The sequence below is a fragment of the Thermobia domestica genome, chromosome 1 (genome assembly GCF_964235325.1).
Source record: "Thermobia domestica chromosome 1, izTheDome1.hap1.1, whole genome shotgun sequence".
NCBI lineage: Eukaryota > Metazoa > Arthropoda > Insecta > Zygentoma > Lepismatidae > Thermobia > Thermobia domestica.
The window spans coordinates 395,030,187-395,606,902 of NC_137454.1; the positions used below are offsets into that span (position 1 = coordinate 395,030,187).

The 576,716-nt window shown below is 36.5% G+C and overlaps 4 protein-coding genes across 8 annotated transcripts in view; 1 reads left to right on the top strand and 3 right to left on the bottom strand.

Moving 5' to 3' along the window:
• Positions 1-44,978: 44,978 nt before the first annotated feature.
• On the bottom strand, positions 44,979-365,869 carry Tusp (WD40 superfamily protein Tusp). Of its 2 annotated transcripts, none has more exons than XM_081732680.1 (16): positions 365,719-365,869; positions 208,388-208,552; positions 136,118-136,300; positions 131,133-131,240; positions 126,193-126,397; positions 124,135-124,394; positions 121,227-121,451; positions 117,951-118,179; positions 114,536-114,747; positions 110,852-110,944; positions 97,423-97,558; positions 93,867-95,313; positions 76,817-76,976; positions 69,818-70,006; positions 65,578-65,744; positions 44,979-63,193 (listed from the first exon to the last, which is right to left on the bottom strand). In XM_081732680.1, the coding sequence occupies exons 1-15, from the start codon at positions 365,725-365,727 to the stop codon at positions 65,628-65,630; spliced, it is 3,738 nt and encodes a 1,245-aa protein (XP_081588806.1). In that variant the 5' UTR covers positions 365,728-365,869; the 3' UTR covers positions 44,979-63,193; positions 65,578-65,627. The 2 variants fall into 2 exon arrangements, with proteins under 2 accessions (XP_081588806.1, XP_081588801.1); XM_081732675.1 differs by lacking the exon at positions 365,719-365,869 and adding an exon at positions 360,140-360,981.
• A 29,005-nt stretch (positions 365,870-394,874) lies between these two features.
• On the bottom strand, positions 394,875-541,267 carry Mekk1 (mitogen-activated protein kinase kinase kinase 4). Its single transcript, XM_081732686.1, has 25 exons — positions 541,054-541,267; positions 516,719-516,907; positions 515,624-515,745; positions 514,612-514,793; positions 510,723-510,920; positions 508,567-509,288; positions 504,951-505,359; positions 502,269-502,538; positions 498,700-498,861; positions 497,598-497,758; positions 496,551-496,664; positions 493,084-493,310; positions 487,155-487,351; positions 483,798-483,947; positions 478,315-478,476; positions 473,730-473,945; positions 470,938-471,206; positions 468,063-468,160; positions 463,143-463,325; positions 419,700-419,887; positions 415,165-415,333; positions 408,789-408,911; positions 408,341-408,441; positions 400,900-401,079; positions 394,875-398,330 (listed from the first exon to the last, which is right to left on the bottom strand). Exons 1-25 carry the CDS (start codon positions 541,125-541,127, stop codon positions 398,247-398,249), a joined length of 4,950 nt encoding a protein of 1,649 aa, XP_081588812.1. The 5' UTR covers positions 541,128-541,267; the 3' UTR covers positions 394,875-398,246.
• Positions 423,873-460,246, top strand: LOC145665379 (angiopoietin-4-like). Its single transcript, XM_081732682.1, has 10 exons — positions 423,873-424,196; positions 439,081-439,244; positions 441,940-442,145; positions 445,598-445,748; positions 446,999-447,141; positions 447,303-447,454; positions 452,056-452,187; positions 453,895-454,027; positions 457,344-457,470; positions 459,693-460,246. The coding sequence occupies exons 1-10, from the start codon at positions 423,915-423,917 to the stop codon at positions 460,018-460,020; spliced, it is 1,818 nt and encodes a 605-aa protein (XP_081588808.1). The 5' UTR covers positions 423,873-423,914; the 3' UTR covers positions 460,021-460,246.
• A 24,284-nt stretch (positions 541,268-565,551) lies between the features above and the next one.
• The window catches only part of LOC145665386 (uncharacterized), a 261,178-nt gene continuing 250,013 nt past the window's right edge, over positions 565,552-576,716 (bottom strand). For all 4 annotated transcript variants that reach the window (XM_081732694.1, XM_081732688.1, XM_081732696.1 and 1 more), the window contains exon 15: positions 565,552-565,718. In XM_081732694.1, coding sequence (XP_081588820.1) covers positions 565,630-565,718 — 89 coding nt within the window. In that variant the 3' untranslated portion in view covers positions 565,552-565,629. The remainder of the gene's footprint in view (positions 565,719-576,716) is intronic.

The window sequence follows — 576,716 nt, forward strand, 5'->3', positions numbered from 1 at the left end:
GAGAGGTGGGCAGATTTGAGGCTTATTCTGGGGACATCAATTTTATCTCTATGACAATCAGACACTAATCATCACATTTCTCCCCAAAAACACATTTCAAATCGGATTATTGGGGGACATGACCCCTCACCCTCTGGCAAAGGCTTGTGCCTACCTGCTCCTCGAGGTTATGGTTGTCTGAGCTTTCGCATCTCCTCCCACAATTCACCGTATGGAAGTTCTCTCCTAATTGTGTCGAAGCAATTAACATTTGTGGTAAGTGCTTATATTCTTGAATTATCCTTGTAAAATTGTTGTGGATTGTGGAAGCCTACATTTTTTTCCATCGCGTTAGACTCCACCAATTGTCATATTGTCATCCCAACCAACTACAATTTCTTACCTTCCAACACAACACGAGTAAGAGCTGCGGTGGCTAAGTGGTAGAGCGTTCACCTCTGGTGCATGGGGTCCTTGGTTCGATTCCAGCTCGCGCCAAGTGAATTTTGTGGTGGACAAACGCCGTGTGCGCGTGTTTTCTCGGGATTTCCTCCCACATTCTTAATTCCACCATTTCATTCATTTCTCATAATCACCGTTTCCTTTAGCCTGACCGGCTTAACCGTGGGACGCAAAGATTTCATTTCAGTTTTTCAAAAGTCCCACGACTTTCCTCCATAAAAAATATTTGGGTCACGCAAGTGTGACTTACAATATTGTAATGTTAGTAGCTACTCGACACGATAACTCTTGAGCAGAAGGGAATTTTTGAGTCTTGTTTCCTGCAATAGATAGATAAACTGATGATCTTGGCTGAGTTCGTTAATGGGGTTAATTTGTCAACATCTTCAGTCGTAACGGTGAATATTCATATTCCACTTTCAATTTTTTAAAATCTATTCACGATCCCAAGAGAATATAACACCACATCCTGTAACACTTGACTGAAAACGGAAGTGGTTGAAATTTAGTATTAATTCCGATTTCAATAGTAATTTCCGTAGAGCAAGGATTTAGGATATTAGATTTCTGGGCTTTCGGCATCTAAGGCCATTTAGCCCGTCACTTTTGAGAAATGACGTCCCTCGGCGAGCGAACTATCCGGGGGAAAGGGAAGGAAGAAAGGATTGGGCAAGGAAGGAAGCGGCCTGGGACCTAGAAGTTAGGTACCACCCCGGTATTTGTCTAGTGTGAATGAGGAAAACCTCATTCAGAGTGGTTGGCCTGAAAAAGCGTTTTTAGCTTTTTCGATTGAGTGCCCCCATCAGGAATCGAACCCGGGACCGGTCGCACCGAAGGCGAGAGCTTTAAAACAGTAAGAGTAATCTCGCACTGATAGTAGTAACAAACTTTTCTAAACTTAGAGAACATGAACAGTGAAATCACGGTATATCAGTCATTGTCTTCAATATATGAGTGAATTATTCAAAATTTCCGATTGTTAACATTAATCAAACAGTTTTATGTACAAAGTATTTCCTTAATTGAAAAGAGACAATTGAAAATGTCGATAAAAATAAGTACATTTTGTTGTGAGTTTAATATTTCCGTCCATGGGCGCCCACAGAGGGGGGCAATTGCTCCTCCCTGGATTTTCGAAAAAGTTTAACATTTGTAGGCTCTTCTGGTGACAATAATATACTTTTAAAATCAACATTCACTAAATGATTTAGAGTAACAATATTTAGTCAAGCAGATCCCTAAGATTTTAATCTACTTCTCTCCCCCATGTGATGTTTCATATTTTTTTAAGTAATAATTATATTCAGCCTGATGCTGCATGCAATGCTAAGTATTTTGAATGATGGTATCCCTCAGTTGAGTTGAAAAGATAATTTCGCTCTTTGTTGTTTCTTTTGCTGACGTGGTGCTGATAGCAATGAAGTTTTGTTTTCTGGGGTTTCATTCTAGCAATTGTGTGTGTGTCCCCCCCCCCTTGGAAAATATCCTGCGGGCGAATGTTTCCGTCATAACTTCTACTGAACATAATAAAACGAGATAGACCTACACTTTATTGTTCAATCATTTCATATGGAAATATTTGGAAGTTCGGCGTTTCTCATTCTGTTCTTTCGTTAATTCTGTTCTTTTTTTTTTTTAAATACCAGAGTACAATTAACGCTCCTTTCCACTTGTATTTTTGAGAATCACAAGTCACGGCATAAATCACTTTCACACTAACATGCATTTTAAAGTTTTTTAAAAAAATGACAATCAGCATTAATTTTAGGTTTACTGAAGAATTATTTCTCTACTCCTCGTTCATAGACAATATTCTTGGCGTGAATGGAAAAGACGTATGAAAAATCCCATAAATCCTGTTAATTGTAACAAAATTTCCGTTTATCCCATGTCGACAAATCATTGTCAAAAAATCCCACAATATCGGATTTTTCTCACGAGTTGGCATCACTGCTCCTCTATTCAAGCCGGAAATAATTCAATTTAACTATGGCTGGTTTCAATATATATCGCCATAGAACAAAAATGGTATTAGATAGCGACAAGGAGTGTTCTGGGACCGATTCAAGGTGTCTAGGGAACATACCATCTAAACCTGCAACCTTCTACAAAAGCCAAGTCTTGAAATTTAGTAGCGCTTCCGGTTTAAATAATGAGTTCCGTAGAGCAAAAATGGTCAGAGATATCGAGATGTATTTTTATCGCAATCGATTCAGCTTCCCAACAGTATATTCTACCTTAACCCCTGTATTCAAACCGGAAGTGGTTTAAATTATTCTTTATCACCATAGAACAAAAATAGTAGGTAGGCCTATTATATAACGACAAGTGGTTTTCTGCAATGGATTCAGTGTGTCAGGAGAACCTACGTACTAACTTAAACTCCATATCTAGTAATTTAAACTTCAATTTAAAAAAAAAAAAATCAAAAACTTAAGCATCAAATTACGTGAAAATGAAATACTTTTTAACGAATGATATCGTGAAAATTCTTTTAAGAAAATATCACGGAAGGGGGAATAAGTTCAGTCCCTCATTCTTGATTGATTTTTAAAATGAGGCGTCATAACCAAACCTAATATACGATGTATTGCACCTTATTATCATCATAGGTATTCTGCTATTATTGGCAGGTCACTTGCCGCAACTGAGAAGCTTCCATGCTCCACGGTCTTCAGCTAAACTCTTCGTCTTCACGTATGATTTTTCTGTTTTGATATCGTCCATTCATTGTAATGTCCTTTTCCCCTCCCTCTGTTTCCTGCCACCATGCCCTCTACTATGTCCCTCATGATACAATTCCTTCTTAGTCAATCTCCCATCCAGTTTCTCCTTTTCTTCTTAATAATATCTAAAATACTTTTTTTCTCCCCCACCATTTCTAAGACTCTCTCATTCGTTTTCTGCTCCACCCAGATAATTCTCCATTCTTCTCCACACCCACACTTCGAAAGCTTCCAATCGTTTTTCATCATTTTTGCGTAATGTCCATGTTTCTGACCTACAGCATAATACTCCAAACCTAACTTCTTTTTTTTTTAAAAAAAAAAAAACTTACCAGAAACGTACAGTTGGAATTTACAATTTAATGGAAACATCTGGAGTTGGATGTCTGAGTTGGCAACGGTTAGGTGGCAACCGCAGCACAAAGCTGTTGGTGGTGGAGTGTTAGGGCAAACTGTGTGCTATGTAAGGAGCGGTAGAAGGTCAGTGTGCAGTGAACTCAGCAGTCGGTGAATATTTAAAATGGTCGACCTCTCCGATTTTGTTGGTGATGGTTCTGTGGTGCAATCGTGACGAAAGTGACAAGTATGTTCGGTCTATCACAAGGAACAGGTCGAATGTGATGATGGTATGCAAAACTCATGGCAAAACCAGATCGGCAAAAAGGAACACAGGTCACAAGAAAACTCTCAGTGAGATCACGTCGAGCATTGAACGTAAATATTCCTTAGAACCGCCGTGGGGCTACAGTGCAAGTGAAGCAGGAACTGAAGCAGCGTCTTCCATGACCTGCATCGACAATCACAGCTCGCCGAGAGTTACAGGCAGGAACATTCGGGGTCGAGCTGCACAGGATCCGTTACAGTTTTCGCCCTTTCACATTATCCGGCGATTTGCCGGATCCGTTTCCAGCGAATTGACGGACAAGGTAGAAAGACAGTGCAAGCAATGAAGCTCTTCACATATACGCGGTAAATTGTCGGATGGGTGTTGGGGGAGGAAGCAAGTGTTGCCAGGAAAGAGTAGAGAGTGGCTGCGATCATATGGATGCCTGTGTTTTACGTATACACAGGATATATATGCGTGTGTGGAGTGTGTTTGTGTATGTGGTTATGTTCTAGCCCAGTACACCTGGAGTAATTTTAACCAAACTTGTTACATACAATATATAGGAAAAGATGACATGTGAAAATAATCGAAAACGACCTATAGTACCGGAATGTCGAATCCATAGGTCGTTGATTAAAGAGTCCAAATCAATATAATTTTTTTTCTATGTAATAGAAGATTGGTATATATGTGCGGGCAACACTGGACAAATGAGCTTGTAATTCTATAAATTTGTAGTGCCCAAAATTGAAATATACACTATCAAATATTTCAGCAATATTATATATTTAGTAATAATACCTTTATGTACTTTCGCAAAGCAAGAGAGAATTCATGATGTGATATTTGATAAATATACCGTACCTTATATGTTTTATAATTATCTTTAACACTTCTATGATTGTAATTTCTTGAATAGTCCTTTGAATACAGGAACTAGAGCAGTGCTTTAAAGAGACTTGAGTCAATAGGCGGAACGCTTGAAATAAAAGAATAAACCGGAAATACTATAATAATAATAATAATAATAATAATAATAATAATAATAATAATAATAATAATAATAATAATAATAATAATAATAATAATGAATAATGAATAGAGATTAGCCTTGCTCTCAGTGGTTGTGTTGACTTGGAATTCTGGCAGTGGCGGATCTAGCCCAGGGCCCGGATTCCTAGGCTCCCAGATTTCAGGGTGACGAAAATAATTTAAGCTATTATTAATATATTTTTGAAACTTTATAGTAAACTCATGATATACTTCTCATAGTCTGGGGTCTGGCAGCCCCCCCCCCCCAATTTTTACCTTCTAGATCCGCCACTGGATTCTGGGATAGATTTCTACCACCGACTATCCTGAAAGGACTTTATCCTGGTTTTCCCAGTCACAACAGGTGAATGGAAAAGGATCGTATTTTAAATATCCAGAACCTGGCCGCTATTTTGCTCAAGTCTATCGATTGTGGAAACAGTATAGAGAAATCTCCTTCAAGTTACCACTTCTCTAAAAAAGGGTGAACCCATATGTGTCTCTGACTTTTTTTCTGTCTATCTTAACAATGCGAGTGGAAGACACTTTTTTGCATCTGTCATTTGCAACCACCACAATACGACAAGAGTCATAAGGTTTTGTTTCTTCAATTGCACAGCAACCCTGCTCGGATATTTTTCATCCACGGCAAAACGCCGGATAATATGAAAGGGTACACTTCTCATTCGGCAAACTGCCGGAAACTGATCCGGCAAATCGCCGGATAATGTGAAAGAAGCCTAAAGCACGATATCAATGGTCCCGCGAACATTCAACATTTCCCGCTGACGATTGGAAATGTGTGATACGGTAGGGTGAGTCATTGGTCACTTTATTTCAAACCACGGGCAGCGTTTATGTGTGATGAAGGCGGCTCTCTGGTAATGTGGACCGCAATATCCTTGTTGTCAATGGGTCCTGTGTAACACTTACCGGTCGCTTCACTGTCCGTGATTATGTCGCCGCCATCTGTGGTTCGTTTTGAAGACATGATTCCGGCTCAGATTTCTTTCTTCATCCTCTCTCAAGCAGTGGCGGTTTCAGCGGATAAGCCAGGTAGGCACGGGCCTACCCAAAAATTTTGAAAAATATATAAACGCTAAAACATACAATAAAAGTACAATGTATTTTCCACTATTTATATTAATGGTAGATAGTTATTCAACAAATAGCATCAGCCACTACTGTAAAAGTCATTTCTTGCCGTCATTAATCAATCAAATGTGTATATCTATCCATAAGAGAGGAAGCGGGCCTACCCAAAATTAAAATCCTATAGCCGGAACTACTATTACGTGAAATCGCGCAACGTTTTATTCCAACGTTCTATGATACGATTGCACGTCGCATCAAAGCTGTTCTTGGAGCGAAAAGTACTAAAATACCATATTAAGTAGTATGTTGCATTTTGGTCCGGTAAGTTGCACTTTTTTTCAGAGGTTTACATTAAATTGATAAATATCTGTACGCTCGTATCGTCTGGATTATCGAAAAAAAAAAAAACTACTCTGGTTTCAAACTATTTCTCGTATGGTTTTGTAAATTTATGCCGTGATTTTCATTTATTTATTTAGCAATCACCAGATACAGCTCAGAGGCCATTTTATACTGGTATCTAACAACAACAATGGAAGCTAGAATGGTCATGTAGCTAGAATGGAAGAAAGTAGAAACGCTTTCAAAGTCTTGACTGGTAGACCCATAGGAAAACGACCATTAGGAAGACCTAGGCGCAGATGGGAGGATAATATTAAGATGGATCTCGCAGAGATAGGAATACAAAGTAGAAACTGGATCCAATTAGCTAAGGATAGAAGTCAGTGGAAAGCTTTTTTGAACGCGGCACTGGACTTCCGGGTTCCATAGGCCATACAGTTAGTTAGTTAGTTATCTAACAACAACAATAACAATGGAAAGGATTTGGGAAGGTATCGGCCAGTGTCTATTTAAGTATCATCCCGGCATTTGCCTGGTAGGAGCGAAGAAAACTACAGTCAAGGTGGTCGGCAACGGGGATCGAATCCACGACCTCCCAATGCGAAGCCAACGCTCTACCACTTGGGCTACTTTCCTCGGTAAATAGATTTTCGGTTTTTAATTTCATCTAGAAGTTATAAAGATACTTCCGCGTCACGAGCGGTGTCATAGCACATTTCTTTCTATTCTATATTTATTATTGGAATACATATTTTGGAAAGAGTCAATCATTGTTCCAATTCACAAGAAAGGCGACAAAACTGACTGTAATAATTATCGAGGCATTTCTCTTCTGTCAACATCCTATAAAATCCTTTCAAATATTCTGTTAGCAAGATTGACCCCATACGCAGATGAAATTATTGGAGATTATCAGTGCGGATTTAGACTATCGACCAAATCAACTATCGACCAAATATTTACCATTCGCCAAATACTCGAAAAGAAGTGGGAATACAATACCCCGGTACATCAACTATTTATTGATTTTAGAAAGGCTTACGACTCGGTTAGGAGAGAAACATTATACAACGTTCTTACAGAACTTGGAATACCGAGAAAGCTAATTAGATTAATTAAGATATGTTTAAGTGAATCCCAAAGTAAAGTCCGGGTAGGAAAATTTTTGTCCACGAGCTTCCACGTCGAAAATGGCCTGAAACAAGGAGATGCATTGTCGCCATTATTATTTAACTTTGTGCTGGAATACGCCATAAGGAAAATCAAAGATAGCAACCAGGGCCTAGAGTTGAACGGCATTCACCAGGTTATGGCATATGCTGATGATGTAAATTTAATAGGGGATGATAGGAGAACAGTAGAAATAAATGCAGATATCTTATTAAACGCTTCTTGCAGGGACATGGATTTAGAAGTAAATGCAGAGAAAACTAAATACATGGAAGTGCGTCGGGACCGTAATACGGCAAATTGTGGAGGCGTTAAAATATTAAATAATGCTTTTGATAAAGTGGATACTTTCAAATATTTAGGATCAATATTAACAGACGAAAATCATATTCACGAAGAAATTAAATGTCGACTAAAAGCAGGGAATTCGTGTTACTACTCGGTTCAAAATCTCTTGTCGTCGCGAATTCTGTCGAGGAATTTGAAGCTTTAAATATATAAAACGATAATCATGCCTGTTGTTCTGTATGGTTGCGAAACATGGTCGCTTACTCTGAGGGAAGAACATAGACTGAAAGTATTTGAGAACAGGATCCTGAGAAGAATATTCGGACCCAAGAGGAACGAAAATGGGGAATGGCGGAAGCTTCATAACGAGGAACTACATAGTTTATACGGTTTACCCAACATTGTTAGGGTCGTCAAGTCTAGGAGGTTTAGGTGGGCAGGTCATGTAGCTAGAATGGAAGAAAGTAGAAACGCTTTCAAAGTCTTGACTGGTAGACCCATAGGAAAACGACCATTAGGAAGACCTAGGCGCAGATGGGAGGATAATATTAAGATGGATCTCGCAGAGATAGGAATACAAAGTAGAAACTGGATCCAATTAGCTAAGGATAGAAGTCAGTGGAGAGCTTTTGTGAACGCGGCACTGAACCTCCGGGTTCCATAGGCCATACAGTTAGTTAGTTAGTTTTATACATATATACATATTTTGGAATGACTTTATCTTTTAACGTTGATAAATGTTTTTCATTGTGTTCGTACAATCACTATATCAATTTATAGTTATATATATATATATATATATATATATATATATATATATATAGAGAGAGAGAGAGAGAGAGAGAGAGAGAGAGAGAGAGGAGAAGGTCTAAATACGGGCAGTGGTCTAAATATGGGCTAGGTGATGTTCTAGACTTCTGTATGCTTGTGTAGTACTACCACCTAGTCACAAAGGTGTGGAAGCATTATTCAAGAACGAAGGTGGTGGCGTGATTCAGTTGGCGGCGAACAGTTGGGTCTGGTTGATCAACTTGTGTGTTTTGCCTCTGTGCAATCGTGGGAAAGTTTTATCAGGTATGTGTTTTGTATTATTTTTAACCATAAGAAAACCCAGTTTGAAAAATTGTAACAGGTAAGTTGTATTATGCAGGGATAGCACTTGTAGTTAGTAGAAAACAAAAGGTAAATAATATTGTGTACGAGTACTGTTGCGTGACAAAGCAAAATCTACGAATGGTCTAAATACAGGCTACCTTGCTAGGTCTAAATATAAGCTAGTAGCCCATATTTGGACCATCATTGTAAAATTCTCAAAACTATCTCTTTTGTTTCAGCATGCCAAGATCGAAACCCAAGTACACTCCAAAAGGCAAGAGAAAGATGTGGAAGCAAGAGGACATGGCGAGTGCTATTTGCGCCGTAAGAGAAAACCGCATGGGGACGCTGAAAGCAGCAAAGACTTTTAATGTGCCACGTACAACTCTGCAAACGTTAAGCAAGAAACACAATCTAACTCCCATTGAAGCAGCAACGACAAAACTTGGAAGAAAACCGATATTAGGGGACGAGCTTGAAAAGCAATTGGTTGAATATCTACTCCTCATGGAACAAAATTTCTTTGGATACACCAGGAGCGACTTGCAACGTATGGCGTATCAACTAGCATCACGAAATGGTCTTCAACATCCATTTAAGGACACAGAAGCTGGAAGATCGTGGTTTGATCTTTTCCTTCGTCGGCACAAAGATGTTATTTCGCTTCGTAAACCATGTGGAACGTCTTTTGCTCGCGCTTTTGGTTTCAACAAGGAAAATGTTCAGCAGTTCTTTCGTCTGCTCGAAGATGCATATGAAAAATACAAATATCCTGCAGAGAATGTCTACAATGTGGATGAGACGGCCCTTACAATTGTTCAAAGCAAATTCCCGTCTATAATTGGAAGCAAAGGTAAAAGGCAAATAGCAGCTCTAACTTCTGCAGAGAAAGGTGCAACAATCACAATTATTGCCTGTATGAGTGCCGCTGGACAATTTGTGCCTCCCATGGTAATATTTCCGCGAACGAACATGAGTAGTCAGTTAATGAAAGGAAGTCCTCCAGGTTCCGTTGGCGTAGCGCATCCTAGTGGGTGGGTACAAGCCAATTTATTCACCAAGTGGTTTTCTCATTTTGTTGAGAAAGTTCGTCCGACTGAAGAATCACCTGTTCTGCTGATCCTTGATGGACTCTATAGTCACGTTCGAAATATTGACGTCATTGAGATGGCGCGTAATCATCACGTTACCATAATTTCATTGCCACCACACACAACTCACAAACTTCAGCCACTAGACAAGACCTATATGGGTGCCTTAAAGGCTTATTATAGTGAGGAATTAAGGCAATGGCTTCGTCATTCGCAACGACCAGTTACACTTTATGACATCATGGAGATATTTGGAAAAGCATACCTTAAAGTCCAAACTGGGGAAATAGCTGTAAATGGTTTTAAGTCCACAGGAATTTTCCCACTGAATCCAAATATTTTCAGTGATGCAGATTTCATAACTTCTGAAATTGAAGCACAAAAAACATGCAACCCAACCCTTAAACCTACTACGGCCCAAGATCCGAGCCAAAACAACTATGCCCAAGATCCTGTCCCTTCTACATCATCGTTTGAAGATTTTTCCTGCCTTACATCTCAAGATACTCACAACACAGTATCTGGTACTTCAAATCTAGTAAGTCCATTTCATATTTCAACAGTTCCTATAATTAAAAAAAGGCTCAGCAATCGAGGTAGAAAACCGGCACGTGCTACTGTTATAACGGGTACTCCTCACAAAGAAACAGTTCTTACTTCCTTACAAACGTCCCGTAAATGCAAGAAGTCATTATCGTTGACTACCGTTGACCACAAATCTGCAAATGTAAAAAGGAATACATCCGGACAGAAAAGAAGACAAGGATCTCTGGAATTTGCAAGACAAGAATCAGATTCAGAAGAATGTAGGATGGTGATTTCTGATTTAGATTTTTGTGATGATGAAGATATTAACTTAGATATGCCTGTTGGATACGAAAAGCCTGATGACGAAGATGCAAATTGTATATTCTGCGATAGGAAGTTCTCTGAAGATACACAAGGGGAGCTATGGGTTAGATGTATAATGTGTTCAATGTGGGCACATAACGAATGTGCTGGTGCGGAAAAGAAAGACTACATCTGTGACTTTTGTAAATAGACAGTCATCACTTCTACATTATTCTTTCACCTTATTTTGTACCTTCAAGCATTTTTCTTAGTTCTTTGTGGCAAATTTCGAAGGTAGCCCATATTTAGACCATACTTTCAAAACTTAACATTATGGCCTTTCTCAGAAAACTGTGTTTATTATTGTTAGTCTTGGAATTTTCAGCTATATTTGTAACTCTGTTATAAAGTGAACATCTCTCAACATATTTGGAGTTGTTATTTCGTACATTCCTTAGAACATTTTATTGATATTCGAAAAATAAAAATGGTAGCCCGTATTTAGACCTTCTCCTCTCTATATAGGCCTATATATACACTTAGAATCTTTCTCAGCGTTTGAGATTTAACACTTGAGTAAATGAGTAAATTAGTGTTGTCCATGAAACTCGACAACTTTCTGGTTTCGTCTCGAGAACGGAGCAAGAATTGCCATGTTTCTCGTCTCGTGGACAAAACTACGAACCATGCTCTTACATTATTCAGGTAGCTTCGTTAGATAGCAACTATCAGTGGCGTATTTAGGGGAGGAGCTTCCGGGCTTAAGCCCCCCCGAAATCTTAGTTACTATAGTAAAGTACATGAAATATCTTGCAAAATTTTCACATTTTCAGGCAAATTCCCCCCCCCCTTCCGAAAGTTAGCAAAGCCCTCCCCGAAGCAAAATCGTAAATACGCCACTGGCAACTCTTATTGTTTGGTCGAGCTTATAGAATGTACGAAACATATGGCTAAACGTGAATGGGATCGTTTGATTCACACTTCAAGAAGATACCCCTTAAATGATCTGCAGCCTTAAAGGAAGGAAGAATAGTGTGTGTAGACTGGGAGTGTTGAGCGGTAGCGGACAGAGATAGGAGGATATGGCGCAAAAGGCGTCACTCTAATATTCGAGTTAGGGACAACCGTCTTAAAAGGTCGTAATAACAAAGATGGGCGCCAAAGTAAAGAGAGCGGAGGGCACGGCGCCAAAAGAGTTACTTTAGAAAATTTGAGTTACTAGAATTTAAGGAAAAGCAGCCAGCTAGGCCGGTACTCGGCGAATTAGAAAGCGCCAGGGGACAGGCATCGACAAATATGGTGCAGTCACATTTCTCATACAGTAGTGAAAAATATTGACAGATATTGGTTCTACATTTCTTAACTCTGTGGGATGGGGAACATTGTCATAAATGTTAAGATTTATAACTTCCGTTTTTCACAATGGAAACTTTTTTATGCTAGAATCTCTCTGATTCCACGGCTAGTAGCTATGTATATTAACACTTAACACTTAGGAAAAAAAAAAAGTAGTTGGCGTACGAAAGGACTCATATATTATCGGCGATACTGGTCGTATTTTTAGGCGATGAACCTCCTTACGCTTCTTTCACATTGAGGCGGCGATTTGCCGTCGCCGTTTGCGGCAGGTTCCAGCGTGAGAAGTGTATTCTTTTATATTACGCCGCGTTTTGCCGCGAATGAAAAATATGCGAGCAGAGTTGCTGTACAACTGAAGAAACAAAACATTGTGACTCTTGTCGTGTTGTGGTGGTTGGAATGGACAGATGCAAAAAGTGTCTTCTTCTCGCCTTGATAAGACAGACAGAAAGCCCCCCCCCCCAAAGACACGTTTACCCTTTTTTAGAGAAGTGGTATCTTGAAGGAGATTTTTCTATACTGTTTCCACAATTGATAGACGAGCAAAATAGCGGCCGGGTCTTGATATTTAAAATAACTCCCGATATTCAACTACTGTGACTGGGAAAACCAGGATAAAGTCTAGGAACAGTCGGTGATTGAGATCTATTCCAGAATGCCAAGTCAACACTCAACCACTGAGCCCAAGGCTGGTCTGTAGGTATTATTATTATTATTATTATTATTATTATTATTATTATTATTATTATTATTATTATTATTATTATTATTATTATTATTATTATTATTATTATAGTTATAGTATTTCGGGTTTATTCGTTTGTTTTAAGCGTTCCGACTATTGACTCGAGTCTCTTTAAAGCACTGCTCTAGTCCTTGAATTCAAGGGACTATTCAAGGAATTACACTCATACAAGTGTTAAGAGTTATAAAATATATAAAATACGGTATATTTATCAAATATCACATAATCAAGGTGATGCTAAGGTACAGTATTATCACTAACATCCGGATTACGAATTTTTATGTAACAAAATATATATAGCAAAATAGTACGTACATAAATATATAGCAAAAGATTGCAATATTGTTGAAATATTTGACAGTATATATTTCAATTTTGGAGCACAAGAAATTTATAGAATTACAAGCTCATTTGCCCAGCGCTGCCCGCACATATATACCAATCTTCTATTAAATAAAAAAAAAATAATAATTTGTATTGATTTGGACTCTTTTTAATCAACGACTAATGGATTCGACACTTCGGTAATATCGGTCGTTTTCGATTATTTTTTACATATTATCTTTTCCTATATATTGTATGTAACAAGTTTGGTTAAAAGCACTCCAGGTGTTCTAAGCTAGAACATAACCACATATACAAACACACACAACACACACACATACGTAAAATACACAAACACATTTATATTATCGCAACCACTCTCTACTCTTTCCTGGCAACACTTGATACCTCCCCCAACACCCAAGCGGCAGATCGCCGCCTACATGTAAAGAGCTCCATTGCTTGCTATGTCTTTCTACCCTGCGCGGCAGTTCGCCGCCAAATGAGAAAGGCTGTTAACAACTGCATCAACCTCAGCAGAAATCTAAAATATGAAATCAATTGATATTTTGATAATTCTTTTGTTCTATTCATAATGAACACTTAAGACTATCCATTAATAACGCTATAATATACCATCTGATCTTTCTCATTCAGAAAAGGACAGAGACTGAAACCCATCCTGCATTGCAGACTTTACAGGTCCTAATGTTAAGCCGCTGAGCAGTATGTAATACACGCGGGCATAAAAATGTATGTTTGTATTCGTGACTGCATTTCTGCATTGCGTGTCTTTCTCACCCCTTGTGGGAAAATGCTGCGGCGTCCCTGTTTCAACCAGAAAGCAAAATTCACAAGTGTCAAAATGAAAAAACCTACGCTTTGCGTTTTAGAAAATCAGAGAACTTTTAGGAACTTTATCGAGAAACCTATTCCTTATAAAGCGGTAAATTTTCCTATCATTCTTAACCAGTTTGAACTCGAAGCAAATACACAAACTCGAAAGAACTATAATTTACATTACATCAAAATCGAACAATTTATGTTGCAGAAAAGTACTTCTACGATATACAGGGTGATTTAAAAAAAACTCACGGATTTCATTTGGGTCTAGAATTTCTAACCGAAGTCCGATTTTCATGTGGTTTGTGGCAAATGATCAAGGACGGATGGGAGATTTACGGGACTATGTTTACTGGTTTAAATTCATCCAGGATAATATCGATCACACCTTAAGAAAAACAGCAAATAGTCGCCATTGTACCTTACAATTGGAATAAGTTGAGTTGAGTCGATTTTGAGTTTAACGTCCTTTCCAGGAACGAGGCTATATGAGACGGGACCCACTGATTAACGTGGAATCCGAACCACATGTGCTCCCGCCAGGAATCGAACCCAGATCTCCACGACAAAGAATTGGAATGAGGTTCGGTGCGGTGTGGACGTTTGAGTTTTCTGCGTTAAACGACAACCTCTTCATGGTGAATAGCAAATTGTATTGGGGATTCTAGTGCTCTACAATTCTGTGCTACTGTGTGACTGTGATCAGGATACAGTGAGAATGGTGTACTTTTGGAGCAAAATGTGTATAGCCTGCCGTAAAAAAAAAAAAAAAAAAAATGGAGAACGGAATCTGTTTTTGCTATGCAAAGGGCATTTAGAAACAAATTTGCCTCACGTGCTGCCCCAGAAAAGAACATAATACTGTAACTAGTGAATAAATTGAAAAAAAAAAAAAAAAAACAGGATCTCTTCTGAGTGAAATAGGAAAGCATAGGATCCCTCAGGCGGGTGTTGTGAAAGCTGACAGTTATTGACTCCTTAGATAGGCCAATAAATCTCTCCGTCACCCGAGGAATATATTTCGTGTTTATGGGTGTTACCACTAACACTTAATTCGTTCTCACTAATACTTAATTTGTATTCTGCAATTCTGCTTCAAAAATCCAAAACCTCATTCCAATTGTAAGGTACAGCCACCAGCAAAAGTATCTCCCCCCTAAGTGCTCTAATTCCATTACTTGGGGTCCAGATAATTTGCAGTTCTGAAATGCCTGGACAGATGCAACCCAACTTACACGTAACTTTTCTAGGCACTGACAGCAGTTGGTAGCACTGAGTTAGGTGTTTATGCAGATAGTATTGTGAAATAGGTGGCTAACGAAACAACTCTCAATTCTAAGATGAATCTCTATGGTTTGGATCGTGTTGTCCAGTGAATACCATATATTATTCCCAATACTTCTCTGTATGTAATGTATTATTTTGTTATATACTGTATCTCCAGAGAAATAAAAAAGCTGACCACGCATGAATCAGGAAATGCTCGAAAGTAGATGAAAATATCAAATCTAGAACAAATGCTGGAAATAAGTTTGTAAATGTTTGCCTTCATTGACAGACCTCCAATTCTCCTCATTCCAACATCTTTTTTCTTTCTAGAGAGAAGATCTTGCTCGCGACACTCAGTATGCATTGAAATTCATATTGAAACATTTGAGAAAATTTGAACCTGGCCCGACTTTGAACCCGGGTATACCGAATAGAAGTTCAATGCGCTAACCACTTACCTACCGCGTCCCTTCATCTTCCACCTAAATTATTAGCTAGTTAAAATCGTTTCATGGAAGACCATACACAAGATACTAATCCTCGTATAAGACGTTCCTTATGTGAGTGTCACAATTACTTACTCGAGGTTTCCTTCTATAACTCAAAACCAATTTATGCAAGGTGGCTCAAAAGTAGGTACACAGTGACACATAAATTTTAATTATAATAATAATTTTCACTCGTGTAAGTATTGGAAATTCCTCCATCAACACTGCAACATTATTCAAGTCTACTCAGAAGACAGCGGCATACGTTACGACACAAACTTCAGTTTACGCATTAAGCGTTGTAAGGATGCTCTGTATATGGAAAGCTTCTTTTGGGCCGTTGACAAATATCAGTAAAACTTTATTATCGTCTTAAGGCATCCAGAATTTTGTGTATTAATCACTGAGCCTGTTTCTATTAAATTTGCACCTAATGCGATAAATTGTAAATTATGTTAGTGTAGGATCGTTAAATTTGTTTCTTTATTATGCATGAACATGCTCACCATTTTCACTTTTCCAATATGTTGTAAGAATCAATTTTCTTCGATCTTCATTCAAGTTAACATCCATCATTCGAGGAATCAAGATAGTTGTAAAGAAGACGAGAAAAGCAATTCTAAACAAGTTATGGCAGTACTACGACTGTATACCTACTTTTGGGCCACCCTGTATAGACGTTCCTCAATGAGAAAAATATCACGAAACATTCTACAAATTGAGGCTAGGTCATCGTTTTCAGCGATGGTCCCGATTTACATTATAATTCTTCTTTACCTTAACCTCTAATTTCCAAAGAAAAAACGGAAGAAATTAATTTCACATTCTTTGAATTATATCAAAACGTGTAGAAATAGTGTTCTATGTTTATCTAACATAACTACTAGTTTATTTTCTTATATTCGTATGAGGACTTGGTGGCAAAAAGTGAAAGCAAAAAACTACCATTACAGCGACCCGGGTTCGAATCCCGTCGTCGCAGTTATTATTTTTTCTTTATTGAAAAGTATTGTTTACGTAATTGATATTGTGATTATGTTATTCCTTTATTATTATTATTATTATTATTATTATTATTATTATTATTATTATTATCATTTTGTTGTTGTAAAGTCGAGACTTGGCTACATATTTTATATTTTATGACGTTTCTGATTGAATTTCAAGTCTTTTTATTGACCAATACCCTCCATTAGTTGGGGTCTGGGGGAGGGAAATATCCTGTTGCTTTTGATTTGTTTATTTGTACGCTATACCAAGCCTGGATACTACATTTCATCTTTCTATGTTTTGATGATCATATCAGCATCTGCTATTTGGTATGCTCTGTGTCTTAGAGTATTTAATACCCCCATTTTCTGTGCAGGATGAAGAAAACTGGTAGGATCGAGGTGAGATCAGTGTGCGTGAGTTTCCTGTAGATTGAGGGATTCCATCTGGTTTCTTGTATACGAGTACGTCCAGGAACGGGAGTCTTCCTTCTGTTTCTGTTTTCATTGTTAACTGAATGTTGTGGTGTATAGAATTCAGATGTTGCAAGAATTCGTCGAGTTTCTGTCTGGAGTTTCTGTGGTCATATGACGAATGTGTCGTCTACATATGTGTAGAATACTTTAGGTTTATATGTTGCCGCTTCTAGTGCTTTCTGTTCAAAATACTCCATATAGAAGTTTGCTATTACTGGAGAGAGAGGAGAGCCCATTGCCACACCATCGCTTTGTTCATAGAAATTGCCGTGGTAACTGAAGTAGGTAGACGTTAGGGTGTGTCTGAAGAGATGTACTATATCCTTGTTGAAGTGCGATTCCAGGAGTTTAATAGAATCCTCTAGTAGTACCCTCGTAAAGAGAGAAACCGAACACTGCATACAATACAATCATAGGGCTATGTGGGACCAAATTGAAGTTCTAAAGAAAAGTAAACAGTTCTGGGACAGGAAAATACATGAAACTCTATTCATTCGTACACACAAGCCCTCCATCAACAGAGACGAAGGTTATCATCTACCCGAAATCGGCTCCAGCTTCTCAGTATGAAAAGAACCATCAGCCAATCAGAGAACAGTTTCCACCGGCAAAATCAGAGCACGCCATTGGCCAATAACAACAACCAATAGAAACACCACAGTTCCTCAAGACTACAATATAAATTTTACGACCAGCACACTGCAACACATAGCTCTGAAGATGTTACTGCTGTATGGTAACGAAAGCTCAACACAGCAACATTCACTCTGGCAGCAATCCCGAGAACATTGGATTAATAGTAGACGCCAGCAAAACTTCAAGCTCATCATGAAAAATGATGATTTGTGGATATACAACAGTTATTCGGACACATGCAATAGTTATGTCATGAATAGTTAAGATGTTGAGCGTGTTGTGTATTAATATTGCTCTTTGTTTGGTTTAGTTTTACAGATTTGAGAACACATAGAAGATCAAACATTGCATTTTCACCATATTTTAGTTTTACTTTAGGCAAGGGAATGGAAGAACGCGCGAAGAGTGTTTGCCAATTTTACTGTCCTCAATGTTTCTGTGTTTTTGTCCCTGTTCTTAAAGAGTTACTGGAAAAACTGTAAAAGTGAGTGAAATGAGTAAAATTAAGTAAAACGGGTAACAATAGGAAACATAAGGTACTGAGGAAGGTTCGTTAAATTAGTTAACTTTTAAAAACAGTAATTCAGTGCCCTGAAATACCAGATTCCAGTCAATATGAGTGCCTGGCCAGTGAAAAATCTGGGCCCGAGGTGAGAGCATACGGCAGCGTCTCCTTATATATGAGTGAGGTTGCTAGAAAAGAAGCGAAGCGCCAACGTGATTGGCGTAAGAACACTTCCAAAAATAAACCCTACTTTTCCTTGATTTTGAGCACTTTTATTACTTTTTCCTTCTTTTCTTTTCCCCGAATTTTGCGCTCCCTTACTTCGGCGGCCGGGACCGTTGCCCGCTCGCTCCCCTCATAGCACGGTACTGTGCCTGTCAAGAGTTCGAAGCCCTCTAAAAGACAGTTTCAGCTTCATGTCCTTGCGTGTTTGTATGTCCTTTTGTTTTTCAATTTAAAGTTGAATTCTCTGGACTATTCTTTCTACATAACACTACTATTTTATCGTGACTATAATCAGAAAATTTCATCATTATCACACTGGAATCGTAAAAGTGCGTAATTTACTGAATTCACTGCAAATCCAGTTTTTCCTTCTCACAGAACAATGATGTCTTAGAATAATGGCTTCAGCGTTAGTTTCACAACGTTGGAGTCACGGGTTAAGAAATTAAGGAAATTTTTATCATTTGCAATATTGATAATTCTGAAGTATACTAACAAGAAAAATATTAAATTTCTCTGGGTCTCACTGTCAGAGTTGAGACGACTTCCTTCACATGTGATATGCCAATAACACGAAATTACGTCATCAGTATCAATCTTGATTCGTACTGTTTGGGAACGTAACGTGTTTAGCCAACAATTGATGAATGGATAAGGTTCATCCTTACTGTTAGAATGGGGCTAAAATGTGTTGTTGTTGCCTAGGAATTCTGGAATAGTTCCTACCTGTACACAAATTACAAATAGTGATCGAACTTAAAACTCTAGTCATGGGAATGATTCTATTTAAGATGTCACCTCGCCTTTCTACATAGAAGAAAAATTCATTGCTATTATCAGTTAACAAATATTTATACTTCATTTTTGTTGTCATAAAATAATTCTATTTGTAAATCCATACACGTAATAATATTATTGCGTTCATGTATAAATCTAAGAAACATCTGACATACATCTTTCCTGTTTCTATATCTCCGACTATGTAACTTTTGCTTTCCTTCTTTTGTAATAATAATAATAATAATAATAATAATAATAATAATAATAATAATAATAATAATAATAAAGGAGTAACAGAATTACAATATCAATTACATAAACAATATTTTCCAGTGAAGAAAAAATAGTAATTGCCATGATTGGATTCGAATCCGGGTCGTGGCAACGGGTTTCCTGTTTTACTCTTTGCCACAAATTCCTAATATGAAGATAGGAAACATACTAGTAGTTATAGGAGATAAAAATAGAACTTTCTATTTCTACACGTGTTGATAGAATTCAAAGAATGTAAAAATAATTTCTTCCGTCTTTTCTTCTTTCGGAATTAGATGTTAAGGTAAAGAAGAATTATAATGTAAATCGGGACCATCGTTGAAAACGGTGACGTAGCCTCAATTTGAAGAACGTTTCGTGATATTTTCCTCATTAAGGAACGTCTACAAATTGTTGTTGAGTTAAACGAGGAAGTCTCGAGTAGTAAGTCATTGTAACACTCACATAAGGATTTTTTCTTCTACAAGCATTAGTATCTTGTGTACAGTCTTCCATGAAATGATTTTAACTAGGTATTAGCTTACGGGGAAGAAGTGACGCGGTAGGTAAGTTGTTAGTGCATTGAACTTCTATTCGGTAGACCCGGATTCAAATCTCCGCCAGGCTCATGGGCGCCCACAAAGGGGGGCAAGAGGAGGCAATTGCCCCTCTCTGGATTTTCGAAAAAGGCTAACATTTATAGACTCTTCTGGTGACAATAGTATACTTTTAAAATCAACATTCACTAAATGATTTAGAGTAACAGAATTTAGTCAAATACATCCCCAAGATTTTAATCTACTTCTCTTCCTCATGTGATGTTTCATATTTTTTCAGTAATAATTATATTCAGCCTGATGCTGCATGCAATGCTAAGTATTTTGAATGATGGTATCCGTCAGTTGGGTTGAAAAGATACTTTCGCTCTTTGTTGTTTCTTTCGCTGACGTGGTGCTGATAGCAATGAAGTTTTGTTTTGTTGGGTTTCATTCTAGAAATTGTGTGTGTGTATCTTGCCCCCCCCCTTTGGGAAATATTCTGCGGGCGCCCATGGCCAGGCTCAAACTTTTTCAAATATATCAATTCCAATGCATATTCAGTATGAAGATGAAGATCTTCTCCTCTCCATAAAGAAAAAGATGTTGGAGTGAGGAGAATTGGAGAAGTTCTATGAATGGAGACAATCATTTACAATCTTACTTCCAGCAGTTGTTATAGATTTGATATTTTCATCTACTTTCAAGCATTTTCTGATTCATGCGTAGTCAGTACTTTTTATTTCTCTGAACGTACAATATATAACGAAATAATACATTACATACACAGCAACATTGAGAATAATATATGGTGTTCATTGGACAACACGCTCTGAAACATGGACATTCGTCTTAGAATGGAGAACTGTTTAGTGCGTCATCTACTCACAATTTTCCTTGTATAAAGACCTGACTCAGTGCTACCAACTGCTGGCAGTGTTTAGAAAAGTAACGTGTAAGTTGGGTTGCATCTGTCCAGGCGTTCTCACAACTGCAAATTATCTGGACCCCAAGTAATGGAATTAGAGCACTTAGGAGGGAGATTCTTTTGCTGGTGACTATACACCGGTGAATATTTCCTGTTTTTCTTTAGGTGTGTCCGATATTATTCGCAATGAATTTAAACTAGTAAACATAGTGCTATCAATCTCCCATCCTTCCTTAATCATTGGCCACAAACCGCATGAAAATCGGACCTCAGTTAGAAATTCTAGACCCAAATGAAATACGTGAGTTTTAAAAGAATCATCCTGTATTATAGGCTTATATATGGGGAAATGTCCAAGTTAGAATGAATATATATGAAAGTTATAGTATTACAGGCGCTTAGGCAAATCAGTATGCTGAAGTCTCTACGACTAAATTTTACGGAGACCCTCGAGTAAGTGACAAGCTCAGATGTGTTAAGATGGCCCAGAGTTATAGTGCAAAAGAGTTTTGTTATCAATACAATAGATTTACATTTACGGTTGAAGTAACGCTGTAATACTTATTTAAATTACAGTTCCACGCATTCGATTACTGGCTGAAACTCGTGTGGTTCGAATTCCACGTTAAGCTGCAGGTCCATGTTCCACATAGCCTCGCTGCCAAACTCTAATCCATATATACAACTCCAAGTAACAGACTTATTTTCTAAGTCTTAAATAAAGTAAATGTTTAATTTAATTAAAATAAGAAAAAAGAAACATGAAAGTTATCGTGAAACAGAAATAGGAAGAGATATACGGAGGCAGATATGTACGTTAAATGATTAAAAAAAACGCTCTGTTTATTTTTTTTATTACTTATTGGAATTCATTTACTGCTCAGCACAGCACTTAATCAAGATTTTATCGACATTTTTAAGATTCCTGGCTCTACGTTTATCTTTCTATCTAATCGACCACTCAATCAACTTGGAGAGCTCTCTTCTGTTACAGATTAAGGACAGTGTTCGAAGTGGAGAAAAAAGCAGAGGCGGTATGTTTTATTACAATTTTGACTCGACATACCGGCTATCTAAATGTTGAAATACAGTGAGGGTATTTTACCTAAAAGATTGCATTTCTATTTGTATAGTGTCTCAAAGCCATGGGAGAGCTTCTCCGTAGTTACAAGGAAACGGAGCATGGAGATGCTTTGACTCCCGCCCCCAACTTTCTGAGAAAAAAAAAATCACGTTATGTTGTATTATAGAGAATTGTAATTCTCTATATTACAGTAAAACGTTCAAAAACCGAGCTTTTATATGAACAACTTCTCGTGGGACAACTCCCGGACCCTCATTAGACTCAAGGGTATTCCAGACATCCGAGAGGTCAGCCTTCTCCATAGCAAACAATCCCTAAATCCGCCTACGCTCAAGTTTTCAGATTTGATGCACCCAAAGTTTCCTTAGTACCTGTACATACGGTGTATATCACAACCAAATCTACCACTCCCCGTATTTTTCTTAAATTTATCCTCCCATTGTGCTTTAGTAAGATAATCAAGAGATGCAGCGAAATTAATGTTATGAAGATTAACTTCCTGATAAATGAATTTATTGGGAAAGCATGTGAGAGAGTTGCTTTTTATTTTTACTAAAAGCTTCTCCATATTGAAAATGTTTAACTTCCATTAACTAACAACATCAGAGTCAATTAAAAGCAATCGCTACAAACATCTTAATTTTAGGGATACACTGAACAAAGCTAACCGCGCACTTACTCACAATGTTATCTAATTATTAGAAAAATGCAAACATACTTTTTAATGACAGCAACAGATCTTTTGATTTCATAAACTTAATTTTTCTCTCGGATTCAATTACATATTTCTTTGTCACAGTAGGCACATACGAACGAAGTCCCGACGAACTCCCAACAGTACCTTCCGATTTCAGTTTAAACGAGTCGCCTCATTACCAGCGGCGCAAATCTGTCTTCAACATTGGAGGTACGGGTGAGACCGTTCTCATGTATATATACATATATATATACATATATATATATATATATATATATATATATATATATATATATATATATATATATATATATATATATATATATATATATATATATACGGCGTACTGATACCTTTTAGATGAGACCAGAATATTTCATCTGTCTTAAAAATGGGTTAACCACAAGCTTCGAAAATGCAAAATAGTAAATATATAGTTTTATTGAAAATCCGTTTTTATTCCTCTTCCTTTTCTTTCTTATCTTTCTAGAGAAAGAGTTGCGAATCTTTATTCCTTCTTGAAGTCAGTTAATTGTATTCAGGGGCTAAAAATATTTGGGCCCTACTGTGTCTCGCTCGCTGGCACATCCTCGCGCCTCCCTTTTCTTCATTCCTTTTTTTTTTTCACCGTGATATAAACCATAAAGGCTGTGAACCTACAAGATTTATTTTTCTGAAAAAACTGACCGCCCACAACGAAATAATCCCAACAAATTTGTTTGTCGCTGAACTTCGACTAAACTGAAAGCATTGATGCCAATCTATGGGAAAGCTCCTATATCGTGGGAGTTTTTGACCTTATTTTCTCGGAAAGGGATAATAAACAGCATATATGGGATTTTTCGAGAAGATCGAAATTTACGACTTACCTCCCCCCAGAACAGGGGCGGATCCAGGATGGACTTCTGGTGGGGCGGTGGGTTGTAGTACTTATACTTAGAGCTACTTTTAAGAGCTCCAAACTCTGAGATGGGATTATTTATATATAAAGTTAGAAAAGTTTCCTATTCTGAGGGGGGGGGGGCAATCGCTCCGATCGCCCCCTGGATCCGCCACTGCCTCCCAGAATAAGCCTAAAGTCTATCCGCCTCCCAATGTTGACGACAACTGTGCTCCTCTGATCCTACACAACTTCATAAATATTTTGAACATCACTTAAAATATGCTGTATATGCCTATTATGGAAACGGTCTTACCCCTTCGTCTCCCCAATGTTGAAGACAGACTTGCACCGCTGGCCATACGCATTCTTCCATCAAATGTGGTGCATCCATTCTAGTTCCCTTTCAACCGTCTACACCAGCAGAGGAAGAACCAATCAATTCACCAGATCAAATCCGAATTCTAGAATGAGTCGAGTGTCCTTTCCAATTTATTTATTTATTTATTTTAATGTATTTCAAGGGCGTTTGTTCATTTCCATGCTGATTTATCTCATTATCCAATGTCTCCACAACCTCTGACAACTTTGTCTATTCTTTTCTTTTCACAGATATGTCTGTCACATTTTTGAGAGGAGAGATCATTATCGTTCGGTCGGTCAATATGCCTTATAATTGTATAAGATTCGTTGCAAATTCTTTTACAGCCGTTCCCACTATCCTATGGAACGAACGATTATCTTTTTCCCTTTACGAAACGATATTGTCCTTTTTATCACCTTCCATCCCCACCCTTCAGGTTTTTGATATTTCACTATTCTCTCTTATACTGCATATTTTGGTTGATCAATTACATTTCACATGAAATTACACATTCCCTTTTTGCAATGATTTATATTTGCTATAAAATCGATATAGAAAGCGTAAGCAAACATCATTAACTATATGAAGCTGTTAAATGTGAAAAAAAATCAACCATAAAGACAGACATAGAAATTAGCAAAACCATGTTGGATAAGTGGTAGAACGTTCTCTGTGGAATCTGAAGTTCGATTCTAGCTCTGTCAAGTACATAGATATGATGGACAAAGGCTGAATAAGTAAATTACTTGGAAATTTCCACTTTTGAACAACTTTCTTCATTCCGAAAAATGCCATAATCGTACGTTAAAAAATCAATCATTTCACTTGTTTCCAAATCAACCGAATACAAGACATTGCAAGATATATAGTTAAATAAGATTATTCTAGGGCTACTGAATTTTAAAACGTAGTGCGTTTGTAAATCTTGTATGTCTCTATTCACCAATGCTTTTGGCAACCTAATATCGTCATTCATTCAAATGTTACAGAAGATAATGACAATATCTATTTAGATAATAGACATTGGAAAAGTAGGTCATTATCATTATACAGTACATGTAGTCTATTAGAAAAGAATAAACCTGTTTATTTCATTGCCAAAAATTCAGGTAAATTGCAGGTTTCTGTTGGAACTTTGATTTAGTTTCTTCAGTGGCTTACCTCGATACAAATAATGTTGACTTATGCATAACAGGAAATAAATCATGTACATCCACAGACCCGTATCCAGGGGGGTCTAGGGGGCCGCCCTCCTAAATTTTCGCTGGTCCCCCGAAAATTTTCACAGTAGACTTCCATGAACTATAATATGGTTGGGTCCTAACTTCGGCCGGCCCACAGTGGGGCGAAAACGCAAAAAGCTGGCCAAAATATGGTAACTTAACTATATTCAAATTAAATGAAATTTAGTATTAAGGGGTTATTGAGGTTGCTAATTACGATTCTGCAACTAAAGTTGAAAAAAACAAAATGGCGGATCCAAAATGGCGGAATAAAATTTGTAAAAGTCGAAAAAGTCGTAGAAATGTTCTCAAACGTGGCGATAAAGGGGTTATTGAGCTTGCTGATTACGATTCTGCAACTAAATTTAAAAAAAGAAAAAAAACTGGCGGAATATAAAGAATGTCAACATACTTCGTAATTTTCACAATGTATCTTTAACAACATTCACTTTTTTCACATATTTTGATGAACAATTACTTGTTACTTACGTTCTTATTTATTAGAAATGTATTATTACTTAAATGACACAAATTACTGGTATTTGATTCGGTTATGATAACTGCAACGGCTTGTCACTGTAACATTAAATGAACAATAATTAACATCAACACACTTCGTAATTGGCATGTTTTGGCAGCTACTTTTTTGTCGACAGCATTAATTAATATTCAGGCTACCATTCTACAAAATATGAACGTGGTGCACGAGGGTGCACATAATGTTTTCAACGCTTTAAGTTTAAAAAAATATATAAACAATGTGAAAATTTTGCCTGACTTACGATTCAAATTATAAATTATTACATCATTATTATTAATTTTTCACTTCATACACTTATTCTACTTACCAGTACGACATAGGAAAACTTTACAGATTTAAAAACTATGAACGCGTTCGAAAGTTACAACCGTTTCAACAGACGCGTCACAATTCTTCTATTGTTCCCTACGCATAGGACCTGCTGAAGGGTCTACTTAAGAGTTGTTCAGGTAGTCGGAATAAAGTAAAAACCCTATTCTATTTATGAATTTGGGCCCTTCTAACATCACTCTAGCCAACTACATTTAAAAAATCCTATATTACAAACTTTCGTTTTTTTACTTTTGGCCAGCTTTTTGCGTTTTCGCCCCACTGTGCGCCCCCCTACATTTTTGGGCTGGCTACCGGCCTGTACACCTATGCTCATTAAATCTTGCGTGTACACTGTAGTGCACAAGGCTGCGATGGCTGTGGTAGAGCATTCGCCTCTGCTGTATGGGGTTCCTGGTTCGATCCCAGCTCGCGCCCAGTGAACTTTGTGGTGGACGAACACCATGTGCGTGGGTTTTCTCGAGGTTCTCCCGCTTTATTCATACCACAATTTCATTCATTTCTCATCGTCGCGTCGCCGTCTCTTTCAACCTAGTCAGCATAGCCATGGGACGCAGGGGCGCAGTTTCAAAATCTTGCGGTACTTCCACAACAATTTTTATAGAGGAACTTTGGATACGGATATATAATTTGAAGTGCTCACCAACTACCTCCATAAAAAATTGTTGTGGAAGTACCGCAAGATTTTGAAACTTGGATATTTGGAAAGGGCACACACTAGTCCCTAAGTGAAATCTTGATCCGACTACGGTAGGTCCCATAGTATTGAAGCTATGGACCTTTAAAGTTCATTTTTTTTCCTGTTTTCGGCAGCCTATAACTCCGAAATGACAGATTACTACATCCAGATTGGTCTATACTTTTTGTCTTATCTTGGTGTCAGGAACCACCTCCAAAATATTATCGGTTTTTTTAAAACACCCTGTATATTTCCTATATATGAGTCTGGGGTTTGATCCCTGGTGGAAACACTAGATTCAAAAGGTGTAAATGCCTATTCAGATCTGTACTATTTTGATTGAGTATACTCCTGTGCTGTGGAAGCGAGCGAAAATATATTTGAGTGGAAGTTTTGAACAAGATACTCTTGAAAGAAAACCATCACTTAATAAAAGTAATTTGTAAGTCTCTAAGGAAACTGAAGCCATTTTGATGAAAATTAGATTTTTTTTTTAAAAAAGGGAAGTTACCAGGCCCGTAGCCAGCCTTATTTATTAAGGGAGGGATGAAGACTGAGAAGGCAATGACAAAGACACCAAAGAACATCATAAAATTGTACATTTATTCATGGGCGACGATTAGGGGGCAAAGGGGGCATTTGCCCCCACTTTTTTGAAATGGCCCATTAATGTATATAGTTTCACTTGGAAATGTAAAGGTTTTGTTTGTATTAATAGTTCATAGAAAAAATGGTGTCATATAATATTTGCCATTGCATGAGTACGTATTGATTGTCTTCCCGTCGAGTTAAGAATGCTTCAGGAATTTCGTTTTAATTGCTACGAAAAATGGCCCCAAAATTAACCTATTATAGCTCAAGCAACAATTCGAGAGTACTTTTATTTCATCTTACAAGGGGCTCGATATGTTAGTCAGCGGCTTTGAAACGAATTGAGATGACATTTCACAAAAAAAGAAGTGTTTCAAAAGGTTTTATTTAATCGGCAGTTCTTAAAATGTTTTTCTTCTTTCTAATATTAAGCAAGATTTTGATTAGATTTTTTTTTTAGTTTAACATCACGTTCAGCAAGGAGGCTATATGAGACGTGGACCTACTAATTAACGTGGAACCGAACCACATGAGCTCCTGCCGGGAATCGAACCCGGATCACCCACGCCCAAGGCGAGTACGCTAACCGCTTAGCCACGAAGGAGCTCAATAAGGAATATTAATTAAAAAGAGAGTAATAAGAAAAACTTCTACCTTTTCCATTGTTTTGCAGTATAATATACGAGCGAAGTGGTGTGTTTAGGGGTGTGCGAGTGTATATACAATTCAATTTAGTGAATTCAACTTAATTCTATTTTTTAGGATTATTTTGTATAACTGAAGTGTGGAGTGATTTAAGGTACTGTTGTGTTTTGCTGTAGTCCAAGAAAATGAAAACTGCACCTAATTGCAACGAACATGATAAGCCGCGAAAGTATTTCTTTAAATGTCGTAGCGTACGCCTGTAGTATTTACTGTATTTCATTGATATACAAATTAGACTAACATTGATGTACAAATATTCAGATCATGTCTTGCCCCCCTACTTTTAACGTCCAATCGCCGCCACTGCATTTATATATTATTTTTAGAATCTGTATTTATTTTTGAACTATCGAAACCGTAAATTTTTGTGTGCTTAATACAAGCTCTTTGCGAGGTACTTTGTATCATATTAATAATTAAAATTGAAATGTTTTATTTTTTTAAACATTAGAACAAAATTATATTACAGCAAACTTTAGATTATAACAATACAAAATAGAAGTATATGTTTTATTCAACGTTTGCACTCAATTTTCTACCTTCCAAAATAAGCGAGACACTAACGTTTATTAATATTCACGACTAACGTTGTGCACTATGATACTGTTGTTTGGAAGTGCTCCTGATATCCTTGGATATTTGTCATGGTTGCAATAATAGGGCACGGTTTGAAATTCTTGAAATGGGTAAAGGCAATGGAAAATGTTTGGTGCATCTAGCAAGAAACATATTTTTACACAGAAACGAGTAAAGTTCGCAAAGTTGAATTTAATTGGTAAATATAATTTTAAGAATTTTACTGGTTTGGAATCAGTTCGAAAATTCTCTTCAGCGTTATTTTTAGAGGGGTAAAAAATAATTTAGGATGCAGTGCCCCCTCTAGCCCCTCCCTGGCTACGGGCCTGGAAGTTTCGCTGAAATATGAAGTATGATTTGTCCTTGGATTTGGATTTATTAATCAATATCTAGACCATGTTACATATACATTTGTACAAAATGGTATAGAACTCGTCAGTACATAAATTTGATACAATATTTAAAACAAATACAATGCTCTTGTAATCAACAACTTGTAAAAATATGTATAGGCTAAACCAATTCTACAATCTATATATATTTCTACAATCTATATTTAATTACTGTATATTTGTGTTTACCATCTTAACTATATACAAAACTACATGAACTGACATAAATCTAGTATATACAATTGGAATTTAATTACTTTTGGAAGTTTTAAAATTTGCTCCTAAGATATTCATTTAAGTATAAAATGTGTTTTTTAATAGCAGTTTGCGCACTGACTTCACAAAGAAACTCTTTCCATGACTATTTTTTATGTACCCAGGTAGTTTATTATACAACTTTACACCCATATACAGGTAGGTGTGTGATTTTCCGTATGCAGATGTTCTATGATACACAGTAGATAAGTTATCTTTTCCACGCGTAAGATATTGATTGATTGATTTTGAGTTTAACGTCCCGTTCAGCAGCGAGGCTATATGAGACGTAGACTTACTGATTAACATGGAATCCGAACCACATGAGCTCCCGCCGGGAATTGAACCTGGGACTCCCACGCCAAAGGCGCGTACGCTAACCGCTTAGCCACGCGTAAGATAGTCGTGAGTATCACCATCTTTTTTTTTTTATCTAAATGGTCCCAGGCAATTTTGAGAAGTTCAAATATGTAGAAAAAAGGAACTGTCATCATATTAAATGATTCAAATAGTTTCTTATAGCTGCTGTGTTTCAGTGATTTAGTAATGATTCTTAAGACAGATTTCTGTTGTTTAAATATATTCTGAATCTTCGGCGAAGACCCCCAGAACGCAATTCCGTATTTAATATGAGAATAGAATATGACATAGTACAGGGACAGAATTGATTGCAGATTTAGTATTGGGACTAGAGTTCGTATTATGTACATAGCCTGGGCTAATTTTTTTCTTTGTTTCTCTACATGTTCTTGCCATGAAAAATTATCATCCAGATACATACCTAAAAATTTTACAGTATTAGTAAACGTACATACTTCATTATTCAATGATATCTGTGGAAGTTGGTGTGATGTTCTGTGAGATAAATAGTAGAAAACACACTTTGGTTTTATCTGCATTTAGTTTTAATTTATTTGCAGAAAATCAATGCGTAAGTTCGGATGTTGTAAGATCAATGGTTTCTTGCAAGCTATCTTTGCCTTTCTTAGTTTTAATTACTGTCGTGTCATCAGCAACAAGGAGTATATTACCCTTCTCTACATTTAAGGATAAATTATTAAGATATAGAAGAAAAAGTATTAGCCCTAAAACTGATCCTTGGGGAACACCTTTTTTATTTAATAGTTCATTTGAGTTTATTTTGCTCAGACTTTTCCTTGACTGATTCCAAATGCAAATAATGACAATATTACAAACTTAACGCAAAACAACACTCGATGTTCCATATTAATATGAAAGGGATACCTACCAGTATAAGACAAGACGTCCCATCTCCTCGAAAAAAAAAAAAGACTAAATTTAATATCTATATCTATTTATCCACATCTATATCCAGTGCTTTTTCCCTAAAATATAGTTTAGGGATAAGGTCAGTTTAACTGTACAGCGAATTTAATCTACCTTAATCTTTGTGCTTGTAAATAATGGGCGCATAACCAATTACAAAACGGTTATTATGATATCAACCAAAGTACAAGGAATTAACAAATACTCCTGTGCATTACGTCTCATTTCCTTAGCATATACATATAAAATAACCGTGTGTAAATGAAATACAAGAAATAAATCATGTTATTTATTCATTTATTTTACAACAGAGGAACTTTTTCTTATTGTTTTATAACGAATTCCAAACTAGCGTCAGGATCTATCATTCTAATTATGAAGAAATTATTCGTGGTTATTCTACCAAATAGCAGAACCCAGCGCTTTGGTCCATTCTGTTATTTCACGATTCTTGACAGTTAACAGGCGACTCTCCAACGTTTGTTCAGGTTAGCATGAAATTTTGTGATATCAATAGGATTTCCTGAGCGATGTTTTGTACGTCTTTCAAGCGAGACTTCTCGGAACCTCAAAACTGCTTCTGAGTTAAGTACTTCAAAACAGAAAGACCACTCGCCAATTATTTTTCCTCAAACAGCTTGATTGGATTGCTGTTTTTTTTTTTTTTATTTTATTGTAATATTACTATTATTTTATTTGTGACCAAACTGCTATACCACGCACCTGCAATTCTAGACTGAATTCTGACAATCCCTGAAGCACGTCACATATCAATCAAAGATCTAATATGAAATCAACATTTGTAAGTTTTCTTTAGGAGACCTTCATACATACTTCTTTCATTTCTTTCCCTTCTTTCATCATTCTTAACATTTTTGAACTATGCAACCAACACTTCAAATTTTTTCTATACTACGATGACTTCTAAAGCTAGAAGCTATCCACCTGTTATCTAAAAATTCTTTTAATTTTTCAGAATTCACTGTCAAGCTGTTCCGCTTTTGCTCTTAATTGTCTCGTGTTTTCTGATGATTGATGACACAATCTGTATAGTTTGTTTGGATAAAATTTAGAATGATTAGTCTGCGAAGGAAAATCTTTATTTATCCAATCTGCTACAGAAAGTTCTAGCTTGTGATTTGCCAGTGTCAAAGTAATATTTAAAGAAAAATATGTTGCTTGAGTAAGGTACTACCATGAGCAAAATAAATGACGCGTCTCTTTATTTTGAAGTTTTTTGAAAATATCTCCGTTTTCTTTATATGTTCGAAATTTCGGAAGGTTTCCCCAGCAGGACAGGTTAATAACAAACCCGTTTTTAATATTTGTGTTAGATATTAGCTTAAAATAAAGAAATTAGAAGCAAAAAACATTAAATCGACAGAAATCTCGAGAATTACCAACTCTGCTAAAGTGGGAAATTTTCAAGAACGCGAGGGAATTCTGCATTTCAACACGAAGCAGCGACATCTATGTCATTGAGAGAAATGTGGATTAAATCTACAAACTAAACTTTTAACGAATATTTCTAGTATGTCTTATTATATGCATTATCTGCAAACTCCAAATATATGAATATATGCTAAGTATTAACATAAAGATAGAGCAAATAGTGGAAATTATCTATGGAAAAGGACGAATTGGTAGGACGATCGTAATGAAATATCGTCTTTACCGGAACAGGCTCAGTTCACGTAAAAAGCAAATAGCTCAGTTAGTTAAAGCAACGAGTCTGTATGCTGAAGGTAGCGGGTTCGATCCCCTGGAAATGGCGTTGTCATTTTTATCACTACACTACGGTTATTTTATTCATTTTTTTATGAGGGAAAGAATCAAATTGTAACGTATGTGTAAAACTCATGACGATACCAAAAAAAGAAAAAATGCCGTTGTCGCACTTGCACTAGCGTCACTAATTTTGTTTGCAAACAGTTTCGTAATTATTTCCCCTGTGCTCACTGCTCACCATATGCTCGCTGGCGCATAACGAATGTTTCCCACTAAATGTTAATTCTAATTTGGAGAATTTTATAAAGTTTCACAATATTTCTCACTAGATAGTCTTCTATCTACGTGTTTGGATATTTTGATAACAGATGTCCCTATTAAATGTTTAATTTTCCCTAGATGTTTAATTACGGAAAAGTTTTACAATGTATTTGTATTGAATTGAAATTGTTTTGAATTTACTACATAAGGTAAGTAGACCCAAGGAGGAGAACTCAAGTAATTGATATTCTCCGTAAAAGCAACCTATTGTAGAATGATGATGCTTCTTACCTTCAGCACATAATCTTTACGTTAGAGAGTCAGACAGAGAAAAATCCTGTTTTTTCTCCTCTATGACCACCCATCTTAAACCTCTACATATCGTTGTTCGTCTCACAAAATTTCGGTGCTCCAAAAACATTCAAATAATAATAATAATAATAATAATAATAATAATAATAATAATAATAATAATAATAATAATAATAATAATAATAATAATAATCCTGAATATGCCATCCTTACATAATGTAAGGATATCTTAGTTTCCTAGTTTAAATCTTAAATATCTTAGTTTAAAATGCTTTCTTTAGTACTTATTTGAGCAACCATGTAGGAGGGGGTACGACTTTTTATTTTGCCCCTCTCATTTCAGTACCCTTCCAACAGAAAGTAATTTTTGATAAGCAGGACAGACAAAATGAATACGAAATATATTTACAGCATCCTCTCCCCTTTCATGATTGGAATATCACGTAATATTTTTTATTCTATGAAAGATGGCCCTGTGCGGTTAGGGGTAGGTAACTAAAAGAATACCTAATATATAGCGCCCCTTGATTGTAATATTACCGCATCTTTATTTGTACGAAGGAGCCCCTACACAATCAAGGGTGACAAAAAGAATAGGAAGAGTGTCTATTGATTCCAGTGGTGGATCCAGCACGAACTCCTGGGGGAGGGGAGGGGAAGTGAAACATTCTTTTGATGATGTGAAGCTGTCACAAATTACCACTTAACTAAACTAAACAATAGTGGGGGGAACCGGGACCCAGTCAGTTTAAATTGATGTAAAAGTTTAATTTTTGGCTTCATATTAAAGTTTTGGTTTCAAATGAGAGTTTCAGTCCAAGTGGTCAATGATCAAATCTCGTGGGGCTCTTCAGTGTAGGCTAATACGGCCCCCTTATGAGAAAAGGCAAAATTGTTAACATGTTTATAACTTTCGAAATTTCGTCTATTTTAAAGAAATATTTTGCTTCGTATTAAAGTGTTGGTTCCAAATAACAAATTCAGTCCGAGTGGACAATGATCAAATCTCCGGGGGGGGGGGGGCTCTTCAGTATAGGGGGCTACGGCTCCCTTATGGGAAAAGGCAAAAATATGAAAATGCTTATAACTTCCGAATTTTCCGTCTATTTTAAAGAAATTATTGGCTTCATATTAAAGTCTTGGCTTCAAATGACAATTTCAGTCCGTGTGGACAATGATCAAATCTCGGAGGGCTCTTCGGTGTAGGGGTTTCGGCTTCTTTATGGGACAAGATTCACGTAGTTGATATTGCAAAATTGTTTTGTATATATAAGTGGAAACTTGCACCATTTGGTTAATTTTACCTCTTATGTTTTGCAGATTCATATTCCAAGCAATAGTTACTTCGCAGAGCTAAAAGAAGGCACCTACTAGTTTCATTAAAATGAAATGTCTTTTATGAGAGGAGCAGACGAACGAACAGGCACCCAAACGTTGGTTGAGTCGTACGGTTGAAACTCGTTAAGCTCGCTTCAATTATTATTATTATTATTATTATTATTATTATTATTATTATTATTATTATTATTATTAAAGCTTTTTGCTCCTAATTTAGTTATTTTACTTTATTATTTAACGAATATATTGAAAATTGTCAGAGACACGTATGCAGTAATTTATTTCGGGAGGGGTCCGACTTCAATATTAGGATAAATTATAATAAAATTTTAAAAGATAATCCCCAAAATTAGGCTAAATTTACAGAAAAGTTGGGGTTTCAGAGGGGGTCCGGACCCCCTGGACCCACCCCTGAATGCGTCCTTGTTTGTCAGTAACATTTCCTCATTTTGAAACCCTCAAAAACTTCGGATAGACTATATAAAGGAAAACGAGTTATTTTCGATAAAATATCACTTCGAGGAGACGCGACAGTTTTATTGCACATGGTGGTATCCAACGTTCACAAGGGCAAGAATTCCTTCCCTTTTATTCTTTTGCTATTGTGCTGTATCGAAAGGTCAGGTTTGTAACATATTACTCCTACGAACAAGCATGACTGGCAGATAGGAATACTGAACACAACTCCAGAGAAATGCATGCTGAACTTACGTCTTTACGCTTTGGTGATTTGCCCTCAAGGTGGTAATTCAGTTCCGTCTCTGTTCTTAAGCCATGTTCGTATTACTTCGAACAGTTTTGATAATGAAAAGCATGCCTCTTAATATAACAGACTTCTTTCGCGTAAGAAATCGAAACTCAGTTGGTCAGAGCAACTAGTCTCTAAGAATTAGGTTGTTAGTTAGTTAGGAGCCCAGTACGAGTAAGGGTTTTTATTACTATTGTTTTTATCTTTTTTATGTGAGGAAAAATCAAATTGTGACATCCCGATATCAAATGTATTTGATTAGGTAGCTTTGTCTTAGCTAAACTTTAAACATCAGTTAACTGTCGAAATTATTTCACTAACCGATCACTTACTGAACATTTCAAACACGTCAAACCAGTGGCATAACATGAAGGTTAACCTCTCCTCCGCAGTCCTTAGTTATGCGTCCGTACTTTCAAGGGCGGACTAAGGGCCGGGCGACTGCCCGGGGCGCCAGAGAAAGAGGGGCACCAAAACGAGCCTCAAAAAGTAAATTTTATAATGTGCTTTCTACTGACGTTTTTGGTTTATATTCTTGTAAAGTAGTGGCAATTATATGATCTTTTTCCATTTCACTATGGAAGAAGAGAGTTTCATAGTACTAAGGGGGCTGTATCGAAAAATTGAGAGATGGCATGTAGAATAAAGAGTGCCAGGAATTAAGTATTGTTTGTTTGTTTGCTTGAGTTAAGCGTTCCACGGTTATGCCTTAATGGGCAAGGGAGATGTGGATACTAATTATAGTGGAATCCGAACCACTTTTATCGTTCAACAGTAATCCACCGGGAATTGGACCCGGTACCACAGAAGGCAGGCATGCTAGCCACTAGACCAGGGGGGGTGGAGTTGGTATTGTTTATAGCGGGCCATATTCTTTGTGAAGTTTTCCTAGGTAAGGATTTCTTTTTGAAAATGGGTTTAAAACAGGGGCGTCATTTAGGGAGGGCAGGGAGGGGCATTTGCCCCCCCTGAGTTTGAGATGTATATAGAGTTTATCATTAGAATAGTAGTAAATCAGTGAAAAACGCGAAATTTTACTTATATCAAGAGGTCTTGCCCCCCCCCCCCAAAGCAAAATCTGAAATGACGCTCCTGGTTTAAACTATTAAAAACACTATGATAAAATGTAAAATATATTCTACTACTAGGGGAAGGGCGCCAAAAAGTCACAGGAATAATAATAATAATAATAATAATAATAATAATAATAATAATAAATATGAATGTCTTTGGAGAGCCGAAAGTATGTGACACGAATCATTATAGGTAGAGCTTTAAGATGAGTGGTCATAGGGGAGGAAAAACAGGATTTTTCTCTCTCTGACACACTAACGTTAAGATTATGTGCTGAAGGTAAGAAGCATCATCATTCTACAATAGGTTGCTTTTACGTAGAATATCTGTTACTTGAGCTCTCCTCCTTCGGGCAACTTTGCTTATGTAGTAAATTCAAAACAATTTCAATTTAAGACAAATATTTATAGAGAAAATTAAACATTTAATAGGGAAATCTGTTATCAAAATATCCAAACACGTAGATAGAAGACTATGTAGTGAGGAATTGTGAAACTATAAAATTCTCCAAATTAGAATTAACATTTACTGGAAAACATTCGTTATGCATCAGTGAGCACAGGGGAAATAATTACGAATCTGTTTGCAAACAAAAATTAGAGACACTAATGCAAATGCGACGATATTTTCTTTTCTTCTTTTTTTTTTTTTTTTTTTTTGGTATCGTCATGAGTTTTAACATATGTTACAATTTGATTCTTTCCCAAATAAAAAATAAATAAAATAACCTTAGTGATAAAAATGACAACAGTCCTTCACGGGATTCGAACCGTCTACCTTCGGTATACAAACTCGTTGCTTTATCTAACTGAGCTATTTGCCTTCTTACATAAGCTGAATCTGTTCTACAGTAAAGACGATTTTTCATTACGATTGGGCTAACAATTCGTCTTTTTCCATAGGTAATTTCCACTATTTGCACTATCTATACGTTAATACTTAGCATAGATTCATATATTTGGAGTTCGCTGATAATGCATATAATAAGACATACTAGAAATATTTCGTTAAAATTTTCGTTTGTAGATCTAATCCACGCTTCTCTCACTGACATAGATGTCGCTGCTTCGTGTTGAACTGCAGAATTCCCTCGCGTTCTTGAAAATTTCCCACTTTAGCAGAGTTAGTAATTCTCGAGATTTCTGTCGATTTAATGTTTTTTGCTTCTAATTTCTTTATTTTAAGCTAATATCTAACACAAATATTAAAAACGGGTTTGTTATTAACCTGTCCTGCTGGGGAAACCTTCCGAGATTTCGAACATATAAAGAAAACGGAGATATTTTCAAAAAACTTCAAAATAAAGAGACGCGTCATTTATTTTGCTCATGGTAGTACCTACTCCTGATTTTCTACCAAGCATTATAGTTGAATGGCTCTCTTAAATGTTAATTTAGCTTACTCAGAATAAAACTCGTGAAAACAATCGCATACGTTGTTGAGTGGTGTTCTCAATCAAAAAATATGAACAATGATATCGATCAAAGCAAACAGATGTTGTAAATGCAAATCCTTATCTTCAGTTGATCCAAGATTCATGCTAGTTTGAATAGTTGCCAAACATTTCAGGAGCTATGCCGTGTTCTTTCTTCAGGGTAACTTAATAGATTCTTACGACTAATAGTAATTCTACGCCTTTTATGGAAACATCATAAATCACTTGTAATAGATGAACATCATTGCATTAACGTTTGATTTTTTACGCTCATTCTATGCAAGACAAGTAAAAATAAAATTTGTTACTTGAATAGCGTAACTGATACTTTTCTCAGCTTAGGAGAATAAGGGATTATTCAATAAATCTGGCAGAAGCAGTCTGAAGTCTATGGGTCTTTGTATCCAAAATATAGTTTTAAAATATTCAAATTATATATTTTCCTTTTACTTATGAAACATTATTTTCTGTGTGATTATCTAACGTTATTTATCATTATACACTGTCCTGCGCCTTGCTGACAAATTTACATTTGAATGCACTGTACTGATTATAATTACAAATGAAAAAAACTTCAATATGCTCTGTGTGAACTTGTAAAGTACTATTTATAATAATATGAAGAGAACCTGTATCCAACTGTTGGTGTAAACAAGATTTCCATTTTTGAAAACGTCTAAATTGGAAATTATCTTAACTTCCTAATAACACATTTTCTTAGTGACGAAATTGTGTTAAATGAACAGACTACTACAAATTTTGGATTATATAAAAGCAAGGAATGGTTTTGTATGCTTTCCTGTGCTGCTGTTTATTTCTATTAAAGTCGTTCCATTCATTTTATTGTACTACTAACGTAATAAGAATCAATGATCAAAATAAACAAACAGTACAGTAGTCCTTCTGTTCTAAATTAAGAAATTCCTTGTTAAAATAAATACAGTGCATTGAAATAAGTAGTACAGTACATAGGTATAGTCTACTGAAAGCTACGTGGGCAAGGTGAAAAGTTCTCGGCCCTCAACAGAGATGGCGTTGATATCAATAAAATTTTGCTCTTACGTTCGTACATGTTTTTCAATAACAAATCAAGTGTTAATATATCGAAACGTTTTGTCTATACAGCTTTAGAAAGTAGACGTTTTGTGTGTGTTTTTGCATAAACTGGAATGCCGTGCCGTCATAAAACTCTTTGGTTCCGATAGTTTATCGCCAACGGAAATTCATATATAAGGAGTCTGCTCTATATTCAACAGTTAAGAAATTGGCGGCTGAATTTTAAACATGGCCGTATTTCTCTTGAAGATGATGCACGTGTCCAAAACTGCAGCAACATCGAGAAAGTGCACAATGTGGTATTGGACGATCGGAGATCTAAGGTGTATGAAAAAACTGATACCATAGTCCTATCAAAAACGTACAGCAAATCTTACATGAATTAAATAGGAGGAAGCTTTGTAGAAGATGGGAACCGTATTTGTTGAATGAAAACTGTTTCTCAGCAATGTTCAGATCAGGGCTGCAAATAGAATTTCAGAACTTAAGGAGATTAACAAATACAGTCTGATCGGGATACGTCACTAGAACGCTAGCCAGGGGAAGGGGGAACGCGCAAACAAACTTTCGTGAACGAACTACTAAAGCGACAGAGTTTGATGCAGAACGAACAACATCCAAACAAAATCAAGATCATCAATTACTGTATTACAATATCTGAACTATTCCTTCATATATGTAAGTTAAATATATATACACAGATAGATAGATATATCATGAAGATCTAGAGCAGGAATCAGGAAACTACGCCCAGTGGGCTACATATCTTTTGCTATTCAGACGTTTCTAAACAATATCGTTGAATTAACGAGGTCCGTTCCCTAACGGGCTGAATACAACACAATGCACAAACTGTGTTTTAGTTTTGCCATAATAGGCATATGGATTATATATATATATATATATATATATATATATATATATATATATATATATATATATATATATATATATATATATATATATATATATTGCATGTTTTCTGTTCCGTTACGGACCATAATTTTTGCGAAGGTGTGTTCATCGTATAATTCTTTTATTTCTAGAGTATTTCTTGACCACTTTGCTGAGAACTCTCTAAAAACAAAGGAAACAAAGAATACAGCGAAAAATTATTCGTCTGACATTTTTAAAGCTTTTACTAAGAGGGCGCCGTCCCCCTCTTTTCTATCCTTGGTTTGGACCATTTTAAAAAGAATCAAACTTATTTTGTGTACTGATTTGTTACTGTGGGTGAGACGTGGGTTCATCACTACTCGTCTGAAACGAAACCGCAATCAAAGCAGTGGTGGACGCCAGCGACTCTGAAAAAAAAAAATCGATTTAATCGAAAAAGTGTTTTCTGGGTGCAAAAGGAATTATTCTTATTGGTTACCTTGCAAAAGATAAAACAATAACTGACGCATATCTTCTGGACCAACTAATTAAAAAAAAGTGAGAAGATATGTGGATTGTAAAGAAAAAAATCATCAGGACAAGACAGTGCTTTGGCAATGAACAAACTGGGGATCTGAAATAAGAATTGTTGGAATATCCACTCTATTCACCTGATTTGGCACCCTCTGATTTCCACATATTCAAACATCTAAAGAAACGTTTGGCTACAAAATGTTTTGCGTCAATGAAGAGATTATGGGAACCGTGATGGGTATTGGAGATATTTTCCAGAATCACACTTCAGAGAAGGAATCTGCTCACTGGAAGAAGTTGGACGAACCGTATTGATCTAAAAAATGACTACGTAGAAAGGTAAATACATTTATGTCCTTAAAAAAAAAAAGTCCTTCACTGCCAGGCCAAGAATTTTTAATCTTTTCTATGTATTTAAACTAATATTATAGCAAGTATATAAATAGTATTGCAAAAATATCTTGTTACATGTTTCAATAGATTTGAACAATAAAAACATTTATTTGGAGAACTTATTTAAGGAGAAAAATTGACGCATTACCTATTTGCCCGATTGTAAGCCCATTTTTATTACTTTTTGTTTTTTTAATTTCCTTGGTTCAATAAAATGCTCCTTGGCTTAAAATCGGTAAAGTAGGAAACCCCCTTTGTCGGCGAAAAGGCACGAAAAATGTCACCAAAAGCCGCCACAAGTAAGTTCCCTCGCCATCGTGTAGACTCAAGCCGCCTTATGCATAGTCGTTTCGACGTATGATTAGAGTCATACTAAAGGCTCGATTACTGCAGGAATCATATGTTAGTCGAGCTCTTTAGTATGTTATTAATTATGCGTCAGAACGATTAAGTTGATTAAGTTGATTTTAGTTTAGCGTCCCTTTCAGCAGCGAGGCTATATGAGACGTGGACCTACTGATTAACGTGGAATCCGAACCACATGAGCTCCCGCCGGGAATCGAACCCGGGTCTCCCACGCCAAAGGCGCGTATGCTAACCGCTTAGCCACGGAGGAGCTCTGCGTCAGAACGACTCTGCATGAGACCCCATATTGCCAAATCGGTGAATTTTCTTTCAACTTCAAAAGAAATGCAAATTTATATCGCTGATGTTTGGATTTAGCAAATATTCACAAAAAAATAGTTTTGTCTACATAAAAGTCAAATTAATTGAGCAAAATTCATAGCATTTATCATTTGTAGGTATCCTTTAACATACTATTAACAACTAAATGGCACTAAAAAATCTTTACGCTTTATATGCTTAATTTATAAATTTATATTATTATTTTGTATTTTCATTTTTGATTTCCAGGGGTTTGACTTATAATCGAATAAATATGGTAACTTACCCTATTTTATTACGTCAGAAATTAAACGTGGTTTCGACTCACGTACAACTCTTCTCACAACTGTTTAAGTGGAAAGTCCAGGTATTTGATCAAGTTTTCTCACATTTAAAATTCTTGTTTAGCTGTGCGCACACAAAAGTGCAAGATGACATTCTGAGGAGAGTTGCACATGAATGAATCATATACACCAATAAAGGGAGCAGTAATTACCGAAATACTTTAGTTACTACATTTAATTTTAGACGCAAAAATAGGGTAGGTACGAGGTGCATCCAGAAAGTAAGTTTCCCATGTGTCTCATAGCTAGAAAACAGTATGTTGCGCGAAGCGACTACGTGTACGTGAGAGAGTAAGGTCTAGCATGGCACATACACTAGCGGAACTTCCCTAGTGCTCTCAGTAGCGTCGTGGCAGTGGTTGAAGATGGACGTTCCTATTCCAGCTCCCGCCGCGTGTGAAGCGCGAGCAGTGATAAAGTTTTTGAATGCACAGGGCATAGCACTAATCGAAATCCATCGTTAGCTGTGCCAGGTCCATGGGCCTAACGGCATGAGCAAGCAGTTCCTGCAGATTTTCCGCTCCTTATTGCACACAACTGTCACGGAGTGCCTGTTGATCAAGAAGTTTTGTGTTGAAGCAACTGACCTTAGAGCACAAAGCAAGGCAACCAGGATCAGCATTGACATTTTTGGAACGATACAGTTGACCATGGATTTCAATCAGTGCTATGCCCTGTGCATTCAAAAACTTTCACTGCTCGCACTTCACACGCGGCAGGAGCTGGAATAGGAACGTCCATCTTCAATCACTGCCACGACGCTACTGAGAGCACTAGGGAAGTTCTGCGCCATGTTAGGACCTTACTCTCTCACGTACACGCAGTCGCTTCGCGAAACATACGGTTTCCTAGCTATGAGACGCGTGGGAAACTTACTTTCTGGATGCGCCTTGTATATAACTTTACCATCCACTAATATTTTATGGATGGTAATATTAGTTGAATGGTATAATGGTACCACCACGTTGTGAATTAGTTTGTGTAGGTAACCACCAATATTTTAGAAAGTTATGGCTGATTTTAATGTTTTCTTTGGAGGAGGATTAAGTTAAATAATATAAAAATATTTGTGAAGCCGAAGCTCTTAATGTAGTGTGTATGGCAGTCGATGGCAACAGGAAATGAAATGAAATCTTTCAGTTTTACGTCCAACGTTTATGCCAGCTAGGGTAAAGGAGACGGCAATGACGAGAAATGAATGGAATGGTGGAATGAATAAAGTGGGAGGAAACGAGAGAACCCCACTTGACACGGTGTTTGTACACCACAAAGTTCACTTGACGGGAGCTGGGATCGAACCAGGGACCTCATGCACCATCGGTGAATGCTCTATCACTGAGCCACTGCGACCCTCGAAGTCAACAGGATTGGCTGCCGAAATCGCTCACGGAAAGTAATCATCCAATTAGGATTCGCAGGGCACACAAGAGGTTAGTGGTAAGAAATGGGCTTCCATGTACTCCAGAAACAGAATTCAACTTCTTACATGTTAACTTACAAGGATAAATTAAGATTTTAACAAATTACGAAGACAAATGAAACAAATGAACAGATTTTCATTATGTTTAATATGCTCTTTCTGCATCACTGTTAATTTCACACTCATACATATGAACATTAAATAATCCATTAACTCATTAAACCTGCCATTTTCTCTCAGTACAACCACTTTCTGCCTATTAATAAATAAATGTAGAATATATACATAACAACGGAATATATTATATATTTTCCTTTAACAAATACTTAAATGGACTTACGAGCAACAAATAATTCAACTCGTGAAGTAGTTAAGACATGAACACAATTTAAATGCACAACATTGTGACTCGTAACAACTTTACAAATCCTTAATGCAAACGTATCGAATTGACTTGTCGAACAAAATATATTTTTTCTTTAAAGTAACGAAAAACATAAAACAAAACGTGGTAATCAATACTGATTCAATTCACATCACAAATATTTAGTTCATACACAATTTTATAATTTTTTCTTGTTTTTTAAAAATAGTCGCACAAGTTAATCTCTCAGGGCCGCAATCGAATGTCAATTTGGTTATCGATAAAGTTTCAACTCTACAGACTGAGAAAGAGGAACGTCATTTTCGCCCGGTTACTTAGTTATTCTTCTGAACAAAGGTGTACCTTGAAGCAACTTTTAATAAAATGTACGAATTATTATTTTTTTTAAAAAAAAAAGCCTGCATAAGTACGCTTGCGCTCACTAACAGCCAGTCATACCACGGAGAGAAGCAAACATGAAAATAATGATTCCTTAGCGTATGGTTTGACTATTTTTCATAGATAATGAGAAAATGAATACGTTTTCTCCAGTGTTGAATCAGAAAAATACACACAGAGTGGACACAAAGTAGCTTTCTCCAAAATAAGTATTTCTTCACATATTGGAAAAAGTGACTTTGTGCCCACCCTGTACATTCAAAATGTCTATAATTAATCTAATGAAGAATGTATTTTGATTCTAATGCTAAAATCCAAGAGTAAGTCCCTCGTGCCCGACCCCGGGTTATTGTCGCCTACCGACGCCCTACTACCCCATTCGGTGGCTCGGATATGTAACCACTGATTCTGTAAAGCAAAGGTGCCAAATAGCGGACATCACAGAAAAGTGTACGAGTTCTTCTTTTATTTGAACTTCATGTGTAGTTAGCGTAATATTCCTAAATCCAGGGCCACATTTAACATTTTTCCCCGCCCACTTAATATCAATATTTGGCATGGAACTTCTGTAATTTCTAGAATTCGAATATATATATATATATATATATATATATATATATATATATATATATATATATATATATATATATATATATATATATATATATATATATATATATATGTAACTGATCCAAGAAATTTTGCCGTTCTGAGCCATGAGCTCACGTTAGCCCCTGCGTGTGCCTGAATCGAAACTTGACTTCCGTGTAAATATTTTAATTACAAAATCCATCCCGTATGGTAAGCCGATTATTAAAAAACTGCAGAGATCATAGAGTTACTTCTCAATATTTCTAGCTCACGCTCTAATTGGCCTGGTCTAGACACATGAAATAAGAATAGAATAAACATTTAAAGAGTAAAATTTGAATATAATATGTTCTTAAAATATCATTATTGTATATTTATTTTCATTTATCTATTTATTTTTAATTTTCCTGGTCGCCAAGTATGGTTCTTATTTTGTTTTAGTCCGGAAGGCATTGTAAATTGGCTTTCGCTACTCTAAAGAATGCAATCTTGCATTTATAATGACAAACGTTTGAATGAATCTACGTAGTCAGGATAAGCTGTATGCTTGTACCGAGTGGTGCAAACCACTCTTCATCTGTTCAGTTCCGATAAATAGTATAAGATAGCACACAGGATATAATGTAAGTTTACAGTACGAATTTTATAACCACCGAGGAAGAGAAGAGGATTTGCTGAAACTGTATGCACGGATATTTCAGAAGTAAGACAAATATCACAGGTAAGTTTTCTAATTTATTATTATTTGCAATTCACTGATATTAAATAGCGACAATAGTAACAATTACAAAATCTGACAAACAACTTTTCAATCGACCTCTGCTCTAACAGACTTTGTTGTTGATAGTATACAGATATTCAGAAGGCTGAAATATGCTATCACTTGTGACAAGGTAAGAATTATCTCATTCCACCAGTCCACCTCGACATGGCGGTGTCGCCATTCGATACACATTTCAAAAATCCATTCATTTCAGCCAGTTGTGAGGTATCTTCCGCATTAGGCATGGATCATAAATCGATTTGACTCTGCAGAAATTGGTTTTGGTTTTGGTTTATTATTACTAAATGGGAAATAGTAAAATCCCACATTAAACATTCCCTCTTTTCTGTTGCAAGTTTCAACATGTATTGTAGTTCTTAAGATAACAATGGTGAGTGACATAGCAATAACCCATTGCTACTGTTTAGCACGGAGAACACAGAGTATCGAAAATGGTTACGCGTTACATACCAGGTGGATTGAGTTGATTTTAATGTCCCTTTCAGCAGCGAGGCTATATGAGACGGGACCTACTGATTAATGTGGAATCCCAAACACATGAGCTCCCACCGGAAATCGAACCCGGGTCTCCCACGCCAAAGACGCATACGCTAACCGCTTAGCTACGAAGGAACTCTAAATACCAGGTGGGTTTAAAGTTAGAAATAGAAAATGGAGATTCTGCAAGAATGAAAAAAAGAAAAGTGATTAGTATGGCAACGAGCAGGATATGGTAGAATCACTTTCCCAGTCTATTACCAACTCTGGTAAAGGGGTTGCACGAATAGAATGTATTCACACGCTCAAGTACACGATGGAAATAGATATATTTATTGAACTACTAGTACACTCACACACACACACAGACACACACACACACACAAACATGTAGATTTCCCTCAATATATACCTTTTTTCTTTCATACACACACACGCACACATATTAATATACATAGTGATATGAAAGAAGTTGTACATATTCACTATGTCCTCCGAAGACATTTACCACTGACAACGCTATACGAATTAATAGATTATTACTGCATGCTTGCTTTATATACGAAGAAAAATACATAATCCCAATTATTTTCAAGAAGATATTATGGGAACAATATCAATGTCTCTTTATTTTCAAATTTCTATTTAATGCTACTTTTAAAATGATAGAGAGCATACCGTAGTCTTGGGGTTAGAGCGTTCGATTCATGTCCGCGTGATCCGGGGTTGGATTCCCGGTCGGTGCTTCCCCTATTTTCGGCGTCCACCCAACGTCGTGAGGCATACTGGGGAGTCACGTGAATAAAAAGACTTGACGGGCAGTAAGTCTAGAAACCTCCTGATTCGCCGATTAGTGACAAGGCCACACAGTGCGATGAATACGTGCTCGTCGTTAGGCTCGACGTAGTTCCACCAGTCGCTAACAGATGGCGTTGGAGAGTCTCAGGGCCTGTTACGCTAAGTGGTTTGATTTTATTTGTGGTCTAATAAATAAAGAATAAAAGATTTATCAACTGAAACAGATATCATCAAACTGAATGAACTACAACTTCTGCCTTTTGATAAAAGCCACATATTTGTTAAACGGTGTAACGGCTGTTTAACAATTTTGTAAACTTTTAAAGGTTTATTAAGCTAAACAAGTGATCCTGCTATGATAGAAAACAACAGATCTTGGTGAAACAATTTTCCTAACGAAATGTTAATTAAGTTTAACGTCGTCTTAATTGTACCGATTATTGGTAAAAGCAGCCATCATTTTTTTTTTTAAGAAAATATATTTACGTCACCTGGATACGAAGAAACGCAACTCAATAAAACAGATAGATATCCTGAAATTAACCCTAACCACTGGCATGACAGCCCTTATGGACCTGAACCGCTCCAACGTTATCTGTTAACGACCAGCTGAACTATGTCCTGGCTAGCAACGAACACGTGCATCTAACAGGCGTGTCTAGTGGCTGTCACGTCTTTTATTCACGTGAGTTCCCAGTTTGCCTCACGACTGGGCAGGCGCACTGGCCGGGAATCGAATTCGGGACCACGCGGAAGTGAGTCCAACGCTTAATTACGGTGTTCCGATGGATATCCTAATGGCGATTAAGTACCGAACAGGGAAATGTTATCTGAATACAAACTATCAGCCTTTCGTCACGAACCAAAAGCCATTTCATTCTGTTTGTTTGTAGTTTAATCTCTCTTTCCATTGTTGTATCTACAGGAGTCGTTGAGTACAGTATAACGTGGCATCCGGTTACCGAAGGTTGTCTCTTTCGCGACTTGTTTACAAACAACTGTTCACCAAAACTTTAGCTGATTGGATTTTATACATTCAATTGGCTTTCTTTAGTACTGTTTTGATAATAATAAGAACTAGTAAATTGTGAAAGATCTTCAAAAATGATACAATCATCTCGAAATTTTGTCCGGTAAATCGTAACTTGGAGATGGTTATTTTCTACCTGATCCTAAGTTACCATTTTCGACACAGGTATTGGAAATATCAATCCTAACACCCTGCGTGAACGCTGTTTAATTCACTATCAAAGCTATAACATTCTCACTAATGAATTTGGAGGAACAATAATTCAAGCCCGTTTGGCAGAGATTAAATGTCATTGAATTAAGCAAGCGCTGTTAGTGATTTTATTTGGTAAAAAATTACGTCTAAAATATTTACGATACTTCGTTCATATGTTATGAGACAAATGCGAGTCAAATTTTGTGTTGTATCAATCTTAAGCTCATCTCATTGACGGTATTTTATCACAACGGAACCAAGTGCTATGGGTGCAATAATGGTCTTATAGAATTATTCCTATTTTAATAGTACCCGCTCTTTGCCGGAAAGAAGAAGATTAATGGAAAATATACAGCGTCATAGTTTTAGGGCACTCATTCAAGCAAAATCGAATTTGTTGGAGATCCATAAACCTTTCACATAATCGCTCTAAATGAGCTCTCAAGATCGAAATGTAGCCAAATTCCTTCCTTGCACCCGAAACGGGTACTTTTCATACGATTTCATACACATAATTTAACAAAATCGTTAGCCCCCTTCCGAAATTTATTTTCTCGAAGACAAAAACTAACGAAAACTCTTTTTCGTACCCTGTCCCCCGCCTCTGAAGAAAAGAAAGAAAAAGAAAATATTTTATTCGATAGACAATGTTCAGCTATATCGTTAGCTTCGCCAAAAATAATCTTGAACCTTCCTAATTTGATAGTAATTGTTATGCAAAAATCTCCGGTTGCATTGAATTTTCTTAAAGTCGATTTTCTTTAAAGCATCTAATACCACATTTGGTGCCGGTATGTTCAGCGTTTCAACAGAAACATATAACAATAGTGAAATCCTATTATCACCCATTACGTACAATCCTTCGGGGTAAAAATGTCTCAAAACCCCATCTTACTCAGGTGGCCCCACGTAGCGTAGTTGCTAACTTTTCACCTTCGTCAGTGCGAGCGGTCCTGGGTTCGATTTCCGGTGAGGGCACTGGGTCGAAACAGTGTAAAACTCTTTTTACAGGCCAGCTATCCAGAATGAGGTTTACCTAGGATTTCCTCAATTCACACCAGGCAAATGCCGGGGTGGTATCTAACATGTAGGCCACTTCCTTCCTTTTCCCCGGATAATGTGCTCGCCGAGGGACGTCATCCCTCATTCATGACGGGCTAAATGGCCATAGATGTTGAGAGCTCAGAAATCTAAATCCTAAATCTATCTTACTCATGGTCCGAGATCTAAGGAGGAAATGATACAAAATTTCAAGTTTCCACACCCAACGGTTGCGGAGATCTGGTGATGAATGAGTCTACGGGTCAATTCTCTATATGTTGAAGATAACAGTAAACGGTAGTAAAATATCCGATTGATTATTGCAGATCATCCCTCGTTCTTTCAATCCTGGAGTTAATTTCCAAAATAAAACTTTTCCTTCCTTTCTTTACTAAACAAAGAATCTCCTCTTCAGTGAAAGAATATTGCATTGGCCCGAAAGATTAACATCTGTTGCAGTTTCTAGTTCGTTCACTACAAATGGAGTATTAACAATACCATTAGACAATTCGTACGTTTTAACCAAATTGCATAGACATTGCAATGTAAAGAAAATAACAAAAGTCATTACCTATTTTCTCAATGAACATTTACGCGAATTTAATGTTATTTTAGCACTATGAATATATATATATATCTTAGACAACGTAAGCAATCAACTATCCGGTAAATCTTACAGACTAATTACACATTCTCAATCTCTGGAATGTTCCTTACGCAAAACAAATTAGAAATAATTTCGAAACAACTAACTCTTAGTGTTCAACAGTTTCGTTAACAATATAGTTATTGCACAGAAAAATGTCTCTCTTTAGGAATGTAAATTTAAACATAAATCAAAGCATAAATTTAATTTTACATCAAACAAGCTCCCTTTTTTTTAAAAAAAATCACACAATCTACGTTTATATTGTCAGAAATTTCTCGTAATGCACACACATTAAATAATTAGAATAATCATCATTCTTTTCAATTTCAAATTTCTTATTATACACCCAACAGTATTTTACAATTGTTTATATGCATTAATTGTTGAGCTGGTTAAACAACGATCATTACTAGTATTGGATCATCGTAAATAGAGTTAGGACAACCACTACAAAACACACAAACATTAATACTGAATCTTTCGATTAACAACGAAATGGAGCAAATAACAGGCAACAGATCAAACTGAAACACCATTAATTTTTTTTTAGTTTAGCACATACTTTTCAGTTTGTAAGCTGCGAAAGAAAGAGCTTTCCATAAATAAAAGCGATGGAAGAAAAATTGGACGGTAAACATCAGTTGCCGGAACAACCAAAGTGAAAAAGAGAGGAACTGAATTAATGAATCTGGTCATTTAGTCAGAGAAATCAATTCAACGATACAAGATTCACGTTCTGTGCTGCCTCCTGTGATTACCACTCATTTCGAGACCATTTCTACACAAGAATTATGTACAGTGCCGTACCGTGGGGGGTACGAGCGGTGCGACGGCCCCGGGCGTCGAAGGAGGAAAAAAGAAAAGAAAATGAGAGGGAGGAAAAATTACTTGGAATATCTTAGATCAACAGCACTATTTTAAAGAAATAAGAAGTGTTTAAATCATGGAAAAGCAGGGTTTATTTTTGAAAATTTTCTTACGCTTCGCGCCAACAATGGTGGCGCTTCGCGGCTGGTCTGTCGACCCCACTCATATCGACGGGCGCGCCGTCGTATACTCTCGCCCCGGGCACTGACTTTCCACGGCACGGCACTGATGCTGTAATTATATTGATTACACTTGCATATTAAGTACAATGCACTGTGAGAAGAATACACTCGTAGAAACGTGACAAAATTAAGGGGGATTTTGTCTGTTGATTTCGGTTACAGTTGTCAGGTTGAATAAAGAGTACAACTTCCCATCTATAACTATTATGAGTCTTTGTTCATTGTATAAAACACAGACACGTTAAATAAAAATAACTCACCTGTCAATATCTACATGATGCAACAAATAAATTCATTAAGAACTCTTTCTCCACACATACTTATAAATAAATAAACTTTTTAAGACAAGCTGAATTTCTTGATATAAATTTATAAAAGCGAACACAGTGGTACTCAAACAAGTTTTTAATTTGTAGCTGTAATTGTTAACAATAAACAAGCAATAAGAATATGAACGCATAATACTTTTCTTTTTGCCAAGTAATACATTTTAGCATATAATTCATTATTTAAAATCTGTCAACAACTGTAATAAAGAAACTAAACAAAAATTAAGATTAATTGGTAACAAAAATATAATTCGTTTTAAAATACACTTTATGTAATGATTTCTTATTAAAATTGATAATTAAAAAGAAAAAAAAAAACAACTAAAAAAAATAATACAATATAAATATCATCAATACGGAGATTCCTTTTTTGTTTCCTGTTTCTTATGTATTCAACGCAGATTATTAATGATATGTATGTTGGATATCCAGTTATGAACACAACCAACAAAAGTAGTAATTTACTCAGAAATTTACTGATCTGAATTCGTTCACTATAGAATACACGAATGAGAGTCAGATACAAAAGTGAGCCGAAAATTTCCAACAATGATGGCTGGCAGCACCACGTTCAAACGCCACATTATGGCGAAGAACTAGTGTGAGTATAAAATAAACAACCTGTTACAGAACTGACGCAATTGTGAAACTTCCTACTCCATGCATCACCACGCTAAACTTTCATCCTTTGATAAATTTCAATGGATTTGATCTCTTCCTACCCAAAAGCGAAATTACATAATTTTATGTTCTTCGATGTATATTAACACTAATGCTGCAATGTTTACATTACTATCTTGCTCGAGCCATTATCATTTACTTGTATCAGCTTTTCGGAATTCGAACGGAACAGCGAAACAAACTGTACGCATGCTCCTATGTAATGGTAAAGATTTGTGTGCTTTTGATTTTCTTTCCAGTGATATCAGCGGCTACTTTCAATGAAGGAGAGAAAACAATCAGGGATGGACTGATCCGCTGGCACCTCCCTCCCCCCCCCCCAAAAAAAATAGTACAGTTATCTGATCATTTTTCTGGAATATTTATTTTGTGATAGAGTTTGTCTATAAGTATCCTAAATAATATTATTTACCCCTTTTTTCGCTTGAAGCGTCTTCATTTCAAAATTATGTCATGTTAAAATCGTATGTGGTTATAGACATACTGAGAGATGTCTATACTTACAGATATCTATAAATGACACAATCTCTCTCCTAACCTAACCAACCAACTAATATGACGCCCCCTTTTTATGGAGCTATTCCACTTGGAAACAAGTTCCAACAGATCGCATCCCTCACATCTACCAAACAGTTTTATGTTCAGAATGTTTCACTGCTAAATTTGAGAGTAAAAGCGTTTCTATGGACTCTTCGTCTTCTATATCTAGCAGAAATTCATTTCTTGATTTACAAAAGACTTAAACAAGGTTATCGACGTGAAAGGGTCATTAACAGGGTAATTCAAAATATAATTTGCGTAGTAGATCCAAGTTGTGCTAACAAATGAGAACAGTTCAACATAGCTAGGATTTATTAATCAGCCCAGAAGCACACTGTTGAGCCAGACCTTACGCCAACTGGATGTTAAAGTTATTCTCTCAACTCAGTTGCCTTTAAGCCTGTCGCTCACTTAATGAACAATCTGAAGCTCAAATTTTATCGATATGGCAGCCCAATTAGATTTACTTCTTTTTAAATGACCATTTTAGCCCACACAACATATAACGAAGTAAATAAAAATTTCAAACACAATAAAATAATAATGACATTGTTCTTAGGTTGTAGAATCATTTTACATACTTGTTCCAGAAGTAATTTATTACCTTTTTTTAATTAGTTATTTCAATAATTTCACCTCTACGTATAACGACAAGAAAAACCATATACTAAGAGCTCGTATTACAACCGACAAAAGATAAACGTATTAAAGGGCTACTCTACCTGCCGGTGCTGCTTAAACCGATTCAATCCTCTCTTCTGTTACGAGAAAAACTGGAAACTCCGATAGATTTCTTTGATAAAGACCATCGATGACCTGAAACTGTAACATTTTTTTTTAAAGCTTTTAATGAGTAATTAATTTCTTCTCAGTTTCTTTACTAATCATCCTTCCTTACCTTTCCATAATTTCTTTAACTTCTTCCCTAGCACAAAAGTCGTTTACAGTGAAGGATCGATTTGACGTATTAGGTGAACTGATGGAAGCGAAAGGATGTCCGTAAAATCGGAAGTCTGTTACATCATGAACTGTGATATAAATAATATTTGAAATAAGAATTCCAAATTATACTGTATAATGTAAATTTAAACTACTTGAAGTACATATCACATTAGCCTCAATACTGCATATTACAAGGATTTAAAAAAAAAAAAAAAAAAAGCTTTAAAGTTGTTTTTCTGTTGTATGTAGTTTCTCAATAGTGAAATCTCTAAACTGTTTTTTAACAATATAATCGAAGTTTTAGACTTAAAAGTTGCTTTCTCTCAATATGCTATATTACTGAAATTATCTATTAAATCAGAAGTCCGTTGATTCGAGATTCGTTAAATCGATCGTTTACTGTATTTTTGGGCTTATTACCTAACAGATATAGAAACAAATAGTTATAATAGTATACAGGGAAACACAACATTCTTGTAGTACACTGTTTTTACATGATATAAAATCCGTCTTTTTTTTCTGAATTGACACCGTTGCTTTTTCATATTTCATTGGCAATAAATGTATAGTCTGTAAGTTTTAAGTATTACCTCTATCATGATAGGCAAAGCGATACATCCTTCTGTGATAACAAGCGATCAATCATATTGCCTATGCATGATTTTTCTCTCTGATTAAGGTTAATGCTAATAAGCCAGATGTTCCTCTCTGCTTGAGGTTAATGCTCGTGAGCCAGATGTGCTGTGCGTTTGTGCGAAGCGGCAAGGCGATAAGGAAATCATGTTTTCCATTACAAAGCGAGCCGCTGGTAAATATTAAAACGGACAAACTATACTGAAATATGATAACAATTGAAGAGAAGTAACATTTTCAAACATTTACAAAATACAATAAGTAAAATATTCAATGTCCCCTTACTTTTTGATAAATGTAAATGGAAACTCAATAATGACGTCACAGACTCATGCATGGTTCTTTTTAACAAAATAAGCAATACTTCAAAAATACGTGATCATAGAATTCGTAATCAATGTGAGAAGTACATAAAAGCAAACGTTTACTCTCACTTACTGTACGAAACCTTCGGGATCTCTCATATATGTTCACAACAGTAAAGTAATCAAATTTAAATCTCAATTTTTTTCCACATGGACAATTTCTAAGGAGTAATATCACTTAAACAATTTAGTGCTTCAAAGAAACGTTCATTAAATTCCACAATATTTCATTCTTCCTCGTGGAATAAAGGTTAAAATAAAGATAAGGCAGATATTAATACAAACTAAAACACATTGTCGAACGAAATGACGGGATTAACAATTGTAGGAAATAAAATGCTTAGACTAAATTAAATCTGGTATTCCTTGTCGTATATCGATTGTGCGTCGATTGCAAGATGGACACCTTTTTAAATGTTACGTTATGATCAAAACGCAGATGTGTGTCGAGCAGCAACAGTTTTGTGTTGAACTTCAAAAATCCGCGACAGAGACGGGAAGGATGCTTTATTGATCGAAGATAAAATCGATGCTCACTGTGCTCACTGTATTTTTTTTTAACCAAAGGTGTAGTCCTTAAGGAGTTTATATTACTTGTATGAAGAAAGTCACGCAAATACGTCCGGAGATCATCAACACCTAATAAGTTCCTCACCAATACAACATTAGTGACAGTGTTTCTGTCGGCATGCCAGCGCTGGGCCAACCTCTCTACAGCTTGCACTTGGTTCCAGTTGATCTTCATTAGTTTCCCTACTCAAATCCAGTCATCGAAAGGATTTCATTTTAGGAATATTAAAAATGTGCAGGCTTGCATGACGAGTGCTTTGAAAGAAATTCCTGTTCAAGACTTGCGAGGTAAGCTACGACGCTTGACAAAATCAATGCCAACGTATTTATTCTCAAGGATGTTATTTCGAGAACTTTTACGTAATCAGTTTCATTACTTTCCGGACAGTCCTTCTGTACACATGTATATAAAATCTTATTTTATTTTAAGCGATAGATACTATTCCTTACTGTACAGATGCTCATGTCTATATTTCTTTCGTTTCAATTTGATCGCAACGAAGACATGCAACGCCAGCGAAACGGAGCACGCATATTACAAAAGGAAAATATTAAGGATGCATTTCCCGTTCTCATGTTGCCAGTAACAAAATAAAAACAAGAAATCATGAACTAACAGAAAATGATGTGTGTGTGATTAAAGCAATGATCACTCAGCTACATTTGTTTTTCCACAATTTAATAATATACCATTGAATTTGCGTCTTCAACAAAATGTCAGTGATAGATCATTTCGATCACCGAATACTTGCTTCACAACCTGATTTATCAATATGGCCCAGTTTATATAGTATTACTTTTCTTCATATATGTTTTTGATCTGTGCATATTGTAACTCTGTATTCACCGAGAAAGAATAAAAATGTTGGAGAATTTAGTTCTGTATACTGAAAATTTTTTTTTTTTTTTTTGGTAATTTGCTTTACTTGATTCTGTTCTATTGGTTTCTATTTATAACTTTTACACTAGATGGAGTAAGTGAAGAGTAACGAACTGTTACGTCTGATTGCTTGGTTGGATTCGAGTTTATCATCCTTTCAACACCGGCGGAATCCGAATCACCGTTATACGTTCAAATTTCAAGGATCTCTCCACGGAATCGGGCCTGGAACCCCCGGAGCAGGTATAGTGCATTAAACACGATGAATCTTCGATATATTTCGGATTTAAATGCCAAGAAGCTCCAACAAAATTTAATTCTATGAAACACACAATGGACGTCTTCATTACAAAGAATATTCTTTTTATAATAATAATAATTAAAAAAATCCGCATTACTCCTTAAGAAAAGAACAACAATCAAATTCAAAAAGGCAATATCTCACAATCTTTCTTCGCAGTTACAAAATAGATTAAACACAAATTGGAGTTCAACTCAGTTCATCGAAACACAAACACTCAATGCATATCCTTTCATTTTAATCAGTTTCAAACAAGTTACTCAAAATTATAAATAATATATAAAAGAGAACGTACAAATCCTTTGTTCCCTCATCACGCTAATACGGCTGAACCAATTTCTTTTATTTTTGGGGGGTTATTAGGATTTGGACCCTAGATGGTTTTTATCATATCACTTTAATTTTTAATTACCAGTGTCTTGAGATAATTGACGATTCAAGTGTCCATACGTACAAATCCTTTGTTAGTTCATCATAGGTAAAAATAAACGTATTTATATGCAACCCGCATGACCGTGTCACTCGGCGGGTTAACATAAATGACAGGCGCTATAATGTTAACATTTACTGCAATTTGAAAGCGAAAAAGTAAAAATTATCTAAGTAACAAAGTTTATTGCGTTCCGGGGTGACCGCAGCGAAGCGGGGTGAACGCTGCTAGTAAATAATAAAAAAAGAAGAACTTCATTTACGTATATTGTTTAGAAATAATACATGTTTCGGTTTCAGCTGTTAGCACAAACAGATTCACGACAAAAAATCATTTACTTGAGGTCGTTCCCTTTTATAACATCAGCAGTATTCAACTCCTGGTTTCTCCTGTAACTAAACGTTTTTTCATATATTTATTTATTTATTTTATTAGCTTCAGTTTCCACAACAGCACCTTCTTACAACAAATATATGTATTATGTGATACATGGAGGAAACAACAGACTTTGCTCACAACATATCCTCCATGGGTATGAATTCAATAAAATTCAGAACAGAAAATGTGGGACTGGACTATGAATTGGAACCGGGTATCCAGCTAACGACTATCCCTTCCGAAACAGCTACATCGTCATACTTCACGTCAGAGTTGGCCAAGCACAAATGGACTTGTGGAACAATATGACAACCTGTATTAAGAATGAGACCTTTGTGACTGCTCCGAAAGATGACTGGGTAACAACACTGCCACGGTAACTTGGAGACCAGGGTTCGATTCGGTCCATTCCCACATTTTTCAGTTATTGAAATTCAACTATAGATATGTTATTTTTCGAAGGGAATTCAAGAATACATTATAATAAGAAAATCTCATACTTAAATACTTTCCCGCAAGAAAGTGCTATTTCGTATTTAACTTATTTTATGCAATCTTCCCCTTGAAACTGCTGCCATCTACGATTTCTAGCTAAAGCAAAGCTAATGTATTTCCTTTTACGCACTATTACTTGTTTTATTATGTTCTTATTTTGTACAATTGTTTCAATTTTAATCTACAAAACTAAGAAATAGCCTTCCTTTGATTCCTATGTACGTCTTTCCTTTGATAGGAAACTTCTCGTAATTTTAAGCAGGTTATAAAAATCGTACTGCAACGTAGTATATTGGAAGGACTGTTACCGTAAGTTTTACGCTCCGAGGTACTTTCTCTGTAGACTAACTTTTTAGACTGCTTCTATGCGCATCAAAGGCGAGCATTCCAATTATTCGTTAAGTGGGAAACAATAACAAAAAACGCACTTGCTATTTGGGTACACTAAAAGAAACATCAGAATGAACAGAACCCAGGAATCACCAAAAGTATAACTGCCAACAACACACGATTATTTGAAGCAATCTGAGAACTTGCTGCTAACTGTACATAAATAGAAAACACTGCAAATCTTTTACAAAACTTTACAACTTTGGCATTTCGTTTCTGCTTACAGCCATTGTTCTAACACTATTCTAAAGCACCTCAGAAGACAAGAAATAAATATCTGCAATTATAAGCCATTCCCGTTGGCTCAAGTAACTTCACAATTTGAGAACGAAAACGAATTGTGTAATAGGTGAACAACGTCAGTCGCTGCCCAGCAACAAATTCAACAGCCACAACAACAACACAACTCAGCAAGAAAATTGAAGAACAATATTCTTTCAACAAAAGCAGTCCTTTTACTCAAATTCGTTTGTTAAACACAAAATCACAATCTTGGATTTACTTTTTTAGGTCACAACAATTCTGTAGTAAAATGACAAAGCAGATATATAAATACATAAATACATAACATTTAAACTAATACTCAGATACTTGAGTGAATGAGCAAAAACGAGGGGCAAGAAGGATCACTCATACAGATATCTCCTCTAGTACGACGAATTATAGATTCAGTCCTAGGACATCTGGCGAGCTTCTACTGCATTTTTCCAAGTTATTTTTCTCGTAGTCCTTCCCTCTAAGCTAACGTTTCTCAAGCACGAGCCACTCTTATTATTCTGAATGTTCACTCTACTTTTGCAAAATTATCATTTTTGTATTATTTTATATTAATATACCAATTTACCAGCATCAGCTTACAATTGAGGAAAGTTAAACTATAAGGATGTAATGTTTTTGTAGGTGAAGACAGGACACAGAGAGTGGGAGGATCGTTCTTTCATTTTAGGAAGTTCCAACTAGAATCGCTTGTAAGCATGATATCGTATGAAATATCGATTTTAATAATTTTCCGTATTCAAAATAAATATCAGACAACGAAATGAACAAATAAATACAATATTTACGCTTTTGATCATACAGATTACAAATTTATAAAACAGAGCATAAAGTAAATGTTCATTTTATGACTGGGAGGCTGAACGAAATACTAAATATTACAAATCAATTTCAATATAAGCATCTAGCGTCCTTATGGATTACAATGAACTGCATTTGATCTATTTAGTGTTATATATATAGTAGCAGTATTTAATTTCATTATATACAGAGTGTTACATAGATGTGTTACGATATTTTGAGAACACATTCCTTCCATCAAAATAAGAAAAAAAAAAAAAAGTTCATATGGAGCTGTGCTCAAAAGTGAATGGTTTCGGAGTTATAGGATGCTGAAAACGTGAAATAGATGAACCTTAAAAGTTCACAGCTCCACTACTATGGAACTTATCGTAGTCGAGTCAAGACATTGCCGAGGAACTGGTATTTAGACTATCCAAATATCCATGTTTAAGAATGCTCCAGTACTTGCACACCAATTTTTAGAGACGTAGGTGGAGAGTGATCAAGTACTCCCAAACAGCCTCTCTAATGCAAGTATCGGAGATTCTGTAAGATGGGTATTGGGATAGTTTACATACTAGTTCCTCAATGATGTCCTGACCCGACTACGATCGGTCCTATAATAGTGGACCTTTAAGTTCCGGAAGTTAATTTTTTTCACGTTTTCGGCACTCTGCAACTACCAAACTATGCACTTCCGACCACAGGTCCATATGAACTTTTTTTTCTTATTTGGATGAGAGTGTGTTCCAAAATATTGTGACAGATTTATGTATGTATATATATATTTTCTACTGAAATTAAAAAGCGAACACTCAATTAAATGCTTAATACTCGTGCATTGACAAGAACAAATAAAAACTCCAGCGCACATGTATAACAAGAAACATAACATGGATATGCAGTCATTTTGTGACCAAATGTTATCAGCGTTTATAAATCTGTTTCCTATGTGTTGTTTTTCTTATTGTGACTCATCTCCCCTGATGTTGCGGCGCTTCGGGTATTGAGCAACGCGAAAACAGAATTCGTTTTATGAAGTGATATCTGTAATTTTAGAATCTCAGGAAAACGCCATGCACACCAGTTTCCTTCGGTTTTATGGCAGCGACTCACAATCTATTTCTTTATGCTACAAACAGTTTTAAAGAGAGAAAGATAAAACATAGATGTTTTTTCCCTAATTTCTAGCTCTTCTTCTCTTTACTTAAGACAATATATTTAAAAGTTTCATAGGTTTTTAGTAATATTTTTAATTATGTAGCCTTCTAAGTAAACCATGTAATACCTTATGTTTTATATTTCAGAAACTTGCATTGTAATTCAGTGACGTCGTAAGGTATACCATAGGCCTGCAGCTCTTGACTATTTTGTTAGAGGCAGTGCACATCCTTTCTTACAGGACAAAATTAAATACGTAAAACATGCAAATTAACAATATCTACCAAAAAGCGTAGTAACTTTTGCTCCATCTCCTTAAAATTTAGTCTCACCTCCCCAGTTGAGGTTCCCTTGTTTTTATTATATACATGTACATAGAAAGAATACAAGGTCCACAACAGCAAACTCCTTTCACAACAGAAAAATCTGCTTGTCATATTAGTACAAAATTCTGCTTCTGAAAAAGTATACAATTAATATTTTACTTAAGCGCCATCAACCTCAAAAAATTTGCAGGCGCTTTACGAGTATTACTAAGATAAATACGCTTCAAACTGGCGATCACCAATAATAATAATAATAAAACTAATTTTGAGTTTGACAGCTTATAAACCATTGAAATAGGACAACAGAAAATTGTAAGGAAGGTCGGAGGAGGTCAGATTTATATGACATCAGATTTCGTGTGCATCACTTTACCATTTCATACTTTTTATAGTGTTTCATCAGAAGACTGATTTAACCTTTGCCACTGACAATCTCCTTGGAAAGAAAAATATTTACGAATAAAGTTTGGACGTCTTCGTAAGTACAAACACATTTTAAACAATCGTTCTAAACTTTATACGACTTCTATTGGTTCTAAACAATGGATTATTTCAAACTACTCTTAGAGAGTTATATCGCTGACACATGAATATTTCGAGTGTTGTTCTCAGACTGAATCCAACAAATATGATCTTATTTTACTGCTTGCGAACAGAGAAAGATTAAGTTAACTTTCCATAAATTACTGCATATTGCCAATGCGTGTAGATATAGATGTACAAGTTCCCAACAATAATGTGAAAATTTCTAGAATATACGGTCTCTATTTCTGAAAATCGTTTTGCTGAATGATAAACAAAAATTTAAATTATTTGAGACGGTTAAGAAGATTGGTCGCACTCTCTCCTCACATATATTCAAACAGCTTCTTTTGAAGTGGTATAACGTTCCCTAATTTATTCGTCGGAGTAATCATTAATAAATATGAATACTTCTTTGAAATTCTAAATTTGTGTCGATTTACTACTTGATTTAAGTTTGACAAAATAATAATAATAATAATAAATATAATAATAATAATAATAATAATAATAATAATAATAAATAAAAAAGTTTGTGAACTAAGACTATATAAATGCCAGACATGACAATTTGCCGCGATGTGTTGGTGAAAATAAATAAGTACAAATTTTATTTTCTAACACTGGTATGGCTCTTCTTTAGGATTGATAGTAAGCGAGGAATAACCAGCAAAAGTCTTGATTTCGAACTTAACTTTCGATGATTTTCAGATATTGCCTCTTTGTAATTCTTTGTTCAGGGGACATGGTTTACAGCACATTGAGATGCGCATTTCTATATGATAGTAATGCATTTCAGTGGGATTTTTGAATACTTTTTGTGATGCTAATATTATTCATAACTATTTATCATCGAAGCTGCTATATGAATGCCGCTTATGTGTATGTGTCGTTGGAAAAAGCTAGTGTCAAAGTAATGACTTGTTTCATTGTCAACGCTCGGACCAACATACAATTAGCGACTACTAAATTGCGGTAGTTGCTCTATGTAGGACCAACCGGTCTAATGGAGTAATCACCACCCAACTGTATCGGAGCTCATGTGAATAGTTAGTGTTCCATAACCTCGGTGTCACGTAAGAACGAAAAACAGATAAATCTAAATTCTCACCTCACTTTTCAACCTTTGAGTAAGTAATACTACATTGAATTATTAAAATAAATAAACAAACAATCAATCAATTTTATTGCTACAAGTAGAATCAGATCATATTAAAAAATTTAAGTTCCTAAACTTCTGTACTTCATTACAGCTAAGCAATAATACAATCTGGGGCAAATTAACGGCATGAGAATTCGGAAGGTTATTCTTGTATCAAATGAAAGAAAACATTTCTATAAACATAGATTAAAAGCATCTTCCTTTCCAGAGGAAAGATGCTGAAAGAAAGAAACAAACAAACAAAAATTAAAGCGTTCAAACTCGAAACTATGGAAGCTTCTCAAGAAGATCGACAAATTATAAAAGAAATTCCAACTTTACAGGAACCTCCATAACGCATTTTACATAATCAAGGCGGATTATCAAGACCTCCAGCAGTTATTCAACGTACTTTTTCATAATCTCTTGGCTACGCACAAGTGCTTTGCCAACATGGATCTGTGGACAAAAGCTTCTAATAATTCTCGTATAATATTGATCCCATAATTTTCAAGCTTAGGAGCTCATTTTACCATGTGATTTATTGAACTCAGCTCAGCTCATAGCTCTAAAAGAAAACGTTTTCTGATCCTTTCTTTCATTTCACATAAGGAATTAACTTCCGCAGATTGATATGCTATTTCCCTACAGACTATATAACGTAACAGGGGTAGGGGGTATTAAACAATGTAAGATGAAACAATAGGTATGTTAAAAAAAAATCCCAACTTTCTATTGAGGCCTTCATTGTCACACTTGACAATACTGACTGTCTTTTGACTGCACGTTTTGAACTTTTCCACAAAAGACGACACTTCAACGTACTATATAGCAGGCAGTGAAAACTATTTTGAAATATATTCAAGGTTAACTTCTTCCAGTTCATCTATTAATTCAATAACATCTATTCTACTCTACTATCAAAAAAATAATTAAATTCTGTTATTCTATTATTTGGGTCCCTTTTTTAATTATGAGATTTTTTTTAAAAAAAGTCAAGATATATGTTGAATGGTCACTTTCGGCTTTCAGAAAATGAATAATATTCGTCCGCATTATAACTATAAATAAACTAATAACACTAAGTACAGTATATCAAACAGAAAGCGAAGCACTAAAATCGACTGAAGCATACATATCTGACCTCTGCACATTCGACATTGAATTCTGTGACCCTTTGGCTGTGGAAAAATCTCCAAACGCAAACAGTAATAACAATCTGTACAACAGCACGTAATGTTCATGCCAATACTGAAAACGATTTATACAACATTCGTCTCTTTCTTCAGTCAAAATCTATCTTTGGTGCTACATTTTCACGCTTAACATCAAACAAACAAAAGTTATCAACAGAGAAAATCGAATTATTTTGTGCTACTAATAATGCAACTATTAACATCCAACGGACGCTACACTCAGCGAAAAAGTGTTTTTACATTTATATGTAGTTATAATAATGATCTGGACAATGTTCATGTGAAAATTGAATTCACTTGACTCATAAAAAGTACAACACTACCCAAGTCTAACAAAGACTAGTGATATTATCCTTAAGATATAATTATTATTAATCATAAACATTAATATCATACACCCATCATAGTTTAACATAAACATACTTGACAATAAAATAATGTAGTACAAAACCTACAATTACGCGTGTGATGACTAGATATCTGTAATGATTGTTCCTTTCTAAAAAAAAAAAAAAACGCTTGCTTCCAGTACCAACAAACGCTATGCAATTTCCATTGAATCCTTCCCAGCATCCATGCACAGAACAATAAATACAGACTTCTCAATTCACAGCCTGCAAGAACAAAACAAATTGTAATACTTTATTTAAAACTAAACACACAATGAGACAATGTCTTTAAGTATGTACGTGAAGGATAATTATCGCTTTTTAGCTACTAAAAGTATACTAATGAAATTATAGTCGCCAAGTTTTAAGTTTTGGAAGCATAAATTTATTATATATTTAACATACTGACTGCCAGTGACTTAAAATTATTTTAAGACCAAACGACTGATCCTTGAACATACATTTTTTTCTGGTTTTGTTTAGGAACTTTCCCTAGCCCAAAAATATTCAGTGGGTTTTATTGGGTAAGATCCACATCTTAAAAACAAAAAGATCACAAAATGCCGTTACCCCCCTATGTATTACATAGATGTTAATGAATTGTTGTTTCTTATTGATGCAGGTGCTGATATAGATATAAATCATGATGAGTCCATTTACACCATGGAGGAACGGGTCATAATGAGCACGTGAGTTCACGAACGACCCCATCCAGGAAAATCAATGAGACAGAGTTGAGTTGATTTTGAGTTTAACGTCCCGTTCAGCAGCGAGGCTATATGAGACGTGGATCTACTGATTAACGTGGAATCCGAACATTATCTCCCGCCGGGAATCGAACCCGGGTCTCCCACGCCATAGGCGCGTATGCTAACCGCTTAGCCACGAAGGAGCTCTATCAATGAGACAGAATCAGCATAATTTCACTCTAAGGTTTTACAAACCATCCTCTCCAAAACAAACAGTTTTACGGTGAGAGAAAAAGCTCTTTGCAACTGGTTGCATAAAAGATAAGCCCCGTTCAGAACCACCACCAACATGACTGGAAACGCGTGTGAAGGCTGCAGCTCTGTCCATTTGTCTGCACTTTTGGAGTGGCCATCCTGAAGTCTTGATCTGTCATCTTGCGACAATGCATTATGAGGGTTCATTAAACAAAAAGTTGCTAACACACGTTACAAGACAGTTGGCAAACATAAGGATGCTGTTCGACGTGCATTTACTGCCATCACGATAGCAATGTTGTGGGGAGTTTCATATCGTACATAGAGGAGAATCACACTATGTTATGAAAACGATGGTGTACAAACAGAACTCTGGAATAAATAATAAAGAATAGTCATATTATACTATCTAAAAGTTGCTCTCTGCCATGATCCAACCATAATACAATGCGACCATCTATGAATCTGTGGACACACGATAGGGGTAACGGGATTTTATGATGACTTTGTACTTCCACAAATATACTTCAAAACGTGTATTGAAATGATAATCTTAATGTAATATAATTACTTTCTTTAATAGTGTTTTTCATCTGATCCCTAGTTTCAGAACTTGCTTTAAATACGTACTTATCAAGAGATTTCCGGAACAGAATACCACTGAAAAAAATAAATACGTCTGGGTATCATGCATAAGGAATTGGTTCGAGCTCGGTCAAATTCGCCGTAAGAGTGTTCAATTGTAATCTGGAACATAAAGCAATGTGACTACATTTATTTCTGTACTATATACTCGAGTATTAGCATAAACGAATAATAGAACATCTTTCTCCACGTTTCAGTTAATTACAAATTCAAACTCTTCATTTAAAAACGGAGATTTCCAAATGCGTATTTCTATTTTCTCAACACTATATTTAGATAATTACATACATACAAAGGAAAAAAGTTACATTAAAAAGGAAACAAAATCTCTTATGTTAATTACAAATGCACAAATCACAACTCTCTCTTTTTTTATACCTAGGGTATAATACCATAATTTGAATCAATGAGGCTTCATTTAAATAAAAGGTACGGGTCACCACACTAAATGTTCTAACTCTAATTTCTTAAACTAAACCATGTTATGCTGCAGCTATTACTGAAACATTTATTTGTGAAATATGAACAAGATTATATTTTCGGAAAACTTTGCTCGAAGGAAATTCAGCCCCAAAAGTAAACTACCAATTACGGAATCTATCATGAGGAATGACACGCCTGTATTAGGATTATTAATGAAATATTGTATATGGATTTCTTCTACGACAACCATTGCCAAAAGCTGACAGGTTAATTGAGGCAACAAGAAAACGAACAAGATGCAAAACTGGCTGTTGGTTGGCTACGCGTACAGTGTGTACACACAAGCAGAAGATCGAGATTCGAGTTCCTACCAAATCAGTGATCAGATGTTCCTGCTTTTCGAACATTCTTCCCTCTACACAAGCATTGCCTTGAAATAGCTATTACTTTTTAAGATAGGACAAAAGTTACCTCAGTACTCGCTTGAGATGATAATTTATCGAACTTATTCCTAATCACAACGATGTACCGCTTTATATTCAGATTCTGTTAAAAACATGTATCTTTCTGCAAAGAGAGATGTAGCTACTGCCATACCTAAGTAAGTTGATCGCTTGATGGTGTTGAATGTAGTGAAGAAATGCGTTTCATTTCAAGCGCTGGGTGACGTTGGCTAAAGCAACGGCAAATGCTTGCAAGGCTGAGAAGGGGTACTGGAAGTCCAAGGTATACGCGTTCCCATCAATACGACCAAACTGCATCACCTGAAATTTTAAGCAAGCACTTATTTCAACACAGAGAGCATTACATGGAGATCAGTTTGCACCAATTAATCACTGGATAATCATGAAATTAATAGAATCAGTTTAGTTCAGATTTATATAATACAATACAAAAAGAAAATCTCACAGCCTTTTTTTTTAATTAAAGCAATTGTATTAGCCCCTGGAAGTTCAACATGTAGAATTTTTATTATATATTTTAACACAACTCATGTTAAAAGTATCAAAATATGTACACACTAATACAGTCACATTTAATAAAAATATAGACTTAAATAGTACAACACTTATAATTTGAAACTTGCATTTCATAATTTTGTTTAATAAAATATGAAAATTTCAAACTATTTCAATAACATTACTACTTCAATATGTGTACAATATATTCCTACCTTTGACATAACGTTACCTAACTTAATCATTAATTATAATCCACGGTAGATACGAAGAAAAAGGGTTTCCACTACATACAGTAGCTTTTAAAAACAAGTACTGGTCTAATTAAAAGCATCTTCTCAACTTAGAAAGCCAATTCATAAAATTATTAACTACAATTTTTCAGTGGTTTTATAGTACGCATATTAGATTTAAAAATGGAATGCAATGAGTACGTTATACGAATTCAAAATCTTAAGACTTGCCTACAGAAATGTCCTTTCGTATACAAATTACTACACCATAGTATTTCAAAGCTAATACAAAATGTACGAATATATAAAGATGTCCTAAGACATCTACCGGAGGAAGAGGCAGAATAGTCTTCAAAATATTGTCGTTTATGATAAGGGCACTTCTGTTGGTAAGTTTAAATTCTGGAATATGTATCTTAGATAATACAATTTTAAAACACCTTTCGCAAGTTTGCGTTGATATTAATACATCATGTCAACGTCAAAACATACATGTATTGAACAAAATAATGGAAATATTTGTCAAAAGTGAGACATATTTTCACTGTGTTTGGTAACACTGACGACTAAAGATATCAATTGTCTCTCGTTTGATGCAGGCAGTATGGTTGTGAACGTTGCGCAGGTGTGATGAGTTTCAGAAAGGTGTAATTGTTTGTGGCCACCGATAAGCAAAAGAGCGACGTTATGGCTGTTTATGTCTATTCTCTGCGAATGCCCCAGCATGTAGACAACTTCTTCTGAATAAAGCTTTTTCACTCAATCTCTACAAATCATAGTCCTGTCTAAAGCCTGTATACATCAACTGATATAAGAATACTCTTTGCTTTCTTTAACGAATTTACGATTCCTTTACTGAATCCGGACCAGATTACTAACAAATGGAAGAATTGAGGTTACTAAGTGTGCCCAATGACGAGGCCTTTCGGCCCATCACGACATAGCCCAGTAGCGGACTGCCACTAGGTTTCAACAAAAATAAAATCAGAAATTAAATATTTAATGCATAAAACAAATAAAATAAAGAAATAAACAAGTATTCTAAAAATATAAGGAAAGTTCATTTAATGAGGAAAGGATAGAAATAAATAAAAATTAGTGAACAATTGATTAAATGAATAGCTGAACATTATTAGATAACAGTTCACACAAATCAAAGATTCAAAATCGTTCCTCAGGTCGATAACACGAATAAATCAAGCATTTGCAAACTAAAAGCAGCGTTATTCTACAACAAATGATTCAGTGAGTAGTCCATACTTCTCTCTGAGTATTCGATACATCCACAAAAATAAAGCGAGCGCTCTTCACCATACGGACAATGTATTCTGTGTAGCAAGCAGAAATCGGTTTGAGTGGGTTCAGACGCAACGAGGAGTGAAAGAACATGCTCAACGGTGAAGACTGAACACAGGCGACGAAGAGTAAATTCTGCGCTTTTTGAGGGTAACTAACAATTACCTATAATGCTGTTGATAATATATAAGAGACATATATAAAATGTAAGCCACTAGGTTTGTGACTTAATAACTCTTGAACTACCCGACCGATATCTCGATCAAATTTTCAACACAGGTAAAATTCGGTTCTGGGATGGTTTCTCATTTTACTTTGATGGTGTAACTTAGAAAAAAAATGACATGAAACCTTTGTTTTACGTCCCGTGGTTATGCCGACTAGACTAAAGGAGACGGTGATGATGAGAAATGAATGAAATGGTGAAATGAAGAAAGTGGGAGGAAACGGGATAACCCCGAGGAAACCCATGCACGCGATGTTTGTCCACCACAAAGTTCACTTGGCGGGGGCTGGGATCGAACCCGGGACCCCAAGCACTAGAGGTGAACGCTCTATCACTGAGCCACCGCGGCCCTTGATTCAACTTAGGGGAGGGGAAGGGGATATATAAACCTCCATTCCAAAAGAAACCGAACTTTTGAAAACAAATAGTACCACTAGTGCCATCTGTTGTAATATTTTACCGGTAGATGGCGTAGTCCCTCATTGACAACTGGTATAAATGTCATGACATTTGGATGCACGGCAACAAAGTTATTGCGTTTCAACTGTCAGTGTGTTGTGTACATCGGTCGGAAAATGAGTTTCAAACAACGAGCTGCAATTGAGTTTTGTGTTAAACTGGGTAAAACTTTTAGTGAAACGCACCAAATGCTACAAAATGCATATGGTGATGAGTGTCTATCCCGTACGCAAGTTTACGAGTGGTTCAGGCGATTCAAATCGGATAGAGAGACGCTGGATGATGACGAAAGATCAGGCCGTCCCAGAACCGGATTATCGGAAGAAAACATCGAAAAAGTGCGTGAATTCATCAAACATAACAAAAAATCGTCGGTGAAAGTTATTGAAATGGAATAGGCATTCCTCAAACAACCGCATACCGCATTTTGACCGAAGTTTTGGGCCTTAAGAAGGTTAATTCGCGGTTTGTACCACACAAACTCACCGAAGACCAAAAAGTTGATCGAATTGCGCATTGCAAAGACATCCTTAAAAGTGCTCGGCAGGATCGAAACTTCTTGAAATCGATTGTAACTGGTGACGAGACGTGGTGTTTTGAATATGAGCCCGAAACAAAGCGGCAAAGTGCTGAATGGAGAGCGCCGGATGAAGGAACACCCAAAAAAAGTCGCTTGATGAAGTCAAAAGTTAAGGTGATGCTGATTTGTTTTTACGATTCAAAAGGAATTATCCACAAAGAATTTGTTCAGCCCGGCCAGACAGTCACTGGAGAGTTTTACTTGGGCGTCATGAAGCGTTTGCTGGCAAGAATTCGTCGTATTCGGCCCAAATATCGCGAAATCGGCAGTTGGACTCTTTTGGACGATAATGCACCATCACATCGTTCGCGACTTGTAACTGAATTTTTGGTCAAAAATCACATTATTCGGTTGCATCATCCGCCATATTCACCAGATCTCGCTCCATGCGATTTCTATCTGTTCCCGAAACTGCATTTGGCGATGAAAGGAAAGTGGCACGCATCGATTGATGCCATTGAGAAAGCGACGACCGCCGTCCTAAAGACCATTCCAATAAAGGACATGGAGAAGTCGTTTGACAACTTGTTGGAGCGTGCAAATAAGTGTATCGATGCAGAAGGGGAATACATTGATTAATAAAAATGATTTGTTCCAAAATGTACATTGCTTTTTTTTTTTTTTAAACGTTCGGTTTCTTTTGAAATGGAGGGTGTATAAAAATGATCGAAAACCGATATTAGTGTGGAATCCATAGTTTTCGTTGTCGCTGAGATGAACAGTGACACTTCCGATGAAGTTTAAATCAAAATTAATCTCTTTATGCCTAAAATGTAACGTATTCTTTCAGTGTGAAGAACGGTATTCTGCTAATATTTATAAAATTATTAGTGATATAAAGATATTTAGTTACTGCATCAGAAATTAAAAAAAAAAAAAAAAAAAAGAAAAAAGAAAATAAAATAAATTAATGACCTACAATCGCTGACACTAAAGTATTTGATTAAAATACGCTTATTTTCTGCAATTAGCCACTTGTCTAAATTGGACACTTTTGAATGGGACTACTACTGACCAACACAGACAGGTTTCATTGTACATATCTTGCTAATAAGCTCCAATTCGGAACAAAATTGAAACTGACCTGCTTTCCCCGGAATTCTATTTGGAAATTCTTGGCCGATTCTTGCGTGACCCGTCCTCCAAAATCTAACTGATACACTTGGCTGCTCTCATTCCACAGCGGCGCCTTGTTGTGCATAACGAACTCCCGACGCCGTGGCAAACTAGACGTCGATTCACTACTGCAACACTTGCACTTGCCTCGTTTCAGCTGCAATCAAAATAAGATTATTAGTATTCACTTCTATCTTCTAATAAACATCCTGAACATTTTCTGCATCACAGACTGGATATCATTAGGGTGGAGTGAAAAAAACTTTCTTCAAATTTTCATTTTCCTAATCTTCAAATAGCTGCGAATTAAAATGAAAAACAATATATAAAAATTGCAGAGCTAGTTGAGCTCATCTTCAGGCGGTCCACTGGAGGGAAAGAGAAATCCATCTTAAGATTCATATTTTGCAAGTTCCTGCCGGGAGTGTATTTGTGTTCTAGTGAACCTATCTCTTATTTTCTGGCCACAATGTCCTTTAAAGAAGGAAATACTTATTGTGCTGTAAGATGTATTATTATAAGATGTATCTTAGAATTTGTCTGCACTACAATACCTTTATTTCTATGCTACTGATGTTGCATTCCCTCCGTATGCTGATCACATACGTTGAACATTCAGATGTGTGCATGATCTGGTCATTTCTTGGAAACCTTTTCAGAACACATTTTGCTATTGTTGTGACTCAAGTGAATGAATTATTCAAAGTCAATGTCTGAGGGGAAGGAAAGAGCCACTGACTAGTTTCACATCCTGAGAATGACATGGAAATGTGGCAATGTCCAATGTTGACCTAATATTTATAATTTCGTATTTGCTGAGGTTGGGTGTAGCTGGTGGCTCATTTACTTCCTCCCAATCAAACATATCAAAATACTCATGTGATGAAACCTTTAACTTCGAGATATTAAACTGGTGTACCAGACATGAAAATAGTCGCTTACTCTGAGGGAAGAATGTAGATGAAAATATTTCAAATTAAAATCCCAAGAGGAACGGGAATGGAAAATGGCGAAAACTTCATAACGAGGAACTTCATAGTTTATACGGTTTATTAAACCGTGTTAGGGGCATCAAGTCTAGGAGGCCCAGGTGGGCAGGTCATATAGCTAAAATGGAAAAAAGTAGGAACGCTTTCGTTTTGACTGGAAATCCAATCGGAAAACGTCCATTAGGAAGAGCTAGGCACAAATGGGAGGACAATATAAAGATGGATCTCGCAGAAATACATTGTAGAATTGGCATCCAGTCGGCTACGGATAGAAATCAATGGAGAGCTTTTGTGAACGCGGCATTGACCACAGAGACCACAGAGTCAGTTAGTTAGTTATTATCGAATGGTTTCCCGCAACCTTCTCGGTCCATCATGACATTTCAGAAGCCAAGTTCATGGATATACTTTCGTTTACCCATTATCATAGTCAATATAACGTTCTTGGAATGAGGGAAGTAACTATCCTGTTGAATTACTTCATGAATGATGTTTCTGTACTTTTCAGGCAAGCATAAGCTTTTCTGAATAATCCCGAGGAGATTATGAGCACATTGAGTCGCATTTTTTTTTTTTTTTTTTTTTTTGTCAAACCAAGAGCGCGTATGCTTTCAGGATGTATAAGGCTACTATATTTTCAGTGTGTGAAATCGGAACATTTTTATGAAACCCTCCAACTGAATGATAGAAGTTAACAACATATGGCAATTATTGGCTGTTTACTTGAGCGTCAAACCTAGGCCACAAAAGCAAGGCTTAAAAGTGACCGGGACGAACAGGAGCTTGGTTGCGACACATCAGTTTCTGTGTGACATTTGTCTCTTAGCAACATTTGAGCATTTGTGGAACTTGCACTCTTTACTGATTCCTATCATTGACTGCGTTCCGGGAAATTAGGGTAGTAAGCGTTCCAGACTCTATTCTCTAAAGTCACTTTAAGCATTATACAAGAGGAAATGCAATTATAGGTTTCTTGAATTCGAGATGGTTGCTACTGTACCATGAGTTGAGGTATGTGGTACTTCCAGGTCTAGCAATCAACTAATGCTGACTCATCAGCGCTGGAAAGAAGCTTTCTAATTGTAACGGTTTTTATTCAATATATAAATATATTAAACAATGTTTCCCTGTTTCCTCTGATTTTCTTTATCAACACAGAATAGTTACCGTATTTTTTTTTATATTGCTTTTGGATACAATGTGCATATGCGTTGATTTAAATTAAAGTTTTTAGCCGAATGCATTTTGAAATAAAAATAGGAATGATTGTAAAAATAAAATAACTGAGTGTTTAATAAAAAGTAGGGAAATTTTCGCGTCCTGGCTTCAATTAAAAAGAAAAAGTCGGGACTAGAATCAAAAAGAAAGATTTCTCCCGACTAAATTGGGATGTCTGGTAGTGTTATGTGTTTAGTTAGAAGCACTAAATTAGAGCTTGGTTCTATGTTCCATAACACATGTTGAAATGTTATCTTCAATGAATTAAGTAGGGAGCAAAGACTAGAAGTTCAGATATAAACGACAGTCATTCCGCCACTAAAGTGCCTGAATCACTAGTAAAAAAATGCGAGATAACAAGGAAGTAGCTAAGTTCTCTAGTTCTCAGGACATTTGAAAGTAGTTCTTTCATTTTTAAAACAAAAAGTCGTTAGAGCCTGTCTATTCCACCTGTGCCCTCGGAAACTATGCGAACTATACTTCGGCCCCACCCCAACCACCCTCTGACGGATGAAACCCTCCCTTTGTATAAGGAAAAGAAGTGAATGACCTCAGCTGTGTTGCCAATTTGCCATTCAGTCGTTTGGTCTTGGCGATTGAAGATCGTATGCTACTTAGAATGCCTAACAAGTGCACAGCGAGATCCGTGAAATAATTCGTTGTGGCAACGTTTCCGCATCTAACAATTGAAAAGATCTCGGGTGCAGCAACTTGTCCCTCCTGTTTCGAGGGGACGACAGGAAAACACACATCGACAGCAGCGCCAGAAGGGGCACAGTTGAGATAGAAAGGCTCTAGGATGAGATATTTTAAGAAAAAGAATTATTAAGACTTGATTCTTACTATATATATTTTTTAATAAAGACAAGCTTTCACCTGACGATGATTAACTTATCGCCCTTAATTTTTACACACTATTTTAAAATCAATTTGTCAACTACTGATTGGTCAAGCATTTTGAAATTTAATGAATTTTTTCTCCTGCTCCACCCTAGTATACATTTGGAGTAGATGTCTAAAACTAGGCAAATGATTATCTTGTTCTAAACGAAAAGATACTGATATCAACTACAACTTAAAGAAAATAGAAAGCTAATGGAAAGTTCAATGTTTATTGAAACATTATAACTTACACGACGTCAAAGTTATTTATTATTATATAAGTATCCTTAATATCCACATTAGCTCTCAATACAACATAATTTTTGAGGAAAATATATTTGAGTAGATAGAAACAAGGCATTCAACAACATGAATAACATGCATTGAATTTTACTTAATATATTCAATATACACTTTCCATTTTCTAGAACCTTAGAACGAAAGACTCCCATACAAACTTTAAAATAAAATTTATTAAAACTTACTTATGACACAGACGGATCTTTTGTATTAAATAGAAGACGAGCTGTTTCATTCGATAGTCTGCTTCACTGATATTTCAGTTTTGCATGTTTTAAAAAAGCCTGCTTTACTGATATTTCAGTTCGGCATTTTTTTAAAAAATATTTTTGGTCTACCATAGTGAATTTTTCGTGAGGCCACTTATCTAGCGTTATTCCTGTACCAAACTTCTGAGAGAAAGAGAGAGGGAAGAGGAAAACAAAGATGGGGAGAGAAAGTTATCGTGAAATCGAATATATTTTGTCACTTGTCTTGTGGTGGTCAGGTTCTGCATTCTTTTGCTTACGAGGACGTATCTTCACCACTATTCTTCCCGATGACCCCATTCTTTATACTGCTATGACGTTTTTATTTTTTATTTATTTATTTTATTTTTACTCCTACTTTATCCTCTAAGGGCAAAAATCGCAAAAACCTGACATACAAGGATATTTGAGGAAACAGAATTTAAGGAAGATGACTGTTAAAATCATGTCATCATACTGTCTGAACGGAATTTCAATGACCTGGCCTTACAGGTTTCCTCTTCAAGCCTACCAAGCATGTACTAGTGGATTTAAGTCTGGTGGTCGACTGAGCCAATCTAATCATCTAATGTCCTCAGTCTCAAGGGGACGAATATTATCATCCATTAGAATGAAATAAGAGCTCACAGACGAACATACTAGTGCAGGATGGCATCTCGATGTCGTACACCTGTGACTATACTCCGTGGGAAGATATGCAGGGGCGTGCGAAACCTCAGGATGATGTTTCCCGACACTATTATTGTCCCTCCGAAATGGTCCAGTTCGGTAATGTTAATTGGAAGGAAGGAACAGTGTTCTAGGCTCTCTAAATACGAACACACGTCGAGAATGACTGGTGAGAAGAAAGATCATCTGAGAACAGGATATGACTTCACTCTCCTGCGCCCATGTGTGATGTTCTCTGCACTAATGCAAATAGGTTCTTGTTTCGAGTGGGGTCAACTGCACATGCCTTGTTGGTCGTTTGACATACAGGTGTTCTTAGCTAACAACCGTCTATGGACTGTAAACCTGTGATGGTACTTTGAAATAGTGGTCCTTGTCGCAGCTACAAGATCCTTACCGAGTCACGTGGCACTTCTTCCACATATGACATCATCAATACGGTCTCTTTGCGCCATTCTTCTACAGGTTCACTGACAATGACCTCAACAATACGATTGTCTGTGAATTCTCGAATACAACTACTCGCGTGCTGACGCAGTGCACGCCACACGCCATAATAGTATATAGTTTGTTACAACTACAATACATTCAAATGCATTAATATTCCTGTTTTATAGTAACTAAAGCAACTTTAAATATCCAACTGATTTATCACTTTCAATGTTATTTCGAAATAATATACGTAGAGGATCATGGCTCGAGAAATCTTTGGAAATCAAAAAGTTGGAAACAGGATACACATGTTTTTCGCACTATCACTTAAAGTGGTAAATTAGCTGTACATTGAAGCTACTTTAGTTATTAAAAACTATTAACTTCTTTTAGAATAAACTATTTAGTTTGTTCAGTATGTTACCGGCAAGCATACCTCTCTCTCTCTCTCTCTTAAATAAATAAGCCGCTACCGAAGGTGGGGGTTTTTATTGAATATTTCGGCATTAATAAATATTTAGACGTATTCCTGAGTTTAATTTTATAACTATCGATGACATTTTACTGTCAGCAATTGGGATATATCAGGAAATGTTAACAAAACATTCATCTCTGATTAACAGAAAGAGGTCACACTGCAGCATGCATACCACAAAACCAAATATATAAAATCAAGGAGCTTGACAGGGCTTAATTCTATCCATAATACTCACTCGACATGGCGACATCGTATTATAACCTCTGACAATGAAGTTCGGTAAATGAAGTCGCTGTGCTCGACCTGGCAACACTGGTGTAACGAAACACTGCACACGAGTAGCGACAGGTGCCGCCATTGTGGACCCATCGTTGTTCAGTTGTGAGTCAACTGTAGTTTGTGTGAAACGCGTTATACCAAGTGAGTGTTAGTGTGTTCGGTTTCAAACTGATAACAGTATAATGAACGAACAAAGGGTCAATTTGAAGTTTTGTTTTAACCTTGGCAAGACATTGAAAGAAACCCACGATATGTTGGTACAGGTTTATAAAGATCAAGCAGTGTCCTTGAAGTGTGTTTACGAGTGGTTCGGCCGTTTTCGAGAAGGACGGGATAGTGTTTCTGATAACCGCCGTAGCGGAAGGCTGTCAAGCTCTCGCACAGACGAAAACATTGAAAAGGTGAGGACATTAATCACGAACGACCACCGATTAACTGTGCGAATGATTGCTGAGGAATTGAACATTAGCCGTGAATCTATGAGATTTATCCTCGCCAACGACTCAGGGAAAAGGAAAACGTGTTGTCGACTCTTGCCACATTACTTGACTGATGACCAGAAGCACACACACGTTCTTGCCTCACAGGATTTTATCGTTATGGCGGATAAAAATCCAAATTTCTTGAACTGTATTGTTGCTGAGAATGGATCCTGGTGTGTGAGGTACGATCCAGAAACAAAACGCCAAAGCATGGAACGGCGTTCTCCTGCATCACCTCATCGGAAAAAGGTCAAAGCAAAAAAAAAAAAAAAAAAAAAAAAAAAAAAAAAAAAAAAAAAAAAAAAAAAAATAAATCACGCATCAAAACGATGCTAATCACCTTTTTGAACAGTAATGGCATAATCCACAAGGAATTATTACCTGAGGGAACAACATTGAATGCTGCTACGTACGCAAATTTTGAGATGTTTCATGGAATGTATACAAAGGGTACGATCCCAGTACTCAGAACACGGTTTATGGTTTCTGGTTCACGACAATACTCGCCCTCACACAGCCAATATCGTCAGACAATTCCTGGCCCCAAGGGAGGTGGTGCAATTTGACCATCCCCCATACTCGCCAGATCTGAATTCTCCCGATTTCTTCCTGTTCCCATGCCTCAATCTCGCGTTGAAAGGAAAGAGATTTGACGATATTCCAGACATCCAACGAAACGTGACAAGACTCCTGAGCACCATCCCGAAAGAAGACTTCTCAAAAAGTTTCCAAGACATGTACAGCCGTGCTCAGCGTTGCATAGCTGCGGGAGGGAACTACTTCGAAGGATAGTAAGTTAAGTTTCATTCATATTGTATCTATTTTCTATTTGCGGGATCATTCACCGAATTTTATTGTCAGAGGTTGTATAAGTTTTTATATCTAGCGAATATTCTCTGAAAAATAAAAGGTATTGAAATGTCTTTGATACCCAATCCATCCAGGAGATTTTTTGTGGTAAACGATGTGATATAGAAATAATTGACTAACCTTCTGTCTGAGTTGAGCCTTCTGAAAGCTTTCCAGATCCTTGTAATTCTTTCCATTGATAATCTCATCACCTGAGTGAACAATCTCATCATCAGAGCTTTCAATTGCTTTGTTCTTCCTCTGGCGCCTCGACAACAGCGGAGAATTTAGTAAATGCTTTCTAAAAGTAGAAGAGAAAAAGCAACATCTTCACTCGAGGCTTCAACTGCATTATACGCACAGGAACTTTTTACGACTTATTGTTACCTGAGTAGGACTGCATGTACATAGAAACAAGAAAGCCAATAAATAGACCATTATTAATTTGGAAGAGCACCTGGCTAGATACATAACTATTAAACATGTAAATCTGAGTGTGTTACCCATACAGGAACTTTATGTAGTTTATACATACTAAGTAATAAAAACGTATACCGCAATTTCATCTTTCAGTTTCTATTATTGTTTCTGTTCCCTTCTTCTGGGTCACGGTGTAAAACGCTCACCTTTGGCACGTCGGATCCCTAGTTCGATCCCAGCTCAAGCCAAGTGGGCTATGTCGTTGACAAACACTGTGTGTGTGTGCAGATTTCCTAGAGGTTCTTCCGTTTCCTCCCACTTTCTTGATTCCATCATTTCGTTCATTATCATCACAGACTCCCTTAGCCTCGGGGCATACACATTCGATGTTAAACTAAATAAATAAATAAAGTTTTCTTCTTTTTACTATATTATAATGTAACACTGCGTCATGTTCAGGTGTTACGTAGGGTTCTTTACAGCTTTAATCACGGTAAACCGAATAAATAAATAAAATAAATAAATAAATACACAGGTAAATGGAAAAGCTTATGTAAGTACAGGGCAGAGACCGAGCGTAGATTAATAGTTAAAGTCCTAACTAGCATACAAGAAGTCCTGGTTTCGAATCACTTAGCCGGCCTTCCTGGCGAGATTTCTTTAGACTTCCTCCGTTATACTGGGAGAATACAGAATAGAATCTTTACATAAAGGCCATAAAGGCCCTGGGAGACTTCATTTTACATTATTGTTAATGATTCCAACGGAAACTAACTTTGTGTTTGAATCTGGAAGATGTTAAATAGGACAACATCCTATTCGTTTTGTACAAAAATGCAGTAAGTTTAATGATTTTATAAACTGATTTCCTAAATTACGAAACAGAAAACAAGCATCGCAACACAAGTTTGGGAATCTAATTGAAGCAACGAGGTTAAGTCATTCGAGACCAACCAAATTTTCTCTTTTGAGAAAGAACTAGAAAATAAAAAATCGAACAGAGCCTAGACCACACGAACTATGCTGGTACAGTGGGGAAAATATTGAAGAAGTTATGTTGTACTTCTCAAACTGAACGTCGTATGTCGGGAACTATTTCACAGTGCAGTAGTCGTCGACTTCGTTTATAACTGTCCAGTCAGAGGTCGGTTAGTTGGTTGGACTGGCGTTTAGCGTCCCTTTCAACATCGAAGCTATATGAGACATGGACGTACAGCTTAGTGTGGGATCCGAAGCAGATTAGCTTCCACCGGGAAATGAACGCGGTCGTTAGTCAAATTTGGTGATAGGCTACCATAAAGTACAGTGCAACAGATCATTTTGATTAATCGTTGGCCGATGATTTTGGCTGAGATCCTCCGAAGCAACTCACAAAAGCAGAAATATGCAAAATATTGGAATCTATATAAAATAACACTACGCAATGGTACGTAAGTTTATTTATAATGCTAGGAACAGCCATCAGCCTGATACATCACTTCAAAAAATTTAAAATTTAGTACATTCAAAAATACAGATTTAAGAACATATTCATCTCCTAAATAACTGTTTCCGATTAATCAAGATTTATAAATTTAGCTCTACTAGCTGATAAAGTTGCAGCTCTTTTAGACAGCAATTCATATACTCTTCCCTAAGGAGACGGATTTCAATTAAAATGACACGATTAACAAAAAGAGAACTCCAAATTTTTGTTAGAGTAGAGAAGTATAGGAACGCTACTCAACTTAGGGAGCGGAAGAGGGTCTTAAGGGAAAAAGAGAGGAAGAAAGACTTCGGAAGACTGAATAATACTGTAAATAAATATTTCAATTATCTTTAGCAAAGTTCCCACAGACTTTTGTAAACTGCTTTCCCTGACTTTGTCTAGCAAAGGTTTACCTATTTCCCTGACAAAAGTTTGTTTAATTTTCCCACTTTTTCCTAGCCCCATTAGTTTACTTAGATACCTACACTAAAGGTACGGCACTAACTTCCTATAAAATGAGTCGGCCTAGAAAACACGCGTCACCAAATATATTTATTTTTTAATTGGTTTACGCTATACGAAAGTATATGTGAAAATACACAGTTCTTCAGCTGTTGAAGAGTTTCACGGTCCAACTCCAAAGATTGTCATTAGATCCTGACAATATTTATACGGAACCTCTTTGAAACTAAAAAAGAATAATAAAAATACGTACATTTGTGCTTAGGTTATGAGAGAACACGTATATAATAAAGTTAGTTAATTACGATATTAACACCATCAACCGTTGAGGAGTTTCATGGTCTGGTTCTGATGACTTTTTAATGAAATTTATATGAAACCACCGCGAGAACATACTTTTTGAAATAAAAAATAATTCAACAAAATAGGAACCTATATCAAAATTATGAGCGAGCGTACATACAATTATGGTATGAACACTGCCAGCCATTGAGAATTCTATGGTTAGATCCTCACGAAATTTATGTAGAGCAACTGGAAAAGAATACTTTTTCAAACAACAACAAAAAAAGAACCATTAAAATCGATGCACCTGTGCCGAAGACTTATGCTTGAAGATACGCACAACCAGTGGCGGCGATTGGACGTTAAAAGTGGGGGGGGCAAAACATGATCTGAATATTTGTATATCAGTGTTAGTTTCACTGGTAGTTTCTAACACTTTGTTTGACGAAAGGTTGTATAACTAATAGGATACTATCTTTTTCTGTTAAAATACCGTACATCATATTTTATATTTTATTAAGTAAATTGACAAAAGCAACACAAGTAGGTGCTCTTAAACAACGAAGATGTAAGAAGAGATTTGATTCCTTCTTATGAACATCTTAAAATTCTGTCTGGAAAATTGTGTGATCAGATTACCGGTAGCTATTTAATAACAAATTTGCAAAACAAATAAATAGAAACGATAATATTAATCATAGTAATAAATAATGAGGCTTGTTTTGAAAAAAGTTATAATGAACACTTTTTATTTTTAATTCCACACATGCTTCTAAACGTATGTTATTACTCTTAGAAAGACAGTAAATACTACAAGCACATGTACAAAATTTAAAGAAGTACTTTTGCAGCTTCCCGAAGCATGTTAAAGTGAAATTAAAATCTTTCAGTTTTACGTTCCACTGTTATGCCTGTTAGGCTAATTAAGACGGTGATGATGAAAAATGAATGAAACGGTGGAGTAAAGAAAGTGGGAGTAAATGGGATAACCCCAAGAAAACCCACGCACACGGTGATTGTCCACTAGAAAGTTCACTTGGCTTGAGCGGAATCGAACCAAGGACCTCACGCACCAGAAATGAACGCTCTACCACTGAGCCACCAAGGCCCTTCCCAAATATGTTCGTTGCCATTAGGTGCAGTTTTCACTTTCTTGGAATACATCAAAACGTAGAGTCACTCCACACTCCAGTTATGCAAAATAATCCTAAAATCTAGATTTTATGTTGAATTCACTAAATTTAATTGTATATACACTCGCACACCCCTAAACGTATCACTTCACTTATATATTACCCTGCAAAAGAGTGGAAAAGGTACAAGTTGTTTCTTATTACTATCTTTTTAATCAATATTCCTTAATATTAGAAAGAAGGAAAGACATATTAGAAACTGTCAGCTTTGTGCAATTAAAGAATGACTTTATGAAAGACTTTTTCTTTTGTAAAATGTTCTCTCAATTAGCTTCATCGAGCCGACTAACATAGTAAGAAGAAATGAAAGTACTCTGGAATTGCGCTCCAATAGATTAATTTTTGGGCCATTTTCCGTGGCAATCACAACGCAATTCTTGTACCTTTCTTAACTCCACGGAAGGACAACTAATACATGCTAACGCAACAGCAAATATTATATGGCATAATTTTTTTCTATGAACCAGTAATACATACAATAATTTTACATTTCCAAATGAAACTAGATATATACATTAATGGGTCACTTCAAAAAAGTGGGGGGGCAACTGCCCCCCTTTTCCCCCCCTAATCGCCGCCCATGCGCACAACACACATATATATAAACGGATTAAATTGAGAAGCTGATTTTTTTTTTTTTTAAGTCGGTTAGAAAAGACGTACGTATCTCAGATCAGCGGGTCAGAGACGTCACACTCTGTCTACATTTAGGAATTCAAGATGCTGTAGCTTAACTCACTTCAGAGTTAAGAACCTAACCACAAATCATGGCACAACACACCTTGATATAACTTAGTCAATCTGTACCTTATTATTCTATATTGCTGTATTGCATGATCTCTAAATCCTAAATAACTTTATTACTCCAAAGAGGATTTCTCAGGTCTGCGGGATCTTGTTTGGTCATACATAAATCTAAAGCCCGCTGGTCTAGTGGCCAGCAGGCGTGCCTTTGGCGCACGTGATTCCGGGTTCCATTTCTGGTGAAAAAGAACTAAAATTTGAATGCGTTACGATGGTCCGGATTCTACCTTCAACCGTAAGTTCACGTCTCATACAACCTGGGTTCTGAAAAGAACGCTAAACTTCATAATCAACAGCAACAAATACTTATATCACAGAAACATGTAAATAATAAATGAGTTGGATATCGGTTTTAAAAGTGAGGGGGCTCAAGCAGTACAAGACTAGCATTGAGAGAGATTACAACTTAATATTCCTGTCTTTGAATCAGTTGCCTAAATACCGTAGAAGAGGAAATTATACTTTTAAGTATTTGTTGCAGTGTATAATATATTTAAGGTTTTCTTATATTATTGATTAGTTAACTATTTTTAACGGTGCTAATGCACAGGTGCACAACTCTACCAATACTGTATGCAGCACATATGAAACGTGACGTGCTACTGCAAGCTACCTCTAGTGCATTGAACACACACGCTTGTTGTTATGTGCATTAAGGAAACCTACATGGAATAATAGACTGACTTTTCACTGTTGTCATGAAAGAAGATCCTCATGTAAGCCCTGAAAGATCCTTGTGGAATTTCGCGAGGTAAAGCCAACTCTCTGCAAGATACAAAAACGTTCAGGCAACAACTAATAGAAACACTATTCAACGATTGAAAGGTCAAAACGATTGTCATAATTAGAACTCATTTGTATTTCCTATGTTAAAGAAAATAATTTTATGCAGTTTGGGGAGGCTGAATAATGGAGAAACAGTTTCGAATAGTCATGTTTTCTAAAGTAGGTAACAACCACTTATCCTGGATTTTTTGCCATTTTCTGTTGAGTGTTTCCAAAGTCCCAAACCCATTCTTTTTTCTTAGAGTTCTATGTCTGGTACCGTTGTTCCAAGCAGTCATAAAAATGTAGCAGAAAGGAAGACGTGAAATGTTCACGGATTACCCGTTCAGTCTCAATGCTAAAAATTCTTTCCGGTTATGAATCGCTAACTAACACAGTATAAGTTATTTTGAAATATTAAAGATATGATAGCAAGTCCGTGTTGTAACAATTTGGCAACATACTACACACACATTTTATTCCTGTTCTAATTGCGTTAATATTGAAATTATTGATCACTTGATAGCAAATGGGTTACCCCGTACACATTCTTATACATTTTGATACGCAAGTACATATTCGATTAATTATTTAGTACAGTGAAACCTCAGAATAACGGACACCAATGGGACATGCATTTTTGTCCGTTACTGAGAGGTGTCCATCACAGAGAGGTTACAGAAATATAACTTCTCACAACGGTAATTGTATGCAGTAATATACAGTAAATAAATTATGTATGAGCGTAAATACGTAAAATCCAATATGAAAATACTCTATTCAGTACATATTTGAATTACTGGGAGGGATGAAGGAGAAATTGATTTCTGTTAAATAATATTTATTAGGAAATAAATAATTAAGGAAAGCGTTTTTCATTTATTTCAAATTCTCGGAATCTTCTCAAAAGTTGCGTTAGGAACCAGTTAACCGGCTAAACTCTTTTGTTTAGCGAAAAAGGCATGCTTTTTCCTCTACAAGGGTCTTCTAATGAGGTCTACAAACTTATTAGCAAGTGTACTCTGAGAATTCTCAGTACGGTTGCGGAAGAAACATTTGAGTGTGTGTGTGTGTGTTTGTGTAGTGGCACGGTATCTTCGTTGGCGGAATGGATGAAAAGGCAAGTTATGTTTATTGACCCAGCCCCAATCACAAAGAATATCCTCTTAGAGAAAGTGAAAAAGGAAGCCGGGAAAACTCCAACCCAGACTTGTTCAAGTATCAAGTAAAAGAAAAATGTTGCTTTTCCAAAAATAGTAAGAGAGAAAACATTGCTCGTTGAAAATGTTTGTTGGGTTTGTTATCTATGAAATTGTGATGCAAGGTCCAGAGGAAAAGGGACTAAATTTGTTAGGGAAGGGAAGATAGTTCGCATAGAATTCTTGGCCATACGACCCTGCGTGAGTGTTATCGTGTATTGAAGGCTTTCTAGGATTTCGACTAGAAAGGAGTTTATTGTGGGCAGAAAGAAAAGAAGAATTTCAAGTTCAGCTTGAAGCTGTTCTGTTTAATTGGTTCACTTGGTCCAGACTCATGATAGATACACTTGTAGGGAAAATACTTTTCTGTCTACTATAATATATCGCAGAACCGAGAATAATTCTTGTCCGTTATGAAGAGGTTATTGAAACGATTGGGGGAAAACAGGACTGTCTGAGAGTGTCCGTAAAAGGGAGGGTTTTGTTCCGTAAGAGAACATATATTTTTGCCGGGACAAAAAACTGTCCGTATTATAGAGGTTTCACTGTATAAGTAGGATTAGGAATTAGATTTTCTGGGCTGTCGACATCTAAGGTCATTTAGCCCGTCACGTATATGAGGGATGAAAGGGAAGGAAGGAAGGAAGGAAGTGGCCTGAGATCATTATGTTAGGTATCATCCCGGCATTTGCCTGGTATGAGTGAGGGAAAGCCAAGAAAAACCTCATTCAATATGGCTGTTATATTTTTTCGACCGGGAATCGAACGCAGAACTACTCGCACCAAAGGCGAGAGCGTTAGCGACTATGTCACGAGGGGGCACTACTTAGTGTAAGTAAGTGTATTCGTATATATACACAGGATGTTAATGAGCTCCGTATCATAAATTTAGGAGGCGCTTCCTTCTATCAAATTAATGAAAAAAGTTCTAATGAACACTGGTCTGAAAACTCCTTCTTTCAGAGTTATAAACAGCCGAAAGGGCGAAACGCCATGGTTTTAGATTTCTCGCGAACAATTCAATGAAATGAAATGAAATTTTTGAGATTTACGTCCCACGGTTATGCCGGTTAGGCTAAAGGAGATGAGAGATGAATGAAATGATGGAATGAAGAAAGTGGGAGGAAACGGGAGAACCCCGAGAAAACCCACGCACACGGTGTTTCTCCACCACAAAGTTCACTTGTTGGGAGCAGGGTTTGAATCCGGGACCTCAAGCACCATAGGTGAACGCTCTACCACTGAGCCACCGTGACCCCGCGAACAGTTCAAGGAATTACATAAGAAGTAATATGCGCTCTATTTAAATATCCATCTTTCACAATCCTTTGATACTGGTGTAACGAAGTAAGGGATACTGGTATAAAGTACGTTAGGTATGAGATACATTTTTAAATATGAATACTACTTATTGTAGCTTTGGAACTTTTTGTATAAAATGAAAGACAAATTCTGACCAAAGCATATACATATCTAATAAATAATAGTGTTACACATTATATCTTCACAGACACATTATATCTTCTGAAGTGTTCTGATGAAGGCAAAGATACTCTGTCGAAACTGTAATTATATTATTTACTAAATAGTAAAGGCTTTGGTCACAATTTGTCTTTCATTTTATACTTTTAGATACTAACTGAATACTCGTTGCGTGTGTACAAACAGATTGTAAAACATGAATATTCAGACAGAATGCTTACTAGTTCCTGTGTACTTTCCTGAACCGCTTACGAAAGGTCTCATAATTTTCAAGCCAGGGCGTTTTAAAAAGGTAATGTTTCGGGTTTTGGGTGGTTTATAACAATGAAAGAAGTTTTCAGACGCATATTCCTTAAGAGCTTTTTTCTTTAATTTGATAGAAGGGATCAACTCCTAAATTTAATTTCGTAACACCGCTAAATTTATGAGAACGGAAATGTAAGTCAGGGTATGAGATTACTTTAAAATACTAATCGAGTACTCGTTGTAAATGGTTTTGCTGATCATTTATGATAAGGAGTGCATTAATATATCGTCGGCGGCAATTCAAAACCTGCTATGTGCATTTTGCAGGAGAAGCGAAAAACAGTATCCTGGTTAGCTTTTTGGCTTTATAAAAGTGATGTTATAAGTAATATTTGATGCTGCACGTAACTGGTACCTTCTCAAGTTACTTGAAAAGGTATCAAGTTACGTGCAGCATCAAATATTACTTATAACATCACTTTTATAAAGCCAAAAAGCTAACCAGGATACTGTTTTTCGCTTCTCCTGCAAAATGCACATAGCAGGTTTTGAATTGCCGCCGACGATATATATATATATATATATATATATATATATATATATATATATATGTCCTATTGATTTTTCTTTCATAACTATTCTATTGTCAATCCTTACACAACCCTGTTTATCATCCGTTCCGTCGTGATATAGTACTCATAACTCTTTAGATTCAATCTTTGATGTTAGCCTGTCTTCTAAGATATTCCTCTTTGAAGAGATTTACAAGCATATTGTAATGTGAGATGTGAGATTTTAAGTGAAACTATTCAACACTTGTTTCATGGGATAAATTAATAGAGTGCCTTTCAAGAATAAATGAATCAGATGAATCAAACCAGTCGTTACTTGTAATTAAGGGTCTAGTAATAAATCTTTACTTCTCGTGAGATCGACGAAGCAGTGAGTTTGGTCAAAGGAAAGATGACTGACCGTTCCTATTCATCAAATGGCGCTGGCATTGCGGGGTCACCCAGCATCGTGAGAACAATTGGGGAGGCAGTTTAGAGAAAGAAGTACCGAATCCCCATCTGGAAAACCAGCATTCACGGCAAGGGAAATAGATGTGCTGACCCCACATCATCCCAAAGGCATGAGTGCCACAAACTCGCCGATAGGTCAAAGCCTCCTACGGGCTGTTGCACCAAGAGTTCAGTTTCGCTTAATAGATCTTTCTATTGCTTCATTATACGAGGAGTGTTTAATAAAGACTGGCATTGCTATCTCACGGCTCTTAATGGTAGCTCTGTGCAATTTCTAGACAACAAAATGAACTACGTTCTTGCATCAGAAACTTCTATAAGTCTTGTAACTACAACGTAGTCTGTCAACCTATGGCAGCTGGCGAAAGTGCGTATGTGCCTCGAAATGTTAAGATACATGATTGCCACGAGCAGCGCTTAGCCATTAAATTTTCTGTGCTTTTGAACCATGTTAGAAGAACCCACAGACTTTTGCTCTGAGTTCATGTTCTTTCATTAAGTGTGTTTTAGTGGTGCACAGCATTTGAAAATGATTGTAGAGCTGTGAGTTGCACTAATTATAGCATAGGAAGAAAACGATCAATATTGCGTCTGTTATTGTTCGCATTGATCCATGTATCAGTATTCGACAGATTGAAGAGATGTTAACAATATGAATTTTGTGCGATCATTTGCATGTATCTAGCGTGTTGCGGGATGGGTACTGAAACTGCTTACTCCTAAGGAACAACAGAATGGTGTGGATGTGTCCCGCTACAGGAAGATGCATGGCAGCATTAGGGAGAACTTTTCTGTACACTCTATGGTCAAAAGGAACCTTAAGAGATGTTAGTTCGACAACGAAATTCAAGAAGTGAAAGAACTGAAGGTAAATTTGAAATGATTGCGCGTATTCTAGGAGTGGTAGAGTAGGTAGGACGAGTGCCTTAATTTTAAAGGGGTCTAAAGCTATGAAGACGTAATATGTAGTAGTAAATTGGTGACACCAATAGTGCCAGTCTTTATGAACACCCCTTGCATATACTAATTTTTGTTATTGTACAGTCAGGACAAAAATTCTTTCCGTTTGATGAAATTACTTTCATAAATAACTTCAGAATGGAAGGACAATTTGAGTACTGTTTTCAGTAAATTAAAAAGAATAGAATTTTCTATACGTTCCAGCCATTCCACCGTTATTCCTAAAATAAATTTTACTAAACAGAAAGAACTTTTGTCGCTGATTGTACCAATAATCATAATGTTTTTACAATAATAACCAAACTTGTGAGCAACTAAATAAAACGATACATAGAATCAAAGTATAATGAAATTATGTAAAGTAATATATTTAAAAAAGACATTAAAAACATTCTAAAAGAAAAAAAATCTGCTATTAAAAACAGGAGTATTGGAATTTCCCTTCCACATTTTACAAACATGGATTACATTCTATTACATTATTGCCTATCATAGGAAAGGTATTAAAAAATAAATAGAAGTATATAAAAGAATACAAAATTGTACTGTATCTAATTCTTAGCTTAGCATTAATCCTAACTTTAAATATAGGGTAAATTCCGATTTTGTTCCATATTTAAAACATGATAGGTAACACAAATCTTGCAAATATATTTTTTAAAAATCTTATATTTGCAATGAGAAAAAACAGAAAGGCTATTACTCACCGCAAAAAATATGTAGCAGAATTTTTTTCTTCATGCAACAGGTAGCGCTTTCGGAAGATGCAACTTTCTTCTTCAGCATGTGGTAGACTTCAGAAACGGATAAAAAACATGAAGGAAGGTTAAAAAATGGTTAAAAGGTTAGGATATGTAAAAAACAAATCTTCTGTCAAACATTAAAACACACGGGAATAGAAACTCATTGCTGTTCACTGTTTTCTGTTCTTGCTTTCCAAATGGTGAAAGTTGTAGTAAAAAGATTACTCCAAATAATAATTTATTTCTCCTTTATCCAGGTTAAGTGAGGGCCTTTCTTTGTGAATCATATTATATTATATATTATATTATAGTATTAAGAATCATCCTGGATAAAGGAAAAATAAATATTATTTGGGGTAATCTTTTCACTACATACTTTCACCATTTGGAAAGCAAGAACAGAAAACAGTGAACAGCAGTGTACAATGTCAGTGAGTTTCTATTCCCGTGTGTTTTAATGTTTGACAGAAGATTTGTTTTTTTTTACATATCCTAACTTTTTAACCATATTTTAACCATCCTTTATGTTTTTTTTATCATTTTTTGAAGTCTACCATAGGCTGATGAAGGAAGTAGCAGCTTCCGAAAGCGCTTCTTGTTGCACGTAGAAGAAAATTCTGTTACATATTTTTTGCGGTGAGTAATAGCCTTTCTGCTTTTTCTCATTGAATATAATCACCGCTCGCAATATTGTGATACTTATATTTGCAGTTTTCAAACATCAGAAGATGCATAACAAATATGGTAAATTAGAAGAGAGTTCGGAAATTAAAGAAACTCATTAGATTATATATGGGATTGTGTCCGAAATAATAGTAACTGAAGTAAGCAATAACTACCACTAGAAAACTTGAAAGTAACAAGAATTTTAGGAATGATCCAAAAAATCCATCAAAAGATTGCGATTTTGGCCAATAATTAGTTTTTGGATCAGGGACAATACAAATTTTGAACGACCCCTAAATCGAGTTTTCGTATTTTTTACGGAATAAGCACATCATACTGAGTTAACTGATAGTTTGGGTTTGGCTACACTGTATGTAGTTCTCCGGATATAAAACGTAAAAAGATTAAAATATATCCAAAAAAAGTTACTGGAAATTTTTGTCCAGCTTTAAAAGAAACTGTATATTTATAAAATATGGCGGTACGTGCATTATTGTTTTAAATCTAGTGGAAAACTGTTATTTATTTATTCTTTGAAATGGAGTTTATATTATAACTAAGAGCAACGAATACACTAACCTTTCGTGAGTCATTATTTGTTTTATTAGTAAAGTCATCTGATATTTTACCCATTGTGATTATTCGATTATGATAATATTCGAGACTTTACTAAAGATTTACCTATATTATATCCATATGATGTCCCAAGGGAGAACTAGGGTATTTCAGCAACAAGATCACTCTTAAAATATTTTTCTTCTAATTTTTTAGTGACAAAAACGTTACACATATTTGAGTGAATGTCTGATCTCTCAAGGAAACGTATACTTGCATTCTACAAGGTGTTCAAAACGTAATCAAAACCTATGAAGTTTTCGTTTCTCATCTTTCCAGGAACACTGACCACCGGATCTGAATAGATACTACACGGATTTTGCTACGGAGTATACGAGGAGGAACCCAAAAGAAACTGGATTGAAAGCATGCGGCTGTTCCTAGGGTAGCAGAGAGTTCTTCCGCTAGGTGGGTCAAATAGAGACCTTCCCAAATCAGTTGCCCAAGTGGTGTCTGCGAAGAAGTTTAATGTTTGATCATAGTGTTGTTTCTCAACTATTCTTGTTTGCCGCATGCGAAATCGTTATAGCAGATTTAATGGAACAGAGAATGTGCTTCTTGATTGAAAAATCGCAAACGGAAGCTTACTAAATGCTCCAACAGGCTTTCAAGAAGGGTACAATGAACCTCACACAGGTTTTCGAGTGATTTGGGCACTTATAACGTCGTGAGATGAATGCTGGAAATCATGTTCCTTCTCGGCACTCTTCACCATCTCGAAACGACGATAATATTGTAAAACTCATATAAAAAAAATGAACGAGGATAATCGTTTCATGATTGAAGAAATTTCAGAAAAGACAGGAGTGACATGGAGCTTATGCCAGCGGATTTTGACTGAGGATTTCCAAATGAAACGTGTTGCCGCTAAGTTCTTTCCTCGTCTGTTCACACAGGATGAAGAAAATATTCGTCTGAATTCAGTCAGGAACTGAAAAGATCAAGCTGAAAGTGATCTAAATTTTTTGACCAACCTTATTACAAGTGATGAGAGTTGCTGTTACGGATATGACCCTGAAAATAAACAAGGGTCTACCCAGTTGAAGACCCCTGACTTAAAAAAAGGTCGAATGTTAAAACAGTTTTTTTCTTATATTTGTGGAATTGTGGACTAAGAATTTGTCCCCTTATTTTTATTTAGAAGTTTTAAAACGTTTGCGGGAGGATTGCGGAGGAGACGCCCGGAAATCTGGCGATCAGGTGACTGTTTTTTTTTTTTTTTTTCATCATTACAACATCCACGCACACAGGGCCTCGTCTGTGAACCGCTATTCGGGCTCTCAGGGGTGGGCAACTGTTCCCTACTCTCAGTATTCGCCAGACTTACCTCCATGTGACTTTTTATTCTGTTCCCGAGAATAAATATATATACATAATGGGAGCGTTTTGATGATGTAAAGGCAGTGAAAAGCATCGCTGAGGGCACTGGACGATATCAAAGTTCCAGAGTTCCAGAGGTGCTTCAAACAGTGGGAAAGAAGATGGGAGAAATGAATCGCATTTAATGGAGAGTACTTTGAAGGAGACTAAAAGAATGAAAAACCTTTTGCCCCCTTCCCGTATTTATTGTTAGCAGCACATTCGCTTCGAAAGTTATGCAAGAACGCTGAGGGCCTATAGTTGCGTCCAACTTATAGAACACACTGAATTCTAAATACTCTAGCAAACCAGTATACGTAATGGCTCAGGATGGATTGGTAATCTGTCCAGTCACAGAACATTGGCAAGGAACAGACATGAACCTGTCATCCGGACATCCAAATCAAACCTAGTCTATTCGATAAACATAACAAAGATATGTTCATGCACACACGCGCACACACATGAAAAGTGGCATGGATAAAAGCACAATCTAAATGTACCTCAAAAAATATTACAGGGACTAAGAAATGTGTGTACCAAGTTTTGTATTGATAGACGGAATAGATACGAGGGAAAAACTTGTATATCCATACACCCTTTCCTCTCATATCTATTCCGTCTATCAATACAAAACTTGGTACATACATTTCTTAGATCCTATAGTATATTTTGAGATACATTTAGGTTGTGTGCTTTCATCCGGGGCCACTCCAGAGGGCTCCAAAGTTGATGGGAAGGATTTCTGGAGGGAATTTTTTTCCGATATTTTCCTAATTTTCCCTGTTCAAATACGTTATGAGTTTCAATACACAGCACCTCTGGAAAGCTTGTTTCATGCTGAAGAGAATAAACTATAAACCATGGCTTTCCAATGAACAGTGTTGATGCAATAGCTATTTCATTGCGAGTCTACGATTTTCTTTATACTAACAGGGTTAATGGGCCCCAAGGACTTACTCCGTTGTCCATGGCATCTAACTTTTTGTGTATGGACATGTGTTTGTTATGTTTATCGAGTGGACTAGATTTGATTTGGATGTCCGGATACACGTTCATGTCCATTCCTTGTGAGTTGAACTAAGGAGAGGGGAAAAAAAAAGAGCGATGAAAAAAGGAAAACGGTAAATGACAGAGGTGTTGTATTTAACGGTATCAAAGTATAGTGGTTACAAAATTAGTACTACAAATTATTACTTTATAATAATTGTTCATCACCTGAGTGTTACACAGTAATCACGCTCTGCGCAAATACAAACTATGACTATTCGAAGAATAGCTGCGTTCTACATGCTACACGGTAGTCAAATTGTTCGAAACAAATCCTGCGCTCAGTGGCTATGAAAACTTCTAGAAACGAAAATGTTACGGACGTATCGAACGTAAACAAAGGAAAAGTTGACTGACATGAGTTGCACACGGTGCGAGTTTCAACAAGTTACTGTGACGCTTTGAACTGTAGTCCCGGCTATTAATTATCACTTACAATACGGACTTCCACAAGTCTTTGAAATTTTATTCGTATATAATTAGTGCTGTCCAACAGCTACAGCCTGATTCACTGATTCCTTAACACCAGATGAGACATAACTGGATGACTGGTACTGGTCTGATGAGGTGTGGCTCCCTCTCCATGGATACATCATTTCTCATTAATTCTCGAATATGAAGGCCAAATGGGCTTTGTTGTAGGTAAACACACTATGTGGGTTTTCTCGAGGTTTTCCCGTTTCCCCCCCACTTTTTTCATTCCTTATCATTATCACCGTCTGCCTCAGCGTCAGTGCAGAATCACGGGATGTTAAACCCACAGTAAAAAATAAATAAATAATATTTTTTAAAAAATCTCGTATATGAACGTGTGAAACTAATACGAAATGCACTGAACCCCTCTGCATTCAAAGAAACTTGCAAAGGGTGTTTCAGAACATGAATAATTATATCCACTTTTGCGAAATACAGATTGTAACTGGGGGCCATAGGGGACGTAGTTTATTGATATATTTTTTTTATTATTAAAATCCTCTCCGATCTCACGTATTACTCATTGTTGACAAACAGTATTAACACCTTGCGTTTCAATGACATCCATATGGATATCATAAAATATTCCGTTGCTAAGTAGCAGTGACATCTATGGGGGTGTCATGGAAATCTATCCTTTATTCAAGGTCGTAATAAGCCTGGAGATGATGAAATTTCTTAGTGGATGTAAGGCACGAGTTAGTTCTACTATTTCTCCTTAGGTGACAGCACCTTACTGACACAAAATAAATTTAGTCTCAGTAGATGGCAGACCTAAGGGAGCCATATGTTTGTTTATCGTCAAAACAAACACGTGTGTGTCATAATTGAACACATGTGTCGCCAATTGTTTGTCGCCAAACCAATTGGCAACTTCGATATCGTATTTCGAGAACAGAAAAAGAAAAAGGAAAAAAGATTTGCCTTTGATCTCCGGCTAGTGTTGCCAACCTGAAGCAGCATAAAGTCCCTTCAGAACATCAAAATTTCCCTTTTTCAGTCCAAATGTTCCACAATGCATTAAAAAAAAATTAGTAATGTGAATGCTATCCTCGCACTTGCACAATAACTATGCCCTATATATAATGGTCTAGACAGTCTTAACAATAAATGAAAATCTGGTATTACAGAACGCAAGGGGTTATTATTAATTTCAGATCATTTCAGATTTAATGTATGAATTCCTCAAGGACCAGGAAGAGATTGAAATCTATTTGTACCACTATTTTGAAAAAGAGAACTGAATTTCAAAATTATAATTTTTCTAAATATTTTAAAAGAAGAAAGTGTGTAAAGCAAAAACTTTCAAATTATGGATATTCATGAAAAGTGAAGCCATTTATAAAAACTGAACTTACAAACTTACAAAATTTTCAGCTCAGTCTAGGTCTTGGGCATAGATTCTTAGGTTTTCTTCAGTAAAAGCTAGGATATGTGAAGGATCTACGTCCTTGTCAATTACTGAGATAGACTGCTATCAGTACATTCAATATTACTGGACAATAAGCTAAGAATATTGAATGCAAACTGGTACTTACTTACCACTGCAAAAATATTTCATTATACTGAAAACAACTATAGTTTATTAAGAATGGCATGTGGACATTCCGAGAATGATTTTAATATGGTGTCATTTAAATCTTAAGATTCAATGTTTAGTATTTAGAGTGTTGATTTACTTCAAACGAGTTGTGTATAATTACACCTTAATTTTTGTAGTTACGTTGACACCAGTGGAGGACTTCTGATATCGGATTCTTTCAAATTTCACAAGCTAATATACAGTTACTAGAATGGGGTATACAAGTAACCGAAGCAGATTTATTCACGAGGAAGAATTTGGACCTAATCAGAACTAATGAAGACAGTTGCACTTTCGAAACAGTTTGCAGTGTTAAGTACGTATTGAGTTGTATTGAATAGCTGAGAAATGTACTATTTACAATCTTTGACTTTTAAGCTAGGACTAGTTTCTTACCTGATAGGTGAGGAAGACAAGTTCCGTTTGGATTTCTTGCTGAGGGCAGGACTTGCTGGACTGCTGTGAGATGTTCTCGAAGTCGGCGACGGTGGAGGCAAAGGCCTTGGGAAGCCCATTCCATCCGAAGGGTTCACAATCATCGTCCTCCCGAAGTCTCTGTCCCTTGCCCTGGGGGATTCGTCACCGTTGCTAATCTGGGAGGTGTTGAGAAGTTGAATCGCTGTATTGATCTCGTCCTTCTCGATGAGAGAGAAGTGGTCTTTGGAGGAACCAGCTGCCTTATTCACACTCGAATCACTCACGCACTTCATTGCACTCTCGTCCGCAGTCGCCCTCACTAAACGATTACACGTCATCTTTTCTCGCTTCTTTGACGGAGATTTTTTCGTAGTTAAAGTCTGGACGCCATCCAACTTTGGAAAAATATCACTGGAATCTAAACTACGGCTTTTACCACTTTGCTTCAATTTCGGTTTCGGTCGGTCTTTTTTCTTGTGAACAAGCACTAACCGCTTTGGCGACTCCTTTAGAAAAGCAACGTCACTCGGAACCATCTGAGCATCCACTAAGTCAAGATAGCCAACACTGCAACTGCGAACCATGGACTCGGACAAACGACTTGCGTTCCCCACAGTTTTACAAATACTTCTGTCTGCCGAAGTGAGTTCCGTATCTTCGTCTATATATCGAATCTCATCCGGCTTCCCTCCCCACTTAGCCGCCGCCACCTGGTTACCACTTTGATTGGAAAACTGCTTCCCGTGGTGACGCTCTTTCTTTTTGGTGCTGTTCTTTGGACTGATAAGAGGAGCGAGATCGGGGTCAATACCATTCATCACGTGCATCTTATTGTCAACAGACTTCACCATCGACCTCACCATCATTGGACTCTCAACGCCATTATGCTCTGCAGCAGCGTCACCCACCGTTAGGCCTTCTGTTCGTTCCACGTGCGCCCAGTTCACAAGCGACGACTTCAGCCGCTGAACGTTGGTCGCGTAGTCCGTCGGCATTGGCTTGTCTGACATGGTGGAGGGAGAGTGGTCACACGGAGCGATGTTGTACTTGGCGGAATGAGGCAAACCACTGTCACAACAACACAGAAGGGAGAGCGTGTGTCGTGGGCACTGCGGGGCGTTCAGGCACGACACAGGACAGCCTGCTTCATGATTGGCCATGCGAAGCGATTCTCGGAAACTCACCATCTCCGGGTTCACCGTTAGATCCACATATGGGAACTCGTCCATGTCGTCGTATGTTTCTGGTTTAGCCAGAGTAGGGAGGTTTTCCAGCATGATTGGAGTCTCTGGTCCATATGGTTGGCTGGCTTTTGGGTGAGGAAACCTTTTTCCTGCAACACCTGTCTGATTCCTCGGGGACATCGGGGCGATAGGTGCTATGTCAGTCTGAAGCCCTGGCGGAATACTTCTGTCATCGGTGAATACTGAAACAATAAGCGTTTGCAATTAATCATAATTATGTAACGAATTAACTCTAATCATCTAACATCCTCAAAGCAAACACGGAGCTATTCGAGAACTATATTTTAGCTTTGTTAACTCCTAATTAAAATAAATAAAACTGGACAAAATACTGCAGTTTAATACATATACCCATCATTAAAATGTGTTCCAGTTTCAGTATTACAATAATGTCTTCATCAGTCACATAGGCCTGATCTATCTTGTCCTGAGAAAAAGCCAATCTTGCCAATCAATGAGATCCCCCAAAAATTCCTCACTTACAATGCACATACACTTTGTGTGAAATGAACACAACCTAATAATGCAAAAAATCAATATATGGAAATACAATAAATTAAAACGGAAGAAAAACATACTTAATGTAATAATAGAAAATTTAATAAAAATGTGTAGTGAAGACGATGATGGAATGACACAGTTTAACAAATGACTTCTTCCACGGTAATGATTTGTTCCGAATTTGATCTGTATGACTTGAAAGCCATGTTTGTTTATAAGTAAAAAGAAGACAAACAAAAGTCAAATCATATACGTAAAATACAACGAATCTAATGTCAACCTGATACGTTAAATACAATAATTCACAAGTAGATCCAATATAACTATCAGCAATTTCCGTACTTTACAGGTTGTTATCATATATATAAAGGGAAAAAAAAAGAAGAAACCAAAGGAATAACCAACATTAAGTTACGTCCACTACTTTCAAAAATGAATTATGTTATTCCTCGTGACTAGAAGTAAAGAGTTGGTACAACGGCTTTAGATGAAAGAAAACAATCAAAGACAACATGGACTTAAGTAGCATGTTATTTGATCTTTTCTATTGTTTCCTGCATTTTTCTTATCTATTTCAAAACAAAAATCTTAAGTACCTTTTTTGCTAATTGTACATGTAAAAGAAGATAACCATTTAAGTCATGTAGTTTGTTCTTTTATGTGCGTGCGTTCAGATTCTTTGCTCTAAATAAATTACTCGCATATTGAAACCTGAAATCATACTTAAAGAGCACATTATTACATTTGATGTGAGGGTTATTTCGTAAGTTGAGTACTGTACTAAAGCAGCCAAACGCTGCAGCAACGAAGATTACTATAGGCGTTTAAAGGCCACAGGAGGGCGCTTTAACAGAGTTCTCATTTATTTGGCAAGCAGGAAATCTCTGACTTTTTGAGGTTTTCTAGGTCACGATTTACAAATTTCCAGGTCTATATGCGAGGAGTGATCAGAGAGTAAGGTTACAAAGCCTACAGTGAAACGTGTATATATATTATTTCATACAACCAATACAGCCAACGGACAGCACACAAAGTAGATTATTTTTTGACAGTCTCCATATCGGCTGAGGAACTTATCGCATTGCAGGATGACTTTACGATTTCCTACTGTCCTTGCGTGTTCAGCCATGTTCTCACGAAGTGTTTCACTTCTTCGTACAGCAGAATATCGTGCACAATGTGACTAACGCTTTTGAACGACATTTTCAATTCTGCCATCAGATGCCACCGTGCTGTCCTGAATCAGCTTCTTCACACGAGTTTTTCAAATCTGTTGATGCCGTGCTGGGTCGGCCACTGCGGTCCTCATCGGTGACGTTGTCTCTACTAGCAGCGAACTTTCGACACTATTCTGCGACATGCTGACGATACATTACAGTCTCTCCACGTGGCGGTGGATTTCAGCTGCGGTTACATGTTTCGCACACAGAAATCGAATAACTGAGCGAACTTCTTCGTGAGATTTGTTTTCCAAACAAGTCGTCATTTGTGTTTACTTACAACTAGTGTCGTAGGTGGTGAGTGGCTGAAACTCTCCACAGTTGCCAACTCCATGTACTAAAATTACCACACACTCCTCATTTCTCTATAACAGACGAAACTCCGGAAATATTGGCCTTGAAACCTTAGTTTCTGAACGAAATAAAGATTAGAACGGATTGACAAGCTTAAATAGAAACACATTGGCAATGCTACGATAGATTCTCTTTTGCTCTTAACTAAAGATTAAAAAAAAATGAAGTTATTATCAGAAGTTTCAACCCAGGAAGGAAAAATTAAGTCGTTCCTACCTTCTTCCTCATCTTCTGAAAACAGATTTGGATTAAAATTTGGATCGGGTTCGGGCAAAATATCATCCCTCAGCTCGGCCACCACCAGAGTCATCTGGCGAGGCTGTAGATGCAACAAAGAGGTCTTGTACGTGACCTGAAATGAAACCAAAAAGATACAAGGAAATTAGAAAAAGCTGTACACCTATTTCATATCTAGAATAATGTCAATGCAGCCTCACAAGCAAAGAATAACTGTGTTGGAACACTCTACAATCAACATTTCTGAAGTAACTTCCCCTCTAATGTTAAACTTTCTTAACATCAGCAACTAAATAATATATTGACAAACTCTGATGGTGAATCAATGCATTAAAACAGCAACTAAACAAATTCTACTTTCATGAAATATGTCAATGATGAACATAGTATAATTACGTACATTGATAATCGTAAAAGGGAAGTTTTATAGCGTAGCTCAGGGATGTAATGGAGGGTATACGCGGGTATACGGCGTATATCCACCTCTAATTTTTGGAGACTATCGTATAGCCACCTAAAATTTAGGAAGTATGCGAGTATACGCTACATTCGATCCATAGTATATTCGCTTCATTGAAACAAACAACTGCTTTTCATGTACTGTATTTCAAACAAAAAATCTCACTAAACAGCTGGTCGTCAGGCTGTTGTCGCGAATAATTCTAAATTCTTTTAAAATGTTTGCGTTTAGGGGGCGTGAGATCGACCGAGAATCCTTTCTATAATGGAAAACAGCACTCTAATCCTGCAGTGTTTCTTTCCTCAAGATGTCACATGCGTTGTCCCTACCTTCTGAAAGCTGACCTCTAGTATTATAATAAAATAAAGCCAATTGTTTTCAAATGTTTTTTCTTGGAAACTCTTAGAAACTATTTTGTTTGTAAAGATCAGTGGAAGATAGAATTGAGTGGTGGGGTGTAGGGCCTATATTCATGTGGTGACAATTAAGTTGTTCTGTTTTGACATAGCAATGACCACACTCTTCGATCCAAATTCAAAGTCTGCTGATCGGATACAATTTGAGCGATACATTATGGGATGAAACGAGTTCCTTTTTAATTGCGGAAAGTGGTTCCGAAAAAATCAGTCTTTATTTTCAAGGATTAAAAGGAAATTAAGAGGCCTCATCCCGGCGAATTAAAATACCGCTAATTTTACAGTAATTATGTAATATCTTTATATCAGGGTGTCTACTAAATGTTCATTTTCAAATTCCAGGTTTTTTCAAGGTTTTCAAGGTTTATTTTTCCTTTTTTTCCAGGTCTATTCAGTAGAGTGACATTTATTGTAACACGTATAAGTTAATGCAATTTTATATAGTTCTTAACAAAAACTGGTTATAATTAGAGAATGCATATGGCAAGTGATAGTTTCTTTAAGTGACAAGATGAAAAAAAAAACTGATTGAAATGTAGGTTCTCAAAACATTTTACACAAGAAAATGTTTAATTAAAATATTCACTACCAGAAGGCCGGTTGAGAAAAATGTGCAGTAGCTTTAAATATCCTTATGTAGGAATACTATACAGGGGTGAACCTTAATTAAACCGACAAACTTCGGGAAATGATTCTCGGCACCCAAAGAAAAAAAAAGTCCTTTTAACTCTTCTCCAGGGCGCATAGTTTCCGAGCTAAAAGGTGCCGAAAATGTGGAACAATGAACTTCCGACGCCTGCATTTCCAAAATTATCCAAAGCAGAGAGTGCTGCTTAAAATCTCACAAAGGAAGTCATATGTTCAGAACAGATAAGACTTCCTTAAAGAGATATTAAGCTGCACTCCCTGCGTTGGATAGGTTTGGAAATATAGGCATCGGAAGTTCATTTTTCCACACTTTCGGCACCTTGTAGCTCCAAAACTATGTACCGTGGAGAAAAATTAGAGGAATTTTTTTCTTGTTTCAGATTCGGGAATCACCTCCCGAAGTTTATCGGTTTAGTTAAGGTTCACCCTGTATAATAGTAAATTTCCGTCAAAAACATTACTTCAAATAAACAAATATTATAGTAGTAGCACGTGAGTGTTGATGAACAATGACAAAAATGGCGGGAAAATAGCTTACTCACCGCTAAGTTATGGGAAAGTACTCTTGTGGTATTTTATGCTACGTACTGGTAGGACTTAGCGGTGAGTAAGCTATTTTCCCGCCATTTTTGTCAAACTAGTATTAGTTTAGAAGCAAAAAGAAAATGATCATATATAATACAAATTCTTGACGCAAAGTAGTCTATATTGTTAAACGTTACTGCACATTCTTCTTGGATGGGGACTGGTCATCAGTTACATTTAAAAATTTATTGTAACATGAAAGTTTAAAAAACTGAAAAAAAATATGGAACCACACACATTATATGAACAAATATAGAAAACAGCTTTCACAGTGAGCAGTTTTTTACATTTAACTTCTAGAGTTCAACATCCCTTTTAACTTTTTCGTCTGTTCTTCCAACGCATCTACTTCTGCTTCGGCGTCAGTTAGTATTCTTTTCTTCTTTAATTCCAACTCTTATTTTCTTCTTAATGTTTCTTTACTCGAGCTACTCTGTCTTCTTTTTCACCGCGGACTTTCAGATATTCATTTCTTCTGCTTGATGCATTCCTCACATACTGGATCATACCCTTTGTGATATTCATATTACGTATGTCACCAGCAACACGTACAGCATCCAACACACTTCTCTGGGCAATCAAGCACTCCTCTTGGAGATTTCCAACAATGCACTCTTTGTTAATGGAGAAACTCCTTTCCACTGCTGCGTTGCTATGGAAAAGTACACATCTTATACATGAATATTCTAAACGCATTGGAGACACCTTTGCTTAACAGATCATGGAGAAAAACGTCTAATCTGTCATTTTTGTAACTGAAATTTGACAGTTCTCGTGCTGTGTCTTGGTCTGAACAAAATTTTAAATATTCCCGTTTCACCATTTCAGCATTTACAGGTGTTATTTGCTCCTTCTCGACAAATGTCTCCAGGGCGAGTGTGATACGTGATTCACGACGGGTTTCGTTGGTCATAGTTTCTGGAGACAAGCAATTTGCGGCTCTTGTTACACTGTATTTTAAAGGACATTTCAACATAAGTTTTTTACAGGTTCTTGCAAGAATCTTCTGTATTCTTTCTTAAAGTTCAATATATCAACATTCTTCAATCTTTTAAGCGATGTAACCGCAGAAAATCCAACATCAACTAGATTAAGTGGTTTTAAGATGTCCTTATTAAAAAAAAACTGACCTCAATAGATGTTTTTGATAAGTTTTAGCTACTTTTAAGACATCATCTTTCACGAAGCGGCTTAAACTACGAATCAACGTGTTTAGGTCATTCCATAGAAACGGTAGTAATGGACTGTCTGTCTGGTACTTAGTGAGGAATTCTTCTAGTTCTACAGATACGGACTGAAGGAACCCTAATCTAGCAGGCAACAGTACATCAGAGATGTGGGCTTTTACTTTCAGACAAGTTTGATGTTTCAGGAGGTCTTGTTTTCACTGCATCAACATAAAATTTAAAGCACGAATCATAGTTATGGCACGGTTGATAACTAGAATTCTCCACCCACCTAATAGAACAAAACTTAAGAGGGAAAACTGCTGTTCCAGATGCTGCCATGAAATTCTGCTCTTCTTGAAGGGAAGTCCTTGAATAAATAGTACAACGCTCTCAAAAACGCTGCCACATTCCAACCAGCTTTGGTATGCGCAGTCTTAAAAGCCCCATTAACAATATGTAAAGAGCACGTTCCTGTCTCCAAAAGCTGTGGACCTTCACCATTTTCTTCACTCAGATAGGCCTTCAAATCACTCAGAAATTTCAAGTTAACGTTGGGGCCATCAAGAGAAACTTACAAATATCGAGACCCTTGTCCCTGAAAGTATTTATAAATGTACTTAACAAATCCTGGACAGTACCATGTCCGAGGAATACTAATGTTAAATAACGTGTTAAAACTTTATTTCCGTCACTGTGCTAGAAACGAACTACTAAGTCCATTTGACTTTTCTGTGAGATAGTGTTTACGCTTTCGTCGAACGATACTGCAAAAAATTCACAATTCACATTCACCGCCTGCACTCTGCTCACGTCTGTCTGTCTTTCTCAACTACATCTCCACTGAATAAGTTATTATTGGCTTTTAACTTACGCTGTAGCATATAACTTTCTTCTATTTTACAAAAATATACTTATTCCATACCAATCCCAAAAACAATATTTGAAAAACAATTTTAAAACTTCCAGGTTCCTCGTCCAATTCCAGGCTATTTCCAGGTTTTCCAGGTCCAAAAGTAAATTCCAGGCTAATTCCAGGTTTTCAAGGTTTTCCAGGTCAGTAGACACCCTGTATATAGATAAAAGATAATCGAAATATGGAACAAGAGCGCTCTAGACAATATCATTTTACATTATATCGTTTATCACAACTCACTGATCTGCTTTCGATTTCGAGACATTTTGAAAATCGGCATTTATTTTCGCGTTTATAAACGGCTGAAAACGAAAAGCCACTAGATGAGTTGTGATAACGGTACATCAAGCAAAATAATATTGTCTAGGGCGCTCTTGTTCCACATTTCAATTATCTTTTATCTATTTAAAGATATCACACAATTATTATAAAATTAGCGGTATTTTAATTTCGCCGCGATGAGGACTCTTAATAAATATATTTGCGCTAAAGAATCGTTGACCCCCACAAAAATAACAAAACATGTGTCCTATCGTCGCTCCAATTTGAAGCATTCACCATCGTTTTCAATACCAACTACAACAGCAAACCTCAGGTTAGTACTGCTCACTTGTAGCAGCAATTGACCGCGATTGATTTTGATAAGGGAAGGTATTGACCAAGACCTGCCTAGTAGGTAGGTCTACTATCCTGGCATTTTCCTGGTAGGACTGAGGAAAACCCTGGAAAGAACCCAGTCAGGATGGTTGGCAGCGGGAATCTAACCCACGACCTCCCGAATGCGAAGTCAACGGTCAACCACTTCAGCTACTTTGCTCGGTAACATTATCGTTTGTGAGAATTTTCATTTTGTATCGCTCCTGACGGGAAACCTAAGCCTCGAAACATCATGGATGTGTCATTTTTCGAAACTAGGGTTTCCTCTTAAATTCACCATATTACTTCTAAAACGATTAGTCTTTCCGCTATTAGTGCTTAAAGTTCAATTCTCTGCACTTTTCCGCGCTCATAACTTGGAAAGAACATCGCTTTCGACTTCGGTGTAATAAATTATCTTGCTTGTTTTCATGTGTGTTTTTAAACCTCAAGCGCTGTAATAGGAATTATAAAACACCTTATATGTATCTGCCATCTGCGGCTAGATCTTCCTAATGGTCGTTTTCCGATTGGTCTTCCGTCAAGACTTTAAAAGCGTTTCTACTTTCTTCCATCCTAGCTACATGACCTGCCCGCTTGAGCCTCCTAGACTTGATTATCCTAACAATGTTTGATAAACTGTATAAATTATGGACTTCCTCGTTATGAAGTTTCGGCCATTCCCCATTGCCGTTTCTCTTGAGTCCGAATATTCGCCTCAGGATCTTGTTCTCAAATACTTTCAGTCTATGTTCTTCCCTCAGAGTAAGCGACCATGTTCTGCAACCATATCGAACAACAGGCATGATTATCGTTTTATATATTTTAAGCTTCAAATTCCTCGACAGAATTCGCGACGACAAGAGATTTTGAACTGAATAATAACACGAATTCCCTGCTTTTAGTCGACATATAATTTCTTCGTGAATATGATTTTCGTCTGTTAATATTGATCCCAGATATTTGAAACTATCCACTTTATCAAAAGTATTATTCAATATTTTAATGCATCCATAATTTGCCGTATTACGGTCCCGACACACTTCTATGTATTTAGTTTTCTCTGCATTTACTTCTAAACTCAAGTCCCTGCAAGCATTTAATAAGACCTCAGCATTTCTTTCTATTGCTCTCCTATCACCCCCCCCCCCCATTAAATTTACATCATCAGCATACACTAACCTGATGAACACAGTTCAATTCTAGGCCCTGTTGGCTATCTTTGATTTTCCTTATAGCATATTCCAGGACAAAGTTGAGTAACAATGGCGACAACGCATCTCCTTGTTTCAAGCCATTCTCGACGTGAAAGCTCGTGGACAAAAATTTTCCTACCCGGACTTTACTTTTGCATTCATTTAAACATACCTTAATTAATCTAATTAGCTTTTTCGGTATTCCAAATTCTGTAAGGACGCTGTACAATGTTTCTCTCCTAACCGGGCCGTAAACCTTTCTAAAACCAATAAATAGTTGATGTACCGGGCTATTGTATTCCCACTTCTTTTCGAGTATTTGTCGAATGGTAAATATTTGGTCGATAGTTGATCGATTTCGTCTAAATCCGCACTGATAATCTCCAATAATTTCATCTGCGTATGGGGTCAATCTTGCTAACAGAATGTTTGAAAGGATTTTATAGGATGTTGACAGAAGAGAAATGCCTCGTGGTCAGTTTTGTCGCCTTTCTTGTGAATCGGAACAATAACGGATTCTTTCCACTCTTGTGGCAATTCTTCCTTGTTCCAGATAAGGAGAATGAGTTCGTATATCTTGTTCCACAATTTTTCGTCCCCGCCTAAAATTTACTCAGCCGGGATTTCGTCTACACCCGGAGATTTGTGTTTCCTTAATTTCTTTATAGCGATTTCTATTTCTATTCGGTTGGCTTCTGGAATATACGGTTCTGCGGTGTGCATCTCTCTTTCTCCACACATGTTGATTTCTGGCTGCGTGTTAAGAAAATCGTCAAAGAAATCTTTCCATCTATTTAAGATGCTATCCGTATCAGTGAGAATTGTTCCGTCTGCTTTCTTTAATATATAAGCACTAGGTTAATAACCTTTCTTAAATTCGTTGATCCCCTTATACATGTCCCGTATGTTTTTATTATTATCTTCAAGTTCCTTAGTTTTAGCTTTCCAAAAATCGCGTTTCTTTGTTCTAAAAGTTTTGGAAGTTTCCCGTCTGATGTCTACGAAATTTTGTGCAGTTATTTCATTCGGATTTTGTAGCCAACGTAATTTTGCCTGTTTTCTCTTTTCTGCTAGATTAATGCATTTCTGGTCAAACCATGGTTTGTTCCTACGTATTTCCGCGTGTCCCAATTTTTCTTTTGCTGAAATTTTAATGCTATCTCTAATTTCAATCCAAGTATCTTCAACACTAATGCACTTCGAATCTACTAAAGCTGAGAATCTATTCAAAACTTCAATCTGGTATTCCTCTCTTACCTGGCTCTCTTCTAATTTCTTTAAATTAAATGTCTCCGTTTTCAAACATTGAATATTTTCTTTGTTCAACGATAATCTCTCTCTTATTAACGCTGCTACCAGGTAGTGATCAGTGTCACAATCAGCCTCTCTAAATGACCGGGCATCAATTATGCCAGATTGTCTTCTTCTATCAACTAAAACGTGATAAATTTGACTCTGTGTTTTTCCGTCTGGTGAGGTCCAAGTGTATTTATGAACATCGCTATGTGGGAATTTTGTACTCTTCACGATTAGGTTTTTGGATGTTGCAAAGTTCATTAGTCTCAACCGTTGTCATTTTCTTTCCTTATGCAGACTTTCGTTCCCTATAATCGGTTTGAAAATATCCTCTCGTCCTACCTTCTCATTGAAATCCCCTAATAGAATTTTCATATGATATCGCGGGAGTTGGTCAAATATCCCGCGATATTTGACCAACTTCCACTTCTTCGTAAAAACTGTTTTTTATATCATCATCCTTATCTTTTATTGGAGCATGCCAATAATATCACACCAGCGGCCCTTAAGAGTAATAAAAGAAAGTCTGTCAGTAATAAATTCATTCCCCTTAATTGCTGATATTAATTCGTTTGTGAACGAAAAACCCTATTCCTATTTGGTGATTTTTATTTCCTTCTCCGTAAAAGAACGTAAAATTTTCGGAACGCACAGATCCATTTTCTTCCCACCTAACTTCCTGAACTCCCACTAGGTCCATCCTGTATTTCTCTAACTCACTCCTTACAGATTTTAACGCGCCTGCCCTATAAAGACTTCTAATATTCCATGTTCCAAATCTCATGTCCATTTTCTTTTGCTGAGGTCGTGCCAAGTTATCAGTCCTTGTCCGAGGCTTCTGCGAATGTTTCTGAACATGTGTATTTTTTTTTACAGGATGAGGTTGTTAGCCTTACCCAAACCCTCAAGGTGGAGGACCACTCCTTGTCTGTCCGCGACTGCTTATTCAGTATATTCGCAGCTAACCTCTATATCTAGAGGCCTCCTACTGGATCCGCAACCTGAGAACGCACCATTACACGGATATATATATATATATATATATGTGTGTGTGTGTAACAAGGGATGAGCGTATACCCACCTAAAAAATCAGCATTACATCACTGGCGTAGCTGTAATATCTTAGTCAGGGTCCTTGAATGCGGAGTCACTCAAATGATAGTGAAACTGATTATCAACATATCTTATAATTACCAGTAGATATATTATATATTTTAAGTATAATGTCTTTGCTGAAGATCTACTAGGATGATTTGTTTTGTATTCACGGTTCTCGGAAGGAGAGAGCTAGGAGAACCGAGGAAGCAAGGCATCGCAGAATCAATCGGGGAACCATATATATAAATAGATCCCAAGGGGGTCTGTTGCTATGGTTTCTAACAAGGGGATCAAGTTTCAACTGTTATTCTTCAAAATAACTCTAAAGAGTCCGCCAGATAAATGTATACACTATTTGTCATCATGTATCAGGATACTGGCATTGACAATTGTTCTGAAATTTAAGTATGTTGTACTATGGTTTTTCGCCCAAAAGATGTCGGCATTATTTTCAGTTAAAATTATGTTGTAGTACAGTTTTTCGCTCAACAGATGTCTTTACTGTCAATTATTTTTAGTTAAAATTGTGTTGTAGTACGGTTTTTCGCTCAACAGATGTCTTTACTGTCAATTATTTTTAGTTAAAATTGTGTTGTAGTACGGTTTTTTCGCTCAACAGATGTCTTTACTGTCAATTATTTTTAGTTAAAATTGTGTTGTAGTACGGTTTTTTCGCTCAACAGATGTCTTTACTGTCAATTATTTTTAGTTAAAATTGTGTTGTAGTACGGTTTTTTCGCTCAACAGATGTCTTTACTGTCAATTATTTTTAGTTAAAATTGTGTTGTAGTACGGTTTTTTCGCTCAACAGATGTCTTTACTGTCAATTATTTTTAGTTAAAATTGTGTTGTAGTACGGTTTTTTCGCTCAACAGATGTCTTTACTGTCAATTATTTTTAGTTAAAATTGTGTTGTAGTACGGTTTTTTCGCTCAACAGATGTCTTTACTGTCAATTATTTTTAGTTAAAATTGTGTTGTAGTACGGTTTTTTCGCTCAACAGATGTCTTTACTGTCAATTATTTTTAGTTAAAATTGTGTTGTAGTACGGTTTTTCGCTCAACAGATGTCGGTACTGTCAATTGTTTTTAGTTAAAATTATGTTGTAGTACGTTTTTCGCTCAACAGATGTCTTTACTGTCAATTGTTTTTAGTTAAAATTGTGGTGTAGTACGGTTTTTCGCTCAACAGATGTCGGTACTGTCAGCACGATTAGTGAGATAAGAAAATGGCAGGAGCATGCTTGACGTTCAGGCAGCGTAAGTACGTTTTGAAGTGTTTTATCAGGCTTGCGAATTCCATCAAAGTGCTACGTCAGTTGAGAGGGAGTTTGGTACTAAACCACCAACCTACCTAACAATCAAACTCTTGTTGACAAGTTTGAGGCGCATGGAACGATTTGCGATATTCACAAACGATGATCGGGAAGAACGCCTACAGCAACAAGTCGTGCTTCGTTCTGTTAGGTGTTTGGTCGCCTACGGGCAACATTTTGAACATCTAATTTAAACATATGCTTACTTGAAGGTTTGTAACACATGTTTGAGCAATAATTAAATGTAATTAAGAAATATGATATAGGGAAAGATGGGGTAATAAGAGTCAAAAGTAATTTAAACTTAACAGTTTTCAAGTCTCAGTGTGTATATATACTTTGTCACTGGGCAACATAAGAGAAAATTATTTAATTTCTTCCCAATTACAGGAAAACTGCGATTTTTTTTAAAAAAAAATCTAGTTTTGTTTATTATTCCGTATGGGGTAATAAGAGACGCGGCCCAGATTTCGTTTATGCCGTGTCTTGTTATTACACTCGGATAACAAGGGATACGCCTAAGATGTATTCTATTGCCCTACCTTTTTACATGATTTTATTCTGGCGACTTTTCTGTCAATTGACATGTGAAAATTAAAATCAGTGAAAGTCCTACTTGAAAGTCGCTTTTGATTACAAACTACACAAATTACAGCGTTTTATAATTTGTGAAGTTTTTCGTTCATTCTGAACATTAGGAATAACAAAATTACACGTAATCATATAAAGCTATTTTATTAAAAAGGTAGGGCCTACATCGCAAAACAACTTTTTATGCTACAGTGACTTCTTACACAGTAGGCTATAAAAAATTAAATAGGTTATACCAAAATGAAAAATAGCCTGCGTGAAAACTTTTAACAATAATGGAATGAAACATTAAGTCCTAAAACAGAAAACAGGCCTAGACCAAAAATTTTTAAACCAAACATTTTATCTTTTTAACAGAATAAAGCCTCTTAAATATTTACAAGTTCTGCACTTTTAACAATGAACGGATCATTTCCTAAAACAATTATAGGACTGTAAAACATAAACACTTTATTCACTTTCTGAATATCATCATGAGGAGGTCACTGGAATTCTAATCTTCAGTTAGTGAACCTAGAAAGACCAAACGACTCTCTCTTATTAGCCAGACAAAATAAAAAATGGTGTAATAAGAGAGACGCATTTTATGGCAGGCTCATTCATCAGAGAAAAACTGGAACAATCACACTTTGAAGTGTCACTAATACTCTACAAATTTATGCAAACATTTTTTCAGAAACATTTATAACTAAGTTGTATATAAAAAAAAAATCACAAAAAATGCTGACTTTAGTTTTTGATAGACACTTTTTGAAAGGTAGAAAAGAAGGTAAAGAAGTTGCCTTTTTTTTAGACTTGTGCACATAAAGATACAGTAAGTTGTCGGTTTTTTTCGGTTTTTCTGATAACAAACCAAACTACCAGCCATTTTGTCTCTTATTACCCCATCTTCCCCTATCGTTTTTTTTTTTCTTCTTAAACAGTATATAGGTTTTCTTTTTCTCTGGCGCACTCCGTATAATGGGAGGGGGGTACAAATACCCTTCTACACTTTAGTCAACTCGCTGATTGCGGGGGGGGGGAGGCACCAAAAATATCTTCCTGCACCGAAGAGATTTATTACGGCGCTGAATGTATTTTACACAGTACTGGAAATGAGTCGTATACTCCGGTGTGATATACTCCGACACCTCTTTCCATTTTTTTAATACTGGCACCTTTGACAGTGAGATCGTACATGTGAAGTTTTTAACTGGACTGTACACTTGAAAATTCATGTGCAAAACATGTAAGCTACCCCACCGCTAGTATTTAACATTTCTCGTTTCGAGCACTGGTTATGTAGCGAATGGTTCCAAAACTACAAGAATGGTAATCTTAAAGAAATGGAGAGAAAGGGAAAACCGTTTCTCTTAATTCGAACATCCTTATTTGCACGAAAGTAATTTTGTAATGCGAAAGTGACCAAATCGCCAGTTGTTGGGTTCTGAAACTATTTTATTATTTCAAAATCGAAATTAAATTTCGATTTTTATAACAGATGTTTGATTTCAAAAACCGAAAAACCAGTTTTGGTTTTCAAAACCGGAACCGAAAATGTCATGAAATCTGAGCAGAAGTAGTTACAATTAGATAAAATTTCAAGAATTATTTATTACTGAAACGTTAAGGACTAAGATTAAATAAAGAAAAAGGAAAAATCTTCAAATACACTCACGCGATACATAGTTTAGAAACTATCGATATCAGTAACCTCAAAAGGTACATTGCGTTTTCTCTATTTTCTAACGAATCTATTCAAAAGCATAATTAGCTGTGGAATTAAAAAAAAAAAAAAAAAAAAAAAAGTCATTGTAAGTAGTACATTCATGGACGACATCACAACACCTTCGCCCTCGTCACTAACCATAAAATAAGTCTAATTGCTTAATATTTTTTCATAGTGTGAAAGCATTCACTGGACGTCTTACGACTTTTCCGATTACAAATGCTAACATCTAGGTGTACATAGTTGCTGCCTGTGTAAACAATTCTCCACTAAACCCCCTTTTTAATTATAATTATAATTATATGGGCGCATGAGAGGATTATTTAAATTAACAAAAAATTGGCTACTTACCAATGAATCCTCCCTTGGAGAGCCTAAGCATTGCCCCTTTTTAATTGTTTATGTCTTGGAAATGTTGACAGTAGAGTCAGCCATATTCGACAAATCAAAGTATTCTTTATAAACTAGTACCAAGATAAAGAGGAACAAACAACTACCTTTTGAGATTACTTCTAAAATAACTCTCTAAGTGTTTTAATTGACAATGTTTAAGTATGTATTGTTACTCTAAAATGTTGTATGGTGTAATTTTAAACGTATTGTAATGTCCCACGTGCTTGTGTATACAAATACCCTATTTTCAAACAACAACCACGTGCACCTTACTACAGAGTATTACAGCTGCAGACGAAGGAGACAACAGCCCCACCATTGGTTACATGACAACGGGGGAACATTGCCTATTTAACCGAGACAATTGCATGGACAGCCATCACTTTTGAATGACCAAATCTACTTTCTTAACTTGCAGTGGAGCTAACGGTTCCTTTTCCTCCTGGCTTGCAGTAGAGGACTGGGAGATTCCTAATCACAACCAGGCCTAGCTTGAGTGGAGTTTTGTTAGGACCTCTAACCCCTCTCTGCATGCAGTGAAGCAGTGTGTCCTACACCCCCTAACGTAGGTCGCTATTGAGGAATCCTCCCCCAGACCGCATGGTCGAAGGGACACCTATTTCTACCCTATATTAGAAAATTTAAATTATTGTACTTCTGTAGAATACTGTTTACAGAGGATTTTTATAATAAAACCGGTAGTGAAAAACGATTCCGGACTGTAATTTGCTTTACCAACTTCTGCACAAGTAGAATTTTACAGTATCCACATACAGTTTCTCTGCTAGCAATATTTGGATTCTCCCAAGATTAATTAGTGTTGGCTGCTGCTGAAAAGTAATTATATATTCCAAAATAACGCACAACTTCTGATAACAAATAATGTGTATACAATTTTTGCACTTGTATCTAATAGCCAACTGATTTTATCAACTGTTGTCAAGTGGTAACCTATCAGCTAACGTTCAATTATTTATTAATTACCTGTCCCAGATTGGCTGGAAGAGATGACGCTAAGCCGTGGATCTTGAACTTTGTACCCCAAATGTTAGAAGTCACTTCAACTAAAGGGACATTCTGAAACGAGAAGAATATCAAATTACACCATATATATATATCAACAATTTTACCTGAAACTAATAGCAGTATTAACCAAGTTATTAATATTTATTATTATTTTAATGAAAAAATTTCTATTAGCCATGTTTAGCACATGAGAAAATATAAGCACGCAATAACAGATTCTTTAAAACTAAATGTCTAGCAACGAATACGCAGGACTTTTCACTTTGTTATGTATTCAAAGGTAGAAAAACTGCAAGCACCTTCATTAGTCTGAAAAAAAGTCTGCTTTTGATCCAGGGACAATAACAAACAAGGTCTTCGTGATAGTTGTCTTGATTTCTACTGAAACATTATCTGACCCTGTAAACATGATCACATTTACTGTTGCTAATTTTGACAAGTTACATCTGCTTCATTATTTCTGAATTTCGAAGAAAACAGAGTTTAAAAGAGTTTTGGTGGAAAGTATTTGAAAAGAAGTATAAAGGTGAAATACGGGAAATAACGACTAATCAACTTGTTGACGTTGTTACAGTAACACTCTTAATCTACGAAACACTGAGTGATTAAAGTGGTAGTGGAGGGGAAACATAATGTCAATTGAGTTCCACATTGAAACAGATCTTATTCTCAGAGATTCTGCATACAAAAAAGCTGGGAAGGTTATATTGTGATTGTTGTGAGGTGCTGAAAACAATTGTATGTAAAACTGTTTAATTTGTTGCTAATTTTCACTTATAGTGGAAGTTAACTTTTCATTTAGTTTTTCTTAAGTTTTGTTATGCTATTAATTATCACGCCTGAAGGCAAAGGTAGCAAAATTAACAAAACAATTTGTGTAAATTATTTAACATTTAAGGTAGATCTACTGTTTTTATGGAAGAAAGAGATATGAATGCTTTCTCATAAAGTTCCCTAAATTGACTTTGATATAGTTTACTTACTTATCAAACTTACGAAAATTAGAGGATTTGTAATACTTGATAAACCTCTTATTAAGCTTTAGTTTTGTAAGTGTGTTCAGCTTATTCACAAGTTCATGAGATACGTTTTGTGAATGCTATGGATGTCAACTACTAGGACCTACATAAAAAAGATTGTTTATATTGATGTACGTAGAGGAAGTTCAACACATGTGGAATGTATTTGTTGGTATTTTACGTTATTAGAATAGATTGTTACATAGTCGGATATATGGTAGAATGACTCCTGATGTTATTGATATAACTAAACAATTTACAATATAGCCGTCACCATTAGTAGTATTCAATAAATGCTCTTCGATATTGTTTTTGTTTATACATATCGGTACAGAAATAATAATAATAATAATAATAATAATAATAATAAACAATATAATTGATTTCATACGTATATTTTTAGGTACTAAATATACCTACATCATGTATTTGAATATTAATTTTTCTTTTTGAAAAATAGGTTTAAAATATTAAAATCATTGTAATAAAATGTAAAATATTGGCTAGCAAAGGGAGGCGCCAAAAAGTCATTTTGCCCGGGTGAAAATTTTGCCTTGGTCCGCCCCTGATCTCATGTATCTGAGAAGGATGCTGAAATTCTATCAAAACGATTTCACTTTAAAAGTTTACGGTTTTTAAAACTGAAACTGCATCTAATTGTTATCATTAGCAACAATAAAAAGTTTTTAAAAAAGTGTTGTTCCTGTTCTCTTGCATTAAATGTTACAACTCTGACTCAAATGATATGCAGTGCTAACAGAAGAAACGCTCTCTTCTTTTGTCTTCCAGTGTAATCATTTTACTTAAATTACAAATCAAACACTTTAGTGAATACACGGTGGCATCCCTTCATCAACACGAGATTCAACTGTAGCTTTCTTCATGAAATATTTGGGCACACAGTTATTTGATACATTTGAGTGAACGTAGCACTGAAATAAGAAACAAAATTTCGCTGAAGCTTCCGTGGAGCTACGGAATACTAGTATTTTTGGAGAACAAATCCTTCAACTTTCTATATAAATCTTACATTTTGTTTATACTTCAGAGCATTTTCCCTTTCAGAAAAATTTTAGACGAAGAGTGATGATCGAACGCACGTCTCTGACACAAGCAATATCATAGTTTCTCTATTCACCAATAAATAATACCGTAAGTATTATTGAAAAAGGCCATTGAATTAATTTTTTTATTATTTTGTAAGTTACCTGGAGGCACAAGTTACCTAGATGGTAATATCCGTTTGGTAAAAGAAATAAATCCACTTCATACACTTGAGGAGTCGAATCGTGCTAAGAGTATTCGTGCTTGCTCTAGGCATGTTGAAAATGTATCGAAGAATTGATACTCTTGCAATGATGGAATTAGATCAGTAATTCAATCCCTCAATCAAAAAACACGTAGTTCTATGAAATTCATCGTCATATTCCGTGATGGATGAATCAACACTACAGCAATGAGTCTGAAAGTTTAATGCAGACAGGAAGACGGTCGGAGGGAGAACTAGGCGTCCACTATTATTACGAAATATTTTGTACGTCATGGATGATGGATGAATCATAGAGGATTGCGCTGCACATAGTAATGCTTGAATATGTTACTGTCCGTCCCGAAATCGGACGGGTGCGGGGGCAAAATAGATTCCTTGAATACTTAGCAAGAAACAAATAACGCGTGAATGCCAACTATATCTCTTGGATCATTATGCATGGAAATGCGATGAATTTCTTCCTTATATGTATATATTTGATTGTCATACATCCTGATTGGAAACAAACCATGGGTGTTATGCAACACCTGCGACTAAACGCCAACTAATGACACGCAAAGACACTCGTTCAATGATCGTAACCAACAAGTTAACGAAAGTCATGTCTTCTGAGGCCGGAAAAGTTCACTCCTTGCTCAGTTCACGATTAACACTCCACAATACACGTTGATAAATATTCTAGAGCACTAATGCGCTGGAATCATCATAGGAAAGGACTATTATCCGCTATCGTTATTTTTCTCCACTGCATGACTGACTGACTGACTGACTCATAAACAAAGTAAATAAAAATCTTTCGAACTTTCAAGTGGAAGTTTTCGACCATCCCGAATCTAGGGGTAAGCGATTTTTACCTTTCCGCGGAACTGTTGAATTTTTTTGGGAGGAAAGGGTTCTGGAAGTGAAAGAGAACCGAAGTTTATGGCGAATCAATCTATGCGTTCATCGTACGCTACTACAAGTACTGTCTCAATATTCAGGGTGATTGTACAGGAAAGTATTAAAAAATGTCAAAATTCTATTTCAAACACTGGTACAGTTTTCCAGGAAATACTCGTACTTCATTTATTTATTTATTTTTTAACATCAAAATTTGCATTTCTTAATTTGAATATGAAGTATGTCTACACTGTTCTTTAAATATAATTTAATAGGATTTTATTAACAGAATTAAGGAAACCAATATCTACTATTTCAAGGGTATTTTTCAACTCTTACAGATACTGTATTTAATTAAATATACGCATTTAATTATCAACTACCTGTAATCAACACAAGCATTTCGCTTTCTGTTATATAAACAAGAAGAAATCCTTTAAGGACCAAAGACATTTGTTTAGATATTATACTTACATCTGGAAGTGTGTCCACATACGCCAAATCATCGCCATCCCCTTCCGCTCTCTCTCCGTGAGATTTTCGGCGTCGCCGTTTCCGTCGTTGAACTCGAGGACTGGCACAACTATCTTCGTGCTCTGTGTCGGAGGTGTCGGTGGCATGGCCGTTGGGAGACGAACCGCTGCTCTTTCCAGAATCGCCGTTTGTATCTAGACATAATCCCACCTCTGAGGAAAGACAATCTACAATTAATTAGCTCAGTGAATCAAGATACAGTATTTAAGAAATTTTGGCGATGGACACTATGCATCAGAGCAATAAGCAAATCTAACATTCATTTTACCAAGAGACGCTTAAGTATGGAGATATTACTATAAAGAAGTTCCATTATGAATGTTTTAAATTATAGTGGTCTCGACAGAAAAAAAAATGCCAGTAATTTTCCACGGCTATTGTCTAACGTATTACTTAGTTTCTTCGTTCTAAAACATTTCGCTGAACAAATCTAAAATTGGTAAAAATGGATAGTTTTAAATTTCTTCATAATACGTCCACGGACCTTAAGCTTAAAGACAACTTTTCCTTTCTTATATTTTGCCAATTCTTGCTCATTTCGATCTAAAATACAGTAGACTTCCGAGTATCCGGCCATATGTAGCGGAAGGGCAGGCCGAACAAAGAAACTGGATAGGCCGGAGTTCTATGATTATAACTCTACGTAGTATAATCAGTTGTTATAATGAGGAACAGCGGCAACCGTACTGTATTAAGGTCTGTTACACACTGACGAAACAATGCACGAAGGAGCAGAACGCTGCTCTTTTCCTGTCACAACTTGTATTTTGCTCACGACACGTAGGAGGATCGTAGCAAACACCCGCTTCCAATGCCTTGACAATGTTGCCAATGCAATGCCTTGCCTTCCTCATTTAATTACGATTAAAGAAAACTGGGCCGGATACTCGGGGGTCTCCCGTACTGAACAACACACAAAAAAGGATGAGATATATAAAAGTTAACTTTTCAAGTACCACATTAGTTTATATCAAGGAAAATAACAATTCTCTTACGGATTTATATGAATTTAGTAGTTATTTACGAATTAAAAAGGATGCACGATATAAGCAATATTATTTTTTTTTAACGAATTTCAAATTCTAAAATAAAATTTAATTATGTAAGAAACAAATATGTTTTATGTGCCTCTAAATACCTATTACTTTGCTTTCTACGTGTAAATAGTACATTTCGCAGTTAAGAAAAAACAAAACTCAATAAAAAGTTGAATTCACTTGATTTCGTTTATGTTATTGTCATTATTATTATTATTATTATTATTATTATTATTATTATTATTATTATTATTATTATTATTATTATTATTATTATTATTACTATATCACTCAATGCAACATAATAACGATTCTACTTCGCTTCTAGTTTTGCTTCAATATTTCGAATGCCATTCAATCTCACGAACAAAGATCAGCTTAAATAATTTTTTGATAAGCTCTTCATATGTTTAGCTGTATCAACACAGAGGAAATTATAAGATTTATAACAAATTATATTAATACGTAGTAGTAAATTACTTAAGCTGAATAATAACCAACAGGAATATTCGAGACAACTCCTATTTTCTGTTAACATTCAAGAACAATTAGGAATCGATGTACACTCATGTCCAAAATTATTGTCGCATGTCTATAAATATGTTGTTCTAGGAATATAATTTGATAACGAATTCGCCCGGTATTTCTTATAATGTTAGTATGTGTATAATTGGCAAAGACATGTATGTAGCAAATTTCATGTCAAAAGAGCAGTAAATAAGAATAATAAAACGAAAATAAAACTTTCTTGTCCATTCAGCAACGTTTTGTTTTAATCATTCTAATTTTCGTATTTATAATTCTTTTTCTATGAAATTTACCACAAATATACATTTCCCGATAATACACATATCAGTATTAAAAGTACCCTGCAAAATCATTATCAAATTATATTCTTACAAGAAGACAGTTATGGATATGCGACAATCATTTTGGACATGTGTACGTAAGTTTACTGTACTAAACAAGTTACAAATAATTGGTTATTGAGTGTATGGAAAAAATAATAATAATTTTATATTATATATATATATATCTTACATTTTTTCAATAATATAATTTGGTTAGTGCACTAACACTTTTTTTCAGAAATCTTATCCTGTGATCTTCTATGTTGCATATAATTATGTTTTTCAACCGATCGATGTTTAAATCCCTGTATGTACAATATTGCCAATTTATGTACAAATTCAATTCTTAATCCGTAATTTGTTGTATGGCCTAAAAAAATTATAATAAAATATTTACAGACTTAATTTTTTTTTATTAATGTAGTTGGTAATGCTCGTATCCCAGTTCTTCTCAAGGTCTTTTTCAGTATTCACTAGCGGATTTTTTTGTCCTTACATAATACGCTTCAAATATGTTCCTTTCAATATTCGTGGTGGCCCAATGTAAAACTTCTACCTTTTTACCTACATGTTTTGTAGTTTAGAGAAGTTTATTTTCATGAGACTCTCTAATGCATTCCTTTAATCTAGTTCCAATGTTTCTTTTTGGTCATTTTAATATAGAAAGCGCCACAAGCACAACAGCAAAAGATCTGACATATGCCACTTACGCTGTATTTACGAACGCAATAATTTTTACGTGACGTTTTTCTTCCACGCTGAACTTACTTGGCGTTGTACAGCGCCACAATTATCTCTGGTGGCGAAAATTGGAACTAATTTTGTTTTTTTTTATACCAATCGCTTCTGCATATTCCCAAATATACTCCTACCAAGTTTGGTTGCATTTTGTCGACTGGTTACGTCTCCAGAGTTCTCTGAACAGCGATACTTATTTTATGATAACTTGGTACTTCTATACAATCAACATGCGTCTCGTAATTAGTCTTCCCTATGTACTGCATCACTTCTACGGATTTTAATGAATAATTAGAAGACATTATACATTGAGAAAAAATGTATCTAGAAAATGATTTAAATGTTGCTTCCAGGTCCTTCCTTGTAGGTCGAAAATTTGGATACGCGGGTCATGACGTCATACCTGTCGAGCATTCAAACTTCTGCACTTATAAAACATGTCTTTCATACGATTCTGCACTCATAAAATCAATATTAGTTCATTTAACAGCATTTTTGTGAGTACCTTCAAATACTTATATAAAAAAAAAAAAAAAATCATAGCGTTTGTCCTTAATTAAAAAGAAAAAGAAACCAGTATATCCTTACGGGCAATTATATCAATATTCAGCGAGTACTAATCATTACTAAAATTAACGGAATTACTTTCATAGACTTTCCAACTACTAGTTGTGAGGATTCAAGCGATACGATACAACCAAGTATATTAATTATGAATTACGTACTTACCATCGACTTGTGGATCGTATATTACAAATTCAGGCCTAATTTTGCTGGTTCTCTTTCCTTTGAGGAGGGGCACCAATCCTCCCAGGTACTCCAAGTACAGGGTGAAGCAAGTTCCAGAGATAAGGTTGGTGTCATCAGCATGGCGAATCATCGTACAGTGCAGACGAACATTTCCCATTGGTGGACGGCTAACAAATTCCCGTATTTGGGAAAGTTCAGGAACACAACACTGTGACAAAAGTTTCATTGTTAACTTTTTTTAAAACAAATTAATATATACACAGTCTTTTTTTTTTTTTTTTTAAGTTTGCAAATTTTACAATATATCTACCTAGGTAGTCTGTGATAAATAAACGAAAAAGAAGGATAAACTTTACCATCCTTTACAAATTAAGCAAATTTAATATAATTATGATTAAAAAAACTGACACGAGAAGTATTTTAGTTCGCGGATGTAATTGCACTAATTCTTCACGTAATTGCACTACTTTATTTATCTCTATTTTCTATACTTCGTATAGAAACTGCCAGTGTTATGTTATTTTGCCACACAAAGATCAAAATCATCAGCTGATCTGAGGATTCCATCCGAATGAAACTAGATTTCTAAATCTTTTAAGCAGCACCATAACTGTAATTTTAGAGTATACTCTGGAAGATTATCAATACTTTACAAAATCTTGTATTACTTCAACAGTATAGATTGTGGGTAGTGATAATAATCTCAATACATAGTCTTACCATAAAAACTGTCCCAAAGTTTTTAGTACATCGACACAAAATGGTTAGATATATTTTAATATCCTAATAACATGAGTTACGAGGATGCATTATGAACCAAAATCACAAATAATTATTCAAATGGTCACCATTAGCATGCACACAGTCCTTAAGTCTTTATAGCTACTCATCAACTGCATTACACAACACAAAAACTGAAAAAAATCTGCAGCTGCCGTCCGAAGAGACCACTTTAAACTTTCAATATTGGGATCTCTCTTCTTGGAAGCCACCTCATGAAACCTGGACCACAATTTGTAGTCCAAAGAGTTAGGTCCGAACTTACAGAAGGCCCATCTGAAGTGGAAATGAAGTCTGGCACATCTGCGTCCCTCCACTGATAGGTTGTCCGTGCCTTGTGTGCTGGGGTTGAGTCCTGCTGGAAGCTCCAGTTCTGTCCATAGAAGAAGGTATTGATGAAATTCTTAACTAATGTCTCAAGCACTGTCTCCTAGTACACTTTGACTACTAGGACCTCCTTTTCACAGAAATGGAGTTCCATTGTGCCCTCGTAGCTCACACCCACCACACCATGACGGAGGCAGGATGCTGATCCCCCTGGATCCTTGAAACCTTTTCACCAGCTTCTCTGGAGGATGTGGCATATATCATGTCATTTTGGACATTGAAAGTATCCTCAACACTGAAAATCTTTTCATCAATGAAAAGGATTCGATGGTGGCCATTTGCTGCGTAACGCTAAAGTAAGCGCTTTGTTTTTAGGAGCCTCTGGCGCTTCAGTTCATCTGTCAGGAAATGGCCTTTGCGTTGTTTGGAAGCATGGAGTCCCAGGTCATTGCTTAACGTGCCGGACATTTTCGATATCTTTAGCTCAAGAGCCATAACTGTTTCCTAACTGGATTTCGTTGGACACGCGCCGACATTGCTTTCACAAGTTCCGGTGTTCGTACTGTGCGTGGTCTTCCTTGCGATGGGCGATTTTTCAGTTCCAGTCTTATTATTATTATTATTATTATTTTACTAATTTGCAGCTTCTGGAAAGTGTTGAAAATCTTCCCTTGTGATTTGCCTACCTTGTGCAACGCTATCAGGGCAACACGATTTTCATATTCGCTTCATTCCATCGACTAAAATCTTTACACTTCTTCATCTCATCTAACAATGACTCACGCTTCATGATACCACTCTTGGCGTCGCTCGCTTGTACGGGCGGAAGTACAGCCACCTTCAAAAGTTGGGACAACACTTATGGTAAGACTAGGCAATATATAAAAGAAATGCTTCATACTCATCGCGACGATTATGTAAATTAAAGAACGTTTTCGAGTATCATGATCCTTATCATCAACTTCTTTTAAAGTCTGAATACACGTCGGAACGCTGTGTAGTTGCTTCCAATTACTTTTTTACTCCTCTACCTTTTCCACACTTTTTAAAAAACAGTTTTCGACCTTTTTTCAGACTTGAAAAGAAGCTTAGGATGAGGGCCGCGATACTCAAAAACGCTCTTTAGCTTACATAATCATTGCTGTGAGTATCAAGCATTTTCTTTTGTATATTAATTTGTTGCATGGCATGTGTTTCTCTGTTAGTGCGTGACGGACAATCTTTGCATTTGCTTACATACATCCCTATTAAATTTCAGCTCTTTTGATAACATATGCACAGTAACATGACGGTCTTGTTCAAGTAACTGTTTCAAACGTTCTACACTTGCTTTATGTGATGCTGATGAGTCCAACTCTAGGATTATCTTCTAATGAATTTTTGGCTTCCCAAAACTTTCTCGGCCATTCAAAGACACGGCTCCCCATAACGTCTTGTCACGATATAGTTGTATCATATTCCATGTTTCATTAGTTTTTTCTACCTAAACGCAGAACAGAATGCTAACTCTACTCGGAATCCGCGTTCATCACCCAGAAGAGTAAATTGCTAAACTTTTTGCCACCTAGTGAATTAATATAGAAACACTTCCAAGTCAAGACTTTGTCTACATTTTAGATGACTGAATAACCTATTTCTTGAATTTGATCATCACAGATAAAGAATTAAAAAGGCAATCCTGGAACTTTTCTCATAAAGGTTGTATTCCCATGTTTTGGCAGAGAGACGTGAGTGAATGTTCCCTCCTAGATAAATTATGTACATAATTGCCTTCTGTGTGGAAGACTAAAATTCAATTTCGTTAATAGTGTATGTGCTTCGGATTTCATATTGAATTTCAATGCAGAGAAAGGATGCTGCGAAATTCTATAACACTAAACAAACAAACAAAGTAATAACATTGAAATGACGTGTATTTAATTTGAAAATTTCTGCTTTGACTTTGTGTGAATTTTTATTAGATAAACAAACGATCGAAGAAATTGACTGCAATGTTTTATTCAGAATTGTGCTAAAAAGAAAGTTAATGTAGAGACTATTGACTAAGAACAGTTTCTTCGGCTGCCTGACTTTCTTATACATACGCCTTATACACAATCCAGTAAACGTGTTTGGAAAACGAAATTAAAAAAATGATTGTACTCTTACCCTGATGGTTTGAGCAAAAAGGTTAGAAATCAGGGACTTAATCCTCGGCGGAAGGGGCAGAACAGCTACTTGGGACTCTCCTTTCAGTCGGTTGTGGATTTGAAGCCGGCACATCAACTGCAGCGAAGCTATCCTCCGTGACACCCACGCTATGTGCACCTGACAACCAGTTGCTATGAACAGGCGTTTGTCGTTATGTCCCCACGTCAGAGCAGTTACAGGAGACTGAAAACAGACAATCAAAGACAATCATTACTTATCCAGTGCAGTGGAACCTACCTAATTTGACCATTATTTGTTCCAAAGATTGGCCAATTTACAGGTGTACCCAACATACTAAGTAGCAATAGTAATGTATGCATTATCTTCATAGTTCCATATACAAATGACCACCATGAGCAAGTGACCAAGTTAAAGAGGCAATTCAATAGGTTTTCTTTTTCTTATACAGCAAAATACAAGCACAACAAAATTGGGGGGATCTTCGAAATTAAAAGTTATAGTGCAATTGTGTTCTACTAAAATATGTCGATGCTCGACAATTCACCTGTTGTTATATCCACTGCACGGTCAACATTACTTCAATACGAATTTGCAGATGACAGAAACATGAAATGTATAATTAGCCAATAAAAACATGAGAAGTAGTTGCCCAACTTTTACTCATTGATTTGTTCTGCAACTGTTTCTCTTAAAGAAAACTACGTGTTAAAGGTTTCTTAAGGGAGAATATTATGTTAAAATTAGTATTGTAAAATTATCTTGTTAGGTAGAAGGTAGATCATTTACATACGGGAATCAGTTTTCTCCCACAACCAGCTTTATTATGAAACTTTCTAATATAAGACAGTATAATACAGTTTCACTAAGATAAATACAAAATCTTCTAACAAGCACAGAGTACGATATCAGAACTCGAGTTGCGCAATAAGAGTTATATATCCTTAAAGAGCATCAAGTAGTTAGTTAATTAGCAAGGTATTAGCTGCAGTCCGCCAATAGGGAAAAAGTAATGGAACTTCAAAGGTAACATTGGAGTCTATGGCAAACACAAGAAAGAAAGTGTTTCTCCAGTCTCTCCTATGTATGGCCATCGACTCGGAGTGATAAAACAATTCAGTGCTAAGGGAGTCGAACCAGTACTGCATGGGTGTCTGGAATGCTTACTGTTCGATATCTAGGTATCCCGGTTTGTAGAAAGCAAATTAAACCATGTTGCAGAACAGGGAAGCACAGAACTAATGCAGTGTAAACGATTGGAGATTCAAGAATTTGTCACGGTGCCAGATGTTCGTTTCCTGAGAAAGTACGATTACGTCAATGACGAACTTCACAATGTTCTTGTAAGGACGGAAAATGTACACACCCAGGGGCGGCACTAGTCATTGTGCATCCAGTCGGGATCAGTTTCTTCCTGAATGTGACATTCACAGGAACAAACTTGTCGGGAAGCTCGTTGTTTGCCATAGACCCCCATGTTACCTTTAAAGTCCCATCACCTTTCTCCTATTGGCGAACTGCAGCTAATAACTTGGTAATTAACTAACTACTTAATGCTCATTACGAATATAAAATTCTTATTGTGCAACTCAAGTCCTGATATCGTACCGTTTACTTGTAAGCACAGTAAGTACGCAGTGGGATGGTGTCCTCTGTTGGACAAAGCTGACGAAATAAACCTTGCAGTAATTGCTGAAGAACGATGTGGTGGAACAGATACGAGTTCCCCGAATGATCAAGGCATATGGTATGGGACGATTGATGTGATAAGGGTTGAAGCTCTTGAAGTAGATATATTCCATACTGTTGATAGGTTGATGCGTACGTCAGTTTGGAGACGTCCATTCTCAACTCTGATGTCAACATCAAGGAGAGTATATGATAGCAAAACGAATAGATGAATTTGATTACGCATCTATTATTTAGGAACAGGAAAAATATTTCCTGTGTCACTTGGCTGTGGCTAAATCGAACTTTATATATTTAAAAAAAAAAGGGGATTGGAATGACGAACAAATAATTTGTTGTCCCAAAGGCCCCATGAGTTGCTTATGTATAAAAGCTAACGTAAGTGCTCATGGCAGTATATCTAATTTGAATATTCTATTTTCAAAAATTAAGTTGTTGTCGTTAAATAAACTAAGTTATTAAGATTAGAAATTATGTCAAATTTTCGATACTTGGGGTGTGCATTTTTGTAATTCTACATGAGGTATGCGTGAATGTAATATTGCTATGTAACAAAGTTACATGTGAAGAGATTAGATGGAATTTGGAGATGAGTTTGGTAAAGTTACCAATATCAGAAACAATGAATCTTCCTATGCTGCTGGGTTTGTGGATTTCAGGTATTAAAATAAATATATAGGGATATTTTCTGAAAACTTTCCACCCCTCCCCCTCTTACTTTCCCCTCTACCCTCCTTTCCCCTTTTAGACTTGCATTTTTTTAGGAAAATGTTGACCTTCAGTTAAGTAGTTACTACTTCAGTACTATTAGTCCGAGTATCATGGGTTATACGTCATTCCCTTCAGAATAAAACATGCTTTCAAAAGGTATCATGCGCATGTTGGCATGATGTACGAGGGAAGGGAAATTCGGGGTAAAATAGAGAACTTTCCCTCCAAAAAATCCCTTTTTTGAAATGTGTTGCCCTTTGGAGCAGCCATGACTACCAGGTACCTGAATATAATCTACCTTGCCAAATACTATGACCTATATGTAATGAGTGTTCCAAGTTTTATTGCAATATCTAGAATAGTTACGAGGGAAAAATATTTCTGAATCCTGCTTGGCAATACCGAATTTCATATATAAATAAGGAAAAGTGGGACATAGATATAAACACCTAAGTTTCATGGTTAATACGTCATTCTTTTCAGAATGAAACAAGATTTTAAACGTTACCTGAGTGTAAGGAATCGCCACAGAGTAAAGCAAAACTCCTGTTTCTGAATAGAATTTCAACACATTGACATATTCTCCCGGTTTGTCACATGACGAAGGATGAGTCCCAGCGACAGCTAACAACTCCCTTGAATTACTCCATTCCATGCAGATGCCATAGAGTCCCGTGTGAATTTGGATGGGCGAGACGTCGTCAAAGTTCTTCATCAGATAGATGTAGCCATTCTTCAGACTCACGGCTAGCACAAACATACGGTTGTCTGGAAAGGAAAACATATATTCTTCTATCACCGACAATACTCAATTACATAGCTAGAAATCAAATACCCACTAGCGATAATGAACCTTGCATCAATCACTTAAGCGTACATAGTTATTACAAAAGGGATAGTAATTGTCTTGATACAAGACAGCACCGAGTTTACTTTTTTATTTTATATTAAATAAAACGTTTCATACAGTCGTACAAATATGGGGCTCCCATTGCTAATGGGGGTGGAATTGGATTTAAACGGCATCTGGAGTGATACGATTCATCTCAGCGTCCATAAAAATTATGAATTCGTCACTAATATCGGTCGTTTTTGATTATTGTTATATACGACACCCTTTTCTACTCCCTCACTAGGTGTGCCAGGGGGTCTCACTCCGCACAGTAGTTTTCAAGACTATAAATAATATGTGTACCAAGTTTGGTTAAAATTGTTCCACACATTCCAGAGTTATGCTGGAACATACACATACGTTTTTATACAATAATAATAATAATAATAATAATAATAATAATAATAATAATAATAATAATAATAATAATAATAATAATAATAATAATAATTCCTTGACTTTCAAGGTTAGTGACCACCTGTCTTAGAAACGACTTCAAATGGCTTTTAAATTTACTAACATTTCACTTGATATTGCTCTATTCTCATTACTTAATTCCCTTTATGATAAAAGTGTAGAGCCCTCAAAAAGCAATACGAAGTTTGAGATTATCACGTTCTTATTTAAAGTTCCTATTCTTAACCTATTGATCTTCATTACCCGTCAATACAAACTATAGGAAATTTCAACTATCAATTCCCCTGGGTTAAAATAACATATAAAAGCAAGAAAGCTGGATTATTACCGATTTCACTGTAAATAATTATCAATTATATTCGTGTAAAGTAGGAAATTAGGATTACTAATTTAATTTGGGCATTTTCACTTCGTTTTGTTTCGTTCTTTTCTTTTTGTTATTTGTTTATTATTTTGAATTATGTTCCTAGCATCTGTGGATTGCCACTGCTGTTAAATGAACATGAATACAGTAATTTTATATAGCTGAAAGTCCAACGTAACTAATTGCATTTTTCCTTTCCTTTGTTAATAAACTATGCAATACAAAGTGAAGAAGACATTCGGTGAAAAGTAACAGAATATCAAAGTTGTTTCAAAGCAACACCGACACCAAGATAACACAAACGTATAGGCCAATTTGGGTGCACAAATGCTTCCTTTCGGAGTTATAGGCTGCCGAAAACATATATATATATATATATATATATATATATATATATATATATATTTAAAAAAAACCCTTTAAAGGTCCATAGCTCCAAAACTATGGGATCTACCGTAGTCGGGTCACGACTTCACTTAGGAAGTAGTATATACCCTATCCAGATATCTGTTTCAGAATCCTAAGGTACTCACATAACAATGCTTATAGAGGAAGTTTGGCTACGGCTATATAATTTGAAGTACTCACTCCTACCTCTATAAAAATTGTTGCAGAATTAAAACAAGATTCTAAAACTTGGTAATATTTGGATAGGGCACATACTAATTCCTAAATGAAGTCTTGAGCCGACTATGGCAGGTCCCATAGTTTTGGAGCTATTGATCTTTAAAGTTCATTTTTTCATGTTTACGGCAACCTATTACTCCGAAAGAAGTATTTGTGCACTCAGGTTGGTCAACACTTTTTGTCTTATTTTGGTATCAAAAATTTCCCAAGCGTTATCGGTGTTGTTTTGAAACACCCTATATGATGGCTGATCACTTGCTCCTTACCTGCCGATCTGTTATCAAACTTATCTCCAGTCTTTCTCCACATATTCTCCAGGTTTTCGGGATCATCCGTTTCTTCCATTTTGAATTTCTCACAGCTCCACGCCATCCCAGTAATCCCAATTTCCCCAGCAATCTGCATTTGGGAAACCATTGCTCCATGGACATCCATGACAATGATCTGTCCAGACGTGGTACCAAAGTAAACCTACAAGTATCAAATAATTAGTTGAACATCGACTGAGGAGAAGCAAAAAATACGTTTTATTCAAAAATTCAGTAAAATATCACTCTTTGGTCACCATGAGCAATTAATTTCAACATTCCCATTCTAATTGAGTATGTCAGTACCTTTCTGATGAATCTGGCGGTAAAATCAACAAAACGATAGTTGGGACAAAAGTAAATAATTAAATAAGTAAATATTAAAAAATCAAAACCGCTTTTTTGTTACGGAAAGTAGATAATATGGTTAAGAAATAAAAGGGGGGAACCATTGCTTGACATTCCGAAAAGTATATTATGAACAGTTTACTGAATTTAAAAAGAAAATGAACACTGACTTCTCGTGTGTAAATTAGTTGGTTATACTGTCAATTACATGGACTTACTAATTTCTCTTTTAATTTTAGCATAGATTTTCTCTGTTATGTGTAAAATTATCTTAAAGAAAGAAAGAAGTAGTGCTGAAGAGAGAGAGAGAGAGACATACTTCATGTTTACTGAAGATTCGTTATATTTCCAAGTATTATCTGAAAGAGCTTTTTTATACAAAAGTAAGTCTATCAAGAGGCCAAATTTCAATTTTTTACTTTTAGAACCCCCTGTGCCTAAGAAACAAGATCTTGACATAAAGAAATTTTGCTCTTCGACACACCAATAATACTTGTACAAACAAGATCTGATTTGATACTAGGCTACCGACGCTTGTACTCCTCCGAAAAATAAATAACCATTTTTAAGTATTAAAAACTGGTTAAGTATTTATATATATATATATATATATATATATATATATATATATATATATATATATATATATATATATATATATATATATATATATATATAAAAGTCAATAGGGAATTGCTTTCCGCACATCCTGTATAAGAGGATCATTTCATAATGCATAGGTTGGCACCATTGTGTAGTGGATGACGCAATCGCAATAATTGTGTCATTTGAAGTTCATAAAGCAGCAAGGGGTGCGTTGGTGTGCTCTATAGTGTACACATCTTGGCAAGTGTTGGAAATAGAGACTGCAGGTATTCCAGGTACTCTGTCTGATTATCTGAATTCATACATTCAGACGAACTTTACATGGGAAAAAACCCAACAGAACTGCACAGTGCTTTATGTGAAGTTTGTTGTGAGTTAATAATGGACCGCAGCAAAATTTCTCGTTGAGCTACTCGTTTCCGCAGTGTTCGTGTGAGCACAAACGATGATGCAAGAGCAAGAAGGACGAAATCACCAACCGATGAACGAGATATGCAACTGATGGTAGATGCTCATGAAGACCATCCTAAGACATGTGAGGAAACGTCTGGAAATACAGGGATCCTACCTACGTCAGTATACCAAATTCTGACAAATGAATTAAAGAAGAAAAATATTTGTGCTCTGTGGATCCCCTACTTGTTGATGTCTGGACAATGCACCCCTGCTGAAATAAAGATTTCACGTTGAATGTAAGGCATTCTTGGATCGAATTCTGCTATTGATGAAATATGTGTCAAAGACATTCAGCTGGAATTGAAACCACAACCCAACGAGTAAAGAGCTCCATCTTCCCCAAGACCAACAAAATGGCGACATGCTCAATCAAAGGACAAATAAATTATGAATTTTCCATACGATCGCCAGGGAATCATCGTAACAGACACAGCACTATACGGAAGAAGTGTATTATCATCACTTCTTGCAAAAACTTCGCAGAAAAATTATCAAAACTCGATCTCAGTTGTTCAAATCTGGGTCGTTCATTCTCCATAACGCTAGCTCGCATTTCGGGAATATCTCAAGTGAAAAGCTAAGCGAATACGGTTGGGAGAGTTACCTTATGCTCCCTACAGTCCAGACTTTGATATATTCACAAAGTGAAACAACCTATGTGCAGACGTACGAAGAGGTTTCCAGCAACGTTACCCAAGTCATTCGACAGATGACCATAAATGAGGTCTTGGATGGAATACTGAAGCTTGCCGGAGGTTGGGACTCGATCATTGAGAAACAGAGAGAGTGTACATTGAACGCTTGTTAAGATATGCAATAAAAATTAAACACGTAAGTAAATAAAAAAATAGTATTTGCATTATTTATAGAATAACCCTTGTCTACATAGACTTCTGCTTCCTGTCGTTTAGCCTGCACTTTGCCACAGTAGATATGTAGATAGTAGATAGATTTTTAGCCTTTTCTTCTTTTTTCTTTCTTCTTTTCCTTACATTTATTGGGAATCTAAAGCCTTACCAGTATCTCTCTTGTTATAATGCATAGTTCTGTGATTAGCTCTCTTGGAGACGGTTGGTCTGTGCAACCCTCAACGCTAACAGTACAGGCCGTTACTCACCACACTGTATCTCCTCCAAGACCACGCTACTGGCATCGCACAAGAGCAAATTTAAGTCTAGACTACATTATCGCTTTTAAAATACTTACAATTGAGTATAATTAACTGAGTTATTGAGAAATATCATACAATAATTATCTTTCAGTTATTAAGAAATATCAAACAATAATTATTTTCAACTAATAAAAGCGAATAGAGCAATAATATAAAAAAGTACTTCTCTCCCGCGGAATTATAGATTTTCATCCGTATTTAGTGAGTTTTGAGATCTCGTTTGGTGGGAAGTTTTAATGCTTTGTTGTACCACTTCTTTCAGCAATCACTTCTAGACTGCAAATATATACAGCGCAAAATAAGAGCTATATTGATAGGTTAATCAAAGGAAAAAGAATTGATTCAGTCCTCACATTCAACGAATGAAGAGTCGTTATTCTCAGGGAAGAAGTTAATAGTATCGATTAGAGTCAATAGTAAATTAATTATACAATTATCCGTACTGCTATTAAATTCATTGATAAGTTAAACATGGCTGAATGGTCATAAGATTTTGAACAACTGATCAGATTCTTTTAAAAGAATGAAACAAACGTCCAAAAATATGTACAGAAGTCTCTGCTGATTTTTTGAAGAAAATAATTTTATTCCTATTTTCCTGTACATTACCCAGTAAAATTAACACATTTTCAAGAAGAATTTACCAGTTCCAGTCCTTCGAAGAGTATTCAAAATGGAAAGTAATTTGTAGTACTTTTCCTGGATTTTCTAGGAGATTGGAAACTTTGCGGACATTCAATTAATGCCACTTGTAGTTTCACAACTTTTAAGAAGCGAATCATAACATAATGAGCTCCTTCTAGTGCTCATCTGTGAGAGTCACCGCTGTGTATCCTATTAACGTGTGCATTATCATGCATTTATCGCTAACTTTGACTATGTTATGACCTTTAAATGTATTGTTTTTATCGTTATCATGACAAAACGAGTTGGTCAGTTATCAACGATACTGTGAATAATATACCATTCAATATACAGGGTGAGTCAAAAAGGATTATAACTTTGAAAGCACATAAAAATGTACTGAAATAACTTACAGAATCGATATAAGTGTCAATTTGTCGCAAAACACTTAAAGTTTGACTCGTGTAGTGCCATAGTACCACATTCCATCACCGCTAGCGCCCGTAGTGCATTCTTAAAATGGCGACTTTCGCTGATACGGAGCGTGTTCGGTGTGTTTGTTATTTCATGAAGCGAACTCTGCAACAGCTGTTCAGTTTAGATTTCGTACGGAACAAGGTAAGAAACCTGCAAGCAGGTTACGGAAAGCTTTGCCCGTACTCCCAAAAAATCAACGCGGCGTGCGTCTCGCAAGACAGGTATTTCACAAAAAAGACAGTTTGGAGAATGCTACGTAAACGTTTACACTTGAAACCATACATATTTACAACGGTACAACAAATTAATGACGTAAATAAGGTTATTCGCGGAGAATTCTATGTGGAAATGTTGACTCCTTCTATGGATAGAGGAAGACGAGACATTCCTTAACACAATTATCTTCAGCGATGAGAGTACATTTCATATCAGTGGCATGGTGAACACCCACAACTGCAGCGAAGACCCACGTCAAACCATTTGACACGTCCGTGACACTCCAAAGGTAAATGTGTTTTGTGCTCTGAATAAATTTTAAGAATACAGTCCTTTTTTCTTCATGGAGAATACTGTCACTGGTATCGTGTATCTTGGTATGTTGGATTTTTTTTTATATATAATTCCTCAGATAGATGAACAACAAGATGTGACCTATTACTACCAGCAAGACGGAGCACCGCCTCATTTCCTCAAGGAAGTTGAAGATTTACTTGATATTCACTCCCACGTCAGTAGTTTGGCCGTACAAGACCAATTGCATGGTTGCATGGCCACCTCGCTTCCCAGACTTGAAACCTATGGTTTGATCAAGATCAAGTGTATGTTCCACCCCTACGAGACAGTCTTGCAGACCTGAGAAATCGCATCTACACTGCCATTGCAGAAGTTACGCCCGATCAGCTGGAAGGAGTGGGATGTATGCTGCATCACCAACGGCAGTCACATCGAAATAAATTAAATTTTGATGTTTGAACGTGTTTTGCTGCAAATTGACTCCTCTCTCATTCCTGTAAGTAATATCAATAAATTTCTATATGCTTTCCGACGTTGAACAGTACTTTTTGGCTTACCCCGTACAACTCGCTCCTTTGATAGTGGAAGCTTGTTTTTTTTTTTACTAAGTTCTGACGCTAAGGATCTAATGAACCTACACACATCAATGACTTAAAACACTTTAAAAATAATTAGTTTATTCTATTGGCTATTTGTGGTTTACCTGCTGGTCATCCGGAGTCCAAATGCCACAGGTGATGGTGGATTCAAGATTAAGCATTGAAGACCAATACCTTTGGCCTGCCACCGAACCCACCAATACAAACCCATCCTGTAATACGAAGAAAGAAAAACATATATATTACTTTCTGTTTCATCAGAAATAAAATAAAGTGTTAACATTAGTGCATACGATTCAAATAACCTCTTTCTATACTACTACTACGCTTCCCATATTTGTATATTATATTAACAGTTGCATTGACATCTCCAATGATGCACCAAAATGCTTGTACGAAGAAAAGGTAACGGACACTACACTCTTTCTACTGTTACTACGTTTAGCTTATGAAAAGCAATGATCAATAGCATTCCACTTTACCACAAATTATTGTTGGTCCAAATTAATCATTAATTAACGTCGATACGATTATGATTCCCCATTACCTTTGTCTCTGCCGCTAACTGAATTAATTCCTATATTTAAGAATATATATCCAGTAACAATAGGTAGTGATGTTGGCTCCAATCGACATTCTAACTCTTTCTGTTGGTTTTTAATGAGTCTGAGATCTAGACTCTGAACAGCGCAACTTCTTTATCCACGAATCAGAATATTCAGACATCTCCCTTAGTTAATTGATGCACTGTTGCGCTGCAGAAGAAAACACCAACACCGTTCTATTTATGTAAGCTAGGGAGTATAGAATTTCAAGATGTCCTTAAAGACCCGCAAATTCACGATTTTCGTACACTACAGTACAACATTAAGGCTTGAAAAAACAAAAACAAAAAAAAAAAAAAAAAAAAAAAACAGATATTTTGATCCACTTCTTCCATGCTTCCTTGTTTTTACAATACAGTCGGCACCTTCACAAATTCAGATCCTCCTATCAAGTCTTGATGTAGTATGATTCATTCTTACTTAAAACCTATTTTCGTTGTTCCGTGTCCAGTGAACACCATTTTATACACGGAATCTCATATGATTGTGAAATTGCACAGTCAAGGCAACACTATTTGCTATCTCGACAAACGCTGTAGCTGAGAGAACATTTTGGATGCTAAGAATTTCAATTCGTCCATTTCTGACAGAAATACTCAAGATCTCACCTATCATTTTACGCGCCAAAGCAGTTGCTCTAATATAACTATAATCCATCAGAATCTATCCGTGCAAAACTCAGCATAGGATGACAACTAAGTGTAAATACGTTTTCAAGCACTAACTACAGCACTGGATTTATAAAAAAATTCTCATGTTGTTTGATAATATATGACCCTCTTGTTATTTGCAAAATGCGATGTCAATCTTACAGCAGATATCAAGATGGAGCCGATAACTGGAAGTCCATAATTCCCAGACCCGATTTAGACAGGTGAGGTCGGATCTGCGTTCATCTAATCTATTTTAGAGACAGAGACAACACTGAGACTTTTGAATCACGCTGTATTTATTCAACTGTAGTGCTCTGCTCAGTTTTGATTGCCTGAATAGGCTGAGCTTGAATTTTTGAGTTTTTCGTCCTTGTGGTGCAGCGACATTATGAAGGACACGATGTTCTACTTTAATATGGGCGCCCGGGTGCAGTTGGTGGATGCATAAGCCATCATGTAAGATCAACCCATACAGTATACACCACTCATCACCACATTATTTCCCCTTTTTAGTTGTCTGGATTACAGTATCACTCCACTGGATTCAGTCAAACGAAGTTGAAATATGAATTTCTTCTGATAGGTTAATTTGAAGTTTATGAACCTTTTTTAGCAGAGGGTTATACTTACAGCATAACGTGAGATCCTAACTACATGAGTTACTAGCATTGGTAGGCCTAGGAATATTTAATTCTATATAGGATTTGTAAGAAAGTGGTCAGATTACTGAAATCCTTTGATGTCCGAACTTTTATTCTGTTCAATGTAGGACAAACAGGTTTATAGTTCAATAATAATCTACAAAATTAATATCTGCTCCACGTGACTTTTATAACAAAGTTTCGTATGTTAAAGACTAAGTTATACCCACCACACATATTTCATGGAGCTACTGTTAACGCCATGAGTGAATTTCTTGACATTAAAATAATACAGGGGTAAAAATGTCTTACAAAAGGATAGTTTATCATCTTTAAATATTTTGAAACGCAAGAATGAATTAGAAATAGTAAACTTTTTACTGTTCCTGAAGATTCTGACTTTTCTCCAATGGCGCTGGAATGGCCCTGATTACGAGGGTCACTTCATAAATAATGCACACTATGCCAACACTCATAAGTAATGCAGCGAAAATTTTGCTTCGAATTTTGAACAGACGGTTGTATGAAAGAACAAATGAAGAAGTTAAGGAGGAACAGTCTGGGTTCAAGAGAGGTAAGGGCACAAGAGACGCAAATGGATTATTAAGGGTGATCGGTGAAAGGGTTATAGAAAAAGGGAAAGAGGTATATGTTGTATTTATTGATCTAGAAAAGGCTTTTGACCGCGTGAATTAGGAATTTAGAAGTTGTTCGAATTTCTACAGAAAGTTGGGTTGGAATGGAAAGATAGAAGAGTCATAAGAAAGTTATATATGAACCAACAAGTAAGTGTTGGATAATGACAGAGGGGAATGTAATTGGACGGGGAATTCGACAGGGATGTTGTCTCTCGCCTACACCATTTACTATCTATGTATAAGGGATAGTGAAAAAGAGCCTACAAAATGAAGAACTCCAATCAGTGGAGTATTCTGCTGTACGGGTCACAAACTTACACATTACGTAAAAAGGATGAAAAACGACTGGAAGAGTTCGAAATGTGGGTGTGGAAAAGAATGGAGAAAATAAGCTGGTTCGAGCGGAAAAGAATGAGACGGTGTTTGTTAGAAATAGTGGGGAGAAAATAACAATTTTAGATATTATCAAGAAGAGGAACTGGTTGTGACATTGGGTAAGAAGGAATTGGATCATGAGGGACGTGCTATAGCAGCCGTGTGCAACAACCGGTCCGCGGGCCATATGCGGTCCGCCTAACACTGTCTTCCGGCCCATTGGTCAGTTATTGAAAACAATAATTATTATAATTTTTCTTTTTTACAAAACCTGTTAAGAGTGAACTGGATATTTTCTATCGATCACACAGTGCGAAACGTGGTAACGCCCTAAAACAAGCACTTGGGAAGCGCAGGTACTGGGGGAAATTTCCCTCGGTATAAGGATTGTTAGGTGTACCGACAAAGTTCTAAATGCATTATTCTGCTCCTCTTTAGTGAGTAACTATTTTGGTTACCAGCATAACAGTTGTTTTGTGTTATTGTGAGGTAAATTACGATGAACATGTTCCATCATTTAATACTATGTTATTTAATTGTCGTAAAAATGATATACCTACAGTGAGGCCCGTGACGCCATTTAGTGCTCTGTGATTGGCCCGCTCACTGTTCCAAGTTGCACAAACCTGTGCTAGAGGGTATGGTGGCAGGAAAGAGAGGGAGGGGACAAAGGAGACTACAATTAATGGACGATATCAAAACAGAAAAATCGTACGTGAAGACGAAAAGGTTAGCGGAAGACCGTGGAGCATGGAAGCTTCTCAGTTGCAGCAAGTGACTTGCCAATAACGGTGGAATACCTATGATGATGATTATAATGCCAACACTGCGGAGCGGATGACGAAATCGAGATAAACATTTCGTCAGTTGACGTCTTGAGACAACAGAACGTGTGCTTGTGCGCTTTCTAGCGAACAGTGTGGCTGTAACCAGTATTGGAAAGGGAGGCAGCAGGTGTATAGGTATACTGTGTGTATTGAAGAGGTCATATATAAAGATTGAAACTTTACGTGGCAAAACTCCCACAGAAATTCAAAGTGCCTCACGTGAAGTTTGTGGTGAGGCAACAGTGGAATATAGTACAGTTTCTCGTTGGACTACTCGTTTTCGTAATGGTCATGTGAGACCAGGAGTGCCGAAATCATTAACAGAATGTGCAATTTGTGGCAGATGCACTTGAACAAGATCGCCGTGTGACATGTGAGGAACTTTCTGATATCACAGAGATTATATCTGCGTCAATGTACCGAATTCTGACAAGTGATTCACAGAAGAGAAAATTTTCTGCCCGATGGGTCCCCCACTTCTTGACTGCTGAACACAAGCAGACACATCTGGACAATGCAACGGTGCTGAAACAAAAATTCAACGTTGAAGGTGAGGACTTTCTGCGTCGCAGCATTATTGGTATTGATAAAACGAGAATCAGAGACTTTAAGCCGGAATTGAAATCATAACCCAAGTGGAGAGCTCAATCTTCTCCAATACCACAAAAAGTGTCGCCGATGTCAATCAAAGGTTAAGTATATGATTTCTGCTTATTGGTTATGGTTACCAAGGCAATATTACAACGGACAGAGTTCCATGTAAAAGAAGCGTCACAGCAGCGTATTACTGTGAATTTCTGCTGAAACTGTGCAGAAAAATGCACAAAATCCGACCGTAGTTGCTCAAGGCAGGTCCATTGATTCTCTACGATAACGCTCGCCCGCACACCACTACTAGTGTGCGTCAAAAGCTTCGCAATTACGGTTGGGTAACGTTACTTCATGCTCCCTACAGCCCGGGCACGAGTCCACCAAATTACGACCTATTTCCAAAGTTAAAACAATGTATGTATGGACGTTGATTTTCATATTTGGAAGAGCTTTCTGCAGGTGTTAACCGAACCATTCGACAGGTTCACAAATATGGCGTCCTTGATGAAATACAGAAGCAACCGGGACGTTGGGATTCCGTCATTGCCATTTAGGAAGATTATACTGAAGGCGTGTAAAGAAATGTTCTTCAAACAATAAACGTGTAAGTCACAAAAAATTAGTGTGCATTATTTATCATGAAATGACCCTCATATAATTTGAAGAATTAAGTGCTGAAAGAAACAAAACAAACCGGAAGGAAGCTGTATTCTCTAATGACAAAACACATGAAAAATGAAACAAAATAGCGTTAATTACCTGATAACAAATGAGCGCCATTCTTCCATCGTGGGACCAGGAGAAATGCGTAACCGGTGTATTACGATCATTGATCAACTCTATACTCCAACGGCCTTCGTACTTAATCCAGACGAAGATGATCCCCGAACTGTCACATGAGGCCAACTTCTGATATGGCTCATTCCATTTCACCAGAATTACCTGAAATTACAATGACAAAAAATGAATAAAATAAATTACCAAAGACTTCAGAACTTATAATAGAGATATTCAAAGTGTTACCAAAGGGATAAATACTAATAGTTTACTCTTCACTCGAATTACCATATTTCTGATTTGGATATTGCACTATTGAAGAGCGAGAGGAAGGGAAAGAAGAATAGTTTTTCCAAACAACAAGATAACTACTCCTGACAAAATGGATAAAGTGTGTGTTTTCTGTTCACGTGGTTCCCGGTTCGGTTTCAATGGGGTTGCTTTACACAAATGTAAAGCTGACTAGTAATATAAATCTCACTTGAGATAATACGAGGGTCATTCGGAAAGTAAAGAACGTTTTTGTATAAACACTTTAATAACTGATATACAAAGGCGAAATTTGTGTTAAATACTATGTGATACTTAAGTTACTTTTCGACATAGTCGCCGTGTAAATTTAAACACTTGTCATACCGTGGTACAAGTTTTTTTTTTATGCCTTCGGCATACACAGTTGCCGCCAAACTGTTGAACCAATCACAGCTAACCACTAACAGCTTCCTTAAGTTCTTGAAATTTCAGGAAAGAATTCGTGCAGCCCATCAATAGTGAATCGCCTATCCTCTTGAATTTTCCGCTCAATTCTTCCTTTGAGTTCGTCAGTCACAACAGAAGGCCGGCCCGAGAGTTCCTCATCGTGCACATTCGTCCGTCCGTCATTAAACATAATGCACCACTTACGAACTGATGCTTCATTCATTACATTTCCATACACCACAGTGATTTGTCTATAAATTTCTATCGGACGCACTTTTCTTGCATTCAAAAATCTTATCACACTACGAATCTCACACTTGGCGGGATCAGTAATTGTATCGCACATTTTACAGTCGCACAGCGAAGCAATAACGGACCGTAGCGGATCGCAGCTGGTGCCAGACTGAGGCTAAAGCATGCCCAGGTCAATAACCCAGCGGCAGCGGGGGTGGGGGAACACGCGCACGCGCTAGCGCAAAACGTTCTTTACTTTCCGAATGACCCTCGTAGATATATCTTTATATACCCTTGGGACTCGAAAGGGACGTTATATTAAAATCAAAAGGGAAATTCTCTCAATATTTTGTAATATCCTACATGGTTTTATTTACAAACAACCGACGCATGCTTATATTGACAAACATTAACCATGTGCGTCTTACTACGGATTACTATAGCTGTAGACAACAGGGGTACCAACAACATCACTGTCATGTGATCAACAGCGCCACCGCCTCAACTGGAGCACCCATATAACCGACAGGATTCCAGCGACAAGCATCCTTCCTTAGCTTGTAGTGGAGCTCTAGGCCTCCTTTCCCTCCTTGCTTGCAGTGGAGCACTGAGAGATTCCTTATCATAATACCCACCTAGCTTGCAGTGGAGCATTGAGTGTCCTAGCCCTTCTCACGTAGCGTGCTTCGTGAGAAATCCTTCCCGAGAACATCAGGTCGAAAGGACACCCAAACAATAGAGAATTTGTACTTACTTGTATTACAGTGGAATTTTGTAATAAAATGTGGTAGTGGGGGAAAACGATTGCGGACTGTTATTTGCTCTACCTATACCTGCACAAGCACTTTACAATGCGGTAGAAACTGTTGTCTACAATTGTAGACTACAGACGAAATTATTGGAGAATTTATTTATTCTTACATCGAACGAGTACAACATTTGCTCATAGCTGATGCTGAAAATGGTCTCTTCTAGTGATGATAAAATTCAAATAATTTTAACCGTACTAGTCTCTTCGACATCCAAATTCTGGTAAAAGCTTCTTAAAATGACTTAGCTAATATGAAGCGTTCCCAGTAGGGAGGCCCAATTCAACAAAAGCTTGTTTCCTGAAAACACACTCTCAATAGTCAAAATAGTCGTCCATTTATTTTGAAGTGTTTTTTCTAAACGAAAGAGGAACGGCTTCTACAAATTATACATATAGGCAGGAGAACTTGCATCTACATAATTTCTGAGGGTTCAGATTGCAGGGAACTTTTGTTCACTCTTACTACTTGAAACATCTATTTTCAATCGTTTTAGGCTTCTTTTAAAGAGTCCATTATGCGTAGTTTGTCTTCCCTTCAAGTGGTTACAAAGTAAGAAATTTGGTAACGGAAATAGGGAGATTTTAGTGGCCAAAGATCTTCTGAGATATTCCATCAGAAAAAAAAATCTAAATTTTCTATCGCTTACATTGAGAATGTGACACATTGTCCCTCCTTCAGATATAAAAAACAAAATTACACATCATTTCGAAGCCCCTTCGGCTGGCGTTATAGCCCCGAAAATTTAAATCCATTATTTTTTTCTTCTTGATGAAAATTTTAATGCTGAATGCGTTTATAAAATTTTCCAATATATTCAAAACTGTGACTTTTCTTTCACTGCGAAAACTTATTCTTGCGATCAACTTTCAGTATCATTCAATTCAATTACGTATGTTGTGGCTTTCTCCTCATTAATAATAATGTCAAGAAATAATGTATTCCCCCTTGGTTCCTAATGTGAATAGTTGGGTTTTCCGTTTGAGGGTCACTCTTTGAAATGTTTTCCCAATAACACACTGGGAAAATTTTCTCTTACTTATTTCTTTTATTTTTAGGAAAGGGTAAATTTAATGTATTAATTTAAACGTAAAGGTAAAAACTGGGGAGGGGCACCTAGAACCTAGACTATGATGGGTATACCATGACTTTACTATAAACTTTCAAAAATATATGAATAGCTTGAATGGTTTTTGTCACTCAGAAAACTGGGGGAGGGGGAGGACTAAGCCCGGCTAGATCCATCAGGGTGAGTTTCACTTTATTTTTATGTAAATACGATTCCGTATTTCCCTTATCTTTAATCCATTTGCTCTGTATACTCCCTTCTTTTGGAAATTGCAATTCGGGGCAAAAATTGCTCTTTTCTTTTACTCTGTCATATTTATAATTACACAAAACCACTATTGGAATGCGAGGGAAATAAATTAGTACGTCGGAAGTACTGGCGGAACTTGACCCTCCGTTACTAGTATAAAATTTCCTGTATTACTTTCACACTCTAGGAAGTTTGATTTGCCTACAGGACATACGTGTTAAACATTCCCGTCTGTAATACAACGAACATCTTCTGTTATGTTTGTCTTTAATATTCCAATAACTGGAAGAAAATCAGTCGGCAATTATTTCAAAATAATTGTTCTGGTGTTTGAATCCTTTGATTAAGCGACGGAAGTTAATTATCCAGCAGTCGTTTCGTATCTTTTGTTGAACTCTTGTGAACTGTGACCCGTCTATTGATCAGGAGGAACGCCTTCTTCTTCTCTCAATCAACAGCTGTGGCTGACACCATTCTCTCGCCAGAATTCAATAACATTATTTCGAACAACGAGGACAGTATTTCCATTCTCACAGCAACCAAATCCAACATGCAGGATAGGACAACTAGTGAAAGGAGATGAAATAATACAATTGTCACCCAAATTTGCTGCTTTACATCTTGATTACTCTAATAAATTAGTTTCTTATCTCTTGGATTCATTTTTCTTTAACCCGCCGGCGGTGAAGTTAGAAGGAATGTAATATGTTTATATCTATATGACAACGTGTAACTGTAAAATGCTTCCACCTATATTTTCATGAAAAAAAAATAATAGAACGAGATTGTTTTTATAAGAGAGAGTACAAATGAAGTGTAAGATGAAATTTCCATGCTACATCAATCATTTCCCTGTTAAACAAAAATAGTTTCATTGAGAAAGTGTATACAAATGTATATTGAATTAGGAAGTTTTGGAGGGGGGAGTTGGGACCAGGTGATTCCCGTGAGTGAGCCCTTGTATACAGGTACAGTAGGACGTCGATAATCCGAACGCGGTCCCTAGAAGCTTTTTACATTTTGTCTTAGCGCTAGCAATAAACAAACAATAGGGTTGACCGTCGGCGTTGTGTGAAGTCAGTGTTTTTACAATAGCTCATTCATATGTACCGGTAATTCTTTGTCATAGATATTTTTATTTTCCCTTAGGCCTATACAAGTTTTAAGTGTGAGTTACAAGAACAGTGTAATTTAGTATACGAGCAGGTTCTTCAGAAACATTAAGTGTAAGTAGCCTTAAGTACGGTATTGTAATTATTGTATGTACTGCATAACCACTGTATCGATAAAAGAGCATACCGTACAGTATATTTAAGCCTAAATTACATTTTCTTGGTCATTTTCGAAAATCCGAACAATCTGAAAATCCGATCTACCTGTGGTCCCAGTTAGTTCGGTTTTTCGACTTCCTGCTGTATATACAAGTTTTCTTTTTTTAACGTATATGTATGCAAGTTTGTAAGCATAGTAGAAATAAAGGGATTTACTAATGACGTAATCAGCTTACGTTATCAGTAACTTCCTTATTTCATGTAGGGTTGTCATACATTTCTTTTAAACAGCTGGGACGAACGTATGGAGAAGTGAACTGAGAAAATTATTTAAAAGATATACGTGTGTACATTTTATATTGTTTTATTAAAAAACGATTTACACCAATATATGCATTATCGCTTATTTGATTGAAGAGAAAGAATGCGGACGTTGACACCAGGATAAGGCTTATTTGAGTTTCGTTGCTGTGATTTGGTATTTGCAACTGTAACTTGTGTTTTAAGGTTTGCAATACTAATTATATTTTTCAGACATACTTTCAATACTTCTCACTACGTTTAAGTGTAAAATTCAAGACAATGTACAGTTTTGTTCAAATATGTTGCCTTGCATTTAGATTGAAAACACACACTTTGCAATAACATTGCTCTCTTACCATTTTTTTTTTCATATATTCAATAGTTACCGAAATGGCCTATGTACTCGGACTTATGGGAGACCCTGTATATACACAGTATATATATCATGTTTGGACATGTTTTCGTTAAACGCTAACAACATGTTGGATAAATGAGTTTATCTGATATGTTAATAAATGTAAGGGCAATTCCTGGTAGTTTTCCACGACTTGAGGAACATGGTCCGAGAAAAAAAAAAAAAAAAAACATTTTGAAGGATTCTCCTCGATATGAAATCTCCTTGGAGTCAAAGAAGCCTTCCTAATGCAAAGTGCATTGAAAAGACTTGAAATAATTTCTTGTTATTGAAATGAAATTGTAGAACTGGTTGGGAGGTAATCGTTTGTGAATCCAACAAACTACGCAACGACCGAGGTCGTTCACACCGTCAGTTACCATGGAACGTTTTCACAAAGAACTGTGACATTACCTTAATTAAAAATTTTAATTACGGTTTCCTGTCTCTTGTAACAATACAAGGGGATTTAAATATTTTTAATTTAGAACAACTTCCATCCTTTTAAGTTTGAGCAATAAGGCTGGAAAACAATGTGTTCAAGAAAATTCTCTATAAAGAGAATCGCACAATTGTATTAATAAACAGTCTCCAAACAATACAATCTTTAACGTGCCTGAAGTTGCCCCCCCCACCTCTCCCAAATTACACCAAACGTTGTACATCGTTAGTGCATCGTTAGTGCACGTTAGTGCACTCAGAACTAACGTTAGTGCTATCAGCGTTTACGAGATATTGAAGATTTTTGGTGGGGGAGCCAACTTCATATGAAGTTAGCCCCCCACCCATCTTTATGCAGACAGTTTTTCACAGAACTTAGCGCATCGTTAGTGCACTTAAACACCAAAAAATTTGAATAAATCCCAAAGTGTGGTAGCACTAACGTTAGAGCTTAGTGCGTTTAAGTGAACTAACAATGCACTAACGATTGCCGTTAATCCCATATTTATACATCAATTGTATGGAATTTATTTCTGAAGTTAGCCCCCACCAAAGATCTTGAATAAATCCCAAAATATGGTAGCACTAACGTTAGTGCTTAGTTCGTTTATGTGCACTAACGATTGCCGTTAACTCTATGTTTCTACCTCTATTTGTACAGAATTTGCCCCCCCCCACTGCCAAAAATCTTGAAAAATCTTAAAATATGGTAGCACTAACGTTAGTGCTTAGTAAGTTTAGGTGCACTAACGATGCACTAACGATTGCCGTGAACTCTATGTTTCTACCTCTATTTGTATAGAATTTGATATTTCTGAAGTTGGCCCCCCCACCAAATATCTTGAATAAATCCCAAAATATGATAGCACTAACGTTAGTGATTGGTGTGTTTAAGTGCACTAACGATTGCCGTGAACTCTATGTTTCTACCTCTATTTGTATAGAATTTGATATTTCTGAAGTTGGCCCCCCCACCAAAAATCTTAGTGGTTCTTAGTGCACCAACCCCTAACGTTAGTACTACATTAGTGTAGGTGCTACAAGTACAATATCTTTGGAGGGCACGGTGAACTTGCCCCAACTTCAAGTACTAACAAAAAATTAATGCAATTCCTTAGTGGATCGTTAGTGCTTCTAGAAAGCACTAAAGGTTTGTATGGACTTCGATATTTCTAAAGTTGGCCCCACCAAAATCTTGAATAAATCCCAAAATATGGTAATGCTAACGTTAATGCTTAATGCATTTAAGAGCACTAACGATGCAATAACGATTGCCGTGAACTCTATGTTTCTACCTCTATTTGTATAGAATTTGATATTTCTGAATTTGGCCCCCCCACCAAAAATCTTGAAAAATCCCAAAATATGGTAGCACTAACGTTAATGCTTAGTAAGTTTAGGTGCACTAACGATGCACTAACGATTGCCGTTAACTATGTCCCTACCTCTATTTGCATAGAATTTGATATTTCTAAAGTTGGCCCCTTCACCAAAGATCTTGAATAAATCCCAAAATATGGTAGCACTAACGTTAGTGCTTAGTGTGTTTAGGTGCACTAACGATTGCCGTTAACTCTGTTTCTACCTCTATTTGTATAGAATTTGATATTTCTGAAGTTGGCCCCCCACCAAAAAATCTTGAATAAACCCGAAAATATGGTAGCACTAACGGTAGTGCTTAGTGCTGTTAAGTGCACTAACGATGCACTAACGATGCGCTAAGTTTTGTGAAAAACTGTGTGCATAAAGATGGGTGGGGGGTAACTTCATATGAAGTTGGCCCCCCCACCAAAAATCTCCAATATCTCGTAAACGCTGATTGCACTAACGTGCACTAACGATGTGCAACGTTTGGTGTAATTTGGGAGAGGTGGGGGGGGCAACTTCAGGCACGTCAATCTTTATTCTTATTATATATATTGAACAGCCATATTGGAATATAGTGTAGCTCATTTAAAACAAAAAAAAAAAAAAAAAGCTACACTTCAACCTGTCCATTTGCAAGTTTCGAAACAAAGAAACGTATAGTTATCTCAACATATTAACTTTCCACTTATTGCTGTTAACTTGCAACAAAATAATCAATTCCTGAAAAATTACCTAGGTACATGTAAAATGACGCTCAATTTCTTCATAATTAACAAATAAATCTACAATGGCAAAAATGACAAAAAACGTTTCTTTTCACAGCTGGTTCCTTATTATCAACCATTTTTTTTTTCAAATTTTAACTTTAACTGTTATATTGAAACCATGTACTAGGAACCAGAGGGTTCACTAGAAGACGCTACTTCCGGGAAGGAGCAACAAGCACATAGAAAATATTTTCTACTATCGTCAATTATCTGTCCCCACTTCGCTGGATTAAAAAAGAATTTAAATTGATAAAAACAAAGAAAATAAAATAAAAAACCAGAAAATAAGTAATGTAAATAAATAAAAATTAAATAATATTATAGTGTTACTGAATTTGGATTTAACACATTGATCGCCATGTCTATCACAGGTGTGATACACACTGTGTGTTCCACCTACGATTCGTGTATCATTTCTGATACATAACGAACGTTCTCTTATCGCCATGTGTATACGATATGATACAGAGGCTGGTATATTTAACACATCTTACCTGGGCGCTGGAAAATCATATTCCTGCAGTAATTCTGGCTAATTGAATATCTTCCTTTAAGTAGGTATTCCACCTAAGCTTCGTGTATAATTTCTTATATATATCAACTGGCGCTGACAGTAAAATTTTAAAAAAATACTCTGGCGATCAATGTCTTAAACGGCATCGGAAGTGTCACCGTTCATCTCAGAGACTCCGAAAACTATGGATTCGACAGTAATATCGGCCATATATCCCCTTCTCTAAGTTGCATCCTCAAAATGAAATTATAAAAACCACCCCAGACCCAAACCTCATCTATTGAAACTTAATCCCGATCGGCCGAGTGGTTCACGAGGTATTAAGTCAAAAAACATAGTAACTTTCATTTTTATTTATATAGAATAGATAGATAGATAAATATGTTTGAACAATGACATACATAGGTGCTATTTTCAATATTAACGCCACTTCTGTAATAATAATAAAAGAAAACTATTAGAAACCACTTAAAATCGTGGATGTGAGAAACAAAATATCATTGAATTATCAAAGAATATATATATATATATATATATATATATATATATATATATATATATATATATATATATATATATATATATATATATATGTGTGTGTGTGTGTGTGTGTGTGTGTGTGTGTGTGTGGTGTTTCAAAACAACACCGACAAGGTTTGCGAGTCGATTCCTGACACCAAGATAAGACAAAAAGAATAGACCAACATAGGTGCACAAGTCCTTCCTGTTGGAGTTATGAGCTGCGAAAACATGGAAAAAATGAGCTTTAAAGGTCCATAACTCCAAAACTATGGAACCTATCGTAGTCGGGTTAAGACTTCACTTAGGAACTAGTATGTGCTCTATCCACATATCCATGCCTCAGAATCCTAAGGTACTCACTCACGCAACAATTGTTATAGAGGTAGTTGGTGGGTACTTCAGATTATATGCCCGTAGCCAAACTCCCTCAAAAAAATTGTTGCGTAAGTACCTTAGGATTTAGAAACATGTACTTTTAGATAACGCACATATCAGTTCGTTAAGTGAAGTCTTGACCCGACCACGGTAGGTCCCATAGTATTGGAGCTATGGACCGTTAAAGCTAATTTTTTTCATGTTTTCCGCAGCCTGTAACTCCGAAAGGAAGCATTTGAGCACCCAGGTTGGGTCTATTCTTTTTGTCTTATCTTGGTGTCAGGAATCACCTCTCAGACAAGTGTATCCGTAAAATTACCGTAAGTGTAAAATAAGAAATGTAAAAAAGGAAGAAAATCAATATTCAGTTATAGGAAAATGATTTCCTGCGGGTGAATTTCTATGTATATGTACAGTATGCATCAACATTTATCCATTCATGCGAAAATGTGACAAGGTTAGTGAAGTGTTGCCATATAAAAAGGCTATTTAATAGAAGCCCGTCAAATGGGTTTTTGACAGAAACGCGGCCCCTGGCAACATTGTTGTCGTACAATTACTTGCACATTTCTTATTTTACACTTCCGGTAATTTCTTTCGTTACTACACAAAAATGTTACAAATTCTAACATTGGTCATGATCTCGAAAATATCTACATAGAACATGCTTGCATTTGTTTCAAGTCTCAGGTCTTTATTACTCTTAGATCAAAAGATATACATAATCAAACTTTGGGTTCCACAACTTTACGGACACACTATTTTATATATATCGAGTGCTCACTTATTTTGTAGCCAAGGTCTACTGGTGAAATCTTCACACTTAAACAATAAAAAAGATCCATATGAACATAGGGCGAAAAACGCGTTGTTTCAAAGTTACGAGCTGCCGAAAGCGAGAAAATTTTAACTCTGGGGCTGCCTAGCTCGAAAACTATGAGATATACCAAAAGCGGTTAAAGAACTATTAGAGGAACTAGTACACTGTCTATCTAAATAACCATGTTTCAGAGTTGGGATGTATCAGCGCAACGGATTTTATAGAGGGAGCTGCGGTATAGGTTCCACTCTTCCTGTCCTCTCTCTAAAATCATACTCGTATGCGCCGGTACTATCCAACTCTGAAACATGGTTATTTAAATAGACAGCGTACTAGTTCCCCTAATAGTTCTTTAAAAGTCTTTGATACTTCTCATAGTTTTCGAGCTAGGCATTTTCAAAGTTACAATTTTCTCGCTTTCGGCAGCTTGTAACTTTGAAACAACGCGTTTTTCGCCCTATGTTCATATGGACTTTTTTATTGTTTAGCTGTGAGGATTTTACTAGTAGATTTTCACTAACAAATAAATAAGCACCTTATATATATATAAAATTCCCTCAACTACGTAGGGCGATCATAAAACATATTTTCGAAAAATAATTAGTTTTATTAAGAGGGATCTCGTATCATTTTCATCGCAAAGTTTTCTCACTAGATGGCAGATCATATTGCAATGTTGCCACATCAGTTTTGGAGGGAAAAGAGGTTACACAAAAGAGATTTTATACAGAGTTAGTACGAAGAGAAATGAGAATTTTAGTTTGCCTTTATACAACACAACCCTCTTTCGAGCTATAAATTAATTATATTTTATAATCTAAAGTGATTATTTCAACTCAAGAAATGTTATATATTTATCTACAACTACTACTAGATAGTTCTACGGTGCATTATTTGGAATCGGTGTGCCAATTCAAAATACTTATATCTCATGTTTTGGACAAAATAGACTTAATACATTTAAAAACGATATTTTATAAGTGCTATTATTTTCCTCGCTACAGGTTTGTTTATAAGGTTATAATCATTATGGCTATAAATAAAGCGTTCTCTGCGAAAAGTACGACTCACATTGTCTTCAGATAGATATGAAATCAATTTTACTGTTTTTTCACAGCTAGCGACAAAAGTTATACATTTATATTAACTTGATAGATCAGGATTAGGATTAGGGATTAGATTTCTGAGGTTTCGACATCTAATGGTCATGTTAGCCATTACTTATGAGGGAGGGATGACGTCCCTCAATGATCACACTGCCCCCGCCAAGTGAACTTTGTGGTGGACAAACACTGTGTGCGGGGTTTTCTCGGGATTCTCCCGTTTCCTCCCACTTTCTTCATTCCACCATTTTATCACTCATCATCACCGTCTCCTTTCGCCTAACCGGCATAATCGTGGGACGTAAAACTTAGATTTCATTTCATTTCAATGATCACACTGTAACTGTACCAAATTTTTGCTTAAAATATTTTTCGTATAAACGCAAATTTTGCATTAGTGCATTATGTGACGTTCATCTGAATTTGTACACTTTGTGTGGTATATGTTTCTCATTGGTCGTGCTGCCACCTGGTGGTGCTAAAAGACAGGGTAGAAGAAAAGGAAAAGGAAAGAAATGAGAGTTGGAGAGGCAATAGTTAGTTTTCGATGTAAGTGTGTGTGTGCAAACGATGACTCGACAAAAATTCTAGAACAAAGTCGAGCCTAGACCCCAATATACTTTGAAAAATATGAATATTAATATACTTTTATAAGAAATATCAATATTCGCAAAATTGTGTAAACAATCAGTAAAAATAGTGTTGTTGATATGGACGTTTTGATGGTTTTTACGTAAGTCGTTGTCAAAGTAAATCAGCCCCAAGCAATATTTTATAACGACAGGGGGGCGTGATCGAGATTATGAGTGAAACAAAGGACTTTGCAAGGTGCACTTGAAGGTAATGGACTCATGATTACCGACTAAAGTGAAAATGTCTGAATAACATATTTTCTCCAACAGTAGCTGTAACATAATGCTGTTATTACGTCGGGCAGTAAAGACTGTTTCATAAACTCTTAAAATTGGAAGAAAGGACAATTTCTACAAGAAGATTATTTCGGAGTCTTAGTGTCTCATCTTAAAATGTGATCACAAAAGCAGGCGCCACGACGAACTAAAACCGTTCTAGTGAATAATTTCAAAACGTATTTACGAATTTGCTACGTAATTGGGGCAATATATCCAAAATACTCAATATGTTACAGGTATGTTTAACTATTGAATAAATGACACTCTAATGTTTAGATTTGTTTGTTTTCTCTTTTCTAGATCGCATGACGAAGTAAGAATACGATTGTTATATCACTTGTGAGCAATCTATGAAAGTGGGTGATGTTCTCATCTATTTTTCATAACACGCCTTAGGTCTTCGCCCAGGTGATCCCGTTCGAATCTGGACCATTACGGTGAGGTGTATCGCGCCTTCCTTAAACAATTGTCGTGGGAACGAACTTTCTGAACCCACAAATAAAATAGTGCAAAGCTATATTATTTGAGGGCGAAGAGTAGAGAGTTCTCCACGGTGGCCGGTTAAGGATGGTGCGTACCGGGTAGCGCAAAGCTGTACCGTAATAACACTGCCTTGGGAATTGGAGGAAGAAATTAATATGGAGGGAAGGAAGCGGCACCAATGCCTTGTGTGAATAAGAAAAAGCCAGGAAAAACTCACTCACTATGGCTGGCTAGAAAAGCTGTTACATTTTCCTCTATATTTGCACAATTTAAAGATGTCTTTCGAAACGTAAGGATACCAAATAAAATAACAAAAATCAAAGTAATTGCTTCTCGTTTGTCTTAGTGAAAGATTTACAAATTAATCGCTTCTTGTTCTAATATTTTAAGGGCGGGGCGCAATGACTCAATGTCAGACTGCTCACCTCTGTGGAGTCTCTGGTCCGAGGTTCTTTCGTTTGCTACCCTTTTCAATTAACCAATTCTTATATTATTATTAATTTGAAGTTATCATCTGTCTGTTTTGCCCTTTATAGTGTATAAAAAGACTTAGACAAATACATTAGTTTTAAAAATATTTCAGCAAATGAAACAGCGAAACCCAGATAAATGAAACGATATATTTAATTTATAGTTACGTGATGGTCCCCTGCAACCCAAAAGAAACCAATGATTAAGGAAAGTAGCTATGGCCGCAGACCCCTACACTGAGAATAATCCGTTATCCGGACAGCGGTATATTGTACAAATATACGAGGGATGCAAATAAGTAAAAACATTTTACTACCCCAAAGAAAAAAAGTTAGTAACTCACATCCCACAATAGAAATAATTTCCTTACCTTGGGTATTTTAATGGTGATATTAAAAAGCCGCCCGCACTGATGAACCACTCGCTCCGAGGCGAGTGCTTATTTGCATTCCTGTTATAGTTACTACAGAAATCAGTGTGGAGCACACGTTAACCACATGCTACATACGTACAACCATTTTTTCCACTTAGATGTTACACCATGCCTTTGCAGGATGTCTGGCATCTAAGATTCTTCCGAATATTACATATGTATACGTATGTGATATACGTCAGCTATATGTTACATAAGTCCATCTGTATCGATCGCCTATACACAGTTTTTTCGTTCGTATGGAAGGTACGTTTATTCGGAACACTTGCACGGAAAGTATGTATAAAGTATACTTCACTTATGTATAAAGTATACTTCACTTATACGTTTGCTGTGCGTTACATTCAAAAACTACATTTTTACGTACGCCACATAGTTTTTTCCCCTCAGTTAGTCAGGAGAGCTTGTTAGACTAAGAAGGGTTTTAAGGAGGGCTATACTTACAACTTAATGTTAATTGACCTGGATTCAATAGTTTTGCTTCTATGGCAACGAACCTTGGGATTCCTTCATCATAGACTTACTTAATAAAATGCTACTAGAATGTACAAAGAAACGGAAGAATTGCGGGAAAAATCACGAACGCGCTATTGTACACCACAAAACTATGTTAATTCGAAATAGGGATTCCTCGCACGACAGCAAAGGTCTCTCCACTGAAGAGCTGCCGTGGTCCTGTGATCCATCTCCCTTGGAGGTGATAGTGTGGTGGAAAATGACAAATGTAGTAAAGGCAGCTCTTGGATGATAGTCCGTCTGTGCATGCACCCGGCTTTTAAACCTTGTTCATGCTTCTACGCTGGCAATAACAGATCCCATCCCTCATAACCTATGCGTTGCATAAGGAAGTGAAATGTGACTCAAAGTCTATCGCTTCCAGTGACGCTCAGAGTAACATGTTAGAAAGATGGAATATAATCGACTACGAATAAATATCCACCACAATCATATCCATGGCCTTACGTACGATTTCCATTTCTTTTCATATCTAATAGAGAACCTCTAACAATATTAGGCTCATAAAAAAGCTACAAACTTACACACGAATTGAACATATATGTTTTCCAAGGAACAAATGGTCTCACCAACTCAATTTATGACCAAAACGAACACTTCGCTAACCTTGTACTTCGACTGAGAAAATGGTGCCAAAAATTGCTGGAAACAAAGAGATGTCTCACATCGCTTTAAAAGCTGCTAGATATGACTGCAGCTATTACACTAATTGCTTCTACAAGACATAAACTATTTATTAAAAACTTAGATACGAAGCTATAGACAATGCGAGATTGTTAATACAGAACAGTTTATTGATCCTTATAAATTATCAATTTTAAAACGTACCGTGTAACTACCAAGTTATAGGTACTTTCTTCAAGTGATACATATTATCGCTCACCCACACAAATCTCTTGAAATCCGATGTGGTATGAAACCAATTCCATTCTTCGGGGTTATCTAAAATATTTCAAAGCTCAAACAAAATATAGGAGCCAACTATCACATATTTCTCTGGACTGAATGGAGCACAAAACTCTTCATTGCAAAATTCTTCAATCCTTGAATTGAAAGCAACATTTCACATGATTTTTGCACAAAAAAGTGAAAAACGGCCATCACTTGAGAAAACTTCCGAAGATTGGTTCTTACGCAAAAACATTTTCAGAATTATAGACGAACCGTAGGTGCGCAAATGAGCCTTTACAGATGGAACGATAAAATAAGGAATCATAGCTCAAGAACCAAATGTTCCATAAAAAAGACATAGTGATTATTTTGAGCCCTAAGTGTCATTAGTATATCAGTGAATGTGGAATGTGCATGAGTTTATAATTGGATTGATCCTTCCTTTAAAAAGATAATGACTTCTGTCCTATATTTCGGAGCTAACTGCACCCACATTCACTGCTATATTAACCCCTTGACACTTGTATTACGGAAAATAGTTTGAAAATAATATTCATTTATACATTCTAACTAACTCTATGGCCTATAGAACCAGGAGATTCAATGCTGCGTTCACAAAAGCTCTTCATTCACTTCTATCCTTAGCCAACTGGATCTAGTTTCTGCTTTGTATTGCTATTTCTGCGAGATCCATCTTAATATTGTCCTCCCATCTGCGCCTAGGTCTTACTCAACTCGTTTTCCGAGTCGATAACTGACATCTTTCACAACACCGCCCTGCGGGGTCCGATGCTTCCCTGTCTCACTCAGAAGCGATCCTGTTTCTTCCAATTTGTTCACTAGCGACCATACTATGTTCTTGTCTGGAGCAGAACATGAGACAAATTTGTTTGTAAATACTCTTTGCGTAGCAACAAGGGATTCCGTTCTCTAAAAACTTCTAATGATAAATTCTTGTTGCTCCAAGAGTTTACTATTCTCACAGTGACCTGATCAGACTCACACAGTAGCACAGAACTGTCCAGCAAAATTCCCAATACATCGGCTCAGTTTCCTGTTTCTTAGTGACACTGGCGAGGTTGCTATCTAACGAAGAAAATTCAAATCTCCACGCCGTACCGCACCTCATTCCAATTGTAAGGTACACTCGGGGATATTTGTTGTTTTTCTTGAGGCGTGGCCAATACTATCCCGGATGAATTTAATCCAGTAAACATTGTCCCATAAATCTCCCATCCTTCCTTGATCGGACTTTAGACCCAAATGAAATCCGTGAGTTTTTAATAAAAATAACCCTGTAGAAGTGTTGTTACCCGACATTAATCCGGCATTTGGTTCTCGAGCTCGACAGTAGTATGAGCGTGACTGTTAGAACACATGCAACAATAGATAAATATGTTCCAACAGAATAAAAACTATCGATTATTATCGGCAACAAACGACAATTTTCAGCGCCATAAAATTCTTTCGTCTCCATTTTACCGAAAACTAAGCACAAAAATTTATCATCAAAGCATATCAGTTTCTTTAGCTCTCTATGATCTATGATTGTCCAACATTTTAGTTAAACATGAATTAAAATTAACCTTTAAAGCCCATTGAAGCAACTGCTCCGTTAAGGCTTTAAATCTTAATAGCTCAACCACTAATTAAGCTAGAAAGATAATTTTGGTATCAATGTGTTCGTCAAGAATTAAGCTTTCCACCGATATGCATTTTATGTATGTATAGAGTACCAAGGCGGAGGGGAGGGTAAAGTTAGTTTTTTTCTTGCATTAGGTTTTTTTGAGAACCATTCTCTCCCTTGAGAATACAGTCATAAAAATTAGTATGTGAAGCAATGAAGTAGTCCACTACACACTACTGCCCTGCAAAAGTACTTGTTGCTTATATGGGGGGAGTAGGGGAGGGACAAAGTTGGTGAATTTTTGAGTCTTTTTGACGTAAATTATATTTACTTTCTGGGCGGTCCCAAATGAGTCATAATTTTATTGAATTGATCTAGGAGCATAATTATTATTGCTGTATATGACGTGACATGACTGTGATAATTGGGGGGGGGGCACCAGAGCCGCCAACGCGAAGGTCTTCAACAGCCCTTCGAAAATGATATACAGTGCGTTTTAATAGAATTTATCTGATTTTTTTTAAATCTCGTTTTGTACTGCAACAATAACTACTACTGTTAATATTATTGTTACAAGTGTGTTGCCTACACATTAGCTTCATTCTGTCAGCGTACAATGACTGTAAGGGTTTAATTTTGGAGAATTTTCCCCGGTTAAAACGCAAATATTGTGGAGATTTATCTTTCCGAACTATTTTCTGCAGGGTTCAACATCCAAATGTGCACTAATATTGGCCCAAAATATATTTTTCATGTAAGAAAAGATTCCCCACGATTTGTAGGTGTTGTTTTCCAACACCCAATGAATATATACATCAAAGGACACAGGCGGTTTTTACTAGAAGATTGATTGAATTACACAGCCACATACACACACAAATAAAAGTTATGTGCACCAGGCCCCAAGGTATGCATTCCATGTATTTTGTTACACAGAGTCCACATTTTGAAACCCTAGGATGATTGACCGGGTAAATTTGTTTGATATGAGCGAAAAACATGTGTCCTCTCCATCCAAAATCTTTCAAATTTTTTGCCCATAAAAAAACTGACACGGCCAATCGTCCTGAGATTTCGAAAGTTTTATTCTATGTAACAAACTACATGGAATCCATACCCTGGGATTTGGTGCAGAGAACTTTTGTTTTTAGTGTGTGGCTGTGTTATTACCGTAATGCGCACACTGTAAAAAATAAGGTGTTGAAACAACACAAAATGACTACCACTTTAGCGTGTTACTTGTGTGTTAATTCAGCACCAAGACATCGCCTTCCGAGCATATCAGAAATAACTAGTTACTATCTGAGAGAATTTGCATTGCTATTTATCGTTTAATATGAGCAAAGCTTTGCAAAATATCTTTGGCACTTATGCCAAGTAACGAATAATGTTCTATGTTTTCCGTAATCGGTCACAATAATACTCTAAACCTGTGAATCATTTGACAAGAATTACACAGGTAGCTGTGCTTCCATCTGTTTTCTTTATTTGTTATTCTTGTGTCTTAACATATATGAATATAAGATGGCAGAACTGTTGCCTATGTAACTGTTGTCAGATGATTCACAGGTTTACAACAATATTATTGTGACCGATTACAGAAAACATAAAACATTGTTCGTTACTTGGCATAAGTGCCAAAGATATTTTGCAAAGCTTTGCTCATATTAAACGATAAATACCAATGCAAATTCTCTCAGGTAGTAACTAGTTATTTCTGATATGCTCGGAAAGGGATGTCTTAGTGCTGAATTAACACACAAGTAACACGCTAATGTGGTAGTCATTTTGTGTTGTTTCAACACCTCATTTTTTACAGTGTAGGCCACGCGATATAGGCACTGAATAAATATACAAAATAATAAGGCCCAAAGAATTCTGGCGCTGCTGAAGAGAAAATAAAAATAGAGAAGAATGGAAGTTCCTTAATGATGACTACGATTGCAAACAAATATATCTTTCGCTGGTTCCTTAATTTTTTTAAAAAATTCTAGCAAAGCACTTTCATTATTTCAATAAGTGTGTCGATCAAGGCGTCTTGCACTTGTATAAACACATCAAACAGAACGCAGAAATGTTTCATTCGTTGCGTGCGAGTCTAGCGACTGTTGTCTGTGTCCCTTCTTTCCTATTCTCCAATTGGCATTGGCATAATACAGAATTCGCGGCTATTGATCGGTGTTTAATCACGCAAACCAAACGAAAGAAACTTCGTTAGCTCTCTTTGGATTTCGTGATCTTCGACTCAAATGCGAAACTTTCGTCTTCAGCTTGTGACACTCGACTGCTCGAAGGAAATGCAGAAAACTTCAGAGTCCTTCTTCAGTTTTCCTCTTTCCCTGCGAGCGAAGGGGAGGGGAATATACTATTTCTATGTTTATAGATAATCAATGTCTGCAGCACAGAAACTTTGGTCTAAGCCACTTACATAATTTCTTTTAGCTGCAACGTTAGAACGCAGTTCGAACCCATCGATTTATTTATAGCGAAATTCAAATAACGTGAAGGTACCATTAAACACTTTCATAGATAAACGTATTTAGATTGCACCTGGTGTTTTGAGTTCACATTACAACGTTTAAGAGGTGGTTGTGCTGATAATAGTTTAGGTTTCCGTAATTACAAAATATCGCATTCTTACTTACAGACCAAATAATGAAATAATATATATATACAGCTTATTTGTTCTATAACAATTATGATTTCAAAAACAGTTGCTAACACAATAATTCGTCCCTCTCGAGACAAAAGGAAGTATCTGATTTTTTTTCAACTTTTCCAGGAGACAAGTTTAAAGATTTTATCATAATTTATTCCATCGTGTTCTGTTAACTCTTTACTTTGAGTTCCTAAGTTATATATCTGAAACGAAGGAAATCAAGCTAAATTTTAAAAGAAGACGAGAGAATAAATAAGAAGAAAAGTTTAAACTTGTCTCCTCGGAAAGTTAAGAAAATGAGATACGTCCTTTTGTCTCGAACCTCCTTTGTAGTTCTGTGAATCATGTGAGGCTATGATATATTCATCAAATTCTAGTTAATCCCTTCCGATTGTAACTACGCTAACTACAATGCAATAAAATTATGGAAAGAAATTATGAAGTTAATGCAAAGATATGCAGTTTTTTTTTTTAAAGGTTATTTCAAACATTGATTTCCACCAAGAAATTTTCCAAACTGATGATAGCGTACCTCTCAATTTCAGATAAGATTTCTTTTAAAAAATAATAAAACGCTCTCTATAACAGTTAAACATCCTTGTTTAGAAGGCAAACATGGAAGGTCATTGAGAGAGACAAATGACCCACCTCAACATATTAGTCAGACAAAAACGACATTTTGGTGCTGACTGGAAATGGCAGTAAACATATTTTGTTAATACAAGAAATAAATTATTAATAGCGCTTCGAAAAATTATCTTAATTACCTTTGTCTTTTGCCGAGCATTTGAAGTTTTATCCACGGAGAAAATAAAAATACATTTGCAAAAGCCTTATTGATGCAGCCGCGCAATCCTCTACAGAAAAGGGAATTATGGAAAAATCCACTTCTAGACTTCATAGTACTGACTTCAAACCAAAAGGTGTGGGAAACCAGAGCAAAATCATAATTGATATCTAAGGCTTTGCATATAACTTGGAAGAAACACACGTAGATATAAATAATTTTCTCAACATCTTAAATTAGACTCTTCTACACTGTCTACTGCAAAGTCAATACTTCTTGCTCTATATGGTAACGAGGTGATTTTGTCACAGATTCGAAACCCTACAGCACAGAAACGAATCTGATTTCTTTGATATAAGCTATTTGGCTTCTTTTGTAAATATAATCTCCCTCCAAACGCTGTAATACAAGTTATGAAACACATCCAATGTATGAAATGTTTGTGCGTATGGAATAGTATCGTCGATGACCAATAGAAACTGTTTCACTAACATTTAATTCTGGCGTTTAGCACGCATTGTAATAAATTTTATGCAACGCCACATACTCAGTGTTACTCCTAATAGAATGACAGATCTATATCTAACTTCATTCATAAATTTTCATTAAGTCGTTTGGATTCTAATTTTAAAAACCACATATGCGTACCCGTGAAAAAAAAAATACCCAATACTCTTGCTCTGACTGTAGGCGAGTAAAATCTACCACTTTTAAAACTCATCAACAGAGACAAAGGTACAATGTTACAGTAAAGCCATTTTTCTTTCCCTTTGGAAGATGGAAACAGACTATTAATAAGTAGGTGATACAGATCCACAGAAATGCTTCTTCCTTTCACTATTGTGTGTGTTCCAGGTTTGGAAAATTCAGTGCAGTTGACTTATTCTCGTTATGCAACCAACACAACACAACTGACTGTTGGGTTGCATACGAGGAAGTAAAATAACAGTTTTTCTTTCTATAACCGACAAGAAAAGTGCTAAAGAGAAGAAAATAATATAATTGTTTAAAGCTAAACCAATGATTTACAATCATCTCTTTCAATCTTCCCTCACACCCCATGCTGATGAGGAAAGAAATGGACTTAAACAGCATTGGAAGTCTCACTATTCATCTGAGCGACCCCAAAAACTATGGATTGGACAGCATTATCGCTGGTTTTCAATTATTTTTGTCATCCCTTCACCCCTTCTTCCCCTTTGCCGAGTTAAGCCAGGATCCACTCGTATAGTGCAACGGTATAGAAGTTAAATGCAAAATATCATTACATTAATTTCTATTTAAATACATTACAATAGATCATAATATTTTGTTGCTAGAAAAATATAGTACTGACATTTGTATCTAAAAATGATGAAAATATATTAGACAAGAAATATATCAATGAACACTTTCAGCTAGTTATTAAAATGCCTGAGTTAAAAGGAGTTGAAAGGAGAAATATACGATGGTTAGAGAATTGCCTTCTTATCTGAGAAACTGGCAATTTCCTTCCAGACAAGCGAAGACGTAGCGTTTATAATGGCTCGCCACAAGGTGGCAATTTCGTGAGCGTAGGCCCACTCCCTCTTGGGCCTATTTAGAAGAGACACCTCCTTCGCTCCCAATGGCCCAGTCACCGGCATGGAATCCACGCACTCGCACAGTTCCTCACTTGATTTTCTGCTCCATCCTATGAAACATTCAACACCATTCCATGTTTAATACAACGAAAGCTCTGCCTAATGGAATGTCACGGTGTTGTGTTTTATTTTAAAAAGTCTTGTGTTTCATACAAGTTATATTGAACTTTCAAACTACGAAGATAAACCACCATTTATATCCACACTTCATTATATTGACTACGTTTAGGATTTTTATCACATATCTTAAATAAAACTCTACAAGCATATCTTTTCTTTATAGTACATACGTAATTTCAAGTACACGAAACAAATAGAGCTTGGGCCGAAAGTAAGCATCTCTTGAATACTGTTAATAACTTTTGTAATTCATAACGGGTTTTCAAATAAAAGAAAAAATATCTTAAGTCTTAAAATAGTAGAAGTCGAATCATATTGTTAGTGGTAGAAGCTAGTTAAATGACGTAAAGTTGAAGACTATGTCGTTCTTACTATGTCATACTGTATCTTCTTCCTTGTTTTAAGGATATACCTCCCATCCGTATACCTCAGAGTATTTTTTCAAGGTATATTTTAATTGTGTACTCCTACCACTGAGAGATTTACCAGGGAGGATGAGGAGGAAATTTCCCTCTGAAGAATTGGTTATCTCCCATAAGTTTTGAACTTCCCCATGTTAAATTTCTTGGATGTGCACTTTATCCTCTCTTAGAATGTCCTTTAATTTGCACACTGACGCCTACCGGCTCCGGTATTGCTTTAGAGGACGCACAACTTCACAATAGAACTATTTCGCAAGACATTTTGACTAATATAATGACTAATTTTAACTAACAAACCCTTTAGTTATTACAAAACAGATTTCTCTGTTACCTCCGATAGATTTCAATTCGTATGTCAATATTAGTTGATAATAATGTTGTACTTAACGCGTTTAAATGCACATATACTCATTTTTCATATCAACTTCGAAGCTGAATCACTCGAACAGATCTCACTCGTACAGGAATTTTATTAGCTCATTGTAATCAGCACGAATTGATCCTTTAAAAGGCAGGCGAGTACTTTCTCCCGAAATTCCCTTGTAAGCCACCGTGTTCCCTTAAGGATTACTAAGAGAAATCTAAACAGACTTTAAGGCTAACTGATTGTAATCCACTTTTTGGCCTTTAACCATCTATGGCATAGATCGGCATTAGGATAGAGAAGAGCTGGGAAAGAAGTCAGTCAGCACCTATTTTGAATGCACCAGTATTAAAATGACGTGACTAAAAATTCAAAAGAAAACAACTAATGCAGTCAGAATGGCCGGCCGCAACTTTCGAACCCCAGATCTTACTCTCAACATAATAATCAATGTGATTATGAGAATAAAAGTACTCTAACTTTGACATTTTGCATTGTATCAGCCTATAACTAATAGAGTGTTTAAATGTTTTCCGCTCCTAGGCTTCCAGTAGCTCCTTAAACTTACTGAATATCAGACCGTAATTTGTGTACATAGCCTGATATCTGAATTGAGAGTCATCTAAAATGTCCTGGAATCCTCTATGGCTTGATCCTCGTCTGACGAAAGCATTTATCACATTATCGTAGCCTTTGTAATATCAGTTTCGATTTGTAGAGTTGCCAACATGCTAACTAACTAACTAACTCTATTGCTTGTGGAACTCGGAGGTTCAATGTCGCGTTCACAAAGGCCCTCCACTGACTTCTATTCTTAGTCAACTGGATCCAGTTTCTACTTTGTATTCCTATTTCTGCAAGATCCACCCTCTCATCTGTGCCTAGGTCTTCCAAATAAAACTTCGAAAGCATTCCAACTTTCTTTCATCCTGCCTCATGACCCGTCCATCTGAGTCTCCTAGATTTAATGACCCTAACAATGTTTGGTAAAATGTATAAATTATGTAGTTCCTCGTTATGAAGTTTCCACCATTCCCCATTCCAGTTCCTCTTGGGTCCGAATATTCGTCTTAATATCTTGTTCTGAAATACTTTCAGTCTGCGTTGTTCCCTCAGAGTAAGCGACCATGTTTCGCAACCATACAGAACAACAGGCATGATTATTCTTTTATATACTTTAAACTTCAAATTCCTCGACAGAATTCGAGATGACAAGAGATTTTGAACTGAATAATAACACGAATTCCCTGCTTTTAGTCGACATTTAATTTCTTCGTGAATATGTTTTTCCTCTGTTAATATTGATCATATGTATTTGAAAGTATTCACTTTATCAAAAGTATTACTTGATATTTTAGCGCATCCATAATTTGCAGTATTATCCTCCGATGAGCTTCCATGTATTTAGTTTTCTGTGCATTTACTTCTAAACCCATGTCCCTGCAAGAGTTTAATAAGACCTCTGCATTGCTTTCTATTGTTGTCCCATCATCCCCTATTAAATTTTCATCATCAGCATACGCCATAACTTGGTGAACGCTATGCCCTGGTTGCTTTCTTTGATTTTCATTATAGCGTACTTCAGGACAAAATTTAATAATAATGGCGACAACGCATCTCCTGCCAACATGCTACGACTTCTATTTTAATATGGTTATGCTTACAATGAAGAAATACATGTATATTTCTCTAAGGGCAGCATGTTATAAATTTGCGGCAGTAATGAGTCGTGGTTTGTCGACCCGTAAAATTTACGGTTTACACCCGGGACTCTCTGGCTTGTACGCCACTTATTATGTAGAAGTTCTATTTAAAGTTAAGAGTGTTCGATACTTTTCTCACAGTGTGACATAAATTAAGACTAAATTATACCTGATTTTTTCTGAGAATTTTGATTAGCGTCGATTAGTAAAAGAATAGATTGTTAAAATTGATAAATGTACCGGTAAACATAAAATAACTTTTCCACGCAGTAGTCTTTGAAATAACTAACGTTACGAAATCATAATTTTGGTAGTGCTCTTTTAATTCCAGTTCCATAGTTTGTTTATTTCAAATATGTCATTAATTCATATATAGTAACTGTTGTTAAGTAATATTAATACTGAAATTTCTTTACTCTCCACTGTGTGTTTCTAGATGTAAAATACTTATTTTTCGTGTAAAAAAGCTCTAAAAGACTGCAATTACAGTACGACGACTATTTAACGAACTTGTGCTTCATCTTGCGATATTGAGCGCCTTAGCAAGTACAATGTCCCAAAGGCGCCTGAATCATGTGTGTAAGGACATACTTGATCAAATTTCAGTGAATGATTGAAAGTTCAGACAGAAGAAGAACCACGTGTGGAATAGCTGCATAACGGTTCATGTATAGACTAGTGTCATTTGCTATCTTTTATGTCCTTCTAACTGACGGATGTTTGAAGTCGAACTTTGCATGATTAAGTACACAAATATTTAAATTTTGTAATATCTGAATAAACCTTCTGGATGACTATGTAAGTATATTCTTAACTACTATATCAAAGAAATAAAAAATGAGAGAGGGAGAAAGAGAAAGACCGAAATACATCTGGACATCCCCTCAAAGTTCGGAGCCAGTGCGGATTTTCGGTATAACTGAACTGAAGCTACTCCCAAACATTTGCACAAAGGACACTGGTGCCTACGTAGATCTCAACAGGTCAACCGCTGGAGGCTGTTTGGTGCGATACATTCTACAATTATCATCTGTGTTCAATGAGAATTCGCATAAACTGAAAACTGCGACCGTTAACCGTCAAGAATTGCCTGCATTAATGAACTCAGCAGAGAGTGTTCTGTTTATTACAAAAGACAAAATTCAAAATGTCGTTTTGTTCACAAGGGTATTGTGCCGAGTAACGCACTACGTACGGACGAAGTAACATCTTATAGGGTCCAGTTGTGTGATCTTAATAACGTACGGCGAAAATAAAGAACTGTATTTACTTTATTTTTCAACGTAAGAACCACAGATGTTGATATATTTGTCATATTGCTTTACAAGGTTTTAAAACCCTCTTTGCGAAAAAAAAAAAAAAAAAAAGCATGTGCTGCATAGGAAAAAACTCCTTTACAGCTGTGTTCAGTTCGTCATTAGTTCTAAAATGCCTTGTTCAACGTCTGCCGTTCTCCTTTTCAGTAGCATTCACGTTCGTCCAGGTCTCGGTGTGTTCATCACATGATCTCACTCCTCTCTGACCTCCTGGCACTATCTTTGCACTATGACCATTTCAACATGACATGTGGATCACACACTTCCACGATCTGCTTATAGATTTCAGCATCCTACGTTCTACAGGCCTAGTCATACTGTACAACTGCCACGAATTCAAAACACGTCTTCTCTCCACAGTCACAGGGCACAAATTTAGTCCGCTCATTCGAACTTTCTACTAGCATTGAGATAGGCCCATCTGGAGGATCTCGGTCATAAGTCAAATGACGTATGGAGGGTCTAGCATTAAACCAATGCCTTATTTGTCGAATTGCTTTATAATTTCTCGAAAAAAAAAGGGGAGAAAATTTATTTTCCTACTTCCCCACGTACTTACATGGCATATTCTGATAACTTACATGTTGTTACTGAATTATTTAACAAAGGAAAGTGACGATCTTTAAACCATTACAATCATCTACATGTTATTGTCATGACTTACGAATGACTTATAAAGTGCGCACGTTCCTCTCTAACGATTAGAGACAACGGTTTCTAAGTTGAGTGAGGATCGGATCTGTTAAGAACATGAATGCAATGATTATAATTTATATTCTAACAGTGTAATTCATTTTCGTCCATCAATCGTTGCAAAATAACATGTTTTGGAACGAGATCCAATTGTTTGTGTTGCAGAAGAGAGGCCATCATCCGCAATTCAATTAAATCCTTAATTGAGTTTCCCTCGGAGAAAAGGAAATCCTTTCATTCCCATCCAGCGACACAGCTTCATTCACAGTTCCATTTTTTTAATTGACCTATTCCTCGCTTACAAGGGGAAAAGCCCTCCATTGCAATTTTTCACTACCGCCTTCATTTCAAAGCCAAGTATTAAAAAAAAAAAAAAAGAAAGTATTTACAAAAATCTGAAAGTACTCTGTGTTGAAAGTTGCATTACTCTCAATTATATTCGAGAGAGTGGTCGCCTGTAGAAGGCTGAGAATAATTACCAAATTCTTGATAATAAAACTATTGCGTTGTCCGAAAAGCCACAAATGAAATCTTTCAGTTTAACGTCTCACGATTACGTCCTTTAGGCTACGGGAGACGATGACTAAGGCAAGTGAATGATAACGGATGAATTGGTGGAATGACAAAATTGGAGGCAACGGGAGCACCCCGAGAAAACCCACGGATACGATGTAGTCCACCATAGACTTACTTGCCCGGGGATCGAACAAAGGACCCCACGCTCCAGAGGTAAGCGCTGTACCACTGAGCCACCGTGCCCGTTCTGAAAAGTCACGACATATTTTTTGTAACAGATGGCGCTAGTTCATTTTTTGAAGTACCAAAGTCATTCGTGTCTATGTTATTGCTAGGTAATTTGACAGCCGACAGATGTACAATGATTCTAAAATTAATAAACGAATGTATAAGTAATCTAATCGAGTTTTCCAATTTAAGAACAACCTGACGATGGACAAACAAACTGTGCATTTTCGCCATACTCTGCTGTTTTACTTCCGTCAAAAAAGAACGCGTGTGACTTGTGAAAAGTTTCGTAAATTACGGGGACAACGCTCTATACAGGAACGATGGTTTATCGAAACGACGCTCCTCGGTCAGAGAGGTTGACGGAAACAAAATAAAGGCACCGATCGAGTCAACCTCACGTTATACCACACGATAAACATAGAACATAAATTATTCAGGTGTTTACGACCACTTGAAGAAAGTAGGATATGTAAGCAAGCTCGATATTTTGGTTCTTTATGAACTCGAAGTAGTTCATTTGATGATGTATACAAAACTGCGATATGCTAATTAAACGTGATAAGTAGTGGTAGGAAGTGGATTTTTACAGCAAAGGGTGTTAGTCCCGAAATGATGATTCGCCCCAAGCGATATAGAAAGCAAATATTTATCAGAGATTGCTTATGCTCCCAATATGGTGGAACTTTAAAGGTGTCGCGTTTTTCGAGCTCCTACCGTGGAACGATAATTGGACAGTTTGAACTAAGCTTTCACAACAACATTTTTGAATGTTTCAAGATAGTCCAATAATAAATATGGTTTAAGTATGATATCGCATAGTTCCTACACCTCTCGTGACGTGGAACAATTCTGATAACTTCTAGATGAAATTAAGAGAAAAAATCAGGATATAAATTTTATGGGTCCATTTCGGAAGAGCCCGGTAGAAATGGTCCCACGCCCAGAAAGCCTGAAATCAAAGTAGGAGTGGAAATCAGGAATGCACGAGGGAAATAGTTGAAGTGTTTGTCCAACAGAAGGAAAAATATCACTGATTGTTATTAACAAAAAGGAAACTTGAATGGTGATCTTAATTTTGTTTGCTATCGCTGAACTCGATTCTCCACAAAAGTTTGCTTTCATACGCGTCTCTCTGAGCTTGTATTCTCGAGACATAGCCCAGTGACTGTTCCCTTAGTTCTAGAATTTTATTCCTGCCCTTAGATCAAAGTATAAAGAAAAAACACATATAAGTATAAAAAAATACTCTGTTGAAAACGTTTAATTTTGCTGCAAGAACATACATGTGGATCTGTATACAGGGTTAGTCAAAAGTATTGGGACAAAACAATAATAAAGACACGCGTGGACGGAGGAAACTCATATGTTGTACTTAGTATTATTCAGGGGTAAAAGTCCGGAGAACACGGGGAACAACGTACAATGAGCAAAGATGGAACAACGTAGCGTGGCGTCACCTTATCAGATCCACTTTTACCCCTGGTATTATTGCAGAAACTGCCCACAAATGAGAATGTGAACTCATTTTTGACACACCGCCATCTGTTCATGAGACAGGGTATGCTATATTTGACATGTGTATCTAATAGAAAAACGAATATAATGACAGGACAGTAACAAAGAGACGCATCGACAAACGAAAAGCAAATGTTACAGGTTGCAATTGGTGTTAAAACTGCGTTAAATGATTGTGTACATCATGGCAGCCAACTTGAATTCCGCACATTGTATACCATACAATATATTAAAATAGAAAAAGATATTTGTGTCACATAAATTTAAGCTAGAATCTTCCTACAAACGATAATCTGAACTGATTTTTGACCGAACGCCATTCTTTTACGAGATAGCGTGTTGTATGTTTGACATTTGTTTCTAGTACAAGACAATATTGGGACAAACAAGCACTAAAGAGAGCGTTCATTACGTTCTTAACGTTTCTGTTTATTTGCTTGCGTTGGTAAAATATTGTGAAATTACCACATATGTTAATGATAACATACTTTAATAGTAAGTACATTTGTTGTTAATTGTTACTTTAGTATTATAAAGCAATAGAATTCTCTCAATGTACAGTTTCGAATACTCAGGAGAGCTCAACGACTTTGTTTAAATAGCAGCGGGTGGTAACAATGTTTTGTCTGGTCAGTATATTGTACCGTGTGAAGTTAATACGGGAAGGATATAATGGTAGAATAGCTAGGAAGAAACCATGTATTATCTAAATTAAGAAGTATAAGATACTTAATTTCTTTTCAATCTTTCGAAGATAAGCAAAAATTTTGTGGGAATGTGTTGTTTATTGACGAATTTACATTAAACATGCATGAATATGATGGTTGAATAATAGTTTCTCGACAAGCAAGATAAATGTCAAGAACTTCCAACTTACTGTAAAATAAGGAGGAGGAAGTATAATGTCTAGGTTATAAGGTATGCGGCAAAATAAACAGTACTGAAATTCGCGTGCAAATGGCGCGCGGGCGCAATGTGATATGAGGTGTGAGCGCCATACTGTATGCTTAGCTGTGTGTGGACTAGAGGAGTATGCACTTGGAGCGAAGATAATGTTACTCACAACAGAGGAGAAGGTGTTTATTTTAGAGCACTATTTCCGCTCATACAGTGTGGGTCAGCATCCCACTGAAGGAGATGAGTGGAGATGCCTCCATGTGGGGTATACTAAAGGAATCAATTTTCCGAATAGATAATACCCTACCACTGTACTGGAGTTAAGAGAGAAGATTCGATCATTTGTTTTTATTGTTCCAGTAAGCCGTGTTCACTAACATATTGATCGATCTACAAAACGGCTATAAAGAATGTTAGACGTAATGGTCAACATTTTGAACACGTGATGTACAGACTCGATTCCTCTTAAATTTACAATTTGTGTTGAGTAACAATTAGTTGACAACCTTTTGACATTTCTTATGTTTCATTACGCTATACAATAAATAAATAAATAAATGTCAACGATATGATTTCAGTACTGTTTCTTTTGCCGCACACTGAGAGTTCGTGTGTATTGATGAGATTCTGATAAAAGAAATATATCTTAACGTTCTTAGGACGCATTCTCATCAAAGTACGAAAAATTGAGAATCAAGAGGACTTCTAATTTTACCAAAATATTGATCCCAAACAAAGTGTATCTTGTACGGAAATGATTGTTTTAAAACTGCCCAAAAGTGTGCGAAACCCCACCCCACAGTACCAACTTTAACCCATTGAGAATCTTTGGAACGAATTGCAACGTAAGGTCAATATGTACAAGTTACGGTGACAGAAGACTTGAGAAAAGCATTACGTACAGCGTGACTATACCAGGAAAATGTTATCAACCATGCCGAAATGCTTAAAGGAATTTATACATGCTATTAAATATTAACTGTATTAACTTGGAAGAACTAAATAACTTTTGAGGGCATTTTCTAGTAGTTTGTTTCATGATATCTGAATATTTATGTGATGAACAATGTCCACATCCCCATTCAATGGTTTTTGCAACAAAACACACTTGCAACATTTGCTTTTCCTCCGCCACATTATTCTTGATTGTCCTGATACAAACAAATGTCAAACATAGCACACCTACCTCGTAAAAAAAATGGGGATAGGTAAAAAAAAAAATCGTTTGTGGGAAGAATCAAGCTTATGTGTCTTTTTCATTTAAAAAAGTGTGTGATATCCAATATGGCGGAATCAAAGATGGCTGCCATTATGTCCACACCCTCACTTAATGTAGTTTTCGCATCAACACACACACCTGCAATCTTTTACTTTCCTCCGTCTACGTGTCTCGTTGCCTGTCCAGATACTTTGGTCTACTGGATAAAAACGTCAAACGTTGAATCCTATCTGGCAAACGAATGAAGACAGATTTTAAAATATGAGTTCTTATTTTCGTTTGTGGGAAGATTGTAGCCTAAATTTATGTCAAACGTATCCCTTTTCATTCAAAAAATATTGGGTAATATCAAATATCGCGGAATCCAAAGTATCAGTCATGAGGTCCATACCCTATTCAATGGAGTTTACGCATCAATACCCATCTGCAACATTTACTTTTCCTCCGTCCAAGCGTACCGTTATTGCTGGTCTATCGCAATATTTTTTACTAATTCTATATTTTTTTCCCATGTATGCTCTTTCAACATAAATAAATCAGGCACTGTCCACAGAACATTTTTCATCTAATAAGCATTTTTATACTTCTGAGGCATCTCAAGCTTTTTTGACGCGGAGTTCTTTTGACTCGGGCCCTTTTATCGCAGGGCCCTTCTGACGTGACACCAAATTTTGTACATAAATTTACAAGAGGAGATGAGAGAAGCTTTCCGAAAATCGAGACATGAGATGAGATTCTACAAAAATTTAGGAGACGAGATACGATATGATCTTTTCTCGTTTTGTCTTATCTTGTGAGTAACACTAGTTGCCACACCCACCAATACTAGGCTGACTTTTTACGGTCAGACTTCGACTTTCTCCTTGTGTGTGGGGCCGCGGTGGCTCAGTGGTAGAGCGTTCACCTCTGGTGTATGGGGTCCCGGGTTCAAACCCTGCTCCCACCAAGTGAATTTTGTGGTGGACAAACACCGTGTGCGTGGGTTTTCTCGGAGTTCTCCCGTTTCCTCCCACTTTCTTCATTCCACCATTTCATTCATTTCTCATAATCACCGTCTTCTTTAGCCTAACCGGCATAACCGTTGGACGTAAAACTCAAAGATTTCATTTCATTTTCTCTCCTTGTGTGATATGACGTTCAATTTAGGTAAGGCTGTAAGACTGCACTCACCACAAAGACAGGTCTTTTCTACGAAGGAGAAATTATAAAGCTGAAGGATGATTAAAAAATATACTCAAACTAAACTGACAATATATCGCTGATTGATATTTGTTCTTTATATAAATAAATGACCATTAAAAACGCTTAAAAATTGACTTCTATAACCAAGTAGACTAACTAACTAACTAACTCTATGGCCTATGGAACCCGGAGGTTCAATGCCGCGTTCACAAAAGCTCTCCACTGACTTCTATCCTTAGCTAACTGCATCCAGTAGTAATTTGGTTGAGTTGATTTTGAGTTTAACGTCCCGCTCAGCAGCGAGGCTATATGGAACGTGGACCTACTGATTAACGTGGAGTCCGAATCACATGAGTTCACGGCGGGAATCGAATCCCGGTCTCCCATTCCAAAGGCGCATACGCTAACCGCTTAGCCACGAAGGAGCTCTTTTAATAATTTGATATTAATAAATTCTATTTATGTTGTCTTCTTACTGTTACAATACGACCATTTTTTTTTAGTTTAACCCTCCACGATTATGCATCGAGGCTAAGGGAGCTACTGATGATGAGATGGATGATAAATGGTGGAAGGAAATGGGAGAATCCACTACAAAAGCCTACTGTTACAATATGAGTTGTGTTGCAATGAGGAAGACAGAAAATTGAAATATATTACATTTTGCAAACTACGATTATATCCAGTCGGCTAAAGAATACGGATGACAAATGAGAGAGGAAAAAATAGTCGAATGAGGTTATGGGAAGAAACGGAAGAGAAAAAAGCAACACATAATCTCGTTCACCAGCGCATATAAACTTACTTCTGGTTATGTACACTCATGTCCAAAATTACTGTCGCATGTCTATAAATATATTGTTGCAGGATTATAATTTGATAACTCATTCGCACGGTATTTCTTATAATGTTAGTATGTGTATAATCGGGAAATGTATATTTGTGGTAAATTTCATAGGAAAAGAATTATAAATACGAAAATTACAATGAGTAAAACAAAATGTTGCTAAATGGACAAGAAAGTTTTATTTTCGTTTTATTGTTCTTATTTACTGCTGTTTTGACACGAAATTTCCCACATACATGTCTTTACCGATTATACACATATTAACATTATAAGAAATACAGGGCGAATTCGTTATCAAATTATATTCCTACAACAACATATTTATAGACATGCGACAATAATTTTGGACGTGAGTGTAGTTAACGTACTCGGGAGATCCGGGTTCGATTGTCGATGGGATCTCATATGGTTCAGATCCCGTAATAAGCTGTAGGTCCATATCAGAATCAGTGTCGAAAGGAACTCTAATCTCCAAACCAACCAACCAACAAACCAGACAAGGACATCGCTTGGAATCGAACCAGGAACCCCTTGCAGCAGTTTTGAGCTGGAAAAGGGCGTTCATATTATTATTATTATTATTATTATTATTATTATTATTATTATTATTATTATTATTATTATTATTATTATTATTTTAAAAAATATATATTTCCATTATACATTAAATGAAAAATCAATCTCTATTGTAAGTTGGTGTTGCAATGAAAGAACTGTTATTTTACTGGAAGGAAAAAAATCCGAATGAAATAGTGTTTGTGAGACATCCGTCCTATGGAATTATGGAACGTAACATTAGAGGAGAGTTATATGGCAGCAAACACTATCAAATTCTGAACGATCGAACAGTTGGCTCATAAAACACGGGGAGATGGAGGCCTTTGATCTCTCCCGGGGATCGATTCCTTCTCAAATCTTACGACAAAGCGAGACGGTTTTCTTCATAGCCCTCGGGTCGGGCGACGGAGGTTGGAACAACAGAATTCTTTCTCTCTTTGTTACACGAAAGGAAAGATGGAAAATATTATTCAATATAGCCGCTGTTGCTGTGAAAGGGCATAAAGGATCTCTCTGTAAAAATAATACGGTGCCATCAAATAGACATTTAATATAAAAACTAATAATAAAAGTTTTCAATATCTTGCGTTGAATTTGATCTTGTGCAATCAACAGCACTGTATTGAAGTGTCAAACTGAGGCCCGGCGCTGCGCTCATGTATACTTATTCGTTGACAGTCCATTTTGTTTCTTTGTTATAAAGTCAAACACTGTATTCTGTTCTCCAAATGGATTCCAGTCTAACAACTGATACATTCACTAAAGAAACATCTCATACACACTGCTGCGTTTCAACGGATCCTGTTGCATCAGTTTATCTCAATGTTTGTGTATTAGTCTCTACAGACAAACGTGTATCGCACTATCCTAACAGAACAAGGAAGCAAATCATTAAGAGTCTTCATCCCAGCGAAATTAAAATACCGCTAATTTTACAGTAAATATGTAATATCTTCAAATAGATAAAAGATAATTGAAATATGGAACAAGAGCGCCCTAGACAATATTATTTTGCGTGAGATACCGTTATCACAAGTCACGTAGTGGCTTTCCGTTTTCAGTTGTTTAGAAACGCGAAAATAAATGCCGATTTTCAAAATGGCTCGAAATCGAAAGCAGATAAGTGAGTTGTGATAACGGTTTCTCATGTAAAATAATATTGTCTAGGGCGCTCTTGTTCCACATATCGATTATCTTTTATCTATTTGAAGATATCACATAATTACTGTAAAATTAGCGGTATTTTAATTTCGCCGGAATGAAGACTCTTAACCGTTACCAACCACCAGGCGCGCACGCAGAAATTTTTGTTGGGAGGGGCCCAATACTAAAAGCCACTACGTCTTTGTAGTATTGAACGGGTGTTATTCCGCAGTTTTTCTAAAATACTGCCACGTATATTTTCAGAAAAAAATGATAGAACTAGATTGTCTTGTAAGAGAAAGAGTACAGAGGAACTGTAAGATCAAATTTTCATGTTACATCAATCATTTCCCTGTCAAACAAGTCCAGTTTTATTGAGAAGATTGAGTTAGGTAGTTTGGGGGGAGGTCCAGACAAGGTGGACCTTACCCGCGTGGGTGTGCCCCTGACAAGCACCACCACTCGTCCTACACCTTTTAAGGCAAGGCCAAAACAGATAATTATGGAAAATAGTTTGGTTTCAGTAGAAGATAAAGATTCAATTACAGACACTTTATATTTGTATAATCTAAAATGCACGCTTAAGAATTTAGGACATTCAACTGCCTTCTTTACATCAGGTTCTTCCAATTCACAAATAATTACAATTGCAATCAATTATATATAGTTCGTGCAAGGGCAAAGTTCTTCTTTATACTAACCCCTTAACATTTTGGTTACCAAGTAACTATAAATACGAGGAGGTGCATGTCAAAACAAGTGAATTTCGCTTCACAGCGTAAAACTACGGCAGACTTTCACACTATATATTGAGTACTGCAACTTGAAGTAGTACATCTGTAACTATTGGTTGCAACAGAGTAATAAGGTGAAAAATGGAACCTGTTTCTCGGACGATGAATCCATATCAAAAGGACATTAGGCCTACTAGCTATCCTTTACTGTTTATGGTCTATGGCGATAAACGTTGAAACAGGAAATTGTTAAACCTGAACTAGTTCCGGTTTGAATTAAACGTATCTTTTACAGTTTTTGCTCCGTGATCCGGAAGTACTAGTAAATTTCTAAAATTTCCAGTTACGGTAGAGTGCGGATTCCGATGATATGTACTTTTGACACACTCTATCAGTTGCGGAAAACAGTTTCTCATTATTTGCTATCGTTTCTGTTCTATGGTCATAAATGCTGAAACCGGAAATTGTTAATATGAACCACGTCCGGTTTTAATAGAGGGTCAAGGTAGGAAATAGAACATATTGGTGGGACACGGAATTGATTGGAAAAACCGCGTCTCGATATCTCCTACAGCTTTTGCTCTACTGAAATAACTATTGAAACTGGAAGTAGTAGTAAGTTTCAACCACTTCCGCTTTCGGTAGAGTATTACGGGTTCTAATGATACTTTGAATGGAAATCCACTTGTCATTTTTGTTTATAGCGATAAGAGTTGGAACGGATGAACTGGACTATTTTCGGGAAGTTGAATCGATTGCAAAAAACAGCATCTAGTTATCCTCTACCGTTTTTGCTCTGTGGAAATCAGTATTGAAACTGAATGTAGTAGCAGATTTCAACCACTTCTGCTTTTGGTATATTATTGTGGGTTGTGATGAAGACTATGAATCAATTGCCAAAAACCGCCTGTCGCTATCTATTATCATTTTTATACTTTGGCCATAAACGTTGACACAGAATATCGTTAATTTAAACGGATTCCGGTTTAAATGGAGGGTTAATAGAGAAGATTGAACCAATTGTTGGGGCAATGAATCGACTGCGAAAACTCGCTCTACCATTTTTGCTCTGTGGACACCAGTATTGAAACTAAAAATAGCAGAAATTTGAACGACTCTCTGTTTTGGTAAAGTATTACGAATAGTTGTGGTAATGTTGCTTTGAGATGCTGAATCGATAATAAAAAAAGTTTTATGTGACCGTTTTCGTTCTATGGTGATAAATATTAACATATGCCAACTTATTGGACCGAAATCCGGGCGTTGAAATACACAATTTTATCCACACATGGCTCAATGTATTAATAACCATATTAGCATGGGGGCAATTTAAAGAGTTTTCTCATAACAGACTTAAGCACTTAATTTTAGGTAGAGCGATTAATTTGTTAAGATGAAAGGTTTTGATTGTAGAAATAAAAGTAGAAATATCAAATCAGATAATTACCCAAAACTGGTGCTGTGGCCTTACGTCAAAATCTATAACAACTGTTATATTGAATATTGAAGTTAGGTTATGAATTAAACGAATTTGGTGACAAGGTCGAATAATAAAAGTGTGTTATTAAATTGTAACCAGCATGTACTCATCCAGATTTTGAGAGGTTGATCCTTCTTGCCTGATGGTCACTTCAAAACTCTCTCGAGTTCACTACTCTTTTTGTCCACCTACCTTTTCTTCCTAGTTTTTGGTAGCGTCATTTCTTCCGCTTACGATTACATTTCTAGAATTACCTCGTAACTTGAAGTAGGAACTGTTTGTTATGGCCTTGACACATTGCTACATAACATAAGTTATATTTCCTATTAAAAGAAGTTTTATCTAGACATAGTTTTGAATTGTTATGAGACTTCCTTAATTTCTTTACACGTGTGAACGACCTAACAGCACCAGACTGGGAATTGAGTTTTATTTGCATTTAATATATGAAGATTTACAAAATATTAATGTCAAAATTAATAAAATATTATTTGCCCTTTACCAAAATGCTTTAGTCACATTACAATATTGAAACTGGAAATGGCTATTTTCAACCACTTCTGGTTTAAACAGAGCATTCACAGAGCAAATGGAACGTATCCTTGAGAAGATGAATCGATTGTGAAGAGCCGCTTTTCGATATCTCTTACTGTTTTCGATGATCTGATATGTGTCGAGAAACAGACGGACAGAGAAAGGCGTTCAAGGAGACTTCCGACACTTATGCATAGAGTAGTTTGGAAGTCTAAACAAGTGAATTTCGTTTCTCAGTGTGAAACTAGAGTATACAGCAGACGTACAAACTACGGAAAATTTAAGTACTACATCTATAACTACTGGTTGCAATAGACGAATAAGTTCAAAGATGGAACCTGTTCCACGCACACTGACTGAATCAATATCAAAAAGTCATTACTCGCTATGCCTGTGTGTTTGTTCTACAGCAATAAAGGTTGAAACCGAAAATCGTTAATTTGATCCAGTTCTAGTTTAAATAGAAAGTTAATGAAAAAGATGTAAACTATTCTTGGGACAGTAAATCGACTCTAGAAAACTTCATCTCGATAACTCTTACCCTTTCTAGTCTGTGGACACCAGTATTAAAACCGGAAGTAATATTAATGAGTTGATTTTGAATTTAACGTCACTTTCAGCAGCTACCCTATGAGACGGGGCCTACTGTTTAACGTGGAAATCCGAACCACATGCGCTCCCGCCGGGAAGGAAGTAATATTAAATATGGCTCACATCGGTTTTGGAATAGTGATGGTACACACGACAAAGAAAGTATTTTACAGTTGGCAAATTTTTATTTGCCAATAACTCGGGAACAAATTAATTAATTTGGATCTTTTTGTTGTTATCCTTAGAATAGTTTTAACTTGATAACTTGCCAAAATCGGTACTCTAATAGGTTAATTAATTGTTAAGTTATTAGGAAAAGAAATTTTGTCAACTCAAGGATACTTTCTTTCGTGACTGTACATTGCCCTGAGACGCTGAATCACTTGAAAGAAAAAAAAAAACTTAGCTGAACAAATGACGAGTCAGGCAATCGTTGTTAAGACTCCAAATTTTAGTCTTAAAAGTCCACATTTTATACACCACGAATAAAAGCCATTATAGAAGGGAATCTACGTTTATTTCTCCGCAGCTCACCATATTTGAAGTTCCACTTCCTAAACAAATACATTTAAGAAATGCCAAGAATAGCACATAACTTTCCACTATCGATTTAATGCCACGCATAAGAATATAAGATGATTAAATCACGAAGTTTAAAGAACAAGAAATTAAGAGCTTTGTTACGAAAATAATATGCGAGTATTTACCATCAACAAACGTTTTAATCTATTCAGGACCTTCGTTCAATTCAGAAAAGTCTGCCTTCTCATTCATTTCATACTTGTGTTTCAGACCACAATATTCTAGTTTCCTTCACTTTTTTTCCTAATCACTGGAGTTGAGTTGATTTTGAGTTTAACGTCCCGTTCAGCAGCGAGGCTATATGAGACGTGGACCTACTGATTAACGTGGAATCCGAACCACATGAGCTCCCGCCGGGAATCGAACCCGGGACTCCCACGCCAAAGGCGCGTACGCTAACCGCTTAGCCACGGAGGACCTAATCACTGGAATATCAAATTTTCTGAATTTTAATAATATTAAAAAAAAAAAAAAAACACCTTTGAATGTAAAGCTACTGAAACTGAAGTGAAAATTAAAGTCCTTCGTAACGCTACATTCTGTGTGGTTTGTGGAACACAGAAAGCTGGAGCGAATAACGTTGTTTTCTAAAAAATAAATAAATAAACAGACATTATCATCTGTTTTTCCATGTTTTCCAGCAGCTACTTTTACGACTGTAGAAGTACCAAACGAGTTTATTATTTATTGCTTACAGGTACGTATAATCCATAGGGCATAGGTACAGGAGGGCATCGGGTCCGCCCCCCCCAAAAAAAACTTCCTAACATACATTTGTACACTTTCTCAATAAATCTATCCTTGTTTAACAGGGAAATGATTGATGTAGCATGAAAATTTGATTTTATACTTCATATGTACTGTTACACTCATAAAAAGCACCTAGTACTACCATTAATATATATATATATATATATATATATATATATATATATATATATATATATATATATATATATATATATATATATATAAGTGGAAGTATTATTCAATTACTTATCGTCTTTTCGTGTGAAGGATAATACCCATTCAATACTACATAAATGTAGTGACTTGCAGTATTGGACTCCCACATTCCAAAGTTTGGATCTCTCCCAACAAAAATTTATAGGAACAACTGAGTATAATCTTCCTGCCAATATACCGAAAAACGTAGAATTAGATTTGTTTCTTTGTATTTACATCCTAGAGTTTAAAGGGATTCTGGACCACTGTAATGAGTTCGATGCATTCCCACCGGGAATCGAACTCGGCACTTCGTGTACTACAGCAATAATTAGATTAACGTTGAAGGCTGGTTATGTTACGTATTTGCATTCGTTATTAGATCATTCACTTGATGGTGTAGTCGGTGAGAGTGAGAGTTATTCTTGCCGTTCTATCCTTCAGAAGTTGAGCTGTATCTGTGAAATGAGTGCCACAGTGCGTGAGGACGACCACACTTCTCTATGTATCAACAACAAAGAAGAGTAGAGTTAGTGCCTTAAAACGCAGACATGGCGTGGGTCAATGAAAACTTCCACACACCTTGACCCACCATGAACACCACTCACGTTACCCACTCTGACCCACCAAAATCCATCGTCATCAACTCTGACCCATGATCCACGCCCTCCTCTCCACTGACTAAAAAGTTTAAACTTGTAATAAAACAGAATGTGAAATAATTATACTCAGAGTTGGAATTTCTACAGTCAATCGCTCAACCAACGCTCTGTTACAATACCGGTAGTTCTGACCTTATGATATAAAATGGTAAAAGGTTTGTCACCTTCCAAATTACGATGCATTTAAATTTATATTTGGTCTAGGAATTAATTCGTGCGGGTGGACAAGAGATGGCGCAACGAACGGAGCGTCCCACAGTTCCGTGTATCCACACATGTGTTGCAAACCCCTGTCATCGCGTATCGTTCGTAGTATAGGGCAGTGGATTAAAGCGTCAACAACACCAGTTTGTAGTTAAGTGAACATGGCGCAATTTGTGCCTGATAAAGTGTTTTTGCGGGGTGTCCTGCTGCATTACTTTAACATGCAGAAAAGTGCGACTGAAAGTCATCGTATTTTGGTGGAAGTGTATGGGGACCATGCTCTAGCTGAGCGAACGTGTCAGAAGTGGTTTGCACGGTTTAGAAGTGGTGATTTCGGCTTGGCAGACCAAGAGCGAGCTGGACAGCCAAAAAAAATTTAAGACGAAGAATTGACAGCATTGCTCGAGCAGGATTCGTGTCAAACGCAGGAACAACTTGCAGCAGCATTAGGCGTTGATCAAACAACAGTCTCCAAACGCTTGAAAGCCATGGGAATGATTCAAAAGATGTCACATTGGGTTCCACATGAATTGAAAGACAGAGACGTTGAAAGACGAAAAACCATTTGCGAATTGCTGCTTCAAAAACAGAGCAGAAAGGGGTTTCTGCATCGAATTATTACGGGTGATGAGAAGTGGATCCATTACGAGAACCCTAAACGAAAAAAGGCCTGGGTGAAACCAGGTGAACCAGGTCCATCACAACCAAAACGAGATATTCACTGTGCAAACGTTATGCTGTGCATATGGTGGGATATGAAAGGTGTGGTGTACTATGAGCTGCTGCAACCGGGTGAAACTATGAATGGAGAACGTTATCGACGACAATTAATGCGTTTGAAGCAAGCTCTGGCCAGAACACGACCAGAATGGGAGAACATACATGATAAACTTATTGTTCAACATGATAACGCTCGCCCACATGTCGCAAAACCGGTCAAAACCTATTTAGAAAATGTCGGATGGGAAGTTTTACCCCACCCGCCGTATTCACCAGACGTTGCTCCTTCGGACTACTACTTGTTCGATTGCATGAACAACGATTTGATTGGACAGCGGTTTACTTCTTCAGAAGATATCGAAACATGGGTCTCTGACTGGATCGCTTCCAAGGATGAGGACTTCTTTCGCCACGGAATCCGTACATTGCCTGACAGATGGGCGAAAGTGGTGGCTAGCGATGGACAATATTTTTCTTAAGGTATTTATGTATTTTGTGTTTGTACTACAGCTTCAATGTGTGCGTACCAACCGCACGAATTAATTCCTAGACCAAATAATATATAATTATTTCTTCGTTGGCTTACAGATATTTTTCAGTATAAAATAGGATGAAATTTGAGTCTCAAACCAACGTAAAGAAAAAAAGAACTAAAATTTTCCATATAATTAAGCATCCTGTACAAATTTAAAATTCCCATGTAATTAAGCTTACAGTATAAATTTTATGTCCATTTTTCTCACAACTTTATGGCTTGATTGCCTTATGCTCCGAAGGCTTCATTTAATCAGTAATTATTATAATAGAAAGCTGTAGATTTAAAATGTGAAGCACTGTAGCTTTTGTTTCTCAATTAGGGGTCTAATAATTGTTTCTCAACTAATATCAATCGTTTTCGATTATTTTTACAAATCAAACCATTACCAATTTCGAATATATAGAAAATCTTCTCCAATAAAAGAGATTTAAAAAAAAAAATGCCACGACTTGTTCTGTTTATTTTTAATAGAGAGTTAATATACTGAATTTCAGCGCTCTAAGTTGAACGGCTCGTAAGATACTCAATTTTTCGCAAAATTTCGGACCCAGACTCTCCTTAGGATATGTATCATAATGAAAATGACATGCGTAACTTTCCAGTTGGGATTGAGGCCTAACCATATATTAAGTCATTTCATTTGACTTTGCAATTTGGCCGTGATGTTCATGCACACATAGTTATATTCATTTTTTATATATACAGATCATTTTAAAATATTTTTTCCAGTAGGCAGCCCCTCTAAAAGCTCACAGGCTGTCTCTCGAAAGCCAAGTAATGAGTGCTACTGCTATTATTACAATTGCAAATATCAATATCCAAAAGTGTTTGAAGTTCTTTTTTTTTTTTCAATAGAAACAAATGGAAAAAGGAAGGAAAAAAAAGCCTTGAAAGAAAAACGTAGACAAATTCACCAGTGTTCAAAAGATGCTGTCTACAATGTACTGAGCAGAATGAGTCGGTGGATCGTAATGGGTTGGTGAGTCACAGTCGATCGGTGTCACAGTGGGTCACGGTGGGTGGTAGGTCGCAGTGGGTCACGTCCCATTGACCCACGACCCACTGACCATTCTATCTCTGCTACATTGCCTTACTCCAAATATGGAGCGTACTTTTGCTCTGTCCCGAATGGAACAAGTGCCTTTACATTTTATCTTCAGTTCAAAGAGCCAACAGAGTATGATTTACGAACTTCTTTGCTTGTCACTACAAAGTGGCGTTTAAATTGATCTGAGGAAAGCAAACTCACCATCCGGGAGCCAACTCCCATTTCACCGTTGCTATATGACTATATTGCCTTAATTGAGGTCAATACTGTCATATTGTTTTGTTTCGTAACTCGAATCGATTACGGGATGTACACTCTCTACCTCCTTCGGCTCTTGTAACTCACAGATACATTGTATGTTAAGCTTTCTTTTCCAACAAACTCCAGTAACAATAAAGGAACCACATTCTTCCTGTTGCATGAAGTATATCTGTCAGGTTTTCTGGTTTAATATTTTCCTTGTGTTTAATTAATAAAGAACTGGCTTTCGTTGAACATGAATGGGAAATGGAAGGAAGTAATGATCAAACATTTCGTTAATTTTTCAGATAGGTTCTACCAAACATCCAAAGGGTAACTTTTCGTAAAGGGAAGCCATTGATTTCTGTGAAATGAATCCCGGTCTGTTATAGTCATCTAGCGTTATAGTCATCTATATAATATTCGCAATGCGGTCAAAGTTTGTTTGCAAAGAAACACATTTTGTTCCCTTCGAACATTTCCCTGTCTTTTGTGAGAAATCTAACGTCCCATTTCCATGTTTAAGCCACGTGGTTTCTTCAAAGCATTCTCATCACTAGATACAGTAATAATTCATTTCTTTAATGCAGTGCCTCTCGAACTTCATTCTGAAAGTGATCTATGGACCCCCTTGCAATGCCATCTGATATTTGACATGGTATTAAAAAAAATTATACGAATTACAATTACCACTGGCAATAAAAAGATAAAAAAGAATAATGCAATAAGCAATTTATTCTAAAGATATATGATTGTTTCCCAGTGAACGAAATTCCAATTGAAAATACAGTAACTTGCAAGATTTTTTTAAAAAAGTAAATCCACTTGATAAATAATGTTCTCAAATGTGGGTTCACTAATGTGAGGAATGAAATTATTTGTGTTTTTCCATAATTGCATTGAAATCTGAAATAAGTATTGTGAACATCAGTCTTAGATCCGATTCCAAACTAAGACTATTTTGCTTTAAGGTTTTAATACTGCAAAGAGCAGAAAAGGTCTGCTCACATAAATAAGTGATAGGGAAAGGCATCAAATGTTGCAATGCCTTTTTAGACAACTCTTCATACTCCCAACGCAAATGCAACCAAAAACTACAAAGTTCATTTTCTTTGAAAACGTTTTTCCATTAAGTATAGCAGGATGGTTACTATAGCTGTTCTTGTTCTGTGTTAGAGAGTCATACCTTATACGTCATGGATTCCTCCAGTAGTGAAAGGATTTTTAGTGGAAACATTACAGATTGTGAGACAGGGAAATATTCTCGAAAACCTGCAGTTAATGTTCAAGTGTCCTACAAGTGTTTTGGTATTTCAGCAGAGAGTTTTTCACCTGAAGAATCAATTAAATCCTTCAACACTGGAAATGAATAGTTATTGTTTTGTATTCGTTACTTAACTTAAAAAATACTTCTTGCATAACAGCTGTGAGATCCCATTTCAACACATTTCAATTTTTAGGCGTCCCGGACCCCTGGGGACCCCTTTGAGAACTACTGCTTTAATAGATCTATGTATTAAACATATTTTAGCTTGTATTAGTTCCAGCCACTCGCATTTCTTTTAACTTTTAAGGGACCGCGAAGTGAGATCCTAAATACCAAGCAACTTCTTAAAAGAACTGCAGATTTAATTTATTTTTACATGTCAATATTTCATTCCCTAATTAGTATAGACGAGTGGTATTCTTTCTTTTCCGCGCGTATCCCTACTGATACTTTCCCATTGAAGCATGTACCCTAGGTAAGTGTATTAAAAATAAATTACACAATTTATTATTTATGAATTAAATAACCCAGCTTCACTATAAACAGCGAATCAGCTATAAATTTAAGAGGGGCAGTCGAATGAAAAATGCAACTGCAAAAAGAGCACCAACTGATGCTAACACCGCCCGTGTTGAAAATTTCGTTATCGAAGAAAGGCATGTCACCATGCAGGAGATTTGTAATATACGGGGGCTAACAACGGGAACAGTAGAACGAATAGTTACCAACGAACTGGGTCTAAGGAAAGTTTCTTCTGCTGTGCTGGGTTCCACAAATGTTTAATAACAATCAAAAAGAGGCAGTTCGATCAAGTGTTGCAAATTTGAGACGCTTCAGAAGAGAGGAACGCAATTTCTTGGAAAGTGTTGTTACTATGGATGAATCCCATATTTCATTATTCAATCCAGAAAAAAAGGCAGCGATGCACTGGAAACACTATCAGAAAATTTTGTCAGGTGGCGTCCGATGAGACGGTGCTGTACGTTAACTTCTGAAATTCTTAGGCAATGATACTGTCCCTGTTCCGAAAGGTCATACAATTACAAGTGAATATTTTCGTGCACTTTTGGAAATAATATTTTTGCCAAAATTGACTGACCACAAATGGCAATTTTATCTTCCTCATGGACAATACATCGCCACACTGGGCTAATTGACATCATTGTTGACTGATCACGACGCTGAACTTCTGCCACGCCTACCCTACTCACCAGACTTAACCCCAAGTGAATCTGGATGTACATAAATATAAATGATTCTTCTCGTGCATGCTATTTTGCCATTAGATCATCCCTGGGAAGTGCTATTTTTCAGTATCTCAAACATCCCCCCCCAAAGATATCTATGTCACATGCTACATAACAACGGACAGAGCGATGACAACTGTGTACCAATAAAGAGGGATAGTTTTTTTTTTTAAAAAAAAAAAAGAAACGCAGGTTAGTTCCTTGTATTTCCTTGTTCTTAGAAATTTGAACGAAACGGTAGTACTTTTGGTGTGCACTTCGTACATATATATGGCTTGTGTATGTGTCCTTGTTGCACAGTCTCGACTTCGATTCCCGGTGGAAAACCTAAAAGATTTGTACTCATTACGATGATTCCATTCAATGTTAAACTGTAGGTTTACGTCTCATATGGCCTCCATGCTCAAAAGTGGCGCTAAACTCGAATTACACAGATCATGCATATAGTTTGAGCATATGTATATATTACAAAGAGAGACAGACACCTATAACACGCTCAACTTAATTAATTTGTTAGTGCTGTGATTGAAGTAAATTCTGCGAAATGCAATTATATTGTCGCACATAGTTAAGCCTCGTTCTCTGGTTATTGAAACTGATATAGCAGCACGCTCGCTAAAAAGAATTGCAAGGTCATTGTATCTGTCCACCGTGATTAAAACGTGACGCAAAGCAGCTTAATTGCCCGTTGATGAGTTTCCATGTATTAAATGCCTTAATAAACGACAGTCAATATCACACATGTCGCTCAGTCTTTGTGTATCTGTGATCACAAAAACAGATATTTTTCAGTTACTTTATGGACATAACGAACATGAATACGAACTACCCAGCACACACTAAAACGAAAAGTCACTCATCAAGTAAGAGAAAAAGAAATTGAGAACAATTACAAGAATTTAAAAAAAAAAAGTTTTCAAATCAGACAAACTGTATTCAAAGTAGTCGTCTTCAATACATAAATGCAATTCTGGCCTCAGCCGAAGGAGTTACGGGATAAAATTTGTGAGGATGACTGTGTATCGGGTTCTTGTCCGAAACTTTCCGATTTCGATTGCGAAGCAAAACGACAACTATTAATTTATGCCGGTTGACAGATTAGCTCACTCAAACTCTATTGTTTGCTTTGTGGTGTGAGAAGAGGCATTATCATGATGCAAGAGAGTAAAGAGAAAGATAATTTTACACTTGAAAGCTATTACAGCTAGAGTGAAGGGGGCATTATCATGATGCAAGAGAGTAAAGAGAAAAATAATTTTACAGTTAAAAGAGCTATTAGAGCGATTTGTTGATTAGTAACTGCGACTAGACCAGATCTACAGAAAACACGACGTAGATTACATCCTTCATTTGTTTGTTGTCTTTTGACAGTTTCGTTGGAGTTAGGTCATTTTAATACACACATATAGGACCTACATGCCAATGTTGTTGTGTAGAGTATCCTGAAATGAATTTTAAATCGCATCACTCATCAGTAACGATCTACGAAACAATGTGGGTCAACCTCGATTCAACATGTCTAAAGTTTTATAACTAACTGAAATGCCCGTTCTTCGTACGGAGAGCGTAGGTTTAGGGAAAATAGGTGAATTTCATTCCCACTTAGAATACGCATGGGACTTAGACATAGTGAGTGCCACTATTCATCTCAGTAATCACTAAAACTATGGACTCGAAACTAAATATTAGTCGTTTCTGATTGTTAAGATCACGTGAATGGGCCTGCAATGTTTGTACGTCCGTTACTCTACACGAAAACTCGAATGAAACACAATTTTTCAAATTTACTTTTATTGGGTAGCTAGAGTGTTTATATTGGCCGAATTCGTTCATGGAGTCAATTCGTTAACATCTTCATGGATAGCGGTGGCAATTCATATCGTACGATTCGCGTGATCCTCTTTACTGTCTTCAGCAGAGTTTACATTTACCTACCACTCCTAGGAGCACAAGAAGTGTCTTCCTCCAGAGTATTTTCTGAAGCTGTATGAGTACTAAGTTTGATTGAATAAGAATATGAGAGGGAACAAGAATGTCAGGAAAATGGATGGAAATGATGTTGATGACACACGAATTCACATGGCCTCAAATTGTAACAGAAGTGAGCAGTGGCGGATCCAGGGGGGCCATCGCCCCCGCCAGAAGAGAAAACTTTCTTATTTTATACATATAAATAAAACCCATTCCAGAGTTTGAAGGTGTTAAAAGTAGCTCTAAGTAACAGTATGACAACCCACCGTCCCTCCCAGAAGTCGGTCCTGGATCCACCCCTGGAGATGAGCACCCTGCCACTGAGCCACTGTGTCCTTGGTAATGGAACTTGTGGAATACCCGGTACTATTTAAATATACGGGAAGTACTTGAGACATACTCCTAGGATTAGGTAGTTTGAGATAGAAAGAGAGAGGTCTCTTGTGCAAACTATATAGACAAACGAAGCGAAACAAGTGGAGACTCTGAAACCTAATTACTTGTTTATGTAGATCTACCTCCCACCGCTACACTCTGCAACTTAAATGGATTTGTGTTTCTATTTTTTCATCCGTGCATTGAAAAAACAGCCTTGAAACTTAATGCTAACAATAGTACTTGAAAACTGAGAGAAACACGCCGTGAGAGAAAAAGCATTGAATTGAACGAGAGCTGTTGACAGAAGCAGAGTTAATCTCTCTTCAGAATCCTTTGATTTCCCGGGGGACCAACGCAAGCACAAATAACAATCGTATTACTTACACAAACAGCCGGCTTCCAATGCATGATTAACGCTCTTTTTCTTTTATTATTTTAAATTAGAAATACTGAAACAACATCGGTTATTAGGTACACCAATCCCACTTTAATTTTCTATGCACAATATAATGATTTCCATGGTTACCAGAATAAAACATAGTTAGTCAATATACTTTTTCACATTTTGATGGTTTATTAGCAACAACGGGCATTGCATTTCTAATAATAGTAATAAGGTAATTTCTTCAGCAACTTTTGCAAAAATTTCATACGAAACTCTGTGCACGTTCATGTCAATCTGGTTAGTGCGGTGATTTTTGTGCTCGTGGTCCAGAGTTCGACAATAAGCGTTGAAAAAAAGCAATGGATTACATCTTATTCTAAGCTGTAACTCCCATGTCATACTGGATCGTTCAATGAATCAATGATCATCCTATAACGATGAAATGCTTCAATCAAAACGTAACATTCCGAACTTTCAGTTTTGGAAATCGATTATATGAGGGAGGATGAGAAACTAAGGTTACAAGGCGGATATTTCTGGAGTTTCATCTGTTATACAGAAATGAGAAGCACTCGGTAATTTTAATACATGGAGTTGGCAACTATGCAGAGTTTCAGCCACCCGCCACGTACGGCACTAGTTGTAGGTACACACAAATGGCGACTTGTTTGGAAAACTGGTCTCCTGAAGAAGTCCGCTCAGTTATTCAATTTCTGTGGGCGAAACATGTAACCGCGGCAGAAGTTCATCGGCAGCTCGTAGAGGTTTATTACAATCAGCATGTCGCAGAATGGTGTCTTCCTTCATGACAACGCGCGCCCGCATACAGCCAGGAAGACCATCACGCTGTTGAAGCAGTTTTACTGGGACATCATCAACCACCCTCCGTACAGTCCGACCTCGCTCCAAGCGACTTTCACTTGTTCCCGCACTTGAGGAAGCACTACGAGGCCATAGCTTTGCTTCAGACGACGAGGTGAAACACTTCGTAACAATGTGGTTGAACCTGCAAGAACAGGATTTTTACCAGAAGAGAATCTTCGAACTCATCCCCACGATACTACATGTGCCTCAACCGACTACTGTATGTCGAAAAATAACCCAATGTATGTACTATCTTTAGGCTGTATGAAGTAATACAGTATATACACGTTCCACTGCAGGCTTTGTAACCTTACTTTCTGATCACTCCTCCTAGAATTAAGCATAATCAAAGGTCATCTTATAAAGTGTTTACACCTGTCTTTCCGCCTGTCGACAGCTATCACTCATCATAGAAAAACCAGTTAAGAGACAGTGAGAAATGGTTTCCTAATTCGATCAAGTGTTCCATGACTAGACTTCACCTTTTGTTCGTTAGGTCTCTATTCAAACTGGAAGCGGCAGAAACCAACCACTTCCAGTCTCAAGATTCATAATCGAAAAGTAAGAAAAGTAATACACAACGAGAAGCATCTTTTCCCAATGGATTCAGTATCCTAAAAATTCACAACCAGTTCCATCTCCACCCTTCTTTCTCTCTACTAAAACCGGAAGTGCTAGAAATCTACTACCATTTCCGATTCCAATAATGATCACCTGCAAGAAATGGCTTATGGGGCGTTTACACTTAGTCGATTTGCGTTCGATTCAGTTGAATTGACGTCACTTTCAACTTAATCGACCGTGTAAACGAGACTTCAACTTAATCGCTTGTTGATCGAAGGCGACTAATCGACTGGCAACTGAATTGAAAGACGTTCTATTTTCTGTGGTTGAAATAATTGAACACATCCATCGATCTGATTCGGCCTAGTTGCTTCGATTTAGTGGCAAATGCAGCGAGTCGATTTAGTCGTGCGACTAAATCGACCAAGTGTAAACGCCCCATTAACGATATGGATTCACCGTCACTTCAACTCTTATCTCTCTATCCAACTGGAAGTGGTTTCAACATCGCTAGGAAGATAAAACACGAATTGATATCGAAAACTGTTTTTAAAAATATGGATTCGATCTCTAAAGGATATATTCTATATTCGCTATTATTTCTCTTCTTACAAGAATGGTGAACCGGAAATTATACAATAGTGAATTAACTACGGTATTTTACGGACTATAACACACACTTTTTTCTTCGAAAAATTGCCTCCAAAATTCAAGTCCGTCTTAATATAAAAATGTGTGTCAGTGGATAAAACAGTCGTGGTCTAGAGTGAGAGAAGACATTATTGTTAAATCTTTCAAGAAGTAACGCTCTCGATGGCAGTGAAGACCATCTTATACATGAAGAGGACAACGAAGACGACGACAAAGAAGAAGAAGAAAGTTGAGATGACGGTTTTCAGGGATATTAAAGATCAGTTCGGTTTTATAAACTAAGAATTGTTTTTAGTCTGACTTTGCAATCTAATAATAAAAATGGTAAAAATATTACGGTGATTTCTTAATTGCTTACAAATTAAAGTGTCCATAAAATATGGTATTACTTCTTGTTTTAACATTTATTCCTATAGAGCGAAATTTGATTCTTGAGGGAAATTCTCAGGCGTAGTTTTCGAGAAAATCAATTTTTATGGCTCTAAAAAGTATATCGTTAGTTCCCACATAGCAGTCTCTTAGGTAGCAATTACATCTATTTCTAAATGTTTTCTTCTCACGCAATACTTCTTAATAAATAAACGAGGAAGAACTTGTTTCAGTACCGTAAAACGGGGCTACTTTGACAGGTTTTGGACTAATTTAGATGTGTACACGGGACACTTTCTGCAACCAATGAATGATACTATTCTCATCATAACAATAGGTATCTAGGCTATCACATCCACTACTAAACCTAAGTCTCTACAAGTAAGTTTAGGCGGGAATAAATTAAGGAATACCGGTCAAAGTAGCCCCGGGGATGGGGCTACTTTGACATCTTATGTATTTGCTGCATAAGGTCAAAGTTACCCAACGTATGGAGTTATTTTGACATGGAATTTATGTATAGTGTATAAAACACTGTTTAGGTCATGTGTAAGGTACGGTATGCTGTATACTTGATAAGCACGAAATCTTTATTTTGTTGTGGTACATCATTATACACCACTATACAAGTTTTTCTAAAGTTTTACTTCTAACATCTTTTACTTTGAACATCACGGTGCTTTACATTCTTACTTTATTTTTAACTCTACTTTACTTTTAACATAATTATATATGTACCGGTATGTTATCTTTACATCTAACAATGGAAAGAGAAACCTTAGTCGTCAACATCACAGTCGTAACAAGCATACTGAGGATTTTTTGATCCACCATTACAAAACCCACACACCCATTTTTTGCACAGGACACATTGAATCCACTCTCTTCCACCCTTCCACGACACGTTGATATATATCATCAGAGTGCGAATTAGATTATTCATTTTGGGGGGAATAAACAGTGGCGGATCTAGAAGTCCTTATATTATACACTATATTGAGGGACAGGAAGGATATTGAGAGGGGGTAGAAATACAATGGGAGAAATCCCTCATCCCCTCCGGCAATTCGCACCGTGGACACCATATCAGCCTTTATCTATGAAAGTATATGCAACAATTCTCACAGGAAGCACGAATTGCTCATCTGTCAAAGTAGCCCCACTCTATGTCAAAGTAACCCTAAATGTCAAAGTAGCCCCGTTTTACGGTAGTCACTGTTTTAACCAAATACCCTGCTTCTACATTCTCAATATTAGAAATACAAATGTTAGGGGCCATTTGCTATACTTTACTCAACTCAAAAATGTGTATTTCGCTCTCACTTCTAATTAAGAGCGCACTCGCGTTGGGGTCTACCGACTCCGCCCCCCATCCTTTCAAAAACTTCCTAAATCTATACACATTTGTATACCTTCTTAGTATAAATGATTGATATAGACTACAGATTTGCCCTTACTCATCATCTATTTCCTTTCTAATAAGACAATCTAGTTTATCGTTTTTTGTTGGAATATAAGTAGCAGTACGCAAAAGCCACTTTATCCTTTTCTTCGATTGTAAAATAACAGCTGTTCCATACTACATAAACACACTGTCTTATATTATTGAACCGGCCCCAAACTTTCGACGACCGCTCCCAACAACAATTTTTGGGTGCGCAACTCGATCCTTTCTGACAATATGAAATAGCAAAAACGAAAAATAATCTAAGCAAAAACGAAAAATAATCTAAGCAAAAACGAAAAATAATCTATTTTATTGAAAGACGAAAAAAATTACAGAACGTAATCAAACGAACAGACACTGCAAGCTCTACAGTCACTCCTCAACCTTCTCGGTCTATGCAATTCATACTTAACACCTGTTCCTGTTCTAGCCCCCCCCCCCCCCTCACTGCACCAAATCTCTATTATCGTCTGTGGCCTCGGTTAAGAATTCCTAAAATATGATCGAGTAAAGTGGCTCAAATACTGCAGTTGATGGCTCATAAAAATCATTTTATATCCGCGTAAAAACTGTAAGCGAAAAATATTGTATTAAATACATGTTGGTAGCTGTTGTTAATTACGAGATGAGAAAAGAAGCATTAACATAGGAGAAGAATTCGGGAAATTCATTGTAATGCATAAAAAAAGGAGGGGGAAAGGTCAGATAGTGTTCCTCATGTGATTCGTTAGCGAGGGAGAATCGATACAATCCACGTTCAGCTATACCGGCCGCATTGCGACAACATAGGCTAAAACCTCACATATTACAACAAGCATACGGCTCATGAATACCTATAACATTCGAGTCCAGATGCAATTCCCCAAGGGATTTCCTTGCCTTAAAATATAAGCCCCCGTACCATTGTAGTTAACGTTGGAAGAGGGTGCCAAGCCAACACGCCTGCGCTTCGCAAAATTAGGTCGGATGAGAAGAATCATTACTGAGGCAGCGGAAGAGAAAACACAAGAACATTCATTTCCCACAATTCAACACATTTATTCAAGTCGTACTTTTTCAATTCATTTCTTCAAACAACGCATTTGCATAAGTCATGCATCTCACACGGTCTTAAGCAATTACTTCTTAGTTTACTTCTCTTCTTAGTTTTCATCTCGCACTGGACAGGAGGTTGGGATAAAATGATACACACTTTGAGTGGAATTTAACGTCCCTCTTCAACACAGAGGCTATATGAGATGTGCACGTGAGATTCGAACTACATAAGCTCTCGCCGCGAATCAAATCTGCGAGGCGAGCCATTTTACCACAATACAGTCTCATCTATTTTAGTTGCTGCACAATTAGTACAACCGAAGAATTAATCATCTGGACTCCCGCTTGACCTATAGCTAGCATGATTGCCTTTGGTGTGCGTGATCCCGGGTTCGATTCCAGTTAAACAAAAAAGTGGTTCGGATTAAACTATAATCAGTAGGTCCATGTCTCCTTAGCCGCTCAGGCATAATCGTGGACGTTAAACTCAAACAAACAAAGGAAACAAACTCATTGGTCAACTGCCATTTGCTTGTTTGGAGTGTAATGTTCCATTTTAGCACCGAACTGTCTTGACACAGCATCTACTGCTTAAAGGGGGTCCAAACTGCTAAGCAGATTTGAAATGAAATTTTTCAGTTTTACATCCCACGCTTATGCCGGCTAGGCTAAAGGAGACGGTTATGATGAGAAATGAATGAAATGGTAGAATGAAGAAAGTGGGAGGAAAGGGGAAAACCCCGAGAAAACCCACGCACATGGTGGGTGTTTGTCCACCACGAAGCCCACTTGACACGAGCTGGGATCGAACCAAGGATCCCATGTACCAGATATTAACACTACCACTGAGCCACCGCGGCCCTATTAAGTAGATTTGTTTCTTATCTGTGGACTCGAACCCAAACCCATCTTCACTCGCTAAATCGAAGCCAATATCAAGAAAGCTATATAATGTATCTTTAGAATTTATATCACGACAAGACTAGTCTGTTCACCTAATATTTGACTGCGTCATAGCATATAATGCCATAATAGAAATAAGACTTGTCTGGTCTCCGATCCACATTTCCACACCTTGGAAAACGTTCCCCCCCCCCAAAAAAAAATGGAAATATTATAAAAATTCTCTCTTTAATTTTCTACAACTCATTACTATTTGTTGAAATCGTTCTGTTGTTGAGATGTTTTCTGCTGTCAAGAAATGGCCTCGAACTCATTCACGACGTCAGTCACTTCGCAGACGAATTGATTGGTTCATCGATTTATGTTCTTATGCAACACTTACTGTTAGTTCATAAAAGAAGGGACCTACTATTTACGTGGGCTCCGACTCAAAACTTCAAACTGTTGAAAGCGTGCAATGCATATATCATCATGCTGCATAGAATAGGCCCTTCCCGTTATAATTTTTCTGGGAGGGCTGAAAGATAACACATGGTCGCAGTTTCGTGCCTCATTTACAAAATAAACAAACAGAAATTGCGTTCACTGCATAACACAGCACTCTTTATTCCTCCTAAGAAACCAAGACCTATCAGCCGGCTTTAGTACTCTTGTCGACGAGTAATGTGTGGTCAGAATATCACTTAGTGTTGCCAAAAAGTTAACACAAAGAGTCACTAAATGGGAGGTGAAATGACTCCAATCTGGGTGAAAAATCGCTACAAATTTGTGATATTCCGATTCCGCCTTTCTCTCTCTCCCCATATTATATATATATATATATATATATATATATATATATATATATATATATATATATATATATATGAGAAACACATAACACTTAGAAGTTCACAAAGAACAAAAACTTACACCGACTTCACCGTCTACTTGAGTTTTTAGAGATAATCGATAATGTTGTGTTATTTGTCCATCTCAACGAAATCTCTGCAAAATAAAGGACATTGAAAGTTAAAATTGTTCTCGGCTACAGGGCAAGACGTAGACTATCAGAAAACAAAGCTGGATTCTAGAGGTTTCACACGCAATATATTTGCCGAACTCATTTATGCTTGGGCTGATTCAAATAAGTAAAAGGAAAACAAATAAAAAGTAAATGAAATCTCTGAGTTTTACGTCCCACGGTTATGCCGGTTAGGCTAAAGGAGACGGTGATGATGAGTAATGAATGAAATGGTGGAAAGAAAGTGGGAGGAAACGGGAGAACCCCGAGAAAACCCACGCACACGGCATATAAAAATACTTCCAACTGATAGTGCTTAATTTGTTCACAGTGCAAAAGTCGCTAGATTTGTAAATAAGTCGCCAAATTGTCATTTGAAAATCATCAAAAAAAAGTCGCTAATCGGAAATAAAATTTTTTATCGCTATTCTGGAAGTTGAATATCCTAGATTTAGCGACTTTTATCCCAATTTGACAACACTGATATCACCTCTCGTCCCTGTTAATGTTTTTCTGTCTTGACAGGAATTCACAACTTCTTTCGTTCAAGTAGCTATTAAAGAAAACACAAATCTAAATGAAATGAGTTTCCCTTAAGATCCAAATCCTTCAGACGCACTCAATTCTAACAGCCCCTGATCTCTACAGAATCCAATACTTCAAATGCCCTAGCTCTGAAACTATGCATCTTCCGTCATAATAGAACATACAGGGTGTTTCAAAACAACACCGACAACGTTTGGGAGGAGATTCTTGACACCAAGATAAGACAAAAAGTATAGACCATCCTGGGTGCACAAATGCTTCCTTTGGGAGTTATAGGCTGCCGAAAACATGAAAAATTCAACTTTAAAGGTTCATAGTTCCAAAACTGTAGAACCTACCGAAGTCGGGTCAAGACTTCACTGAGGAACTAGTATGTGCTCTATCCAAATTTCCCAGTTTCAGAATTCTACGGTACTTCCGCAACATTTTTTGTGGAGGCAGTTGGAGAGTACTTCAAGTTAAATGCCTGTAGCCAAACTCCCACTATAAAACTTGCTCCGTGAGTACCTTAAGATTCTGAAACATTTATTTTTGCATAGCCCACATATTAGTTCCTAAGTGAAGTCTTGACCCGACTACGGTAGATCCCATAGTTTTGAAGCTATGGACCTTAAAATTATTTTTTTTTTTCATGTTTTCGACAGCCTATAACTCCGAAAAGAAGTATTTGCGCACCCAAGTTCGTCTAAGTTTTATCTTATCTTGGTGTCAGGAATCATCTCATAAACGTTGTCGGTGTTGTTTTGAAACACCCCGTATATATAATTTTATACCTTTCGGGTCCTTGTCTGGAAATGCGAACTGCACTATGTGACAACGTCGCAGATAAAGAACTATATAGTAGATCTACCAATCTATCAAATAGTTACATCGATTCTTTCCAGATGGCACTTAAAGTCGATCGATGTAACTGATGGAGTCGAAAACCAATGCTAATGGTTTCAAGTTAATCTATAACGTTGGTAGAACGTAGTGAAATATTTGATTCCCCACAGCGCCTGAAGGAGGCCCCGGAGGGAATACCATAATACAGCACGTCCGCATTATTTTGACCTGAATAATAGCGCTGTGTTGTCCGCGTACACCATTTTTAGAACACCCGATGTACATATACGTTAATACGAGAGTTTTTTTTTTTTCAACCTCCGATGGAGCATAACACACACACACAAAATGTGAATCACAAAATCATTTTATTACCAAAAGTCAAGCATAATTACAGTTACTTCTCCACATAGTCACCATAAAGATGAAGGCATTTGTCATATCGATGAACGAGCTATCCAATACCCTATTCATAAACGGTTGCCGCCAACGTATGGAGATAGGTCTTCACAGGGCCGGGCGTGGGGGGAAGCGAGCGGGGCGACGGCCCCGGGCGCCGAAGTAAGGGGGCGAAAAATTCGGGAGAAAAAAGGAAAAGAGATACGAAAAATTGCTTGGAATATATGTATGGGGGCGCCGTCCTATACTCTCGCCCCGGGCACTGATTTTCCACGGCACGGCCGTGGGTGTTCACAACATTTTGAAGTTCTCCATATAGTGTGCACCATACACACAGCTCATTTTGCGATGAATTTCTGCTTCTGCCTGCAGAAAACGAATGACGCTTCGCAACACACTTGGCGGGAGAATCAATGATGGCAGCCATGTTTACTCGCCTGTAGCTCAACTTGCCGTGGCAGATGTTATGGTGGAGTAGTTGCACAGATCCGCTCATCGTTATCCTTGTCTGGTCACGTATAAGAGCAACCGGAGGTTGAAAAAAAATAGACCTCGTATATTCTAGCGGGGCGGCCGACGCGACGTAGATAGCTGACACAAGGTAACATTAGCTGATAGTATCAAAAATCATAACGCTTACTGTATACACAAAAACGAAACACTTAAAGGAAGACAAAGAAAAGGTTATCGGAAATAATCCGACCTTTTATTATGATTACGCTCAGCTTATGCTCTGTGCTTGTAATAATAAAACGTAAGGTGTTCAGAAATTGGCAAAATGACTACTTTTCATAATGTTCAAATGGAAAATGTAATGATGACTCTCTGCAGCGGAAGAAAAGAAATCAAGAAATCCTTTCGAGTGGTAGACTCCAAGTCTGAGCTCCCAGGAGCTTAGTTATAAAGTTTGAGCACACGCTATTCGGCCATCAACGACAATCAATGACAGTGTTTTATTCAACAGTTTAATAAAAACCTGCATGAACGAAGAATTCATTCCCTCCAATTGTTCCTATTTCTTGCAGCGCATCCTGGAGAATTCCACAACATTGAACAAGTCTCCATTTTCCATCTCTTTTCTATGTTGTTGGAAGTAAATCGCGCGCATAAAGATATTTCTTCTCATGAAGAAATATTCGTTTATAACATCATATTTTCTCGAATGTAACAAACAACTTTTTTGCTTACAATTACACTGTGTATTAGATTCGAATACAAAATATAAAAAAAATTAAATACAACAACATGGCGCACTCACCCTAGAACAAGATATGAAAACTAACATTTATCATATACTGTACTTAGAAGTCCTTAAAGTATATGAACTTAGGATCATTACACCCATTTGATGAAATTATGTGTACGCCACTGTAGACACATACATTTGTACTGGTATATATATATATATATATATGGAACACTTACTTTATAAACTAAGTTTACCTTATGCACTGTAAGCGGTGAATCTGTTTCAACTTGCAATGGAAAAGCAACTGAAAATAAATCGTGTCCATGTTTTACCAAGATTCTCCTGTTTACTCCCACATATTGTTGCACCAATTAGGAGCCACTGTTCTTCAGTGTAGAGTACTAGCCTTTCGTGCGTGGGGTCTCTAGTTCGAATCCCGCTTCCGTTATGTGGCTTTGTGGTGGGCAAACATCATGCGCATGAGTTTTCTAAGGGTTCTCCCATTTCCTTCTACTATATTCATTCACTATTGTTCATCATCACAGTTTCTTTTAGCCTTGAAGCATAGTCGTGGTACTGATTAAAATTTTAAAACATTTCACCAATTATCATCATTCGCATAATTAATCTTCGTCTCCTTTAATCTAAACGGCATAATCGTAGAACATAAAGCTAGATATTTCATTTCATTTTAAACCTTGCTGTCTGTGTCCATCAACGACATGATTCATAACGTTAGCGGAACCGATAACTGTGAATGGATTCCACTGGGTTTCGGAATCGAAAGACATTTTTAGACAAAAACTGTGTCGGATATACATACTGTACGTATACAAAAATAGATGTAGTGTGTGTGTGTGTGTTTGTGGGTTCCAGTATAACTGGAACGCCTGGAGAACTTTAACTAAACTTGGTACAAATAGTATTTACAGTCTGGAAAAGAGTACTATAGGGATTCCCTAGCAAATCTCAGAGGGGAGGAAGGGGGAAACAAAAATGATCTAAAAAGACCGATATTAGTGTCGAATCCATACTTTTCGGGGACCATGTGCTGATTGGTGATAGTTCATTGCCATTTAAGTCCAAATTCAGGTCCCCACTGAGGGTAAGATTCCCTAGCACACTTAGGGGAAGCAGGAGGGGTGACATGTAAAAATGATCGAAAACGGCCGATGTTAGTGTCGAATTCGTAGTTTTCGGGGTCACTGAGATGAAAGAGACGCTTCCGATGTCGTTTAAATCCAAATGCAGTCTCCATTACTATTTCTGAAGGGGCATGACATGTGAAAATAATCGAAAATGACAGTTATTATTGTTGAATCCATAGCTTTATAGGTATCTAAGTTAATCGGTGACAATTCTGGTGCCCTTTAAGTCCAATACCAGCTCTCAGTTGAGGTCAGACCCCTACCACTCCTACGAGGGAAGGGACAGACACATAAAATGATCGACAACAACCGATATTAGCATCGAATCCATAGTTTTCGAGGTCGCTTAGACAAATAGTGACACTTGCGATATCGTGTAAGTCCAATGTAAGCCCTCATTACCACTCTGAGAGAGGGTGAATTGCGATATGTAAAAATAATTAAAAATGATCCATAACAGTGCCGAGTCTAAGTTTTCGTGGTCCTTAAGTTGATTTATGACACACGCTCTACTATTTAAATCTACGTTTAACCTCATTAACAGCCCTAGGATGGTTGGAAGTGGCTGACATGTAAAAATAATCGAAAATGACCGATATTAGTTTTGCATCGAAAGTTTTACGTGTCGCTGAGATTAACAGTCACACCCCTGATAGCGTTAAAGTCTAAGTTCAGCACCCCATTGGCATGGGGGGTGAGGAGTGAAAAATAAAATGTTTCAAGTGACTGAGATTAGTGTCAAATTCATAGTTTTCAGGTTCGCTAAGATATCAGGTTGTAATCTCGATAGCATTTGATTCCAAGTTTAGGCATCAGCTAAATTGAGAATTTACAGCTCGTACATATATACACATTTGGTTATATGTGTTAACTTTGGAACGTCTGGAGCAATTTTAACCGAACTTGGTAGACGTATGACTTTCAATCTGGAAAAAAATACTCTGCGAGTAAGACTCCCAAGGGATAGAAGTTGGAAGGAATGACATGTAAAAATAATGCAAAACGACTGATTGTGTGCCATCTAAAATTTTAGGGGTCGCTGAACTGAATAGTGACGCTACCCCATGTCGTTTAAGTAGAAGTTCATCCCCATCGCCAGAGGATGGGAAGAGGTGAAAAATAAAATGTTAAAAAATGATTGAAATCTGTGTCGAATCCATAGTTTTCGGAGTCGGGAAAACGTCTGATCCGTTTGAAGTCACTTTCGGAGGATATATAGTACCCATTTCAAGCTGATTTTTTATATTATATTAGTGTAACTGAAGGCGTATTTTGTGAAGGTAGGATGTTTCAATGTTTACGCCAAAAGTAGAGTAGCTTTTGTATTTTTATCATTACTTTCACTGATATAAATATCCTAAGTAAGGAGGAAGGGAATTCGAATATTTCCCACAAACCTATTCTCCCCGTGCGACGAATGGCAGTTCAGCTGGTGTGAGAGGTGAGGCTGGAAAACGAATGACATTAGGGATTTTTGTCAATACACTTTCATTGAAATGCGTATCCTAAGGGCTGAGAAAAAGAATTGAAACAGTTTTCATAAACTTATTCTCGTGCGAAGATGCGGCATTTCAGCTAGTGTGTTTATAAACTTTTACTTCTAAATTGTTCGATATTAATTGAGACTAGGGATGCGCACGAGACAAGATTTGTGGCTGTCTCGTCTCGAAAATGTGATGTAAAAGTGATGTCTCGACTCGAAAAATGTATATTTTTCTATTGGAAGAGGCGTGTCTCGACTCGAATTTTGTCAGGAAAATCCTGTCTCGACTCGTCTCGTGCGCATCCCTAGTTGAGACAGTAAAATGTTTTGTATGTAGTAGTAAATGTGTATTTTCCACCATTAATCTACTTTTAAATATATATTTTCCGTTAAATATAAACAAATAAATAAAAGGAAAATCGGAAACGAGCTGAATAGCTTACAGGGAAGTACGGGAGTGGAACCAACGACTTTGTGTGTTTCCTTACTTAGTAAACTGGCTTTCGACATTATCGCAATGAACTTTATAACGGCATCTATTCAATTTACCGTCAACAGCACTGGTCTTAATGCTTGGCCTTCTGCTTCTCACCTTTTACCTTCTGTGGCTTTATTCCATCCAAACACTCTCCCTCAGCACACGTACTATTTATGCTAACGACGTAAAATTACGTTGGGGCCGCGGTGGCTCAGTGGTAGAGCGTTCACCTCTGCTGCTTGGGGTCCCGGGTTCAAACCCTGCTCCCACCAAGTGAATTTTGTGGTGGACAAACACCGTATGAGTGGGTTTTCTCGGTGTTCTCCCGTTTCCTCCCACTTTCTTCATTTCACCATTTCACTCATCTCTCATCATCACCGTCTCCTTTAGCCTAACCGACATAATCGTGGGACGTAAAACGTAAAGATTTCATTTCATTTTTTTAAAATCACGTTTCCGCTGAAACGTTTAGAATCGTCTCCACACGAACATTCTACGTATTATACTAGTTTTTTTTAATTAAATAACATTTTCTGTTATTTCTTTGTAAAGGATGCGCACTCCCCTTACGTCAGATTACATAATACTGATTCGATTGTTAATATAGTATTGGAATACGGAAAGATCACAAGTAAACGCAACAGCAGCTTTTCCGATATTTCGAAAATCATACGTAAGTAAAAGATACGAACCACCGCACTAAACATCCTCGCTCCCGCTTCTTAATTTAATTTATGCCATGCTGAAATTATTACTTCAACATTCGTTTATGAAATACAAACAAAATTTTAATAGGCGTCCTCGAAAAAAATTCGCCCGAAGAAAAATCACAACCAGGCCTAAGGGCGCATGTCGGACGAAAACTTAACAAGCAAGAGTAAAAAGAGACTCGTTGGATAATAATAATAATAATAATAATAATAATAATAATAATAATAATAATAATAATAATAATAATAATAATAATAATAATAATATCATTCAAATCAGAGTAAACGCACTGCAGGTAATAATTGCTTTAACAAGTCTATTGACTTCAATTATTGGTAGTTTAAGTTTGAATGAAGTTTTAACGTTGTACTTACAGTCAACAGTTACCTTAAGTCAGGTGCAATAAACACCTTTCGGTCAAGGGGCGGCAAAACATTAAATCCGGCCCTGGTTATACTAAGAGCCCCTTGTGAACTTCTTTCGTGCGAAATGACTATTGTCATATTGTACGGGTTTTCGTGGAATATTTATTTATGAAATATGAAAGAAAAAAATCGCTAGAGTAGTTTTTGAAAATAATATCTTAAAAAAAAAAACGCGGAAGGAAACTGCCGCTTGTGGACTTTTTCATGTTAAGTTACCTCGGTATATTGATATCTTATGTCTTAACGAAATATTTGTTAATTAAATATGAAAAAAAACGGAAAAAACATCCAAAATAACTTATGTCAAAGAGAAAATTACCCCTTCTGGACTCTTCATAGAAATGCGACTTTTACAACTTCTTAATGAATATCGATTTATGAAACAGGATAAAATTGTTAGAAATTAGCAAGTTTTGAATTGGTTTAAAATTTGGTGAGGATAAGTTGAACGGTGTACCCTCTACGCCAGGGACGGATAGACGAAAAGATATTCCAAAATCCTTTTTTCAACAGGCAGGGGTTAGGAAACGTGTAAACGCTCTGAAATCTCGAATTCGACTCCTCACCCTGATCACTACACTTTTTTTTTTTTAAATCACAGCTCGAAAGCAAAAATAGGTTTAGAAAGGCCGAGATTCAAACACACGGACCAAATAATGTAAGACGTAGCGAAAATGTGTTTAGCTCAGGATAAGCTAAAGATTGTATATTGTATTAAATGCGAATGTGTAACCTTGCGTTATATATATATAAGTTGCTACAAGTCTTCATTAGCCTTTGTCTCCTGAAGTTCTAGATACAATCCCGAGAACCTTCATGTTTGAGTTGAGTTGATTTTGAGTTTAACGTTTTTTTTTTTTTTTTCAGGAGCGAGGCTATATGAGACTTACTGATTAACGTGGAATCCGAACCACACGAGCTCCCGCCAGGAATCGAACCCGGATCTCCCAAGTCAAAGGTGTGTACGCTAACCGCTTAGCTACGAAGGAGCTCACGTTTATGTATGTGTCCATCTATAGTAATCGTGATTAAGGGCTAAAGATCTGGTGAACAACAGGTATGAATGACTTGATCCCTTACTAACACAACAGATACTATCTACTTCCAAAAAGAAACAAATTTAAAGAGGAGGGAAAAATACATTTGTTCATCAGCTTAACACATGACATTCCTAGAAATGTGAATGCCCCCTTTACAACGTAGCTTGGCAACCAACAGGCGAATGGCAATGAGTAGCTCTAGGTTTTTACAAAGAATTGTTTACTCTACGTCAAAGGAAGAACAATCGTCACTAAGCTAGGACGTAAATACTTTTGATGGTGAGTGCGTAGCATGACCATTTACAAAACCTGCAATAACAAGTAAAAATAACCCACTTTATAGAGCAGGGATGTTGATATTAATATAATCATTTAGAATAAATTCGTGGGATATAATTTCAAAATAATGAGAAGTCAAAGCAGTCTTCCTCTACATCGTGGTAGAGCGCTTAACTCTGGCGCGTGGGGTCCCTGGTTCGATCCCCACCCAAGTACGTTTTGTGGTGGACAATATCATGTCTATTGGTTTCTTCAGGGTATTGCCGTTTCTTATCAGGTTCTCATTCCACCAATTCTTCCATCATCATTCATTTGTCCTAATTATTATGTCCCTTAGCCTAAAGGGAATAACGTGGGATGTTAAACTAAGATTTCATTTTTTCGCTCTACATCACTATGCAAAAGCCTGTATCTACACCAGAAATACTCACGCTACGGCTGCACAATATGCTTTGCTCCTTTCGAGGTTTTAGAGACCCTTTTTTGAGCTGCGCGACTAGGCGTGGACTATAATTTTACATGTGATGAGAAACACACATATTCTGGAACCGTGGAAAATTGGCACAACTTTGAGTAAAATTTCTTTGGGATAAAAAGATACAGATAACAGAAAGAGCATCGCTCACTATCAATGAAAAAAAATGAAATGAAATCTTTGAGTTTTACGTCCCACGGTTATGCCGGTTAGGCTAAAGGAGACGGGGATGATGAGTAATGAATGAAATGGTGGAATGAAGAAGGTGGGAGGAAACGGGAGAACCCCGAGAAAACCCACGCACACGGTGTTTGTCCACCACAAAGTTCATTTGGCGGGGGCTGGGATCGAACCCGGGACCCCTAGCACCAGAGGTGAACGCTCTACCACTGAGCCACCGCGGCCCCTACTATCAATGGAAATGATAGGATGAGAGTATATAGCTATTCTGCAACTTAAAAAAAAAAGAGCAAAACTTTTGGTGCGACATGTGAACACGCATTGTTCTGCAACATAATGACGCCAAATCATTTAAGAACTGAACGTTTTATTTCCAGCAGACACCGCACCGTACCAACTTCTAACCCAATGTCTTTAATTCTCATTACTGATCCACATTCTGTTTATTGTCTAGAGTTGCTCTTCTAAACTATTTTCATCAGGTGATGATACGATGTACAATCCCTCCTTCATATCTATTTCAACGAAGAGGCAACAGCACTTGTAGACACTGCATTCAAACCTTGTATTACCCATGTATTCAAACCTTGTTACACTCGAGGGCTGTAAAGAGCCGAAGAACTTGATATGAAATATAACTTAAATAAATATAAGATCTTTCCAAAACAAACACTTATTACTACTAATCTGTGTTATAGTTTCGGCTCTACACCCCTGCTTTCACCAGACATATTAATCTTGATGAAAACAAAATGGTAATTACCCAAACTGTAACAAAGATCATTAGTAGTAAGTGCTTGCTTTGGGAAGATCTTATTTTTATTTCACATACATACATTTCATAATTGAATCCAAAACGCTTGGCCACGGGTTATCTACGGAATTACGAAGCTAACCTAGCTATTCCGTTTGCATACCAGTTGCGGAAAACTTCATTAACAGTGCGTCCACTACGACCATGTACAATGTCCTACAAAATATTTTGCAGTGTTCTTCCAGTGTTTGAAATCTGTAGAGACATTTTCACTTTTTTCTACGCATGGTAATGCCTTTACGCATCGCCATTAAGTACGAGGACTGTCCAGAAAGTCCCAGACGTTTTGGTCTATCACGGCAGTGGGCGGGGCTAGACTCGCCATCTTGTTATCAGAACGTTGCCACACTCAGTAAAGTACGCATCCAGCTGTGGTAACGTGAGGTCTGCGACACTCTTACTATGCTTTCTGTGACGTTTTACAACGTGCGCTGCAATAGAAAATACTGATTCTTATGAGGTACGTTTTGTGATTAGGTTTTTTGTTGGCAAAAAAAAAAAAAAAAAAAAAAAAAACAAGCCAATTGAAATCCATCGCCAAACAAGCGCCAGGGAAAACTTAGCGCGAAAGCGTTGTTTCTTCACGATAGCCAAATGTACATGAGAGCTCTTGGATGGTTTTGGATGGGTGTTTGATCACCCACCATAGATCCCAGATTTGAAACCAAGCGACTACTATCTCTTCCCAGGGATGAAGACATGGCTCGCTACACAACGCTTTGATACTGACGCCGAACTGCATGCCGGTGTAAGTTAGTGGTTGAAGTATCAGGCGACAGATTTCTACCGCGACGGTACTGGAAACCTTGTGCCATGTTATGATAAGTGCTTTAATATGCATGGCGATTATGTGGAAAATAGCTTACAAGTGTACCTTTTAAATGTATATAATAAAATTCGGATTGTTCATTCTGTTACTTTTTTTTTAGTTTCTGGATAGCCCTCGTATAATACTAATCTGTATATAACCATAGCGCAAGACACTCAATGTATTCTTCAAATATTGTATTCTTGCATTTGTATTATTCAAAACAATATCTTCTCAAAGAAAATAAACCACTTCTGAGCGAAAATGAACAAAATTTATATAGAGAAATGACTTTCTTTCCTATATCTACTTTGACATGGCTCTGCTCAGCATACACTTTGTGTCGCAGTGGATAGACGACCACGTATGGTGTTGCTATGGAAACATTCTGGGGTATCACACATGATGTCCTTGGGCCAATCACTTTCGTACGGAGCACACTTTTACGCGGTTTTAGGAGTTTCAACAACTTATATTAATCAACAATTTCTTATTTAAAAATAGCAATAAACTTTATATAGAGAATAGAGGTCGTCGAAAACAAAAAAGGAAAGAAAGGAAATGTGATTGTCAACTAGTGTTGTCCAAAAGACGTGACAAAACGAGACGAAAAATACGCATTTTTTGTCTCGTCTCGTAAATTTAATAGAAATCTTGTCTAGTCTCGTATCTGGAAAAAGCTTTTCCCGTCTCATTTCGTTTACCTATTTTCCCCCCTAATTTCACCTACATATTAAGACTCGTGACATTTCTCGTCTAGTCTCATCCTTGTCTCGAAAACGAGACGGGACTTATCATGCTTCGTGCCTCGTCTCGAATTTAATAATGTAAGAGTTGACTTGATTTTGAGTTTAACGCCCCTTTCAGCACCGAGGCTATATGAAACGGGACCTACTGTTTAACATGGAATCCGAACATTAGCTCCCGCCGGGAATCGAACCCGGGTCTCCCATGCCAAAGGCGCATACGCTAACCGCTTAGCCACGAAGGAGCTCATTAAAATGTAAGAGAAATGTCTCGTCTCGTAAGCAAGACTACTGGCAACGGCAGCTAAGATTAGTGAATCTGAGATGAAACAAATAAATAACAATTTTAGGCTCTGTCTTAAGCAGTAAATCCTGCCTCACACATCCTTGCTGACAGGAAACATCGTTAAATTGCAATAAATCAACTTTTACATGAATACAAGGTGTTTCAAAATCAATGTGGCTTTTTTAAACTCTTTGTAGTATTTACTAGATTTAATGTGTAATTATAAATAATACATGAAATGAAAGAGCAGTTCAAAGTGTTCAATGTAAGAACCATTCGTCACACAGGATACATCGAGTCAAAAGGCGAGTTCTTCCCAAACGTTGATCAGTGTGTTTGCAGTAATTGTTGCAACAATTGCTTCAATTTTATTTCTTAAATTCCTTTATCTCCTTAAAATATTGCACACACACGCCACTGGAACTGCTCATTCACGACTAGCCTTCCCGAACTGATTTTTTGGGGTACGTGTGAAAGACTCTCAATGTTTCAACACATTCTTCAGTCGTTCTTGGTCGTTCCGTAGTTTTTCATTTTTCAAACAGATGTTACCACTTACGGATGTTATTTTCACTTGGTAACAACAAATTCAGTTTTTGCAAAATGTAAAACACAGGAAGCTTTCAGCTCACTAGCCAACATCTTTGCTATTAGCGCTTTCTAACGGCATACAGAAGAAACAGTGCATTCGCATGCGCACGTACAAAACTGTTTGAGTTGCTCTTTCGTTTGATGTATTATTTATAATTGTTAGTTAATTGTAATAATACTACAAAGGCCTTAAAACCCCGAGATTTATTTTGAAACATCCTGTATAACAAACCTGCAACCATACACATATTGGAAAATTGCAAACATTCTCCAAACAGGTGCGATACATGTCAATTTGAAGACACATTAATCACTAAAGTATCGTAACAGATAAGGAATACAGGTAGAAAAATTTAATAGTGTAATAATAAAAATGTGTGTTTTGCACGATATACTTCCTGGACGAGTAAAGAAATATCAGGGCTTCTATTGGAGACAGTTTGTCAGTTCTCCAGCGTAATTGAAACGCTTGCCTCCGACAATATAATGAAGAAAAATGGCTTCCCATGTCCTAGTTTTCCTTTCTTTGATCTTTCTGTATGAGATTGTGAATTGCATCCTTCCCTTTCTATCATCGACCACGGAAACCCAATCGACATTTTTTTTTCTCTTGGAATATGAAGTTCCCACTTTCGATTCCCGATATTCCAGTCGTTCCATCTTCCCTTCAAAGGGCTGTTCTTTCAACAGCTAGAGAGACCCACTGTGCATACAAAAGCTTCAATAAAAAGAAGCGCCAACTTCCGCATCTGCATTGATTGAAACTATTCTAAACCCTTCAAAGAGAGAAATCGATGCACATTTAATATTTACAATTACTTACCATCTTACTTGCAATCTTCGTATTGTTTCGCCAAGTTCTTTTGTCTTTCCTATCTAGTTCTGGTAATTTTAAGAATTGATATCTGTTCACAAGGAACTACGCAACGTTGACGAAAGAGAACAAATTTTATGCTTAAGTGTAATGACTTACTTCGAACTACACGATAGAGATTCATCCGTCATTTTTCATTACCACCTATACTTTTCATAAATTTTTGCACTGAATTTACTATGATACAAAATAATTATTAATATTACTTGGTGATATGAGTGACTGGGACCTAAGTCTACACCTAAAGATATAAAACCCCAATTGAGCTATGAAAGAAATAACAAACACTTCGTTCTTCAAATTGCCTATAAAATCCTCGTTATTCTCTTCTCACCTCATACATCAAAATAATCAATTTTAACTAACTAACTCTATGGCCTATGGAAGTCGGAGGTTCAATGCCGCGTTCAGAAAAACTCTCCATTGACTTCTGCCATTAGCAAACTGGATCCAGTTTCTATTTTGTATTTCTATTTCTGCGAGATCCATCTTCGCCTCCGTCCTTCCATCTGCGCCTAAGTCTTCCTAGTGGTCGTTTTCTGATTGAACTTCCAGTTAAAAATTGAAAAGCGTTCCTACTTTCTTGCATTCTGGCTACATGCCCTGCCCACCAGAGCCTCCTATACTTGGTGCCCCTAACAATGTTTGTTAAACCGTAGGCCTATAAATTATGTACTTCCTCGTTACGCAATTTCCGCCATTCCCCATTCCCATTCCTCTCAGGTTCAAATATTTGTTTCAAATCAGATCTTGTTCTCAAATACTTTCACTTTTGGTTTAGTTTGATTTAGTTTAACGTCCTACGATTATGCCTGCTAGGCTAAAGGAGACGTGGACCTACTGGTTATAGTGGAATCCGAACCACATTGGTGGTTCAACTGTACCCCCACCGGGAATCAAACCCGGGACCACGCGAATCGGTGTCAAAGGTGCTGGCCACTAGACCAAGGGTGAGTTCTCAAATACTTTCAGTCTACTAATTTGGTGATCCAGTAAAGTTGTTAAAAATGCTATTATTGATCCATTATTTGTCTTGAAGTACAAAGTGAGTGTTTTAGTCAACGTTGAAAGATTTTAAGAAAGTGGGCATTTTGCTTTATATTACCTACGGGGAGCCAAAGTACAAATACGAACTTAAGGACACCTTCAATTTTCAACTAACAAGATAGCTCGTTCTTCATCTGAGCAATACTGGTAAATAGTACAAAGTTCCGTCATAAGATGTGACGTAGATGAACTGCATAAATTTCAAAATCACCGATGAAGAGACCACCACAGAACTTGCTGAAACAACACGAACACTCCAAAAACTAAAGTAGACAAAAAGAAACTTCTAGTCTTATGTTTCATGATTATACTTTTTAGACTACGACGTTTAGGTTACGAGACGGATGATTTCTGAAAGTGACTGACAACGTAAGAGTCAGTGGAATGAGAATGTGGGAAGAAACGGGAGATAACTCACGGACACGATGTCATTCACTACAAACTCTCACAGCGTAGGGCTGAACCAAAGACCCCTCGCACAAGATATGAGCGACTCTGTCTCCACTTCGAAAATGAAGACGTATTCAGAGGAAAGTTTTTCTAAATATTCTAAATTCCGTTAAACCAACCAAGTAACTTCACTCAGGATGAGTATTCGAGTTTCTCGCGTTATCGTACAAAAACCTTCCGGGTGATTTATCTCACTTTAAGAGACAGACAAGAGTAACAATATAATGGACAATATATTGAATGCTAACAAAATAAGTGCCAATGAATACAATAAACTAATGTAGGAAATGTCACTACTGCGTCCAAAGTCTTTTACCATCGCGACTAATAAGGTATATCGAAAAAGATAAAAATGAATTTAACATAAAGGCGTTAATTCCGTCTTGTCATTGCACCGTCGGGAAGTCGTCGCAGAGAACAAACGAGGATATTAGGAAACTCCCAACTGTGAACTTCACAGAATATTCTATGGTTAATGAAGTCAAGACTTCCTAGAATGCTGATCTGAAAACATACGGAAAAAGAGACCTTTGGGAAGACCAAGGAAATAGAGAGAATATAATATAAAGCAAAATCTTGTAAGACAGGTAAAAACAGTCCAGGATGGATTGATTTGTCACAGGGAAAATCCAATGAAATTTCATATCTTCAGCGATAATCCTTCGGCGTCTTTCGAACCACAAAATGTTAGTTATAATGACCATTTATTTTAGGTCTACTCTGTTAAGTAAAGGATAGTGACCATAGAGGTGCCATATCCTGCAAGTGCAGCCAAATCTACTCATATGCTGATGATACTGCTGCCACTGGCAGATCTAGAGACATTAGCACATATAAATAAAGAACTAGCAAGACTAAGCAAAGGAAACTAAATACGTATATAGAAGTAACACAAATACGAAGGGAGAGAAAACCACGAGACTCGATAATCGAGGACAAAACATTTGAAAGACTAAGAAGCTTTTGATATCTGGGTAATGTATCAGAATACAACTTGGAAACAAAATCCCAATATCCTTCACTGTGGAGTCAGATTTACGAAGTCTTGCTTTGCTATTGACCTGGTGTTTGAGCCTGAAGTGAATACGATTTCTAGAGGTCCCTCGTGGCTAAGCAGTTAGTGTGCGCGCCTTTGGCTGAAAGGCCTGGGCTTCATTCCCGGTGGGAGCTCATGTAGTTCGGATTTCACGTTGTAGGTCCATGTCTTATATAGCGTCGCTAAACTGAAAATCAAATCGAATTGAATTGAATAGGAGTTGTCTGCGTTATTTTCTGTCGCTATTCTTAAGTATTGTAATATTGTTTTATAGAAAACGACTTTATAAACATGTTTAATATATTAATTATTCCTTTTAAACTGCATAATAAATATTTATTTGAATATTCGCACTTTAGCTTACACATAGTAAAATTTATTTTTAAACAATAATATTTTAGGCAACAAACGTAAGTACATTATGATATGCTGATGATGATTAAATGGAGACATCTAAGATATGCATGCCATGTAATTCCCATGGAAATTCGACCAGCGGACTGAACATAACTTTCGTAGGGATTTCCTTGCAAAATAGATCATTGAGTTGACTGAGAGAATGTGGTTGGGCTGCAAAAGGAACACAATCATACGTGTTGTGAGAACAATACAGCGTACAGGGCAGCACCAACTACTACAAACATGCCAAGGTTCGTTGAATTCTCTTCACTAGTCGTATGTATTGGTAACTTGTGAAATGGAGTGAAGCCTATTGTGCCAAAGTGCAGTGATAGGGTGTTAAAAACGAAGGAACGAATCGCAGTTAAATTCATCGTTGTTCATAAGCTGTGCAGAGGGAAGAAGCCAGGAGTAGGTAGGCAGCAACATTTCACGCATCACGATCGAGGATAACCTTGAAGAGGTGGACCAGTGTCAGTGGACGAATTGATTGTAAACAACGAGGACTTTAATTAGAATTCATTTTTTTTCCGTTCCTAAAAATTCAATCACAGTGCGTTCTTTTAGAATATACTCTACCTCGCTCATAGACTACCTACACAGAATGAGTGAACACAATTTACTTGCGTCATATTGGGTGTGAGCGTTGAAAAAGTATCAAGACAGCGTAGGAGAGCTCTTTTTGTCTGTGCATCGATGTATTGTAAGAAAAAAAAATCATTAACTACCCAATTTAGGTTCATGGGATACTGCGGGCAGTTATACATAAGGAGAGAATCTCAAAATATATCCAGAGAATATTCGAAGAAAAGATTTACCCTTATGACAAATTCCTTACTCAGGATTCTCGTTTATATACATATACTATTTTTTGGATCTGCCACTGTTCATTATTTATTTTCCAACAAGAAATTTATTCAGGCATCTACCTAAACAGGAAATTTACCTAAATTTAAAATGCAGGAGGTTCCAGTAGTTATAATTTCCTATCTACGGGGTATTTTGGACCGATGCAAAGTAACCCCGAGTAAAGGCTGAAACCGTCTTCTCCCAGTTTTAGTTTTTTTTTTTTTTTTTATGACTTTAAAATTTTTCACATTTTAATTTCAACTATTGCTTCAAAGTCCCATTATACACAGTAGTATTCTACGAAACTGATTTAACTTTGACGGAAATTCTTGTACGTGATATCTTTCAAATTTTGGCTGCCTTTATAGTAATTGCTTTCCGTACATCTAAAACAACAAACCCTCCGAGTAATTAGAACTAATGTTAATCACCAACATTATAGCCAAAATACAGTTAGATGTTCTATCTTAAGGTGGCAGCTGAAACGTTCTCTTTAGAGTTCGTGGTTTTACCGACAGAGGACTGTGAAACTCTTTTCATATTTTGTGCAAAGTTACCCAGTCTTACGGCATATAATTTCGTTTATGTCATTAAGGGTTTTTTTTTTTTTTTTTTTTTTTTTGCAATTATCATTCCTAAAACGTTGTGTATGAAGTCGTAAGCACAACAGCAGTAAGTGAATAGTTTTTTTTCTTAACATTAGTGTACATATTGAGAAATTATTCAAAGAATTGGGAAGTGTACTGACCTCTGAGCGATGACCACGCAAATTGTAGTTGGTTCGCAGAGGAAAATCCACGGCTTTCTTGCAGTGAGATGTCGTGAATGTGACTCCAACAATGCCCCGAACGTTGCCCGTGGCGAGCCATCCTTCCTGGTAGTAGTTGGTGCGATTCAATTTCCAGCCTTCATCCTGTTCAAGAGACAATAGCAATTATCAGTTAAAAGCAATACTATATCATGCACTCTCATTTATTTAATGTTATTATTACTAAACTAGAGACATACAATTTGGGATTCCGTCTGCCCCCTTAAGTATAACTAGAGTTACCAAAGTTAGAACGTGAAAAGTCAGTATTACATTAGGTATTAAGCTCCAAGTCCATTCTTGCTTTTTGTTCCCACCGTTCGTTACCCACAGTGTCCTTGTTACATAGTTGGTGAGCCTTATAGAGGTTTGTATTGCAGTTTAGTCAAATGTAGAAGAAAATCTTGAAACCATCAATCACTCCAAGATTCCATGTACTACGTTGTTAAGGGACATCACTACGTTTTCCACTCTATTCTTTCTTAGTTTTGGGGGTCAAGTGGCTCAGTGCTAGAGAGCCTACCTCTGGAACGTGGGGTCCCTGGATCGATCCCCGGCGAAGTAAGTTCTGGTGGACAACATCGTGTCCATGGATTTTCTCGCTTCCTCCCACTTTCTCATTCTACCAATTTTACAATCATCATTCACTTTCTTTAATCATCGTCTCCCTTAGCCCAAAGGGAATAAGCATGGGACGTTAAACTGAAATATTTCATTTAATTTTTTCTCAGTTTTTAAACTGTTAAATATTTAAATAGGGAAGTCGTATGGAAGGGCCAGAGATAGAGAAACATCGTTGATATGGATTCATGGTTATCCGTGTTTAAATTGTAACTGGTAGAAATATATCATTTCCTGTTTCAATGTTCATTCCCACAGAGCAGAACCCAGTAAGATATACCGAGAAGTGATTTCTTAATATGGATTCAACATTGAACGTTTTTTTTTTTTTTTTTCGACTGTACGAGGGATTAGGGAGTTCACACGTTCTGAAGATTCAAAAAGTATAGATAGAATATACCACGCAACCCACACTACTCTAAGGTGGTGCAGGTCGCATAGTGTTCAGTCATGCGCTGAACGGGCAGTTCTGTTAGTAATTCAATAAGAACAATACATATAAACCAGTCATGCGCCACCACCACCAATAGAAAGAAAACATGCTATTAAAGGAACTAACATTTATTTTCAAGGCAGAAATTTCACTGTCCAACAATTATGATATATTTAACTAAGCAGGGTTACGACAACAGCCAAAGAGCTAGAAGTCCTCAGTTCATTCAACACCACTTTATCGTCACTATTTGCCTCATTTTCTAAATTTCCTGTGGATGTTGTTGCTTTAAAATTCTTCACTCAAATTCAAAGTGTTACGGAGCATAAATAGGATAATTAACGAATCTTAAGATAACTATACAACATACAAAAATGTAAGCAAGTGTAATAATATACATTATTGGTTCTAGTGTGGAGCAGCGCTAATGACAGCATGAACGAGACTCTACACTGACTTTCAACATAAGCCGATTGGATTTCCAGAGGCATCCTTCGCATTGACAGCAACTTCTCTCCTCTTTTGCCTAATGAATGCTAATACTAACTGCTGCATACGCTTCTCAAAGCTTACAACTTTAGACAAACTGCCAACGAAAGCAATTATTGTCTTTCTACAATGCCTCGGCATCCTTATTTATTCAGATTCTTCAACATTCGGGAGAAGAGTTCTCCGCGCTTTATGAGCTCAAATTATGTCGCGTGAAAAGGGAGAAGACATCACAAGGCCTCAGTTTAACAGCAACATTCTTCCTCTTGTTTCCAATAAAACGAGGAAAGGGTTAGGGATGATCAGTCAAACACAAACAGAGCATTCGTTTCTCAACCACGGTACCTCCACTAATAACGATATTATTGCTTTTCTAGTTCAGTCTTCCTCTGACTTTTGAGTTATTGTTAATTGCTGACACATCAATATATATGAAATAAGTACTGAGTGCCTGAGTGACGGATCAACCCAGGTCTTTAAAACAATTAAAGACGTGTTTTAGTGCTTTTTATATTTCCCTTAGAAGGTGGGGGTTCCAATTCTTATGATAACATGGCCATATCTCAAAAATCCTTTAAGATTAGAGAAGTGTTACGGATACGAAACTGCGTATATAAACTCCTTATTCAAAACAAATGGTCACATCGTTTCCAGAAATTCCAGTTTTAAAGAAAGAAGTGGAGCATTTTTTAATTTCTTTTCTCAATATACAAAAATGACTTTGAAATTGTCGTCTCATCAGGGAAAACGGGTAAACCATTTAAAGTCAATTTTTGAACGCAATGAGCACTTGAGTTGATACATATTTATTTCATTTCACTTTTATTGAAATGTGTATTACAAGGACAAAAAGTTTTTTTTTTTTCGCAAAGAATAAGGCCATAAACGTACTTCTGCTGTGCGAAGAACGGAAGCAAAGGCTGAAATATGAAGCGAAGGCTAGGCTTCCATATTTCGATCTCGTGAAACGCAAAATAATAAGAACAGCGCCGTAGAAGCAGCGCTATGAAACAAAGAGGTATAGAAAGTCTGATCACATGAATTGATACTTTTTGAGAAAATGGGGAACTGAATCCATCATCAGGGACGTACGCTGGAATTTATTCAGGAAGTCCAAAGATTTTTAGGGGTTCCAAATTTAATGAGGATAAATTACATCAAAATATGTAAAATTAACACTAAAATTAAACTAAATTTACAGAAAAGTCAGGATTCCGGGGGTCCGGACCACCAGGACTCACCCCTTGCGTACGTCCCTGTTCACCATCTTTTGTAAATTATAAATATCATAAATCTGAAAGAAACCGTAAATTATAAAAATATTTCTTTGTTTCGCATTGAAATATAAAATTATAAAAAAAAGTAACAATTAAAATTAGACCAGAATAATTATACAACTCCTCTAAAAAAAAAATAGTTGATATCTGATTATGAACGCAGTCAGTACGTACGTTTGAAACGGAAGTTGAAATTTAAAAAAAAGAAAAAGAAATGGAATACCATTTTTTTTTAATGTATAGGTACGAGGATTATATAGGAAAATGTATGTAATTAGCCCACTGACAAATATGCGCGACTTGTCCAGGGAGGCCGGTCTGCTTTATACATCACTCATCTTGATACTAAATGAAAACTCTAACCACAGTACTTACAACTGCTAGAAAAAGATTCCCTGAGATTAAGCTGAAAGAGAATACAATTGAGGAGTTTGATGCAATAAGGGCGTAAGTCTGAAACATGCAGTTGGAGAAAAACAATGTAATATGCAGCATTTTATTCCGATATTGAATTGAAATGTTACCAGGAGGGTAAACAAGCATGGCAAAAGAAACAAATACGTTTGATGCAAAAAGGACGTAAACTCGTTTACGCCCTTATTACATTCAACTCCTCAATTTTTGGAAGGCATTAAAATCAGTAATTCTAGACCAAGACGAAGAGACTACCCGAGGACTACAGTGCATGGGAGTTTCGCGGTATGGATGGCCGCCCTCATCCTCATTTTAGTATGAGGGTGAGGGCAAATAAGGGTAAGTATGAGTGAGTGTAAGGGAGTTGGATGAAGTGTCAGGGCATCAACGATATTTGAGGGTGAGTATGAGAGAGTTAATTGAAAGTAAATGTGGCTGAAGGTTAGGAAAAATGTCGATCATTGCTTTCCTGTTAATGAAACCAAATACCTATTACAATCAAACCTCCCTTAACGGACACCTCTATAATACGGACAGATTATTTCGTCCCGGCAAAAATGTAGTTCTCTTACGGAACAAAATTCTCCCTTTCACGGACACTCGCAGATACGGACGCGGACAGTCTTTTTTTTTTTCGCAAACGTTTCAATTACCTCTTCATAACGGACAGGAATTATTCTCGATTCTGCAAATATATTACAGTAGATAGAAAAGTCTTTCCCCGATAAGTATATCTATAATGAGTCTAGACCTAGTGAATCATCAAACAGAACGGCTTCAAGCTCAACTTAAATTCTTTTTTTTTTTTTCTGCCCGCAATAAACTGCTTTCTGATGGAAATCCTAGAAAACCTTCAATAAGCAATAACACTCATGTAGGGTCAGTCGTATGGCCAAGAATTCTATGCGAAACATCTTCCCTTCCCTAACAAATTTAGTTCTTTTCCCTCTAGGCCTTGCTTCTTTCCCGACAATTTTGTAGATAACAAAACAAACATTGTTTATTTTACAACATTTTCAACGAACAATGTTTCCTTTTTTTTTTTTTTTTTTTTAAATCAACATTTTTATCTTACTTATGATACTGGAAGAGGTCTGGGTTGGAGTTTTCCCGGTATCCTTTCTCACTTTCTCTGAGTCAAACATATGAACTCTCAATAACTTGCTTTTACATCCATTTCGCCACCGACGATACCGCGCCAGTACACAAACACACTTTTTACGGTGTATCTTTTGCAGTATACGAATATTAACACATACCCGAGCAATAATATTATTTAACAGAAATGAATTTCTCCTTCATCCCTTCCAGTAATTCAAATATGTAGTAAATAGAGTATTTTCATATTGAATTTTACGTATTTACGCTCATATATAATGTATTTACTGTACATTACTGCATACAATTACCGTTGTGAGAATTTAAATTTCTGTAACCTCTCTGTAACAGACACCTCTCAGAAACGGACAAAAATTCATGCCCCATTGGTGTCCGTTATTCAGAGGTTTCACTGTATTATAATGATGATTAAAAACACTAAATGAATATCTCTTAAACAGCTGTAATTGTGAACTTGGGATCGAAGCTTTTAAATTGATGAACCACGTGATAATGAGAACATAATTAAAATTAAAAAAAAAACGTGCAAGCGAATAATCTGTTCTGATAGAGTGATAAGCTGTCTGTCTTTCAATCATGCATCATTACCTTTCATCTGGAATGCAGTAGATGAACGGTTGAGGAGTTTGTGGTAAAGGAATGGAGGTTTCTCTCTCAGCATTTGCGCCACAGAGAGATAGGACACAAGCAACCATTATGTAATTCCAGATCAACCAACCACAAACACAGCTCGTGTTTATTCGCTCATACATTTTGCTGACACAAATATGGATTTTCTGATGCATTGAGACAAATGCACAGAGGTTGGCTGCGAGAATTCCTCAGAAGCCTCCGGTTAGCGCAAAGTTGGTACAGATAATAATGATTTTAAACTCCTTAACGAGATTTTACTCTACTTGCAAAATTTTATCTAATCTACCATAATCGACAATGGCAAAATAATTGTGAAAGCTGCTTACGATAAGTGAATCTTGATTATTAAACACAGGACTCAACGTACCAGCGACAATACTTGTCATTATTTATCAGAAAAGGTTCTCAATATACTTAATAAACATGTTAGAGAATGTTTCAATATCTATAGAATTTAGAGAAAGAAACTTTCAACATAGTCCAACAGTTCCTAGTTCAACTGTGATCTTACGTGAACAGCCTACGTCAAAATCCGTGAATAAGCAGACGAAGCCTTTCGTTTAAAGCAGCCGTGTGCAACAGCCGGCCCGCGGGCCATATGTGACCCGCCTAACACTGTCTTCCGGCCCGCTGGTCAGTTATTGAAAACAATAATTATTATAATTTTTGTTTTTTAGAAAACCTGTTAAGAGTGAACTGAAAAATTTCCATCAATCACACAGTGCGAAACGTGGTAACGCCCTGAAGACAAGCCTTTGGCAAGCGCAGGTACTTGGGTGAAAATTTTCCTCGGTATAAGGATTGCTAGATGTACCGACAAAGTTCTAAATACATTGTTCTGCTCCTCTTTAGTGAGTAAATATTTTGGTTACCAGTGTAACAGTTGTTTTGTGTTATTGTGATGTAAATTACGATGAACATGTTCCATCATTTAATACTATGTTATTCAATTGTCGTAAAAATGATATACCTACAGTGAGGCACGTGACGCCATTTAGTGCTCTGTGATTGGCCCGCCCACTGTTTCAAGTTGCACACTCCTGGTTTAAGGTTTTTTTCCACTTACCTGAAAAGTTAGGGATTCTTACGGCAACTATATGTTCTTTCTTTTCGAAAAAGATCCATCTTATTATCCGTATGACATTCGATTGCTACAATGTAAAACTTCGCCCATTCAATCCTTAATAGGAAAGCTTCGAAAACGAGTCTATCTTATCCTGATTTGTTATTATCCACTTGCTTTATTTTGTATTAGCCTCTCCAATATTTTCTTGGCCTACCCAAAGGTCTCTTTCCTCCACGCTTCACCACTAGGATTGTATGAACTAGGGATGGCCAATTCCGGAATTTTTACTTTCCGGAATCCGGAAAGTAAAATCGGAAAATTCCGGATTTCGGAAAAATTCCGGAATTCGGAAAAAATCCGTATTTCGGAAAAATTCCGGAATTCGGAAAAATTCCGGAATTCGGAAAAAATCCGGAATTCGGAAAAATTCCGGAATTCAGAAAAATTCCGGAATTCGGAAAAAATCCGGATTTCGGAAAATTCCGGAATTCGGAAAAAATCCGTATTTCGGAAAAATTCCGGAATTCGGAAAAATTCCGGATTTCGGAAAAATTCCGGAATTCGGAAAAATTCCGGAATTCGGAAAAAATCCGGATTTCGGAAAAATTCCGGAATTCGGAAAAATTATTTTTTCTTTTTGTAATCCTAAGAATTTTGTTCAAATGCAAACGAACAAATTTCCTTTTTGTAATCCTAAGAATGTATGATGCAAGTTAAGCTGAAACTTATATCTTAAAGTATACACTACTCAATCTTCCCATGGTTAATGAGATGTAGTCCAAAAGTACGATGTACTCCTAATATTTAATTTTTGTTTTACTGTGATATTGTCCAGAGGTAAGACATATATTACACTGAGATAAACAACTTGACATAATGAAGATGTTATCATACGTAGTTTTCCAGAAAATCGTGAGAAACGATTTTTTATGAAGTTAAAATATGCGTCGCTTGTTGCCAGTGTAATGCAATTGATAACTTTTATGCTGGAATAGTCTTCTTCTTCTTCTTCTTCTTCTTCTTATTATTATTATTATTATTATTATTATTATTAATCGTTTATGTACTGTAAAAGAAAAATATGAACCGTTAAGTAGTATATTTTATCTTGTTTTTTGATATCTTCTAACAGTAATAACAAATTGCTTGTAAATACGCAATGATTATCAAGGACAATGGCATATTAATGTAAGGACTACTCTGCAGACTAGCAATAAACAATAAACAATAACATAAACAATAGTCCCAAAAAAAAAGTAACTAACTTGGGCACGTCAGAATATTCGCGAGAATATAGGGACGCATTGAGACTAGCAAAAAACGTGGTGTTATTATTACTCAAAGGGCCGTACGATGGAGGCTTTAACGTTAATGTTAATGGCACCAATGAGCACTTACTTGCTCTAATGGTTAACCTCACTTTTGAGATGATTCTTAGAAGTGGGCGTGTTGGCATGTAGTTGGAGTACTAACGATTTGCGTCACTATCGAACACTAACTTAGCACTAGCGACGTTTAAAGTCGAAATTGGAGTCTGACATAAGTGGCTTGTCAACTTCACGGACATTATAGTTTCCTTGAATGCGAGAATTTTGCGCCCTACCACAAAAATAGGAAAAAATGCACTCGCAATATATTTGCACTGGAATGTTTGCGCCCTACCCCAAAAAGAGGGGAAAATGCGCCGGCTATATATTTGCACTGGGATGTTAGCGCCCTACAATTCAACTTATTATTGTATTGTGTAAAGTAACTTCCACTCGCACTTGAACTAGGCTTGCCTCTCATCGTCTCAGTGAGTTACTCCATCCGTTATAATATTCCGAACAAATGAAAAAAAAATACAATTTTAGTTCACTAAAGGGCAATCCATACAAATACAATTTTTCATTATACTACAAAATTTACAATAAACGTATAAATGACTGATATATAATTATTTATTAATATAATCAAAGAGTATAATTTAATCCACAAAAGGCTGTTTGGCTCTACCCAGATATCTCTGTTCACAATCCTTGAGAGTTGTTTGGCTTTTCAGGACACAAAATATAGAAAAGAAAATGTAAAGTGAATGTAAAATCAGTTCAGTAATATTATCAAGAAAACTATGTACAGTGTGTTTACTTGCTGGAATTACACTTCAAACACACAATTGCGTTCAGTCGTTCTTTCAGGAAAAATGTTCCGGGGGGCACATTTAGTATTCCGGAGGGGGGTCACTGCTGGTACTATTCTATTTATTATTATATTATAGACGTATTATTTTGGTCTCCTCCGAGGGGGCACTCTGAGAGCTCTGGGGAGGCCAGTGTTCCCCCAAAATCATCTCTGGAAGAAGCAGTGATTGCGTTGATCCGTTGTGTTCTTTTGGCTTATATTGAAGTTTATTCTCCCCTTATATAGCCACAATGAAAATAAATCACAAATGGCATGGTTGTGGGGGGAGGATTGTTTATGCTGTAATGTCAGCCCCTCCGAGGAAATGCGTAAGCTCCAATAGGTTCTTTTATTTCGCAGGTCTCAAACTTCCCGGTGGAGGTACATCGCAGGCGCAATTTTCCCTGTTCTTGAGGTAGGGCGCAAATTTCCCAGACGCAAAATTCTCGACACCGTTCGAATGACCTCGGAAGACTATATCTTTTTCAATACTTTTTTATAATTTTTTACTCGAGATTTCTTCATAGCTTCTTATTAAAATACTTACTAATATATCCTCATTTTATTGTCCTAACCAATCAATATGGGTATGGTGTCAGTAAAATATTTAGATTGATCGAGCCTCTGGTGTGTAACCACAGTATCATGCCCCCATTAGAAATCTTGGCTAAACGAATCAATATATGTTGCCAATAAAATAGTTTAGAATGATTGAGCCCCTGGTAAATAACCATAGTATTTCGTGACAGACCCCCCCCCTTCCTATTACCATATTCTAGCTACGTGCCTGACTCAGCTAAATCTCTACATTCTTTACCAAGCACACATTTTCTAAAGCGGAAAATGCTCTCTAAATACCTAAGCTCATTATTTTCAGCAGATGCACAAACTGGGTAACATGCTATCTACATGAATGTTATATATGTCGATTACTGGAAACCGCTTCTCGCTATCTATTACCATATTTACTATATAATGATTAACGTTAAAACCGGAAATGGTTGATTTGTACCGCTTCCGGTTTGAATATTACATTCATCAGGGAACTCGATTCTTAACTATTGACTCTGTACATCATGGCCAAAATTGATTGGTAATCCATCAGATAGTTCTTGAGACTGTTTGTTTCACTGACGGACAGAATGAATATATGGCTATAGAGTTTTGATAAACTAAATTCGTTAATGAGTGATGATGGAACAAATATAAGAAAGGGAACCAAGAGTACCACCGGGAAAATTTTCGAACACAAAATTAGCCATCGAAAACCCACATGTCCTGGGTTAGAATACCATAGATGAAAACTCTACCACTGAGTCATCAATCACCCGCTTATTAGTTTTGTTAACTATTATATTAATATAAATTAATGAATGCCTGCTTATGTTAATTATTGAACAATTACATTGTATACTTCGTAAAGTCAATTTGTATTTACTGTACATACAGTGAGCGCAGAAAGTGTTCGTACACCTATGCTATTGAAACGAGAATGCCTGCGAAAAAGAAACAGAAAATTTAAGAAGTGTAATAACACACACAATATGAATAATGAAAACTAAGCTTTATGAATATATCAATAAAGAACCACAAAGACAAGTTTAATGGTCAGAAAGTAAATAAATTCCGTAGAAAATATATAGAGTAGACGCAAAAAGTGATCGTACACCTGACGTACGAATACGAAACAAAGATACCACAACTGGGGTTCACTAGTATTCACCTGACAAGTAAACCTTACGTTTGGGTGAATTGAGTTGCTGACTGAGACACATATGAAAAAGTAGTACTAAATGTGGTCAGTATTTCAGTGAAGTTGTAGGTGCGAAGCTCCAGGGGTTTAGGAGATACAGCTACCAGAACATCACATGGAAGTACAGAATAGTCTTCATACAGTTGGAGGTAAAAGCTCTGTAAGACCTCTTGTAACGACAAAAGGTCAATAACAAATATATGGGTACATATTAGGAGTAGGGGGAAGTCATATAGTAAGGGTATACCTCACGGCGGCCATCTTGAAATCCGCCATTTTGAATTAAGGTTAAGTTTTTAAAATAGGAATAGGGTCATGTGATACATGATTTAAGGCGCAAATTTAATCAGAAGAACAATGGTGACGTTAATTTTGATTTACGCGCAATTGGTAAAAAGTTACAGGGAAATTAAATATTGTTGCAGCATATGTATTAGTCCTTTGCCCCACCTTGTAAATTTTGTGTTAATGTTAATAATTAAATAAAAAGCAGGTGGATAAATATTAGGTCTATGGTAAGAGTTGCCTTGATGGCGGCCATGTTCAAATCCGCCATTTTGAATCAGACAAAAGTTTTAAACGAAACGCATAACATTGACACCTTATTAATAGCAAATTTTACCATAATCCATACGTTAATTTTGATTTACGACTACTGCTTTGACGGAATTGTTAACAACAAATGTGTCAAGTGTAACTCGATTGCCTTTGTGAGGTGTGCTCACTGTGAGCAGAGCATTTGTGCAAGTCATGCACTCTTTTCTGAACTACATATTGATTGTACTAATTGAGGATTTTTCTGGAAGAAAGTTCCCAAGTTTAATTATGACTCAATTCCACTTTGGTCATTTTTCCTTAAATTAGCAACTTGTTTATGCGATAACAAATGCTGGTTAATGATAAAGCAAAAATGGTTATACCGTTGGATTTATGATAAAATTTGCTATTAATAAGGTGTCAATGTAATGCTTTTTGTTTAAAACTTTTGTCTGATTCAAAATGGCGGATTTGAACATGACCACCATCAAAGCAACTCTTACCATAGACCTAATATTTATCCACCTGCTTTTTATTTAATTATTATCATTAACACAAAATTTACAAGGTGGGGTAAAGGACTAATACATATGCTGCAACAATATTTAATTTCCCTGTAACTTTTTACCAATTGCGCGTAAATCAAAATTAACGTCACCATTGTTCTTCTGATTAAATTTGCGCCTTAAATCATGTATCACATGACCCTATTCCTATTTTAAAAACTTAACCTTAATTCAAAATGGCGGATTTCAAGATGGCCGCCGTGAGGTATACCCTTACTATATGACTTTCCCCTACTTCTAATATATACCCATATATTTGTTATTCACCTTTTGTCGTTACAAGAGGTCTTACAGGGCTTTTACCTCCAACTGTATGAAGACTATTCTGTACTTCCATGTGATGTTCTGGTAGCTGTATCTCCTAAACCCCTGGAGCTTCGCACCTACAACTTCACTGAAATACTGACCACATTTAGTACTACTTTCTCATATGTGTCTCAGTCAGCAACTCGATTCACCCAAACGTAAGGTTTACTTGTGAGTATACACCTCTGTATAGCATGACGAGTAACAGAATGAGTTTAGTTGTGAATAGGAGTGAAAAAACTGCACGGTGGGCTGTCGAAATGGGAAGCAACCGAACAGAAACAAATGAGGAGACAAGAAAAGTAATTATTAAAGTGCATAAGAAGGGTAAGTCTTTGAGAAAGATAGCAAACCTCAGGGGCAGATCCAGAGGGGGGCGATCGGGGCCATCGCCCCCCCCCCACATGAGGAAACTTTCTTATTTTATATATAAATAAACCCATCCATAACAAGTTTGGAGCTCTTAAAAGTAGCAGTATTACTGCCGACCGCCCCTTCCCCAGAAGTCCGTCCTGGATCCGCCCCTGTATAGAGTAGTCACAATCGAGTATTTTCCGCTGTATGTTTGGAGTCGTTGTCTTGCTGAACAATAAATTGTTTTCAAGAACCATCTTCTGCCCACTAGTATGGAGATATTCCTTTAATATGTTAATATACACTTTGTAGATCATCACTCCATCGATAAGGTGGAGACGACCCACTCCTGAGGCACTCATACAACCCCAGACGAGCACGGACCCTCCTCCGTGTCTTACTTTAGAGACGAGATTTTGAGGATTCATCTCTGTATTCACCTTGCGCCATACCATACGCCTCCCATTGGACTCGATAAAATTAAATTTATTTTCGTCCGAAAATATGACCCTATTCCAGAAAGAAGCCTGATCCCTTATCTTTATACTCTTTTTCAAACTTTAGTCTCTTTATACGATTTGTCTTGTTCACCCAGAACATTTTCCTGGCTATCCGACCATGATACCCTGCAAATATTCCGCACTGTACTGGCTGATACTTTAACACCGCGTGTTTCCAGATCCGTTGCCAATTGCACAGCACTACTTTTTGGAACCTTTTTTCTTTCCCTAATAATGTAACGTTTAACTTGTTCACTCAACACTCTTGGTCTTCGAGTTCTTTTTTTATTATTTTTTTTATGGTTTCGCACAGTGATAGAAACATTATACATCGCAATTATTGTTTGTACTGTTGAACAAGGCCTGTCTGCAAGGTTTGCCAGGGGCGGATCCAGGACGGACTTCTGGGGGGGGCGGTCGGCGGTAATACTGCTACTTTTAAGAGCTCCAAACTTGTTATGGATGGGTTTATTTATGTATAAAATAAGAGTTTCCTCTTGTGGGGGGGGGGGCGATTGCCCCCTCTGGACCCGCCCCTGACTCTATAATACCTTGAAACAGCTTCGCACACCTCCCCAATCCCCAGACATGAACCCCATAGAACATCTATGATCTGTTCTGGAGACAAGAATCAGAAGGCACAGCTTGTCTACTAAAGAAGGCCTAAGAAAAGCTATTCAAGAAGAATGGGACATAATCAGTCCCGAAGCTACAGAACTACGAACTACTACAGGTGAAATCAATGCCACGAAGATTACAGACAATCATTAACGCACAGGGTAATCCCACAAAATATTAAATAACGTAATATACTTTATAAGCATTAATTCAAGCATAAGTGTACGGTGACTTTTTGCGTTTACAAAAAAGGAATTCTCTCTTTTCTTCTGAACAAAACAGTGATTGTGTTTGTTTGGCCTTTCTCTTGTATATAGAAATAAAATGTATGAATGTGTAGTCTTATTTCTGGTTATATATATATTTTTCCACCTCCCGTTCTCATGCTAGCTGTTTTCAATATAAACTATGCACGGTGTACGAACACTTTCTGCGCTCACTGTAGGTATGTTGACAATAAGCGAATGTTATTAGAATATTTGTTGAGATTTGTTTTCCTTCACTGCCTTTCGCCTGATTAAAAAGTAGTTTGCAGTGCTTTGGAGCAGCTGCAGGTGGGAACGCGATAATGTTTGAGACATACCGGCGACTTTTTTGTGTGTGAAAATAAGATCTTTCTCATAAAGTAGTAAATAACTGCAGTAGCAATTGTCTACGTAAATGATAAAGACATATCCAACTACAAGAAATTAATACAGTATATATAGCCTATTCATTATTGTGTTTCTCTTTTAACAACTACTAGCTAAGGATGGCCAATTCCAGAATTTTTACTTTCCGGAATCCGGAAAGTAAAATCGGAAAAATTCCGGATCTCGGAAAAATTCCGGATTTTTTCTGAATTCCGGAATTTTTCCGAAATCCGGAATTTTTCCGAATTCCGGAATTTTTCTAAATTCCGGATTTTTTCCGAAATCCGGAATTTTTCCGAATGTCGGAATTTTTCCGAAATCCGGAATTTTTCCGAATTCCGGAATTTTTCTGAATTCCGGAATTTTTCCGAATTCCGGAATTTTTCTAAATTCCGGATTTTTTCCGAATGTCGGAATTTTTCCGAAATCCGGAATTTTTCCGAATTCCGGAATTTTTCCGAAATCCGGAATTTTTCCGAATTCCGGAATTTTTCCGAATTCCGGAATTTTTCTGATTTCCGGAATTTTTCGAATTCCGGAATTTTTCCGAATTCCGGAAAGTAAATTTTCCGATTCCGGAAAACAAAATTTCCGGAATCCGGATTCCGGAAAATTTTGGCCATCCCTAGTATGAACCCACACGAACGACGTGTCTCCCGTTTTAGACATCTCGACTTTTTTGTTCACAGAATATTTATTGACCTGAAGCTGTCGTGAAGTTTAGCGCGTTTCATTACACTCAAAATTCTTTACTTCGTTCATCTATTTCGCGCCAAATACTTTTCAGTACAAAGCAATTTTGTCTTCGAAAATCCTCAATCCGTTTTTTTCTTTATGGGTCAGCGAACAACTTGCATGTTTATACAATACAACAAGCAGCATTATGAAAAGCGCTGGTTACGCTAGTTCGATTCCATGGCTAGATAGCCAAACTTGCGGCGTCACCTTTTCCAATAATTAGAATTTTGGCTATGGGAACCAAACCTAAAAAGCGCTACCTTGCGTCTTATATTACCTTGAATTTGTATCCGTAGCTGACATTAAGGAAACGAAGGAAATGAAAAGGAAAAAAAAAACATTGGGTCGCCGTTATTCCTTCTTACACTATAATTTATAGACCAGTAAACACAACGCTACTTACTCCAGATTCTTGTACACTACTTGCGTTGTCAATGCTAAGGAAAAGACGAGGAAAAGAAAAAAAAATCGTTTAAGATAATACCATATATCTTGCATCTCTGTTTATTTAACTTTCCTTGTAATAAACGTATAACAAAAGACTCTCATTGACATTTATGATCGTGGATAGATTCAGGAAAAAAAAATCTTTGTATTTCGTTTAAGTTTCTCAAACCCTTTAACGCCAACACAACTCAAAGGTAAATAACAATATAAATTAAGCCACACTGTACTAACAGTAAGAGAGTTGTTTACATTTCTAGACAATAGCACAAAGTCCTTGGCAGGCTACTTCACCAAAGGAAATTTACCAATTACATTACCACTCGTAACCATCTCCTTGCAAAGAGAGAGACCTACGGCTGCGTCGATTAACCTTCCCCCTTTTAGTACATAACTTCTCCACTTCACCCGCATCCAACTGCTAAGAGGGCATTTCCCTCGACATTCACTATTAGCAGCGGCGGTAATAACATTAAACTCTGTAGCACATTATGGGGAACACAAAACCAGCCAATGAAATTAGACTCGACTTCTGACACTCCCGCATTGAAGTACGAGTGGTATCGTACACCCACCGTCTTAATGTGCCTCACTGATTTAGTGAGCAACATCACAATCAAATGTAACAGGACAACTCGAGAATGCAAACTTGGGGTGCGGCGACTTAATGCTTAGATTGTAAATGATATAGATATACTTATGTATATAGTTATTGATGAACAATACGGAATGCCCGCTGCTGGACAGACGTAAACTAGCCATCGCTAATCAATCCTTAATTTATCAAATAGAATACCTGAGAGAATAAACAATACGGAATACCTGTTGCTAACATACATGTGCTAGATGGCAGCGAGTAATATATTATACATCTAGACAACTCTAAGAGATGATTTTATTCAGAGCAAGAGAGAAACGGCTTTGATATCAGACTATCCCGCTGGCGTATGATTCAACTTACTGGATAGAGACTCACTCTCGTTTACTCGGACATATTACGGACAAAACTCATTTCGGACAATATTATGGACATTATAAACTGACTCGGATAATATATATATATGTATACACCAAGAAAACTGAGAATTATTAAACGTATATTATTGTTTGTTCATAAGTAATCTGTAGTAAGATAATGAACACACGAAGACATTAATATGACGTTAGACGTTATATTTAAGACAATTTGGACAACTATAAACGGTGGACAATTTCTTCCGCAACTTCCCGGATGATACTAGTTTCTTCACAAGACGGAATAAAAGAAATAGACATATTTACCTAGTAGACAGTTACCAAAGCTCACCCGACCGTGGTTTCACTTTACGAATAGGGACACTGAGGAAACACTGTGAAACCGCACTCCAGGGTGGCGACCGGTCCTGACGACTCCTCCAACATCTCACCATGTGTACAGCCATAACCTCGGCGTGGATTGATCACACCCCCTCCTTGGTTAACAGCAAAGCATACGTTCCACTGCTATCTCCACCAGGTAGACAAACAATCACTGCAAAGCTGCTGCAATGTTCATCCTCACAACAGCGACTACAGTTAGACACATTAAATTCCGGAGAGGCAGGCTGAGCTGACAACAAGTAATATAGGACGAAGTCCCTTGCCAAGAAAACGTAGTAAGGGTGGACGGAAATTTACAACGTCAAGAGAAGGAAGCCATACATCAATCGAGTTCGGTCTCGGAGACAGCACAAAAGGGATTTCTGAACTTCAGCTTTCATCACATTAACAGTTAGGAAATATCTAACCAATCCCAGCCATATTCCAAAACGCACAGGTCGAATATTTGAGTAAGTTCTCTTGTGATTCTTGTTTATACCCGCTGGCCTAGCATAACGTTCGACTAAACAGCTTCTTTAAATATTTATATTAAAAAAACGGCCACTCACTGCATAATTCACTGTAAATTAATATCCGAAAATATGGACAATCGTGCTTTTCACCTCACCACGGCCATGTTCGCAGTTCGTAGTACAAAGAAAAGGTGAACCAGAGGGGGCTCTCCGCAGCCCTCTCACTTCCGGATTGGTCATTCCATACTACGCATCAGAGCGTAGAATGGAAATAACAGATTTTATAATAAAACAAATATAACTAAAGGAGAATCAAAATTATATAAACGGGCATTTATATATGCAGATTCATAATAATCCTTCCGTTTTACATGAAACACAAAAATTTAAATTATTTCAAACGATCCGAGCTACTCTCAAAAGCCGCTCAACGCAAACCATAGACGTACAAAGGAAAGTAGCATACTACATCTACATGCACTAGTCCAATTGTCGACCATCTTGAATCCTTCATGAGAGTCGAGAATTGAGAAAATAAAAAGAAATAATATTAGCCGAGAGCTGATTGAACATTTCCGCAAATATTCTCCTTGAGAAAATGTAACGCTCAAAGAGGAACGTTACAATTATATTTGTATCTCCGTTTCAATTTTAAGTTCTTTGATATTAATTGTGACGATAGAAGTTATTTATCATGATTAGAGACCGGATGTTAGGCAAAATGCCTATTCTTTAATATTGAAGATACAATCAAAAATAACGTTTTAAAGTTTATATGGGGGATTATAATTTCAATTTAAGCCAATTTTATTCTGCCTATTTTGCCTATTTCTCCCATTCCTGCCTAAATAATTGCTTTAGTGCCTAATGTTGCCTATTCTATAGACTTTCTTCAAAATAAGACTTTATTGAGGAAAAATATATAATTTAGTAGCCCTATTTCAAGAAAGGATTTTGCCTCTTCCGAGATGAGTGCTGTTTGTAGTGATAATATGTCGTAAAACTTTGAATTACTATGTGTACTGACAAAGTGCTGTAAAACCTTGGACTGCTGTGTGTACTGATAAGTGTATAAGATTTGGACTATTATGTGTAGTGATAAAGTGCTGTAAGAGAATATATTTACCAAATATTAATGGAATACATGCCAAGCTTCGTTTTTATATATACATTAAAAGAAAATATTAACAAATAGGAATGTTTCTATATTATTTGAACATATCTATGACTTGAATTTATTTTTAATTGTATTATTTATCTTCATTATTTCGAGTTACATTTTAGTGCCTATTTTTAAAATTTAAGTGCCTATTTGCCTGCCTATTTTCCAGGTTTTTAATACCTAAACATCCGGTCTCTAATCATGGTGTAATGTCAGGCATTTCCTTTCATTTGTACATTTGTTATTCTTAATTACTTGATATCATTACTCCTAAATAGATGTGTTCGGAATTCCAATTTCAATTCCGCAATTTCGTGATTTCGAAATTATGAGTTTCCAAAATGCCGGACTAAACTTCCGTAATTTCGACTTTCTACATTTCAGATAAAGTTCGGAGATTCTGAAAATTCAGAGGTTTTGGAATTTCAACTGAATAAATTTTTAATTTAGATTCCAGGATCAAATTGTTGATTTGGAAATGCTTCGGAACTCGGTAACAATCAGACTCCTAAATATTTGTATTTGTACCAAAGTCTTGCATCCGCAGAGCTGTACACTATAGGTTAAAACTAGTGGTGGGCACAAAAACGGTTTTTCGGTTTCCGGTTTTTAGAAAAAACGGAGCTGTTTTTGAAAATTAAAAAACGTTTTTTTTTGCCTAAACCGGTTTCTGTTTTCTCCAAAACCAGTTTCAGTTTTACCAAAACTTGTTCAATTTCTGGCCAGAATAGTGCTTCGCTGTTCTCCAGAAACCGATTCCTTTCCCACAGAAATAGTTTTATGTATTTTCCGAAAGGGAAACGGTTTCAGTGAAAAAGCGAAACGATTTTTGGAGAAAACCGAAATTTCGATTTTTGGGATTTCGGTATTTCTAGTAACCTTTTCCTTTTTTTTTATATAAAAACCGGTTTTGCCAATCCCCAGTGAAAACAGTGTTTTATAAAAATTCTAATTGTCTACATTCAACACTGTTTTTTTTTTAAGTATGTGTCTAATCAGTTGAAAGTCTGTATCATATTTTTAATGGAATTATTTAAGACTTTCTTATACATATTTAAGACTTTCCAACACACCGCGACATCTATTAGCTTCAGGAAGACAAGTGGCAGTATAAGTAGCGACACATATTAGCGTGGCTGTAACGCAGTGAGACGTTTGTCGTTTATTATAAGGAATTCTTGTGCTCCTCGTCTTTCTAGATTATAAATCTCGTAAGCAAGATTAAATAATATTTCAGGATAGCTTAACGCAAAGGGTGACGTTTCTCTTTCATAATTAAGATTACCTAGTCCTATAGACATATTTCTTTGTTGTGCCTGTTTTTTCAGGGGATAAAGTTGCAGTTAAAAGAAACAAAAATACAGTATATTGCTGCGGTTACATAGTACATATGAAACACGAATACAATAATGTTAACATTAAGCATCCATTATCTTGTATTACATGAATATTATGAAATAAGGTCACTGTAAAGCCAGTAAGAGGAAACATCTCTCGCGTAAACCGACGAGAAACGTCGATGTAATTTGAATGGAGCTCTCAAGTGATGAATATGCAAACGTATAATGAAGCTATAAACGATCATAAAGCTCTCAACCAGTCCTCTCACACCAACACCTGTCAAAGTACTCAAAACATTTGCCATCAATTAATCTGAAAACATACGATTCAGCTTACTCCGTACTTCGAGAGTTTTCAATAAATAATAAAACAGTGCTCGTAATAGAATACTACAGCTTGCAGAGCAATTTCTAATAGACGTACAACGAAATCGTTGTGGAGATTAAAGTGTATTGATATCAAAATATTTATAGGGGCCATGGTAGCTCACTGGTAGAGCGTTCACCTCTAGAGCATGGGTGCCTGCTTCGATTCCAGCTCGCGCCAAGTGGACTTGTGGTGGATAGACATAGTGTACGTGGATTTTCTTGGGATTCTCCCGTTTCCTCCCACTTTCTTCACTCCACCATTTCATTCACTTCTCATCATCGCTGTCTTCTTTAGCCCACACGGCATAAGCATGGGATGTAAAACAGATTTCATTTCATTTTTATAAATATTTATAATAGAGACGACCATGAGATAAAAAATTAGAATCCCAACATTTTTCGTAGTTTCTATTTTCCTGCAGATTTAGCATATGAGTACGCAGAGATGTAAGGACTAAGGGGAAGCTAACGTTTTTTTTTCTTTTTCTTTTCTTTTCTTTTTTTTTTTTTTTTTGAAGGATAAATGAACTCTTGATAACAATGTTTCATAACAAGAATAAAAAAAACACATTTTTTGTGGGATAAAATAAAGAAATGTGACAAAACTAAACCCATTGGGCGATCATCCTGGCTTGAAAGCTAAAGTTGTATTAGATACTCTAAAATCCTGCTCAAACCTATTGACATCTGTCAAAAGTCAATGGTGTGCAGGTGCAACGTCGGATTTCACTTCCTTTCGTGTACAGGGATGTGAAATGTTAAGAGCCTGCCTTACTAAAAATAATGCAAAATTTACCATTTTTCTTTTACTTGTTTATTCATAAGTGAAAGGAGATAATGAAATGAAACTTACCACAATCATAGATAATGTTACTCTACAACAGAAAATATGAACTCGAATTTTTAGTGTTGCCATCCACAGAAATTACAGTGTTGCCAGAATAACAATTTCCCTAAAATCTAAGTTAAGGCAGCGACTAGAGGAACGATCTCAACTGTACTTGGTTACGTATCGTGTTGTTTTGGTTTGCTGTAAACTACTTTTTAAATAGCATTATTATTGTTTTAATAACTGTATGTTAAAACTATTTTGTTTATTACAAACTAAATACAACTATTATTTAAAAAGTAGTTTACAGGAAATCAAAACTACGTGATACGTAATCAAATGCAGTTGAGTTCGTTCCTCTAGTCGCTGCCTTAACTTAGATTTTAGGGAAATTGTTATTCTTGCAACATTCTAATTTCTACGGATGGCAAACACTGAAAATTCTTCAGGTTCATATTTTCTGTTGTAGAATAACATTATCTATGATTGTGGTAAGTTGCATTTGATTATCTCCTTTCACTTATGAAAAACAAGCAAAAGAAAAATGGTTAATTTTGTGTTATTTTTAGTAAAGCTGGCTCTTAAAGCGAGAAATTAAGATATTGAAAAAACAAATTCGTTCTTACAAACTTATTAACGCTATAGTGACATATCACAAAGACGTACCTTTCAAATTCCTTTCTCCTAATCCAGGAACAAAGCCATTAGACAATATCGCCCAATTTGCGTTGGATATTATGAAAAGGAGGACACGCCTTAAAGTCAGGAGGTTTGAGCCGGACTCTACGGAACTGGTTCGCTCTAATCCATTATAATCAGTGAATCCTATGTCTGATGCAATGTGCTTATCACAACGATGATCGATAACAGAAATGTCACTTAAATTTTAAAAATGCGCCCAATATATATATATATATATATATATATATATATATATAATATATATATATATATATATATACACGAGGTGTGGCAATTAAATAGGGAGACTGTCGCCCACCTCCTGTCGTGCAGAATCGTGAGGGGGAGGTAGCTAATGATGTGTTGTTGATCTTGAACCTTCATGAGCAGAAACAGTTTGTTTCATGATTCTCAAAGCTTTTCTTTTCTTTGCAGGCTTGCATGAAGAGGACAGTGTTCTCTAGGAGTACCGGAATCATGTTGAACAGTAAAGTTGAGCAACGTATTAACATCGAATTTCTGGTGAAATCAAACAAAACACCAACGGAATGTTGTGCAATGTTAAAAGAGGTGTATGGTGATAATGCTGTCACGTGCGCGAGTTTTCGAATGGTACAAACGATTTTCAGAAGGTAGAAAGGAGGTTGAAGATGATGAACAATCCGGCCGCCCTTTGAGTTCAAGAACGGACAAAAATGTTCAAAAAATGTGCGGAAAGACAGACCTCTGAGCATTCGGATGAACGCAGACATGACGAGCATTAACAAAGACACAGCAAGACAAATTTTGCATGAAAATGACAAAAGTTTGTGCAAAAATTGTCCCGAAAAACCTCTCTCAGGAACAAAAAGACATTCGAAAGACCATTTTCTGTGACGTCAGGGAACGACTCAAAGTAGAACCAGACTTGCTAACACGTGTCATCACATGTGATAAAACATGGATTTTCCAGTATGACACCGAGACTAAGCGTCAATCCATACACTGGAAGACTCCCACATTGCCAAGAATGAAAAAAGCACGAATGAGCAAGTCGAAAGTGAACGCAATGCTCGTCGTTTTTTCTCGGTTATCATCATGACTGAATGGTGCCTCAGGGTCAAACGGTGAATCAGACCTACTACAAAGAAGTCCTAATCAAGCTGAGGGAAAGAATAAGGAAATGTGCCTGCCCATAATGCCCTTTCTGTGAAGCAGTTTTCAGCAGCCAAGCGCATTCCTGTGCTCGACCATCCTCCGTATTCCCAGACCTGGCTCCCTGTGACTTTTATATATTCCCAAAAGTGAAAAGTGCATTGAAGGGAACACATTTTCAGTCTGTGGAAGAGGTGAAAAACGGCAGAGTTGTTCAACAGTGTGACATCTGATGACCTACAGCATTGCTTTGAACAATGGAAGGCATATATGCAGCGGTGCATAGATAGAGGTGGCGAGTATATTGAAGGGAATAACAATCAATTGTAACTTTCTTTGCAATATATCACATTTATGACACCAGTATCGTTATTTAATTGCCACACATCATATTATATATATATATATATATATATATATATATATATATATATATATATATATATATATATATATATATATATATATATATATATTGAAATTACTCCAAATATATATATTCTTTTTAATACATTTTTTAAACTTTTGGTATTAACACTGAATTATCCCGTCAAAAAATCATTTTATGAAAGCACTGACTTATAATATTTTATATTATTATTATTCCATTCATTCAATACTTTTAACTGTCCCGTGGAACACAAACAATCTGAATCGCGTTATTATGAAGAGAATAAAAGGTACGGGCCACAGCACTAAATTTTTTCACTCCAACTTCATAAAATAATCATGTTGTACTGCAGTTACTAGTGAAACATTTTTTTGTAAAATACGAACAAAATTGTAACGCGTTTTAGGAAAGTTTTCCTCAAAGAAATCTTACCCGCAAAAATTAACTACCTCCTGTTCATTTTTGAAATTACAAAATGACTTACGGCTTATATTAAGGTTATTAATGAAATATTTGTATAAAATATAACAAAATCGCAGAAGTCGCCAATTTGACAAAATTGTCAAAAAATCATTTCAAAAGTAAACTACTTCTTGTTGATACTCTCATGGAAGTTATTTATTCAATGAACAACACCAACTGTTTTCTTTCTTTTCTTTTCTTTTTCTTTCTTTCTTTTCTTTTTCTTTTTTTCTTTTTTTTTTTTTTAGAGAAAATCGTCCGAAAAACTCATTCTTAAGAATAAACTACCCGTTGCATATTTTTCAGGGCAAATGAGTTATGATACATTATCAGGTTATTAATTAAATATTTAATTACGAAATATGAACAAACTCAACAGAGTCTCTTTAAAAATATTGTCCGAAGAAACTCTACTCCAAGAGAAAACTTGCAATTTTCGATTTGTCCAGAGAAATTACTCATAACACGGAAGGAGGTTGTTACTGAAATGTGGATTTATGAAATATAAACAACATTCTTAAGAGTGAGAAAAAGGCGAATTTTCATTTTCACCCTTCAGTAAGCTACTCTTATTTTTAGGGGTTGAAAGAAACTTCAAAAAAGCCCTTCTGAAGAATCACAAAAATTATGTTTAATATTTGGTCTCGGCACGCTGAACAGAATGGCCTCTAGGCGAATGCACGTCAGAACGAACGGACGAACAGACTGTCGAAGGTAAAAAAAAAAAAATCTCTTTTTTGACATGTGTAGGCTATAAAACATGTAAATTCATTGAAATCTCAAATTCGACTTTTTTCACGACCACCATATTTTTTTCTCTTCTTTCATCATTCGAAAGTAAAAACATGAAATAAAATCGACACAACCCCTACTCATATACAACCAGCCCAAGTTCCGTGGTATGTTGGGTTGTATAAGCACCAGGCGTTTGATATTAAGTTTACAGTAAAACTATGAGCTAGAGTGAAAACTATCTGAAAATATTGTACTATCACCGGCTTTAGGAATCAGAGTTCCAGTTACAGTGGATGTGCGTCAAAACACACTAAAAATATTGTTTAAAAAAGTTTTTCTTCCAGTAGACCTACAAATTCTAATTCCAATGAACAAATAACAGTACGTTCCTGCCTTAGTGTTCCATTAAACACACAAAAACTTTAACTACTCTGCTCTCAACAAAAGGTACATCTTATGTAGGAGTTTATCCCACATTACTTAAATTTACTAAAGCGTGTGGTGATGTGATCCACACACTGTGTGATTTTGTCATATCATAGAATGTGAGTTGTCAGAAATTACTATTAGTATCACCAGAAATTATTACACTATTACAGACAATGGCGGCATCCTTCACCACATACAATCATCATATATATATTACATCCATATTACACTTATAGACCTTACATAAAATTTCGATGGATTATAAAGTCTGGTACTTGTTGTCACATCGGTATGACGGACGGACGTCACATAATTCTCGTTTTTGGTTGACCATCAAGAGACTGATAATCCAAGGCCTTGGATCGTCACTTGGGAAAAAGAAGGATGTAAAAATATATTTTTTGTATACGAAATTAATTTTGTGAATATTTAAATATGCAGTGTAAGTGTGAAATACAATACCGTAGGCATAATAACTGTTATATTATCCGTGTTGAGTCAATCTATTCTAAATTATCAAGAATGTGCCGCTCGAGCATCACCAAAAAATCTATTTTTTTTTCATGAATTTTTACACTATATCAGAGTATTTCAAAACCACGATCATTGGATTATTAAAACATCTTGTAGCTACGTAGCAGCTGCCGCCATTTTGCGTTTTCTCGATTTTAGGCTTTTACGTTGTTTTGAATATCTCAGCATGTATTTTTCCTAGCAAATTGAAAATTGCTGGGCGTCTCCAACTTGCGCAGAGCTAAAGCTGTGATCTCTCAACATTTTTGCCTAAAACCACTTGAAAGAGGAGAAATCAGAGCTTATAGTAACAAAATGTTTCGACATTGACTTGGGAATACACATCAAACAAAAGGACAACAGTCTCCTGCATGAGTTTTGATAGTAAAAACAAGAACAGAATTGAATATCACTGATAAAGCAGCAGCAAGAGAATTGAGTATTTACGCACTTTTTGCTAAGTGTGCATTTTGGCTTTTCTCGCATTCTGCTGATAGCGGCATTCTTCACCACTGCTGCTGTGAATGTGATAAGACGGTGAGCCACAATTAGAGAAAAGAAACGAGCTTGAGAGCCTTGACTTGACTAACCATCCATCCTACTTTATTTTACTTCACAATAACTAGTTTCTAGTTGAATTTGTGAACAAAACACCTCCTAGGATATGACGTCATTCCTTAATACTTAGACTCCCTTCTGCTCGAAAACACAAAACGCGCTGTTGTGTGTGTTATGGTATACTAAAGGAGTAACTATTCCCAAAGTTTCAGATTTTTTTTTTTTATCCAGGCCCATTGGAGATATTGAACAATGAAACATGCCCAATTGACATAATTCCCCAACTTTACGATTTTTTTTTCACGCCTTTGGGAATAGCTACACGTCTGCAAATTTTTGTGTATAAACCCTTATGAGCCCGGACTACATGCACACACAAATTGTTGTTTTCTCTTTCCGTCTGTTGTTTTCTCTTTCCAAACATATCTTCAATGTCCAAAAATGTTGCTACTATAGGCCCTGATTTCACCCCTTTCAAGTGGTTTTAGGCAAAAATTTTGAGAGTTCAAAGTTTTAGCTCTGCACAAGTTGGTTTGCTAGGAAATTTTCAATTTGCTAGGAAAAATACATACTGAGATATTCTAAACAATGTAAACGCGTGAAATCAAGAAAACGCAAAATGGCGACGGCCGCTGCGTCGCCATCGTATGTTGTAAAAAATAATTAATTGTGAGTTTGAAGTACTCTTATATCGAATCAACATTTCTGAGCAAATTAAATTTTCTTGAAAAGGTCCAGCGGCAATTTTTCCTTTTTTCTCGATCACATGGATTGACCATGTTGTGATCTAATTACTTATTCAACCAAGGCATTGCCGATTTATGTGAGTTATTGCGAAATTGAAGTCACAAATTTGTAAAGCCACACTGTAAACAATTACGGTCAACCGATTACCATCAATTCTGGCTGTCAACCAATTACTCTAAAATTTACGGTATTGGTGTTAAAGTTATGGTAATAGGCGTCAAAACGGCCTTTTTATTACCTATAACCATAAATTTTACAGTAATACCGTAAACTTTAAGGTAATCGGTTGGCAGCCAGAATTCACGGTAATCGGCCAGTAAATGTGACCATAATTGTTTACAGTGCAGGGCCACCATTATATTTCAGATGCTTAACCTCGGGATAATTGCACTTGGGATTTATTAGTAAAGTTGATTGTTAATTTAGTTTTGTCTTAATTTTTAGCATTTTCGTTATTTGCACTGTTGCTACTTTTTTATTTATAATAAAAAAGCAATAGAACATATTACATTTTGAACGCTAACGTTAACCCACATAATTGCCCTATCGGCAGAATCAGTGACTATTTAAATCTAATACCAGCTATTCGCTGGTTTGGATGTTCTATTGTTCTCAAAACATTTGGATTTTATATAATAACTTATGTGTAGCCATTCTTCTCCCCAATAGTAAAACAAGTCAGAGACAGTGTTGGCAACAGTTGTTAAAACTGGAGAACGTTGTAAACGAGTTTTCTATTTTAAAGACGTTGACATGATGTAATAGTAAATAAAAAGAAATTATATGAATAATGAAATTTCACTATGTGTAACATCACACTCAAAATAGCATAACTGCTTAACTTACCCTTAGAAGCAACCTCTGGTATGCTAGGTTGCATATCGTAGCCTTAGAATCAACTTCTGATACACTAAGTTGCATAACTTACCCTTAAAATCAAACACTGTAATGTGAAGTCGAAAGACAATCAAGATAGCCGTAGCCAGCCTCAGACTAAACATAAGACTTACAATTACTGTATGTTGTTAAGGCACTTAAAATCCACTAGAAGAAAACAAAGGTGGTGGTTGCATAAGAAAATCATAAGTCTAAATTTTTCTGATTTTTCCAAAAGCTGATTTTTAATGAGGAGCACTATCCGCCCTAGCTAACTTCTGTTATAAACATGTGTTCGTGTGATATCACAAACCCCTGATTGCTTTGGTTTATTTCTATTGATTAATCCAACAATTTTTCATCATTCAAATAACTATCTGTAAGTTGTTCGTTATTCAAATAAACTATTCGTTTGTTTGTTTGTTTGTTTTTTTTTTCAATTTCAATAGAACGGTAATTCCAGATGTGAATAGAGAGGTTTCTTCAGTAGCGTATTTTATGGGCAACCGAAGCTAACGGCAGTAGCTCTGTAACATTAATAAAGAAAGTTAATATAACACGTATAAACTAATTTAAAATAATACGTTTACAGTTTATTACCTTCTTTTTATGGTACTAGTTTCTCTATTTTTTCGCAAACGTGAATACGTATTAAGACAGCAGTTAACGCTTGGAAAGCAATCCCTCTCGCTTTCTTAGAGACTGAAGATGTGGCAACCCTCTGGTATACTCTGTCTACTGCTAGCAGAAAAGGAACGTGTAAGTGCTTGCGCACCCACGTAGGTTCCGCTGTGACAATGTGCTGGCGAGCTACGGGATGACAACCAGGCAGGTTGCAACTTTGTGTATCGGCTTCCGTAGGCGAAGCGAGTAAATGGAAGTTAAGACCAATGACATAGCAGCAATTTTGGGTCTATCTGAGAACTTTGGGCATCATTTCGTAACGCTTTGCGTTAACGCAATGCAAAATTTGTTTTACTTTGGGGTTATTGTTATTATAGTTATTATTACTTATTGTGTTATTTACCTTGAGTTGAATCCGCAGATTTTGCGCCAACCGCTGCAAAATGAGGCCGCAGACAGTATTGTAGATTGGAGAATGTGTTAATTTCTATTTACTCTGATGAGCGTTGTAAGTGACATCTCACGGGGAAATTAAATGCTACGAAGAAAATTGCCATTTTTTAAATTTTTTGTTACAAAGTAAATTGATTATAGAACGTTTGTTTGTAGGTTAAATTTAGTGCAATAATGGATTTAAAGTCAAATAGTAAAATCACTTTACATATTTCGCGATGCGTGGGCATATTTCGTAACCATTTGCGTTAACACAACGCAAAATTTAGGATTTAGTTAGCGTTAATCAACATAACAAATGACTGTCTGCATTTTTGCGCTGCGTTCCTGTACCCATAATTTTTGCGAAGACTGTTACGGAATGACAATCAACGTCAATAACATATGCGACTCTTGAAGGAAGTGACATTAGTAAAAATTAACATTTTACGAAAGAAATCCACGAGAATTTAATTGCCCAAAGGTGTGATAGCATTTTATTTACGCTGGAGAACATTAATGGTCACAAAAGTTCAAACAAAACACATCAACTATTATTTGTTCATTGTTATGTATATTATGTTTATTATACTATTATTATTAATAATAATATACAAGGTCAGTAGTAGCCCATGCCATCAAACCAGTATACGCCACTGGGTTTGTAAAGATAAACTTGAAACAAAATTAAAATAATCATTCAATGGGATGATAAGTTTAAATTCTTTAGGCTAAGTCCAAGGTCCGTAAACCAAGAAACTAGAGCTGAACCACCTCAACCTCAATCACTGCAAGAATGAATTCTACTGAGGTACGAGATGTTGAGTTGGAGTGAATACAAGTTCCATTGAGTTCAAGTGAATGTGAGTTCTATTCAGGATGACAAAGTTGAGGTTGAGTGACTGCGAATTTCAATGAGAAAAAGAAGAAGAATTCGAATAAGTGTGACATCCAGTGAACAAAAGATGACTTCTAGTGAGTTTGAGTTCCATTGAGGTTCGTAACGTTGTCTCCAAGTGCGTACTAGTTCCACTGAGAATGACGAAATAAAAGTTTGAGTGAATGCGAGTTCTACTTAGGTTGGCGAGGTCGAGTTAAGAGTGAGCGAGAGTTGCACTGAAGTTGGTTCGACTATGAAGTAGTCGAGTCAAATCTGAGTGCATGATCTATTGAAGGTGGGGAGATAGAGTTCAAGTAAATGGAAGTATTGAGGTTGTATTGAGGTTGGTGAGGTCGAGTTAAAATGCAGTTCTAAGAAGGCTGGAACAGTTTCGTTGATTTGGCGTAAGAATAAACGTGAGCTCCACTGAAGTTGGTGTAGTGGAATCAAATTGAGTGCGAGATCAATTGACTTTGATGAGGTTGAATCCACTGAGGATGGCGGAGCAGAATTCGAAAGAACGGCAGTTCTATTGAGGTAACCACAGTCCAGTATGACTGCCAGTTTCTTTTAGTCAAGGTCATGTACAATGGGCATCTGTGGTTACCAGCGAAAGTCATAATTTGTGGTCTGCAATAGAAATTGCAGCATTATTACTATATAATGTGTCACTGAGTGTTTTTATTACGATTAACGAACTGAGCAACGCTTAACTTGTATGTGGCTGTCGGTATAATTAATGATCCTTCCAAACAGGAGACATCTCGATCCCTGCCTTTTATTTCGGCTGCAAACAACAGAATGTCTTGCTGACGTCATCCCGATTCATTAAGTTAATTGGCCACTCTACCCCGTCCATGAAACGAGATCTCTTTCTCTCAACTTTCGCAGTCACGTTGAGATTTTACACAAAAATGCACCTCTACTCTCTCTCTCTCTCCAGCTGCTAATGAGAGATTCAGATCGCTTTAACATCTGCACGTGGAATTCATAAAAGAGGGGGAAAAGCTATCACATTCCTTATTTACTACAAATGGAACGGAATATTCTATTTCCTCAATAATCAATATTCATACTCCATATAACGTACAAAATTTATTTTTATTTGCCTGTAGTCACGAGGATATGAAACAGAAAATAAATTAATGAATAGTGGGTTGATTTAAATCTCACGCGTATATTCCATTATGCATATCTATGTTTAGTTTTTTTTTAAGAAGCTTGGTTTACGATGAACTCATTTATACCTATGTCTGTCTTCTGTGTGTGCGTCCCTCAGGGAAACAAAATCTTTAGAATTACTCGATAGGACACCATTAATTTTAACCAGGATGATGTACGGGTCAAAACTAGGAATCAATTTCGTTCATGGACATTATATTCACACCAAAGTGGCAGGTATCAACCACTTCCGGTTTCAACGATCACTATCAAGGAAAACGGTAATAGATAGCGAAAGGGATTTTCTACAATCAATTAGGTGTGCCAAGAATACATTTGAAGGGTAAGGGGAAAAAACAAGGAATGTCCATGTATGTGCTTTATCGAGTGCTTTGTCCTATCTATTGGTGACTGTTGGTACTATTTGACTGTATATGCCATGCATGCGTAGATGTAGAAATATCCATGTAAAAAGGGCAAAAGATTTAACTAACACTATTCTTTTTACGCGGTTTTCAATATTAAAACGCCGTTTTCTCGAAAATGCAGTTTTGTGACATTCCTTCTTTTTTCTCCTTACCCTTCAATCTTCGTCCTTAACTCTTTACTGAAACCGGAAGTGACACAAATCCACTTCAACTTCCGATTTCAGTATTGACCTAATAAAGCAATACAATATGAGGCAGCGAGAAACACTTTGTTTTAAGAATGGCCACTATCTTCTCTCTTAACCCTTTACTCAAACCGGAAGTTAAAGAAATTAACCATTTCTGGTTTAAACGTTGATCGTTATAGACTAAAAACGGTAACAGATAGGGTGAAGCTGTTTTCTGCAATCGATTAAGCGTCCCAAGAATATATTCCATTTTCATTCTAATCTCTCCATTAAAACCGGAAGTGGTAGAAGTCAACTATCATTTCTCATTTAAATATAGAGAAAATATTATGTCATACAAACCAAACTTCTTCACGTTGTGTGCACGTGACACAGCTACTTTTTTTAAAATTATTACTTACAAACTTGAAGATTTACAAGAAACTGACTGTTTTTTGTCCGAGCTGTCAAACCAAACTACCCGACATCTGGATCCTGCGGATTATTGGAACCTCAGTAAAGCACGTCTAAGGTTAGTTGTATAGAAAACTGCTACTAAAACAAAGCATTGTATTGTAGTCTGCAGCACAATATGTTACCTACTGAGACGGAGCTAATATTGACTTAAAACCTCGTAACACTGGCTCGCTTTCATTAACGCTTTTAATATTGAAGTTATTAGCAAGGTTTAATTGGAAACATAATTAGAAAATAATAAATTTTCATGGAGGAAGGTTATTACAATAAACACAAGGACTTCCTCTACGCTCCCACTATTTTTGTTTCTTTTTTATAAATATTTTTAGAAAATAGCTGAGCCCAGTGATTCCCAACCAGTGTGTCACGAAGCCTGATAGCGTATGTCGCTATATTTTAGAATTTAACAAATTGAAAATGCTCCAAGAGCATTGCCAGAACGAACTTAAAAAAATATTTTTTTCTTATTAACTTCTACAGGCTTTATACCAATTGTTCTATGTACTTTATTATTATAACAATTCTTGTAATATATCTATCCATTTATAGTATAAAAGCCAGTTGAGAATGCTCCAAGAGCATTGCCAGAACGAACTTAAAAAGAATTATTTTTTTCTTATTAACTTCTACAGGCTTTATACCAATTGTTCTATGTACTTTATTATTATAACAATTCTTGTAATATATCTATCCACTTATAGTATAAAAGCCAGTTGAGAATGCTCCAAGAGCATTGCCAGAACGAACTTAAAAAGAATTAATTTTTCTTATTAACTTCTACAGGCTTTATACCAATTGTTCTATGTACTTTATTATTATAACAATTCTTGTAATATATCTATCCATTTATAGTATAAAAGCCAGTTGAGAATGCTCCAAGAGCATTGCCAGAACGAACTTAAAAAGAATTAATTTTTCTTATTAACTTCTACAGGCTTTATACCAATTGTTCTATGTACTTTATTATTATAACAATTCTTGTAATATATCTATCCATTTATAGTATAAAAGGCAGTTGAGAATGCTCCAAGAGCATTGCCAGAACGAACTTAAAAAGAATTAATTTTTCTTATTAACTTCTACAGGCTTTATACCAATTGTTCTATGTACTTTATTATTATAACAATTCTTGTAATATATCTATCCATTTATAGTATAAAAGCCAGTTGAGAATGCTCCAAGAGCATTGCCAGAACGAACTTAAAAAGAATTAATTTTTCTTATTAACTTCTACAGGCTTTATACCAATTGTTCTATGTACTTTATTATTATAACAATTCTTGTAATATATCTATCCATTTATAGTATAAAAGCCAGTTGAGAATGCTCCAAGATCATTGCCAGAACGAACTTCAAAAGAATTAATTTTTCTTATTAACTTCTACAGGCTTTATACCAATTGTTCTATGTACTTTATTATTATAACAATTCTTGTAATATATCTATCCATTTATAGTATAAAAGCCAGTTGAGAATGCTCCAAGATCATTGCCAGAACGAACTTCAAAAGAATTAATTTTTCTTATTAACTTCTACAGGCTTTATACCAATTGTTCTATGTACTTTATTATTATACTCATTAAACAATTCCTGTAGTGTATCTATCCATTTATAATTTCCTTTAGTACTATTTTTTTTTTTTTCACCTTTTGTTTGAGTTCTGTTAAAATGTTCTACGATATGTTGTTTTAGAAAGAGACATGCTCAAGACGGAGGGCTCAAAATTGAAAAATTCCCAAAATATCACTCTCTATGACCTGCGTATCCTCAGATATGACTCCTTAAATCTCCCGAGATCGGAACATTTTTGGCCAATATCTCGGGAACGGGAAGAATGACGCGAAAAATTCCATCACTTTCTCAAAGTTTTTGATGCTCCATCCAATGGAGGACTCAAAATTGAAAAAATCGCAAATAAAACAAACAAACAAGCAACACATACACACACACACAAACAGAGAGAGAGAGAGAGAATTCAGTAATGAACTTTTTAAAGTTCGTTGAAAATGATCAAACATTTGATAATTAAAATTTATTTTGAGCCACACTGCCAGTAAACGCCACCTACGGTAGCAATAATGCTCTGTACTATCTACATACCTAGCTTCATGGAAACTTAAACTTTTATATTACTATAATGTACAATATATTATTATTATTATTATTATTATTATTATTATTATTATTATTATTATTAATAATAATAATAATAATAATAATAATAATAATAATAATAATAATAATAATAATAATAAAATAAAGCAAATGTGTCGCGATGACATGAACGTTCAGTAGTCAGTAAAAAAAAGTTGGGAACTACTATCTTAAACAACACAGAAATTTGTTAAAATTGGAAAGTGAACCAGATAAAACTAGGAAATGATAGTACGAGGTGTGTATCGAAAGTACTTGTCGTTTTGACATAGTCCAAATACTAATAGGGGTAGATTAATGACACAAAGTTAGAACATCTTTGAGTTTAACGTCTCACAATTAGTCTATACCCTTTAAACTAAGGGAGACGGATGATTAAGACAAGTAAAGGATGATCGAAGAGTTGGTGGAATGAAATTGTGGGAGGAAACGGATGTACCCCGAGAAAACCCACAAATACGATTATGTCCACGACAAACTTGCCTGGCCGGGAATCAAACCAGGGGGACCCCACGCACCTCAAGCGCTCTACCACTGAGCCACCGTAACCCCCCCCCTAATACAAAGCTAGATTACCTTTAGACTTTAAGTATTAACTGTGCAAAATGTCAAGCTTCTATGTTCGTTTTCAAAATATTCACCCGTGAATGGAAGTCTTTCGATGTTGACACGAAATAACGGATTTCAGCACAGTAAAGATTTTGTCTACATGAAGAAGGAATCGATATTCATCGCCAGTTGCAGGATGTTTGTGGGGACACTGTAATTGCTGATCATATTGTACGGAAATGGGTGTGTGAATTTACGGGTTAGTGGGGCCAAGTGTCTGGACGCCAAATCTATGCAACCACCTTAGAAATCATTGGCTGTGTTCGGATCTTACTAATGGAGGACATAAAATTAACCGTTCATGATATCTGTATCCTTGCTGAATTCTCTGCATGCAAGGAAAAATTTCTGACAGAGCATTTAAAGTTGTCGAGGTCGGTTCACGTTAAGTTGCTCGACACCTGTATGAAGAGAACATGGTCTCCCGGATAAAAGGAATTCTTTTTATAGGATAAGAGCATGGAAGTGGTCTCTCATGTATTCTGCTCCTAAAAATTATTCCCCAGTGGCCTCAATCTGTTTTCAAAACTAAAGAATTTATTGTCAAGCAGTCGTTTCCCATGAAGAAGTGCCCCTGGAACTGACATTTCAAGTGTCCCAAAGCATACACCCCAAAATGACTTCGCAAGCAGATGCTTTTGAAAGATGAATACACCAGCGACGGTATGTAAAGGTGGCTGGAGATTACGTTGAAAAGTGACGGAAAGATCTTATTCAAGTACTGAACATGGCTGGAATTACATATGAACGGCGCGGCGTGTACTTTTAGTACGCACATAATTAAGGAATAATTGTTTCCAGAGCTTTTCTAGTAGATCTAAAATATGAGCAAACAGTTTATGACAGGAGTTAAGTTTCTGTCACAGACAGAAAGTCTTGAAAACAACTGATATAATTAACCCTTCATTAAGTTCGTGATTCTGTTAACTTACGAGAGAAGAAAGTGACTGTGCAAAAATGGAATTTGAGCTTTCCACGGATCTATACTTTGCATTGCCCCTACATGTCGATAAAGTGAATTAGGAGCTCTGTTCGTCCAGATGTGCATATGTACACTCATCTACAACCTACATTGTTCAACGTACCCAGACCAAATATTTAGTTTTTTTTTTGTTTTTTTTATAGATTCTACCAGGAGGAGTCAAATTTTCCTCGCTACGGAAATAAGAGTAGTTTACTGTGAATTTCTCCAATGTGGCTGTAACGACTTTCTCAACATTTCATAAATTAGACTTCAACAATCCTACGTTATATTTTCGCGGAAAAAGTCTCCAACCGGTAGTTTACTCTTCGAGTTGAGTTCTTTTTGGATGGAATATTATATAGTATTTCAGAACCAACTCCAAACGTTTTGTTCATCTTTCTTGATAAATGTTTTAATTTTAACAACTGCAGCATGACATAATTTAATTCAGGAAATGGGAACGTGACCCTTCTCAGCTTTTAGGCTCTGTGGCGATGTGTTAAAAGCTGAAATCATACATCCTTCGAACTGTGGTCTCAATAGAAGGTTAATCGTTGTCTATTATCCCTTTTGTTCCATAGTTATGAATGTTGATACACGAAATGGTTAATTGAAGCGCTTGGAGGATAAAGATGTTATGTAACAAATTGAATATGACGGGAAAATTGACTTTCACAACTTAAAGTCTCTTAACATACCGCCTTCATTCTTTCTAAGTCTCTTAACATACCGCCTTCATTCTTTCTAAATACCTGCACCCAAACGAGGACTCACTAAATAAGGTGTTACGTGGCATGATTAACATATAACACGTGCATGAACCGCCAGAATGCAACATTTCAAAAAATGTAACATAACACCTTTATCCTCCAAGCGCTTCAATTCTTTTTGGCTTGAACAGAGGGTTAAAGTAGGAAGCAATATATTGTGGGAGCACTTCTCGCTGTTTCGTACAGTTTTTGTCAACAGATGGCTTTTAGGTTGAAAGAGACGAACTGGAAGAAATTATGGGAGGACAGAGATGGATACACCGAGCACCACCAGGACTAAGTGCTCTACTGCAGAGCCATTATGCTTGCAGTTATGCATAGTATATAGTTTGGAAGACTGAAAAGTGGTGGAAAGCTTAGAGAGAACTAGGCTAAATGCATGGGTAATATATAGGCACAACATTTTGAATTCCAACGTTTTTGTTTGTTTCTTTGTTTACACCGCAAACAACATGTAAAATTCAGAATAGCTCAGATGAAGAAAGCATTCGAAGAAGTCACAAGCCTTTAGCTGGAAACATCAACTTAGAAGTGGAGGAAAGGATGACGAAAGTGTATGTAACGCAGTGGCGCAAATCTGTCTTCAACATGGGGGGGGGGATAGGACTATACTTTTTTTTTTTTAAAGCGATGTTCAAAATATTTATTAAGTTGAAAGACAATTTTGTGGAGGATCAGGGGAGCACAGTTGTCTTCAACATTGGGAGTCGGGAGGCAGATTTGAGGCTTACTCTGGGGGGAGAAATCAATTTCATCTCATTTTCCTTTGTTGCAATCGGACACAAATCATCACATTTCTCCCAAAAAACACATTTCAAATCGGATTATTGGGGGCCCAGTCCCAAGATTGGAGGGGACATGTCCCCCTCATCCCCCGGGATTTGCGCCAGTGGTTGTATGTATGGGTGTGAGACACGGACTCTAGCGGATAATGAAAAACGGAGAATGGAAACCTTCGAAATGTAATGGTATAGAAAGGTGCTGAAAATTATATGGGTGAGTGACGAAAAAGTATTTATATTGGTTGAAGAAGAAAGAAGTATTCTGAATAATATTTCCAGAAAACGACATGGCATTATGAGACATGGAAAGAATAAGAAAGGAATAATACTTAACACAAGATGTAGGCAAGAGTGGAAACCTGCGTCAAATCAGCTGAAAGATTGCTGACCTGAAGGGAAATTAGAACTGCCTCATTTCATGTAAATTCGAATACTGCAGTCCCACTCTATAATAACAGTTTATTTTTCATCTGCTAGGATGAAGTAAAAAACGTACTCTATAAAGTGAATGTTGCTCTTGGCCATTCATTAGGAAGTTAATTTGGATTCTTGTAAGTGATAAATTTTATAAATCAAATATTTTCTCTCTTTAGGCTCCAACTTCCACACCTCTCCTGGCATCCACCACTTCAAACAGCTAAAAAAAGAGAGAGAGAGAGAGAAAGAGAAAGATAAAACTGTTTGACACGCAACTTGTGAAACGTTTCCTTGTGCGATTAGAAGAAGCGGATAAAAACCACCTCTGATCAAAGATTTGAGAAACCAAGTCAGGAAACAAAGTGGTCCCTGGAGACTCTTCTAAAAACACGCACACTCATAAAACATCGGGACAAAAATAAAAAAGGACCACACCTTGAAACACGAATAGTTAAATGCCATTCGTTTTCAGCCCAGGCGTTTCTTCCATATGAAATGAATATTAATTCTTAATATAAGAACATCTTTCATTATCTGGTTTTTGATAGGATTAAAGTTAACTCAATCGCGTTCATTCTTCAAGGTTAGTTCAAAAAAAAAAAAAAATGAAAATGCAAAATTAATTCGATCAGATACCATTTAGGAAATAATATTGATAACTATAGCCGTAAAAGGTGGTATAGTGAGGAAAGGTGTTTCTGCATGGTCATCTGTATACACAAGTGCTGTCACGGTTTACATAGGTCACTTGAATCACTGTTTTGGTTTGACCTGGTGCCCCGAAAGCAGCCCTCTTTAAAGGAGATATAGAGCAGTAGGGAACGATACTGTTATATTTCATCGTACATTATGGTGTGTGCACTTGCCAACTGCACTGGACTTAACCCCCTTCGTGCTTCGAATCCCAAGTTAATAGTAGGTCTCGTTCTTCAAACCTTGGTGTTGAGAAGGGCAAAAAATACAAAATCACAAACAAGGAAACAGACACTCCGTTGCAGTGGGTTAATCGACCTAAAATATTCACGTGTTAGGTTTCCGATAATCACATTAAATTAGGTTCAGAATCTGCCATCTTGCACAACCGCTTACAGCTTAATGTGGCAAGGATTGCTACCAGGAATCGACTACCAGTGTCCTATGTCAAGAGACGACAACCGCCCGCTGTTCCATGCGTGTACTCCCAGGTCCGATTCTCGCTGGGATAGCATTACAATTTCAAGGTGTCATTGTACTCCGGACCCCACTTTAAGCTGTAGGTACACATCTCGTATAGGCTCGCTACTGAAAAGAGACGCTGAAGTTCAATAAACAATGGTGTCGCATCTTAATCTTATGTTTGTTTGTTTGTCTGATTCGATGCCTTGTCATACTTCTAAGTAACAACATCGAAGAGATTTACGCTATTTAAAATTTTTAAACGGCATCCTAAGACGGAGGAAGGAGTTCAAAAGGGAAGGGCTGGTCTAAAATTTATCCCAAAGGTATAGTAGGCCTACCTTACGTGCTTCTCATGTTACGAAGATGAAGGTCGTTCTGTAAACTGATTTTTAAAAACAAGTGGACATGACTTACAATCTGGAGAAGAATACTGTGGGCTAATACACTTGTTGGCTAACACGTAAAAATAACTTAAAATGGCCGATATTAATGTCGAATTCCCCAGCTCGCGCCAAGTGAACTATGCGGTAGATAAACGCCGTGTGCGTGCGTATTTTCTCGGGTTTCTCCCGTTTCTTCCCACTTTCTTTATTTCACGACAAAGAAATTTCCTCTCTAATGGCTTCTTTTTTCTCTTGCTTTTTGTTCGAATTTCCGAGTTTCTTGGTTGGTACGTTGGGTTACAGATTCGCGTCTTTTTCACCATTAAAGCTATATAAGAGATGCACCTACAGCTAAATATGGCTTCCGAACTACGAGAAGAAATCAAAAAATAAAGGGACCAGCAATTTCTCGCACTAGGGTTTGGTAACACTGATAGCATCCAGCGCTGAATTAAACAGCGTGACAAACATCTTGGCATTTGAAGGCGGTGCTCGACGTTCTCTTTAAATGCTGCTAACAAATTAGAGTCCAGCGGTACTGCCACGGTTATTTTGTACACATCCACGTCTATCCTCTGCCACTTGATCGCGCTGTAGTTTGTCTACTTAGCCATAGCCACACCCCTTAGCATTCGGCAACGTCGCGTCAGAGCTAGCGTTTTATTCGTTTAGCTGAAATGCCAAAATGTTTGTCACAGGCTTTAGTGTCGTCTGCAACACTTCTCTGTAGCATGTCACTCTTATTCCCACGTTAGTTGTTGGACTGTAGCAGAACGTTAAACATGGCAGCTCTATTGTCAATCTGTACCAAAGAGGAAACGAGGGCAGTGATTCGCTTTTTGTCTGCGGAAGGTGTTAAACCTGCGGAAATTATTCGCCGAATGCAAGAGCAGTATGATGACAGCTGTTAATCGCGAAGCAAGATCTACGAAAGCATAGAGCGTTTCAAACAACGAAGAACTTCTTTATGTGACGAGAAAAGATCGTGCAGATCATCGACGACTGAGGACAATTTGAAAGTTGTTGAGGGTTGGATGATGGAATACAGACGTATCATAGTGGACAAAATTGCCAATACTTTACATATCAGTCACGGTTCAGCGTATTCCATTTTACATGACAGGCTAAATTTTCGGAAAGTGTGTGCCAGGTGGGTCCCGAAAGAAAGGTCAGCGCAGCATAACGCACAAAGGTTGGACATCTCCCGTAAACATTTGGCCAGTTATCGTCACGAGGTAGGATTTTTACAGCAAATCGTTACTGTAGATGAAACTTGGGTCAGAAAGGCTGCAAGCATGATTTGGAAACACTTATCATCACCAGAAGTTAAGAAATTTAAACGTCAACCATCACCTGGTAAGATTATGCTAACACTATTCTAGGACATGGGATATGTGGTAACCGTTCTTTTCACCCCAAAAGGCGAAACTGTGAACAGTGAGAACTATTGTGATGTGTTGCGAACTAAACTCAAACCTGCAAGCAGATCCAAACGTCGTGAAAAACTGAGAAAAGGTGTCATCCTGCAGCAAGATAACGCTCGGCGAACTTCTGCCAAGCGGACGGTCGAAACAATCAAGGAGTTGGGATTCGAATTGCTGGAACCATACAGTCCACCCGCCATACAGTCCAGACGTGGCTTCAAGCGATTTTCATGTTTGGACCATTGAAAGAAGCGATCTGGGAAAGATGATTTGCAATCGGTGCAGTCATTTATGCGGTGCAAAATTGGATAAGTTGCAACAGTTTTTTTTTTCTCCGACGGAATAAGAAAAAAACTTGTGAAACGTTGGGAAAATGCGTTGAAATGCAGGGGGATTATATAAAGAAATAATGTATGTTTCAGTTTTCTATCAGAGTAAATGTACCTTCTTTCAAATACAATTAGTTTTTGTCTTCCTCTCGTAAATGAGCTTCCACTGGGAATCGAATCCGGGATTCCCATGCCACAAGCGCGTATGCTAACCATGAAATTCTCCTGATTTTTGTTTAAACAAGTAAAATATTATTTTCAGTCATTTTTAAAAATCTCAACACTTGAAGGAGTGTTATTTTCTGTAAAAGGCAAAAAATCTCCGAAGACAATTTTAAATAGTCAGTTCTCGTCCTTAACTGATTTTTCTCTCAGAAATCAAGAACACTATATAATTCGATCGGTATCAAACTTGGCATTGTGGTAGATCTTAGCCTGCTATACAGGCATGCGCAGGCGTTGGTTTCCGAAGTATGAGCCATCATGTTAGGGTTTTGGACCTAATTAAATTTTCGCAAAACAATTGTAATACAGAATTGCTTTTAAAACAACAACGAACGACGGATTTTCTTCTGCAATATGAAAAATTCCACCTAATATTTTGAGAAGAGAAGCGAGGACGTAGGTGATATAAAAACCTAAGAATACCTAATAAACCTAAGCTATGTGGTAATTTTAAACGAATATACTCCTAGTACGTAATTTACTTAGTAGTAAGAATACCGCAAATGGTAAATGGCTGCAGTACTTATGTCCTATGCAGTATAGTTATTGTTCTGTTAATGGGATTGTATTCTCTCCACGTGATTATTCCCACCACATCTCTGGCTCTGTCTTTATTTCCTGGGATTCCAACACGGGAAGTGGAACAATTCAATTTGGATGCTTCCTTCTCTACTTCTAATGCGTTTATGAAGAAAAAAATCAATGTTTATTACGAGAATGAACAGGCTTCTCGGGGATGTTTATTTCCTCGGTTCTAAAATTTCAATGAAAAGCACAAGAGCGGAAATGGTTTTGTCGTCACAATCAATATCTTTTATATTACATTGATCAGAATGGAAATCAACAAGCATTACACTTTTAGATAACACTTTCCACTTCTCATCTATATTTACAACAAAAACTCCGCTATAAACGATTCTTTTAAGTTATTTTTACAATGGAATGTCGGACCAGTTCATCCTTCCCGTCTCCAAGCCAACGATGCAATGTAAAATGAAATGAAATCTTTAAGTTTTACGTCTCACGGTTATGCCGGTTCGGCTAAAGGACACGGTGATGGTAAGACATGAGTGAAACGGTGGAATGAAGAAAGTGGGAGGAAACGGGAGAACCCCGAGAAAACCCACGAGCGCGGTGTTTGTCCACCACAAAGTCCACACGGCGCGAGCTGGGATCGAACCAGGGACCCGAAGCACCGGGGATGAACGCTCTACCACTGAGCCACCGCCCCCCCCCCCACGATGCAATGTAGACTCAAAGTATGCATTTCCGCTGACCGTTGCTTCAATTCACACGATATAATTTGAAACACACTTGGAGGAGATGTTTGCCACAACCAATCTGTATTTGTTGTGTGAGATGAACACCAAGGTGATCTGGGTTAAGTGGCAGAGCGCTTATCTGTGGTGCGAAGGGTCCCTGGTTCAATCCCAGGCCGTTTGTGGTAGATAACATTATGACTGCTGGTTCTTCCGTTTCCTCCCACGTTCTCATTCCACCAATTAATTCATACTATTTATTAACTTTAATTAATCACCCGTCTCCTTTAGCCCAAAGGACGCAAAAGCGGGAGCTTAAAATAAAGATTTATTTTTTTAAAAAAAAACAAGTAACGTGAACCTTATCTTATGAACTTCTATATGAAAATTTTTAGGGATTTAGGAATTAAGATTTCTGGGCTTTCGGAATCTATGGTCATGTAAGCCCTTTAGGTCTGAGGGATGACGTCTCTCGGCGATCACACTACCCGAGGAAACGGAGGGAAGGAAGAATTGGGGAAAGAAGTAAGCGGCCTGGGACTTTATGTTAGGTACCATCTCGGCATTTGCCTCCTATGAATGATTAAAAGCCAGGAAAACCTCAGGGTGGCTGTACTAAAAGTGCTTTTACACTTTTTCGACCAAGTGTCCACACCTGGAATCGAACCCGGGACGGCTCTCACCAAGGAAAAATTTTGAAACCACAACTAAATCCAAATAAATATGTTTGATAATGTGTTTTGAGAAGGCGCTGAACATGTGGGCCACGCTGCAATTAAGGAAAAGTGTTTCATTGGGTTTTAAATCTTTTAGCCACCAGGTACATCCCCACTTATAACTTATGATACTAAGCATGTGATTGTAAATATTAGCTAAACTCTGTATGTCACGCTTGTATCAGAATATGTTTTCCTTTCTTTCCCCCAAATTCGATCTTTCTGCTTTGGCCCTTCTCTCCTTCAATGACTCAAAATATCCAAGTATTTTGCATATTCTCGAACTGTGGGGTAATTTTACGAGGTCTGATAATTAAGTTCGCGAACTCATTTCATAAAATGTGCTACATACTCATGTGATCATCTTCAGTGTACTTCCCTTGGAAGCTATACACTGATGCCAGCGCCTACTCCATCCTTCGAAGCATTTTTGGAATTTTTATTTCTGGAATGGTTTTCAGAGCTGCCGTCGTACTAGTCTTGATGTCATCGATGTCACTAAAATGCCTCCCTTTCAACCATGTCTTCATCCTTGGGCAAAGAAAAGTTATTGGGGCGAGATCAGGTGAGTATGAAGGATGGTCTTCCGTAGTTATTTTATTTTCTGGTCTGGATTTTTTAAAAATAGAAATCATGAACCATCATTTTATAAAAAATTTACGCCTGTTATACTATTAATGTTGCGAAGTACATTAACACTATCACTGACATGATAAATCAAAGTTATCGCAAATAATTTTTTATGCTGGATATTAAATTCTCACTCACATCAATATTCCCGTAACTTATTCTACCGTTCACTTTCACCCCAGGCCCCCAAAGCGACGGGACGACCCTGTTTTTCAAACACTGTGAAGAATGAAAAGAGAGATCAGCAGACTGAAATAAACTCCCCCCGCCTAAAATTATTCGCATCTTTTCCATTTACTGCGAAGAGTTGAACAAACAATGATTATAGTGGAAAAAAGAGAATACGTATATCCAATTTCCAGATTATCGCTGACTCAGTGTAGATCGCTCATCTCTGCTGTATGGAGTTTCTGTTTCGATCCCAGCTCGCGTTAAGTGGGCTTTGCAGTAGAAAAAATGAAATGGAATTTTAAGTTTTATGTCCCACGGTTATGCTGGCTAGGCTAAAGGAGACGGTGATGATGAGAAATGAATGAAAATGGCGGAATGAAGAAAGTGAAAGAAAACGGTCAAACCCTGAGAAAACCCACACACGCGGTGTTTGTCCACCACAAAGTTCACTTGGCGCGAGCTGGCATCGAACCCAGGACCTCATGCACCAGAGGTGAACGCTCTACCACTGAGCTACTGCGGCCCCGAGGTCTCTGCGATAGAAAAACATCATGTGAGAAGGTTCTCCCGTTTAACTATTTAATTGTATAAAGGAATTATAAGAAAGTAATTAAATTATTACCATTATGTGTACTATTATCATACTATATTGTTGATTTTAATCCAAGAGGACTTATCTTAAGTAAGTTTTTTTTTTTAATTTGAATCGATTCTTCTTTTTCCAATACCCTTATTATTTCAGTTAAAATGGAAAGTTCATTTATTCAAAAGTTCTTGCTTTGTGGAGATCCTGAGGAATTTATTATTAATATTATTATACACTTTGAGAAACTGCGTTTTGGAGATGCAACTGTAATAGGAATAGTAAGGAAAATGCTATATTCTATTGTTTACATTAGAATAATAGGACTGGCGAGTGCGTCTCGGAAGCCACACAGGTAAAAATTACAAGTGTTCCGCTTGAAACTAAAAGGAAACTTTCTTAATGTACTTATTCTTGTATAGAACAATTAATACGTTAGATAACCTTATTGCCCTAGTTTCAAGTGATATATCCTCAATTTTTAGCAGTGCGACTGCCGTCACGAGCAGCTTCTGAATAGTAGCCATATAAGTCAGTAACTAACGTTGTTGTGTTAATGCCACAATGTTCAGCCCGATCGCTCCAATCATAATATATTCGGCGCATTCACTTACGAAAATCCTCTGATGTCCACTTTGTTGAATACACTACAGAGTTACCTTTAATGTAGCTAGTGTTGATATGAGTGCACTGCACCATATTAATACGTAGTATGTAGTCGTAAAAATATCATGCAAAATGATGGTTCACAATCTCTAAATATCTTGATTCGCAAGAATAAATTAGAAATAGTAAAGTTGTTATTTTTCCTAAAGGGTCTAAACCTTTCCTCCTACAGGGCGAGGACTGAGGCGACTCCCCATTTGCCTCGCCCACGGAACGGCCCTGAATTGAGTTTAAGTGTTCGAGGTAACTATTTTCGCACATTGTAGCCCACCAAACGCAGTTTCACATGAGTATGACATACAGCTTTTGTATGCTTAAATCTGTAGCCAACGTTGAATCTAGGCATATTCTTGTGAATGTTTGCAACTGGTCCACCAACGACTTTCTTATGTTTTCACATAGGCTGTTGGGAAATATTAGAAACGTAACAGTATTATCAAAAGGATTACATCAGATTAGCTTTACGTTTCGTAAGTCAACATTTATTTCCATTATTTGTGACTTTTTGCCCGAACTACTGGCAATACATTTCTTAATTACATAAAATTGCACAGAACATTATGTAAGCGGAAGTAATATTAAAAGAAAAATATAGTTAAGTTTTGTTTGTTGATTTGGAGTTTAATGTTCCTTTTCAGGTGGCAGGCTATATGAGACAGGGCCACGACGACAATATGCACCATTTATGTCACTGGCGATCCAACAGACCAACGGTTGGTAACCGTTGCGTATTGTGTTAGGTATTTATCAATCTCCTTGATAATCTATATATATAAACATGAAAATGACTAATTTGTAACTTCGTACCTGTTGAACCACCCGATCGATCTTGATCGAATTTGTCACATTGATGTGGTTTGGGTCTGGGATGGTTTTTATCATCTCACTTTGACGGTACAGCGTAGGGGACGGGGAGGAGAGGAAGATATAAAAATACATAAATTGAAAATGACTACGTTTGTGACTTAATAACTGTTGAACAACCTGACCAATTTCGATCAAATTTTCAACATAGATGTGTTTCGGACCCGAAATGGTTTCTATCATTTCACTTTGACGGTGCAGCTAAGGGGAGGGGGAGAAAGAAGATATTTAAAAATGATCGAAAATGACCGATATGAGTATCGAATCCATATTTTTCGGGGTCGCTGAGGTAATCGGTGACACTGCAAATGCCGTTAAAATCCAAATTCACCCCCGCAACTTGGGGGGGGGGATATACAGGGTTTTCATAAAGTATGGACGGATTTAATTTGCTTATAATTTACATAAAAATGCTCATATTGAAATTAAATAAAGTGCAAACGGTAGCGGAAGGATTAAATGTTTACCTGTAATCTGCACCAGCTCAGTTCATTCACCGCCACACCTCCAACTGGGCGCCATTTACGTCCACACATTCGCGTAGGACCGTCTAGGAATCGACTTCTGTGGGCTGTTGATGATGCTTTCCCTTACCGTGCTCACTGTTGGCGGCCTCCCACTTCGAGGACGGTCCAGGACGCTTTCTGTCTCCAAGAACTTAGCATGCCACTTTCGAATTGCACTCTCAGTCGGTGCCGGCTTTTTGAATTCTTTGGTGAACTTTCGACACATCAGAATTGGCCTTGCCCTCCCTCTCCCTCTCTCAACGTGTTCAGAGTTGCCGCTTATCTAACAGTGTTGCCAACTAAAAATTTAATCCTTCCGCTACCGTTTGCACTTTATTTGATTTCATTATTAGCATTTTTATGAAAATTATAAGCAAATTAAATCCGTCCAGACTTTATGAAAACCCTGTATAAAAATGATCGAAACTGACCGCTATCAGAGAGCGCTTTAGTAATAGTAAAAAGGACTGACAAACGGAACATGATACTAATTTCAACCCAGCGACGCAGGTAACTAATACTATTATCTGATAAGCGTGAAATTAATATACTACAGGAAAGAGCAACCTACCGAAATCATACGATATTTCTACTGAAACTTATTCAATAAAGACATATGGACAGAAACTATTTTATGGATACGTGACACTTCCCAAGAAATCATTTGTCAAGCAGACTTTCATGAACGGTTATGTCGATCATTGAATTCGATTATTAAGGGAAAAAGCCATAGGATTAAAAAAGTCTGACGAAATACAGGAGCCAATGGCCTAATATTGTCAGCGCCAATAAATCAACTGATCACGCTAATACATTTATAATCACTCAGTTTGACTCATGATTTCTCGACTGAACATGCAATGTCAACATTTTCTTCCGATATCTTACTGAATTCTTATACATACATTGTTATCAACATGATCGTCAATCAGGAGAGAGAGAGAGAGAGAGAGGGAGAGTATTGCGGTCTTCGCTGTCAACTCATAGTTAACTGTTCTTTCAAGCTACAACAAAAATTCTTACTCACAAAGGAAAACTTACAAACATAATACAAAATCTTATCAAAATAAGCTACTCAATTCCACTAACTCACTATTGGAGCTCACAGAGAAAACCAAAGAAAAGAGGTTCCCCTACATTAATACTGACAACTATTGCCCTTAGCACGATCATGAAAACAGTTGATCTATGACCGTGAATACGCTAGGTGCTTCCCATCTAGTATCATTAACATCCTAATACAAAATGACAAACGATTCACTCTGTGCGTCACGTAAATCCTAATAATACGAGAGTTGGGGAGTAAGTCATGGCAACCCAGTAATATTTCGACATAAAACTAAAAGAGCATCCATAAGGGATATTTTGTTGGTAAGAACTATGATAGAAAACCCACGCAATCCTGCACCATACATAAATATTAATGTACACTCATCTCCAAAATTATTGTCGCATGTCTATAAATATGTTGTTGTAGGAATATAATTTGATAACGAATTCGCCCTGTATTACTTATAATGTTAGTATGTGTATAATCGGCAGAGACATGTATTTCATGTCAAAAGAGTAGTAAATAAGAACAATAAAACGAAAATAAAACTTTCTTTGTTTATTTAGCAACATTTTGTTTTAGCCATGCTAATTTTCGTATTTATAATTCTTTTCCTTTGAATTTTATCACAAATATACATTTCCCGATTATACACATAGTATCAGTAATTAAAAGTATCCTGCAAAATCATTATCAAATTATATTCTTACAAGAAGACAATTATAGATATGCGACAATCATTTTGGACATGAGTGTACATGTTACAAAAACTTGTCTATGATAAAGAGATAAACCCTTAAAATAATCTCCCGCATTGTCTTCAGCATACTCAACATCGAATATCATTGGCAATACCATCCTCTGCACCATGCCTGAAGCGGTAGATCTGTTGGCCCACAACATTTTCAATGTCCAGGCGAGTAGCATATTATCTACCACGCAGTGGTTTCTTCACTTTGGGAATGAGACCAAAATCACAGTCACAAATCCGGTGAATATGATGGGTGCTACAACTCTTCCCATTTCCATAGGTGCAGTGGATCCCCATACGCAAGCTGCCTTATGTGGCTTTGCATTATCCTGCAGTATGATTGCATTTTGCACTAGATCTGGATGCTTCTCAGCAACGGAACCTCGTAAATGTCACTGCAAGAAGTTTTTTGTAATACGCTGATATGGTTGTAGTGCCATGAGAAACGAAGTGACAAACAGCACATCCTTTGTGTCGTGCTGCAATCAGCATCAATCATGTGGAAGAAGAATTCTGCCAAAACTTCTACCTACGCGGTGATCTTGGATGTCTCCATTCTGAGGACTGCGATTTCAACTCAGATTAGGCAAAAATAATCTAAGCCATTATATATATATATATATTTTTAAGTTTATACAAAATTTATGATATACTTATCAGAGTCTGGGTGCCTCCCCCCAGTTTTTATCTTCAAGATGCGCCTCTGCCTATAGTGTACAATGGGACGAAGGCTCGGGCGGAATAATTAGTTCTATATAAGCTCAGAAGAAAAGACTATTAAATTACAACAGAGCTCTTAATTAAATGTGTACAGAGGGAGGAAGTCTCGGAGGGGAACTAGCTCTATGTAAGTTTAGAAGAAAAAGCTGTTAAAAGTACATAATTACAGTTTTTATGTAAGCATCATTTCAACGCATAGTGTACAGAGTGAGGAATCCTCGGGCCGAACATCTATTTATATATAAAACCAGAAGAAAAACTGTTAAATTTAAATAATTAGAGCTTTTATTTAAGTACGATTTTAACCTGTACTGAACAATGTGGAATACATTATGTTTATATAAATTAGTTAAAATGTCCGTTCTTTGGACTGAGGAAGAGATTATGGAAGTATTTAAACCCCTTACGATGTGCATTTCAACGAAAGATGTAATGATAAAAAAGTGACAATATATTTTGCATACATTTTTGAGTTTTCCTACCCACTTACATACGCCCTTTAATCTGAGTAACCCAGCTTGAGGTAGGTACTAACTATTTTACACAATTCATTTTAAACGGGTGAAACGATTTCTTTTGATGCAATGACAAGCATCGCACTCTTATTATCTTCTTAGCATGGACTGAACTGTATGCAATCTGCAAAACAACAGAGTAGTTTGGGTTGTCTAAATTAGTGGAATTGTGAGATACTCTATACTTTTCGATAATCCAAGACGTCTCACTGCCTGAATCCCCTCCAGAGGATTATGTTCCGGAGGAAGACGAGAGTGAATGCAATAATTTTAAAATAATTATGGTATTAGCAATCAATATGGTTGATGATTTGTTTGCACTGTTTGTTGACTAATGCTCTCCGTCTAGCATGGTTGTGGTTCTGCAATCTACCTACACGGCTGGGCTTCAAGAGGTTAAATATAAGAAGGTATTCACGGAAGTAATCTATTGCATTCCGATAGCCTCATGGTAAATAAACTAAGAATCACCAAGAGTACTCATATGCTGTTCTGTGGTCCGATCCCAACCCATTCAACCTAATAACTCAACTTCGCCGCAAGTGGCGCTTACCATTATCTTCCCCCGAGCTGCTCATAGTATTTTAGTAAACAAAGAATTAAGAATTAAGCCTCAACACCTTGGCACCTCAGCGCTAATTTAGTGACTAATACTCGCACCTTTGGTATACGGGATCACGGGTTCGACACTCGGTGGGAAACTTTTCAAAATCTTGAACGCATTACGGGGGTTCGGATTCAACCTTAATAGCACGTCCAGATCGCATATAGCATCGGTGCTGAAAGGGTCCAACCAAACCAACCAACCGTGGCTCCCCCCCCCTCCCGCTATCCGTCGTACCTCTTCGCAAGAATAATGAATGACATGTTTCTCGTGATCTCCCTTACGTAACCAGCCGAAGGATAAAGATTGAAATATTTGGAGAACAATAGGTGCTAATAACACACGGAGTGCAACGTGATGTCCCAACACGTGAAACGGGAGCTGCCTCATTAGATTTAATGAAACAGCAAAGACAAAACAGAGGACAAAAATTACCAGTATGATTATATAAGGTCTACCGGAAAATTCTGACCGTTTTTGCGACATAAAATTCTATTCTCGTTGATACATTAATAATTTCTGCGTTGATTTTTTCTAAATTTCTTACATTTCTTCTACATTTTTCTGTGGTACAAAAAAGGAGGTCAGTAGATTAAAGTTCATTTGCGTATGTTACTGCAAATAGGGATATCGACGAGGCATCCAATAGTAATCAATGAAATATAAAGTAATTGATCTCTGGACGTTATGAACGCACCAACATTTATTGAGTTTCCTACTAGATAGAATCCTAACTAACTAACTCTATGGCCTATGGAACCCGGAGGTTCAATGCCGCGTTTACAAAAAGCTTTCCACTGACTTCTATCCTTAGTCAATTGGATCCAGTTTCTATTTTGTATTCTTATTTCTGTGAGATCAGTCTTAATATTGTCCTCCCATCTACGCCTAAGTCTTAATAATGGTCGTTTTCCGATTGGTCTTCCAGTTAAGACTTTGAAAGCGTTTCTACTTTTTTCCATTCTAGCTACATGACCTGCTACCTAAGCCTCCTAGATTTGACGATCCTAACAATGTTTGGTAAATCGTATGTAGTTCCTCGTTATGAACTTTCCGCCGTACCCCATTCCTGTTCCTCTTGGGCCCGAATTTCCTCTTAGGATCTGTTCTCAAATACTTTCAATCTATGTTCTTCCCTCAGAGTAAGCGACCATGTTCCGTAACCATACAAAACAACAGGCATGATTATCCTTTTATATACTTTAAACTTTACATTCCTCGACAGAATTCGCGACAACAAGAGATTTTGAACCGAATAGTAACACGAATTCCCTGCTTTTAGACGACATTTAATTTCTTCATGAATATGATTTTCCTCTGTTAATATTGATCCTAGATATTTGAAACTATCCACTTTATCAAAAGCATTATTTAATATTTTAACGTATCCATAATTTGCTGTATTATGATCCCAACGAACTTGTTTGTATTTAGTTTTATCTGCATTTACTTCTAAACCCATGTCCCTGCAAGCGTTTAATAAGATCTCTGCATTTCTTTCTATTGTTCTCCTGTCATCCCATATTAAATTTACATAATCAGCATATGCCATAATCTAGTGAATACCGTTCAACTCTAGGCCCTGGTTGCTATCTTTGATTTTCCTTATAGCGTATTCCAGGAGCAAGTTAAATAATAATGGCGACAACGCGTCTCCTTGTTTCAGGCCATTCTCGACGTGAAAGCTCATGTACAAAAATTTTCCTACTGAGACTTTACTTTGGGATTCATTTGAACATACCTTAATTAATCTAACTGGCTTTTTCGGTATTCCAAATTCTATAAGAACGTTGTACAATGTTTCTCTCCTGAGTAGTAACCCTTTTTAAATTCAATAAATAGAGTTGCACCGGGGTATTGTATTCCCACTTCTGTTTGAGTATTTGGTGAATGGTAAATATTTGGTCGATAGTTGATCGATTTCGTCTAAATCCGCACTGATAATATCCAATAATTTCATCTGCGTATGGGGTCAATCTTGCTAATAGAATATTTGAAAGGATTTTATAGGATGTTGACAGAAAAGAAATGCCTCGATAATTATTAGGCGTCGATAATCAGTTTTGTTGCCTTTCTTGTGAAGTAGAACAATGATTGACACTTCACTCTTGCGTTCACCTCTGGAGCTTGGGGGTACTGGGTTCGATCCCAGCCTCCGGCAAGTGAACTTTGGGGTGGACAAACACCGTGTGCGTGGGTTCCCTCGGGGTTCTCCCGTTTCTTCCGACTTTCTTCATTCCACCATTTCATTCATTTCTCATAATCACAGTTTCCTTTAGCCTTGCCGGCATAACCGTGGGATGTAAAACTCAAAGATTTCATTTCATTTTTTCTTTTCACTCTTGTGGCAATTCTTCCTTGTTCCAGATAAGAAGAATGAGTTTGTGTATCTTGTTCCACAATTTTTCGTCTCCAGCTAAAATTAACTCGGCCGGAATTTCGTCTACACCCGGAGATTTGTGTTTCTTTAATTTCTTTATAACGATTTCTAATTCTATTCGGTTGGGTTATGGAATATACAATTCTGCTGTGTGAATCTCGCTTTCTCCACCCACATTGGTTTTTGGCTGCGTGCTAAGGAAATCGTCCAATAAATCTTTCTAACTATTTAAGATGCTATCTGTATCAGTGAGAACTGTTCCGTCAGTTTTCTTTAATATAAAAGCACGAGGTTGATAGCCTTTCTTAAATTCGTTGATCCCCTTATATATATCTCGAATATTTTTATTTTTACTATTATCTTCAATTTCCTTAATTTTAGCTTTCAAAAAATCGCGTTTCTTTGTTGTAAAATTTTTGGAAGTTTCCCGCCTGATGTCTACGAAATTTTGTGTAGTTATTTCATTCGGATTTTGTAGCCAATGTAATTCTGCCTGTTTTCTCTTCTCTGCTAGTTTAATGCATTCCTGGTCAAACCATGGTCTGTTTCTATGTATTTCCGCGTGTCCCAATTTTTCTTTTGCTGAAATTTTAATGCTATCCCTAATTTCAATCCAAGTATCCTCAACACTAGTGCACTTCGAATCTTCTAAAGCAGAAAATGTATCAGAAACTTCAATCTGGTACTCCTCTCTTACCTGGCTCTCTTCTAATTTCTTTAAATTAAATCTCTCCGTTTTCAGACATTGAATTTTTGCTTCATTCAACGATAATCTCTCTCGTATTATCGCTGCTACCAGGTGGTGATCAGTGTCACAATCAGCTCTTCTAAACGACCAGACATCAATTATGCTAGACTGTCTTCTTCTATCTACTAAAACGTGATCAATTTGATTATGTGCTTTTCCGTCTGGTGAGGTCCAAGTGTATTTATGAATGTCGCGATGTGGGAATTTTGTACTCTTTACGATAAGATTTTTGGATGTTGGAAAGTTCGCATGTCTAACACTGTTGTCATTACTTTCCTTATGCAGACTTTCATTCCCTATAATCGGTTTGAAAATATCCTTTCGTCCTACCTTCGCATTGAAATCCCCTAATAGAATTTTCATATGGTATCGCGGGAGTTTGTCAAATATCCGTTCCACTTCTTCGTAAAAACTAGCTTTGATATAGTCATCCTTATCTTCTGTTGGGACATGTACATTTAAAACAACGATATCACACCACCTAATAAAAGAAAGTCTGTCAGAAACAAATTCAACCCGCTTAATTGCTGATATTATTTGTTTGTGAACGAAAAACCCTGTACCTAATTGGTCATTTTTATTTCCTTCCCCGTAAAAGAACGTAAAATTTCCGGAATTAAAGTTCCATTTCTTTCCCACCTAACTTTCTGAACTCCTATTAGGACTATCCTGTATTTCTCTAACTCACTCGTTACGGATTTTAACACGCCTGCCCTATAAAGACTTCTAATATTCCACGTTCCAAATCTCATATCCATTTTCTTTTGCTCAGGTCGTGCCAAGTTATTATTCCTTATCCGAAGCTTCTGTGAATGTTTCTGGACACGTGCTTTTTTTATTCATTTTTTTATTTACAGTATGAGGTTCTTAGTCTCACCCAAACCTCTAAGGTGGAGGACCACTCCTTGTCGTTAGTCCGCGACTGCTTATTCAGTATGTTCGCAGTTAATCTCTATATCTATAGTGTTGCCAAAATGTCTTAAGCCGTGGCAAAAATGCGAAATAAAGCTTACACCCTCGACACACCCACGCGTTGAGCCAATAAGTGTTCAGCTGTTGCTAAGCGAGAGAGCTTTGGCGTAAGGGAGTCGAATTCGTTCAGCCGATAGCAGCGCCTAGAACGAAAGACTAAGTGTCAAGTCAATGTGATATATCTTTAGAGGCCTTCTCCTCGATCCGCAACCTGAGGACGCTCCATGCCGTGGTGACAGGAACCCGTTACACGGCCAGATAGAATCCTAACTAGCTTAAATTCGTGTGTAATTTTGGGACCTTGGAGCTCGACGAACATCTAAATTGTGATAATCCTGGCTTGTCTAAAGCAATTAATGACAAGAAGCAATTAGGACGTCATTGTTAGTGACCTGTTACTTAGTTCTAAATAAGATGCCGGGAATGCAAACGGCGGCGTGATGTGAAGAGGAGTGTTTGGTGTGTGTGCTTAGATTTATAGTTTTTTACACGATTTTTATAATTCTTCTTCAATACATTTGGTGAAACTTATGTAAATTCAATTTTTGTGAAATACCATGAAAAAAACAGTGAAAAATGACGTAAGTGCCACTAACATCTAGGAAAAATATATATCGCATAACAATTCACAATCAGTGCAACTAATACGTAAATTCATTATCTAATATCATCAATCCATATCATACATTTCAAATAAGTTAATACTTCGGGCAATTTTGACATATGTTCGTGGCAATACGTAATGTACTTAATTAAAATGTTATAATGCACTGCAAGAACAAATACAATTTTCTGAAATATACATTGCAAATGGCGGCGGTCAATCTGTTATAATACGCAATAATTATATAAAGACTATACATAGAGGAAAGTACCTAAATATGGAATAGGGTTGAGAATATGGAATACCACCGTATCTACGCTGGTAGGTGGTGCACTATCGTGAAAGTGCCCGGAAACGCTTGACTATGTACCCTGTCATGCGTTTCTGGTCAGTTTGTGGTGAAGTAAGCAGTTTGTTGCACGTAATACTTCAAGGAGTGGATGTTCGCAATTGTTGATTATCGAAGGTGAGTGTTTCAGAAGTAATTTTCTTAGTTACATTGTAATTTGAAATTATTGACAATGAATCACGCGGAAAGTTGGTGTTTTCTAGCTATAGGCTATGCAAGTTAGATTATTTTGTACCTAGGCTAAGTACCATTTTTGTGGTTATGAAAACAAATATGGCGAGGCTTGCAATATGGAATACCATAAGGTTTTAAATATGGAATAGTATTCCATATTTAGAGTCTTATGCAATCTTTTTGTTTCGTTTCCCAGATGAATAAACAGCGGAAGACTTGGGTTCACAACGCAATGAGGAGTGCAATTCAGATGTGAGGAAGAAGAAAATGGGATTTTTGAGGGCGGCCAAGATATACAAGGTACCTCGGACAACACTTTTTCGCTTGGCGTCATCTAAATTGAGACCTGAAGAAGCTGTTGTGAAGAAGCTAGGAAGAATCCAATTCTAACACCGGAAATGGAGGAGGAACTGGTCCAGTACCTGTTAGTTATGGAAGACAGATTTTTTGGTCTTACTCCGAGGGATGTGCGAACTATGGCATATCAATTAGCGAAACAAAATGAACTTGCATACTCATTTTCAAAGTGCCATGAGTTTGCAGGAAATACTTGGTTGAAATTGTTTATGAAGAGACACAAGGGAAAACTTTCTTTCAGAAAACCGACACAAACCTCATACAATCGAACCGTTGGCTTTTGTAAAGATAAAGTGACCCACTTCTTTGACCTTTTTGCAATCCGAGGTTGATAATAAGAACATTTCTGCTGATCGCATATTTAACGTTGATGAGACAGGCCTGACTGTCGTTCCGTCAAAAATTCCTCAAGTTCTTGCACACAAAGGAAAACGTCAAATAGGCGCAGTTAGCTCTGCAGGACGAGGCTCTTTAGTGACCGTAATAACGTATATGAGTGCCACGGGTATTTATGTTCCTCCCATGCTAATATTTCCAAGGAAAAAGTGGTCAAATCACATCATGCGCGGTGCTCCTGAAGGATCTGGAGCGTGTCAACCTTCTGGGTGGGTACAGAGTAATCTATTCACTGAATGGTTCAGACATTTTATTAAACACACAAGGTCATCTGAAAAATCTCCAGTGTTGCTTATTCTTGATGGCCATTATGCCCGCTCAAGGAATTTAGAAGTTTTATACTTGGCGAGAAGCAATAATGTTTCCATACTTTGTATTCCTCCACATTCATCGCACAAACTGCAGCCTCTTGACAGAACCTTCATGAGTCCCTTAAAAATGTACTACAGTGAAGAGATCAGGGTTTGGATGAGAACTGTTAAGACAAAAGACGGTTGTGTGTGGCCTTTCTCTGCATTTGAGGTAGCAGAACTCTTTGTAAAAGCGTATGCGAAAGCACAAACTACTTCAAACACCATTAATGTTTTTAGAACGACGGGAATTTGACCCCTCAATCCCCACATTTTTAATGATAGTGACTTTTTTGAAGTAAAGCACGCACAACAACATAGATCAGTACCTGGCTTTGAACCTTCACGAGATCTCTGTTCCCCTCCTATGCCACTACTAGACTCTGAACCTTCATCTGGACTCCCTCCTTCTACATCAATCATACCAAACACTTCTCCGTCATGTACTTCAGAAAAACTTTCTACTACCTCTGCTTGTCCAATCGCAATTAGCTTCAGGAAGTGGATCATCTGGCAGCAGTATAACTCCATGGCAAATATCACCAGTGCCCGCGGTGAAGAAGAGGGAAGGCAGTCGAGGAAGAAAAGCTGGCTCTGCAGTTATAATTGCTTCATCACATTACAAAAACCAGTTCTAGAGAAGTCTGTGAAAGCTGTCGATAGTGGAAAAAAATAAAAATGAGGAACAGTGCAAAAAACAAGGGTAAGAAACAGAAGAAAAGGTAAAATTAACTAAGAAAGGCACGAAAAGTACGTTACGAAACAAATGTGATGACAGTCGTCCCCAAAGTAAAACTTCAGATTCCGAAACATCTATGTCCATCAGCGCATATGATGATCACTCATTAATGTTTAGAAGCATTACCGATAATGATCAACCAGAGACAGGAGAAGATGCTAAGTGCCTCTTCTGCTAATTAAAATTTTCTGAAGATAAAGGCGGTGAAAACTTGGTGATGTGTATAATGTGCCAATCCTGGGTTCACAATGAATGTGCTAGATATGACGAAGGTGTTTATATCTGTGACTTCTGCAAATGGATATATATTTCTCACTGGATATTTGCAGCATATCTAACACTAAGTAGCGTATCTAATAATTTTTCTTTTACCTAACTTTACAACTCCTCTAAGATATAAATGTCTCTTTGCAATTTTTGTTTCTATGCTTCTTTTTGTAATTTACAGCTCATTTACTACATTTTTTGCATTTTTCAAATGATTTTCGGAATTATTTGCATCTTTATATCATGTAATTAAAATATTTCTATTGTCAACTTCCTTTGCATACCTATATTAGAAGCATGTAAAACACTTTGGTATATTTCATGAGAGTTCTCTAAGGTATTCCATATTTAGAGCACTTTTTTTCGAGTAACAATTTTGTACTATTTTGATTTTCATTTATTTTTGAGGTCTCTTTTTTATTATTGATTGACTTGAAATGGCAGAAGTTATTACCATATGTGTACAGAATGCACACACATTTTTTCATATGTGGAAACGAGTAAGGTGAGCTACAGTTGCAAAAAAATGGAACGGTATTCCAGTAGTATAGATTTAGTATGGTAAACATCAAAAGACTTGCCGCGCCTTGTAAAGATAGTTTATCGCTTGTTTAATTAAGAATAAGGGGACTATCGAAGGAGGTGATGAAATAGGGTCAGGTTTTTTTTTTCCTGGAGACAGATGACGAAAGGAAAGGTTGAATGACCACTATGAAGGTCACAGTGGATGGTCCCTACCGCATGGTCCCTGGTTTGCAGGACCACAAAGGATGACCCCTGGAAATGACCCCCAGGACCCATAGCCCCTATGCAGGACCCATGGCCCCTACGCTTCATTAGAAGCTACCTGTTAAAAAGATGTGAGAATATTTTTATTGTTTCGTATGGCAAGCTATACTCCTTGCTAAAAAGGTGGGAGTAGATAAAAGGAAATGGTTCCCAGGACTACAGTGGATGACCCCTGGAAATGACCCCTAGGACCCATAGCCCCTATGCAGGACCCACACGAACAGTATGTGAGAATATTTTAATGTTTTGTATAGCAAGCCATACTCCTTGCTAAAAAGGTAGGAGCAGATAAAAGGAAATGGACCCTTCCCTGCCTTGCAGGGCCCCTGGAAATGACCCTAGGGCCCATGGCCCCTACGCTTCATTAGAAGCTAACTTAAAAAGATGTGAGAATATTTTTATTGTTTCGTATGGCAAGCCATACTCCTTGCTAAAAAGGTGGGAGTAGATAAAAGGAAATGGTTCCCTTCCCTGAATGCATGACCCCTGGAAATGACTCCCAGGACCCATTGCCCCCTGTGCAGGACCCACATTATTTATTCCTACGCTTCATTAGAAGCTACCTGTTAAAAAGATGTGAGCATATTTTAATGTTTCGTATGGCAAGCCATACTCCTTGCTAAAAAGGTGGGAGCAGATAAAAGGAAATGGTCCCTGTGCAGGACCCATACGAACATCATGTGAGCATCCCTTGACTTGAACAACGTGAAAAGTTAAAAATAAGCCCCTCCCCCTCCTACAAGTATATTATGAAAAGGGTAATATTTATTAAAAACAATTTTTCTTACTTGAGAGTTGAAGACTGAGTGGCATAGACATCCTTCCTTGAGAGCCGTTGAAATTGAAATGAACGAGCGAAAAGCCGTTTGGCTTGGCTTTAGTGACGTCAAGATTAACTTTGTACCGTATCAGAAGATAAAAGTGATTAAGCTATATCATTATAGACTTTACTTATTTACACGAAACAGAGATTACTTGCAATCATCTACAAACATTTGTATGATTTGAACTTAATAAGAACTCCGAATAACAATCACGTGCAAGGTTAAAAACCTTTATTATCGACAAGCATGAGTGATATCTAACAGAGTTAATCACAGATGGATCACGAGTTTATGTGTCTAAGTTTAAATGATATTGACGATAGAGAAAAAATAAACCGATAATCACGAGAACTGATGGGTTATTGAACGCTTGACCTATTACAAACTGAACTTGTATTTGTATATATATATATATATATATATATATATATATATATATATATATATATATATATATAATCAATTTGGAAACGTTATTACTTAGAGATAACCAGAGAACGGCAAAAAACATTTATTTTGTTATTACAATCTAATACGAAAAAAATAAACTGCAACTTTAGAGATTAATGCCCCGAACTGCACAATTATTATTATTGTATGGATTCAATGTCCACAGTGAGAACATTGAGCATGCACCACCTATATGCAATAAAGCATATTGACTTATGGGAAAAAAATGGTTCCGCCTATACTAAATAAAGTACTTATATATAAACTCCTGTTCCTTTTTTATATATTATAATTGTTACTATTGAGAATGCCTTTATAGTAATTAATTGTGTGATTTTACGTGTGTGTGTGTGTGTGTGTGTTTGCGATTTTTAAAAAGTTTGGACGAGCAGCGAAAATTGTAAGTTATTATTGTAGTTGATGTATATATTCACACATATTCACTGACGCGCCTTTTGTACATTAATATTTAAACCTAGGGCTAACGAACAAATGTAAAATTGTAATTCACTTTAAAAGTATAACACATAATCGTTAACGTGCCACCACAGGCATTTACATTGAAACGTGAGAAAAAAGTGATTAATTGTAAAATATTTTAACATTAATGCCGCACCTTTGTTTAAAATGGTATTAATGTTGCGCGCTTACACAAAGTTTTATTTTTATTATAGCAAGCATTTACGGAAATAATTTTAAAATACCATTCTCCCCTAACACATATTGGTTACGCCTTTGTTATAATTGCACTTACGCGAAAGCGAAATAAAAATTACTGTGTTCACGTAACACATGTTGGTTGTACTTTTTAAAATTGCACTAACGCGAAAGCGAAATAAAAATTACTGTGTTCACCTAACACATGTTGGTTGTACTTTTTAAAATTGCACTAACGCGAAAGCGAAATAAAAATTACTGTGTTCACCTAACACATGTTGGTTGTACTTTATAAAATAGTTCGTGTTATATATAACTTCCGCGGACAAATTAGTTGCCTGGCACAAAATTTAAATTGCCTATCCATTATTAAGCTAAGCTAAGATGGCTATACTTGCTAACGCGCCTTTACTTGAAAACCACATGTTTTTTACTAAGCTAACCTAAGATGTTTATATTTGCTAATGCGCCTTAGTGGAAAACCACATTTTTTACTAAGCTATTGTAACGTAACCGTCGCTAACGCGCCTTTACTTGAAAACCATATGGTTTCTTACTAAACTAACCTAAACTGGTTATACCTGCTAACGCCACCTATGGTATCGTGACCGTCGGTAACGCGCCTTTACCGTATAACCTAACTTAACGCAACATTATCCACCTTTGATAATAATGTATAAAATAATTATTATTTTGTTTTTAACTTGTTGCTACGCGTTTGCTAATACTAAACAATTGCTTGGAAATGCATACCGGCTCTGCCCTACCCTGAACCACTTGTTTGCGCGTATGTTTTGCCCTGCCCTGAACCACATGGTTGCGCGACGGTTTTACCCTGCCCTAAACCACTTGGTTGCGCGACGGTTTTACCCTGCCCTAAACCACTTGGTTGCGCGTATGTTTTGCCCTGCCCTGCCCTGAACACTTGTTGCCGCGGATGTTTTGCCCTGCCCTGACCTGATTATATGTGGGTCCGTATGCTTTATTTATATAGATTAAACGCAACTGCTATGCATAAACCCTGAACTTATTTGTGAAAATAACTTAAATGCATACTTGTTTTGCACGGCCCCGCCCACATGATGGTACGCATGGTTTTTTTATATAAATGGACATCGACTGCCACGGCTTTAAAAAAACTAATTAATGTAATTATTGTATGCATGCTTCCGTATAAATGCAGGCACGTTTTTTCACGAATGGACTTGCACTGCTACGCCTTGAACTATTTATTGTACGAATGCTTCCATATAAATGCACGCACGTTTTTTTCACGAATGGACTTTTAATGCTACACGTTTAAAACTAATAAATGTAATTAATGCACGCATGCTTCCGTATAAATGCAGGCACGTTTTTCCACATGGAGATCGACTGTTACGCATTAACATTAATAAAGGTACGATCGCTTCCGTATAAATGCACGCACGCATGGGCACCAATTGCCACGCTTTTAAAATTAATTACTGCTATATTTTTATGCATCTACATTAACAAATACGCAATATAATTGATTTTAAAACACGGAAAACAAGAACAACCTGCAATCGGCTAACATTCACATGGGTGAAATACCTTTAAATAGTGTAGGTCAGCATCATTTGCTTAATGAACATAGCGACGTTTATATTTTCATAAGTATTTATAAAATAAATGTAGAAAAAAGATCACCAATTTGAAATACTTCATTTCTAGTACATACTAAATAATTTAATGGTAAAAATGATATTAAACTTACCTTTATATACATCCTTTTAATTTCCAGCTGTAAACCACTTCCACACTACATGAAAGTCACATGTGCGTTGACAGGAAGTGACTCAACTTCCTGTAGCAGTGTTGGTAAATTTTTATATTTTGTGTTTAGTTAGAGAATGGTAATGGAAGATTTTTGATTTAAAGAGATTAATAAATAAGAAATTATTATGAAATGGGGAATTGTTTTTGGTATACTTTAATTACAAGTGCAGAAAAAGTATTTGTGTTGCCTAGTTTGTAAAATAAAAATAAATGAAAATGCTTTAGGTCATTTTGTATTGTAGCCTATAGGAATATGAGCCCCTTTATGATATTTAGACTGCAAAACACAGACTATAATGTAACACATTTGCTTATTTTATGGATTTTGCGATGGATTATTTACGCAAACTAGAATGCGAAGACAACTTAGTAAGACACAATGTGTTAGTAACAGAGAAAAAAGGGGGCAAACTAAGAATAGTTAAGGTCTATTTAGGTGGTAATCAGGGGTTAGTTACGGAATACTAAAGATAGGCAGGGAATAATTAGAGTATACTAAAGATAGTCAAGGGGGTAGTTACGGGATACTAAAGATGGTCAGGGACTATTTAGGGAATTTTCACATGGGGTATACTAAGAATAAAAAAGGACTATTCAAGGAATATTCAAAGGATATTCAAGGACTATTTAGGGGATATTCAAGGAATATTCAGGGGATATTAAAGGAATATTTATGGTATATTCAAGAACTATTTAGGGGAAGCTTAATTATAGAGTACAGAATGAGGGCCTTTTCTTTTTTTGTTATACTTAGTTTGAGAATGAATATTGCGGTGGGGCGCAGTACAGAATGAGGGCCTTTTCTATTGATATATTTAGTTTGAGAATGAATATTGTTGTAGGCAGCAGTACAGAATGAGGCCCATTTGTTTTGCGATACTTAGTTTCAGAATAAATATTACGGTGGGGCGCAGTACAGAATGAGGACCTTTTCTATTGGTATATTTAGTTTGAGAATGAATATTGTTGTAGGCAGCAGTACAGAATGAGGCCCATTTGTTTTGCGATACTTAGTTTTAGAATAAATATTACGGTGGGGCGCAGTACAGAATGAGGACCTTTTCTATTGGTATATTTAGTTTGAGAATGAATATTGCTGTAGGCTGCAGTACAGAATGAGGTCCATTTGTTTTGGTATATCTAGTTTAAGTATAAATTTTGCGGTTGGCCGCAGTACAGAATGAGACTCTTTTTTGGTATATATAGTTTTAGAATAAATTTTGTGCTGGGCTGCAGTACAGAATGAGGGCTTTTTCTTTTGGTATATATAGTTACAGAATAAATTTTGTGGTGGGTCGCAGTACAGAATGAGAGCCTTTTTTTATATACTTAGATTGAGAATAAATTTTGTGATGGGGCAGAATGTTTCTTAGCTTATTTTAGAATTGGAATAAGGCTACATAGATGTGTAATGTTAACGCAAATGTGTATAAAATGGGCTTTAGGATATTTTAGAATTGGAATAAGGTTACATACATGTGTACTGTTATTGGAAACACGTATAGAATGGGTCTTAGGATATTTCAGAATTTTGGAATAAGGCTACATAGATATGTACTGTTAATGCAAATGCATATAGAATGGGAATTGGAAAAAATGGGCAGAGACATATTGTTTTATGAACCCGTTTGCAGACGACTTAATACTATACTGAATGGTTTTGAATAAGACCACTAAGTGGCAATACTTAACATATGACTGGGTGAAAACATGGGTGAACTTGTTGAATATAATGATATATATATATATATATTGTTACACAGTTGTGCCTCGTAGTCCTAAGCCGGACTTCAAATTATAGGGCGAGACGCCCGCGCTTTTCAAATTGTGTGTGCAGTAAAGAAAAAGAGAGATAGGGAGAACGGAGTCAGGTGAGGTCCAGATTGAATTATCAACCTGATGCCTCATTGACACCAAACCACACGCATGTAATAGTGGTATGACCCTGGCTTTGATTTTACTCAGGTCACAGAGCCGGGTCCTAGATGTAATATTTAGGGAATACCACGCAAGTGATAAATACATGCAATCTATTGTGTAGTTAGAGTTAGGTATAAAATAAAACTATAAAAATAAATGTAAAATAGGAATTTCAATCCCGGCGTGATAGAGAAAAATCATAGAAAAACCTAGAAGTCTTAACCACTATTGAGCATGCGCGTGAAGAAGTCTCTCCCATGCTCGATGAGGCTCGTGACGTTGCCTTCGAGCTACGTCAGAAAAGGCAGAAATGCGTGGGACGAAGCGCCTATATAAACAAGGCTTGTCTGCCGCACCGGTTGATTCTACGGACGGACGGCTAACAGTGAACTTCGCTCTGGTTAGGGACGGTCGTCAGAAAAATCAGGTATGTGCTAATTTTTTCTAAGTTCCCCCTCCACACGGGAAGAGCACTTTGAGATTGTTTAGTGATCAATATGAGTTTTATTTTCAAGTCCCATCAATCTGAGACCACATTCCCTCTTCGAGACTTAACATTTCTTCCTTTCGGGCCAATGCAAGTTGCGATGTACAAAGTTCACACTTTACTATTTTCAATAACTCGCGGTTTAGCATAAAAACCTTCTAGCACCCATTGAGTTTTATAGGGTTGTGCTCCCACTTGAATAATGTAGAAAAACTTCCAAGTTGTAACTCCAAGTAACCGATTTGTTAAATTGATCTGTATTCTTATTTTATTTTTTTTTAATAAAAAGTAAAGTGAAATGGTCTCTTTGATTCAGTCAAGCTATCCCACCTAGTTAGATTCAACTCACAGTCTTCAAGTGTTACCTGGGTTTCGATTTCCAGTACCAAGCTCTACCACTGTTAGTGCACTTTCTCATCATCTTCGAACCAGTAGGCTAAAGACGTTTTCAAAACCGAGGCTATTAGGGAGTTGGACTCCGAACCAACTTCGTCGTACTGGGTGGAGAGTGAAGAAGTGATCTCAATTACGATTTCACAAAGGAAAGTGTACACAATTGCTACGCCAAATCCCAGAACCAAAACATCATACATAACATTTTATGGTGTTCGGTGTTCGCCGGGTAACCAACTGTGTGTTCTTGAATCACTAAACAAATCTCTGGTGCTCATTCACTTTATAGGGGAACCAACTATCTCAGTTGTCCTAAAACGCGATTTTAGCAAATCGGGAGTGATTTTTTTTTTTACCGAAGAGCTTTCAATAGATAAAAGTGAAAAGTGTACGCGAAAGTTTTCTTTTGACTAGTCAAGTGGTGTATCAGTAACATGTAGAGTCAGTAAAGTTCAGTGGCGTACTTAGCCTGGGCGGCGTTCAGCCTTTGACTCTGATATACAAATATAATTTTTTTTTTTGCCGCTCTAAACAGTGCATTTCACATGTAGTGAAGTGGCGACGAAAATTTTTTATTCTCAACTTCTCTCGCTTTAAGTTGTTATAAGTCAGCGGAATAGTTGCTAGGTTCCGCAGAGCAAGACTCAGTTCACCTCACGACGTTTCTTGTGTAGTAAGGGAAATGGAAATCGGGACGCGAGTGTTAATACAGAATTCAGCTCTTGTCTCATGTACTTGCAAAACTTTAAGTCTGCTTATGCTTCTGCTCGCTTTGGTGGGGTCACAGTCAGTTTATCCCTGGTCAACAGAGCCTCCCGTTTTACGGGATGAAAGTTCGACTAGTTTGTCCGGCGATAAGTGGCTAATACCTTTACCACTTATTTGGGGAGGATCACAGGCAGTTTATCTCTAAGACAGCAGAACCGCCCGTATTACGGGATGAAAGTTCGACTAGTCTGTCTGGCGATAAGTGTCTAAAATCCTTTCCCATGCAAAGCTTGGGGGTCACAGGTATCTTATTCTCCAGGTCCAGCAGGGCCCCTCTGTACTAGGGGTGCAAGCCCGACGGCTGCCTGGGAATAACTGCCTAAAACTCACCTTTATGCAAATGCAATACCTAAAATTAAAATGCAAGTACATGAACCAATGGTTGGATGATCGAAGTCCCCTTTGTGAATTTAAAAGCAAAAGGATTTGTAGTTAAAAAAAAATGAAGTTAAAAAAAAAAAGTTAAAGAATAGAAGTAAAAAGTAAAACTTCTCATAAGTGAACAAATAGGTATTATCTGTTAAAAACAGCTGTCTAGTCACTTTCCGTTTCCCGTTCTAAAAAAGTAAAGCAAAATTTATAAAGAAAGGGAAGTTGAGTATATCAAGTTCAAAGGAAGTTAAATAAAGATATTGAACTAATAATAAGTCGCAAAATACGTAAGAAATTTTGACGTAGCATTTCCGAGGGAAGTAGCTATCAGTGATTAAATTCTTACCATATCAGAGGAAATAGGTTGATTACCCACTGCCCTGGTTTGAGAGGCCACTGACTTGCGAAAAACAGATTTATTGTCAAAATGAGTTTCGCACAGAAAATAAAAGAAAAGCTATTAGATTTAGGGCAATCTCATTGTCCTAAGACGCCCACGGGCAAACACCGTTATATTTTAGATCGGTGGAATAATTACTATTGTATTGAGTGCAATAAAATAAAAGTACACGGGCATTCTCCTCCTGAATTTGGCCGTTGGAAAAAGAATCCATTACCGAGATACTTGGATACCTGGAGTCAGCCCAGATATCGTGAACCAACGACCGCTAGTCCTCATACTCCAGATGCCCCGGCGAGTGGCTGCGATCTAACGCCGCTGGCCGCGTCTAGCCCTATCCCGACTAGAAATGATATAGAAATACAAGGTGCTGGTTCAAGTGAAAAACCAATGCCAGCTCCTAGGACGATATATGTAAATTCAGATACGGACGAGACCCCACCGGGGGTAGATCCGAAAACTCTAGTGAATGATGTAAATTTAAAAGATGAACTAGAGATAGCCGAACTAATAACTGCAGGTCAGGAATGGCCTCAGGCAACAATTGAGATAGAAACAACAGCAGGTGTACTACCTGATGTCCCCTCGAACCAAAGTCCTTTAGATAATAATAAGTTAGCTGATAAGGAAAATAGAATAAGTGACTTAGTGTTAAGTTCAGAAAATAAAGATATTGGTGTATCGAAGGGACCAGATAGCCCAGTAGCGCTATATTTTCCTATAAAATACGAACCGTCAGAACCTAGAACGCCATTTGAAATGCAAAGACCCACCTTTCAATCTTTTTACGCTGGTAGTAGTGATGAAACTGTTTATGCAGAGATCGGTCCTAGAACCATGTATGCTAATTTAGATACTGAATCACGAACCTCAGTGAGTAAAGAGCCAATTTACGAAAATATTGGTCTCGAACCCAAAACTTCAACGAATAAAGAGCCAATTTATGCAAATATAGGAACCGAACCAAGGGAAACGAAAATTGAGAACCCTGACGAGAATAATGAAAATGAATCGCGCTCTTTGTCACAATTTAACGATGAAGCGTTAATAGACCAGATTAAGCATTCATTACAAACAGAACTGTCCCCGGCAGTAGGAAACTTAATTCGGCCCTTAACTAGACAACTACGAAACAAGAAAGTACAGGTCACAGTTGTTCGTCGCCAAGGTGACGAAGAAGAGAAATTAGGTATTTTATTTCAAGCGGACCCCTCAGCCCCCTTTGAAGATTTATTACCTGAGGAAAATGTAGTTGGAAATTTTGATATGGAAATACAGACTGACGATTTTCAAAAGAAAGATGTTAGTGTTCAGACCGAATATAAGTTTCCTAAAATGATCCGAATTGATACAGACCGTGAACTTAAGGTCCTTCGGACAACAGCTACCCAAACCAATCCTGTCATGTTTGAAGATAACCTTACTCTCCAAGAGAAACTGCGATATTTGGACAGTATAGATAACGTACTCAGTGTAGTTAGTAAAGTTAGGTGGTCAAACGGAGATATTAGTAGTGCAGATTCAGATGGGGGCGAATCGTTGAAAGACGATTGGTTAGGTTACGAACTAGAGAAATTACAAAACGAAGAAATAGCGAAATTACAAGACGACAACCCGGAGTCTTCTCCTGCGTCATCCCTGGAGGCTGAGTCAAAATCTTTGTGGAACTCCGAAGAAGAACTCCGATATGACCATTGGGATCCTCCCACGGTCTCTACTCCCCGATCAACGAACCAAGACCCTCCCAAAGAGGACGCTGACCAGAGAAATGACCCCGTCGCCCCTGCTCCAGTTGAGAGGAGGTTAGGCGAAGAGACGAAAAGTGGTGATGCTTTTCCCTCAGTTTGCTCCGACCACCAGAAGCAAATTGAGAAAGAAGAAAAAGAAAATAGCGATTCCTGGTCTGAGAGTAGAATAAACGAAAACGTTGGCAAAATCTTTGATTACGCGGAATTTGGTGCGTCTGTAATTTGTTTAGATGAAGTAGAAAATAGAGACGATCCCTCAACCTCTCCAACCCAAAGAGAGTCTAACAAACTAACTGATACTGTTAAGAATAGTGGTTTACAACCTTCAGCTAGTACTAGTTCTAAATTTAGCTCCTATAATGAACCTAGTGAATCACCTGCGACTAAAGAAATGAAAAAGTACCAACAAGAGGAAAAGTTAAATCCCTTACAGATAGTGTTCATTTCGCCACCTAGTAGTGTATTTACACCCATGGCCCCCATGGAGAAATTAGAGTTTAGCGAAGGGGAAAAGACAGAAAAATCAGCATTTAGCGAACAAGATAGATCTTATACCTCAGAATTTAGTTCAGAACAAACCTCCGAGTTAGAAAATAGAAGCGTAACTAATACCGACTATAGGTCCGTCTCTGAAAATTTCAACACCTCGGTTTCTTTAGACAGGTCCTTAGATCTGAAAGATGAGCCCGTTGCACATTCATTCAGTGAAAATAAGACCTCTGATAAGCAAAAATCAAGTTTTCCGCCCTTTTTAAAAGTAGATCCTGAGGATAAGCCTCACATAAATTTAAAATCTGAGCAAGAAATTAAAACTAGTCCGGTTACCGAGCCATCTATACCATATAGTTTTGAGAAACCTAAATTTACGGATACAGTAGTAACAGGCAAAGTTAGTAACCCTCCTCCCGAGGGTGACAATCAAAATTCTACTATTGATGCTAAACCACAAGCCTTTAAGATTTATCCAAATGTTGAAATTCCCTCCTTCTCTGGTAATAGACATGAGTGTGTGGAGCTTTTCCTGCAAGAATATGAATTAGTGGCTAGCATATATGAATGGTCAACCCTAGAGATAGGAAATTACCTTCCTTATTGTCTGAAAGGGGAAGCTTTCTCCTTCTATTTAGTAGACCTAGCAAACATTTTACCTTTAAACTATAGCGAGATGAAGGAAAAACTTAAAAAGGCTTTTCCTAGTATTGAGTATACTGCAAGATTAGAATATGACGTTGATACAAGAAAACAACAACCCAATGAAAGCACTTTAGCATTCATTTATAAGTTAATAAAGGATTTGAAATTTTTGCGAGGTTGGGTTAATGAAAGTGAATTGATGAGTAAACTTAGAATGAGTTTGTTGCCAGACATCCTAAATAAGCTGATGCTTGAAGTGGATGATTGCGATGATCTCGAACAGTGCTTACTATATCTTAGAAAATTTCACACAGCGCAAAGATTAGTTAGTCAAAGGAATGGTTATGACATAATATGGGAAAATGACCGCTTGGATTGGTCTAGCATTAAAGAACAACACCAACCAGAATTTGTACAGATTAGTTCTTGTTACACAGATGAAGTAGTAGCAGAACCGGGTTACAAAACGTATAGGAACACTCACCAAAATACCTATGGCCTTGGCCATGGGCAGGCGCAGCTTTGTACAGTCAAGATAAAAATAGGAGACCGCTGGGCGCAAGCTCTTATAGATTCTGGCTCTGAAATTTCGATAGCTTCAAAAACCCTCTTACCTCCAAAATTTCCACTAACTGAAAGACTGAAGGGTTATGTGAAACTTCGCGGCGTCGGTGCTCAGCCCACAGATTACATTCCTGTGGTGAGAATAGCGTGTTGCTTTAAGGATCACTTGAAAACAACCAAACGAAGATTCCTAGACGTAGCTATAGTTGACCCACAGTTTTGCGCCTATGACGTTATTTTGGGGATAGATTTTCTGCACAAGTATGTCACCACCATTCATTCCAAATACATGGAATTAGCAGATAAAGACGGGAATCATGTTGAAGACCTATGGTTCACAGTCCCAAAAAGTACATATGGAAATCGTCATGGTGTGATTCATACCTTAGATTTAAAACATGTTAAACGATACCCACCATCAGTAGGAAAAAGATCGTTTAATGATTCCCAATCAAGACAGAACGGTAATGCTGGACAAACGGCTTACTCTGTCCCCCCTCATGGAAACAAACCAATTTATAGGAAACGGAACCTCTCATATAAGAGAAAGGATCCGTCTCCAGAATTGGTCACCGGAAATCACATAAATCCTGTTGTTAGCGTACCCGATAAGAGACAAAAACTTCATACTGAAGAAATTGCGTCCCGCGTATTCGTGTGTTCCAGGGAAACTACAAAATTTCCCTCGGAGCCTACGAATAAAACGAATGGGAAAGTCAATAGACGTAGGAATGCAAAACGTAAACGAACTAAGAAAAGCAAGGTGTCTTCCAGTGCTCCTGAGCTGGAACTTACCAATTCGCCTGACTTAGAGACAGAGGAAAAGAACCTATCCAACTTTGACCCTCAGCCAGGCCCTAGTGGAACTTCTGCAGTTAGTTCCACAGATAGTTCGGATACAGAGATTATACCGAGAAAGAAAGAGAATGCGTCTTATGCGACAAGATATAACACAAAGAACCAACACTCTGTAAAGCCACCCCTGGCCTCCCAGGCGCCTCGTGAGCCTATAGAGGAAAAATCAGACAGTGGTCAGTTAGAGTCATTAGAAAAACAATTGATAACGCAAGGAAGTGAAAATAATCCAGCAACTCTCCCTGACCTAGAGAGTTCTGCCCAGGATCATAGTCCGAAAAAGGTTGTGCCAAACCCCTTGGGGTTAGGCGACGAACTTTTTGATATCTATCCGTACACTACCTACAAAGTACACCTTCCGACAAATGTCCGCGTGCCGTCCAAGGCTTCATATGACATAGAAATTACCGCACCGACCGGGAACGTGCATATTTGGGAATTCTTACCGTCCAAAGGAATTCGATATTGGCACTCCTGTTTGATCCCGAGAGGTCCAGTTTTTACTGACAATGGAAATATTACTCTGACTATTTTCAATAGTTCAGATCGAACCAGATCTTTGTCTAAAAACCTTTATCTAGGGAAACTTGTACCCCAGGCCGAGTCCTTAACTGACGAAACGGAGGATAACGTACAGGCCGTTAATCAGATCATACACCTTACTAACAAAGATGAAACAGATGACGTGGAAGTCCCTGAACAACCCCAGAAAGTCCCCCAAACAAAGGAAGAATTAGCTCAAGCACTAAATATTGGCCCAAACTTAAACCCCGAAGAAAGAAACCAATTACTGGACTTATTGATGGAATTTAGGGACGTTGTAGCCTGGGACAAGTCTCTTCTGACTGCGGCTACCGATAAATTTATGTGTCCCCTAGAGGTCATTACAGATATACCTGTTTCTCATCCACCCTATAGAGAAACACCAAAACAGAGAGAGATAGTCGCGGCAGAGATTCAGAGAATGTTAGATAGCAATATTATCCGAGAAAGTCAAAGCCCATATTCTGCACCAATTGTGATAGTAACTAAAAAAGATGGCTCCCCGCGTATATGTGTCGACTTCAGAAAACTGAACTTAATATTAAGGCCCAATTATACGCCAGTGCCGCGTATAGATGATATATTAGCATTTCTGAATGGTACCAAATACATAAATACGCTCGATTTGCAAAATGGTTATAACCAATTATTAATCCGTCCGTGTGATATAGAGAAGACTGCATTCATCTGCAGCCGTGGAAAATTCGAATTTTTGAGACTACCATTCGGACTAAGCACGGCCCCGGCTCTTTTTCAAAATATGATGAACGTTATCTTTGGTGACATTATGTGGAAGTATGTAATTTGTTATTTAGACGATTTGGTTTGTCCTAGTCCTTCTTTCTCAGATTTAATAGAAAGAACGAGAATTATTTTATCTCGACTCCGGGAGGCCAACCTAAAACTCAACCCTAAGAAATGTTACTTTGGTTACGAAGAAGCCTCTGTGCTTGGTCACATCGTCGGTAGACGAGGAATTTGTGTAGATCCCGCAAAAACGGAAGCTATAGCAAAGGTACCATACCCTACTACAGTCAAAGAAATACGTAGTTTTATTGGACTTTGTTCATTCTACAGAGCTTTTGTCCAAGGGTTTTCTACTATTGCCAAACCACTTATTTCATTGACTAAAAAGAATGCCAAATTCGAGTTTGGAGAAACTGAGAAACAAGCCTGGGATACTTTGAAATCTTGTCTTATATCTGCTCCGGTCCTTGCCCACTTTGACCCGAATCAGGACGCCATAGTCTATTCGGATGCCTGTCGAGACGGAATAGGCGGATACGTTGCACAAATTAAAGAAGATAACAAAGAACACCCAATAGCCTATTTTTCAAAATCTTTGTCCCCAGCGGAGCTCAACTACTCCACGGTTGAGCTTGAAGCGCTAGGAGTTACTAAGACAATTTTGCATTTCCACTTCCTATTGGCTGACCGTCCCTTTATTGTGCGAACAGATGCTCATGGTATATGTTACCTAAGAAACAATAAGATGCTAAATTCTCGCTTTATGCGTTGGGCAATTCGTTTACAACCCTATCTATTCACAATCGAACACATCAAGGGCCGCAATAACGTGACCGCCGACTTTTTGTCAAGATGTCCGCTAAAGGATGAGTTACCCTCCAAATTTGGTCAAGAAGAAGATTGTGCAGAAGTGTGCAACCTAGTATTATGTCCCAAAATAGATATCAAAACGATGCAAAAAGAGGACGATAAAATTAGAGAATTAACACAAAAGAAAAAAGATAACCCTACTGATCGTGCTCTAAAACCCTATGTTGTGGTTGACGATGTGTTATATCGAGTCATGAACAAAGATAAGAAACTAGTGATACCAGAAAAGGCGATCCCCGACATTTTACAAGAGGCCCATTCGTCTCCGCTGTGTGGAGGCCATACGGGATTTTCTCGCACTTACTCTAAAGTGAACGAACGTTACTATTTTCCGAACATGGGGAAAATAGTTAAGGACTACGTACGCTCTTGTGACGAATGTCAGAGGGTGAACATCCCTAGAGAAAAGAAACAAGGTTTTCTTCACCCTTTGCCGGTAGAAGAGGAATTGTTTTCCCGCTGGAGTTTAGATATTTTTGGCCCGCTACATAGTAGCGCAGGCTACAGCTATATCCTGGTTATGATAGAATATCTCAGCCATTTCGCAATATTAGTACCGCTACGAAATATTAAAGCCCCGACGGTGGCTAGGGCCATGTTGGACGAGTTAATCACGCGTTTTGGCCCTCCTAAAGAGGTACTGACGGATAGAGGAAGTAATTTTTTATCAACGATAATGGCCGAATTGAATGACTTATTTGACATTAAACATGTTCGAACCGCAGCATTTAAACCGTCAACGAACGGGCTGTGTGAGCAATTCAACTCTGTCATTGCAAGTTTCCTTACTAAGTACACGGCTAAACAGCCTACTAAGTGGGCGGAATACGTCCGCTTGTGTGCGTATACTTATAATATATCAACCTCCCCTATTAGGAAATATTCCCCATATGAGATTGTCTTTGGTCAAAAGGCCAGATTTCCCACTCAATTGGACACCCCGTATCAATTCACGAAAATACAGGAACATCAGAAACAACTAAAGTTAATCCGTAAGCTAGCCCAGAAGGCTATGACACATGCACAGCAGCAGACTAAATTACGCGTTGATCGCACTAGACAACCTATTAAATTAAAGGTTGGTGACTTAGTATTATGTAGAGATTATTTGCCTAAGAAGGATATTTCTCCAAAGTTAACACCCAAGTATATGGGACCGTATTACTTAAGGAGTATTTCTCCCACAAATGCCTGTAAAATTGAACTCGTAGCAAATCCTAACCACACTCAGATTGTAACTATTGAAAGATTAAAGAAGTATTTTCCCCGAGACAACTTACGCGAGCCGGAAGACTCTAGCGATAGTGAGGACGATGAATGTTAAGCGTAATATATAGGTCGCTCAGGAGACCTGGTCGCCTCAATTGAGACGAATTTAAAAAAAAAAGAAGAAAAAAAAAGACTAGACGTATAATAACTAGTGCGTGTATAGAATGTCTCATATAGCAGAGCTTGTCTCATAAGGCTTATAAACCTCTAAAAAGTGGAGTACATGTAGTCACACATGACCTCTGGCATACCGGAACACTTGCGTACAGGGCTATAGATAGAGCCAATCTACGTTGTGAAATTAATAATAATAAAAAAAAAACTATTGTCGTAAACTCTTCAACAGGCAGAAACTAAGGGTTACTTCCTGGGATCCATTTCCCCTTTCCTCTTCCATGTTGTAACAGGCATTAGATACCCATGGCCTACTATGGGAATAGGCACTCATCGTAGTCGGCGGCGCTAAACTTGAATAGAGGAGCAAATAAGTCATTTTTGGAATCAGGGCCCTATCATAGCTACTATACCGCGGTAAAAGTTTGACGCGTCACAAGAAAGGTTATGTCGAGTTGATACTTAAAGGAATCCTTCGCCAACATATTGGGGCAATTATGGTATTTTTTTCTCTCTCTTTGTGTGAATGTTGCCGGCAACGAATGAGTTACCCTTCTTTCTCTTCTATACGACTCCCAATATGCTGTCGAACACGGGAAAATATAAGAGACACCGGTGTCGTCGTAGCTGAAAGAGAAAATGTTGTCAGTGATCACAAACAGTTGTATGCACAAGTGTACCTGAATGGCCTACTAAACTCCTCATTCACCTTATCGGATTCCATCCGCTGCCGCCGCCTGATTATTTTACTTCCTTGTTGTTTCGAAAAGTAAAACTCGCCGCTCTCCCTCCTCGTGTCTAGGACTGCGTTAACCTGGAAAATAAAAGCAAAGTCAATATTGCCTGTTCTGGGTTGTTCCGTTACAAACTTATGCCTACTTATGATACACGCGGGCTTACGGGTTGCTTTCTTATGAAAAAAAAAACAAGAAAAGGAAAGCTGGAATTCCTCCCACCAGATATTTTTATAGGTTACTCCACACAAAGCTTACCCCGTTCGTTTTTCCTTGAGCAATTGTTATTTTATTTTATTTTATTTTTTTTTTTCGCGTAGTTCGGGCGGGAAGCATATTGGTTACATTTAAAAAAAAAATAAAATAAAATAAATTTAAGTAGAAAACGAACTATGGAGAAATACGCCTTAGTCGCTGACATGTTGTTCTCTGCTGCTGTCATTACTGCTGCTATTCATAGATATGGGTGAAATTTTCCTGCGACCCCTTCTGGGTGAACACAAGTGACCCTTTTGCTGTTGTGAAAATGACCAATCACTTAGCGATGACCAAGCTATTGGCAAACTACTGCAATGTACTAGCATAAAGCGCAAATTGTATATAATGAGTTTACAATTATATATGTATCGGCTATTCATTTTCTTAAAAGAATGTAAATAGCTACTTGTGTACTATACTTTGCTACATTTAGTCAGTAAGATTACATTATCTTTAAGTTATGTTCAGTTCATATTGAGTTAGGATCAAGTATTAACAGTTAAGCTTATTATAGCTGATGCTCACTCTAGAATAATGTTTTCAAGTATAAGGGCATTAATAATATTAATCAAAATACTAGATAGTATCATATTGTATCATTATTTCATTGTGGTAAGATAAACTTAGGTTAGGTTAAGGCTACCATATGTATTTCGTAAGAACATTTGGGGGTAGATTGATCTCCCCCCCCATTTTTTTTCCTGTCCTCCCATCATTGGGTAATGGGCTAGAAACCGCTCATTGTACCTAACTTGATTATATTACTATCACCATGTTATGTAAAGTCACGGTTACAAAAAGGACATCATTGTGGGCTATAGTGTTATTCAAGATGTTGTCCTACCACTACACCACTATACTCGTGTTTTTCAATCATCCTTGTGTAACTGCCTTCATTCAAGTTAAAATCTTGGCTTGGCTTGATTAAAAGGCACACAACGCTATTCCTATACCGCAGAATGGTAATAAACCACGCTATCAATAATAATAATAATAATAATAATAATAATAATAATAATAATAATAATAATAATAATAATAAAACACTGAAGGAGAATCATTACTTGTACAGCAGGTCGTATTGAAATCCATACTCGAATAATAGAATCCTTCATACTTTACATGACACATAGTAAGGATACACGAGCTCTGTCAAATTGTTTTAAATAAATTTGGTATAAAATAACTTAATTCTGTTTAGAATTACACTTATGATTATGCCCGCCAAAAGATTTAAACCTACAATTCAGAAGACTTTCAAAATTCGGTGGCCCCCTCAATAAGCGGCCCTGTTTAATAGGTGGAAAACACTGCTTCACAACAGCGCATGGCGCACACGAACTTTAGGATATAAATTTAAAAAACGTGATGGTAATTATCACTTTGAATGAAATAAATTGTGAAAATAAACAAACAAAAGGGTATTCTTTAAAAATTAAAAGTTAATCGAATAGCATTTTGTTGATGCAACTTCTTAAAATGTTCACGGATACTGTCTCAACACTTGTCTTTCATTCTGCCTTAAAACTAAAAGCAAATCACCTCTTATCGGGTGACGGAAGTGAGTCCAGCTGTTGACAAGGACTCAGGATGTTGTTGCGTGTAGCTTCTATACACACCAACATTTCTAACGGGAAAATAGGGAAATGACGTCACAACGAAATGAATAATAATAATAAGGTTGCCTCATAAATCATCACGATTGGGATAACCCATAGTCTCAGATAAACAATTGATTCTTAGCGATCCCTGGTTCGAGCCCCTAATGGATCATTTCTTTTATCCTATTTCTAAATTCTCGCTCTGCATGAGCGCAAGTTTGTATTTGAATTTGGTTATGTGAAAAGTAGGATAGAATAAAATACTGTCAATAGGCACTTAGTTTATCACACATCATCACTATCTACACTAGGGGTCCTGAGTTCGAGATCCGGAATAGTCCTGTCAAAACTTAATATCGTTGTAAACATGGTTTCAATTACCGGAAATTATTGGCAGTTACGCAACTGTATCTCACGTTGAAAGGAAACAGTCGGAGATCGAGTCCCGACTCACGCACTTTCTGTATGAGTGACACCCACTAAACAACGTTTTTGTTTCACCTTAGGGAATCACTTACTAAAATCACAAGTAAAGCAACACGCACTTCTGATAATCACTGTTACATTGTAAATTTGGTCAATCTCTTTCATTGTGGTTTTTCACTTAATTCCGTAATAATAACAATCGGTATGGGATACTCCCAGGATATGAACTGTGATTTTCATTGCACTCGAGTTAGTACTCAACTAAGTTAACACTCACTAGTAAAACCAATTGGTAGCTTGACGTGAAGAAATTGAAATGCATGCTTCAAAGATAACACACTAACAATTCAAGGAGTTAGTACTTACCCTGTACCAAGAAACCTCCCCTATTGTCTCTGGAGACGTGAGTCTTCCCTTCTCCTTCTTTTACGTTCTCCGAGCAACAGATGATACGAATACTCCAACAAGCTGAAAAAATACGACCCACAAAGTTAAGATCTTATTTAAACTCGTTGATTATCATACTTAATAAATTAACACAGTGCAATAATTGGCATCATACTTAATAGTTAGAAATTAAACAAAGGAAACTACTAGGTAAATCTAGTCACGCCCTAACTGCCAAGTTCGTTAATTGTCGGATCATAAGAAGCCGGGACACTACACTCAACTTCAGGTCCCCGCGTCCAATCTATAATGCTATGTGTGGGTGTGAGAATTTTTCGTTTCAGGTTTTTCCTTACAGAAGTCGAAGTAGCAGAACCTGCCCAGAAATAAGGGGTAAGGGTGAAAGCAGTGAAAGGACCTACTCCTTGGAAATAACTGAGTATTCATTTTCCTTTTTATATTTTTGTTAAAAGATAGTTATTTTTAATCACTTGATTGTCAATTCACTTTGACAAGGGAATTTGACATTTTCCTTTATTATTCTTCCTAAGTTACTTACAAAAAAAAAAAGGATGCAATATAATGGATAAATCACCATGTGCCCAAGATAAGACGGCCTCCTCTGAGGGACTCATTTATCTTAATTAACCTTATAGAATTAAAAAACCTACAGTATTATTTTAAGAAACCTATAACGATTGAGACAACAAATTATTAGAGACTTAGCGAGACACTACAATTGTGAAAAAATAATATGCACGTTAACTGAGCATTTCTCAAGTGCTGGATTGCCCCATTGTGAGATACGTCTTATCTTGAACACTATGGATACACACAGTTGTAATAATGTGTAAAAAGACAAATCAGTCAGTCATAGCAGTCTGATTAATCTAATTGAAAATTTTCAATAAAGTACTAAAAAGTACTAAAGTTCAATTATGAAATCCTGCATGTTTAAAGTTATATCAGTTCTCCTTGATTGTGTTTTAGTTCAATTAGTTGCCAGAACCTTTTATTAGTCTGCTTTAGATAAGTTACAATTATTGTTTTTAGTTAAACTCATTAACAAAATTTTGATGATACTCTGGAACTAATTTTCTTAACTAGCATATTTGCAATGGTATAACTAAATGTATTTAAATCTTGTTGAATCTAAACTCTGATCATTAGTTCTGTGGTTTACGCAGTAACCTAGAATAAAATCTCACCATAAAGAAAAGGTAGATAATATTAACATTCCAAGGTATAAAAGATTGTATACAATAGACTTCTTGTACTCATGCATGAAAATCTGAACGACTGACCACTTCTTGTCTTCTAAATTAGAAAAACAATGCAAATATACTTATCTGACAATGCTGAGATGTCACTGGTCTGAAGCTGGCTTCTGTAACAGTATACTAGATGAATTCTCTCAGTTGCGATGCAAAACCCCCTTTTCCCCTCTCTCCCTCCAAACATTCGCTGAGCTGATAATTTACCAAGCCACTTGTCAGTATACCAAGATGTATAATTAGTTCACTTCCGCCACGCTGGCTAAATTCAAACTTCCTTTTAATACTCTAGTTCTCAACCTGACTACAGCTGAAACAAAAGATACGGCAAATGTATGTCAATATGGCCATTACGTCCTGACGTGTCATAACACACTAGGTATTGACCCATCTTGTAAAGTACCTTGGATTTACTCACCATATGATTCATCACCCAGTAATCATAACAGTAAGTGGAAAGAATATTTAACAATGCAGTTTCCTCCATCATTATCATTCCACTCACAACGAAACAAGCCGAGTTAGGTACATCAATCTATTTGAGAAGAACTTGTCTTACCGTGACATTGTTCGATCTTCATCCACAGTCACAGCTTGAACACAAGAGGCATCCTAACAATAATGTGTGGTCAGCGCACATACAATCAATTCAAGGCTTCTGGTTTATTTGTTCAATGATACAAAATTGATTCTTGTAATATTACTACAATCACATACAATATTTAAACAGGTTTCTATACCTAGATGCTGACGATGTGTGGTCAGCACATTCAGGACATCTGGAGGAAAAACATTCTGTATTCGAATCTCATCTTCGAATAGCCTCAATTTTGGGTAACCCCTGCAGGTTCCATTGATTACTATATCTTTCTTAGATTTGATGTGTGGTCAGCCCCGTTGAATAAATATATATAATAAACAATTAAAAAAGGAATTCGGTGGACTTCCTATGTAAACATGTACTTCGCATAAGACAAGGATATTATGTAACGCATTAATGATTATGTAGTCTAATAGTCTCTCTGATTGCAGAGCCATATCCATTGGCTACCCAGTGTGATGTCTAGAGTAAGGCCCCCCCCTGGTATCTGGAGGTACCCAAGGATCCAGATTGCAACCTGTCAGCCCCCTCCAGGGCTGATCCAGAGGGATGATATGAGCCATATCCATTGCCTACCCAGTGTGATGTCTAGAGTAAGCCCCCCCCCCCTGGTATCTGGAGGTACCCAAGGATCCAGATTGCAACCTGTCAGGCCCCTCCAGGGCTGATCCAGAGGGATGATATGGTAATCGATTACTGTTATTGATCGATCCATCACTGTTTAGTAATGGGCAACAGTGATCTAAAATCTGAATTTCCATCCGGATCCAGAACTTTCTTTGTGCTACAAACTTTTATAAAATCCTGCAGTGACAAGGAAATCTCGTTTCTCTATGGACAGACTTCCATTGACTTACCTCAGTTCATTGCTTACAGGTGAAAAACTCTTCTCGTATCAGTATAAAAAAAAAATGGACAAGTGAAAAGACTCAAAATAAAAGGAATCAAAAACTCCTTTCAAATCAGCGTTGTAAAAAATCATAAGAAGATTATAAACATTGTCAAGAGACTTTAAAATATTTCCCCATATATGAAACAACTCAATTTTATTGTAATATCCACGATCTAACGGACCAAAAACAAACAAACAAAAAAAAAAACCATGGAAAGTTATTGTTTAAATTTAAAATTAAAGTTCTATTGTTGGTCATGTACCAGCACAGGTTTGTTTTTAGACATTTAAAGAAGCCTATATGTGAGTATAGTAATCGAGTTTACACATTTTCATTCCACCATGTTAAAGACCGTAAGTTTTGGAACCCTCTGTATAGCTACCTTTTGGCAAACACCGAAGCGAAAAAGACAAGGAAATAATTTATTAAATTCTCCATTGCACATTGTATTTAACTGTGCTCAACAACAGTTCACCGTGACGTCATCATATAGAATTATTCTCCGCATAACTAACTCCCTTACACTAGGCATTTAAGATTTAAAAACAGAAAAGTTCGCCACAACGGAAACCGAGGCCTGTTATCAGTCAAGGCTAGTAGAATTAAAAGAAAGAACGGAACATACTTCCGGTGTGTTTTAAAAACATATCAAATATAGCTTATGTTGTGGTTAACTTTTGCGTTTAAAATCTATCCTATAAATCAACAAGATCCACTAACACGATGAAACATGATGTAACTTGACTTCGTAAAATCCCCTTTGTAACCGTAAAGAAATCCCTTTCGATTTCGGTGTATATTTAAAAAAAATAAATAAATAAATAAATTAAATAAAGAAGACATAACATACGTTCATACTATTATTAAAGTAATAAGAATAGGAATACTAACAATACTAACCCCCACTGACGTTCCCCTCTAATTATAAGGAATCGATATGAAATCCCCTGCAAGAAACCTGTCTTTTGGTATAGCAAATGTAACTGCATCCCTGATTATTAGATTTTGTATCTGATACTACCATAGGCCATTAGGGCATAAACTAACACACTAACCATAGGGTCAGTATTTTAACCATTCAGACTCCCCCCTTTGCTAACACAACCTCTCGTGGATTCATGAAAAGAAGTCTAGAGTTGTTGTATGTAATCCTTAGGTGTGCTAAAATGCGCTAATCGATTGTAATGCCTGTACGTTATCAGTATACGTAAATATCATTGTGTCTAGCGTAATGCATACCACACAGGATGAGAGAAACCAAATCGAGGCCAAAATAGCAATCAAGCTGAGTAGAAGTTTAGAAAAACACATGTACATACTATGATTACCCTGTATGGAACAGAGCTATACAGTAAGTTTGAAATATATTACATTTTTATTGCATTATCAATATAAAGAGCAATAACTAATAATGTGAGATGCATTTTTGATAACAATAGGATGAGTTTAATATAAAATGCGTATAGACGCATTTCTAACATTTATTAAGCATTCAGCAACTGTTGTAATCGCTAGTTGTTAATTACTCAAGTTATTTTACATATGCGATTTAATCATTTAGTATGCAATCACTTCTATGTTACAAGTAAATATATTACCAAATATGTAATGGAGTATTCAAATATCTTCAAAGGTTTACTCAAGGGAGTACTCCAATACTTTCAATACATTACAGGTCATAAAATCTTCATTTGATTCTGGAAAGTAGAGTATAGCCTATGATTGATAAAGTATAACTGGTATATAGAAACAACGTAAGAAATGTTGTTCACAAACTGTAAAGCACAACCCCGCATTAATTTAAAAAAAAAAAAAATCAGGCAACACAATTGAGTATACTAGTCTACATCATTACATGTTATCCCATTTGGCTTATACTATAAACAATGAGAACTACTCTTGTATTTTTATCGTTCATCACAGTCAAACTTTAAAGCGCTTCACGCTATTTTTTTTTGTTTGAGTGTATATAATGTCAAAAATTCTTTCATTTCTAGTTGAATAAACTTAATAGCCTGCGACAAGCACATTTAACACGTATAACTATACTTGTACTCAGTACCGTAAATACAATGGTAATTAGCAAATCATTGGATTCACAAAATCTTACTTTTCTTTATACTATTAGAAGCTGTACTCATAATCGGTTCGAAGTCATGCTTAATAATATGGTTCGGAATTGGTTTTTTTTAAAAAAAAAAAAAATTATAAAATAAAATATATATACTATTGTGAGTTCATGCAAAACCCGTTGGTAGATATAAGCTAGAAGGAATCCATGGTTGTAAGGTTTCATCCTACAGAGTTTTAATCTAAGAGTTTGTTAATGGAATTGAGTAACATTAATACGTACTATAGTCAGTTATGACACATGAAATCTTACAATCACGCTCTCTTGCAGTTAGTCGTGCATAATCTCCAAATCCCTCAAGAAAGTTTGTGTTTTAGTTTCCTAACACCTTGTGTAAGGCCAGTTCTATATTAACCCTTTAACTCCCAGCAACTTGCCTTGGACAACCGTTTCTGTAACCGAATAAACATGCCAGAAAGATAACTTTCGACATTTTTTTTTATCTTTTTTTTACCGAGGTCGGCGGATAACTGTTACACAGTTGTGCCTCGTAGTCCTAAGCCGGACTTCAAATTATAGGGCGAGACGCCCGCGCTTTTCAAATTGTGTGTGCAGTAAAGAAAAAGAGAGATAGGGAGAACGGAGTCAGGTGAGGTCCAGATTGAATTATCAACCTGATGCCTCATTGACACCAAACCACACGCATGTAATAGTGGTATGACCCTGGCTTTGATTTTACTCAGGTCACAGAGCCGGGTCCTAGATGTAATATTTAGGGAATACCACGCAAGTGATAAATACATGCAATCTATTGTGTAGTTAGAGTTAGGTATAAAATAAAACTATAAAAATAAATGTAAAATAGGAATTTCAATCCCGGCGTGATAGAGAAAAATCATAGAAAAACCTAGAAGTCTTAACCACTATTGAGCATGCGCGTGAAGAAGTCTCTCCCATGCTCGATGAGGCTCGTGACGTTGCCTTCGAGCTACGTCAGAAAAGGCAGAAATGCGTGGGACGAAGCGCCTATATAAACAAGGCTTGTCTGCCGCACCGGTTGATTCTACGGACGGACGGCTAACAGTGAACTTCGCTCTGGTTAGGGACGGTCGTCAGAAAAATCAGGTATGTGCTAATTTTTTCTAAGTTCCCCCTCCACACGGGAAGAGCACTTTGAGATTGTTTAGTGATCAATATGAGTTTTATTTTCAAGTCCCATCAATCTGAGACCACATTCCCTCTTCGAGACTTAACATTTCTTCCTTTCGGGCCAATGCAAGTTGCGATGTACAAAGTTCACACTTTACTATTTTCAATAACTCGCGGTTTAGCATAAAAACCTTCTAGCACCCATTGAGTTTTATAGGGTTGTGCTCCCACTTGAATAATGTAGAAAAACTTCCAAGTTGTAACTCCAAGTAACCGATTTGTTAAATTGATCTGTATTCTTATTTTATTTTTTTTAAATAAAAAGTAAAGTGAAATGGTCTCTTTGATTCAGTCAAGCTATCCCACCTAGTTAGATTCAACTCACAGTCTTCAAGTGTTACCTGCGTTTCGATTTCCAGTACCAAGCTCTACCACTGTTAGTGCACTTTCTCATCATCTTCGAACCAGTAGGCTAAAGACGTTTTCAAAACCGAGGCTATTAGGGAGTTGGACTCCGAACCAACTTCGTCGTACTGGGTGGAGAGTGAAGAAGTGATCTCAATTACGATTTCACAAAGGAAAGTGTACACAATTGCTACGCCAAATCCCAGAACCAAAACATCATCATAACAATATATATATATATATATATATATATATATATATATTAACATAATATTTTATTTGGCATTATTTTGTATGTCTAGCCATATTTGATTACAGTACTAAAGACGGAGTCTTGTTTTTGTACATCCATTACCGAAGAACTTAAGACATGAACTGAGGTTTAGCGCGCTTTGAAAACCTGGATGAATTGACCTTTGTACAATTAGATAAACTTGTTGAACGACGAAACATCATGTGACGATGAGTAATTTTGAACATTGATACATGACTAAACATCATGTGACTATGCCAGAAGAAGTAATTTTGACCCTTGATACATGATTAAACATCATGTGATAAGTAATTGGGGTCATTGACGTATGACTAAACATTATGTGATAAGTAATTTGGGCTACAGCAGTATGATTAAGTAACATGTGATTGATAACTAACCACGTTTGATTATGCATAAGGTGAACACGTGATGGGATGCACAGCAACAGATGAATAAACATTATATGACACTGCCACAAGTAATGTTGATTTTACGTATTGTGAACATGTGATGGGAACGCTATGATAAGATATTATAAAAGAAACTGTTAACGTAGTACGAAATAAGATAGATAGGGTATTGAACTTATATGATTAAAGATCCTTGTCACTAATTAAGATTGCCAGAGCGTTAAATACACAAGCGAGAGATTACCAATGATAAATAAAACTGAATTTAACATTATAGATGTTTTGAACTTTGAAAACTTGTTGTTTTCGAAATAATATTTGTTTTAATAGGTTGGTTTAAAAAATCATGTGGTTTGACTACAACATGATAGCATATTGTTTACGTGTTTTCCGTATATCATGTGCTTATGATCACGGATTGTTTTTGAAATTATATTTGAAAAAATATAATGATCATGTGATATGACGTTGGTGATAAAATGTTTCCTTATATACTGGGGTTTGAAGAGAAGTTGTTCATAGAGGCATCAACGCTGTAGAGTCGATTAAGAGTTAAGTAGAGAGGCAGATTTGAGATGGATTCTAATATTGAACCGGCAATGAAGAAGTTTGTCTTCCGACTATTTTTCTGAAATTTTTATAGACGCTCCGGAATCTCCAGAAATAATTATTGAGGAGGAGATTATTCATCTTAGACATGAACCGGTTTTAATTCCAACATCACCAGTGGGATCACCTTCATTATTGAGAGCATCAAATACTGGACCATTGTTTGGTACAACATTAAAAGTACCAGCAATGAAATGGACGCTGGATGTTGAGAAAGACGAAGAAGCAAGACAATCACCACCACCAGCGATATATGTGGAGAATGAGAAAGCAAGACCCCCATTGCCGGATTTATTTATTGAAGAGGAGGAAGAAGGAAGAACAGCAGCACAACCACCATTGATATATGTGGAGGAGGAGGAAGAAGGAAGAACACCAGCACAACTACCATTGATATTTGTGAATGAGGAAGAAGCAACACCAGCACAACCACCATTGATATATGTGGAGGATGAGGAAGCAAGACCCCCATCGCCAGATTTATTTATTGAAGAGGATGAAGAAGCAAGGTTTCCATCATTATATGTGGATGCGGAGAAAGCAAGACCACCATTGACAAGTTTATTCATTGAAGAGGAGGAAGAAGCAAGACCAGCAATGTCACATGTAAAGGAGGAAGAAGTAAGGTCCCCATCGCCAGACTTATTTAGTGAGGTGGAAGAAGAGGAAATTCTTCGTTTATTTGAGGAATTGGACGAATATAAACCTGATACACCAATTGCAAGTGTTACACCATCACCACAAAAGGAACCAATGGATTTATCAGTGCGACGAAAAGAAAAGTGTGATGCGGTTTTGATATTGTGGACAAAAACTGTGTACATAAAAGTATTTTAAATTGGAAACCTGAAAATGTATTATTGTGTCAAGGCTGCAACTTTAATTATTACAATCAGCTTGGACATCATTGTTTGCTGGCTAACCAACTGTCATTAGAGGCGGAAGCATGGCTTATTATGTCAAGTGAAAATGTAAGAAACGACGTTTATATTATTTATTTGATTTCACATGCTAATATATATATGTTAATGAACAATTGTTTAACAAACAATATAATGAATTATTACAAAATCCGAAATATATTGAGGAATTACCCAATATACTATTGGAGAAAGATAGAAATGTAACATTTAAAGCATGATTTTTGTATACATATTTTGTTTTGTACATATATTATTTCTTTGTATTATTATTTTGCTTGTATATATTTTTCTGTTAGTGAAAAATATTTAACCAAAATTTTATTTTGATTTTTATTATTAAAAACTTTTCCTGAATAATAATAAAAATGGGTAATATACTATTATTGGATATAAGAATTGGTATTTACAATGAGCTTTAATCGAAGAAACTTATTTTTCAAATACACAACTTGTAAATTATAAAAAGTTATACGATAATTAGAAATGCAATATGAAAACTAAAAACTTTTTCATATACATATGGTATAAAAATTTCAAAACAAGTTTAAAACAAAATGAAAATGAAAATAAAAATACAAGTTTAAAAAACTAAATGCAAAAAAAAAATGCAAACGAAAAAAGTTTTTTACTTGCATGCATTATAAAATGCACAAGTAAATTTTATGACATGTGAATTTTGTCTTGTTATATGCACATGTTAAAGTTTTTTTACTTGCATGAATTAATTTTCACAGAATACTTTAAGTATAATAATATTGTAAAACGCATTTACACAAAAGAAAAATACATTTAAGGAAATAAAAAAAATGAAAACAAGTAATATACACTGATAAAATTTTATTAGCAAAAAAATATACACACAGATACATTTGTATTTTTAATAATGTTAACATTCTTTGATATATTGTTTAATACATTCAAAATTTATATTAGTATATGCACAATTACATATTGCACAGTTTTCTGCTAATTTATACACAATGTTTTTATTATTTACAAATTGATTAACAGAAGAGTTTCCATTACAACTTTTTAAAATGCGGATTATATAGTAAATCTTTTTGTAAAAATAATTTGGTAATTAATTCAATGTTGTCTTTGTTTAATAACATGTTATATAATGTACATGTAAATTCCCAATCATCAATTTCAGTATTAGAATGCACTGCTGCAAATTGTTCATATAAATCATCAAAAGTTTGTGCGCTTACCATTGTACGCCATGCATTATAACATAACATATTATAGTTCGAAGTAATACAATCGTGTTCTTCTATTTTGCTTCTGTTTTGAAAACATCCGTAACAAAAGTTCTCGATGTGGTTTCCAACGGGCAATACACATTAACACACAGTGTTCTTTTATAGAAAAAGAAGAACAATGATATTCACATTCCTGGTATTTATTTAGGAAAATACACCGGTGTTTACAATAACGATTTTTGAAACACATTTTTATCCTTTTCAAGATATGCTTCTCTTAAATCAAAAATATGATAATCAATAAATGTAATTTCCTGACATGTATAGTTAAATTTGTTTATAAGATTTGGATTAATGTTGGTATTTATATACTTTACATGAATTTTCAAATATTGTTTTATTATTTGATCACGTTGATTTTCTAATTAGGAAATTCCACACAACAGTATTTAATTCCTCATCGGTTTCAGTTAAACATTTATGTGCAGTTTTATTTTCACTACGATTTGCACAACCTTCACAAAGTAAAGGTTCAAAAAGTTTATAATTTTCTAGTAATTGTTTTACACAAATTTCACTTACGTTATTAGGAGTACAATTACACTTTACGTCGTTAAATATAAAATTATCATTAAAAATTGTATTTTCACTTGTTACTTTCTTTTCAAATGGTATTTCACTTAATTCTTTGAAACTTCTTCTATACACTTGTTCGGGTATTGGCTCCTGTGTTGGAAATATTATGCGACATGTATCATCTTCTTCAGGAATTTCAGGATCATTTGGATTAACAAGTATAATTTTCTTTTGTTTTTCAAGTTGAAACTGTTTTTCACGTGGTGAAATATACTTAGACTCTACAGTATTACTTTTGGATAATAAAAGATTAGTTTGAATTTCACCTTTTTGTTTTTTATTATAAGAAGTTGAAAATGGTTTTATATGTAGTGATGTATTTCTTTTTCGTTTTGCACTAGCTGAAACAGATGGTCTTTGACTACATTTTATCATGGTAGAATCCGCTTTATATCAGTATGAGTCATGACCTGATTTATAATCACAAACCTGCGCAGAAGATTGAGCATAAGCCTTTTTACATAAGATTTCCTGGAAATTTAGAAAAAGAAGCATATGCTCAATCTTCTGCGCAGGTTTGTGATTATAAATCAGGTCATGACTCATACTGATATAAAGCGGATTCTACCATGATAAAATGTACAGTCAAAGGCCATCTGTTTCAGCTAGTGCAAAACGAAAAAGAAATACATCACTACATATAAAACCATTTTCAACTTCTTATAATAAAAAACAAAAAGGTGAAATTCAAACTAATCTTTTATTATCCAAAAGTAATACTGTAGAGTCTAAGTATATTTCACCACGTGAAAAACAGTTTCAACTTGAAAAACAAAAGAAAATTATACTTGTTAATCCAAATGATCCTGAAATTCCTGAAGAAGATGATACATGTCGCATAATATTTCCAACACAGGAGCCAATACCCGAACAAGTGTATAGAAGAAGTTTCAAAGAATTAAGTGAAATACCATTTGAAAAGAAAGTAACAAGTGAAAATACAATTTTTAATGATAATTTTATATTTAACGACGTAAAGTGTAATTGTACTCCTAATAACGTAAGTGAAATTTGTGTAAAACAATTACTAGAAAATTATAAACTTTTTGAACCTTTACTTTGTGAAGGTTGTGCAAATCGTAGTGAAAATAAAACTGCACATAAATGTTTAACTGAAACCGATGAGGAATTAAATACTGTTGTGTGGAATTTCCTAATTAAAAAATCAACACGTGATCAAATAATAAAACAATATTTGAAAATTCATGTAAAGTATATAAATACCAACATTAATCCAAATCTTATAAACAAATTTAACTATACATACCAGGAAATTACATTTATTGATTATCATATTTTTGATTTAAGAGAAGCATATCTTGAAAAGGATAAAAATGTGTTTCAAAAATCGTTATTGTAAACACCGGTGTATTTTCCTAAATAAATACCAGGAATGTGAATATCATTGTTCTTCTTTTTCTATAAAAGAACACTGTGTGTTAATGTGTATTGCCCGTTGGAAACCACATCGAGAACTTTTATGTTACGGATGTTTTCAAAACAGAAGCAAAATAGAAGAACACGATTGTATTACTTCGAACTATAATATGTTATGTTATAATGCATGGCGTACAATGGTAAGCGCACAAACTTTTGATGATTTATATGAACAATTTGCAGCAGTGCATTCTAATACTGAAATTGATGATTGGGAATTTACATGTACATTATATAACATGTTATTAAACAAAGACAACATTGAATTAATTACCAAATTATTTTTACAAAAAGATTTACTATATAATCCGCATTTTAAAAAGTTGTAATGGAAACTCTTCTGTTAATCAATTTGTAAATAATAAAAACATTGTGTATAAATTAGCAGAAAACTGTGCAATATGTAATTGTGCATATACTAATATAAATTTTGAATGTATTAAACAATATATCAAAGAATGTTAACATTATTAAAAATACAAATGTATCTGTGTGTATATTTTTTTGCTAATAAAATTTTATCAGTGTATATTACTTGTTTTCATTTTTTTTATTTCCTTAAATGTATTTTTCTTTTGTGTAAATGCGTTTTACAATATTATTATACTTAAAGTATTCTGTGAAAATTAATTCATGCAAGTAAAAAAACTTTAACATGTGCATATAACAAGACAAAATTCACATGTCATAAAATTTACTTGTGCATTTTATAATGCATGCAAGTAAAAAACTTTTTTCGTTTGCGTTTTTTTTGCATTTAGTTTTTTAAACTTGTATTTTTATTTTCATTTTCATTTTGTTTTAAACTTGTTTTGAAATTTTTATACCATATGTATATGAAAAAGTTTTTAGTTTTCATATTGCATTTCTAATTATCGTATAACTTTTTATAATTTACAAGTTGTGTATTTGAAAAATAAGTTTCTTCGATTAAAGCTCATTGTAAATACCAATTCTTATATCCAATAATAGTATATTACCCATTTTTATTATTATTCAGGAAAAGTTTTTAATAATAAATAAAAATCAAAATAAAATTTTGGTTAAATATTTATTTCACTAACAGAAAAATATATACAAGCAAAATAATAATACAAAGAAATAATATATGTACAAAACAAAATATGTATACAAAAATCATGCTTTAAATGTTACATTTCTATCTTTCTCCAATAGTATATTGGGTAATTCCTCAATATATTTCGGATTTTGTAATAATTCATTATATTGTTTGTTAAACAATTGTTCATTAACATATATATTAGCATGTGAAATCAAATAAATAATATAAACGTCGTTTCTTACATTTTCACTTGACATAATAAGCCATGCTTCCGCCTCTAATGACAGTTGGTTAGCCAGCAAACAATGATGTCCAAGCTGATTGTAATAATTAAAGTTGCAGCCTTGACACAATAATACATTTTCAGGTTTCCAATTTAAAATACTTTTATGTACACAGTTTTTGTCCACAATATCAAAACCGCATCACACTTTTCTTTTCGTCGCACTGATAAATCCATTGGTTCCTTTTGTGGTGATGGTGTAACACTTGCAATTGGTGTATCAGGTTTACATTCGTCCAATTCCTCAAATAAACGAAGAATTTCCTCTTCTTCCACCTCACTAAATAAGTCTGGCGATGGGGACCTTACTTCTTCCTCCTTTACATGTGACATTGCTGGTCTTGCTTCTTCCTCCTCTTCAATGAATAAACTTGTCAATGGTGGTCTTGCTTTCTCCGCATCCACATATAATGATGGAAACCTTGCTTCTTCATCCTCTTCAATAAATAAATCTGGCGATGGGGGTCTTGCTTCCTCATCCTCCACATATATCAATGGTGGTTGTGCTGGTGTTGCTTCTTCCTCATTCACAAATATCAATGGTAGTTGTGCTGGTGTTCTTCCTTCTTCCTCCTCCTCCACATATATCAATGGTGGTTGTGCTGCTGTTCTTCCTTCTTCCTCCTCTTCAATAAATAAATCCGGCGATGGGGGTCTTGCTTTCTCATTCTCCACATATATCGCTGGTGGTGGTGATTGTCTTGCTTCTTCGTCTTTCTCAACATCCAGCGTCCATTTCATTGCTGGTACTTTTAATGTTGTACCAAACAATGGTCCAGTATTTGATGCTCTCAATAATGAAGGTGATCCCACTGGTGATGTTGGAATTAAAACCGGTTCATGTCTAAGATGAATAATCTCCTCCTCAATAATTATTTCTGGAGATTCCGGAGCGTCTATAAAAATTTCAGAAAAATAGTCGGAAGACAAACTTCTTCATTGCCGGTTCAATATTAGAATTCATCTCAAATCTGCCTCTCTACTTAACTCTTAATCGACTCTACAGCGTTGATGCCTCTATGAACAACTTCTCTTCAAACCCCAGTATATAAGGAAACATTTTATCACCAACGTCATATCACATGATCATTATATTTTTTCAAATATAATTTCAAAAACAATCCGTGATCATAAGCACATGATATACGGAAAACACGTAAACAATATGCTATCATGTTGTAGTCAAACCACATGATATTTTAAACCAACCTATTAAAACAAATATTATTTCGAAAACAACAAGTTTTCAAAGTTCAAAACATCTATAATGTTAAATTCAGTTTTATTTATCATTGGTAATCTCTCGCTTGTGTATTTAAGGCTCTGGCAATCTTAATTAGTGACAAGGATCTTTAATCATATAAGTTCAATACCCTATCTATATTATTTCGTACTACGTTAACAGTTTCTTTTATAATATCTTATCATAGCGTTCCCATCACATGTTCACAATACGTAAAATCAACATTACTTGTGGCAGTGTCATATAATGTTTATTCATCTGTTGCTGTGCATCCCATCACGTGTTCACCTTATGCATAATCAAACGTGGTTAGTTATCAATCACATGTTACTTAATCATACTGCTGTAGCCCAAATTACTTATCACATAATGTTTAGTCATACGTCAATGACCTCAATTACTTATCACATGATGTTTAATCATGTATCAAGGGTCAAAATTACTTCTTCTGGCATAGTCACATGATGTTTAGTCATGTATCAATGTTCAAAATTACTCATCGTCACATGATGTTTCGTCGTTCAACAAGTTTATCTAATTGTACAAAGGTCAATTCATCCAGGTTTTCAAAGCGCGCTAAACCTCAGTTCATGTCTTAAGTTCTTCGGTAATGGATGTACAAAAACAAGACTCCGTCTTTAGTACTGTAATCAAATATGGCTAGACATACAAAATAATGCCAAATAAAATATTATGTTAATATATATATATATATATATATATATATATCATTATATTCAACAAGTTCACCCATGTTTTCACCCAGTCATATGTTAAGTATTGCCACTTAGTGGTCTTATTCAAAACCATTCAGTATAGTATTAAGTCGTCTGCAAACGGGTTCATAAAACAATATGTCTCTGCCCATTTTTTCCAATTCCCATTCTATATGCATTTGCATTAACAGTACATATCTATGTAGCCTTATTCCAAAATTCTGAAATATCCTAAGACCCATTCTATACGTGTTTCCAATAACAGTACACATGTATGTAACCTTATTCCAATTCTAAAATATCCTAAAGCCCATTTTATACACATTTGCGTTAACATTACACATCTATGTAGCCTTATTCCAATTCTAAAATAAGCTAAGAAACATTCTGCCCCATCACAAAATTTATTCTCAATCTAAGTATATAAAAAAAGGCTCTCATTCTGTACTGCGACCCACCACAAAATTTATTCTGTAACTATATATACCAAAAGAAAAAGCCCTCATTCTGTACTGCAGCCCAGCACAAAATTTATTCTAAAACTATATATACCAAAAAAAAGGGTCTCATTCTGTACTGCGGCCAACCGCAAAATTTATACTTAAACTAGATATACCAAAACAAATGGACCTCATTCTGTACTGCAGCCTACAGCAATATTCATTCTCAAACTAAATATACCAATAGAAAAGGTCCTCATTCTGTACTGCGCCCCACCGTAATATTTATTCTAAAACTAAGTATCGCAAAACAAATGGGCCTCATTCTGTACTGCTGCCTACAACAATATTCATTCTCAAACTAAATATACCAATAGAAAAGGTCCTCATTCTGTACTGCGCCCCACCGTAATATTTATTCTGAAACTAAGTATCGCAAAACAAATGGGCCTCATTCTGTACTGCTGCCTACAACAATATTCATTCTCAAACTAAATATATCAATAGAAAAGGCCCTCATTCTGTACTGCGCCCCACCGCAATATTCATTCTCAAACTAAGTATAACAAAAAAAGAAAAGGCCCTCATTCTGTACTCTATAATTAAGCTTCCCCTAAATAGTTCTTGAATATACCATAAATATTCCTTTAATATCCCCTGAATATTCCTTGAATATCCCCTAAATAGTCCTTGAATATCCTTTGAATATTCCTTGAATAGTCCTTTTTTATTCTTAGTATACCCCATGTGAAAATTCCCTAAATAGTCCCTGACCATCTTTAGTATCCCGTAACTACCCCCTTGACTATCTTTAGTATACTCTAATTATTCCCTGCCTATCTTTAGTATTCCGTAACTAACCCCTGATTACCACCTAAATAGACCTTAACTATTCTTAGTTTGCCCCCTTTTTTCTCTGTTACTAACACATTGTGTCTTACTAAATTGTCTTCGCATTCTAGTTTGCGTAAATAATCCATCGCAAAATCCATAAAATAAGCAAATGTGTTACATTATAGTCTGTGTTTTGCAGTCTAAATATCATAAAGGGGCTCATATTCCTATAGGCTACAATACAAAATGACCTAAAGCATTTTCATTTATTTTTATTTTACAAACTAGGCAACACAAATACTTTTTCTGCACTTGTAATTAAAGTATACCAAAAACAATTCCCCATTTCATAATAATTTCTTATTTATTAATCTCTTTAAATCAAAAATCTTCCATTACCATTCTCTAACTAAACACAAAATATAAAAATTTACCAACACTGCTACAGGAAGTTGAGTCACTTCCTGTCAACGCACATGTGACTTTCATGTAGTGTGGAAGTGGTTTACAGCTGGAAATTAAAAGGATGTATATAAAGGTAAGTTTAATATCATTTTTACCATTAAATTATTTAGTATGTACTAGAAATGAAGTATTTCAAATTGGTGATCTTTTTTCTACATTTATTTTATAAATACTTATGAAAATATAAACGTCGCTATGTTCATTAAGCAAATGATGCTGACCTACACTATTTAAAGGTATTTCACCCATGTGAATGTTAGCCGATTGCAGGTTGTTCTTGTTTTCCGTGTTTTAAAATCAATTATATTGCGTATTTGTTAATGTAGATGCATAAAAATATAGCAGTAATTAATTTTAAAAGCGTGGCAATTGGTGCCCATGCGTGCGTGCATTTATACGGAAGCGATCGTACCTTTATTAATGTTAATGCGTAACAGTCGATCTCCATGTGGAAAAACGTGCCTGCATTTATACGGAAGCATGCGTGCATTAATTACATTTATTAGTTTTAAACGTGTAGCATTAAAAGTCCATTCGTGAAAAAAAACGTGCGTGCATTTATACGGAAGCATTCGTACAATAAATAGTTCAAGGCGTAGCAGTGCAAGTCCATTCGTGAAAAAACGTGCCTGCATTTATACGGAAGCATGCGTACAATAATTACATTAATTAGTTTTTTTAAAGCCGTGGCAGTCGATGTCTATTTATATAAAAAACCATGCGTACCATCATGTGGGCGGGGCCGTGCAAAACAAGTATGCATTTAAGTTATTTTCACAAATAAGTTCAGGGTTTATGCATAGCAGTTGCGTTTAATCTATATAAATAAAGCATACGGACCCACATATAATCAGGTCAGGGCAGGGCAAAACATCCGCGGCAACAAGTGTTCAGGGCAGGGCAGGGCAAAACATACGCGCAACCAAGTGGTTTAGGGCAGGGTAAAACCGTCGCGCAACCAAGTGGTTTAGGGCAGGGTAAAACCGTCGCGCAACCATGTGGTTCAGGGCAGGGCAAAACATACGCGCAAACAAGTGGTTCAGGGTAGGGCAGAGCCGGTATGCATTTCCAAGCAATTGTTTAGTATTAGCAAACGCGTAGCAACAAGTTAAAAACAAAATAATAATTATTTTATACATTATTATCAAAGGTGGATAATGTTGCGTTAAGTTAGGTTATACGGTAAAGGCGCGTTACCGACGGTCACGATACCATAGGTGGCGTTAGCAGGTATAACCAGTTTAGGTTAGTTTAGTAAGAAACCATATGGTTTTCAAGTAAAGGCGCGTTAGCGACGGTTACGTTACAATAGCTTAGTAAAAAATGTGGTTTTCCACTAAGGCGCATTAGCAAATATAAACATCTTAGGTTAGCTTAGTAAAAAACATGTGGTTTTCAAGTAAAGGCGCGTTAGCAAGTATAGCCATCTTAGCTTAGCTTAATAATGGATAGGCAATTTAAATTTTGTGCCAGGCAACTAATTTGTCCGCGGAAGTTATATATAACACGAACTATTTTATAAAGTACAACCAACATGTGTTAGGTGAACACTAATTTTTATTTCGCTTTCGCGTTAGTGCAATTTTAAAAAGTACAACCAACATGTGTTAGGTGAACACAGTAATTTTTATTTCGCTTTCGCGTTAGTGCAATTTTAAAAAGTACAACCAACATGTGTTACGTGAACACAGTAATTTTTATTTCGCTTTCGCGTAAGTGCAATTATAACAAAGGCGTAACCAATATGTGTTAGGGGAGAATGGTATTTTAAAATTATTTCCGTAAATGCTTGCTGTAATAAAAATAAATCTTTGTGTAAGCGCGCAACATTAATACCATTTTAAACAAAGGTGCGGCATTAATGTTAAAATATTTTACAATTAATCACTTTTTTCTCACGTTTCAATGTAAATGCCTGTGTAGGCACGTTAACGATTATGTGTTATACTTTTAAAGTGAATTACAATTTTACATTTGTTCGTTAGCCCTAGGTTTAAATATTAATGTACAAAAGGCGCGTCAGTGAATATGTGTGAATATATACATCAACTACAATAATAACTTACAATTTTCGCTGCTCGTCCAAACTTTTTAAAAATCGCAAACACACACACACACACACACGTAAAATCACACAATTAATTACTATAAAGGCATTCTCAATAGTAACAATTATATTATATAAAAAAGGATCATAGGAATTTATATATAAGTACTTTATTTAGTATAGGCGGAACCATTTTTTTCCCATAAGTCAATATGCTTTATTGCATATAGGTGGTGCATGCTCAATGTTCTCACTGTGGACATTGAATCCATACAATAATAATAATTGTGCAGTTCGGGGCATTAATCTCTAAAGTTGCAGTTTATTTTTTTCGTATTAGATTGTAATAACAAAATAAATGTTTTTTGCCGTTCTCTGGTTATCTCTAAGTAATAACGTTTCCAAATTGATTATATATATATATATATATATATATATATATATATATATATATATATATATATATATATACAAATACAAGTTCAGTTTGTAATAGGTCAAGCGTTCAATAACCCATCAGTTCTCGTGATTATCGGTTTATTTTTTTTTCTATCGTCAATATCATTTAAACTTAGACACATAAACTCGTGATCCATCTGTGATTAACTCTGTTAGATATCACTCATGCTTGTCGATAATAAAGGTTTTTAACCTTGCACGTGATTGTTATTCGGAGTTCTGATTAAGTTCAAATCATACAAATGTTTGTAGATGATTGCAAGTAATCTCTGTTTCGTGTAAATAAGTAAAGTCTATAATGATATAGCTTAATCACTTTTATCATTCTGATACGGTACAAAGTTAATCTTGACGTCACTAAAGCCAAGCCAAACGGCTTTTCGCTCGTTCATTTCAATTTCAACGGCTCTCAAGGAAGGATGTCTATGCCACTCAGTCTTCAACTCTCAAGTAAGAAAAATTGTTTTTAATAAATATTACCCTTTTCATAATATACTTGTAGGAGGGGGAGGGGCTTATTTTTAACTTTTCACGTTGTTCAAGTCAAGGGATGCTCACATGATGTTCGTATGGGTCCTGCACAGGGACCATTTCCTTTTATCTGCTCCCACCTTTTTAGCAAGGAGTATGGCTTGCCATACGAACATTAAAATATGCTCACATCTTTTTAACAGGTAGCTTCTAATGAAGCGTAGGAATAAATAATGTGGGTCCTGCACAGGGGGCAATGGGTCCTGGGAGTCATTTCCAGGGGTCATGCATTCAGGGAAGGGAACCATTTCCTTTTATCTACTCCCACCTTTTTAGCAAGGAGTATGGCTTGCCATACGAAACAATAAAAATATTCTCACATCTTTTTAAGTTAGCTTCTAATGAAGCGTAGGGGCCATGAGCCCTAGGGTCATTTCCAGGGGCCCTGCAAGGCAGGGAAGGGTCCATTTCCTTTTATCTGCTCCTACCTTTTTAGCAAGGAGTATGGCTTGCTATACAAAACATTAAAATATTCTCACATACTGTTCGTATGGGTCCTGCATAGGGGCTATGGGTCCTAGGGGTCATTTCCAGGGGTCATCCACTGTAGTCCTGGGAACCATTTCCTTTTATCTACTCCCACCTTTTTAGCAAGGAGTATAGCTTGCCATACGAAACAATAAAAATATTCTCACATCTTTTTAACAGGTAGCTTCTAATGAAGCGTAGGGGCCATGGGTCCTGCATAGGGGCTATGGGTCCTGGGGGTCATTTCCAGGGGTCATCCATTGTGGTCCTGCAAACCAGGGACCATGCGGTAGGGACCATCCACTGTGACCTTCATAGTGGTCATTCAACCTTTCCTTTCGTCATCTATCTCCAGGGAAAAAAAACCTGCCCCTATTTCATCACCTCCTTCGATAGTCCCCTTATCCTTAATTAAACAAGCGATAAACTATCTTATCAAGGCGCGGCAAGTCTTTTGATGTTTACCATACTAAATCTATACTACTTATTCCATATTTAGGTACTTTCCTCTACACAATAAATAACTGTAATTCAAGATTAATTCGTAACAGCTAATGCTTCTGGACATTTTTTTTAAACTTGTGACCACTGCTCCCAAATGATTTTAATAATAGTAATGTATTACATTTATAATTATAATATTTATTACATGTAATAATATTTAAACATTTGTAACACATTGGGAGAAGTCGTCTGGAGCAACTTATGAATGAATGAAATAAAGAGGCCTGCAGTAAAAGCATTGCCAGGAAAATCCAATGTAACAAAATGAAGATAATAAATACAAGTACGAACAGCGCCTGTAAACGATGAGTGGAAATGTGTGATTACTAGGGACCGGATTTTAAGGTGCAAAAATGTGATAGGAAAAAGGGAATAAAAGGGGCTGAAAAATCATTCAAAAAGGTGAAAAAAAGGTGCTAATAGGATATCATTATTAAGTGCTATAATTTACAGTTACATGAACATTCCTTATTCATTACACCAGCAAATATTGTTAAAATCTTGGCTTTAAACATTTGACATAAATTGCAAAATTGTTTTATTTAAGCCCAAACTTGTACAACAATGAACATTCTTACAATAAAATTGCGGTTAAAACCAACTTCGTTTTTTTTTTAAAAGTTTGATTTAGCAATATTGTGTCTTGAGAAACCGTTCCATACTACTGGGTCTTCAGAAACTGGTTATACTTGATTATGCACAACATTTCTGTTTTCGAATGTTAATTTCTGTCGCTTGGGGTTCAGAAGATCCTTGTGTGTGAAGAAACTTCGCTCGACATAAACAGAAACCAGTGGTTCATATCTTGTAAGCACATGGACAGGAAGTTCAGTTTGCATTGCAAGGGTTTCTACTAGGTATGTCACGATTGTTTCGCAAATTCAGTTCAAATTTATCCCTAGCAAATCCGTCAAAATTGCGTCTAAATTTATGGAATGTTATGTGTAAACTAGATTGAAAATAAAACATATTGTTCTATCCATTTTTTTTAAAAACGACAGAAAAATGGACGATAAAGGTGGTGAAGCAGGGGCGTCATTTAGTGGGGGCAGGAGGGGGCAATTGCCCCCCCCCCCAAGGATTTGAGAAATGCATATGCTTTAATTGATTGTCTACTAATATACTAGTACATAACGTGAAAATCTTATGTCGGTGGTGCTCTTGCCCCCCTCAAGCGAAGTCTGAAATGACGCCCCTGTGCTGAAGGCTAAAAGAAGTGAAAAAAGGGGAAATTTTATTAATCTAGCAAAAAAAAGGTGCAACAAAGTGCGTTAATTTTAGTTCATTTTATGCACGGAAATACATATTTTGAACTTTGGTTGTTATAAGAACTTCATTTTTAGAAAAGGTGCTGCACCTTAAAATCCGCTCTCTAGTGATTACAATGGGTGAGGCATACGTTTTCCTATCCGACAATGAAATAATTGATTTTGGTGGGAGAATCCAGAGAAGACACAGGACACGATGTTCTCAATCATAAACTCACATTGCCTAGAAACGACACAAGGACCCATTGCACCAGAGGTGACCATTCTACCACTGATCTAATGTGCCCTGGGAAAACAAACTGGGTTTTCTTGCAAAATATATTACACTATTGATATACGTAAGAATTTGCAGTGCAAAGTTTAGATTATGCTTCATGATTGGTTTTATCCCTGCAGAAGTAGGTGGTCTATATTCTAGAAACAGACAGAAGATAAAGAGTCCATAATTCTTTCCTGTCTATGTTGCTTTACTTTCTCGTGTGTTCATAACGTGCTGACGTACACAGCTCGAGTCCCTTCCTGTCGTAATTCAATGTGCATCAATCATCATTAGGGCTCCACCCCTACTGCAGAATGAGAACTTGTACACACACACTGAATGCTGTCACATCACAGGACATTTCCTTTTGCACCTGTGGCACCCAAACCACTACATCGCTCTATAGTCACTTTGGTATGCAGATCAACACAACACAACAACAGTTGGTGGGGTGGGGTGGGATGATGAACATACGATCAGACAAGAGATATTCACCAAAATACAATATAAAAGGAAATAAAAATTTCAATAAATAATATAAGAAATGCAGTGTTGTCCACGAGACGAGAAATTTCTTGTCTAAGAGACGAGACGAGTCGAGAAAAAATGTATTTTAAAATTCCAGAAGAGATTAGAAACATGAGGACTCGTTTCACGTTTTCGAAACGAGAAATTTCTCGAATTTCGTGGGGCAACATTAGTTCACCCAAGTCTAAGATCTCAAAGACTGTTTCAGTGTTACATGGTTCATAGTAAAAAAAAAAAAAAAAAATGCATATAAATTGATAAAATGATTTAACGAACTCCATGGACAGGGTGTCTACTAAAATTCCAAAATGAAATTTCGTGACCTTTTCTTTGCCAAATCATAAATTTTCCTAACATTTTCAATAGCGGATTCGGGTGCGAATTAGGCCGAATTTTCATCCATGCAATAGAAACGTACTTTGCTTGCGATTCGGTAGCGTCTAAAGCCGCCCACAGACATTTTAGGTGGTGAATTTTGACGTTTTATAGAACAAAGTTTTCCAATCTGTACTTACATTTGCACAGTTAAAAAAAAAAAAATCGTGACCCAAACGCTAAATTTCATGACTTTTTCGTGCCATTCGTGACCGATAGACACAATGATGAAAAGCGCTTGTGAACGTTTAAAGAAATGAAATGAAAATGAAATCTTTAAGTTTTACGTCCCACGTTAGGCTAAAGGAGACGGTGAAGATGAGAAATGAATGAAATGGTGGAATGAAGAAAGTGGGAGGAGACGGGAGAACCCCGAGAAAAACCACGAGCACGGTGTTTGTACACCACAAAGTCCACACGGCGCGAGTTGGGATCGAACCAGGAACCCAAGCACCGGAGGTGAACGCTCTACCATTGAGCTACCGCGCCCCCTGAACGTTTAAAGACTCTTAAGTCAATACACAATATATTTCAATAATAAATACGTCTTAAATGCTGCTATATCTCATCTTCCGTGGACCTCTGATAACGTGGAAAGATTCTGATAACTTCTATTTGAAATTAAGAAAAAAATCACTAATCTTCTCCATAAATTTATGAGGAGTGATCAGAGAGTAAGGTTACAAAGCCTCCAGTGAAACGTGTATATATAATTTCATACAACCAATACAGCCAACAGATAGTATACACATTAGGTTACTTTTCGACATAGCTTCCATATCAATTGAGTCACTTGTCACATCGTGGAATGAGTTTGGAGATTTCTTTATAGTTAAAATCCAGTTCTTGCGTGTTCAACCACGTTGTCACGAAGTGTTTCATTTCCTCGTCTGAAGCGAAGCCTCCAAGGTGCTTCTTCAAGTGCAGGAACAGGTGAAAGTCGCTTGGAGCGGGGTCCGGGCTGTAGGGAGGGTGGTAGTCGTTGATGTCCCAGCGAAACTTCTTCAAAAGCGTGGCAGTCTTCTGGGCTGTATGCGGGCGCGCGTTGTCATGAAGGAAGATTTTACACCATTCTGCGACATGCTGACGAGACATTACAGTCTCTCCGTAAACCTCTATCAATTACCGGTGAATTTCAACTCGGTTACATGTTTCGTTCACAGAAATTGAATAACTGAGCGAAGTTCTCGCGAGACCAGTTTTTCAAAGAGTCCCAATTTGTGTTTACCTACAACTAGCCCCGTAGGTGGCTCCAATTATGCATAATTGCCAACTCCATGTATTACAATTACCGCACACTCCTCATTCCTCTATAACAGACGAATCTCCAGAAATACCGGTCCTGAAACCTTAAACGAGACGAGAAAAGTTCTTCGAGAATCTATACGAGACGAGAAGCAATTCTTCGTAAATCCAGACAAGACGAGAAAACCTTATTTCGCAGCTCATGAGCAACACTAAAGCAATGATATACGTCAGTGTTGGACAATTTATAATGCACTCCGACCAGGATAAAACAGAAACCACTTTCCATATTTCTCTCCCACCTTCACAGCGTGTCTAAGTCTTACATTTCCTGAATCTTTGTTTCAGTGCATGTATCCTGTTTCTTTGTTTCATATGTTTAGGGCAATTAGGGCCTGAGCTACAAACATTTGAACTATGAAATCTGTATTTTTCTTTTAAAAAATCGACCTAAGACCAATGGCCTCACCATCCAGAATGAGACTGGAAGAAATTACGTTCAGTTAGGAAGTCAAGTCTACATTTAGACATCCTTTCCCATTACGCATAATAATATACATTCGCAAGGCATATGAAATATACTTACGAGCCCAATCAATTGACCATCACTGATAAACATGAGCTGCTGTGATAGTAGTTGTCTTGATAGTAGCTTTTGTATATAATATGCTAAAACAATTAAAGTGAGCTAAATAGTAAGACATGCAGCGTATGACAAGAAAAGCAGAGGCATGGACCTACCCTGTCTTTCATTTCTATATCATCATCATCGTCATCATCATGGATATTCTGGCATTATTGGTAGATCAATTTCCGCAACTGAAAAGCTTCCATGCTCCACGGTCTTCTGCTAATCTCTTCATCTTCACGTACGACTTTTCTGTTCTGATATCGTCCATAAATTGTAGCCTCCTTCGCCCTCTCCCTCTCTTTCCTGCCATCATACCCTCTAGCATGCCCCTCATGATACAGTTCCTTCGTAGCCAATGTCCCATTTGGTTTCTTTTCCTCTTCTCTAAATATCTAAAAAAAAAAATGTTTTTTTCCCTCCCGCCATTTCTACAACCCTCTCATTAGTTTCCCCTCGACCCAGCGAATTCTTTCCATTCTTCTTCACACCCATATTTCGAAAGCTTGTAGTCATTTTTCATCATCTTTGCATAATGTCCATATTTCTGACCAATACAGCACGATACTCCACACGAAACATTTTACGAGTCTTTTTCTCAACTCTTTGTTCAAGGTCCACAAAAGAGTACTTTCTTCCTCCTAAAGGCTTCTTTAATCATTTCTATCCTTACTTTTATTTCACGTTCACGTATAATTAAGCACGCAATTGAAAAAAAAAATACTACGCAAACAGTAATTTAAAAAAAGCAGCGAAACACCGTCTTTCCAACTTCGATAACTCGGCATGTAAATATTATATCAACTACCGTGTACAAGGTACACTCATACACACACACACACAAAAAAAAAAAAAAAAAAAAAACAAGTATACTGTACATCACGATTTTTTGCATTTATTACATTTTTTTCTTTCGTCTTTGGTTAAAGCTGAGTAAGATTAGTAAGTGTAGATATTGGAAAGCATTCCCGGCATGAAAATGTTCCCAAAAAGCATTTAAAATTAATAAAATTATAAGCAAGAAACAAAATTAAGCTCGACTGAGCGTATCTTAGCAATCGTAGTGCCAAGGAATTTCATGCGAGGAACAATGTGCCACCTTAGATAATATTCGAACCAACCAAGCCCGTACCCATAATTTAGACTCTCTGAAACTCGGATAATTCGAATGTGAAAATCTCGCTTCTATTCTCACAATCTTATTTCGCATGGATTTCTTTTTTAAAAATGAAATATTTCAGTTTAACGTGTCATGATTATGTCCCTTAGGCTAATGGAGATGGATGTCTAAGGAGAATGCGAGAGGAAACGAGAATACCCAAGAAAACCCATGGACACGATTTTGTCCACCACAAACTTACTTGGCCGCAGAACGAACTAGGGACCCCATGCAGAAAAGGTGAACACATTACCACTGAGCCACCGTACCCTCCTCTTTTTATAAAGTTCATTAACTCTCCGGACAGACCTCGTATATTCGAAACAATATCGACTTATAAAGAAAATAGTAACTCGATATTCTGAAAGCACATCGATAAGTTTCAATTAAATCGATATGAAACGTTATTTGAAAATTCGAGTTATTTTTTGTTAGATCGAGATTTTTTCATCATGGAGACTACAACACTAATTCAATATTGGTGTTATTAGGTTTATTTGAAAAGGCCATACTCTCATTTATCAACAAAAAGAAAATTTCGTCAAGTGCGGCACACGCATTGGAGCGCGCGTTATTAGTTTCCCAAGCACAAAGCAAAAGCTATGGTTCGTGGCTTTATTTACAATGGAAAGAGCGAATAGAGCTCGGAAGCAAAAATCCTACTAATTAAAAATATAGGTTATTTAATTAACTTTGGAAACCGTCAACACAACATATTCCTCGGGGAATTTCATTAACAGCTTTCCCTCGTTGCTATTATTATCTGCATTCATTGGAAAACTCATTCTCGATTGAGAGATTTCAACAACTATTGACCTAATTACCAGATTACATTGCTCTATTACCTTTAGGAATGTTTCATTTTTATTTGTTTAAAATAGGTCAAGAGTGTCCAGAGAGAACAACAATACTTTTCTCATTTGGAACCTTGTCTCTCCAGCTTCGGAGATCTACAAAATAAAAAGCATGCATTTTGGTTTGACTCCGTATCATTTACAATTCAATTTTTATTCATTTTTTCACGATAAGCTGCACATGATTGTGTTGCGTACGAGGGTTGCACTGAAAGTTTCGGGAAAATGACAGACCGCAACAACATCAAAACACAGCAACTTTTATTGCTTTTCAAAGTACATCCCCTGTGTTTCATACGACAGAACCACATCTTTAAACAGTTATGCCGGCCTCCATAGCTTCTTCTGGAGTGCAAAAGCGCTTCTCACGCAACATATACTTGATCGTTGGGAACAAAAAGAAATCGCTGGGGCTAAATCAGGGGAATAAGCCGGATATGTCATGAGTTCAACGTTTTCCTGGTCCAGAAAATCACAGGTGACAGCTGCTGTGTGCGAGGTAGGATTGTCTTGATCTGCTCACATTCAGTACTTCTGGTAGGCATATGGTTGTGTATCACTCTGCATTGACTGTTCTACGATTCTCCAGTGGGACAGTTGCAATATGACCTGATGCAATCATTTGTTTGGAGACACTACGTGCACGAACAACTTTGGTTTGTTTAAGTTAATCGCGAAACACCCATACATCAGACTGTCGTTTTGTTTCTGGTTCGTATGCATAAATCCACGTTTCACCACCTATTGTAGTGTGTGCATTAATGGTTCCCAAAAATGCTGAAGTTTAGGAAAGGATATACGGTACAGTAGTATCTTTCCAGGTCACGTTTTCTGAGTCTAAAATTCAAAAACAGTGCAGAGAAAATAGTTTCGTCATAAGATAAACAGAATTAAGCTATATGAAAACCAAGAGGTTCTTGGTATTAGTTCATCCACTAAGGGGTGTCGAATACGATCGTGCAATGTAGTGATTCCACGTGGATCCGCCTTGAAGACACTTTTCTTATTTGAAAATCTGGGGAATCGATCAAGGTCATTCCCCTGGATGGGTAAAAAAAAGAAAATGCCAACAACAAAAATTTGGAAGGATTTTGTTATTATTTAAGATTAGGCTTATGGATGGGAGTCTACTCTATGACAAAAATGGAAATTTAAGAGTTTGTCATTTATCTTTTAAGATGAGGTTTACGGATGGATATCTTACTCTCTTCACCTGATCCATAGGAACGAGATAGATTGCTATTGTAACATTCGGTCTTAGAATCACATGATAATTACTATGGAAGAAAGACTAGGCAGTATTTTTTAGATCATATATTACGTATGTTTTTGTTCTTTGAAATGTACATATAAAATCTGTGTACATTTGAAATGTACATATGAAACTTAACTCATAGTTGGTTATTTTGTTTCCTGTATGTGAGACCTTTAGTTTATATGTCAATTTAAAACACTTTCTTTAAATTCTGCGGGAAACAAATGCCCTGAGTCAAGGTAGATCAATACTACGGTGTATCTCAGAAGCTACGTCGGAAAGCCCTCCAGGAAAACCTGTCTACACAACGTACACATGAGTCAGAGAACTGCGAAGTGCCACACAGATATATGTGGCTCATAGAACTGTGAATTGTCACACGGATACACATGTCGAAGAAAACTGTGATCCGCACTATGCACGACAAATTAAATTTTCCGAAGGTGTTATTCATCTGAGCTCAAAGCTCGCACGACACTCGGACACCTCGTATGGGCATCTTAATACCCCCTTCTCCTCCCCCCAATTCTTCTATTCTAAGTCAAACATCTAACAACGCTGAAACACGTTCTGAATCACTTTAGTTTAAAAGTCATAATACCAAATCCCAGGTCTCTACCTTTAAGGAATTCCAACCTTCCATTTCACCTCTTCCACGTCGAATTTCCAACCCTGTTTTCTTTCATTCTATATAAAAGATTATTAAGAAACGCTAAAAAGCATGTATTTAATTATTTTAAATGAAAAGTCCAAATACAAGATACATGTAAAAAATAAATAAATAAGGAGCTAATATAATTTACATAGGGTAGGCAACACTGATAAAAGTTGACCATACGCAGGAGCATCGTAAGATTCTGCTCTTGCAGCAGAGATAGAATCGTCTCAGTGGAGTTGCGTACATGCGAGTGGCACAATAAGGTGAAAGGGCTGACATAATACAAAGGTAACCAAGAAAGTTTTGTCACTTTTTCATCCACCATTTTTGAACATCGATATACGGGGCTTCAAAAATCCACTCGCCTGCTAGGCAGTGGCGAGTAAATTCCCATTAATCAAAAACGTGTTTCATTCCACGTTATCCTTTTTCATTTATAAGAGATGCCAATAAACAAAATTTTAAAAATGCATTGATGTGTATACTGTGTAGCAAAGTGATTTTTTATTTAAATAAACACGATGGCTACAAAAATGTTCTGGCTAGTAGAATTTTTTGGCTGGCGAGTACTTGCAAACAGGCCTTTTCAAGCCTTGTCGATACGCCACCAAAAACGTGCCTAGAAGGCCATGGATTTCATCGCGGTAGAATTTGGTGGGCAGTGGAGCGAAGAAGGTATCAAGTGCGTTTTGCACCTCTACTAGGGATCTGAACTGACGTCCTCTAAGGTGATTGTCCAAGAAACGGAACAAGTGATAATCGGAAAGTGCATTCTCCGGGGAGTATGGCGGATGCAAAAGTGTTTCCTATCCAAGGCGCAGGATGATGTCCCCGGTTATCCTAGGCATGTGGGGCTTAGCGTTGTTCTGTAGCAGGAGGACCTCTTTGCGATTCAGGAGTGCTGGCTCCAGAGTTTTTCTTGGACACGGCTAAGCTGCTGACAGTACACAGTTGCATTGATGTTCTGACCAACTGGTAGCAGTTCCTGATTCACGATGCTGCGAGCAATCCACTAAACACACGGAAGAACCTTCTTCTGGTGCAGTGCTGGTTTCGACTGTTTTGGAACCAGTTCATGGGATGCTAACCAATGATGACGGCGCCGTGGAGCTTCGTACAGGACCCCCTTCTCATGACATGTCAACACCCTGTCCAGAAATGGCTCCTTCCTGGGGCGAGACAGCAAAGAAACACAGGTGTCTGCTCGCGCTGCCTTCTGGCCCAGAGTCAAATCATGTACGACCCATCGACTTAACTTGTAGTGCTTCCCATCGTGCTGCCGAATGATTTCTCCACTCACACTGAATTGTAGTCCCACGTCTGGGCACTGTTCGCCTCAATTACTGCCTAAAGATCATTTCGTACATGTGTTGATCTTCCAGCACGTGGTGCTTCTTCGAGTGTTTCGTCACCGTCCTTAACTTGTTAAACTAACGCTGCACTGTCCGCGTAGTCACATCCTCACCAAAGGCATGGCATATCTTCCACCCCGCTGCAGCATCGTTTGACCCAAGTTTGAACTCGTACAGCATACACGCCCTTATGATGCTCTGTGGAGGTTCCATGTTCACTCTGTCCTTACGCAAGTTCATGGTGTAACTGAACTGCAACAACCAGACAGTATGTTGGATATACCGACACCAACAACTGACCTTCGCCTTATTTCCATTCTCATTCAATTCATGGTGTGAAGGCCAATAGAACACACACTTCCACAAAAAGCGACTGAACTTTCTTGGTTACCTTTACACAAAATTATACCAAATGTGAAGTGAGATCTGTCACACAATTTCTGAACGTCAAAAACACACAATGCAGCTGACATCCATTGGGAATTGTGTGCCGACAGTAATGAGTGAAGGGAAAGTCAGGTAATCGCGCAGAGTTTCGGGAAGAGCGTTCAAATGTTCATGACGATCAACATAGCGGAAGGCCTAGTCTTCAGACGGACGATCTAGTGGAATGCCTCAACGGGAAAGTGCGATCCAATCGCAATTTACAATAACTTACCGGCCAGAGAGTTTCCAGAACAGTGTGTCGAATTGTGACGGACAAGGTGGGTTATCACAAACAGTGTGATGTGGATGCCTAAAGTGCTGACAGACGCTCAGAAAGAGCAAATGACAGCTCCACGTCATTTGGTAACCCGCAGGGGTAAGATGAAGATAATCTCTTTTCTCATATAGTGACGGGCGATGAAACCTGAATATCGCTCGCCCCGGGCGAGTGGAAGCAGCAGTCAATGCAATGGTAGCACTCTGGTTCTCCTAAACTGGAGAAATTCAAATGAACACTATCAGTTCACAAAATCACGGCAACCGTGTTTTGGGACCAAAATAGTGCGATTCTTGTGGAATTTCTGGAACCAGGACGGCTGCGATGTGCAACCCAAAATAGGCGGAGAGGAATGCTACACTCTGGAGTTCCGATCCAATGAAACGCCCGCCCACACACACACTGTTGAGACAATTCGGAAGGTTCCCATGGGAGCTATTTAATCATCCCCCCTTACAGCCCCGACCTTTCTCACAGCAATCCCTTTCATGAAGTGGTATCTATCGAAGCGTTTCAATGACAGTGAAATGCTCAAGACATAAGTTCTGGACTAGCTGCACTCTTAGGTGGAAGGTTTTTACACAGAGGGCATGAGGAAGCTTGTACCACGCTACCAGAAATGTTTAGGGCAGTGACGTGGCGTGACAATTTGACGATTGTTACCGGTTGTTGATACTACAAGTAACTCTTGTTTCTCAATATCAGAAAAGCTAGTACTCACTTTTTCTTTCAGCGTATCAACCATTTCAAACTATAGGCATTGGCAAAGTGATCTCAAAGTAAAACAACAACAACAACAACAACAACTTATACCCTTTTCCAGTAGCGTAACTTGAAGCTTCAGTGCCCCCGCAACCTTTAGTTATGCGCCCTAGTTTCTATATATTTTGCGCCCCTGGAGCTCGTGCCCCCCCGCCCCCCACCGCGAGGGTTGCGGGGATGCTATTTACGCCTATGCCCTTTTGTATAATCAACGGACTTTTCTAAAATGAAATTAAGTCTATGGGCATAAGAATGAAAATATAATTAACAAGAGGCTGCAGTTCCCTACTTCACCAACCATAACTGGAGTTTCATCGTATGTTTGAGCAACAAGTTTTCCGTATTGAAAATTAGTTAGACAGTCAAACTGCGGCACGATGAAGACGATTGCACAGTTCTTTTTCAACACATTAAACTGTATCGAAGTCCAAATTCAACTAGTAGATAAGCGGCTAGAGTTGGAAATTTGTTGCATCGAAAGTTTTCTATACTAAATTAAAAACAAAATATTTTCAACTTAATTAGCATAAATCTTAAATAATAATAATTACTCGAATCGGAAGGAGCGCGGGCAACACCTCTGCTTTGCTCTAATTGTCATTACTATTCCCCCTTGCTCTTGAAACAGTTCCCATATAGCACAATGTGTTTCATCAATAGGCATTTCTGTATATTTAATGGCACTTCAGGGACTGACAATATATTTGCTCCTTCAGGCATGAGACAACCATCTAAATTTATATACTGTTTAAACAGAAATAAAATCCCAATTTAAAAAAAATAATGCCCATAAGCTCAAATTAACATTCAATGAGGAACTTTATTTTGAATCAAAGTAAACCTATATTAAATTTTTGTTAGAATATCCTATGGAATATATTCTTCTTGTTCACTGTTGCTGTATTATTCAAATTTAAAGATAACGTATTAACATACAAAAGTTGTGTAAAAATGATAGATTAACATATAAATAATGCACTGGAACATCAGTCTCACAGTAGCACGTGTTAAATGCTATTAGTATGAAAACCTGCTACTTATATTTGTCCGAAATTGTATGCTGTTAAGACAATGAAATAACCTTATGAATACTGAAATTGCAGTCAAGTTTCTATACTTAGAATGGAGAAGCAAACGAAACAGTATAGTAGAATTACCGGCCGCTCGATCCTCTACAGCGAGAGGAGAGCGAATAGACTCCTAAGCGGGCGGTGAGTAGAATATACATGTTGATGATATTCTAGATTCTCCTTGTTATGACAGGGAACGTTCCTATCTTTTCCTGTTCCACTCAGCCGAACGGTAACATAAGGGCCATTCCGAAAGTCCAAATACGAGTTCACAGGATGCTTCTCGCTGGCACACTGAAAGGTGCTTCTGGAGTGAATGACCGCTATCGGGGTTCGCGTTACCTCTGAAATACGCGGTAGCAACAACAGTACGCTCCTATTTGGTGTTGGCATGTTGCATTCGTTCACATGTAAATGAAGCATAGGCCATCCAAAATTTAAAAAAAAAAAAAGAAAGAAAAGAAAGAAAGTAAAAAGGAAAATGTAAACATCTTCCCATGTTGATAATGAAATTTGAAGATATATAAAAACAACGAAAAACTGTAATATTTTTACCGTTACCGCCGGTAACAGCGGTAATACGCACTACACGTCCCTGGTTTAGGGGTTTATGGTGACTACATCGAGAAACAGTCAAGGTATGTACTTGTATAACAATCACAATAAATTTCTTTTAGTATTTTCCTTTTTTAAAATATAGGCTCTTTTTTGGACATGTTACTTTTACCAAATGTCGGGTCTCTAAACTTAAAGCATTTCGAAATATGGACAACTTATAATAACTGGAATACCCAATCCTGCGTCTTCTTAATCGTCAAATTTGCACAAATTCCCCCGTAGTGGTATCATACGTCACAAATTCTATCAAGTACTATTCAATTTCAAGTTCGTAGCATTAGCAATTTTGCCTTGGCATTGATCAGTCTATCAGGATGACCTATACTATACTATACGGAGATCAAGTATGTAATTCCCTAAGAGCCATAGAAAATGATAATATAAATGTTATAGTACCATCTTCTAGATTAAATACCCAATGCAGAAATGCATTACCACATAAAACAAGAATTTCAGGAATGATAAAAAAAAAATGCATCAAAAGCTTGTGATCTTGACCAAAAATTAGTTTTTGTATCAGGGGTCACAAAATTTTTGAACTGCCACTAAATCGAGTTTTCATATTTTTTTTACGGAATAAGTACATCATACTGAGTTAAAAGTGATAGTTTGGTTTTGGCTACACTATGTGTAGTTCTCCAGATAGTATATAAGGCGTACAAGAAAATTTTTTATTGAAATATATTGGATCTTTTGACGCATTTATATATCAGGGGCCACAAAATTTTTGAACGGCCTCTAAATCTAGTTTTGTTATTTTTTACGGAATAAATACTTTGGATTGAACTATCACTTGAGCTAAGTGATAGTTTGGAGTTGACCACACTATATGTAGCTCTCCAGATATAAGACCTAAACAGTAGTGCTATTCTAATTTTTAACAACTGGTTCCCTATATACCTAGGTATATCTATCGATTTATTTACCTATATCTATCTATATATTATATCGGATGTTTTAAAAATGGCGCCCACGGACTACAGAGAACTATTTTACAAGTCAAAACGAAGCATATATATATATATATATATATATATATATATATATATATCATTGTATACCTTTCGGGTTTTCGCATGGAGATCAATTTCACTATGTGGCAGCGTCACAGATAAATAACCACAGAGAAGATCTACTTATCTATCAAATAGTTACATCGATCCTTTCCAGATGTCAGTTAAAGTCGATAGATGTAGCACTTATTAGCGTAACAATCGATGGAACTGTTTGATGGATTCGAAGAGCAATGCTAACGGTTCCAAGTTAATCTGCGACGTTGTCTCATAGTGAAATTTTGATTCCTTATATCGGCTGAAAGAGACCTTGGAAGGTGTGCCATTATATAGGATTTTCGCTTTATTTTGACTTGAAGAATAGCTCTGTTGTTCGTGGGCGCCATTTTTAAAACACCCTATATATATTTTATCCTTATTTTTTGAACTAAGAACTATTTCTATTGTATTTTGTAGCGTTACGTTCAAACTCAACCGCCTTTAGAAGGGGAAAACATATGACAGAATATACAATAGTGTATTATTGTTAGTGAGATTTAGTCGAACCAAAACCAGTCTATTGATGTCTGGAAATTTCAAACGTTTATTCTACAAATATGGAGCATTCAAAAGAATTAACATTTAAGACCTGGAAACTTTTTATTGACATAACTGGACAACTTTATCGGTCGCATCAATAAATATCTTGGCGCCCACCCATTCAAATTTGTTTGTCCATTGAATTGAAACGATTCAAAGTTGATTGTTTTCACAACAATGCAAGAGAGTGGGAAAAATACAGAGATGTTTTTTTTACAAATTTCGCTTCTTTATTTCACTCTTGGTTACGGCATGCGTTATGTATATATGTGTGTATGTCTGGGTATAACAAACGCTTATGCGAACTCGAAATATTTTAACAACCAGTTCTCGCGAACCGGCTGAGCCTAAAAGAAAATTTTTGCCTGAAATATACTGGATCTCTTGATCCACTAACGCAATTTTATTGCTTCAAATATTACACACTAATCCAACCAAAGAAATTCTTTTACATTTCTGCTTAATGTGAAATTATTTCCTTCATTTTCTGTTTATTTGAAATAGTTTAATTTCTGAACAGAGTTAAAAGTACGTTAAGTACATACTTCTCTCGTTTGACGGTTTTACAGGAGAGAAAATTAGCGGTTTTACAGATAAAATGGAATGTAGAGGTTCATCTCGTTCTAATGAGAGAGCCACTTTGGAGAACACTTAAAAAGGGTGAATTCTTACAAAACCAATTAGTGGATCCTTTCTGAGCTTTATGATTAATAGCTGCAGAAATTGTTTGGAAGAAAAGAAAACTGTGTTATCACTAAACTCTTCTGCCAATAAATATAAAACTACGAGCTATTCCAGCTAAACAAGAAGAATGGGAGGCCTTCGATTGGATTCTGTCCCTCGAGAGCTTTTAAACGAAACACTCCAAGGTTCTTTTTCTCTGTTAGAAACAGTTTTATCTTCTCTTTTTTTTTTTTTTTTCTATTACAAAGGATCATTTAGTGGCCATCACAATCTATTCAGTTCAAAAACATCATCAGCAGATACAAATTAAAATATTCCTTTAGGCTCTACTACCGTACAAGAACTTCTTAAATTGCATGAAGAAATAAGATATATTATTTTGCTGGAGATACCGGCTCCTCAATTGAGATTTAGCAAAGGTTAAACTGTAGCTACAAAAGACCATCCTAGTCAAAGGAAGAAATTGTTAATCTTTGTAATTTACTCCTTTGTTGTTTTGTGGTGACTGTAATTGGAATGATAATGGTGTGATCAGCCCTGAAAGCTTATGTTTACTGTATAACGTCACATTGCTAAAATGCGTAACTGACGTCAGGTACTAGGTGCCAGACATTACGGAATTAGCACCATAACACTTTGTGAATGATGAAATTAAAATCAATAAAATAATATTTGGTACTATATCTAATTGGTGCTTTTTGCAATATGGCAATTTCTTGTTAGGTATATGAAATCCATTTTAGAAACATGGAATGGAATAAAATGGAATCCATTAGTACCCTCTTTTTAACTTCTTCGGAGACGAATCTGCATTCTTCATGTTATGGAACGACTATGGTAGTTTGGCTGTGCTAACAGTGGGATTTATTCCTGATAACGTACTAAAGATGAGGCACTCAGGTATTCATCTATCAAGTGCTACTGACCATAACTTTTCGTTGGCACATGCACTCCGGACTGATGTGTCTGAGTAATAGGAAGTCCCTCTCAGCGTTACGGCTCTCGGGATGAGAAGGATATGAACGACGAACAAAGAGGAACTGATCCATCACTCAACGAAGACATTTCATGAGCTTTGCAAGTGAACTAACACAGGAGCTATTGGTGTCAGCTAAGCATTTCACACAAAACTATAAAGCTGTACTCTCTCAAAAAAAAAAAAAAAAAAAAAAAAATGTTTAACTAAGAAACAAACAAGACACCAAGATAAGAGAAAAAATAAGGATGAGGATGAATACTATTTGACTAGCTCATATCCTGTAGAATTTTACTTTCTAATTTTCCTCTCCTCCCCATTTTCACTTTTTTCTTTTTTAAATAAAAGTTTAGGAACAGGAAACAGACAACTGCTGACTGACCAAACGGAATACCAAGGTTAATTTTCGCCCCAGTATCAGTAATCATAGATTATCGGTTTTAATCTATACTTAATCCTTTGAAATGCAAAACAAAATTCGCCAATATCGATATCCTTTAACGGAACAAATCGTAAAGCATGCGCATTCCATACATTCCACTACCACCGGACAGAATCTTTATTTAGCCTCCTAATGTTGAGAGTATGAGAACCCAAGCCAAACTAGACACACCCTAGTTTAAATACTCTAAACCACTCACAAGAGAAGAAGTTTTTATGAAAAGCGAGCAAAGGTACACTGCACGTCAAACATCTGCCATGGATGGCTTTAATGTCCTAACTACAACTACCTTGTGTTGAACTTTCTAAGCTGGTTTAGTAATTGAACCTTTAAGTCCCACCGGAAGTTCCACAGTGGAACGCGAATTCGATATCAGACTGACTCCACACTGACTACCACTTTCGCCAGAATAAGACAATATTAGGAAGAGTGAGTTTCGCCTAGTTGTCAGACACGTCACTGTTTAGCGCAGAGGAGGAAATAAAATGGAAGAATTCTCCACTTTCAAACCAAGAGGGAAATGGAACTAAAAAGGGAATCTTTCGCGAGTGAATGTTTCTGTGTGAACTAATTTCATAGCTCTTCAAAGAACTCATCTTCACAGCAACTCAATGAGAACACTTTAACCAAGAGCTTTACAGCAGATTATCAATTCCTGTTCCTCGATTACTGCAAGTTTGTAGTTTTGTCCACACGTGTTGTCTCTAGAAGTATTCAAAACCATACATAAATTTAATCTTGGAATTATAACTGTTTCTCGAATATTATTCTAAACCCCAATTAGTGTTATTTTCATTGGTATACCAAACCTTAACTTCCAAACTATTCGTAAATATTAGTGAAGTATTCAATTTTTGCAGCTGCTGATAGCTCGTTTAATCTGTTTAATTTAGAATCTGAATCCTTGTAATTGAACATCGCTTAAATGGCAAACATAACTGGTTTAGTGGACGCTTGTCGAGTTCTAAGCACTTTTCTGGCATCATGCTCGCCAATCTGTACCTACCTCAGCACGTATGGGATAATGTTTTCACCCAGTCCTTGTAGATATCATAAAAAATAAAACAAGTGAACAGCCACACGGCCACTGAGCGTGCCTAAATGGAAAGACCATGTTATGATTCAAAGTATTATACAGAATGCTCTGGCTAAATTTGACACTTTGTATGTTCTATATAAATATGGTGTAAGGTTAGATTTGCTCTCTCGCTTCAGATATACTGTACCAGTAACGAAAAAAAAAAAAAAAAAAAGATGGAATTGTGGAAACCACCAAAAATTGCAAAACAGTTATCTCTATCATAATGATTTGTGCTAGGCATCCAAATTCAGTAATCAAGACAGCTGCTTAGAGCTGTGTGAACCACGTACGAGGGATATAAAGTAAAATACTGAGGTGCAAGTAGGACTACGAAGCCGTGTCGGACGTCCCGATGTACCCGAACACCAGAATTCATCCAACAGACGAAATATCGAGGCAAGGAATGGGAGCACGGGACATGTGTCTTGCAACCTTCATCATGAAACTGTGAAGGAAGATGTACGCTATTGCTCCTATTAGAGGCCAACTCCTGGCAGAAAAGGCTCGATCCAACTGATCAAGGTAAATAAACTCCTCAACAAAGTCAAATACCACGTAGAATCGGAAATAATGTCGTACTTTGACCAAAAAAATAGTTTGTTAGAACCAGATTAATTGTTTACCTACAATCCATCGGACGTTCCTCGCGTTATGCACCAAAATATGGTGGTATTTGAATATAACGGCACCACACGTCTTTCACTCAATTCAAATAGCTGTGTAGAGTTGCAGAATACCGTGGGTAAGTCTTGGGTGTTGGAAGACCCCCCCTCTCATGCCGCTGGGAAGACTTGGAAGACCATTTTGTACGAGTTTATTTGTCCCAACGTTTGGTTGGCGCCCTCACGGTTCCTATTACAAGGATTATAATTCTTACCATCCATAATGATTACGTATGGGGTGTGGTTGAGCAAGTAACCAACCGCACCGCCTGTAACCAAAACTCAGTTGATCGACAGAGTTCCGGCGGCGTTTGAAGCTCTCCTTTAAGAGGTTACGCGAATCGCATGTGTCAGATTCCGGGGCACTTACAGCATTTGTGGGTGGTAAAGGTGGCTTCCTTTCGTGACTTTTATTTTTGTTACTATCATCTTCACTCTTGCATGTTTCCAATATATTTCACTACCACTCAGATAGTGGCTGTTATCTTTCAACAGTAACTGTCAAATTAGTCCGAAAACCCTGTATAGGACTCGTCTAATGACTGCATTATTCACTCGAAAGAAGGCACACTTTAGAACTAATATGTCCCTTTTGGAATGTTAGACTTCATCCTTTCGATGAAAGCAGTAGAGAAACGATTGGAAAATTGATACTTTTCATTAAGAACAGAGAAAATTGTCTGGTGAACAGTGCATATATATTATTTGATGATCTAATATGTACAGGTACGACTGATTACGACCTGTACGGTACCTAGAAATTACCAGTTAGCTATTCTGGCTGTTTTCAGAAATTACAAGTGAAAATGAAATGAAATCTGTCAGTTTTACGTCCCACAGATATGCCGGCTGGGCTACAGGAGACGGTGATGATGACAAGTGAATAGAATGGTGGAGTGAATGAAGTGGTAGGAAACGGGAAAACTCCAAGAAAACCCACGTACACGGTGTTTGTCCACTACAAAGTTCACTTAGTGCGAGCTGAATCGAACCAGGGAGCCCATGCACCAGAGGTGAACGCTCTACCACTGAGCCAGCGCGGCCCCTCAGAAATAACAAAATCACAACCAGAAAGAAAAATAGAATATAATTTCGGCCACAGAGACCAAACTTAACCCCTCAACCAATATTTGTCTTTCATGCAAACAGGTGAAGTAAATGTTACGTTGAAGATAATTATACATAATACGAACTGTTGAGATATTCATTACGGATTATTCATACGTTACATCATATTCTTATCTTTTAGAAGCTTCGTTAGTTGCACACACACACGTCACGTCATTCGTAGAAAAGAGCAAACGTTACGTATTAGGTTTTCGAAGAGAACTGAGTGAACTACGCTTTCTCGCTAATTGCCAATTACTGTAACCACAAACAAGACGAAAAACAAACGATACTCGAACAGAGCGATGTTTTAGAGGGAAAAATCTTTAATGTTTTTGTTAAAGCGTTTTAAGCAGATCGATAGCACAGATTCCGGTGTTAAGAGCCATGAAATCCTTCTTCCTTCCCTCGAGAGAACGGGAAAAGAATCACATCCTACACAAACTCTCCTCTCTCCCATATTGAGAAATTCCGCTGTTATTCGATAGACCATTTCAACCAAGAGATGCATGAAAGATGACACTGTTAGAAGTAAAGCCGATGAAAATCTTGTGGTTCTGTGAATGGTTTGAGTTTGATTTGAGTTTAGCGTTTCGTTTAGCAGTAAAGCTATATACGTGGAACTACATCTCAACATGGGATTCGAACATCTCCAGCCAGGAATCGAACCCGAGTTTTCCGCGCCATATATATATATATATATATATATATATATATATATATATATATATATATATATATATATATATATATATATATATATATATATATATATCCACATTGTCACGAGGGAGGTCAACTCTGTGAAACAGTTCAATGTGTATTTATCAATATTAGTATCAACATGCGGCAGCCTAATTTATATATTTGGACCCAACAGTTTTCAAAAGCGATCTCCACCAGCGACTATATTATACGACGATTGTGTAACTTATATAATATTATTGATAAACGATGTCCATTTTCAGCATCGGGGCTATATGAGACATGGACCTGCAGTGTGAAGTGAAATCATAATGTGTTGCTGGTAATCGGATCAGGGACAATATGCACCAAAGATTCTCGCGCTAGCCACTAGACCGGCATCAGAACCGATCAGGTTCAGAAGTCCACTCTACGGTTGTCTGTGACAATGTTCTTCCCTCTGGTTCTCTGATATCTTACCACTTTGAACACCTAACACCAAGACAGCACATAGATATGATGTCATGAATAAAACGGGGGCGCAGGACCACTTATAATTAAAATTATTTAAAAGACAATACAAGGTTGGTTCAAAAGTTTGAAAGGTTTCACTGATGATCTTATTGATTTTTGGAGAAGTGCAAATGGTTTAACCGTACAATAACAGTACTGATAGATTGTTTCATTAAATACTAGCATATGCCACCACGGATTCCTCCTCCTGCGTCTTTCATAAGAACATTTCGTATAGCAGTGCTCTCCTAACCTAGACGCCACTTCTCAAAACTAAGCAACATAATAATACGGGTCCACTTTCATACATAGGCTAATATATTTGGTCTTACATTATGTAGGCACCAGACTCCTATTTCTAGTCGCCATGACAACCTAGCGACCGCGATTTTTTGAGCCCTTCCGTAGACATATCTTAGTGAACCCGCTGCTGCCTTTCTTCTTCTGTTTCTTAGTGCCTTTATATATAAAATCTTACAAAAAGTGTTTATTTTAGAAGTGAAACGTCAGGTTTCCGAGTTTAAGAGATTCCGAGATACAGACATCTCATAATAAAAGTTGAGACCTCTATTCCTCTCTCCCTTTCAGTTCCACGTCGAGTACTTTCCTTAATGATACGTTATGTCACAAACCCTATGTACTCTCCAAATTTCACGTTTCTATCTTAAAGAGTTGGGCTAGACGTTGAACAGTCAGCTATAATTTTATATATATTAGGACGGTATGATAAGTAACTTCCTTTGATATATATATTTGTTAATATACTTTCTTTCCCGTCTACTCGAAGTTCAACGCAACTGCCCCAACGTTTCCCCACCTTCGCGATTCCTTCGCGGAAATATATTTCACCAAGATTTTCAAATTACTCGTTTTACTTCCTGCATAGCACCTTCATCTGACTCAAATTTTCGTACTGCCACTAAAGTTTTGAGTTTCCGGAATAGATGATAGTCCATGAGAGCCAGATTTGGTGGCGCGAAAGCAGTTCAAATCGCAACTCGGCCAAATTTTGCTCAGCGACACGGCTTTTTCTCTGGTCTAGATAGAGTAAGTAGACGGGACACCTATTTTGTCGTTTTTTTTTCTTTAATGCAAAATGGAAAGAGCCGGCAAAGTTAATGATTGTAGCTGCTCCATATTTGCGCACTTTCAATCGTCTGTCAGCTAAAACCAAATCATGGACTTCGTCTATGACTTCGGGGCTACATGACGTTTCGCTTCTTCAGTGATTTTTCTACTACATTTAAATTCATTTATCCAAAGACGAACAGATTTATAGAAAGAGGAATATAGGTAAGACTCTCCTATGAATCCTTCGGTGTTTTCCCTTCCAGAAAAAACGAACAATCACGCCATTAATTCCAATTTTATCCATTTTTCACTATTACTGGAAATACTCCTTTTAAGCAACTGTAAAACAACTAATTAGTGTCAAAATGACTAACATCACAAATTATGGAAAAGAAACTTTAGGCTTACTAGTGTCTACCTAACATCATAGAGAGATGGCGTTAGTGCCATCTATTAGTATGCAACCGAAATTACTTATCAAGCTGTCTTCGTAGAGAGATGTAATTTAATCAGAAAATAAGTATGTTGCTGTCCCTGTATATATATTGCGGGAATGGTTATTCGTTCTAGTTTTCAGAAGAAGTTTCAATATTTGCTTTTTAAAGTTGAAGTATACTTATTTTTATTACCTTCATTTTCACGTCATTTATTCTACAGGACACGACGAAAGAAGAAAACAAGATCTGATCTCGCAACGCCTTCAACAACACTCTCTTCTCGTTACAGCAAAGAGCACTGAAATCTCTCATTTTGCGCCGAAGTGACTAGCATAAGAAAGTATAAGAAACGTGCAGAGAGCTCTTTAGTATGTGTTTCGCAAGAGGGCTGAGACGCCAACCGTTGCTCATTCCACGTATTTCCGTCACAGAAGACCTTCGTTCGTATCCAGACAGAACCATCGTTATCTCAATATTTATTTACTCCGATCGTAAATAACTGGTGATGAGTCACGGATTGCTACGATCAAAGCCCTCGTTCACTCCAATATTCATTCTCATACCTCCATCTACGTCATTCACAGACGACATTTTTTAAAGGAGTTTAAAAACAAAAACAGTCATCATTTTACAAAAATAAACACATTCATTGTCTGTGTAAGTGTTCTGCAGCCAAGTGCACAAGACCTTGAGTGTAGGCCAATGTTTTCTAAAAAGGTTCAAATACTTCAGATCACAAGAATTCCGCATCTAAAAGCCACAAAGACTTCATAATGGGCTTCAAGACCTCCCAACTGTTGCATATTATACTTTGGGTTGAGAATAATATTGTATTTACTAGCTGCTGCTTGAGAAACAACTTTTTTTTTCTCCTCCCTCAGGACGTGTTATTAATGCCAAGTGCGTAATCAACTATTTACTTCCATATGCTTAAGACTACAGACTTTCGTGGAATCGGGTGTCACAAAACAACAGAATCCGAATTATTCAACGGCAATCAGTTGGGATCGAACTCGGAAACCTGTATGAGGAAAGCCATATCTCTGTATTGCCATCACAATGATGGTAGTTTTGATACAAGATACGTATCAGTTCTATTTTATCTCCAGGTTTCATCGTCCTTTGCTTCACACTTTGAATTTATTGCCAGCATTTACGGTAATTACCTTCTGCCATAAATGCTTATGCTTATTATAATAATAATAATAATTATTATTATTGTTATTATTTGCACGATATTATTGCTATAAAGTTCACATTTTCCCCAACACTCACTTTAGACTCAAAGGTAGAGGCTATTCAAGGACAATATGCATAATTTCTAATGAAATCATCTCATGAGCTAAGCATGAACCGTTATTTTCAACGTTTTACAGCAATTATTCAAAATTTTGGTTGGTTTTGTCGAAAGCACTGTCGATAGTTCTTAGTGGCAACATTTATTGCTAGACTAGGGTCAATTATGCGCTTCGATAAGAAAAATTAGTAATATGTTCCGTTAGTCAGTCAGTTTTTAATATTATTGTGCTACCAAAATGACTTGAGCCGTGGCAAAAATGCGAACTAAAGCTCACACCCCGACACACCCACGCGTTGAGCCAATAAGGGTTCAGCAGCTGCTAAGCGAGAGAGCCTTAGCGAAAGAGGGTGGAATTCCTTCAGCCGATAGCAGCGCCTGGAATGGAAGACTGGGTGTCAAGTCAATGTGGCATATTTATAGTGAAGGACTCTCACATCGACAGAAACAAAGAAAATATAATGAAAAATCAGAAAAACAGTAATCTATATAAATAAAAAATACTATTATGGGCTAAATTCGGATTTAAACGGCATCGGAAGTGTCATGATCATCTCGACGACCCGAAAACTATGGATTCGACACTAATATCGTTCATTTTCCATCATTCTTACGTATCTCCTTCTTCCCAAAGTTGCACCGTCGAAATGAAATGATAAAAACCATCCCCGGCCTGAACCTCATCTATGTTAAAAATATGATCAAGATCGGTCGAGTAGTTTAAGAGTCATGAAGTCACTCCCATTTTTATTTATATAGATTATTATTATTATTATAGATATAATTATTATTATTATTGCAAGCGGTAACAGTAACAGTAGTAGTAGTAACAGCATAATACCCTGTGAGGCCTATTTACACTGAAATAAATAGCAATCAACGAAAAAAAACGAGGAAGTCGGAAGCAATGTATTATTTATTAATTTAAATTTATTATTCATTAATTTAAATGTATTATCGCAGTATTCGCCAGATGGAACTTAGGAAAACATTCGGATGGAACGTCAGGATGACCGACCACCGGATTCGTATTATGGACCTCTCAACTGAGAATATTGCTAACTAGTAAATAACGTCTGGTCGATATATTATTATTATTATTATTATTATTATTATTATTATTATTATTAAGGATACCTGGAAACTTGACTGCAAAACATCGCCGCAAAATCTTAGTTTACCGAAGGAGATTGTTTTGTTGAACAAATCTGACCCTTAATTTTAAGTGCACTTCACGCAACTGAATATAGGGAATTTTTAATGCTCGTACTTCGGTTTGAGTTGAGTTGAGTTGATTTTAGTTTAGCGTCCCTTTCAGCAGCGAGGCTATATGAGACGTGGACCTACTGATTAACGTGGAATCCGAACCACATGAGCTCCCGCCGGGAATCGAACCCGGGTCTCCCACGCCAAAGGCGCGTACGCTAACCGCTTAGCCACGGAGGAGCTCTTACTTCGGTTTGAGATAAATATATTAACTGGCCAAAGAAGGTTCTGATTTGCCTGATTTAATTATATTTATGGATGAGACTTTTCACAGGTAAATGGTTGGCATATACAGGGTGGCCTAAAAGTACGTATACAGTACCGTACTGATCAGCCCATTGTATTTAATATCATTTATTATTATTATCAAATAGGTAGACCTAGCTTCTTTATTATTTGTTCTTAATGTCTTTTTACTACTTATACCTTAAGCCCGCAACAGCCGAAGCAAATAAACCCATAAGCTAGAATGTTATACTTGATCAATGGTCAATGCATGCGTGTATACCTACTTTTGGGAAACCTTGTATTTTTTTGAAGTTCACATCTTTTAATGAGGTTCAAGAATTTAATATATAAGAAGAATGTGTATTCTATTTTGAATAAACGCAAGTATGGATAACAAGCATTGTCAATCAAATGTACTCAAGTTTATTCAAAGGATCTGGCCGCAATAAGTAGTTCTAGAATATTTTTTTAAAAATTAACTCTTGATTTGAAAAAAAAATAGTCTTGAATCACACAGCGAAGAGGTCTCCGCTTCCTGTGTAAGACATTAGAAATTTGGCCAAATTCTCGTCGTCAAAAATTTTGACTGCTTTCAGGTTTTTGTGTATGAAGTTATTTTTTATATACTTTTGTTACATCATTTTCTGTGAGGTCACGGTAGCCCACCTATGGTCTAAGAGATCTCTGGTTCGACCCCAGCCGTTTGTGGTGGAAAATATTGTACCGATGCGTTTTCTCGAGGTGTTCCCGTTTCCTCCCACATTTTATTCAATCTTTTATTTCATGATGACTCATTTTTATTAATAACCTGTCTTTTAGCCTAAAGGGCATAATCATAGAACGTAAAACTAGAGATTTCATTACCTTTTATCATAAAGAATATGTCTGCTTCATGCTCTAGGAAAGAAAATTCCTGTATAATGAAGAGGTACGTAGTCAGTTTCCGTATACATGACATCTACTCCCTTATTCTCTACCAATCTCTCTATTCCAGCTTCTAAATTTCAGTGACAATGATCACAACTTAATCAGGAAATTAAATCAGGCCACATCTCTTATCTCACCTTTGAGTATTGGTTGTGGAGTTTTCCGAAGGAAAGGGAGGACTCCTGGAAAACTCGAGTTGTCGTTACACTGGGGGAAGCAACTCTGAAAGAAATTTATATCATTCCAGTGAACATGTAAACACTGATTCTCTCCAAAATGTTGTGGATTTTATTTTGAAGCAAACGGCGAATAGATTGAGGTTACAAAGTGAGTCAGACTGGTAATGTTCTTCAAATTGAACAAAATACTTTCCAACGACACTATCTCACGACCTGTAGTCATATTGTCCTCACGTGATGCAATCAAACGTATGATATCTATTTCTAACTTAGTTTGTGTAAACTGTAAATATTCAAGCTTTTAATTTAAAAAATGTACAGGGATAGAGATACGGATAGATTACATGCCGGAGACTTTATACAACCTGCTATTCAGAGTTATAACGTGGGTTGCATAACCTCACAGGCAAACACGATAGAGAATAGCATCCGAGAACAACTTGCACCCCTACGTTTAGGTATCACAGACAGTAAGTAATGTCAGTGTAACTTTACTTTTATTTAGTAGATACAATAGTGGAGTCTTACATATGTACCCAGTGGAACTGTATGTATCTCATCTTGTTGTGCATATAGATCTATGCGTCTCTGTCCTCTTTGACGTGTTGCAGAGCATCTGAGCGTCTCTAAATGCAGTCATTATGTCATTGCTTGCCTGGTGTGAAACACCCACACACATGACACCAACCCTTTCTCAAGTGTACAACTGCAACCACTCACATCAAACACGGCTTTACTGAAATGTTCACGGTGGCCTTCAATACAGAGATACTAATACAGTGCCTGGAAACAGGGATATCAGACAATGCTATATAACTATGGAAGCAGTGTTACTAATACCACAACCAAAATTACACTGACATAGTTCTCTGTGATACTCAATAATAGGAATACAGGGCGTTGTCGGATTCTCTGAACAGTAGAACCTGGCCAGATTACAGATCTGAAGAAAAGTTTTTGATGTGATAGTAAGGAGAAAAAATTATCGATGAGTGAATAACTGAATACTGAAGCTTTCGATTACTAAACAAATACGAATGTGAATAATGTAATATATGGCTGAGATTTTAGACATCCGGCCGTTTATGATTTCCTCTCAGGTTACATAACCTCTTTGCAAGAGTCAAACAAAAGAGACAATTCTACCTACGTATATGTATTATATCGCGGTTATGCTATGATATTTCTATGATCAACATAGAACGGGACATACGCGAGAGATATCGTAGTCACAGCACTAACCAGCTTTTCTTAGAAATCTAGACATCGATAATTCTTACACGAATATATTCATGGACATTTTGATATGGTGAAATAACAGAAAGACGATTGGGAGAATGATTTTAATGCGTGTAATTTTATGCTTTTTTGTTTCTGTTGAAACTTCCCAAGTACCGACTCATGACTAGGCATTGACAAATATGAAACGAATACATATTTAGACTTATGATGTTGGTCTAATAGAAATCCTGTAAACGATACATTTCTGTGTTTCTCTAATGTTGAGATCGGCTCCACACTTTGATGCGGAGTTTTCTTCTTGTTGAGAATTTCGTCGCAACTACTCCCAATTGAGAAAAGCCAAGTCATTTTGTTTCTCAACTGGTAGTGAGGTCATGCACTTACTGTACTCGTGGTGAAATAGTAAGTACGTGTACCAATGAATATACTTCTCTCATCATATTGGTCAGTGCATAAACTTACACGAAGACTTGTGTAAGGTAGATGAAAAAGACTTGGAAACAATTTCCAAAGCAGAATTACATAGCAGTTTTTTTTTTTTTTTTTTTTCAGATAGAGAATTCATAAGTTAATCACAATTTAGGTTTCAAATATCCAAAATTTCCTTTCACTGTCCTTTGCAAATCATTCGAAGAGCAATGAACTAAAAGTACAATCAGCACAAAACTTTAATACTGAGTTGAACAGTGTCCGTGAGAATATGAATATGGACAACTAATATAACCTCCTATTCATAATATTCTTTCAGGTTGTATAACGTCTTGAATTACATGGATACGGACAACCGAATGCATTAAATTACTTTTCTTGTGGGTTGCTATAATACGACCAAAGCAAAGCCACTCTGTAGGACCAACGTGTTGCCATCTGCGTCTCATTCCCTTTCAAGATGTATCCATTCCAGCCTCTATAGTTGGAGTTAAGGGATTGGAGGTGGAAAGAATATTGCGTGCGAACGTATCGACCGACCTTCATGGTGCCGCAACCCTAGCAATAATTCACAAGACCCTTCTTCATCCGACACCACAACAATGCCAATTGACGCTCTACCTTCCTTCGCTCGCATCACTGTCTCCACTCATGAGCACCACATTAAACATTAACACTAAACTGGGCTCAGAAATACTTTGATCTACTTTAAAAATACAAACGAAACTTCCAAGAAAAAAGCATTGTTCCATGATATCTCCTAGAAAACACGAATTACAAAATTCTATTTTACTCCTCAGTTCTAAAAATAACACATAAAATAACTTTTCTTCATTCATACGTTGTATTATTCTCAAGGACAATTTGATCATGTTTGATTTTGTTTTATTTATTTATTTATTTTTTCTAGATTTGTGCAGCAGCCATAAAATCTGCAATCAACCAACGCATTCATTGTAGAACCTTTTTTAACCGACGACGACACATGTCTAAGACCTCATGACATCTGTTCGATTTTTATTAATAATAACATCAATTTCTATCGAGTAGTGATTCTATGTGCTGCCGCTAAAGGCGCTGACTGTTATAGTCTGTCTCAAAAGTGACTTAGAGGCTGTTTATTAAATGCTTAGAGATGTTTTAAAAAAATTATCGGTTGTGAACCACTGTGCTAAGATATCACTCATTTTGTTTTGGAAACTTACTTGAACAAACAAACAAAAACACCTGACCAATCAAAAATTTCACATTAATAATCTTGTATTATATTTTCGGCAATGTAGTATTGCCTTTATCAGCAAATTACGGTGTTTCATTTACAGCGAGTGCCTAATTAAAAGTGGAGATTAAAAATATTGAGCTAATTAAATGTTAAGATTGTAAAAAGCAAAAATTTGTAGAAGTGAAAGGAGGAGGCTGCCTCCTATTTCCGAAGATTTTCAAGCAGTATTGCCGCAGGTGATTACAATTTCTCACAGACGTGGCAGTCTACTATACAACACAGTATAAAATCCAATCAACTTAAGCAGCATTAAATTTATAGATAAACAAATAATGACGACATGCCTTAATGGCAATGTTAAAGGGATGACGGTGGAGCTTTGGTAACCTTAGTCTTTTCATAGAAATGAACTGCCTGACACAGAAGTACGTTCTGTATTTGACTTTAATAGTCTTGTACTGAAGATCTAGGAAATGTAGTGTGTTTAATGTAGTGTAGAAAATTTGTGTATGCAAGGATCTCTTCTCTCTCATTAACTGCTGTTGATCATGAAGACGATTTTCCTCTTCTAAACCTGAAAACGGTTGGTCCTTGTAGATCAATGAATACGCCTAGAGGCACTAGATTCACTACTTATCTAGTGCAACAGAGTTAAACAGAAGGGTGTTTAAGAATGAGTTGTTAAAATTTCTTGTTGATAAAGCCTATTATAGCGTTTCTGAATATCTAAAGTGTAATTCTTAAACTATATATATATATATATATATATATATATATATATATATATATATATATATATATATATATATATATATATATGGGTGATTCCACGAAAAAGGGAAATTTTCACTTGGAAAATTTTTGTTCCGTTGATGGTCGCCTATTTCGATAAAAATATCACATGCACTTACTACTACTAAGTACATGTTAATTAGGTGTTCAGCAGAGCTGAATCGTTATTGGTGTAGTAAATAAAAAATAATAAAATTTTCAGCACCCACGGAGTTGAGACCATAGGTCACGGAGTTGAGATTAGTTAACACGGAGTTGAAAATTGCTGTGGAGCTGAGAAACGTGATACATCTGGGTGATAAGTTTTGGTTTATAAGTGATTAAGCACATAATTTACATAAAAATTGAAATAATTTTCCAATAGTTTTTGTAAGTTAGAATTATTCTCCTTATGTTGAATAAAATTATAACAAACTAGATGACACGTAATTTGTTATACAAAAATACCCCAGAAAATACTGCAAACATATGAAAATATATCTAATGAAGGTTCCAAAATTGAGTATGTATATATATATATATATATATATATATATATATATATATATATATATATATATATATATATATATATATATATATGAATATGTGACGTAAATAAGAAAAAAAGAAATACACATACACTTATCGAATATTGAAAAATTATTGCGCTTTCAATATGTTGACTATCATATGGAGAGAACAAACTTTTCACATAAGCTTACGAAACAGATGAAGTAGTCACTAAACCTGTCTATTGTCTACTTCATTTGTTTTCTGAGCTTATGTAAACCGTCTGTCTTCTCTGTGTGATCAAGTCAACACGTCGAAAATGCAATACTTTTTCAACATTTGGTAAGTGTATGTGTATATTTGGTATATATACAAGGTGTTTCAAAACAATACACACATCGTTTGGGAGCTGATTCCTGACATCAAGATAAGACGAAAAGTATAGACAACTGGGTGCACAAATGCTTCCTTTCGGAGTTATAGGCTGCCGGAAACATTAAAAAAAAAAAAATGAACTTTAAAGGTCCATAGCTCCAAAACTATGAGACCTGCCGTAGTCGGGTCACGACTTCACTTAGGAACTAATATGTGCACTATCCAAAAATATGTTTCAGAATTCTGAGGTACTCACGAAGCAATTTTTATAGAGGGAGTTTGGCTACGGGCGTATAATCTGAAGTACTCACCAACTACTTCTATAAAAGTTGTGGAAGTACCGCAAAATTCTGAAACATGGATATTTGGATAGCGCACATACTAATTCCTAAGTGAAGTCTGACCCGACTACGGTAGATCCCATAGTTTTATGCTATGGACCTTTAAAGTTCATTTTTTCATGTTTTCGGCAGCCTATAACTGAGAAAGGAAGCATTTGTGCACCCAGATTGGTCTATACTTTTTATCTTATCTTGGTGTTAGGAATCACCTCCGAAACGTTGTCGGTATTGTTTTGAAACGCCCTGTATAATGCACACTAAATGACAGTGTAAGGCACTCATCATTTCTGTTTTCTTTGGATAATTCGATGTTCTTTGTTAAGTAGCCCTCATTTTCCACTCCAATGAAGGAAATGTCTTGAGGAAACAGGGAAGGGCTGTTCTAGTCTACACAGAATGACAACTGCCAATGCTTTTCAAATGTCAGGTTTAGTAGACCAGGAGAAATTCCTCCCGATCCGCGTCATAAAATTGACTGTCCGTATATTGCCCTCAGACTCTTCGACAATCCCTGAAAAGAAAACAATTAATTGATCATAAGATTGAGACTTCAATAAGTTAAAAACAGATACCATCCATCTTGACTTGACTGAAGTTTTACCTCCGGCTACCTGACAGCCCCAAATCTGAACTTCCGCGAAACACTCCTTAAATGGGCTAGGACCCACCAGCCGGCCTTTGAGTGTGAATGTCACGTGGTCAGAGTGTCGGCTCCTACGACCGTTGCGATGGTCTGCGCGATCCTAGGTTTCAGTCAGTACATCTCTACTCAAATGAGTTTTTCAACTGCCTCACTGTGCGAAGTAAACACCATTAATTTTTGAGCTTCCATCGGGAAACAAACCCAGAACCACGCACGAAAGGCGAGCATACTAGTCACTAGACCATAAACGAGCTTTATTTCTATCAATATATTGAAAGAACAAATATTTGGAAGAGCATAAGCATAGCAAACGCTATAGGATTATCAACTCCGTGAACTTGTCTCAACACCGTGGATTCCTTAGTTTTCAGATGGACATGGAGTTGAGAAAATCGAATATAATTTATCTTTACTGGCCCACTTTTTAACCAGTACATGTGAGTAATTATGTACGAATTTTCTACGTTAAGGCGTAGGTTCCTCAAGGGAAAGAAGGTATATACCATACAAATACATTCAGTAATAAATACCATGGTGTTGAGTATCAATTAACATACGCACCTGCTTTCCACACACAAAAATATTTTTCCTATAGCTTTTAACACATGCACACAACTTTTTCTGTTCTCCAGTCAAACATGTCTGCCTTGTCTTCTTGTGGGTGTTGCCAATGTGGACGAGCATGCTACCTGTTGAGAGCAATGATATTTTTTTCTATTGCCATGGAGTTGAGACGAAATAGAGGTAACAGAAACGAAGCATAGTCAAGCTTTCGAAAATAATCGTTATAAAAGTTTACTTTCCACAAAACGGAAACATTGAAGTGTTCTCTTCCATTTAATTACCATTAAATGATGTTTGATTTGCGACTTCAGTTGTAATTTATTGATTAAAATCAGTCAACTGTAGTCTGTGACAGCCCACGGTGTTGAGAAATTGGGTAATAATTAATTTTTTACGTATGTTTCGTGTTATATTTGCAAACTGTTATACATGGCATACCTATTTTGTGACGGTTACTACCAAACAAAATAACAATGAGGTGATTCTTGCTAGTAGTAGTTTGAAGAAATGCCCGTGACAGAAAATTTCCCTTTTTCGTGGAATCACCCATATATATATAGTTGTATTCTTTGCTACTATTATTTTGTTATCGATTGTAATCTAATTTTCTTTTAGTGTTTTATTTTACTTTTTACTATTATCTTTGTGTGTAATTTGATGTATTATTTTCTGACGTGTTCCATGTACTTGGTCTTCTGCAACCTCAATGTACAGAAAGGATGAAACTAAACTAAACTAAAAAAGATGGTAATTGACTTTTACTTCTCATGAGATTGATTCAGTTCATAGTTAGCGTTGAGGAACTCGATTGTTTATCTCTGAAAGGTTAAGATGTTGGTCTGCTGATTATACTAGAGACCGAATTGAATGAAAGTAGGAAATCCTGAGTTTATATGCCACAGAAGAGAGAGAGCACTGAAACGTGAAAAAGTACTTACTATCTGTAGTGTCTCAAATCTAAAATGTCGACGTGTGCAGAAAACTGTCAGTTGGAGAGAAATACGTTCATCAGCATAAGTAACTTGGAAGTTCTTATACTTTCTTACAATTTGCTGCATACAGTTTTATATAATACAGAAGTTATACAATGGAGACAAACAACATACTTCACATATGTAGACATAATACTATTCTTTTCCGACTAGTCTGGACAGTTTTAACAAGTGGATAGAAAAAACAAAAACACGAAATCCAGGTGCGTGAAATAAACAAAAATTTCGATAAAATTAGAATACTGATTTCCATTTTTACTTCCTAAGTCCACAATAACGAAAATTCGGTTTTAGAAAGAACCAGACTTCAACGAGAAATTGGGAAATTGACATTAACTACATTAACTACATTTTATTTCATTTTTTTTTTTTTATTTTAAATAATAATTTGTCACATACATCAATGGACTTTAAATGGCATATCTGAACTCGTTGCAAATAAACAATGAAAATTAGGTTTTAGAAAGAGAGGGACAAACTAAACTAGTGGTAAAATAACATCCAATACACTTCATTTAAGAGTCTTCATCCCGGCGAAATTAAAATATCGCTAATTTTACAGTAATTATGTGATATCTTCAAATAGATAAAAGATAATTGAAATATGGAACAAGAGCGCCCTAGACAATATTATTTTGCGAGAGGTACCGTTATCACAAGTCACCTAGTGGCTTTCCGTTTTCAGCTGTTTAGAAACGCGAAAATAAATGCCGATTTTCAAAATGGCTCGAAATCGAAAGCAGATAAATGAGTCGTGATAACGGTTTCTCATGTAAAATATTATTGTCTAGGGCGCTCTTGTTCCACATTTCGATTATCTTTTATCTATTTGAAGATATCACATAATTACTGTAAAATTAGCGGTATTTTAATTTCGCCGAGATCAAGACACTCAAACAGAAAAATAAATATAAATCAATGGACACAAACAAAGAGGCGTTGCTACGGGACCTCATTCCTTAGTTAATCGGGGTATTTACTTCTATTCACCATTCCATCAAGTGCGCTCGAAAACATTTGAATAAAACTCTAGGTTAATGTTCCACGATTGATGACTAATGAAAGTGAATGTATCTGAAATTAATTTTTTTACCTCTTCCATCAGGAATCGAACCCAGAATCACAAGTACAAAAGGCATATTGGCTGGCCACAAGATCAGCTCGGGAAAGGGCGGGAAGCTCGAAAGAATTTCTTTCTACAAAAAATGTAAATAGTTCCTAATTTCATTTCAACATTAATTTGCCTATCAACTATTTTTAGTATAAATTCCGTGTATTGTCACAGTTCAGATTCCACAAGTACGAGCACGGTGATCATGCTATATGTCACGAGTAGCAGGGACGTAAGAGAGCTTCCGTGGGGTCCTGACTAAAGCGATAGCGTCTTATACAACAAACAACACTCAAACAAAATCAAGATCACCCTCCAAGTTTTCCATTTTCAACTAATAATCAGTTATTTTCCCTTCCTTTGGACAAACTTTAGCATACTAAGGGGACGCCGTTCCATCGCGCCTTTCATTTCCTCTCCTTGGTTCTGGTACAAACATTTCACCTTGTGTAATATATATTGTGAGAACTGGTTCTCTATTTACTGATTGATGTGTGTATTAATTTCCGGTGACCAGTTTCCTTTTCCCTGGGCACGTGAATTAATTATACGTGATTAGTACGCACAGAATGAATATTTAAAAATAGATTCTGCGGTAATTATAAACATTAACTACAAAATTAAATAGGAAACAAAAATCCGATAATGCCTTTGTTTTCTATACAAGCTTACTCACATTACAACGCGCAAGATATAGGGTGTTCCAAGAGTGTGTAAACACCCAAATAACGTTGGATGGTGTGCAGTGTAGCTAAACTAATATTGTAGGTTTCAAAACAGAGATACGAAAATGGTAGAATCAGGTACTTTCGTGATAACTTTGGTTAGCTTTCTAATGAAAATGCCGAACGAACAAAAGCTTCCAGTTTTTCCCCTGCAAATAGTAATAAGGTGTATATATATAAAGCTTTGTACGAACTGGCGGCAGAGTGGAGCAAGGCGTAGCGTGCAGAGGAGCTGTTGTCTAAAAGGGACAAAAATTGTGAATTATTGTTAGTGTTTTGCAAGATATTAAATACATTGCCTGCAGAAATTTTAGATACGATATAATCAGTAGAAATCTGCTGCGGTATGAAACTGAACCTCCATGGTAAGTGAAAATGTTTGTAAAGCTTAACATTTAACTATAATTGATGAGCCCTTATTTACGGCGTGCGATTTCTTAGCTACTAAATAAGTTCATGATGCAGCATCTGGCAAAAAGCCTGCTCGCATATATTTCATGCTACCTCTTTGCTAACATCGGCATATTTATCTTCGCATTTTCTAACATAATAAGCAGCTTCAAGAGATTTTCCCTTATTTCAGACGAATCTTGCTCCTTCAACTCTGACAACACGAGTTCAAAACCATGATGAAGTTATTGACGCGAATATCTCCGTAGCTTCTGTAGATGAAGTGCTATTATTGCCAGCTTGTGCCCAGTTTCCACGCTTTCATGTTGAATCCCATCTGCAGGAGTTTTCTTTTAAATATTTATACATTATTATTATTAACATTATTATTATTATTATTATTATTATTTACCATGTTTGAAAAGAATGGGCACAGGAAAGCAAAATGATGGAAAGAAAAGAAGCAAGTAAAAGAAATATGATAGAAATTCAAACCAAGATGCAATTTCCTTCTTCTCTCCCTTACTGAACTCTTTTCATATTTCCAAGGTCTATCAACAAGAATAAGCAACAATTTTTTTCGTTTTCAGCAGAATCTGACATTCATTTCCCCATCTGTTTACTTTCTTGTTTTATTTCACGGATCAGTTCCTTTTTGACCGTCATGTCAGAAAGAAAAGATGAAAAATGCACGGACAATGATACCTCGGAGACCACAAGCTCTAGAAAGATGCCGTTTTCACTGGTCGATTGCAAATTTTGTGTAGATTGTTCAGTTCCAATTGAACATTTAAAAAAGGCCGTTATTTCTTTATTACACTTTTAGGGGTACACTGGAAGTGTTGAAATTTTAAACCTCAGGAGTTTGTTTCATGGTCAAAATGAAAAACGAAGGATAACCATTTTTCCAGTTCAAGCTCAACTTTACTGTAGGGAGTGTTTTGCCCAATGAACAACATATATCACTGACAATGTAATTAATTGTCTATGTAATCCATTTGCTTATTACATACTGCACCCAAGAAGAAAGAAAACACAGATCATACATAAATTAGAAACTCCAGCCGAAAGTAGGCACAAATCTTGCAAACGGTGCGAGATATTGAGAAAATATCTCCCCTTTATGATACCCCTTGCCGATTTTTATCAAGGCGTCTTTCACTTGTGTCTGTAAAGGGACATGTACAAATGTTGTGAGGAATGACAAGGAGATTCATGCTCGTATGTCAATGATGCGCTGCGTAGAGAGAGCAGGTTCAGCTAGTAAATAAATAAATAAATAAATAAATAAATAAAAGAACATTAACAAGAACTCTTATAGTGAATCCTGCTTTCGAATTTCAAATAAGAAATAATGTCTTTCAGTTGTGAAAGGACCCTAGATGAATTTCTCAATAGTCAATGATACACGGCAGTTCAGATGTACCCACAGCTCCCTACACAGTAGTGATGGGTAAACTACGGCTCGCGGGTCACACGCAACCCCATCAAAGGTTCTATCCGGTCTGCAACAAGATTCGTAATTTCACGAATGAAAAGAACAAAAAGGTTACCAGACGTCCTCATTTACCTGGATATATCCTCTTAAAAATGGTCAGAAACGGTTTTTAGTTAAGTGAGGAAACACCCTCTTTTAGGGGGTAAAGTACAAAAAGCTACTCTAATTTATATCAGGCTGCTTAAAGCTTGGTCCCCTCCTTAAAAAGTTTGCCTATAACTGCTATAAAGAATAACAACTTTTTAGCCAAGTGCCCATAAGCTCAATTTGGGAAACAGTTCTCTACAACCATAGATAGAACTTTTTTAAGTCATTCTACTGTTTTATAAAGTAGAAAGAGTAATACAGGAACATAATTGAAAATAATTGATACTATCTTTATGATAGGATTTTATAGCCAATCATTTGACAGTGAAGAAACGAAAGATCGATAATCAATTATGGAAATTAACTCCCTCGATTCCAAAGCGTTTCAACTTGACTTTTCATTTCATAAAGAATTAAAGAAAACAGAGACGCATCCAATGATTGTTCCGTTCTCTCCCACCCTTCCAAACTTGATATCAATGAAGAGAAGAAGCTGTTCTATGTTAATAAACGACGCATGGAAGCACTCAAGCTAACAAGAGACGTCGCCACAAAATCATAAAGCTAGTCTGTACATGAGTTACGTGAAATGCTTCGGAATAAAAACCAAAGGCCCACCGGAAGCTTATAGGATCGAATGTAATAGCCGTGTGGGAGAGGTGGTTTTGTTACACATAACAACGGAACAACCAGTAACAAAGTATTGGAACGCGCTGCAAGTATGATTAGATACGAGACTGCAAAAAAGGGAATTAGAAAACTAATCTTACAATGGCAACCAAGTTATGACAAAATATTCTGATCACGAACTGACGAGGAGGGGCTATCACTCCACGACCCGCTCGGGAGAGTAATACTCCCGGAAGTACGTTTTTTCGCGCGCTACTCTAGCCAGCTGTTTTACGCGCTATCCTAGTCAGTTGTTTTAAGTTGGTCACAAAATCTATATCATTTAGTACAAGGGGAACAAAACGAGCCTTATATCATGGAGTACAAGGGCAACAAAACGAGCCCTGCGGGGCTTCTAACCCGTTCCTAGTACTACTGCTACTTATCTGCACAAAAGTAAGTAAATCACATTTTTGAGTATTATTTTCGTATTATTTTAATTTAAAAAGTGTTATATAAATGTAAAAAAAAATGTTTAAAATACTTCCTCGGGCCGGGTTTGAACTCACGCCAAAAGATATTTTCGTTACTAGCATAGAGCGCTAGCCCACTCGGCCACGAGGACCGACAACAATCGTCTGAATTCTGCTATTTGAATGCAAGGTGGCAAGACATAGATAACGCCAACCAATCAGAACTGTGTTTTTCGTTCCTACTTCCGGAAGCATTACTCTCCTGAGCTAGTCCTATCACTCCAACTTCTGATTTTATAAGCAGTATATGCGTCATACTTCTGTGACACTGCTAAGAGAAATGAGTCTCATTATATAAATAAGTAAATATTTATTCTAACAATAAAACCTATCAACTACATGAGATTTGGCATCGAACACACTTTCCAACACCATAAACATTCCTTTTTCAGTATTTTCTCGAAAAGTACTTATGAAAATTTACCCTCAACATATGATCTATTCATTGACAATTTCAAGAGTTAAACAAGGATTTAAGTTTATGATTGAATCATAATTTTGGACCATATCTCATTCGATCCCGACCAAATAAATTTGTGGTGGACAACATCGTGTCCGTGGGTTTTCTCGAGGTACTTCTGTTTCCTCCCACTTTCTCATTGCACTAATTCTTTCATCATCATTCACTTGCTCTAATCATCATCTCTCTCAGCCATAATCGTGGAACGTTACACTCAAAGATTTTTCTATATAATGGTTAACTAGGTGTCAATTAAGTAATAAACTGACATACAGTAAAACCTATTTTTTAGCGAAATCGAACGAAACTCGCAAAAGTTTCTGTTCAATATAGATTTCCGGTTAACGAAGTAGACCACTGAAAAAAAAAAGTACATGCATATTATGCGTATACTGAGATAAAATAAGATGCTGTACACATCTTAGTAAATTTACAGTATTTATTTCTACTACGACATAAAAGATGCAAAACTTCCAATAAACAGAAAAAGCACTGTATACACGTTAATTTTTCCAATAGTCAGGAATTTTTTTTCTGTACACGCCGCTGTTTGTCTGACAAAGTTTCCACAGAGACTTTAGCCAGAGAAACCATACTAAGCATATCAGTGACATTTCGTCGTAAGGCAAATGTTGCAGGTCCTTTAAACTTTTGACAAAATCTAGTTACGTCTTTAGCCTACATTCTCATTCCAACTGAATGTCTTACTTCTCTTCTTCCTCCATCTCCTGTTTTCCTTTCAGACTTTCCGCATAATTTTTAATTAAAGCACGTACATCCGTTGTACCTGCTTCGGTTTGCACGTTACTGTTTGTTTTGCTAAAAATATATCTAACCTCTCATAGAAAATCTAAAAACTTTCTAAATACTGCACTCCGAAACTTGAAATTTTCCGTTAAGAGGCTTACTTTGACTTCCGTTGTCCGCGTAATACAGTTTCCGTTTAATAAAGGGTCCACTGAAGACAGCTTTTACTGTATTAGTAATGTTTATTTTGTTACTGAAAAGGCACTTGGAATGTCGCAGAATTCAGTGATCATTTTTTAAAAATGTAAATAGCGGGTGTCATGAATAGTCCCATAACCATCTCCACCTAAATACTGTGTAAAGAAATTCAATTACATATGGATTGACGGCAGAAAGATTATCAGCATTGCTATGAGATAGTTAAAAATAAAGAAAATGTAAAAACAAACAGAAAAAGAGAATGTATTATATAGCGCCAGAAATTTTCTTTAGCAAACATGGATTGGAACATAAAGAGGGTAACAAGTCAATGAACCAGACCAACCACACTCAACTGATTCTAAGATATGATCAGAAAAAAGTTGCAAAATATTTGTTGAACACATCTACGTTTGTTACAGAATTCAAAATGATCTCAGCAGCTCTGTAGCAGAGGAAATGTTTAATCAAATAAGTTCTCCCTTAAATATTTGCACTGAATAATATTATTTTAATTGTCCATTTTGTTTTATGTAAATAAAAAAACTTTATGCACTATTAAGTGATAATTCACTTATTATATAATAATATTACTTTAAAAAGGAACGGACGTAGTAACTTTGAACACTGTCACAGGTGGGAGATGGGAAAATATTTCTATGATGCATAAATGTTACTCGAAACCGATCAACCGTAGTATTGGCCGAGCATGTGTAAAAATTAAATGAAGCCTTTAGTTTACGGCTACTCAATGCGTTCGCAACGCTCTTTTATGGCCCATGCGTACGCCTGGAATACGCTGACCATGTATTTAAATGTGGATGGTAAATTATAATACGCTGGAAACACGAAAGCAATAAAAACGCACAGAATACGTCGACTTGAGCGTATTTGGTGTGTTTCGGAACTACAGACCGCCTACCGTTTCGGAATCAGTAAAAAATGTTTAAAGCAAGGAGAAAAAGGAAAGACGTGTCGCCAGGCATGGGGAGTTTAGCAAGAAACAGCTGCTTGGAAGGTGCTTTGTGCAGAGTATGTGCGTATGTAACAAAAGAAAATTCACAAAAATACAAGGAAATTCCGAAAAATTAGCTAATCACAGAATAATCTATACAATAGGCCTACACAAAAAAAAAAAGACCTGGAGACCCTGACTGGCTCACAGTATGATTTATAACTCTGGTGAAAGTAAAATTACCGAGCAGTCACCTAGGTTGCATTCGCTGGGACTGATAACGCATCCTCGTGTAGCCATAGCCTTAACATTCCACGATTATGTCATTTAGGCTAAATTAGACGGATGATTATGAAAGAACTCGTGGAATGATAACGTGGGAGAAAAGAGGAAAACCTCGAGAAAACGCCTAACCAATGATGCTTCGCATGTTAAATGCATCCTAATATTACTTTGTGTCTGACGACACCAAAGGGTGAATTACTATTCACAACCGGTTCCCCGATCGGAAACAGCACCACACGTTACTGGACTGAAGTCTTGTGTACATCTGAGCTGCTTTTATGCCCTTCTTGACTAAAAACTATCACAACATACGCTGTTCTGTGTACATGATCACACTGTTGAACGCCATCTTGAATAATGGTCTCCCGACAAGCACTGGCACGTTGGGAAGTTAAAATATGTGTAAATATCCGTATGTAATGATTATTTCTATTAACTTCAGCTTTCGGCTATTCATTATAGTTGGTCTATTTGATAGATAATGCTGAAACAGGTGAAACGAAATGATTTGTTTTTAAAGTATTCAAAGACATCACAAATCTCAATAGTATGCTCTTATCAATCGGATACTTGAGGCTAATCCGGTCCTTCGACATTTGATGATGTTCATTCCAGTCTGATGCCGAGTCATGCTCGATATCCTATTTTGCATTTTATTTCATTTAATATAGAGCGTTAGTAGCTGGATTTCTTTGCCATACATCTAAACCACTATATTCATTCGTTTTAACAGATGGTGTTGATGTATACGATCTAGTTTGGAAAAATAAATTGTTATAACAAACGCTGTAATTTGGCAAATTCACTGAGATCTCATCAGACAAACTCGTAAAATATAAATCGAATATAGACTGTTATATAAAATAATCCAAAACTATAAAATACAGAACAATCTATATATTATATTTTTAAAAATATTGTTTTCCATATTAATTTAGTTTTGTAGTCTGGCAACGCTGCTCACCAAATTGGCATGCAAAATGAGTTGTATCTACCAATAACAGGACACAGCACGGTTGCCAGTTGTTACTTCTACCCTTCGATTCGAATTTCAACCTGTGAACAAAAATAATGCGATTGACTTGAACACCTCTCAAATGAGAGATAGTGAAAATGCTAAATATATTATTGGTTAACCCCGATATATCTGCTCATTACTTTATAACGAAAAATTTGCCTATTCTCAGGTTTAATTAATATTAAATACTTATCTCCATGAAAATAACTGTAAATGAAAAATGAAGTGAAATCTTTAAGTTTAACGTCCCACGATTATACCCATTAGGCTAAAGGAGACGATGATCAAAGCAAGTAAATGATAACAGAAGAATTAGTGGAATAAGAAACGGGAGTACTCCGAGAAAACCAATGCACCAGAGATAAGTAATTTTACCTCTTAGTTATCATGCCCACCATCAAAATAAATGTAAAATGATTTATTTCCCTAGAAGGAGGGGTGAAAGTGCGGGGAAACGCCGTCCCCCTACCTCGAAAATATATGTACAGCGTCCCCCCAGTTCCTAAAAAATTAAAATGGGCAAAGATAGACACGGGTGAACGGCGTAGCGTCATGCCGCTACCTACCGTCCTCCCACCTTTTCAGATCCACTTTTACCCCCGCCTAGAAGCCATTAGTCAATGTAACTTGGAACCTTGCATCTTCATTTACAGTGGAAGTAACAAAGTTACTTAAAGTCCTGGATAGGAAATGAATCAACTAAACCGCTGAGAAAGTGGAATATATATTTCTGAGAAATATAGTTTTTAATAAGAAATCACAATAAATTTTATTTAAAAAGTATTGCTCTGGTCGTAAGACTCAATGAATATTGATTTCACCAGATTAGCTGCATGACAATATCAGCGTATTAGAACACTAAAAAATAATTCAAAGCAAAATAACGATTGGATGGATGACGGACGGTTCCCAGGTGAGAACGGCATCAAAAGCTGCTAAGTTGTCGACGCGGAAGAAAAAGATCCGGTCGATGCCATAAATCTCAGTCCTCCGGAGGGTCCTTTCATTCCGATCGATTCTTCTTCAACCACATACAAAGCAGCCCTACCACACAACAACAAAACTTATATCACAAAACAAAACAAAACTTAACTCTAACTTCATACAACAGAAACAATTTATATCCTGTACAAATAATAATATCTATTTATTTCCTTTGTTGAAGTTTAGCATCCGTTTTAAGGACCGAGGCTACATAAGACGTGCTCTTACAGTTTGAAGTGGATAATACTGGTAGTATGTCGGAAAAGTAACGAAACTTTTTAAAATTAAACAAAACGAATTAGGTATTTTACCAACTGTAGTTCTTTTTACTCAAAATACTTCCCTTCTGTATTAATACATCGCTGGGCATGTTCAACCAATGCCAGCATAGAGTTTTGAATGTCCTTTTTCGGAATCGCCTCAATGATCCTCGTCACGACACACTGGACGTGTGTGATATTGTCATAAAATATTCCTTCCATAGCAAATATTAATTTCGAGAATAGGAAATAGTCATACAGCGTGAAATCAGGAGAATGCGGATGATGATTTTTTTTTAAGCTAAAAAGTCACGAACTGCGACGGTTCCGTGACATGGTGCATTGTCATGCAATAAAGACCAACTGCCTGGCGCTCGATACTCGGGCCTCTCGCGAACGATTCTCTTCCACAAACGCTTCATAACGCCCAGATAATATTAACCATTAACAGTTTGAGTCTGTGGAACGAATTCCCGAAGTATGATTCCATTGGAATCGTAAAAAACAAACCAACATTGTCTTCTCACGTGACTTTTGAAAGTGCAATTTTTTAGCTTTCGGAGAACCTGGAGACTTTTACTTAATACTTTGGCGTTTTGTTTGTGGGTGATTCTTGAAGCACTAAGTCTCATCAGCAGTTACAATCGATTTTAGGAATGTTCTGTTCCTTCTGGTTATTTTAATCAGGTCTTTGCAATGTTCAACGCAAGCAAGATTTTGGTCGTCAGTTACCGTGTGCGAAACAAATCGAGCACAGACTTTACGTTTCTTTAAATCCTTTGTCAAAATTTCGTGATTCATGTCTTTCGTTGTATTAACTCCTCAGTCATCCACCTCACAGTCGAATTCACATCGTGGGCGATCATTTCACGTACTTGTTCCACAAACTCATAGCGATTTTTGTTTCTCGGTCTGCCTGGCTTTGGACTAACGACCGTCCCGGAATCGCCTGTACCACTCGAACATACGTGTACGAGATAATCATTCATTACCATACACTTGTTTTATCATTTCTAATGTTTGTGTAAATGTTTGACCCAGCTTGAAACAAAATTTAATATTGGCTCTTTGCTCCACTGTTTTTGTGACCGGTTCTCATAACTGTGGTGTCGTTTTCTTGAGCAGATATCCAGCTTTCCGATATCTTCAGTAGATGGAGCTAGTAGCTACTGTAAATAAAAAAAAAAGTTCCGTTACTTTTCCGACACAATGTGTATGTTTAATGCTCTCCCATTGGAAATCGAACCCAGGAGCATGCGTAGCACATGTGCGCGCAGTAGCTACTAGATCAGAAGGGAGAGTAATATTTATTTCTCAAACTATGTAATAACAATGAAAATAGAAGAAAAACATCCCGGACTTATATTTAAAGATGCTATACTGCATTCATGTAGTGGAACCAAGTAAAAGCAATGGAACAAAATTATAGTTGTCGGTTGGTGCTGGCATGAGGGGTGCACCCAAGCAAGGGGTCGTCCGGGTTCGAACTCCCCACCCACCTACCTTCGTAATTGGACTAACGTTTGTACACAACCAACCTTGGTTAACAGAAATTATTGATGTAGCCTGAAGATTTGATTTTACACCTCATTGTACTCTTTGTTTTCTTATAAAAATAATCTAGTTCTATGATACAGGTGGCAGTAATTAACAATTACTTATCGTCTTTTCGGGTGCAGAATAATACAGGTTCAATACTATACATAGATGTATTGAACCTCCCCCCCATAGATATAATTTTTTGTTCAACTGACCTTAACTTTATGACAAGATAAATAGATTTCCGTTTGGAATCTGGTAACGTGTTCCTTCTAGCCTTTTACGTTGGATGATGAAAATCTAACTTTTGAGAGACGCCCTACTCATACGTAACAGACTTGAGGTGACTGAGTTTTTACGTCCCGTTCAGCAGCGAGGCTATATGAGACGTGGACCTACTGATTAACGTGGAATCCGAACTACATGAGCTCCCGCCGGGATCATACGTAACAGAGTACGAAGGCGAAGTGCGTAGACCATTGACTGGCAGTATGACAGTTATGCATCAACTATCTCTAAGTTTTAGAAAAAGAAGTCTTTGTTCACTCCCAGAAGTAGTTGATGTAGTAGTTGAGCATTCATGGCAAAATATTATTTGCCTTGGTCTAAAGTGTAAAAACTTCTCGAGAGAGAATTAATTCACGCTTGTTATACAATAGGAAGTTACAGCTGTATTTACAGAACAATGAGTGAACAGTATCACTCATCCGTTACGATACCCGTGTGTTAACGTAAATTATACAATTTAGTATAAATGTGTATGAGACATGTGTAGTTGTAAAAAAAAAAAAAAAAAAAAAAAAAAAAAACCCTCTCCGCCTTGTCTTGACATGGTGACAGAAAGCAGCTAAAGAAAGACAACCATGATATGAATGAATAATCTTGTAAATTGAATTATTAAATTTATCTCAATCCTCATCACAACCTCAACAGAATAAAAAGGATAGAAACGAGGTCTAATACACTGTCTCTGAATCTCTGATACCTGTTCAGTGACGGACACATCCGTTCTATAACACTTCCTATACTTATATTGGGGAGAGTAATACAAGGAAACGTGCTAATTGGTGCATCTTAACGAATTGTGATTCGTGTATTTATTTACTGTTGTAGGAACACGTATAACCGCTATTTGATTCATTTCACAAGGTTGTACTAGACAGTACTCACCCTTGTATTTAAGCTTTAATTAAAATAAACTTATTTTGATACATTATGACATCTGGCTCATGATTTCAAGTTACAAACTTTAAGTATTCTCTGTTTAGAAGATTTACAGTTATCTCCATATTTCAAAGATCACCGCATTCGTCTTTTTTCTTGAAACTCCGGTGATCGTACCCTGAGTGAGGTGCAATATGTACTCCGCTTCACGGGAAACTCTAGCCTAGAGTTTTTGAGCAGTGTTCTGACTTAACCGCTGCACGTGATTCCCTATAGTGCATGAATTAATATAATGATAGTATCATGATCATCCTAGAGAATGGGAATCATATAAAAAATATCATATTTGATCAGGATACAGAGGTGAGTGTTTGCTATTTATACGTCATGTATCCTATAGACCCACTAGCAAATATTTTGGTTATGTTCAATGTTCGTAATATGTATGTATACACACTTGGCTCTACATCGCTTGAGACTGCGGGGCCGCGGTGGTTCAGTGGTAGAGCGGTCACCTCTGGTGCTTAGGGTCCCGGGTTCAAAACCCTGCTCCCACCAAGTGAACTTTCTGGTGGACAAAACCGTGTGCGTGGGTTTTCTCGGGGTTCTCCCGTTTCCTCCCACTCTCTTCATTTCATTCATTTCTCATAATCACAGTCTCCATTAGCCTAACCGGCATAATCGTGGAAAACTCAAAGATTTCATTTTATTTCGCTTGAGATTGCATTTACTTGTCCGTGAAGTGACTTATGTTTTCTGTTCCCCATTTAGCTATGCGATTGCTAACCAATGGCGACAGGATGACTGTGATTTCTAGTGAGTTTGGTTTCCGTTTCTTTTCCTTTTTTGTTAAGGAGTTAGGGCTTACTACGACTCCTTTATAAATCTATCCTGACTGTCCGTGAGTCCGAGAGGAAAAGTCCGAAGAACTACTTGATAGTCAAAATTACCATCCGAGTTCGTCGATACAGCTGATATTCAAACCGAAAATAGTAGAAGTAAACCATTTCCAGTTTTAACGTTAATCATTATAAAGCAAAAACTGTAATGGATTGGTTAACCACACAAGAATACATTTCATCTCCATCGTGAACTTTAACAACTTCCAGTTTCAATATTGATTTCTCAAGAGTAAAATCGATAAGAGGTAGCGAGAATACATATTTTATTTGGGGAGAGGGAAATCGGTTTTGCGTTCTAAGAATAGGCAGGATCTTCTATCTTAAACGTCTATGAACCAGAGTACAGGCGGTAATAGATAGTGCGAAGCGATTTTCTGTAATCAAATAAGTATCTCAACAATATACTCCATCTCCAGTCTAATATGTCTACTAAAACCGGAAGTGGTAAAAATCAACTATCACTTCCGGTTTCAATGAGAAAATATGATGCCATACAAAAAAAATCTTCACGTGACACTGCTACTTGTTCTTAGGTAGAAATATCTATAAAAAGTAGTCTTTCGGGGGGGGGGGACTTCCCGTGAATCCGCCAGTGATTCGACGTACTGAAGTTTTCTTTTATATGAAGATGAGTATTTAAAGATATGTTTTAAAACAGAGTTTCCCAACCTTTTTCAAATTGAGGCACACTACGGGTGTAACTTGAATTCTGGCGGCACACACAGATATTATTATTATTATTTGCAAATATAAAATATCATGGTAATTTTTTTCTGTGATTACTGATCTCCTTGTCACAGAGATGAAAGCTCGATCACTGGTTTTCCCCTATGCGATTTCATTATGCATATTTTTTTATTCTATTTTTTAAAATAGAGAACAATTGCAATGAAATATAGGACTGAAATTTTTAAAAATACGCTTTCCTATTCGAAAACTGTGTCCAACCTTTCACTAAGAACGAAGATCACTAAATAAGGAACGAGCAAACAAATGTCTTGTACTTTTAACTTTGCTGTTTTAACCAAAAACCGGTGCATATTATCGCAATCACACAGCTTGCGATGCGTCGAAGTCAAAACACGCCTGTTGAACAAAGTGTTGTTCTGTCATTCACGTGCGAATGAGTGTTCTACGAACGTTCACTTGACCTGTACCGTACAAATCCTCCATTTCTCGGTGTTAATATGACTGTCAATTGACGCGTAACATAGCAGCTAACCGTGGAAATGTGTACGAGCCGAAATACTGTCTGCTACACAGTAATAGATATAGAATAATATATTACAATTACAGTAATTTTTTCCATGGTAGAAATTCATAGTAATGTGAAATACAAAAATATACATTCTCTCCTATGTCCTGTAATTTGGTTGCTATAGAATTAATAATTTTGTTTCGATTTCCTCGCGGCACACCGGTTGGGGAACGCTGTTTCAAAATCTACTCCGAGTGCTTCTTACATAACACAAAAACCGTATTTTAGCTCCACTACGGATGACACCATAGCCCTACAACAGAGTCATTGTATACTAAACATATTTCACATTCTGTAAAATTTTAAAGAAAAATATTTGACGGTGCTGAGGACCTTGTTTATTAACTTGAGTTGAGTTGTTTTTGAGTTTAACGTTCCTTTCAGCAGCTAGGCTACATGAGAGAGGACCTACTGATTGATGTGGGATCCGAACCACATGACCTCGTTGCTTATTATGTAATGTAGCTACTACTGTTGGTAAATAGAAGAACAGAAGAAGAGCACGGCGCTGGAAATCCTTTCGTGATCGCTTAAATAAAATGGTATATCAAATGAAATCTCTCAAGCTTTAAATGACCCTGACAAACAAAATTTCCACATCAAACTGCCATAATAATAATACCATAATAAGGTTTTTAATGTAATCCTTAAATTATTTCAGGGTTTTATCCTCAGAAAAACTGAAGTCATAAATTACACGGAGAACAAAGGTTTAAAGCGATACAAATGGAAGATCTTTAAGTGTCATAATAATCATTTAAAAAAAATGTAGAAACGGAGGCTCGTACTCAAGTTGAAGGATTTCTGATGTAAGATAATGTAGTTACGATCTGACATGAAGTGAAAATAAAATTAATTTGAATTTAACGTCCTTCGTATATATTGTAAAGGATGATTTTAAAAAGTGAAAGATTGTGAAATAACCGGTTTAGGAACATGGTAGGACACGGGAGAAATCCAAGAGGGGTAAAACCTTACAATACTGCGCATCGATAATTAGGTCCGCTTTAAAAGGGTCTAGGGTAGGGTAGAGTAGAGTTATGTTATGCTTAATTAATTATTGAAATATTAAAAAACAATAAAACTTTTGTATATGAGTGTACAATTAAGAATATTTCATTAGTGTTGTACTGAAGAAAAATAACGTCAGACGTCACAAGACAAATAACTTTCAAAAAAAAAAAAAAAAAACGAAAATAAGTTACAAGGACTGATTACGTACAGGTTGTTTCTCACATTTTCACTCTCTCAAACTAGTATAAAAGCTTGAAAAATTGGAATTTTATTTATCTTCTCATCTGCCGTCATCTTGCACTTGCAATTGGACTTTGAAGCTTCGAGGATGATGGTCTATATCGAGCTGACAGAGAGACCTCCTAATGTCAAAAGTAAGTTTTAAACCTTTTGAATAATCAGTCTCTTTGAAGAAGTAATTTCTTCTGGCAGTCTCCTGGCAGGCCTCAATGATAACAGCTCTTAAAGCTAAATTTATTATTGAATGTTGAATTAGTGTTGTAATACTTTGCAGACTACTTGAGCTCATTTAATATTTGATATTTAATAGTATCATGTCTGCATATATGTAATAACGTTATAGCAATCTTTGTAATAAACACATACATTGAATTTCTTTTCTTTCACATATACTACCAAATTATCATTTAACTGTTATCATGAGTAAAAGGACACTAACCGCTATACGCATTTATGCCTAAGGTTATTGACAAAAATATTATAAATTAAACAGTAACATAAGGATAAGTAGGGTAGGGGTAGGAACGAGTTAGCTTAAGGTTGGGTAATTTTTGACCCATTTTCATAAAATTAATACACTGTAATTTCTTATTCCTGAGTGAGTATACCAGCTGAAGCGGGCATTGTAAAGTTAAACCCAAGAAAACTCACGATGTTGTCCACCACAAACTTACTTGGCTGAGTTCGAGCCAAGGACTCTTCACACCAGAGGTGAGTGCGCTACTATTGAGCCACTATGGTCCCCAACCAAACGTTAATCTTTGAATCTATGTCTCATACCATCAGTGTTAGAAAGAAAGAATAAAGGAAACACGATGGAAATTCCCTAGATTTTAGGACGGTAAGTTACGGCAGAAGCAAGTAATAGTGAAGAAGCAATTCAAATCTTCAAAAATAGTAATTAGAGAAAGTGTACAAATGAGTCCAAATCTGAAGACACCGCATCTCATAGAATACAGTTGATGTTATAGTTTCCACACTACCAGTCGACACATGGACATCATATACGGAAGTAAACTTTGTTTGAGTTGATTTTGAGTTTGACGTTCCGTTCAGCAGTGAGGCTATATGAGACGTGGACCTACTGATTAACGTGGAATCCGAACCACATGAGCTCCCGCCGGGAATCGAACCCGGGTAAACTTTGTTTCTTCTTTCTTTAAGAAAAAGAGTCTATTTAAAAGGAAACCATTCGTTCTTTCCATTCGTTAAATTTAAAGTAATAACGATACTATTATGTGGCATGTTCTATGTATATATAGTCATCCCCCGCATTTAAGGCATTTCAGAAGCAACGGACAAAATGTGGTACAGCTGTTTCACTCAGAAGTTCTGGTTTATGTATTTTGAATGCACAAGTATTTTACACTGTTGCACTAAAAAGTGCGCTTGATTAAACGTACCTTATTGTATTATTATTATACCTCGGTAAGTCTTTACTTCGGCCATTTCATTTATATTATTATTATTACTATTATTCGATTCAGTGACATAATCTTTCGATTCCGGTTTTGAGAACTTACCTGTTAGCCCATATATATATATATATATATATATATATGTTAGCAGCTAGGTTGGTTCCTTTCTATACCAAAGGTTAATATTTAACGCACATTGTATTACCGAGCGAGCGTTAGCGAGTGTTTTTCGTGATTTAAAAAAATGTCAAGGAAGGAAAAAGAAATTTTGATTTCTGGAATACTGTTCCCAATAATCGTCGAATCTGTTTTCATATACTCTAATTGAGACGGTAGTAATTTTGTAACCGAAGTATTCATTTGTAATACCGAGCCACAATATCGTGAGTTCTTCTCCCTCCCTCCATTTATTTTAGTTTATGTGTATTTGTAGCGTATTAATTATGAATTGTAAGGATCTTTCCTCTCTTTGTATATAATTAACGCTGTCTTTACAAAATACGCCATTTAATGACAATAAAAATTATTCTATTCTTTTCATAAGTAACTGAATAATAACATTCAGTAAAACAATTGGCATAATTTTGCATTTGGGAGGCCAGAATTTTTGGTTAAAAATCGTATTTTCTCGGTCTATTTTCTGTATTTTTGATAGGTTAGGGTAGTACTTATCTTGATATCGCCATACTTGAAATCAGAATGCCAAACAGTTTCATTTTTTGTATTCTTACATTATGACGTACTCTTCAGCTAAGTGGAAGTAGACCCTACAATTATTATCGCTTGCATCGTAATTACCCTTCCGGGCCTATGTTTAGCAGAAGGGGTCCAGCTTTTTTTTTTCTGAAAAAAAGATTACAATTTCGGTAATTTCTGTTCGCATTAAGTTAGTTTAGTTTAGGTTAGGTAAGTTTAATTCAGCTTAGGTTAGTTTATGTAACATATATTATGTTAGTATACGTATCCAGCATATTTTTCCAAAAAATTATAGGATTTCACTTATTTCTACTAATATTAGGTTAGATTTAGCTACGTTATGTTAAGTGTAAGTAGCCTACTTGGATCATCCATTTCTGCTTTAAATTTTGTGTTTTTTACGTGCTTCTGGATCCCTTCTAGTAAGCACACTCCCTCTTCCGTATCAACCTAATTTGCCTGTAAACATTGTGTTTTTATCTAATTTTGGCCTTCAAATCCAAAACTATGCCAAACAAAGCCACTGAGTTTTAACGCTTACAAAGTGCTATTAAAAAGCACTAACGTTTCTTATCAAGATCTTTCTTACGATACTGAAATTTGAGGGTTATGATAGTTTTAACTGTCCTGTACGAAAAGAGTTAGGAGAAAGAAAACAGCATAAACTATTCGTAGTATTAAAAACGATTCCTTAATCTGTAATATTAGTTCACAAACTGTATTATTGTAATTGTTCCCAAAAATTATGGGGAACATATTTAAAACCTTCACGTAGTGGTGTAATCCATTTCAAACACAGCTAGTTTAAAACCAGACTCTACATGTTTATCTTTATTCTTAAATAATATCTGCGTCACTTTCATTCAAGTCTTTTTGAGTGTGTGCTAATCAGGGTGGAAAAAAATCATGATTTTTTTTAAAAAAATCATTTTTGATGATTTTTTTGATTTAAATCGATTCTTTTGATTTAAATCAAATCTTTCTCTTCGTATAATACAAGTCGCGAACTGAAGAAAAAGCATTACGAATTAGTATTAAATGCCAATTATGCCATTTAAGTGAAAGTATTGGGGTTGAATTTTGAATTAATTCCTAATCGTTAACCTATATCAGTCCCAAAAAATGTTTCTTAACGATTTTAAATTATGGCTTCTTTTGGTAAATTATAGACTTTCAGTCAAGCACCATCCCTATTTATCCTAGGATCATGGTTCATACCTCCTTCTCTTCAGAATAGTACAGCCTTTAAAACGGTAACATTCACGTTTTGCCTATCATGTCCCTGAAGCAAAAAAAATTGAGAAGTCGGGATTTTTTCTGATTTTTTTTTTTCAAATTTTGATCCCCTCTCGACTCCCCTATGTTAACGCACAGATCTCAAAATCAACTGGGAAATACTAAGGGTGTACTAAATATTTGTACAAAATTTCAACCTTCTATCTTGAATAGTAAGAGCAGGAAAAATATTTAACAATGACCTACAAACATCCCCACAATACCCCAGATGACCCGGATGTAATATAAAAATTTCCTCAGACATCCCTATTTATCCTAGAATCATGATTTGTACATTATTCTCTTCAGAATAAAACAAGACTTTCAAACGGTAGCATTCAAATGTCTTTATCGTTCAGGCTATCTGGCGCTGGGAAATCACGAAAAAAGGGATTTTCTGTTAAGAAATATCCCCCTTTTTTTTTTACTTTTTACCCCTCTGTACCGCCTCTGTTTAAAGGCAAAGATCTGAAACAAATCTGAAAAATACTAAGGGGTGCAGTGAGTGAGTGTCCAAAATTTTAAAATTCTAGATGCAAAAGTAAGCCCGCGAAAAATATCATCCCCAAATACCCCAGATTCCCGTATAAAACAGGACTTCAGGTAACAGTTTCCTGAGACATCCCTATTTATCCGAAGATCATGGTTCGTACATCATTCTCTTCAGAATAGAACAGCCTTCCAGATGGTACCATTCATATGTCTAGATCTTAGGCGGGAAAATCGCGAAGAAAGCTATTTTTTGTTAAAAATATCCATTTTTTTATATATATATTTTTTTTTTTTACATTTTTGACTCTCTGCTCCCCCTCCCCCCCTACTTTCACGCAGAGATCTGAAATCATCTGAAAAATACTAAGGGTGCACTGAACGAGTTCAGTCTTCTGAATGCAAAATTTAGGCCCGCCAAAAAATAGTAAAAATAGGCACAACAAAAATATTTTTTTTTAAATTTATGATGTCATCACATCCTATGTCTCGACGCAGAGAGGCATGAAAGCATATGTAACGTGCTCTACAATGCCTTTAGTCCTGAAAAAACGAAGTAAAAAGCTTTATTGGTACTATTTTAATCGAATAATGGAGATTTTATCCTATCACCTAAAAATAGGTGATATAATTTAAAAGGTTAAGCGTTAAGGAAAAAGTACAGCAACGCTTATCAAAGTGACATTTTTTTCCCCCCACAAAAGTTACTTATATTTGGCAGGGGCATATTTTTAAGGAAATTGTAACTAGCTTGAGGCATGAAATACATGAATTTTGCCTAGTTATAAAATCTTAAAAATCGGAGAGGGAATAGGACACTTCTAAATACACCCTATTATCTGGGAACAAATATATAGACGCGCACACAAAAGAATCTTCGTCTTAAATGTCGATGGTGATTTCCCCGTTGGAATAGTTAACGATTTACAATATAAACCCTATGTTACGAAGAGAAGAAAACAGGATTGCCCTGTTACCCGTTCAAAAAGGGATTTTCCCTAATCATCCTCTGCATGACACTTGTTTTCATAATATGCTGTACATATTGTACATTTTATTCTCATTGTATTATGATTATCATCTTCCATAAACGAAATAACAGAACAGAAACGGGAATTTACTTGTTTTCACTTTAAATTATTTCGGAATTTGATTTAAATCAACGATTTTTATTTTAAAAATCAAGTGATTTAAATCTTGATTTAAATCAGACTGATTTAAATCAATCCACCCTGGTGCTAATGACAAAAGGTGGTCAGTGATAAAGTTGTCTCCCAGGTTGGTCATAGTATTTATACTACATAATGAAACGTACAACTTGTTAAGACTCCCACCTCAAAAACTGTGAAACAAATAAATGGTGAAAGCAATTTGAAAACTTACCTCCGGCAACTCATCAGGAACTTTTCCCATCCATGTTAGCGACAGGATAGCACAATCACATTTTGCGTTGGTGTTCCGCTCAAAGTGCAAGTGCATAGCCAATACTTAACTAGTTACTTTTCTTCTCTCAGCATAAAGAACGCTGAACTTCAAAAAACCAACTGACAGTCACTCTCAGTTTACAGGCACATGACGCAGCTTATTTTACTGAATTACATGATTTATTTTAGTCGTCTTTCACGGAAATGCATTATGACATACAGCCTAACCTATTTCACCTAACACGCGACAGACCATCATGTATATTATTTCACAGCAAGTCAATTAAGTATATTTCACGTCTGTTTCATTATTTTCTTTTCAATTATTTTTTCTTTCTTGAAAATAACACACTACTACTATTGATCACAATTATTTTCTTAGCAATAACGTATAGTACGTATATAATTACTTCCTAGTTCATTTTTTTATTCTTAACTACCCTGTCACATCACGGTACAGCTTGGTATAAGCTATAAAATATTTCAAGAAATACGTTGTATGAAACGCACAAATTTTATAGTTCTTAATTTCGTCTAGAATTACACACAGAGATCCAGCACTACACACTAGTAGGTTTGTATCGTCTGCAGAATCCCCGCGGAGCACTTACGGAACCACAAAGTTACACATTCATTATTTTCAACATTTTTCTATCAATGTGAAATTATAAACAACATATAAACAATTCTTCTCACATCAACAAATTTTTACGTAGTAAGGTATTTCTTTTACGAGTTCTTCCTTTTACACTCTAGTAATGTCACGTCGCCCTGTCAATGTATTGATTTCTAACACTGCCATCTTTTGGTCACATTCGTAACTATCCAGGAAAATAAAAGCGCATCGGATCGCGTACGAAAAAAGTAGGATCTTTATGCGTATTTTCCTACGCTAACAGTATACGTACAAAATTTGAAAATTGACAACTAATACGCTACCTCGAACAATATACACATACAAACAATTACAAATTGAGAAATCTATGAATCATTACGTAAACGAAAAAGGTAAATTGTTAGTTTTCTCGCTTATTATACGAGCCTGTTAGGCAGCAGAGCATTCTGATTATTTTCAATTCATTTTGCTCTTGTTCATCAATTCTCCAGAGATAGGCCTATATTAATACAATAACAAAATTCTGTAGAAAATAATACGTATGTGAAAATTTGTTTACTGATTATTTTATCGCACGATTATTTCCTGCATAGTCATCATCATAGGTATTCTGCCTTTATTGGCAGGTCACTTGCCACAGCTGAGAAGCTTCCATGCTCCACGGTCCTCCGCTAACCTCTTCGTCTTCGCGTATGATCTTTCCGTTTTAATATCATCCATTAATTGTAGTCTCCTTCGCCCCTCCCTCTCTTTCCCGCCACCATACCATCTAGGACGTCCCTCATGATACAATCTCTTCTTAGGCAATGTCCCAACCAGTTTCTCTTCCTCTTCCTAATAATATCTAGAAGTGTTCTTTTCTCACCCACCATTTCTAACACTCTCTCATTCGTTTTCCGCTCTACCCAACTAATTCTTTCCATTCTTCTCCACACCCACATTTCGAAGGCTTCCAGTCGATTTTTGTCACCTTTACGTAATGTCCACGTTTCCGCCCCATACAGTACAACACTCCACACGAAGCATTTTATGAGTCTTTTTCTCAACTCTTTATTCAAGGTCCCACAAAACAGACTTTTTTTCCTCCTAAAGGCTTCTTTCGCCATTCCTATCCTTGCTTTTATTTCACGTTCGCGCTTCATGTTATTACTAAGAATACTACCCAGATATCGAAAACTATTCACTTGTTCTATTTTCTCCCCTCCTACTTTTATATTTGACACAGACCCCTTCGTTCCAATCACCATGGCTTTTGTCTTTCTAACATTTATTTTCATCCCATATTCTTCAAAGCCCTTTCTCATTTTTTCTAACATTTTATTGATTTTCTTTTCAGATTCTGCAAGAAGCACCATATCGTCTGCAAATCTTATGCATCTAATCATTCTACCTCCTACCGAAATGCCATCATCATCATGTAGGCTCTTTTTCACTATCTCTTCTAGATAGACATTAAATAGTGTTGGCGAGAGGCAGCATCCTTGTCGAACTCCCCTTCCAATTACACTCTCTTCCGTCTGTTCTTCCCCTATCCTAATACTTACTTGTTGGTTCATGTATAAGTTTCTTATGAGTCTTCTATCTTTCCATTCCAACCCTATCTTTGTTAGAACTCCCAACAACAATTCCCAATTCATACGGTCAAAAGCCTTTTCTAGATCAATAAATACAACATACACCTCTTTCCCTTTTTCAATAAATCTTTCACCGATCGCCCTTAATAATCCAATAGCATCTCTTGTGCCCTTGCCTCTTCTAAACGCGAACTGCTCCTCCTCAACATCTTTATTTGTTCTTCCATATAACCTTCTGTTCAGTATTCGGAGCAGAATTTTAGCTGCATGAGATATGAGACTAATAGTTCTATAATCCTCACATCTCTTTGGGTTCGATTTCTTAGCCATCGGTATCATGATCGTTTTCAGAAAGTCTTTTGGCCATTCTCCTGTTTCATATATTTCATTGCATAGTCGCAACAATTCTTTCTTTCCCTTGTCTCCTATATTTTTAATGAATTCGATTGGTATGTTATCTATTCCGGATGCCTTTCCATTCCTAATCTCGGATATAGCTTTTCAAACTCATCCCGAAGAATATTAAATCCTTTATCATCCTCGCCTACTTCATTTTCTACTTCAACACTTAGGCTACACGGTCTATCCCTACTCTCATATAAGTCTTCAACGTATTCTTTCCACCTTCCTATGACCTCATTTCTCTCGCTGACTACCTTCCCATTCTTATTTTCTACTGCCATCATAATACCCCCTTGTTTCCTCCGAAATTCCATAGATTTCACCTCCTTGTACATTTCCTCATATTTCTCAACGCTTTCTAATTCTTCTATGTCCTCGCATTTTCTTTTGTAAAACTCTTCCCTCGCTCTGTCTGTTTCTCTTCGTAATTCATTATTTAACTTTCTGTACATCTTTCTGCCCTCTTCTGTATCAACCTGTTTCCACAACTTCCTCTCCCTCATTTTCTGCAACATCTGCTCTGTAACCCATGTTTTTTTTTTTTTTTAGCAGTTTTGTGTTCGCGGTAACCTACTGCTTCTTCTGCAGCCTGCTGTAAGCAACGTTTAATATGTTCCCACCGTGCGTTACTACCTGCGCCTATCCTTTCCTCGTTTGAACATTTTTCTTCGAATTTTTCAACGAAAAGGTTTCTTATTTCCTCGTTTTTCAACTTTTCAGTATTCAACACTTTGTTACCTACTTTTCTTCTGCCTACATTTTTCAGTTGAATATCTACTTCGGCCAGCACAAGATTATGATCAGAGAAAATATCAGCCCCGGGAAGGGTTTTCGCGTTCTTTAAGCTATTCCGATACCTGTCCTGAATCATAACATAGTCTATCTGATATCTTCCGCCGTCTATTGGTGATTTCCATGTATATCTTCTTCTCTTGTGCTGATTGAACCAAGTGTTCCCAATTACTAGTGAATTCTGTCTACAGAAATTCACCAGTCCCTCTCCCCTTTCATATCTTTCGCCTAAACCATATTTGCCTACGATACTACCTTCCTGTATTTCTCCCACAACTGCATTGAAATCTCCCATTAGAATTATGCATACACCCTTCTTCTCCCTATCTATAATTTCTTCTATTTTCTATTAATTTTCCTCTACTTCTTCATTTGCATGCGAAGCCGTCGGTGCATATGTCTGTATCGCCACTAGATCCTTCTTTTTCTCTTTAAGTCTTAACATGATAACTCTATCATCAATAAATTCTACTTTCACTACTTTCTCCTTTAAGCGCTTTTCAAGAATTATTCCTACGCCATTATGACCGCTCTTTTCATTACCTGAGTAAAACATTCTATATCCTTCGCTGTTCAATACCCCATTATCTTCCCATCTAACTTCACAAACGCCTACCAAATCTAAATTATTTTGTTTCATTTCTTCTTTAAGATTTTCTAATTTTCCTCCCAGTAACATAGTACGTACGTTCCATGTCCCTATCCTAAACTTTTTGCTCTTCCCTGTCTTTCTTTCTCTGTCTGTCTTCCCCTCATTATTACTTTCTCGTCCAATAGTCTTTCCCAAGCCATCCCCCTCCCGGACATCCGAATGGGGGGATATTTTACATCCGGAACTACATTTTGACCTGCGAAAGACCATTGTTCATATGTTCTATTTTTTTGCTGCCAGCAAACTAGGGAAAATAGAGTGGTGGTTTCCCGTTGCCTTCCATTCCGCAGTATCCCAGCCGTTAAAGCCACTCTGACGACGCCTGGGACTAATGTCCAAGTTGCTGTACCAATCACTATGATTTCCGCCAACTTGGCTACTGGAAAACTGCTGCCTTCTCCCAGAACGTCTGGCTACTCCATTTAGACCAATTCGGTAGGGGTGGCCCTTCTGGTAGTGAACTACCACCGACACAGCTCTAAATTTCACCCATACAGTCCAATGCTCCATATATAGCACTTGACCAACTTCTTAAGTCCAATATTGAGCCTGCTAGTTAAGAGTGATCTTTTCTTGTTGAATGCTTCTTTAGTATGGCTATTCTTGACCTGATCTCTTTACTATACCCTGCAAACGGTTTGCGTCAACACCACGCAAGTTTGTGTATTAGTTTGCGATAACCGAAATAGGTGTGGAAACATACAAGTATACACAAAAATACAACATACATATTTCTTTGCAATCTCTTTCTGCATGCTTTGAATTGCGTTTCGCACCGAAATTTTTGTAAAGGCTCATACGAAAGAAGGCATCGTTTTCATTCGCGGTTTAACATATAAAATTACATTTTGAAGAAATGGTGCTCTAGCTAGCACGAAGTATTTTCAATTTTCGGCATATATTCCGAAGTTGGGCGTCCGCTTTCGTCAAGTTTTTTCACTGTTATCTCCTTTCCACACTTTCCGCAATTTGTTATTAGTTTCATTAATCCTTGCTCTTCACAAACTTTTAAAAGATTTTGCTCGTTATCAATGTATTCCTTCACAAATTTTAAAACTGCTAGTTCATTGCCCTTGTACATTTGCCATGTTGGTAACATAAATGCTCGGTTCTTTCCCACAATGCAACTGTTCGGTTACCTTGCGCCAAGTAGTTCCCTCCGCTCGCCATATAGTCCCATGTTTATAACCGCTTATATATAACAAATAAACAGATTTTTCGAGACTCTTATATATTATCAAGCACACAAACGATCAAATTATCCATATGTTCCCTGTAAATTTTAAAAATTTCGCTGGAAACGGACGCCCAACTTTGGAATTTAACCCCAATTTTCAGATGAAGTATATAAAGACAAATTATTCTGTGCCTCCTTCAACACCTAACAGACTTTTATTTCAAAGTCTAGACACATCGCAAACTATCCGCGGGTATTATAGAACACGCCTCCTACTGGTACCAACATAATATTCTACTAATGATTAGGAAAAACAGTTTCTTACCCTGTTCATACTGCAAATACTAGATTTGTGAATTTTATCTGCATAAATACCTCCACTACCACTAACAGTATTATCTTCTGTTTAAAAAAATCTGTTCCAATGTAGTTGTTTCAAGCGATTTTCTATCTTCTTGAGAAGTTCACTCAAACGTGACTTATTTTAAACAGTTGCAGTCCTGTGCACAGGCTCAATTTGTACTTCCACATTCATTTCTTCTACCCGATGCATACTCTTCTGTTAAAAGTCTCTGTTTTCTTGAACACAACCACATTACTAGTTCTGTCAGGGATGCAAATAACCACTCGTCCGACGCGAGTGGTTCATTGGTGCGGACGAGTTTTTAATATCACTATTAAAGTACCGAAGGTAAGTAAATTATTTCTATTGTGGGAAATTGGCTAGTAGCTTTTTTCTTGTGCTAGTAAAATTTTGCTGCATTTGCATCCCAGAGTTCTGTACTTTATAGTTGCAAATGGCGCATTTTGTTCAACCTTACGGGATAACACGAACGAATCCAAGTCGTGTCGGAACCGGAGACTCCTGAAACTCAACCGAAAAAACACGAAAGCTTGTAAACACAGTTACATTGCTTATACAATATGTGTAACAAGAGTCACACTGTCTATACTAAGTTCCAGGCCCGTATCCACGGGGGGTGCAAGAGGGGTCGGGTCCCCTGAATATTTACTGCCCCCTAAAATTTTCATGGAAGGCTTGCAAAAAGTCTCGATTAATTGTATGTGAAAACACTAAGAATAAAATGCAATATGAAAGAGATTATTCCAAGAATTTTTCCATTTTAACTATTTGACGAATACTTCAAAACATATTTTAAAGGAGTTAAAGTAAAATTTATCAGTCTTCTCGAATCTCGATATAAATGATACAATACACATTGAAGCAAGTTTTCCGAAAAGAAGGAATATGTTGATAATACTTCACGCCACAGTTGTAATAGCAATCTGGGAGGTAGGAGACGAAGTGTGAAGTGCTTACAGAAGCCAACAAAGCAACACCTTACCACAGACAAAGCATATCCTTTGTCTGTGCAGCTTACTGCAAGCCAAACAGGTGTATGGCTATGTGATCTGTGCAGGAGTAGGAACAAAGCGTGTATCTTTTGTCAATTGCAGTAACGGCGGTAGGTTATTGTTATTCTATTGTGTAGTTGTAGTACATACATGCATTCGAAAATCCTCGTTAACAGCAAACCTTAGGTTAATTGTGAAACAATTAGTTGTGAAGTGAATTAAGAGCTCCGAGTTCCGTTAAAGGCGACTGATTCTAGTAAATTATTGTGGTGGAATATGTAAAACAAGAACTGTGGTAGAACATTCACCGAAAAAGTAATGGTTGCAAAGATTTCATATGTTTGTTCTCATAGAAGAATAAAGTTAAGCTAAATTACCTTAATTAGATGAGTAACTTAGCAAGTGAACATATTTAACGTTTAAGGATTAAATCCCGGGTTGTGGAGCCAGGACTAGTAAAAATTTGCCAGATTTAGAGGAGAAATTAAGTAGCAAAATATTTTGTATTGTACTTGGGGTGGGGGATCGCGTGGAGGTAGCTAGTTTTCATATAAAAACGTTGTAAATTGGAACTATTTCTTAGTAATGTAATAATGCTGTAATTCAACATGAAAGAAGCAGTGATGCTTTTACTCGATACTAGATGAGTGTTTTACTTACACTAAGAAAAATCCGTTCTCCGGACAGTGGTATATTGTAAAAATATACGGAATCCTCTTGCTTACTAGAAAAATCAAATCGTAGCATACGTTATTTGTATGCTACATAGGCACTGCCCTTAGGTGTTGCAGCATGCCGTTGCAGGATGTCTGATGTCTAACAGTCTTCCTTATATTACATACATATATGTATGTTACCTTCGTCAGTTATATGTTATACATTTCCATTTTTAAGTGAGATCCTGACCGCCTATATTGTTTCATACGGAAAGTATGTATAGACGGAACACTTAGGGCAGAAAGTATTATAAAACATGCGTTTTCAGTTATACGTTTGTTGTACGTTAGTCCAAAAACTACAGGATTTACAAATGTAACATACAATATTACGTAGGCTACATACATTTTTTCTAAGTGTAGCTTTGAATAACATTATAGTGCTTTTTTTTTAGCTGTTTTGGTCTGTCTTTTTGGTGTAGTGTGCAGGTGGTTAATTTATATAAAACGAGTTTAATTTAAGATTTTTAACAAGAACTTACTATAAATATAAATAAATACAACTGCAATTGTAAACAAGGGAATTACTTCAAAGTTACCTGTCCACCTAATTTTCAACAAAAAACATAATAAAATCCACAATCATCAATTTCTGCTTAAACTTTACTCATTTTTTGTTCTGTTACGTTACCTCAAGTGTGGGAGTATGCGGGGAGGAACCACAATTACATATGGGAATCCTTTATTAAGATAAGTCAAGGGACAAGTTTTGCCGATAGATGTCACAACAGTCTTCGTATCCCTCTCATGTATTTTTTTTTATCTTTCACAAAAATTCATGATTTCTCTTACAAATTTCAACCTAGAAACTCCAAATTTTTAGAGAAAGAACTTCATAACATATCGAAGGCAAGAATGCGTGCCGATTTTTCATTTAGAATTTTCTTCATTGTTGAAATGGCTTGATTGTTGAAATGGACATCCAAACCTTTAACAATATAACTGTTTCAAAAGTGAAGAAAATTCTAAATAAAAAAATCGGCACGGATTGTTGCCTTCGATAGGTTATGAAGTCCCTTCTCTAAAAATTTGGAGTCTCTAGGTTGAAATCTGAAAGAGAAATCGTGAAGTTTCGTGGAAGGTAAAAAATACATGAGAGAGATATGAAGATTGTAGTGACATCTATCGGCAAAACTTGTCCCTTTAAACCATCCTTAACCTGCATTGAAATTGGCGGGCTGCGCGGATCACGGTTGTGGGTAGTTAATGGGGAGTGCGGAGTTGAGAAGGAAGAACGAGCGAAGCGAGAAGCCGAAGATGGGATATCGCACTACTAGGTTACTTAGGTTAGGTTATGTCTACTTCCCATTTACCTTAGTACTTAGGTTTGTAGAGCTCTCCTATCTCAAGCAGAAAATCGTGAATTATTGTTGGTGGTCTTTGTTCTTTCATTCATTAACCCATGAATTTTACATATATTCCAAAGATTAACCTCATTATCAACATCATGTTTTACAAATGTTAATACTGTCAATTCACATCCAGCGCAAAGACCCTGCACACCTGCCGCCATGTTTACTCGAAAATTATCCACAATCCAACCGTCCTGAACCTAGAGACAAGTAGTTCTCTCTACTCGCGAATTAGTCCCGTCTTTATAACCGCTTATCAAAAGATATTACACATAAATTACGCTTTACTTACATGTTATCAAGCACACAATCAATCAAATTATCCATTTCTTCTAGGTAAATTTTCAAAATTTTGATAAAAACGGACGGGCAACTTCGCAGGTTAACAGTAAACAAGAGCCCCTTTAAAGTTTAATTTCCTTATTTCACAGTAGATCATCTCTCGTTTCTTGATCTTAATGTTCATATATTTTTCCCATTAACTTTACCGCTCCGTTTAGAGGGATGGTAATTGTATATTTGTGACTCCCATTCAATATTAATTACTGATAGTCGTGTTTTAAAAAGAAAATATCGACTCTTGTACAAAGAAACTGCTAAAAATGTGTTGTGCTGGATTTTGTAAAATTTGTTTAAGTGTTAGTGTTGTGAAAATGCAGCCTGTACTCTTACCTTATTTATCCTTGGGTTTTTACAAACAAAGTTAGTAACAAAGTAGATATGTTCTTTCTATTTTCATTTGCATACGCAGTGACAATAAATACCGATTCCTCTAAATGGGATTGATTACACATTTCTGACCCCCTATTCAGTGTACAGTGGTAGCAACCATGCACTTGAAGAAAATGTTGATCCTTGTAAAAGGAAATGAAAAAAGGAAACTAATGGAATCATTTTCTTTTTTACAAGGGTCAACATTTTCTTCAAGTGCATAGTTGCTACCACTGTATTCAAAATAATTATTTATTATGATGGAAAGTTTAATCATGTCTAACGGACATTAAATGTTGCAACGGAACCTTAATTGTCTTACGAAATGTTTGTTTTTGATAAATTTCGAATAAGTTGGTAGTGTTTAATTAGCTTGTATAAGTTTTGAATATATACAGTGGTATTTCATAGTGCACGATATATATATATATATATATATATATATATATATATATATATATATATATATATATATATATATATAGATATATATAGATATATATATATAGATAGATAGATAGATAGATAGATAGATATTTGTAACCCTCGCACAACCAATCGGGGTTCCTTTTTGCCCACATGTTATACTTTTTGCATTATATTCACTAGTAATATCATTAATTTTTAGTACTTTCTAGTTATTGCCCTATGCTTTCCTGAAACATATACTAATCATATATTCAATTTGAATGTTCTGATTTATCGTAAATTGACATCTTTTTATGTTGTGGACACAAAGTATCCCTCGTTGGTGGAACATTTTATTGTTGTAGCGATCTAGCTTTTACAGATAGCAGTATTACATGTGGGACTATTATATTTTAATCCTAATTCGTGTAGTTAGTAATACCTATTTAATAAAATTTACGTTTTTTTTATGTAGATTACAGAATGTTAACTTAATGTGTGTATGTAGAGGAGGATAATAGAATTAAGTAGAAGCAAAATACTTAAACAGATCAAGAGCAGATATGATGAGTTGCTGATGTTACTATTTGATAAACTATAATATGGTTGGCTTGCTCCCACCCCCGTAACTTCTACGTATGTGAAGTTGGCCCCCCACTTTCAAATTTCGATTCGAAACTGAAGCCAATCGATTGTTTTTCGTTTGTTATTAATTGTTTTGAAGAAAAAATCGTTTGTTTCGAAAAACGTACGGACATATTCACAAAATAAAGTTGGGGGGCCAACTTCATGCTGCCCCCCACTTTCAAATTTCGATTCGAAACTGAAGCCAAACGTTTGTTTTTTTGTTTGTTATTGGTTGTTTTGAAGAAAAAATCGTTTGTTTCGAATAATGTAGACAAATATTCTAAAAATAATCTTGGAGGGGGCAACTTTATGCTAGCCCCCACTTTCAAATTTCAATTCAAAACCGAAGCTAATTGTTTCTTTTTTGCTTGTTATTGATTGTTTTGAAGAAAAAATAGTTTGTTTCGAAAAACGTACAGTAATATTCAAAAATAATGTTCGGGGGGCCAACTTCATACTAGCCCCCCACTTTAAAATATCGATTGGAAACCGAAGCAAATCGTTAGTTTTTTATTTGTTATTGATCGTTTTGAAGAAAAAATCGTTTGTTTCGAGAAACTTACGGAGATTTTCACTAAATAAAGTTTGGGGCTTGGCAATTTCCCGCTGGGCTCTCTAGTATGAAATTTCGACTCAGAACTGAAGCCAATCGTTAGTTTTTCGTTTGTTATTGGTTGTTTTGAAGAAAAAAAGTTTGTGTCGAAAAACGTACAGTAATATTCAAAAAATAAAGTTTGGGAGGCCAACTTCACACTTGCCCCCCACTTTAAAATTTTTATTCGAAACTGAAGCCAATCGTTGGTTTTTCGTTTGTTGTTGATTGTTTTGAAGAAAAAATCGTTAGTTTCGAAAAACTTACGGAGATTTTTACTAAATAAAATTTGGGGGTTGGCAATTTCCCGTTGGGCTCTCTAGTATGAAATTCCGACTCAGAACTCAAGCCAATCGTTAGTTTTTCGTTTGTTATTGGTTGTGTTGAATCAAGAATCCTAGGAATATACGTATTTTCTATACCCTAATATTTCTACTAAAACCAGAAGCGAAATAAATCTATTGTCACTTATAATTTCAATAATAATTGAAAAAAATATCACACCATAAAAACCAAATTAAATCACATGGTGTACACGTGACACTGTCATTCGTTTAATGTGTCAAGAGAGGATGAAGCACTATTGTTTTATTCAATTTTTGTTAATCTCACATACTACCGTATTACTCTCTTTCTCCTCAATTTGTAATGTATATAGCAATTAAAAAGCATCGCGTTATTATCTAATCTATATGTGTTGTACTATTTGAATTCTAATTTTTAAAGTTTAAAATAAAAGAATGAAATACTAGTTTATTATCTAGCCTCTATTCGATTTCGCGTTTTAAAACCTCCCTGGAGCAAGGTACTATGCAAAAATAAGCATTTATCACACACAAACACACACACACACACACACACACACACACATATATATATATATATATATATATATATATATATATATATATATATATATATATATATAGGGTGTAAAAAAAAGGTAGAGCAAAATTTCAGGGGTGGATCCCTTATGGGTAGACAAGCAAAAAAGTTTATATGACTATATGTCAGGAAATGCATCGTTACAGAGTTACGGGCATTGAACCGTCTGATGCTGTTAATAGTCAAATTTTGGTCGCCCCTTAACGTGACTCAATTTAAATCTCAATAGTTCACCTACTAATTAAGCTAGGAAGGGAATTTTAATATCAACGTGTTTCTGAAGGATGAAGCTTTCGGCTGATATATATTTCATGTATGGGGAGGGTACCACGGTGGACAGGGGAGGGTAACTACGTGTTTTTTTGTTTGTTTCTTGCATCAGGATTTTGGGGAAGGCATTCATTCCCCAGGCATTCATTCCATTTCATACTTCGCTTGAGGGGAGCAACAGCACCACCGACATAAGACTCACGTTTTGTACTAGTATATTAGTAGACAGTTGATTAAAGTAAATGTATTCCTCAAACTCTTGGGAAGGCAATTGTCCCCTCCTGGCCCCCTAAATGACGCCCCTGTCCTTCCCCCTTCGGGGTACACTCAAAAAAAATTTGGTATGTGAAGCAATAAAGTAGTCCACTATATGAAACCCCAAGGGTGTGGTTTGATTATGCCAACTTGTATTCTTTGCTCTGATGATGCACATTTTGTGTTCGTAATTGTACTGATTTGAACAAAATCGTAGACTCTCACAATGGGAACTCTGATGACACACTTAATTACCACAGAGTCATGATTCATACATCATTGGAAACTCTATAGAACGCAGATCTCAACGAGGTAACATTTGTACAATTCCCTCCATATTCTTAGAAAAAGCCGCCCTAAAAATAAATGTAATTTACGACAAAAAACTGAGACTCAAAAACTTGTCCAACTTTGGCCTCCTCCCCCATACAAGCAACAAGTACGCATATAGGGGTATTAGCATGTAGTGAACTACTTCATTGCTTCCTAAACCAATTTTTATGAGTGCACCCCAAGGGAGAAGGAATGCCATCTCCAAAATCCTGATGTAAAAAAAAAAAAAAAAAAAAAAAAAAGCTTCGCACCCCCGTCCATTGAAGTACTGTCAGCTACATGAAATACATATCGGCGGGATGCTTCATCCTTCATAATCACATTGATACCAAAATTATCTTCCTACTTTAATTAGAGAGTAAGTTATAGAAGTGTCAATTGAATCTCATCAAGGGGCGACCAGAATGTATTCTACAGCATGAAAGGGCTCAATGTCACCCCTACATTTATTTTTTGAACATTTCTGTACGTTATTGCAAACAAACAATTTTTCTTCAAAACAATCAATAATAAACGAAAAACAAACGATTGGCATCGGTTTGGAGTCGAACTTCGAAAGTGGGGGGGGCTAGTGTGGGGTTGAACCCCCAAACTTTATTTTGTGAATATGTCGGTATGTTTTTCCAAACAAACGATCATTTCTTCAAAACAATCAATAACAAACGAAAAACAAACGATTGGCTTTTGTTTCGAATCGAAATTTGAAAGTGGGGGCTAGTGTGAAGTTACCCCCATGTTTTTTTAATATTACTGTACGTTATACGAAACAAACGATTTTTTCTTCAAAACAACCCATAACAAACGAAAAACTAACGATTGGCTTCAGTTCTGAGTCGACATTTCATACTAGAGAGCCCAACGGTAAATAGCCAAGCCCCAAATTTTATTTAGTAAAAATCTCCGTAACTTTTTCGAAACAAACGATTTTTTCATCAAAACAATCAATAACAAACGAAAAACAAACGATTGGCATTAGTTTGGAATCGAAATTTTAAAGTGGGGGGCAGCGTGAAGTTGGCCCTTCCAACTTTATTTTGTGAATATGTCCGTACGTTTTTCGAAACAAACGATTTTTTCTTCAAAACAATTAATAACAAACGAAAAACAAACGATTGGCATTAGTTTGGAATCGAAATTTGAAAGTGGGGGGCTAGTGTGAAGTTGGCCCCCCAACTTTATTTTTCGAATATTTCTGTGCGTATTTTTAAACAAACGATTTTTTCTTCAAAACAATTAATAACAAACAAAAAACAAACGATTGACATCAGTTTGGAGTCGAAATTTGAAAGTGGGGGGGGATGGTGTGAGGTTGACCCCAAATATTATTTTGTGAATATGTTGGTATGTTTTTCGAAACAAACGATCATTTCTTCAAAACAATCAATAACAAACGAAAAACAAACGATTGGCTTCGGTTCTAAGTCGACATTTCATATTAGTGAGCCCAGCGGGAAATTGCCAACCCCCAAATTTTATTTAGTGAAAATCTCCGTAACTTTTTCAAAACAAACGATTTTTTCTTCAAAACAATCAATATCAAACGATAAACAAACGATTGGCATTAGTTTGGAATCGAAAATTGAAAGTGAGGGGGCAGCGTGAATTTGGTCCCCCAACTTTATTTTGTGAATATGTCCGTACGTTTTTCGAAACAAACGATTTTTTCTTCAAAACAATCAATAACAAACGAAAAACAAACAATTGACTTCGGTTTCGAATCGAAATTTGAAAGTGAGGGGGCCAGTGTGAAGTTGCCTCCCCCCCAACTTTATTTTTTGAAGATTTCTGTACGTTTTTCGAAACAAACAATTTTTTCTTCAAAACAATCAATAACAAACGAAAAACAATCGATTGGCTTCAGTTTCGAATCGAAATGTGAAAGTGTGTGTGTGGGGGGGGGGGCAACTTCACATACGTGTAACTTCTACCGGGCTCCCTCTACATTTTTGAGCTGGCTACGAGCGTGCGAAGATCGATGGTACACTCGAGACCTTAGTCGAACTGTGGTTCCGATAGAGCATTTTCAAAGTGATTCAATTGGAAATTAACCGGCCCTAGTTATATCTGGCTTGCTTTTTATAGGAGCGCATCTCCTATCCATTTAAAACCGGACAGTATCTTCAGTGGGCCTCTGTTCCTGATGTACCCAGGCATTATTTTATAGGAATGCACCCACCCAGCATACTCGCAGTGACATATCTAAGTTGGGTCAAACAAAGCACATGCTCTTGGCGCTAATGACGAAGGGGCGCAAAATATAATGTTGTGCCCGCAAAAATAAGTGCTACACGTCACAACAGTAGTTTCATGCTTATCAATGTGGTGGGTGTTATCAGGGCAGGTTCGTCTATATAAGTGAACTAGACAGATCCCTAGGGCCTCGAAGTGTAGAGAATGCGCGGCGGGTGAATTATTATTATTATTTATGGAGCTCATAATACTAATAGAGTGAACAATTATTACATGCCATGTAAGAGCATTCAAACAGGACACCATGTATAGTAGCAACCTTCACCAGTAGTTGATGAAAATGGAAACAACATTAGCTTATATTCAGCTCAGTGGAATAATGAAGGGTAAAGTCTTTTATCTGAATAAGAATGTCAGATCATTAAATCAGGAACGCCAAAACATCACAGGGGCGCCGAAGTATTTCTCGCCTAGGGTACAGCGACGACGCAAGCTTTAATTCCTTAGGGAGGCAAAGGAGGGACAGAGGCTTTTTGGAGGGCGGATATTTTTACATACCAAAAATGGCAGTTTTATGGTGTTTGACTTACATTACAGTACAAGGTATATTACGTCGTTGTTTTCATTGAATATTATATAATTATAAATTAAACTTATCTTGAGTAATATTTGCAACTAACAAATAATAAGGTAACGTCTACATATGAAATACTCGATTCCCGGTGGGAGAATATTGACAATGGAACCCATTACAGTGGTTCGAATTCCAATTTAAATGATCTGTCTGCATTTTGTATAGCCTCGGTGTTGAGAGAGACACTAAATTTCTAACCAACCTAATTGAATAAACTTTCATGAACCTAAATTTAACTGATTACACTACCAATTATCAGGGTTAGAAAAATGTTTCGAATAAAATTTACGAATTTTTCCCCTACAACCCAAACCTGCAATTAAAATGCATGACGGGGTCCCATACCATTTCTCGGTTTCCTCCATCTCACCCCTAAGTGGGGAAAGGAGAATCTAATTTTAGCATGGATAAATTTCTCTCTGCAAAATATTAACTTTTTATTTCGTACATTTTTTCGTCCTATGTTTGTTTCTCAAGATATTTTGTAGTATGAAGTAACAAAATTCACTCTCATCCCTCATTTTAATGGACCTCTTCCATTATTAAAAAGGGAGCATGAGTGGTTAAATGTTTCCGATTGGCCGGAAGTTTCTGTTGTGAGTAATATCCACTGCAAATGTTCCCAGTGGCTAAAGTCTATAATTACACCGCTAAAGAAATTAATAGTTTACTTAAATATACATTATAAGAAAGCAATTTCAACATTTTTGGTTTAAAATCATCGCTTGTAGACTGAATCGGCTACTCCAGATTTTGTGTGTCGCTTCTGAAATTCGTTAAACCGAGATTCGTAAAATCATGGGATGAGTATATAGAATTAAAATTGATATTTTCATATTCTTTGAAAATGCAAAGCATTAGTGAAAAATAAAATAATAACAATAATATTAGTGCAGGATTGGTAGACTTGACAGAGATCTCCCGTACATTTCCTGCCTACTCGTCAATTTGAAAATACGTAAGAGTTGAATTATTAACACTGTATCTAGATTCCTAAACCTTGTTAAGAACCAACAATTCACTCATCTATGATGCATGTATGCACTAAGAATTTCAATTTATACATATTTTCGGTCAATATTCCTTGTGATTCAATTAATTCGAGACAGTTTACTTAAACCTTACACAATACCATCAATATTCCCTATCACAGTAAAACTGGAATTTCGTCAACAATTTGGATTTTAAGGTATATACATACGCTGACTAAAACGGAAAATAATCGTTTTTGAACTTCGATTTCTTCAGCTCAATTAACTTTAACTCACGTATATTACAATGATAGGCCTAACTTATTTATAATCAAAGGATGAATATAACATCATCATACTTAATGATATGTTTTAATCATGAAGAGATTTTACCTAATTACATTGGAGAGAATTCGACATTTACTTGTCATGGAACTCCATACATATCCAATTATAAGCAGAAGCAATGTTGTTTGAACCTTATTGTTTTAACACAACAAAAACAATACAACAATCTTTTACCGATTTACAGCAGGAAAAGTGAACAGACAGACTATTTTAATGTCAACACAAACCAAAAAATTCTTCTTAAATTTTTGCTCCAAAAGATAATGATTTTTGTTTGTTTATTTATTTGCGTTAGTAATCCGATACCTTTTATATGCTTATTGGAGGGGCTGGTGAAAAACTCGTAGCCCAACCCAGAGGGAGTGTAGGTAGAATGATGAAATTATGCAGTTTTGAAGAACATATCTATGTACAAATACAAATTTTCATATTAATAACGAAATTCTTATTGCGTTCTTTTCAGGCCTCTAAAGTCGTCATATGTGCCCAACCAGGAATTCCAAGTACGTCGAAATCACAATTGTCATCACAACTACACACATCAGCTTCCTTATTAGTTATATTTCACTTTCTCTTCTGAATGAATATACGAATAAATAAACGTTTATTTCCAGAAAATGGTCAGTATTTGCTTTCATGAGTTACTTAAACTCGAATTTTGGGTAATCAAAAATTTACAGTAGGCACTTTATATTATATCTACTTATTTATAAATGTTGCAGTATGTAAATCTATAAAAGTAGTAAAGCTATGAGAAAACCATCTTATGCGTATTAAACTGACGAAATCTAATATTGTAAGATCAAAGGTGGATTCTGAGGGAAGAACGCATTGAAGTTTTTGAAACATTCTTGAAATGAAGAATCGTTAGATTTTCACTTCATGAAACTTTTTAAGACAATATTTATTACCGATAAATTTTACGGCTAAACAACGATGTAGGAATAAGTGGAGTATGTTTTTATGAATCGGAAAATATTCATGACTTTTAATAAATTGAAATTTTAAATAATAGAATGGGATATTTGTACTCTACGAACTCGATGTATGTTCTCTGCACTTTGAACGCACGCACACACAGACACACGCACACACACAGAGAAGTGTGTGTGAGAGAGAGAAAGAGAGAGAGAGAGAGGAGTTCAATTGAGTTGATTTTGAGTTTAACGTCTCTTTCAGCAGCGAGACTATATAAAACCGAACCAACTGATTAATGTGGAATAAGAACTACATGAACTACCGCTGGGAATCGAAGCCAGGTTTTCCATGCCAAAGATGCGTATGCTAATCACTTAGCAACGAAGGAGCTCGCAGAGGAAGAGAGAGAGAGAAACACTGTGTAATATTTTACTTCCCAACTTGAAATATTAGAAATTTTTCCTGTTCCCGAAAGCTAATTGGAAAATTATAATTTGTTGCTGACTAATTTTCCTCTACAGAAATTCAATTTTGTAGCTCTATGTGCAGTTAAATATAGTGGAAAATTTTCCACCTAACATCATCATACATAATATCCAAAATTGTCCGGCTTATGAAAAGTTTTTCCCACTAGTTTCTACATCGTGATGAAAATTTTCCGATCTATGAAAATTCCTTTCACCTGTTTCTACAGACCAATAAAACTTTCCGATTCACAAAAAGTTTTTACTTTTTGCTTCAAAATGATGAAAAATTTCAGATTCATAAAAAGCTCTTCAATTTTTCCATATAAGACAGAAAATATTTCGATTCATGAAAAATAGTTTAACTTGTTCCTACATAGTACTGAAAATTGTCTGAGCCATGAAAATTTTCCGATTCTTTACACGATCTTTCATTTTTTAACATTTCTATACATTACTTGAACCAATTTTATGAATACTGAGGAATTGTTACTTGATTACTGATGTTTTTTTTCAACGGAAAATTTTCCGGAAAAATATAGCGGAAAATTTTCCACCTCACATCACTAATTGCAGAAATTTAAATTTCCAGGACTATAGTTAGGACTATAGTTAGGAAACTGCCTGCGCTGAAGCATTGGAGTCGATATTTTGAATGTTTTGTTTTCTCGTGGCAAAGAAAGAGATGATTAAAATGGTTTTAAAACAATATGCTGCATGAACTGGACATTTTGTATCATTGTGTATCAAGTCTTAATAGTTGACAGTGCATTTCGTTGTGCTCTGAATCAGCGGTAAATTGATGTAGTTGAATTGAACTTTATTTAAGGCTTAACATAACTTGTTCTGTTAATTATTAATTTCTTACTTGCCGTTTGAGCTAACGTAACTTTATATAATATATTCAAACACTAGAAATGCAAATTACACGAGACAAGAAGCATAAATATTGGATATTTCAATTTAGTTACAATTAACTAGCGAAATGCCGCTAATAACTGGAGTTTTCAGGTTTCAGTTTTATCTTTGGTTTCCGCCAACTCTTCCAAGTGTAATGAATGGTGTTTTCTCCCGTGTGTGAGAGAGAATTCTCATGTACCAGTATACTATTGCTCAAAACTGGGATTTTGCTTCATCTCTCTCAATTCGTAGTACACATCTTCATCATCCTTAATTATGGTTAAAAACCGAAATATTCCCTTTCAAACATTCGAATTACACTTCTCTAATTAAAACATCTCAAACGGAAAATCTTGGCCGAGTCACCCTCTTTCCACAGGTTGTCATAATTCGTGTTTTGATCTATGCCAAGTGAGATGGAGCCACTGTGCTAAAATGGGCTACTCTCTAAAGCTCAACGAGAGACAAAGATTTGAATCGGAACATTAAGCATCCCGAGAAATATTTTTGGGACACCATAATGCTGATCTCGATTCCAGTATGGTCTCTAAAATTAGGTCAAGCTCTATAGCCATAATTTAGAAACTCCTAATTCCACGAAGCCAGACGTGCCTTGCGAGACATAGTTTGGGAAGCACTGTCTTAGAAAGTACTACAGTCGCTTTTGATTTGGCAATGCTCTCACAAAGGAGGGTCATGGATTTGCTCCACTGAGATCCGAGCGAGACAATTGTGTTTGTATTTGATATAACTAGAAAAATCTCAAAGTTATACGTGGCACCGGGCGGGATATCGTGAGTTACAACATATTTTGTAATGTAAAAGCTACAAAAAATTTCCTGACAGAATAGTTTGAATGGATTCATTTGTTCGGAAACGGTTGGATAAATGGAAAACTCGGTAAATACATTTTCCATCCTTTTCAAGAGCACACTTTTTGGGGTTAAAAAAAAAAAAAAAAACTTTGCCCGAGTCCCTCGCAGGGTCCCAGATGGGGTCTAACTCAAAAGTTTCAAATAACAAAGAGTGTTAAGTAGCACATCGTTTGAAAGCTGTTGTAAAATGAAAGAAAATGCAGCTAGTCTCGACTCTCTACGACAACCCTGTGCAAAATGGCGGCGGGTCAAAATGTAAAGAAAAACAATCGAAAAGTCCATGGCCACCCCTATAAATCAAACGATGAGACAAATGTGGAAACAGGAAAGAAATGGTGGTATTAGTTTCAAAGTACAACGATTTAAGTTAAAACGTTTTGTCCCAGGGCCCCCCACAGGATCCCAGGTGGGGTCCAACTGAAAAGTTTCAAATGGCAAGAGGGGTTAAGTAGCACATCGTTTGAAAGCTGTTGTTAAATGAAAGAAGATGGAGCAAGTCTCGACTTTCTACGACAACCCTGTGCAAAATAGGATCAAAATATAAACAGAAGCTTAATTGAAAATCTATAGCCACTTTGAATCCAAGATGGCCGCTTAAAACCTATTTCGAAAGGATAGGCATACCAAACTCCTGAAGCTAGGAAAACCAAATTTGGCATGAAAGTTGATCAGTAGGTGACGAAAAGATGCGAAATGTTCAAAAGCGCGACATTTTGAGTTCAAAATGCCGCACAATGTATCGAATGCATGTCCAGCTTAAATCACTGGTATTCCAGAAGCGAAATGTAATATTTACGTTTATGGTTAATAGTAGATATCCATAAAATCCCAAAGAGTATCATTTGTAATTCAATATGGCTGCCAGCGTGAAAAATGAGTTTGTATATAAACATGCTAATTCTTGGAATATTGTGAAAAAACCAACAAAGTTTGCCCAGCTCGATGCACTAAAATGATTTACACGTGGTTTGGTACTGCTCGCCAATCTTGTAAATGATTATATATATATATATATATATATATATATATATATATATATATATATATACATACACTGCCAGTCAAAAGTTTCCGGACAGGCGCTTCAACTTACATTTTTATGAGCTAATCAATATATATTCGATAGGGAAAGCCACCAATTCGAAATATTTTGTTTACGTAAGTCTCTATAATGTCTCAGGAAGATAATAGACGTTTTTCGTTTTTGTAACATGTTTACATGTAGTAAAAAAGAAAGATTATTGAATTATTGTAAAGTCGGTGATTATTTTAATTAAAAATAACATGATCACAATCATGATATAACTTTGCCTGATCGAAGTACGCTTAAACATTAGCAGTTAATTCCTTATTATAGTTACCCCTGGATTATAATTCCTTAGTATACAGGCCTTATCAGACACAAATAATGTCAGAAGTTTACATCATTAGTGAACAATATTATAAGATAGAGTACAGTGACGTTTTGAACAATGTTTGGGTGGATTTTTTTGCCTCTTCTGAGGTTTTGTTGCCGTTATTGTTAGAAATCACGGACAGAGATGTGCAGAGACACACGTTGGAATCATTGCGCGTCATAATGTGGGCTTTTCTATTCGTCAAATACCTTTCAAACTGAAATAGACTCCATCTACTTTTGGTGACTCCATCCAGCGTTTTCAGCGAAGACGAAATAACGTGGACAAAAATCAAACTAGAATGTCTCGTATTACGTCACATACGAAATATCATATTATTGTATTGTTTAGCAAAAGAAATTTGAAACTAACTGCAGCGGAACTCCAATCAGAATTAAATCATAGTCACCCCACAAACATTTCAGTTATTACTCTGAATCGACATTTGAGAGTAGCTGCTCTCTGGGTAATAGTTGCTGTGCAGAAACAGTTAATAGTTGAGTGGAAACAAGAACAGAGGCTCTAATAGACCTTGAAGAACAAAAATTGGACAACAAAGCCGTAGAAACGTGTATTATGGACTGATGAGTCAAAATTTCAAGTTTTTGGACAACGACACCGAGTTTATGTTCGAAGATCTGTTACAGAAAAGATGCGTTCTAACTATGTAGCCCCGATAATTAAATGTTGAGGAGGTTCTTTGATACTTTTGAGGTGTTTCGCAAATTCTGGAGTTGGTTGTATTCACAGAATACAAGGAAATCTGGACAAAAATGTTTATTATTCCATTTTAAGCAGCCATACTATTCCCTCAGGATTTGATTTGATTGGTCGCAGAATCACTTTTCTGCACGATACTGATCCGAAGGACACGTTAAAGCTTTCTTTTAATTAAAGAAGAAACAAGCCAAAGGATATATTTGTATCATGGAATGGCCTCCCCAGTCTCGAGATCTTAACCCCATCGAAATTCTCTGGGAAGAGTTTGGCAGAAGTGTACGAAAAGACTGTCCAACATCCGCTGATGATGTTTTTGATATTCTGCAGAACGCCTGGAATACTAATTCGGATGAAAATCTTCACAAACTTGGAAGCCGGATGCCCCGATTGGTGAAACGAGTGATAACGGCGAAGGGCGGTTTCTTTGACGAGAAGAACATTTAAAGAATTTGCCAATTTTCTTTATTGGATAACGTTATTATATTAGTCTGATGTTATAACTATCATTGTGTTTCTAAACTACCAAGTATACTGTCCAAAATTGCATCGTATTACAAGCCTAACTTAATATTTCCTTGTTTTTTGGCCTGTCCGGAAACTTTTGACCGGCAGTATATATATATATATATATATATATATATATATATGTGTGTGTGTGTGTGTGTGTGTGGTATTGCTTGATATATTGAGATCAATAGGAATTTGCCGAAATTGTAACGCTATTATTTATTAGTTAATACATGCTTTGGTCAGAATTTGTCTGTTAATTTATACAAGAAGTTCCAAAGCTAGAATGAGTGGTATTTAGAAGAATTATCTATACACAGGTGGAAAGCCAATATACACATGCTAGGGAAAGCCAATACACAGATGAGAAAAACCCATATGCACATGAGAAAAGTCAATATACATATCTACACACAGGTGAAAGGTCTGAACATAGTGTGAAGCCAAGCATGCAACTGAAATTACAATATATATACACACACACAGGAGGAATCATAAAGTAAGCCAACAGAAGAAGAACAAGCTATACAGATTGTGAAGTTAGGGGTCCATATTTATAGAAAAATGTTTATAAATAGCTTGTTTGAATTGTGCATTTTTATTTCATTTACAATATTAATATTACTTTGCCGTAAAATCTCTAGGACATTTCACAATAGGTCCCAGTAGATGTACGGTATATAATAAAGTTGCATCTTCTACAACTATGTCTTTTGTAGATTTCTTAGGAGGAATATCTTGAGAAGTTTGTTTTCAGTATAGCAGGGTATCAACAAAAGAACCGGTTTCAGGATCTAAGTTTTAATAAATATCATAAATATTTAATATAAATGGAACGTAAGTATTCCATAATGTATCGGTTTGTGTTTCAAATAAACGAGAAAATGTCTTCTGTAGTGTAGTTTTATACTTCTCACTCTCCATCTTTTGGATACGTTTCGTACTTGGTTTCAAGTTCGTACGTGGACACAAATTTCAGTAAAAGTTATAAAAGGGAGAACGATAAGTGATTTGAACTTTTTAAAATATATATATTTTAATCTATGATTTGTTCCAATCTCTAACATAAGGTATTTAGATTTGGGAGGAAAGGGGCGCCAGAAAAACGTCTTAGCCCCGGGTGCAATATATCGTAGATCCGGCCCTAGAAGAGGGTGTTGGTGAAATTCTGGACTACTCCCTCAAGCACTGTCTCCAGGTACACTTTGGCTGATGTTTTGATCTCCTTTTCACAGAAATGGAATTTCATTTTTCCCTCATCGCTTACACCCCTCCACACAAAGACAGACAAGATGCATCCTTGGAGCCTTTTCACTAGCTTCTCTAGAGAATGATGTTTAAATATGCAGCCAACACATCTTTAAACTAATAAGCTGTTAAAGAACTGACGTTAAATTTTATTCGACAAAAACAAGCGAAGTATTATGAAAAATGCTGAAGTTTAAAAATAAATTTGGAAAACATTTCGAAAGCTGTATCTGATTGAGCTAACATCAACACTGTAGACAACAAGTTATTCTAGGAGGGGAGGAAGCTCATGAAGTTTTCAGGGGACGGGATTTTTACATAATAAAAGAAAACCAAAATTATTCTTTCAGAATATGAACGCATAAATAACTCACCATACACATTATTATTATTATTATTATTATTATTATTATTATTATTATTATTATTATTATTATTATTATTATTATTATTATTATTATTATTATTATTATTGAGTAGCGTATGTTACCTTATAGCAACATGAATCTTGATAGTGTGTGAAATTAGAATAACAGGTTGTAGGAAATTACCAATAAAACATTCATAAAGAATGAAAAATTGTTTATGAAAGACAATTTGTTTGACTTGGCATTCATATGAATAAAAAATAAGTAAATAAATAAACTTAGATACTGTTATGCAATAGTAATGCAATAAATTCGCAGCTGCCTGCATCCAACTATACAAATAACAAAAAGAATGATTAATTTCAGTTGTAATACGTTACTTTTATATATATATATATATTTTTCACTCATTTTCTATTGTAAAATTTTCCGTAAATACGAACAGTCAAAATTTTAATTATTACTCGAAAAAAATAAAGTTACTTAACTATTTTTTGTTTCTTTGGAAGTACATATTTGTAGTCTATTGTACACATCGAAATCTCTGTGCCACAATACCGTCGCACGACACTAGAGAAACTGACATAAAATGACGCAGCCCAATGATAAAGTGGAGTATCGTGCGGAAATCCGTTTTTTGCATTTGAGTGGAAAGAACGCTATAACAATCCGTGCTGAGTTGGTGGAAACGTATGGCAACAATACACTATCATCTGACACAGCTAGGTGGTGCAGACGCTTTGGACATAGTCAGACAATTCTAAATGACGAAGAACGAAGTGGTAGACCATCTCTTTGAAGAATCGGGACTCGCAAGAGAAGTGGAGGTCCTGGTACTGACACACCAACGTATCACAACCGAGGCGATAGTCGAACAGATGCAAACTAATCATGGATCAGTTTTTAATGTCTCGCAGATGACAAATATCGCCGCCCGCTGAGTTCCGCGAATGCTCGCATCGATTCAAAAAGCCTGCCGAATAGAGGCAATATCGGAAATGTTGCAGATGTGTCAAGCAAATCTAGATGACTTCTGTAAACGTCTGATTACCATGGACGAGTGCTGGGTGTACCACTATGGTCCCGAGACAAAGGAGCAAAGCAATGGAAACATGTGGTTTTACCATTCTTGAAAAAGGCAAAACCAACCACCGTCCGGCAAGGTGATGCTGAGTGTTTTCTGGGACTGCCATGGTGTGGTGGCTAACAGATTATGCTCGTAAGGGGCGAATCATCATAGAAACATACTACCGAAATCTCATGACGGGGTTACCAGAAGCTATTAAGACGAAGCGTCGAGAGAAGCTGTCCAAAGGGGTCTTTTTTGTTCCACAACAACGCCCCAGCTCATTCTGCATAGAACTGTCACACATGCTGCTTCTTTGGGCTATCAAATTTTGCCTCACCCCTGCATTCTCCAGACATGGTAGGCACTTCGCGAATGATGACGAGTGATTTTCGAAGTAGAACGTTTCCTGAATAGTCGAAATGAAGACTTTTACAATCAAGGTTTCCGCCAAGACATCCATCGTTGGAAAAAAAAAAAAAATAATAATAATATGTCGCGATGAAAGGTGAATATGCAGAGAAGGAGTAACACCTTCAACAAGTTTCATGGTAGCAGTTTGATTTCTTTCGAGGTGATAATTAAAACTTTATAACAATCCCTCGTATTAAACACGTAACAGTCAATCGTTTTCGACAAGCTTCTCCGTGGGTACAACCCTGGCTAGCATTCGGTGGTGAATCACAAAGCCATTCACACTCTAGTGTATTGTAACATATTCGGACATACGCTAAACTGAGTCGCAGCCAATTGCCTCAGTAGCACACGAAATATCACGTGTCTCTGTTAGCCGGAAGTGAATGACAAGTATAGGGACAGCGTTAAGTGTTTCCGGGTTTCTAGCCCAGAAATCCACTTGGAACCTCTTCATTCAGCTGACAAAGCCCCGAATCCGAAATGAAAATGTCCGAGCGCATGTGACTTCTGCTTTCAGAACAAACACAATTCGTAAATTCCTGATATGCGACGCGATCCCTCACACAACGTGAAATGAGTTCCAGGAATTTGTCCAGCAATGAGACACTCTTCTAAGAACCTGCGTCGCTTCACAAGGGAAGTAATTTGTAAGAGTAGCTCTGATTTTGTTTCACAGCCAATGATGGGGATTAAATTCTCTGCACGAGAAATAACAGGCAAAACAAACATGAAAAATATAAAATCTAACTAGGTTTTATTTCCAACAATATCGATACATTATAAAATATATTTATATATATAACGCGAATATACTGATTTTGCATACAAAATATATATTATATATTATGTACAAGCGTTACATTTGACTCTTCCCTTAGTATTCCACAGTCCATCAGATTTTGTTTGTGACGAGAGCAGGTGGTGTAAGACATAATTCTTTGGCTAAAACTATCAAATAAAGACTTACACCAAACTAATTGCCATAAATTAATTTCAAATAACTATACATTAATACCTGTGCGTATTCAGATGATCCCATTCTAGGTTTGGAGCTACGAATTCAATAAAACAACATCTCACCACAGCAAACACTTAAAATTAATAATCTTTGTTACAGTTTCGGCAATATATCATTGCCTTCATCAGACACCTCATGAAAGTACAATCTAAGGCTATAGCTTACATATATTTCTGAAAATGTGAAGAGGTTACTTCTAACAACCAATAATATTATTCCTTTCACATTTTCTTTATTTGTGTAAATGTTTGCTTTGGTGAGATTTAATTTCTATATGAAGTATTTTACAGAGGGTCTCTAGCTAAGAAACCATGGAAGAAAAAGAAAAGAAAAAATAAGTCTTGATTATAATAACTTACATACAGTATTCTTTACACTGAAGTACTTAATTAAACGTAAAATTAGCCTTGCATTTATCTACCACAGGATCTTCCTGCAAATAATCGTTTCACATCCACATGAGTTTTATTTTCTACTTTTTCAAGAGAGGAGGAAATGGAAAATCATACATGAATACGTTCCACGCGTAGATAGTAACCAAAAGTATCTTGCCGTGGAGACTTGTTTTTTTTTTTTTTCTATTTCCTCTAGTATAGTATGTTTCTTCAACCCGAGTGCAGTTCATATATAAAGAATGCTGTCTTCTACGCGTGGCGGCTCGTGCCATAAATAAGTCATTATCTGAGGAATCTTGCGAAAAACACCCCCGATAGACTAAACGGCCAACCAGAACCCTCATTTCAAACAATTGACAACAGTTGCTTCTCAACTCTACATGGACTCTTAGTTGCTACAGTTCAAAATGGTGTCCTTTAAGTTAGTATTCGATTCCCTGTTTCCAAGACTAGCATCCTTGTTCTTACATTGCCTGACATCTGTTTCATATTAGCCATAGTATTGGGAAGAAAAAACAGATATAATGGGTGTTAAGACGTTGCAACCCCGCAAATGCGGTCAAAAGACGCTTGGAGAGAGGAAGGGATTCTGTTGTAAAATTTAGCATGGGGGGCTTCAAAGACATTGACCGAACTTCACTCCTACTGAGTGAATACACTATACTGCTGTGGTATCTGTTTTCTTTTAGAGTTCCCAGAGTTATGGCTAATAGGACGCCTTTACATTCCAAGAAGAAATCCAGAATTTTAATCCAGCTAAAGCATGTCTAAACGTAACCCCGGCTGGGCTAAATGGTTACATGACTAATCTCTTTGCATAATTAGATATAGTTAGAATTTTTGCTTCACTTATATAAACGAATTAAATTTGGACATGGGTTAGCTGGATCAGAATTCCAGATGTATTTTTGGAATGTTGGAGGCGTGCTACCCAATTTAAATCTGGCACGTCTAAAGCCAGTTATTACAAGCGTAAGAATAAACAGAAGGACTAAGTGTCCATGGAATGGATTTTTGAAGGTTTTCCTTTCAATTTTAATTTTAGTTCATTCTTCTGTCTTTCCAGGGGCCGCGGTGGCTCAATGGTAGAGCGTTCATCTCTGGTGCTTGGGGTCCCGGGTTCGATCCCAGCCCCCGCCAAGTGAATTTTGTGGTGGACAAACACCGTGTGCGTGGGTTTTCTCGGGGTTCTCCCGTTTCCTCCCACTTTCTTCATTCCACCATTTCATTCATTACTCATCATCACCGTCTTCTTTAGCCTAAGTGGAATAAAGGTGTGACGTAAAACTCAAAGATTTCATTTCATTTTTTCTTCTATTTTCCTGTAAACATCTGAAGATGAACCTCGTATAGACTGGAAATCTCATGTTATCATTTGCAGAAAGACACGAGTAGCAAGTGCGAGGTTAATTCAATATTTCATCCCAAACACGATTCATACATAATATAAAAACTAAATTGCTCCAGTCACAATAATAAAAAAAATTAACTGTATCTTTATGTACTCGACACTCATATAATAAATGCCAATTTTTTTCAATAGATTTATGATCTTAAAGAACCTTTATCTTTTGTTACCTTGAATATACAATAAACTCGTACAGTTCTGGGTTTTTAAGATTTATTCATAAAGAAATATTGTTTTTCTGTAAATTTCATTACGCAACTGAAAATCGTTGGAGTTTTTGGGTTCGTGATTTTCTATCGCCATAATATTAAGATTAAAGTATCAGAGAAGACTAGAGATTGCGTAGAAGATACAATATCTTGAGCAAAATAATAATAAAACAATCTTAATTAGGAAATGTTGATGAAATTTTGTTTTCGAGTATCACATTTATATTGCAAAGCCCTCCCCTTTTTTTAATTTTCTTATTTTTCTTTTAGAACACGCCATGAAAAATATTTCTTCCTTAATTACAATTAAATTATTCAGAGAATTGTGTGGAAGAGAATGGCCAATTATTATTTTGAATCCTCTTTTTATTCTCTCTCATATAATTCAAAAGACATTTTGTTCAAAATAGTAAAATATCGCGACACTTATTCAATACGTCTGTCAGGTTATAGTATAATTAACCTTTCAGTGAACCTAGCTCTGTTCGACTACTTTAGAGAACTTAAAGTGCCTACGAGAACTGAGAGTTTAAAACCAACACTGGGGCAGGACATTCACACAAGGACATGCTCAGAAAAACCTAGCTACTGCCTCTCTTTGAAATACCCTGTAATCTCAACATAAATAGCTTGCCACACTAGCCTCGTTGCTAGCAGCCCGCCTTTGATGCACATGGTCTCGGGTTCGATTCCCAGTGGAAAAGCCTTTAAAAATTTGAACGTATTACAGTGGATTGGATTTCACCTTAAGCTGAAGGTCCACGTCTCATATAACGTCGGTACTGAAAAGGGACTGCACATTTGATGGAATTGAGGCCAAAAAAAAAAAAAAAAAAAAAAAAAAATCCTCTTTGGCCAATTATGATCATTTCATGCTACAAGATTCAGATTTTCTACATATGTTGTTAATATGGTCTTTGAATGAGGGAGGGAGGCAGTCAGGTTCTCTGAAATTTAGCAAAATTTACTTAAAGATTGTAATAAATAATTATTAGGGTGGGACTTAGAAGATTGTAACATGAGTACGTTTTACTGAACGAAAGCAAATTTCTGAATTCCAGTTTTTTTCGGAGTTTTAATGTGCCGGAAACGTGATATAAGTGTAATTTAAAAGTTCACAGTTCCACTACTATGGGACCTATCGTAGCCGGGTCAAGACATCGCTGAGGAACTAGTATGTGAACTATCCAAATATCCATCTTTCAGAACCTCCGGTACTTTGGACAAACATTTTTACAGAGGCTTCTTGGGAGTACTTGATCACGAGAGCAACCCAAAAGCATAAAAATCATGACAGCAATTTACACATATCATTGGTACTTTGAACAAGGTTGTGGTTGTCTAAGGGTCCAGAAGAAACTAATTTTAAAAGCATAATAAAGCATAATTTCAAATAGATAGCACAATTCTTGGAAAATTCTGTTTAACTGCAAGTTATGTACTGCATTAATATTTTTTAAAACCAATATTTACAATTTAAAATCATTGAAAACATAACAATGCAATAATGAAAAGTTTATTTCTGTCAACTTTTTGATGTAATCCTTTGATGTAGAGAAAAGAAGAAAACTTTCCGCCAACAATGCACAGTACAAAAGAATTCCACACTATATTGTTATAAGAAACTCTTGAACTTGAGCACTTTCTGTACTTTTTGGTGGCATCTTTTACTTTCCACCTCTTACTGTATATATGCACCTCTAAGCCGCACACAAGTGATAGGAAAAACTGGCTCGACTAAAGCATATTTCTTTACAATGCATTATCTAAAAAGTTCATTAAATATGAAAGAAACTTGTTGCATAAAATATTAATAAATCGATCAAGATATTTAGAATATTTAATGTACAGTAAATATTATACATTATACACGATTAATGTAGAACAATGATTGAAATTAACAATAAAGCAAAATAAAGCATAATTAAACAAAAATAAAGCATAATGTGGGTTGCTCTATTGATCACTCTCCACCTACCTCTCTAAAAATTGGTGTGCAAGTACTGGAGCATTCTTAAACATGGGCATTTGGATAGTTCACATACCAGTTCCTTAGATGATGTCTTGACCCGACTACGATAGGTGCCATAGTAGTGGAGCTATGAACTTGGGGTGCCATAGTAGTAAAGTTATGAACTTTTAAATCTCACTTGTTTCACGTTTTCGGCGCCCTATGAGCACAAGTCTATATGAACATTTTTGTCTTATTTTGATTTGAGGAATATGTTCCCAAAACATTGACACATTTTTGCAACACCCAGTATAAACCACATTGTATATATACATTTTGATTACAGATTTGATACCAAGTGTTTGAAATCAATCAAAATTCAAATGAACTCCCCTTTTTGTTGAACTGTTGCGTAAGGCAAATGTTAACACTCAGTTATGATCTACAATTATGTAATTTGTTAAAGATAATTTTCCTGGTTATTGATCATTAGATTCAAATACATCTTCGTTTTTTACAAGCCTCTAGAATGTCGAAGAGTCCTTTGATTTATATAAAAACAGAATCTGCAGGTCTTTGGAATGACTAATTCATACAAATATATGTTTATATTAACTTACCCATGAATATAATGTCTTGATTTTAGTACCAAACAGTTTCAATGGTATGATCTATCTACTGCACTTCTCGCTAGATCAAACTTCTTGGAAAAATTGTTCTCAGCACGAAATCGGCAAGTTGTGACTTACTGAGGAAGAGTGAAATTACCGTTGAAACTGTTTTAGGACTTGATTCAAGACACTCAGGGTACGATAGTTTAATTATTTAACACTATACGTCAATTCATTTCTTTACCTGATTATATAAATATCCTTAACAAACCAAGAGGAAGCTCTAAAATACAAAATAAATAACGTAAAAGCTGTACTCTTTCAAACTCAACTAAAAACTCACTCGAAAGCACTAAAGTATGAAAGGTAAGTACATTTTAAAAATAATATTATTTTATCACGTGACATATCGCTGCAACTTCTTTTTCCCTCATTCACTGTGGTTCCTCTTATACAACAATTTCATTTACATATACTCAACATCAACCCACCCACATTAAGTGAAAGATTAAAACAAACAAACAAACAAAAGGGGAAAAAGTCTCTTATCGCTCAAATAAGACTTTCAAGTGCATTTTAATTCACAACCAAACAGATGAAACGTTTGCAAACGTTTCTTAGAAAATGAACATTATCACCAGCTTATCTAATATTAGTATCTAAGAGTCTTTGACAAAGAAATGTTGAAAAGTACAAATCTAATACATTCTTCAGTCTATTGTAACAATCCCTGCATCATTAGAGTTAATGTGAAGCAAATATACTCAAACTTACTGTGCTACAATTTGAAATATATTACTAGAAACCTAAAGTCATGCAGAAGAGAATAGAAAGTGCTGGGGAAACATGAAGATGTGACAAACGCACACGTAGAAATAGAAATTCAGGAAATACAAATTCTTCCTTTACTGATGGTTGTTCCTTGCAACGGCGGAAGAAATCTAAGTCAAGTTTCTGTTTGAGGAGGAGTCGAAATACTATAATCCTACACAGATTAGTAGACAACAACTTAAGAGTTCGTTTCTTCAGCTGATATGCCTTGAAACTAGTGGGAGATCGGTTTGAAACATTTTCCGTATTAGTCCGAATTACATTTTGATATGAATTAACAGCAACACGGTACAATAAATATGTATATACGAGGTGTGACAATTTATTTCCCGGAAGCATTATTATGGTAAGTCGCATAATTATTCAATTGATCACAGTCTTGGCGGAAAATAAATAACAGGAATCTGAATATATATTTTTAAGTTTCTTACCCAGAAATCAATTCCGAAAATTCAAAATTCACTTTATTTACTATACTTTGTACCATGAAATATTGGTTTCCGAAATTAAAAGCTTCCTTACAATAACATAGATCTGATGAGATTCTGGATATCCAATGCACTGCGACAAACATACTATAGAGCGTTTTGGAAAACGATCTCCAGAAATCAAACAATCAACCGCATGATCAGCATTTAATTCAAGTCGCTTTCAAGAAACAGTTGACTAATATGATTGAGTGCCTCAAGACCTTTTACATCAAACCGGTTTGTTAGGTTCTCGTCAAAATGGGAGTATACGACATATTAATGTTTATTCTGTCTCATATGATACTCTAAGGAAAACACACAAATTACCTACACCTTAAAACTATAGCAGTTTAAACAAAGTACTCAATACATTTTCTCTCTTTTTCAACCATTTACTTTTTGTATAATTAGTCCTCTCTAAAACCCATTTGCGTAAGCACTACCTCATCTTACATATTACTTATTCATTACCAAGTACATTAAAGAAAGATAGTCTCCAGGACAAAAGGCGAAAATAAATACAAATAAATATATTTTTTTCTACCATCACAAATTGATGATGTTATTTTTTAAACGCAACAGTACTAATATTTTATATTCTACAAGGATACAAAACATGATATGCACTTAGAATATTTACTGGCCGTACCGCGTACGAAACTAAATAAAAGAAAACAAGATTCCACTTCATAGCTTGCTGCATGTGTTCAGAATCCCTAGCAGAATTTTAACTCCTTTATTTGTTAACAAAAAGTTATGAATCAGTTAAAAGAGACAGGCTATGTAATATATTACACAAATTCGGAATTATGAAGAAAATTATAAGGTTGTGGAAGGGACATACTGAAACATGAAGTAATATGCGAATAAGAAGGAAGGTGTCTGATTCTATCAGGGAGAAGTAAGGAGACGCTATGTTATCCCCATTACTTTCAACTATGTTTTAGGATACACTATTTAAGAAAAAAATAAATAAAAGTAGCATACAGAAGACTACTATCAAATGGATTGAACCATATTCTTGTATATGCAACCACGGGACAATAATGAATTCTAAGAATATTAACTAACTAACTGTATGGCCTATGAAACCCGGAGGTTCAATCCCGCGTTCACAAAAGCTCTCCATTGACTTCTATCCTTAGCCAACTGGATGAAGTTTCTATTTTGTATTCCTATTTCTGTGAGATCCATCTTAATATTGTCCTTCCATCTGCGCCAAGGTCTTCCTAATGGTCGTTTACCGATTGGTCTTCCAGTTAAAGCTTTGAAAGCGTTCGTATTTTCTTCCATTCTGGCTGCATGACGTGCGAACCTAAGCCCCTAGATTTGATGATCCTAACAATGTTTGATAAACAGTATATATTAATATTAATATTAATAATAGTAATAATAATGACGTGAAATACATGTTACTATTTTTTCGTTGCGAGTAGTGCCGGAATACATTAAAAATAAACACTATATAAATGTAATATTCTGCCCGTCGTATTGTATGAATCTAGAAGTTCATCGCCTAGAACAAACACAAACTGAGGGTTTCGAAAACAACGTTTCAAGAGAAACGTTTGGCGTGAAAACAATAAACAAACGGGTGGACTTCGGAAACACTTAACTTCACCGAATATCATACGAATAATGAAGTGAAAACGTGTAATATGAGTGGTGCATGCCACCTCGGATGGGTAGCCGTCGCGGGAGTCCTTTCACGAGCCTTAAGGGAAACATTTGGACAAACCAGAAAGACGAAAGGATAATACACAGTCTCTCTACTAAATTTTAAGACTGGCATTATCAGAAAATAAAGCAGAAGAGAATTACCTTGTTTGGCTGCTAATCTTCAATATACGACCCTCCTTGTTTGAATATAGGCAATTGCACGACTGCATAGTTTCTGGATTCCTATCTGGAAGCCCTCTTGTCTGACAGTGTTGAGCTCCTTCGTCACAGCCCTTTGGATGTCCGAAAGTGAATGAAAATGATTTCCTTTCAACGTCATTTTGACCTTTGGAAACAAGAAATAGTCTGCTGGGGCCAGGTCAGGTGAGTAAGGCGAATGGTTGAAAAATGTCTGTACTTCAATGGCTCTGTGGCACGGCGCATTGTCGTGCAACAAGAGCCAGCCACCCGAATCAATCATCTTGTCCTACGATCTTAAGAACAGTAACCTTCGAATGTCCAAGTCTTTTGCAAGCATCCTAAGGGACTGACAAAGATTTTCAGCCAGCTTTTCCCGCACTTTTTAAACATTTTCGTCAGTTCAAACGGTTACCGCACGGCCAGGTCTAAGGTCGTTCGTGACCGCCTCCCGACGAAAACGACGATGCCTCACAAAAATGTTCGCTCTTGAAAAAGTATCATTGCTGTAAGCTGTTTGAATCATATCCACGGTCTCCGTAGCTGTTTACACAAAATTTGATGGCTACTTTCTCTGCTCCACTTTACTATCCATGACGAACAAAGAAAACACAGTTTTTCTGAAATCACCGTAACTCACAAAATTCGGAACATAAATTCCTGAATTCTTCACACAATGCATAACACACTCGGTACTAAAAGCTACATACAATTATCGCTTAGTGGCTCCACCAGTTACCTTACAGTGGTGCCAATCTTGAAATTTAATAGACACATTGTGTACAAAGAAATGTGTTACGCAACTGGTTAATAGCAACCATAGTGGATCAATTTAGCACACGATAGAGTCCAACAGAGAGAAGTTTTATTTCTGTGGCAATGAACCTTCAGGTTCCTTGAGCCATAGTTATTTTTATCAAACTCCAGCATACATGTTGTGTGCCCTCAAACACGCCTCTTTGGCAAGTAAATAGACCAATACTCTTCCTCCAAGAATTGTTTCAACGGTTCACTTCTCTCAGTCAGGATGGTCGGCAAAATCAAGGAGACGGATGATTAATGGAAGTTATATGAGTAATGATCATATAAGAATTAATGCAATGAAAATGTGGGAGGAAATGGGGAAATCCCGAGAACACCCACCACGGACACGATGTTGTCCACCACATACATGGCCTAATTTTAGACTCTTGTACTTGTATTTAACTGTGAGAATTAGGATAAACAGGACACCCAGTTTTTAACTCTACTACAAGTCTCTGGCATAACTCTTCAAAATAGTGAAATCTCTCATCTTTAAAGAATACCTGAAACAAAATGCTTCTAACGGGGTGACAACCCTCAGTAAATCCCCCTCCCCCCACGCTTTTTGAGTAATCTTCACTACATTTTGGAGAGCATTAGAGGTCGCCGAGGAAAAGGTTATTGCGCAAAAATTTTTAGGATCAACAGCTTCGTTAAAATATGGTGTCCGAAAAAGAAATATTTCTCTGATGATTATTTCGATCTGGGTGCAGAACTCCCTATTTCAAAATTTTGGATGATTATTTGTGTTTAACAGAGATAATTAGAATTTAACACTAGCAGAAGTCTCTGTAAATGAAATGCAATTAAATCTTTCAATTTAACGTCCAACGATTATGCCCTTTAGGCTAAGGAAGAAAAATGATTAAGGAAAGTGAACGATGGTGGTAAAGCTGGTGGGATGGGAATGTAGGAGGAAACGGGAGCACCCCGAGAAAACCCACGGACACGATATTGTCCACCCCAAACTTACTTGACCGGGGATCGAACTAGGGACTTCTGAGCCACCGTGCCCTCTCCCCCTAGAAATCTCTACTGAAAATAGGTTAAAGCTCCCATTATGTTTAAGGAATATCTGACGCATCCGGACATCTCTAACGAGGTAACGACTCTCAGTAAATAAATTAATTACAATCCCCTTCCTAGGATTTTTTCAACCATCTTCACTACATTTCGCAGAGCGGGTCGATCACGTCGCGGAAGATTGTCCCAAACACTTAAGATTGGAATACGGATGTTGTACCCTTTGTTGTCATACATATCAGTTACGTCTACATTTTAGCATGAGAGAACGTTCAACTGAATCTGAGAGCACCAGAGAACGTTCTGCGACTGAATTATGAATAAGACATTTCTCATTAGATATCTTGGTATCGTTAATCTAGTGCAAAACAAATTTGGAGACGTTATGCGTCATTTTTTGTCTTTATATTTGATTTTCGATAAAGTAAAAATATTTTCATAATTAGTTCTTAACATGGAATTTAAAAACACCGAAAACGGCCCATTCCACGTAGCAACGGTCCACTTCATTGCGTCGTGAAATGTGGAATATACCAATAAATCAGGAAGTGAGAAACATGAAACAGACTTGTGTCCCTACAGCAAAGAATAAAGTATAGGCCTATTCGTTCTTTTATAAACTTTCATTTTTACGGAAGAAACATAACAGATTGATTGTTTCACTGAAAAACAGTGACGAATAATCTCTTCCATGAAATTAACATTAGCTACCTGCAATTAAAATACAGCGAACGTACTTGTGGTAAACTTACTCAGCTCACCCATTATCCAAAATGGATACGACGCTCATATTATGTGCAACTGATAACATCTACGTGCGCGTGTTGTCATAGAATTCACTACCCTATAAATAGAAGCTTCTTAATCTCCAAAAATAACTGAGAAGGGAGCTTCTGTGCTGCAGCATTCTCTTTTGGTATTAAAGAGTTGCAGATATACGAAATCACGGTGAGCATCTGCTCGGTATGGGTTAGAAGAACAAAGCGAAAAAAAAGTCTCGCTAGTGCTAATTGGTAAGCGGATCTCTAAGTCTCCGCCAGTGTAGCGTCTAGATTTTTCTGTATAATTACATCAAAGGCTATGGGTCCTTTAAAAAATCCTGGATATTTAAATGTATGGGAATGAACGTGTTAAGAAGTTATCAAAAGGAAGTATTAGGATGAAAGAAAATGTGCAGAATAGAACGAGCACAAAGAAACCAATTATAGACTGATTTGTAGCTTCATCCTTTTTTCAGTATCAAAGCTATACCAGACGTGGAACTACAGCTTAAAATAGGAGCCACACCATATGACCCAGAGGACTAGAAGGGTGCGTTACGGGTTATTCAAAGCTTCCTATGTTCCAACTCGAGTCTACCACTTGACTGATACTTGCACTACAACCCTGAGTGTTTTTACACGCAGTGGAGAACTCAGCCGCAAGTAAGAAGTGGAATCTTTCATGCTTTGGTTGTTTACCTCTCGAATATAACACATCTTCACTCGCACTTCATTCTCTCCTCAACTCATACCCTACGATGCAAATCATCGACTACTTTTTCTCTCTTGAGAAAATAGGCTACAGCTTTGCATAGAAAACTAGTCTACATCAGACCATTGCACTTTCTGCCGGCTGTGGCAGATTATAATAACTAAGAGATACGTAATACTAGCTAATAAATGAACAGAATGCACTGATTCTGTTTGTTCAGTCTCAGACGTATCAGTACGAACAATTGAATAACTTCACCAGACAACATTTTTTCCTCAGTCTTTCTTCGAAGTAGTCTTCATGTAATCCTCTGAGATGGACGGCAACGGCAGCGACAGGTACTCCTCGTCAACTTCAACCTAAGAAATACAACCACAAAAATTATAACTCTTAAAAATCACCTGACCTCCTTAAGAGAAACTTACACAGAGTGATAATAATTCAATATTTGACAACGACCGCTTCGTTCCAATCATCATGCCTTTTGTCTTTCCACCATTATTTTCATCTCATTCTTCACAGCCCTTTCTCAAGTTTTCTAACATCTTACTAATTTTCTCTTCAGATTTCGCCACAAGTGCCAGATCATATGCAAACTGTATACATCTAATTATTCTACCTCCTACCGAAATGCCGCCTTGATTATATGCAGACTCTTTTTCACTATCCCTTGTAGATAGCTATTAAATAATACAGGCAAGAGACAGCATCCCTGTCAACCTTCCCTTTCAATTGCACTCTCTTCAGTCATTTCCTCCCCTATTCAAAAACTTACTTGTTGGTTCATACAGAAGTTTCTTATGAGTCTTCGATCTTTCCATTCCAACCCAACCTTCTTTAGAACTTCCAACAACAATTCCCAATTCACGCAGTCAAAAGCTTTTTCTAGGTCAATAAATAGAACATACACCTCTTTGCCTTCTTTCCCTCTTTCTCAAAGTTCCATCAAATTATAAACAAACATATCATAATGGTACAAAAGTATTCATTAGATGAAAAAGTAAAGTACATAGAACTTAAATTAGACAAGCAAATCATATGAAAGAAAGGAAGAAAGTAAAAACTCTCAACCTATCATAAAGTATAAATAGAGTTGCTTCTGAACTAGAAATATATCAACAACATTAGCCAAATCATTGCCAGCTGATGAACATCTATATATCGGAACGTCTTTTAGGCAACCAACAGCAAGAATCTCCTCAAATTCCTTCTATAATACCTCAGAATATATAAAGTTACCCAAGCCTAACAAGAATACGCAATGACAATCTTACATTTTCTACACCTTTTCCCGAAAAAGACTTAAAACTTCCAACGTAACCATGACAAATCTAAGTTTTGGATCATTTCTAAACTATTTAACACATAATTAGTACATCTATTTCAGATATTAGAGCTATACTTTCAAGTGAATCCTTACATTGGCATAATAAAAAATCAGGCAGCTTTTCTGATAACAGCTGCTGCCGTTGCTGTTGTTGTTGTTGTTGATGATGATGATGATTATTACTGTATTATTATTATTTCTAATTTATTTTTATTTGAAAAATGAATTATTATCACCGCTTCCTTTTCCCGGGCAATGGGAAGAAGAGTTCCCGCTAAGGAAACCTAAGTTTGCTCTTTTTTGCTCCACTGGGAAGCGATATTCCCATTGGTTATGAGTCGTTTTCACCACAGAAATGAGAAATGTACTAGAGAAATCTTTTATTTTGATTGCTTGGTAGTTTTGAGTGTGTGTTGGGTATCACGAAGGAGGTATCGTTCTATCACTTGCAGAAAAAAATGTGCCACGAAAGGGTTAACAGATTGTCTCCATTAACGAAATAATCGTTCTAGCTGTCTGTTCTAAAAAACAATTCACTTTCGTTCAAGACTTGTGTGAAGTCACAGACGTACTAACATTACAATCTTATAAGGTTCACTAGCATGATTCTAAGGAATTATTTTCAAACATATTCCTACATGGAGTCACGAGAAAAATTACATCAAAGTTGGACATTTATTAGCTTTTCTAGTCAAAAATAGTTTTATTTGGCTTGAGCGTCCTCAAATTAGTATAAGACGTTAAATTAGACATGTATCCAATGGCATCATCGATAGTTCTTTAATACAGAAAGCAAATAAATGAAATCTTTGGTGCCACTCCTTTGCGTTAGAGAGAAAGGACGATAACAGAAGAACTAGCAGAATGAGAATAATAGGAGAAAACATTGATACGTCCTGACGTCGAAACAGGGGCCACCTGCTCCAGAGATGAGTGCTTTCTATCACTAAGCCACAGGGGGTCATCTGAGGAGGGCAGAAAGGGCAATTGGCTTCTGAGTGAAAAACTCATTCTATATTAACACACGAATAAAGAACGTGAAACTCTTATGTCAGTGGGCAATCTTGTTCTTCCCCCTGGCAAAATGAAACCATCATGTTCCCCTAAATGCTCAAACAATATCGAAACTTCTAATTTTCTGAAATCATATAAAATGTAAGACTATACTAAAGACAACATCTTAAACCTGCCCTACTATCTTAGTGATGTCTACATATTCCTTATGGATACCCTTCTAGTAGTATTTTTGAGAATATTAGTTTATACTTAAAATATAGATGAACACAATTAAATTATAACCTATTCTTGTATACGAAAAGGATAACAGTCCAATTTTTGATTTACAGAATAAAATAAAATAATTCATTATTTAAAAAAAAAAAGTGCGACTCGACCAGAAACATCACCACTGCTTACCCTGCTAGTGCAGTAATCACTATTCTATCCAGCCCACTTCCCGACTAGCTACAGATCATCACTTCTACGGTAAGTGCTCAGCTATTCAGACTCTATGGACTGTACTACAACTTCGGTTGTGTTTGGACGCCCCAGTGTCTATACAGATAGAAGTGATCATATATTAATAGAAGAACGAATGTTACCTTAACAAACGTATGATCCAACAGCTCGGCCGCCGTCGCTCGTCTCCGAGGATCATGCTGAAGGCACTGCTCCAGAAACTGCTGGCCTTCTTCCAGCAGTGTGCTAGGGATCGTCGGAATCTCTCCCATTCCAACTTTAAACATTATCTGATAGTTGCTATCGTATTCATACCATGGGCGCTGAAAATGAAATTATTTACGTTATTATCAGACACAAAAGTGTTATGTCTAGTATATTTACATTATTATAATAATTGGTTTTAACGTTCCACGATTATGCATTGAGACTGAGAAAATGAGATGGATGATAATAGTGGAATGAAGAAGTGGAAAAAAATTAGAGAACCCCGAGAAAAGCAACACACACAGTTTTCATCCTCTACAAAACACACTTAGCGCAAGTTGAGCTCGAAATAGGGACCCCACGCACTAGAGGACCACGCGAAATAGGGATCGCACTACCACTGAGCCACTGCGGCCTCAAACATATTCATATTACTTTAGGAAAATCAAAGAGTCACGAGATGCGTCAAACCAATCACGAGACTGTTGGCTCGAGGAGGAGGAGGAGATGATGATGTTTCGTATATTCTTCAATTTCGTTATGAAATGAGAAGTTAGAAGGAAAGAAAGGTAAAAGAGTAACATGAACATGCTTATATTCAGAGATGTCATAATTTAGAGAGATGTCTGGAGAGAAATGTACAGAACAATATAACTAAGTCACTCACTCTGGTCTACGGAACCCGAAAGTTTAATGCCGCATTCACAGAAGCTCTCCAGTGACTTCTGTCCTTAAACAACAGGATCCAGTTCCTACTTTGTATTCTTATTTCTGTGAGATCCATCTTAATATTGCCCTCTCATCTGTGCTTAAGTTTTCCTAAAGATCTTTTCCCGATTGGATTTCCAGCTAAAATTTTGAAAGCGTTCTATTTTCTTCCATTCTGGTTACACGACCTGTCCATCTGAGCCTCTGGAACTTAATGACCCTAACAACGTTAGCTGAACTGTATAAATTATGCAGGTTAGTTGTTATGAATTTTCCGTCGTTCCCCACTCCCGTCCATCTTGGATCCGAATATTCGCCTGAGGATTTTAGTTTCAAATACTTTTAGTCTGTGTGCTTACATCAATGTAAGGATCATGTTTTACAACTATACAGTACAAGACGCATAACTATCGTTTTATATATTTTTAATTTCAAACTCTTCGACAGAATTCGCGAAGACAAGAGAGTCTGGAGTGAACAATAACACGAAATCATTGGTTTCAGTCGATATTTAATCTCTTCGTGGGTACGGTTCTGGTTTGTTAATGTTGATCCTAGATATCTGAAACTGCCCACTTTGTCAAAAATATTATTTGATATTTTAATGCATTTATAATTTGCAGTATTAAGGTCACAGCGAATTTCCATGTCTTAATATTCTCTGCATTTACTTCTAAATTCATGTCCCTGCAGGGATTAATAGAATCTCTACATTTCTTTCTATTGTTCTCATATCATCTCCTATCAGATTGACATCATTAGCGTAAGTCATAACATGGTGAATGCCATTCAGCTCTAGGATCTGACTGCTATCTTTAATATTATAGCGTACTCCAGGGAAAAACAGAATTATAATGACGACAGTGCATCTTCCTTGTTTCGGGTCATTCTTGACGTGAAAGTCTGTGGACAAGTTTTACCCCCACTCAGACTTTACTTTGGGTTTCATTTAAATACATCTTTATTAATGTTATTAGCTTTTTTAGTGTTTCGAATTTGGTAACAATGTTTCTCTCCTAACCGAGTCGCAGGCTTTTCTGAAGTTAATTAATAATTGATGTACCGAGACGACGTATTTCCATTTTGTTTTCAAGTATTTGACGAATGGTAAATATCTGGCCGATACTTGATCGATTTCGCTTAAATCTGCACTGTTGCCCTTCAATGAATGGGGTCAATCGTGCTAACAAAATGTTTGAGACGATTTTATAGGATACTAACAAACAAGAGAAGCCTTGATATTGTTACACTCAGTTCTGTCGCCTTCCCTGTGAATTGGAACAACGATAATGACAATTCCTCCTTGTTCCAGATAAAAATGAGTTTTGTGTATCTTGTTCCACAATCTTTTCCTTCCAGCTAAAATTATCTCAGTGGGAATTTCGCCTACATCTGGATAGTTTTGTTTCTTTCTTTTCTTTATAGCAATTTTTGGTTCTATTCAGTCAGGTTCTAGAATACGGTTTTGTTGTATATATTTTACTTTATCCACGAAGAGTTTTGTTTTCTGTGTTTAGCAAATTGTCAAAGAAATCTTTCCATCTCTCAAAACACTATTCGTATCGTGAGAACGGTTTGTCCGCTTTCTTTTAATATATAAGCGCGAGGTTGGTAGCCCTTCTTAAATTCGTTGATGCCTTTGTACATGCCTCGATACTTTTGTTTTTACTGTTATATTCAAGTTCAATAACTTTAGGTTTCATTTTTTTTCCAAAAAAGTTTTGGAAACTTCCCGCCTAATGTAAATGAAATTTTGTGCAGCTGTATCGCTCGGATTTTGTAGTTAATGCAGTTTTGGCTGTTTTCTTTTCTCTAGTAGTCTAAGTCTAGCACACTCCTGGTCGAAACATGGTTTATTTCTATGTATTTCCGTGTGATTCGGTTAGCTTTTCTGAAATTTAATGCTATCTCTGATTTTAACTCCAGTATTTTCAACGCTAGTACATCCTGAACGTCTTAAAACCGAGAATCTATTCGACGCTTCAATCTGGTATTCCCTTCTCGTCCTACCCTCCTCTGATTTCTTTAAATTAAACGTTTCGCTTAACAGATGCTGATCATTTTCTTTTCCTCGACGATACTCTCTCTCTCTAGTTGCTGATACCAGGTAGTGGTCAGTACCACAGTCAGTTCTTTGGACCGAATATTAATTATGCTACGTGTCTGTTCTCTCTGCTAGCAGGAGAATATGGGGCACGTGTAAGTCATACGGAAAAAGCACGGTTGGCCAATGCAAAATGCAAATCAGAACAAAAACAATGAAATAAAACAGCGAGGAAAACCATTGGAGACAGAAGAAACTTCAAATACTTGGATTCACAAGTGAAGCAAAATGATCAAATGACAATAAATTGCTAGGAGACTATAGCAAGAAGAGAATTTTTTTACACCTATCAAAGCTAAATGTTATTTTGCAACACGTACTACATATTCATAATAACGTACGCTGGGGAAACACAAATAGACGGAAATAATTCAAAGTGGAGAGAATTCAAATAATTGAGATGAGATTCCAAGAAAGCATTCTTACGAATAAAAATATACTCTACGCTATGTTAATATGTGTACGTACAGATGATAAAAAACTTTTCTTTTTTACAAATGAAACTGACATGAAAACGGTCGTAAGAAAGGACAAGGACTATAGATGGCAACACGGAATACAAAATGATGTGGAATAAAGGACAATAGTTTGAAAATATGTCCAAGATTAATTTAAAAAAAAAAAAAAAAAAAAAAATGGAGAAACTTTGTATAAGGTACAGACAATAAATAATAGCAATTTTGCCATCTCTCTTTATATTGTGCACACTGCTTTTTGCCTTTGTATGTTATAAGATTATACCGTTGTGGTAGTGCTACAAAAGTCTGATCTCAATTGTTCCATTTCTCTTTCTTCTATTGCAAAGAGAACATGACCACTTCACTGACAATGTGCACCAAGGAAAAATAGAGGGCAGTAATCATGCGACAAATATATATATATATACACACAAGTGTTAATGAACTATAACGACAAACTGTAACAACTGATTTGTTACATCAAAATAAGAGAAAAAGTTCATATGGACCTATGGAGAAAAGTGCATAGTTTCACAGCTAGGACTGTCCAAAAACGCGAAAAAGTTAATTTTCTACAGGCCCTATTTCGAATTCCAGAAACTATGGATGGTAGTCCTTATCAGCGTAAAGGAAGACACGTATACACAATCCAAAAGTGCATATCTTACCAATTTTCAATAAGTGTACAGGGTATTCCCTACAGGGTGTAATTCTCAGATATGCTCTCAAAAGAATTTTCAGATATAGCCTGATTTCAAGGAAGGTCCAAAGTAGGCAGGAGGTAAGCCCTGGACATCCAATGCTTCGCAGGGAAGTCGGTAGTGTTAGGAACCGGCAGCTCCATGCTTTTTAGTGTTCGGAATAACGTGTGATGCGATGTATTTCGTCACGGTTGTTTTCACGTTTTCTTCACTTATAAGTGTGAAACAAAACATCGCACCATACGTTTTCCCGAGTACGAGAGACCGTGTTGCTGACGATCCTGAACACTTCCGACGTTGGGCCAAATGATTCCGTGTTCACTGTTATCAAGGCTTATCATTTGTCTACTTGACTAATCATAAAGTCGGAGCATATCTCAAAATTCAGTTGATGGCATGTCAGGGAATACTCTGTACACCAATTGAACATTAATGAAATATGCATTTTTGGATTGTGTATGCGTGACTTCCTTTATGCTTGTAAGGACCATCATCCACAGTCTCTCGAATTCGGAATAGGGCCTCTTGAAATTTGGCTTTATCGTGATTTTGGACAGCCCTAGCTCTGAAACTATACACTTTTTTTCTTATTTTCATGTAAGGAATCACCTCTTACAGTTTGTCGGTATAGTTGATTAACACCCTGTACATATCATATATATATATACAGTGGCGGATCCAGGATATGATCAAGGGAGGAGCTAAGCCATAATTTGCCGTTTTATCCAGTGTAAAGCAGAATTGAAGCCCATTTTATCCAGTGTAAACCTGAGCGTCAAGGGGGGCTAAAGCCCCGTAGCCCCCCTTGGATCCACTCTTGTGTATATATATATATATATATATATATATATATATATATATATATATATATATATATATATATATATATCGCCGCAAGGTGCGAATCGCTTGGCTTTAGATTCTTAGCAAGCAAATCACTGTATCTTGCACTGTTAATTTTGCGCCCCGTTTTTAGTTAGTCTTCCAGTATAGGCCTTTTTCAGTCCCAAAACATGTTTAGTATCACCTTTGCGAAGGAAAATTAAATCTTGAATTTACTTTTCATTAAGACACTCGATATTTCCACTCCACAGTTTCTCTCTGGATTCTGACTCATGATGGGATATCCACGTTTCATTTTCTGTGATTTTCTTTTTGCTCAAAACTTTGTCACATGGACTGTTCTTGCGATTGAGGATATCATGGAATTTGACGCAAGTCCTGCTCCTTTTTCGTGTGTTACGCTTTTCGGCCAGTTTTAAACTTTTTTTTATCCATATTGTGTTGAATACTTTAGTAAATTCAGTCTCTCACGCAACTTTAGACCAGAGAAATCGATAATTGTGTTTTATTCTTCCTTGGTGCACAATGTCAGCCCAGTGGCCATGTTTTTTGCAACAGAAAAAAGTAAAATGTATCATATCAATTAAGAGCTTCTGTAGCATTACCACAATAGTATAACCTTATAAAATGCGAAATTAGAAGGCAGTGCGCATAATAAGGAGTACGATTAAAGTTAAAGGAACTTTGGATTTTTGTAATAACTTTTTTATTTAATGAGAAATCACAACTCATTTTAATATAATAAACAAATGATAACTGAAAAAAGAGTAGTTTACTATTTGGCGCTGTAGACACCCTTGCGGCCGATTTCTCGAAGCTTGAACCGGAACTTCCTGAAAAGCGCTCGTCCACTACTTTTTGCCACCACTTCTTTTGATATTTCCGACCACTTTTTTGCATATCTTTCACATCCTTGATGAAAGTATGCTTTTCAGCCATTTCGCGTTTAAGTAGAACTCAAAAACGCTCAATGGGTTTCACCTGAGGAATTTTTGGCGCGTTCTCGTTTTTACCGACAAACTCGAACCAGCGTCAGTAAACGCGTTGCGCACTTTTTTCACATAATGCGAGACTGCCATATTGGCCCAAAAACATAATGTCATGTCCGGTGAATTCTTTTTGTATCCATGGAATCAAAACTTTTTCAATGCACTCTAAATAGCGGTCACCGTTCATTGTCCCACTTCGAACAACAGCAGGCGAAACTTTACCGTTTGCCGCGATCGCCTGCCAGATCAGAAACTTTTTCGCATACCTCTCTTTAAGTTTTACGAACTTGTTAGAACTAACATGACGTTTATCAATGTACGATACATACTTGGAAACAGGTGTGAACGCTAAGTTTTGGTAACAGTAAGTTTCATCATCCATCATCTCAATTTTGTTCGCTAAACTATTTGTCGGAGAGTTTGCGGCAGATAATCTTAGCGCGCTTCATCTGTTTGTCTGTATGAAATGGTGCACTTTTATATGTTTCAACCTTGAATCCATGTTTTTTCTTGATCTTCCTTATACTGAATTCAGAAATTTAATATTTTCGCGCTAAAAACGGTTTGACAAGTTAGGGTTCTTTAAGAGTTCTCGTCTAATCGCACTTTTCACTTTTTGTATACATTTTGAAGTTGGACGCCCAGTTTTCTTTTTCTTGATGCTTCAACAGTCTCCACATAATTTTTCAACATTTTATGCATTGCACTATAAGGATATTCGCACTTAAAATGGTTTAAAGCAGTCGTAAAGTCACGCGAGCACTGGTTCTCGTAGAATTGGATAAGACGCTCGCGGACAGCATTGACTTGTTTGGCTCTCATTCGCTTCCCGTTCATGTTTACGCGCTCACACTTAGCGTACAATCATGATATACTATGACGAGCAAAGAGTGAAACTTTCATTAAGATCAAACATTTTCGTTTTATGCGTGCTTTTTGCCAGTAACCTTAACTTAAATCGCCCTCCTTATAGAGATTATGGTGAAATTTTTGCTGTTACTTATTGACTGTACCTCGTACATCCAGCCCAGCAGGTCGCGGGAATTGGAAATTAATCACGGAGATGATAAATACTGACTGTTATCTGGTCTTTAGCGTTAAACCATTATTATAAACTGTAGCAAACTTTACTTTGATTCTCTCCAAATGACTCAAAATTTGGCAATCCGATTATGAAAATAGATTTTGGAGATGTAAATCACTTAAATGCGAAGTCCAAGTACTTTGAGCAACCATGCATCTGACATTTCCAACTGGCCGATGTGTTATGCAGGAGCACACTTTTACGATCTGGGAAAAACAGAAACACATAAGAAAAGGGGGGCAACTGCTGGCAGTGTAGGCGTGGCCATGTATCGCTTGCCTGTCTTAGTTGCCAGCTTCTTCCCCTCTTAGTATGGTTTACTAAGAATTGGAATAACTTATTCTTACCGTCACAGACCATTCAGTTGAAAATAAAGTCAGGATAAAAGACACAAGAAATTTAAATGAATGAATGAAAAACTGTGAAACGTTTGCTTCAGCTCAATAAACTATGTTATTTTTATTAGCAGAAACAAAAAGTAAGGAATTACCTTTCCGGATGCCATTTCGACTACGACGCATCCTACTGACCAAATATCAGCACCCCGCCCATGGCCTGCAGTATTCATGAAGACTTCTGGAGCCATGTAAGCTGAGGAAAAGAAAGAAAAAAAAATCTAAAGCAGTCAAAACAAATAAAGGAATACTGCTAACAGTCAACTTAACTAAGCTCCAAGCACCTAAGTTCGTATCCTGACTTGTTAATCTACTGTTTTCCTTTGCTCCCTACATCCTTAACACCTCTCATTCATTATTTTTTAAATATATTTTTATTTTTTTTAAAATCACAATTATTTAATCTGTAATTTTCAAATTGCAGTGGATAGAATCCACTAGATTTTAATGCCAAAGCATAGAAAGACGAATACTAAGCAATGTCATTTATTATTAAGACTGGAAATCCTTCTGCTGAATACCTTAATATAAACGGAAACTTACCTTGCGTTCCAACAAAGCCTTGTAACTCCCCTGGCAACGTGGTATGAGCTTTAATTTTGACAGCAGATCCAAAGTCTCCCAGCTTCAAACAGTTGCCTTCATCAGTTAAGAAGATGTTTGCACCTACGAATAGTGTCACATAATAATCAGTGATAACTTGTACACATACATATATACATACAAACACATGTATTTATTTATTTTATCTTAAAAGTTTATCATGTTTAGAGCGCTGAAGAATCTGAAGGCTGATTACAGAGAGAGAATAATATACCAACTTTACAGGAACAGACAGCTGTTATAGGAAGAGATCAGAAGCATGCAAAAATACGTAAAGGAGTAAGGTAAGGGTGTAGACTTTCACCTCTTCTGTTCAACGTCTATGTAGAAGAGGCTATGACAGAATTCTTTGATAAAAACGAGACAGACGTAAAAGTAAATGGACAGGTTCTCAGCACAATAAGATTTGTTGATGACATAGCATTGACAGTGCAGAACAAAAAGGACTTGAAGGAAGCATTTTTAAACTTGAACGACCACCTGAAAAAAAAATGCAAAATGAAGAAAAAGAAGAAGAAAACCAAAGTGATAAAGTGCACAAGAGCAGGACAAGAAGGGGCAAACGTAGGGCTAGAGGGAGAGAAAATCGAAGACGTTAAGACGTTCCGCTATTTAGGAAGTCTAATATCCTCGGACAGAAGAAGTGAAAAAGATGTAAATTCCAGAATAGCAGAGGCTAAACAAGCATTCAATAGGAAAAAAGGACTGCTAACTTCAAGAAATATGTCCTTGGACATTCGAAAAAGATTTATTAAGACCCTGGTATGGAGCGTGGCGCTTTACGTATCACAGGCGTGGACATTGAGAAAAACTGAAATATTCAAGTTGGAAGCATTTGAAATGTGGTGTTGGTGCTTATCATGGACTGAAAGGAAAAGGAATGAAGACGTACTAAAGGAAGCTAATGAAGGACGACAAATCATGAAGATAATACGAAAACGTAAAGGACTTAATCAAAATTGTTATAATTTCAAAAATTAAACTTCAATATTATTTTAGTGTATGAAAATGTTATTACCTTGAAAAAAAAGAGTAACACAAATAAGTTATTACTGGAATAGTAACATACTGGAGAAGGACACCAGAAACAAAAAAACAATTATATAACAAAAACATTTTGTTTTGTGAAGAATGTAAAAGCAAGTGTTTCTCCGCATACGTCACTTCTCCTGCAATAGGTTAAGTAATAATTGGTAAAATCATAACCATTTACTACTGTACTACCAAGGTAATCAACAAATGTGGTAAATATGCTATTAGCTATTGTATTAACTAATAATTTAACACATTCATCATCACAATATCATGATTTTATTATCACGTTACCGTGATAGAAGAATCAGTATGCTTGGCCATTTTATTCGGCACTCCGATAGGATCACCGTGTTGATAGAGGGAAAACCAGGAAGAGAAAGACCAAGGATAGAATATCTAGATGCAGTTATACCTTATTAAAGTATAAAACAGCTCTCCCAAGTGAGAGAAAAGTTTTAAAATGTAAATGTTGCCCACCAACCTATGGTTGAGGAGAGAAAGATGATGATTTTGAAAATGGTTTATTCTGATATAAGTACTGAGAATCACGATACAAGTAACGTTTCTTCACTCCATTCTCTCACATGTTTCTCATAATCGCACACGACAGCCGAACACCTAAACTAAATCTAGAATAGAACACTTTAATCAACTATTTGTATCTTTGTTCATACCTTCTCTTATCACAAAAACATCACGACTATTAAATGTTTGTATATTTTTGGTTGTTTCGGCTATACATTATACAGGGTATCCGAGAAGTCCTTCCCTGATTACAGAAATTGATAACTCAGGCTAGAAATAAGATAGAAATATGAAACTGGTGTTGAATTGTTTACAAACTATAACAGTTTTTGTTTGTGTTAGGTTTGTTCTGTTTTACCAAGTCTCAATTTTGTTTGTTTTAGGACGTCCGTGCCTATCTCGATAGGACATTTCCTGGGCGATGGATTGGTCGTGATGGACCAACAGCTTGGCCTCCACGCTCTCCTGACATAACCCCATTAGACTTCTTTTTATGGGGTTATGTCAAGGATGAGGTCTACCGAACACGTGTTCCAGATCTTGAAACCCTGTAGCAACGAATAACCACAGTCGTTGCATCGATCCCTCCAGTGATGTTGGCTAATGTGTGGATGGAAATTGAATATCGCCTAGATGTGCTACGTGCTACCAACGGTGCTCATGTGGAAGTGTACTGATGTGACCAAAACTTTTATAGTTTGTAAACAATTCAACACCAGTTTCATATTTCTATCTTATTTCTAGCCTGAGTTATCAATTTCTGTAATCAGGGAAGGACTTCTCGGACACCCTGTAATAATAATAAATTCCGTTTTATGTTTTGTCGAATATATATAGTATAAGTAAAGAATTATGATCATGAAATGAATTGTGAAATTATGGCAAACTAGCATGTCCTTAGGCGGATCATGTAGCAATGAGTGAAACAGTGCTCTAAGATTCAACTATGTTAATTCAATTCTATCTATATGTATGCAGCATATTACAATTATTTCTGTTGTTCTTCTAGAGCTAGTGCCAATGTCAAATGCAAAGAAATCAATTCGTGTCTTGTGGAACTATCGCACCACAAATCAATGCTGAACTGCGATGGACTGGCTCTATGAAAAAAGCGGTTGCACAGATTGGGAGGGCGGTGTAAAGACGTCTTATATCATGTCTATAAGCATATACGATTTTAACTATAACATACTGTACGATATATATATCTTAAATAAAGATACTTCAAAGAAAAGTGCTGTTTTAGTTTAATGTTTGATTATAGAAAACAGCCTTGCAGCACCGCCAAAATAGCTGTCATTGAAGGTTAGCCAACCTTCCATGCGCTTTGAAAAGTTATTACCAACAAACATTCACTTCTTTCCACACACCAACATATGTAGAATCGACGTTTCTAATTACTCTTCTTCAAAAAGCTCTGTCCCGGAATTCTTCCTCTGTTAGATATTTCTCCCGTGGAATCATTCTTAATCGTATCCACCCATTTCCTTCTTAGTCTCCCTCTACTTCTCTTCCCATTACACTGCCATACAATTGCAGTTTTATTTCTGGAATCTTCTTAGAGATCTCTACAACCTTGTTTGTTCCTCTTACCCTCTGATTCCTCACTGTCTCTTCTTGTTATCCCACACATTCAGTGTAGCATTCTTATTTCAATAACATTCAACCTTTTTCCCTGTGCTTTCTTTATTAGCCATGTTTCTGCTCCGTAAATCATTGTTTTGTAAATTACCTCTTTATTTTTTTATCATGAAAGCCACTCACTTTCTTCCTTTCTCACCATTTCTCTTGCATTCTCTGTGTTATTTCCAAGTCCAAATCACCATTTTTGGCAACATAAGGACTTAACTATTTAACATTTTTCACTTCATTCAATCGTTCTTCTTCAGGCCTCTATCTTCCAGAGACTTTCTCCAACTCTACTTTTCTTTCAACTTCTACCAAACCAAACCATTTGCCGTAACAACTCATTTTTTAAGCCTAAGCCTGTTCCAGCGCAATCCTACAGAGACCGCCTGTACTACGCCCAGCATAGAGGCGAGCACGTGATCAGCACGTCTTTAATTCACGTGACTCCCCAGTTTGCCTCACGACTCTGGGTGGACGCCGAAAGTTTCGAAGCACCGGCCGGGAATCGAACGCTCTAACCACTCTTTCAACTTCTGCCCTATTTCTATTGCTTATACACACATCACACACACCAGAGGGAGCTTCATCCTTCACATCTTGAGTTATCCATTACAAAGTTCAAAAGACAAATGGGCTTAAGGCTGAGCCTTCGTGTAATCCAAAAAACAGGGATTTGGTGTGATAATCCCACATACTTCTTACTTGGGTCATAGTTCCTGTATACGTACGTAAGGTATACGTATTTCTCTGGTATTCCTTTCTATCTCATACATTTCTATACTTGGTAACGAGGTACTCTGTCTTAGGGCTTTACCAAATCAATAAAGAACATATGCAATTCTTTCAGTTTCTATAATTTGTCTTAGCATAAAAATCACGTCTTTTATACTCTTTCTGGCATAAATTCAAATTATTTTTCTCCTATTGATGTTTCTACTCGTAATCACCCTTCTACAATTTTTCCCACATTTTCCTAATCTGTTAACATTAATTTGATTCCTCTATATTTCCCACAGTCCTGTACATCTCCCTTTTCTTACAAACAGGTACATTACCACTACCCTTCCATGACTTTGTATTTTTTTCTTGTTCATAGATGTTATGCATCAGATCTCATAAAATATCTATACCTTCTGGTCTTAAACTCTTCCATGCTTATACTAATACGCCATCTTGACCTATATCACTTTTTCCCGACGTAACTTTTTTTAACGTAATATTTTCCATGAACAGAAGCTTTGCTTTGTATATAATTAAATACAAAGTTATTTGCTGAGCATAATAATATATTTTTATATCAAAAATTAATTACTTGTAACAGTTTCGCCAACTAACTCTGGCTTCATCAGACACTATGAGATACAGGAGTAATGTACAAGGTATGAGATTGTCTTCATCAGTAAGCACTAAATCTTAGTATCGTTCATTTGCCTAATATGAGTAATATCCTTTGTTACCTTGTCTCTAGTTTTCGCTAACTGTATAAATTCTTCACGTCACCTTGTGTTTCCAATTTCTCATGCATTTCATCTCAGGGTTGGGCTTTTGCTCTAGCCACTGACCTCTCTGCAGCCTAATTACTGCCTAGAAGCTACATTTAACCTCTTCTGTTCCAGAAACATCCCACCCTTTCTTTGATTTCCTCTTCGCGTTAATAGATTCTTACACTTCTTCATTCGACCACCACGTTTCTTTTCTCACAGGGATACTCTTTCCTGAAGTTCTATCCAAAGTTTTCCCTGCGACCGCTCCACCATTTTCGCACAGTCTTTTCTTATATGTTTACTCCTTCCATAATACTTTCTTCGAACGATTCTCTTACTTTCCTCTACTAGTCTCTACCACCTAATTTTCATCTCTCCACTTTGCGGCTATTCTATTGTACGTGTATTTACTCGCGCATTTCCAGTCTATATTTACCTTAGAATGCTCCAGGGCCACGCTTTCACCATTTATTACCATGTATTTCTGGGTTTCCTTAAGATATTGACTTCGATACAAACTGTAATCGATTTGACTCTTTTCTTTATCGGTATGCTACGAAGTTTGACGTGCAAATCCTCCAAGAATTTTATCTTTTCTTCCTCCTTGAAGCCTACTTGTAAAGCATATGCGGACAATACATTGATCATTTTGTCCCTGCATATCTGGGTATTCATCAGTCAAACGCGTGCAACAATAAACACTGTCCTCGTAATGATAAGTCTATGACGCACTTTTCCAGTTATTACTCCTCAAAGATATCAACAAATTCTTAACCCTAAAATCTAGTCAATACAGTGCTTGTCACTACAGCATTCCTTTGGTTATAAATGGAAACCAAATCGCAAAGAGAATCCATAAAAGTAGCAAAGTAAAGAAATCAAGCAGATTTTGGAAGTAATGCCAAGCACAATGAGAAACAGGAATACTTTATAGGCAGGTTGGTATACATCTACGGAAATATTGTTCAATCTTCTTAAAATTACACCGCAATGATTCAGTGATAGAAATTCTCATCAGGATCGTGAATTTGATTCCAGGCCACATCATGTGATGGACACATAATGTGTATCACAATATATCTGATATATAGACGTTCCCCAACTTTATTATTTCATTCAATTTTATCATCAATTATTGCTGTGTTTCTCATTGTATTTATTAAGCCTACACGACAAAAAGTGGAACGTTGAATCAAACACGATGAACCTAAACACATCGTTTGAATGACTATTTTTATTAAGGGCAAGTAAACACTTTATTTATTCAGACACAATTGCCATGGAAAGAACTTCTTATGGGATACTATAGAGGACGGTAGAATAAAAATCGAAAACTACTGTAAAACGGTAAACAAAGGAACAAGAACTGCCCAAGCAGAATCATAGTTTTTACTTGACCACTGTATTTCAATTGAAGAAAACGGTTCATTTTCAAAAATACACGAGGAATATTAAAAATACTCAGTCTTTAGAGTAGCAGACTAGAAAAGCAACGTTTGTTATTGGACCATAGTACATGTCTCAACTTATACAAGTGATGACCTCACAAGTTCCATGGAGTTTGAATCCAATCTATAACTAAGTATCTTTTGTACGCTACTGCACTATAAATTACCAAGAAAGAAAGAAAAAAAAAAGCTTACTTTTGATATCTCTGTGAACAATTCCATGCTCATGTAAGGTAGCCACTGCCTCTAGCAACTGCCGCGTAAAGCGTCTGATCAACTCCTCAGGTAAACCGTTCTGAGTGGCTGCTACTAGACTTTCCAGAGTGCCTTCCGCACAGTACTCCATGAAGATCAACATCTCTTCCTGCAACAATAATTATTAATCACAATACATATTTTCAGTGTCTTATAATTAGCCATTACATTTTGTATTCGTTAAGAGACTGAAAAAGAGCCTACATAATGAAGAAGGCATCTCAGTAGGAGGTAGAATGATCAGGTGTATACGGTTTGCACATGATATGGTGCTTGTTAATCTGAGGAGAAAATCAATAAGATGTCAGAAAACTTGTGGAAGGGCTGTGAAAAATATGGAATGAAAATAAATGTTAGAAAGACAAAAGCCATAGTGACCGGAACGAAGGGGTCGGTGTCGAATATAAAAATAGGAGGGGAGAAAATAGAACACGTGACTAGATTTCGATACCTGGGTAGTATTATCAATAATGATACGAATGTGAACGTGAAATAAAAGGAAAGGATAGCAATGGCGAAAGAAGCCTTTAGGAGGAAGAAAATGCTATTTTCTGGAACCTTGAAAAAAGTGTGAGTTGAGAAAGAGACTTATAAAATGCTTCGTGTGGAGTATTGTACTGTATGGGGTAGAAACATGAACATTACGCAGAAATTATGGAAAAACGACTGGAAGATTTCGAAATGTGGATGTTGAGAAGAATGGAGTAAATTAGCTGGGTCGGGGGAAAAGGAATGAGAGGGTGTTAAAAATAGTAATGGAGAAAAGAATAATTTTATAAATTATTAACAAGAGGAACTGATTGGGACATTGGCTAAGAAGGAACTGTATCATGAGGTATGTGCTAGAGGGTATGGTGGCAGGAAAGAGAGAGAAGGAGCGAAGGAGACTACAATTAATGGACAATATCAAAATAGAAAAATCGTACAGGAAGACGAAGAGGCTAGTAGAAGACCGTGGACCATGGATGCTTGTGTTGCAGCAAGTGACCTGCCAATAATGGCAGAATACCAATGATGATGATGAATGCTCACTGGAAGAGGTGCAAGGAATTTCTTTGTTAAAGAAATACAACAGCAAGCAATAATAGATGTAAACTAGATTTAAGATGCAAGTAGCTCAGCTGCACAAATAAGATGCAGGTAAGAGAATCTACAAAGGAAATGAGGATAGGACTGCGTCAAATCAATCGAGAGACTCTTTTCTCAGATGCGATTTACTTGTCTTCTGACCTTACATGTATAACTTCAAAGCTACGACATTAATATCTGGATAAGAAAGCATATGAACAACATAGTGTACACGTACAATAAACAACGGGCAATATAGACAAAAAAAAAAAAAAAAAAAAAAAAAAAAAAAAAAAATGCAATAAAAGCTTCTGCAAGTATTGGCTGTTTGGAAACACGGTGGAAGGAGCCCAACTTCAATGGCAGTTCATATGAGCTTGTGTGAGTGTTTTTTTTTTTTTTTTTAATACAAAATCACCCGTTCCATCCTTCTCCCTTCTCTGGGCCATCATCATTCACATTTCCATTTATCAACAGAGAGCAAAAAGAGTAGACCACGGAAGTTTAACTGAGTTCTGGTTTAATTTAATTTCAGTATCAGATACTTATGTTCTGAAAACGCTTACTACAGTAACTAAACTATAGAACAAGATGGTGTCAGAAGGTAAAACTATAAATGGTTAGACACACCTCTATCCAAGCGTTCCATTATATTGCAGACTCGGATTCTACAAGGCAAATAGAAGTGGTTATCTAATATCTGTCTTATGCGCTGAGATTGTTCACGCAAGAAATATTACGAGGGATGATCAAAAAGTAAGTGAAACCTGTATATATATTTCATAGAACCAATACAGCCAACAGATAGTATATATTCTTAGGTTATTTTATGACTGTTACCAGGTTCTAGAAGTAATTTTTGGGGACGCTCTGTATATTTTGGAAGGATAGAAACCATTCTTCGAGTTATATTTTATTTTTGCAACGAAAATTATTTCTTTTCTTCTGCGGGAATAGCGAACAGCTCGACTTCTCGCCCACGAATTAAAACAATAGAATCTTTCATCGTTCATGAATACATACAGTATATGTGAAACGTTGTTTTACAGTGAGAAGATTTTAATGAGCAACAAAGAGGCTATTCATTTTCTCAACTACAGCGTGCCCCACAAAAAAGGCAGGAAATTTGAATTTTCTACAATAAGAGCGATTGTATGTGCAATAATGTGTGTTATGTGCAGTTGTATAGTTTTGTGCTGTTCCATTGTGTATATTACGTATGTAATCCACACATTGTTCATTGTTTCTTTTCAGGATGGCTCAACTAACGAATTTCCAACGCGAAGTGATAGTCGTTTTCAAGCAAGAGCATCCGACGTGGGGACTGAAGAAATGCAGGGACATTTTGCCACAGTTCTTAGTGCAATAAGTAAAAATCAGTTTTCCGATGTTGTGTCAGTACTAAAGAAGAAAGGATCACCTGCTGCAAAAGTGCATAAGCGAGGATCTGGCATGACTAGTCAAATCGCGACGCCAACAAAGCGGAAAGTGTTGGAGCTTGCTGTGACACCAGAAAAACAAAAGAGAAGACACAGCAGCCAGCGTGAAATTGCTCGTGGACCACACATATATAAAGGTTCAGTGTTTCGCATTATTAAAGCATCCGCGTTGAAGTGCTACAGAAGAATAAAGTGCAATGTTCTTACTGAAGCACACCAGGCAGCTCGAGAAGTGAAATATGCGGCTCTGATACAACGTTTCCACGAACACGATAAGTGGAAACAAGTGTGGTTTTCTGATGAAGCATGTTTCTCTCTCCATGCTCCGCTAAACCGGCAAAATGAACGAATTTACCGTGCTGTTCAAGTGAAAACAAACATTTCTGAGAAAGATCTAATGGTGGAATATGATAAGCAACAGTCATCAATCATGTGCTACGGTGCGGTCTCTTGGCATGGCAAAACAGAATTATGGTTCATTGAAGGTGACGCATCAGGTCAAGGACGTCTACCAAGATACAGGAGAAAGAAGAAAACAGTGAACCAGGTGGTGTATAGAGACGAGATGTGCACCCAGATGTTCCAAGATATTAACACAGTTATGGGTGATCACGAATGGACATGGCAACAAGACGGTGCGAAGGCCCATACAGCAATCGATACTGTGACATGGATAAGAATTAATACTCCTGACTTCATCGAACCTAACGACCGGCCGTCTAAAAGTCCAGATCTCAACGTGATGGATTATTGCATTTGGGGTATACTGCTACAGAAGGTTCAAGAACACAGGAGAGACATCACAAACATTGATGGCCTGAAAGCTGTACTGACAGACGCCTGGAACAACGTTCACTTCAAACTATCCAGAATGCCACCGGAAATTGGTTACAACGTCTACGCCACTGTTGGAGCCAAAGAGAATTATTTTGTGCACTTGCATTGATTATGAACATTCAAGTGACAGTGTCAATAAAATATAAATGAAAATGTGTGTGTCCACCTCATATTACAGAATCTACAATAAATTTCCTGCTATTTTGTGGAGCACCCTGTATATGCATGAAAATCGTATTTCAATTACTTAGATATTTCAGTGTTTCTTCCTTACTCATTAATATGCAAAGAGTATGTTATATGATTGTTTGGAACTAAATTAAGTGCTTTCTTCAATTACTTATGGAAATACTAGATCACAGGTGTGATGCTGCCAGACCTTCGCCAATAATATTGTTCAGTCAGTTTTTATCTCGACGTTCTCACGTTCGAAATATTGTCGTCTTCTTTTACATTGCGTCCAGTGAACTGTGAATTAACGCAAATTCTTTCAACATTTAATTTGCATATCCATACAGCTGGTTTAACCAGATTACATTTTGAAATGAACTACCAACATTGACCAGTTGGTCAGCCCAGCTCATACCCTGAGTACCTCAACTCGAAGAGTCTTTTCCATGTGTTGACAGAGCCAACACGCTAGTTTGTTTTGTGATGCAGTTAAGCAAAGGGGCATAAGTTATTAAGTAGTCGCACAAGCACCTTCCCAGCGACTAGCCCATTTAGTTAATTCCCCGATCTTTTAATCATGTGCGCATAATTAGTTAACGGATCCTATCAACTTCCTTATACATTGTGACTCTCTATGCTTGTTCTACTGAATATTACTGTCATTTTTTTTTTCGGATCCTCCTCACAGCAGCCAGGAACTTATGTCATGGGATTACTTTCAGTGTTACCCCACAGTATTAACTCCAATGTGTATCATGTAGTGGTTTGTGAAAAGTGCTTATGCTGATCTCCAAAATATAATATTTCATTCGTATATATATATATGGTACAAATTTATAAGGGCTATCATATTTTGAAATGTGAAGTGTGATGCATCCAAGAACGAGGAAGAGAGAGAATGCTGTTCATAATCATACTTAAACAATCAACTTTATATACTTGCAAGAACATTTTACTTACTCTGTGGATTTCAACGCCATAGTATCTGACGAGATGTCGATGATGAATGCCTTCAAATATCCTCAGCTCTTCTGCAACGTTTCGAATCGTTCGGTGGTCATTTGGCTGCAACTGGATCTCCTTCATCGCCATCAGCTCTCCAGTCTGGTTATTCACAGCTGTATACACCTTTCCAAAGCGTCCCTGCCCTACAAAATATAAACAAATAACGAATATTAACACTGAACATATAGAATACCATGTTGAATCACAGTTTAGACAATACAGTTTCATATTAAACGTTCAGTCATCGAAACTTTTTTTTTTTAATAGAAAGTTTTCTGATAGAATTAGGTAGAAGCATAGTTAATCACCAAAGAAAGTGAATATAGAAGGTTTTACGATTTATATTAGACCGAGAAACGTCACTGTCATTCTGGGAATGAGGGTAGAACGACGCATTTGTTGTCATGAGCAGTAACGTGTCTAAAGTGGCACGTGGGGAAGTGTTGTCAAATGGAGCTTAGCCAAACTCTTACTACGAAGGGTATGTTTTGTCCCTTTCCCATACTTATTTTCCCTACATATCTATAGTGAAACTGTCTTGGGAGAATGGGTTCACATTCGGGGCGACTACTTCGAAAGCTCTTACACAAACAAGGACCCAGTGGCGAAACATTGGCTCACAAAAAGCACCGCGTAGGAGGTTCCGAAGAAAGTAGCACCATTGGCGTGCCAGGAAAATCCACCGACACAACGTTGTGATGGACCAACGACTGAATTTGGTACCTTCAGTCATTTGTAAGCAGCTCCGAGCGAGATGCGTCTCTAAGGCCTGGGTACAGTCCCTGTCCAGCGTTACATTTCAGAACGAAAAATAAACTACAGGAAACTATGCAAAGTAGCTGGCGGGATCCAAATGCATTATTAGAATGCATTAAATAAACTTTGCCAATGATAGCATAGATCATATTAACTATTCACTGATCATTTCCGTCTTTTGTTTTATTGTAACACTAGAAATTGTAGCACTTTCGTTGTTCCACCAGGGGCCGCGCTCGGCTCTAGCGCGTGAGCTTTGTGGTGGACAATCCTCACGAAGGGTTTTCTCGGGGTTCTCCCGGTTCCTCCCACTTTCATAATTCCATCATTATCATCAATCTCATGATCACCGTCTTCCTATGCCTCGGTACATAATTAAGTGGGTTAACCAAGAAATTTCATTTCATTTTCAGGTCTCACAAAATGATGGTTCTTCATCTCTAAATCGCCAGAATGAATTGCGAACAGTATTCTCTTTTTTCTTTTAAAAAAAAATCTTAATGGCTAAATCCTTTTCCTGTGGCTTGGAGCAACCGTCGCACTTGTGCCAACCATACTGACAGGTGCTTTAATAATTAAATTTCGTAATAGTTTGTCTACCTTCAAGTTTTACTTTTCTCGACTTCAGGCGAATCGAGTGAAATGTACTTTTAACATAGAAATGTTTACAACTTTACACGTTTTAAGATGTGTACACAAACCGAAGAGAACTCTCCTAACTTGTTTAGTGGCTAGCGCGTGCGCCTTTGAAGCACGTTGTCCCGGGTTCGATTCCCAGTTGGAAGGCATTGAATTTTGAACGCAAATGGAAATTAAATTAACTCCTTCAGTATAATGTCGCACGGTCATGTCCTTTTGGGTACGGCATACGGATTGTTAAGGCACGTGAATGATGATGAAAAAATATGAAATGAGAATGTGGGAGGAATCGGAAACGGGAGTGCCCCAAGAAAAGCTACGGATACGATGCTGTCCATCACAAACTTACTTGGCCGGAGATCGAACCATGGGCCCCACACACCAGAGGTAAGTGCTCCACCACTGAGCCCCGTGCACACTTGAACTGAACGTATAAGGGTTGTTCGGATTCCGTCTTAAAACTGTAAGTCCATGTCCAGAGTGTCTACTAAAATTCCAACATGAAATTTCAAGAGTTTTTCGTAACCTTTTCTTTACCAAATCATAAAATTTTCTAACATTTTGAAGAGCGAATTTGGGTGCGAATTAGGCCGAATTTTCATCCATGCGTTAGAAACGTACTTTCCTTGCGATTTGGTAGCGTCTAAAGTCCACGATATACATTTTTGGTAGTGAAATTTGACATTTTATAGAACAAAATTTTTTAATCTGTACTTACATTTGTATAGTTAAAAAAAATCGTGACCCAAAAGCTAAATTTCGTGACTTTTTCGTGACTTTCATGACCGTTTTCTGATTTCGTTACTTTTTCGTGACATTCGTGACTTTTGTGACCGATAGACACCCTGATGTCTCAAATAACTCTAGTATTGGAAAAGGATACCAAAATTGAACAAGCAAAAACAAACAGAAATGCAATATTTTGGATGTTCAGACGCCCGTCATGCGTGAGTCCTGACAAACCATTGCATGAATTGGACATATTTAATTGGTTTTATGTTTCCTTCCATGATTTTCATTAACATCAGTTTATTACGAACCAAATCTTTTACGATTTTGTCTACATTTGCTACTGCATATAGGAACGAAGCGTTAATTCCTAGCAGGCCTTCAACCTGATTTGAATAGCAACAAGAATATGATATTCCAAGTCGCACATTTTCAAATTTAGTGGAGGTATTTTAAATTTCCAAAAACATCTGAGACTTTCTATAGATAGTAAGTTGATTTTTAAATGGAAAGCAACAATTTTTGATCCAGATATGAAATCTACAAAAGAAAATAAAACATTGTTCCGAACGTATTTTTTTCTAAACTGACTCCTTTGCAGTGACACAGAAAAGGTAACAGAGAAATAACCTAAATATATACGACACAACTTGTTCATTCCTTTTTAACTTAAAGAAGTTAATTTTGTCTAAATATAAAATATACGATCAGTGGATGCTAAATGCTGTATTAAACAACGGTGAAATTTTCAACTTCCGCGACAAGACAGAAGTATAATTTTTTTTAAAAAACGGGATGTGATAATTTTTGATTCAAACTTGGAATGTATTCAAGTTAAAAAAAAAAAAAAAACTGGTTAAAACAGTTTTCCACGATATTTCCTTTGCCCTTAGAACGAAATGAAAAACGATGTCCCGCTTCAAAAACGGTGAAAGCATGGTTTGAGGAGCATGACCAGGAGATATCTCACCTCCACTGGGTCCCACAATCACCAGATCTGAACATCATTGAACCATTGTGGTCTGAGTTACAAAGGCGTGTTCGGTCTTATTACCCGCAACCAGCAGGGTGTTTATTTATCATGTAGCTAAAATCCACTGGTGAAATCCTTACAACTAAACAATAAAAAAAGTTCATATGAACATAAGGCGAAAAACGCGTTGTTTCAAACTTACGAGATGTCGAAAGCGAGGAAATTGTAACTTTGAGGATGCCTAGCTCGAAAACTATGAGAAATATCAACGACGGTTAGAGAACTATTAGAGGAACGAGTACATTGTCTATCTAAATAACCATGTTGGGTTGTACCGATGCATACGATTTGAGTGAGAGGGCAGAAAGAGCGGAACGTATACCGCAGCTCCCTCTATAAAATCCGTTGTGCCCATACGTCCCAACTCTGAAACATGGTTATTTAGATAGAGAGTGTATTAGTTCCTCTAATATTTCTTTAACCGCCGTTGATATTTCTCATAGTTTTCGAACTAGGCGGTCTCAGTTACAATTTTCTGGATTTCGGCATCTCGTAAGTTTGAAGCAACGCGTTTTTCGCCTTATGGCTACATAATAAACGAACACTATATATATATATATATATATATATATATATATATATATATATATATATATATATATATATATATATATATATATATATATATATATATACACACTTTATTTTGACTTGCAGAATAATGTTCTGTAATCCGTTAGCACCATTTTTAGAACACCCGATATATTTCCCCATATAAGTAATAGGTTGAGAAACCACGATGTCAAAAGTAGTCATCAACCTTAAGTCGATTTATCTTTTATATTCGTGCGTTCACACTGAAGCAATCTACAAAAACAATAATACTTTCTGTATTTCTCCGACTGATCCAAACGTTAATACAGAAGAGAAATAAAAACAAACGTCGGAGTGCTTATTATAAACCCTACTGCTTCATCTGTGCTTCTGTCTCCTTTCCCCTTCCACAGAACGACAAAAAGCACAGCCGAGTGTTGTGGGCTCTCATTTGAGTGAGAGGTAGCTGGCAGCACGCGATGAAGCTTCTGATGCAGTGCCTGGTGTTGCTAGTGACAGTTATGGCTGTGGAAGTGATAGCTCAACAACCCTCCGAAGCACCGGCATCAACCAATCCGCCCTTCCAGCCTCCTCCCTGGAACAGGAGCGGCTCAGGAGGAAGACGAAGACACCGTCCCAGGGAGCCAGAGCCCGACAACTTAGTGGGACCCAGCGAAGGAAATCCCAGGGGGACTCAACGAGGGGAATCCACAGTTCTAACGGATGTGGAGTATGAACCAGGAGTCCACAGCATAGATGAGGTCAGTCCCTAATCTTCTTCCAACTTTCAGTTAAGTTCCAAAACTACGTCGGCTTTACAGTTTCCGTTTTCCACAGATTACGCAAGTATAATGAAAACATGAAACAACTATTTGATTTTTAAATACAATTACTAGCGATTCAATTACAAAATAACTATAGAGTTATATTCAAAACATACGAGGCAAGTGCAGAAAATAAGTGTACTAGATTTTTGTAGGTTTCAAAAAAAAAATATATTTAAAACAAAACTTTTACATGCTTACATCAGTACATATGTGAACTATTTTCCCCATGTAGTCATCATCCTTTTCGATGCACTTAGTGGGACGAGGAATTAATCTTTTTATGCCTTGGTCAAACACGTCTGCCGCCACCTCTTTTGCCCAATTCTTCATCTTAACCTTCACTTCCTCGTCAGTTGAAAATTTTTTCCCACCCATGTGCATCTTCAGCTAAGTGAATAGATGATAGTCTGAAGGCGCTAGGTCAGAGGAATGCGCGGATCATTGAAAATCAACGGTCTTCTACTCATTTGCTCATCGTGCACATCAGTACGACCATTTTTAAATTCATAACACCATTTAAACACACTCGTACTATTCATAGCTCCTTCGCCATAAACTGATTTGATCTCGTTAAAAACTTCAGAGGAAGATTTTCACTTCATAACGAGATAACGGATAACGCTGCGAATCTCGCACTTCACGGCAGATTTTATCGACATCTTTCACACAAGAGACGTTACTGTGGCCACAGTTTTGGTCGTACTGATGCGTGATTGGGCTTGCTGGAAAGGATAGGAGCTAAGCTACACAGCAGTGTGACCATACACAGCAATAACAAATTCTCTCTGTCCGCGAGGTGCCCTAGTACACTTATTTTGTGGACGTGTCTCATATTATTTACTTGTCTTTTTATCCCGTTAATTCTAGTTTCATCTGCTTATTTGGAGAATGTTAACCACAAAGATCTAGTCTACTAATATACCGATAAAGACGCTTTCTAATTTAAGAAGAGAACTATCTTTCTCTGTCCTTCCCTTCCTATATATATAAAATAAATAAAATCGAGGGAGTAGCTATTTCAGTTGCATTTCATTCAAATAAGTGGAAGGTGTTCTGGTTGATTTGTGTAACATTTTTGGCACGAAACAAATAATATTTATTAATTTTACTGTTAGAAGTAGACAAGAAACAATAAAAATAATTTTAAATTTTCCAACTATTATACAAAGTACAGAAAGTGTTATAGAATTGCTACATTTCTCTGTCGACAAGTATCAGATTAAAACGAGAGGTAGTGAGAAGCATTGCTTTGAAATTGATTCAACGTCCCAAGAGTAGATCAAATCTCCTCTTTTAACATTGAAGTCACACCAGAAGTGGTAGAAACAATCCAATTTCGTTTTAACATGTAACAACATACAGCAAAAACGGTAATACAGAGCAAGAAGTGGTTTCTTCGTATACATTTAAATTGGAAGTGGTAGAAATTTACCACTTCCGGTTTTAATACTGATCACCATTGAAGTAAAAAATAAGACAGAGAGAGACGCAGTTTTAAAATATGAATTTAATATGAAACAATACGTTTTATTTTTGACTTAATTCCTGTATTGCAATTGGAAATAGTAGAATTACTACCATTTCCGGTTCCAATATTGATTTCCATAGTGAAAATGGTAATAGGAGGCGACAAACGGTTTTTTTAAATATCGATTACGGATCACAAGAATAATTTTATCTAAGCACTTATTCATCTACTGAAACCGGAAGTAGTAAGAATTAGAACAACTTCTGATTCTAAAACTGAACCATATATATACTGATAATTCTAATAAAAAACAAGAAACTACCTCTGATCCGTAGAAGAGATTCCATTCCTAACTTTCTCCTTCTATTGGAACCATAAGTTAAGGATATACTATTTCCGGTTTCAATACTGAATTCTCACAGTTCAGAAGCCGACCGTAGTTTTACAAGTGAAACGGAAACCACTTTTTTGAATATCTCAAAAATGAATAAAATCTTGCAAGATCAATAAAATGTCGTACACTAGATTTTTGTCTTTAATTCTACGGCCAGTCACCATTAATATACTATAATCTGTTTTTTTGTGAGTAATGCGCCACTAATTCGTTCTCTGAGAGAGGCGGACGGACAGAGACAACAGACTTACAAATCCATATGAATCGAATAACAGAACCTCGCTTGATTAACACCTTGATTATTCTATTTTAGTACGGTATATTTTAGCATATTCCTGTCTTATTAGGCTAATAATGATAATATATGTAAATCATTTCTGGAACAATAGAATACGAATCAGTTCTTCGCTCAATTGCTCCTTCCACATTCACATACTATATACTACTGGTCCCTACAACGCTAGTCCCTACAATCACACATGTTTCAGATTTGCAGGTAACTCCTAACAGTTTAGAAATAGGTTGTTTAGACATAAATAATTCTATTCAATGACGTAAATATTTCTTTGAAGACCTTTCGTATAAAATGCAGAAATTCAGGGACTGATAACGATTGCGCCCACTGATCTTTGGCCTGTAATAAACGATGTGGGACTTTCTATACACAGTTTTAAAATTAGTAAAAAAAAATCCATGTAGTTGTGAAGAAATTTTGATAAATAAACATATTATTTTGTGAAGAATTTTATCACTAGATCCTCTGCCCTCGACAACTATGCGAACTATACTTCGTTCCAACCTCCGCCACCCTCGCTTTGTTTAGGGAAAAGAAGTGAACGACCTCAGCTGTATTGCCAATTTGTCATTCAGTCGCTTGATCTTGACGAGTGAAGATCGTAGGCTACTTAGAATGGCTAACAAGACAAACCACAGCGAAGCCCGTAAAATAGTTCATTGTGGCAACGCTTCCGCATCTAACAATTGAAAGATGTCGGTCGCAGCAATTTATCCCTCCTCTTTCGAGGGAGGTACGGGAAATCATATATCGACAGCAGCGCCAGCAGAGGCACAGTTGAAATAGAAACGCTCTAATTGAGTACATCTTTAGGATTATTAGCGCCTAAACCGTAAGTTCACGTTCCAATGGTTTCATTTGATGGTACACACTGTACAAACTTAGAGGTTGCCTCTTATCTTAATGGATGATTGAAGTGAATGTGGGAGAACAGCCTTCTGGCCATCATGATCACCAGATGTAACTTCTACAGACTTTTCCATTAGAGAAAAGCTATTTTCTTAACTCTCTTCCTGGGAGAAGTGACGAAATGCTGATTCGAATAACCAGTTACTCTAGATATCAATTTTGGTGTGATCGTTAGGCTTTGAAAAAAATGAAATGAAATCTTTAAGTTTTACGTCCCACGGTTATGCCGGTTAGACTAAAGGAGACGGTGATGATGAAAGATGAGTGAAATGGTGGAATGAAGAAAGTGGGAGGAAACGGGAGAACTCCGAGAAAACCCACGAGCACGGTGTTTGTCCACCACAAAGTTCACTTGGCGGGGGCTGGGATCGAACCCGGGACCCCAAGCACCAGAGGTGAACGCTCTACCACTGAGCCACCGCGCCCCCGTTAGGCTTTGAGATGAAGTCTGCTACAACTGGAGTTTGGCCATGTCACACGAGGTGCTCTCATTGCTAAACGTCACCCAAGTTCGAACATGTATTGCTTTCAGTGATTTATTATCAAGTTGTTTCCTTTTCTCATAACAAAACGCTATTAGTATATAACTAAATTTAAATACTCCCTGTACTAGTTCAGTAATATTTTGAAAGAATGAGACAATTTATTCAGTTTGGATAAGCAGCTCTGGAGCAGCCGCGCACTAAGAAATGTTTGATAGGGATCCAAAACATCTTTAACCCTTTCGAGACAGGGTTATTTTTGGCGTTTTCGCAGACTTTCAGTAAATGAATTATAACTCAAAGCCTATTTACTCGATTGATATGGTTGATATATTATTTTTTTAGAAGACGGATATGACAATTTTACGACGTAAGTTTGATTGCAATGTTGCCAACGGGAGGAAAATGTAGGGGTAAAAATTCACCAAAAAATCCCTAACCGAATTTTAAGAATTTTTGAAGCTGGCACCACTGTGCCACATGGGTCCAAGTCACTTCAAAGAATTCTTTGGAGTGACAGTGAAAACCTGAAGTCGTTGGCTGCCATATAAAGACAAAGAAAAAAAATCCTCTGCCTTAGAACCAAAAATCAACAGTTATGCGGGGTCGGCAGCTTCCCTAATTATCCTATTGAAACTTTTTAGGTGCGCTGTGTAGGCCAAAGACGAGGCTTTCAGATGCTGGTACCTTTGTTCCAATGTAGCCAACAACAGGGGAAAAGGGATATTTTCCGAATTTCCTCCCTAAAATACGTAATTAAAGTTTTCTGTAGATGGAAACACTGCTACCACAGAAAATAAACTTTCATATACTACTAATATATCCTACAAGTATCATGTCGATATCTAAGAAACGAAGATTGTAGTTTAAAAAAATAGATTATGGTAAACAGAAAAGTAAAAAAAAAAAAAAAAATCAAGGTTTAGAACCTAAATTCGAATTTTTCGTGTGCCCCTTAATTACCCAACTGTAACGATATGAACATGCTTTTGTTCAGTAAGGACTGATATTCGACTGGCGTTAAGATGATTTGCGTTCATACGTATAGGTATGGATTTATAAACATATATTTCGAAAATTTCTAATTTTTCTAGCCCAAACTCGGGAAATTTTAATTTCCGTAGTTGGCAACACTGATCACGGGATGGTCCAATTGATCTCAACAATTAGGTATCCATACGAGATATGTACCTGACAAGTAATAAGTAAATCTCTCTAAAACGAAGGAAGCTATTCGAAAAATTCTCGAATTTTTTACTTTGGGCTCAAAGTTGAGAGGGAAATTCGACATTCAGGAAAAAAGTTACCATCAGGATAAACTACGGTCCAATCATATTTGGCATAGAAAAAAAAATCCCTATATCTTAATTAGTAATCACATAGCAGAGGATTAAAATGAAATGAAATCTTTGAGTTTTATGTCCCACGGTTATGCCGGTTAGGCTAAAGGAGACGGTGATGATGAGAAATGAATGAAAATGGTGGAATGAAGAAAGTGAGAGGAAACGGGAGAACCCCGAGGAAACCCACGCACACAGCAGAGGATTAAGTAAGTGGTAATCCCGTATGGGCCGTTTTCAATGTCGGTCTCGTAAGGGTTAAAAAAATGTAATATTTAACCTCTCTTATTGTGCACCCTAAAAGACATTAAGTAGCCTACTTGTTAATTGATACCTTTTTTTATTTTTTTTAGAGAAAATGATAGAACTAAAAGAAATAGTACAGACGAGGCGTAAAATCAAATCTTTTAGGCTATATCAGTCATTTCTCTGTTAAACAAATATAGTTCTGTTAAGAAAGTTTACAAATGTTCAGTATAGTCAAGTTGCGACATTTGGGACGGGGTCCGGACTAGTGATGGGCACAAACCGGTTTTGTTGGTTTCCGGCTTTTTGAAAATTTTCAAAAAAAAAACTGTTTATCGTAGAAACGGGTTATCGGTTTTTTCCAAAACCGGTTCGGTTTTCTTCAAAACAGGTTTCGGTTTTCTCCAAAATCGGTTTCAATTTTTCCAAAACTGGTTCTATTTCTGACCAGACTACTGCTTTGTTGTTCTCCAGAAACTGATTCTGTTTCCACGGAAATAGTTTTGTGTGTTTTCCAAAACAGTTTTCATTGAAACCAGTTTCGAAATGTCGGATTTTCGGGTTTCGGTTTTACTGGAAACCGGTTTCTGGTTTTTATAAAAACCGGTTTTGCCCATCCCTAGTCCGGACACGTTGAACGTTCCGTGGGTGAGCCTCTGCTCTGGAGTGCTTGTGAGCCATGTTGTGTAATGAAAACAGTGTTGAAGAATGATACATTATGGCATTACTCGTGTATCACGGGGGACACTGTGTCCCGACAATCGAGGAGCAAATAATACATGAAGAAGAGCGAAATGCTCGTTATTACGTAAGCACTACACCCAATGTTTTCGTTTTTTGTTGAAAGCACATTCCAGTTGTCTGAAGAGTGAATAGCGCGTGTGTATGTTGGCCTAGAGATTACATGCATCTTCACAGCTGTTTCCGACATAGAGTATCCGATTACACCGTTTTCAACATCTACTGTGCGCGAAATGGGATTCACCCATGCCAAGAACAAGAACAGCGAATACATATTCTTAGAAAGAGAAAATATACATACATGTTCAAATAAAATAATAATAATAATAATAAAAACTGCATCAAACGTGCTATCATTACGGATTTGCTTACCGAAAAGATACAAGTAACGAATTGCATGATATGAATACAGACTTTGATTTGGACCAACGAAATGCATACAAAAGAAATTTAGATTGTTTTAATGACTGAATCAAACTCAATGGACAAAGATAATTAATATACACTCGTCACCCGACATTCTTTATACGAGTTACTAGATCAAGACGCTTAAGACAGGCAGAGCAAATCATTTGTCTAGAAAACTCTCGCGGGATATATGGTGTGCTAGTTGGGAAAACTAATTGTTATTGTTGGATTAGAATTTAGCATCCCTTTAAGCAGCTAGCCTATATGAGACGTGAACCTTAAGGTGGTATTTGAACCAGCGAGTTGCAAAGCCTTTGGAAAGTATCTAAGGTGTGCCATTTCGACTGGATTGGTTACGCAGAAAATAGGATTCAATATCGATATTGTAGAGATCAGTCATACCCGATTGGTGGTCCGTGGATTATGTACACTCATGTTCAAAATTATTGTCGCATGTCTATAAATACGTTGTTGTAGGAATATAATTTGATAATGAATTCGCAGGGTATTTCTTATAATGTTAGTATGTGTATAATCGGCAAAGACATATATGTGGCAAATTTCATGTTAAAAGAGCAGTAAATAAGAACATTAAATCGAAAATAAAACTTTCTTGTCCATTTAGCAACATTTTGTTTTACTCATTCTAATTTTCGTATTTATAATTCTTTTCCTATGAAATTTACCACAAATATACATTTCCCGATTATACACATAGTATCAGTATTAAGAGTACCCTGCAAAATCATTTTCTAATAATATTCTGAGATATGCGACAATAATTTTGGACATGAGTGTACGTAGTACGCTTATCACATAAATGAAGGCGACCCAGGTTTCATTCCCGGCAGGAGTTCCTGTGGTTCAGATCACACGTCAAGCTGTACACGTGTCATACGACCTCGCTGCTGAATGGAGCGCTAAACTCAAAATCTAATCTAACGTAACTTAAATAAAGGTTTCCAAATATAATTGTTGTTACTATTTGCTATCTACCTCTTAACTACTACAGGGGCTGATTCATTTATATTGCGTCGAATTTGAATGTGCCACTACCTAGGAAATGCCGTATTTTCATTACTGGTTGTGTTCGATCTACAGGCCATCTCCTTACTACTGTCCGATATCGGAGTTTCCATTGCAAGCGACTGCATTGCATCTGGACAATGAGTATTGCATCCCACTCCCTTTTACAGGCTTTCCACAAGAAACTCGACGATGGAACAAACTCCACTTGAGGAGTCTAAAAGGACAATAGTCCATTCTGGAATCTTGACAGCGATGTCAGAGAAGGGAATTCTCGAAGTTCCAGTTTCTTGTTCCATATGGTGATAGAATTCCACTGATGTTTTCGCCGTGTGGTTGGGTGTATTGCCTTGGTTCAGTTCAACCTGATTCATGTCTTGTCCGTACAATGCTGGTACATATCAGGAGATGAGTATTGATTGTGACCTTTCGCTCCATCTTTAGGAGGCACGGTTTTCCCCTTTACGAGAAACTGGCAACAATCATGAACCCTTTTCGAAAACTCTCTGTGCACTGGAGAAAGAACGTGCTTGGTCCTTGGCGCCAACCAATCTGTATGTAATTGCTCGAACTTTACCACAGTCTGTGAGGTAAATCCATACCTCATCAAAGGTAACAACAAACTTCCTACGATCACCCGCGACATGTGGTTCATATAGCCTCCTGCAGTCCCTTTTTCGCTCAACCAGATAATACGGTTTTAGGGCGTGCACAATGATCTTCCAAACTATTGTGAGACGTAAATCTCTGTTAATGGCGCAGTTGATCGTCGTCTGCTATGTGCAATATTTGTTGGCCATTGCATGCTGTGTGTGTGGATTTTTCGGAGGTCACCATATGCCAGACCACACACAAGTTTCGGGGTCCTCATGATGGGAGGCCTGTTTCTAGTTGCTAGCGTCGGTGTGGTAGGCCCAGGGTTCTGTGCCGCATGTGTCAGAATAATACAATCTACATGAAAATTACGCACTTGACGCATTTGTAATAGTAAGATACGCGACGCCGTGAATTTAGCGTCGGAAAGGGCCAATTAACCCCTCCCATAATCGTTTAGTTTCGGTTGTATCAGACTACGCTCGACGACACTGCTCTACTGTGTGACTAAAGAGATACTATTGTTTGCCTCGTGACAACCTCACGGCGATGGGTTGCACATTGACTTTGGCTCAATATAAATGAATCAATCTCTGTATTACTATGCAAATACTAAACTTTAAAGGCATGGAGTCCGCACCCTGCCTTAAAAATAAACAGAGGGTCTGCAACTTTGAGGTAATTTGGAATCAATTGTATTGTCTTGCAGGCGATGAATCCTGAGTTTTTTCATTCATAGAATCATAACTTTAATGATCTCTGCTTTGTAACTAGTTCTCCATTCATATTTGTCAAATTCCATTCCACTGCAAAATACACATTATTTTTCAATAGATTTATGATTTATGATTTAATTTTAATGAACCTGGGTTATTCTTTGGCCTCTCACAATTGCCCAAACAATGTTTTGTCTATTTTTAATTCTTCTACTCAGATATGTTCAAAGGGTTAACCAGTAATATATTCTGATGCAGCTCAAAACGCAGAGGACTGTATGTATGGCAACTTTTGCACCTGTATAAGCAGAGTAACGAACAACAACCTCGTTTTCTGAGAATTCGAAGAAATCCGACCAAAGAAGACACTAAACCAATATTTGGCATAGAACCACCAAAATCTTATGTAACATTTCATTAGAGTTGTAGATCGGGACCTGAAATCCCTTGTTGATGCGAGTAGCCCCGGGTTCGGGGGACACTCGGTCGAAAAACTGAAATCTTTTTCACGCCAGCCTTCCTAATCCAGGCTTTCCTCATTCATCTCAGGCATCTAACATAATAGTCTCATGACGCTTCCTTCCTTCCCCATTCCTTTCCTTCTCCCTAATTCTCCGGTTAGTGTGATTGCCGAGGGAAGTCATCATCCATATGCGACAGGCTATCGGCCAAGGTGCCGAAAGCACAGAAATCTAATTCCTACTCCTCACCTTAGAAGCCTTTGACATGGACTGACCCAATATTGAACTTATCAATCAGGTGATCACTTAATAACTAGGGTTGTGCAATATCGGGATTTGGATCTCAAAAATTGATAGATAAATCTCGAAAAAAAATATAAAACAATGAAAAATACTGAATGTCAAAAAATACTGAAATTAGGTCATTGCAAAATCACAATATATCAATCAGTAATACTTTTGCTATCGATCGATCGATATTTAAAAATATCGATATATCGAAATATTACGCAACCCTAATAAATAACCCACTATTTTATGTTTTCTTCAAATATTCCTCGAATTCTATTAAAGTCCGTAAGAATTTACTGTTTCTTTTTTTAACGGATATATGGATTAATCACGTATTTTTTTTTATCATTTCCTAGACATAATTAAATACGTATCCCCAGGGACTCTGACTCCGGGGGTACTCCAATGCTCGACAACTCCGCAGGATTGTTGTGGGGCTGGTGCTCAGCACCCACCCACACACCCACACAAAAAGAGACAGAAGATGTATGTATGTAAGATTTGATTTGATCTTGAGTAGCGTTCCGTTCAGCAGCAAGGCTATATCAGACGTTAATCTGCAGCTTAACGTGGAATCCGAACTACATAAGCTCCCTCTGGAAACTGAACCCGGGTCTCCCAAGCCAAAAGCGTGTACGCTAATTACTTAGCCAAGAGGGAGCTCAAAAAAGAGAAAAATAAATAATAATAATAATAATAATAATAATAATAATAATAATAATAATAATAATAAACGAAAAATGAAAGGAAAAATGCAATCTATAAGCGAAAAAAACTTGAACCTGGAGCTGTGGCTAACACTTTCATCAAATGATAGACTGTTCGGCGAATTAGAAATTTCGTAGACTAATTTCTAACCTAAAGATAAGCCTTTCATTTCAATTTGCTTCGTTGTATAGTATACATTATCGTTATACAACAATGTGTGGTTAAATTTTATTATATTTAACCAACTACATTCGCTTTCTTTCCTTTTAAAATCTCACAATTCAAGGATTAGCGTTTAGAATGACAAGACGAAGACTAAGACTAAGGTATGGGGTTTGAACTAGTGTTGTCAACGGCTCGAGCGGCTCCGTTCACGGCTCAGTCACCACCGAGCCGAGCCGAGAAGTGAGCCGAGACAACAGCTCACTCAACTGAGCGGGCTCGAGCCCGCGGCTCAATTGTGCCGAACCGGGCCGAGCCGAACCCAGCCGACGGCTCATCGCAAACGAGCCGGCTCGAGCCGATAGCTCACTGGAGCCGAGCCGAACCGATGGCTCATCGCACCGGGGCCGGCTCGCGCTGATGACTTGGGTGAATCGAGTCGAGCCGGTTGGGTGCAACATTGTCCTCATCAACAACAAAGAAAAAGTACAAGTTCGCTTAGAAATACTTTTTCAGTTATTGATAAATAGATGGAAGTAATAAAACAAAACAAGTATCTAGATAAACACAAAGGATGCCTTTAGAAAATTACGTAGATGCTGTTACACGACCTTAATAATAATAGGGAATGCAATACGAAAGCCATTATTCTTTCCTCAGTTCAGTAATTTCAAAAGATTGCGATTATCACTTCTTGTTTAAGAAGGAGAACTTGCATTCTCCTAACCCCCCGTCTATCCCCATAGCTTAAACAGACAACATAGTTTTAAAAAAATTATGAATTTATGACATAAAATCTCCGTACTTTTTTGTCTATTTACAAAGGTATTAGTACATTTAGGAATTCTTATTCTAACTTCAATAAAGAAAAATTGAACTCTTTACTAGCTAAGAATAGATCATATTCAATAGAAAATAGTGTTGTCAACGGCTCAAGCGCCTTGGCTTACAGCTCAGTCACCATCGAGCCGAAGTGAGCCGAGACAACAGCTCACCCAACCGAGCCGGCTCGAGACCTCGGCTCAGTCCGACCGAGCCGAACCAAGCCGATAGCTCACCTGAGCTGAGCCGAACCGAGCCGATGGCTCATCGCAAACTAGCCGGCTGACATCACTAGTTAGAACCTATCTACATAATATTTTCCAAAATTCAAATTTCATTCTAAAATACCTCAAACTGCATTTTCATTAGGGTCAATTTCCAATATTTCAGGGAAGAGCCCTTCGATAAGCCTGGCATATTCCATACAGTCCGGTTTTGGACTGAGTTAGAGAAGCCCCACAGTGATTTTGAAAAAAATGTTTGTATATGTTGCTATTTTAATGGTTTGTAGAACATTTTTTTGTTTTATTTACTAAAAAAAATAGTCCCCACGTTAAACACTGATCTTTGTCTAGTACAATTTTCCCGTAAGTATTACTGGTACTTTACAATCAGAGCGGAAAAATTACATTTAGTCAGTGTTTATATATTTCAAGTTACAATTCCAGCATTCTCCTGGTTGATTAGGGGAAAATAATTCGTATCCATTTAAAACAAGAACCTTCGATTGCGAAGCAAGGACGTGAATTCTGGCATTGTGACGGGTCGCATCTTCTCGCTTTTATATCAATTCGTAACTGCAGAGCTCCCTGGATAGACTCAGCTAAAAAAAATGAAAGCGCTTCCCGAATCCTGATTCTCTCCCCCATGCCAATGACCTAAACCTTGAAAGCGAGGACGATGAGAATAGCAGACCAGAAACCAAGGGCAACTACTGCCACAGACAGCTACTCCGCTTCCAATGCACTCTGTCCTACATTAATGTTTACACATATGAAATACGTATGCACCTATTGCTTGAATAAAAGAACCGACAAATACATTTCCATATTGATCTGAAATAACGTTCATTGTGCATTAAAAAAGCACCTTGGTTCATTTGCAACTAAAATTACCTGCGGTTATGTGATCTTATGTCTCTAATTATTCTGTGGAGCGGCCAGCGTGGTCACCTTTGGTGCACAGAATCCTTGGCTCGATTCTCGGGGAGAGTATGCTGGTTTGGACTCCACCTTAAGATGTACACTCATGTCCAAAATGATTGTCGCATATCTATAACTGTCTTCTTGTACGAATATAATTTGATGATGATTTTGCATGGTACTTTTAATACTGATACTATGTGTATAATCGGGAAATGTAGTCTATATTTGTGGTAAATTTCATAGGAAAAGACTTATAAATACGAAAATTAGAATGAGAAAAACAAAATGTTGCTAAATGGACATGAAATTCGCCACATACATGTCTTTTCCAATTATACACATACTAACATTATAAGAAATACCGGGCGGATTCGTTATCAAATTATATTCCTACAACATATTTATAGACATGCGACAATAATTTTGGACATGAGTGTACATTAACATCTCATATAGCCACCTCGGTGCTAAACTTCAACAAACTCTTCATAAAAAAGTTCTACCGCGCATACCCCCCAAAAACGAAACAAAGAAATACAATCCGGAATTCTATTTCGTTTCAATACAATTTCCTTCTTTTTTCCATTACTTGCTGGCATCTATAGCCATCTTAGCGCGTCACGTATGACGGATTGCGTTCCTCGGCGATCACACTACCCGAGGAAAGGGAAGGAAGAAGCGGCCTGGAACCTACATGTTAGGTACCACCCCGGCATTTGTCTGGTGTAATGACGAAAACCCAAACGATTCAGAATGGCTGGCCTGAAATAGCTTTTACACTTTTTCAGCCGTCTCCACCGGGAATCGAATCCAGGACAGCTCACACCAAAGGAAAGAGCATTAGTGACTACGCTATGCGGGGCCACATTTTTATATCAAGTGATATAGACAATGTTTCAGTCTTTTTTTAAAGTAAATATTTAAATTTTCCCGACGTAAGAAGATCGAATTAAACCCTTCATACCATCTGGTAAAATTCAGTTTATAAGCAACGCATAAAGATGAGAAATATGAATTACAACTCGCACAAACCCATGGGAATTCTATATGAGCAATCTTTGATATAAGTGGCTGTGCTCACCGATTGACGTCACACTCATTCGGTAAAGTTCACCGATATGTAATCTCCGTTTGCGGCGCTAATGTTTGGGTATTCCTGCTTTTGGGCTTTCTGACCGCTTTTGTGGCCTTTGTTACTGCATTTTTGGGTGATCTGACAATTTTGAAATTTGGGCCTTCTGACTGTTGGGCGATCTGACCGGATTTCATTTCTCCGTCGTACTCAACCTGAGTTCCTAATATTTTCACTCGTTGTTTATTAAAAGTTATTTCGGAGGAAAATTTGAAGTCATCATGATTGCTTTGAATGCCGAAAGTTTTATAAATAATCAAACCAAAATATATTCAATAAAACTGTCTTACTTATCTTCCAACAGAACAGAAAGAATCGAGTGGCATTTCCTTCTGTAGTGGCACTACATTTAGACTTAGTATACCTTATCCACAGAAGTTCGTCTTCTGGGCGTACCAACTGTGAACCACAGGTTAAAGTTTTCTGTCGAATTAAATCTTTGACCTCCAATGAATCATTCATAGGAACCAAAAAGCCATAAAAATTGACTACAGCCAGATCCAAACTGTGTGGTAGGTGCTAATGTACTTGCGAGCCAAACTGAGCAGTTTCGACAGGAACGTTTTGAACAATATAAAGGAATGCATTGTGAAACAGTTTGACATTTGAAGCATATCTTTTAGGGCATTTTCACACTGACATAACGCAACTTAGTTAATGTGTTAGCGCAGGTGATTATAGATGCAGCAGTCACAGTTTGACGAAACTACGTCACAAGAGAAGCTACATTTTCCATGTTAAAAATGTCAATAGAGTGTTTTGAGCACAGTTCATGACCGAAGTTTTTAGAAATTGGAACGTTTTTATACCATACTGTAATACTATGCTTCGGGAATATAGAAGAATATTACGAGTCATCGCGTGTCACTACACATTTTTAGCAAGTCATGTTCCTTGTGTGGCTCACGTCCAAGTGATCTAACAGTGATACATTTCTCTTGCCCTTCTACTCCACTGTCGTGTTCTTAGGCATCGTCAAGATTTTACTGAAGTTCAATTCGTCAAGCACGTTATGGTGTGCTGTAAGTATGAAATGTTAAACTTTATACCAGTATTCGAGGATCCGTCGGATATTCCGAATTGGATTTCTCATTGTTGGAGCGATTATAATCTACCAGAACGTGGCAAATGCGTAAGATTTATCAGCTTCTCTCCAATTGCTGTCTCCATACACTCACCACCATGTACATCCTCCATTTCTTAGTGAATTCCAGTTCTTCTTTGAGTCCACAATAATCTGATTCCACCTTGATCATCTTCCAATGTAGACGACACTAAAACATGCAACACTTCTGAGACTTGACTACCCTCTTTCCAGTTAATGAAAGAAGTTTATAAAGAGGTTGACTGGCGATTTGCAACCTAACACTTGCACTTTGTGAGAATAGAGAGAGAGAGAGAGAGAGAGAGAAGGGAGAAAAGAAACAGTGTACAATACTTTTCAATCTATTTTTATAACTGCTTCTTTTTTTTTTCAGACTTCTAATCAAACGCAATCGCCGAGTGTGGATCCAGTGAGCAGGACGGATGAAAGTATTCCCGGGAGAGCAGTTCTTCTTCTGCAGAGACTGAATGACCGCTTAACAGCTCTCCACGCTTTGGACGAGCAACAACTGAGAAGGCTCGAATCTCTTGAATATAGGTAAAGGAAAGTACTTCATATCATATATATATATATATATATATATATATATCACGAACACTATTTCAGCACATATAGAATAAATAAATAGTCAAACGCATTAAGTCATTAATAAGCATAAGGTTGATCACTCTGCAAAGATACAGGTTTAAATTTGATTTCGAGTGAGCGATTTGAGAGTGGTTCACGTACCAATGAAACTTGTATTTTATCGGGAAACTTTTATTTTACATCTTTGATGCTAATTGCAGTATTACTGTCATTGCTTAAATGTGCGCCATAGAGAAGAATAATATATTGTTAGGAAACATGTGTGGCAATGGTCATTCATCAACAAAGAACATCGGCTCAAAAGATACAGACCGATTAAGAAACCCAGAACACCATAAGCGTATCTACTCAGAGCCCCTACTATTATAAAGAGAGTCGAATGCATTGACCAACTAGTAACTTGAAACTCGGTGCTCTATGACGTCATAGTTTTCTTATTTCATTCTCAGTAAACTAAATAAGAAGGTCTAATGACATCATAGTTTCATTTTTTCATTCTCAGTAAACAAACAAACACAAGCTTTCTCAGTAAACTGGATGAACAGGCATACACTCTATGGCATCAGTTTTCTTCTTTCATACTCAGTAAAATAAATAAATAAATAAATAAATAAATAAATAAATAAATAAATAAAATAAAAAACATAAGAAGCTCTATGACATCACAGTTAACTTCTCTCATTCTCAGGAAAACAGACTTATGATGTCATAATTTGTTTATCTTATTCTTAGTACATCAGATGAACAGACGGTATGATGTAATCATCGTTTCTTATTTTTAGTAAACTAATGGATAAAATATTGCATGGAAGAGTATTGGAAATTGTTGAAAGAAATAAAACATACTGAAGACTATTTCTAAAAGAAGAGATAGAATGGATGAACACATTGTGAGACATCGGCGTGGGTTTTCTCGGGGTGAGTGGAGATCAGAAGGAAAAGTATCTACAGAAAGGCCACAACTTAAATTTACAGATTAAATAAATAATATGTCAGGAAAAAAAGTACAGGGAAATGAATATGTCTTGTTCAAGATACAGAAAAAAAAAATGAAATGAAATTTTTGAGTTTCTCACGATTATGCCGGCTAGGCTAAAGGAGACGGTGAAGATGAGAAATGAATGAAAATGGTGGAATGAAGAGAGTGAAAGGAAACGGGAGAACCCCGAGAAAACCCACGCACACGGTGTTTGTCCACCACAAAGTTCACTTGGCGGGGGCTGGGATCGAACCCAAGACCCCAAGCACCAGAGGTGAACGCTCTACCACTGAGCCACCGCGGCCCTACAGAAGAATAAAAAGCTGCGTCAAATCAATCAAGAGATTAAAATCTTGAAATGAAATCTTTAATGTCCTTTACACTAAGAGTAATGGATGATTAAGGTAAGTGAATGATAATGGAAGAATTGGTAGAATGAGAAAGTGGAAGGAAACGGGAGTATCCCGAGAGAACCCACGGACACGATGTTGTCCACCACAAAGTTACTTCGCCGGGGATCGCACCAGAGGTTAACAGCTCTAACACTGAGCCACCGTGCCCTCCCCAAACAAAAGATTGCTAAGCCAAGAAGGATAGAATATAATTATGCAAAAGGACGCTCAAATTATAATAAAATGCATCATTAGTTCATAAGTTTCGCATGGAAGCAGCTGATTTTTGAAACTGCGTTCATTCTCATGCAAAGTAAAATAAAATCTACTTCCAAAACGAGCGAGTATCTCTTACTGAAAATTTTTGAAATCGAAAGGAAGAAATATTCCGTCATACTCCTCGATCTTCAGTGGAAAGAAGCAGTTCAGACACCGATGTATCTCTCATTCCCCTTTCCATCCATCTTCGTCAAATGTCTCAAGATGTCTCACAACGACGCGATTTCTTTTACTTTGGAAATCGCATCAGATGTGTCTACAATTCACTCTTAATAGCTTTTAGGAGGAGGATGCGTTACAGAACTACAGACACGGTTTATGATTTGATTTACAGATAGCACAACAAAAGAGTATATAAACATGAAAAAATGAGAATGAAATGAAATTTATAAGTTTAATGTCCCACGATTATCCCCTTTAGGCTAAGGGAGACTATGGTTAAAACATGTGAATGATGATGGAAAAACTGTTAGAATGAGAATGCGGGAGTGCTCTGAGAAAGCGCATCGGCACGATGTTGTCCACCACAAACTTACTTGGCCGGGGATCGAACAAAGGACTCCACACACCAGGGGTAAGTGCTCTACTTCTGAGCCACCGTACACCCGAGTATATAAACATGTAAGAACTCGAACTTGTATCATCTTGAAAGCATTAACCCTTCATATATTGAATACATTAAGTAAATAAGAGTATATTTGGTCTACCGCACCGGAACTTAAATCTGATACTATTTACGGATGCAATTTTCATGTCAAACGGGCGATTTTCAACGAAAAGACCTGGATTATAGTTCCACGCCACAAATTCGATAAATACAATACTGTTTCATTCTATGATTAAAATTAAGTTTATCTAAAATGAAAAAAAAAAAAACAATATTCAATATGTTTTAAATTTCTAATCACAATGTAGTAGCAGTATACTTGAAATAAATTTTAAAATGTTGGTGAAATACAAAAGGTCTTATTCTCTTAAAAACTCTTTGTTGTAGGTTAACGAAAATGGAAGTGCAGTCTCAAGAGAAGAGTGATGGAATCAAGGGAGTGCTGAGTGAAGTGAACCGAAAAGTCCAGGAGGTGGAATGGCAAATCACCAAACTGGACACTTTGCTTGAAGGATCACGCCAAGATTTGCTCACCCTCAAGCAAGGACAGAGTGAACTCAAACAAGTGACTGGATCTCGAGTTTCAGGAGCAGGTTAGAGGTTAACAATCGTCTACATTAACATCGAGCATTATCCAAGTGTCAGCGATGGAACAAAGCCAAAAATATTGGATCACATGATTTTCTTAGTTCAATTTAAGGATATTTACTGGCTTGTCATTCTGGTCACTATTTTTATGTTAAGTGAGATTTTCTAAGATTTATTTTAGTCCTACAATACGAATAACAGACTAAAATCATGAAACAGTTTTATTTCCCACGTTAATCTCAGTTCAAAGGATGATGCTGAAATGAAGGATTTCTCGTCCCAATACCTAAGCAATGGTAATTTTGCAAATGGACGGATCTGGATGTCAATATTTGATCGATTAATGCGCCAATACTCTCGTGTACAAAATATTACTCGCTCAACATCTAGTTACAGTTATTCAATTCCTGCTTTTCTTCAATATTTATTTCTCTCTACTAAAAACGCACAATTCACGCAGGTTACAATATTATTACACATACCTGACTTGAACCCAATTCTCAAATCTTCCGTTACAATAACGATTTGACTAAACACAGTCAACAACCAGTGGCGGATCCAGGAGGGGGCGATAGCTCCCCCAGAAGAGGAAACTTTATATATATATGAAGGGTACGGGGAAAAAACAAGGAATGTCCATGTATGTGCTTTTTCGGGTGCTTTGTCCTATCTGTTGGTGACTCTTGGTACTATTTGACTGTCTATGCCATGCATGCGTAGATGTAGAAATGTTTATGTAAAAAGTGGCAAAAGATTTCATAACCCTATTCTTTGTACGCGGTTTTCAATATCAAAACGCTGTTTTCTCGAAAATGCAGTTTTGTGACATTCCTTGTTTTTTCCCCTTACCCTTCATATATAACCCATCCCAGAGTTTGGACCTCTTAAAGGTAGCTCTAAGTAGCAGTATTCCAACCCACCGCCCCCTCAGAAGTCCGTCCTGGATCCGCCCCTGACAACAACAGACTCGTATTGAAACTATACAACTATTTTTCTCTTACCAACGGCATTGTTTTAATATAAAAGACATTTTTTGTCTAGTATATTTAATTCTCTCTACAGTTGGGACCATATAGTTACACAAATAAAACTATTTTTCCATTGGTAGAACTAATACAATTAGTGAATATCAATGGCTAAATCGATTTATCAAGTCATTATTTAATTTATTGACAACTAAGCAAGACAAAAGATATAACAAATTGAAAAATGAAATTTTTGAGTTTTACGTCCCACGGTTATGCCGGTTAGGCTAAAGGAGACGGTGATGATGAGGAATGAATGAAAAATGGTGGAATGAAGAAAGTGGGGGGAAACGGGAGAATCCCGAGAAAACCCACGCACACGGTGTATGTCCACCACAAAGTTCACTTGGCGGGGGCTGGGATTGAACCCGGGACCCCAAGCACCAGAGGTGAACGCTCTACCACAGAGCCACCGCGGCCCATATAACAAATTTAAGTCTTGTATTACATTGCATGAATAAAATTGAAATAATGAAGGGTTCTTGACAGCACCTCACTAAAAGAGCTAAACAGATGCTTATAATTTTTGGAGTGATCCCGCACCTCGGAAAATGGATGGCTTTTATAATTTTACTTTGCTGATCGAGTTATCTCTGAGATAACTGACCGGCAAAGTGTCCACTGAATTCTCACGGAAAACGACGCGTGTACTTCGAATTGAAACAACAATTCTTTTTTATTATTCTTGGCATTTCCTTTGTTTTCATTTAATTAACCTGAGAAGCTTAATTGTAGAAAATATTATCAGGAAATTTTCAGGGCGAAATAATCTATTTCATCAGAGTCTACAACCCTTTCAAACGACTTCAGTTTTCTTTAAGCTTTCGTTTCCAATGCGTTACAAAAATTCAATGACAGTCATTAAGAAGTGTCTAAAGTAAATTAAACTTCATTTTGCCCAACAAAGCCAGTCAAAAATAGATTAAGAAATGAAATGAAAACTGAAATGCAAAATCTTACAGACTTAAAAACAAAATCGCTTCATATTTAAAAAAATGTGAATTATTCTAACAAATTATATTAAAGACCATGTAAGTTTTAATAATTTCTTTATTTGGTCACATAAATTATTTCAGTTGTTTCTTACCTTGCATATTTATGAAATTATTAATGTTACACTGAAGTTTTTAGTGTGTTTTCTATTCTACTCAACCTACGTTGACACATATAGCACCCGAGACAACGACTCAACACAATGGCCTCGCAAGTATGACATAAACATGCTAATGTTAAATCACTTTATTCAATAAAAACATATTAAAATAATATAAATGTTTTTTATTTATTAAAATTTATATTGTAAAAACCTACGGAAAATTTTATCTTTGCAATATCAGTTTTCATACATTACGAACTTGTCTGAAGTTTCAGAAGTGCAAGTAAAAACAAGAATTTTAGGAATGATTAAAAAAAATGGATCAAAAGATTGAGATTTTAGTCAAGAATTTTAAGAATGATCCGAAAGAAAATGCATCAAAAGATTGCAATCATGACCATAATTAATTTTTGGATCAGGGGCCACAACATTTTTGAACGGCCCCAAAATCGAGTTTTCGTACCGAGTTTACGGAATAAGCACATCTTATTGAGTTAAGTGATAGTTTGGGTTTGGCTACACTGTATGTAGTTCTCCACATATAAGGCGTACAACAAAATTTTTGAAAATGAGATGAAAATGAAATCGTTAAGTTTAATGTCCCACGGTTATGCCGGTTAGGCTAAAGGAGACGGTGATAATGAGAAATGAGTGAAATGGTGGAATGAAAAAAGTGGGAGGAAATGGGAGAACCCCGAGAAAACCCACGAGCACGGTGTTTGGCCACAAATTCCACACGGCGTGAGCTGGAATCGAACCAGAGACCCCACGCACCTGTGAACACTGAGCCACCGCTCCCTCCAAGAAACTTTTTGATTGAAATATATTGGATCTTTTGATCCAATAACAATGCATTTCGGAAATCCGCCTGACGTCAGATGTTCAGTCACTCTTCAACAAGAATAAGGTAAGTTTTCTGTGTAACTTATTTCTTGGGCCTCCATTAACCAGGTAGTTGGATCTCCTTCAACTTTGTACAAGCTCTGATTTAATAATAATAATAATAATAATAATAATAATAATAATAATAATAATAATAATAATAATAATAATAGTAGTAGTAGTAGTAGTAGTAGTAGTAGTAGTAGTAGTAGTAGTAGTAGTAGTAGTAAAAGAAGAAGAATGCTACTACCCATACTTGCTATAGGAACTATTTATTTAATTGATGAAATTTCAGGAATATGTAATATCTGCCAGTATCCAAAAATATTGGTCATCTGTATAATTTGGTCTTGAAGTTTTGATATTTCTTATCTCACTTATTGCATATTTGATATTCACTCTGCGAAGATAAATGGTTGAAAGTGTGTACGAAAGACTTCCAACTTTCTTTCAGATGCAGCAACATCACTAGCAGAGACGGAAATTTTGGCCAAACTGCAAATGATTATGGCGTCCCTGTATAGCATCCGAGGAGTGGTGGGAGTATTACAGGATGACATGGGTGTAGTAAGACAAAATCTCACCTCTGTAGCTAATACCACAAGGTAAAAGGATCACCGCATTATTTCTTCAGTGACTTTCCACTTAATTATTTAAACCTCTACATGTATAAAGCGAAAATGATGATAAGCAAGTAACACTTTCATGTATAAAAAACAATCATTATACTTTCAGTCATGCATACATACACATAGAATGTAGTGTGCAGAATATATATATATATATATATATATATATATATATATATATATATATATGTGTGTGTATGTGTATGTGTGTGTGTGTATGTGTGTGTGTGTGTGTGTGTGTGTGTGTGACCCTCTGTCACAAAATTCTGGATCCTGCCGCATATACTAGTACAGTCAACAAATTCGTGGACTGGTACCCAGAATATAGGCAACCAGTAGAACGCATGGTTGCTGTGCTCGATGTGAACGTCCACACACACAGAGACAATTACACGAATTCACACTGACCTTCAAAATAGTTCAAGAATTATTTTCTCTTTTGACCTGTCTTGTCTAGGGTTTTTGCGTTTTGGAGATAATGGCCATTTCCAGGTGGCTGCTTGTGTCGTTAGTTGTGGATTGTATAAGAGACATCATGTTTCATCTCCTGTTATCATCCGGTTCAGGAACGTTCCATCAGCGTCAGCACTTCTAATCGTGGTCTTGTGTCAGAATGCGTGGGACACGGTGCTGGGTGACAAGAGACATGTTCAAGTTATCCGTCAGAATGTTCTGACACGTAACATGTCTGATCAGTACTGCTGCTGCGATGTAATCTACCGACTGGGAACGGTTAGCAGTCTCAGCAGAATCATGTATGTCTTTTACATGAGGTGTTCTCATATTTTTGTCCATACTTTACATCATCTTCTAATAATCTTCCTTTCACTCCTGTTAAACATAGAATATGCACAGCCTAAATTGTCCAAATCTCTCAATAATACAGCGTCCATGAATTTGACACAGACTTTGTTTATATTCCTCTTACATGCAAAGAAATTTACATAGAGAGCAAGATAAGGGACATATCTAGACATTTAAGCCAGGCTTCTATACCAAGTGTTCCTGCTTAGTATGCTCCTTTATTTCCATTGAGTCTAAGGTCACATTAAGTAAAGTTTCCAAGAATGATTTTAAAGTTAACAAAACATGTATCTAGATACTTTATTAGCAAGTAACTGTTCATTCAACGTATATTAGTCAATGCTAAAAATGAATATGTAATTGTCCACATTAAGAAACAAAAGAATTACATCGATCTGAGTCTTACTATGTTTTCATTTCAGCCAAATCCACCATTCAAGTAATCAACTCGTAACGAAACAGTACTTCAACAATGTCGTTCTAGACATGAAGCAGAACACGGCTCCCGCAGTGCAGGCATTGCCTCAGTATATGTCTGTGTCCACAGCCACGTTCAATGGCAAAAGTAAGTAAAAACTCCTGCTATCACTACAAACTCCTTATTTATTCTTTCTTTCTTTATTTATTTATTTTGGAACGTTAAGGGTATAATTCTACTCGTTCTTTACCGCTTTCACTGCATAACACTGAATCACAATGACTATTTATATATCTTTTTTGTTACAGCTCGTAATTCCGATCAACCATTGCCTCGTGACTGCTATGACGTAAAACAACGAGGTTACAACACATCAGGGGTTTACCGTATTGAGCCTGACTATGCAAACCAGCCTTTCTTTGTCTACTGTGATATGGAAACACGAGGAGGCGGCTGGACTGTAAGTGCACTTCCCTTATTTCACAACAATTACAGCGTGCATTGAAATTTCTCCGGAGCTTTCAGTTATTACGTAAATAACCACGACAAATGTGGCAAAAGGAAACATATCGTTAGATGTAACTAATTAACTAACTAACTCTATGGTCTATGGCACCCGGAGGTTCAATGCCGCGTTCACAAAAGCTCTCCACTGACTTCTATCCTTAGCCAATTGGATCCAGTTTCTACTTTGTATTCCTATCTCTGCGAGATCCATTTTAATATTGTCCTCCCATCTGCGCCTAGGTCTTCCTAATGATCGTTTTCCGATTGGTCTTCCAGTCAAGACATTGAAAGCGTTTCTACTTTCTTCCATTCTAGCTACATGACCTGTCCACCTGAGCCTCCTAGACTTGATGACCCTAACAATGTTGGGTAAACCATATAAATTATGTAGTTCCTCGTTATGAAGTTTCCGCTATTCCTCATTCCCGTTCCTCTTGGGTTCGAATATTCGTCTCAGGATCTTGTTCTCAAATACTTTCAGTCTATGTTCTTCCCTCAGAGTAAGCGACCATGTTTCGCAACCATACAAAACAACAGATATGATTATCGTTTTATATATTTTAAGCTTCAAATTCCTCGACAGAATTCGCGACGACAAGAGATTTTGAACCGAATAGTAACACGAATTCGCTGTTTTTAGTCGACATTTAATTTCTTCGTTAATATGATTTTCGTCTGTTAATATTGATCCTAGATATTTGAAACAATCCACTTTATCAGAAGTATTATTTAATATTTTAACGCATCCATAATTTGCTGTAATACGGTGCCGACGCACTTCCATGTATTTAGATTTCTCTGCATTTACTTCTAAACCCATGTCCCTGCAAGCGTTTAATAAGATCTCTGCATGTTTTTCTATTGTTCTCCTATCATCCCCTATTAAATTTACATCATCAGCATATGCCATAACCTGGTGAATACCGTTCAACTCTAGGCCTTGGTTGCTATCTTTGATTTTCCTTATAGCGTATTCCAGAACGAAGTTAAATAATAATGGCGATAACGCATCTCCTTGTTTCAGGCCATTTTCGACGTGAAAGCTCGTGGACAAATATTTTCCTACTCGGACTTTACTTTGAGATTCATTTAATCACAAAGTCTTTAGAGAACAAGAGGACAGACATCACAACGTAGTTAAGTCTTTCCTCCACCAGAAATAACAGTGTCCCAATTATGAGATTATTGTGTTTCTCTATCCAGGGCATTGAAGTCAACTGACATTATTGCTTGCGATTTTTTCCCGTAGCGTTACAGCAAAGATATGATGTATAAAACTTCTTAAATCACGTGACATACAACAGGTTCGACATGGATCGTGGCTGCAGCCGCACAACCAACAAAGAATACAAAACGTACGGGCCCTTTGGTGCACATAATCCCAGGCTCGATTCTCTGTGAGAGAGCATCAAAAAAAACTGAAAGCAATATTACGGCAGTATACGGATTCATCCTTAAAAACTGCAGGTCCACGTCTTATATAGCATCGATACTAAACAGAAACACCAAGCTTCATCAAAGTAAATAAAACATCGAGAGGAACTAAATTATTGATGTCTGCTGCATTACAAGTGAGTATTTATCGAGCATCTTTAATATTCTACAAAACTTGATGAGCCTGTCCTTTTTTTTTTCGAAATATCACAACTATATGCACACTACTTGACTTCAGGGAAGGTGGAGATGACTGTGATTAAGTTAGTCATACACTTCCTTCAGCTATGCCTGTCTTGGTTATATACCTTTAGTATTTATTCCCTTCTTTAGATTTCTGATAACACAACCCCCTCCCCTCCCCCACACAAAAAATTCTATGCAGCGGACCCCAGAGTACGAATTCAATGTATTTGATTACACAGAATTCAAATTTCGAAACCCTAGGACGATTGACCTGCCAATTTTGTTTTATGGATGAAAAAGTGTGTCCTCCCTATCCAAAATCGCTCAAGTTTTTCGTCCATAACAAACAATTGACAAGGTTAATCGTCCTCGAAATTTGGTTTCTGTGTAACAAAATACATCAAATTCATACCCTGGGGTCCGCAGAACAGATTATTTATTTATTTATTTATTTATTTATTTGTATGGCTGTGTTACATCTATACTTCCTATTCAAAATTGCTTAAGTTTTTCGTTCATAACAAAAACTGACACGGTCGATCGTTTTAGGGTTTCGAAATTTGGATTCTGTGTCACCAAATACATCGACTTCACACCCTGAAGTCCGGTGCGCAGAACTTTTATTTGTGTGTGTGTGTGTGGTTGTGCAATCACTCACAGACAACACGGACGCGCGAACTACTCTCTATTGTCCAATACAGTCAATCACACACAGACAGACGAAATAGCCAAATGTTCAGTGTATATATAATTAATGTCCATTATCAGCACCGAGGCTAAATCAGTTACAACGATACTTGTATTTATACTTGTATTTCAATCCTTACTTGTATTTGTGGGCAGAATTCACTTTTAAATTATGCACAAGCTGTTTAAGAAAGGAAGAAGAAGAATATGCAAAAAAAAAAAAGTATAGATGTAATTTCTCTTTCAGTTGTTATACGTTGCTATTTTGTTAGTATAGTAATTCGACGATGTGAAATTGGTTGTCATAGCAACACAAAGTAAATAATGCATAATTGCGGATCCATCTTGTGAACACTATATGTACAATTTTTAAGGTGTGTAAAAAGTTTAATGTGTCACATTCTACAATAAAAGATAATATGATGCCGCGTGTAAATGGTTTTTGATGAAAATCAGTAGCCTTAGTTATATATAAATATATATGAACTGCGGATTTCGTCTTAGAGTGTATGGAAAAAAACTCTAAATTTACTACCTTATCATACGCGTGACCAATATCAGCTGGGGAGGAAACCATGACATTCTACAAATCATCGTAAGCCACTTCATATACTCTATAAATACCGCGCGCAAAGTCAAACAGGTATTCGATTCCCAAAATATCTCCAGATCTAATACTAACATTAAACTAGATATCTCACCACAAGGGTCGGCTCTACCGTATCTCCAATACGTGCATTTGCACGGGAAAGCAAGTTTCGAGAAGCGGCAAAATGTGTCATAACTATATTATTTAAAATACCGGTATTAATTGTTGGAAACATACTACATGATGATGATAGATTTACTAAGCTGACTTCTATTCGAATACTACATTTATAAATCATGTTTAGGTAGCATTTGTTTTAGGTCACATGGACAGTGCTAAAGCAAATGGTTAAACAAATTCCAGCATGAATTGTTTGATTGTTGTGAAATACAAGAACTCAATTCTCGAACAGTAGCGAACACTTGTTCCATTTAGTAAGTTATCACAGTTTTAATATGAAAACTAGTCTTATCTTTGTAACAAACAAGTTTCTTATCATTGAAGGTGAAAACAAGTATCTTTTTTTTAAAAAAAAATAACAGATATAGAAGGAAAATCAAGAAATAAAGAGAGAATAGCTAGTTGCACTGGAATACTGCAAATTGATATATTGAGATTGAAACTCGATATGAAATACTATAAAAAAGACTACCATCTGTCCTCAGCAGGTGTGTTTGCTTTATCTTTCACTAGCATAGTAGATTATTATTTAGAGAGAAAAAAAACACACAACGAGATTATATTTGTAGTGTTTAGGTTTTTCTGAGTGCGAGCGCTCTTTCCCTGGCCTTTGCTATTCATGATGGGGTAGCATACTGAAAATCATGTCTTTTAAGATTTGTTCTTTCTGGAGAAAGGGTGGGGTGGCAAATCATGTCATTGCACGGGGCGCCAAATAGCCTACAGCCAGCTCTGCTCACCCGTAATATCAGATTTAAAAAAAAAAAATGTTATAAGGAATGCTGTGTAACAGTAAAAATAGCTCAAAAATGGATCATTTTGGTGATACAATTCAATGATTAAAAACAAACTGCGGATTCCTAAATCAACATTATCATAACAATCAAATACTATTTATAATATCTGCAACATTGTTATCTAGTGTTTTTTATAAACTGTTTTTTATTAAATCCTCTTAACATCCCTGCAATAAGACGAAATCCACAACTTAAAGAGGATTCTGTGCAACTATTCGATTTGCATAGAACCAAGTACCACCCACAACGTGGAATCAAACCAAGGACTATGCACACAAAGTAAACAGAGCGAAGACAACGTTCTCAATTAGCCAATTTTTTTTTTTTTTTTTTTTTTTTTTTATAGGTACGCTTAAACTGGATGACATTCCTTCATGACATTCCATATTCCTGTTGTCACTAGCTCCTGAGTAAGTTGACTAAACAGGGTATTGCTCTATATTGAGCTGTGCTTTTGTATTAGTTTCTAGAAATTAGTATAGGAGTTTAATTACTCATTTAAAAATATACAGAAAATCTGAAGACGAATCCACTGTTTTACGCAACTGTATGTAGGCATAAAGGAACAAGTATGCTACTGTTATTTCATTCAAAGATTAACTATTTCTAGTGAGTTCAAAATATTTGTGTTTATGTTCGCATTAATTGAGAATATTTCTTTACATTGTGATTCCTTTCCAGGTAATTCACAACAGATTCGAAGGAACAGTCGATTTCTATAAAGAATGGCAAGATTATAAGCATGGCTTTGGTAATTTAGGCGGAGAATTCTGGCTTGGTCTAGAAAAGATTCATATATTAACCAATCATGAGGTAAGCAGGATCATGATAATTTTACATTTCAGATATGTTTCTCGAGGGAACAAAAAGAACATTAAAAACGCTAAGTCTAAGAAGAGTTCAGACATTAACAATCTGTAGAAACTTGAAATTTAAATTAACTGAAATTTAACATATACACGGATCTAAATATATCGTATAGCCACTACTTTTGGTGTAATCCTGTATTGCGACTCTTCGAGGTGAGAGCTCCCTTATGGCTATCTGATAAGCGTACGCATCTTTGACGCGGAAGATCCAGGTTCGATTCTGAACGGGACCTCATGTGATTCGGATTCAGTAGTATCACTGCTGAAAGGAACGCTAAACTTAAATCCAACCAATCTCTTAACAGGGCCGCCTCTACCATATGTGCAACACGTGCATTTGCTTGGGGCGCCAAACTCTTCATAACCATATTATTTAAAATAAATATTTCTTGTTAGAAACGGACTTCATGATGATGGTAGTTAAATTTACTAAGCTGACCTATTTGAACACTACATTCATGAATCACGTTTAGGTCGCATTAGTTTAAGGTCACATGGATAGTGCTTAAGCAAATGGTCAAACAAACCCCACCATGAATGCTTAACTGTTGTCAAATGCTTGATAGTTGTCAAATGCAAGAACTGAATTCTCGAACAGTAGCGAACACCTGTTCCATTTAGTAAGTTATCACAGTTTTTATATGAAAACTAGTCTTGTCTTTGTCACAAACAAGTTCCTTATCCTTGATGGTGGAAACAAGTTTTCTTTTTCTTTTTTTTTAATAATAGATGTAGAAAGAAAATTAAAAAAAACACAGGCAAAAGAGCTAGTTGCACTGGGATGAAAACTGATATATTGTGATTGAAGCTCGATATTGAATTCTATAAAAAGGATTATCATCTTTCCTCTCCAGGAATGTTTGCTTTATCTTCCACTAACATAACAGATTATTATTTAAAGAAAAAAACACAACGAGATTATATTTGTAGTGTTAGGCCTATCTGAGTGCAATTGCACTTTCCCTCCTCTTTGTTGTTCAGGGTAGCATACTTAAAATCGTGGCTTTAAGATTTGTTCTTTCTGTAGAAAAGGGGCAGCAAATTGCTTAGGGCAGGTACTGTCTCTTGAAGGTAGCGAAGGGCCTTCTCTGTACAAGGAGATCTTACATAACGGTCTTTCATCTGCCAGCTGAACTGATTTGTTCCGGCGTGGTTTGGAGCCTACGGTTTTCGTCGTTCATAACCTTATTACCTTATTTTATGATTTATACCTCCACGTTCTGCTCTAGATTAGAAGAAGCGACGAGATATGAAAGATGAAGGACAATACCTGAACGGGATTCGAACTGGCGAGAGCTTCTCCGTGGCTAAGCGGTTAGCGTACGCGCCTTTGGCGTGGTAGACCCGGGTTCGATTCCTGGCGGGAGCTCATGTGGTTCGGATTCCACGTTAATCAGTAGGTCCACGTCTCATATAGACCCGCTGCTGAAAGGGACGCTAAACTAAAATCAACTCAACAACTCAACTCGAACTGGCGAGAAACAAGTCTTGCGATCGCCTGCCTGACCTTGGTGCTACATACGGACGCAAAATAAAAACTGAACCAACAAATTAATCAACAAAATATGTATAATTAGAAAAGTGAGTGTGTACTATATCTGCTTGTCCCTCTAAAATTGTGTAACTCATATTCATATGAATACTTTTGTAGGTAAACGAACTGCTCATAGAGCTACAAGACTTTAACTTGGCAACAGCGTATGCCTACTACACTGCATTCGCTGTGGGATCCGAGGTGGAAGGGTATCCAATATCCTTCTTGGGAAGCTACGATGGAGATGCAGGTAATCAAATTAAATGATAATCATTATTAACACGGTCATATGATTATTAGTTTAAAATGTAAAGTCAACTCTAACATAACAAGTTACCAGTCTTTACACTTCTGTTAAAACAATTGCTTTAAAAAAAATAGGCATATTTATGCTTCAATTCAGGTGAAAAAATATTAATTTTCACAATTAAATAACTTTTTTGGGGGGGGGGGGATGGAGTGTGAATAAAAAGAAAAAGTGTAACATATTATTGAACATTTCCTGATAATGTATAACGAAAAAGTTGGACTGTTTTTTGAAAGACTGTTACTAATAGGACAGAGTTTAGCTAACGTTTACTGTCATGAAAATATGCTGTAATTGGTGTTATAGAAGGATACTGAGGATTAGGCAAGGTACTAAATGAAAGGCTACTGGAAACGGTAGGAGAACAAAAGAAGTATGATAAAGAATATGTTAATGAAAGGAAGAAACAACAGCTTTAAACTTATTTTTACAAACCAAATCCTCTGATGGTGTGAATTCAATAACTTACAAAGATTAAAAAATGATTTGTCTGGACCAGGACTCGAACCCGGCATACCGGTTTTTCCTTTTTCTTTTCTCTCTCTAACAGTGGATAGAGACTGCTTTACAATCAATATCAGTGTTATTCTATTAGGACCATATGCGCCACTGTTACGATGAGCAAACATTAGTACATATAATTGACAAAAAACTGGCTACTTACCAATAAATCCTCCCTTGAAAAATTTAAAGATTTTGACGTTTCGGAACTCTCAGCTAGTTCCTTTCTCAATGGCAAGGTAAAAAGGATTAAAACGGAAAGGAGATAAAAGGAGTAAAACCAGGAATACATACCACTATATAAAAGTAACATACAAAAAAGATCCTATCCGAATTTTTTATTCAGTTCATTCTTTTTTTCATTCTGCTCTGTTCATCTCAGGATCTTTTTTGTACTTTACTTTTATATAGTGGTATGTATTCCTGGTTTTACTCCTTTTATCTCCTTTCCGTTTTAATCCTTTTTATCTCGCCACTGAGAAAGGAACCAGCTGAGAGTTCAGAAACGTCAAAATCTTTAAATTTTTCAAGGGAGGATTCATTGGTAAGTAGCCAATTTTTTGTTAATTTTGAATATCCCCCCATGCGCCCATGTAATTATAATTAATACATATAATCTACTTTCACATATACAGAACGCAAATAAATAAAGAATCCAATTACTATTGACAAGAGCGACATACTTTTCAGCACCATAAAAATAAAGTTTTTTTCTCAAAAACCACGCATCAGAATTTACCGTGAAGCACCTCATTCTCTTTAACTCGATCATGTGCTCTATCGATTCATGTGTGTCTTATCTTTGGACAATATCATAGTTACACATAAATCAAAGTTTAAGAGTTATTTTGGACTGCATCACATAACCCACATAATGTATTCACGTCTTGCTAGTGTCAAACAGGGTGTTTACTGAGTTTCATTTTCAAAATTCCAGTATATTTCTAGTTTATTCAGTATATAAATCAGCAAAATTCTTGTACCTAATACAATGATGTTTAAAGTTTTTTTTAGGAATAATCACACTCTTGATGATTTCAGGTTTGTAATGTTTTACCATCAAAAGAATATTTTATTTTTAATAAATTTAGTTAACCTTGATTTTTTGGAATACAATGATTTTTTAAAACATTTTTTAAAGGGCCTCCCAACTCCCCTCACAGCCCTCCACTCCACCCATTGCTTTAAATGTCTAATTACAAAATGTATATAACTCTTGCTTTGGAAAAATTTACAATCTCAATGGATACAAAATTGTTTCTAAGACTATTAAAATAATTACAAAAAAGTATTCTTGACAAATTACCAGTTTCATGACTTTTCCAGTATGTGGATCAAAATTCCAGTATTTCCAGTATCAAAATTAAATTCCAGTATTTCCAGTATCAGTAGACACCCTGTTAAAATGAGAGCCTCGAACAGGATATCAGTTTCACCTTTTTATTGGCAGGTACTTCTCGTACATCATTTCTTGAAAACTAAGCACGAAGATACTCTCAACCAAATCATTCTGTTTAACTCAGTGAGATCTAACGATTGATATACCGTATAATACTCAAATCCAAGACGCACCCCGATTTTTAAACTTCAAAAGTTGTGTCAATTTCTTGTATTGAATTCTCAGACGCATCCTGGATAGGGGCGGATTAAGGCTTTTGGGGCCATGGAACCGCCTATTTCAAGGGGACCCTATGTTACGAATAATTCCAAAGCATAGATTTTCTTTGCTGCCCTTCCACAGCCTCATAGGCTTATCGAAACACCGAGAACTATGCTGTAGTATTACAATGTGCTCCTGTAAAAACACTAATAGAGTTAAGGAACAAGAATCATATAAAAACAGGTAAAGCTGTACAAGGCTACATTGTTAGAAAAATTTTCTTCCTATATTTTTGCTCTGCAAAGGATTCTATAGTGTCATTAAGCGACACTGAAACGACAGAGCTATTTCAAAGGAATTGTCACCACAACCTCTATTGGTTTGTAATAGAGGCCCAAAATAGCTCACTCCCTGACAAAATAAGAATCGTGAAGACGCTGGTGGAAGAAGACTTAGCGATACCGCGAGCGGAAAAAAAATTAGTATGGGTCTGAAGCCTATGATATAATAAGTTGATTGCTATATTTTAGTATTAAAGAGAGAGAATTTTGGAGCTCCGCTCTTGATTCTGGATGTTCAATGAACCAACTAGAAATTTGACAGTACAAATTAAATCATACGGGTTTATTTGTTCAAACTAAACATTTAAATATAAAGCTTAAAAAGAAACAAAGGTACTCTCTTACAGTCTTACAGTATGAACAGAGGGTATCCTGCTTAAGCACTGTCACTGTCTGAACACACACTTTCAGCATCATTTTGTATGCAGTTTCGTATGCGATTTCTCCCCTTCCCCATCTTATACCAGAAATTTTGGTAGAAAAAGTGCGTCTTAGATTCGAGTATATATGGTATGTCTCATCTTTCTTCGTTGTATACTCTAATAATATCGTAAAATTTGGGATGAATATGATGAACGTTTCAACTAACACATACGGAAACAGCTACCATTCTTCATTGGATTAGCTTGGTGCATATTAAACACAATGCCGACATTTTATTTCTATGGAGATATATTTTTGGGCCTCCTAAACCATAGATTTAAATTATATCCAGTAGCTTGAACTAGAATTGAATAAGTATTTCAGTGACTATGTAAGTATGTACTATATGCATCTACTTGCAAATGCTGCATTACGTTGTTTGTTTGTGCCGAAGGTGACTCCCTCATCTACCACGCTGGAATGAAATTCTCAACCAAGGACATTGACCAGGACAACTGGCCAGACGGACACTGTGCGGAATCTCATATAGGAGCCTGGTGGTACAACGGATGCGATACAAGGTTAGACCAATAATATTTAAAACTTTCGATGCCCAATAGCAGATGATAAAAAGAAGAAAATCTTTGGTTTTGCGTCCTACATTATGCCTTGTAGTCTAAAAAAGACAGATAATTACTGCAAGTTAATGATTGTAAAGAATTGGTGGAATGAGAAAATGTTGCCACATCCAAAACAAACGAACACGACGTTATCCATCTAGAGCTCCATGGTCCAGGATCGAACCATGGACATATGCCATAAGAAGGAAGAGCTCTACCACTGAGCCATTTATATAAATACGTTTAGAGCATTAAAATTTTCACAAGCTCTTTTTTATTTATTTATTTTTTATTAAATTCGTAACTTTATCCATTACGATTCTGAAAATTATTAGAAAGTAACTTTCTGACAAGATTAATATACTTATTTAATGAAAGTAAAACAATGTCTTACAGTTCCAACAACTCAACGCTTTCTTTCTCAGACATTTAATCTACGGAAGACACCTTTAAATTGTTCAAACTGTAACACATTATTTTACTGTAGTTTTAACAAATAAGTGTACTACTCTCATCAGAAAGTTGTTTTTTACATTCCTAAATATTATTTCGCAGTTAATTTCAATAACTGTTTTAACTCTTATTCATCTACCAGTGTTACGATTATTTCATCACTTTATGCAAACAAATATAATAATCACAATATTGCAGTTTATATTAAATTCTTATTGATTTCTGCTTTGACATTATAATCTAGCGTTTCTCCCACTTCATCACACAGTTCGCTTTCAGATTTTCTTATCGGAAAATTTCTTCAGTCACTGAATACGATACTTCACTCAGACTTACTGATTCCATGCACATTTCTTAAAACAACATTCTAGGAAAGGTCCTCACCTCGTAAATTCCTGCAATAAAGAATTATTTTGATACGGACTGGGGAAAATTAATGCTCTTCAAATAGTAGCAGAGCTTACACACGCATAAAGGAAACAGTAGGCTAGTGATAGAAACTCACTTCTGATGCAACGTGTCCTTGGTTCGATTCCTGACGACCTGAGCTTCGATGGAGAATCATGTTCATCAGTCTTCCACAGATACTTTCTTCTTTCTCGAATCCTCATTCCACAAATTATTTCAATTCCAAATCTTCACTTGAATTTAAAATCTCTTTGCTTTAGGTTACAAAGAAAAGAAATTTCGTACAGACAACGCCTACAGTAAATTAAAATGACAATGATCAGAAACATGGGAAAAGTTCGTTCTTAGACAACTAAAAGAAAAGAAGCTGAAAACCTTCTATGTATTGGCGACAAAAATTTTAGAGAACTATTTTCAGGGCTTGGAATAAAAATCACTCCTTCTTTCTTAGGAAACGAAGCATGGTTCAAAGGAATGAAACCAACGAACTGTATTCATTAAAATAAATAAATAAATAATAATGTGATTACAATTTATAAAACTCATAGTTAAATATACAGGTCATTCCATATAAGCCAACAACAAAATGAAATGAAATCTTTTAACCAACATCGCAAGGTTGAGATCCTTAGGCTAAAGGGTTGAGTTGATTTTGAATTTAACGTTCCTTTCAGCAGCGAGGCTATATGAGACAGGACCTAATGATTAACGTGGAATTCGAACCACTTGAGCTCCCGCCGGGAATCGAACAAGGGTCTCCCACCTTAGGCTAAAGCAAACGGAAGATCACTGAAGTGAATGCTTATGAAAAAAAATTCAGGATGAGAATGTGTGAGGAAACGGGGGAAGCACAAAAAAATCCAGAGACGATCTTCAATTGGTCACAAAACTCACATGGCCAGGAATGGAACTAGACTGCCACTAACGTGAGAGCCACCTTGTACCCTATGAAAAAATGAAATGAAATCTTTAAGTTTTACGTCCCACGGTTATGCCGGTTAGGCTAAAGGAGACGGCGATGATGAGAGATGAGTGAAATAATGGAATGAAGACAATGGGAGGAAACGGGAGAACCCCGAGAAAATCCACCAGCACGGTGTTTGTCCACCACAAAGTCCACATGGCGCGAGCTGGGATCGAACCAGGGACCCCAAGCACCGGAGGTGAACGCTCTACCACTGAGCCACCGCGCCCCCTTGTACCCTATGCAATCGTCTACATAATAATTTGGTTGAATAACTAATTTCAAAACTTTTATGTGTTTATTTGTTTTTTTAGTATATAATAATGCCATTAATTCTTCTTTCTTTTTCTCTTCCAAGCAACTTAAATGGTCGATATCTGAATGGCCAACTCCCTCAATCTTACGAATACCAAGGCATGTACTGGTACGACTGGCATGGGCCAGGCTACTCCCTCATGAAGGCTAGGATGATGGTTCGACCACGAGACAAAGTGCTACAGTCTACACCGAACAAAGACGAATCGAAAGAAGATAGTGAAACGAAGAAGGCAAAGGAAAAGAAGAAGAAAGAACAAAAAGAGGAAACTGTTGAAGAACATCCGGAAAATGAAGTGTTCCCTGATTTTTACAACCCTTATCCCGAAGTGCCTAATCCACAATATGACGAATATGACTATCAAAATTAAAATCATTCACGTGCATTTTCCAAAGTTTAAACACAAAGATTCTCACTTAAATTGAAAAACAGTCAATACTTGATGCCGCGTACTAATTTCAGTATCGAAGTGTGATAGTGACAAATCTTGGAAAGAAATTTATCATTCGCTGAGAACATAATTTAATACCTCACATTGTAACATTATTATATTGTTCAAAAGAAATTTTAAAAAATAAAGCGTATTTTTCATAACACCCCAGATGAGATTTGCTTTCTTTGTTCCCCTCAAACTTGCTCAGTGGTACAGTGCTTCCCTCTGGTGCGTGAGGTATCTGATTCGATCCCCAGTCAAGTAAGTTAATGGTGGACAACATCGAATCCGTGGATTTTCTGGGAGTACTCCCGTTTCCTCCCTTTCTCATTCCATCAATTCTTCCATCATCATGTCTCCTTAGCCTACAGGGCATAATCATGGGAAGTTAAACTGATATATTTCACTTTCATTTCAAGCTTGTTTGTTTCTTGAAGTTTAACTTCTCTTTTCGGCAATATGAGACGTGGATTTTCAGTTTAAACTGGAATCCGAACCACCGTATGGGTTCAAATGCTCTCGCACCGGAAATCGCACCAGAGACCTCGTGCATCACATACTAGCCACTCGATACCAGGAAGCCCTTATCCTTCTTAAGACTATGAAAAATGAAATGAAATGTAATTTAGTTTAACGTCCAACTTTATGGCCTTTACGCTAAAGGAAAGGGATGATTAATGGAAGTTAATGATTGCGAAATTCTATTTTTTGTACTCCCACCTGGAATCGAATCCGAGACTACGCGCACCACAGGTGCGGGAAGAGCTCTCAGACTTATGAATTTAAACTAGATCGCCTTCAATCTAGGGAACTCCACGTTTGATTCCGATGCCAAGTATGCATCTATTGCCCTACAAGGCACAACGTAAGATAAAAAACAAAACAAAAGATATGTCCCCCCAAATTTTACTCATTACAGATAAATCTTACTCCTTTATTTTTGTATGTCTCTGTGATTCCTATTGTAAGAACGTTGCAGCAAAGTTAAAAAAAAAAATGAGCTGCTTCATATATGAAATGCATATTTTGTTCCACAGAAATATTCTGTCTTTGGTGGCCATCTTTAAACTTAGAAATTACTCAGGTTCGTTGTTGTTATATCTTTAGATATGTATTTTTACAAGCATTTGCATGTCTCTTACTGTTCGACAGAACATCTAAGACTTTTATTTTACTCCTTCCAGTTTAAACGCATTCAAAAGGATCCTGATTACCTCACTCCCGTCCAAAGAATTGAACTCGGTCTGAACCATCGTGTCATATATATTCGGCAATTCGAAAGAAAAAAAAAACTCCGTTTGTGCATGTGCGAGAATGCTTGGAAGAGCGATGTCAGTCCTGTGGTGCTGTGTGCAGTAGTGCAGTAGACAGTGAAAAATCGAAGAAGAATGTTGTGTTGCAGTTCACTTGTCTGCTATAATAATTAAAAATGAACTCTCCAATAGAAAAACCCACCAAATGTGAAATGCGTGTGGTAATACGACTTCCGAGTACTTTCGAAAGCTGCGATTCATTACAACTCTGACGACCGATCCAGAACAAGAGTCGGGGCATGCTGATTGCCGGTATGGTGTTGGTTGGTTCACGATAACGCTCGACGTACTAAAAAAAACTTTTGAAGCAGTTCCACTGAAATGTTTTTGGTCATCCTTCTTATAACCCAGACTTGGCACCGAGGGACTACCACCTCTTCATGCACATAAAACAGTGGTTTGTGTCGTATCACTTTAACAATGACAATGCGCTACACAAAGCCGTTAGCGGGTGGCTTCTTCCCAGGGAGGGGAGTTTATATATATATATAGACATGAGTATTATTAGAATCAGGTTCACAAATATACAACGTCAATCTAGATAAATACCTTAAGACCAGATTTTTCTCCACAAATGGAAGCATGTTTGGCTTGAATGAGTGACTTTTCCCCTTTGCGTATTAAAGATTGAGCGAATTCAACACGCGCTCACTCGCATACACTTACCTTCAGCATCCTTGTCACTAAGAAACCTATGTCTTCAACCACTTACATGTTAATCTAATTTTTCTTGCATCATCTGCATTCGAACGGATAAATCCCTTTTCAGCACCGAGGCTAAATGGAATGGAACACATTATTTAAAGTGCGAGCTGAAACGCTACTCGGATTTCTTACCGTTTGAAATGTCCTACATTCATTACTGGTTGAGTTGAGTTGATTTTGAATTTAACGTCCCTTTCAGCAGCGAGGCTATATGAGACGTGGACCTACTGATTAACGTGGAATCCGAACCACATGAGCTCCCGCCGGGAATCGAACCCGGGTCTTCCACGCTAAAGGCGCGTACGCTAACCGCTTAGCCACGAAGGAGCTCATTCATTACTGGTTACACAACATCAAAGATAAAATCTACTGAATTAAAAGCTTAACGGGCGTTTGGAATAAGAGAAAGACAACTTTAAAACGTAGGTATTCATGTATTTTAACACAAACATGTATCAAATACTAATTTGTGTTCAATATTCAGCATCAATGTTCAACATCCCGCTCGTATTTTTTAAAATTCCTATTAAATCTATATATATATAAAAATGAAAGTCACTATGTTTTTGACTTTGTACCTCTTGAACCACCCGACCAATCTCGATCAAATTTTCAACATAGATGAGGTTCGAGTCAATGATGGCTTTTATCGTTTCACTTTTACGGTGCAACGTAGAGGAGGGAGGATGGGGAGATATTTAAAAATGATCGAAAGTTACCAATATTAATGTCGAATCCATAGTTTCCGGGATCGCTAAGACAAACAGTGACACTTCCGATGCCGTTTAAATCCAAATTCAACCCTTTATGTCCAAAATGAAACATATTCTCCCCATGTGAAGAACGGACATTCTGCTAATAATTAAATGAATAAATAAATAATAAACTACATTTACTGTACAATGTGTAGCACTTAGAAAGCAATATTCAAGCACAAAAACAGTACAAGAAAATAATTCTTTAGAGCTTACTTATTTTCTTCTCACTATCTTTTAATATTTCTTCTACAAATCCAATAAAAACTTAGAATACTGTACTTACCTATTTTGATTCCGCGCTGCCAACTAAACGTGACACTTCTCGCCCGAATGTGGACTTTATCCTCTGTTTTGACTGACGTCACACATCCAATCAAGTCTTCGTCTTTTAACTTCTCCTCAAGAGACGTATCCAATTGCTGGATCGCTCTCTGTACTCGCTCCATACGAGATAAGCTGGACGTTTCTTCAAAAGAAAAACAACATATTTTACTCATCATTTCATATTTTAATATTCTACTGTGTAGATTGTATTGAGATATACTAAAAGAAGTTGGATGACCATATTCTGACATACTAAAATAAAATAGATCAATATATGCTATGTTCCTCCTTTATTTATTTACAAGACAAGACGGTAAATTGCAAATTAAAAGATCGTGTACAAAGGGCACTAGGAAAATTTAGCAATAAGATCTTATTTCTTATAATTTTTCAAAGAACTTTCGACCACACATTACCCAACACATGTTTCCATTCTTCGAAACCAGTCGTCGAAGAAACTCTGCCATCTTTCGGCACAGATCTGGGCACACTCATCTTCCCAAGCCCTTGGTAGGGCGTCATCGCTTGTAAAACGCCTTCCTTTCAGTCTGGTCTTTACTAGGAGAACAGCGCGAAGTCACAGGGAGCGAGATCTGAACTGTACGGAGGGTGATCTAATAGTTTTAGTCCAGTGTTGGCCAAATACTCTGAGCAAACTTTGAACGGTGCGCTGGAGCGTTCTCGTAGTGAAGAAACCATGCAACTATTTGAGAGCTGTAAGAACTTTAGGCAGACATTCCTCGTTATACCACTTCCCTGTAACTGTCTTCTGTGCTTCTAAGACAACTCGCTTGACAATTCCTCGCACACTAAAAAATACCACCGAACAGCCACGGGGGTCTCCTTATCCTGGAACATCTACACGTTGTTTTGAACCGTGTTCGGGACGCCATAGTAATAGAGCCAAGTTTCGTCACCTGTCACACTACTGTTCACAGAGGAAGATTTTTCAATTTATAAATGTTTTCAACATGTCACGGCACCATGAAACACGGTGTCCATCTGCTCGTCGGTCAAGTCATGCGGTACCCAAAGTGTACAAAGCTTTCTAACTCGAAGGTGATCGCGGAGAATAGCATGAACTGCTAGTGGATTAATGCCCAAGCATACCTCTATTTCATGGTATGTAACCTGTCTATCTTGTCTCAATCATTTTCCTTACTGCAGCAGTGTTTTGTTCAGTCACAAATGAATATGGCCGACCTGACCTTAGAGCGTTCTCAAGGCTGAAATTTCCTTTCTGAAACTCTCGGTACCACCTAAACATCGTTGTACGATGAGGACAATTCTCTCCAAGCACAGGAGTCATTTCCTCTAAACACTCATCAACACTTGTATTCAGTTTTTGCCCAGTATTCAGTTTTTGACTACGACTGTATCTCCATCTCTTTTCAACTGACACTGAAACAATGATTAGAGCTTCTAAAGTGCAGATTTGGACATGTCTAAACACATGCTAATTTGAAAACTCCTGTGATGATCCGTTCTGTTCTATTGCAAAACTTTCCTAGTGCCCTTATATATATATATATATATATATATATATATATATATATATATATATATATATATATATATAACGATAAGACCGGCTATGATGTACAGTAGTGAAACATGGCCAATCGCAAGGGCCCAGGAAAAGATGAAAGTGGTGGAGATGAGAGTATTAACATGAATGTGTGGTGTGATGAGGAAGAACAGAATAAGAAATGATTATATGATAGGAACTGCTAAGGTGGGACCCTTGAGTAAAAACTTTCAAGAATGAAGGTTTAGATGGCGTGCACAAGTAGAACAAATAAACGACGATTATGTGAAAAAGAAAAAAGGAAAGTTAGAAGTACCTGCTAAAAGGAACAGGGGGAAGACCTAAGATGAGTTGGATGGACAAGATATAAAATGATCTGAGAGAGAGGAAATGGAGAATAAAGAACGCCCAAAATAGAGGAGTTGGAGGAAAAGAATTGAAGACGGGAACGCCGACCCGATATAAACATGAAAAAAGGCAGAGACCAAAATGTGATTTATGTACAAAGAAGATAATAAAGCGTGGGAGGAACTTACAAAAAAAGTTAGTTAGCGTTATACATTGGAAATACAGGGGATAGACAAAAAAATCTAAAAACACTTCATACAGGTCACGTAAGTAGTGCCCTCCACTGTACAACACGTGTTGCGGTTGCCGATCGTTTTCTGTTTTCAATGTGTCATGTGGACCTTCCGTCAGCAGGAACCAGTTCACCTGTGAGTGTCGTGGTGTGAAAGTAGTACGGTAAAATGGGCGACCTGACAGACTTCCAAAGAGGCATGATCGTTGGTATCCGTCTGGTTGGAGCTTCAGTGACAACAGTGGCGAACATCGTGGGGGTATCGAAAGGCACTGTGTCCAATGTCACGAGGGCATACACAATTTCTGGGCAAACAACATCTGCAAAGCATAACAGTGGTCGAAAGACAATCCTGTCAGATAGGGATTGGAGGGGATTAAAACGGATTGTAGCAGCTAAAAAGAAGACCACTGCAATGAAAATTACGTCTAAACTCAATTCCGGCCTACAGAACCCAGTTTCATCGAAAACAGTGCGACGGGAACTTCATAAAATGAAAATTCATGGCAGGGCCGCTATCGCCAAACCCCTGGTCACAACAGTAAATGCGAAGAGGCGTATCCAGTGGTGCAAGGACCACAAGGCGTGGACTCATGAGCAGTGGAAACACGAAATGTGGTCTGATGAATCGACGTTCACTTTGTTTCCAACAACCGGCGTGTTTACGTATGGAGAACACCGTCGCAGGCCTATGATACAGACTGTCTGCTCTCAACTGTAAAGCATACGGGTGGTGCTGTTACAGTATGGGCAGTGATATCGTGGTTTTCTGCAGGTCCCATTATAGCCCTGCATGGAATGATGAATGCTAAGGCGTATGAGGCCATTTTGGGGGACCAGGTTCTACCCATGGCCCAAATATTGTTCCCTGGTGGTGATGGCATCTACCAACATGATTTGGCACCCTGTCACGCTGCAAAAACGGTGAAATCATGGTTTGAGAAGCATGACCAGGAGCTATCACACCTCCTCTGGGTCCCACAATCACCAGATCTGAACATCATTGAGCCATTGTGGTCGGAGTTAGAACGGCGTGTTCGGTCTCATTACCTTCCACCAGCATCCCTTAAGGAACTGGAGCATGTTTTGGAGGAACAATTGTACAAAATGCCACACACCACAGTTCAGGAGCTGTATATGTCAATTCCACGTCGAATCCAAGCTGTTTTGGACACAAAAGGAGGCCCCACACCATACTAGGTATGATTTTTACACTTTTGCAAACGTTTTAGATTTTTTTGTCCAACCCATGTACAACGTAGTATTCGATTTGTGAGAAGAGGAAATATCTAGACACAATGGTCTGACTCGCTTCTAATTATTAAAACAGAACAGTGGCCTTTCATTCATGATTGCTCAGGTTTGAATTAATAAAATTATTACTAATATTGTTTATCATTAAAGACTGAATTTTAAAAATCAATGATAGGAAGAGAAATAAATAATGAAATCTAAAATAAGAGAAATTGAAAGGGCATTGAAACACCTTATGAACATGGTGTCCTCCTATAAGGGATTGATATGGCAAATTACTATATAGAAGTTAAAGCTTCTTCACAGACTGCAACAGTTACTATGGACATCTCAAATATATTTGCCCCATTATTTAATTTATTCACAAATATCATGTATGTAAAAAGTATTGAATGTCATTATTAGGAAAAGACAATCAACAGTGTATTCTGCTACGTATACAGTAAATAAATAAATAAATAATTTCCTCCGCTATAATAAACATTATCAATTGTTACAGATTACAAACAAGATGTCTTTTAGCACCACAAATGATAATTTTCCCACACAGGGATGTTGTACATCGTACGCAACATTTCCAAATTAATAACATTTCTGAACCATTAAAATTCATATGCTAATTTTCTTAACACCTCAGTATGGTACTTTTATAATAATTTGATTTTAAACGTCTATCAATATTTATTCCTTGGTATTTAAGCATGCTGATAGAATTATGGGGCTCAGAGATGCACATTAATTAAGTCGTATCAGTTGCCAATAGTATACGGTTTTTTATGCAAATTTTCGGACTAGTGAGGCTACGGGAAGTATTTTCAGATGAAACTTGGTAACATGGATATATATATATATATATATATATATATATATATATATATATATATATATATATATATATATGTGTGTGTGTGTGTGTGTGTGTGTGTGTATGTACGGTACGTATTCTGAATTTTATTTCACTAAAATTTTGCTCACTTAAATAATTATTACTACGATTATATTGTTCACAGCGATCAAAAGCTGTGTGATATGAAAAAAAAATTACGACAATCGCTGCAACAAATATTATCTGCACCGACTACAATTTACATGGTTTGAAAGCAGCTTATGAAAGTATGTATATTTTAAAGTATCTATAAAATGTTGTTGAGTTGATTTTCAGTTTAACGCCCATTTCTGCAACGAGGCCATATGAGACGGATTAACGTGGAATCCGAACATGAGCTGCTGCCGGAAATCGAACCCGGTCTCCCACGCCGAAGCCGCGTACGCTAACCATATAAAATCTTGTCTGTGCTTGTACTTGTAAACTTAAAAAAAGAGAAACATGATCATGAATTTTAGTATAGACCACCTTTAAATCTGGTGCTAAAGAACACACAAGCGAAAAAAAAAAAAAAAATACATACTACAGTAATTAAAGCGAGTGTATCGATGTTGTGTCTAATAAGTAAATATGCTATTCAATTACTACAGATAACGTGACAGATAAATTTCAAATTACAACATACACATACCTTTTTGAGGTAAAGGAACTGCTAAGGATTCCACAACACAGCCGTCAAATTTATCTTCTGTCAAAGCGGAGGTAGAAAATACTGGTTGATACTTCCTCCTGAAATTGTAACATCAATAAATAATTATATCAGAGTCAAACGCTACTAACAAATTCAACTTATTTGACACATGATAGGCTTATCACTAAGTTTGAAAATTTTGGTCTCAAACCTATTCGGAAAGTCACATTAGTAACTCGGCAGCCCACAAATTCCAATACTGGCCAATTTGCATTTAAGTAATTACGCACTACAGACCAACTTTGTAATAAGATTCTAATTCTATGGCCTATAGAACATGGAGGTTCAATGTCGTGTTCACAAGAGCTCTCCATAAATTTCTGTATTTAGCCAACTGGACCCAGTTTCTACTCTGTACTCCTATTTCTGCGATATCCATCTTAATACTGTTCTCCCATCTATGCCTAGGTCTTCCAGATGATATTAAGATCCTACTTAAAATAATACTGTTGTTATAAACTTTGAACGGAATTTTAGAAGTGTGTTTCCATTATATATATATATTTTCTACTTATGCCCACTGGAACTTACAGAAACCTTTCATTTTTTAAAAAAAAATATAAAAATACGCCCCTCCAATAGAAGTAAATAACCGCTGTTGCAATGGCTGGCTATAATTCAGTTCAAGAGCGGGAGTTTTATTTTAGGCAATTTATAGTTAGCCCAGATGGAAATGAACTTTGAGATTTTCACGATCTATGCCATGATGTAATGTACTGTAGTTGTTCATTACAAAACACGTGGTAGAAAAAGTTTATTAGTCTTTTTGACTTTTACTTACAAAATTCTTTTTAAGATTTTTTCGAGTGAAGCAAATCAAAATAAAAAAAAAAAAGAGGTACTTTTGCTTCTAACTGTTCATGAAACATAACTGAAAAATTTATTGACAACTACCATAAAAGAAAAACATGTAGAGCCTTTCTATTTAAGTGTGCCCCTGCTAGCGCTGCTGTCGATGTGTGTTTTCCCTTACCTCTTTCAAAAGACGAGGGACAATTTATTGTGGCCTAGATCCCTCAATAGTTGGATGCGAACAGAATTGCCACATTGAAATATTCCGAATTATTTCACGGGCTTCGCTGTGCATTATCTTGTTAGGCATTCTAAGTAGCCTACGATCTTCAATCGCCAAGACCAAACGACTGAAAGGCAAATTGGCAACACAGCCAAGGTCATTCACTTCTTTTTCCTAAAGCAAAGGAAAACTTTTGTCCGTAAGAGGGCGGCAAGAGTGGGGCTGAAGTATGTTTCATATATTTCCCGAGGGCACAGTTGGAACAGAAAGGCTCTAGCAGCATCATGTGAACGAATTTGATTCCTATAGAGTGATATTTTCTTAATATTGAAACTGGAAGTGGTAGTAATTTCTTTCATTTCAGGTTTTAGAGAGATTAGAGTTGAAATGGAATATACTCATGCGACATTTAATTGAGTGCAGAAAACTATTTACATACATATACCGGTATATATTACCGTTTTCTACTCTATAACAATCACCGTTAAAACCGGAAATTGTGGAGTCTGCCCCTTTTGGTTTTGATAGAGAAATCAGACTCCTGGGATGCTTAATTGACTGATCTGATTTCTACAACTCGCTTCCTAACTTTTGATTCTACCAAATAAAATCTTTGATCTCTCGGACAAACAGAGGTAAATATATTAAAAGAGTTTTGGTAAACCACATTCCTTAAAAACTAACTTCAATTTTTCACTGTACTCATACGGTTAGGTTATATGGAAAATGGTAATGTCAATCAAAACAATGAATGCTGCACACTTTCGGACTTCAATGTTTTTCGCAACTTGAACCTCAGCGTCCCTGCTTGAAGTTTCCAAGATGTCACCTCTAGTTTAAAGCCCTAATGCATCCCGATACAAAAACAGTTTATCTTAAGAAAACAAGAACATTTGAAGGCACAGTAAAGCCCCGGTGTGGACGATTGTCCTATCCGCGAGTGCCGCGAAATTTTTTTTTTAACACTGCTGCAGTCGCGCTCATTTATTTTTTGTAAGTAGTCGCTACGGACTGATACTCTACATGCAAATAAATATTGTTATGTTCTAAAACAAAATCAATGTTTCCAACAATAGTGCACGTTTCAAAGTGCAACTCTACTCTGATAAGCCCTCGTGGCTAAGCGGTTAGCGTACGCGTCTTTGGCGTGGGAGACCCGGGTTCGATTCCCGGTGGGAGCTCATGTGGTTCGAATTCCACGTTAATCAGTAGGTCCACGTCTCATATAGCCTCGTTGCTGAAAGGGACGCTAAACTAAAATCAACTCAACTCTACTCTGATAAGCACAAGCTGAATTTTGTAAGGTACGAAAAACAGGGTGCGAAAATTTATTTGCGTTCAAGTCCGCGGGCGACCACTGGACGCTTAATTACGAACTTCAAACAAACAAATAAAAAAAAAAAATAAAAAATAAATAAATAAATAAATAATAATAATTCAAGCCAACAACCGGGCAAATACAATAGGTGCTACAGTGCGAAGGTCCAAAATTACTAACAGGTTTATTGTGCATTGTAATCCTATGGCGCACTCAGGACTCTCATAATTTGTGGACGAGTGGCAGACTCTTATTCTTTAGTTTTCGTCATGGCTTTCACATTCTCTGATCACTGACCCTGACGACCCGAGCAATAAAACCAATAGAACATAGGTTTTATGTTGAAATACGTGTGTGTGTAGTCTTTTTCGGGTTATCCACCATTTTCGCTATCCGCGGTGCCGTTGCCACCTAATTACGCCGGATAATCATCGTGGCTTTACTGTATTTGATAATGATTTAGGGTGAAGAAATTGACTGACCTGGCCAAAGGACTATCAACAATATCGGGGCTCCCAGGAGAGACATCCCCTCGAGGCAGCTGCGAAGACAGTGACCGTGGGACTTCTGGTGGTGGCTGTCGGTTGCCTGTCGTCTCCTGCATGGACCGAGAGCTGCGATAAGGCTTTCGATTGAGTGGACTAGGAGATGTGCCTCGAGAGCGATTCTCAGATACATTGCGGAAGGAATGACTTTTATCTGCAGTCCCTATTACATGCGACACACACTCATCAATGCTTGCCTTCAATTCCTGAAAATAAAAATATTTTACTTAAGTTTGCTAAATTATCCATAATTTCGGAGACAAAAATTAACTTTGTCCCGTAACACATAGATACCGCACACAAATACAGAAAAGTGACTGTTAAAAACTAGCAAATGTACCTGCGTGTGACGAAAGAAGTTGATATATTGCTGTCCCTCCCTCTACATTAAAATCCTGATATTCAGGGTCGTAGAGTCCACTAAGACTATAAAGCTAAGCCTACCAAAAATGTATACAACAAATTCAAAATTATGTTGTTAACCATTGATACATTTTTTATCTATTAATTAATATACATTATATTTATTTTATAACGTATCGCATAAATATCACACAAGCAGCAATATACTTTCAAGTTTCTAACTGGTTCCATTAGCTTTGTTGTCTTAAATAACGAACTAAACCCTGTTCGGTCATAGCTCTAAACTGCGATAAACAAAACCACGTGAAACTAAATCTCGCTGATTTGCTGTTGGCCTACCGACGCTTGTACTCCTCCGCAAAATAGTTTATATGATTTGATTATTACTTTTACTATGAAGCTCCATATAAAACTGCTACATTATTATAAATGATAAAAAATAATACGGATTATCTAATAAAACTGCAATCGAGTGTAGTTAATGGAACAATAGAAATAAACACTAAGCATGCGCAGTAGTTAGGACGCCAATTCAACTGTAGAGGCGTGTTCTGCTTTTAAGTCTGAAAGACGGCTGGCATGAATCCCGGTTCCGTGAGTGTTCTGGTGAAACACCTTTACTCATTAAGTAACAATTGTTTACGAGCCAAATTAGATTTTTTTTTTTTATCCCCGTGCGGAGTGGGAGTGATACTTCAATAGCCAATCGTATTTGTGACGAGCGGAAGGATACAAATATTTTGTTTATCGGAGTTTAGAGCTTACAGTGAACAAAGCAAATTTTATTTAAAAATATTAACTGTGTACCAGTTTCATCAATCAACTGAACATGGCTTCATCAGATACTGTAAAAATATAACATGACCCTCAGAAAATGGTTCTGAACGCTAATTGGCTGATCAAAACGGATTCAGCGAATCATAACAGAAGTTGACAAAAGTGTAACTAAACACCATAAATACCTTTCCCTCTCTAGTCCGTAGAAAACTAAGCTACAAATTAAGTGTTTTCAATAACTTGTCCACTGTTCGTCAATTTTAAGTCCTCCTTTCCAATTTATAACACATCTATGCTCTTTTTCAATGAAATAAAATGAAAAATGAAATCTTTGTTTTACATCTCACGCTTATGACGGTTAGGCTAAAGGAGACGGTGATTATGAGTAATGAATGAAATGGTGGAATGAAGAAAGTGGAAGAAAACGGGAGAACCCCGAGAAGACCCACGTACACAGTGTTTGTCCACCACAAAGTTCACTTGGCGGGGGCTGGGATCGAATCCGGGACCCCATGCACCGGAGGTAAACGCTCTACCACTAAGCCACCGCGGCCCCCGCTTTTTCAATGAATCTGGCCTCCTTCCACTTTCTTATTAATGTTCTTTGTTCCCTTCCTAAGGAGGCCAGATTCACTGAAAAAGAGTAGAGATGTGTTATGAATTGGAATGCAGGACTTAAAATTGACGAACAGTGAGGTAAGTTATTGAAAACATGTGAAGGCCAACTCTCACAGCCTTCTCTTAAGTTCACATAAACAAATGCTTGTGAGTGAGATTAATTTTCATATTGTTAATTTACAGCAATACTGTCTTCTATATAATAAATACAGGGTTTTCATAAAGTATGGACGGATTTAATTCGCTTATAATTTACATAAAAATGCTCATATTGAAATCAAATAAAGTGCAAACGGTAGCGGAAGGATTAAATTTTTACCTGTAATCTGCACCAGCTCAGTTCATTCACCGCCACACCTCCAACTGGGCGCCATTTACGTCCACACATTCGCGTACGAATCTCCATTCACGGTCTCCTCTTCAAAAAAGAACGGTCCAATCAGATGATCATAGGACACAGCGCACCAAACGTTCACTTTAGGGCTATCTCTCTCATGTGTCTCTAATTCATTTGGGTTTTCCGTGCCCCAAACGCGACAGTTGTGTCGGTTAACCTTCCCGGAGACATGGAAGGTTGCCTCATCTGAGAACATGATGGCTGAAAGGAGAACGTCGCCATGTTCCAACTGTTTGAGCATGGCGTCATAGGAGTTGAACCGGAAAAATTTAATCCTTCCGCTACCGTTTGCACTTTATTTGATTTCATTATGAGCATTTTTATGAAAATTATAAGCAAATTAAATCCGTCCAGACTTTATGAAAACCCTGTATTATGTATAAATTTTCTTAACTTCGTATTAATCTAGCTTTCTCAATGTTTATATCATACAAACATCGCGGTAGACCTTATATATAAAAATCTATTTCCAAGTGAAATAATTTGAACAAAAGCTTTTAATAAAAATACAACTTTACACAAAGTTTAAAAAAAAAAAACTAAAAAAGTTATGAAAGAAAGGAAAAGTTCTTACCTCAAATTCTTCATTACTAAGATATTTTGTATTTGAAGGTTCTAACACAGTGATCAAGAAATTGAGTCCTTGGTTGGCCCATCTTGGTCTTAATCCGCGACCTCTTTCGCAACGTTCCTTTACGAAACGAATCCACTGTTTCGCAAAACTAATCAAACCTTCTGCTAGCTTCTCACGTGCATCTCCAGTAACCAAGCGGCTAACCTCTTTGTGATACTGCCAATATAATGCCAAACAAAACCAATGTTAATAAAATTTTTCAAAATGCAAAACAGTACGTGCGCAATTACACATAATTAAAGGAAAAGAATAGCAGATATCTTGGATTCATCTGATTTACATACGACGGCTGTCCAGAAAGTAACAGACATTTTGAAATAAAAAAGTAACAGCATGAATAAACCAAATTGTATTATATACATTTAAAAGGTACACACTTAAGCTATTTTTCCACATAGTCGGCATGCAAATTAAGCCACTTATCATACAGTGGCACAAGGTTTTCAATACTGTCGCGGTAGAAATCTGCCGTCTGCGATTTCAACTACTGGTTTATACTGGCATGCAGTTCGGCGTCAGTATCAAAGCGTTGTGTAGCGAACCATGTCTTCATCGCTGCGAAGAGTTGGTAGTCGCTCAGCGCCAAATCCAGGCTGGATGGTGGGTGATCGAACACCTCCCTTCCAAAACCATCCAAGAGCTCTCAAGCACGCTTGGTCGTGTGTGGACGTGCGTTGTCGTGAAAAAAGAACACTTTCGCGCTAAGTTTTTCCCAACGCTTGTTTTGAATCGCGCGCCTTAACTTTGTCAGTGTTTCATAATACCTCTCTGAGGTAATTGTTGTGCACTTCACAAGAGGCGGGATTGTCTATTGCAGCGCACATTGTAACACGTCACGGGGAGCATAGTAAGAGCATCACAGTCCTCACGCTACCACAACTGGATGTGTACTGAATGTGGCCACGTTCTGACATCAAGATGGCGATTGCCACGATAGCGCTGCCCACTGCCACGATAGGCTAAAACGACTGAGACTTTCTGGATAGCCCTCGTATTACAGTTAGTATTCATCGATTCTGCACTCTAGGTAAATTGAGCCATAAACATACAGACGAATTATATTGACTAAATGGAAAAAATTAACAAAAATAAGAGGATCTGAAAGTAAAATTGTAGTTTATTGTAATGTTATATTCTTTAGGTTCCGAAGATGTAAATGAATATAATACAATACTTAGTGCATAAATTAAATGAAAATTTTAATGTAATATACCATGTAAGGTCCTTAGGCTAAATAAGACGGACGACTAATGATTACGAAAATATTGGTGGAATGAGAATGTAGGGGAAGCAGACCCCGACATAAATAATAGACACAATGTTGTACACCACAAACTCGCACAGTCTGGGATCGAATCAAGGACCTTTTATATCAGAGATGAGCGCTTTACCATTGACACACTGGCATTGCCAAGAGAAATACTGACACCACAATCAAGGAATATGTGAGAAGCTCTAAGGATCAGGATTCTGCTATTTCAGGTCTCACCAAACGTCTAGGAAGTTTGGTCATAGTAAATGATTTTCCCCATTTCAGAGTTTAATAACTCACGTTTATTTATTCATAATGATTTACAACTTACATTAATTGAACGATTTTTTTTCCCTTAATGCATACATGTTGTGTTCCACATCAATATAAGTGTCTTTTGTAATTCGGCACACATCATGTCCTTGCCACAGTCTTTCCAACATCTCAAAGTCAATAGATGGAACTGCTTGTTGAATGTGTGCCCGAAATTCAGGTAAAATGTTAGGTAAGAGTGACTGATACACTTGGTTTTAACATAACTCCACTAAAAAAATCGCACAGGGTGATATTGGCGATTTGGGAGGGGGGGGGGGGGTACAAAGAAGCAGAACCTGATTCTCAGGACTAACTCGTCCTATTCATTGATTTCATAACCTTCTGTTGAATTCCCTCCTGACATCCCGGTGCCAATGTGGGGATGTCAGCCCTGCTGAAAAATAAAATTTTCTATATCTTCTTCCACCTGAGGAAAACCCCATGTCTGCAGCAAGTAAAGATAGGAAAATCCGTTTACAGTGTCCTCCTTGAAAAACATAGGGCTATAAACGTTTTAAGGGATGACCACACAAAACACGTTCACCCAGGGAGAACCACGGATCCATGCAGATTTTCCAAAGCCCAGATCCTCACATTATGTTTGTTTACTTTCCCCGGAAGATGGAAGGTAGTCTCATCATTAAATACAACTAACTCAATAAAACCATCTCTTTCCATAAGGTTTTGCATCACAAAGCAGAACTGCATTCCCTTATCCTTGTCAATGGGTTTAAGTGCCAGAAACATTTCCAATCAGTATGGGAGAAATTGCAAACGTTTTTGCAGAATCTTCCACATTGCTGTTTGCTTCAGGTTCAATTTTCTGATTACATTAACGTTTATTTTTGTGGGCTTCTGGTAAAAATCCCACGTATACGAATAACTGTTTCCTCATCAACTCCTCTTGCATATACACCCACTTTCTTTAAATTGTCTGTACCACTTCCGAATTCAATGCCCTGCCACCAAGCGAATGAAAGCCAAACTTCATTGAACACTACTTACAGACTGTTTTCGTTTCTTGCCACCTTTATTTACTGTCGCCCTATCGGCGAATTTCGCTTTTCTGATATTTTTTTCGATATATGTAACAGGATTGTTTGTAGCTAATATATACTGATTTACATTTTATTTAATGTTAGCTATGTACCAATACATATATCGGGTCTTCTAAAAATGGCGCCTGCGGAACACAGAGCATTAGTCTAAAAATTCAAAATAAAGCAAAAAATATATAGATATTTGTATACCTTTCGAGTCCTTGTCTGGAGACACAAATTGCACTATGTCGCAACGTCGCAAATAAAGAACCATAGCTATCGAATAATTATATCGACTCTTTCCAGATGGCAGCTGAAGTCGATATTGATTGACACTAGCATCCTTTATTAGTGTAGCAATCGATTCAATTGCTTATTGTATTCGTAGAGTAATGGAATGCCTCCAAGTTAATCTGCGACGTTGCCACATTGTGAAATTTTGATTCCCCATAGCGGTTGAAGAAGGCCCCTGAGAGCATATCATCATATAACATTTTCGCTTTATTTTGGCCTGTAGAATAGTGCTCTGTGGTCCCATCTGAGTCATTTTCAGAACACCCGATATAACTTTAACGTATTCGTAAATACTCGAAGTTGGAGGACCGAGGATGAGAGCAGAAGCGGCTGTCGAAATGACCTCGGTGGAAAAAACATACTGGCACTCTACGACTAGTCACATCATTTAGTTACGGAAAATATGCCAGACGATTTTTATATATACAAAGCTAATCCTTTTCCATTCAAACAACTTCCAGATAGCGACACCTGTCAAACGTGTTCCCCAGAAAAACAAACCTGTGTACCAGTTCTCAGCTGCTGTGTAGCAGAGTGAGAAATATGCTAATGAGCAAAATGCCGCCGAGAAAAGTAGCTTTTGAAAAGAGTACGTCATGGTTCTTTCCCATGCAAACCTGAGCATTTCCCGTATAGCACAATAGTCTACGAAGTGCTATAGTTTTAACGTTTTGCACAACAGCATTCCTGTATAACTTACATCACCAACGAAATTGCATGAAAAGAGAGCGTCAGTGAAATTCACAAGACCTGTGATAAAGGAGATCCGGGATCTGGGGCCCTATGAGAATCCATTACCACAGCGTGTTGTGGGGAAACGATTACAAATGGTCTAATCAACGGAAAACAAATCAAAATCACAGCTGCATTCCCAGTTTACACAGACGAAATACCAGCACTGTATAGCGATGAACACATTAGAACAGAGCTTCAAATCACACGGCAAAAACACCGACGCACGGCAGCCGCAACTAATATCTATATTATTTCGTCCATGCATAATCCCATTAAGAGCCTAGATGCTAGTCCCATGTATGTGTGCTATCGGATTTCTCAAACGGCACCTTTCACACCTCGAGTTCGTACGTACTCTGGAAAGCCTGCAAGTAGAATAGGACAATATACCCTGGTATTGCTGCAATGAAAGTCAGCGTAGAGGAAACTACGATGCCATGCACACCAATGGCCGTAACATCGAACATGATCGATGGTGGCGGGATTGACTGACTACCTTACGGAAGCAAAAATTTTAATTTGTTCAGACAGAAAAGGACATTGCAGAATCATTGTGTTCTACGTTGACTTATGGTCAAATAAAGAATTGTAATTTTCCTTTAAATTTTCGAACGAAGAAACTCTGGATGAGCAAATGAATCAAGGATAAAGCATGGTAAGAAAACGTATATAAAAATAAATGTGCAACATATTAGCCCATGCTTGATTACTTCTTGATCTAGAAGCCATATTACTTGGAACTGAAAATATAACTCTTCATTCATACATTGCACTTTAGTTCACACCAAAAGTGACGTAACTAGATCCAGCCATTATAACTCCTTTCATTGTTTTAGTCACCAGTGGAGCTTTTACTTTATAAGTATCTAGTAAAGAACAAAGTACTCACTTCAAAGCCAAATTTGTAACACTGATGAAGGATCTCCCGACAGCGAGACTGTAAAGCACCTCGATCGACTTCATCCAACTCAGTCATTTCACGGACGTCGCACTTCTCTTCCACCTTTTGAATAGTAGTCGTTATATGGTTGCGTAGTTCCAACGCTTCTTTCTACAAAGAGTAACAATGCTGTATTAAAAAATACTAAGTATTTAGTTTAATGTCTCGTGTTCTCTCCTTAGTTTGATGAAAACTACTGAGGATCGAACACGGACTAACACAAGGTAGCCTATACTTCTCGGTACTCCGAAAGAAAATAATAACTTACACAACACTATATATATATATACACAGGCTGGTAGGTAACTCCACCGAAAAAGTTTGGGAGGCGATTCCTTATATGAAACGAAAGAAAAAAGTTCTAATAAACATGGGCCGAAAAACTTCTCCTTTTAGAGTTAAGATCCATTGAAAATTCGAAAAATCACTTTTCAAAACTCCCTAACTTAGAAACTATAGGACCTATCCCAAGCGCTTTAAGGAATTACACAGCAACTAGTATGTGCTCTATCTAAATATCCATGTTTTGCCATCCTCCGTTATCGGTGAAAGGAAGTGTAAAGCAAGTTGAAGTGTGGGGATACTCCTTTAAGTGGTGCGTTCGTTTCGCTGGTACCGGTAAATTCTGAAACATGGATATTTAGATAGAGCGTATACCAGTTTCTGTGTAATTCCTTAAACCGTTTGGGATAGGCCCTATAGTTTCTAACCAGGGCGTTTTCAAACGTGATATTTCGAATTTTCGGTAGTTCATAACTCTGAAAGGAGATGTTTTTCGACCTATGTTTATTAGAACACTTTTCTTTCATTTCATATAAGGAACTGCCAAAGATTTTCGGTGGAGAGACCTATCACCCTATATATATATATATATATATATATATATATATATACAGTTCACTGTAATAGAAAGTTTAATGAAACCCAAACTAAACCCTGTTCGGCCTAAGCTCTAAACTGCGATAAACAAAGCTACGTAAAACTAAATCTCGCTGATTTGCTGTTGGCCTTCCGATGCTTATACTCCTCCGCAAAATAGTTCATATGATTTGGTTGTTACTTTTACTGAGAAGCTCCATATAAAACTGCTACATGATTATAAATGACAAAAATATAATACAGATTATCTAATAATACTGCAATCAATTGTGGTTAATGAAACTATAGAAATAAACACTAAGCATGCGCAGTAGTTATGGCGCCAATTCAACTGTGGAGGCGTGTTCTACTTTTAAGTCTGAAAGGTGTCTCACATGAATCCCGGTTCAGCGAGTGTTGTGGTGAAACATCAACAAGGTAAACCTTTACTCACTGAGCAACAATTGTTTATCAGCGAAATTCAAATATACATATATATATATATATATATATATATATATATATATATATATATTTAATCTTTCAAGTCTTTTTCTTTCTTTTCTGCTGCTGCTGTATCTGGACAACACGAGACAGTATTGTGAAAATGCACATGTATAATTTGCTCCTCCCTGTGGGGAGTGGGAGTGATACATCACTAGCCAATCGTGTTTGTGACAGGCGGAAGGATACAAATATTTTGTTTATCGGAGTTTAGAGCTTACGCTGAACAGGGAATAGTATTAATGTATTAGTACCTATATATACTAATAAAAACCTTGTTTATGATCATATCACAACGGAACGGCTGAACCGAGTGACATGAATTTTTTTAATACAGTTAATACTTACTTCGAACTGCTACGTGTTTTATGATGTCACTTTGATTAAAATATGTACAGTAAAAGGGAAACAAAAGTTCAAAATATATGCCAAAAGCAGAATATCTCAGACCAGAACTATGAATTTATTGATTATTACATTTAAATATGATCACTTTTTCATTGCAGCAGATCGAAATATTTCCCACTGTTTCTAACGTAGACTTTCAAATTTGACAATGCCAGCGAGGAAACCAACAAACTTAAGAAGGAAAATTATGCATGCTATGGCTAAAGACAAAACAGCACAGGAAGAAAGAGTAACAGCAATCACGAGAAAAGAAACTACAAAGGAGTTATGACAACGCAATGCAGTTTCACAATTATGAGGCGCGTCCGGAAAGTAGGTAGCGTTTTGAAAATAAAAATACTACAACAGGTTTGTTCAAAACAAATTTATTTTTACATGAAAGAGCACACCTTTAATTATCTTTCGACATATTTTCAACCAATGTTCAAACACCTGTCAAAGCGAGTAACCAACTTGTCCAAACCTTCCTCAAGGAAACATCCCGCCAGTGTCCAGCAAGTACCCAAGGGTGAAACTAGGTGAAACTATCAGTGCGGAACGATAATGTGAGACTCTGAGACAACTTCAGCGTGCAATTCAAAACAAACAAGAGTGGAATGCTCAGTAAAGGAGTTGTGTTACTCCATGACAATGCTTGTCCCCATACTACTAGTGCTGCCCAAACGTTAATCCGACAGTTCGGTTGGGAGCAGTTTGATCATCCGCCGTACAGGCCCAACTTAGCGCTGTCTGACTACTACTTGTTTCTGCACCTGGAGCGCGAGCTCGGCGGTAAGCGTTTTGAAAGTGACGACGACGCAAAAAAAAAAAAAAAAAAAAAAAAAAAAAAAAAAAAAAAAAAACTGGTGCTGTGCAGTTATGGTTATCTTCACTGGGGAGATGTTTCTTTGAAGACGATTTCGAAAAGTGGTCACCCGCTATGACAAGTCTTTGAACATTGGTGGAAGTTATGTCGAAAATAGTTTAAGATATGCTCTTTCATGTACAAATAGATTTGGCTTGAACAAACCTTTTATTATTTTTTTAAAAGGTACTTACTTCCCAGACGCGCCTCGTACATCTTGACTGGAAATTTGTTTTCAACATTTGGGTCAGGTTGGGTTTTCACCATTCCATTTCAATTAAAATAAGATTCTAAGGGGTGGGAAGTGGAGGAGGAGATTCATATACACTTTTAAAATATTTCCCATAAAACTATTTCCCCCTGCGAAGAACGAGCGTTCAGCTAATATATCATAAAAAGCAAGCAACAATTTACCGAACCCATATTATTTTCAGAAATATTTATTGACAAACAGAATTAATAGTTCAACACTGTTGCAACATATCCCTTTCTACTTACCAAGATATCGTTCCTGAAATTAAAATATTTTTATATACCTATGTCGAAAAGTTCAACTCATGCACACAAACCTATTATACGAATGCTGAGAATCTATAATAAATTAGATGATAGTATAGACCTATTTTTAAATGGAAACGTTAAATTTGTTAAACTTCTGTATGAAATACTGAATAATGACAATGTATGATTTATCATTGTTTGTGAGCCTACTAATATATGCGTATATTATTTTTCCCATGGCTTTGCTATTTATTCTTTCCTCTGCATGTTTTACTTTTTCTTCCTTGCTTCCTTTAATTATGTTATGTTATGGGTGTATGTCTTTCACATAAAGAAATAAATGAATACGTAATTAGGATTTTCTAATAAATTCAATTGTTTGTTTGTTTGTTTGTTTGTTTCAGTTAGTTAGTTAGTTAGTTAGTTAGTTAGTTAGTTAGTTAGTTAGTTAGTTAGTTAGTTAGTTAGTTAGTTAGTTAGTTAGTTAGTTAGTTAGTTAGTTAGTTAGTTAGTTAGTTAGTTAGTTAGTTAGTTAGTTAGTTAGTTAGTTAGTTAGTTAGTTAGTTAGTTAGTTAGTTAGTTAGTTAGTTAGTTAGTTAGTTAGTTAGTTAGTTAGTTAGTTAGTTAGTTAGTTAGTTAGTTAGTTAGTTAGTTAGTTAGTTAGTTAGTTAGTTAGTTAGTTAGTTAGTTAGTTAGTTAGTTAGTTAGTTAGTTAGTTAGTTAGTTAGTTAGTTAGTTAGTTAGTTAGTTAGTTAGTTAGTTAGTTAGTTAGTTAGTTAGTTAGTTAGTTAGTTAGTTAGTTAGTTAGTTAGTTAGTTAGTTAGTTAGTTAGTTAGTTAGTTAGTTAGTTAGTTAGTTAGTTAGTTAGTTAGTTAGTTAGTTAGTTAGTTAGTTAGTTAGTTAGTTAGTTAGTTAGTTAGTTAGTTAGTTAGTTAGTTAGTTAGTTAGTTAGTTAGTTAGTTAGTTAGTTAGTTAGTTAGTTAGTTAGTTAGTTAGTTAGTTAGTTAGTTAGTTAGTTAGTTAGTTAGTTAGTTAGTTAGTTAGTTAGTTAGTTAGTTAGTTAGTTAGTTAGTTAGTTAGTTAAAGTAGTAGTAGTAGTAGTAGTGGTGGTGGTGGTGGTGGTAGCATAACATAAAAAAGACTTTAGAAATAAGTAATTAAAATAACAAAACAAAATTCCGACTACGGTAAAAAAAAAAAAAGTTCATACCTTTATGTTCTAAACTGAAAAATAAGAAAAAACAAATTTTCTATTTTGTAAGAAAAGGCTAAAAGAAGCCTATATTTCTAAAATTAGATATTAACATAACCTCAACGTTGTTAGTACACCTCACATCATGTAGATCTGAAGGCCTCCGCCTACACGCCTATTTTAATACCTAATTTCAGAAATATAGGTTTCGTTTAGCATTTCCTTTTTATTTACAAAATACAAAATTTGTTTTTTCTCACTTTTGTATTCGAACAAAGAGGGATAACTATTTCCACCATAGTTTTTTAGTTTTTTATTTATAACATTTCAGTATATCATGTGAACTATGAAATACGTAATTAAAGAACAGTTATTTAACAAATTAATGATCGCCTCATCCAGTGTAATACCAGACGTTTTTCAGCTTAAACATAATGATAGCTGACGTCCGCAATACTAACCTTTTGTGACTTTGAGTTCTTTGAGTTTTACGTTCCACGGTTATGCCGGTTAGGCTAAAGGAAACGGGAGAACCCCGAGAAAACCCACGCACACGGTGTTTGTCCACCACAAAGTTCACTTGGCGTGAGCTGGGATTGAACCCGGGACCCCTTGCACCAGAGGTGAACGCTCTACCACTGAGCCACCGCGACCCCTTAACTTTTTGTGACGTCACCTATTCTATGTTTCCTGGACAGTCACCACAATTCCAACGCTACTTCACTTATGGAAAATTGGTCCAGGCGTTTGAGCTCCACAGTGGAACTAATGGACATACCCTCAACGGGCATGCTAAAAACAATACCCTTCTTTTGGTTTCGCCGTAGTCAAGTAAAAAAAAATAAAAATGTCACCTTTTCTTAATGATATTTCAAATTACTATAATGTATAAATGTATGAATTATGTTTAACAAATGTGTCTAATATATGTACTGCTTCAATTAACCATGATGAATCCCATGTACTATTGGAAAATTATTTCCAAGTTTGTACAGAAAGGAGGATAAATAAATGAAATGAAATACAAAAGATATGCATAATGTTCCCACCAACTTGACACTAAAATAAATCAAATAAATAATAATAATAATAAAAAAAAATAGTTAACGTACTAAAACGTTGTACCTTTAATTCTTCCAAAGATTCTGCGATGATATAATTTGAAGGACAGTTCTCTTGAACTAATGTAATAATTTCCCCCATTTCTTTCTGGAAGTTTCGACGATGAGCTGCTAGTTGTGCAGGGTCGCATACTACTAATAGTAAACCTTGAACCTGTAATTATAATACAAAGTATGTAAGTACATAATATGCAAAAATAAATGTTATATGTGCAGGGATAAGTGATAGTTATAACCTTTCACAAAAGACCTGATCACTTCTAATAATTTAACTTCAAGAACTAAACATAGTATATTCCCACTAGGCATGTAACCAAACAGATGCTGAAAATACATTTGGAACAACGAGGACTATTTTCATAGTTTAAATTGCAATCGTCAATCATTTTGTGAACATTACCAGTATAGTACAGATGTACTAATCTCTAAGCTACGTAAAGAGGCAAACTCATAATTACCTGAGTGGATGGTTCGTAACAAAAATAGCAATTGTAAATACCTGAATGCTTAAAATAACATTGCACACACTTATACGTTCTGCTAAAGGCACTAAGGAGGATCATCCGAAACGTACATTTATGATGAATGGGCTCCGGTTTATAACAAGGATTAAGAATTTCTAAATATTTTCGGCTAAGATATATTACAGAGAGAGAATTTTCGTGATTGGTGTGGCAACACTGCAAGTTCCTGGAAGGCTTATAATTTAAATTAAATTGAAAAGCGTCAGATGCTATAGGTGTCAGATAAAATTTGGTTGCAAAGAAAAACTTTTCCTTTTCTTTGAATTCTTTTTTTTTTTCTTTTCTTTCTTTATATACCTCCCTCATTTGAAACTTATCTTAAATCTTGAGTATGATTTTCTTTTTTTCTGTGATCGTTTGATTTAGAATAAGTGGTACCACGAACTATTGGGCAGCTTAAAAGGGTGTGGCAGGAAAACACACAACACACCGTTATACAGGAAGTGGAGTGTTATACAAAAGTGACTCAACAGAGTGCGAATTTATGTATATTGTAATCCATATTTTTTACACGTTATCCATACAGATGTTAATAGATTGATTCTATTAACAGACTCGACAAAGATAATAGTTCAAACTACGTATCGCAGAAAACACAATTCAAAAATTCTCTTTCGTTCAAGAATTATGCTATGATCCTAGTAACACAGCTTCAAATAATTACCGTGATTCTAATGACATAGCTTCAAATTACTAGCCTGATTCTAATACCGTAGCTTCTAATCGCTCATAACTCGTGTACTGCACGGCGACCTTTTTCATGGAATAAAAGGAGCAAGTATTTCAATGCGTTGAACTGTAACAACTGCTGTACCTTTAAATATCTCAATGTCGAAATAACATAATGCATTAACTTGATCAATGAATCAACGAAACATTTATTTGTATGTTATTATTTTCTAATGATTAACGGTCAATCTTTAACATATCTAAACACTAAGATGATTTAGTCTGAAAAGTAACACTTACATTATAATTCCAAATTATTTTGTATAAAATTTATGTTAACAATATGTTCAGGTGCGTGAACTTGGCCCCCACTTGACACACTAATGATAAAATTAGTGTCATTCGTTAGTGCATCGTTAGTGCTTCTTAGTGCACCAACCCCTAACGTTAGTGCTTCATTAGTGTAGGAGCTACAAGTAAAAAACCTTTGGGGGGCCAAGTTCACGCTGCCCCCCACTTCAAGCACTAACGCAATAACTAATGTCATTCGTTACTACATCGTTCGTTAGTGCTTCCTAGTGCACCAACCCCTGACGTTAGTGCTTCATTAGTGTAGGCTCTAGAGCCAAAACAATGGTACACGCTGCCCCCCACGTTTGAATTTGGTGGTAATTTAACGCAATGAAAAATTCTCCATGCATTTCTTATGGAAGTTTCGTGACTTATAATTGGCTATATCTACACTAATAGTGAAGCACTAACGAATCTATTAGTATTTTCTAGAAGCACTAACGATACACTAACGAATGGCACTAATCTTTTCGTTAGTGCTCAAAGTGGGGAGCCAAGTTCACGCTAGGCCCAAAGGGTTTTTTACTTGTAGTTCCTACACTAATGAAGCACTAATGTTAGTGTTGGTGCACTAAGAAGCACTAGCGATGCACTAACGATTGCACTAAAAGAGACCATTAGTGCTTTTGAATTTGTCGGTAATTTAACGCAATGAAAAATTCCCCATGCATTTCTTATGGGAGTTTCGTGACATATAATTAGCCACAACCACACTAATATTAAAGCACTAACGAAACTATAAGTGTTTTCTAGAAGCACTAACGAATGGTACTAATTTTATCGTTAGTGTTTGAAGTGAAGGCAGCGTGAACTTGGCTCCTCCAAATGTTTTTTTTACTTATAGCACCTACATTAATGAAGCACTAACGTTCGCGGTTGGTGCAATAGGAAGCACTAACGATGCACTACAAGAGGTCAATAGTGCTTTTGAATTTGGCGGTAATTTGACGCAATGAAAAATTCCCCATGCATTTCTTATGGGAGTTTCGTGACTTATAATTGGCTATATCTACACTAATAGTGAAGCACCATTAGTATTTTCTGGAAGCACTAACGATGCACTAACGAACGACACTATTTCTTTCCTTATTGCTTGAAGCGAGGGGGGCCAGCGTGTACCATTGTTTTGGCTCTAGAGCCTACACTAATGAAGCACTAACGTCAGGGGTTGGTGCACTAGGAAGCACTAACGAATGGCACTAGTTATTTCGTTAGTGCTTGAAGTTGGGGGTAGCGTGAACTTGGCCCCCAAAGATTTTTTACTTGTAGCTCCTACACTAATGAAGCACTAACGTTGGTGCACTAAGAAGCACTAACGATTGACACTAATTTTATCGTTAGTGCGTCAAGTGGGCGGGGGGGGGAGCAAGTTCACGCACCTCAATATGTTCCTTCACTACATCTGCTAATACTGCAAAGCAAAAGTAATAAATAATATAGTGAAACAGACACATTTTTAGAACTACGTTACCATTTTCTTCGCATAAGACTTTCTCAGTCTGAGGTTGGTAAGAGAAATATAAGCTATAAATTCTATGATAAATACCTCTTCTTACTTGTTAATTGATTAGATCGCGTTATATATCACTATCGCCTACCTAATGTCAATCTCAACAAACCCTATTCCGTTCCTAGCATGTAGCAATACATTCTGGACGAGTACAGCATAGACCTATTTCTATTCACCAAAGTTGATTTAAAACTGGGACACTAGGAATGATATAATTTCTGTAATTGCAAAAATCCTCTCTATAAAAAAACAAATTATTTTCTAGATAGAAAATTTCCATTTCATGAATTAAAATAGGAGTACTTACTTCGACGTTGGACAGCGTGATTGTAGTCTCTGCCGTTGGTTGAATACTAATCGTCTCTCCATCCCAAAAGCCAGGAATATTCACGCAGTTCTCACAACGAGTTAACAACAAATACCCACTTTCAATATCAGGAGGACCAGAATCACAGCTCATATTTAGAAGCTTCCGTACATGATCAGAGTAATTTTTTATATTGCCTGCAACAAGGAAAAAAATTTTAATAAAAATGTACAGGGAGGGAAAATATAAACATATCTAATTTGAAATGTTATATTTGGAAATGGGAGGAATCAACACATTTTTCTTAAACTACATTCCCTATAGATGTGAATTCAGTGAAAATTGAAAAATTTAAAAAGTGCGAGTCTCCGCCGCAGTCGAATTTACATATGTTTCTTCTAGATCGTTAACCACTACGCAAATCACATGTATTTCCTGAACACCCACATATCCTTCACCCTTGAGGTCCATTCTCATACTTGCTTAACAAATTGAGGGTTTGCCTTATTTTGTTTTGGGAAGTTGACAAGAAAACTGGTAGTAAGGATAATGAGTTCAACTCGAAAATGACTCGAGCTTCTAAGAAGCAATAATGTTTCTACACTGCTATGTGTACAGCTACGTCCATCTGTCGATAAGTATCAAAGGAAAAAACGGTAAGAGGTAACAAGAAGCGATTTCCCAAGAACAGGTTTACTTCTTCCTTTAATCTTCTATTCAAATCGGAAGTAGTAGAAATCAACCACCTTCGGTCTTAATGTCGATCACCATAGAGCAACAAAGGGGAACAGAAAGCAAGAAGCGGTCAGCGTCCCAAGACAAATAGACAAATCTTATCTTCATTCTTACCTCCCGACCCAAACCTGAAGTGATAGAAATCCCTACCACTTCTGGTTTCAATATTGATATCCATAAAGCAGGTAATGGCGTTTTATATGGAGACATTTGATCTTTTATTATCAGTCTATCCAAACCGGAAGTGGTGGAAGTAAACGATTTCGGATTTCAACACTGATCGTCAGAATGAAAACAGTAATACATAGTGAGAAGCAGTCTTTTTATATGGGTTCTGTACGGCAGAATAGGTCCCTTTTTGGATTTTATTCTTCTATTGCAGCGTTTCCCAATCGGTGTGCCATGAATGGGCCGCTGGTGTGCCGCGAGGAAATCGAAACAAAATTATTAATTCTATAGCAACCAAATTGCAAGACATAGGGAAAAATGTATATTTGTATTTCACATGAACCTCTACTATCAATCTGCAATTTTAAGTTTCATACCATGTTACTTTTTTGTACATTTTTAATGTTGAGAAAAGTATTTGTTATCATTATTATGACAATTACTGCTTCTTTACTGTTGCAAACTATTTCGTAACTTGAAATTTTAAAATATCATTCAATCCTTTCGACAAAGCAAACATGCATACAAATTACCTACATTTGTGTTTTAAAAGTAAAAGAGATTTGTTTGTTCGTTCGTTATTTAGTGATTTTCCTTTTTAGTGAAATGTTGGATACAGTTTTTGAAAAAGAAAGCGTATTTTTGAAAACCTGAGTCCAATATTTCATTGCATATATGAGGATTTTAAGACAAATTGCATTCAAATTATGCCAAATATTGTACATTAACAAATACAATGAGGGGTCCCACATGAGCTTTGGGGGGGCCGGGCCCCCTCGGCCCTCCCCAGGATCGGCGCCCTTGCCAAAAACACACACGCTAATCATACACACGGGACCTCCAAAGTTTAATTTAGTGGATTTCAAACTAAATTTAGAAAACTAAAGAAAAAACTTTTTTTAACAAGTATTTTTTTTTTTTAAATTTTTATTGCATAACGTAAACGTCCCCTAGTAAAATGAAATGAAATTTCTAGTTTTGTGTCTCACAGTTATTCCCTTTAGGCCAAAGGATACAGATGACTAATGAAGGTGAGTGGCTGTAAAAAAATTCGTGGATTATGAATGTGCGAGGATATGGAAGAAATTCAAAAGAAAACTCACGCACACAGACTAACTTGGCACGGAATCGAACCACGAACCCCTCGCACTAAAAGTGAACGCTATACCACTGAGATACCATGTCTCCTTGATCTTCTCTTGTAATCCATATCACTCACTGTCACTGATAAACTGCCTATCCAAATAACCAAATATTATAATTTTACGTATTACTAGCTGAACCTGCACTCTCTGCACGAGTGCATCATTCACACATGAGCATGAATCTTCTTATCATTCCTCACAACATCTATACATGTCCCTTTACGGACACAAGTGAAAGTCATCTTGATAAAAATCGGCAAGGGGTACCAAAAAGGGTAGACTTTTTCAATTTCTCGCGCCGTTTGCAAGATTTGAGCCTACTTCGTGTTGGAGTCTCTAATTCAGGTATGATCAGTGTTTTCTTTCTTCTTGCATGCAGTATGTAATAAGCAAATACATTACATAAACAATTAATTATAATGTCAATGATAAATGGTGTTCATAGGGCAAAACTCTCCAAACAAGAAAGATTCATCTTAGATTGGAGAAATGGTTATCCTTCGTTTTTCATTATAATTTGGCCATTAAACAAATTCCTGAGAGGTATGCAACCCCCGTATACAATTATGTGGTGTTGGAATGTATAATGCGTAGGATATGACGCTTTAGTTTTTTTCTAATTTCAACACTTCCAATGTACCCGTAAAAATGCAATACAGAAATAATGGTCATTTATATATATATATATATATATATATATATAAATTTTCAATTAGAACTGGACAATCTACATAAAATTTGCAATCGATCAGTGAAAACGTCATCTTTCTAGAGCCTGTAGTTTCCGAGATCTCATTGTCGAAAGGATTAGCCACAAACATATAAACGTCCACAAACGTATAGTTTAAAAGAACTCCAAAGATGGCAGCACAATTCATTTGCATTGATTTTGTAAAAGGCTTATTAAAATACAAAGGCTTTGAACAATAATTTAAAAAGGATAAACTTTATGAAAAACGGATCTATTTACATAATTTATTTAAAGTACACATACTTTAAAATATTTTGTCTTTATTAAAGGTGTAATCACAAATAACTATAAATCAAAGGTTTCAAATCCAAAGTTATAGGTTGGAGTTCAGGCGCTTTTGTTGCTATTGTAGCATTTTAATAGATAGATAATTTATAGTATTTAAAATACAATACTTGGCAGAGCTGTATCAAAAGATATAGATAATTCACTTCTCATTATTGTTTACTTTTCGAAAGATTATGTGAATATTAATACATATAATAGGAGGAAAACGGCTGATGATTGTAGTTTCATTCACCCTTAATAACTAAGACAACAAATATTTGACTTTAAAAGTAATATGTACTATATAGGTAACATATAGTCACTTAAAGACAATAATAGACTAATTTTTAATTTAATTGCTGAAGAGATTAGCATTTACTTCATTGATTGCGTCTGTAAGTTTTTCTGTACAGTTTCAACCACTTATTATGTAGTTTGTTCATCAGGTTAAGCCGGCGTTTCCCAACCTTTTTCAACTTGCGGCACACTTCAGGTGTAACTTGAATTCTCGCGGCACACTCATATAGATTTTTGATTACTGATCTCCTCACAGAGAAGAAAGCCCGATCACTGATTTCCCCCCGTGGTAAATCATTATGCTTATTTTTTTTATTCTAATTTAAAAATAGAAAACGACTGCAATGAGATATGGGACCAAGGCTTTTTAAAATACACTTTTTCTTGAAAACTCTATCCAACCTTTCACTAAGAAGGAAGATCACTAAATAACGAATGAACAAACAAATCTCTTTTACTTTTAAAACACAAATGTAGGTAATTTGTATGAATGTTTGCTTTGTCGAAAGGACTGAATGTATTTTAAAATTTCAAGTTACGAAATAGTCTGCAACAATAAAGAAGCAATAATGATCATAACAATGATAACAAATACTATTTTCAACATAAAAAATGTACAGAAAAGTAACAATGTGAAACTCGAAATTGTAGATTTATAGTAGAGGTTTATGTTAATGTTAAATACAAATATACATTTTTCCCTATGTCTTGCAATTTGATTGCTATAGAATTAATAATTTTGTTTCGATTTCCTCGCGGCACATTAGCGGCCCATTCGCGGCACACCGTTTGGGAAACACTGGGTTAAGCAAATAACATGAAGCTTGTATCACTTATTAAACACATTTTGCACTTTTGATGATTGATTGATTTTTGAGTTTTACGTCCGTTCAGCAGCGAGGCTATATGAGACGTGGACCTACTGATTAACATGGAATCCGAACCACATGAGCTCCCGCCGGGAATTTTGCACTTTTGATGCAAAGGTTATAAAATTGAAAAAGATTTCTTGATAAATTGGTTTTTATGTACACTCATGTCCGAAATTATTGTCGCATGTCTATAAATATGTTGTTGTAGGAATATAATTTGGTAACGAATTCGCCAGGTATTTCTTATAATGTTAGTATGTGTATAGTCGGCAAAGACATGTATGTGGCAAATTACATATCAAAAGAGCAGTAAATAAGAACAATAAAACGAAAATAAAATTTTCTTGTCTATTTAGCAGCATTTTGTTTTACTCATTCTAATTTTCGTATTTATATTTTTTTTCCTATGAAACTTACCACAAATATACAGTTTCCGATTGTACACATAATATCAATATTAAAAGTACCCTGCAAAATCATTATCGAATTATATTCTTACAAGAAGACAGTTATACAAAATAGATATGCGACAATCATTTTAGACATGAGTGTACATTTTTTTCAGGCGACTTCTTTTATACAAAAAGTGTAGATTTAACGATTCTTCCGCATTCACTAAAAATGTGAGAGCCTTTCTTAAGCATTTAACATTAAATATTTGTGCAAAATTAAACTATTAGTGATTTAAGGCATTATTCAGATTGTAATAAACTAAAACTTAAATTTGTTGACACTAAATGTCAATAATTGAGTATGTTCTATATGTAGAGACGAAACTTTCTCGTTAATGCGATAGTGCGAAACGTTAAAAAAAAGTATATGTTTCACGAAACATCAAACTGTTCGTTTCAGAGCTAGAAATTAGGTTTATATTATCGCGAATTTTTGAGAAATTCGGCATTACTTGCGATAAATGCGAATGAAAATGAAAAAGTGGATGTGTTGTTAATTATTGCTAATAATAACTAAAACAGCGTATTTCCAATATTATTTAACTTTAAAAACGTTGCATTTACGAAAAAGTTTTCCGAGTTATTTGATCCAGAAACTGTTATCACTTCATAAAGATGTAGACATCAACAAAACTGAACTGTTGTTTAAATCCTTGACTGTTTTGTGGTGAAAATGTTCATGATCTGTTGGTTGCTTACCGTGAATTTAAAAGGTTCTTGACGTTCTCAACACGGAGGATAAGGAAGTTGACATTGTATCATTGTTAAACAGTTTAAAAGTTAACCACAGGTCTTTTGTTGTCAGCTCGCTACGTTCAATATGGTTGCCAGTCTCGAGTGTTGATGCCGAGAGATTCTTTTCCAAGTATAATATGAATGTACAGGAGAACAAACTTAAAAGAAAAACTGGTAATGTCTTGCTACATGTTATTCTTTAACTAAGGGTGAGGTTAGAGGAAGTGTTTTTGTGTTAATTTCTATATTTCAGTGAATACCTTAGCTAGAATGTGCACCTAATCAAGGTATACCCTCATTTTTGTATTAGATACGCTTTAGTATCAAAAATATACTATTTACAAGTTCCATATATAATAAAAAAAAAAAAACTTTTGATTCATTTTTAAAAAAATAAATGCGACATAAATGCGAAAACTGTGATAATTAATGCTACAAAATATCAAAATTGTTGCGAAAAAGTTTCGTCTCTACGTATATGTTACAGAAATCTTCTGCTGTACATACCAGGAATAAAAATCAAGTGGCTACAGCTGTGAGGTGCAATAACACGTACATGTCCCGTCTCTTTCAACTTCTTAAGGAAAGCATATGGAGGAACATTGAGAGCATACGAAGCTGCAATCTCCAAATCCTTCCTCAACGTCTTGGAAAACGCTATCGCCTTCAGAGCCCTTTCCCTCGCTTCGTTGAAGATGGACTGGATTTCTCGACACGCTGACAGCATTACCTGCCTGGAACAAAACAAAATAATCTCATGTTGACTTTTATCCATTCAAGTATACAACAATAAACAAGTAATTATACTTTTAAAGACACACAATGCACCGGATAAAGTTTACAACTATTTAGATATATCGTTGTAAATGGTGTTTATCTTCAATATAAGCAATATTTCGAAACTACTCTCTCTCCAAGTTAAGAAATAAGGGCAGGAACCTATGAAGTAATTAGTAAGAAGATAATTTATTACTTTTAATCCGAATACGATTTAAAACATTAGCAATAAATTTCTCCAGCTTCTTTCTCGTCGTTGGTGACAATAGAAGACAGCCATCTGTGCGCAATAATCTGGACATAACTCAATATGTCTTATCAAGTATATTTACATGTAAAATATTAATAGAAGTCTGTACTATCTTTAAATTACCTACCGCTCTGCTACAATTATCTCTAAATATCTAACGAGATTCAAAGTGTAGATCGCTCTGCTACAATTATATTTCACAATGCCATAATAACTTCATATATCAATTCACTGATAGATTGAAGTTCATTCAACTCTCCTCCACAACAATCTATTTTAGAAGTTCTTCCCCACGTTCCTTCGCATACTCTTTGATTTCGTCACACCATTCTGTATGAGGATGTTTCCTAGCTTCCTTCTTGTGTCTGGGTATCAAGTCAAGGCTTAGTTTTCTCCACCGATCACCATTTCTTCTTGCAATATTCCGACCCACTGTCACTTCAATGTCCTTATTTTCACTACAATATCCGTCACTCCAGTAGTTTTTCTAGTTTATGTGATTCTTTTCCTATCTTTGCGGATGATTTCTTACAGTATGCGGTACTATTCATTATTCTGTGGTAAGAAATTCATTTTGTATACATACATATACAGAAGGTCGTTACAGCTTTTTGTAACGAATTTGATACAGAGATAGCAGTACGCGTGAACAAACTAGATAAGTATTGTGGGTACTTCGAAAGTGCCATGTTGAATTGTAAGGAGGACGACTGTTGTTCACGTGTGGTCATATCGCTCCGAAAATTACAACCTTTTGGGAGGACTACATCTGCGAACTTCCTGGCATTGGTTATAGCTTTGACTATTGGTTAAATAGTGTATGACTTAAGGTTTCTATCTATCAAAGAAAGTGATCAACGTTGTGTTGAATCGCAACAAAAGGGGCAATACTGCTGTTGCTGCACCCTCCAATATTGAATACCGCAAATATCAGGGACATGAGCGTCCTCCCAATGTGGTGCAAAAGTGTTTTCCTTATGCGATGTAAGAACCCACCTTCAACAACAGCAAGGGCAGAACAACGTTCCCCCGCGATCGTAAATTGCATAATTGAACATACTGTACCTCACGTATCATGGAGAAGAACACGAACAGTTGAAAGCTACACGAACGCCATCTTGAACGGAATAAGTTGAATTATCTTGCGATTCTCGAATGTGTGCGGAAAATTTCCCTACTGGCTTTACGGTTGTTATTGGTTACTGCTTTAATAACAAGAGTGGAAAAAGGCTAAAAATCAATGCATGTTATTATTAGGTGAATATTCCATTCCAACATGGCAGCGATACATGTCGCGTTGTCATTCACCAGGATATAACATCTAGTCAATAACGGTGAAATCAACAGTGACGTACATGGAGAGGTGCAACTTCTTTTACTCTTCCTGATGCATCCCCCTGATGATGGATTTCTGTGGGTTCCCATTGTTAAAATGGGCGTTTGGACGTCGACAGCCAAGCACTTTCGTCGGTCTTTGAAAATTTGTGAACTAAAATGGAACAGACTTGATCGAATTGTGCTTCAACGCAGTCTTCTTTAGTGGAAATTGAGATGCAGAGCAACAGCTAATAGATACGGCTTGCGCACTGAGAACAACCGCTGGTAGCGTCGCAGTATTTCTTAAATTCGTTTGGGTTCCAAATTCGTTACCATTAACCTGAAACAACCTTCTGTAGAATGTATTACTTTCCAGTAAATAGTGAAAATACACATTGAAAAGAATAGTATAAGCATTAAAAGGATAAACATACCTTAAGATACCTGCACTTCAGTTTTTAACACAAACTTTTCCTCGATTTCTCTCGCCCCTTCTTCGGGATGTACTATTGCGTTGTGGTGCGAAACTTTAGCATCATGAAGACACTTTTTATGTGATGAAGAGATTAGATCTAGGGGTCTGCATCCATATCAGTAACATAATAGATACATTTAACAGTGTGTGTGATTTCACTTCTTACAATTTCAAAAGACATTTATCAATTACCGTATAAATAAAGTATATTGCAGAACACATTTTCCCAAAACATTTTTCTAAATAGTAACGGTATTTCAATAGGAACATTTTAGCATTCTGTTCTAATAACTTGAAAGTGAAGAATGAAATGTTATAGGACTATGTCAAAAAGTATTTTATTCGAATAATGGGATTTCCCCGAGTAAAAAATCTCTTTCCATGCCAACAGTTCGCAGCATGGCAGAATAATGCACACTGAAAACAGGGTGAGAGAATCTTTCAATAGTTTGTGTTAAAAATTTTAACGCAAGATGTCCTTGTTCTTTTGATATTAAATACACAATTCCTCAGTAAATACACTATAAGCACTTTCGCTTAAACATTTCATCAGATAGGGAGAAGATAACGTAGGAAGAAAATCCTATTATTCCTCTCCCTGTCTGATGAATAGCGATTCCTTGGCCCAGTTATATATATAAGCGCAATGGTGGAGCATAATTCAAGGGAAACCATAATAAAATAACACTGTTCCATAATAGCTACTTGATTTAATACAATAAATATTCAATGTTTATTTAAAAAGTACTTGCCCCAAAATGAACTTATTACGAACGTTAAAACGCTACATTATACTCATTTAGGAAGAAGATATCCAAAGGAATGTAATTCCAAAGACGATAGTTTACTGAAAGGTGCTATGTGCTGAGGAAGGTACAACTTTTTACTGAAACATATACAAATTTTAATAAGTTTGTAATAAGTGTTACATATTACAGGGTTGTGAATTAAAGTACTTCTGTGCGGAAGAGTAGTTAGTTGTTCAGGCGATCGATATAAGTATATTTCAGTTTAAGAATTACTTGAATGCCGTTCATTCTAGCTTTGGGATTGCGTTGTCTTAAATAAAATCAAAATCTGACCACAATAAATAAATAAGTGTTATAGTTTCAGCACTGTATCACTGCCTTCATCAGAAACGTTAAAATTACTTACTTTGTTGACGATTCTTCGTCCGACAACGTACTATCATCAACGTGGGCTGTCAGTTCATCAATACCAGTATTAAGATGGTCAGCAATTGCTCCCAGCATTCCACTTGCCATTCGACTATAAAAAAATCATAAATAATTATGTATTAGAGACATTAATACACAGTTTGATGTATAAATCAATATGTCTTACGCAGAAACAAGAAAAAAATTTCAGAATTTGCAAAATTTCAAATAAAAATTCAGATATTAAACTAGACTGTACCGAACAGAACTAGTAAGCGCAATGTAGAAACCTCATGCGCTTATTAAATATATTAATAGTTCAGTAAGTTTATAATATTGCTCAAAAGACACATTCTTAATATATATATAATCTTTCCTTTTTCCCAATGTTCTATTTATGAATCAAATAGCTGACCTGTGTTGCAATTTCTTCCGAGCCTTGCCATATTCAATAGACAAAATCGTTCGTCGTACATTGACATCACAGCAACACAAAAACAGTAACCAAAATATTTTACTAAAGGAAAAAAGGAAAAAATTAGTAGTTATTCACTTTCAGATTGTCCTCTCCCTTTTTGGCTTACCCAACATTTTATTTTTTTTCCTTTCTTTTTCGATTATTCAACCAGAGTCCTGAACTCCACAAGTTATTTTCCCACGCGAAAGACACCTGACCATCTTAAATGACTTGATTATATTATGTGTAAAATATTCGGTGATAAATAACCACTGTGAAATTTCGTGCTGTACAACTTTACGCTGTTCACTATTCATTATTACCTTTATCATTTTGATTTCCAAATGTGGTAATGCCAAGTATATGAGAATATAAAACTTATCAGAAATCCAACTCTGAACTCTATATTCAGACACTGATTAGTTAAGATACTGATTTTGGAGGCAGACTGCAAACTAACTTTCACCATTTTCATCTAAATGCAAACCATCATAAAAACACGCTGTTGTACCCCTAAATAAGATATAGCTATGCCTATGAGATACCTGAATAATTAGAAAGTTTAAAGAAAAATTCAGCATAATTTACCAAAAGCTGTTTCCTGCCAACGCTTCTCCCCCAGGAATATGTGGACATGTTGTTTTCACGAAATTCCATTCTTCTTCCAATAAATTCTTCTGATATGTTGTTATAAGGAAACTCTCTTGCTGGATCATCAACACCCATTGCTGTAGATATTCCAAGTAAACCTACAGAAACAAAAGAAAGTTGTTATTTCGTTTCTAACAACTCTTTACCACCATAAAATCATTTCCTAAAACTAATACGGTTTTTAAATAATAATGATGCGCAGGAACGTGCCCTTGAATGAATAAAATCTTTTATGCTATTGTTCCCGGTTGTATTTAAAAATATTCTGATCTTCAAGTTCTTGCCCAATCCTTCGTAACAGAAGGGAAAGTAAATGCACAAAATCAAATAAAAGGAAGAGAGAAATACATTTGAAGAGATTTTTTTTTAAATTACGAATTTTCTAACTTCGTCCTGCGGCACAATAAGTAATACTCAATTTGTAGCAAAACATGTAACAGTCCTCTTAATTCATAATAATTACTAACTAAAGAATAGTACTCTCACGCAGGGCCTCCCATAAGGAAAGGCAGATCCGACACAATCGAACCCCATGGAAAAATTTTCTTTTTTTAAAAAAAGTTTTTCCATACAATTGTGATTTTTTTTAAATTTGAAATTCCCGACAGCGATAAAATAATCATGAGTTTTCTAGAAACTAAATTTCATAAAATTAAATATTAAAAATATGATTTAGTGTCGAGAATAAAGTTAAGTCTATTGATAATATAGGACTCTACCGACTTTTGTATTGTTACGTAAGTATTTTCATAAAAACGATGGAATTGGAAAAAAAAAAAAAAAGAAAGAAAGAAAACAAGAAAGAACGACAAAGAAAAGCAAAGAAACAAGCAAAAAAGAAAGCAAGCAAGAAAGCAAGAAAGAACGAAAAAGAAAGTGAGAGTGAATGAGTATGTATGAGTGTGAGAAAGAGAGAGAGGGTGTGTGTTGATATATAGGTAGGTAGATAGGTTGTACCACAAACTTTTATCTACAAAAGTCGTAACTTATTAGATATTGAAGCATAAGTTTTTAACAGGACCAAGTTAAAACTCGTTACCTCTAGAACATTTTTAACGCTGCGATCGAAGTCGCTGACCACTTGCTCGAAACGATCGAGTATTTCAGGCTTTACGTCCCATAATCCAGCTCTGATCAGGTGTAAGTAACGCTGTCGATGTAAAACGGCGATTTTCAAACCTTCCTTGAACTCTCTCATAAGCTGAAAGTGAAAATATACATACACTAATACATTATTTAGAGATTACACACATTTATTTGAAATGAAGGCAAAAATTTACAGCTTATTCCAAACTGTATCATGGAATTTACCTTTTCCATATGGAAAATAATTTTATTTGTAGTTCTAGGCTTAACTACTCCTGAGGAATATTTAATATTATCTAATACATTACGTCCTTCATCAATGTTATATTAAACTGAAAGGAGGGGGAAGAATTGGATTAAGCATTTACAGAAATAGTGTTGGTGAAATAAATGGTAACCTCTAACGAAGTCTCAAACAACATAGCTCACCGACATATGCGAGGATAAGTCAAAAATTATCCGCAATTTTGACATAATTCTTGCATTGTTCATACTGTCTGTCCTCGTTTGTTTTATTGTTATGCTGTTGTGGCCATGCTCTGAAAGTTCGATCCTAATTCTTCCATTTGCTTTTCTTTTGTTGCAGGTAGATCATGACCGCTTCATTACAAGTTTGCATTAAAGAGGAACAACGAGTAGTGATCCGGTTTTTGTGATCGGAAAGTGTATTAGTGGCCAGATGATCTGCCACTTCATCAATGGTCACTCGTCTGTGTAACAGAACCATGTCCCATGCACGCTCAATGTTATCATTTGTGGTCCCAGATGGGCATACGGCTCCTTCCTCGTGCGTAACACTTGTGCGACCATTTTTGAATTTTTCAATACATTTGTAGACATTCTGTTCCGGCAAGACATTGTTGCCGTATTGTGCCGAAAGACTTTCATGGATTGTAGCCCCTGATACATCTTTAAAAATAAAAAAAAAAATAAAAATAAAAATAAAAATAATAAAAAACCGGATCACTGCTCGCTGTTCCTCTTTGATGCAAACTTCTAATGGAGCGGCCATGATCTATCTGCAACAAAAGGAAGACAAATGGAGGAATTAGGATCAAACTTTTATAGCGTGACCACAACAGCATAACAATAAAACAAACGAGGACAGAGATCGATATGAACAATGCAAGAAGAGTTATTTCAAAATTCTGGATAATTTTTGACTTATCCTCGTACTTTGCAGTTTTGCAACCCAACTTTACGCTTTATAGCCATGGAGAATGGAAGAAAACTGGTCTAAGAATATCAAGGACATACAATCCTCTCGTACTTAACTGTATTTACCTCATATGAAGCCAGGTTTTTGTTTATATATTAAATTTTCAATGACATTTAGTAAAAAACCGAGTAACTAAGTAATAAATAAATAAATAACACAAGTGAGAATTGTGAGAATTTAATTTCCTGAATGTATCGGATTGCATAGCATTATGGTGGTGATTCATACAGCCATTCGTACCTGAGTGTATCCCACCATGTACTCGATTTTGTTACAGATCAGTTGGCTCAGTCTTCAGAAGGTAGCAAACGAAACAAATGTATGTTGCGCTGTTATATAAAAAATACAAAGGCTGTCGCAATGAAGGCGAGACTAATTCCTGTACAGGAAAACAGCGACCTCCATTGGCTAGCAAATTTACTAAGACGAAAATTGGTTCATCAGCTTCCAATTGAGATCAAAATGAGCATAACAGGTCAAACAGTCGTGACTGCGTAGCAGTTAAAAGACAAACATGTACATGTACCCCTCAAGAATGATTAAAATGAAACAAACAAAAAAAAAAAAAAAAAAAAAAACTTAAAATTAAAACACTTTTATTCAGAATCAGCCATATCGAATAGACGTATATATCTTTCAGAATAAGCACCACTGGCAGCTAAGCAAGCGTCCACACTCCGGGAACTTTATGAATGTCTTTGAAAATTCGTCGTCAGGTAGCGAACTGAAGCAGCGCGTGATTCGCGTCCGTCTTTGAACAACTTCTGCCATCGGTACATTGTGGCTCTACTAATCTTGTCTTGATCGGCACATGCCTGTAGGAACATTACATGTTTCCGCAGCACTTTTCCATAAACGCCAACCATATTGAATACTCATCGCGAAAACAATTTTATACACAAAATCCTTGAGAGGTAGACGAAACACGTTCTACGTAACTCAACCAGCTGCTTTCTAACGTGGTTTTAGAAACATGTGACAACTTGCTACGGATATAGAATTAGTCATCCTACACGAATAGACGTGAGCCGAGACCATAGGCAGTATTGCCAAGTCAGGAAAAAAACTCTCACATTTTCTGAGATAGCCTTTATAATTGACAGAGATAAAAAAAAATAAACAATGAGTTAACGTAAGAATTAAATGAAATATCTAGCTCTCATGTCGCGTGAATATGCCCTCTAGGCTAAAGGAAACGATGATTATGAAATAATTAGTTGAATAAGAATCTCGGAGAAAATGGAAGCCCTGAGAAAACAAACGGACCCCTCCATCGCTGAGCATACCTATCCCTAGTTAACATCAAAGTCCGAGTAAAAATACACAAAGAATAAAACTTTTAACTTTATTACGATGGGTTTCCATGACAAAATGTAATATTTCTGAATGGCATAAGCGACTTAAGATCTGGAAGAAGTTCATGATGACAACAGTGGACACAAGGAGAGAGTAAGAACCACAATACCAACAACTCGAAGGCTAAGTGTGCGAAACAATGCTTGAACTTCGGAATAACACAGACTTACATGAAGACGGTATCTCGACTCGTGAGAGATAACAGAAAACAGATGTGTTCGCGGGTTCCTGGTTCAGAAACTCGTTCCGACAGTTACCAACCACCTAATTTCCCTGATTTAACATCAAGCAATTCTTGGTGGTTTCCAATTAACAATTACTTTCAAAGAACAGTGATTGATGACATTCCTGTCACCCAACGCGTCGTGAGCAACATACTGTGTGCACTGTTGTGGAAATGAGTTTCTAGTATGTTTCCGCTGATGGCACCGTTGTCTAGCAAAGTGCGTTGCTTCACAAGGGGACTAATTTTGGGGGTGACAACATCCATTAGTGCACATAGGGAAGCAAACAGTTGTTTTTAGAGTCGAATGTCATACTGTCATACTTGCATGCTTAGATACGAGAATTATATATATATATATATATATATATATATATATATATATATATATATATATATATATATATATATATATACAGAATCATTTTACATTTCACTAGATACACATGTATGCAAAAGTATAAATGTCTTGAAAATAACTTTTAGATGCTCTACAACGTCTCACCTCGTGAATACAGAATGAAAACAAAAGCAACTACGTCTGCAGTTTATAGTCTACTGTAGCACTTGCTCAGCTATCGAAAACGTAGGGAAAAGCATTTAGGAAAATCCATAGGACTCGAACGTTTGGATTACTGATTTATCAGAAAATTAAACGTAATCTCAAATGAGATATCCAGTGAATATACTTATAGTAAATAAATACAACTAATTCATGTCTCACCTGCCTAATACTGAGAGCTGACGGTTCCTCTGGTTTCTGTTCCAGACGCATTCTGAGGTATTCGTGAATAACATCAATTGGTATACGGCACAGGAACAAATAAGCCCCACGATAAGAGGGTAAACCTAGCGCTCGGGCTTCGGGCGACCAATAGCCATACCTCCTCAGTTCTTCTTCCTCCTCTGATATATTACAAGGCGTCCCGACATTCGAGTTGTTTTGCACCGGGCACGAATTTTCAGTTTGATCTATAGGAGATGCGTCATTATCCTGAAAAATTACAGAGTGGATGACTGTATTAAAGTGCAATAAACACAGCATTAATATGAATTCACTTATATTTATTTTGTCTTACAAAGTACTTTTCACTGTTAAACAAAAAGTACTTCGTATTTTTATTTATATTATTATGGCAGTTACTTAGAGTATACTTCAAATTCCTTGACACATGAACAAAATGAATCCGATGTTCTTGTGGTAAATTTCTACCACTTCTGGTTTCAGTAAACAGTTAACGGCAGAGATGGCATCTGTTCTTGAAACACTGAATCCAAATATTGTCTCATTACTTCTTACCGTTCTCCCTTTACACCAATCCATGCTGAAATTAGAAGTAGAGAGATTTCTGCTACTTTTGGTCACAATAGAAAGATCAGAGAAAAGAATCAACATACAGTATTTTTGGGACACTAAATCAATATCAGAAACTTTTTTCTCTATTTATTACCCCTTTTGCTCTTGAGAACAAATACTGAAACCGGAAGTTGTAATAGATTTCAAGCATTTCCGGTTTTAGTAGAGTGATCAAGTCACGGGAAAGGTCTGTTCTTGAGATGATAAATCTTTATTTAAATCAGTTGAGAATGCTCCATGAGCATTGCCAAAACGAACTTAAAAAGAATTATTTTTTCTTATTAACTTCTACAGCCTTTATACCAATTGTTCTATGTACTTTATTATTATAACAATTCTTGTAATATATCTATCCATTTATAATTTCCTTGAGTACTAAATTTTCACATGGTTTGTTTAAGAGTTTTGTTAAAACATTCTAGGCCTACGATATGTTGTTCTCCCAAGCCTTAGATCTCAAACTTTGTTTTAGGGTCACATGATTAGTAGTAAACCCTTTGAGAATGCTCCAAGAGCATTGCCAGAACAAACTTTAAAAGAATTAATTAATTTTTCTTATTAACTTCTATAGGCTTTATACCAATTGTTCTATGTACTTTATTATTATACTCATTAACAATTCTTGTAATATATCTATCCATTTATAATTTCCTTGAGTACTAAATTTTCACATGGTTTGTTTAAGAGTTTTGTTAAAACATTCTAGGCCTACGATATGTTGTTCTCCCAAGCCTTAGATCTCAAACTTTGTTTTAGGGTCACATGATTCGTAGTAAACCCTTTGAGAATGCTCCAAGAGCATTGCCAGAACAAACTTAAAAAGAATTATTTTTTCTTATTAACTTCTACAGGTTTTATACCAATTGTTTTATTTACTTTATTATTATAACAATTTTTGTAATATATCTATCCATTTATAATTTCCTTCAGTACTACATTTTTTCCACATGTTTCGTTTAAGAGTTCTGTTAAAGTGTTCTCCGATATGTTGTTTTACGAAGACAACAACTATTACAAATGGATTCATTACAAACGGATTTAGCAGATATGCAAAGTATTGCCAAGTATAATAATAATTACAAATATATTATGTTGTATTGATATTTTTCACGATATACATATTGTGCTCCGTTAAAAACAAAGCAAGGTCCTGAAATTGTAAAAGCAATATATATATATATATATATATATATATATATATATATATATATATATATATATATATATATATATATATATATATATATATATATATATATTTATATTAAATTAAGCTGCCCGTGTTTAACATACAAACAGATTTAGGTAGTGAATTTTATAATCAACACTAAAATGGCTGTTTAAACAATATGAAATTAATCATTATAGTGCTCAAAAATGGAGGGCTTGAAATTGAAAAATTCGTAAAATATCATCTCTCTATGACACGATTCCCGACATATGGCTCCTTAAATCTTCCAAAATCGGAAATTTTTTGGCCAATATTTCGGGAACGGTAAGAGTGACGCGAAAAATTCCATCACAACTTTCTCAGGTAGTTTTTGATACTCTGTCAAATGGAGGGCTTAAAATTGAAAAAAAAATCGCAAATAACAGGCGCACACACAGACACACCCACATACAGAGAGAATTCAGTAACGAACTATTTAAGTTCGTTGAAAATTCTCGCTATGAAACCGGAAATGGTAAAATTCTACCGCTTCCGGCTTGAACAAAACGATAACGACAGAGATAAGACCTATTCTTGGGATGTTGAATTCATATTAGTAAACCTTTTTGCTGTGATACAGACAGATGGACGGACATACGCGTTTTACTACACTTTCCATACTCAAGCATAACAGTTTTGAAGTCTTAAATACACAGTTTTAAGAATAAGAGCCACCATCCTTAAGGATAAATTAACCACAAGTTTATCCTTTAACCAGTTTAAGGATAAGTTTCCAATAAAATACTTGTGGGTGGTACTGTATATCTTTTACTGGCATTTCTTTTTGTTCTAAGCACTGGTACTTTTTATTACAATTACGTATCTGGTACAATGCTTACCACAACGGTTTTCTCTTCTGGGTTACTCGCAGGCTTTTCCAATGTTATTCTTGATTTCCTAAGAACAACTTTGTGTAAGCCTTCGAGAAAATGAAGCGCTTTGCGAAGTCCTTTCGTTTTCAACACATCTTCAATGTATTTTCGATACGGTGATGTTGGTGCTGATTTTACACACAAGTCCTGGTTTAAGTCTACCAGAGACACGTTCCGAGATCGGCTGAACATCTCACTGCTCACTGTTGATCTGGAGTCACTAGAGTTGTTGGAGTCGGAAGGATTGGAACTGAACTGGCTGTCGGAACTCACGCTCTCCGCTTCACCTTCACCCTCGTTAAGCTCAAATTGCACCCGAGCTTTTGGGTCCTTCAGGTACTGCCTGGCGTCTCCTACGGATGCATCAACACGGTGCCTAAAAAATAAGAACATTCAGTGGTGATGCACAATTACTTGAAAATAAACGTGAAATTAGAACGCTTCTTTTCTTATTCCCTATTTGATACTTGGTTTCGTACAATTTAGTATAATCGTGAAGTGATAAATAGAAATAGAAATTCAGAATCAGAAGCATTTCAGAGCATAACAGGGGAAAATAAATGGGGAAAGCAGCTGATTTATTCTTGTGCCTCTCTCTTTTCTTAAGAGCTGCTTGTAGAAATACTTTCCTTATAGGTAGTCCCAGATTCGATCCTCTATGCAAACATCTAGTTAATATCTCACATTAAACTGTGGGGCTCTTTCATACACCCTGAGTGCTGAACAGATGACCACACGACGCGTTTCTCTCTTGTTCTACTGCTTGCTCCACCATGGAAAGCAGATCAAACCAAAACCAAAACAAACTACACCAACCCACTTGGTGTAACAGCCCATTTGTGAGCCTAAGTCTACTCCAGCGCCATCTGCTAGTGACCGGCTGAACTATGTCCAGTCTAATGGCGAGCACGTGGTCAGGGCACTGCGATGCTCTGTCTCTAATAGGCGCATCAGGAAATTTCTAGACGTAGTGGCCGTTACATCTTTTTTTCGTGTGACTGCTCAGTTTGCCTCACGACGCTGGGTGCACGCCCAAAATTGGGAAGCACCGACCGAGAATCGAACCCGGGACCACGCGGGCATGAGCCCAACTCTCTAACCACTACACTACGGTGTTCCTACTAAAAAGAAGATAATTGTTTTATTATTGACTTATTTCATACAATATTCAATACGTACAATTTCATTTTTTCTTAAGTTTAACAAGCTTAGTTAAGAGAAGAATTGAATGAAGAACCATAAAGAAAAAAAAAATAAAAATTTTCAATGATACGACGAAAATCCTTAAATATTTTTTCGTACTGTTCTGCACCGAGCAAAAATCACTGTCAAAATACTTTATTGTTAAACCGAAATGAATATTATAAATATACCACACTGACTTGACACTTAGTCTTCCGTTCCAAGCGCCCAGACTCCCTTTCGCTCACTCTCTCTCGCTTAGCAACAGCTCAACTCTTATTGGCTCAACACGTGAGTGTGAGCTTTAGCTCGCATTTTTACCACGACTCAAGACATTTTAAAGCACTATACCATGATAAAACTGTAACTTACTTTCTACGGCAAGACCCTGTTAATATTATGTTAAGGAGCTTTTCAGTTACGCTTGCAGTCTTTCTCAGGTTTGTTTACAGGAGAAATGCAAATAAAAGTTTAAGGCAAGTTTATAAGAACAGGATTAATTTCTGGAACAACTATTACAAAATTTTCATTAATATATTTAGAAGAATAGCAGCTTCTATTATATGAGAGGGAGTCCGAAAATAAGTTTCTCCAGGCGACTATGGACAGAGGTGGAAATGTAAGACGAAAAATAGCATGATATTAAAGATCAGACGTACCTTTATATTTCCACATAAGTACCACATACATTGAGACATTTGTCATACCGGTCTATAAGCTTTAAAAACCCTTTCAAGAAAAATTCAGGGCTCTGGATAAGAAAGAAACATCTAATATCTTCTGTGACTTCAGCATTGCTTCCAAAGCGCTTGCCGCCAAGATTCTTCTTCAAAGTTGGAAACAGATAGAAGTCACTAGGTGCTAGATCAGGACTGTATGGCGGATGAGCAAGGCGCTCGCACCCAAGAGTTGCAATATGGTTTTGAGTTGCCGTCACTGAGTGTGGTCTCGCATTGTCACCCAACAACGCAACACCAGATGTGAGAAGGCCAGGGCGCTTGTTTCGAATCGCCTCCTTCAATTTCGACAGCGTGTGACAGTACCGTGCAGCAGTGATAGTTCCAACCTCCAAAAAGTCCAGCAACAATATTCTTTGTGTCCCATAGCTACCCGGCTCAAACTGAGAGATTCGTCTCCGCTTTGCGCAGGCGCTGCGACGATTGCTGGCTCCGTTGCGATCTGCAGGGTCGCGGGCGAATGATACCCACTTGTGTCGGGGTGTGTTGCGCGTGCAACCGCTGTCTTGTTTCCCCTCATTGCTGTTTGCTCTCCTGGGAAAAACGAGAGGGAAACTTATTTTCGGACTCCCTTCGTATATATATTCCATATCCAAAGTAGAAGCTATTTTTTATTGCACTTCGAATTGCTTAGTTTTTATGAGACTGTACAAGTAATGTTGATTTATTATTTTTGTCAAACACAAATTGTTTGAAAACAAATTACGGAAGAGGTAAATAATTTGTTTCTGTGGCATAATAATATTTGTGCTGTGTTCCACTTCAAGAATTTAGGAACAAATATAAAGAACATATCGTCGCATGAGAACCAGAGGAAGTAACTTCATTTTCGAAGGATTACAGGCGAGAGAACAAAAATATTATCTGCTTAGAAAGATGTGTTTTTAATGAGAAGGTAATTGAGCTACATTACAACAGATAATCGACAAGGAGAATAGATGGCGTTACGTTCTATTTACACATAGTGGGGCTTTCAAAATTGGGTCCAAACATGAAGAAATCGAAAACCGCATTTTTGGAGCTAACGTTCCTCTTGTTCTCATGCGACGATATACATATCAATAGCTAGAAGAGTCATTTTCATTTGATTTGATTTGATAGATGCATTTTCCTCATCTGTAAGAACAGTAGCAATTTCTTACCCCCATTAAACGAGCTGGGCGAAAGATGCAATTGTAGTTGAAAATTTATCCAGAGGGCTTGATACCGAAGTTACTAACTTCCTACTGATATATATATGTCCTCTGCGTTATATATATTTACATTATATTTATTGCTTACTTTAAAGAATATTGTAAAAAGCACAAAAAGCACAGAAATAAACACGCAAATAAAGGACATAAAACCACAGAGATATCATCTTCCAGATATCTATTTCTCTTTTAAGAACTTGAATTACAAATGTCTGCAGAATTGACGGTGATCATCTCTACAGACCGGGAAAAGTGTCCATAACTTCTGCACCCTCCAAAGAATATATTGACAAAAAATATAAGTAATAATTAAATTTACAATACTTCATAACACTTCAATCAAATAGTTAGCCGTAATATTTCGAATCAGTTACTTAAATGATATAGTGTGGGACAGCAACGAGAAAAATTCCTTACCGGACTTTATATCATAAAAGTATGAGATACACTCCTACTACACTTTGCACTTACCTAATTGAAGACATAACTTCATCGTAAATGACGTCATCGCTTGCAGAAGTATCAGTTACACCCGAAGATGACGTTTGATCATCTTCAATCTTTGGCCAATGATTTGATTTGAGTAAGAGTTTTCCCAAAATAGAAACTTTCAACCGATGATGGTTGGTCATGTTATACCACAGACACATTGCTTTGACTCGACCCACGAATTCTGGGCTTTTGTACAAAGGATAATCCGCAGCAAACGCTTTACTCGAAGGATACAACGCTTCTGCGATCTCCAGTCTCGTCAGCAAGTCCTCTACTTGCTTTAATGCAGCATTCTGATTAGAAATACAAAACGCACAATACATAGACAAGCACCCTGAACAAACACATCCCTTGTTCTTCAGTTGAGCTGCATAATCCGTAGTATAGATCAAAGGAGCCTTGCTGGTGGTATCTTTGGATTGAGTGTCCGCACACTTGTCACAACGTGAACCACTGTCTTTCACCACTTCCTCGGGACTCTCTTCATTGTCACTTACATTACACGGCGACCCAGGAATGGGACACGTTTTATTATCAAACTTATATTCAATTATTTCATTTAAGAGGTTCCCCACTTCTTTTCGAGCATTGCACAAATACTGATCTTGTTCCGTGGGAGAGCGGTCCGCATGCCACGCCTGAAGTTCTAGCCATATAAGATCCTTTAACTCACTCTGCCACAGGTGCTCTTCTCGGCTTAGCTGCAAAAAAAATCAGCAAATTGCAAAGTTTAAATAATGTAGATTATTATAGTTTCAATACATGTCTTCGATGTACTTTTACGTAAATAAACAATTGAAATTAATCAAAAGTCTCATTTCGTTTCCAATTTCATAAGGAAGGCAATATCACTAAGCGTTGTCTGAAAATTCCCATATAACATACAAAAAACAAAAATTAATGCGTTTTTTTCCTCACGAATGGTAAAATTATCCGGAAACTACCTGTCAACTGAAAAGAAAAAAAAGTGTAGTTTATACAGTAAGCACTTGTTAGTTATTTACAGATCGCCATCTGATGAAGAGAAATGAAAATAAAGCCAATACAATACAATACAAGTAAAGGGACACTCACAGGATAGCATGATTTCATTGAAACATAGAACGAATGCGAACGGCCGATGAGTACGACGAAGATAGTGGTGTGAACAAGTAAAATGGGTGCGGCATTGGCATTGGGGGTGTGACAGAAGACAGTGAAGGATTAGTGTACCGTTAGCGACTGTTACACACGATTATAGTGCAATTCAAACGGAACGAAAGTACATGCATAGACCACTGAGATTGGGTCCACCAGTACCAATGCTACGTCTCAAACGTGCAGTCGTATTGAGGAGACTCACCCTTCGAAATCTGTCAATGACACTGCAGCCAAGATTGACAAATCAATACAAACCATCCAGCAGTATTAGCATAGCACGAGAATGTACTGACGCGTTGCCAAAAAAAATTTTTTGTTTGTTTGTTTATTGTTTTTAAATTGATTTATTATAAAACCACTAATGACACAGATACACAATTCAGCAAATGCCATGTACAAGTCGCATCACTTTTGGAACTTTTGGAACGATTTCTGATGAAAGCTGCTCGGACAGTGTGTGTGTGCAAGCAATCAGCTGACGATATTCTACCATCGTATGGGAAATATGGCGGCTTGTCATGGTGTGCGGTGTCATTCGGGAAGATGGTCGTCGTACACTAATTTTTACCACGTGCACAACAACGCTGCGAAATGGATCGATGCATTGAAAGAAGGACTGATACTCCTGTTTGAAAAAAATTGAACTTCACGCTATTAATGGATGACGCTACATCACGTTGTAGGGCAAAGTTGACCACTCGATGATAGGATAAATAAGATTCAAGGTTTTATGTAACTAGAAATATCTCCGGACAAATGCTACAGACAATGTTTGGCACCTCCTACATATATATAAACGTTACATTTCATTTTTACTATTACAGTATTTTTTAAGTGAAGAACACATTTAGAAAACAAAATGTCACTAAAACGCCTTGAATTTCGATTATGGCCTCTTTTTATGTTAAATTTAGAAGGTGTTTTACATTTTTTTAAAGAGTAATATGAAAAAAGCAAAAATTAAGTTAAGAACAAATACACCAACTATTCCCTACCTGCCGACTGTAATTCTTATCCTGTTTGTCAGGGTTTCCCATTCTGATGAGAAGGGAAAATGTTTTATAGAACTCGAGCCTTGACTGCGGGCATCCATGCAACTGAGCTACCTTCTGTGGAGTCGGAGTCTCCGCTCTCTCCTCTTTACACGACACCAACTTTGATGTCAAACTCATAAACCTATTACATGTTTCCACCTGCACAACAAAAAGAATCGTAATATCAGGCAGCTATTCAAAATTTATATCTTTTAGAAGTTATCCAACAGGAATAACTTCCCTCCTGCATTTTTTTTACTTTTATTTTTATTTATTTTTTTTTTTTTTAAATATTTATTCTGCAATTTAATTGATGAAACTGCTGTCTTCTTCAGGTAACGTGTTATGGAGAAATACGTATTTTATGTACAAAATAGTCACATTTCCTACAAGAAACTAATTTACGTCCTAATTTGTCTTTTTTTCTTCAATTCGTTAGTATAACTGTGAACTCAATCAAATTATTCTTCAATTAACACAATCTTTGTAAAATTAAGCATTTTAGCTTCTCCTGCATGTTCATTCAACTTTATCAGAGTTCACGATTACTTGTGTGAACCTAGAACTATTCGATGTTTAGGGGCTCGAGTTTTTCGCACTAAAAATTTGAAAATTTCGCGTTTTGTCACATTTTCCAAATAAAGTTTCGCATTTTGTAGCTCTTGTGGAAAATAATTCCCTGACATTTTCACAATTATTCCTTTTTATTCATAGATCACTATAAAAATAAATCATTAATTACCTAAAAACAAAATACATTGAATATTTCACTTGATAACGTCAATTTCATATATAGAAAATGATATTTTTTCAAATCAAACTGTGGAAAATCAGTAACTAAACTTACTATGAGTAGAAAGTTTTGCTGTCTTCTGAAAACACATAGACACAAGTTACATTTAAGCATTAAACATAAGCATGTTACATGTTTCCACATTTTCCTTCTTCATTGTTGTACGTTTGTCACGTATCATCAGTCAATACTTGAAAAAAAAATCTCTTACAAGTGGTATTGCTTGTTGGAAGCCACACGTATGTAAGTGCATTTACAACAAACTTCAAACAATCATCACTTCGAAACTCGCCATCCAGCTGCGATAGTGATAGCTAACGAGCAACATGTTCCCTATAATCGTGTCCTAATCTCCCAAAAATGCACAGTTCATGCCACGTTCTACCGTTCCGTCAGCGGAAAATTAGCTTTTTTAAAGTAATGAAAACGTATTTTAAAAATTTCGCGTTATATCGCGTAGTGTTAGAAATTTCGTGCAAAACTGCCAATTTTGTGTTTTATCGCGCATCGGAAACCAATGAAAATACACATAGAATATCATAAAACGTCAAGAAACTGAAAATTACTTAATTTTGACGCATTTCGTTTTATCGCACATTGCGGAAAACTCGTGCCTCTATCGATGTTACTTAATTATATATATATATATATATATATATATATATATATACAGGGTGGCCACTCATTTGGAATTTCAAAATTCCCTGACTTTTCCAGAAATTTTCCCGGTTTTCCAGAAAATTTTTAGAGAGATCTAAAATTGGTATATATAGGAACCTTGGGCAACTCAGGGACACGAACCCCTAAATTCCAACTTTAGGTAGGCCCGGGTCCCAAAGGTTTTGTCGTGCCAGCAGTGGCGTGCGGTGGTTATGCAACCGGGGAACAGGTCGACATAGATGGGAAATATTGTGTAACAAAACAACGGAACTGAAGTAAATGAGCACTATTAAAATGTGCTTTTAAGAAATCAGAAAAATTTGTTTGAAGCTGATTTTTTTTTAGAATAGTACATGCAGTAGCGGAATTGGGTGTAAAAAGTAGGGGGAGGGGAATGCCATTACTTCAAATTGGTCGTCAAAAGGTCAAATATCTGTAAAAAAGCATGGCCAATTAATCGTGTGGCGCAAAAAGTACTGCCGCCACTGAGTACAAATGCATGTGGAATCCACACAGTTTTTGATTCCACATAGAAATACACGCATTAACCAAAATTCCACACATTTTGTGGAATTCGACACACATTCGGAACTCTTCCGGCAGAAATACTCAACTATCGTTCAGCCTTTATATTAATCACGTGACCACCAAAACGTGATGCAGGGGCGCAGCCCCGAGCGAATTCTGGAAATCAAGCAGCCATCGAACTAAACAAGTGTGTTAATTACAAAATGGTCCCGATTTCGCTCCAGCTCAATTCATGGGCAGCACTAAATGACAAAAGAATATGAAGAAAGTATGCGCAGCCCAAACCAGCAGAGTTAGATAAACGAAACCTGGAAGGAAAGAGAAATCTGGGGGCGAAGCCCCCAGCGACCAAAGCTATTTTGTATATAAATAAACCGGCTAAATGGCTAGGAATATAGCAGAACGTAAATTTTCTCCCGAGTAAAAATTCCATGTTTTTCATCAAAATTCCCTGACTTTTCCAGAATTAAAAAATTCCCTGACTTTTCCCGGTTTTCCAGGTTTTCCAGGTGAGTGGCCACCCTGATATATATATATGTATGATACACAATAACACACTGAGCAAGGCTATATGATATGTAAAAAAAAAACAGTATCACGTTTTGTTTCATCAGACTTCCATGAGAAGACACAGTTATTGTGTTGAAACTGTTACGTTATAGGGTTTTTTTTTTTTTTTTTTTTTTTTTTTTACACATATTATCACAGCCTTGCTCAGTGTGTTATTGTGTATTAGCACAAAATGGAAACAAGGCCTGAAAGAATAGTTATATATACAATGTATATAATTTATATTAAGTTTGTGCTAAAACAATGTGAATGTTTAGATAAACTTTAAGTGAATGCATTTGCTGACGTGTTCCTCAATTCTAGTTTATAATAGGTTTAATCATACCAAAATAATGCCTCCAATATTACGAAAAAATTGTAATTATTTCGGCATCCTATCTGCCATTATCCCCGGACCGTAATTAAAAGAACAGAAATATCTTAAGGAAACCTGTTTCCATCGTCGTAGTTATCGGATTTTCATCAGCAAAACTTCCAAACTATGAAGCAATGCAGTTCTCAATTACAATATTGGATTCAAATTTAGATACGAACTTATTACTTTCTCAGCAGAATGTAAAATCCAAAACAGTTAAAGCAGTTGTCTTTCTCAAGTTCTGTAGTAAATCTGATTTTAGGCTGAATGTTATCACGTTTATTCAACAACTCCTATAATTTAGTTACTGTTGATTCAACAGTGCACGAAACTTAGATCGAAAGTGGGATTCTATTTTTAACTTTTTTTTTTTCGCATTAATTACCTTAGTTCTGGACATTTTGTTAACTGCTAACTGGACTCCATATTTTACCTAAAATAAATTAACAAATATAATCAAAGAATTTAGTACGAGATAAGATTTAGCAACTGCCTGTGACAAATTTCAAATCGGAGAATTATAAAGTTAAATATTATTGTAGTGATTTATGTTCCTCATTTATTGAAAATTTCGGAGGCGTAACATTTTTACAGAACTTTTTATATTTTGTTTATGTGCACTAAAAGTATAGAAAAATAGCCGCCCGGCAGTTAAACCAAAAAGCAACGCATTAGTTCATAGTTTGAAAGGTTAAGAAGTTTTCTGGTGAGAACTTGTTACCTACGACGATGGAAACAAGTTCGCTAAGACCGTTGCTATTTTCTAATTAAAGTTCCGGGGATGACAGCAGACAAACTGTTGAAATAATTACCGCTTCTGCACGTAAGAGGTACGATTAGTACGAAAATTTAATTTCTTAAATATAAATATATGCAAGTTCCGTTGAATGACGTATTTTAGTAGGTAACAAAACTGCAGCAATAAATTGTTTCTTTTTTCTTACCTTGAGAGCTGGTTGCGGAACTATTACAGGAAGGCTTTCTGCTCTATCCTCTGTGTGTTCCATTGTGCTTGTCATGCCGTTACCTACGGAGGCCAAATCTAGCTTAAAATCTCTCTCCGACTCACGAAGCAACTTCAGAGACCTTTTCCGTCTGTGGCTGTCTGCTCGATGCTGCTCTGAAACTAAACAATAAAACCTTTGATGACTCGAGTACTTAAGACTACGCCTATCATGCCATTTTCTTTTTAGCTTTAGATCTTAAGTTTTACAAATACAAAAACAAAGGAGATGTAGAAGTGAGAAGATATTTCACAGTTTCCGATTTAAATAACACAATTACATATAAAAAATAACAGTTCTGTGCACTGGACCCAGGGTATGGATTCGATCTATTTTGTTACGAAGAATCCAAATTTCGAAACCCCAGGATGATTAACCGTTTTATTTATTTATTTAATGGGCGAGAAACTTGGGCGATTTTGATAAGGACACGCGTTTTTCGCCCTTGAAACAAATCTGAGTTTTAAGCCCATAAAAACAAACTGACAGGGCCGATCGTCTTGGGGTTTCGAAATTTGAATTCTGTGTAATAAAAGACATCGAATCCACATTTTGGTGTCCGGTGCACAGAAATTTTATTTTTTGTGTGTGGCTGTGTAATTATAGCATTATTGTAAGTAAGATTTCGTTTGGTATGTTGAAGTTTAACGTATTTTCTAAACTTAAGTGGACCTACAGCTCAAAGCGGATGCGTTCAAATTCTTTCCCACCAGGAATCAAACCTGAGACCACATCCACCAAAAACGTGCGCTAGCAAGTGCCTGAGGGGTTTAACAAGTCAGAGAATGCAACTGACGCATAGTGTTAATTAAGAAGAGGAAGAAAGAAAATAGAATCTTAACTTATTGTAAGGGATGACGGTTTTGTCTAGTACTGCCACCTTCAACAGCTAGCAAGTTAATCTGGAAATACCTATACTTTCGCATTTCAGTTACAAATTATCATTACTTACCACTATCTGCACTTTGGTCTGGGTCATCAAAATTTGAACATATCTGATAGGGATAATTGTCAATTGTGTTCCTCCGACGAATTCGGGCGTGGACAACTTTCGGTGAAGTTTTGGCGTCAACGCTATGGGAACAAAAGCCTTTAATCAGATGCTATCTCATTTCATATTATTTGTTTTGTCAGTAAAAATACCATCCTAATCAAGTAACCAAATTTCAACACAACACACACAACTTTATTAACTAAATTGTGTAATTTGAAAAATGTACTAGGTAGTTATCAATACTTAATTTATAACTCTGATGATTAGACATTATGTTTTTAACTCAAATTCTCGCTTTACTTCTAGAATCGCTCACAAGACAAAATAAGTACACGAATAAATAAGAGAAACAAATGACATGTGTGGAATTAAAAATATAAGTTGTTCATTAATCCCCAGTTTCAATATAACTTCTATAAAACAAGACCTATTACTCATTACTACGATTAATATTATCCTTTCTATTTATTTGTTTTGCAAATTTGTTACTAAATAATCTGATCACACAATTTTTCAGACAGAATTTTAAGATGTTCATAAGCAAGGAATCAAATCTCTTCTTACACCTTCGTTGTTTAAGAGTACAAAGGGCTTGTACCTACCTGCGTTGCTCTTGTCAATTTACTTACTCAAGTATGAAATACGATATACGGTACTTTAACTGTAAATCCTATTAGCTATACAACCTTTCGTCAAACAAAGTGTTAGAAACAACCAGGAAAACTAAAACTGATAAACAAATATTCAGATCATATCTTGCTCTCCTCCTTCTATCTTTCTCACTCACTCTTACCGTCCAATCCACTGCATATCAGAGATGTGAGTTTCGAGGTTATTTTTTCTCCGTGCATCGTGACCGAAGAAAGGAAATAGAAAAGTTTTTGAAACGTTAATAGGCACAATAAATTCGATTTTTATTATTGAGCTTTTGACAGTTTTTAATATGGTGAAGTAAGATCACAGATATCCTAAATGGAAGGAAAGATCTTACTTTCGCCACCGGCCACTGTAAAAACATAGAAATAATAAAAGTTTGAGGAAAATAAAATTCACCTGTTTTCCTCTCTCCATTTTCTTTCCTTCTGACGTCTGGATATCCGTGTGCGTGGTGGAGTGTTCCCCAACTCATCATATTTGGTTAATATATCGTCAATCTGTACATTGTTATCAAGGCTGTCAAAGGGGGAGACGGGAGGATTCTCGATTATTTCATCCTTATCCTCGCTAGTGCAATCGCCTTTCCTATAAAAAATAAACCAACAAAAATCTCAATCATAAAAAACTAATCCCAATTTATAGACTATTCAACGTAGCTTAAGACTAGAATTACAACATTAACAAAAGGAAATTTCTCTTTTGTATGTACTGTGAACGTCGGTACATATATCAATTACTTACTTGAATATTTTAGAAGAATATTTTCGAATATCCAGAGAAATTTCAGACAAATTGTAATTTTCAAAAGCCTCACTTAAGAACAAAATATATTGACAACTCTGTAAATGGTAATTTTTAAAAAAACTAGAGTTACTATAAAAGTTGTCAGTGAAGGTAACAGGGTTTGTTCGTCTTCCCACAGAACAACATAATTGTCAAACTTCTGGATAAAATTAGGTTTCATTTCTAATATTATTATATTATTTATGATTAGCAAAACTACACGAATTTTGCTTAATTCTACGCTAAGCAACTACACCTTAGCGTCTCAACGTAGAGAAACATAATTCATAGTACATAAAATATTGTAATGCATTGGACAAAGTCAAACAATTACAAGAGTTCTAATTAATATTCTTCACACATATGACGACGAGAATCAGGTGCTGATTCTTAATTGAAATAAAAACGGAAGGATCAAAAGGAGAAAGTGTTTAATTACACCAACTTATATTAATAAATGGAAGAAACAATCAATTTTTAATACACCAATTGCTCTATAGGTGCGAATCCAATGATAAACAAAGGGTGAAAAAAAAAAAAAAAACTGAACCGGGACTCGGATCCAGGATCTTCGGCGTATCGTGCCGATGTGTTCACCTATGACACGGTACGTCGAAGATCTGGGTTCGAGTCTCGATTCAGTCGTGCATTCTTCACTCTTTAAGTATCATTAAAACAACTTAATTTTCCAGACACATTTTACCCCAAAATATCCATATAATATAGGTCAGAGATCAGTGGTATTTGATATAACCAAATAAATCTCAGCAAAATAGGGCAAAGTTTATTTATTTTATTATTATTTTTACTGATGACCAGATGGGAGTAGTCTCTCTGAGTACAGCTATGAATATACTACTTAATCCACCATCTTAAAAGAAAACAAGGTGTACCAAATCTTCACTGGCAAAATGTTATAAGTACGGCATAAGAACGAAAACAAAAATGAGTCAATTCCTTTTTTAAAAAGCAAAAGAAAAGAAAGAAAAAAATGTTATAAACACTGACACCAGAAGCAGCAAACAAACAAATATATGTACTGTATTTACCGGCATATGAAGGCGCATCCCATTGTGTTGTGTTTAATTTTGAGGGGAAAACATTTCAATTGGATATTGTAAACTTTTCCTTAAAAATATGAAGTGATATTTTAACAAGAAACATACGCAGTTAACAATAAGTAAATCTCGAACTGCACGCGCGGTTTCAAATGTCTACAGCGCATGAGCGCCCAAACAAACGAATACACCATACTATGAAATGGCAAATAAAAAGGCTATCCAATGTACATTAATGTGTCACTGAACTGTCCGTAGCTGGAATGCAAAGAAACAAGGAAGATATTTAAGAACACAGAATAGTGAATATTTATTGAAATTGAGAGAATGAAAATATCTGCATAGGTGGATAAAATGCATTTAATTTTTGAATTTATTTTCAAAATTGCGTTTCATATGTCGGCAAATACGGTAATTGCTACATTAAACAGAATGACAGTAAGGGTAAGATTAAAACGAAAACATCACGATTTCCCAAAATTTATCAAAACTTATTAATGAAAAGAGGATAATAAATCATTATATTTGATTGCCAATTAGATGAGGCAGATGCAGAAAAGATACCACTCCCATGTATATGTCTATGCACGAGAAACTTAGGACACAACAGGAACACTGTCATAAAAAACGGTCCACCCACCTTGCTGTGAAAGCACCTATATTCTAAGGCATAGCTGGAATTAAATGAAGGAAATGTTGATTTTTATTTGGTCAACTGAGATCTTTGTTTCAACCGCTCATACGTGCAGTTGCAAGAGTAGGTCCTCTAAAAGAAAGGTTAGTGGCCAGAGTTGACGTGTGATTGATGGCAATCCGACAGAATCTTATCTGAAGCTGGTTGAATTACCCTTCGTTGCTAATTTATTGTTTATACTTGTTGCAATGTGTGGTAATTTTGTCATAATGTAACTGTTGGATTTTTATGATAAAAGGAGCCAACTACCATACTTGGGATATTTTTAGGATGCAAGCTCATGAGTAGTTATTAAGTTGTGGTAATGTTACACAATAAACACTATAATTACCTTGTTGGTATTTGAATAAAAAACAATAGACGAGATACGTGTGGAGTAGCCTTTATGAGTGACGCTCAGTTAGTAATGGATATGTTAAAGAGTGTCATCCGATTAGTACAAAGTTCTTTTTTGTTGCTACATAAAGCACCAATTTTAAATATCTGCTCAAATTTCGAAACTTATAAACAAAAGTATCTATAGCGAGTAACTTAATATTATTACATTTATTACACAGGGTTCAGCACAGTAATCTGACAGTTTTCGAATTGAAATGGTGATTACACTGATTATTTCATACACAGTGTTTTGTTTCCGAATTGAGTTATAGCTCAAGCGTTTTTGTTCCATATATATCCTAGGGCGTATTCTAGGAGGTAAAATATTTCAAAAATTTATGCCAAAATAGAATACGTTATGGGTTATTATTATACTTTCACTGAAATATCTCCCAAGATTAAAATAATTTCCATAAACCTATTGTCCCCATGCGAAGAACGAGCATTTCAACTACTTAGTTATTAAAACATACCCCATCTGCTTTTTGAAAATAGTACTGAAAATTTATTGCAATTTAAAATTATTCGACATTCAAATAAAATAACAACAGGCATAAATGAGGAATGGAACAATAATTGCTAACAGAATAACAGAAAAATATAATAATTTGAATTATCATAAGATTTTCTTTTCTTTTTAATGTAACTGTTTTTCGTTTGTATAGCCTATGTGTAATTACCCAAATGTAGTGTTGAAATATTAGAGATATATAGTAAATAATTTGAATAAAATTGTAACAATTGCATTAAATAAATTTACGAAACAATTAAGAAAAAATAATTAAGTCAACAGGAAATATATTTCGATAGTCGAATCAAAGGAAGGGATAGAAAACCACCTATCAACGGCGTCATATCTAGTGTTACTGTCTGCTTTTCTACGCCATCCAATGATATTACATCTTATTTGTATAGTATATTGTCCAGTTGTATAAATGTTCAGTGTTGTCCTTTGTGTTAGAGAAGAAACGCCTCATCTAGTTCTTTTCCATGTGGTAAGGTGCCAAGAACTGACGATACGTTGCCACGTTGGATAGCAATAGATATGCGTTGAATTAGGAAAGATGTTGAACGAATATCTCCAGTAACGATAGAAATGCGTCTGCCTACTTCTCTAATAAAATCAAGGCTTGCAGATTCCCAAGCACCACTAGTCTCGATGGCAATTGGAGCAAAAATAAATTTATCAATGGGCAAATGTATCTGAACACGTAAAGTCCCATACTAGTGATTTGCCTTTTAACCAAGGAACTAATGTCATGCCATCAGGTCGTTTACCATCTGAACGACAATATCCTAAAGGTTTACGTATGGAAGGAATTCCAGCTGTGGTAACGGCTCGTAAAATGATATCATTTACAGAGGAGTGTCTAGCGTGTCTACCCATGCTCTTCATGCATGAAAGGTCATGCAGGCCACGTTGGTTAACTTGATCCCCGCAAGCTGGACAGCGATGTGGCTTACAAATATCTGCACCTAATCTTAAGGCGACAGAGATTCGAAATGCCTCATTAGTCATATGAAGACCTAATGGTGGGGAGGGTATTGCATTCAACCACCCCAGCATGTAGGGATGAGGCAGCACGAATCCTGGCTTTATCCTCTGGAGAAATAACTGACTGTAAGAGAAGTTCATGAAAATGCGCTGCAATTGGTGTGTACCAAGATGCCTGAGAACCTCTTTTGTTAATTTCTGGAAGATCTGTATCTGTTAAATTTTTCCGTTTGGTAGAGCCTTCTTGAATTGTGCCATCTGGGTCTAGGTGGTAACCTTGCGGAAGATGAGCCTCGACTAAACGAAGAGATCCGTAGTAGGACGCTAAAAAGGAAGGAATCGCCATATCCACGAATCGCCGAATACCAAGGCACTATAATCTCACAGATAAGGATGCTTGAATCCAAGATTCGTCGCTTAAGGAGCAGTTTAAAATTGACTCCAGACCCATTTTAAGGATATGATCATATTTCTCGAGTAGTGGAGTCTCATTCCAAGATGGAAAGCATTGTAAGAAGTAGTTTAAACGAGGGATCGACAAAGAGGCACGTAGAAGAAAAAGCTGTATGGACAGAAATCGAGGCGAGTCGAGAAAAAAATATTCTAACTTCGATATTTTGCTTAACAGGACATTGGTAAAAGCTTTATATTTTTAAAAATTATATTTTTTCAGATGTTTGAGAGCCATATTCATGACAGAAGTAACCGACTGGTTTTATTATTATTATTATTTTTATTTATTTAAAGTTTCCACGGAGAGTCAACGTTTTCAGTTGCGTTGGTCAGCAATATATAGCGTATTCATCTTGGAGATGATTTTTAAAGACAATAAGCCACTCACCCACTTAGCGTGCACTTTGCCGGAACTTCAAGCCTGTTATGCGTTAGGAACATTCGGGACATAGTTTCATCCATAAAGGAGAGACCTGCAGAAATCAGCGGACTGTTTGACAATGGAGAAGAATGTAATAACAATAGGGGAAATCATTTGAAAAATGTAATTTTCAGAAAGCAGGAGCGATATGTTTCATACTTAACTGTTGTAAGCGAAACGCTTTGAGTTACAGTTCAATTCGAAAATAAAATATAATTTGTGAAGTAATCAGGCTAGTTATGATTTCAATTTGAAAATCATTAGGTTTTTCTGTCGGATTCTGTACATGATTATTGAAATAAATAAATAAATAAATAAATAACAAAAATTTTGAAGAGCTAATTCGTAGTCCTGAAGCACCTTCACGGAATGAGTTACTGTTTGAAAGACTAGGTTCCTACGTTTCGAATGGTTGCCAGCAGGGGGCTCTCGATGAGTCTTTCTGTCTTAACGCTCAATTGCTTGCTCGGAACATTACATTTAATGTTTTGAAATGTCATCAAATCTGTATTCTTTCAAGGCAGCTTTTAAATTTGGAATTACGTAAAGTACAGAGTCAAGGGAAGAAAGCAGTTGAACAAGCTCCCGAATGGACAACTGACATCAGGATTCGAGAGCAGTTAACCCTGTCCTCTCTCTTATTTACCGCCAACAGCACAAGGTACACGAGTGTTATTTCATTCACCACCCAGTAAAAGCTTAGTCAACTGGTCTGCAACTCAGTCTATCGAGTCTGCGAACACAGTGAAACACTTGAGTGCTACTGTAAGACTTACTACTATCTATAGTGCTATGCCATGGGCAGTTCGAAAATTATTATATTTCGTAACTCTAGCAATTTATTTTCTTTTATTCATTTACTGAAGTTTAACTTTCGTTCGATCCACATCTCAAGTAACTAACCGGGAATCAAACCACGTTCTTCTGCACTGAAAGTAATGGCTGTACACTTTTACACTTAAAAACACATTTAAACGTGTTTTTCCACAGGTTATGTGTCGTTCAAGAACTGTGCATGGTCATAAACATAAGAACCTCTACGCTTATCAGGAATAATGAATATACAAATTATATATATTTTGTCAAGAAGTTTACAGCAAATTATCCAATTGAATTAAAGTTTTTCGTACATTTAGGGTATGTTTAGTGACTTCTGCTGCTAATTGTACTTTGACAATACTGCTTTTTCCTTAGTAAGTCACAGTTTATTCCTACTCTTTCCTTCTATAGTAGGGAAATATCAAGTTAATTGACTTTATTAACAGCTGAAGTCATATTTAGAAAAAACTTATCTCCTTTGAATATGTCTTACTTTTTGAAATCTCCGTACAGTATCCAGAAGTCCTCTTGTCTTTCTCGGCGGCTTCGAAAGCCCTATTGTTAACTTACATCACACCTTATGATGATGGACGTCACCTTGTACAATGCCCGTTTGTACTTGTTGAAACCACACATTTCAAAAAGTAAGGCGCATTGAAAGGGAAGTTTTTCTAAATATTAAATACTTATCAATTTCCTTCTTTGCGTAAATGTCTAAAGTCATACAGCTCATAGAAAAACAAGTCTTACGACATAATAGGCAAAACTTCTAACTATATATATCATTTTATTCTTCGTTAGGATTTTGGCATATTTATAAACAAACATAAAGTATTAGAACATGCAAACTACTTAGATATGCGGAAAACCACGAAAATAAATTTGAAAAAAAGTATATAAATATGTATATACAAATAATTAGCAGTTAACAACATTGCGAAAAAGCAGAAAATAAAGAAAGAAAGAGAACGGTATACTTCAATGTATTATTAGCTCTTTTTAAAAAAAAAAAAAAAAAAATCTTAAGAAACTGCTATTTTTCAACATCCCAAACATACATACATACATATATATCCTATATAGTGAGAAAGTAAAAACTTGAAATGTAAAATATCAATTAACAAAGTACAATTATAATATGAAAGATACAAATCAACCACGAAAAATATATTTTTTTGTTTTACTATTATTGTTGTATTACATTTCATTTCCTTGTTTCTTTTTCCGCTGTACTCTAACCAATTACACTGTTAGTTTTATCTCATTACACTAAACGTTCACCACTTTCAATCTGGCAACACTATCAAGTGCTCGGGGCTGCGGTGGCTCAGTGGTAGAGTGTTCACCTCTGATGTATGAGGTAACTGGTTTGATCCCAGCTAGCGCCAAGTGAACATTGTGGTGGACAAACACCGTGTGCGTAGATTTTCTCGAGCTTTTGCAGTTTCCTCCCACTTTCTTCATTCCACCACTGCATTCATTTTTCATCATCACCGTTCCCTTTAGCCTATCCGGCATAATCGTGGGACGTAAGCTCAAAGATTTCATTTCATTTTTACTATCAAGTGTTTCTGGATTCTAAAATGGCGCCACTCCTCTTTAATATTTCTTCACTTTTCCCACTACTTCTCTTCCCTTCTTCCTATCTGATGAAGCACTTACAGTCTACCTTTCCTATTGGTCCTGTGAAAGTAATTTTACTACTTACTAGTAACTTTACATAATAGAAATAATAATAATAATAATAATAATAATAATAATAATAATAATAATAATAATAATAATAATAATAATAACTTACTACGACGTTTCTTCCCCTACTCTCACAATCACCCTTAAGAATGATCAAAGTTCACGTCTGTTCTCAACACCGATAGTTAAGAGATGTACTTCCTATTGCTAAAAGCCGAAGCCGAACCACTACTTGGGCTTTATCAAAGAGAAACACTTCACCGGGAATCGAACCCATGACCATCCGCATTAGCTACTGGATCATGGTGGAATACAAAATGATGAAGAATAAAAAAAGCTTCACCTGAATTCTGAATAACAGTGATAATGATTTCCGAAGAAATATGTATCCGAAGAATTCCAGCACCTTTATACAAGCTACGCAATATGCTTTCGCTTGCTTCCTCTGTAAATATTCGCCTTATTTGATGTAAGAGAAGCGTGTCGGAATAAACAGTGAAAATGAATTTCTGTTGCGACAGTAAGGAAATAAAGTCTTACTGGCACTATTTTTCGTCAATATAACGCGTCTCTTGTCACGTTAAAATGAAATCTTTCAGTTTTACGTCCCACGGCCATGTCGGCTAGGCTAAAGGAAACGGTGATGATGAGAAATGAATGAAATAGTGGAGTGACGAAAGTGGGAGGAAACGGGAGAAACATGGTGTTTGTCCACCACAAAGTCTACTGGCGCGAGTTGGGATCGAACTAAGGACCCCACGCACCAGAGGTGAACGCTCTACCACTGAGCCACCGCGGCTCCGTCACTTCTCAAATGTACTGTGTTCTGACTCAATACTACAGTACACGCAAACAGCGAACTCTAAGAATATTAAATTCTGTTGTATGCCGTCAGGAAGTAACCAGTAATTGCTACAGATCCAATCTGTGTATATGATCTGTTCGATGCTGTATTGCATCATGAGGAACGAATATTGTCATTACAATGACTCTGACAAATGAGTATCTCCATTTATGAGTTAATAACTGGCAAAAAAAAAAAAAAGTTTAATTGTGCGTATGTACGGAAAAATCTTCCTTCACAACAATCACCAGTTTTACTTTTAGTTTGTATTGTCCTACAAAATCTTTTATCATAACAATTTCGTGTTTTATTCTTAATTTGCACTATCTTCCTTCTTTCCTATCATTTTTATATATTATTATTAGTGAATTATTTATTAGTGGTAGTAGTATATTTTTATACAACGTAATTCCTTTTCTTCTTTCACATGAAAATACCTATTGTGTGGACTAAGATTATACTTCATTTTAACTACACTGTATATTTCAATTATTTGTCTTTTATATTACCAATGTATTTATCATTGGTAATTGTAAGGAAAATTCCTTTTTTTCTACACGAAATACAATCTTAATTGATTTTTAGGATATGTAACGAGTTAATGGAATGTTTATTATTTTATGTAAGAAAATCCGATTCAAGACGCGAGTAACTTCCAGGAATTAATTGGTATCTTAAGACAAGATACCAGTGTAGTTTCTTTCCTCGAGGGCTCTTTCTTTCTTTTTTTTTTCTTTCTTTCATTCTGCCATGCAGTGTTATTGTTGTTAACTGATATGGAAACAAACAAACAAAAAAGTTGAGAATGCTCCAAGAGCATTGCCAGAATGAACTTTAAAAGAACTAACTTTCCTTATTAACTTCTGCAGGCTTTATATCAATTATTCTGTGTAATTTATTATTATACTCATTAAACAATTTTTGTAATATATCTATTTGTAATATATCTATCCGGTTACAATTTCCTGGAGTACTAAATTTTTTCCACATATTTTGTTTAAAGTGTTCTATTAAAGCGTTCTACGACATGTTGTTTTACGAAGAGACATGCTCAAAATTGAAAAATTCGCAAAATATCATTTCTCTATGACTCACGGTTCTCGAGACATGGTTCCTTAAATCTCCCGAAATTCGAACTTTTTTGGCCAATATCTGAGGAACGGTGGAAAGTTGGCCAGTGACCACCGGTTACTACAGTGTTTGGTACAAAAATGTTCACTACCCTCTTAGGTATGGATCAACAGCAAAATGATTTCTCTACAACTTACGGTTCCCGAGATATGGCTCCTTAAATCTTCCGAAATCCGAACTTTTTTGGCCAATATCTCGGAAATGGTAAGAGTGACGCGAAAAATTCCATCACTTCTTTGAGATAGTTTTTGATGCTCCATCAAATGCAGGGCTTAAAATTGAAATCCGGAAATAAAAGCAAACAAACAGACACACACACACACACAGAGAGAGAGAGAGAGAGAGAGAGAGAGAGAGAGAGAGAGAGAGAAAATTCAGTAACGAACTTTTTTTTAAACTTCGTTAAAAAAAAAACACCTCATTGAATACGTATTTTCTAGATTCTCAGTCTACCGTTCTCCTTCACATCGTTAATTTCTTTTTTATGAATAAAGAAAGAAGCAAAGCAACTAATACAAAACATCATACGATGCACAATAGCGTTTATAACTATGAGTACGTGAATAGGTAACTTTCTTCCCCACAGGACGAACCATTGACTGAGTGTTGTCATAACACATGATTATACTCTACCTCCTTCTAGCCCCGCTGCACGGCCTCGATTACCCCCGTGGAGGAGAAACTGAAGAAGAAATACAGAAGGTTATTCAGGCTGTAGCAGCCCAATTAACAGAAAAAAAAAAGAAAAAGAAGTAACGTTAATATAAAAAGCAAACACAAGCAGAATCTCTTCGCTGGAAAAGAAAAGAAATAACACCTAAGATAAAGAACGCGAAAAACTGTATGTTTTAAATTTTACCATTTACCAATTAGGTAATAAGGAGAATTCTAAACATACAAGCTGAGTTCTCTACCAACAGATTACACTAACACTGCCTACTCAAAAAAATGCAAACATGCTTTTGCGTCATAAATTATACATTAGCAATAAATCAGAGTACAAGGCATTTGCTAGGACCCGAACTAGCTATGAGTGAATGGTCTAGAGCAGGGTTTCTCAACCTGGGAGTCGCGAAGATCAGAGGAAGATGAATGAACTGACTAACTTTGCTTTTTAATTCATTCGCTTTTAGGGAAGTTACCTTATCCACTAAATACAACACATGAATTCTACTTATAATAGTAATGAATGCTGTGAGATCTCCGCAATGGGTATATTAAAAATTCCACACAAGCTTATTACAAACCAGAAATTATAAGGGGGTCGCTGGCAAGACGATGTGATATGGGATGCGTGATAGGAATTGGGTTGAGAACCACTGATCTAGAGGAATTGGTTGAGTTTATGATTTTTTCTAAATACTTTAATGCAAATCAAATCAAGTTGTCTTCAATCGATCTTCAAAATGAATTAAATGTAAATCCTCTTCACAAAACTAGTACTGTTCATAAATATTTACTTACAAATTAAGAGTCCCTTATTAGACGCATAAAAGCCAATAGCATTATTTGTTGGTCTCTCAGAATTTTAATATAAGCTTTTCAATTACTTTTTACATGTCTGAAAGCTACGGTAAAACTCTATTAAAAGCAGATATTATTACAAATCCTTCAACCTGACTACACGTTCACAAGTACTTAAGAACCTCCTGAACTAGCTCACGAATATGAAAATATCTTAAAAGGAATGAAATCACATTATAAGAAGCTTTCCATCTAAATAAACTGAATCCTTTTGGAACCAAGTCATACAATAAAACAATAAGGTTATCGTTCGCACAGCAGAACTAAAGGATTTACTTTTTACACAACTACAGTGAAACAAAAGGGGAAAATATATTAATAGTGGCGTATTTAGGATTGTTTCGGGGGGGGGGATATGCACAACACGGAGAATCAGAGGAGGCAATTGCCCAACTGAGTTTGAGAATTAAATATATTTTAAGAGATTGTGTACTAATATACTAGGAAAAAACGTGAAACTCGTATGTCGGTGCAGGATCTTACACCACCCCCCACCTCCCAAAGAAAACTTGAAATGATGCTCCTACAAATACACGTTGAATATTTGTAATCTCATTTCAACTTAACTGATTTCATTTCAGAAAAAATGGAAATATTGTTTTAGCTGTCTACGTTTTCACCTGAAAGAAAATGTTGAGACAAGTTGAAGCTGAAATATAGTGATTGCAGTTTTAATGGCAAGAATTGCAGACTGGTGAATCTTCTGGTATGACACATACAAAAATTTAGCAATGAATCTAACCTTTTAGTCTATTCAGACTCTTGGCCTACCTAATTTCCCAGGCTACTTATTTCTTCCTCTTGATTTTCTTTACTTCAAACATTTACCTTTCTTTATAACTAAACGATGTAAATATTCCTTTGCTAAAGTCCCGTTATGTTGATATCCGTGCAAGCTGGTATGGAACACCAGTTTCGCTTATCAGCTCCTTATATTTTTGGTGTTACTGACGACGGCCGACTTGAATCACAACTACCAACGGTCGAAAGTATGATAGGAGAAACGAAAGAAAGTAACAACTAAGAAAAAGAAACAGAAGAGTAGAATGGACGAAAGAAAGAAAAACGCCAGTTCTTACATGAAAGAAATTTGACAAATACAGTATTGTTTCTGAACAAAAAGCATAATAAAATGGAAAGTCAATGAAATTCTTAGAAATGGTAAGAAGGATTATTATTGTACGTGCAAAGCGAAAAACTATCAAATTTATTTGCGGGTTGTGCCCGATAGCTCCCCTAAATACGCCACTGTTAATGCATATGACACAATATTAGCATTAATAAGTTAAACTACTTTTAAATGCTAGATCCTAATCTGGCCCTTCTGAAGCCTGCAAGATATCGATTCTAGACTTGATACTGGCCTACATATCTTATACAATGTAATATTCACTTGCGTGTTGATGAGCAAAAACTACTCTAAATCAGAACGCTATATAGGATGTGTCATATGCAAAATCATTAAATGTATCAAAAAATAAAAGAAGAACCTCGATTAGAAGTCAAACTAACGTAGCATTGTATTTCATTTCCAACTCACTAATAAGTCACAGTACCTTTCTATTGTTAATGAACGTTAGTACTTCAACAGAAAAAAGTATTGTTGGAAGTAATAATTGGCAGAAAGAGATCAAATAAATGTTCACAAGCTTCTATGGAAGAATCGCGAAGTGAGCCTGTGCAAGCAGACATCAGAGAGATTAGTCAAGATAATGTGGAACACTTGTGTTAGAGTTGAGAACAGTGTATTTAGCTTTCTCCTAAGTGCATTTTAGATTATGTTAGAGTGAGGTGCGGTTGTGTGTCAATATTAAAGATTTGTGCATAATTTAGAGAAATATAATTTCAAATTACTCATCTAGTAATGTTAACCAGTTAAAACTGACTGAGGAACATTGCTAGGTGAATACTTTGAAATACTACAGTGTGTTCTATATGCTCGACTAGTACCAGTACTTACAGAAACATAAAGTAATCCAAAAATTTCTTGTCGTTCGTGATCGTCAGAAAAAGACAGACATACAGAGCATGGTACCAAGTGTTAGGTCTCGAAGTAATTTCCATCAGCATCCAACACCTTTAGCCAACGTTTCTGCAACTGCGCAAAGCTCTGGCGATGAAATTCGAGGGATCTTGGACATGGAGAACTCCGTGAGTGCCTTAATGTCGGAGGATTTCCTTAGAGATGTCTATCCAGGGAATGGAACAGGTGGTAATCTAATGGCACTAGGTTCGGCGAGTATGGTGGATGGTACGGTGACTCCCAGTCACGTCGATGAAGTAACAGCTGGTAATCCACCACTTGGCGAGTAGTCCACCAAACACAGATTATATGGGTGCATAAGTGGTCTGGAGGTGAGGCACAGAGTCACATGATGATGACAAATGGCTGGTTTGGAGTGTCGTACTAGATCTACTTTACGTCACTCGTAAGCACTCGACCAAATATGGGTATGTTCTGGTGCTGAGACAGTAACGACAAACAGGATGTGACTCGTTGTTCCTTGTTGGGTGCCGACAAATATACCCATTTGTTCAAATTGTACTGTTTCTCTATGTGATGCATGTGCAGTGTGACTGGTTTCTCGGAAACCTGGGAACGTTCGGCTAGTTCACGTTTGACTGCTCTCTTCATTTACGGCTGCCTTCAGGGCCTCGTCATTGGATACCTATGGTCACTCACTGCAGGGTTCAACACAAAGGTTAAGATCTTTCGACCTGAACTTCTGAAACCACTCTCTGGCAGTCTGTTTGTTCATGCATCTTCCACTGACGTATTCGTCGACTTGATCCGGCTGCTGACAGGTTTACCTTAAGTCACACAGCAAACAAGTGCGAACGAGTTGCTGTGACACCTCCTTTCTCTTCAACAGTGGACGAACTGTGATTGCTGTGTGTGCGCGCAATGCGCCTGTATTGAACCAGAACAATAGTCATACTAACCCCCATTGCTTTTCCGGTAAGTCACTTCATTTCCTCTCTGTGAGGGCTTTATCGAATGAGACGTCATAAACGCCAAGAACTGTTTTGGTTACCTTGTAAACGCAAAGTTAATAATAAAGGGTTAAAGAGATGTACCCTGTTTGTTTACTTGATTAACACGTTTCCTTTCACTCTGACTAAAACAAAACTCAGTGATATTAGAGAGTCGATTTATAACTTAAAGAAATAAACTGATGCATGAATACAAATATTCACTTGGTATATGTAGGTCAATAGTAACTGCCGGAATTTTCAGTGGGAACACGCATCTTCCTCACTGACTCTTTTTTTAAAACATCAACGACAAATTTATCACATTACACGGCATCCACCGTTAACCTGCTCCATCTCTCAGTCGGTCGAGCATTATGGAGTATTCTCTCCAACGCACGATGTCAATCTGGTTGGCAGGAGGCAGCAACATATAAATTGTGTACAATACATCGACGGGAGGCATGGAAATCAGCGTCAAGAACTGCTTCTGGGCCGACGAGTCGCCACTGAGATGTCCTCTAATGTTGGAATATTCTCAGGTTCGTGTAATATTAACGTGGCACGTAAAGAAGGTTCGCAATCATAACACACGGCATAGTTAGGATTTAGTTCCGTGACGTACTCGCAGTTATTTATATTGATTTTTGACGCTTAAAGAAATTTAGGTAGTCGAGGAATTTGAGTTATACCATACCATTTCCTTAAACGCTAACCATATATCTATACTGTGAATCTAAATTATACGAATTTCATGAAGTTATAACGAAAAAAGTTATCTAAAATACATAGTTTTATAAGGTAACACATAAAAGCAATATCTACACGAGGATAGTACCACGGGCGTCTCAGGTGGGGGAACAGCGAGACGCATCCCTCCATCAAAATTTTGAGTGCAGAGAAAATGGATGAGGCTGATCCATAATATGAAAGAAGTAAAGAAATAGGAAGAACAAATTAAAGTTATTGTTGTTAAGTGAAACATTTTCTGAATACCGTGATATGATGGGAGTAAAACAAAAGAGGTAAAAAAAAAGACCGCAATTTGTGGATTGTATTAAAGCGAGGAAGCTATCTAACGACCATTGTCTATGGAAACTTTTAAATTCGTAGGAAGTAATCTACAAGTATGGCAGAAAATTATGATGAATGCCAATCGAGCTAGATACTAGGAAGAGAGGAAAAAAAAAAGGATGTAGGCACAGGATTAAGCTAGTTATGGGAGCTAGCACAAATAAGAAGCGTGGATTATAAAAGAAAATTTGGGGAAGAAAAGTATAGAAACAAAGTTGATTAGAAAGTTGAACTGTGAATTAAGAGAAATCGACAGAGATGTAAAAAGAACATGAAAAATTTAAAAGGAAGAAACGAGAAATTTGATTAATGTAAATGGAGGCAAATGCAATGAAAACTGAACGTAGCAAGGAAGACCTGGTACGACCTAGAAGACCTATGCATTTTGGGTATCATAATAGAACACTAAGTAAACGAGATGCTGAAAAAAATTGCTATACTAAGGGGCAAGTTCAAGAGCATACAGGGAAATGAAGAATGAACAGGTACATGCCATACTTATTGCGTGTCATTAGAGTATAGAAGACGATAAAAAAAGAAGTATTCGAATTTGTGATCATATGACGAGAGAGTAGTCATGAGACCTCCTACGGAGCGTTTATTAACTAAAATAAAAATAAAACATATGAGAAGTATAGAACTACACTGGGGCTAACGTAGTTAAGAATATACAAAAGAATTCACCGTTTTGACTCAAAGTTCTCAACATGTCACATCCTGAACATGTTGCAAAACATACAGCACTGATCTTAATAGAACGTATAATTACCCCAGGCAGTCACGCAACTGTTCGGATGCGTAGCCAGTCACAGATTTTACGCTATGTCTGTCTACGAGGTAATAGCTATCAGAGTCGACTAATGGTCAATATATGTTATGACACTCCGTACGTGGTCGACAAGGTCTGGGTCTGGAGACTCAGCAGATGTGGACGGCATATACCGGGTAAATTACGCTGGATTCACTTCGCATTTATCCAAACGTGTGATATGCAGCTGGAAAATGGGGTCCCAGAAAGTGTCCACATAAGGTCGGAGGACAGAATTGACGACATTACGAATACACGAAGTATACTAATCACAGTTCCCTGAATGAAAACCAGAGGTGAGAGAGAGATGTGTTCTATTCTCCCCTCTCTTATCAAAGCAGGAAGTCAAGTGTGAATCCTACAGAGTGTAACAAATGAGAATACGCTGTATATTAACTGTTACCTGTAAGTTAACGTAATATTTTGTAGCATTTTCCATATTTATTAACTCTGTATTCTTATTATATATTATTGCTGTACCTACTTATTCATCTTCCGTAATGATTACTTTTTCTCAATTAATTATCGTTACCATTTAAAAATTGATTCAACTTAGATAATATTAATTAACCAGTTCCTTATTGTTTTTTTCAAATAATCATAACCATTTATGTGGTATCGTTATCAATATTTTATCCCACCGATACTGAATGTGGACTGATCATCATCATCTGTGTATAAAATAAACTGTTGAAGAAATAAAACCTAACAAATTAATATAAATTACTTAAGGATGTAGATATACGCTTCGAAGGTTTTCATTTTGTAACGGCTGATAGTATTAAAATTCATAAAATGCTCTTCTGTAGTTTGCTTTTAGTTGGCGAAATTATTTTTCCAACTACTTGAATATCGATAGAAGATGCTGAAAACATCATTGATTTCTGCAACTTACCCAAAGAAAATAGTAAAACTGTGAATTCTATAACTGTTTCTTTTAGTTCAATCTATGTAAATTTTGCTCAGGAAAAATCTGTTGGTATAGGAAGAGAAAAACTCCTAAGCGGTTTTTCTTAATGTGACATTATGCAATTCTTTATCCTTGGGCGAAAAACCAGACAATGAAATAAGTAAGATTTCCTGATGGTGTCTCCCACCAGTTCGCATCAAATTGTTAATTTCTTTAACTAAAAAACCTTACTGCCTCCATTTTCGATTCTTGGTAGCTTCACGATTAATATATACGCAAAAGTCTTTTAATAATATCTCTCAATCCGTTGCAAAAATCCAAAAATATACATTCTACACAAAATTGGTAGTGCAGAATTTCTAAAGTTATTATTTTTATTTTCAATAAACTTCTTTTTTGACGTCATCATATTTTCAAAGAACATTCAGGTGCATATTATACACTAATAACCTGTTCTCATGAAAATTCAGAGAATATAAATTTATAACAGCACAATAATGGACAATGTATAGATAAACTTGGAAATAAATGAAACAAAATAACTCACAAACAAATAAAAATAGAAACTGAGAACAAAACGATAAATCTCAATGAACTTAACTTATAGTCTGTAATGTTTTATTCAAGGTGGAGCATTACGTCGTTGAAATACAGAAGTATCAAAACAAATACTTTTCTGCTGCTAATAAAAAAAAACATGTACAAATACTCGATATTATCAGCAACAAAAGCTGCACTCTTTTAGTTATTTTCTCTCCTTAATCATAATAACAACATTCACAGTACTACTATTATGAAACTTTTCTTGGTACTCTAATCTTTCTCTTGTAAAATAAATAATAAAAAAAAAAAAGCATTCGACATTTTTTACTGCTTATTGAATCTTGACAGAGGAAACTTGGATAAGAGATAAGACACAATAATTAACGGTCATCTGGAACATCAACTATGAAGTCAACGGATTGAAGGATACAACACAGATTTACTTTCACACAACTTTATTTCCGGAAGTGTTTATAATTTCGGTGCAATAACTTAGCATAACTAAATCTGCAACCCAAAGAAAATGGACGATTTACGTAACTTCACGCGTCTTTTATTTATTTAAAAATCTTTACTAGCTGAACCTGCGCTCTTTACACAGCGCATCATTCGCATGTGAGCATAAATCTCCTTCTCATTCCTCACAACATCTGCACATGTCCCTTTACGGACACAAGTGAAAGACGTCTTGATAATAATAATAAAAATCCGGCAAGGGGTATTATAAAGGGGAGACTTTTTCGATTATTTTTCACAATGTCTCGCACTGTTCGCAAGATTTGAGCCCCCTTCCGGTTGGAGTTTCTAATTCATATACGGACAGTGTTGTCTTTCTATTTGCATGCAGTATGTAATAAGCAAGTATAATTAATTATAATGTCAGTGATATAATGTGTTCATTGGGCAAAACACTCCAAAAATAAAGATTCATCTTAGACTCGAGAAATGGTTATCCTTCCTTTTTCATTATTATTTGACCATGAAACAAACGCCTGAGACATATACAACCCCAATATACAACAATGTGGTGTTGGAATGTATAACGCATAGGATATGATGCTTTAGTTTTTTTTGTTTTGTTTTTTAATTTCAACGCTTCCAGTGAACCAAAAAATATGTAATAAAGAAATAATCGCCATGTTTTTTTAACATTCAATTAGAACTGGACAATCTACGCAAAATTTCCAATCGATCAGTGAAAACGTCATCTTTCTAGAGTCTGTAGTTTCCGAGATCTCATTGTCGAAAGGATTGACCACAAACATATAAACACAGTTTAAAAGAACTCGGAAGATGGAAGCACAATTCACATACATTGATTTTAGAGAAGGCTTATTAAAATACAAAGGCTTTGAACAATAATTTTATATTATAAACTTTATGAAAAAATATAGTTAACTAATTTAGACTATTTAAAATACAAATACTTAAAATGTTTGTCTCTGTTCAACGTGAAATGACACATAACCGTAAATGTAAGATTTGAAAGCTAAAGTTATAGATTGGAGCTCAGGCGCTTTTAATTGCTGTTGTAGCATTTTAATAGATAGATATAATATATATTTCATTCACTGTGATTCATAATGGCGTGAATAAAAATTCATTAGTTTCCTAATTACCTGTAAACGTATTTTTTAATTGTGTGAAGTATTTAAGAATTTTGAAAAGAAAACATTTCCACTGAAATGTTTAAGAGGTTGCAGAGAAGCTGTCTACCTAGGAAAATATGTGAGAAAGTGAACAAAAACCAATCAACATGTCAATAAATACTTGATTTAGTCTTCCAAAGGCTATTTCCTCTGACGATGCTAAGAGAAACAAGTAAGTGAAATACAGTTCACTCCACTAATACGGCATATATCAGACGAGGTTGTACCGAATTACCCAAACCACCCGAATACTGGAAGGTAGCAAACTCTCACTAATCTGGCAGGTATCCGCCCATCTAGTGACATCATGGTCCCTTCACGGTCGTGGAATAAACCACAAAACGCCAGATTACTACTGGGTGGAAGCAGCACAAGCTGGATTATAGAGTGCACTGTACAAGTATAAGGATTTATAAATATAAAAAGATACAAAAGGTACATGAAAAACTGTTTTCTTTATGACATATACCGTAGTTTACGTAAACTACATGAAAACCTCAACGTGAAAAAAAAATACGCCTGCAATAACCTTCAAGCAATTTAACCTACAGGTCAAAAAAAAAAAAAAAAAAAGAAAGAAAAAGAAAAAAAGTTCCATATCATATAAATCTTTTATTTCACAGAATCATAGGCGGCAGTGCAAAGAAATTATTGCATAAGATTTGCAATTAGTGCTTTGCGTAAAACAACTATTGCCAAAACATTGTATCGTGAGAAAAATGGAAGAATGTATTAGTTTGTGGATACTTATAGAAGTAGAGTGCTGCCAATTCAATTTCCATGAATATAGAAAACTACTTCAAGAGGAGGTTTCAAGTAGACATTAATACTCTGATATAAGCGCAAAACAAAAATAATAAATTTAGAATTGAGTAATAATTATAGTGTTAAGTGTACTTTTCACTCGAACACAGTTTAATGGAGAACGTATAGGATTGTGAAGCCCTCACACAATAGGTTTTCAAAATACGTTACTTCGTAAATAAATTAAAAAGTTTGAAACTATAACGACGAGATCTTACTGCAAAATATAATTTAACCTTCTACGGTCCTTGAACATGGATACTGCTTAAAGTATCAGAAATTATTCCAGCTACTAGGAATACAAAATGGTTACAATTTTTAGCTTACATTTTATACGTTCTATTAGTCAATATAGCGATACATATGTGATTTAAAAAAAAAAAAAAAAAAAACGAAAGCAGTTTCACTTCTGTCAGTGCATCTGTTGTCTTATTTTTGTGACATTCTAGTACTAAAAAAAAAAAAAAAAATCTCTGAAACTCCTAGAACCGCACATTAGGGCATTTTAATAGATTGGTTATGAAGATATTACGCCAGAAAGTTCATATTTGTCAGATTCAGCTCTATGTATTGATAAGAATACAGTGCTTTTCAAAAAAAGTTAGGTCGCCAGATTATGTCTGTTATCTCCTGGTTGAAGATTTCCACCGTGGAATCGAACGGTTTTTTTTTCCCTTTTTCGTTTTTCGAACGTTTTTAAACTTTTTCGACCGAGTGTCACCATCAGGGAATCGAACCCAGAACTGCTCGCACCAAAGAATTATTGGAAGAGGACCGAACAAAATAAAAGTAGAAAGGGTTAGGATATAGCCGTGTTACAACCTTTTGTTTTGCGCTATTTTGAATTTGTCCGTTTTTTTTTCTTCTTCATCATATATATGAATTTCTTCCTTTCTACGACTAGAGTTCAGTTTATGCCGAACAAGTGATTTTGTCACTGAAAGTGACATTGGAGGAACAGACCCTGTCACCGGAACAGGTACGGAATCGGTGTTTTCGTTTCTCCTGATGAGAATGTTGTTTTGGTGTTTTTAGCGGTTGATGGCACTGATGTCTCCTGTGCTGTGGTTGGTTTGTTGTGTTGAAGTCGCTGATTGGTTGTTATGTATTCTTGACTGATGCTCGAATTTCGAATGTTATACGTTAAACATGTCTCGCTTTGATGTCGTTTCGTTGTTCTCATATTAATTATTATTACTTTTTTTTTTTTTTTTTTTTTTGTTTTTTTTTTTGTTGTTGTTTTGTTCTAATAGGTTTGTGGTACTCAAGTCAATTCCAATAGTTTCGCGATATATTGTCGACTGATTAATATTGAGAATCGTAGTAAGAGTTTAGGTGGACGAGAGTTTGTTCGGCAGACGCAAAATTAATGTCGGTCGAATGCGCCGTAGTCAAAAGTGGATAGTTGGTGGTACGCAGTCTATCGAGAATAAGTGGTTGAATTTAAATTTAACTTATGATGTGATAAGTTGATACTTCATTTCGCTTATTTAAGAAAGAGAAGGTTTGCTGCTGGTTGTTCCATTGTCTTGGTGAGATGTAATTTATTTTTCTTCGTCATGCTGCACTGATTTATAATTAGTGGTGAGTGTTTGTTTTTATTTTCCCCCCTTCTTATGTTAGCTTTATAGTAGTGGTTTGATTATTTATTGTTGTTTTGGATGTTTTTATGGTACTTGAGCGGGGAGTTTGGGGGGCGGTAGCCCCCATTTAGATCTCAAAATTGATAGTCATCGTTTCACCTGAATTGATTTCTCGGAAGACTTTAGCGTTGTTCTCAAGGATATTGCCCTTGTACGTAGCAATTGAAGAGTAAATTTTTGGTAAGTGTGGTAAATCATTTGGTTAGCAATCGTAATCTATTATCATTGTCATGATATATCTTAGTTTGCCGGTGTGAAGTTAGGTTACGATTGCTTATTAGGTGGTCTGCAAAAGTTGTCCAGATTTTACTTTTCGATTGCTTCGATTCATGGGATTATTTTTGGGAACTGATCTCTGAACTGTTCCGAGGAATCGGTTCCAATGAATGTTCGGCATAAAGTGCACTCTTACCCTTTCTACTTTTAATTTTAGCGATTTTTTTCCAGAAATATAATTAAATCACCTCTTGGTTCACTCTTTAGATAATCCTTGATATTTTATTTTAGCAGGATACCAACTCACTACCTTTACCCAGCCTTCTTTGCGAAAGACTCCTTGACCAAAATATAATAATGCGCCACATTAATGATCAGTTTCAAAATTACTACCAACAATTCCACTGAGATGTCAAGGGACAGTCTAGTTGGTTCGGAGTTGAATATTACGTTTTAATATCACGGTTATATTAATCGTGAACATACAACGAGGACCAGAACCACATAGCACCTACTGAGAATCGAACCTGTGTTACACCAAACATGTAACCACAAGAGAGTTCAAAAGCTTTTCAAACTGCTGGAGCATAAATAGCTTAATAGCAACTTTCTGCGCAACGATAAATTATGAATTATTTTAAACGACCTATCATTATCCTACTCTAATACTTCATGGGCAAGTCTTTACTTTGACTCCAACTGCGACTTTAATCGGTTCTTATAGGTTCAGTCACTTCCTGGAACTGTTCGTGCCTTTGGTGTGACGTCTTAGTTCATATTTTTCCCACTAGGTGTCTGTGTAGTGATATGGTAGTTTGTTAGTGTGATGTCACATGTTCTGTGTGCATGTATGTGTGTGCTGCTGTTTGTGGCATGCGGGAAGCGCGTAATTGAATTGAGTTAGAGAAAACGTATCATGGTTGTGGTCTAAAGCTGAAGATATTTTCGACGTATTGTAAAAGTGGACGTTTATTGGTTTCTTGTTTGTAATAATAGCAAGTGTGCTCGGTTTAATAAAACGACGTGTGTGCGGAAAGGAACATTTTTTAGTAATGTTGCGTATTGCGCATGTGTTCTTGGTATCTTATTTTTTCGTGTGTGGAATCAGCAGTTATGAGTTCATTATTCATGAGTGTTCTCCTATGGCGAAATGGTTAGTGTTTTCTTTTTTTAATTCATATTATTTTTATTATTGATTGTTTTGCATTTGAGTATTAGGCAAAGTATTTGGTTTGCTGCTGCTTGTCCTATTGTCTTGTTGAGATGTAATTTTTTTTTCTTTGTTATGCACTGATTTATGATTAGAGACGAGTGTTTTTTTTTTTTCCCGTCTTATCTTAGCTTTATAGTAGTGGTGTGATTATTTATTATTATTTTGGATGTTTTTATGGTATTTGAGCGGGGGGTTTGGGGGCGGTAGCCCCCCATTTAGGTCTCAAAATTCATAGTCACCGCTTCACCTGAATTGTTGTTTAGTATCATTGTACTTATAGTATAATTCTTAACATCGTACATTACTTTTACTCTACTAGTAATTGTAATCGATTCATCTGATCCGGTTCCGGGAGCAATTTAGGAATGATTCCTAAACTGCTCCGGGAACCGGATCAGATGAATCGGTTGAAGTCACAGTTGGAGTCAAAGTAAAAATTTGCCCCACATTTTCTGCAATTTGTTATTAGGTTCATCAATCCGTGCTCTTCACAAACTTTTATAAGATTTTGCTCGTTATCAACGTATTGTTTCACAAATGTGAAAACTGTTAGTTCATTGCCCAAGTACATTCGCCATGTTGATAACATAAATGTTCGTTACTTTCCCATAATGCAACTGTTCGGTTATCTTGCGCCAAGTAGTTCCCTCCGCTCGGCGTATAGTTCCATGTTTCTAACCGCTTATATATAACAAATAAGCAGATTTTTCGAGACCCATGTATAGCACACAAACGATCAAATTATCCATATCTTTCCTGTAAATTTTAAAAATATTGCTGGAAACGGACACCCAACTTTGGAACTTAACCCGAATGAGGTGCCATATACCAAACTAAACCCAGTTCACTAACAACAACTATTAAACCATTTCCCTTATACAAATCTATCAAGATGAACAAATGAACTGCAAATTTACTATACGGATCCATAGTATAAGTAGTAATAGGAGTAGGGGTAGGAGTAGGAACGGGTTAGAAGCCCCACAGGGGTTAGTTGGGTTCTGTTCTCGACATAAAATGGGCAAATTAAAGACTTCCCCAAATTTTTCCGTACACTTTACAATTTGTGGATCCGTATAGTAAGAACTGCGCCCAAATGAAAATAAATTTTGATAGAAAAATAATCACGACAGGAGGACATAACATAAAACTGATTGAATAACCAAAGGACTGTATTTTCCAGTTTTCTCACGGAGTAATGATTGCAGAAGTAAATCAGCTGTGAGAGCGTTACTAACACTAGGCCTATACAATAACCATAATCACTACTAAGTCATCCCTACTTCGTAATATTTTCGTTTCTTCTACGTGCTTACCAATATTTCTGTAAAATAATTCTAAACATTCTAATAAACTTCTTGACGAAAATGAAGTATTTACTGATAAACAACTGTCATTAAAATCGTAACGAAGGTTACTTCTCAATGACCATTCCTACATTCAAAACATCTCTGGAAGTGCAAAATCAGAAGTAGACATATCGGCATGCAATTGGCACTACAATAACATTACAGTACGACAGTGACATTCTTACTTTACATGATTACATCTTTTACAAACCAGGAATCAGAAAATAATAATATATCAACAATATTCCGAACTTTACCCTTCTTCATCTGAACTGTCAGAACTGTAGTTGATTAATATTCCAGTCCGTTTCTTCCAGTCGTCGTCAGCCATCACTTTACATTGGAATATCAGCTGATGCAAACATTAATAAAATTTACCATCAGCGTCAACACAACACAAACACAGATTAAAACCTCGCTTCGCTAACCACTACTCCATGTAGAAATTCTAAGCTGACGACCTTTGCAGTAGTGCCAGTTCGTACAACGAAAACGTATGCTTCCGTTTGTTTGTTTTCATTCTTTTCCTATTTGAACATCTAAATCATGAGTCAACGACAGAATAAAACTAGCGATACCGATACACATAAAAGGATAAATCATAAAAAGATCTAACAAAAATAGACCAAGGTGCAGATATGCAATGACTTGGCATTAAAATGTCTATTTTAAGGCTGTAATGAGTTATAATATATGAAAGAAGGTGTCTTAAAATTTTTTTTCGTGCTATCCCACTTTTATGGGGGCATGTGTTTATTCATGAAATGTGAATTTTTTCAACAGGAAATGTAATCTTACTGCCTTAGATGATGTTTCTTAAGGGACGACTGCATTAATGGGTGCAGATTCGCGTTAGAAGGATTGAGTATAAAAAACGACCATTTAAAAACACAAACCAACTTGTGCTACATGATCACTAACAAGCACGAATGCTAAGTGAGGACAGGAGCACAGTAGACGTGCCCGAGCGGTTAGCGAAAGAGTGCATCCGTGAGGAGCAGGTGTATCGACGATTTTGCGTACGCGCGTAAACTACATATGACAACTAACTTACATAACAATGGAATTTTCTCAACTTCGTTGTTTTATTTCACGTCTCAGTTTACTTCAGTACTATGTTAATACATCAACTGATTCATTCTTCGTTGTTAATGTTATATACTTGTTGCACTTCCTATGTATTACATCACAGGACCGTATCCACGAGCGTCTAGGGGGCCGAGTCCCTCTAAATTTTTTACTGGCCGCTCTAAAATTTTTACTCAAAGCTTGCAAATTAACTATAATATGGTTGGGTCATCCCCCCTTCCTACATTTTTGGGCTTGCTAGGGATCTGTTATATCACACTTGAGTATCTTACACATTTGCAAATATTTAATCATGTTCTTTTTTGTACAACCTACCAATATGAGGAATTGAAAATTAGGATTTCAAGGAATAAACAATTCCTTAAAATCCTAATGTTTAATCCTTTCCCACATCAAGTAATTCAAACTGTTGTTTTAATTTTCTTTGACATTTGAACACGGCATCAGTTCATTCCCCCATACCTAAACACTGTTGTCGGACATTGTAATCACTGCTAGCAGGCAGGGGCGGATCCAGAGGGGGGAGATCGGGGCGATCGCCCCCCCCACAAGAGGAAACTTTCTTATTTTATATATAAATAAACCCATCCATAACAAGTTTGGAGCTCTTAAAAGTAGCAGTATTACCGCCGACCTCCCCTCCCCCAGAAGTCCGTCCTGGATCCGCCCCTGCTAGCAGGTTACTTTACTGGATAGTCGGACACGTTTTGAACACTTTCCTGATACAAAGATCACAACTTACAGCACTGCCTAGTATTGTGTCTATGTTTAACAGTATATTTTTAGGTTCTTACAAGTGCAGACTTTGTATTAGAGATTCACGCGTTTTAGGCATGTTGCATGTAAGATCTACATACATTCAGATTTCTAATTGTTCATCTCCAGAAATTATAATTCAAGTTTCTTAAATAAATTTAGAAAACTGTGCTCCCATAAACTAGGATAGCAGCTTCTTTTCACGGGCGAAGTATTTCTGCACAATTGAGCGATGCTGTATTTTGTGTTTACAAGAGTAATTTTACTAGTGTGAAACCATCAGGGGAGACGGGGGGAATCCCGGTCATTGGGTAATACCGGTCACCCTGATATCTCGAACACGACGTTACGTGAGAAAGTTTAACATGTGCTATCCTCTTGTTGTCTGTCTTACAACTCCACATGTGAAGCCCGCCAGTCTGGAGAAGAACGACAAAGAAACAGGAAGTGAAATTGTGATTTTGCAACTTTTCATCTAAAATTCATAGATTCGAAGAAGTGCTGTAAGTACCATTATTAAGATAATTATTTTCGATAACCTGTTTGCATTTAATATATATTCCTTGTACATTTTAAACATGCATTGAAGTTGCTTCGGAGTTTACGATTAGTCCTGGTGTTATTACGTTTACGACAAGGTCCGCGATGGGGGTAACAGCAGTCATGCTGACTGGCATTCCCCGCAGGATACCAGGATTTCCCACAAAAATATTGTCTGCTACTTATCGTGTGGATGAGAGAGTGCATGTAAAAATACGAACATGTGTGGCACTTACCAGAGACTGAGTGTAAGTATGTGGTTTTGTTGTACGCGTAAGAGTAGACTGGACCTTTGGTCCAGAAAAATGTACAATTTGATCTTTTGCCAGTTTCTCATGAACGAAAGCAGATAATGAAATATAAATTAACATGATCAAAAGTAAAACTGTTCTATACAACCCGCGACTGGTTTGAATCATCTTCAGTGTGTCATCTTTAGAAATCCGTAGTGTTGCCAGAATATAAAATTTCGGTTAAGACAACAGATAGAACAATGAACTCAACGACATGATACTTTCATGCGGTTAAATTCTCTGAAAGTAACAAGACCACATGACTTCACGGCATTGTTCAGCAAAGCATATTCTCATATAGCTACTGTTGCAAAAGCTGCATCTTCTTTTAAAAGCCACTGGTATTTATCCTCTGGATGCGAGGCTTTGTGGAAGATGTACTTGCATGTAACCCTAATGAGGTTGTACCTACAGCTGTAAACAACTGTCAATCTCCAGACATTTCTGCAGATAATAACCACTTCGGAGCTCCACCTGCATCTCTAAATTCTCCGGAAATTCAACCAGGAACTTCTACATCTGGATCCACAGCTCCATCTGCATCTTCAAATTCTCCAAAAATTCATCCTGAAACTTCTGCATCTGTATCCACAACTCCGTCTGCATCTCCAAGTTCTCCAGAAATTTAACCTGGAACTTCTACATCTGGATCGACGACACCTTTTCGTGAAATATTACCGTTACCTGGACCAAGTCATGAGAGGTAATCATGTCAAACAAGAAAAAAATTCCGCTCAGAAGCTTTGACTGGCACTCCAATGAAAACATCTTTGCACCTAAAGAAAAGGAAGAAAGAAGAGAAGCTGTTGCAGGAAAAGAAGGCAGAGACGATAGTCAAGAAGGTATGCAGACGGAACCTTTCGGGAATTCTAAAAGACGTTTGGACAAGTCTTTTAAAACATTTCTCAGAAGGTAACAATATTCAAATAAGTGACAATACAAACCGGGGGACTCTTCTAGTAGATCAAGTGGATACACGTTTGGTTTGTGAAGACGTTGGCATGGATGCTGAATTGTGATATAGATGTACTGTTTGTGGCAGTGGTGTAATCCTGGAATTTTTTTGTAGGTATACGCTTGATCACTTTCAAAAGTATAGCGTATACGTAAGACTACTTGCCGTATACGCACCTAATATACGCCCATTCTTTCGTAAATTTAAGGTGAGTATACGCTGGACTATAAAAGTTTAGGTGGGTATACGCCGTATACTCCCGTATACGCCCCATTACATCCCTGGTTTGTGGTCAATTTGCTCATTCATAGTGTTCTAGTTGGGTTACTGCTGAGGGATGTATGAGCAATAATTGTAACAGGAGGCCTAAATGGGTGTAAGTGTATTAGTAGGGGACTAAAATGTGGTATAGATGTACTGTTTGTGGTACATGGGCTCATTCAGAGTGTACTGGTTGGAATACAGCTGAGTGATACATGTGTGGTATGAGTAAATGGAAGTAAGTTCCAAACATAGGACATTAAGTGTATATTACAATTACATATGCAAACTACTAACTCAAAGAGTAGTCAAATATACTGACGATTATTATGACTGTCATTACCCCGCCTTGTGGGAAATCTCGGTCAATCGTAGTTTTTTTTTTTTTTTTTTTTTTGTATTTAGAAATAACACTAAAGTTGCAAATCTATTTACTTCTATGCTATCCTGTACTAAAGACTCTACTCTACATTATAGTTTTTTGACGAACCTGCAGTTATTTTTTGTCATTGAAATAAGCCTTCTTCCCTAGGTGATCGTCATTCCCCCCGTCTCCCCTACAAGTATTATAGTGTTGTGTTGGTAATTTAGAGTACTTAATTAGAATCGACAGTTCGTTCCTTTCACGAGAGTTATTTCGTATGCCATACACATTGAAACATAGTGAAAAACACTTTAAGGTACTTGTAAACATAACATACAAACACTGTCGAACTGCTGCTTTTAATCAGTGTTTTATCCAGGCATCTTAGAAGGGGAAACTTCTCCTCCCCCCCCCCAAAGTTGTCAAATTACCACCAAAATTTTTGAACCTATAGGTTTAACCATATATATTAGTGCAGTCAAATTACCAAAAAGTACGGAACAAATTAGTAACAAGCTGAAAATTGGTACAGATGTTGGGAATGATGTTTTAAACAACATACTAAAAGTCTCCTGAAATCCCACCTGACCTTCGCCACCATATTGGGAAATGGCCGCTAGAAGTGTCAAATGAACAATATCCAGATAAAAATAGCAATATCTTCGCTTTGATTGAACATAAAGAGATAAATTTAGTGTCGTTTTATAGAGCATATATAACACGATATTTTTGATAGAGAAACAATTTTTCGTAAAACGCATAGTTTTAGAAATAAGCCTATTTAGCTCTAAATTCTAAAATTTCGAAAACTACCGTCAAACTGATTTAAAATTTTATTGAACTTAGGAAGTAATTATTACGAAGTTGAAATTTGACATAGATGTTGATAAAGATTATTTAAATGACGTACTAAAATCCCACAACTTCTTCGTTCGCCATATTGGAAAATGTCCAAAATAATTGAAAGATAATATTTTTTAAAGTGAAATACAAAGTCTGGACCGGGCTAAATATTTGAGAAACTGTAAATGCAGTCGATCCGAAGTCATTTGGGATCAATGTTGGTGGGAGGGGAAATATTATGACGTGGTTAAGGTTATGTTCTGCCATCTTGAAATCAACTTGTTTATTTTAAATGGCAACATCGTCGTATGACATATTAAACAACATCCCCGTTCGAAGAGAAACCCAATGATAGTTATTTTTCCAAAATCTGCAACGGTTTTGAAGTTTTTAATAGATTTAGGATATGTTATGTGTGAAATACTGTAAAACGTGCTGTGCGAAAATTCGAATTGAAGGATAAAGAGAAAAACAAGCTTTGCAACATCTTACATTACGTATTCTTTAATGACCAGGAAAAGAGACAGGTAACACACATGAGACAAATACAATTACATGACATGTTCAACGTGTCCATCTTTCTGTTGTATACACATCCTCAACCGTGCGACCCACTCTGCGAAGTATATTCGGTAATAGTTGTTCACAGGCCGTAATGATTCTCCTTTTCAGGTGGCCCATGTTATTAATTTTACACTGGTAGACAATAGCTTTAAGGTGCCCCCAAAGATAAAAATCCAACGGAGTTAGTTCGAGGGATCTTGCTGGCCACTCATCTGGTCCATGCCGACTTATCCAGCAACCAGGAAACTGTTCATTGAACCATCGATTACATTACTACCATAATGCGGCGGTACCCCATTTTGTTGCGAATATTGAGGACACCTCCCTTGCTCGTTCAACAAAAGTGGCATAACGATGTTTTCATACATATCTCCATATTTTTTAAACATATCTCCATATCGTGCAGCATCCAAGGTCCCATCAATCAAAACACGTCCAATAATTTTTCGCCCTATATTCCATACCACACCATTAACTTGCTTGGACTTTGCACCTTTGGTGCATCTATCCAATTAAGATTTGTATTAGTCCAGTATCGAACAGTTGGGTTGTTAACCTCATCAGTTACATAGAAATTTGCCTCATTACTAAAAACAATCTTATGAGGAAACACTGGGTCGCGAGCTATCTGGGCCAATGTGTACTTTCAAAACTCCATTGGTCTATCAGGATCATTCTCTGACAGTTTTTGTTTCAATTGTAATTTGTAAGAATACCACTTTTTCCCTCCTAAGATTCTTTGTACGTTTTTGACACTAACATTATGCACTTGATATACGTCGCACACTCTTCGTAGGACTTTTCACCAATACATTCAACGCAGCTACTGATGTGTTTGGATCAGTTGCACCTCGTGGTCGTCCTGATTGTGATAAATCATCAATATTTCCCATTGCCCTGAATTTACAAATTAGTTTTCGTACAGCACTGTTTGTCATCGGCTCGCGATTAAGACATCGCTCGTTGAAAACGGCTGCTATTATTGCTGAACTGTGTCCTCCAGCCAAAAGGATAATTTTGATTCCCTCATCTCGAGTTAGCATTCCGTCCTACCTATAAGAAAAAAATTGTTAGTTTCCGTCCATACAATGCTCTACATATAACAAAATTTAAGTCTAAAAGATAACATAGTCTATCCTAAATCCATTCACAACTTCAAAACCGTTGCAGATTAAAAAAAAAAAAAAAAAAAACTTTATCGTAGGATTTCTAGGTACTAGGCTAATACAAATCTTAATTGGATAACTGCATCAGAGATGCAAGGTGCACGTAAGTTAATGGTGTGGTGTGGAATATGGCGCGAAAAACTTATTGGACCTGTATTCATTGATGGGACCTTGGATGCTGCACAATATGGAAATATGTTTGAAAACATTGTTATGGAACTTTTGTTGAACAAGGAAGGGAGATGTCCAAAATATTGGCAACCAGGTAGGACACCGCCGCATTATGGTAGTAATGTAATCGATGGTTCAATGAACAGTTTCCTGGTTGCTGGATAAGTCGGCATGGACCAGATGAGTGGCCAGCAAGATCCCTCGAACTAACTCCGTTGGATTTTTATCTTTGGGGGCACCTTAAAGCTATTGTCTACCAGTGTAAAATTAATAACATTGGCCACCTGAAAAGGAGAATCATTACGGCCTGTGAACAACTATTACCGAATATGCTTCGCAGAGTGCACAAACATTGGGTCGCACGGTTGAGGATGTGTATACAACAGAAAGATGGACACGTTGAACATGTCATGTAATTGTATTTGTCTCATGTGTGTTACCTGTCTCTTTTCCTGGTCATTAAAGAATACGTAATGTAAGATGTTGCAAAGCTTGTTTTTCTCTTTATCCTTCAATTCGAATTTTCGCACAGCACGTTTTACAGTATTTCACACATAACATATCCTAAATCTATTAAAAACTTCAAAACCGTTGCAGATTTTGGAAAAATAACTATCATTGGGTTTCTCTTCGAACGGGGATGTTGTTTAATATGTCATACGACGATGTTGCCATTTAAAATAAACAAGTTGATTTCAAGATGGCAGAACATAACCTTAACCACGTCATAATATTTCCCCTCCCACCAACATTGATCCCAAATGACTTCGGATCGACTGCATTTACAGTTTCTCAAATATTTAGCCCGGTCCAGACTTTGTATTTCACTTTAAAAAATATTATCTTTCAATTATTTTGGACATTTTCCAATATGGCGAACGAAGAAGTTGTGGGATTTTAGTACGTCATTTAAATAATCTTTATCAACATCTATGTCAAATTTCAACTTCGTAATAATTACTTCCTAAGTTCAATAAAATTTTAAATCAGTTTGACGGTAGTTTTCGAAATTTTAGAATTTAGAGCTAAATAGGCTTATTTCTAAAACTATGCGTTTTACGAAAAATTGTTTCTCTATCAAAAATATCGTGTTATATATGCTCTATAAAACGACACTAAATTTATCTCTTTATGTTCAATCAGAGCGAAGATATTGCTATTTTTATCTGGGTATTGTTCATTTGACACTTCTAGGACCATTTTCCAATATGACGGCGAAGGTCAGGTGGGATTTCAGGAGACTTTTAGTATGTTGTTTAAAACATCATTCCCAACATCTGTACCAATTTTCAGCTTGTTACTAATTTGTTCCTTTCTTCATTAAAATTTGAGCTTCATTTACTGCACTATATTTCCAGTTTCAAATTTAACGTGCAGTTTGTTTTTTCCAATTTGCAAGTTTTCAATTCATGTCCTTTTTCATATTCCACATAAAGGTTACACATTTTCATGGTACCATTTTTATGTATTCAACATTTTAGTTAGAAAAAACACTTTCAGTGATTTATCGATGAAAGTGTTAGTAGCAACCTCTCCTTTGAAGAATATTGTGAGTCATTCATCGACTTATTTGGAAGCATTTCGTTAGTATCACAAGAAAGTGATGGAAGAAAGTCTTTACGCATTTCTGAAAGCAGATTTTGAAGACTATGATAAGCTCCACAATAAAATTATGCGACCATTTGTGATAGCGTTGCCAGAAAATTTTAATAGAAGATTGGGAATACCGTTGCAAAATTTCTTTATCGTCCTGAGTGTTCAACTGTGATGACATTATGCCTATGGATAATGCAATACAAGAACTCAAATCTTTGTGTGATTTTTTTCTTTGAGTTTTGAAGAGTGCGTAACTAACTGAATATAAGTGATTTCATTCAATTTTAAATAAATATGCAAAGAAGAATATACTGGGGACAGTTTTATTACACTACGACATCTTGCTGCCATATTAAGTGTAGTATCCTATAAGTACTTGCAAAGTTGAAAGATCATTCTCAAGCACGGTACGAATTTGTACTAAATTAAGACAACTTACACCACATCACTTAAGTTCACATGGTTAATATCCATGGAAGGTCCTCGTTAACTGAACTGGTATAATGCATCTCTAAGAAGAATTGAACTGCCTTCTTTCAAAACTTAATATGTAAAATGGTATACGGACAAAATCTCGCGGCCGAAACATCGCCACCCAAAATCTCGCCGGCCAAAACCTCGCCGGGCCAAAACCTCGCGTGGCCAAAACCTCGGCGCCCAAAATCTCGCGGGACAAAATCTCGCCGGGCCAAAACCTCGCGTGGCCAAAACCTCGCCGCCCAAAACCTCGCGGGACAAAATCTCGCCGGGCCAAAACCTCGCCGCCCAAAATCTCGCCGTGCCGAAACCTCGCCGCGAATGAAACTTTTCTTTAAAATTTACCCAATGTGTTTCCTAATATGCAATTCCACATTACAAATAATAATAATAATAATAATAATAATAATAATACTAATAATAATAATAATAATAATAATAATAATAATAATAATAATAATAATAATAATAATAATAATAAGATACAAAACATCGTGTGCATGGGCTTTCTTGGGTTATTCCCGTTTCATCCCACTTTCTTTATTCGATCATTTCCTTCATCCTGGTCATCTACGTCTCCTTTAACCTATAGGACATAATCAAGGGACGTCGTAAAAACTCATATATTATTTCATATTTTCATAAATATTATTAGATTTTTGTTAAAATTTTAAGTTTTTGGATGTTCCAAAATTCACGAAACTAACCTCGTTAGTTGTCATTACTTTCCTTATGCAGACTTTCTTTCCCTATAACCAGTTTAAAAACATCCTGTCGCCCTACCTTCACATTGAAATCCTCTAATACAGAAATAGAATTTTCATATGGTATCACGGGACTTGGTCAAATACCCGTGATACTTCTTCTGAAACAGCGTCTTTTATACCGTCATCCTTATCATCTATTGGAACATTTACATTTTGGTCAGGCGAGATTTTGGGTATGGCGATATTTTGGGGCGCGAGGTTTTGGCCCGCGAGGTTTTGGCCAGGCGAGGTTTTGGCCCCGCGAGATTTTGGCCCGCGACGTTTTGGGCGGCGAGGTTTTGGCCAGGCGAGGTTTTGGCCCCGCGAGATTTTGGCCCGCGACGTTTTGGGCGGCGAGGTTTTGGCCAGGCGGGGTTTTGGCCCGGCGAGATTTTGTCCCGCGAGGTTTTGGGCGGCGAGGTTTTGGTCAGGCGAGGTTTCGGCCTGGCGAGATTTTGGGCCGCGAGGTTTTGGGAGGCGAGGTTTTGGCCAGGCGAGGTTTTGGTCCGCGAGGTTGTCGCCGCGAGGTTCTGGCCGCGAGGTTTTGTACCCAAACCATGTAAAATATGTTGGTCTATTAAAAAAGGGAATTTAAATATTTAGTCCATGAAAAGATAAGAACCTTCTAGATTCTTAATCTTTTAATAATTGAATGAAATGAACCTTTATTCGATCCAAATATTATTAGTAATAATTATTGTATATGGAGAAGCTTTATATTTCAACAGTTAAAAATTAATTGGAGCTATGAAGAACAAAGATATAGTTCTCTGAAAGTATATAGACGGTTTCTTTGCACACAGTATATAAAGGTATAAATTGCATAAGGTATATATAGTTACTTTCCACACATTTAATGGGCTCCCTCCCTAGGACTTCAGATTCACCCCCAAAACCGAGGGAACTGGATAAAATACTGTTTTAATGGTCAGCAAGCAAAGACTGCTTTGTGTTTTTCGCAACCGCATGAGCTCATCAACTTCGTCCTGCTCTGATGCACAATAGATTTGTGTGTATTGCCATGTAATGCAGATTGGTGTGTGGTTTTCGCGTGGATAATTGTTTTTATCACACACCAGTTTGCACGCATATTATCAATCTGTAACAGAGACGTAACTTGGAATTTTTCATGTTAGTCAATCATGAATATTTGCCCTCAGAAAAATATTAAATTTATAAGTCCTTAATAAAAATGTTTGTCAGTACTCCGTTGACGTTTTACTGAAGGGGCGAAATTACACTTTTCTTTAACTTGGGGTATGATAGAAACAAAGAGAGAGAAGTTCATCAGCGAACACATTTGCATAGCACTTGCGCAATGACGTCACTTTCGACACACTCTCTCAGTATAGGATTAACGCTGTCGTCTGCCTGTTTGTTGTGGTTTATTCTCTTTGGATTACTTCTGAATTTCAGGTGTTTATTTGGTATTTCAGATGTACTGTATATTACATTACTAGAATTTTATTCTAGCATGGGAATATGTGTATTTTACTTTTTAAAAATGAAAATAAAAATAAAACTATAATTAGACAAGTTCCCTCACAGTCCTGTATACTGTAGTAGTATATATGAGTATGACTTGAAACTTCTGTGTCGCACTAAATGCTATAGTAGTAAAAGTTTGGGTGGTCCATTTCGTTTAGGGTGACCACATTCTGACAAACAAAAGTTAGTACACAAATATAATAGTATATGATAGTTTACTGCGTCGGCAATACGCATGTCCTTATTTGATTTAACGTTAACCTTAAGTTAATCATTCGTTTTTCTTTAATAAATAAGTACCAAACAAAAGTATTGAAATAATTCAACTTCAAATGCTTTGATAAATGACAAAGTGGTTTATTTTTATGAACATACAGGGAAACTTCGTGTGGGATTATTTTAAGGAATGAGGGAAAATTTAGACCGGCACGATTGAACAGGACTAGCTCGGGAGAGTAATGCTCCCGGAAGTAAAAACGAGAAACACAGTTCTGATTGGTTGGCGTTAGCCACTTCTTGCCACGTTGCACTAAAATAGCAGAAATTAAACGCTGGCTGCTGTCGGCCTTCGTGGGCGAGTGGGCTAGAGCTACATGCTAGTAATGAAAGTCTCTTTTGGCGCGAGTTCAAACCCGGCCCGAGGAAAGTTTTTTTTTTTACATTTTTATAACACTTATTAAATTAAAATAATATGAAGATAATACTTTAAAAAGTGATTTATTTACTTTTGTGCAGATAAGTAGTTGTAGTACTTATCCCTTGTGCTCCATGATATAGGGCTCGTTTTGTTTCCCTTGTACTTCATGATATAAATTTTGTAACCAACTTAAAACAACTGGCTAGGATAGCGCATAAAACAGCTGGCTAGAGTAGCGTGCGGAAAAACGTACTTCCGGGAGTATTACTCTCCCGAGCGGGTCGTGATTGAACTTCGACTTAACGGGCCTTATGCAGAGACTTTCTGACGCGTGGCCATACTGAAGAGTTCGACTAACATATTGTCGCATGAGAACCAGAACAACGTAACTCCAAAAATGTAGTTTTGGTTTCTTCATGTTTGGACATAATTTTGAAAGCCTCACTTTGGTGTAAATGGAACGTAACGCCATCTATTCTCCTTCGCATTCGTACTCGTGCTTTCGAGCAGTTCAGATCGCAAAGCCTGCTGGGAGCATACTTCATACGATTTTCACACATTGGTAGTGTGGTGAACTTAGTGGCATCTTTTTCTTGCCTATTTAGGCTCGTACGTTTAATATTTGTGGTGATTCCAATTTCTGTGTCTAGAGAATTTGAGCGTCATGTCTTATAAGAAAGAATTACAATACAAATTCATGTTTGATAAGCGTTATCGAAGTTCTCGACCTAATTCCAGTCAAGTGTACCAATGGCTGTTGGAGAAGTTTCCTCGCCTGTTTGACCAGATTTGTGCTCTTCAACTTCATGAAGAAACTTTTAGTATTTATATTAAGTTTAAATCAATCAATGATTATGACCAGTTTGCCTCGACAGTGCCTGAGACTGTGACCTTTAATCACATGGACGGTAACGTAAGTACAGTAAGAATTTTGCCCGCAGAAGACCCTGTGAAATTGGTGAGAGTTTATGATTTTCCATTGGAAGCTCCAGTGCAATTATTGGAAGAACATTTTCGTGCATATGGATTGGTAAGGCGAGTAGAACGACAGTATTGGGCGGCACCGTTTCCTACAGGCATTGACAGTGGTGTACGGGTCATACATATTGAGCTAACTAAGCATATTCCCTCTAGATTGATTGTCCAAGGTTACAAAGTGAATGTTTCATATGAAGGTCAGCCAATTACTTGTTTGTTTTTTTTTTGCCAGAGCACGTCGCATACCGTGTCTAATTGTCATTTGAAGAAGAAAAATAGTACTATGGGGGGGAAACCGACCCCGCCGCCAGTGGTTATGACTGAATTGGGGAAGGTATGGCGATCAAATCCGCTTCCGGCTTCTTCCGATCATGTAAGTGACGAACCAAGTTTATCTAAGACTGGGTTTGCAAAGGATAACAGTGTTCCCGATGAGTCTCAGTTTCCTGCTTTACCAACGAGTTCCGTCGCGCCTTTACCATTACCAACCATGTCGTCAGTATTGGAGGAGAAAAAAAGCTTGGTGTCTGAGCAACAGCCCTCCGAGTCGTCTATGGTCTCTACGATACATTCGGAGAATCTCAAGAATGTAGATGTGCACATGTGTCCAAGTGAACCCCCCCCCTCGCAGGGTCTTGATCCTCTTAGTAATTCCGTTATCTCACCCAGTGCTACGATGATTGCCGTTGATCCGGCTTCCCAACAAAAACGCCGAAGGGTATCTAGATCGACTAGAAAAAAGAAAGAACATACAGCTGTTGTTGGTGGTTCTCAAGGTGCAATACAGTCCAAGTCACGTGATCACAGCCTCAAAAGCCGTGCAACGTCCGATTCCGAGATATAGCGTGCCTGCATTGTGTGTTTGTTTTTTCTTTTTTGCGCCTTCAGTTCACGAGTGTTTTTTTAGTTGCATTGAGTTGTGTGTTTAGCAAGAAGAAGCTTTCTTTTTCCAGTTTTTATGTGCTATACATTTCTTGTCTACTGCAGTGTCTTTCTATGGGCGTTACAAGTAAGTTTTTGTTTGTATTGCTGTTAGTGTTTTTGTGTGGAAGTATGGCGCAGATCAATGCTTTTACTTTAATTACTCTCAACATTAATAGAATTAGTTCTGCACAGAACTTAGTGTTATTACAACAATTTATTGAACGGAATCGTGCAGACGTTTATTGTTTAACTGAAGTAACTTTTCATACATTTGACTTTCTCTCTGACTATAATACTATAGTGAATTCCGAAAAAACCACTGGTGTCGCGATGTTAGTACGAAAGGGTCTACATTATGATAGGGTTATGCTATCTCCGGATGGGAGAGCCATCCGTTGCTATATTAACGGTATTTGTATTATTTGTTTATATGCCCCTAGTGGTTTTCTTAAAACACGAGAGAGGGAAGATTTTTTTTCCAGTGTCATTCCATCGTTAATACCTCCCGGTCTTACTTATTGTTTATTTGCCGGCGATTATAATGCGGTGATCGACGCACGTGATTCGCTCACACCATCACCTCCCTGTCATGCCTTAGTTGAGTTGGTGAGAGTTCTTCAGCTCCATGATGCTCTTCTAGCATCTCACTCTAAGCATGCAATGACGTACACCTGTACTACGACACGAAGTCGCTTGGATAGGATTTACGTCGATGCTCGCTTAAGTAAGGCTGTCCTCGCTGTCCACACAAGGCCTGTATCGTTCACAAATCATGCAGCTGTCTTAGTTCATTTTAAGCTGCATTTTTTTCTTCCGGCGGGAAGGGGACGTTCCTTCTGGAAAATCAACAACGAAGTGCTGTTAAGAGAAGACACTGTTGAAGAGTTTACCGAGCGTTTTAAGTACTGGCGTAAAATGCAACGTTATTTTCCAACGGAGGTTGCGTGGTGGACTACTTATTGTAAACCCAAATTCCGTAGTTTCTTTCAATGGAGAGGGAAATTGTCCCAACAGCACGATCGTCAGCTATATGAGTTTTATTATAGGGCACTATGTGACCTCTGGGCTGCACAGCCTTCCCTACTTAATCTGGCTTGTATTAACGATATTAAAAGTAGAATGCGTCAAATCGATACTCGAGTATCGTTGCAGGCGTATTTTTCAGACGATCTATATCATTGTTTTCCGGAAGAATCGTCTTCCTTGTATCATGTGGATCGCCTTTTTCGACAGCGACGAGCTACATGTATTGAATCGTTAGTATTGGCCAACGGCGATACCATTTCTGACCCTTTACAGATTTTACAAGAATTTACGCAACACTTTATAGCCTTCACGAGCGCATCGCATTCGGATTTTCTTTTTGCTCCTGAGTTTCTATCAGCCATTCCCCAGAGGCTGCCTGCAGAAGCTTGTCAGGCTCTATTGCGCCCAATTACGGCTGACGACATCTTGGCGGTTCTCAATAAGTCTAAGGGACGTAGTTCTCCCGGCATAGATGGCTTGAGTGTATCTTTTTACCGTCATTACTGGCCTATTCTTCGTGATACCCTTGTGACACTTTTTAATTCCTGGTTGTCTAATGTGCCCTTTCATTCTAATACTGCGGTTGTCGCTCTTATACCCAAATCGTCCAAGGCGAAGGTTGTGGCTGATTACCGCCCTATCTCTTTATTGCCAGTTGATTTGAAATTATTTACTAAAGTTCTTACAGCCCGATTACGACCTATCATACAGAAACTTATCAGTCCGTATCAAGCAGCCCTGCACGAATCGAATAACATTCAATTTACCCTTCGTACTCTTCGAGACCTCTTTGCATACTTTCAGTCTCGCGGTGTCCCAGCCGGAGCGTTAGCAGTAGACCTAGAGAAGGCTTATGATAGTGTCGATCACAATTTCCTTCGTCTAACCCTCGACGCTTGGGGTTTTCCCGCAGCTTTCTGTCAAGTAATTTCGAATTTATACACCACCGCCACGTTTCGTCTCCAAATTAATGGACATCTATCTGACCTCATTCCCTTAAAACGAGGTTTGCGCCAGGGATGTAGTTTAAGCTCTATTTTGTTTTCTTTAGTTATAGACCCTCTTCTCCATCGTTTGGCGCTAGTGTCTCCCCCAGGCCCTACCCTCTTTACTTGTCAAAACATCTATTGTTTCGCTGATGATCTGACTATCACAGGGGTCGACGCAGTTGCTCTTCAGGGTGTCTTTCCGGTTCTCAAACGATTCTCGCGTTGCTCTGGCCTTCAGTTTAATGCCAAGAAAACTCAAGTGTTACAATTTCACGGCTTTCAGTTACCCTCTCCTACCCCAGGTACGCAGCCTATACCGCATGTGACATCCTTAACAATTTTAGGGATTCCTTTCACGTCCCTTCCCACTCCCCATTATGAAGAAGTTTGGCAACCTCTCCTTACGCAAATTCGAGGGTTGTTCTTCACCCTCCGCTTTCGTCGACTTCATTTATGGCATCGCATTCAATTTATCAATATCTACGTGGCAACTAAATTGTGGTATAGGGCTCGGGTATTTCCCCTCCCTGAGATTTACGCCAAAAGATTTGAATCTCTGTTCCTTTGGCACATATGGCGGGGTTACTATTTTCGCATCCCCAGAACTGCCATTTATCTCTCACGTTCCCGCGGTGGTCTCGGTTTAGTTCATATCCGTCTCAAATGTCAAACTCTCTTCATGGCAGATTCCTACGTTAGTCTTTCATCCGTCGATTCTATTACGAACCATTGGTTTAGTTGTTTTTGGCCGGAGTACGCTCACCCTGTCAATCCCCCTTTTATTCAATTTGCCGATCAGTGTCCGCAATATGTTTTGATCTTTATTCGATATTGGATTTATGCCGGGGTGCCTTTGGTCCCTCAGCAGCACAATGCTCGCTCATTATATTCTGTGCTCTTCACATTGTCCTCTCAGCCGACTCAGTTACGAGTAGTACAACAGTTTCCACATATAGAGTGGCAGCAAGTTTGGGCTAACATTTGGAACCCAATCTTACCTTCCTATATGCAAGTGTTATGGTTTCAAGTAGTCCATCAACTTACCCCAACACGTGCGCGGCTTTATGCTATACAACGAGCACTTGATGCTTTGTGTACTATATGTCGTTCTGAGGACACTTTGGCTCATCGGTTTACAACATGTGAGGGAGCGCCAGTGATATGGAACGCCTTGCAGGTGATGGTGGGTCGTATCACTCGTCGTCCCAGTGCACAGTTTCACATTAATCATTTGCTTCTGCCGGACTTTCATTTTTTTCCCCCCACTAAGCATCGTACAGTGCTTTTCCTGCTAGCCAGCACTTTACTATATTTCCAGCGGCATATCACGTTACTGGATGCACGCACTTACTTTGATTTTCTTCAACGTACACGCCGGAAATGTTATTCTCCGCAGCAGGAAAGGATTTCTTTTAGTAGGTTTTTAGAAGTGCTTTTGTCATAAACTACCGTTCCTCTCTCGTTTTTTTATACGTATTCTTATTATTATTATTATTATTGTTTAAATATGCATTTATTTATTTCTAGTTCTCTGCCTTTATAGTTGTAGACCCAGATTTGGTGATTTTTGTATTTATGTCTAGTGCTTTTCTTGTTTAGACTCAGCAAGTTGAGTTCATTTTGTATTTTTCAAGAAGGTAATAATAAAACTAGTGGCCGAGTGGGCTAGAGCTACATGCTAGTAATGAAAGTCTCTTTTGGCGCGAGTTCAAACCCGGCCCGAGGAAAGTTTTTTTTTTTACATTTTTATAACACTTATTAAATTAAAATAATATGAAGATAATACTTTAAAAAGTGATTTATTTACTTTTGTGCAGATAAGTAGTTGTAGTACTTATCCCTTGTGCTCCATGATATAGGGCTCGTTTTGTTTCCCTTGTACTTCATGATATAAATTTTGTAACCAACTTAAAACAACTGGCTAGGATAGCGCATAAAACAGCTGGCTAGAGTAGCGTGCGGAAAAACGTACTTCCGGGAGTATTACTCTCCCGAGCGGGTCGTGATTGAACTTCGACTTAACGGGCCTTATGCAGAGACTTTCTGACGCGTGGCCATACTGAAGAGTTCGACTAACATATTGTCGCATGAGAACCAGAACAACGTAACTCCAAAAATGTAGTTTTGGTTTCTTCATGTTTGGACATAATTTTGAAAGCCTCACTTTGGTGTAAATGGAACGTAACGCCATCTATTCTCCTTGTCGATCATCTGTTGTAATGTAGCTCAATTATCATCTTATTGAAAACGCATCGTTCTAAGAAAATAATACTTTTATCCTCTACCCTGTAAACTTACGAGAATGGAGTTACGTCCTGTGGTTCTCATGCGATGATATGTTTCCCGCAGTAGTCAGGTCTTTAGTTTGACGCTAATCAAACGTCAAAACGACTCTCCATAAGGCCTAACTTGTTTAGCATCACTGTCGTAAATTGAAAAAGAAACATTTCCTACGTTACCGGCATCTCAATAAACTCTTCTCAGTAAAAACAATATATTTCAAAATAATGGTTTGTTGATTGTTCTCCTTCCCTAATCGTTTGAGGAGTGTTAAAAACTCAGTGGTTCATTATTCAGAAAAAGAGTGCCTGTGATTCAAAATGTAAATAAAGAATGAAACATTATAAATATTGCAAATAAGTTAACTCAAGACATTAAAAAAAGACATTTCTCGATTTTCTAGGCGTCTTCGCAACATGCAGGACAGCTCTTTGAAAAACAGTACTGTACTGTGAAAATCAGTACTTCTGGTCACCCTAATTTCGTTTCCTTTATTTAAAAAAAAAAGCCAAAAATTCAAGGGTGTTTTTGACCTACCTTCTTGTCCTTGGTGAGGCTTTTATCATACTATATGGGTATATACTGGTAGTTGAATACTTAGGTCCCTTTACTTTCGCATGTCATTGACGCAATTCTTAAATTTTGGAATCGGTACTCTGACCTACTTCTTAATTTTGAAACTTTTCTAAAAACAAAATTTGGTGAATGTTCTCTTGGACTTGAATATAAATTTCCGTAAATTTGGTTGGCTCTGCTTGTCTCCTTCCAAGGATAAAAAATACAGAAAAATACGTAAGTAATACCTGTTATCACGTAGTAGATTATCGACCTAATTTATCTTTTCGATTAGGTCTTATAACATAGTATATAGATGAATTAGTATATAGATCTATTCTCTTTCATAGGAAAGCTCATCATGGTACACCCCTTTTCAATTTCGGAAGGGGTGTGTTGGTCCATCGCTTAAATTTGAATTTTAAAAAACTTAGGTCCTAGTCCAAAACTAGGTCATGTCCAAAATTATTGTCACATGTCTATAAATATGTTATCGTAGGAATATAATTTGATAACGATTTCGCCCGGTATTTCTTATAATGTTAGTATGTGTATAATCGGCAAAGACATGTATGTGACAAATTTCAAGTCAAAATTGCAGTAAATAAGAACAATAAAACGAAAATAATACTCTCTTGTCCATTTAGCAACATTTTATTTAACTCATTCTAATTTTCGTATTTATTTTGGACAATCATTTTGAACATGAGTGTACATACTTAAATAAATTTGAGTGGTTCAACTTGCCGCGTCCATGGGTAAGAAGTTGTTAACGTTTGTAGTATATTCTCACCATGTGGTTAGTTTTTGTCTTGATTTAATCGCTAAGACGTGGCTTTATCGCAACAAACAATTACAAGTTTGAAAACTGGGCCCACTCTATTTCGTAGGTCATAGATATAACACAACCAGCGAACGAGTGCGGGCGGCCGGTTTTGGAACTAAAATGCAAGCAGCAGTGTTTCTAACCGGATTACTTATAATCAATCTATCACAGTTCTGTAATCAATCTATCACAGTTCTTTCTGTCTTGTTCGTAATAAACCACTTCACGCATATGCTCAAGTCAGGGGCGGAACGATCGGGGTCTTGAGTAAGAAAATTCTTTTGCATTGACATCATATTCGGATGTACTTCAAAAGTTTGGTGAGAGAGAGAACTGATAATCTTTCACCGCCACACTCCTAACCGTCTCCCCAGGGGTCCTGGGTCCACCCCCTGATTGAGATGGTTGAGATTGAGATGAACATGGTTTAGTAATTTAAAAAAAGAAATTTCTGCCACATTTTTAAAACTTTCAAATAAAGTTTTCAAAATGTGGCAGAAATATCGTTTAAAAAAAATACTAAACAATGCTAAATAATGACAGAGATTAGACAAGACCCCTGGGGAGACAGTTAGAAGTGTTGCATTGACGGCGGAGGGGGAGCGATTAATATGGGGTGCCTGATAATTGAAGGTTCCTTATAACTCCAGTAAAATTCAGACAAAATCTCTGAATTACGTAAAAAAGAAAACATACAAAATACATTTTCAGAGTAACTTTTACAGCCATTACGTTATTCTAAGATTAATGTTACTTCTGAAATTGATTAGAGCGAATATGTATTTGAATAACAAAACCACTATCATAAGTTTTTCAAAGTATCAAGTTTGAAAACAACGAAGTTTGTCTTCCATTGTTATCTCATTGTTCAAAGATACCGGTGATGAAGTAATTGGCTGGAAATCAATCGGCCATTCCTACATCAATTTATAAAGAAGATGAGTGCCAATGTTAGATATGTCAGTTCAGTATTTTAAAAAAAAGCCACCCAACCTCTTGCAACCATGCGTAGCGCATTTTAATACTTACACTTGAAATAAAAATACAACTGAATAAAGACGATTGGCTTTGCCTTTGAATTTCATATGTGAATAACAATATAGGACTTTTCAGATAGAGAACAGGGAGGAGCAGATTTTATTAAACAAGACCGTACATCTGATATGTTTGAACTATAGGCAACTTGTGTTTACGGGCTAAACTCAGTCCTCTGAAGTCAATCGACAAATATCTTTAAGATGTTCAACAGAATAACGTATCAGCATTATTATATACTACAGACACAAATATAACACTAGGCTTCTAAGTTTCAAAATTATATTGTGTGTGAAAACAGTTAGTAGATTTAATTCTTTGTCACCTGATAGCTAAAACCTGAGAGAAATTCAGAGTTAGTGCAGAGGTAATTTCTTTCTTCATAAATAAAATTTATTGTGTGCTGAAGCAATGATACTCTTACACTACCCATACGCTGATGTTTTATCAATACTTTTATTCGAACTCTATCAAAGGGCTGGATTTCTATAATGATCCTAAAAGAAGGGTGCACTGAACCAAATTGCACAAATCAATCCCTAAAGGCAAGTTATCCAATCCCATAAATCTTTAAAAAATGAAGGAAAAATTTCTTTACCTCCTTTTCCCCAAAAGGGTTCACATTTCTCGATAAAAAAAATGCAATTTCTTTATTTTAACGTCCCATGATTATGTTGTTTATGCTAGAGGAGACAGATGATTAATGAAAATGAAGGATTGTAAAATTAAATTTTGTTCTCTCAATGTGAATCAAACCCAGAACCACATACAATAAAAGCACATGCGTTGGCCAATAGACCAGCGGAAAGGACTTTCACAGTTCTCAAGAGGAAACGTTTCGAGATTCCTCCCTGGCTAAAACTCGAAAAAATAATTTATTTGTCAATCGATAAACATACACTTCAACAGCAGGATCATGAGCCTTATCCTTAACTTGATTTAAACTAACAGTTACAAGATATTGCGCAAAACTCTAAGCTATCAACTCAAAATTAATCTTTTAGTCACTGACATGGTCATTCCTGTGTTTTACAGGCTGCTACTGTTTTATAATGAAATCGAATAAAACGTAATCAATTTTTATACAATCTGCTTAATACACGGTTGAAGCTCACTGAATTGTCAACTGTGCTACGTTGTTCTTATATTGGTAATTTTCATTCATAAATCACTATTCACAATACATCTGCATTACTTCAGGAATGGTTCACTACAATACATACATAAGTTACGCCGTTTTTTATTAAGCGTAAAGAGATTAGACTATGCATAACATCTAAATTGCAACTTTAAAAAACCGTTGGATACACTACAAAGTGAAACTCTCCGCTCTCCTGTCCTACCGCGCTTGCCAACAAGCTGATGTAAACACAACAGCAGCGCCATCCTCCCAAAACCGCACAGCTATCCTGGTCAGGTTATACTTTGTTACACCCCTTCCCAAATTTTGACGTGGGTACATTGGATCATCCCTTACATTTGGGATTTTTTTTTTAAAAAAATTGGTAATTGTTGTCTATGGGATGTGTCTTTATTTATTTGCAACCATCTTACCTGATATTGTTTCGTGATGAGTACAATAATTTTACCAAGGTTTGACCCTTCGTGTAGGCCTACATCTTGTCCAGATACCTTTCTAAAATTTAGGAACCATATTTGGTATGAATTCTGGAGGTACTTTTCTTGGTTTTAATCCTTTTACTTGAAGTTTTGTCAAGTACACTTATATATTTGGAAAGTTAAGTGTTTCATATGCGCTTGGTCCAAGGTACTCCTGCCACATTTTTGAACCAAATTTTGTAAGTATGATTTTCTAAGTACATTTTATTAATTTAAGCATTTTAGATGTAGTCTTATGGCGTCCATAGGAGTATTTAACCGTTAGCTGTTATCTGGTTTACTTTTCCCTATTAAAATTAGTTAGATATGATTTAGAAGATATTTTTTCCAGTGGAAATTATCTTAGAAAGTGTTCGTCTAGGCCTTAGACTAATAATAATAATAATAATAATAATAATAATAATAATAATAATAATAATAATAATAATAATAATAATAATAATAATAATAATAATGCTTTGACATATACTGCATCACTGTTTAACAGAAAAATGTTGTGATATCACATCTGCATATTTCGTATCTTCAGGCAGAACGTATGAGAGTGTTATGAAATTAAACTGTACATCCGAAGGTTTGAAACATGAAACAGAACTTTGTTATATTTTTATAATCCGAATCATGTGTTCTGATGCCATATTTTCATATTTTAAGTCTGCAAAGTAAAACTTATAAATTAAGGACTTGAAACCTGATATATATAATAATTGATATATAACAACTTCACGGTTTGAACCTTAGTTTTTGTTTTAAAATTTTTACTTTGGATGTTTTAACTTCTTAATAAGACCGTTAAAAATTTTAAATTAAAATTATGAGTTTGAAATTTTTTCGATTAAAAAATCATTTTGAAGACCATTAGTAGCAATTTTGTTTTAAGAAATTTGTTTTAAAATTTTTAGTTTGTAATTTAAAACATTTTTGATCACTGTTTGAAACGTTTTAAAATTTCTCATTTGGGACTGTTGTGTTAAAATATTCAGTCTATAATTTTTGTTTGAAATTTCTGTTTTCTGAAATATTTTGTTTGAAATTTTTTTGTTCACTTTGATTTTCTAAATAAATTTTCATTTGAAACTGTTTTGTTTTAAAAAAATTTTAGTTTGAAAATCTTTTATTAATTATTTATTTTTTCAAAAAAAACTAATTTTTGGTTTAATTTTTCTCATTAATTTAAAATTCTTATTTGAAATTTTTCTTTAAAAAACATTCAAAATATTATTTCTTAAAAAAGTTTTTCAAAAATTTTGTTTGAATTTTTTCCGATTTCCGTTTTAAAAATTTGTATTTGAAATTTTGTTAATTTTTTGTTGTCATTTTTATCATTTAACAACTTGTGTCGATGTCGGGTCAAGACTTCCGCAACTATTTTTATAGAGGTAGTTGGTCAGTACTTCAAATTATATGCCTGCAGCCAAATTGCCTCTATAAAAATTGTTGCGTGAGTACCTTAGAATTGTGAAGCAGTTTTTTAGATAGTGCACATATTAGTTCCTAAATGAAGTCTTGACCCGACTACCGTAGGTCCCATAGTTTTGGAGCTATGGGTATTTAAATTTCATTTATTCATGGTTTCGCAGCATTTGTGCACCCGAAAGGAAGCATTTGTGCACCCAGGTTGATCTATACTTTTTGTCTTTGGTGTCAGTAATCACCTCCCAAACGTTGTCGATGTCGTTTTGAAACACCCTGTATATGGTACAAAACGTATTGCATCTGCGTATCGGCAGAATTACGATGCCATCGATGAAGTGCTGTAGAAAATTAAAGTATCATGTCCCGACTGCAGCATCTCCTAATTATCTCGTTAAAGGCTAGAAAGGAATAAAAAACTAACGAAAATAGTACTAGAGTGTCTATTTCAGGTGTGCCCTCGGAAAATATGCGAAACCTACGTCGGTCCCACCCCCGCCGCCCTCTGCCAGATGAAACCCTCCCTTTGTTTAGGGAAAAGAAGTGAATGACCTCAGATGTGTTGCCAATTTGTCATTTAATCGTTTGGATTTAACAAGTGAGGATCGTAGGCTATTTAGAATGGCTAACAAGACAGAGCACAGTGAAGTCCGGGAAATAATTCATTGCGGCAACGCTTCCGCATCCAACAATTGAAAGATCTCGTCCGTAGAAACTTTTTCCTCCAATTTCGAGGAAGGTACGGGAAAACATACATTGACAGCAGCGCCAGAAGAGACACAGTTGAAATAGAAAGGCTCTAGACAGTTAATTTGTATTTCTTTAGTACTGTACCTTGACATTAACAGACAATTTTAACAATCACTTCAGTGAACCCTAAATTTTTTAACAACCGATTCGGGCAAATCAGTGTGAGGCGACTGAATAACACTACTGACTACAATCATCCTCAGCAGGCATATGTTTCGTTGACCATGCCTTTTGTAGACTACATATTTCCCTTATCCTTATGAATCAACATACTGAGCTTATAATGTTTCAAGGTTAAGTGTAATATATAGAAAATCATCGCAAACGAATTGAACTACAAAATTTAATGTGTTATACAAACCACAAGGCGTCAGATACAAAAGGGTTTAATTAAGTACATTATTTAACTGCAGACTACATTTTATTATTTAAACAGTCAGATACAAATTCAATTATAATGATCACTTTTAAAATATACATAGATATAATAGTTACAAAAATGTTTTCATTCTGCGTGACCAAATAACAGAATTGTCCAAAGCACGTTGACGGTGTCTGAAGCCTTCAGTGAGTGCCCACGCTGAAAATAGAAACATTTCATATGATTTATATATGGACATAAACATGTTTAGCAGAATAAATAAAATATATAAAGGGAATATTTCATATGACCAAGCCATTTGCTATCATAAGTCATATTTTTATATACAGGGTGTTCGGAAAGTCTCTATACAGCAGTGCAAGTTCGATTAAATCCTTTCGAAAACAAAGAAAGAAATACATAATGCAAGATCTGACGTAACAACCACTTCAAGGTCACCTGGCGACTAAATTACTGAAAGAAACTCCATGCAAGGCATTAACAAACCAGTGTTGCAAATCTTCGCGTAAAGCATTTCTGTTTGTAGCTTTGAATATGTCACAAATCAGATGAAAAAGAGACTTTTCAAACACCTTGTATATAATTTGATATAAAGTTATGTTCACAATTATCTTGAAAATATCTCCGAAAGAGCAATGTCATTAATGAAATACACTAACACATCAAAAAATAAAAGGTCAATTGGAACTGGTAGATAACTTCTACAACATTGAATTCCACATGCCACGTGCCTTTTTTGTAGAGTACACTGCGAGACATTAAAATTAAAATTGTAATAGCAGGATGGTAACCACTCCATTGATCCGCGATTTGAAAAATGTCTAGAGTTTAGTGCAGGGGCGTCATTTCAGACTTCGCTTGAGGGGGGCAAGAGCACCACCTACATAAGACTTTTCCGTATTGTACTAGTATATTAGTAGACAATCGATTGAAATATATGTATTCCTCAAACCCTTGGGGGGGGCACTTGCCCCCTCCTGCCCCCCCCCCCTAAATGACGCCCCTGGTTTAGTGATATACTTAAAGGAGAGCAACATCTGTGAATGCTACTCCGTTCGTAAGAGTAACCCAAGGAAGAATAGAAAGCCTCAGTTTTGTAATTGAAGGTGTTTCTTCAACATTGGCGTGTTCTACGATTAAAAAATATCTTGTTGGTGAATGTAGCATTATTCATACAGGGTTGTGACTTTAATCACAGAGGGGACTTTGACAAATCCAGATTGCTGATTATGCTTCTGTATGTTGGATGAAATATAATCGCATTATGCAATTATGGTATCACTGGCTTAAAAAGGGTCTCAAAATCGACTTAAATAGTCTGAACTGTTCCGTCACATCACAATTCAGTGAACAGACATCTTGTGCGCATGGCTAATTCACAGTGGAAGATCTAGAAGGGAAAAACTGAACGGGGGTAGCCAGAACTCAGAATATGATAAATATATAATGAGTTTATAAACTTTCCAAAATATATAAATAAGAACTTAAATTATTTTCGTCATCCAAAAAACTGGGGGGCATAGACCCCCGGCCCCGGGCTAGAACCGCCAACGCTAATTCAGATTGTACAGTCATTACGAATACATACAGGAATTCAGAAGGATTGCACAGCAACCAACAAATGTGTGCATTTATAGTTTGACAATGTATGGAGCATTTGTTTAGCGCTTCTATTGTTGTGTATTGCTCTGATAGATCATCACAAGTGTCTGCAGCATAAATGATACCGACAACGTCGCGCATGATGGACTGAGTGATATGACTCCCTTATCTTCGATTAATCGTGGTTTTATCTGCAGCAACATCATAGTCGCACCAGTATCTATCCGGTAGTGCTCGGACAGACATACATTGTAGGTCGTTACATTAGTTCAGCATCAGCATTGTGGCACGAGATGTCATTATATTCCGTTCCTGCTGGTGTCTGGCACGCATTAACTGCACGGTACGTTGATCAGTCACCGTTATATTATTAACAAAATTGGTACCTGTATCCCACATAGTTCTTGGTTGAGATCTTTTCCAACAAGATAATGCAGGACTACATGTAATATGCACAGGCTGACATTTTCTGCATATGGACTCATTCACTGTTTCCTTGGCTGGCTCATTCAGTTGGGTCTCACGTATTGAACATATTTAATGCATGTTCTTAAAACAACTGACATACTAGAGACTTCCTCCGGTTACAGCAGATTAACTTTGCAAACCTCGCTTGTTCTATGCAACATTCATCTATGTATTATCTGCTAGGGTATCAAGGCCGAGGAGCTGTTCAACGTTCCTCTGATCTGTTAAGTTACATGCGGACAAGAGTTGAACGTATTTTGTTTCGAAAATATGTCATGAAAATTGTGTTGGGAAGTGTATTTCTATTTGAAGAGCTTTGTTTCGTTTCGCCGGTAAAACTACTGATCGGCAAGTATAATCATTTCATAATTTTACCAAATACACTCTCGGCTCGCGAAGGCTGAAACACACTACTCTCAAAATAGGACTCGAGTTCTCAAACTTCAATAAGGCCCAAATATAGCTTAGACTCACACTACGCTGTCTTCGATGGCAGTGTCACTTGTTCAGTCTCGTAACCCTTTATCTCATTGAACTGTCGCTGGCTAGACTCAATCAAACTTGCACTCATACTTGTGCTGGGGCCGGTTCGCCATCAACTATAGCAGTCGTTCTTCTATGTGCTTGCGCTCAATTGTTGACCCCTAAGAGCAGTGTTCGTAGTTTCCCTAATCTAGGGAAATATCATAGGTAAATTTAGCAAAATGGGAAAAAGGAGATTTTTTGATAAAACGTTAAAAACCCAGGGAAATTCTTGCGCTGACTGACTGACCAATGGAAATACTTATTATTTTTGTTTTTCAGGAATAAACCAATACAATAGAAATAGTTTGTGTGTGTGAGTTTGTCTGTCTGTCTGTTTGCACACATTGTTGGCTGAGTGCATTTGTTTTTTTTGTATTTTTTTTGTAGGAAAAAGTGAAGGAAAAGTAAAAACAATAGAAAAAAAATAAAAAATAAATTAATGGCACTTCCTTTACTATAGCTACATTAATCTTATCACATAACTTCTGTCATAGGAATTGGACACTCAACGAACTAGGGAAAATTTGATAAGAAAAGGGAAAATTTTGTGTCCATTGTGGGCAATTTTCTTAAGGAAACTTATGACCACCGTCTGAGAGTTGCGTTTACGAGTTAGGACTAACTTAGCTCGTTTACTCCTTAGCATTGTAATTTTAATGACTAATAGTGTATTTATTACAGGATTCATGAAACATATAGCATCATTTGTGCAGATGAAATCCAAATTGAAGGCGAAAAATTAGAATCTCTAGTTTTTTAACAAATATGGTTTTATTTGAATTAACTTGAAAACAAATATTGCAAAATTAGTCATAATTAATTTTTTAAATAATTAAAAATATCCGAAAACTCCAGCTTATTTTCTTATCGAATAACTATTAATGGTTACAAATTTACTGTAACTAAAAGTACATAATTACAGTGTACAAACTAATGAAAACTTGCGTGTTCAAAATTATCGTTGACATACCATAAACCAACTAACTGCAGATAGACTGAAGGCAAAAGTAAGGAATTTACTATCAAATTATGCATTTTGGTATGTCATTGCGTTAGTCGATAAGAATTGTAAGAATTGTAAAATATATTTTTTGAGTTGTTTAGGCTGTAGCTGACATGTATAGTCCAAAATTGTGATAGCAAGTTTATCACTTCAAGGGTTATCTAGTTAAGGCCTAGTACAAATGTTTCCCTAAGGTCAATAATTTTCTTCTAAACAAATAACTATGAGAAGTTTTTCACATTTTTGTTCGTTTGAATAGTGTTTGCAATTATAATGTTTATGTATGTTAATAGCAGTGTTTCTTATATAGGTACTTTATGTCCCTTAGTAACTGGTAAAAATATACAACCAAACTGATTTTCAAATTATTATAGAGCAATTTGTACTTATATTCATTTATATCCAATCTATTTAGGTAATCCGTAAAGCTTTAATATACAGCACATAAAAATTGAAATATTTTAAATAATCCAGTGCAAGTTTAGGGTAGCTTTAAAAAAAGGAAGGGGTTAAGAGGAACACAAACAATAGTTCTAAGCTGAACTATTACAATTATTAGGCCTATAGTGTGCTACTTAAAATCATTCATGTAGCATATACTATAAATAATTTACCAACTCAAGTACAATCAAGTATAATAGGTTTGCTGACATGCCTTATACAAAAGTGCATTACATTCAGAATATTTTTCCAACTCGTTATATGTATTAAGAAAGCTAGTGAACAAAAAATACTTTTAATCAGTATTTATTTCGCATAATTCCAGTTTATTGAAAGTTTCTTTTGGACGATACTTAGAGGTAAAAAGAAGCTACTCATGATAGGGACGTTTCAAAGAAAATTGTGTATGCATAGGTCAACAGAACTCGTGCCAGCAAGCAAGTCACGATATGCAACTTTACCCTGGCCAATTGCCAGAAACGTCTCTACCGAACGAACAAGTGTACTTCACAGTTGCCAAATTCATATCTTTCACATCATATCGGAAGATTTGAGCGAAGCATCTGTTGTAAGTTCTCTTCAATTTGTTTGTGTAACGTAAATATCAGTAGATTGAATGACAAAAGTCTCGGGAGAGTAATTCTCAGCAGAATCTCCACCAACTGAAGGTACTGGTATCTTACATACGTTTATAAGTCACTTTCCGTAATTGTATTAAATTCTCTGAGATCCTTGTTTTCACTTATTCCATTTATCCGTATGGATAATCGACCTTCTACGATCGTTGCCAAAACTAATCGACTAGCCCTACCCGATTCATTAGATTCACATATTGAATTCAATTATCTCGACCAAAATTAAATGCTGCTTGACGATTAGCTTTTCTCGTGTCATTAAAATTGAAGTCACTTTCAAAGACATCGAAGAGGGAAGCTATTGCAAAGATACGTCATCTTTGTAGCAGAACAATTAATTATTTTAGTGCCAGTAGTAAGGCGGATACTTCGTATCATTTAGTCTCTCGCCAGGGGCCATGCTCTCTGAAGACAGGGATCAGAGATCAGGAGTATTAGCCCACCACCTTAATTTTGGAAGGGGTACACTGGCTCACCTCCTAAATTTTCGGAAGGGCAGTATTGGGCCACACACTTAAATTTTAGAATTGCCAAAAACAAAAATTTAGTAGAGATGAATAAGACCAGGGTATGATGCCTTAAAAATTTTGGAGGTCGTTTTCTGGAATGGCCAAAAAATTGCCAAAACGTGAATTTGGATTTTTTATCTGAATTTATCTTCGAAGATAGTTGTAGTGATATATGGTTCTATACATAGGTACTTTGGTTCATTTTCTTTAATAGTATATGGGTATTATATTGCATCCTCTAAAATTTCCATAGAACTGTATTGACTCGCACTTTAATTTTGCAATTGCTTACAATAAAAATTCATAGACGTTATGTACGAGTGGGGCACATGCTTCTATAATTGAGGTCCAACTCATTTTCTTGATTGGATATAAAATTATCAAAATCTACCTTCTAAGATGAAGTATTATTATCATATATGGTCCTAATCTCTTCCCCATTCCTTGAATAGAAAATGGGTACTGAAGTGTATCCCTCTCAAATTTCGGTAGGGATGTTTTAATACACCCTTAAATTTGGAAATTACCAAAAATAAAAAAAAATGGTAGACATTGTGCACGACTAGGGTACATACTTTTCTAAATTTGGTTAGTCCGTCTCATACTCTTCAACGGGTATAAAATTGTCGAAAATGATATTTTGAAGGTGAGTGTTATAATTCACACATTGATTTGGGAATTGAGTCATATCTTATAGTATACTTACAGCTTGAATGTTAGGTCCCTGGGTATATTTGAACGGTAGAACTAGAGGTACATACTTTTGTAAATTTGGGTGATCCATCTCATTCTCTTATTTTTTTTTAAGTAGTAATTTGGAAGGGATCTTACGATTCATCCTTTAATTTTGGAACTGCATCATAGTGTGGCGGCATGGATCGTCACGGAAATTGTTACGAAATGTTGTGTCAATATATATCGGGTGTTCTAAAAATGGCGCTCACGGATCCAGAGCATTATTCTAAAAGTCAAAATAAAGCAAAAAACTATATATATTTGTATACCTTTCGAGTTCTCGTCTGGAGACACACATTGCATTATGTGGCAACGTTGCAAATAAAGAATCATAGATTAGATTGACCAATATATCAAGTGGGTCTAGGAATATTCGGTGTAGAAAATTTCGGTGTAGGAAGATTCGGTGTAAGAAATCGCGGTGTACGGAAAACTCGGTTTCGGAAAGTTAGGTATAAGGTGGATCCGATGTAATAGATATTGCATATTACCACTTACGATAACTTACGAAACTTCATATTGTGTAAACGAAAACACAAAAAAAATTTTATTACCTATTTCAAGAAAAGCAAATTTATTTTTCTGCTTTGAGTCCGATATCTCTTAAGTGTCTTTTGTGTTTATTACTACAATTACTGTAGTTTTCATCACACAATGAATCTGACACTTTTTGTCAGAAACAAAACAATTGCAACTATAAGTTCAGAGAATAGTTATAGAAACAACTGAAAACACCTTCCATATAGTACATCATAAAACATATATATATATATATATATATATATGTAAAATGCAAAAATATATTGATCAAGTCTTAGCGGGCTGGGCAACATAAAGCAGGATGGCTTCTCCTCCAATCAGACATTTCAGTTTGCCTTAAGGTAAACAAGTACTGCAACCCTATTGGCTCCTTATTCACTTCTCCTTCAATCAGACGTAGATACTTTAGTTGAGGCATTTATTTTTACATATATGAGTAACATATGATAAATAATGTCGTTTTCGAAGAATATAGATTTAAATATTTATTTGTAAATTAGACATAAAATTGTTAGAACATTTTCGAAAAATCTGCAATCTTCAGCTTTATTCTTCCAGTAACTTACATTTATTTTTGGAAGTAGACAACTCTAGGAGACACCCTCTAAAACTGCAAAGAAACTTAAGTTTTAAACTAAATGTTGATTGGTAGCGACGGTCGCTTTGCTAAATCACACGGACGATCATCGATAAATAAATTTCTCGTCATGTATGGGTCATGAAATGTTAAAATTCGTCAAAATCTTGAATTCAAATTGTTTAACGATCACATTTTTTGAATTCCTTATAGTAGACAGTAAAAGTACGTACTACACAGAACTTAAAACTAATACGCTCCTTTATCCTCAAACTTGAGTTTCTAATAGATATTACAATCTACTACAACGAATGTTTCTTTACACCTAGCATTCACCACACTGAATTTTCCGTGCACCGAATTTTCTTACATCAAGTTTTCCTACACCGAATTTTCCTGCTCCCCTATCAAATAGTTTTTTCGATTCTTTCCAGATAGCAGCTAAAGTCGATATTGATTGGTACTAATTAACTCTATGGGCTTTGGAATCCGGAAGTTCAATTTCACAAAAGCTCTCCACTGATGTCTAACCTTAGCCGATTGGATCCAGTTCCTACTTCGTATTCCTATTTCTGCGAGATGATCTTCTGCATATTGTCCTCCCATCTGCGTCTAGGTCTTCCTAATGGTCGTTTTCCGATTGATTTTCCAGTCAAGACTTTGAAAGCGTTTCTACTTTCTTCCATCCTAGCTACATGACCTGTCCACCTAAGCCTCCTAGACTTGACCCTAACAATGTTTGGTAAACCGTATAAATTATATAGTTCCTCGTTATGAAGTTTCCGGCATTCCCCATTCCCGTTCCTTTTGGGTCCGAATATTCGTCTCAGGGTCTTGTTCTCAAATACTTTCATTCAATGTTCTTCCCTTAGAGTAAGCGACCATGTTTCGCAACCATACAGAACAACAGGCATGATTATCGTTTTATATATTTTGAGCTTCAAATTTCTCGACAGAATTCGTGACGATATGAGATTTTGAATTGAATAGTAACATAAATTCCTTGCTTTTAGTCGACATTTAATTTATTCGTGAATATGATTTTCGTCTGTTGATATTGATTCTAGACATTTGAAAGTATCTACTTTATCAAAAGTATTAGGGTCAAGTTGGGTAATGACGTTCACTTAAGGAGCATTCCGTCTTATGAATAAACTACGTTTATTTAGTACCTGACTTTTTTATAAAATAAAATATGACACATGAAATGAGAAAATAACAAAGTTTCAAAATACAAGAACCACAGGAAGTTAGCCAAATATTAGAAAAATGAAAACAATATTTTGAGCGGTATTACCCGAAGGGATAGGATAATAATAGTGAATTATATTAACTTTAGCCTACAGACGAAAAAATATTTTCACTGCTTACCCATAGACCAGTATAAAGGAACAAGAACACTATTTATTTTTTTGCAGTAATCGCAAATATACGTTTCTGCGAAATCTCCATCACTACATAAGGTATGGACTGGCTGAAACCAGTGTGTGCACCAAAACCATAATTTATCATCTGGTACAGATTTTTCACAGACCAAGCAAATTTCGTTTTGCAAAATTTCCTTTGAAGATCTCATATCTAAATGTAAGGAATCGTCTGTATTATCTAACACATCCATTTCTTCTGCATCTTCGGAGCTGCTATCAAAATTGGTACTAATCTTCCTTGCTACTTTAGGTTTCTTCAAGCCCGTGTTAGCTGAACTCAGAAAAATGTTACGTTTGTTCTTTCGGCGGATTCTTCAAACTTCTTCTTTGACGTAGCTGTTAAAATCTTTGATTTTTGCCTTCGAGTTTTCATTTTTTGCTGGGAAGGGCCTTGTATGGGAGGAATTTCTGTGAGAAGTGAAGATTGTAATTGTTGATTGAAGGATTCTTCTTCTGTGCTTACTCTCGGTGAGGTCTCGGTAGTCCTTGTTTGGTGTTCATGTGTAGACCTTTTCTTACTGCCTTCATCTAGTACAAAGTTTCCCTGATCTTGCACCCAGGGTTTCGAGGCTGAAACTTGTCTGAAGCTAAAAAATCTTCATCGAAGAAATTGTGTGGATTTAGTGACCAGATTCTTGTTGTATGAAAATCCATTTTAGCTTTTTCTGTAGTCGCTTCTCGTCTGTATGGTTTGTTGAACAGTTCAGGAAGGCCATACGATGTGATTTTTTCATAAAAGTTTCGCACTCTTTATTAAAAACTGCTTTCAATGGAGAGAAGAACGTGACATCCAAGGCTGAAGCTTGTGTGGGAGTAACGATATGATATGAATTTCCTTTTCTTTACAGAAGAGATACGACTGTAGGCTTGTATCGTTAGAGTGGTTATCGATTATCAACAAAATAGGATTTTCCACCGAGGCACTTGTGATGGCAGCAAAACTTTCCAACCAGATACAGAACAACTTAACGTGAGCGCGATTATCCACCTCCGACATTTTGGACTTAAAATGCTGTACTACTTTCCGATTGTAACAGAATTTCATTGTTGCTACACGAAAAAACAGGAAGAATCCTACAAATTTGTTCATCAAAATTTAAAAACTGTTCAACGAAAGTACCGCTGCAACTTACCTCGCGCAAGAAGTAACAATTCTTATAAGAAAATCTTGATAAAACTGTCTCCTGCTGCCTCTTCTTAACTTAAAATGCTGTCACTATCGTTTACTATCATGTTGTTTCCAGAGTTCACCACTCGGTTTCAGAACTGTTTTAGTCAGCCTATAGAGAGTGGTTTGTCAGATATAAGAGTGAGTGCCATTTCCGCCCAAGAGCCAATATCCGATTTCCCTACATTTGATATTTTAACGCATCTATAATGTGATCCGGACGAACTTCCATGTATTTAGTTTTCTCTGCATTTACTTCTAAACCCATGTCCCGGCAAGCGTTTAATAAGACTTCTTATTTTCTTTGTATTGTTTCCCTATCATCCCCTATTAAATTTACATTATCAGCATATGCCATAACCTGGTGAACACCGTTCAATTCTAGGCCCTAGTTGCTATCTTTGATTTTTCTTATAGATATTCCAGGACAAAGTTGAATATTAATGGCGACAACGCATCTCCTCATTCTCGACGTGAATTAATCTAATTAGCTTTTTTGGTATTCCAAATCCTGTAAGAATGTTGTGCAATGTTTCTCTCCTAACCCAGTCGTAAGCCTTTCTAAAATCAATAAATAGTTTATGTACCGGTGTGTTGTATTCCCACTTTTTTCTTTTCAAGTATTTGACGAATGGTAAATATTTGGTGGATAGTTGATTTATTTCGTCTAAATCCGCACTGATAATCCCCAATAATTTCATCTGCGCATGGGACCAATCTTGCTAATAGAATGTTTGAAAGGATTTTATAGGATGTTGACAGAAGAGAAATGCCTCGATAATCATTAGTCACTTTTGTCGCCTTTCTTGTGAATTGGAACAATGATTGATTCTTTCCACTTTTGGGCAATTTTTCCTTGTTTCATATAAGAAGGATGAGTTTGTGTATCTTGTTTCACAATTTTTCGCCTCCATCTAAAATTAACTAAGCCGGAATTTCGTCTACACCTGAAGATTTGTGTTTCTTTAATTTCTTTATAGTGATTTCTACTTCTGTTCGGTTGGGTTATGGAATATACAGTAAACATTCGAAATCAGCGTAATCACAAATGGCATCTTCATCGTATATTAGTAGTTCTGAAATTCAACATAAGTACAACATCGTGAGTAGAACAATGTCTCTCATGTTTATCTAATGCATCTTGTGAGTAAAAGTATAACAAGCATCTATCACATAAGTAACTTCGAGCTCCCCATTTAGTTATTTGACTACTAACTAATCTACTTAAGTCTTTAATCCAACAATAGTATATTTTAGTTTTTTCTTTTACATATGATAGATTCACATGGATGTCTTTTTTGTTTTGAGTATGACATAAAACGTACATCATATATTTTTCGTTGTATGTATAAACGTTAAACGACATATTGAGTCGTCTTTCAATTTTAGGGATGTCACTTAGGATAATCAATACCTTTTAATTTTCCTTCCAAGTCTTTAACAACAGTCTTGTACTTTGATGGTCGTTGTGGATTCTTTTCAACAGGACGCAATGCAGAGGCAATTGAATATAAGAAATATTTTTCCTCTTTGTTCTTTACATTAATAACAGCCTGTTTCCTTTTA

Bases quoted from the DNA above. Each gene is read 5' to 3' on its own strand.
- LOC145665379 (XM_081732682.1), top strand. From the start codon at position 423,915: ATGAAGCTTCTGATGCAGTGCCTGGTGTTGCTAGTGACAGTTATGGCT. The intron at 439,245-441,939 runs GTAAAGGAAAGT...TCTTTGTTGTAG, and splicing joins CTCGAATCTCTTGAATATAG to GTTAACGAAAATGGAAGTGC. The intron at 442,146-445,597 runs GTTAGAGGTTAA...ACTTTCTTTCAG, and splicing joins ATCTCGAGTTTCAGGAGCAG to ATGCAGCAACATCACTAGCA.
- Mekk1 (XM_081732686.1), bottom strand. From the start codon at position 541,127: ATGGCTGACGACGACTGGAAGAAACGGACTGGAATATTAATCAACTAC. The intron at 415,334-419,699 runs GTAAGTAAAATG...TTATTGTTGCAG, and splicing joins ATGGCGTTGAAATCCACAGA to GAAGAGATGTTGATCTTCAT. The intron at 398,331-400,899 runs GTAACATTCGTT...TGTATTTCTTAG, and splicing joins TGGATCATACGTTTGTTAAG to GTTGAAGTTGACGAGGAGTA.
- Tusp (XM_081732675.1), bottom strand. From the start codon at position 360,235: ATGCACTTGCACTTTGAGCGGAACACCAACGCAAAATGTGATTGTGCT. The intron at 121,452-124,134 runs GTAACGTTTAAA...GTCTGTTTTCAG, and splicing joins TGGCGATTCCTTACACTCAG to TCTCCTGTAACTGCTCTGAC. The intron at 110,945-114,535 runs GTAAGTATAATA...TTCTCGTTTCAG, and splicing joins ATGTGGACACACTTCCAGAT to AATGTCCCTTTAGTTGAAGT.